Below are 576,716 nucleotides of genomic sequence, written 5' to 3'. Positions count from 1 at the left end.
GTGTTTCTTCCAAGGCCAAAAGCCTTGGCCATTGGGGATCTGGTGCGCCTAATTCTGGGCAGGAGATCTTCCCCCATTCGCTTGTACATGAGACTGTTAGGGAAAATGGTTGCCTCCTTCGAGACCGTTCCATTTGCCCAGTTCCACTCAAGGCCTCTGCAAAGATGCATCCTTGCGGCTTGGAACAGGAACCCCCAATCCTTGGATCTCCCTATGCGTTTATCCCCAGGGACACGCAAGAGTCTCGTCTGGTGGTTACAAACTGGGAATTTGCTGAAGAGCAAAACTTTTCTTCCTCTTCCATGGAAGGTTATTACGACAGATGCCAGCCTGACAGGCTGGGGAGCAGTGTTAGAGGAGACGTGCTCGCAGGGGAGATGGTCTGCGATCGAGAAGCTATTGCCCATAAATGTCTTGGAGATCCGGGCAGTTTACATGGCTCTCATAAAGTGGTCTTCCAGACTACGGAGTCTCCCTGTTCGGGTTCAGTCCGACAATGCCACAGCAGTGGCCTATATCAATCATCAGGGCGGTACCAGGAGTCTGGTTGCGCAAAAAGAGGTGAATCGCATACTTGTCTGGGCAGAAAAGCATGTTCCATGCCTTTCTGCAGTCTTCATTCCAGGAGTGGAAAATTGGCAGGCGGATTTTTTGAGCCGCCAGCGGTTGTGCCCAGGAGAATGGGCTCTGCACCCCGACGTGTTTTTGGACATATGTCGCAGGTGGGGTACTCCAGACGTAGACTTTTTTGCGTCCAGGTTCAACAGAAAACTGGACAAATTCGTGTCAAGAACAAGAGATACACTTGCTCAGGGGTCAGATGCTCTGACAGTTCCCTGGGATCAGTACAATCTGATTTGTGCCTTCCCCCCATGCCCGCTTCTATCGCGGTTCCTGGGAAGAGTCAAGAGGGAGACAAAATCGGTCCTTTTGGTAGCCCCGGCTTGGCCCAGGCGACCGTGGTATGCAGAGATCATGAAGTTGGCAGTAGGCAGGCCATGGATCCTCCCTCTCCGGCCAGATCTGCTCTCACAAGGTCCGATTTACCATCCTGCATTACACAGTCTGAATTTGACGGTTTGGCTGCTAAGACCCACATTCTGAGAGACCGTGGGCTTTCGGGGCCAGTCCTTTCTACTCTGGTTAATGCCAGAAAGCTGGCCTCCAGGCTTATTTACTACAAAATCTGGAAGACATATGTTTCCTGGTGTGAACTCAGGAAATGGCATCCTAGAAAGTATGTCATTAGCAGGATCTTGGCCTTCCTCCAGTCAGGCCTAGAAATGAATTTGGCCTTAAGCACTATCAAGGTGCAGATTTCGGCCTTGTCAGTGTTTTTTCAGAATCCACTTGCATCGCATTCCCTGATGCGGGCTTTCATCCAGGGGGCTATGCGGATAAGGCCGCCAGTCAAACCTCCGGTATGCCCATGGGATCTGAATTTGGTTCTCTCGGCTTTGCAGGGGCAACCTTTTTAACCTTTGCATCTGGCTTCATTGGTTCTTTTGACCAAAAAATTGGTTTTCTTGATAGCCATATCCACGGCTAGAAGAGTGTCAGAACTAGCAGCTCTCTCCAGCAAAGAGCCGTATCTAATTGTTCATAAGGATCGGGTGGTCATGCGCCCCAACAGGTCCTTTCTATCTAAGGTGGTTTCGGGATTCCATTTGAATCAAGATGTAATCCTACCATCCTTTTTTCCGGACCCACAGTCCGCAGAAGAAGAATCTTTGCACACTTTGGATGTGGTTAGGGCAATCAGTATCTATCTTCAAGCAACTGCTCAGATAAGGAAAACTGCTTATTTATTTTGCCGGAAGGCCCTAGGAAGGGCCAGGCGGCATAAAAATCCACTCTATCAAGGTGGATTAGACAGACTATTTCTCAGGCCTATAGTGTTAAAGGGAAAATCCCTCCTTTTCAAGTGAAGGCGCACTCTACTAGGGCTGTAAGTGCTTCTTGGGCAGTGCATCACCAGGCCTCCCTGGCTCAGATCTGTAAGGCTGCAACAGATTCTATCAGGTGGATGTCAGAGGGCAAGAGCATATCGTCTTTGGGCGCAGTGTACTGCAGGCTGCAGTTTAGGTCCTCCGGCCCATGGCGGTCTATAATTATGATCTGTGTCTCCCTCCCCTCAATCTGAGCATTGCTTTGGGACATCCCACTATATAATGAGCTCCTGTGTCCCGTGATGTATGATCAAGAAAATAGGATTTTTATATACAACTTACCTGTAAAATCCTTTTCTTGAGTACATCACAGGACACAGGGCTCCCGCCCCTCTTGGGTTTTACGTGGTTTCTTATTGCTTTGCTACAAAACTGAGGTGCCTCCCATATGGGAGGGGTTATATAGGGGAGGAACTCTCCTTAATTGGGGTTAACCAGTGTCCAATCACCAGAGGTGCCTATATAACCCACTATGTAATGAGCTCCTGTGTCCCGTGATGTACTCTCAGGAAAAGGATTTTACAGGTAAGCTGTTTATAAAAATCCTATTATCAAGAATTGTAATTACATGCCACTGCTAAACAGGGGCAGAAAAATTGGGCCTTTGGTGGTGGTGGTGCCACAACACTGTAAGCCCTCACAGTTACGGTACTCTTGGTGGGCGCAGGGGCAGGCCCTGCTGTGAAATATTATATCAAGAATCTTCATTACATGTCACTGTTAAACAGGGGCAGAAGGGGGTGTGGCTTGGACGTTCATGTGAGCAGACATGTCTCACATCAGCTCCTGCATCCTGAGCCAAACAATCCTGCTGTGAGCATAAAATACCGCCGACATAGACCAGAAACTCCGCTCCCGGTGTGGAGCAACACCCGGTCCCCGTCTCAACAAAAATGGAATGTCCAAAACAAAACCGGAGGCCCCCGTGCTGACGGCGTGGCTCCAGCAGCAGCGTGCGGGGAAGGAGACATAGGCATCGGCGGCCGCTAAGCTTGGACAGTTTGCACACGATCCTGCCAGTCCCAGAACCACACAACACAGCCAGCCGATAAATACCGCTAAAACTGCCAGATCGGGAACCCCTGGGATGCCACCTCAGGATACCCAGCATGTGCCAGAGAAAATGGCGCCTATGGCCTCGACGAGCACAGTGAGTACCACCGCCACTCTCCCTGCCCAGGACACTTCTAACCCCTCAGAAGTGGTAAGTGCTGAGCCCTCATTGCAGGACATACTCACAGCGGTCCACTCTCACTGAGTTGTCAGTTGAGGTTAGAAGTATGAAGGAGGGCTTACTGCACATCAGACAGGATATGCAGAAGATCAGGGAGAGGGCCACTGCCTTAGAGGGAAGGGTGAGCACTATTGAGGATGATCTATCCCCCCTGATACAGGAACTGCACGTCACTTCTGCTAAATCAGATGAAACATCTACCAGAGTCGAGGATATGGAAAATAGGCTGAGAAGGTCTAACATACGTATAGTTGGTATTCCTGAAAAGACCAAAGGGAAACATCCCACTGATTTTATTGAAACATGGCTAGCAGACACCTTTGGTAAAAATAACCTCACTCCATTTTTCTCAGTGGAAAGGGCTCATAGGGTGCCATCTAGACCAGTGCCACCTGGGGGCCACGATAGACCATTCCTACTGAAACTACTGCATTATAAAGACAGAGACAATATACTACGCCTGGCCAGGCAGAAAGCTGACATGGAAATACAGGGGTCTAAAATATCCATATACCCTGACTTCTCAGTGGCTGTACAAAAACAGAGGGCAAGATTCACGGAAGTGAAGAGAATGTGTGCTATCCTATTAATCTACTCCATGCTGTACCCGGCCAAGCTACGTGTAGTTGCAGATGGTTCAGTACACTTTTTTGAAAGTGCAAACATGGCTGCAAACTGGCTTGACCGACACAAGAGACAACTAAGGGGCGCCGCCCGAGAGCTTGCTCAAGCATAAAAACTACCACGGAACAAACATTCCTTGTAATCCCACTGCTCACCTTGTTCAGAAAGGAGCATAAGGAGAGACACATGTGACTTAACCGAATATACCTTACTGTCTACAGATACCACTTGTGCCTCAAAGTCTGAGTCACAGGGCCCCAGCCCTCATTATTAACCCCCACGTAGCCATGCGGGGCAAGCATGGAAGTTTGTCAACAAGACCACCCGTGCTCAAGACTATTGTGCCTAATTCTGCTGTTGGCAGCCTGTTGTTGTTTTTTATCCTTTTTTTGTTTTTGTTATTTTTCAGCCCTTGTTGGGAGGGCTGCATCTCTGCAGGCATTCACCCCATCTGACCTTACCCCACTTATCTGCACCCCGCATCGGAGCGAAAGTGACATTGAACACAAAGCTGCTCACACCATCTGAACGCTCAGGTAATATTTGGATTTGAGTGTGGCGGGTCACTTCTCAGGGATTGACTAACCGATGGAACGTGCACTTCACATGGTATCCCCACCACCCTAATGAGTAAACAAAGAGACACAATCCTCTCCTGGAATATTAGGGGACTGCATGACCCTACGAAGAGAACTGCACTGTTTACTTTCCTCTCACAATTGATGCCCAGTATTATATGCCTTCAGGAATCCCACCTTACCAGTGACACTACTCATTTATTACATATATCCAAGTACCCTGTGCAATACCACTCTCTACATACCAGATACTGTAGGGGAGTTAGCACCCTCTTCTCCAGGTCTACTGCATTTACTGAACGGGATGTACAAATAGACTCGCAAGGCAGATTTGTTTTTCTAATGGGAGTGTGGGAAACACAACCTTGTATTATTGCCAATGTATATGTGCCTCCTCCTTTTACTCTAGCGGTGTTACAATGTCTAGCTAGATTTTTAGCCAAACACCCACAGCTACATGTATATGTTTTAGGTGACTTTAACAGTGCATTAGATATCTCTCTAGATGTTTACAAAAAATACTGTCCTCAGGGCCCTAGGACGCAGACTCCCTTGGCCAGGTTTGTGACTGAGCTTGGGCTAACAGACTTATGGAAATGCAAGTTTCCTCTGCGGGCCCAATTTTCGTGTCATTCACTGACACACTCCAGTCTATCTCGAATAGACTTTGCGATGGGAAATTACTTAACACACTCCTACGATCCAAGGGTAGCCTATCTGGCTAGGGGGTTGTCCGACCATTCGCCAGTGCAGCTTAGCTTGAACCTTCAGAAGATATGTTTGCCCATACACTGGAAGCTAAACCCTTTCTGGCTCCAGTTATTTACCAATACGGATAATATGCAGACTCAAATTAAATATTTTCTGGAAACTAATAAACCTTCTGCTGCGCCGGGGGTGGTGTGGGATACCCTGAAATCCTTTATCAGGGGGATGTGTATAAAATAATTTAATGTAATTAAAACTATAAGCAGACAGTGAGCCAAAGATGCAGAGGGGCAGTAGAGAAGGCGGAGGAACTGTATCTGGGGACCAATACTCCGGAAAATGAGAGACAGTGGAGGGATGCACAAAAAGTATATCGCACGATACACCTACAACAAGCTGATAATAAAAGATTTTTTAAATCCCAAACTTATTTTGGGGAAGGGGAGAAAACAGGCCACATGTTAGCCATGATAGCCAGATCACAATAGCCACCTCAGGTGATACATAGCACAACAGTATGGCCAAACTTAGCTGTTACTGACACACCTTCCATCTTGGAGGAATTCTGCTCCTTTTACCAGGACTTATACTCCTCTAGGGTATCATATCCCATAGATGAACTGACACGATTTCTAGATTCTCTTACCTTACCCCAACTTCAGGAGGCAGATAAAAAGCTCCTCAATACTCCTCTTACTCCTGAGGAACTACAACTTGCACTAGCTACTTTCCCAATATCCCAATCTCCAAAGCTCCGGGCAATGACGGTCTCCCAATTGAACTGTATAAAGAATTTGGAGGAATACTCTTACCAGAGTTGCTTCATACATTTACGGAGGCATTTACCTCAGATTCCTTGCCAAGATCCATGTATAAAGCAGTGGTTGTAGTTAAACTAAAACCAGGAAAAGAACCAGACAAACCAGAGTCATACAGACCCATATCCCTACTGAATATCTGAAACTCCTTACCAAATCCATAGCCTTGCAGTTCTCGAAAGTGGTGTCAAAACTGGTTCACCCAGACCAATCTGGCTTCATACCAAACAGATCTACGGCAAATAATCTACACCACCTTTATCTTAATATGCAAATACCCACTGATAACTAGGGACAAAGAGCCATTCTCTCGCTAGATGCTGCTAAGGCATTTGATAGCATTGAGTGGGAATATTTGTGGAGAGTGCTGGAAAAACTTAATCTGGGAGACAACATCTTCTTTTGTATTAAACTACTGTATAAGGAACCCAAAGCTTGTATTAGAATAAACAACACCTTGTCACCCTCCTTTGCTCTATATAGAGGCACTAGACAGGGCTGTCCCCTGTCCCCATTACTCTTTGCCCTGGCCATAGAACCCCTGGCAGCTGCCATAAGGGGTAACTCTAGTTGGATTTAAAAGGGGTGAAACAGAGGACAAATTGGCATTATAAGCCGATGACACACTCCTTTTTCTAGGGGACACATCCACCTCATTGGTTAAACTAATGGAGTTGATCCACGCATTCTGAACATTTTCCGGTTTTACAATAAATTGGGACAAATCTACAATACTACCCCTGGACCCACTAAATGGACCCTTGCCCCGGACATCCAAGCAAATTAAAGTAGTGGAGAAGTTCAAATATTTAGGCATAGTCATACATCCTAACTTGAACCAATAGAACCACTCTTAAAAAAATTCCAGGAAAATAGACCAGCTGGATTAGGTTGCCGCTCTCGGTTGTCGGCCGATGCAACCTGATAAAGATGGTCTGGAACCCGCAGATATTATACGCCCTCCACAACGCCCCTCTCTGGATTCCCATCCATGTGTTCAAAAAGTGTAATACCATTTGTAGTCAGAGTTATCAAGCGGGAAATGCGATACTCCTAAGAACCAAGGCCTGAGGTGTGCCTTGGCCTAGCTGGTCAGTATGCCTGAGAAGAGGGCATACCCTGAATGTAAGAATAAGAACAAAATACTATGAGAATGTATGAAACTGGGGAACGGGTGGGTGGGAACCCAGAAATCCTAACGACACTGGCCCTGACAGAGGAGGAGGTTTAAATAGCCCTCTCAGGCTCCTCCTACAAATACAGGCTGGCCTGCGGCCAGCCTTACAACTTGCAGTCAGAGTCTTCAAGCGGGAAATGCGATACTCCTAAGAACCAAGGCCTGAGGTGTGCCTTGGCCTAGCTGGTCAGTATGCCTGAGAAGAGGGCAAAAAGACACAAAATTTAGGTGAAGAAGGGAAGGTAATGAACCATCACGGATAAAGGTGTGCTCCCGGACGGCAACAGTAAGTATCCAGCAAGTAACTGGAAAGTGTTCGCTGTGGCAAAAGAACACACCCACTCCTGACTTGGCGATGAGAAGGAACCCCCTATCGAACCTGTGACACTACCCTGAACCCAACTGAACATCCCCTGAAAGATTGAATTGAGCCGGATGCCCGTGACACCCAGACCCGAGAATTAACTGCTTGTGAAATGAGAGGATACGTGAGGGGAAAGGAACAAGGCCTGGCCCAAGGAAAACCCCTGCAAAAGATGGCGAAATACCCCAATGAACACCAGTGAAATAGCCCAGAGACATACCCCCCCAAGAGGGTGAGTGGCAAAAAGACCACTAGCAGGAGTGTGAAAAGCTGGAAACCTGATGGATGTGACGGAGTAAGCGGATAAGGCCCATGCACCATGGCAATAATACTGTCAACCTGGAGAAACCATACCGGACGCAGGACCCAGGTCCCACCGGATACAATCGGGTCATGCTACAGCCTGAACCCAACAGCTGGGACAGAATCCTGAACCAAGGAGGGCCAGACTCCCTCCTGGGGAAATAGTCTCCATGGCATGATACAGACATACCCAAGCCCCCCTACTTGGAACAAGCTGGGGATCGGAAAAGACGACTGGACTGATGTCCCTAAGTGGAACTCCAGGCAATAAGTTCAAACAAGATCAGAGCCAAGAGTGGAATCCAAAACCATTATGACATCTGCCCAACCTACCCCCCAAGGACCGTCACGGGGACGTGGCTTAACAAACACCCTGAGAGAGACTATACATCCCTGGGCAGTAACCAGGGCCTCAACACAACAGGACATCAACTGAAGGAAAATTTTCGACTGCTTCTGACCCAAGGGTGAGCCCAGTGGTGAAATGACATCAGCACCAATCAACTAGCCCCTAACAACGGCCAGGCTGATGGAAGTGATAGCAAGCATGGACGATATCGGTATGGATGCCAAGACGGCCCAACCTGAAACACAAACTAGAGAAATGACAGACAACCAGACATGAGAACAACAATACCCCCCTGCCTAACTAAGAATGAAACATGAGCAGAAAAGTCAAGACCACTGCGTGTAAAAGAACCTGACGGACGGACCCCCCCACCCACATGTAAGTGGTAAGTGAGCCTGAGTAACCTGCAGTGCAGAGGCAGGTGATTAACTGAAAACTCAGGGCTAGTGTACCCACAGGCCGTGGTGGGTAGTCGTATAGATGTGGTGAATGAACATGCAACGTATGATGTATGGTATACGGGCGAGAAGATTGTGGACAACAATCAATTAATAAACGAAACCTCAGCCCATATGGATCCATAGACGTGACAGATCCTGACGTGTGAGCCCTAACTACCTGACCCAGGTACAAAACATGACACAGACACGATGGGACATGACAATCAACAAGGACGAACGACTACCAGAGTATGCCATGACAGAAACACAACATGCCATGTTGAAAAACACCAAGACAGAAAACGCTGAAACTTAATGACAGAAATCCTGGGCCAGAAATCCTATAACAAAAAACTGAGACAGCGACACAACAGCAGAATCCTGGCCAGAAATGCACAGCCCGAAAACATACTGAGACTGAACGCTGAGACAGAAATGCAAAGACAGAAATCCTGCCTGATTCAGAACGCCATGACAGAAATCCTGGTTCAGAACGCCATGACAGAAATCCTGGTTCAGAACGCTATGACAGCAGTCCAGGGGTAGAACGCTATGACAGCAGTCCAGGGGCAGAACACTATGACAGCAGACCAGGGGCAGAACGCTATGACAGACATGCCGGGGCAGAACGCTATGACAGGCATCCAGGGGCAGAAAAGCTATGCCAGACATGCTGGACAGAACGCTATGACTGAAATGCTGGACAGACTGCCATGACATTAACGCTGGACAGACCGCTGTGACAGGAAAAACTGGACAGAACGCTGAGACGGAAATGCTGCACAGAAACGCTGTGACGGAAATGCTGCCCAGAGCGCTGTGACATAAATGCTGCACAGCACGCTGTGACGGAAATGCAGCACAGAACGCTGTGACGGAAATGCTGCACAGAACGCTGTGACGGAAATGCTGCACAGAAACATTGTGACGGAAATGCTGCACAGAAACGCTGTGACGGAAATGCTGCACAGAAACGCTGTGACAGAAATGGTGCACAGAACGCTGTGACGGAAATGCTGTACAGAACGCTGTGACAAAAAAGCTGGACTGAGCGCTGTGTCAGAAATTCTGGACTGAGCGCTGTGACAGAAATGCTGGACTGAGCGCTATGACAGAAATGTCACGTGGAGCTCAGGCGGGGGGGGGGGGGGGTTGGGAGAGAGACTCGCTACGTGGAGCTCAGGCGGGTGGGGAGACCCACCATGTGGAGCTCAGGCGGGTGGGGAGACCCGCCACGTGGAGCTCAGGCGAGTGGGGAGACCCGCCACGTGGAGCTCAGGCGGGTGGGGAGACCCACCACGTGGAGCTCAGGCGGGGGGAGACCCACCACGTGGAGCACAGGCAGGGGGGAGACCCACCACGTGGAGCACAGGTGAGGGGAGACCCACCACGTGGAGCACAGGCGAGGGGTGGGGAGACCCACCACGTGGAGCTCAGGAGGGGGGGGGTGGGAGACCCACCACGTGGAGCTCAGGAGGGGGGGTGGGGAGACCCACAACGTGGAGCTCAGGAGGGGGGGACCCACCACATGGAGCTCAGGGGGGACCCACCACGTGGAACAAGTATAGATTTAACTGCTAATGTGTGCCATACACTCACACTCTACGCGTCCAGGGCGACCATGGCATTCACACACTCTCTCCATACTCCCCTGGAAGGCCCCTCCCCCACCCTACATAGTGCATGCAAACCACACCATCCAACACAGCAACACATGCAAGCACATTAAAACCAAATGACACACATAATAAGTTTAGATGAACCCTCCACAGCAATCCTGTCCCTGCCTTTTCCCCCTTTCTTCTTTTGGGGGGGGGGGGGTGTTCGTCCGCCTCCTCGCACCTGCTTCCTGGGTCACCCCCAGCAGTCTGACTCCGCTGTAAGGTACGTGACAGTAACCCACATTTTGAAATCAGAGATAAAGTATGGCTATCTGCTGCCAATCTTAAACTGCCTTACCCATCATGTAAGCTAGGCCCAAAATTCAGTGGCTTTCTGTCAGAAACCGTGAATCAGGCTGAGACAGAAGTACAATTAAATCACAGTTGTTTATTAATAAAAATAAAAAGGTAAATAGAAAAGGCGTAGTCAAGCATAGCCAGAGTTCAGTAACCAGATCGGGTAGTCAGCCAGGCCAGAAGTCAGGGAACCAAGTAGAGCACAGCAAGCAGGATAAGGAGCCAGAAGGGATGTCAGCAAGCCAGTCTTTAAACAAACCACAGGAGATTTTTTCAGTGATGTGACCAAGGCGAAGGCAGAGGTGAAGTGAGCTGGAAGGCTTTAAGTAGGCAGGTCAGACGAGCATCATCAGGAACAGCTGGTAACTGTGGAGAGAGAAGAGAGCTGGCAATTAGCCAACAGCTGAGTGGCCAGCCCAGAGAAGGAAGGGCTAAGACAGCCCTGACAGTACCCCCCCCTCAATGACCCCTCTCCCTTGGAGGGCCACCGGGCTTGAGGGGAAACCGTCTATGGAAATCGCGGAGGAGGACATGGGCATGTACGTCAGAGGATGAAACCCAGGAGCGTTCCTCCGGACCGTACCCTTTCCAATGCACCAGGTACTGTATGCGCCCACGGAACCTACGGGAGTCAAGAATGGATTGTACCTCATACTCCTCAAGGTTCTCAACCTGAATAGGACGTGGCACAGAGGTGGTAAATCAGTTACAGACCAACGGTTTCAATAAGGAGACATGAAACACATTTGAGATGCGCATACTAGGAGGAAGGTCCAACGCGTAAGCCACTGGGTTAATCTTGCGACGGATACGGAAAGGCCCAGTAAACCGAGGTGCAAACTTCAGTGAGGGACCACAAAGCCGGAGGTTGCGAGATGACAGCCAGACCCTGTCCCCAACCTGGTAGGAAGGCACAGGCAGGCGTCTGCGGTCAGCATGGAGTCTGTACCTATCATTAGCATGACGTAAAGCCTCCTGGACTTGTACCCAAGTGGAACGAAGACCACGGAGATGCTCCTCTAACGCAGGAATACTCTGCGGAACAAACGAGTCAGGCAACATGGAAGGTTGGAAACCATAATTTGCCATAAATGGAGACAATTGGGAGGCAGAATTCAAGGCACTGTTGTGAGCAAACTCTGCCCAAGGTAATAGGTCAGACCAGTTGTTATGATGGTCAGAAATATAGCAACGTAGGAATTGCTCCAAGGACTGATTGGCTTGATCTACGGCCCCATTAGACTGCGGGTGATACGCAGAAGAGAACGCAAGCTGGATTCCCAACTGTGCACAAAAGGCTCGCCAGAACCGGGAGACAAACTGACTGTCCCTGTCCGAGACAATCACCTTGGGTAGCCCATGTGAGGCCGCGTACACACGGGCGGACTGTTCGCCCAACCTTGTCCGCTGAACAGTGTTTGGGCGGACAGTCCGCTCGTGTGTGGGCTTTCAGCGGACAGTTTCAGCGGACAGTTGGACGGACAAAGTCTTTCGGAAATTCCGAAAAACTGTCCGCTGAAACTGTGTTTGAGCGAACAGTCCGCCCGTGTGTGGGCTTGTCCGCTGTACTTTCGAAATGAGCGGACTGTTCCCGCTCGGAAAGTCCGCCCATTTCGAGCGCGTGTACAGGTAGGCGGGGCCCGCGAAGGAGACGTCGCGGGCTCCGCCGCCTGGAATGGGCTTAAAGGGGAACCCCAACGCCGAAAAAAATCGGCGTGGGGGTTCCCCCCAAGTCCACACCAGACCCTTGTCCGAGCACGCTACCCGGCCGGCCAGGAAAGGGGGGCGAGCGAGCGCGCCCCCCCTCCTGAGCCGTACCAGGCCGCGTGCCCTCAACATGGGGGGTGCCTTGGGTAAGGGGGGGCCGCGCGGCCCCCCCACCCCACAGCACCTTGTCCCCATGTTGATGAGGACAAGGGCCTCTTCCCGACAACCCTGGCCGTTGGTTGTCGGGGTCTGCGGGCGGGGGGCTTATCGGAATCCGGGAGCCCCCTTTAAGAAGGGGGCCCCCGGATACCGGCCCCCCACCCTATGTGAATGAGTATGGGGTACAATGTACCCCTACCCATTCACCTGTGAAATAAAGTACAATAAAAAACACAACACAGAGAAAAAATATTTTATTGCACAGCTCCGGGGGTCTTCCGTCTTCGGGGGTCTTCTCGCCGGACTCCTCCGCTATGTGTGTGTAGCTCTTTTGCTAGCGGAGGAGTCCGGCTTTCTTCCTCCCCGCCGCCGGCCTCTTCTCCCGACTTCGGGGGTCTTGTCCCCCTCTTCGGTTCTTCTGCCGGGCCACCGCGCCTGGTCCGGTGGCCCGGTCTTCTGTCGCCGTCTTCCGTTCTTCTGTCGCCGCCTTCGGTTCTTCTGCCGGGCCACCGCGCCTTCTTGTAGCTCTTTTACAGGCGGTGGCCCGGTCTTCTGTCGCCGCTGTCGTCGCCGCCGCCGCCGCCGCCGCCTTCCGTTCTTGTTCTTCTTCTTGTTCTTCTTCTTCTTCTCCTGGAGATGTTGACTCGACGATCTCTCCGGCCGGAATGCCAGGGACACGCTCCGCTGCCACTTATATAGTGACAATGGGGCGGTGTCACATGGTATATGTCACATGGGTTGGTCACATGGGTTGATGTCACATGGGGACTATGACATCGTAAGGGGGCGGGGTCACCATGTGACCAACCCATGTGACATATACCATGTGACACCGCCCCATTGTCACTATATAAGTGACCGCACAGCGCGGCTCTGGCATTCCGGCCGGAGAGATCGTCGAGTCAACATCTCCAGGAGAAGAAGAAGAAGAACAAGAAGAACAAGAACGGAAGGCGGCGGCGGCAGCGACGACAGCGGCGACAGAAGACCGGGCCACCGCCTGTAAAAGAGCTACAAGAAGGCGCGGTGGCCCGGCAGAAGAACCGAAGGCGGCGACAGAAGAACGGAAGACGGCGACAGAAGACCGGGCCACCGGACCAGGCGCGGTGGCAGAAGAACCGAAGAGGGGGACAAGACCCCCGAAGTCGGGAGAAGAGGCCGGCGGCGGGGAGGAAGAAAGCCGGACTCCTCCGCTAGCAAAAGAGCTACACACACATAGCGGAGGAGTCCGGCGAGAAGACCCCCGGAGCTGTGCAATAAAATATTTTTTCTCTGTGTTGTGTTTTTTATTGTACTTTATTTCACAGGTGAATGGGTAGGGGTACATTGTACCCCATACTCATTCACATAGGGTGGGGGGCCGGTATCCGGGGGCCCCCTTCTTAAAGGGGGCTCCCGGATTCCGATAAGCCCCCCGCCCGCAGACCCCGACAACCAACGGCCAGGGTTGTCGGGAAGAGGCCCTTGTCCTCATCAACATGGGGACAAGGTGCTTTGGGGTGGGGGGGGGCCGCGCGGCCCCCCCTTCCCCAAGGCACCCCCATGTTGAGGGCACGCGGCCTGGTACGGCTCAGAAGGGGGGGGCGCGCTCGCTCGCCCCCCCTTCCTGGCCGGCCGGGTAGCGTGCTCGGACAAGGGTCTGGTGTGGACTTGGGGGGAACCCCCACGCCGATTTTTTTCGGCGTTGGGGTTCCCCTTTAAGCCCATTCCAGGCGGCGGAGCCCGCGACGTCTCCTTCGCGGGCCCCGCCTACCTGTACACGCGCTCGAAATGGGCGGATTTGCCTCCGCCTTACGTGGGCGAGTCCGTTCATTTCAAAAGTTGAGCGAACTGTTTGCCCAACCTTGTTCGTCAAACAGTCCGCTCGTGTGTGGGCAAGTCCGCTCATGCAAATTTTGAGCGGACTGTTTGATGAAACTGTTTGCCGAACAAGGTTGGGCGAACAGTCCGCCCGTGTGTACGCGGCCTGAGAGAAAGATCTCCCGAGCAAAAATGGAAGCCAGTTCTTCAGAGGTGGGTAACTTCTTAAGTGGAATACAATGACACATCTTTGAGAACCGGTCAACCACCATAAGGATAACAGTGTTGCCTTGGGAGTTGGGCAACTCCACAATGAAATCCATAGACAGGTGAGTCCAGGACCTCTCTCCATTGGGTACGGGTTGTAGGAGGCCCACTGGAAGGTGTCATGGAGTCTTACTCTGAGCACACGGGACAGGCAGCTACAAAGGCAGTAACATCAGCCCGTAGACTAGGCCACCAGAATTGTTGGGAAATGGGCCAAATGAGTTGATTCTTCCCAGGATAGCCAGCTTCCTTGGGAGAATGGTAAGTCTGGAGCACAGCAGTCTGGAGACTCTCAGGGACAAAGCAGCGGTCACAAGGTTTATCAGGTGGAGCATAGACCTTAGCATCAAGAATTTTGTCACCCAAAGGAGAAGTAAGACTTGTGCAGGGGGCGTGTCCAAGATGGCTTTGGAGAGGACGCTCCTTAACAGAGCTCCCAGAGTCCGGCCGTTAATCCTCCTTATTCGGCGGCATCCGAGTGACCCTGGGTGGTGGAGCGCACTCTGTCAGCGGTGAGCACTCCCGGGCCATGCCCGGAGGTCGGTCACGAAGATCTTCGCAACCCACAGCCGTACGGGACAAGGCCCCAGCCGGAGGCCGGGCCGCATCCTCGAGCCATATGGTGTCTCAGACGGAAGCCGCGGACCCCCCTCCTGCAGACTATAGCCACGGGTCAGGCAGTGCTGATGGACAAAATGGACCACCTGCAGACTAACGTGGACTTTATTCGCCGCGACCTGGACTCCTTCCGTGGCAGAGTTGCAGAGGCGGAGCAACGGGTATCGACGACGGAGGATGCGGTGAGGGACCATGCCGGTGACCTCCATACCCCGAAAGCCAGAGTCAAGGCCCTGGAGACCCGCGCAGAGGACGATGAGAACCGGAATCGGCGCAATTATCTGCACATCGTTGGCCTTCCGGAGGGCTCTGAAGGTAATGACCCTGTTTCCTTTATAGAACGGCTGCTTAAGGAGCTTCTGGCGAGGGCCCATTTCTCTCCCTTCTTTACGGTCGAACCGGCCCACCGTATGCCGGCTACACGTGGCCCACCGGGCGCTCCACCTCACACCTTTATCTTTAAACTGTTGTACTACAAGGACAGGGATGTGGTGCTGCGGGAGGCTAGAGCACTTCAGGAGCTTAAAGTGGAGGGCCACCCTGAAAACGAAAAAATATTAAAAATTACAAAAAAATATAAAAAAAAAAAAATGAAAAAAATTTTTTTTTTTTACTTACCAGAAATGCCTGTTGCTAGGCACTTTCTCCTAATCTTCCTCTTCCTCCTCCGCAGAGATCTTGTGTCTTCTCCCTTCGTCGCGGCGTCTTCTGGGTAATGAGTCTCGCTGTGTTCTGGGAACTGTGTGTTCCAGAACACAGCGCGTCCCATTCAGAAAGCGCTGCGGGACTCGCGCATGCGCAGTAGCTGCGGGACTCGCGCATGCGCAGTAGGAAACGGGCAGTGAAGCCATCAGGCTCCACTGCCTGTTTCCCTTACAACGAATGGCGGCGCCGGGACCCGAGAGCCGAGGGACGGGTCGGCCTCGGGCGGCCGACATCGCGGGCGCCCTGGACAGGTGAGTGTGTTTATTAAGTCAGCAGCTGCAGTGTTTGCAGCTGCTGACTTTTTTTTTTTTTTTTTTTTAAACGGACCTCCTCTTTAAGTTTGAAAATGCGAGACTAATGATATTCCCTGACTACACCATGGAGACACAGCGCCAACGCAAGTCATTTGATGTGGTTCGAGCCAAGCTGCGATCCAAGGGGTTGAAATATAGTATGCTCTTCCGGCTGCGAGTGGAGGATGGGGAGACGGTGAGATTTTTTACCTCCCCGGCAGAGGCCTCCTCGTGGATTGAAACGGTGCGGAAGCACTGACCTACCAGTAACCTGAACTTTGTTGCCACTCAGCTGGCCACTTGGCCATATCCTGATACCCTGTTTGCTTGGGGACCTTGGTGGGGTGGGGGGCAAGCTGACTGCAACCTGTGGAGGGGCGGCCTGGATTGGCCTAACGCCTATTGTGGATTTCCCCCCCCCTTTGGATCATGCCACCTGCTATGCTGAACCTGTTGCCCTCACGGGGCCCCCGGTGCTGCTGTGCCCCCGGCCCTTTGGAACTGCGGAACTGGACATGGCCACTGCCTTGTGGGAATGTGGTCCCCCTCGGGCCTTCTTATCCCCCTTGCCAAGTTAGTCGCCCTTGATCTACCAGCATGCTGAACTTGATGGTCACCCTGCCAGCCGCTTAGACGTCTCCTGTTATCCTGTCTACTTGGGGGTCCTGGAGGGGTGAGAGACGAGATGATTGCAACCTGGTGAGGGGAGACCTGGCCTAGTTTGTCTCCAATTATGGTTTGCCTTCTCTCTGAAATCCACTGTTTGCCCTGCTGAGCCAGTTCTTTTTCTGAGGCCCCCATGTTGCAGTACCCCTGGCCTATTGGATCTGTGGACCCGGCCGTGGAGGCCATCTTGGGGGTGGGTGGCCCCCGTGCCCTTCCATTCCCCTTGCCAAGTTTGTAATCTAAGCCTAATGCCCCCGGCCTCGGCCGGGAGAAAAGTTTGTAAAGACTTGCCGGACTCCGTTACCCGTTCCATGTACTGTATCTCAGAGGACGGGACTCTGGTGCCCTCTTGCAGTGCACGTCCCCACAGGGGCCTGCTGTCCCTTTTTGGTTTGGGAGTGAAGCCCCCTCCGGGTTGGGTGGGGGGTGGCGGGGTGGGGGTTGGGTTTGGGGTTTTTGTTTTGTTCCAACATGTTGGTGTTTGTGTGAGTCAGCTTGGTATATGTCATAACTGTTTTATGTCTTCCATTGAAACTGTATTGCAGCGGATACGAAGTGGCGGTGTGGTGGGAGCTCGATTTAGACCTGTGGAGTGGTATGTAGAGCTTAATGTCTTCCTGTAAAATTGTATCCTGGAACACCAGGGGACTAAACTCTAAGATTAAGAGGTCACTGGTGTTCCAATTTTTGCAAAAGCATTCCCCCCACGTCTGTATTTTGCAGGAGACACACCTAACAGGGGGCAGAGTTCTGAGTTTGCGCAGAAATTGGGTGGGCCACTCCTATCACTCGACTTATTCAAATCTAGCGAGGGGAGTGAGTGTTCTTATCCGTAAGTCTCTACCTTTTCAACTTTTGGCCCTAGAGGTGGACCCGATGGGGAGATTTGTCATTATCCATGCAAATATTATGTCCCTGGAGGTGGTGTTAGTGGGGTTGTACATACCTCCACCGGCCTCGGTGTCTTTATTGTACCAGATTGTGACAAAACTTACGCAATATGACACGGATAATATCCTGCTGCTGGGGGACTTTAACATGGTCCCGGACCCCGTCACTGGACTGGAAGAATGTCGCAGTCCTCTAGCACTACTGCGTCGCTGAGGGCCTGGGCGGATATTGCGGCTTTCTGGAACATGCGGGATAGAGATGTCCCCATCCCGGATACATGGGATGCCTTTAAAGTTTGTATGCGCGGGCACTTTCAAGCTCACAATGGTTCACTTTAGTTCCAAGGGCCATGCGCGGTGTCCCCGTCAGAGGTGTACGAGTTCCGGAACGAACGGACGCACGCCAATACGAACACGTGGACGCACTCGCGCCAACCGAACGTATGCACGTGCTCACGCACGTACAGCCACGTCCACCAATCCGGGCACATCTCACCCTATATAAACAGGATCCTGACCTGATACCAGTGCTGGATCGTCTTCAGCTTGTCCCTGGAATACCTGATCGTTGTTGTACCTGTGACCTTGTTCCTGACTACCCGGCTTTCTCGACTATTCTTTTGGATCATCCCTGCTTACTGTTTCCTGGACTATTTCTGACCTCGGCTTGGATTTCCTACTTCGGCTTGCTTCCTGATTTTGGACCTCACTGTTAGCACGTTACCAGACCCCTGCTCGTCCTTGACTACGCACCTGCCTTTCGTTCCTGTACCTTGTTGCCAGCAAGTTGCCAACCTTGCCTGTTCCTGACGTGCAGTGTTTTCCTCACACCTGCTTGGCTTCTGCTGTATTCCACCGGTGACCGGCCTACGCCTCTTCTTTCGGGAGGACCCAGTATCTTCAGGCCTTCATCTTCAAATCCACAGGCACCTGCACTGTTTAGCTTCCTCCACACTCCCTGTTCCCACTTCCAGGGGTGTGGAGACCGGAACCGTGCTAGAGGCCACCCCCAGCAGTCTGACTCCGCTGTAAGGTACGTGACAGTAACCCACATTTTGAAATCAGAGATAAAGTATGGCTATCTGCTGCCAATCTTAAACTGCCTTACCCATCATGTAAGCTAGGCCCAAAATTCAGTGGCTTTCTGTCAGAAACCGTGAATCAGGCTGAGACAGAAGTACAATTAAATCACAGTTGTTTATTAATAAAAATAAAAAGGTAAATAGAAAAGGCGTAGTCAAGCATAGCCAGAGTTCAGTAACCAGATCGGGTAGTCAGCCAGGCCAGAAGTCAGGGAACCAAGTAGAGCACAGCAAGCAGGATAAGGAGCCAGAAGGGATGTCAGCAAGCCAGTCTTTAAACAAACCACAGGAGATTTTTTCAGTGATGTGACCAAGGCGAAGGCAGAGGTGAAGTGAGCTGGAAGGCTTTAAGTAGGCAGGTCAGACGAGCATCATCAGGAACAGCTGGTAACTGTGGAGAGAGAAGAGAGCTGGCAATTAGCCAACAGCTGAGTGGCCAGCCCAGAGAAGGAAGGGCTAAGACAGCCCTGACAGTACCCCCCCCTCAATGACCCCTCTCCCTTGGAGGGCCACCGGGCTTGAGGGGAAACCGTCTATGGAAATCGCGGAGGAGGACATGGGCATGTACGTCAGAGGATGAAACCCAGGAGCGTTCCTCCGGACCGTACCCTTTCCAATGCACCAGGTACTGTATGCGCCCACGGAACCTACGGGAGTCAAGAATGGATTGTACCTCATACTCCTCATGGTTCTCAACCTGAATAGGACGTGGCACAGAGGTGGTAAATCAGTTACAGACCAACGGTTTCAATAAGGAGACATGAAACACATTTGAGATGCGCATACTAGGAGGAAGGTCCAACGCGTAAGCCACTGGGTTAATCTTGCGACGGATACGGAAAGGCCCAGTAAACCGAGGTGCAAACTTCAGTGAGGGACCACAAAGCCGGAGGTTGCGAGATGACAGCCAGACCCTGTCCCCAACCTGGTAGGAAGGCACAGGCAGGCGTCTGCGGTCAGCATGGAGTCTGTACCTATCATTAGCATGACGTAAAGCCTCCTGGACTTGTACCCAAGTGGAACGAAGACCACGGAGATGCTCCTCTAACGCAGGAATACTCTGCGGAACAAACGAGTCAGGCAACATGGAAGGTTGGAAACCATAATTTGCCATAAATGGAGACAATTGGGAGGCAGAATTCAAGGCACTGTTGTGAGCAAACTCTGCCCAAGGTAATAGGTCAGACCAGTTGTTATGATGGTCAGAAATATAGCAACGTAGGAATTGCTCCAAGGACTGATTGGCTTGATCTACGGCCCCATTAGACTGCGGGTGATACGCAGAAGAGAACGCAAGCTGGATTCCCAACTGTGCACAAAAGGCTCGCCAGAACCGGGAGACAAACTGACTGTCCCTGTCCGAGACAATCACCTTGGGTAGCCCATGTGAGGCCGCGTACACACGGGCGGACTGTTCGCCCAACCTTGTCCGCTGAACAGTGTTTGGGCGGACAGTCCGCTCGTGTGTGGGCTTTCAGCGGACAGTTTCAGCGGACAGTTGGACGGACAAAGTCTTTCGGAAATTCCGAAAAACTGTCCGCTGAAACTGTGTTTGAGCGAACAGTCCGCCCGTGTGTGGGCTTGTCCGCTGTACTTTCGAAATGAGCGGACTGTTCCCGCTCGGAAAGTCCGCCCATTTCGAGCGCGTGTACAGGTAGGCGGGGCCCGCGAAGGAGACGTCGCGGGCTCCGCCGCCTGGAATGGGCTTAAAGGGGAACCCCAACGCCGAAAAAAATCGGCGTGGGGGTTCCCCCCAAGTCCACACCAGACCCTTGTCCGAGCACGCTACCCGGCCGGCCAGGAAAGGGGGGCGAGCGAGCGCGCCCCCCCTCCTGAGCCGTACCAGGCCGCGTGCCCTCAACATGGGGGGTGCCTTGGGTAAGGGGGGGCCGCGCGGCCCCCCCACCCCACAGCACCTTGTCCCCATGTTGATGAGGACAAGGGCCTCTTCCCGACAACCCTGGCCGTTGGTTGTCGGGGTCTGCGGGCGGGGGGCTTATCGGAATCCGGGAGCCCCCTTTAAGAAGGGGGCCCCCGGATACCGGCCCCCCACCCTATGTGAATGAGTATGGGGTACAATGTACCCCTACCCATTCACCTGTGAAATAAAGTACAATAAAAAACACAACACAGAGAAAAAATATTTTATTGCACAGCTCCGGGGGTCTTCCGTCTTCGGGGGTCTTCTCGCCGGACTCCTCCGCTATGTGTGTGTAGCTCTTTTGCTAGCGGAGGAGTCCGGCTTTCTTCCTCCCCGCCGCCGGCCTCTTCTCCCGACTTCGGGGGTCTTGTCCCCCTCTTCGGTTCTTCTGCCGGGCCACCGCGCCTGGTCCGGTGGCCCGGTCTTCTGTCGCCGTCTTCCGTTCTTCTGTCGCCGCCTTCGGTTCTTCTGCCGGGCCACCGCGCCTTCTTGTAGCTCTTTTACAGGCGGTGGCCCGGTCTTCTGTCGCCGCTGTCGTCGCCGCCGCCGCCGCCGCCGCCTTCCGTTCTTGTTCTTCTTCTTGTTCTTCTTCTTCTTCTCCTGGAGATGTTGACTCGACGATCTCTCCGGCCGGAATGCCAGGGACACGCTCCGCTGCCACTTATATAGTGACAATGGGGCGGTGTCACATGGTATATGTCACATGGGTTGGTCACATGGGTTGATGTCACATGGGGACTATGACATCGTAAGGGGGCGGGGTCACCATGTGACCAACCCATGTGACATATACCATGTGACACCGCCCCATTGTCACTATATAAGTGACCGCACAGCGCGGCTCTGGCATTCCGGCCGGAGAGATCGTCGAGTCAACATCTCCAGGAGAAGAAGAAGAAGAACAAGAAGAACAAGAACGGAAGGCGGCGGCGGCAGCGACGACAGCGGCGACAGAAGACCGGGCCACCGCCTGTAAAAGAGCTACAAGAAGGCGCGGTGGCCCGGCAGAAGAACCGAAGGCGGCGACAGAAGAACGGAAGACGGCGACAGAAGACCGGGCCACCGGACCAGGCGCGGTGGCAGAAGAACCGAAGAGGGGGACAAGACCCCCGAAGTCGGGAGAAGAGGCCGGCGGCGGGGAGGAAGAAAGCCGGACTCCTCCGCTAGCAAAAGAGCTACACACACATAGCGGAGGAGTCCGGCGAGAAGACCCCCGGAGCTGTGCAATAAAATATTTTTTCTCTGTGTTGTGTTTTTTATTGTACTTTATTTCACAGGTGAATGGGTAGGGGTACATTGTACCCCATACTCATTCACATAGGGTGGGGGGCCGGTATCCGGGGGCCCCCTTCTTAAAGGGGGCTCCCGGATTCCGATAAGCCCCCCGCCCGCAGACCCCGACAACCAACGGCCAGGGTTGTCGGGAAGAGGCCCTTGTCCTCATCAACATGGGGACAAGGTGCTTTGGGGTGGGGGGGGGCCGCGCGGCCCCCCCTTCCCCAAGGCACCCCCATGTTGAGGGCACGCGGCCTGGTACGGCTCAGAAGGGGGGGGCGCGCTCGCTCGCCCCCCCTTCCTGGCCGGCCGGGTAGCGTGCTCGGACAAGGGTCTGGTGTGGACTTGGGGGGAACCCCCACGCCGATTTTTTTCGGCGTTGGGGTTCCCCTTTAAGCCCATTCCAGGCGGCGGAGCCCGCGACGTCTCCTTCGCGGGCCCCGCCTACCTGTACACGCGCTCGAAATGGGCGGATTTGCCTCCGCCTTACGTGGGCGAGTCCGTTCATTTCAAAAGTTGAGCGAACTGTTTGCCCAACCTTGTTCGTCAAACAGTCCGCTCGTGTGTGGGCAAGTCCGCTCATGCAAATTTTGAGCGGACTGTTTGATGAAACTGTTTGCCGAACAAGGTTGGGCGAACAGTCCGCCCGTGTGTACGCGGCCTGAGAGAAAGATCTCCCGAGCAAAAATGGAAGCCAGTTCTTCAGAGGTGGGTAACTTCTTAAGTGGAATACAATGACACATCTTTGAGAACCGGTCAACCACCATAAGGATAACAGTGTTGCCTTGGGAGTTGGGCAACTCCACAATGAAATCCATAGACAGGTGAGTCCAGGACCTCTCTCCATTGGGTACGGGTTGTAGGAGGCCCACTGGAAGGTGTCATGGAGTCTTACTCTGAGCACACGGGACAGGCAGCTACAAAGGCAGTAACATCAGCCCGTAGACTAGGCCACCAGAATTGTTGGGAAATGGGCCAAATGAGTTGATTCTTCCCAGGATAGCCAGCTTCCTTGGGAGAATGGTAAGTCTGGAGCACAGCAGTCTGGAGACTCTCAGGGACAAAGCAGCGGTCACAAGGTTTATCAGGTGGAGCATAGACCTTAGCATCAAGAATTTTGTCACCCAAAGGAGAAGTAAGACTTGTGCAGGGGGCGTGTCCAAGATGGCTTTGGAGAGGACGCTCCTTAACAGAGCTCCCAGAGTCCGGCCGTTAATCCTCCTTATTCGGCGGCATCCGAGTGACCCTGGGTGGTGGAGCGCACTCTGTCAGCGGTGAGCACTCCCGGGCCATGCCCGGAGGTCGGTCACGAAGATCTTCGCAACCCACAGCCGTACGGGACAAGGCCCCAGCCGGAGGCCGGGCCGCATCCTCGAGCCATATGGTGTCTCAGACGGAAGCCGCGGACCCCCCTCCTGCAGACTATAGCCACGGGTCAGGCAGTGCTGATGGACAAAATGGACCACCTGCAGACTAACGTGGACTTTATTCGCCGCGACCTGGACTCCTTCCGTGGCAGAGTTGCAGAGGCGGAGCAACGGGTATCGACGACGGAGGATGCGGTGAGGGACCATGCCGGTGACCTCCATACCCCGAAAGCCAGAGTCAAGGCCCTGGAGACCCGCGCAGAGGACGATGAGAACCGGAATCGGCGCAATTATCTGCACATCGTTGGCCTTCCGGAGGGCTCTGAAGGTAATGACCCTGTTTCCTTTATAGAACGGCTGCTTAAGGAGCTTCTGGCGAGGGCCCATTTCTCTCCCTTCTTTACGGTCGAACCGGCCCACCGTATGCCGGCTACACGTGGCCCACCGGGCGCTCCACCTCACACCTTTATCTTTAAACTGTTGTACTACAAGGACAGGGATGTGGTGCTGCGGGAGGCTAGAGCACTTCAGGAGCTTAAAGTGGAGGGCCACCCTGAAAACGAAAAAATATTAAAAATTACAAAAAAATATAAAAAAAAAAAAATGAAAAAAATTTTTTTTTTTTACTTACCAGAAATGCCTGTTGCTAGGCACTTTCTCCTAATCTTCCTCTTCCTCCTCCGCAGAGATCTTGTGTCTTCTCCCTTCGTCGCGGCGTCTTCTGGGTAATGAGTCTCGCTGTGTTCTGGGAACTGTGTGTTCCAGAACACAGCGCGTCCCATTCAGAAAGCGCTGCGGGACTCGCGCATGCGCAGTAGCTGCGGGACTCGCGCATGCGCAGTAGGAAACGGGCAGTGAAGCCATCAGGCTCCACTGCCTGTTTCCCTTACAACGAATGGCGGCGCCGGGACCCGAGAGCCGAGGGACGGGTCGGCCTCGGGCGGCCGACATCGCGGGCGCCCTGGACAGGTGAGTGTGTTTATTAAGTCAGCAGCTGCAGTGTTTGCAGCTGCTGACTTTTTTTTTTTTTTTTTTTTAAACGGACCTCCTCTTTAAGTTTGAAAATGCGAGACTAATGATATTCCCTGACTACACCATGGAGACACAGCGCCAACGCAAGTCATTTGATGTGGTTCGAGCCAAGCTGCGATCCAAGGGGTTGAAATATAGTATGCTCTTCCGGCTGCGAGTGGAGGATGGGGAGACGGTGAGATTTTTTACCTCCCCGGCAGAGGCCTCCTCGTGGATTGAAACGGTGCGGAAGCACTGACCTACCAGTAACCTGAACTTTGTTGCCACTCAGCTGGCCACTTGGCCATATCCTGATACCCTGTTTGCTTGGGGACCTTGGTGGGGTGGGGGGCAAGCTGACTGCAACCTGTGGAGGGGCGGCCTGGATTGGCCTAACGCCTATTGTGGATTTCCCCCCCCCTTTGGATCATGCCACCTGCTATGCTGAACCTGTTGCCCTCACGGGGCCCCCGGTGCTGCTGTGCCCCCGGCCCTTTGGAACTGCGGAACTGGACATGGCCACTGCCTTGTGGGAATGTGGTCCCCCTCGGGCCTTCTTATCCCCCTTGCCAAGTTAGTCGCCCTTGATCTACCAGCATGCTGAACTTGATGGTCACCCTGCCAGCCGCTTAGACGTCTCCTGTTATCCTGTCTACTTGGGGGTCCTGGAGGGGTGAGAGACGAGATGATTGCAACCTGGTGAGGGGAGACCTGGCCTAGTTTGTCTCCAATTATGGTTTGCCTTCTCTCTGAAATCCACTGTTTGCCCTGCTGAGCCAGTTCTTTTTCTGAGGCCCCCATGTTGCAGTACCCCTGGCCTATTGGATCTGTGGACCCGGCCGTGGAGGCCATCTTGGGGGTGGGTGGCCCCCGTGCCCTTCCATTCCCCTTGCCAAGTTTGTAATCTAAGCCTAATGCCCCCGGCCTCGGCCGGGAGAAAAGTTTGTAAAGACTTGCCGGACTCCGTTACCCGTTCCATGTACTGTATCTCAGAGGACGGGACTCTGGTGCCCTCTTGCAGTGCACGTCCCCACAGGGGCCTGCTGTCCCTTTTTGGTTTGGGAGTGAAGCCCCCTCCGGGTTGGGTGGGGGGTGGCGGGGTGGGGGTTGGGTTTGGGGTTTTTGTTTTGTTCCAACATGTTGGTGTTTGTGTGAGTCAGCTTGGTATATGTCATAACTGTTTTATGTCTTCCATTGAAACTGTATTGCAGCGGATACGAAGTGGCGGTGTGGTGGGAGCTCGATTTAGACCTGTGGAGTGGTATGTAGAGCTTAATGTCTTCCTGTAAAATTGTATCCTGGAACACCAGGGGACTAAACTCTAAGATTAAGAGGTCACTGGTGTTCCAATTTTTGCAAAAGCATTCCCCCCACGTCTGTATTTTGCAGGAGACACACCTAACAGGGGGCAGAGTTCTGAGTTTGCGCAGAAATTGGGTGGGCCACTCCTATCACTCGACTTATTCAAATCTAGCGAGGGGAGTGAGTGTTCTTATCCGTAAGTCTCTACCTTTTCAACTTTTGGCCCTAGAGGTGGACCCGATGGGGAGATTTGTCATTATCCATGCAAATATTATGTCCCTGGAGGTGGTGTTAGTGGGGTTGTACATACCTCCACCGGCCTCGGTGTCTTTATTGTACCAGATTGTGACAAAACTTACGCAATATGACACGGATAATATCCTGCTGCTGGGGGACTTTAACATGGTCCCGGACCCCGTCACTGGACTGGAAGAATGTCGCAGTCCTCTAGCACTACTGCGTCGCTGAGGGCCTGGGCGGATATTGCGGCTTTCTGGAACATGCGGGATAGAGATGTCCCCATCCCAGATACATGGGATGCCTTTAAAGTTTGTATGCGCGGGCACTTTCAAGCTCACAATGGTGAGGTTCATAGGGAAGCTAAGAGGGGCCTTCTGGAAGCTGAGGATAGGGTTCGACTCATGGAGTCTAGATATGTTAGGGATCGTACGCCTCAGGCGTACTCCTGTTTCAAGGAAGCTCTGAGAGATGTTAACCTTCTGCGAGCCTCTGCTACAAAAATCTGTCTACTCCATCAGAGCCAGAGAATTTTGGAGCAGGGCAAGCGCAATGGTAGACTGTTGGCATGGTTGTCCAGAGAGCATTCCTCCCGGTCTCGATATTGCGCATTCAGTCACCTGATGGGGAAGTTCTAACCGATCCGTCTCAGATCAATGCAAGATTTGCCTCTTGCTATCGGGATCTTTATAGCTCTAGAGCCCGGTATACAGAGGAGGAACTTTACTTGGATCAAGTGAACCTGCCGTGTCTTACACAGCGAGGGAAGCTCTAGATAGTCCCCTGACACTGTCAGAAGTCCAAAGAGCTGTCAAATCATTGCAGGGGGGGAAGACACCAGGCCTGGACGGGTTCCCTGCAGAGTTTTTTAAACATTACGCGGAAGATATTCTGCCCATCTTTAGAGAGGTCCTGTTGAAAATGCGGGACAGTGGGGTACTTCCTGGGACAATGTCGGAGGCGGTTATTGTAGTCCTCCCTACGCCTGGCAAGAATCCTGAACTATGTTCCTCGTACCGGCCCATATCTCTCCTGAATGTAGATCTGAAAATCCTGGCAAAGGTTCTGGCGGGCCGCCTGAACAAGGTAATCACAGCTTTGGTTCACCCGGACCAGTCCGGGTTCATGCCGGGCAGAGGGACTGACATTAACATACGCAGATTGCTGACGCATATGGATAGAGCACGGGAGGACAGCCCGGGGGTGGTGGTGTCCTTGGACGTCAAAAAGGCCTTCGATTAGGTAGAATGGGATTACCTCTGGGCTGTCCTTCGCAAATTTGGTTTTGGACCTGTGTTTATTTAATGGCTGCAATTGATGTACGCCTCGCCGACCGTTCGTATATGCACCAACAACTCCCTCTCACAGGCCTTCCCTCTGGGAAGGGGTACCCGACAGGGATGCCCGCTGTCGCCTGGGCTTTTTGCCCTGGCAGTGGAGCCCCTGGCCACCAAAATTTGTGAGGCGTCCGCGGTTCGGGGAATTCGGGTGGGAGTAGTAGAGGAAAAGATATCCTTGTATGCGGATGACACTATTCTGTACCTGACGGAGGTCTCCTCCTCGCTCCCTGCGGCCCTGCAGTTAGTCGATGAATTTGGGACATACTTGGGTGTTAAAGTCAACTGGGAGAAGTCCTTAATTTACCCTCTGAGCCCGACCGGGCCTAGGCCCATTATGCAGAACCCGCGACCAGCGTCTGGGTGGATAGTTTTAAGTACTTGGGGATATGGATGGGTGGTCCAACGGATAGGTATATGGAGCTTAACCTGAACCCGCTGTTGACCCACTTTTCCAAGCGATGCATGGACTGGAAGGCACTGCCCCTGACTCCGGTGGGTAGAGTGAACCTTATTAAAATGGTTTATCTGCCGAAGTTTCTCTACCTATTTAGAAATAGCCCGATTGTGATCCTGGTGGCCTACTTCAACAAGATAAGGTCTATAGTCACCTTCTTTGTGTGGCTGGGCAAGGTGCCACGTTTGGCACTGTCCACCCTGCAGCTGGCGGTTGGGCAGGGCGGGCTCGCCCTTCCCGACTTCCAGCGCTACTACTGGGCGGCGGTGTTGGTTACAGCCCGGTGGGGGTTTTCGCAGCCGAGGGACAACCCAGCGGTGACCCTGGAGGCCGCGATTCTGGGGTCCTACGCAGCTCTAAGTAATTTACTTTATCAAGGTTTAGGAGCGCATCCTAACATTACTATCCTGATGCGCACAACTGTTACGGTGTGGTGCTGGGCAGGGACGATCCATCAGATCCCTGGTGTGGTCTCCCCCCATATGCCCCTGTGGGGTAATCCGAATCTGTCTCATTTTCGGAGTATCCCAGACCCGCAGGTGTGGGCCAGGAGGGGGATTGTGACTTTAAAACATGTAGTGGTGGGGGGTAGGCTGGATACGTTTCCGTAACTTAAGGCTAAATTTGATCTACCGAACTGTATGTTTTTTCGATTTCTACAGCTGAGGCATGCCTTTCAGCATCAATTCTCGGATGGGGTGGCCCTTGGGAAGGATCCGGTGGAGACGTTGTTGACTGCTAAGCTTCTATTGGCTCCTCTATCCACAATTTATTTTCACCTGACAGCCTCTAAGTCACCCAAACTGCCCCGGCCATACACTAAATGGAAGAGGGACATGCCGTCTCTGGGGGTGGAAGATTGGGAGTCCTGTGTCTCCTCCTATGTCTCGACTTTGATCTCGGCTAGGAACCGTTTTATACAGTTAAAATTTTTGCATCGGGCCTATTGTACGCCACAGAGACTGGCGGTTATTTACAGAGATAGATCCCCCACCTGTGCTAGATGCGGTAGTGAGGTGGCCACCTTTATGCACATGGTGTGGTCCTGCCCAGCGCCACAAGAGTATTGGGAACAGATTCTGACTGATATTAATCAGACTGTTGAAAGCTCTCTCCAGTTGAAGCCAGAACTTATGCTTTTGAATGTGGTGGATGAGCATGCTGTAGGGAAGTATGGGAGACTGTTTGCGCCCTTTGCTACATACTACGCTAGAAGGGAGGTGTTATTGAAATGGAGGTCTGAGCTCCCGCCCACCGTCACTGCCTGGAGAAATACCTTAAATGCTGTTTTACCGCTGTATAAAATTACATATATCAATAGAAATTGTCCGCAAAAATTTGACAAAATCTGGTCCTCTTGGATAGACTCGTGGGGCTCACTGTCGTTGGAGGTGTCTCCCCCTGACCCAGATGGGGATTGATGATCCAACGGCGGGGAGCATAGGAGCGTTTGGTGTTTGTTACTTGATCTTCGGATGACCCCCTTTCCCTGTCCCTCCTCTCCCCCCTTTTTTTATTCCCCCCCCCACTGTCGGGCCTTTGGCTCACTCCTGCATTCCCAGCCCCCCCCCCCCCCCGCACTTCCCTCTCCCTGGTAATGTCTCCTTATGCCTTTGGGACCCTGTACTATTTCATCCCCCCTTTCCCTATTGGTACCCTGTACCACTTCCCCCCCCCACTCCCCTTACCAAACGCCGTTAAATTTGGCGCAGGAGTTGACTAATTCTATGCACGTTTCTTGCACATGCCCATTATTTGGAGATTTGTATTCTGATTGATGTATGTACATGGATATTCTATTGACGGACTGTATGCTATGAGCTGACCTGTATGTTTTTTGTTTGAATAACCACCACACACAACTGCAACAAATCTCGGAGGACATCGTTAATAAATTCCTGGAAAACTGCCGGGCGTTACAAAGGCCAAAAGGCATTACCAGGTATTCATAATGGCCTGTTCTGGTATTAGACGCAGTTTTCCACTCGTCGCCCTCCTTAATGCTCATGAGATTGTATGCCCCTGTCAAGTCAAGCTTCGTGAAAACCATTGCTCCCTTGAGGCGGTCAAATAACTCTGTAATCAATGGAATTGGGTAGGCATTCTTAATCGTGACACGATTGAAACCCCTATAATCTATACAAGGTCTCAGTTCACCGCTCTTCTTTTTGACAAAGAAGAAACCAGCACCAGCAGGAGACGAGGATTTGCGCATGAAACCTCGAGAAAGTGCGTCAGCAACATACTCCTCCATGGCCTTATCCTCCAAGACCGACAAAGGGTAAACCCGGCCATGAGGAGGTATAGCGCCAGGTTGAAGGTCAATTGCGCAATCATAAGACCGGTGTGGAGGCAAACTAGACCTTTATCAAAGACATCGCTAAAATCACGATACTCCTCCGGCAGGGAGGGGAGTGAAGAGGTGCACAGGGCCTTGGATACCTTCAGGAAGCATGTTTCACTGCATTGTGGTGACCAGGAGAGAACCTCAGCACGGAGCCAATCAAAAGAGGGGTTGTGCCTCTGTAACCAAGGATAACCAATAACCAGCAGAAACCTGGGTGAGGAAATAACTTGGAATTGGATTATCTCATGGTGTAGAGCCCCTACGACCATGGAAAATGGAACTGTCTTATGAGTCACATCGGCAGGCTGTAAAGGTCTCCCGTCAAGAGCCTCAATAGCAAGTGGAGTGTCATGCAGCTGCAGCGGAATCGAGTGCTGCGAAACAAATGCAGCATCAATAAACAGGCCTGCAGCCCCAGAGTCGATTAGAGCCTGTATCTCGATGGACGACTCAGTCCAAGAAAGGGTGACCAAAACCAGGGGCTTATCCTTCTGGATAACTGGGGACGAAACAATGCCACCTAAGGTCTGTCCATGACAGGACCTCAAGGTTCTGGCGTTCCCTGGATGGGTAGGACAGGACTTCAAAAAGTGACCTGCCTGGCCACAATAAAGGCACAATCTCTCCCTCCTCCTAAAGGCTCTCTCATCCGCAGAGAGACGCGTGAAGCCCAGGTGCATGGGTTCATCTTCACTGACCAACTCGATACCAGGAGGCATGGGAGGTGAGGGAGGCATGGATGGGACTACAAAGCTCGGAGGAAAACGTACAGGAGGCTTCCGCAAGCGCTCCTTAAGAGAAAGTCTTTCTCTGGGTCTGGAGTAAATGAGGATGGCAAACGAGATTAACTCTCCAGCTCAGTGGGTATATCTCGGGCTGCTATCTCATCCTTGATGGAATCCGAGAGACCATGAGAAAAAGCAGCCACGAGGGCCTCATTGTTCCAAGCAACCTCTGCTGCCAGAGTACGGAATTCAATGGCATAGTCGGCAACAGTTCTCGTACTCTGTTTGATGGACATGAGGCACTTGGCAGCAAAAGTGGAGCGTGCGGGAACATCAAAAACCCTTTTAAAGGAGGCCACAAACTGAGGGTAACTCAAGACAACAGGTTTTTGCGTCTCCCATAGAGGGTTAGCCCAGGCCAGGGCTCTCTCAGAAAGCAAAGATATCATGAAACCTACTTTGCTTCTGTCCGTGGGAAATGCCTGGGGCAGCATCTCAAAGTATATCTCAACCCGATTGAGAAACCCTCTGCATTTAACTGGATCGCCCACAAATCGCTGGGGAAGCAGAGCAGAACCAGACATACCTCTTATAGAGGTGATACTCGAGGCGGGTGCCTGCACAGAGGCTGGCGCAGCAGCAGGGACGGCCTGCGACTCAGGTAGTACCGGAGAAGCCACCGTGGGGGATTCCAGGTGAGCCGTGCGATTCAGGAGCGTTTGTAATGCCATGGCAAACTGATCCAATGCGGTGATCTTGCTCATCCAATCTGGAAAAAATATTACCAACAAGTGGATTGACTGTATCTTCTAAATTCATGGCCTTCGCCTACTGTCAGAAACCATGAATCAGGCTGAGAAAGAAGTACAATTAAATCACAGTTGTTTATTAATAAAAATAAAAAGGTAAATAGAAAAAGCGTAGTCAAGCATAGCCAGAGTCCAGTAACCAGATCGGGTAGTCAGCCAGGCCAGAAGTCAAGGAACCAAGTAGAGCACAGCAAGCAGGATAAGGAGCCAGAAGGGATGTCAGCAAGCCAGTCTTTAAACAAACCACAGGAGATTTTTTCAGTGATGTGACCAAGGCAAAGGCAGAGGTGAAGTGAGCTGGAAGGCTTTAAGTAGGCAGGTCAGACGAGCATCATCAGGAACAGCTGGTAACTGTGGAGAGAGAAGAGAGCTGGCAATTAGCCAACAGCTGAGTGGCCAGCCCAGAGAAGGAAGGGCCAAGCCAGCCCTGACAGTACCCCCCCTCAATGACCCCTCTCCCTTGGAGGGCCACCGGGCTTGAGGGGAAACCGTCTATGGAAATCACGGAGGAGGACATGGGCATGTACGTCAGAGGATGAAACCCAGGAGCGTTCCTCCGGACCTTACCCTTTCCAATGCAGGGAAGGGCTAAGCCAGCCCTGACACTTTCAAGTTAATCCTGCCCAGTTCTTATAAAATCCACCCGGTGTTTCACGCATCCTTGATAAAACCAATGGTCCCTAACTCCTTCGCCGGGAAAGAGAAGTAGCACCACCTCCACCAGTCGAAATCGAAGGTGAAGAAAATTTTGAGATAGAGGCAATAATGGACTGCAGAAAAAGGGTACTGGGTACAGGACTTTCATCTGAGACACCCAGGAATGCCAGCCAGGTTGGGCATCCAGAGGCTGCCCCTTGGGGGGGGGGGGGGGGGGCACTGTCAGAGGACTAACAGAAATCCACCCTGCCAGCGTGTCGGGCGCTTCCCTATGCACCTGCGTGGTAGAGTTACGCAATGGCGCATACTGGTGATTCCTCCTGGCAGGCCTATAAAAGGCAGCTCTGTTTCCTGTGTCATTGCTGGTTTTTCTTTTCAGCTCTAGTGTTCCTGTGCCTTGCTTGTGTTTCCTGTGCCTACCTGTTGTGACCCGGATTGACCTGACTACTCTTGACTCTCTCCCACACCTGACCCTCTGCTTGCCTTAAAGATTTCTCCACCTGCTTGATACCTGTGTTTGACCCTTGGCTACCCCCTGGACCTGTTTCTGCCTGCTCCTTGTGTTTAATGCACGGCCTGCTGCTTGACTACTGTGTATGACCCCGGCTAGTTTACCAGACTTCGTTCCTGTTTGGACTTCCCTGTGTTGGACCCCCAGCCTCCTCATCTGATCCAGCTTCCGGCTCCACCTCCAGCTCCAGGTGTTTGAGCCCCAGCCAGGCCTGCTCCAACCAGTGTCAAGTCCACCCTGCATGGGTCTCTCTTCTGTCAACAGACCTGTGAGCAAGCTTCACCTACCTGCTGGCGACCCATGCCTCTCTGTGCCCAGTACCCACTGTTCCACCCTCAGTAGTACCGTGCACCCAGCTGCAAGGGGAGCCGCTCTCAGCAACTCGGCCCTGGTGAGTACCTGACAATTGTGTAAAAAAAAAAAAAAAGATTTTCATTTTATTTCCATGTTTTCTGAAGACTTGTGTAAAAAAATTAGCTGTTCAAAAGACTCATAATGCTTCATAGAATACACTTTGGGGTGTTTGTTTTCCAAAATGGGGTCATTTTGTGGATAATTCTATTGGCCTGGTGCTCCAGGGCCTTCAAAAATGCGATAGGTTGTTAAGAAATTAGAGGTGTAATTTATGCTCCTAGAACGCCTGACGGTGCTCCCTGCATGTTGGGCCTTTGTATGTAGCCAGGCTGTGTAAAAGTCACACACATGTGGTATTGCCATACTCAGGATAAGTAGCAGAATGTATTTTGGGGTTTCATTTTTGCTATGTTCATGCTTTGAGTTAGAAATATCTTATAAACTGACTACTTTGTGTAAAAAAAAAAAATACGGTTTAATTTTCTTTCCACGTTTTCCGAAGACTTGTGGAAAAAAAATGAACTGTTCAAAAGACTCATTATGTCTCATAGAATAGATGTTGGGGTGTTTGCTTTCCAAAATTGGGTCATTTTGTGGGTAATTCCACTGTTCTGGTGCTCCAGGGCCTTCACAAGTGTAACAGGTCATTAGGAAATTAGAGGTGTCATTTATGCTCCTAGAACCTCCGATGGTGCTCCCTGCATGTTGGACCTCTCTGTATGGCCAGGCTGTGTAAAAATCCCACATATGTGGTATCACCATACTCGGGAGGAGTAGCAGAATGTATTTTGGGGTGTAATTAGAAGTATGCATATGCTGTGTGTGAGAAATAACTTGTTATTATGACAATTTTGTGAAAAAAATAATTCTTAATTTTCCCAAGAATTGTGGGAAAAAATTACTTCAAAAAACTCACCATGCCTCTTACTAAATACCTTGGACTGTCTACTTTTCAAAAAGGGGTCATTTGGGGGGTATTTGTACTTTCCTGACATTTCAGAGCCTCAAGAATTGAGATAAGCATCAGTGCATCAGATGTGATCAGATGTGATCAGTTTTCAATGATTTGCACCATAGCTTGTAGACTCTATAACGTTCAAAGAGACTAAATAATATCCACGAATTTGGGTTATTTTTACCAAAGAGATGTAGCAGTATAAATTTTAGCCCAAATTTATTTATTTTTTAAATCTTTTTTTATCACATTTTTTGAAAAAAAAAAGTTTACAGACATGGGAAGGAAAACAGCTATATCAGAAATATATTACACCATAAAACCATCCTCTTTCTTTACTTTCCATAGATCTGACCTCCCCCTCTCTACCCTTCCCATCCCCTCCCGGCCCTCTCATCCACTCCCAAAAAGAGTGGATGGGAGGGAGGGGAGCCCTCCCTCCCCACCTCCTCCCCTAAAGTCTATAAGCCTCGCTATATTTCCTTGTTAACTTAAATATCTTCCATGCCTCCCTCTTCCATTCCTCTGGAATTCCCTACCTACGTCCTCGTCTTTTCCTCTAAGTTCTTCCATTTTGTAGATTTCATCTATTTTCTTTAACCATTCCCTTACTTTAGGGGCTTCTACTTCCTTCCATTTTATGGGGATCAGGCTCTTTGCCGAATTCATCAGGTGAATTGTAAGGGAGTTTCTATATTCTTTTATTCGAAAATCAATACAGTGGAAAAGACAGGTCCAGGAGTTTTCGGGTATTTGGGTTATATTTATCATCTTTATATACCCTAGTATTTCCCTCCAGTACTTTTTTATCTTTGGGCAGTTCCACCATATATGTGCCATGTTCCCCAATTGTCCACACCCCCACCAACATTCCCCAGATTGCCCTACTTGATATTTTGCCACTATATCCGGTGTCCTATACCACCTAACTAAACATTTATAGTTTGTTTCTATCATCCTAATATTTATTGAAAATCCATGCACCAGTTTTAATATTTTCTCTATATTCTACTTATCACCTCATGAACCTATTTCTTTCTTCCATTTTTTTTATATAAGTCGGTACCACCACCTCGCCATCCCATACTAAGATCTTATATAGCTACGAAAACCCTGACCGGGCTGTTTTTCCCTCGCATATCAGTTCAAAAGCTGTCAAATTTTCTCCATCTCTCAGTGGTCGTGGTAATGCTGAGACAGAATGCCTGAGCTGGAGGTACCGCCATTCATTTAAAGAGGAAGTAAAGGGAAAAAAATAAAAAAATAAAAAACACACCCTGCAAGGCAAAGGCATAATGAGCTAGTATGCATAGCATACTAGCTCAATATGAATAACTTACCTGAGAACGAAGCCCCTGAAGCGGTCCTCCGTCTTCCTCTTCATCGCTGCCATGGATCCTGGAGCGACTTCCGGGTCTCGCGGCTCCGGCTCTGTGATTCGCCGGAGCCGCATAGGTTTAGGAGATATTTCTTGGACCTACAGGTAAGCCTTAATCTAGGCTTACCTGTAGGTCAAAGTGGTTTGTAAGGGTTTACAACCACTTTAAATCAAACAAATCTTTTTTTTTTTCTTTAACCACTTAAGGACCGCCGTATTGCCAATGTACGTCAATACAATGGCACAGGCAGGCACAAGCACGTACATGTACGTGCCTGCCTTCCAGCGGGTGGGGGGTCCGATCGGACCCCCTCCCGCTGGATACGGCGGTCCGTTTCCCTCCAGGAGCGATTCGTGATGAGGGGATGGCCGTTGGTTTCTGGCCACCCCCTCTGGATCGCTCCTGACCAATGACGGACTTCCTCCCACTGTGTATTGTTTACACAGGAAGGAGGAAGTGATGTCATTCTCCTCGGGGCGGTCTTTTTGACCGGACTACGAGGAGAAAACACAAAGTAAGTGTGCACCAACACTACACTGACATGTAGGCACACACAGGCACACAAAACCCCTCTGATCGCTGCATTAGTGTCGCTACTGTCGCTAGGTAGCTAGTTATTTTTTTAGGTTCACCGCCAGGTTTTTATATCGCTAGGTACCCCGATATACTACCCAATAATGGTTTTAACCCCCTGATTGCCGCTAGTTAACCCCTTCACCCCCTTTTGCCAGTGTCACTAAGCGATCATTTTTCTGATCGCTGCATTAGTGTAGCTACTGTCGCTAGGTAGCTAGTTATTTTTTTAGGTTCACCGCCAGGTTTTTATAGCGCTAGGTACCCCGATATACTACCCAATAATGGTTTTAACCACCTGATTGCTGCTAGTTAACCCTTTCACCCCCTTTTGCCAGTGTCACTAAGCGATCATTTTTCTGATCGCTGCATTAGTGTCGCTAGTGTCGCTAGGTAGCTAGTTATTTTTTTAGGTTCACCGCCAGGTTTTTATAGCGCTAGGTACCCCGATATACTACCCAATTATGGTTTTAACCCCCTGATTGCCCCTAGTTAACCCTTTCACCCCCTTTTGCCAGTGTCACTAAGCGATCGTTTTTCTGATCGCTGCATTAGTGTCGCTAGTGTCGTTAGGTAGCTAGTTATTTTTTTAGGTTCACCGCCAGGTTTTTATAGCGTTAGGTACCCCCATATACTACCCAATAATGGTTTTAACCCCCTGATCGCCCCTAGTTAACCCTTTCACCAGCGATCACAGTATAAGTGTCACTGGTGACGCTGGTTAGCCAGTTAGTTATTTAGGTTCCCTGTCAGGTTTTTATATAGCGCCAGGGACCCCCATATACTACCTAATAAAAATTTGAACCCCCTGATTGCCCCTAGTTAACCCTTTCACCACTGATCACCGTATAAGTGTTACGGGTGACTCTGGTTAGTTTGTTTTTTATAGCATCAGGGCACCCACCATTTATTACCCAATAAAGGTTTAACCCCCTGATCACCCGGCGGGTGATATCAATTAGGTTTTAGGGTCAGGGTCTGCGTCGCCCCAGGCAGCGCTAGGTTAGTGCCAGTACCGCTAACACCCACACGCAAAGCATAAACCTCCCGTAGTGGTATAGAATCTGAACAGATCAATATCTGATCTGATCAGATCTATACTAGCGTCCCCAGCAGTTTAGGGTTCCAAAAAAACGCATTGTTAGCGGGATCAGCCCAGATACCTGCTAGCACCTGCGTTTTGCCCCTCTGCCCAGCCCACCCAAGTGCAGTATCGATCGATCACTGTCACTTACAAAACACTAAACAGGTTTGTAATATTCCCGCAACTTGTGGCAAAATATAAAATATTCCATGGACTCAACATGCCTGTCAGTAAATAGCTTGGGGTGTCTACTTTCCAAAATGGGGTCATTTTGGGGGGTTTTGTGCTATTTTGGCATTTTATGGCCTTCGAAAACTGATAGGTAGTGAGGAGTGAAATCAAAAATTTACACCCTTAGAAATCCTGAAGGTGGTGATTGGTTTTCGGGGTGCCGTGCGTGACTAGAATCCCAAAAAGTCCCACACATGTGGTATCCCCATACTTGGAAGAAGTAGCGGAATATATTTTGGGGTGCAATTCCACATATAACCATGGCATGTGTGAGCAATATATCATTTAGTGACAACTTTTTGTAAAAAACATTTTTTTTTTATTTTTTGTCATTATTCAATCCCTTGGGACAAAAAAAAAATATTCAATGGTCTCAACATGGCCCTCAGCAAATAGCTTGGGGTGTCTACTTTCCAAAATGGGGTCATTTGGGGGGGTTTTGTGCAATCTTGGCATTTTATGGCCTTCAAAACTGTGATAGGTAGTGAGGAGTAAAATAAAAAAATGTATGCCCTTAGAAATCCTGAAGGCGGTGCTTGGATTTCGGGGTCCCGTACGCGGCTAGGCTCCCAAAAAGTCCCACACATGTGGTATCCCTGTACTCAGGAGAAGCAGCAAAATGTATTTTGGGGCGTCCTTTCACATATGCCCATAGCATGTGTGAGCAATATATCATTTAGTGACAACTTTGTGCAAAAAAAAAAAAAGTTTGTAATATTCCCGCAACTGGTGGCAAAATATAAAATATTCCATGGACTCAACATGCCTCTCAGTAAATAGCTTGGGGTGTCTACTTTCCAAAATGGGGTCATTTTGGGGGGTTTTGTGCTATTTTGGCATTTTATGGCCTTCGAAACTGTGATAGGTAGTGAGGAGTAAAAGGAAAAATTTACACCCTTAGAAATCCTGAAGGTGGTGATTGGTTTTTGGGGTGCCGTGCGCGACTAGACTCCCAAAAAGTCCCACATATGTGGTATCCCCATACTCGGGAGAAGTAGCGGAATATATTTTGGGGTGCAATTCCACATATAATCATGGCATGTGTGAGCAATATATCATTTAGTGCCAACTTTTTGTAAAAAAAAATTATTATCATTATTCAATCCCTTAGGACAAAAAAAATAAATATTCAATGGGCTCAACATACCCATCAGCAATTTCCTTGGGGTGTCTACTTTTCCAAAATGGGGTCATTTGGGGGGGGTTTGTACTGCCCTGCCATTTTAGCACCTCAAGAAATGAGATAGGCAGCTGTGTAAATTCCAGAAAATGTACTCTAGTTTGTAGACGCTATAACTTTTGCGCAAACCAAAAAATATACGCTTATTCACATTTTTTTTACTAAAGACATGTGGCTGAATAAATTTTGCCCTCAATTTATGACTAAAATTTAGTTTATTCGATTTTTCTTATAATAAAAAGAAGAAAATATCTTTTTTTTTCAAAATTTTCGCTCTTTTTCCATTTATATCGCAAAAAATAAAAATCGCAGAGGCAATCAAATACCATCAAAAGAAAGATCTATTTGTGGGAAGAAAAGGACGCAAATTTCGTTTGGGTGCAATATTGCATGACCGCGCAATTACCAGTTAAAGCAGCGCAGTGCGAAATTGGAAAAAGACCTCTGGTCCTTAAGGTGTTTATTGGTCCGGGGCTGTAGTGGTTAATATTTCTAGTTACTCTCTAACTTTGTCCATTCCACTACCCGTGTTAATACTGCTGCTTCGTAGTATTTTTTAAAGTCTGGTACACTTAGTCCTCCCTGGTCTTTTTCCAATTCCAAGATTCTTAGATATATTCTAGGTTTCTTATTTAGACAAATACGTTTTGTAATTAAAGTTTTAATAATTCTAAAGTATGCCGGAGGGATATAAATCGTGAGCATCTGGAATTTATACAATATTTTAGGCAGTATAATCATTTGTAAGGCATTTATCCTTTCCATCCAGGACAAAGATTTTGTTGTAATTCTCCTAATTTCTTCTTTTAATTCATCCAAAAAAGGTATATAATTAGCCTGATAGATTTTATCAATTGATGATGTCAGTTTTATCCCTAAGTACTTAATTTCCATCTTCCATTAGAAGGGAAATTCCTTCTGAATAGTCTGCTCTTCTTTTGGGTAATATTAACATCTAACACTGATTTCCCTGGATTGATTCTGAAATTGGATAGTTCCCCATATTCCTTAAGTGTCTTTAACAGATTTGGCATGGAGATACGGGGTTTGGAGACGTAAAACAGTACATCATCCACAAATGCAGCTAGCTTGTGTGTAACCTCCCCGACCCCCCCCCCCCCCCATATTAGGGTTTCTCCTTACTGTCTCCAGCAATGGTTCCAATGCCAACACAAATAATAATGGTGACAGCGGGCACTTTTGCCTGGTTCCGCTGTACATCCTAAAGGGGGGGGGGGATAATATTCCATTCACTCTTCTAGCGGCAGTTGGGTTGCTATAGAGTACTTCTACTTAACTCAGAATCCTAGGGCCGAAGCCCACCCCTTCCAGAGTACCCATCATGAATCCCCAGTCTACTCAATTGAAGGCTTTTTCAGCATCAATCGATAAGAGTAGACTGGGGATTCCACTCTCCTGCATTTTTTGGAGCAGTAACAGTGTTCTTACACCATTATCTTTTCTTTCCCTCCCTACCGCAAATCCCACCTGATCTGGATGGACTAATCTGGGCATTAACTTTTTTATCCTGGAAGCTAACACTTTAGCAAACCGCTTGATATCCGTATTCAATAATGAGATCGGTCTATAATTAGAGCAGATTGACCTCTCTTTCCCTTCTTTCAATACAGTGGTAATTGTAGCTATCGAGGCCTCTTTGCTCAGCCCATATCTACTTCCCAGACCATTAAAGTATGCACAAAGTCTTGGGGCTAATGTTTCTCGAATTTTTTTTAAATATTCCATGGTAAACCCATCAGGCTCAGGACTTTTCCCTCCCACGGACCTGATCTATTTCTTGTACTGTTATTGGATTTTCAAACTCCTGAGCTAGTTCCTCTGATAATCTAGGGACATTTGCTTGTAATATATATTCCTTGATTTTTTATTTTCTATTGATCTCTTGCTATCCTGTCTGTCTATGCTTAACTGAATATAACTGCCTATAATACTCCCTAAAAACTCCTGCTATATCCTTAGTATTATGTACCGGCTCCCCTTTTTTATTTTATATTTTCTCAATATAATTTATAGACCTTTTTTCCTTAGTATCCTAGATAAACACTTACTATTTTTATTTCCCCATATGTATCGCTCTTTCACAATCCTGTTATATATTGTCCTCATTTCTTGCTCCATTAATTCCTTTAACTCCTCCCTTCTTATTGTTAATTTATGCTGTAGAACTGGATCCTGTTCCCCTTTCTTACTTTTCTCTTTTTTATAGGATTGTTCTAGTCTATAAATCTCCTCACTTAGTGCTCTTCTCTTGTTATTTCTTTCTTTGTTTCGTTTTACCCCTAGTGAGATATATATTCCTCTAATATAGGCCATGTGGGCCTCCCAAATAATATTCTCTGCAGTCTCACCAGTTTCATTAGTAAGAAAGAAAAACTCTAACTCACTTCTTATTATTCCTCTCCTTCTACATCTAATAATTCCTTATTGAGTTTCCAAGAAAATAGTGGTTTCTGCAAGCTGGGAATTCTGACCCTCATGATCATTGGAGCATGGTCTGACACTGATCTTATTTCTATGTTTGTGGATATGACACAGTCTAATACCCTGTGTTTCACAAACCAATAATCAATCCTCGTGTACGTCCCATGCACAGGGGAGAAGAATGTAAAGTCCCGTATCTTTGGATGCTCCATGATGCAATCTCCATGCATCAACCAGTTGGTACTGATAGAGCAGATGCTTTATTGCTCTCAGCTGTATGTTTCCTATCCCCTGTGCATGGGACGTACTGTCCAGTTCTGGATTCATGAAAAAGTTCAGGTCTCCGGCCATAATCACCATCCCACTCTTAAACTCCCATCATTTTTCAAGAATTTCCTTCAGAAAAATCGTTGGACCTCTATTGGGGCAGTATATGTTGGCTAAGGTATACTTTACTCCCCATAACTTTCCCTTTAGGAATAGGAACCTTCCTTCCGGGTCCCATAACCTATTGGGGCAGTATATGTTGGCTAAGGTATACTTTACTCCCCATAACTTTCCCTTTAGGAATAGGAACCTTCCTTCCGGGTCCCATAACCTATCCTCCAAGGAAAAGTGCACCTCCCTTCCCATACCTATAGCCACCCCCTTTGAATTACTAGACATTGAATCCACATAGTACCACACTGGATATCTCGAGGAATATAATCTAACCTTACTTTCATGTGATATATAGGTTTTCTGTAAAAAGACAATCCCTGCATTATACTGCTCGATCTCTTTCAGTACTTTATCCCATTTTGCAGGAGTGTTTAAGCCTCTGACATTATACATCAGGAAGTTAACTGTAGACATATTTTATATAAAATACCTTCTGTTTTCTTCTACATTTAATCAATCCCAGATTGGGGGGCCATATTCTCAAGGTTCTAGACTTTAGGTTCTTTTTTTCCCTCCCCCTTCCCCCCCCTTGGCCAAACCTCGGCCTCTGTACCGCAGACCAAGATACATCCCCATCCTAGCCACGTACCTCACCCCATGGGGTGAAACTCTGACCGCGACCCCCCCTGTGTCCCACCTCCCCCCTCCCTCCCAAAAAAGGGGGATGGGGGGCAGACAGGAGCAGGCGCCAAAGAGGAGGCCTGGTACCACCACCCCCCACCCCTAGCCCATTTTAACCATACTCAAATATATATCGGCCAGACATTAATCTGCAAATTCCCCTAACTCCCTGCCCCATCCATATCCCCCCAAGCGCCAGTTACAAGATCCCTTCCCCCCCCCCCCCAGTCCCAATCACTCTTCATTTTACTATCTGCCATCTCCCTTCTTCTCTGATCGTTCCTTCTCTGTCTTGTCTTCCGGGGAGGTTTGGGGCTGGAATCCCTATTTTTTTACAAAAGTCCTCCATCTCTTCCATGTATTTTAATCTCAGCATTCTTCCTTCTTTGTGGACTCCCAGCTATATTTGATATTGGATCCCCTTAATTGTTCCAATAAGGGTTTAAGTTGTCTTCTTCGTGCTAATGTCTCTGCTGATAAATCTGCAAACACCTGGAATGCCACTTATTCATATTGCTCCATATCCTTGCTTTATCTGTATACTGATGAAATTTAACAATGACGTCTCGGGGGACTTTCTCCTTCAAGTCAGGAGGTTTCCTTATCCTGTGCACTCTATTATCACTCTTTAACTCCTCCCCATCTGCTCAGCCCAATAAAGTATTGAATATTCTTCTAATTTTTTCTTCTAAATTTTCTCCATTCTGTTCTGGAAGGTTAGCCCAAATGTATGAACAAAAATTACTTATTTGCAAAATTTTATCATAGAAACTAAAAAGTTAAAAGTTTTTTTTTTTTAATTTTCGCTTTTTTTTCACTTATGTCGCCAAAAATAAAAAACACAGTGGTGATTAAATACCACCAAAATAAATCTCTATGTGTATGAAAAAAATTATAAAAATGTTGTTTGGGAACAGTGTTGCATGACTGAGTAATAGGCATTCAAAGTGTGAGTGCGCTGAAAGCTAAAAATTGGTCTGGGGAAGGAAGGGTGTATAAATGCCCTGTATTGAAGTGGTTAAGTTGGTCTGCATAGGGGACAGGAGCCACACTGGGGCAGAGATTCTGTCAGCTCTGCAGGGACAGGCTCAGAGATGGTTGAGGCCATGCCAGCTTCAGCCAGGAATGGTTGTCACCAACCTCCTCTCCACCCTCCAACAGGGACACTTGACCCATGTTCCCTGTTTGGCTCACATCCTGAATTTGGTGGTGCAGCAGTTCTTGAGCAGGTACCCGGGCTTATAGGCAGGCAGGCCAGGAAAGTCTGTGGTCATTTCCGCCAGTCATATAATGCCAGTGCTCCGCTGGCTGACCTTCAAAGAGAATGCAACCTGCCTAAGAACCGCCTGATTTGTGACATGCCCACCAGGTGGAACTCAACGTTGGTAATGCTGCAGTGGCTGCACACGCAGCAGAGGGCCATCAGTGAGTACCTGTGTGAGTATGGCACCAGGACAGGGTCAGGGGAGCTTGGCTTTTTTTTGCCACACTAGTGGCTACTGATCAAGGATGCATGCACTGTCCTGTCAACATTTGAGGAGGCCAGGAGGATGGGGAGCAGTGACAGTGCATGCATCAGTGATACTGTCCCTCTTGTCTTCCTGTTGGAGCACACACTTCGTGGAATAATGGACAGGGCACTTGAGGCAGAACAGCAGGAGGAAGAGGAGGACTTCCTTACCTCTCAAGGCCCCCTTTATCCAGATAGTATTCCTGCGGGCCTGCCAATCACACAGGAAGAAAAAGAGGAGGTGGAGGATTGTGTCAGCATGGAGGTGAAGGATAACACTCAGCATTAGCAGCAGTCTTCAAGGGATCATTTTCAGTCCACAGAAACCCATGGAGTTGTACTTGGCTGGGAGGAGGTGGTTGCGGATCATGTGATCCTTAGTGACCCAGAGGACTCAGGATCGAATATCTCTGCAAACTTACGCTGCATGGCCTCCCTGATCCTGGAAAGCCTGCGAAAGGACCCTAGGATTCGTGGTATCTAGGAGAGGGATCATTACTGGCTGGCAACCCTTCTTGATCCAGGTTACAAGGGTAAGGTTGCAGAACTTATCCTCTGCAGAGTGAGCAGAGCCTGGGAGGTTACAATTTTCTGGTGCTGGACAATGTGTTGCTGAGGCTTTGTTCAGTCACAGAAAGAGCGGTGGAGAAGGTAGCCGGCTGACCGATGCCTTCAGACAACTCTTCAGTCCTTAGCGCCAAGGTCTGATTGATTCCAGCAACCTTCGCCAGTATCAGAGTTACATTTTGTAGGAATATCTAGGGGCAAGATCAGACTTGGAGACCTTTCCAACAGAACATCCACTGGGTTACTGGTTCTTGAGGACCATTGGCCAGAGCTTGCTCAATATGCAATTGACCTACTGATCTGTCCTGCACCCAGCGTTCTTTCTGAATGCACATTCAGTGTTACTGGAGGCTTTGAGACCAATTACAGAGTGTGTCTATCCACAGACTCTGTTGATATGCTCACATTCATAAAAATGAATACAATGAGTCTTGGATCATCAGCTACCAAGCAACTGATGCTGATGTAACCGATTGATTTTTTTTATGCATGTGGGATCCCTTGAAGACTGCCTATGCTAAGAGACTATCCGATTATGCTGCGTGACTATCCTATTCCTCCTCAATCTTCATGATGATAGCTTCTAAGAATATTTTTGGTTCAGGGCACCACCACCACTGCCTAAGGCCCAATTTTTCTGCCCCTGTTTAACAGGGGCATGTAATTACAACTTATGCTCTAATTTTTCACAGCAGGGCTCGTTCCTGTGCTCAACAAGAGAATCTGTGAGGGGTTACAGTGTTGTGGCACCACCACTACTGCCTAAGGCCTAATTTTTCTGCCCCTGTTTAAAATTAAAATTTTTGATCTAATATTTAACACCAGGGCCCATTCCTGCACTCAACAAGAGTATCTGTGAGGCTTTACAGTATTGTGCCACCACCACCGCCTAAGGCCCAATTTTTCTGCCCCTGTTTAACAGTGTCATGTAATTACAATTCTTGATATAATATTTTTAATAGCAGGGCTTGTTCCTGCGCCCACCAAGAGTAACTTTGAGGGCTTTTTTTTAATCAGATTGTTTTCAATAAATAAAAAAAACTAACACAAAAAGAAAGAAAAACACAACATCAAAAACAAAAAAAAGAAGATGTGATGCAGCAGTTTTTCATATAGTTATACATATCATAGCTTATCAACGTAGGGACACATAGGTATCAACATTACATGACCTTGTAATCTATATTGACAAACCTTACAGTAATAAACAGATCAGAATGTTTAAGTATGGGTGTATTATCATGTAGTAATACTGCTATGGTTATAGTCATTCGTATTTTTCACTTGCATTATGTGTCATTCTCTGTAGCCTTTTCTTCTCTTCCCTTTTCTGCATTACCTAGCGGAGAAAGGTATCACTCTTCCCTAACTATCGGGGAGCCGTGTGTAGTAGTTACGTCTCCTAACCGTTGGGTAAAACAAACTATATACAGATCAACCTCTGCAGTTACTTTTTCCCCCTTCCTCTATTTTATTGTAATAGTAACCCCCTTTAAATATCCTCACGGAGCTGATGTGGTATGGTAGCTGTACTCCCCGCCACCCCGAACTAGTGATTTAATATTGTTTGGTTATTCCCTTTTATAAGTTGCCCTTTGCTAGAGTGATGTAGTAGTAGTGGTGGTTCTGCCACCTAAGATTCTATTATGACCCAAACGTAGTGGGGCCAATCCAGGCGTATCCAGCCAGGGATTCCATATAATATCAAATTTGTTCGGGCTACCTCGGTGCTTATAAGTGAGTTGTTCTCCGATAAGAGAATCATTCACAGACCCAATCCATTCTGTTAGAGTAGGTGCTGTTGTTGATTTCATTTTCTGGCTATAAGTTTCCTGGCTAGGAATAATACCCGTTAGGTAACAATGTATGTATGGGGTGTGTATTGCTCGTCATCTACCCAGCCCAGAAAACAACCTTTAGGGTCTGTCTTAAGTTTGAGGCTCCATATGCTGTTGATAGTGTTTACCACTTCTGCCCAGTATCTTTGTAGCTTCGGGCATCTCCACAGCATATGGACCAACGTACCATTATTAGTAAGGCAGCAGGGACAGAGTGGTGTGTCTCTCCTGTGCCATTTATGTAATTTCTCTGGTGTGCACTATGTACGATGGATAATTAACAGTTGGGTAAGATTTTGAGAGGAGGATAGCGACACTTTAGTAACATTGTCCAGAATAGTGTTCCATTCCTCATCTGTAATGTGCCCTATATCTTCTCCCCCCCCCCCCTGTGCACTTCAAAGCGATTGCCTTAGATGCTTGACCTAGGAGGGAGTTGTGCATAGAAGAGATATTTGTCCCTTACGGGATGAGGACATAATCGTCTGGGTAAATACTCCTGTTCCAGTCAGTTTCCAATTAGTGGTTGCAGCCTGTGCTGTTATCGCATGCCTAAGTTGTAAGTATTGATAAAATGCAGTGTTTGGTAGGTTGAAATCTATGCGTAGAGATTGGAAGTCCCGGAGTGTACCCCCACAATATAATTGTGGAATATATCTCACTCCGTTCCTTGACCAATTGGAGAATGCCTGTAATTTGTTCAGTTCTGGGTAGTTACAATTATCCCATATACGTGACCAGTTTGTGTACCCTATATAATGTAGGTGTTGCTTAGCTTTATTCCAAATTTTATCTATTAGTATTAGTGTAGGGTACTGGTTCTGGGTTCCCAGTTCACCTGCCTCTATGCATTCCACAAGTCCGTCACCAGCCAACTGTGTTTGAATAATGTTCCGAATTGGATCTGAGGACTCTGGGCAGAGCCAGCCTGTTAAATGTTGCAGCTGGGCCACCATAAAATAATAGAATGGGTTTGGTACTGCTAGATCACCCGAGTCCTTGGTTTCTTGCAAAGTTTAATTCTTGGAACTTGTTTCCTCCAAATCAAAGTGCGATATGTTGCAAGGCTGGCCGCAAGGCCAGCCTGTATTTGTAGGAGGAGCCTGAGAGGGCTATTTAAAGCTCCTCCTCTGTCAGGGCCAGTGTCGTTAGGATTTCTGGGTTGAGGCAGCTGGGGGCTTATGGGGGGAGGGCAGTCTATCTATCCTCCACCACTCTATCCTCTGCATCCATGTCGGCTTCCAGTGTGGGGGCGATTCTTCTGGTGTGGGAGGAGGGGAGGGGGTGATCGGCTGCCCCCAGCTCCTCTCTCTCCCATGTGTATTGCTCCATCCGCCCGCCGTTTCTGCCGGTTTGGGGGGAGAGGAGGGGGGTGATCGGCCACCCCCAGCTTCTCTCTCCCCCATGTGCATTGTGCTGTCCGCCTGTCATGGCTCCAGTTTCTCTCTCCGCCAGCCCTCTCCCCATGTTCATGGCTCCACGTGGTTTTCTCCCATTGTGGGGGGAGGGGGGTCGGCTGGCTCCGGCTCCTCTCCCTTCCAAATTGTGCTTTTACTCCGCCCGCCGATTTCCCTGGTGAGGAGAGGGGGAGGTAGTCGGCCGCCGCCAGCTCCCCTTCTTTCCTCGCAGGTTCGGGCGCCCGCCGTTTCTCCTGGGGAGGAGGAAGAGGTGATCGGCCACCGCCGGCTCATCTTCCCCCCTCACATGTGCAGAGTACCGGCCGATTCTCCTGGTGGGGGGAGGGGGAGGTGATCGGCCGCCGCCTGCTCCCCCTCTCCCCTCACACGTGTTCCAGCCTGGCCGTGCCTGCCGCCCACAGTCTCGCCTCAGCTCTCCTGCAGGGGGAAGGGGGCGAGCGGTCATCCTCCTCCTTACGATCTTCCCTCAGCTCCGGGTGGCCAGTGTGTAGCCGCCCGGCGCTCATGGGGGGGTTATTCCCGCCGGGGGGAGGGGGGGTGATCGGCCGTCCTTCGCCCACACTCTCCCCTCAGCTCTCCTGTGGGCAGCCCGCCCCTCCCCCCGGTATTCCCACCGGGGGGAGGGGGTGGGCGGTCGTCCTCCGCCTTGCGATCTCCCCTCAGCTCTGGGTGGCCAGTGTGCGAGTGCGTCCACGTGTTCGTATTGGCGTGCGTCCGTTCGTTCCGGAACTCGTACACCTCTGACGGGGACACCGCGCATGGCCCTTGGAACTAAAGTGAACCGCGGTACACGGAGACGGACGTTCACATGGTGAGTTCCCTGACAGTGCCCCCCCCCTTAAGGGAAGCATCCGGGTGCCTCTTCAAACCAAACTTTGAGAGTGATGAAAGGCCTGTATGAGCCTCTGGGCATGGAGGTTCGCTTCGGGTTCCCAGGAATTCTCTTCAGGACCAAAGCCTTTCCATTTGATTAAATATTGGTTTTGTCCTTGACGTTTCCTGTAATCCAAAATGGCTTTGATTTCAAACTCCTCCTCCCCATCTACCAACACAGCTTCTGGAGGGCCTATCTCACGACCTGGAAAATTATTGGGTACATCAGGCTTAAGTAAAGAAGCATGGAACACAGGATGGATCCTGAATGAGTCGGGAAGTTCAAGTTCATAGGCCACTGGATTGATTTTCTTTTTAATTGGGAAAGGTCCCAAATATCTGGGTCCCAATTTTTTAGAGGGACATACCAGTTTTAGGTTTGCGGTTGAAAGCCATGCACGATCACCGACCTTTAAATCCAATTCCCCCCTTTTCTTCTTATCGAAGAATCTTTTATTGTCTTCTTGTGCCTTGGCAATGGTTTCCTTAAGTACCTGATTGTTAGTAACAAAGAAATTTTGCCTATCCTGGACAGCTGGTACAGGAGAATCCAGTACAAATGTTGGCAGAAAAGAAGGATGAAAACCATAATTAGAAAAGAATGGTGACTGGTTTGTGGCAGAGTGAGTAGAATTATTGAATGCAAATTCTGCCAAGGGTAATAATGAGGCCCAATCCTCCTGGGAGAAGGAAGTGAAACAACGTAAATACTGCTCCAACGTTTGATTAGTACGTTCTGTCTGCCCATTAGTTTGGGGATGATAGGCTGAGAAAAAATTCAGTTTGATACCTAGTGCCTCACACAACGACTTCCAGAATTTTGACGTGAACTGAACTCCACGGTCAGAGACAATATCACTGGGAATTCCATGGAGCCTAACAACTTCTTTAATGAATATTCTGGCCGTTTCAGTCGCAGATGGAGTTCCTTTAATGGGAATGAAGTGTGACATTTTAGAAAAACGATCCACCACCACAAAAATGGAAGAAAACCCTTCAGATGGAGGGAGTTCAACAATAAAATCCATTGCGATTTTATCCCATGGTCTTTCGGGAATGGGTAGTGGTCTCAACAGTCCCCACGCTTTATTTTTGCTATTTTTATTTCTGAGGCAGGTTGGACAAGAGTTGACATAGTCCCTACAGTCCTTTGCAAGATTTGGCCACCAGAAGTATCTTTGAACAAGATTCATAGTCTTGTGACCCCCAAAGTGACCAGTCAGAGGATAGTCATGGCACACCTGTAGAACAGAAGTGCGGAGATCTCGAGGGATGCAAAGTTTGTCTTTCTGCCAGAAGACATCCTTCTCTTGGAGGTTTGTATCTGAAGAGACTGGTGTTCCTCGTGAGGACTGGTGAACCTGTGATAAGAAACTAGGTTGTGTTAGTAAGAAATTTCCAGCTTGCAGGATAGTGTCCGGAGGAGATGAAACTTCAGTTTCTGTGAACATGTGGGATAACGCATCAGGTTTACTGTTTTTGGATCCGGGTCTGTAAGTTATATGGAAATTAAAACAAGAAAAGAAAAGGGCCCATCTCGCCTGCCGGGGCCTGAGGCGCTTGGCCGTTCTGAGGTACTCCAAATTTTTATGATCTGTGAAGATCAATATTGGGTGTGTTGCCCCTTCCAGGAGGTCTCGCCATTCTTCTAAGGCTGATTTTATTGCCAGAAGTTCCCGATCCCCCACATCATAGTTCCTTTCCAATGCACCTAGTTTTTTGGAAAAGAAAGCTACAGGGTGCATTAAGGACTGAGGTCCTTGGCGTTGGGACAGAATGGCTCCTACAGCATTTTCTGATGCATCCACTTCCAGAGTATAAGGCAGAGCAGGGTCAGGATGTTTTAATATTGGGGCAGATGTGAACAGCCCTTTTAGTTTATCAAACGCAGCTTGAGCTGCAGCAGTCCATTGAAACCGACTTTGTTTTCTTGTGAGTTGTGTGATAGGTGCTATAATACTGGAGAAATTCTTGATACATTTTCTATAGATATTAGAAAACGCAATGAAACGTTGTACCCCTTTCTTGACGGTTGGAGGTGGCCAGTAGGGATGCCCGAACGGTTCGCCCGGCGGTCGTTTCGTGGCGAATTTCGGCTGTTCGCGGTCCGCCCGATCGGCAGACTATTGGCGCCGTAATCCCGGCGGACTTCCGTGTTTACTGTGTAAAAGAACTTTGACCTATGATGACACATCCATCATGAGGTACAGGAGTCAGGACAGCCAATTGAGACATTATAGCACATGGACACTTGGACATTCCCCCTAACTTATAAATACACCCGATCCGGCGGCCATTTTACATTCTTTCTTCTGTCACTATAGGGAGAGGTTGCTGTGTAAAGCAGGGAGAGATTGCAGTGACCCAAATCGCTAGCTATTTGGTACACAAAAGTTCTTTTCAGGACTAGTATAGGTGTTAGGTGTAGTTCAGGATATTGGTTTGCTGTGCTATTGAATGTTGCAGCAGCCTGAGTGTCTTTTGTCAGTTTAGAGAAAGGGACAGGACGGTGTGTGCTGCAGGGACAGCCAGTTTAGTCATTAGCTGTTACTATCAGGTCCACAAAAGTGCTATTCCAGTTATTGTTCCAGTAGCCTCTGTTTTGTCAGTTTATATAGGGACAGGCAGGAAGCTGTGTGTGGGGCAGTGAGGGTCAGTTTAATCAGTAGCTGTTACTATATTAGGTCCACAAAGGTTATTTTCAGGACTGGTATCAGTGGTATGGTAATAGGCTTGTACACGTATAATATTCTTTCTTCCAAATATAGAAAGAATATTATACTTGACTGCTGCCCTTCTGCTGCAGTCTGCTAATCAGTCACACACAACCTACTTGTTCCACAAAGGTCCTTATAAGGACTGGTAATAACCTGGTGTAGGGTACTATAGTACATAGGGTTGAGTGAGGTACAGTCTGATATTCTATAAGGACTGGTATAGGTCCACAATACATAGGGTTGAGGTGCACTACTGCTGACCGCTGCCCTATACTGCAGCAGTCCTTCATCGGTATAGGGACTGACGTACAGTCTGCTAATCAGTCACACACAACCTACTTGTTCCACAAAGGTCCTTATAAGGACTGGTAATAACTTGGTGTAGGGTGCTATAATACATAGGGTTGAGTGAGGTACAGTCTGCTATTCTATAAGGACTGGTATAGGTCCACAATACATAGGGTTGAGGTGCACTACTGCTGACCGCTGCCCTATACTGCAGCAGTCCTTTATCAGTATAGGGACTGACGTACAGTCTGCTAATCAGTCACACACAACCTACTTGTTCCACAAAGGTCCTTATAAGGACTGGTAATAACCTGGTGTAGGGTGCTATAGTACATAGGGTTGAGTGAGGTACAGTCTGCTATTCTATAAGGACTGGTATAGGTCCACAATACATAGGGTTGAGGTGCACTACTGCTGACCACTGCCCTATACTGCAGCAGTCCTTTATCAGTATAGGGACTGACGTACAGTCTGCTAATCAGTCACACACAACCTACTTGTTCCACAAAGGTCCTTATAAGGACTGGTAAGGTATAGGTTACTACAGTACATAGGGTTGAGTGAGGTACAGTCTGCTATTCTATAAGGACTGGTATAGGTCCACAATACATAGGGTTGAGGTGCACTACTGCTGACCGCTGCCCTATACTGCAGCGTCCTTCATCGGTATAGGGACTGACGTACAGTCTGCTAATCAGTCACACACAACCTACTTGTTCCACAAAGGTCCTTATAAGGACTGGTAATAACCTGGTGTAGGGTGCTATAGTACATAGGGTTGAGTGAGGTACAGTCTGCTATTCTATAAGGACTGGTATAGGTCCACAATACATAGGGTTGAGGTGCACTACTGCTGGCCGCTGCCCTATACTGCAGCAGTCCTTCATTGGTATAGGGACTGAGAGTTTTGTCACAGGGTCATTTAAAAAAAGACAGGCAGAGGAAGAGGCAGGCCCTTCCGCAGGGGTGGTAGGGGTAGGGCAGGAGCAACAGGCTTGAGCCAAAGTGGGAAGTTGCAGAAGGTGCGTTCAATTACTTTAAAGGACGCACCAGACTTGGTTGAGTGGCTCACTCAGTCTTACTCTTCTGCACCCTCCTCATCCTCTCGATCTGCACCCTCTTCTTCACTCTCTGCTATGTGAACCCCCAAAGACACTACCACCAACACCACCACCACCACATACCTTCCGCTTGATTCACAGGAATAAATTTCCGATCCATATCAAGACATTTCTGATGCGCAGCCACTCTTGGTATTGGATCAGGAAGAGGAGGTAGCAACAACCGCTACTCAGCAGTCTGACGACAGTACCCAGATCAGCCCATGGAGGAGGTTGGTCCCCGGTGTTGCTGCCTACTCCGAGATCTCTACTTATAGCGGTGGGGAGGGTGACGTCGATGATGACGTGTCTAGTGATGTCACGTGGGGTGCCCACAAGAGAGGAAGAGGAGGGGAGTTCAGAGGGAGATATGGACCAGCAGATAGGGAGGAGAAGCAGGAATAACTTACATTGCACAGGAGGGACAAAGCAGACTGCAAATGTATCAGGAGCAAGTCATCGACCATGTACGGTCACATCTGGCGCTCCCAGGACACCGGCACATGGCTCCGCAGTGTGGGCTTTTTTTAACGTGTCTGCTGCTGACAATAGCGTTGCCATCTGCAATATTTGCAGTCAACGCATTAGTCGCGGTAAGCCCAACACTCACCTAGGGACGACCGCCTTAAGAAGGCACATGAGCAGCCATCACCGAGCCCAGTGGGAGCAACGGAACATACAAAGCCACACTCCAGGCTACCACCGTCCAGCCTCGTCTTTTACTTCTCCTTCTCCTCTCTCCTCACAATTGTCCTCCACTCCACCTTCCATCACACCAAGCTCACCTTTTTCTGCAAAAAGGCAGGCTTCCGTGGGCCTAATGTTCGAGCGTAAAAAAATGATGACGCCGGATAACCCTCTTGCCCAACGGTTGACGGCTGGCTTGTCAGAACTGATAGCCCGCCAACTACTGCCATATAAACTGGTGGACTCGGAGGCCTTTCGCAAATTTGTGGCCATTGGAACACCACAATGGAAGGTCCCAGGAAGGAAGTATTTCTCAGAGAAGGGCATCCCAGACAGGGGCGGATCCAGAGTCTAATCTCGGGAGGGGCACTGCTATAAAATATGTTTTTTTGGGGGCAATTTATATGGGAAATGGCTGGTATTTGCGCTTCAATCATTACGGCACCATGGTTGTTATGGTGTCAGGATGATTGAAGCGCATTATTTCTATTAATACATTGTAATATAAAATTAAATGGTTCAACTCACCATAATGCAGAATCAGTGGGAGCCCTGAGGGTGTCACTTGCCATGTCGCCTGCCACCAAATGTGGATTGTCACTTGCCACGTCACCTGCCACACATTGCGGATTGTCACTTGCCACGTAGCCTGCCACACATTGCGGATTGTCACTTGCCACGTAGCCTGCCACACATTGCGGATTGCCACTTGCAACGTAGCCTGCCACACATTGCGGATTGTCACTTGCCACGTCACCTGCCACACATTGCGGATTGTCACTTGCCACGTCGCCTGCCACCAGATGCGGATTGCCACATAGCCTGCCACACATTGCGGATTGCCACTTGCCACGTCACCTGCCACACATTGCGGATTGTCACTTGCCACGTTGCCTGACACACATTGGGGATTGTCACTTGCCACGTCACCTGCCACATATTGCGGATTGTCACTTGCCACGTTGCCTGCCACACATTGCGGATTGCCACTTGCCACGTCACCTGCCACACATTGGGGATTGTCACTTGCCACGTCACCTGCCACACATTGCAGATTGTCACTTGCCACATTGCCTGCCACACATTGCGGATTGCCACTTGCCACGTAGCCTGCCACACATTGCGGATTGTCACTTGCCACGTCACCTGCCACACATTGCGGATTGTCACTTGCCACGTCACCTGCCACACATTGCGGATTGTCACTTGCCACGTCGCCTGCCACACATTGAGGATTGCCACTTGCCACGTAGTCTGCCACACATTGTGGATTGCCACTTGCCACGTAGTTTGCCAAACATTGCGGATTGTCACTTGCCACGTCACCTGCCACACATTGTGGATTGTCACTTGCCACGTCACCTGCCACACATTGCGGATTGCCACTTGCCACGTAGTCTGCCACACATTGTGGATTGCCACTTGCCACGTAGCCTGCCACACATTGCGGATTGTCACCTACTGTGTCCCTTTTCTGCTAAGGTGGTCTTTTGTTGGGTCCCAGAGTGAAGATAGGCAGCAGAGAGATGATGTAATCTCTCTGCTGCACACAGCTTCCTACACAGTGAGGGCGGAACTGGAGGGATGCAGGGCAGTGAGAGATGATGTCATCTCCCTGCTCCCCTGCCTGCTGGCTTCCTGATTGGCCAGCAGCCCTCCTAAGCCGCCCAGCTGCCCCCCCCTCACCGTCCACTCAGCGCGGGTACCCGCGGAACCGGCCGCGCGGGTACCCGCTGAACCGGCCGCGATTGGACCCGCGGAACCGGCCGCGCTGGTACCCGCGGAACCGGCCGCGATTGGACCCGCGGAACCAGCCTGCCGGTATTCTCGGGGGGGCAATTGACCCATTGCCCCCCCCTGGATCCGCCCCTGATCCCAGAGCTATATGGCCATGTTCAGCGGCAAGTGAATGTATCTCTGGCACACAGTGTCGGTGCCAAGATACATCTGACCACAGACACGTGGTCTAGCAAACACGGGCAGAGAAGGTATATCACTTTTACTGCCCACTGGGTGAACCTTCTGACGGCCGTCAAGCATGTAACCCGTGGCACCCGTGTAGATTTGGTTTTACCGCCACAGATTGCATGCAGGCCTGACTCTTCTTCTCCTCCTCCTCCTACTCCATCCTCCTCCCTCTCCTCCTCGGCTGACTCCTCCTTTTCCGCTGCTAGCGTCTCTTCCGCTGCGCCGCCAAAGCTCCCCAGAACCTATTCGACATGCCAGGTGAGACGTTGCCATGCCGAGCTGCGTCTGTTGTGCCTGGAAGCCAAGAGCCACACTGGCCTGGCACTCCTTTCAGCTTTGCGTTCACAGGCAGATCAGTGGCTAACACCGCTCAATTTGACAGTTGGTAAAGTGGTGTGTGACAACGGTGCCAATCTGCTTAGCGCATTGAAACAGGGCGAAATCACGCACCTGCCATGCATGGCACACATCTTAAACTTGGTCGTGCAGCGATTCGTTGTCAAATACCCTGGGGTCCAGGACATCTTGCGGCAGGTAAGGAAAATCTCGGCCCATTTCAGAAGATCTTACACGGCCATGGCTCGCCTTGCTGACATTCAGCGGCGACACAATCTGCCGGTCAGACGTCTTATTTGCGATTGCCCGACGCGATGGAACTCATTCTTCTATATGCTTGATAGGCTGCTCCAGCAGAAACGTGCAGTTAACGTCTACCTGTATGAACTCTGCGGCAGAACAGGTTCTGGGGAGCTGGGTTTTTTTTGCGCGTCGCATGCAGACTTCTGCGGCAATTTGAGATCACCAAACTGGTCAGTCGCAGCCATGGCGCCATCAGTGACATGGTTCCTTATGCCTTCTTTATGGAGCGTGCATTGCGTCGTGTCATTGATCAAGCTGTGGAGGAGCAGGAGCGGGAAGATAAGGAAGTCGCAATGCTGGATGAATTCCCAGGGGGGACTACTCTATCTGAGACAAGTCAACAACAGGAGTCTGAAGAGGAGTCAGAGGAGGATGGTGCTGGGGCGGATGAGGAGGAGCAAGAAGAGCATGCTTTAAACCTTTCTGGGACCCCTGTTGTTGTGCGTGGATGGGGAGAGGAGAATGAAGAGGACGACATGATCCTGGATGATGAGCAGGAGCCAGGCCACCACACCGCTTCCAGTTTAGTGCAAATGGGGGCCTTCATGCTCCAGTGTTTTAATAGGGACCCCCGTATAAAAAGCATAGAGGTCAAGGACCAGTACTGGGTGGCAACGTACTTAGACCCCCGGTACAAACACAAAATGGCGGAAATGTTACTGCTGTCACAGAGGGCTGGCAGAATGGAGCACTTCCAGGCCTTGCTTCAAGAAATGCTGCATTCTGCCTTTGCGTGCACTGGCAGAGGAGCAATTCCCACTCCCAGAGAAGGAGTTGCGGGTACCAATCCAACAGCGCCTGCAAGAAGAGGCCGGTTTGAAGATGTGTTGGTGACTTCGGATATGAGGTCATTCTTTCAGCCGACCCATCGACAGGTGTCATCCGGATCCAGCATCAGGGAACGCCTAAACCGTCAGGTGTCAGACTACATCGGGTTAACGGCCGATGTGGACGCTCTGAGGAGTGATGAACCCCTGGACTACTGGGTGGGCAGGCTTGACCTCTGGCCAGAGCTTGCCCAATTTGCAATCGAACTGTTGGCTTGCCCCTCATCCAGTGTCCTGTCCGAAAGGACGTTCAGCGCAGCAGGAGGGATCGTGACCGATAAGCGTACTCGCCTAGCTCACGACAGTGTTAACTACCTCACATTTCTAAAAATGAATGAGGCATGGATCTCGGAGGAATTCAACACATGTGACCAGTAGACCATGTATATGTCTATAAACAATTTTTTGAATCGAGCACAGATACCTTCTTTCTTCATTTGGCTCACTTCCTTGTCCAAAAAAAGCACACCGTACTATATGCCCGTACCCTCCTCTTTGAAGAGGTTGAGTGGTGTCATATTTCTACTGGGGCTGCTTATTATGAGGGGCTCCCACCATCCCTGTGCTGTGCTGACATCCTCCTGGGGCTGAACCTCTGCTGTGCATATTATGAGGGGCTACCACCATCCCTGTGCTGTGCTGACTTCCTCCTGGGGCTGTACCTCTGCTGTGCATATATTGAGGTGCTCCCACCATCCCTGTGCTATGCTCATTATGAGGGGCTCCCACCATCCCTGTGCTGTGCTGACTTCCTCCTGGGGCTGCTTATTATGAGGGGCTCCCACCATCCCTGTGCTATGCTGACATCCTCCTGGGGCTGCTTATTATGAGGGGCTCCCACCATCCATGTGCTATGCTGACATCCTCCTGGGGCTGCTTATTATGAGGGGCTCCCACCACCCCTGTGCTATGCTCATTATGAGGGGCTCCCACCATCCCTGTGCTATGCTCATTATGAGGGGCTCCCACCATCCCTGTGCTATGCTCATTATGAGGGGCTCCCATCATCCCTGTGCTATGCTGACTTCCTCCTGGGGCTGCTTACGGTGCAGGTGTCAGTGCTGTATATCACGGTGCTGATGTCAGTACTCTCTATCACTGTGCTGCTGTCAGTGCTGTATATCACGGTGCTGGTGTTAGTGCTTTATGTCACGCTGCTGATGTCAGTGCTCTCTATCACGGTGCTGTTGTCAGATGACTCTATCACGGTGCAGGTGTCATTGCTGTATGTCACGCTGCTGATGTCAGTGCTCTCTATCACGGTGCTGCTGTCGGTGCTGTATATCACGGTGCAGGTGTTAGTGCTTTATGTAACGCTGCTGTTGTCAGATGACTCTATCACGGTGCAGGTGTCATTGCTGTATGTCACGCTGCTGATGTCAGTGCTCTCTATCATGGTGCTGCTGTCGGTGCTGTATATCACGGTGCAGGTGTTAGTGCTTTATGTAACGCTGCTGATGTCAGTGCTCTCTATCACGGTGCAGGTGTCATTGCTGTATGTCACGCTGCTGATGTCAGTGCTCTCTATCACGGTGCTGCTGTCAGTGCTGTATTTCACGGTGCTGGTGTTAGTGGTTTATGTCACGCTGCTGATGTCAGTGCTCTCTATCACGGTGCTGCTGTCAGTGCTTTATGTCACGCTGCTGATGTCAGTGCTCTCTATCACGGTGCTGTTGTCAGATGACTCTATCACGGTACAGGTGTCACTGCTGTATGTCACGCTGCTGATGTCAGTGCTCTCTATCACGGTGCTGCTGTCGGTGCTGTATATCACGGTGCTGGTGTCAGTGCTTTATGTCACGCTGCTGATGTCAGTGCTCTCTATCACGGTGCTGTTGTCAGATGACTCTATCACGGTGCAGGTGTCATTGCTGTATGTCACGCTGCTGATGTCAGTGCTCTCTATCACGGTGCTGGTGTCAGATGACTCAATCACGGTGCAGGTGTCATTGCTGTATGTCACGCTGCTGGTGATCATCTCCTGCACCCTCTTCTTTGCCTACCCTGGTCCCTGACCTTCCCTCTCCTCCATTGCCTTCATGCGCTCCACAGTCCTGAATTGTCACAACAATTTCCCATATAAAAAAAGAATGCTTGTAGTTGTCGATCCCAGATTCACCTCATACATGTGTTATGTCATTGGCCATGTGGTGGGACTATGTTTGCACAGCTAGTAATTATTTTGTGGCTGCAAATTTGACCTGTAGGCTTGCAAAGTTCGCCTCCCATTGAAGTCAATGGGGCCCGCCGCGAACGTTCCGGTTTGCAAACTATCGGCCGCGTTCGCGTTCCGCGTTCGCGAAACGTCCTGTCGGAAGTTCGTCCATCACTAGTGGCCAGGATAAAATGGCTGAAACCTTCGGAGGATCCATTTCCACCCCCTCAATCTATATCACCAGGCCGAAAAAGTGAATGGTCTGACGCTCAAACTCACATTTCTCGGCTTTAGCATAGAGTCCGTTTTGCCTCAGTCTGAGAAGAACCTGTTTTACATTGTAACGATGTGCTTCTAGAGAGTCTGAAAATGTCAAAATATCGTCCAAATAAATGATCACGAACAAAACCAAAAAGTCCCTAAAAATATCATTAACAAAATGCTGGAATGTAGCTGGTGCATTGCAGAGTCCGAATGGCATGATCAGGTACTCAAAGTGGCCAAAGAGTGTCCGGAAAGCTATTTTCCACTCATCCCCTTCACGGATTCTGACCAAATTATAGGCCCCTCGCAAATCCAGTTTTGTAAATATTCTTGCCAACCAAAGTCTCTGGAATAATTCCGGGATCAATGGAAGGGGATAGCGATTTTTAATCGTTACCTTGTTCAAATCCCTGTAGTCCACACATGGGTGGAGGGAATGATCCTTTTTCTCGACAAAGAATATTCCGGCACTGGCTGGAGAAGAGGAATGTCGGATGAATCCCTTCTTGAGATTCTCTTCGATATATTCTTTGAGGACCAGAAATTCAGGTTCCAATAAGGGAAATATCCTTCCGAAAGGGATTTCAGCTCCTGGCAATAATTCAATTGGGCAATTGTAAACCCGATGCAGAGGAAGAGTGTCAGCCTTTTGTTTGTCAAAAACGTCTAGGAAACTGTGATATGTAGCTGGGACCAGTCTTTGGGCCTCAGGTGTAGGCTCTGAGCAGGCAGTGACTGGGACCAAGTGGTGGGAGATCTTGAGGCAGTTCTGAAGGCAGTAGGCGGACTGAAATACCACTAGTGAGATAAAAAGGGGAATAGACTTGGCGCTATACCTTTGTAAAAAAGTGAAACCTATAATATGTATAAATTTTCCAGTGTGCTGGTAAGTGGTGAAAGAAAACCTTTCTATTTATAACAACCAGTAATCTCTAGTGGTTTTTTATATAAAAGAGAAAAACATATGCACCTATGTAAATGCCGTAAAGTGCTAATCAAACAAACCATAAATAAATATACAATTGCTATGATTGGTAATGAAGTGCAAGTGACAATCATGCAAAAATCCCAAGTGAAGTTTGAGCTTTAAAAATCAAAAACATTCCTAAAAATTAATTTATGTCAGACTAATATCACATAACAATTAGTGAAAGTCCCACTTTTTCATAAACAGATAACATGTGACTGGTAACAAGTGAAAAAAAAAAAAAAAAAAAAAAAAATATATATATATATATATATAAGTGAAAAAATAAGAATAATGATAATATAGTAAACAGTGAAAAAATCTTCCGTGAGTGTCTTCAAAACTGTGTCTGCAACTGCTGCTCCCAGTGCACAGTGACTGCTAATGTGATTGCTCTCACCAGAGGTTTTACCCCATCCGGGGTGGATCAGCCTCCACAGTATAAGCCACTGTGTTGCTCCCTGGCTTTAATCTGCTGTTGTCCTGGGAGACCCTCGTTCCTCCGTTGGTGTAGCGTGCCACGTTATGTAACAAGGAAGAGGCATATCCATAGTGTAGTACGTATAAAAAGGAGTTTTATTCGTAAAGCAAATAAAATTACTCACAAACATTTGGTGATCAATTGCTTTGTTGTGGTAACAGAGTTTAAAAATCCCGCCGGCCGTATTGCCATCTGTGTAAGAGCTGTACACTATCTAGCCACGCCCTACGCGTTTCGTCATTCAGACGTCATCTGGAGCGGCCATCTACGTACACCTTTTTCCATTATATAGGGTGCAGTGCTCTAATCCGCATGTGTGGACAATCGCCGCCATTTTTGATGAGGGAATGCCCTCTGTTAGTATTTAGTAAAGTTATTTATGCATAGTTTTTTAATGCGCCTGCGCAGTCCCTCGTCGCCATTTTGGATGAGGGTATTTTCCAATTATATAACGAAAAGGAATTTGGCACTGCTCCTCTGTATATGTATTTATATCGGGGACTACCGAAGTCCGTAATTCTGTATTTTTACAAAACGGCGGCTTAGGCCGCGTACACACGGGTGGATTGTCTGCCCAACTTAGTCCGCTGAACCGTGTTTCAGCGGACAATCCGCTCGTGTGTGGGCTTCAGCGGACTTTTTCAGCGGACAGTCTGACGGACTTAGTCTTTCGGAATTTCCGTAATTTTGTCCGTCCAAACTTGATTTTGTCCGTCCAAACTTGGTTTCAGCGGACAGTCCGCTCGTGTGTAGGCAAGTTGGACGGACTAAGTATGGCGCATGCTCAGAAAGGATTTACACGGCCGAAGGTTGCATTGCAGTGTATTGGACGTCGTTTTTCTAGTCCCGTCGTACGTGCTGTACACGTCATCGCGCAAGCTTTCAGCGGACTGTCTGTTCATCGTGTGTGGTCAAGTCCGTTCATTCAAAAGTTGAACGGACTGTCTGTCGGATTGTCTGACGAACTTAGTTGGGCAGACAATCCGCCCGTGTGTACGTGGCCTTAGAAATCCCATACATTGCATGAAATCACAGCAAATCATGGCTATATTAAAAACTTCAATAAAAGAGTTTCTTTAAGTAAAAATTAAATACACATTACTAAACGAAAAATGGGGAAAAAAATGATAAAGGAAGGGATACATAATGAATCCATAATAAATGAGGTTGGTACTGGTGTTGAAAAGATTACCAAAAATTCAGGAATGTTGGACCTATGCTATAAATAAACAAAGCCTAAGCTATAAAGAGGTGGGATTTCAATTTATTTTTAATGTTCTTACTATATTTAAAATTAATTTAAAATCACTTTTAAAACTATTTATAAAGGTAAAATTAAAAGATTAGAAAATTTAAAAATAATAGTACGGGTAGGAATAAAATTTAACAATAGAAGTAAAATGACAGGGATATATATTGGGTGGTCTCAATTGCAGTGTTTGCTCAGTGAAGAGGTAGTTAAAATTATTGTTTTATTTTACATTTTCTGGTATATTGGTATTTGAATAACCCTTCAATGGGTATATTGGACCTATATATATTATTTGTAGGAGGGAATATATATTATTTTTCAAATACCCCTATTTTTATGAATATATTACATTCGACCCATTATTTTTCAAATACCCCTATTTTTATGAATATATTACATTCGACCCTTATGTGTTCTAAAAGGGAATTTGAGTGGTATTGTCTGACCCCCATGCCAACTATTGGAGAGGGAAATTATGCTCTGATGGTTCCCCAATGATAGGTGTTACTATATGGGTCTGACTTATTTATTAAATATTTGGTGAGAAATAATTTGTATATGTCCCCAGGGCCTCTCTTGAATTTTGTGTATTTGTCTTTGGGAATTATTAGATGGTGATGACTTAAAAGGTAGGGATTTAGTTATCCAACAGTAAGAGGTTTAATTTAAAAATTGGTTAAAAAACAGTTAAGATCCAGGTCTATATTCATTCCCGCAGGTTGTAAAGTATCCAAGTTAAAAATCCATCTTGTCTCATTTTGTGAGACTTTGATAGTCTTGTCCTCTCCTCTCCAATGTCCTTTAATCTTGTCAATCGCATAAAATGTCATTTGCTTCGGGTCCTGATTGTGGAAGTCTCTGAAATGTCGTGAGACACTATGTTTGTCATACCCATATTTAATGTTCGTGATATGCTCCCTGATTCTTTCGTGTAGTTCCCGTGTGGTTCTTCCCACGTACTGTTTATGACAGGGGCATTCAATGACATATGTGACATGGGTACTATTACAGGAAATCAATTCCTTAATTGTATATTCTTTCCCATTGGTGGTTGAGGTGAAGGTGGTTGTTTTTCTACTAGTTTTTTTGCTCTGGCGGCAAGGGAGGCATTTGCCACATTTGAAGAACCCTTTTAGATCCTTGGCAATCTTAATTTCTCGTGGGGGATCAATTGTGTTTCTGACCAATTTGTTCCTTAGGTTGGGGGCCCTCCTATAGATAAAAGAAGGATTGTTTGGCAGTAGCTTCTTTAGTGTATCATCTGTCTTTAAAATGGGCCAATGTTTCTTTATGATTCTTTCTATTTCTTTGTGCTGTCTGTTAAAACCCGTAAAAAAGGCAGTTTCTATGTTCTTTGTTTTCTTGGTGGTTTCAGTCCTTTCAAACAGTTTTTTCCTTTCCATTTTCATTACCTTTTCTTTGAGAAGTCGTAGGTGTGACTCTTTGTACCCTTTTGCTCTAAATCGTCCAATAATGACTTCTGCCTGGTTGTTAAAGTCCACCTTGTCACTACAATTCCTATATAGTCTCAAAAGTTGCCCTTTAGGTATATTTCCAATCCATGGTGGATGGTGGCAGCTTGAAGTGGGTATGTACCCGTTGCGGTCCGTGGCTTTGAAAAAAGTTCTTGTGCCCAAAGACCCTTCGGATTTAAAAATCTGTAAGTCCAGGTAATCTATGCTCTGGTTATCCCAACTTCCTGTGAATGTAATTCCATATATATTCTGGTTGATCTAATCGAAAAAGGACTGTAGTTCTTCGTGCGTGCCCCCCCAGATGATGATGATATCATCTATGTACCTTTTGTACATCTTGAGGTTCTTCCTAGGCCCTCCATAAATTTGTTCTTCTTCCCAGTGGTCCAAGAAAAGGTTTGCCACACTGGGTGCATATTTTGCCCCCATGGCTACCCCTTTTGTTTGAACATAGTATTTGCCTTTGTACCAAAAATAGTTATGGCTCATTGCCAATTCCAGTCCCTCTAGTATATAGTCAATTTGTTCTTGTTTTAATGTAGACTTTTTGTGGAGTGCCCACTCAACACCATTCAGTCCTTCTTTCTGTTTGATGTTTGTATATAGGGAATTTACATCAATTGTTACTAGTATGTCCTTCTCTCCTATATTAATGTCTTGGAGTTCTCTCATAAGTTGTCTGCTATCTTTCAAGTATGATTTACCTTCAGCCACCAACGGTTGTAAGTAACCGTCCACATAGGCCCCTAGTTTCGAGAATAAAGAGTCTATGCCACTCACTATAGGTCTTCCCAGGGGATGGGTTTGATTTTTATGGATTTTCGGAACATAGTATATTACGGGAGTCTTGGATACATTGGGTGTCAGATATCTCGCTTCCTTTTTGCTAAGTATACCTTTAGTTTGTCCCTTGTTGACATAACTTTTCAATTTTTTATTATATTCCTCTTTTGGATTTCTCTTTAATTGTTGGTATGTGTCCGGTATGTTAAGGAGATTTGCCATCTCTTCTTCATAGTCTGTTGTATTTAATATAACCAGTCCTCCTCCTTTGTCTGCCGGTCTAATAACAATATCTTTTTTCTTTTCTATTTGTTTAATGGTTTTCCATATTCCCTTTCGCTTCGAAGGTTTCTCTTCCGATGGACTGAAAAACCACCTCACCAATCACCCAGTTTATTTGGGGATTATGGGCTTGTAGCCAGGACATTCCCAGAATGATTGGAAATAATGGCGAAAAAATAACGCCCAGGCGGAGTAGTTCCTGATGATCAGGTAGTATGTTGGCGGATAATGGTTGAGTCTAATGGGTGATGGGGCCAGATCCAATGTTTGATCCATCCGCTAACCGTATGGAGAATTGACGTTGCTTGGGTATCAATGGTATATTGTGTTGAAGAACAAGAGCATGATCAATGAAGCAGCTACAGGCGCCAGAATCAACTATAGCTTGGACCTGCGTGTTCCTTCTGGAAGCTGTAAGGAAATGGGAACAGCGATGTGAATAGATTTTGACAAAGGCAATGCATTGGGTTCAAGAGGTGAAGGATTGAACTTACGGGTCTTGTTTGGGCACATATTTGCATAATGACCAGCTTCTCCACAATAGAGACAGAGATTGTTCTGGCGTTAGCGCTGATTTTCTTCCGTAGATAACGGTGAACAAAGCAAGCCTGTTTGCATTGGCTCTGGAGCTTCAGAAGTGGTAGCAGGTGTATGAGATGAAGGAATGGGAGGATGACTCGGGCAACATCCATGTGGGACGAATTTGGCTGATTCTCTCAGATCTTCATTTCCTGAGACAACGATCAATTTGAATTCATACTTGTATTAGGTCCTCCAAAGAACTGGGGACTCCGACACGGGCCAACTCATCTTTTAGAGCCTCGGACAGTCCAATGGGGAACTGGTAACGAAGGGCGGCGTCGTTCCACTGAGTATCAGAACTCCACCGCCTGAAGTTCGTTACATAGTCCTCTACGGGTCTGCGACCCTGCTGAAGGGCATGGAGACTGGCCTCTGCAGTTGTGGCACGCTGAGGGTCATCATACAACATAGCCATCTCATTCAAAAAAGAGTCCATGGTATCAAGCAGAGGGCTGGCCTGTTCCAATAAGCGGTGAGCCCAGGTTTGGGGTTCCCCCTGAAGTAAGGAAACGATGAATCCCACCTTTGGGCTTTCCAGGGAGAAGGTACGAGGCTGTAGCAAAAAATATAACTGGCAAGCATTCCTGAAGGCACGAAATTTGCTGCGATCTCCGGAAAACCTCTCTGGAGTAGGAACTCGAGGTTCTGGGGGTGGCACCACTACTGCAGGTGCAGATGCTGAAGTTGCCGGAACGGAGGATCGGGATACTGTGGCCCCTTGAGAAGCAGCGGTGCTTGGTGTCAATGACTCCACTCTCTGCTCAAGTTGGTGATATCCATCTTGCAGGCCCTGGACTGCTTGGGTAAGGGCGGAGATCTGTTGGCACAAGGCTTCCAAAGGTGAGGGCCCCCCTGTCGGACTCCATTGTGGCTGGATCGTACTGTCACGTACCTTACAGCGGAGTCAGAATGCTGGGGGTGGCCTCTAGCACGGTTCCAGTCTCCACACCCCTGGAAGTGGGAACAGGGAGTGTGGAGGCAGCGAAAGGGTGCAGGTGCCTGCGGATTTGAAGATGAACGCCTGAAGATACTGGGTCCTCCCGGAGGAAGAGGCGTAAGCCGGTCACCGGTGGAATACAACAGAAGCCAAGCAGGTGTGAGGAAAACACTGCACGTCAGGAACAGGCAAGGTTGGCAACTGGCTGGCAACGAGGTACAGGAACGAAAGGCAGGTGCGTAGTCAAGGACGAGCAGGGGTCTGGTAACGTGCTGGCAGTGAGGTACAAAATCAGGAAGCAAGCCGAAGTAGGAAATCCAAGCCGAGGTCAGAAATAGTCCAGGAAACAGTAAGCAGGGATGATCCAAAAGAATAGTTGAGCAAGCCGGGTAGTCAGGAACAAGGTCATAGGTACAACAACGATCAGGTATTCCAGGGTCAGGCTGAAGACGATCCAGCACTGGTATCAGGTCAGGATCCTGTTTATATAGGGTGAGATGTGCCTGGCTTGGTGGACGTGGCCGTGCGTGCGTGAGCACGTGCATACGTTCGGTTGGCGCGAGTGCGTCCACGTGTTCGTATTGGCGTGCGTCCGTTCGTTCCGGAACTCGTACACCTCTGACAGGGACACCGCGCATGGCCCTTGGAACGAAAGTGAACCGCTGCTACACGGGGACGGATGTTCACATGGTGAGTTCCCTGACAGTTACTCTTTCTCCCTCTGTTGTAATATTCCTCATAGTCTTTATGGGCTTTTTTCATGGCTTTTTGGATCTGCAAAAAGTTCACTTGGATAGAATTCACCCATTCTTGTACTGCAGGAGTTGAGACTTTGGGAATGGAATCTGGCAAGAAGGAGGGGTGAAAACTGTAATTGGCCCAAAAAGGCGTTTGGTGTGTATGGAATTGTTGTAGGCGAACTCTGCGCAGGGTAGAAGAGTAGACCAGTTGTCTTGGGAGCAGGAGCAGAAACAACAGAGGTACTGTTCCAAAGTTTGATTTGTTCTCTCCATTTGGCCGTTGCTTTGCGGGTGATATGCAGAAGAGAGGGAGGTCTTGATCTCTAAAGACTTAAAAAAGATCCTTCCAGAACTTTGAGGTGAACTGAATTCCCCTATCGGACACAATGTTGAGGGGAATACCATGCAGTCTTATCACTTCTCTTTTGAAGATATTTGCGGCAGCTAAAGCAGAGGGCATGCTCAGCATGGGTAAGAAGTGCACCATCTTCGAAAGTCAGTCGACTACCACTAGAATGGTAGTGAATTTTTCAGAGGGCAGCAGGTCAACAATGAAATCCATGGAGATTTCCTTCCAAGGGCGTTCAGGAAAACAGGCAAGGATCTTAGAAGTCCCCAGGCTTTGGTGTTTGACCCCTTATTACATTGGCAAGTTACACAGGATTGAACATAGCTCTTGCAGTCTTGTCTCCAACCCGGCCACCAGAAAGAACGATTAACTAGATCAGAAGATTTATGGATCCCAATGTGCCCTGTCATCTTGTGGTCATGGAAAGGATTTGGAGTTTTACCGAGGCAGGGACGAACACTTTGCTCTGGACCCACAGTAAGCCATCTCTCTTTTCCAGGGAGGATGCTTCAGGTTCGGTACATTGGTTGGTGGTCTGTTTAATGGCTGATTTAAGATCGGATTGGATGAAGTGGAGGAAGTTATGTGGAGATAGAATGGTTCCAGGTTCAGTTGATTCGTTGGCTTCTGGGAACATTCGGCAGAGTGCGTTTGCCTTCCCTTTGTTAGTACCAGGGCGGTAAGAAATATGAAAATTGAACCTGGAGAAAAAGAGGGCCCAACGTGCTTGTCGTGGTCTAAGTCACTTGGCTGCCCGGAGGTATTCCAGGTTTTTGTGATCTGTGAAAATCATGATGGGCTGAGACGCACCCTCCAGTAGGTATCTCCACTCTTCCAAGGCAAATTTTATGGCGAGAAGTTCTCGGTCCCCAACGTCAAGATTTTTCTCCGGAGGACTGAGTTTATGAGAGGCAAAGGCAACCTGATGGAGAAGGGCCTTTGGGCCACTTCTTTGGGACAGGATAGCCTCTGTTGTGGACTCAGAAGCATCTACTTCTAATATGCAGGGTAAAACTGGATTGGGATGTTGGAGTATGGGAGCCGACATAAAAAGTCTCTTTAATTCCTCAAAGGCTTTCTGGGCTTGCTGGGACCATTGAAATTTAACCTGCTGGCGGGTCAATTGGGTGATGGGGGAAATGATTGCAGAGAACCCCTTAATGAATCTGCGATAAAAATTGGCGACGCCAACGAATCGCTGAACCCCTTTTTATCTGAGGGGGCTTGCCACTCTTGGATGGCTTTAACCTTCTGTGGGTCCATTGCGATTCCTCCTGTAGAGATGATGAACCCGAGGAACTGGATGGTATCTTTCTCAAATTCGCATTTCTCCCCTTTTAGGTAAAGCCCGTGCTTTCTGAGAATTAAGAGTACCTTCTTCACTTGGGTACGATGAAGTTCTAATGAGGTGGAAAAGATCAAGATGTCATCGAGATAAACAATCACAAAATTATTAAGGTACTCACGCAAGATGTCGTTGACCAGGTGCTGGAACGTAGCCGGGGCATTGCAGAGCCCAAAGGGCATCACAAAATATTCAAAGTGTCCAAACCTGGACCTGAAGGCTGTTTTCCATTCATCCCCATCACGTATCCAGTCAAGGTTGTATGCCCCCTGGAGATCAAGTTTGGTAAATATTTGGGCAGCTCTGAGACATTGAAAGAGTTCAGGGATAAGAGGGAGTGGGTATCTGTTCTTTATGGTAATTTTATTGAGCTCCCTATAGTCCACACAAGGCCTCAGGGATCCATCTTTTTTCTCAACGAAAAAGATACCTGCACCAGCTGCAGAGGAGGAAGGATGGATGAATCCTTTTTCAAGATTCTCATTGATGTAAGAGCGGAGAGCTTCCAATTCGGCCTCTGACAGTGGAAAAATACGGCCGAAAGGGATTTTGGAACCTGTAGTAGATCAATTGGGCAATCATAAGGCCAATGGGGTGGCAAACTATTGGCCTTCTTCTTGTCAAAAATGTCCAGAAATTCATGATAAGCCGAAGGGACATGCTGAAGGTTATCTGGCACTGTTTGCATGGCTAGGCAGGAGGTAGTCTTGCTGGAGGCTGGCAGGAGACAATGCTGTAAGCAATATGTGGAGGAGAAGAGAATTTCCTTCTTGCTCCAATTGATCTGAGGATCATGGGCTTGTAACCATGGGAACCCAAGGATGACCGGGAACATAGGTGAGCTTATGATATCAAAGCGAAGAAATTCACTATGACCAGAGTCTGTGGAAGTCAGGATGGGTTCAGTTTCCTGAGCAGGGTAGGGACCCATCAGCCAGATGAATTTGTAAGTATTGTTTTTTGTTTTGAAGGGGGGTGTGCAGGCTTTTGGTTAGAGATGCATCCATGAAACAGCTGCAGGCCCCAGAGTCAATGATGGCTTGCAGCCAAACCTCCTCTTCCGCCACCTGTAATGAGAACGGAAGGACAAGGTGAGATTGGGTTGAACCAGCAACTTGAAAGTTCACAGCAAACCGTGGTTGGCACATACTAGGTCACAGGGCAGCTACGTAGAAAGTTGCCCGCTTCCCCACAGTACAAGCAAAGATTGGCTTGATGCCGGCGGAGTCTCTCTTCAGGGGTGAGCGGAGCCCAGACTAAACCAAGCTGCATCGGCTCACTGTCAGCGAAGGGAGAAGGGTCCATAGCAGGTGCTGGAACAGGAGGAACCTGTGGTAGCATCCAGGTTGGTCTTGATGACTGGAAACATTCGGAGCGACGCTCTGTCAAGTTTGGTGGCCAACTGTATCAGGTCTTCCAATGACGTGGGAGTATCCACCCGAGCTAACTCATCTTTCAAAGTCTCAGAAAGGCCCAGGCGATACTAGTATTTGAGAGCAGCCTTGTTTCAATTGGTGTCCCCAGACCATTTTCGAAAATTCCACAGTATAATCCTCCACAGGTCTCTTCCCCTGAGTCAGGGTATGCAGGATGGATTCGGCTGTAGCAGTACATTGAGGATCGTCATATAACTGAGCCATCGACTCAAAGAAGGTTTCCACTGAATCAAGAAGGGGACTCTTCTGTTCCAAGAGGTTGTGGGCCCAGGACCGTGGTTCATCAGATAGCAGGGAAATGACAAATCCCACTTTCACAGATTCAGAATGAAAAGTCCTGGGTTGGAGGGCCAAGTACAGTAGGCATGTGTTTTTGAAAGCCCTGAACTTCTTCCGGTTTCTGGAAAATCACTCTGGAGTAGGGACCCTGGGTTCCCGGGAAGGTCATTATCACTGCGGAAGCTGAGCTGCCTTATCCTTGTGGAGAGGATGTACCACTGGCTGAGGCTGGAGGCAGCCTTCAGTCTGTAAGTACCCATCTTGAAGTCGCTGAACAGCCTGTGTAAGGGCTGCAACCTGCTGGCACAGGACCTTGAGGGGAGAGCCAGTTCTGTCAGCCTCTGAAATGGCTGGTTTGTACTGTCAGGTACTAACCAGGGCCAAGTTGCTGAGAGTCGCTCCCCTTGCAGCTGGGTGCACGGTACTACTGAGGGTGGAACAGTGGGTACTGGGCACGAAGAGGCACGGGTCGCCACCAGGTAGGTGAAGCTTGCTCAAAGGTCTTCTGGCAGAAGAGAGACCCGTGCATTGTGGACTTGACACTGGTTGGAGCAGGCTCGGCTGGGGCTCAAACACCTGGAGCTGGGGCCGGAAGTAGGATCAGATGAGGAGGCCGGGGCTCAAACACAGGAAAGTCCAAACAGGAACGGAGTCTTGGAAACAAGCCGGGGTCACACACAGTAGTTAAGCAGCAGGCCGAGCATCAAACACAAGGAGCAGGCAGAAACAGGTCCAGGGGGTAGCCAAGGGTCAAACACAGGTATCAAGCAGGTAGAGAAGTCTTTAAGGCAAGCCAAGCGTCAGGAGATATTCAAGAGTAGTCAGGTCAATCCGGGTCACAACACGTAGACACAGGAAACACAGGCAAGGCACAGGGACACTGGAGCTGAAAATACAAACCAGCAATGACACAGGAAACAGAGCTGCCTTTTATAGGCCTGCCAGGGGGAATCACGTTGTATGCACAACCGTGCGCACGCTGTTGAGCCGCATCGCGCACCCGTGTGAGCTTTTGCGCAATTCTACCTCGCAGGCGCACAGGGAAGCGCCAACGCTGGCAGGGTGGATTTCTGTTAGTCCTCTGGCAACAATGTTGTCAATTTATAAGATATTTCTAACACATAGCATGTATATAGCAAAAAATACACCCCAAAACACATTCTGCTACTTCTCCTGAGTATGATGATACCACATTTGTGAGACTTTTACACAACCTGGCCATATACAGAGGCCCAACACTGAAGTAGTACCTTCATTCTAGGAGCATAAATTACACATCTCAATTCATTCCTACCTATCACACTTTTGAAGGTCCTGGAGTACCAAGACATTTTGGAAAGCAAACACTCCAACGTGTATTCTATGAGGCATGGGCTGCAAATAGGTACTCGGGTACTCTGATGGGCTTCAGACAGGTACTCGGTTACTCCGATGGGCTGGTGACAGGTACGCAGTTACTCCGATGGGCTGGTGACAGGTACTCGGGTACTCTGCTGGGCTGGTGACAGGTACTCGGGTACTCCGATGGGCTGGTGACAGGTACGCAGTTACTCCGATGGGCTGGTGACAGGTACTCGGGTACTCTGCTGGGCTGGTGACAGGTACTCGGGTACTCCTATGGGCTGGTGACAGGTACTCGGGTACTCCGATGGGCTGGTAACAGGTACTCCAATGGGTTGGTGACAGGTACTGGGGTACTCCAATGGGCTGGTGACAGGTACTCGGGTACTCCGATGGGCTGGAGACAGGTATTCGGGTGCTCAGATGAACTGTGACAAGTACTCAGATGTACTGTGAAAGGTACTCAGGTACTCAGATAAACTGTGACAGGTACTCAGATGGACTGTGACAGGTACTCCAGTACTCAGATGAACTGTGACAGGTACTCATGTACTCGGGTACTCAGATGGACTGTGACAGGTACTCAGGTACTCAGATGGGCTGTGACAGGTGATGACAGGTACTTTAATGGCTGGTGACAGGTACTTTGATGGGTGATGACAGGTACTTTGATGGCTGGTGACAGTTACTTTGATGGCTGGTGACAGGTCCTCTTTACCAGGGGCCCGCAGGAGCAGTGAGATACTGAGGACGTCATATGACGCCCACCCGGGATGGGAGATCCCATCTGTGGATGTCATTTGACTATGGCCCGGTATTGAAGTGGTTAAGCGTAGCCCCTTGAACGCCAACAGAGCACCACTGGTTCAGAGGACAAATCTGCAGAGGAAGAGGCCATAGAGGAAGAAGAAGAGGGGGTGGAGGAGAGAGCTGTGGCAGAATCACCACTAGCATTCTGGAGGCCTGGTGACGAAACAAGCGCCAACAATTCTGAACCCTGTCCTGCATCCTTACCAGCTGCCAGCAGAGTTACCCAGTGTGCCGTGAAAGAAAGGTTACATCACTGTCTGTGTCTGCTGGACCATGAGTCAGCGGTAATATGCACCTTCCTGCTGACCGCCCTGCCCAACAAGGCCAAGACATCACCTTCCACATGCTGGTAGAGACCCGGAATGGCCTTCCGTGAAAAGAAATGGCGTTTGGGAACCTGCCACTGAGGTACCACACATTTCACAAATTCACAAAAGGGGGCAGAATCTACCAGTTGAAAAGGCAGCAGTTGCAGTGCTAGCAATTTGGCCAAGCTAGCATTCAGACACTGAACATGTGGATGGCTGGGACCGAATTTCTTTTGACGGTTTAGCAACTAGGGTAGGAAACTTTGCCTGCTAAAATCCTATGTTGGTGTACCGCTAGCAGATTGGCCGCAAGTACTTGGGACACCTATTTCTATATCTTCATTCCTCTCAGTGCAGGTTTCTGAGAGGACTGGAGGTATAGTGGGATTGGAGATCCCAGCTGATGAGGAGCAAAGAATGTGATGTGAGTCTTTTAAGTGCTGTTGCCAACGGACTGCATGGGAGGTCGTTATATGTCTGGTCAAGCATGTGATGCCCAAGCGGCTGCTGTTTTGGCCACGCTTGATACACTTCAGACATATGTTGCAAACAGCAATGGTGCAATCGCTGCACACGTGTCAAAAAAGGCCCACACCAAAGAACTTTTCAAAATATGCATGGAGTCAGAAGCGCCCTGCACCTGCTTAGCTCTGCGGTGTGATGCAATAGGGTGGCTGCCATTAAGCTGTCCCCTGTAGGGCATCCTGCCTCGTTGGAGATTTGCCTCCTCCTCTTCCTCTCTTCTATCAGACACCCAAGTAGAGTCAGTGACCTCATCATCCCCTCCCTCCTCATCACTGGAGCAAACTTGGCAGTATGCTGCAGCTGGGGGAACATGACTGCCAGTTTCTTCAGCACCCCCTCTCTCTAGGCTCACGTTCCTCCCTTCTTCAACCTGGGTACCATCATTGGGGCCTTTAAATCGCTGCGCATCCTCCTGCAGCATGTACCCGAAACTGTGGTCAAATAGTTTGGTGGACTCCTCCGTGCATGATGGTCGTGCTAGAGAAGGAGTGACTGTTGATATGGAGCCGATGGAATAGGCCGCTTTGGCAGCTGCATTCGCGGGCAAACTACTCTGAGCCTGGGTGACAGAGGATGAGGAGGATGAGGACAGCTTTGTTATCCTTTCCTCCAAACTCTTCTGCATGTTGTGGTTCAATAAAATGGCCAGCTGCAGACAAAAAGTACAAGCGTGCCCCACGGCCACGTGCTGAGGATGTATGACCAGCACTGTTGACTGTAGACACAGAGCCTGCTTGCCCTCTTTTTGTGGCCTGTGAGTGTCTGCCTTTCCTAGGTTAGGCTAGGTTCGTGGTAGAGCAGCGCCATTTTCAATTTGTGGCCTTGCCGTTCGGGCTCGCTACGGCCCCCTTGAGTCTTCACAAAGATTCTGGACCCTCTCTTGACAAACCTAAGGGCTCAGGGTATAGCCGTCATGGCCTATCTAGACGATTTGCTTCTCATAGAGAAAACAGTAGTGCTCCTGAACCACAGTGTTACCAGAACGCTAGAACACCTGGAACACCTAGGTTGGATTATAAACCTAGAAAAGTCGTCCCTACAGCCTGCTACCAGGTTGGAATACCTGGGTATGGTTATCGACACCGCTCAGGGCAAGGCGTTTCTACCAAGGCCAAAAGCCTTGGCCATTGGGGATCTGGTGCGCCTAATTCTGGGCAGAAGATCTTCCCCCATTCGGTTGTGCATGAGACTGTTAGGGAAAATGGTCGCCTCCTTTGAGGCCGTTCCATTCGCCCAGTTCCACTCAAGGCCTCTGCAAAGATGCATCCTTGCGGCTTGGAACAGGAAGCCCCAGTCCTTGGATCTTCCTATGCGTCTATCCCCAGGGACACGCAAGAGTCTCGTCTGGTGGTTACAAACCGAGAATTTGCTGAAAGGCAAAACTTTTCTTCCTCTTCCATGGAAGATTATTACGACAGATGCCAGCCTGACAGGCTGGGGAGCAGTGTTGGAGGAGACGTGCTCGCAGGGGAAATGGTCTGTGATCGAGAAGCTATTGCCCATAAATGTCTTGGAGATCCGGGCAGTTTATATGGCTCTCATAAACTGGTCGTTCAGACTACGGGGTCTCCCTGTTCAGGTTCAGTCCAACAATGCCACAGCAGTGGCCTATATCAATCACCAGGGCGGTACCAGGAGTCTGGTTGCGCAAAAATAGGTGAATCGCATACTTGTCTGGGCAGAAAGGCATGTTCCATGCCTTTCTGCAGTCTTCATTCCAGGAGTGGAAAATTGGCATGCGGATTTTCTGAGCCGCCAGCAGTTGTGCCCAGGAGAATGGGCTCTGCACCCCGACGTGTTTTGGAACATATGTCGCAGATGGGGTACTCCAGACGTAGATCTGTTTGCGTCCAGGTTCAACAGAAAACTGGACAAATTTGTATCAAGGACAAGAGATACTGTACACTCGCTCAGGGGTCGGATGCTCTGACAGTTCCCTGGGATCAGTACAATTTGATTTATGCCTTCCCCCCGTGCCCGCTTCTGTCGCGGTTCCTGAAAAGAGTCAAGAGGGAGACAAAGTCGGTTCTTTTGGTAGCCCCGGCTTGGCCCAGGCGACCATGGTACGCAGAGATCATGAAGTTGGCAGTAGGCAGGCTGTGGATCCTCCCTCTCCGGCCAAATCTGCTCTCACAGGGTCCAATTTACCATCCTGCTTTACACAGTCTGAATTTGATGGTTTGGCTGCTGAGACCCACATTCTGAGAGACCGTGGGCTTTCGGGGCCAGTCCTTTCTACTCTGGTCAATGCCAGAAAGGCTTATTTACTACAAAATCTGGAGGGCATATGTTTCCTGGTGTGAACTCAGGGAATGGCATCCTAGAAAGTATGTCATTAGCAGGATCTTGGCCTTCCTCCAGTCAGGCCTAGAAATGAATTTGGCCGTAAGCACTATCACGGTGCAGATTTCGGCCTTGTCAGTGTTTTTTCAGAAGCCACTTGCATCGCATTCCCTGGTGCGGGCTTTCATCCAGGGGGCTATGCGGATAAGGCCGCCAGTCAAACCTCCGGTATGCCCATGGGATCTGAATTTGGTTCTCTCGGCTTTGCAGGGGCAACCTTTTGAACCTTTGCATCAGACTTCGTTAGTTCTTTTGACTAAAAAAATTGGTTTTCTTGGTAGCCATATCCACAGCTAGAAGAGTGTCAGAACTAGCAGCTCTCTCCAGCAAAGAGCCATATCTAATTATTCATAAGGACCGGGTGGTAATGCGCCCCAACAGGTCCTTTCTGCCTAAGGTGGTTTCAGGATTCCATTTGAATCAAGAAGAATCTTTGCACACTTTGGATGTGGTAAGGGCAATCAGTATCTATATTCAGGCAACTGCTCAGATAAGGAAAACTGATTGCTTATTTATTTTCCCGGAAGGCCCTAGGAAGGGCCAGGCGGCATCAAAATCCACTCTCTCGAGGTGGATTAGACAGATTATTTCTCAGGCCTATAGTGTTAAAGGGAAGATCCCTCCTTTTCAAGTGAAAGCGCACTCAACTAGGGCTGTAAGTGCTTCTTGGGCAGTGCATCACCAGGCCTCCCTGGCTCAGATCTGTAAGGCTGCAACTTGGTCATCAGTCCACATATTCACCAGATTCTATCAGGTGAATGTCAGAGGACAAGAGAATATCGTCTTTGGGCGCAGTGTACTGCAGGCTGCAGTTTAGGTCCTCCGGTCCATGGCGGTCTATAATTATGATCTGTGTCTCCCTCCCCTCAATCTGAGCATTGCTTTGGGACATCCCACTATGTAATGAAGCTCCTGTGTCCTGTGATGTATGATCAAGAAAATAGGATTTTTATATACAGCTTACCTGTAAAATCCTTTTCTTGAGAGTACATCACGGGACACAGGGCTCCCGCCCCTCTTGGGTTTTACGTGGTTTCCTATTGCTTTGCTACAAAATTGAGGTGCCTCCCATATGGGACGGGTTATATAGGGGAGGAATTCTCCTTAATTAGGGGTTAACCAGTGTCCAATCACCAGAGGTGCCTATATAACCCACTATCTAATGAAGCTCTTGTGTCCCGTGATGTACTCTCAAGAAAAGGATTTTACAGGTAAGCTGTATATAAAAATCCTATTTTTCAATTGCAGTAGCATCCGGCAGAAGGGTATCAGAGCTTCAAGATTTGGGAGCAGATGACAACCATATCATCTTTTACCCAGACAGGGTGGAACTTAGGACAGTTTGTGGTTTTGTCCCCAAGGCATCTTCCTCTGGAAATCTGAACCCTGGACCCTACCAGCCTTTTCCGGCCAAGATTTGGAGCCTCTTCATGAGCTTGATATCACAACTATTTTAAAGCGGAGGTCCACCCTAAAATGGACCTCCGCTCATCGGAATCCCCCCCCCCTCCGGCGCCACAATCGGCACCTTTCAGGGGGGAGGGGGGTGCAGTTACCTGGATAATCCAGGTAACTGCACCCACTTCCGGGCTAGCTCTCTGCGGAACGGGGCGTACGTTACGCCCCCGTTCCGCAAGCGCCCGCCCCCTTCAGCAAGTGCCCCGCTGCCTGCTGGGAAACACACAGCTCCCAGAGGCAGCGGGGACCGTCCGGATTGCGCTGCGCGGCTCGCGCATGCGCAGTAGGGAACCGGGAAATGAAGCCGAAAGGCTCCATTTCCTGATTCCCATACCCAAGATGGCGGCGGGACCCGGCAGCCGAGCGAGCGATCGGCTTCGGGTGCCGACATCGCGGGCGCGCTGGACAGGTAAGTGTCACTATTTAAAAGTCAGCAGCTGCAGTATTTGTAGCTGCTGGCTTTTAAAAAAAAAAAAAAAAACGCGGAGTCCCGGTGGACTCCCGCTTTAAGACACTACCTGAACACCACGACCACCTTCAGAAGCTAACCAATATTATTTGTTATGCCTTGGGGAAAGAACAAGGGCAAAGGGGAGACTGCGAGGACAATTGCGTTGTCGATAACAAAATTGATCCAAAAGGTGTACAGGGCAAAGGGTCTGGAACCACCAGGTCGGTCTCTGCTTCTTGGGCAGCAAGGGTGAAAGTATCAGTTGAAACAATCTGCAGAGCGGCATCATGGTCGTTTCAACACACGTTCATGATACATAACAGAGTAGACCCAGGGGCTCTCTCATCTGTTAAATTTGGCAGACAAGCCATCAAAACAGCATTATCTAATACTAAACAATAGTCTCTCTTCTAAATAAATTATTTTCTAAGCATGATCCCACCCGTCTAGCTAGTTATTTGCTATGGGTATGCTGCCATGGAGCTAGGAAAACAGAAAATTGTATCATACTTACCTTAATTTTCTTTTCCTGGTGCCTCTCCATGGCAGAATACAAACCCACCCACGGTATGCTATATTACGTAGGAATGCTGGGGGGGTCTCTAACTCTCTCTTTTAAAGATATTCACTGATCCTGAGGGAGAAGCCAAGGCTTAGCTTGTCATGGGTATGCTGCCATGGATAGGCAGCAGGAAAAGAAAATTACGGTAAGTATGATACAACTTTCTTTTCATTTTGTATAGAGGGAGGGTTAAAACCCCTGTCAGTTTTTTTTTACATCTATGACCCAATGGGGAGATTTCCCTTCACTTCCTGTCCCATAGCCAAAACAGGAAGTGAGAGGAAATACCTCTGAAGTGAGGAACTAGTGTCCTCATTGGGATATTTCCCCTCTATTACTGTTCTGGGGACAACCCAAAATTTTAGATTTTTTTTTTCACTTTCACTTCCTATGATAATGGTAAACATAACAAACAGAGGGTATGACTCTCCCTAATGGGGACACAGACTGCAATAAAAATCTGACATTTTCTAATCTCTCTCCACTCTATCCAAAGCTTATAAAGCCTTTATTTATACTTTAAAATCTCACAAAAATACAGAGTAAGGCAATGAAATTACCATGAAAGTGCACGGCAATCTGTTCCTTTTGCATGGTACAATTTACTGTATGAAGAAAAGACTTGTAATAATGCTTTTATAAACACCTAAATTACCATGATCACAGAATACCTCCCAACATTTTGAGATGTGAATGAGGGATACCTTAAGGAAGGAGAATTATAAAGAAAAAAGTGATTTTTTTACCACTTCTATTACATTATAATGGCTTATGAAAGGTACAAATGCAACAATTTAGAAACTGGATGAAAGGTTTAGCATTATAAAACATTTTTTAATAGATAAATAGTGCATTTTATATACAAGTATATGCATCAGATCAAAATGAGGGACAAATGAGGAGGAATGAGGGACAGAGGGACTTTGTTCCAAATCAGGGACAATCCCTTGAAATCAGGGACAGTTGAGAGCTATGCTTAAGACCCTTTCAGACCAGAACACAGTGTCAGAAACCCACGTTCTGTGTGCTTTTCCCGCTCCACATTCAAAACCCACTGCAATTGCACAAACACAGGTCACAAATGCAGTGCCTTTGGCCGTACCAGATCTCATGGTACCATGCAATGCAGTTACAGGGATTTCAAAAGTAGCTAATGCACTATTTATTGGCTGAAATCACACAGAACTGCATATGAATCGCAACAGGAATGCACAGCGCGTTCTTGTGTGATTCTCGGTGCGAACTGGCCCTTAAAAAAAAAAGTGCCGCATACCTCCCAACTTTACGAGATAACAAAAGGCAGCACATTTTAGCACAAAGCATGTAAGAAACATGCCCCAAATTATGCACGATGCATTAAAAACCGATGCACAAAACATGATTAGAAGCCCACAAGTGCTCCACAATTTTTTTTAAAAAGTGACTTTTAAAAATAACATATGTAATAATTAAGATATTGGATGAAAGGCTTCATTTAATATAACACTTTTGGTAGTAAAAGCCCAACAGCGAGCAAATAAAAAGTGGGGCTGTGCCTGCACTGCAAGGATTATTTGTTCATTTATGTCTCGGGAAACAATAAAAGGAGATCCTCCACCTCTCCCAACAGCTAGACCCATCCCCACAGCGTCTGCACCCCAATGCTCTACAGGTCTAGAGTCCTGATGTCATCAAGACCAGAACAGGGTCCATAATACTGCACTAAGTGCCGAGGGACAGTCCATCACCGGATCATGGAGGGAGCACCATCTGTCAGGGAATGTAAGATCAGCCTCCTCTCAAAGCCCACAATACACCTGGCCACCACTAGAGGGAGGCCTTAGCCCAATCTTGCTGGCGTCCCACACAGGGCCAGACACAAATCCTAAAAGCAATCTGGTACATTCTATAGCTGGCCATAGACATATTGAATCTTGGCTGGTTCAACAGTCAATATTTAAACCAGTGGCGGCTGGTGGTATATTTTTTTGGGGGGGGCGCAGGGTCACCAGCCCCAAACCTACCCCATCCAAGTCGTGGGCAGTGCTTCCTCCTGCAGTGACTTCCCCTGCATCTCCTCCCGACAGGTGACTACCAGGGATTTACTTTTAGTTTGTAAGGATTTGGCTGGTACAGACCCCCCTCTTCACTAAGTATGGTCCCCCCTCTGTACAGACTACCCTTCCTCAGTATAGACCCCCTTCCTCAATCCAGACCACCCTCCACTAAGTACAGACCCCCTCCCTCAGTATACACCCACCTCTTTCCTAAGTATAGACCACCCCCCTCCCTCAGTCTAGACCCCCACTCCACTAAATACAGCCCTCCTTACACATATGTAGCGCCCCCTACCTTTTTGGTAGGTGCTTAGTGGTGTTTTGATAGCATAGGGTATAGAGATATGTAAATTTGGCAAGGGCCATGTCTTTTTGCTGGGCCTGGTTGTGGATTCAGTGTTGGGAGTGTCAGGAAAAAGGGGGGGTGTGACCGCCTACACTTGGGCTCAGGGATGCCTCCTCTGCTGGACAGCGGGTGTGCTGGACAGAGAGGATGGGCTGAGACCTGAGTGGCAGGAAACCCCATGTGAGAGAACTGACAAACTGTTAATTTGAGTGGTCACAGAAGGAGGTCTATCATAAAAGGGGGGGGGGGTCACATGTCCTTGGGAGGTGCAGATTCAGATTCAGGTTCGGGTTCAGGCTGAGGACCGGGAGTTCAGAGTTCCTGGAGCCGGATAGCCAGATGTGACTCCAGGGAGGCCGAAGTCGGGCCCCTGGAGCAGGAGTCATCATGTAGCACTGGGGGAATATGAGGACATCCCAGGCGGGGATGTACAGGACTGTGCGGGAGGAGGAAGAAGACTGGAAAACAACCTTCTGTGAGTAGAACATGCAAAGGGAGTGCAAACCCAGTGGATCTATTCAGAAACTTTATGCTGTGTATCCAAGGACCACAGTATCAAGCACTTCTTGGGGCTAGTGAAGGAGGTTGGACACTGCAAGTCATGGAAATAGGTGCTGAGGCCTAGGACTTTGAGTTTCAACATTCACAGCATTATTCAGAGTGATGCTCATCTGCCCATAGTGAGAGTGTGCCAAGAGAGAAACCCGAGAAGGATGATTTAATATTTCCTTTAATTTCAAATTTGGGATTTAACAGGGTATCTCATATGCTTCATTAGACTGCCCTATAAATGTATTCCCAAATAAATCAACTTAAAAAGTTCAGAGTGTGAAGTGCTGTGTTATGAGATTGTATGGGAGGATCGGAACCGGAGCAGGCTGGCATAAGGTAAATGAACAAATTCAGCAGCCACCAAGGGGGTGGTGCGCTACACTTAGTATAGACACCCCCCCCCAGTCCAGACCCCCCCCCACTAAGTATGGGCCTCCTCTCTCAGTACAGATACCCTCCCTTAGTACAGACCCCACCTTCAGTACAGACAACCCCCCTTACACTACTTACACTAAGTACAGAGCCCCCTATTACATTATGTACAGACCCCCCCCCCCCATTACTCTAAGTACAGAGCCTCCCCATTACACTAATTACAGACCCCCCATTACACTAAGTACAGAAACCCCCCCCCCCAGTGCCCCTCCTCCATCTACAATACAGTACTGACCTTTGCTCAGCATACACAGCAGTGTACCTCCTCCAGTCTGTGTAGAAAGCCCAGGAGGGGGTGGTGGCTATGGCTTCAGTCGCCTCTGCTGTATGAGACAGCGGGGATAGGGGCAAGCAGCCCAGACATCCAGCAAGTGAGTGCGATACACTGACACTGGTGCAGTGTTAGCGGTGTCCCTGCTGAACGGTGTCACCTGGGTACAGCCTGCACCTCCCTAGTGACTCCACTGTCTTCAGAGCAGGCAGGATGTGAGAACTCTGCTGCAATATGCAATGACAAGCAGGGTTGTTGGCTCTCTCTGCTGTCATCTGTATGGGAGGGCTCCGGGCTACATAGTCCTGTATAAGAAAACTGCCAGGAGCTGGAGGGGGGAGTTGCGTTCCATCCACCGTGGGAACAAGAGGAGTCGATTAGAAAGCAAAAGTGATGCTGCGGTTACACTAAAAACACCCCCCTACAGACAGCGGCAATCATAAACCACCATGGAAGCATAATTCTATGGTGGGAGTGTTCAGAGTGCATTGCACTGTGCCCTGATGATATTCTAAAGGAAGCCAATAAGGCATCTCAGCCACAAGAACATAATTGCAATGACGCACTGCTTCCGATAGACACCTGTGTGTCCGGTGTCCCAAACACACTTAAAGGGGCAAATTTTTTTTTGATGGCTAGCTTTGGGGGGGGGGGGGGGGCGGCGCCCCTGCGCCCTCTATTGACAGGTTGCCACTGATTCAAACCATGTATGGGCAAGCTGATTGTACCCAAGTTGGTCAATGGATCAACTTGGGTACAACCAGCCTTTTGGATTTTTCATGCCATTATTTCAGCAGCTCTAGCCGCCAGCAAAAATCACTGTGTTTTCCTAGCTGGGAGGGCTCCCAATTGTCCCTGTGTCAGGAGAACACAATAGCGCCACAGGAGGGATTCCCCCATCAACCACTGGCTATGTTGATAGGTAAATTGAGTTATTTTCTGGTTGCAGGAAATAAAATTGCACTGTGCTATGGCTGGCTTAAGACAGGGGTATTAAATTAATATTTAGGGAGGTCTGGTCAGTACTTTTCAGCAGAGGTCTGAATCTCATATTTGTGCCATGAAGCAGATCCTAATATACAGTATATAGTCATTTATGTCTGTGAAAAAATAAGCAAAATACAATTTCCATAGTATTTCAGTAATATTTAGGCCCCTTTCACACTTGTACGACTTGTCCTGCGACTTGGGACTGCAAAGTCACATAACAAGTTTTACCTCATGATTTCCAATAAGTACTGTTCTTATCTGTGTGACTACAATGTAGTCCCTGCACTACTTTGGTCTGACTTTGATGCGACTTGAGGTCCATAGACCTCAAGATTACACAGGCATTGCTTCAAGTCGCGTCAAAATGGTGTCAAAGTCGCAGCAATAAAGGGGGGACTTTCAGGTCGCACAAGTGTGAAAGGGACCTTATTGTCAATATTCATTGTGCCTCCTTACATTAGGTGTCCCCATTAGAGTGCTTCCTTACACCAGGTGTCTCAATTAGAGTGCCCCCTTAACCACTTCAATACTGGGCACTTTTATCCTCTTCCTGCCCAGGTCAATTTTCAGCTTTCAGTGATGTCACATTTTGAATGGCAATTGCGCGGTCATGCAACACTGTACCCAAACTAGGTTTTTATCATTTTGTTCACACAAATAGAGCTTTCTTTTGGTGGTAGTTAATCACTACTGGGTTTTTATTCTTTGCTAAATAAACGTAAAAAAATAAAAATTTTGAAAAAAAATTGTTTTTCTTCATTTCTGTTATAATATTTTGCAAATAAATAATTTTTCTTTATAAATTTAGTCCAAAATGTATTCTGCTACATTTTTTTGGCGACAATAACTAAAATCAGTGTATATTATTTAGTCTGTAGGAGTTATAGAGTCCACAAACTATGGTATACAGTATATCTGAAAATGTATCATTTCTGATGTACTGATACTCATTTCTCGAGGCCCTAAAATGCCATAACAGTAAGGATACCCACCAAATGACCCCTTTTTGGAAAGTAGACAGTCTAAGGTATTTAGTTAGAGGCAAGGCAGGTTTTTTGAAGTTGTAATTTTTTGGAAAATAATACATGCTGATCACCAGTGCAGTATAGCGCCATCGTATAACTGGTGTGGCAGCGATCAGGAACACTGACTGGTGACAGTTATAATTTTTCATTATATATTATAAATTGTATTCATGTGAACCCTCTCCGGAAGTTTTTTTCAGCTGCACTGGATACCACTCGGAATCACTAGTTTTTAATCTGACTTTGATAGGTTGTCTCCAATAAAGCCGGCCATACACCGTGCAATTTTCTTATTCAATTTCCTTTGTGTTTGCCTTCAGCTGTGTGTTACAAAGGCCTGTCTGATTGCACACACATTGAAGGTGTTTAGATTTGGCCTCATATTGTGTGGTTTTTGGTAGATCTGGGGGAGATCCATAGAGGAGAATTGTATGGTGTATGGCCAGCATAAGACCAAAAAATCTTAGCGTTGGGGTTGTGTTGTTGATTAATAATTTTTTATTACATTATATTTTTTTCACAATTTTTTTTTCTAACACACTGTAACCAGAGCAATATAATGCTACCATTGTAACATTGTACTACCATGGGGAAGTGATCAGGATTTATTTTTTTTACACATTATGTTTGCTTATATCAGTGCATTACATTACCATAAGCAAGCATTTTACTTAACCACTTCAGCCCTGGAAGGATTTACCCTTTCCTAACCAGAGCACTTTTTGTGATTCGGCACTGCGTCGCTTTAACTGACAATTGCGCGGTCATACGACGTGGCTACCAAACAAAATTGACGTTCTTTTTTTCCCCACAGAGCTTTCTTTTGTTGGTATTTGATCACCCCTGCGTTTTTTGTGTTTTTTTACACTATAAACAAAAAAAGAGCGACAATTTTGAAAAAAAAAACACATTCTTTTTTACTTTTTACTATAATAAATATCCCCCAAAAATATATAAAAAACGTATTTTTACCTCAGTTTAGGGCGATACGTATTCTTCTACATATTTTTGGTAAAAAAAAATCGCAATAAGCGATTATTGATTGGTTTGCGAAAAAGTTATAGCGTTTACAAAATAGGGGATAGTTTTATGGCATTTTTATTAATATATATATTTTTTTACTAGTACTGGTGGCGAGCAGCAATTTTTATCGTGACTGCGACATTATGGCGGACACATCGAACATTTTTGACAAATTTTTGGGACCACTGTCATTTATACAGAAATCAGTGCTATATAAATGCATTGATTCCTGTGTAAATGATACTGGCAGTGAAGGGGTTAACCATTAGGTGGCAGTGTGGGGGTTAAGTGTGTCCTAGGGGCATGTTTCTAACTGTGAGGGGGCGTGGCTGTGTATGAAACGTCACTGATCTCTGCTCAGATCACAGGGAGCAGAGCTCAGTGACACTGTCACTAGGCAGGACGGTGGAGTTGCTTGTTTACATTAGCATCTCCCCATTCTTCCTCCCCGTGAGGCTATCATGGGTATCCCTATCGCCTCTTAAAGGGCAACGTAAAGGTACATGATTCTGCCTGTATGAGCCCTTCTGCCGATGTATATCGGTGTGAGGCGGTCAGCAAGCGGTTAATGAAACTGAATCATTCCATCTGTATTGTTGTGATTAGCTGTGATTGGTCAAAGCTAATCACATGGTACAGATGGGCTGTGATTGTCCCTGTCTGTACCATGTTATCAAATTGATCAATCACAGCTAGCAACACAATATACACAATGGATGGCATGAAAGGAAGTCATTCATTGGGTACAACTGTCATGTGACCTGCTGTGATTCGTCACAGCGGTCACATGGTACTGCCAGCAAGCCGGTACTCTGATTGGTCATCGGCTGTGTCCTGTGGCCATGGTGGGTGACAGATTGCCCTGCTGCGCAGCCCTGCTGCGGGAGGGACTCACTGAGGAGGGGTGGAACATGCTAGGGACTGTCTGGTTGGTGGTCTGGCTAGGAGTGCGACCACGCCCACAATTTAGTGATGGCTGCTCTTACGAGTTAAGGAGAAGCCTAGTTATTAGCACACACTTCTGGGATTTCTCAAGCTACCTAGTGGGCTAGAATCATTGCAATGTCCACCGGCCATCTGTGATCGCTCCCCGCAGATACATAATGGGGATCTGCCAAAGTAAACAAGGCAGATCTCCGTTCTGCCAGGGGATCATACAGAGACCCTGTCTTTCTGCTATGCAGACCCTGTCTTTCTGGTATTTGATCACATCTGCTATGTTTTTATTTGTACAAACAAATAAAAACCGCAGATGTGATCAAATCCCACCAAAAGAAAGCTCTATTTGTGGGAAAAAAGGACATCCATTTTATTTGGGTACAGCATCGCATGACTGCGCAATTGTCAGCTAAAGTAACGCAGTGCCGGTTCACAAAAAATGGCCTGGTCATTAAGCGGCTAAATCCATCCAAGGCTGACGTGCTTAATAATTTTTCCCATTGCCCACACACCTCAGAGACACACAACTTAAACTGGCTATACAAGGAAAGGTGTCCTCCGCTCATCTCTATGTCCTAGAAGGACTGGAGCGTCACTTCCAGTTCTGGCCACATGTTAAGAAGTCCATTTTTTATTAAACAAAATAAAAAAATTGAAAAAAATTATCTTCTGCTCTTGAGGGTAGAGGAGAGATTTTGGATCTTTTAGACCCTAGGTTTCTCCAGAAAGATGACCTGTCATGCTGTATTTTCTTTTTTTTTATTCCTTGCAATAGCAATAAAAGTAATTAAAAAAATGTTTTTAAAGGGACAGTGTAAAAAAAATATATATATATATATATAGAAAAAACAGAGTGTTCATCTGCAGTGGTAAATGCATTCATAGGTCATGCCCACATATGTAAACGGTGTTCGTACCACACATGTGAAGTATTGCTACGAATGTCTGAGTGAGAGTAATAATTCCAGCAGTAGACCTCCTCTGTAACTCTAAACTGCTAACCTGTAGAAAATTTTAAGTACCGTAGTTTGGCGCCATTTCACAAGCGCGCACAATTTTAAAGCATGACATGTTAGTTATCTATGTACTCGGCGTAACATCATCATTCATATAATACACAAAAATTGGGGTATATATTATTTTTTTTTATTAATATTTTAAAAAATGTGAGACCTGAAGGACACTATATTAACAAATGAGCATATTTTTAACTGACATCTTGTGAGTGCTTTGTATCTTTGTATTATTTGTGATTAAATCGTTTTTACTAATACTAAACATGCTTCCCGCTTTTTCCCCTTTTTGCTTATTCCACAGAGCTGGTTTTCTCTGAGGACCACCAATATTTATCAATGGACTTATGGACATTTAACTTTCAGTAGCAATATTTATGAATTATGCCTCTTACTAGCCTATGTACCCTATTATAGTGACTAGCACTAGTCACGAGCACAGTATCTGTGCACCAGCAGGTACTGTATTTCTTTATGTGTGACTTCAGGCTGGGTCCCTAGGCTCTCTGTGCCATGGGTTGGGTCCCAAAGAGTGGGAAACTGGCCACAGGTGGAGGTGCCAAGCACTTAACCCCCTCCGCTACCAGAGGAACTATCACCCCTGCCAGTCAACCATCCCCTGGCTGATTGGCTGCCTTGCATGGGACACAAACACTATAGTCCTTAACAACAACGCATTAACTTCCTTTGGATAGTACGCTGTGTACTAGACCCTTGTATTGCGTCTTCCTCTAACTTAGGCCCACTGTTGTTTTACAAACCCTGAGCTTGTGATACACTGTGAACCCACCCCTTTAAAGAGGAAGTAAAGGCAAAAAAATAAAAAAAATAAAAAACACACCCTGTAAGGCAAAGGCATAAGGAAGCTAGTATGCATAGCATACTAGCTCATTATGATTAACTTACCTGAGAACGAAGCCCCCAAAGCGGTCCTCTGTCTTCCTCTTTGCCGCTGCCATGGATCCCGGAGCGACTTCCGGGTCTCGCTGCTCCGACGCTGTGATTCGCCAGAGCCGTGATGCGCACGGAAGCCGACACTCGCGGCATATCGCCGTGATCTGCGGCCTGCTCAGTGCACCTAGGTGCGTATAGGTTTAGGAGATATTTCTTGGACCTACAGGTAAGCCTTAATCTAGGTTTACCTGTAGGTCAAAATGGTTTGTAAGGGTTTACAACCACTTTAAAGCGGTTCTGCACTCATCCTATCAACTTGCACTCTATCGCTTCTAGACCATGTAAAATCAGCTAATTGCTGGTTCATTTGTCTATCCAGTAAGTCTACCTGTTATCCTGACTTCATGTTTGTTTTTCTCCCTGCGGGGGTGGGCGGGCTATATGCGGGGATCTGCGTAATTTCCTGTATAATTTGCTGTGTCTCCTGGGATCTCACGTAATGAATCCCAGGAGTCATTGCAGAGGTCCGATTATGCCGCTTGTAGCTGTGAAGCCACTGAGCATGTGCGGGAACCGGCAATGAATGCTGGTTCCTCACAACGAAGGGAAGGAGGAAGTGTTTGCTTGTGGACTTCAAATGCCCACAAGCAAAATTACATCGGTCATAGGAAATTTTTAGAAGAGTTCATTAGTGAAAAAAACGGATGGAGAAAACGTGCAGCCAAAAAACAAGTGAGCATATTCTAATATAGATATCTTTTACATTTATTGACCGGAATTTTTTTTTTACTTTAGTCAGTGCAGAACTGCTTTAAGAGGCTTCAGACCAGGCAAAGCAAGTAAACAAATAAGATCCTTCACTGGGGTAGGTGCTGAATATGACACAGGCTTTAAAACAGTTCAACATAATTCCTGTACAGGGCTCTTCTAACAACCATGGAGTGTGCATACCTTATGCAGAGGGCAAGTCCATAAAGCAATCCCTTTTAAGGCAAGAGTCCATTTAGGCAATAGTCCACAGGAGGTAATGTAAGTCCCTTAGAGTCCATGATTGGCAGTAATCCACAAAGGCAGTAAGTCCATGATTAGCAGCTTCAAGTCCATAAGATCCTTAGACATAGGTACCCATTCCAGGAACCCTAATTAGGCTCCTATCCTCCCCCAAGTGGTGATCGCTCCAGGAGAGTAACAGGCTACATTTTGGCAGTATTTCCCCAGGAACTCCCTAGGGGCTTGCAGGCAGCCTTTTTATGTTAGTTAACCTGTAGGGGAGTAGTAACTGAGAATGGTGGTAAAAACATTAACCCTTATAGCCTGGTTACTAGCTCTCAGGTCAACTCAGGGACACATACAAACATTTTAACATTTGGCACTTGGCTGGTTTAACTAGCATGAAGAACCAAGAACAGCCAGGAAAAACAAGTGCTGGTTTTGGCAGATATAGTAACCTCTTGTAGGTACCTGCCTACATGGTGGCATTCAGGATGGCAAAGCAGATGGAGGAGATCAGGGAACATCAAAGCACTTCTGGTTTCAGAGCTGTCAAAATCCTGAAATGTTTCTGTCCCCAATCTGCTTGGATTAGTAACACAGAAACCAGGAGTCCAAAAAGAGTGCCTGTTACTACCACATAGGAGGATTGTCAGCCCTTTCTGATGCTAGTAAATAGTAAAATACTGTATGTAACAAAAAAAGGTATATTAATGAAACTTTGACAGTAGCTTTTATTCCGTGAAAGGAAGTGTGGCTTCCTTTCTACTTTTCATTATTGAGTCTGAGGTGGAGAACTAACCACTTAGTGAGTCAGAGCCCAGTGATGGGAAAGTGTTGGAAAATGCATCTGTAGTAGAGCGTCAGATCTTTGATCTTACATAAACACCTACGTATTATATATTACACATCAGTGCATAAACCAGAGGTGGGAGAATCATTTTAGGGCTAGAGTTAAACTAGTTTTAGTTTAACTCTGCATCGATGGTCTTTAATGGTTTTAAATGCATATTTACTGTTTTGCTCTTGCGCACAATTTTTTGTTAGGAAGTATTTCTTTTTTAAGTATACGCAAGTCTAATCCTTTTTGTTTTAGCTAAATTAAATTAGTTTTTTTCTTTTGCCCATTTCTCTGCTTACTATAAAAAAAATACATAAATACATCTTTTGTGATTTATTATTTTGGTATGGGGTGAAGAATTTTACACACAATATATATATACACACACACACACACACACACACACACACACACACACACACACACACACACACACACACACACACACACACACACACACACACACACACACACACACACACACACACACACACACACACACACACACCTCCCTAAATACAGACACACATAAGAAATCTCTGGCTGCACACATGCACATACCCAGTCACAGGCTAAGGAATTTCTGGTTTCCTTGAGCCAAAAAAAGAAAAAAGAATCATTTTTAAAACAGGAAAAGGGCGTCACTCTCCACATTAACTCTTCCTCTGCCTCCATCTCCTTTTTCAGGAGAGAAGGCTTCCTGTATTACACAAAATGTATGTGAGGAACACCAGTCTAGGCCAAACATATCTCAGTAGAAGCACTGCATGAGATAGGGGATCCGCTCTGTATGTGTGGTCAACTGTTTGTGACTGTGTTTTTTTTAGGGACTGGAACAGATGTGATTTCACATTAGAAAGGATCTTTCAGCCTAGTCTGGTATAACTGGTGATCAGGTGTTTACTGGAAACATTTCAGGCCCCCTCAGTAAAATTACCTGTCCTAACTGATGAGTAAAGAATACATACACTTGTGGCCCATTTAACCCCTTTGAGTATATGGGCAGTAAACAAGACCAATGTAATAATTGTCCATAGATTAATAATTAATTAACACTGAACATATTTTTTAGGCCCTGCTGTAGTGTGGTCATGTGATCTACCTCATACCGTACTGTCCAATAATCAGAAGGAGCTTAGTGGCAGAGTGTGTCAAGTGCTGCAGATGTCACAGCAGGCCTTTTCCAGGGGCTGATCAGTAGACTGGTAGCTTCACAGACAACACACTGCCAATCATATGGCACAGGACTACTCCTCCCCTTCTAAATGATATCCCATCTAATTGATCCAAAAGATAGTCGCAGCCCTAAAGCCCAACGCTCACCTCAAGATGTGATTGGTACCAGTAGATGTGAATGAGGTGCATATAACTGAAACATAATAAAAGGGTTTGTGCAATTGTACATATTGTGCAGCTCAGTAGTAAGAATACAGCTTCTCTACTAGGCTGGTCATAGTTTCCGAAGGTGATCCATGTACATTGATGCTGAAAACTATATAAAACTATAGGTTTACATGTATATGTCACAAAATTCTATTCAGCTCTGTGTTTCGTTCAGCTCTGTGTCTCACTTTTTAGTGTTGGGGATGCTGCGTAATATCCTCACTTCCTCATCCAGCTCATACACCCACTGAATGGGAATGAGAACATTGTACAAGTCTAACTCCGAAGCAGGAAATGAAAGCAGTACACTTTGCAGACATTTATTTTTTCCACAAACTAATGGACATTGTAAACTGGGGGAAAGCTTGGAAAAGCTGAAGCAACATCCCCAGGACATGTAATGTGCTGCAGGTTTGCCCTGACCCTGGCCAAGCTGACTTACGTAGCTAGGGGGGATTACAGCTTACTTTTGAAAAAAAAAAGAGGGGACATTCGCACTGCAGTTGCGACTGTACAGAGGCTCTATGAGCCCGCACATTGTTGCCATAGAATAGAAAGAATTCTGGGTGACTGGCAAGGCCAGAAGATAATTTGAGATAAAGGGGTAACAGGTTCAACAGGTGAAACAATTTCCTTGGTGCACACACAGGGTTTCTATGAACATATGTTTGCAGCTAGCGAAGGTCGCTTAGCTTAAGTTGCCCAAAAATGGTCACCTTGGCTTGAGTGGTACCAGAGGACGTTTTCTATTTCATTATCTTGCATTTCATAAACGAGTGCACCCTCAGGGTCCTGGTGTGTCTTACTGTATAATTATTGATGTATTTTCTGTTTTGTACTTCATGCACAGCAACCATGTGTTTATATCTTATATCCAATCCCTTTGTTTATTTGTTGTATAAACTTCTATAAAAATTGAAGCTAAAAGTTTAATAAAAAAAACACACACAATAAATTGTATTAGGAAGGTTTCACTGGGTGTTCAGGGGGTCTGCAACCATTTTAGACCACAATTTCAATCAATGATAAGCCATCCACTGATTTCCACTCATTTCTGCAAACCATTCCACCATTGAGTTGTTTTGTTTTTAATCAAAATACCAGAAAAAAAAAGGATTTATTTTTATGTACCAGTGTAATCCATTTCCTGACAGACTCCATGGCAACATCTTCAACATCGGAAGAAGAGAAGAGGGAAGAAGGACACAGAAAACCGGCCACCACTAACAAAAGAGCTGGAAAAAGATAACGGAGGATCCGGCAGAAGAACCGGAAAGCGGGAGAAGACGCCGGACAGTGGGAGAAGAGGCCGGAGAGTGCAGAGAAGAACCCGAGAGTGCGAAGGAGTCGGAAGAAGACCCCCAAAGTCCGAAGGAGACCCCCAGAGCTGCCTAAAAAATTACTTTGAAAACCTGTCTAGTGTGTTTTTTTTATTGACACTTTTTTCCTCAGGTGAATGGGTAGGGGTACAATGTACCCCATACTCATTCACATAGGGTGGGGGCCAGGATCTGGGGGCCCCCTTATTAAAGGGGGCTTCTGGATTCCGAAAAGCCCCCTGCCCGCAGACCTCGACAACCAACGGCCAGGGTTGTTGGAAAGAGGCCCTTGTCCTCATCAACATGGGGACAAGGTGCTTTGGGGTGGGGGGGCTGCAGGGTGCCCCCTTTCCCAAAGCACCCACCCCCCCATGTTGAGGGCACGCAGTCTGGTACGGGGGAGCTCACTCGTCCCCACCCACTTTCCTGACTGGCCAGGCTGTGTGCTCGGATAGGGGTCTGGTATGGATTTTGTGGGGGACCCCCACACCGTTTTTTTGGAGTAGGGGGTTCACCTTTAAATCGATACCAGACCTAAGGGCCTGGTATGCTCTTGGAGGGGAACCCATGCCGTTTTTTTATTTAAAATTTGGCGAGTAGTTCTCCCTCAAAATTCATACCAAACATGGTGCCTGGTATTGGCAGGGATCCAAGTCCCATCCCCGCACCAGTTTGAACCCAGCCTCAAAGTCAGCAATGCTTGTCGCTTATTGGGAAAGGAAAAAAATTTTTTTTCCTTTCCCAATGTGAGCCGCCTCGGCGATGGCTCTCGCAGGGTGTTAATCTCGCGATAAAAGCTGCGAGATTGAGACAATATCGCGGTCACCTACTGTACCTTGACCTCTATGGCAGCTTCTCCACATGTTGCGCATGAAATCATCTGTACAGTGGCCTCTTGGTCTTCTATCAACACATTTGTTTCTCACTACTGTGTTGAACCAGCTGCTTTGTTATCCATTAATTTTGGTTTACAAGTGTTGTCGGTTGACAATGTTAAATAAATTTTGGTTTCTTTGCTCAACATTTAGCCCGCCCTTTGTGTTTATGGCGAGTTATTTCCCACATGTTGCTGCCATGGAGTCTGTCAGGAAAACAGAAAATTTATATCAAATACTTACCGTAATTTTCCTTTCCTGATAGACTCCATGGCAGCAGGAGTTCCCTCCCAAATGTCTGGAGTAGGCTAGTTACGGAACAGCAAATATTTATGGGAGAAGGGTCCTATTGGGTAGTTATAGAGGCGGGGCTAACCCACACATTGCTGCCAGGAAAGGAAAATTATGGTAAGTATTTGATATAAATTTTCACAGAATCTTAAAGTGGAAGTAAACCCATGGATTTAAACAGTTAAAAAAAAAAAGCATGCCGGGAATGCTAACTGCACATTGGCTGTGCTCTCAGCCAAACTATCAAACCATCCAATGGCTGGTGTCATAATGAATCACATGTGCAGCACCATAGCAGATTAAACAGAGGCAAAGATGGCAGCTTCCTTGGCTGAAAACGATATGGGAGTTTACTCTTGGGTTATATGCAACTAACTTCAGGTGATTTGACATTGGTAAAAAAGAAGGCTGCAGGGATAGCCACCTATATAACCCCTCCCACTCCAGGCTAGTCTCATTTAGCAGCAACCAACAGGGAGATCACAAGAACAGAGGAGAATGACGTGTCCTATACTGTACTCCAAGAATAGTTACTGTAATTTTCCTTTCCTGATGGACTCCACTGCAGCATAAGTTTGGGTATTCCCACCCTCACTCCTACCCCATAGGACCCCACTCCCACCCTCACTCCTACCCCATAGGACCCCACTCCCATAAATGTTCAGGTTGAGCAAGAGGCCGCGTTCTGTAACTAGCCTACTCATTACACTCATTACACTGGGAGACAACTCTGCTGCCATGGAGTTCATCAGGAAAGGAAAATTATGGTAAGTATTTGATAGGAACTTTTCCATTTTCCTGACAGACTCTATGACAACATACATTTGGGAACTAACTTTTTTATTTTATTTTATTTTTTTTAACCACTTCCCAACCAGCGCACGACTATGTACGTCGACAGAATGGCACGGGCAGGCATATTGGCGTACAGGTACGTCCAATATTCAATGCCGCCCTGCCATCGGGAGCGCGCCGCCGGCGGAGCGCTCCCGCACTGGTCGGGACCCCCGTGAGTCCGGTCGCGGGACCCGCGGACTCGATCGCCGCGGGCATCCCGGCGATCGTCTCACGGAGCGGCCGAATGGAGGAAATGCCGTGTAAACAGCATTTTTCCATTCTGCCTAGCAACTAGTGACGCTGATCTCTGCTCTATGTGATTGGAGCAGAGATCAGTGTTCACTAAATGAAAGCCCAACCCCCCCACAGTTAGTAACACACCCCTAGGAACACTTAACCCCTACACTGCCACCCACTGGTTAACCCCTTCACTGCCAGTGTCATTTACACAGGAATCACTGCATTTATATAGCAGTGATTACTGTATAAATGACAATGGTCCCAAAAATGTGTCAAAAATGTCCCCCACAATGTCGCAGTCACAATAAAAATCGCTGATCGCTGCCATTACTAGTAAAAAAAAAAATAATAAAAAATTATTAATAAAAATGCTATAAAACTATCCCTATTTTGTAAACGCTATAACTTTTGCGCAAACCAATCAATAATCGCTTATTGCGATTTTTTTTAACAAAAATATGTAGAAGAATACGTATCGGCCTAAACTGAGGGAAAAAAATGTTTTTTTATATATTTTTGGGGGATATTTTTTTTTTTTTTTTTAAATATGTTTATTAAGAGTTTCATAACAAACAACACTTATAACGACAGTGCTCACAGTATACAAGAGCCGTTCAATGACACAGAAATATACAATGCAACATAATATTTCAGCATTTCACAGTAAAAAGGGTGCTCCGCTGGCGGCCCCAATGCCCGCGGCCAGTATAAACAATCCCCCATCTGGTTTTATAAAAGAAAAGGACAGCTCCTAAGGGCACGGAGGGGGGAGGGGAGTAGAAATAGAACCTACCAGAGCAATCGTACCATTTTCCCCCCGCAACCACAGTCACCATCCCCATCTAAGCTGTTTCGGGGTCAGCTACCCAAGCATGCCAGACCTTATCATACTTCTTCGGACATCCCCGATGGAGGTAAGTATCTTTGTAAAGGGGAAGACTTTTATTCACCAGGCGCTTCCATTGCACCACGGATGGGGGTTCTGCCTTTTTCCAGTGCATAGCAATATTCTTACGAGCATAAAAGAGCAGCAGGCCAGTCATCGTGTGTTTGGCGGTGGACTGCACCACGGGCTCGATGAGTCCCAGTATGCAGACCTCCATGGCCAAAGGCACCGTAGTCATGGTGATCTTTCCGATCAGATGCAACACTGACTCCCAGTACTGCTGGACGCTTGGGCACTGCAAGAAAATGTGTGAGAAGTCCCCAGGGGAGGCCCCACACCGCCAACAGCTCGGAGAGTGCGCAGGGTTCATCCTATGGAGTCTGTACGGGGTGTAGTAGGCCTGGTGTACAATTTTAAATTGCACAAGGCGGTCCCTAATAGAGACCAGGGAGTTAAAAGGAAGGTCCCAAACATCATCCCAGTCATCTGTGTCTAGTGAGGGGATGTCAGTCCGCCACCTGGTCCAAAGTTTGTCAAGAGCCGGCAGCGACACATTTATGAGATGGGAGTATAAAACTGAAGTAGGTTTCCTGTCGCAGTCGGCCCTGAGTGTGTGTTCCAGTTTCGATTGTGCCAAATTGCAGGAGGAATTTGGGAATTGCGCTGTGAACGCGTGGACCAGTTGAAGGTATCTGAATAGATAGTGGCCAGGCACATTCTACACGGAGATCAGGCTGGTAAAGGGGAGTATAGAGCCCTGCTCCACGACATGCGACATAAGCTTAATCCCGTGCCTAGTCCATGCGCATGGGTCAGGGATCTGGTATAGGTGAGACAGGCCAGGATTCAGCCACAGTGGGGCATTCGGGGACACATCAGTGCGTCCACGTCCCTCCAGGGCCAGCCCCGCCCGCCATGCTCGCAGGGTAGCGATCATGGAGGGAGTCAAAGAATAAGGAGCCCGAGGGCCTCGGTAGATTAGAAGCTGGAGGGCCTCCAACGAACCCAGAACCGAAGCCTCCAGAACAGTGGAGGAATTTGTTTGGTCCGGCTGCAGCCACCAGGCTACCGTAACCAGCTGTGCGGACAGATAGTATTTGTAACAGTCTGGGAAAGCCATGCCCCCCTGTGTCCGTGGTCTCATCAAAGTGGTCAAGCGGTATCTGGGTGACGAGGAGCCCCAAATAAAGGAGGAGAAAATCTGGTTCAGTTTTTTGAAAAACTACTTAGGCAACCACTGCGGGGAGTGACGAAACAGGTAAGTAAGTCTGGGGATGACCTTCATTTTAAGGAGATTTACACGCCCCCAGAGCGATAATGGCAGGTTACTCCATGATTTAAGCTTAGCCTGGATATCCAAAAAAAAACGGGTTAAGATTTAGTGTGAGGTAATCCGACGCCAAGTGAGATACCTGAACCCCCAAATACTTAAATGAGTCAACCCAGACAAGGGGGTTGTCTGAGAGCGAAGTGGCCCTTGCCCCCTGATCAATCGGAAACAGAAGAGATTTGGACCAGTTCACCCTGAGACCAGTGACCCCTGCATAAGTATCCAGCACATCCAACACTCCCTTCAGTGCAGGACCAGCATCATTTAGAAAGAGCAGCATGTCATCTGCTTACAGGGCCACCCTCTCCTCCAGCAGCCCAATACGCAATCCTGACACCCGGGGCGAGACACGCAGTGCCTCCGCCACAGGTTCGATCGCAAGGGCAAACAGAGCCGGAGAGAGAGGGCAGCCCTGCCTGGTCCCCCTAAAAAGCCTGAAGGGGGCGGAAAGGGCTCCCCCCAACTGAACCGACGAAGTCGGGCTCTTATAAATCACCTGAAGCCAATTAATAAATAGTAAAGGGAAGCCCATTTTCCGCAGGGTTCCCCATAAAAAAGGCCATTCCACCGCGTCAAAGGCCTTTTCAACATCCAAGGAGGCCACCACCCGGGTTTCCACATTCAAATGGTGGGCATGAATGTTAGTAAAGAGTCTCCTGAGGTTAATATCCGTAGATCTACGGGGCATGAAATCAGTCTGGTCAGAGTCTATCACAGAGGGGAGCATGGGATAAAGCCTACGGGCCAGGAGCTTGGTCAATATTTTAAAGTCAGAATTTAGTAAGGCTATGGGCCTATAGGAAGCACAGGAGGTGGGGTCCCTAGGGGCCTTGTGAATCAATGTTAAGTGGGCATGGTACATGGAAGCAGGCAATTCACCAGCAGTCAGACAGGTAGTATAGAGCTGAGCCAGTAGAGGCGCCAGAAGAGCCCCGTGGGTCTTGTAAAAGGCCATCGGAAGTCCATCAGGCCCCGGAGCCTTACCCGGGGGAAAAGAACTAATGACCCCCAGGACCTCCAGTGCCGTAAAAGGTTGGACCAGAGTCTCCCTCTCCGAGTCAGAGAGCCATCCCAGCGCCAACTGGTCCAACAAAGTCTGGAGTGACTCGGGTCGAAAGTCTGTAGGGAGGCCTGAGGAGTACAACTTTTCATAAAAGGCGCTGAAAGTCCGCAGTACATCCGAGGGGGAGGTCACGGTGTCCCCATCCGGAGTCTGCAAGGCAGACACCAGAGTGAGGGGTTGGTCATGCTGAGCCATCATCGCCAGCAAACGTCCATTTCTATCTCCTTGTTCAAATACCCGCTGCTTCCCCTTATACATGTCAAGTCGTGTAATTTCCGTCATGTGTAGCTGCAAGTCCCTCTGAGCTGCCATTAGTAAGTCAAAATTGGTAGGGTTTGGGTCCGCCGTGTATGTGGCATTACAATTATCAACAGCTTGTTGTAGTGAGAGAGTCATACTCGCCTGTTTTTTCTTAATGTCAGCAATACAGGAAATATATTGGCCCCTGGTATACGCTTTGAAAGCGTCCCAAACATTTGCAGGGGAAGAGGACCCCACATTCACCTCCCAAAATTCCTGATCCGGCAATTTGTCGGACAGGTCAGGATGCGAAACCCAGTGTGCACCCAGCCGCCAAAGTGCCGCGTTACGGGAGGCTGGGGAGCGGAGCACCACCGACAGCAGGCAATGATCAGACAATCCACTGGGGAGATAGGACGCCTCCAACACGTCCGCTAACAGTGCGGGGTTAAAGAAAGCCAAATCAATCCGGGATGCTGTCTTGTAAGAAGCTGAAAAACAGGAGTAAGCCCTCCTTCAGGGTGCTTCCACCTCCAGACCTCCACCAAACCAACCGCCTGAGCCCATCCAGAGAGCTCCACACACTGCCTCTTAGCAGGCGAAGGCCTGTCTAGGTCTGGAGACTAGGTGGCATTGAAGTCTCCCATCACCAGCACCCGCCCAGGACAGAAAGGTGAAATCTTGTCTAAAACATCATACAATAATGCGGGTGAAAAAGGGGGGGGAATATAGAGATTTATAATAATGTACCTTTGAGAACATAGGGTAAACACTAAAATCACAAACTTCCCCAGGGGGTCCGTGCGGACCTCTTCAATAACACATGGAAAATTCCTGTGAATAAGAATTGATACCCCCCTGGAGTAAGTGGAGTAAGTGGCATGTATACCCCGTTGTATCCAGGGTTTCTTAAGAGTTAGGACCTTGCTGCCCAAAAGGTGAGTTTCCTGGAGGAGAATAAGCTGGGGGGAGTGAGTTTTTAAATATTGGAAGAGCAGAGCTCTCTTAAATTTAGAGTTAAGGCCTCTAACATTCCAGGAGAGGACGGTGAATGAATCCGAGACCTGGCTAGCCATATGGCATATAAAGGAAGGGGGAGCAGGAGTATTGGGGGAGGCCTGTCCAGGGGCACCCTGTAAGCAGCAAGATCATAATTACATTGCAGATAACACTGTCAGCACTGAGACACAACATAAAACACAAACAAACATACAGTGCCTTGCGAAAGTATTCGGCCCCCTTGAACTTTTCAACCTTTTGCCACATTTCAGGCTTCAAGCATAAAGATATAAAATTTAAATTTTTTGTGAAGAATCACCAACAAGTGGGACACAATTGTGAAGTGGAATGAAATCTATTGGATATTTTAAACTTTTTTAGCAAATAAAAAACTGAAAAGTGGTGCATGCAAAATTATTCGGCCCCTTTACTTTCAGTGCAGCAAACTCACTCCAGAAGTTCAGAGAGGATCTCTGAATGATCCAATGTTGTCCTAAATGACTGATGGTGATAAATAGAATCCACCTGTGTGTAATCAAGTCTCTGTATAAATGTACCTGCTCTGTGATAGTCTCAGGGTTCTGTTGAAAGCGCAGAGAGCATCATGAAGACCAAGGAACACACCAGGCAGGTCCGTAATACTGTTGTGGAGAAGTTTAAAGCCGGATTTGGATACAAAAAGACTTCTCAAGCTTTAAACATCCCAAAGAGCACTGTGTAAGTGATCATTTTGAAATGGAAGGAGTATCAGACCACTGCAAATCTACCAAGACCTGGCCCTCCCTCTAAACTTTCAGCTCAGACAAGGAGAAGACTGATCAGAGATGCAGCCAAGAGGCCCATGATCACTCTGGATGAACTGCAGAGAACTACAGCTGAGGTGGGAGAGTCTGTCCATAGGACAACAATCAGTCGTACACTGCACAAATCTGGCCTTTATGGAAGAGTGGCAAGAAGAAAGCCATTTCTCAAAGATATCCATAAAAAATCTAGTCTAAAGTTTGCCACAAGCCACCTGGGAGACACACCAAACATGTGGAAGAAGGTGCTCTGGTCAGATGAAACCAAAATCGAACTTTTTGCCCACAATGCAAAACGATATGTTTGGGTAAAAGCAACACAGCTCATCACCCTCAACACACCATCCCCACTGTCAAACATGGTGGTGGTGGCAGCATCATGGTTTGGGCCTGATTTTCTTCAGCAGGGACAGGGAAGATGGTTAAAATTGAGGGAAAGATGGATGCAGCCAAATACAGGACCATTCTGGATGAAAACCTGTTGGAGTCTGCAAAAGACCTGAAACTGGGATGGAGATTTATCTTCCAACAAGACAATGATCCCAAACATACAGCAAAATCTACAAAGGAATGTTTTTCACAAATAAACGTATCCAGGTGTTAGAATGGCCAAGTCAATGTCCAGACCTGAATCCAATCGAGAATCTGTGGAAAGAGCTGAAAACTGGTGTTCACAATCGCTCTCCATCCAACCTCACTGAGCTCCAGCTGTTTTGCAAGGAAGAATGGGCAAGAATTTCAGTCTCTCGATGTGCAAAACTGATAGAGACATACCCCAAGCGACTTGCAGCTGTAATCGCAGCAAAAGGTGGCTCTACAAAGTATTAACGCAAGGGGGCCGAATAATTTTGCACGCCCCATTTTTCATTATTTTATTAGTTAAAAAAGTTTCAAAAATCCAATAGATTTCGCTCCACTTCACAATTGTGTCCCACTTGTTGGTGATTCTTCACAAAATATAAAAATGTTATATCTTTATGTTTGAAGCCTGAAATGTGGCAAAAGGTTGAAAAGTTCAAGGGGGCCGAATACCTTCGCAAGGCACTGTATGCATTTGCATATAGAACTGTGGAGACCCAAACAGGCTCCAAACTACCCAGGCACGGAGTGCCTTTCCTACTATATCCCATCGCTCCCCCTAAAAAGAAAAAACGAGGGGGGGTCCGGGAATAGTTTGTCCCCAAACAAAAAGAAAGTCCTACCAAACAGGTGTAAGTGCCCCCGACTGGGACCCTACACCGTCAGTGTTCGCCCCTCGCACCACTGGTCAAAGGCACATGGCCAGGAAGCAAGTCAAAGTTATGAGGCGTTGGCCACTGACCAGAAAGGGGGAAAAAACAAAAAACAAAAAGTATAAAAAAAGAGGGGGGGGGGACAGGGAAGGGGGATAAAAGAAAGACCAGGGAGGGGGGGGGGGTGGGGGGGCGGCTATTACGCCGCGGTGGCAGTACTTGCTTGTAGTAGTGTGTGTGTGTCTTCCGCAGTCTGCTGAGTAGGCCCGCTCCTGCAAAAGTGCCCAACAGATCAGTAATGGTAGCACAGCCAGGTGTACAGGAAAAGAAAAATAAAGACACAGGGGTGTAGGTGCCGGAGCAGGCACATGGTAGGTGGCAGCACTCCGATCCCCCGTGTTCAGGCAGGATGAAAGATGAGAGTCAACAGGTGCAACGGCCACCTGGCAAGGATCCAGCGGGGGGAATCAAGTAAGGAGCAGAGTGCCAGGCAGTGTAAAGGTGCAGGTGGCATCCATAGTTTGGTGCAGCTCATCTGCGGCCATCCAGCCAGGACGTGGCAGCTTCTGGGTCCATGAAAAAGTGTGCACGATCATCAGCAATCACCCGAAGTTTGCTTGGATACAGCAGGCTAAACTTGAGGCCCTCATTTCGCAGGCGCTTCCTGACCTCAGTAAAGGAGCGTCTACGGTGCTGCACTTCTGCGGAGTAGTCAGGAAAAAGCATTATCTTGGCCCCATTAAAAAGTAGATCTCGCTTTTCTCTAGCCGCCATCAAAACCCTGTCCCGGTCTCTGTAGTTTAACAACCTAAGCAGAAACGGCCGCGGTGGAGCCCCGGGGACAGGGGGAGTTGGAGGGAGCCGGTGCGCTCTCTCCACTATGAATATGGGAGGCAGATCAGGCAGGTCCAGGAGCGTTTTCAGGAAGGCCTCGGTGAATTCAGCAGGCCGCGCACCCTCTGCCTTCTCGGGGAGGCCTATGACACGGATATTGTTCCTCCTGAGCCTATTTTCAGTATCTATGGACTTCTCCTGCAAGGCTCTAACTTGCAACTGTAATGCACGGAGGTCCCGGGAGTCAGATCTGGTGGTGTCCTCTAGCTGCGATATGCGGCCTTCGGCCTCTGTAAACCGGGCCCTAAATTTGTCCATGTCATGCCTAATTAGGCTTACATCAGCCACTAGGTGATCAATCTTCACCATCACTGAATCCCTGCCCTCCTTGATCGCCGCCAGGAGCTCAGCGTGGTAATCTGCCTGAGATGGAGGAGGATCAGCGGCGGCCTGAGAGCCGACAGACATCGTGGTGGCGGGGGACCTCGTGGGGAAGATGGCCGCCGTGGACCGGGTCTCACCTGCTGCGGACGAACGGAGCCTTCCCTGGGGCTGCGGAGAGGGCCGCGGGGTACCGGAGGTTTTCTTCCACCCCAGGGTGTCAGGGGGAGAGGCTGTGTGATGGTAGAAATGGTGCTGGAAGTAAGCAGGATAAGCGGTGGAGCGGAGCTCAGCAGTCACACGTCTGCTCTCGTTCACATCCCGGCCACGCCCCGGGGGATATTTATTATAACAAAAAGTAAAAAATAATGCGTTTTTTTCAAAATTGTCGCTCTATTTTTGTTTATAGCGCAAAAAATAAAAACCGCAGAGGGGATCAAATACCACCAAAAGAAAGCTCTATTTGTGGGAAAAAAAGGACGTCAATTTTGTTTGGGAGCCACGTCGTATGACCGCGCAATTGTCAGTTAAAGCGACGCAGTGCCGAATCGCAAAAAGTGGTCTGGTCTTTGACCAGCAAAATGGTCCAGTCTGCAAGTGGTTAAGAACAGCACAGTGATGTAGTGGGTAGCACTCTCGCCTAGCAGTAAAAAGGGTTGCTGGTTCGAATCCCAACCACAACACTACCTGCCTGGAGTTTGCATGTTCTCCCTGTGCCTGCGTGGGTTTCCTCCAGGTACTCTGGTTTCCTCCTACAAAGACATGCTGGTTAATTGGGTTCTGTCCAAAATTGGCCCTAGTATATTAATGTGCTTTGGGGACCATGGATTGTGGGCACCTTGAGGGTAGGGACCAATGTGAGTGTGCGATGTATGCGTGGAGTGCTGCGTAAATTGACAGCGCTATATGGGTACCTTAAAGCGGGAGTCTATGCCTCTTCCTCTCCCGCCGCGCTGTCTGCTGGGACACACAAGGGTCCCAGAGACAGCGCGGACCATTCCCATTGCGCTGCGCGGCTCGCAAATGCGCAGTAGGGAACCGGGAAGTGAAGCCACACCGCTTCACTTGCTGATTCCCTCACCGAGAAGAGGTATTCTTTATGCTGCGTATACATGGTCGGATTTTCCGATGGGAAATTTGTTGGATGTGAGCTTGTTGCCTGAAAGTCTGGCCTTGTATATGCTCCATCGAACATTTGCTGTCGGACTTTCCGCCAACAAATGTTGGCTAGCAGGTTCTAAAATTTTCCGCCAAGAAAACTTTGTTGTTGGAAAGTCCGATCATGTGTACATAAGTCTGCGCACAAAATTTCTCAGAATAAAGTACGAGTCGGAAGCTCTCAGTCTTGTAAAACTAGCATTCGTAATGGAGATAGCACATTCGTCATGTGGCAAATTATGAAATCTCTCAATGCAGCGCATTCTCTTCTTCTTTATAATGTTATAATAATGAAGTTGATTTTCTGCTGATATTCACAGAGTTCTGACTAACATATTTTTTAAGATTTTTTTATTCTTTATAGTGCTTTATAGTTATCTCTTGAATAATTTTTGTTTCTGTTGTTTTTTTTTTTACTCGTGATCTCCAGAATAATCTTTTTTTTTTTTTCTAATGATCTCCGTAATTTTTTTTCTTTTTTCTCGTGATCTAAAGAATAATTTTTTTTTCAAGTGATCTCCATAATTTTTTTTTTCATTTTGTGTGTCAAGTTACCACAACACCATTAATATCTTGTATTTTTTAACTTTAAAGATACAACTATGTTGTTGTCCCTTGTTAATTTGTCATTGTATTTTTGAAATGTACCTGCCTACTCACAAACAAACTGTCATTTTTGAAGTAAAGCACAAGCCAAGTATTTGTGCAAACAAAAATTTGAAATTTAATAGGGAGCACAAGGTCATAACAAAATATAGAGAAAGGCAACGTTGGAGAAACAGTTGGAATTGGTGAAGCCTTTGTACCTCAGGGCAGACATCAATTATTTGACTGTCAAAATTGGTAACCTGAGGAGTCCATTTAATAGGGGGCACAATATGGTCCATGACTCCAAGAAATCTGGAGCAGCAGCAGATGACATATATGTCCCGAGGCTGTGGTCTTACAACAGCCTGCGTTTTTTGCCAGACCACACTAAACCCAGGCCATCACTCTCAACACTTCCTTCCACGCTTCCTTCCATGCTGCTGTGGTGTTGGTGGTGTTGCTGGAGGTGGTGGAGGAGTATGATGGAGGAGTATGGTCCAACTCACACTTTAGTGCCTTCAAAATTATTTCTTCACAGATTGTGCGGGCAGACATCAATTATTTGACTGTCAAAATTGGTAACCTGAGGAGTCCATTTAATAGGGAGCACAATATGGCCCAGGACTCCAAGAAATCTGGAGCAGCAGCAGATGACATATATGTCCCGAGGCTGTGGTCTTACAACAGCATGCGCTTTTTTGCCAGACCACACCAAACCCAGGCCATCACTCTCAACACTTCCTTCCATGCTTCCTTCCATGCTGCTGTGGTGGGTTGGGTGGCTGTGGTATTGGCGGTGTTGCTGGAGGTGTTGGAGGAGTATGGTCCAACTCACACTTTAGTGCCTTCAAATTATTTCTTCACAGATTGTGCGTTGGCCCCCCATCCTGTGTTCTAGATTGCTTGCAGTGACAAGTCCAAATGCCTCGTGGCCACCAGGGGTCGTGTTAAGTGCCGCATTAGCCTGTTTTAAGAAAGCAGCCATGGACTCCCCAAGATTCCTTACCTTGCTGGTCCTTTTGGGGTCCTTGGAGGGCGGAGGGGAGGAACCTGGGATTCCGTCAGGCTGCTTGTCAAGGCCTACACCTGGCTGAGACTTTCCTGTGTATTGAAATGGTACATTGTTTTAGGTTTTTGGTCATCAATTACACACAATTTTGAGCTCATGACTGTTGTAAATTGAATGTTAACAAATAGAAAAGACTATCATTCTGACCCCAGCATTTTTCATTCTTGTCCCAATCATCATAGCTATTACTGTCTATTGATTTTTAAACCTCTTTGAATCAGAAATTACAGATCAATAACATCTATTTAACATCATTAAATTTGTGACAAGAAATATGTTCAACAATGCTATACCTCAGTCAAGCTGGGCTCCTCCACATCTTCTTCCTGTATGGAAGGCCCGAGTTGGACTTCAGGAGCCTCAGCTGATGTGGAAGGAAGTGTTGAAGGAAGTGTTGAGAGTGATAGCCTGGGTTCCGTCTGGTCTGACAAAAAATGCAGTCTGTTGTAGTACCACAGCCTGGGGACATATACATCATCTGCTGCTGCTCCGGATCTCATGGGATCCTGTACCTTCTTGCTCTCCCTATTATATGTGCTCCTCAGGCTACCAATTTTGGCCTTCAAATATTTGATGTCTGCCATGGGATACACAGGCTTCACCAATTCCAACAATTTATCCAGCACTGCCTTCCTCTTTTTCTTGTTCGAATAGTCCCTGCATTGGACTTGCCAGAGACATGGCAGCTCCCTGTAATTGTCTATAAAGTTGGGCAAGAAGTCTGTGAATTTATCCACCATTTTATCTGCAAGACACAACACAAGACAAACCCTAATGTCAGGCTAAATTCTCCTAATCTTGTCGCAATATAGGCCTCAATCTCTAAGCAGTATAGGCCACTGATGCCCCAAGTTACAATTGTACCTTCATTTGAACGATCGGCGCTAACGATTCTCTGTCCTCCACTCACAGATCGTACATATGTCGCCCGTGTGTTATGCTTTATATACACTGTGCATGCACAAAACTCCGCCCCTGTCCTTCTTTCTAGTGTATTCCCCGCCTCTTCTCTTTTGGGGCAGTGGGAGATCACAGAGCAGGTATGTGCTGTTTTCAGCAATGTCGAGAAAAGCCCAGAGCAAGGCAGTTCCACATCCAGGAGGAGATATAAGGCCTCAAATATGTCCTTTGAAGAGATGGTGGACATCTTGAAGAGGACAGACTATGATGGGAATCATGGACCGTACAGAAACCCAAATATGAAAAAAGCCAAGATCATGACTAAAGTTGTCAGAAGTCTGCACGGACTTTTGGGGTACGACTATCCAAGGAGCATTTGAGGAAATGCTGGTCAGACCTGAAATTGAGGGAGCAGGATCAGTATAGAAGGATCAAGAAATTGCTATAAAAAAGTAAGTATTTGTCGTGTGTTCCTATTATTATTATTATTATTATTATTATTACTTTTGTGCTGGTACATGTGTTTTTCTTTACTGTTGTACAGTTTAACATGCCAAGTTTGAGGTTTGTGGGCACAGTATAATCGTTCATATTAAACATCGTTCGTTCGACCACTAATATGATGTTTTTGGCAGATGCAGGTTAACTACATTTGTTCATGCCTATTTTGATTAAAAGAAGTTTATTACATTGTTGTCTAGATGTGTTTGAAACTAGAATGAAATGACAACTTGATTCAGTGTAAGGAGAGGACACTCAGCAGCTGTTTACATATCTGGACACAGAAGCACTAGTGTGGGACACCATAACAACCTTTTTATGGTGTCTCACGCAGGTGCTCCAGTGGATACTAGGGGTCTCTTCATGTGTGAAACTTGCACAAAACAGGTAAGTATTCCAGCTTTTGAAAGGGAAAAAAATCATGTCTTCAGCTTGGAACTCTGCCAAAACAGACAATTGGAAAACAAGGCAGTTCCACATCCAGGAGGAGATATAAGGCCTCAAATATGTCCTTTGAAGAGATGGTGGACATCTTGAAGAGGACAGACTATGATGGGAATCATGGACCGTACAGAAACCCAAATATGAAAAAAGCCAAGATCATGACTAAAGTTGTCAGAAGTCTGCACGGACTTTTGGGGTACGACTATCCAAGGAGCATTTGAGGAAATGCTGGTCAGACCTGAAATTGAGGGAGCAGGATCAGTATAGAAGGATCAAGAAATTGCTATAAAAAAGTAAGTATTTGTCGTGTGTTCTTCTTCTTATTATTATTATTATTATTACTTTTGTGCTGGTACATGTGTTTTTCTTTACTGTTGTACAGTTTAACATGCCAAGTTTGAGGTTTGTGGGCACAGTATAATCGTTCATATTAAACATCGTTCGTTCGACCACTAATATGATGTTTTTGGCAGATGCAAGTTAACTACATTTGTTCATGCCTATTTTGATTAAAAGAAGTTTATTACATTGTTGTCTAGATGTGTTTGAAACTAGAATGAAATGACAACTTGATTCAGTGTAAGGAGAGGACACTCAGCAGCTGTTTACATATCTGGACGCAGAAGCACTAGTGTGGGACACCATAACAACCTTTTTATGGTGTCTCACGCAGGTGCTCCAGTGGATACTAGGGGTCTCTTCATGTGTGAAACTTGCACAAAACAGGTAAGTATTCCAGCTTTTGAAAGGGAAAAAAATCATGTCTTCAGCTTGGAACTCTGCCAAAACAGACAATTGGAAAACACTTCCAAACAATGTTTCATATTACTATTTCTAGCCTCAAATAGCTGTATGCTAAGTAAACCATTTTTGTATTCACATAGGGGAGAAAAAAATCATGACATCTGCAGGACACCAGGAACCCCATACCTCTTGAAGTAGGGGAACTCAGCACACAACCTGAGGTTGTGGATGCAGAATCTGAGGAAGTGGATTCAGAGGTTTAGGAAGTGGTCAAAATGGTGTCCACAACAGGTCAGTGTCTCAGACCACAGCTTCAGGCAATAGATGTATGCCTGCATATTTATAATACATGGTGTGTTTTTTTATTTTTAGGTGATGTGGATGTTTTGGAAGAAGAAACTCACTTCAACAGTGCAAGTGCACAAGTACTCATCAGTGAGATCATGGTGTGCAATTGGGATTTAGAAAAGGTCAAGCAAAATATCAATGATGTTCAAAAAAGACTGACCAAAATCTGGACATTTTAGGGACTACAAGTAATTTATTCATGGAGTTGAAAATTATGATTATTTTTATAATTAAGGCATTACATACATTAACAACGAAAACATTGTGTGTATATAGCAGACCCACAGCACAGCATAATAGTTAGCTGAAGAAGAGCTTGTCACCTTATGTATCAAATAAGTTACATTTGCACTATTGAAGAAAATGGCCAAAAAAAAGGCCATTGGTGAACCTAGGAGTCAGATAAGAAACACAAGCAGTAAATAAAATTAAATATGAGTTTAGTTTTTTTTGTAAATATATATTTTAAAGAGTTTCCAGATTCTCTGGTAAATCAGTTGCCCCCTTACCCACAAAGTATTCCACATAGCTTTGCCGTATCTCGTGGGCGCTTTGTGGGGGGGGAGGAGGGGCGGCAAGCCAGCACGGGCAGTTTCAAGCAACGTCATTGTTTCTACCGGTGAGTCGGCCTCAGTCGCCAGACAGATAGTTAGCGCCATTCTTCCGTAGGAAATTATGAAGAATGCAGCAGCTCATAATGATATGGTTAAGTTTGTATTTGCCCATATTGATGGCCATTTGTAAAAGCCAAATGCCAAAGGCATTCTTGACCACTCTTCTGGCTCTGACCAGTCAGTAATTAAAAGCCCTCTGCTCCGGGGTCAGGGTCCACATGGGGAACGGCCTCATCAGGCGGTCCGGATATAAGAACTCATAATTTGCCGTCACCACCGCCAACATCACAATACTACTGTACCCCTTGTAATTAAAGAAATATGACCCAGAGTTGGGGGGTGAGATGATCCAGATGTGCTTCCCATCTATCGCACCACCTCAGTTGGGAAAGTCCCACTGCTGGTCGAATTGGGAGGCCACAGTCTGCCATTCCTGCAGGTTGGAAGGAAACTGTGGAGTCAAACAAAAAAAAAAATGGTACTTTTGCACATAACATTGCAAGCAGAACATTTATTGAAATTAGTATTTAAAGACAAAAGTATAAAGGTCCACTGATCAGATTCCTCATCCCCTCTGATGGCCCATTGTAAAAATGTTATGGTGGGGGGAGATGGTTTGGACAGCTAACCCTCTCCACTTCATTAAGAGCTGAATGCATAAATAATGTGTGTTACTTTGGCCAGGCCCTCCTTACTTGGCAACCCACTGGACAGGTAAGAAGTGTCATACTCCAAAAATATGAATCCACACTGTCCAAATTGAAGCACATTTTTACATTATGCAATTACCTATCAAGATAATAGGAGAACAAAACTTTAAACAGTACGATTTAAAAGTATTCAGGCAGGCACTTGCACTACATGCTTTGGTGAATTCATCCATAAATGTGAACACAAAAGAGGTAGGTATAGTGTGTATGGATTTGGCAAAGTCAGCAGATAGAGTATTGGTATCGGTTGACTTAGCGGTTGGGGGAGGGAGGATTCCAAATGAGTTTTGGTCCCCAAAAAATGCCTCTTGCACTCTGCCTGAATTAAACGACAACAATAACATTTGGATACATTTTAGGGGGTGTTTAGGGTAAGCACTATAATGGAGCTGACAAAATACATTGTTAAGTGACTAAGCTAGGTGTGTATGGGCCCAGGATAGCATGCTGTGGAGGTTAGTGAAGGCAAATATGCATTAAGGACAAAAAATTAGCATTAAAAGCTTACAGCATGCATGAGGACAAAGAGGACATTCACAGCATATTACAATCATGGTAATTATGTAATGATGAAATAAATACAATACATTAGCAAACATTAAATAAATAGAATGTGATGTTAAAGGATAAAACTTATCTTAATATAGTCCTTCTGCAGGACCTGAATGATGGCAGAACAGGTCTCTGGAATAATGATTCCCAGAACCCGGGTGAGATCCCAGTGGTGAATTTGATATCCTGGAGACCTCTCTCCGTCACTGCAAGTCCCGCAAGGTGGCGACGAGCCTTTGTTTGGGAGTGATGGTTTACTGCGTGCAGGTGTCCCACTTTGTAATATAAGGGGACAGCAAAGCCAACAGACGGTGAAAGACGGGGTCCGTCATCTGGAGATAATTACTGAAATCATCAGGATTATTCTCCTGGAGCTCCGCAACAAAGGCATATGAGAGAATTGGTCACGATTAAGCAACCAATTCTTGGTCCAAGAACTCCTGCTCTCTCTGTTCATGGACTGGACTTGGGTCAAAGCAATAACTCCAACACCAAGAACAGCACAAACTCGACGATGAGTACATAACCGCAACATGGCTAGAAAACAAACGGCTGCTCAGAACAAACTGACAGAACGCACTGAAAATCAGAAAGGACCTGAGAAGAACAAGCTGAAAATCATAAATGAGAGGACAAGAACGCACTGAAAATCAGAAGCAAACTATAAATAGAACGCACTGAAAGACAGGAAAGAACTGACAACATGCACTGAAGAACAGATACGAACCTACAACAAGCACAAACTGAAAAGTAGAAAGGACTGGATACCATTGCATGAGGAGTTATGGTTGGAGTCTGAGTGGAAATTAAAAGGTTTGCCTATGAGAATCTTTATATGTGAGATATGAGGCCTGTTGATTGTGGATTATTTGGGCACTTGTTCTCAAATCCTGCCAACGTTGGGGGAAGGCGGGAAATGGTGGAACATATTCAGATTTGGCAACGTTTTTGAATTGAAAGTAAAATAAGATTTCTGTATTGGGAAGTCTGTTGAAGCCTGGGATATTGGGAAAGTGTGTTAAGCCTGCATGTAAACTAAGATAGTGTAACAAATCCTGCGGGGCTGGCAGCAAAAGTATATGATGGAAGATAAAACACTCCAAGGTTTCTCAAATATCGTAGATGTACTGTAGGCCAGTCCTTGTTCAATATAGAGAAATCAAGTCATGCTAAGTCATGCTATTAAAACCAGGAAAGAACAAAATATTATCACCGAATTCTGTTAAAAGGAGGTGTGATGGAGCCAAGTGTCATACATTTTTAGTATCATCTCATGTTATAATGAATAATTAATAATTTGGTTTTAGCTAGTGTATGGGTGTGTAGGATGGGTTCTCTGATCTTTGCCTCAACCTCAAAAGTACTTTAGCCCCTAACCAAACACAATTTCAGTGTCACCGTATTCACTGAAAGCTGCACCAAATAATAGCACTGTGACAGGAAACAAACACCAAACAAATTGGTAAGACCCCTTTCACACTGAACACCACCTCGTTTGAACCTGGTAACCGTGTATGGTTGTCCACTGTAAATCTAAAATTGACTTGTCCCTCCAGGAAGTTGGGTCCCAAATTCTTGGGCCCTCTTCCTGTAAAAAGGAAAATTAACGTGGTGGCTTATGAGCTAGAGCTCCTGGATTCACTCAAGATCCATACTGTTTTTCACGTTTCGATGGTGAAACCCATTGTCTCTAATCCTTTTTCTGACCGGAATGTGAATCCTCCCGATCCTGTAATAGTGGTTGGTGAGGAAGAATTTGAAATCAAAGCTATCTTGGATTGTAGGAAAAGTAATAATCAAGCCCAATTCTTGATTAAGTGGAAAGGCTATGGCCGGGAAGAGAACTCTTGGGAGCCTGAGGAGAACATCCACACAAAAAGTTTAATCCAAGCTTTCAAGAGATCCCACCCTGAAAGATGGGCCCAATTGGGCATCCGGAGGCTGCCCCTTGGGGGGGGCAATGTCAGGAAGATCCTGCCAGCGACAGACAGTCTGGGCCTTCCGCCTCGCATGCGCGCGTGTGCCTGTTGGCGCCATACGGGCTATTTGTCCAACAACTCTCCTGCTTGTTCCTTTGGTACCTCTGCTGACCGCCTGATCACCGACCCGGCTTTTCTGACTACCCTGCTCTCAGCATCCTGGTTCCTGGTGCCTGTCTGCTGTCCAGCTTCCAGTTGTTGGGCCAGCTCCTGCCTGCAGTCCAGCTTCAGCCTGAGTTCCTGCTCCAGAGTCCTGATTCCTGGTTCCTGCTGCCTAACTGCTGCCTAACTGCTGCTCTGTTCCAGCCTGCTGCACCTGCCTGCCGATCCAGCTCCTTCTTGGTCCCAGCCTGTCTCCTGATCCTGTCGAAGTTTCTGTTACACAGTGCTTCCTGGGTTCAAGATCCATCCATTGCTGTTGATCCTGCTAGGTACTCGTGCCACTCCTGACTCTTGTGCTTCCTGTATACTCTACCAGGGCCATCGAGTCGGAACCGCAAGAGAGGTCTCTCCCTGCGGGTCGGGCTCTTCCATTAGGTACGTGACACCAGTGCTCCAGTTGGTGCTGGAGGGGGGGGGGGGGGTTGGGGCAGAGAAGACAGTGGTGACTGACAGTCATCTCTCTTTGCTCAGTGGTGGGGATAACTGAGCGATCAGCACCGGTGTCTGCTCAGTTGTCAGCATTAGAGCATGCATATGACAGATGCAGCATCGGATCGATGCTGCATCCACCTAGGTAAGTATGTTTTTTTTTTTAAAAACACAATGCTATACTTCTCTTTTAATATTTGAACATCGTTTCTACAGTAAGATAAAATGCACATGCGACTGATTACCGACCCGGCTTGTCCGACCACCCTCCTGCTTGTTCCTTTGGTACCTCTGCTGACCGCCTGATCACCGACCCAGCTTGTCTGACTACCCTGCTCTCAGCATACTGGTTCCTGGTGCCTGTCTGCTGTCCAGCTTCCAGTTGTTGGTCCAGCTCCTGCCTGCAGTCCAGCTTCAGCCTGAGTTCCTGCTCCAGAGTCCTGGTTCCTGGTTCCTCCTGCCTAACTGCTGCTCTGTTCCAGCCTGCTGCACCTGTCTGCCGATCCAGCTCCTTCTTGGTCCCAGCCTGTCTCCTGATCCTGTCGAAGGTTCTGTTACACAGTGCTTCCTGGGTTCAAGATCCATCCGTTGCTGTTGATCCTGCTAGGTACTCGTGCCACTCCTGACTCTTGTGCTTCCTGTATACTCTACCAGGGCCATCGAGTCGGAGCCGCAAGAGAGGTCTCTCCCTGCGGGTCGGGCTCTTCCATTAGGTACGTGACACCAGTGCTCCAGTTGGTGCTGGAGGGGGGGGGGGGGTTGGGGCAGAGAAGACAGTGGTGACTGACAGTCATCTCTCTTTGCTCAGTGGTGAGGATAACTGAGCGATCAGCACCGGTGTCTGCTCAGTTGTCAGCATTAGAGCCTGCATAGGACAGATGCAGCATCGGATCGATGCTGCATCCACCTAGGTAAGTATGTTTTTTTTTTTAAAAACACAATGCTATACTTCTCTTTTAATATTTGAACATTGTTTCTACAGTAAGATAAAATGCACATGCGACTGATTACCGACCCGGCTTGTCCGACCACCCTCCTGCTTGTTCCTTTGGTACCTCTGCTGACCGCCTGATCACCGACCCAGCTTGTCTGACTACCCTGCTCTCAGCATACTGGTTCCTGGTGCCTGTCTGCTGTCCAGCTTCCAGTTGTTGGTCCAGCTCCTGCCTGCAGTCCAGCTTCAGCCTGAGTTCCTGCTCCAGAGTCCTGGTTCCTGGTTCCTGCTGCCTAACTGCTGCTCTGTTCCAGCCTGCTGCACCTGTCTGCTGATCCAGCTCCTTCTTGGTCCCAGCCTGTCTCCTGATCCTGTCGAAGGTTCCGTTACACAGTGCTTCCTGGGTTCCAGATCCATCTGCTGCTGTTGATCCTGCTAGGCACTCGTGCCACTGCTGACTCTTGTGCTTCCTGTATACTCTACCAGGGCCCTCGAGTCTGAGCCGCCAGAGAGGTCTCTCCCTGCAGGTCGGGCTCTTCCACTAGGTACGTGACACCAGTGCTCCAGTTGGTGCTGGAGGGGGGGGGGGGGTTGGGGCAGAGAAGACAGTGGTGACTGACAGTCATCTCTCTTTGCTCAGTGGTGGGGATAACTGAACGATCAGCACCGGTGTCTGATTGCTCAGTTGTCAGCATTAGAGCCTGCGTATGACAGATGCAGCATCGGTCCACCTAGGTAAGTATGTTTTTTTTTAAAAACACAATCCTATACTTCTCTACAGTAAGTTAAAATGCACATGTGTGATGGCAGTGCCATGTTCAAAAAGTCCAACTTCCACATTTCCACCTATTTTATTTTAATTTTGGGTAATATTTTTTTTCCATTAAGATACGTTTATTAGCTATGAGATACAAATAGTACAAGGCACTGACAACAACACATTGTAAAGTGTCAGAATGTATTGAACAAAAATGCATTGTGCTAAAATGAAATCATGCCATAAAGACATAAAAAGAAGTGCAAAAAAATGGGTTAGCCCACGTACACACATTCGGAGATTTTGGCAACCAAATCCGTCGGATTTTGGCCGTCGGATTTAGTCCGACGGATTGTGTCCGAAACTGTTGCATACACACGGTCGGGCCAAGTTCTCTGACTTTGCGGTTGCCAAGAACGCGGTGACGTAAGCCGTGTATGGCGGGACTAGAAAAAGGAAGTTCAGCACCACGTACGGCACCCTTTGGGCTCCTTCTGCTGATCTCGTGTTTTTGTAGAAGTTAGGTGAAAGACGATTCGTGCTTTTCAGATTAGTGATTCAGATCGCTACTGCTCTTCAGTTTGTGCTTGTTATTTAGGCATTCAGCTGTCAATCAAGTGGAGAGGGTTACCTGTCCTAAACATCCCCCCTCATTTTTTATCAACGGCCCATCAGATGGGGGGGATGGGGGGGTTAGGACTCTCATAAGGGGACCTTATACTTTAGGCTTTAAATACTCATTTTAAAAAATGTTATACTAATTTTGTCCAAAAATGTGGGTGTCTAATCTGCATGCAATGTTGATTTGTAAAATTACTAGTTTTTTTTCTTGTGTCACCACTACACAGTGTCCTTCAACGCCACAGGAATGGCAGACTGTGGCCTCCCACTTTGCCAGTTTTCGTCAAGTTGTGCCTTTTCCAGCAACAGTGCAAACCCAAGTTCAGAGCGAGATGAGGGGACAGTCTCTTTTACAGATAATCTTATTATGTTGTGGGTCTGCTACACACACACCTTCTTTTTGTTAACTAATGTGTAGTGCATTACTGATCTAAATCATGCTCATTTTCAGCACCATGGCAGGAAAATGGCATGATTGTCCAAATTTACACATCACTGTGGGTGCTTTTTACTAAAGGCACATCCACTATGCACTACAAGTGCTCTGCAAAAGTACACCTGAAACTGCACTTGGAGTGCAAAGTGGAGTTGCCTTTAGTAAATCACACTCCTTCTCAGCCCAAACTAAAATTTCACTACAAATACATTTTAAGCCCAATGAAAAAGAAAGCCACACATTGTTGAGAATTCAACTTTTTAATACAAGCACATTCATATGTGCGTTTAGTAAAGGTTTTTACAACAAACCAAGATATTTTGGGTATCCAAAACCCAGTTTAATCATATTTATTTTTTACTTGTTTTTTGTGTAAACAGGCATGTATCAAACCGTAAAATACAGAACACAGGAACTTACAAAGTTCAACTTGGAAAAGTGAAGACAATATCAGACATGAGTATGTACAAACTGGGCTGATATTGCCTTCATCACATGGGGTGTCACCCCTGAAAAATACAAATTTGGAAGATGCACACAGTGTGTCAACATGTGCTATCTCCCATCATGGGGGATCAATGTACATGCTTTGGGGCTGCAACCCCTTCATCTCAGACACTTTCCACAAAACATGTACATTGATCACCCATGATGTGAGATAGTGCATGTTTACACACTCTGTGCATCTTCCAAATTTGGAATTATGCAAAATACAGCTTTTTTTTAAAAACAAACAAAATAAAACCCTATCTAGTTTTTTCGTTTTCACGCTCTCCCCAAAACATCAATGATGTTCTTCATTTTATTTTTTAACATCATTGATGTTTTGTTGTACAATTTCCAAATCCCGATTGCACCCCATTATCTCCCCGATCAAGATCTGGGCACTTTCACTGGTAAAACGGGAATCTTCCTCCACATCACCTAGAAAAAAAACAAACAAACACACCATGTAATCCAAATATGGTGATATACATTGATGAGCTTACCGGGAAGCTGTGTTCTCCGACACTCACCTGTTGTGGTGACAATTTGGCCAACCTCCACGATCTCTCCTTCTTCCTCCTCCTCCTGCTCCTGCTCCTCTGTTTCTTCTTTTGGAAGTTGCCCTTCTTTGGGAGGGGTGTGGTCCCTGGTGTCCTCATGGTCCCTGATGTCCTCATACTTGCCGAGTCTTCTCTCCCCTATGAGAATGTAAACAAAGATTAATTAGCACACAGAGGGCATAAATAGGAATCTGAAACATTGCTTGGAAGTGTTGTACAATTGTTTTTTTGGGCCGAGTTACAAGGTGAAAACATTATTGGGGCCACTTTGTTAAGCTGGAATACTTCCCTGCAGAACGATGTTTCATACAAACGAACCAAACCATGACCTTGAAAGTGGCCATTTTAAAATGCACAACATGAAATCAAAGCACATGGAGCATGTATGCAAGCAAGAATAATGATATGAACACACGACAACTACTTACTTTTTTTAAGAACACGCTTGATCCTTAGGTACTGCTCGTGCTCCCTCAGTTTCAGGTCTGACCAGCGTTTTCTCAGTTGATCCTTGGATCGGCTTACCCCAAAATTCTTCAGAAGACTCTTCACAACTTTATTCATGATCTTGGCCTTTCTGATATTTGGGTTTGGGTAAGGTCCATACTTCCCATCATAGTCGGTCCTGTTCAATATGTCGACCATCTCCAACATCTCTCCAAAAGACATATTTGAGGCCTTAAATCTTGTCTTCCTGGATCAGGACGTTTCAGGCTCCGGGCTTTCCTCACCCTCCTCCTCGTTAGTGGAACTATTATTGCGCACCTGCGTTCTCTCCGCCATGTGCTCTCCCCACTGTGCGGGAAGCGAAGGGGCGGGGAATAGTCTGGAAAGAACGTCAGGGGCGGGCGGAGTTTCACGCATGCGCACTGTATATAAAATGCCACACATGTGTATCGTCTGTACGATCTGGGAGGAGAGTGTGAGTCACGGACGCGGCGAACGTCGAAACGAAGGTAACATTTTAAAATTTGTGCTTCACTAGACTAGACTGCTTGTATCTAGGCCGCTGTTGGGACAAGATTAGGAGGGATTTTAATTGCATTATTAGTATTTGAGGGCTTGTCTTGTGTTGTGTATTGCAGACAAAATGGACCCATTCAACTATCCCAACTTTATGGGGCTCTTCCTCGAGCTCTACATGGAGATGCCCTGCCTGTGGCAGTTCCACAACAAATTTTATTATGACAGATCAAAGAGGAACGCAGCACTGGAGAAACTGCTTGCTTTGGTGCAGATCAGGGTCAGACATGACATATCTGAATCGCAAAATTGTGGCCATGAAGCTTACATATTTCAGGGAGGGAAAGAAGCACCTGGAGTCCTTGAGAGCAGGAGATCCAGATGCTGTTTACTACCCCAGGATGGTGCACTTTGACAGGCTGCATTTTCTGGTAGACCAAGGAGTACTCAGGCCACCACTCAGGCCACCACTCTCCATGCTTCCTCCAAGGCATCCTTCACCCCCAGCTGAGGCTTCTGATGTACAACCTGGGACTTCCAGGCAGCACCATGTGGTGGGGCCCAGCTTGAGACAGGTATGGCATTGTTGAACATATTTCTTGCGTTACATTTAATGATGTTAACTAGATCAGATCAGATCTTATTGATCAGTAGGTTTAGATTTCTCCAAGTGGTTTACATCTCAATAGACAGTAGTGACCAAAAATGATTGGGACGGGAAAGAAAAATGCTGGTGTCAGAATGATAGTCTGTTCTATTTGGTAACAGTCAAATAGCAAAAGCCAGGAGCACAAAATGTTGTGATTGATGATCAAAAAACTAAAACTATGTCCCCTTTTCATACACAGGAAGACCTCAGTCGGGGGGAGGCTGTGGCAAGTGGCAGCCAGGAGGTCCAACAACGCCCTCCTTCTCCTCCTGCCCCAGCTACAGGAGCCCAGCCACAGCCTGGAAGGATGCCTGGTGGGAAGTCACAAAGGAAGACCAGAGAGTGATGGCCTGGGATGAGTCTGGTGTGCCAGAAGATGCAGCCTCTTCAAGATCACCATCCTGGGGACAGAAATGGCATCTGAATTTCCTGCTCTCTAGGACTTCAGGAGCAGAATTCTCCCCCTGAGATATCTACTCCTCAGGCCACCAATTTTTTTATATCTCATTTAGTCATGTCTGCCCTGGGGGCCAAAGGCTGCACCAAAGTTAAGAAGTTTCTCCAGTGCTGCGTTCCTAGTTTTATTTTCGAGCAAAAATAAATAAATTTTATTTTTGTTTGATGAAATACTTGTGTAATGTGTTTTCCTTCAAAAAGTAGAGTTTATTTGTGAGCAGGCAGGTACATTTCCAAAATACAAAGTGAAATAAATAACAAGGGGTACCAACACTAAACAACCTCCTGTAGATTAAAAAAGCAAAAGAAAATCTAAAAAATACAATAATGTTGTTGTAAGTTTACACACAAAAAAAAAAAAAAAAAAAAGGAGAAATGAGCAGTGTCTTTAAAGGAGATTTTTAGGGAATCCCCCCCCCCCCAAAAAAAGCATCCCAAAAATAAAAAAATAAAACAAACATTGTGTAGATGTGACTTAAACTAAAATTGTATTGCTGAAATGGTTAAAAAAGAGTAATGAAATCCGTTTGGGAGAAGTGTGTGTGACTATGAGCATCAAAAGAAGTTGGTTCTTGCAGCATTGTAAAGAACAAGAGAATGCGCTTGATGAATGATTTTTTAACATTGCAGCGTGACGAATGTGCTATATCGCTTACGAGCAGTAGTTTTACCTGAACGAGCGCTTCCGTGTTGGAATTTGAATGTGAGCATGCGTGGCACTTGGTCCGATGAAAATGCTCTACACATGATCGGATTAGGTCCGTCCGGCCCAGTCGGTCGGGAAATCTTTCCAACATGTTGGAAAACTGGGTCGGACGGAGATTCGGACGGAATCAGTCCGATGCATACCACACACAGTCGGATTATCTGACGACTCGGTCCGATAAGACTCATTCCGACAGATTCTCCGACCGTGTGTACAAGGGCTTAGAGTTGTTAATTGAAGCAATAACTCCTACAATTGTAGCTGTGTGGTGGAGCAGCATGTGTCCATGCATGTGGGACTGGTGTATGAACAAATGTTAGTCATGAATATCTAGCAGGAGGCCTTCAGCAATCAAATAGGAGTGTTTCATAGAAATATGTGGTATGTTCATCTGTTGGCAATACCTCACAATGCCCTGTGTGCACCTCAGAGTCTAAAATTAGATTCATATGACCCCTATAAGAAATATTTAGGGGGGTGAACCAGAAGCTTCAGCATGTCAGATGAAGCTCACCTTATTTCTTGGTTGAAGGACATCAAGGATCGCCTATCTCTTTCCTCCTTAGCTGTAAGCTGCCCATAGATAGATCGAAATTTGGCCAGTTTGGTAGTGACCAGACAAATTTGGAATACACGCGTGGCCGCTCTCCCTCGACAGAGGAGGGTCTAACGATCGCACAGGGGGTATAATTTTTGCTGTGGCTGCAAAGAATTGCATAACTAAAGGCAAAACATTTGTTACTGTTATCACTGAGAGTGAAAGAAAGCAAATGGGAAATCTGCCAATGGGCACACTAGCTCAGTGACAATCAGGGATCCCCTCACCTTTAAGGAATTTCTTCTCACTTGCTGTTTTGGCTATGGGACAGGGCGTGAAGGAAAATGTCCCCAATGGGACACAGATGGCATAAAAAAAAAAAAAACCTGAGAGGGGTTATAACCCTCCCTTACTCTAGTCAAAATGAAAAGAAAACATTTTTTCAGTTAGTTCTACTTTGAAACCATGGCTCCCAAAAATGTGTCAAAAATTTCCGCTGTGTCCGCCATAATGACGCAGTCATGATAAAAATCGCTGATCAGCGCCATTACTAGTGAAAAAAAATTATTAATAAAAATGCCATACAACTATCCCCTATTTTGTAAACGCTATAACTTTTGCGCAAACCAATTAATAAACCCTTATTGCGATTTTTTTTACCAAAAATATGTAGAAGAATACATATCGGCCTAAACTGAGGAAAAAAAATTGTTTTTTATATATTTTTGGGAGATATTTATTATAGCAAAATGTAAAAAAGAATGCTTTTTTTCAAAATTTTTCCTTTTTTTGTTTATAGCGCAAAAAATAAAAACCACAGGGGTGTTTAAATACCACCAAAAGAAAGCTCTATTTGTGAGAAAAAAGGGACATCGATTTTGTTTAGGAGCCACATCGCATGACCACACAATTGTCAGTTAAATTGACACAGTGCCGAATTGCAAAAAGTGCTCTGGTCAGGAAGGGGGTAAATTCTTCCGGGAAGTGGTTAAAAATGCTCACGGCTGTAATGTATTGCCAGATCCCAGCAATATACATTAAAAAAGTCATTTAAAAAAACAGCGTGGGTTCTCCCTCAGTCCACACCAGGCCCTTTGGGTCTGGTATGGATATTAAGGTGAACTCTACGCTATTTTTATTTTTTTAAATGATGTGGGGGTCCCCCCAAAATCCATACCAGACCCAACGGCAGGGGAAACCCATGCCGTTATTTTCTTAATTCTGTCATAAGGCTCCCCGTAACTATTTCAATACACTATATTATATATTCTACACTTCACTATATACCCTGCACTTGTGGTGGAGATTTTGAATATTCATATTCATATCAAGGAGCTTCAAGGGTACCATTGTGAGGATTTTCTAAATAGATTACCATGCCCCGTTTTGTGTGCATTTTTGCCATGTAATGCTATTAATAGGACCACGTTGATAGATTGGTATTTGGCTCCCTCTACTGGAAGGAAAAGGAAAGAGACTTGTTTTAACTTTCTCATAACAGCTAAGCAGGAAGTGATTCACTTATTTACTTTGTACAGGGACTCACCTACCCACAATGCCCATTCACCTACCCATGAACACAGAGTGGCTGAACTGCATGCTGGGTAAGTAATAAAAGGCCTGGTGTTGTCATTTTCTGTCTCTTCTGGACGCATGGCCTGCCTTCAAGGATTTGCACAGGATTGTTCCAGAGAGCGCAGCCTGCACTGTGCGGAGCAGAACAGCACTCATTGACTGTGCCTTATTACAGAGTGCTGGACAAGCTGTGTGACCAGATCTGAGGACTCAGAACACCTGGCGGAGCCAAGCAAAGATTCCAGTCACATTGTGGAGTGGAGCAGCATGACGGTACTGGCTGGTAGCAGGACGGAGACCACCGGAGCAGAGGCATCCAGCAGTCCAGGACTGGTGTGGCGATAGGGCTGACGCCCATAAGTTATTTAATGCACCTAATACACTTAGACTGATTGCGCAGTGTTGCTGAGACCTGCAGTTCTACAGCAGAGATCTCATCCCTATAGACTGAGTTTAATCAGGCCTCAAGCCTATAGTTCACTAATGAGTGACAGAGGGATATCTACACCGGAGACATTTATAAGTGTGCAGCAGAGAAGGAGTTGTTACCGCTATTCACTTCATATTACTTCAGTACTTGTTAAACCCTTGGATTACAGACACTGCAGTATAATAGCTAGCAGAAGAAAGAAGATCAAAGATTACACTCTACATTGGGAGACTTTGTGTTCTATTTACAGTATTAAAGGACTGCATCATACCTCAAGGGGGAGCGCCCTTGAGTATTTGTACCGCACTGTATTTTGTAACCTTGTGTTAGTGTGCTTAGTGTGGGCGCACTGGAAGTGGGAAGGTGTCCAGGGTCAAGGCATTGTCACTCTAGATGTTGGTCCCACTTGGAGACACGCTTGTAGGGGTCATTCAAGAAACCTTTTAAGTGGTAATAAATTGTGAATACTCATTGCATCTTCACAATAAGTTTGGATGTCGATACAGTTTATTGCAGCCAGTGTTTTATATCAACCACAGTAAAATTACATTCTGGTTAACCACTACTGGTGTGAGGCCTGTTCATTAGACATGTGCAGAGTGAAATATTTTGTTTCGGAATTTCGTTTTCGTCCGAAAAATAAATGTATTTAGTTACTCCCGAAATTCGTTTTTATTTATTTAGTTTTTCGCTCAAAAATTGCATTCATCCGAAAATCCACATGAATTACGGTCGAATCTGTCTTTGAATGCTTATGGTGTCTGTCGAATGTATAAAGAAGATTCGATGGAGCTGCTAAACTCTATATAGCCTATAGCTGCATCATTTGACTCCGGAAATGTACGATTGCAGCGTCGTACAGTTTCGATGCTCCATCGAATATTATTATAAATGTGTGTGTTTTTCGTTGCTTTGTCGAATCTCCATCATTCATGTTGAATGAATGGTTTAAGTCTCACAGTGTCAGGCGGAGCATTTGACTCCGGAAATGTACGATTGCAGCGTCGTACAGTTTCGATGCTCCGTCGAATATTATTATAAATGTGTGTGTTTTTCGTTGCTTTGTCGAATCTCCATCGTTCATGTTGAATGAATGGTCTATGTCTCACAGTGTCAGGTGTCAGATAGTGAGTGACTGATAATAACGAATATGGCGGCAACTCATTGTGAGAACGACATGGAGGCATTGGAGGACATTCCTGGGCCATCTACAAGTGTTTCTGTATACTCTGTATTCTATACTCTATACTATCTTCTATACCTTCTATTCTATACTGTATTCTGTATTCTATACTCGTTCAAACAGAAACTGGTGGACTGGTGATAGTGATTACTGATCAGACAGGTATATTGGCCAACCCTGCCTTTGGCCAATTATGGCTTTCGCTGAGGAACGTGCTGTGATTGACCTGCATGCTTTGGCCAATGTGTATGCTTTGGCCAATCATCATACAACAATGCACTGCAGTCTTGCAGTGCATTATGGGGCGCTCAAATTTGCTGAGAATGCCCCATAAAATTTGCTGTTTGGCGAACGGGCGAACACCTGATGTAAAGTCTTGCTTACGACTCGAAATTGAAGCGCATCCCTACTGAAGAGCAATTATCTCCTTTTTACTTTGGTACAGATATATTGATGATCTGTTTATAGTTTGGACGGACACTATGGGCTTGCTTCTGGAGTTTATTTGTTCACTAAATATCAAAAAAATTTAATCTGAGTTTCACCTTTAGCTTTGCCGATACGCAGATAACTTTTTTGGATCTGACTATCGTCAAACATATGGATGGAACCATTGGAACTGATCTCTATCGTAAACCTACTGCTAGATCAGAAACCTTGCTTCATGCTTCTAGTGCCCATCCACAACCCCTGTGTACATAGTACATAGTATGCTGTACGTGCAATTTTTGCACTTATGAAGGAATTGTACGCTGGAATCAGACTTTCTCTATGAGATCGCCTCGTAGCAAGGGGATCCTCTCCCTCTAATTTGAGGTAGTCTTTCAATTGAGCCTTAGCACACGCTAGAAATTCATTGCTTTATCACACCCCTAAACCCCAACAAGCTGATACTGTTAAATAACATAGATAACAAGATTTTCTACTCATCATCATCAGTTGAGGGAGATTGTGGGTAAACACTGGCACCTTCTCACTAATCATCACGTGCTCAATAGACATGTGAGATCTACCCCTGAACTTGTGTTTTGGAAGGCCTCCTCACTCAGAAATCGCCTCACTAGTAGCCATTATAAGACTCCGCAACCATCATTGGTTGGACCATAGGGCACATCCCAATGTGCTCAGTGTCCTCATTGCCCATGGATCCTTGAGGGTAGTAAAAATTTGCTACCCAACAGCGATACTTTAGTCCCCAGCACTCCCTCACACTGTGGTACTATGGGAGTGATCTATTTGATGACCTGCAAATGCGATGCATTTTACGGGGGCAAAACTACCCAAGAATTCTGCCAAAGGATAGGAGACCATTTATATTTCTTGGGCAACAGTAAGCTAACTACCGTAGGCCGCCACATTGGCTTGCACCACAAGTTCGATTTAATGGCAGTGAGGTTCTTTGTGCTTGAGGTTGTCCACCCTAGTGCCAGAAGGGGGTAATTGGGATAGAGCCATACTACAAAGAGAAACAGATTGAACGTCTCAATGGCACTACCCCCCCCCCCCCCCCCCGAATGAAACTAATTCATATAAATACTTTTTATGAGGTCCTTTCCCTCCCCCTTCCTCCTTCCCTTCTCCCCTTCCTTACCTCCCCCTCCTTTTTCCCCTCTCTTCTTTCCCCCTACGCTTTCCTTTTCCTCCCCTTCCTTTCCCATCTCTTTGATTGGTGCAATTAATGCCCCATTGGCCCCACGTCCCTTCATGCCATGACTGTTTTGTTTTTGTTTTTTTATCCAAAGAAAAGTTTATTGAGTTCCACATAAACAAACAGAACCAGGCTTCAACCTACACAGTCTGGCTGCTGATTTGTAATCTAGAATTATTATTTTTTTTCCCCTTTTTTTCGTCTTTTTAACCGCTTAAGGACCGCCTCCTGCACATTTACGTCGGCAGAATGGCACGGCTGAGCACATCAACGCACAGGTACATTGCTTTTTAAGTGCCCAGCTGTGGCCGGTCCTGAGCTCCGTGACCGTGGCTGTGGGACCCAATTGCAGCTGGTGTCCCGCGATCGGGTCACAGAGCTAAAGAACGAGGACAGGTCTGTGTAAACAAACCTCGCCCCGTGCTTCCTAGTGTGGCTGTCACCGATCGTCTGTTCCCTGTTATAGGGAAAGACAATCAGTGACGTCACATGCCAAGCCACGCCCCCAACAGTAAAAAAAAACACACACACATTACACATAACCCCTCCCCGCCCCCTAGTGGTTAACTCCTTCACTGCCAGTGTCATTTACACAGGAATCAGTGCATTTAAATAGCACTGATTGCTGTATAAATGACAATGGTCCCAAAAATGTGTCAAAAATGTCCGATGTGTCCGCCATAATGTAGCAGTCACAATAAAAATCGCTGATCGCCGCCATTACTAGTAAAAATGCTATAAAGCTATCCCCTATTTTGTAAACGCTATAACTTTTGCGCAAACCAATCAATAATAGCTAATTGCGTTTTTTTTTTTACCAAAAATATGTAGAAGAATACGTATCGGCCTAAACTGAGGAAAATAAATGTTTTTTTATATATTTTTTGGGGATATTTATTATAGCAAAAAGTAAAAAATATTGCATTTTTTTAAAAATTGTCGCTCTATTTTTGTTTACAGCGCAAAAAATAAAAACTGCAGAGGTGATCAAATACTACCAAAAGAAAGCTCTATTTGTGGGGAAAAAAAGGACACCAATTTTGTTTGGGAGCCACGTTGCACGACCCTGCAATTGTCAGTTAAAGCACATTTGTGTATGTGTATATTTAGACTCCTCCGATGACTCTCTGCCTGGCTTACTTAGCCGCTACGCTATTTGCCCGTATTGGCGGGTATGTGACCTCCCTGGCAGGTGTGGCTTTTCTCTGACAGGCCATGCCATGCTTGTACCTCCTGCCCATTTGACCTACATGGCACGTGCAACGCTCCAGTGTGGTTCAGTGTGGGTGGTCTGATCCAGGGACGTTGCGCGGCGTCATTCTGGCGAAGCATATGTGGCCGTGCAGGTGCCGCCTGACACCATCTGGGTTGGGGAGCTCATAAGTGGGCTTGTGCCCACTCGTGGGCTGTGTGGGAGGTTTAGTCCAGGGGGGAAGCCAGAGACCAACTTAACAAGGTATGTACCCAGCCCTTGCACGGCCCTGTGCTGGCCATTTAAATTGCCAAGAAGCCACTTTGCTGATATGCAACCTCTACTCTGCTTTGCAGATTATTTGGCTAAAATACCATCCAACTGGATGGATACAGCCATATAACAGCTGTATAGCAAGGTCATCGAGGCGATTCACCTTCAGTAGAGATGAGCTTTGAGTTCGAGTCGAACTCATGTTCGACTCGAACATTGCCTGTTTGACGAACAGCGAACAATTTGGGGTGTTCGTGGCAAATTCAAAAAGCAATCTAAAGTGCTAATTTTAAAGGCTTATATGCAAGTTATTGTCCTAAAAAGTGTTTGGGGTCCTGGGTCCTGCCCCAGGGGACATGTATCAATGCAAAAAAAAAGTTTTTTCCCGGGAGCAGTGATTTTAATAATGCTTAATGTGAAACAATAAATGTGTAATATTCCTTTAAATTTCGTACCTGGGGGGTGTCTATAGCATGCCTGCAAAGGGGCGCATGTTTCCCCATGCTTAGAACTGTCCCTGCACAAAGTGTCATTTCTGCAGGAAAAAAATAATTTAAAAGCACTCACGGCTATAATGAATTGTCGGCTCCCTGTAATACAGATAACAGTCATTGAAAAAAATGATGCATTGAGGGGTCACAGACCCCCAAAGCCTCCTCCCAATGTTGAGGGCATGTGGCCTGGTACAGTTCAGGAGGGGGGGCGCTCTCTTATCCCCCCTCTTTTCCTATGGCCTGCCAGGTTGCGTGCTCGGATAAAGGGTCTGGTATTGATTTTTGGGGGGAACTCCACGCCATTTCTTTTTTATTTGGTGTGGAGTTCCCCTTAAATTCCATATCAGACCTGAAGGATCTGGTATGGATTTTTGGGGGGAACCCCACGTAATTTTTCTTTTAAAATTTGACATGGGGTTCCGCTTAATATCCATACCAGACCTGAAGGGCCTGGTATTTGAATTTGGGGGAACCCCACTCTTTTTTTTTATCAATGACTTTCAATGACTGTTATCTGTATTACGGGGAACCGACAATTCATTATAGCCGCGAGTGCTTTTAAATGACTTTTTTTCCTGCAGAAATTACACTTTGTGCAGGGACAGTTCTAAGCATGGGGAAACATTCGCCCCATTTACAGGCATACTATAGACACCCCCCAGGTACGAAATTTAAAAGAATATTTCACTTTTATTGTTTCACATTAAGCATTATTAAAATCACTGCTCCCGGGAAAAAACTTTTTTTTTGCATTGATACATGTCCCCTGGGGCAGGACCCAGGACCCCAAACACTTTTTAGGACAATAACTTGCATATTGGCCTTTAAAATTAGCACTTTTGATTTTGAACGTTCGAGTCCCATAGACTTTAATAGGGTTCTAAAGTTCACACAAAGTTTAGGTCTGTTCGCAGGTTCTGATGCAAACCGAACCGAACCGGGGGGTGTTCGGCTCATCCTTAACCTTCAGCGTCACCCAAGTGAACTAGAATTGTTCCTGTTCCCCAGTTCTTCCTTTCTTCCCCTCCCTGGATATTATTTCACATCTCTTTTATGATAGGATAGGTAAATATCTTAACCACTTCCCGACCGTGAACGATGATGTACGTTGGCAGAATGGCACAGGTAGGCAAACTGGCATACAGGTACGTCCATTTGAAATTGCTGCCCTGCCATCACTTGCGCGCCACCGGCGGAGCGCGTGCGTGCCGGTCGGGTCCCTGTGAGTCCGATCGCGGGTCCTGTGGACTCGATAGCTGCGGGGATACCCGCGATTGTCCTACGGGGAGGCTGAACGGGGAGATGCCGATGTAAACAGCATCTCCCCATTCTGCCTAGCAACAAGTGACACTGATCTCTGCTCCCTGTGATTGGAGCAGAGATCAGTGTTCACTAACACACAGCCCAGCCCCCCACAGTTAGTAAAACGCCCCTAGGACACACTTAACCCCTATACTGCCACCCCCTGGTTAACCCCTTCACTGCCAGTGTCATTTACACAGGAATCAGTGCATTTGTATAGCACTTATTGCTGTATAAATGACAATGGTCCCAAATGTGTGTCAAAAATGTCTGATGTGTCCGCCATAATGTCGCAGTCACAATAAAAATCGCTGATCACCGCCATTACTAGTAAAAAAAAAATAATAAAAATGCCATAAAACGATCCCCTATTTTGTAAACGCTATAAATTTTGCGCAAACCAATCAATAATAGCTTATTTTCGATTTTTTTTTACCAAAAATATGTAGAAGAACACATATCGGCCTAAACTCAGGAAAAAAAATGTTTTTTTATATATTTTTGGGGGATATTTATTATAGCAAAAAGTAAAAAATAATGCGTTTTTTTCAAAATTGTCGCTCTGTTTTTGTTTATAGCGCAAAAAATAAAAAACGCACGGGTTATTAAATACCACCAAAAGAAAGTTCTATTTGTGGGAAAAAAAGGACGTCAATTTTGTTTGGGAGCCACACTGCAGAACAGCGCAATTGTCAGTTAAATCGACGCAGTGCCGAATTGCAAAAAGTGGTCTGGTCTTAAGCCAGCAAAATGGTCCGGTCTGAAAGTGATTAATACATACCTGGACTCCCCCCTCTTTTTCCATCCCTCTTTGCTCCCCCCCCCTGTTTTTTTTTATTCCCTTCCCCTTTCCTTCCTCCTCTTTTCCTCTCCTTCAAACCCCCCTCTTCTTCTTTCCTCCCCTTCCCATTGTCCCTTCCCTTTTTTCTCCCCTTGCCCCTTTCATTCTTTTGGTACCTTCCTCCCTCTCCCTTTTCTCTCCTCCCTTCCCTCCCTTTTCCCCCTTCCTCCTCCCTTTTCCCCCCTTCCTCCTCCCCTCCACACCTCCCCTCCCCCCCATTCTTCCCCTCCTTTCCCCTTTCTTATGCGTTTCCACTCCACCCCCCCTTCATCCTTTTTTCCCACATTTGTTCCCGTTCATCTTCCTCCCCCTTCTTTTACTATTCCTTATTTGTATATACACCTGTTTAGGTACACGCTCACACACATTTATATATATATATATATATATATATATATATATATATATATATATGTGGTATATATATATTTTTTATCCAGATGTATCACCTTCTGCCCTAATCCCCCATGTCTGCCGTGGGGGGGAGGGGGGGGGAATTGGGAACCTTTGGTGGCTGATGTATTTGCTTGGTCATAGAGTCATCGGTAATACAGTTATGTCCTTTATTTTGTTTTGCTGTTTTGTTATATCCATTGTATATGCTGTTTTACTGTATATATCATTCAGATGTAAATATTTCTTATGACCGTTGATCTATAACATTTATCTTTATAGATTTATCCTCCTGAAGAAACTGTTGAGGATTGTATAAATCTGTGAAACATACTCTTTAACCAGTTATCAGTCTGGAAGTCTACCAGTATTATATTGCTGTATTGACCTTCCTCTATTGCTTTGATAATTAATGTTGTGATTTATGTTTTTATATGTAATAAATTAATATTTTATGCTAATCAAACTCTGTTGTTGGTGCAGAGATGGTGCATCCATTTTTTTTGGAGGTCATAGTAGAAAGCTTAAGTAACTGTCCCTATTTTCCTCCTTTCTTTCCCTCTAGTTTTCTTTTGGTAGTATTTGATCACCTCTGCAGTTTTTATTTTTTGTGCTATAAACACAAAAAGACTGACATATTTTTTGTTTAAAAAAACAATATTTTTTACTTTCTACTATAAAACACATCCAATAAAATTTTTTTAAAAAACCTAATTTCTTCATCAGTTTAGGCCAATGTGTATTCTGCAACATGTTTTTGGTAAAAAAATCCCAATAAGCATATATTGATTGGCTTGCGCAAAAGTTAAAACGTCTACAAACTATGGGATAGATTTATGGACTTTTGATTTTTTTTGTTATTGTTTTTACTAGTAATGGTGGCGATTTTTAGCAGGACTGCGACATTGTGGTGGACAAACCTGACACTAAGTGACTCTTTTTGGGGACCAGTGACACCAATACAGTGATCAGTGCTAAACAAAATGCACTGACACTGTATAAATTACACTGGCAGGGATGGGGTAAACATCAGGGCCGATCAAAGGGTTAAGTGTGCTCCTAGGGAGTGCTTTTTAACTTTGGAGAGAATGCTGCGACTGAAGGAAAACAGAAATCCGTGTTTATGCTTAGCAGAAACACAAGATCTCCAAATCCTTCCCTCACAGAATGGCGATATGCCTTGTTTACATAGGCAGATCGCCATTCTGCCTCTACTGTGAATGATCACGGGTGGCCATTGCATCATGGCCGCCGGACCCGCTAATTGGCTCTCGCTGTGTCCAATCAGAGCTGGAGAAGGGCCCATTCACTTAAACAAATCGTGTTTGGTGGCGGTACTGCCTGCTGGACACAACAGGGGGTATAATTTTTGCTGCAATGTGTCACTTCCTCACCCCTAAAAACCCAAACCATCGCGCCACAACCGCATGCACTCAATCTCAGTTGAATGGGTTGCGTTTCTCGAAGTAGCGTTTGCAGAATGTGATGGGGGGCTGTAACTTTTGCTGCAGCGTGATATAAAGCGTGTAGTATGTGTACACCTCAGTCTGCCTTTGTAGCTTAACCACTTGACCACTGGGCACTTAAACCCCCTTCCTAACCAGAAACATTTTCAGCTTTCGGTGCTCTCACAATTTGAATGACAATTACTCAGTCATGCAACACTGTACCCATATGAAATTTTTGTCCTTTTTTTTCCACACAAATAGAGCTTTCTTTTGGTGGTATTTAATCACCACTGGGTTTTTTATTTATTACGCCATAAATCAAAAAAAGACTGAAAATTCGGGGGAAAAAAATAAATAATTATATGTTTCTGTTAAAATTGATTGCGAAGTATTGGCAAGTATTGCAGAGTATTGCGGACTATGGCAGAGTATTGCGGATTATGGCAGAGTATTGCAGAATATTGCAGAGCATTGCAGAGTATGGCAGAGTATGGCAGAGTATTTCAGAGTATGGGCACTGAGCAGCGCTGTGGGCACTACTGATCTAGCCCACAGCGCTGCTGCAAATTATCTCTTCCCCTCACACTGTACAGATCGGTAGATCTGGGAGGGGAGGGAGGAACCGACATCATGACATGACGCCGGCTTGTTTACAAGTGATCGCTCCGTCATTTGATGGAGCGATCACGTAGTAAACGGGTGCTACCAGCGCCCATTTACCATGATCCATGATGCGCCAGGTCTTCCGGACCCGGCGGACATTAATATTTTCGGGAGCGGGCCACAGGGGGCGCACGAGAGCAAGATTCTGGGAGGACGTCCATTTACGCCCTCCCAGAATAAGCTGACCGCGCTGTAGCCGTCTTTCAGCTATGGCACGGTCGGCAAGTGGTTAAGGTGGGGCAGTAAAGATGTGGTTCAACGACAGGTTTTTAGCAAGAGAACATTACATTACAATTGCACCTATAGCCTATTTCGCTTTGGCTACAATATTAGAGAAGAATATTAACTAATTCTGGCTATTGAAATGAATGGCGCTCAAGTGTGGAATGTACTTAGCAGTAACGTGCATTTAGGAGGTTTTTCTGCCCAGACGCTACTCTTTTTCTCCCGCATGGCACATAGGCTAATATAAGAGATGTTTTAATAAGTAGCAGAGTCGCGTTATTTACGCCCCGTGTGCCTGAAAGCTAATAATGGCTATATGGTTATCCTGTTGCTTCTTCTTCATAAGTGACTATTACCACTACATCCACGCATGCGCAGTGCCGGGACTTTTCGGGATATAAAACATTGAGAATATTGGCCAGCTGCTGAGGGATGAACCTCCATGTCAGTCAGCTTCTCCAGCCCGTACACGTTGGGTTCACCTTTATCCCTGTCCCCGAACAGCAGTGGTGTCGCCCATGTCTCCATCTCTCCTGTGTTCTCAGTGTGTCCCTCAGAGTGACAGCTCAGCTCCCTCCCCACAGCAGCTCTGCCCTGTATAACCCCCTCGCCTCCATCAGCAGGAGGGGGAGGGGAGATCCTCTGTCATCCTGTGAGGAGGGAGAGACGTACACACTGAAAGCCTGAGAGACACAGGAGGGAAGGGTCCGGCCATTGCCAGGGATTCCCGGCCCCACCACCAAATGAATGGCGTGGCTTTCTGCCTGGTGGGATCCCCGACTTCCCCGGCCGCCGCCGTAGCTCAGGTAGGAGAGCCGTTTGGTGGCACCGGGCGCCTTAGGGTTGGGAGGGTGGGGTGGCGGTGGGCGCAGTTCTTGTCTGGAAGTAGCTGGGTGGAGAGGGGCCTGTCCTACACATTACAGTCTATGGGAGGCACAGACATTACAAGGAGCTCAGTGTACATTCTATGGATGTGTCCTACACATTACAGTCTATGGGAGGCACAGACATTACAAGGAGCTCAGTGTACATTCTATGGATGTGTCCTACACATTACAGTCTATGGGAGGCACAGCCATTGGATTCCAGGCATTGGTCCTACATACCTCCATATACTCTGTACTTCACACAATCTCATTATAGTCTATGAGATGGAATTCAATGTGTATACTCCTGTGCTGTACGCGCTCCGCCGTATACTCCTGTGCTGTACGCGCTCCGCCGTATACTCCTGTGCTGTACGCGCTCCGCCGTATACTCCTGTGCTGTACGCGCTCCGCCTTTTTGGCATCAACACTTTTTATTTCTTCGTTCCTGTGGCTCTCTGGTATCCAAAGGTTTTGTAAAGATGAGTTCAGAACATAACATAACGCACATTTGTGAAAATGATCTCCTGTTGTGTTGGACAAGCAGTGCTGTCTGCCGAATGTAACGGGTTATCATTTTTGCGTATGTATAATTCCATCTTCTGGCTTTGTAGCTTAAGGGGAGAGGTTGGGGAGGCGATAAAATATGGTTCAACCATGCATATTTAGCACCCGCTCCAAGCGCAAGTGTAAACGAGGCCTAAGGGCCCATTTACATCAGGTGAAGTAGGATGGGGTTTTCTCATCCCCACTGCGCATATAAAACAAAATCTATGTTAGCTAATGGGCATAGTTCACACCAGGGATGCTTGGGAATGTGTCTGATTGTTGCTGTGCCAGTGTTACCACAGTCAGCCAGCAACAGTGTTGCTGATCGCTGTCATGCCAGTGTCACTGTCGCCACAGTCAGCCAGCAACAGTGTTCCCGATCGCTGTCATGCCAGCGTCATCACAGTCAGAAACCATTGTTACTGATCACTGTCATAACCATTGCAGTGTCACCACAGTCAGCCAGCAACAGTGTTACTGATCACCACCATACCAGTACCAGTGTCGCCACAGTCAGCCAGCAACAGTGTACCTGATTGCTGTCGTGCCTGTGTTACCATAGTCAGAAAACAGTGTTACTGATCGCTGTCGTGCCAGTGTCACCAGTCAGCCAGCAACAATGTTCACCTGATTGCTGTCATACCAGTGCCAGCATCACCACAGCCAGCAACAGTGTTCTTGATCACCATCGCACAAATGTCACCACAGGCAGCCAGCAACAGTATTCCTGATCACTGTCATGCCAGTGTCACCACAGTCAGCCAGCAACAGTGTTCCTGATCATCACCACACCAGTCCCAGTGTCTCCAGACCAGCGTATGGCCTCTTGCTAGCTAGGCATCAAAAAAGCCTATTTTAAGGTCGATTTGACTTTCCCTTTTTTTTTCCTGCCTCTAAACACTGTTCTGTGTTAGCCTAGGTGCATGCACACATAAGTAAATGGGGCCACACCACCATTGCCTGTAGCTGTTGAGTGGTAGTGCAGTATTTACAGGGTTAAAGCAGGGGGGCTGCACCACAACTGAAATAACACATCCCAGCTGCCTGTCATACAAGCTCTGAAAAGAGATCCACCACAGATTGCTCTTCAGTGTGACACATGTAAAAAAAGCTCAAAAGTGCAATATTGGAAGTATAAAAGCAAGATATGGCAGGAATGAAAAGATTGTCATTAGACAGTAGATATAATTGTTGATAATACAGAATTGAGATTATAGAAATGAAGGGGCTGGTCATACAGGATTAAGGGCTCTTTCACACGGATGTGTTCGTGTACGGAGCCTGCTCTGCTCGGCGGGTGATCACTCTGTCGATCCCTGCTGAGCAGGCAGATGACACTGTACAGGGACGGACCTGTCAGAGCGTGGCTCTCCCCTATGGGGGATCGGATGAGGATCGTCGCCCGATCCAATCCTCAGATGGATGGAAAAGTAGGTTTTTCCTCCGTCACACTTTTGCGGGTCGGATGTCAGCGGACATGTCACCGCAGACATCTGATGCTCCATCCGCCTAAAAAAAACTGACAGGCGGACCTGAACGGATAGTTTGTGTGAAAGAGGCCTTAAGCTGCTCTTCAGCTTCACTTAAACTCTTTCCTACGCTAACCAGTATGCCAGCTAGATGTGCTGTATAAACTGTATGTAGCCTCAGCTACATACAGTATCCAGCACTTTTGTTGTAGTTATAGGATGTGAACATTCCGTTTCACGTGGAGGGTGGATGAGGTCCAGATCTCTGCCTCGGCCAATGGGAGGAAGCTTTGTATTCATTTTAGAGCAGTGGTTTCCAAACTGTATCCCTGGGGCTGGATGCAGCCAATGTTAATTTAGTTGACTAAAACATTTCAGTCGACTAAAATATGACTAAAACTAAAACAATTGAGATGACTAAAATTAGACTAAAACTAAAAGCCATTTTCATCAAAAGACTATGACTAAAATGTAATTGCAATTACTGGAGATTTTAGTCGACTAAAACGTAGGACGTTTTAGTAGACTAAAATGTACTGGAGATTTAGTTGACTAAATACGAATAAAACCAAAACAATTGCAGAAGACTAAAATGGCACTTTAGTTTTAGTCCCAAGAATAAAATTAACACTGGATGCAGCCTTTAGGCCCCTTTCATGCTGGGGCGGTGCGGCTGTCGGTGGTAAAGCGCCGCTATTTTTAGCGAGGGTCTGCAGCGGCCTGCTAGCGCCCGAAAAAGGGTTAAAACCGACCGCAAAGCGCTGCTGCAGCGACGCTTTGCCTGCGGTATAGCCGCGCTGTCCCATTGATTTCAGTGGGTATATACCCACTATAGTGTATTCACCGCTCCAAAGATGCGGCTAGCAGGACTTTTTTACCGTCCTGCTAGCGCACCGCTCCAGTGTGAAAGCCCTCAGGGCTTTCACACTGGAGACACAGCAGCAGCTGTTTCAGGGTGCTTTGCAATTGCTATTTTTAGCAATGTAGTGCCTGCAAAGCACCTCAGTGTGAAAGGGGTCTAAGACCGGTATTTGTACCCACTTCTGGGCATAGACTCCTGTGGGAGTCTATGCCACTTGCTGTCTGCTGGGACACAAATGGTACCAGAGACGGCAGGGACCATTCTGATTGCACAGCACGACTCGTGCATGCACAGTAGGGAACTGGTAAGTGAAGCCGCAAGGCTTCATTTCCTGATTCCCTTTCCGAAGATGGCGGCAGCAGCATCCGAGGGACGGTTTGGCCTCAGGTGCCGACATCGCTGGTGCCCTGGACAGGTAAGTCAGAAGCTGCAGTATTTGTAGCTGCTGACTTAAAAAAAAAAAAAATTAAAAGTAAAATATAAAAAAATTATTTTATGGGACTTCCTCTTTAATTTTAGACCCCATTCACACCTGAGTGCTTTTGAGCTTCAAGCTACAAGACACTCAGCAGTGTAAATACCGTATTTTTCAATAGTGGCTGTTAGCAAATGAGTGCTCAGATGCTCCAAAAGTTACAAGAGCTTGAACTGGTTGAACTAGATGTTCTTGTGTCTTTTTTTTTTTTTTTTTCATTCCATCTAACTATATAACTTTAAGCTGCTTTTGGAGGCAGAATTGGTTGTTTTTGGCCCCATAGACTTGAATGGGAACACTTGCAAAGTGAAGATTGAATATATTTTGCATGTTTTTTTTGGGGCAATTTTAGTCCTGTAAGAACTGGTCTCCCACTAGTGCTCATTGGCTTAACCAGTTGAGGTCTGGGCCATAGCCGAATGACGGCTACAGCGCGGACCTCAATTTCCGGGAGGCCGTCATAGGACATCCTCTCCTGTGCACGCGCCCCGCGTGCATAGAGTCACAGAGGCTAGGCTGATCACTGATCCTAGTAAGGGGCTGATCCTGGCCCTATACCATGTGATCAGCTGACAGCGTGAGGAGAAAAAAAAGCCGATCACCGGCTTATGTTAAAGGGACATCCGTCCCGAAGAGGAAGGAGGTAAAGATGCCTCCTCTGTGCCATCCAGTACCCCCTGCCAGTGCCACCTATTGACAATAGTGACACCTGCCAGTGCCCACCAGTGCCACCTATCAATGCCCACCAGTGGTGCTAATCAGTGCTACCTAGCTGTGCTGCCTGTCAGTGTAAGCAATCGGTGCCCATCACTGCTACCCCATCAGCGTACATCAATGAAGGAGAAAAATTACCTGTTTACACAATTTTATAACAAAATATTAAAAAAATGTAGTCTTTTTCTATCTTTTTAACAAAAAATAAAAACCGCAGAGGGGATCAAATACCACAAAAAGAAAGCTCTATTTGTGGGGGAAAAAATTATAAAAATTTCATTTGGGTAAAGTGTTGTATGACCGCACAATTGTCATTCAAAGTGCGACTGTACTGAAAGCTTAAATAGGTTTGGACAGGAGGGGGGGTTTAAAGCGGGAGTCCGCCAGGAGTTTTTTTTTTTTTAAAGCCAGCAGCTACAAATACTGCAGCTGCAGACTTTTAAAATAATGACACTTACCCGCCCAGCGCGCCCGCGATGTCGGCACCCGAAGCCGATCTCTCGATCGTCTAACGGGTGCTGTCGCCGCCATCTTGGGTATGGGAATCAGGAAGTGGAGCCTTTCGGCTTAATTTCCCAGGTCCCTACTGTGCATGCGCGAGTCGCGCTGCGCAATAAGGATGGTCCCCGCTGTCTTTGGGATCCGTGTGTTTCCCAGCAGACAGCGGGGGACTTTCGGAAAGGGGCGTAGATTCTGTGGAAAGGGGCGTACCTTCTGCAGAATCTACGCCGGAAGTGGGTGCAGATGAGCCTCCGCTTTAAGTGGCCAGTAAGCAAGTGGTTAAACAAAAACAAGTCACACTTGAACATGTTGAAATACACTTGTAATATGCAAAAAACACCCCTGAGAATTATTGTTCTCAGGCATTGATGCAGCGTTTGGACTCACACTGAAGCTCCTGCATTTAGCTTTTCTAAACACAGGAGCAGAAATCTGGGAGTATAAACAACATATATGCCCCCCCCCCCCCCCCCCCCAGATTACCTTTTCCTGTTTTAAATGTTTCTGCTTAAAAGGAGGTTTAGTCAGGTTTACATACATTTAGCTGCATCTAGAGTGTCTAAGTGGATCCTTGACACACACAATTCTATTTTCACTAAACTCAGCTAAACTGACTGCACCTAAATGCAGGTGAATGCACAATGTTAATGACACAATAAAAAAAAAAAATTAAGCGCATTAACTGTATATGGGTATAGAAATGCCCTCCACGCATACATAAACCCAGTGCAAGTGTGAATGGGGCCTGTGTGTTTAAATATGTACCTTTTATACCTTTTATACTTCCTTAGTACATGCCTGAACATATAAAATTGAAACTTGTATACCCACATATCATTAACAATCCTATATTTAAACGCACACAGAAGACAGAAATGTCGAGTAAATGAAACCACAATAAACTTGTTATGAGTAGGCCAGGCATTTCACTGTATGTGAGAGAAACCCTGACATAGAAAGCATGTTTCGCTCATCGTGCTGTAACATGTATTTTGCATGCCTGCCTTCTCTCGACCTGTTACTGGTAGTATCTGTAGTGCAGTTTTGTGGTTTGTATGAAAGTTTTTAACATCATTTACTTTGGGTAGTATATAGTTGTCATAACAGTAAAGCTGACCATCCACCAGTAGAAGATTTTTCCTTTTTGAAACCTTCCTCTTTCTAATCGTCGGTGGGGTCAAACGGACTATAGTGACACAGGAAAATTCAAAGAAGGATGGCAATTTTTTTACCCAGTTTTACCCAGAACAGTGTATATGGTTTTTGTTTGGGAAATTAAATTGATTCAAAAGTCGAATGTTGCAAGTTAACAAAGTTATGAAGTAACATATTTATTGGCATATAACACGCACCCCAAATTTAGGAGGGAATTTTAAGGAAAAAAAAAACTTACATTTTAAATGCCCAGCCTTGTCCAGTGTCATTTGCGAACTTGTCCGGTGACATTGCAGCCTCGTCAGTGTCACTGCTGTTTAACCACTTCAGCCCCAGACCAATTGTTAGCCTAAGGACCAGAGGTCATGCAATGTTGTACCCAAACGAAATTTGCGTCCTTTTCTTCCCACAAATAGAGCTTTCTTTTGATGGTATTTGATTGCCTCTGCGATATTTATTTTTTACGATCTAAAAGGAAAAACAGAAATTAAAAAACAAAGATATTTTCTACTTTTTGTTATAAGAAAAATTGAATGAACTAAATTTTATTCATACATTTAGGCCAAAATGTATTCAGCTACATGTCTTTAGTAAAAAAAAATGTCAATAAGCGTATATTTATTGGTTTGCGCAAAAGTTTTATAGCGTCTACAAACTAGAGTACATTTTCTGGAATTTACACAGCTTTTAATTCATGACTGCCTATCTCATTTCTTGAGGTGCTAAAATGGCAGGGCAGTACAAACCCCCCCCCCCCCCAAATGACCCCATTTTGGAAAGTAGACACCCCAAGGAAATTGCTGAGGGGCATGTTGAGCCCATTGAATATTTTTTTTTTTTTTGTCCTAAGTGATTGAATAATGACACAAAAAAAAAAATAAGTTTACAAAAAGTTGTCACTAAATGATATATTGTTCACACATACCATAGTTATATGTGGAATTGCACCCCAAAATATATTCTGCTGCTTCTCCTGAGTACAGGGATACCACATATGTTGGACTTTTTGGGAGTCTAGCCGCGTACGGGACCCCGAAAACCAATCACTGCCTTCAGGATTTCTAAGGGTGCAAATTTTCGATTTCACTCCTCACTACCTATCACAGTTTCAAAGGCCATAAAATGCCAAAATAACACAAAACCCCCCCAAATGACCCCATTTTGGAAAGTAGACACCCCAAGCTGTTTACTGAGAGGCATGTTGAGTCCATTAAATATTTTATATTTTGCCACAAGTTGCAGGAATATTACAATTTTTTTTTTGCACAAAGTTGTCACTAAATGATATATTGCTCACACATGCTATGGGCATAAGTGAAATTACACCCCAAAATAAATGCTGCTGCTTCTCCCGAGTACGGGGATACCTAGCCACGTATGGACCCCGAAAACCAAGCACTGCCTTCAGGATTTAAATATAAAACGCTACCAAAAAAAACTGTTAGCGATCGCAGGGATCAGGCCTGACTCTGCGAACGCTGCAGTTATGTGTTTAGTGTTTTGTTCGTGATCGATCGATACTGCACTTGGGTGGGCTGGGCGGAGGGGCAAAACGCAGGTGCTAGCAGGTATCTGGGCTGATTCCGCTAACAATGCGTTTTTTTGGAACCCTAAACTGCTGGGGACGCTAGTATAGATCTGATCAGTCAGATATTGATCTGTTCAGATTCTATACCACTATGGGAGGTTTATGCTTTGCGTGTGGGTGTTAGCTGTACTGGCACTAACCTAGCGCTGCCTGGGGCGACGCAGACCTTGACCCTAAAACCTAATGATATCACCCGCCGGGTGATTAGGGGGTTAAACCTTTATTGGGTAATAAATGGTGGGTGCCCTGATGCTATAAAAAGCAAACTAACTAACCAGAGTCACCCGTAACACTTATACGGTGATCACTGGTGAAAGAGTTAACTAGGGGCACTCAAGGGGTTAAAATCTTTATTAGGTAGTATATGGGGGTCCCTAACGCTATATAAAAACCTGACGGGGAACCTAAATAACTGGCTAACCAGTGTTACCAGTGGCACTTATACGGTGATCGCTGGTGAAAGGGTTAACTAGGGGCAATCGGGGTTAAAACCATTATTGGGTAGTATATGGGGGTACCTAGCGCTATAAAAACCTTGCGGTGAACCTAAAAAAAAATATAACTAGCGACACTAATGCAGCGATTAGAAAAACGATCGCTTAGTGACACTGGCAAAAGGGGGTGAAAGGGTTAACTAGGGGCAATCAGGGGGTTAAACCTTTAAGGGGGGGGTAGGGGGCTACCCTGGACCTAATACTAACTGCCCTGATGCAACTGACACTAAATGCAGTGATCAGTAAATAAATGATCACTGCAATCAGTGACACTAGGAGGGGGAGGGGGGTGATCGGGGGGGGGGGGGGTTGTGTGCCTATGTGTACCTACATGTCAGTGTAGTGATTGAGTGATTGGTGTACTTACTTTCTCTGTTCTCCTCGCAGTCCGGTCAAAAAGACCGCCCCGAGGAGAATGACATCACTTCCTCCCTGCCTGTGTTTACACTACACGTGGGGGACGCTTCTCATTCGCCAGGAGCGATTGAGAGGGGATGGACAGAAACCAATGGCCATCCCCTCATCCCGGATCTCTCCTGAAGCGAAACGGACCGCCGCATCCAGCGGGAGGGGGTCCGATCGGACCCCCCCATCCGCTGGAAGGCAGGCACGTACATGTACGTACTTGTGCATGTCGGTGCCATTCTGCCGACGTATCATTGCCATGCGGCGGTCCTTGAGTGGTTAAATATGGCGCCGCTGAGATACACAGGACCGGCTCTGTGTATGTCAGCTCCTCTCGCCGTCCCGCCCTATGATGGACATAACACAGGTACAATGGCGGGACTGGGCGAGTATGAGAGGAGCTGAAATACAGAGCCGAGTGTGCTAGGCTCCGCTCACAGTCACGCCCAGTCCCTGTGTTCTGTCCATCATAGGGTGTGACTGTAAGCGTAGCCGAGTACACTTGGCTATGTGTATTTCGGCGGTGCTCGCTCCTCCGATCACAATCAGCGGGGAATCGGCGGATGCTTGTTATATGCCGATAAATACGGTACTTTTGAACAAGTTCCTGTAGGCATTTTCAAATGTACTGAGAAGTTGGTGTGTGTGTGGTGTTTTTATTTTATTTTTTTCTGTACTGATTCGGGTATTGCAGTGCGGTGTGTTTTTTTTTTTTTTTTTTTTTTTTTTCAGCAAAATGATTACTTGCCAAAATGTGTGGTAATTTGCCCTAATAATGCATGCAGTCTCTTGGACCCATTACAAAACAGCTTCTTGTAAATTCTTGTTTACTCCATTGTCTTACAATAGTTTTTATTTTATTTTTTTCCCCACCACACAGGATCCATTATAATGCAACATTACAATATGCAAGTTGCACAGATGCATGAAAATGCAGCTTAATTTGACTCTTAAAAAAAAAAAAAAAAAAAAAAGCGTGTTCTGAAAACAATATAGGCTTTGTATTCCTCATCATGCATACATCTTTGTGGGTATTGTTTCAATCTAGTCATTGCTCTGGAATGTCTTGTAAGAATTGTATATTTTTCTGCATAATCTGACCCTAAAGCAGAGCTAAACTTAACTTTATCTAAAAACAAACATTTGAAAACATGTTAGCAGGTAGTTTTATAGCAATAGAGAATTTGCATGTCTCTTCTGGCAAACATTTTCCCTTCCTGCTGGCAATTAATGTTTGTACACTAAGTACAGTTCACAATTCCTGGAGCACAGCAGACTAGGAGGTTGTAAACTCTTTTGGGGACATGATGCAGATTCCGTTCTGCTCGTTTGCACTGTTATGCCAGGGTCTGTTCTTGTGCTGCTGTTGGGCTTCTTTCACATTGGCGGCAGTACTTACCATCCTCTGAAAAAGCTATCTGCAGTGGATTGTTTTTCAAAGGGTGGAATGGCAGTGGTTGGCAGGCGTTCAGGAGGTGATCCTGCCATCCTCCTGAATGTTGTGGTACTTTTATTTTTTTTCTAATCCCAAGGGATTTTCATAGTAAAAAAATTGCATCCCAACCCTGAACCAAGCTTTTGGTATGTGGTTGCGGTGCAATCCCATTGAACTCAGTTGGCAAGTTTGACAGGTGGTGCTGTCTGTCAGGCTCTGCATCTTGAGTTTAACCACTTGCTTACTGGGCACTTAAACCCCCCTCAGTCCCAGACCAATTTTCAGCTTTCAGCGCTAATGCACTTTGAATGACAATTGCGCGGGCATACAACACTGTACCCAAATGAAATTTTTATCATTTTTTTCCCACAAATAGAGCTTTCTTTTGGTGGTATTTAGTTACAGCTCGGAGTTTTATTTTTTGCTAAACAAACAAAAAAAGATGCAAAAAAAAAAAAATCATGTTTAAGGCTAGGTTCACACTATAGCGATGCGGGAACGCCGCTAATCCGCAGCGTTTTCCCGCATCGCATGACTCCCGCCGGCAGTTCACACTGCCCTATGCGGACTGCTGGGAGTGTCAATGAAATCTTAATGACACCCCCAGATCCGTCCGCATATCGCAGTGCGATCTGCACACTCGCACAGGAATCGGATCGCATGGTGTGAACACCCATGCGATCCGATTCTGCTGCGGACCAAAAAAAGGGTCCCGTGCGAGTTTGCTGCGGGAGCGATGCGAATTCAGCCATACTATCTGTATGGCTGAACTCGCATCGCTACAGAGATCCGATGTGATTTGCACTGCAGTGCGGTGCGAATCACATCCGGATCTCCCCCCGCAGCAGTGTGAACCCAGCCTTAATAGTTTGTTATAAAATTTTGCAAACGGGTAATTTTTCTCCTTCATTGAAGTGCGCTGATTAGGCGGCACTGATGGGCTACACTGGTGGGCACTGATAGGCATAGTTAAGCCGGCACTAATAGGCACAGATAAGGCGGCACTGATGGGCAAAGATGGGCACGGATGGGTGGCACGGATGGGTGGCACGGATGGGCACTGATAGGTACCACTGATAGATGGGACTGATGGGCACTGATAGGTGGCACTGATAGGTGGCTCTGATGGGCGGCACTGCTGGGCACTGATGGGCGGCACTGCTGGGCACTGATGGGCGGCACTGGGGTGCAGCACCTTTGAGGCAGATTGTGGGCACTGCTGGGTGGCACTGTGGGCACTGCTGGGTGGCACTATGGGCACTGCTGGGTGGCACTGACGGGGGGCACTTTTAATAAGTGGGGCACTGCAGGGGGCAGGTGGGCACTGTCAGGGGGCAGGTGGTCGCTAGCAGGGCTGGCCGTGATCGGGACTGATGTCCCGATCACGGCCGCCGGTGATCGGCTTTTTTTTTTCTCCTCGCGCTGTCAGCGCGAGGAGGAATAATAGCTGATTACCGGCTCCGTTATATCACATGATCAGCTGTCATTGGCTGACAGCTGATCACGTGATAAGGGGTCGGGATCGACCCCTTGCACGGATCGGTGATCAGGCGAGTCTCATGGACTCGCCGATCACAGAGCGCGCCACGCGCGCCCCTCAGGGGGCGCGCAGGCCGCTCGTACACGGGACGATGTCAATAGACGTAGTCCCGGAAAAGGAGATCCGCGCTGTAGCCGTCAATTGACTATAGCACGGATCTCAAGTGGTTAAAGTGGATCTTGACCCTCTACATAAAGTTTCACCTCTCCAGCCCTCCTCTACACGAATAGCTAATGAGGCAAGGAAAAGTTCTGGACAGCCACGCTTAGTGCGGCTGTTCAAAACCTTTCCTTGCCTCATTAGCTATATGCTTGGCCTGCACCTGAAATTCCAATCTTGAGGAGAGTCTTTCATCCACCTGGAGTGGTGATTTTCTACACGAAATCATCTACACGAAATAGTATGGTAATGGTTTAATTATTATTTCTTTCCCTTTTTTGTGTAAATTGTGTGCCCCTCCCTATGGGCATCATTTTGGGTGCATAAACATAACCCTCTGCTCTGAATTGCAGGTCTACAGGCCCATGTGAATGAAAGCTTATTGTAAAAATCTCTATTAGAATGTAGAAATCATAAGGGAACCTTTACGTGCATCATACATAATCACAAAGATGCTTACCTGTTTAGCATGTGCCAAAACCTTTTATAGGCCCATATAGGTTTTGGTGCATGCCCAAAATGTAAGCCATTTTTTGAGGACTAGCAGCGTGGCTCACAATATGGGTAGATGCCATTACATGTGTTTGATATTGGTGATGTTTGCTGCAGGGTGGATTTGATTCAAATCACTAGTAAAGGCTTGATTTAAACCATAATTTTTAAAGAGCACCTGTCATTTCTGTCCTGCAGCTCCTTCTCTGAACCACTGTTGACTCACTGACATTCCCATTCACTTTAATGGGATGGCTGGTGATGAGGCAGTGACACAACAAGGTGAGGGACGTGGTGGCAGCAGGTGAGGGGGTGCCCGCTAACATGTGATGCCATGATGGCACTGAAATGACAGGTGCGCTTTAAATGTAAGCACTTATTCTTACTGGTAGTCAGCATCAAGATTTGCAAACAAAATGAAGGTTTCCTATTTGGAATAATAAGCTGTCAGGTTAGTAAAACAGCGATATCCAAACCAATTCAATCATACAGTTTGTATTGTACATAGATTTGCAAAACAATGGGATAAAGGAATATTCCTGAACTTTGTTTTATCTCATGGTTACTATGAAATTGATTCATTAAATGAGTTTACAAAAAATTTAAATATTGCAGAATATACAGCCTCATGCTGCATAACTAAGCTCCATTTCATGCTGGATAAACTAATGATAAACATATCTTAACCCTTTCATGACTAAGCCTATTTTTGGAATTTGGTGTTTACAAGTTAAAATCCATATTTTCTACTAGAAAATTACTTGGAACCCCCAAACATTATATATATATATTTTTTTAACAGAGACTCTAGAGAATAAAACGGCGATTGTTGCATTATTTTATGTCACACGGTATTTGCGCAGCGGTGTTTTAAATGCAACTTTTTGGGAAAAGGGACACTTTCATGAATTAAAAAAAAAAACAGTAAAATTAGCCCAATTTTTTTGCATAATGTGAAAGATAATGTTACACCGAGTAAATAGATACCAAACATGTCACACTTTATAATTGCCCGCACTTGTGGATTGACGACAAAGTACGGTACCTAAAAATCTCAATAGGCGACGCTTTAAACATTTTTTACGGTTACCAGGTTAGCGTTACAGAGGAGATCTAGTGCTAGAATTATTGCTCTCGCTCTGACGATCGCGGCGATACCTCACATGTGTGATTTGAACACAGTTTACATACGCGGGCGCGACTTCCGTATGCGTTTTCTTTGCTTCGCGAGCTCGCGGGGACGGCGGGCACTTTAAAAAAAAAATGTTTTTATTTTTTTATTTATTTTATTTATTTTAAAATGACTAAATTGTTTAAAAAAAAAAAAAAATTGATCACTTTAATTGCTGTCACAAGGAATGTAAACATCCCTTGTGACAGTAATAGGCGGTGACAGGTACTCTTTATGGAGGGATCGGGGGTCTAAAAGACCCCCCACCCCTCCTTTAGACTTCAGTGTATTCAGATCGCCGAAAACGGCGATTCTGAATACCGGATATTTTTTTAAAACCGGCGCCATTGGCAGCCGAGTAAACGGGAAGTGACGTCATGACGTCGCTTCCGTGTTTACTATGAGGAGACTGGAACGAAGCCGATTACGGCTTCGTTCCAGTTCCTCCCCAGCGGCCGGAGGCATCGGATGGCGAATCGGTGCTCCCGATCGAGCGGGAGCACCGGTAACAGCGGCGGGAGGCGGCGGGAGGGGGGGACGTCCCCTCCCGCTCCTCCGGCATAACAGCCGTGCGGCTTTTAGCCGCATCGGTTGTTATGCCTGGATAGCCAATCGCCCGCTGAACAAAACGGTACCGGGATGATGCCTGCAGGTGCGGGCATCATCCCGGTATACCCCCCGGAAGCCGAGTACGCACATCTGCGTACGCTCGGCGGGAAAGGGTTAAATAAACTATTTTTAGATAGATTTTTACTCTAAAAGCATTTTATTTAAATAAATTTGATAAAAATTTATCTTTTTTTTTTTTTTTTTTTTTTTTTTTTTCTCATTGATTTATATCCACCCTAGTTTTCTGCACACATTTTCAAGAAGAAATGTATGCATTTTAAATAAAAATGATGATTTATAGGTTTATTGTATGATGTATGACATTAACACCTCAGAAACCCCTACTTAAAGCGGCGTTCCGGTCCTAGCATTATTGGTATTATAAAATGCAGTATACAATTTATCACAATCGATTGTTCAAAAATATACATTTCTTACTGTAATAATGTATACCTCCATTTGTGGCCATTTCCATCATGAATGTCAGAAAATAACATGATTTCTTATCGTATATCACGGGACACAGAGCCATAGTAGTTACTCTGTGGGTTATAGGCCACCTTCAGGTGATGGACACTGGCACGCCCTGAGATAAAAAGTGCACTTCCTATATAACCCCTCCCACTACTGGGAGTATCTCAGTTTTTTGCCAGTGTCTAAGCTATTGTCTAAGCTATTGGTGCTGAGCTCCACTGGAGCAATCCTTGCTGGGGCTAGCCATGCAGCCGGATCCATTCAAAGTGTCTTTTAGGCCAAATTGAATAGTACCCAGGCCTCATGTCTGCAGAAACTAGGTCTTGCCTGTAAACTCTTCTCTTTTTAGAGAGCTGGATCCCGGGATCCAGTACCTTTTGGTAGTAAGGCCATAAAGTTTTACTGGCAGTGGGGGTATTACATGGCCAGGATTGTGGGTCTCCTCGAGGATCCCCAGCTGAAGGTTTAACAGGGCTCGCCGTGAAGATTGGATCTCTTGGTTTTACCACAGAAAACCCTGCGGCGGTAAAGGCAAGTGGATTTTTTTTTTTTTTTTTTTTAAAGAAATTTTTGAATTTTCTTATGAATGTCTCCTTTAGGTTACTAAATGTTGTCATGCTTATGTGTCACCACTGGGGGCTGTATAGAGCACATACCTTCTCACGCTTCCTCAGAGAGTTCACAATGTGTCCAGAGCAGCAGCTTCCATTTCCTCCAGACAGCAGCAGACCTCCGGTAAGTCTGGGGGGGGTTGGTTTCCTCCCCACCAGAGGCCCCCCGCATGTGCTATTTGCTACCCCTCTTCAAGAGGAAGAAGCACAAAAAAAGAAATGGCACACAACACTACTCGGCGGCTTCCAGGCTCTCCTCGCCATTTTCTCCCCCCTCCATAAGATCCCATAGAATCAGAGGCCCGTGCTCGTGTGGGAAAACACTTTTTTTTTTTTTTTTTTTTTTTTTTTTTTAAAGGGGGGACATATTCAACGGAGGGGGCGGGCTTAGTGTGGCGTTGGCGCCCTTCAACACCCAGCGCAGGAAAGAGTGTTTTTAAAAGCACTAGTGTAATTGCTGCAAGCTGCGGAGGGACACACGAGCGTAGAGGGGCAGGAAAGAGGTTGGTGACACAAGCATTCTTTTTGAACACATTTACTATTGCATCAAGCTGAGTGTTAATAGCAGTGGCTGGACTATTGCTCAAGCAATGGATGCGATTTCTTCTGGTAGTACCTCTGCTTTGTGCATCAGGCTATATTCAGAAGGGGGGGTTGAAACGCCCCCCAAAAAAGGAGCTAAAAGGGTCTCACTCAAGCTCTGGAAAGCCTCCTCTTCAAATGGCATCCTCCCCTGAGAGGGGGTGGCGGGTCAGAGTGAGCATCGGGGCCATGAAATGTTTGTAACTCTTTTCAACACTGCAGCCCCTGTTAATTTTACTCTTTTTTTTTTTTTTTTTCCCTCAGTCATGGTAGGTTTTTTAAAAGAAGTTTAGCGGCTTTAACTAGTTCCCGACTGCCGGCCGTCAAATGACGGCCAGGCGGTGCACCTATTGTAGCGGGAGGGCGTCATATGACGTCCTCCCATTTTAAACAGGGATAGCGCACGCATCCCTGTTTCTTCGGTGGCGGCATGTCACGGACACACCGCTCGCCACTGAAGGGGGTGAACAGCCATTGGGTATGGCTGTTGATTTTTTTATTTTTTTTTATTTATTTTTTTCCACAAAATGTACATTTATTTTATTTATAGCACAAAAAATAAAAAAACCACTAGTGATTAAATACCACTGAAAAAAAAATTTGTGTGGAAAAAAGGACGCAAGTTTCATATGGGTACAGTGTTGCATGACTGAGTAATTGTCATTCAAACTGTGAGAGCGCTGAAAGCTGAAAATTGGTCTGGTCAGGAAGTGGGTGTAAGTGCATTGTATTGAGGTGGTTAATCACATCCCAGTATGGTCAAGATGAGACAGGTTCTCTTCCTTTTTCCTAAGACCCTCAGACTGAGGAACTAGGGGCAGGAGAAGACCATTCCCTCAGGGGACCGTGGTGAGGCGAATGACTCCTCTTCTGAGGTGTCAATTGCGGGAGAGCCAGCTTTCACTATCTGTAAGATTGATGGTACAATTTCTTGCTGCATAATACGCTCCACATTTATGTACCCTTAACCACTTCAGCCCTGGACCATTTTGCTGGTCAAAGACCAGACCACTTTTTGCGATTCGGCACTGCTTTGCTTTAACTGATAATTGTGCGGTCATGCGACGTGGCTCCCAAACAAAATTTACGTCCTTTTTTTCTCACAAATAGTTTTCTTTTGGTGGTATTTGATCGCCCCTGCGGTTTTTATTTTTTGCGCTATAAACAAAAATAGAGCGACAATTTTGAAAAAACGCATTATTTTTACTTTTTGTTATAATAAATATCCTCCCTCAGTTTAGGCCGATACATATTCTTCTACATATTTTTGGTAACAAAAATCGCAATAAGCGATTGATTGGTTTGCGCAAAAGTTATAGCATTTACAAAATAGGGGATAGTTTTATGGCATTTTTATTAATTTATTTTTTTACTAGTAATGGTGGCGATCAGCCATATTTATTTATTTTATTTTTTTATATATTGTGGCGGACACATCGGACATTTTTGACAGATTTTTGGGACCATTGTCATTTATACAGCAATCACTGCTATATAAATGCAGTGATTGCTGCGTAAATGACACTGGCAGTTAAGGGGTTAACCAGTGGGTGGCAGTGTAGGGGTTAAGTGTTCCTAGGGGTGTGTTACTAACTGTTGGGGGCTGGGCTTTCATTTAGTGAACACTGATCTCTGCTCCAATCACATGGAGCAGAGATCAGCGTCACTAGTTGCTAGGCAGAACGGTGAGATGCTGTTTACAACGGCATCTCTCCGTTCAGCCACCCCGTGAGACGATTGCGGGTATGCCCGCAGTGATCGAGTCCGCGGGACCCGCGACCGGACTCATGGGGGGTCCCAATCAGCACGCGAGCGCGCCCGCGCTAGCAAGGCGGCATTAGAGATTGGACATACCTGTACGCAAATATGCCTGCCCGTGCCATTCTGCCGACGTACATCGCCGTGCGCTGGTCGGACTGTGTTTTGTGTTCGTTAAAGCCTCCTCAAGCTGTGCATGCTTTTTCCTGTCCATTCTTTGTTGGGAACTTTTTTTTTTTTTTTTTTTTTTTATCTGGAGGATCTCCCAGATGAGCATTATTTCCTATTTATAAAAGTTTTCACACTTTATCCTATGGTAGAGAAAATCCACTAAGCGGGGTATACCAGCAATTAACGCTACTATATCTTTTGTGATTAAGTTTGACTTGTCCAACAGACATTGCTTAAATACATAGGGATCCAATAGATAAAAGGTTGGAATTCCTATAAAAAAAAAAAAAAAACACTTGTGTCTCAGCCTGCGCTGACAGTAATTGGTTAATCGTTGAGAAACCAGTTTTCACAGGTGTTTAAGGTTATTCTGCTCAGCAGGTCCAGGAAGCAGCTTTATGTTTGCAATAGTTGCTATGACAGATTGTGCTTTCGCTAAGCGCCATGCAAGAAGCTCCTGGCTAGTCTTCCCTTTTGCGGTAAGGGGATCTGGGGATTTTTTTGGATATATCCAAAGAATTTCTAGCAAAAGAAAGATACCCCTTTTGCCTTTTAAGTTAAGGACTAATTGTATTTTTTTATTTCAAAGTTCCTTTTTTCTGTGCCAGGGGCATCAGCCTCCAGGCAGGCACGACCGCCTCTGCCATCAGGTTCAAAGGGTAATCCTCAGGGTTAACCCCAGGAACAAAAGAGGTATTGAGGGAGGAAGCCTAAAAGATACTGTAGCCTCCTTATGAGGTGCCCCAACTTGCTCAATAGGGAGAATTACAGTTCTCAGGGATCTGGAATGTCAAGACGAATGGGAGACTTCATCAATCGCTCCAACGTACAAACTGGTTTTCTTGGATCAAATGCTCCTAAGGACCCAGAGAAAAAAATGTTTCTCTCTAAGATTGGACCATCTTTTTGCAAAAAGTGTTCATGGTGGCCCCATGTAAGAGCAGAGAGTAGGATTTGGTTAAATCCAAATGGACATTCTAGATCTCAAAGATCTAAAATTAAATTGCTGAATATAATCTCTCCCCTTTTTGCATGAAGATGCATATATCCATATGCCTGTTTCTTCGCTCACTAGTAATCTTTTCTTTCAAAATGGAAAATCTTATTTTTCAATCTAGCTGCTACACCTCAAGTACAAGGTTCTGGCTCCTTTTATAGCCAGATTGAGGGCCCAAGGTATAACGATTATGGTTTACCTAGTCAATCTGTTCTTGTTAGACCAGTCGGTAGCCTGCTTAAACCAAAAGTATGGTCACCACATTCGACTACCTGGAATATCTAAGCCGGATTCTCAACCTAGGAGGAATCTTCTTTAAAACGTCAAGAAAATACTTGGGTCTGATCATAGGTACATCCAGAAAAGGGTATGCTACCCCAGGCTAAGATCAGCACCATAAGGGACTGATCTAGGTAGTCGAAGCTAGATGTTTTCTCCTATCCAACTTTGCGTGAGGTTGTTGGGGAAAAAAGTCCATTCTTTATGCTCAGTCTCATTCCAGACTGCTGCAAAGCAGGATCCTATCTGCTGAAATAGAGAATTCAAGCTCTATATTCCCAATGTGTCTGACTCCAAAGCCTACGACCACATCACCTTGATAGCGCTTGATTTAGTCCAATCTTGGAGGCTAAGCAGGGTTAGTACCCGGATGAAAGACCACCTGGAAATACCAGGTGCTATAGTCTGAGTGCGCCAGGGCCTCAGTTTATGGTTAATATCCAAAAATCTGCGAAGGGGAAAATCCTTCTTTCAGTTACCTGGGAAATAATATAAACATATGCCAACCTTTTTTTTGTTTAGGTTGGGGGACAGTCCTGAAAGAGGCAGCTGTCCAGGAGAAGTGGCCTAGATCAGAAATGGCCTTGCCCATTAACGTTTTAAAAATGTAGGCAGAACACTTGGTTCTGAGGGCCTGAATGTTCAGCCTGCTAGGAGTCAATATGTTTATGCCACAGCAATGGCCTATATTAATCACTAAGGGGGTACAAGAAGTTTTGCGGCCCAGAGAAAGGTGAATCTTATCTTATTTTGTCTTGGGAAGAAAACAGTGTACTTTGCAGCTTTCATTCTAGGAATAGAAAATTTGGCAGGAGGACTACTTGAGTCGTCAGCAGCTTTTCCTGGGAGAATGGTTCCTTCACCTCGATATCTTCCCATCAATATGTCAAGGATGGGGGGGATCCCAGACAGATCTGTTTTGCGTCCAGGATCAACAAATAAGATTGACAACTTTGTCAGGCTAGGTTCACATTGCAGCGATGCGGGAACGCCGCAAATCCGCGGCGGGCTCCCGCATCGCATGCCTCCCGGCGGCAGTTCACACATCCCTATGCGAACTGCTGGGAGTGTCAGTGAAACATTAATGACACCCCCAGATCAGTTCGCATATCGCAGTGCGATCTGCAAACTCGGACAGGAATCGGATCGCATGGTGTGAACATCCATGCGATCCGATTCTGCTGCGGACCAAAAAAAAGGGTCCTGTGCGAGTTTGGGGCGGGTGCGATGCGAATTCAGCCATACTATCTGTATGGCTGAACTCGCATCGCACAGAGATCGGATGTGATTTGCACTGCAGTGCGGTGCGAATCACATCCGGTTCTCGTAGCCGCAGCAGTGTGAACCCAGCCTCAAGAACAAAGGATCTGCTAGCATGCCTTTTTATATTCCCGAGGAATCGGTTCTCACTGATTTGTGCATTTTCCTCCTCTTCTGCCTGCATCCACAACTTCTTCACAGGATCAAGCAGGAAGGGAAGTCGCTGATTCTTGTGACCCCCATCGGGGTCCAGGAAATCTTTAGTATGCAGAGATCGTAGAGATGGCAGTAGGGAACCCATGGACCCTACCTTCACAGCCAGACCTTCTCTCGCAAGGTCCTAAGTTCCATTCTACTTTAAAAACGATAAATTTAACGGTTTGGCTATTGAGGCCCACACTCTGAAGAAGTGTGGGCTGTCAGGTTCGGTAGTTTTCTACCTTGGTTTATGCAGAGTCAACCTCCATGATTATATATTGGAAACATATGTCTCCTGGTGTGAAACCAGGAGCTGCACCGCAGGAAATATGTCTAAGTAGAGTCCTTGATGATATTATTATTATTATTATTATTATTATTATTATTATATATATATATTTTTTTTTCTGCAGATGGGGTGAGAAATAAAGCTGGCCTTGAGTGCTTTCTAAGGACAGGTCTCGACTTTATCGGTATTATTTCAACGACCACTTGCTTCGCATTCTTTTGGACCATAACTTTATTCAGGGGGTAACTCGGCTTAATCTGTGGTTAAGTAACCCCTGAACCCTTGGGACTTGAATTTAGTTTTGTCGGCATTACAAAACAGCCATTTTTGGGCCGATATGACATATTCCCTTGGTCCTTTTTTAAGTAAAAAAGGTAACCATATCTGCTGCAAGAAGGGTATTGGCTGCTCTTTCTTGTAAAGAGCCATATTTTTGTTGTTCACAAGGATGAGGTAGTATTGCGTCCTCGTACTACCTTTTGGTAAAAAATTAGGATCTGGGTTTTATCTAAACCAGGATATTGTCTTACCATCCTTTTTCCAGAACATTTGTTCTTTGAAAGAAAAATCACTTAATTTTTTGATGTGGTGAGAGCAGTCAATGTCTACTTGATGGCGATTGATCAGATTTGAAAAAACTAATGTTTTTATTCGTGTTGCCTGAAAGTCCTAAAGGAGGACAGCCAGCATCGAAATCTACTTTTCTAAATAGATTCGACAGGTAATCGTTCAGGCTCATGGTTAAAGAGGTGGATTCCACCCCAAATCAAAACGCACTCCTAGGGCTGTTAGTGCTTCCTGGGCAGTGCATCACCAGGCCTCCATGGCTCAAATCTGTAAGGCCGCAACTTGGTCTTCAGTCTATATACATTTACCATTCAATCAAATGGATGTAAAAGGTTATGAGAATATCGCCTTTGGGCTCAGTGTACTGCAGGCTGCAGTATAAATCCTCTAATCTCTTATTGACCCTACTTTTTGTTGTGGGTCCCTCCCTTCTTTGGTTTACATGTATATTGCTGGGCTACAAAACTGAGGTAATTCCAGTAGTGGGAGGGGTTATATAGGGAGTGCACTTTTATCTTAGGGCGTGCCAGTGTTCACCACCTGAAGGTGGCCTATAACCCACATAGTAACTACTATGGCTCGTTCTCCCATTATGTACTTCAAAGAAAATGATTTTACAGGTAAGCAGTTTTAAAAATCCTATTTTTTTGAGCACAGTACTGCCCACAGATGTGCCATCATTTCCCGGGAGGAAGGCGATCCATGGACCAGGAAGTGTCAGATTACGAGGACTACATAGCAACAGGGATATATATATATATATATATGAGTGGCTCAGCTTTAATATCATTTTGTTATAATTATATAATCTTATATAACTGCAGCAGCCTTTTATGCTGTGAATATTTATATATGACTAAGTGACTACCTTCATTGTTGCCACACAATCTCTCATTGTTGTAATATAAAATCTCCAATCCCTCATCTTCATTTTAGTATGAAAATACCTTGCTAAAAATGAAACTCTTGCTGCTAGGGGTGTGTGAAATTTAAAAGTCCTGACTTTAGGGTGAAAAAAAAAAAGGTAAGCCAATCACATATGTAGTGAATGAAATCCTTGGGGGTAATTTTGCTGTACACAAACCTACAAAAAAAATGCATAACGCAGAGAGTGTTGTCAGGGTTTTAAGAAAATCAGATTTGAACATTTTAGGGACAACCAATCATGTTAGGCCAGCATGAAACAAGCCTGACTCCAAAGTCACGCGACTTTCAGTGCAACTTTGGAATCCAACTTTTTGCACTCTGTGGCATTGGTTCGACTTTGATAGAACTTCAAAGTAGTGCAGGAACCTTTTCTTAAAGCGGGAGTCCACGTTTTTTTTTTTTTTTTTTTTTAAAGCCAGCAGCTACAAATACTGCAGCTGCTGACTTTTTTAAAATAGTGACACTTACCTGTCCAGCGCGCCCGCGATGTCGGCACCCGAAGCCGATCTCTCGTCTTGGGTATGGGAATCAGGAAGTGGAGCCTTTCGGCTTCATTTCCCGGTTCCCTACTGCGCATGCGCGAGTCGCGCTGCACAATAAGGATGGACCCACTGCCTCTGGGATCTGTGTGTTTCCCAGCAGGCAGCGGGGGACTTTCGGAAAGGGGCGTAATCTACGCCCCTTTCCGCAGAGAGCTATCCCGGAAGTGGGTGCAGATACCTGTGCTGTACAGGTACCTGCACCCCCCTCCCCCTGAAAGGTGCCAATTGTGGCGCCGGAGGGGGGGAGGATTCAAATGAGTGGAAGGTCCACTTTAGGGTGGACCTCCGCTTTAAGTCAGATGGACTTGTGTTGTATAGTATCAGTTAGTACAGCTCTCAGAAGGAAACATGAAATTCATATGTCATCTAACTTGGGGTCTCACAATTCAGGTCCTATTTTGCATCATTTTAAACTGAATCTTACTGTGAGGTGGAATAAAAGGAACACGCAGTTCACTGATGAAGGCCAGATAGCTGAAACAGCTTTTTGCAGTTTGGGATAAATGGTTCGCTGCTATTAGGCTGTACAGTAGCTGTTTGAAACATTTTTTTTCAATACCTTTTTTGATTACTCAAATGGCACTGCACTTGGTGCAGGCTTCTGCCAATGGCTTTGTAGACTGGACAGCCAGTTACATAGTTACATAGTTAGTCAGGTTGAAAAAAGACACATGTCCATCAAGTTCAACCACAAAAACAAAAAATAAAAAAATTAATAATAATATCATACAATCCCATATACCCAATTCTATACCCACAGTTGATCCAGAGGAAGGCAAAAAACCCCAGCAGAGCATGCTCCAATTTGCTAAAGCAGGGGAAAGAATTCCTTCCTGATCCCCCGAGAGGCAATCGGATTTTCCCCGGATCAACTTTACCTATAAATGTTAGTACCCAGTTATATTATGTACACTTAGGAAATAATCCAGGCCTTTCTTAAAGCAATCTACTGAGCTGGTCAGAACCACCTCTGCAGGGAGTCTATTCCACATTTTCACAGCTCTTTCTGTGAAGAAACCTTTCCGTATTTGGAGATGAAATCTTTTTCCTCTAGACGTAAAGAGTGCCCCCTTGTCCTCTTTGTTGACTGTAAAGTGAATAACTCGACAGCAAGTTCACTATATGGACCCCTTATATATTTGTACATGTTGATCATATCCCCCCTTGATCTCCTCTTATTAAGAGAGAATAAATTCAGTTCCTCTAATCTTTCCTCATAGCTGAGTTCCTCCATGCCTCTTATCAGTTTGTTTGCCCTTCTCTGCACTTTCTCCAGTTCCCCAATTATCCTTTTTGAGAACTGGTGCCCAAAACTGAACGGCATATTCCAGATGAGATCTTACTAATGATTTGATCTCTCTCTCTCCCTCTCTCCCTCTCCCTCTCCCTCTCCCCCATACCTCTCCCTCTCCCTCTCCCCCATACCTCTCCCTCTCCCTCTCCCCCATACCTCTCTTAATACAGGAAAGGACTTTGCTCGCTTTGGAAACCGCAGCTTGGCATTGCATGCTATTATTGAGCTTATGATCTACCAAAACCCCCAGATCCTTCTCCACTATGGATTCTTCCAGTTGTTCTCCCCCTAGCATGTATCATGCATATTCTTAGCCCCCAAGTGCATAACTTTACATTTCTCAGCATTAAACCTCATCTGCCACATAGTCACCCAATTAGACAGAGCATCGAGGTCGGCTTGTAAATTGGAGACATCCTGTAAGGAGGTTATTCCACTGCAAAGGTTGTTGAGTAGTTGTACAATGCTCTTTAATTTTCAAGCCTGCTGTTAAACTGATAACCCGAGGTACTATGGTATCCTCCCTCTTGCGCAGCAGTAGCCTGTTTTGATCACATCGTGGTGTTGCAGCCCCATGATTTGAATATGATTTTAAAGCCCATCTAAACCCAAAAATGAAAGTAAAATATATTGCAGGTTACCAGTCCTTGGCTGCACTGCTAAACTTGTTTTTTCTTTTTCCCTTTATTTTTACCTGGTAACACACTTCCTGTCCATTTTTTATTTTTTTTTGCTTCTACCTCCTTTTCCCATTATATCTATGTGGGCGGCAATGGCTATTGCACAGTCTGGACTTCAAACTTTTGTTCATCTTCATTACATGGTGAATTGAAAGGACAAGTACTTTACACTACGTTAAAAGCCCTTTCACACTGACAGCGCAGGGGTGCAGTAAAGCATTAGTTTAGTGTTAGCAGCGCTTTACGTAGTTTTAGAGGTGCTTTTTGGCTGCTAGCAGGCACTTTTAGCCCCCCGCTAGCAGCCAAATAAAGGGTTAAAAGCGCCCGCAAACTGCTGAGGCGCTTTGCCTGCACTTTGCAGTCACTTCGGCGGCGCTGCCCATTGATTTCAATGGGCGGCGGGAGCTTTAGGAGCAGTGTATACGTCACTTCTAAATCGCCTCAAAGATGCTGATTGCAGGACTTCTTTATTATTTTTATTTTTTAACGTCCTTCCAGTGCGGTGCCCCAGTGTGAAAGCACTCGGACTTTCACACTGGGATTTTATGAGGCATTTTTCAGGTGCTATCTTATAGAGAGCGTTCTTTGTGCTTTCTTTTAAACTCACAGAAGGTGAGAAGGATACTGAATTTCGGGCAAGATTGATAGGTATTTTCTGTATTTGCTAAAAATGTTCTTGAGCCTGAAAAGTGAAATTTGGCCACCACATTTAAGGACTGGTAGGCTGCAATATATTACATTTTTTGTTTTTTGGGTAAGAATATTCTGTATGTCTAGCTCTTTAAAGGGATTGTAAAGTTAATTTTATTTTTTTTTTTAAATAACAAACATGTTATACTTATCTCCACTGTGCAGTTTGTTTTGCACAGAGTGGCCCCGAATCTGCTTTTCTGGGGTCCCTCGGCGGCTGTCTCTGCTTCCTCCTGCAGGTACTTCTCACGTTCATGCGAGCTCCCTCACATGGTGAGTAAAACGGGGGAGCTCGGGGCGCCGGCTCTGCCAGACGTTTTTTCACCTTAATGCATAGAATGCATTAAGGTGAAAAAACATTTACCTTTACAACCCCTTTAAATTTCCCAATACCATATTATTATTATTATTATTATTATTATTATTATTATTTTTTAAGTTTGCCTGCATCCTTGACCACATGTAATAAAGGTAGCCTTTGTTTGACACCGAGTGGGGTTTTTAGGTGCAGATAAGAGTTCACACAGCAATTTTTCGAGTTTCAAACTGCCAGTGACTAAGCTTTATTGTTCATCAAGTTTCTAATGCAACAAAAGCCACAAAAAAACAATCAGAAAACAAATAAAACCTAGCCTGTCACTAATTACCCAAACAAACTCTTTCAACCCAAGAAATAGATCTTATGTCCAGAAGATCTCCCAAAACACTTGTCAGAGCTGCACCGCACTATCTTTTCACAGAGCAACATGTTTGCTTCCGCAAGATTTGTAAGAGTTTTGACTGACATGCCTGATAGCAAGTGCTTCATATTTTTAGAAGGCCTCATTCACACTTGCCTATGGGGCTGACTTAGATTTAGTGAGGAAGACCTCAGGGTTTCCTGCGAACACCTGGGGGTGGGAAGCCCTATTCAAAGCAACTGGAGGCTGACCGAGCTTGCAGCCATTTGCAGCTGTAATCAAACATGCAGCATTTTACCTGTGGATGATTGGCCCTAAACAGAAAGTCTACAAAGCGTGCAGAAATACCAGCTGAGATCGTCTTCTCCAGAAGAGGTGTCTCTATTGGTAGATTTTTATTTTTTTTTCTTTGTTTGTGTTATTGTCCTATTACAGTGACCGCTGTAAAATTTGGGATTGCTTAACACATTTTCCCTAGTATAAGTGGTCATAGGGACAAACCGAGAAGCTGACTCTCCCTAGAGATACTGGTTTAGCAGCAAAACCTGATAAGGATTTTAGCAATATTGATCTAGCCATATATTTAACCTCTTTGCGTCCAGCGTACCATCCCATCCTGGATGGGTAGCGGTTCTACCAGGATCAGTTTTTTACAGCTGGTGATCAGCTTTCAGATAAAAGTGATCCTAGTGGCTCTACACCGACCCATCACTTTTACAGGGCTTGTATGCAGCTGGAAGCGATGAGATTTTGTCACTTACAGTTTTGTTGCTGTGCTTTCCTGGCTGGTATAGTAACTATAGTATAGTAAGCAGCCGATCAAGCAGATATCTGTGTGATCAGCTGCCTTGGAGGGAAGAGGAGGGATTAGGGATCTTATAGGCCCCCAATTCTCTCCTTATAGAGTAGCCGTCACTGCCCAAGCTATAACAAGTGGTGGTGTGGCAAGAAATTATTTAAAGTGTAAATAAAAGTTTAATAAATGTAAAGCACCCCGCCCCTCCGTGCTCACAACCAGATGTAAATGCGAACATAGGTCCAATACATATATGTAAACGGTGATTGCACCCCATGTGTAAGGTATTGCAGGGAATGACAGAGTAAGAGCAATAATCCTAACGCCATTTTTAAATCTAAACTGGTAACCTGTGCTTTTAAAGCGCTTATTATTATTATTATTATTATTTTTATTATTATACAGGATTTATATAGCGTCAACAGTTTGCGCAAGGCTTTACAACGTTGGGGCAAACAGTACAGTTATAATACAATTCAATACAGGAGGAATCGGAGGACCCTGCTCATTAGAGCTTACAATCTAAAAGTCTATGGATAATTTTAGATACCATAGTTTGTCGCAATTTAAGAGGTGTGTGCAATTTTAAATCTAAAACAAAGAAATAGAAAGCAGCGTTGCCTGATGAATTCTGGTGATGAAATTAGTTGAGGTGGCACTTTCAGTTGCTTACAAAACATCTGCTGACATGGATCCTTCACGTGGAACACACGCTGGCTCTGATTTCCATGGGAGCAACGGCGGTTCCCATAGTTTGGCTGCTCATACTGGGTGATGGATGAGACAGTTTTTAAGTGTATACTGCATATGCTTTTTATTTATTTATTTATTTTTTTTAACCACTTGCCGACCGCCTCACACAGATATACTGCAGCAGAATGACATGGGCAGGCAGAGTAACATATGGGTACGTTACCCGGCTCCTGTGGGCGGGGCATCGTGCCCCCCCCCCCAGTGCCCGAGGCGGTTGCCATCCCTCCAGGAGCAATCTGTGCTGAGGGGGAGGCCGCTGATTCCTGGCTACCCCCTCACAATCACTCCTGGCGAATGACAAGCTTCCTCTGCTTCTGAAATGTAAACAGAAGCAGAGGAAGTGATGTCATCGCTCCTCATGAAGCCTTTTTGTTCCGGCTTCTGAGAAGACATCAAGTAAGTTTGCACCAACACTACACGTACAGTAGAACATGCAGGCACACTAATCACCCCCCCTGCACCCCGTCACAGTGACACCAATAGCATTTTTTCCTGATCACTGCATTGGTGTCATTTGTGACTGTGTTAGAAGTAGTAGGGCAGTTAGCGGTAGGCCCCTTTTTAAGTCTAGGGTACCCCCTAATAAAGGTTTAACCTTTGATCACCCCACCTCCCATTGCCAGTGTCCTCCGCTTCTGCTGCCAAGTGCCTCATGTCCATCAGAGTATGAGAACTGTTGCCGATTACGCCATTGAATTCCTTATTCTGGCAGCAGAGGTTGCATGGAACAATGAGGTCCTCTTAGCCTTTTTTTTTCATGGTCTTGGATAACATCAAGGATGAGATCTACCCACTGAGCTGGAGAGGTTGATCACGTTTGCTATCCTCATTGACTCCAGACTCTCTTAAAGCGGGGTTCCACCCTAAAGTGGAACTTCTGCTCATCAGAACCCTCCCCCCCCCCTCCGGTGTCACAGTTGACACCTTTCAGGGGGGTGGAGGGTGCAGATACCTGTCTAAGACAAGGTATTTGCACCCACTTCTGGGTATAGACTCCCACGGGAGTCTATGCTGTTTCCTGTCATGGTGTGCTGTCTACTGGGACACACACGGGTCCCAGAGACAGAGTGGACCATTCCCATTGCGCTGCACGACTCGCGCATGCGCAGTAGGGAACCGCAAAGTGAAGCCACAACGCTTCACTTCCTGATTGCCTCACTGAGAATGGCAGCAGCAGCCGAGAACCGAGCGATTGATCGGCCTCGGCTGCCGACATCGCTGGACCCTGGGACAGGTGAGTGTTCATTTATTATAAGTCAGCAGCTGTAGTATTTATAGCTGCTGGCTTTTAATATATATTTTTTTTGTAGGTGGAATCCCTCTTTATGGAGCGCTTGTGGAAACCTCCTGTACATTTGTCTCCAAACTTTGCAGTCCTACCCTTGCTTCCCTCACCTCCCAAGCCTCCTGGTACCGAGTCAGTCTGTGAAGATGAACCCATGCAGTTGAGCTTCACGCATCTCTCTGCGGATGAGAGAACCCTTAAGAAAAGGGAGAGAGTGTGCCTTTTATTGTGGCCAGGCAGGCCACTTTTTTGAAGTATTGTCCTACCCGTCCAGGGGACGCCCAAACCTTGAGGTCCTTGGTTATCCTTGGTTACAGAGGCACAACCCCTCTCTTTTGATTGGCTCTGTGCTGAGGTTCTCTTATGGTTGCCACAATGCAGTAAGACACGCTTCCAGAAGGTAGCCAAGGGCCTGTGCACTTCTTCACTCTCCTCTAGCCAGAGGAGTACTGTGATTTTAGCGATGTCTTTGACACCGGTTAAGCCGGTAGTTTGCCTCCACACCGGTCATATGATTGCACAATTGACCTTCAACCTGGTGCCATACCCCCTCGCGGCCAGGTTTACCCTTTGTTGGTCTTAGAGGATAAGGCCATGGAGGAGTATGTTGCAGATGCACTTTCTTGAGGTTTCATCAGCAAATCCTCATCTCCTGCTGGTGCTGCTTTCTTCTTTGTGAAGAAGAGTGGTGAACTGAGACCTTTTATATTGATTACAGGGGTCTCAATCATTTCACGATTAAGAATGCCTATCCAATTCCATTGATTACGGAGTAATTTTGTCCGCCTAAAGGGAGCAACGGTTTTCAAAAAGCTTGATTTGAGAGGGGCATACAATCTCGTGAGGATTAAGGAGAGTGACAAGTGGAAAACTGCATTTAATACCAGAACAGTGGGCGGCACAGTGGTGTAGTGGTTAGCACTCTCACCTAGCAGTAAGAAGGATCGCTGGTTCAAATCCCAACCATGACACTACCTGCCTGGAGTTTGCATGTTCTCCCTGTGCCTGCGTGGGTTTCCTCTGGGTACTCCAGTTTCCTCCCACACTCCAAAGATATGCAGGTAGGTTAATTGGCTTCTGTCCAAAAAATTTACCCTAGTATATGAATGGGGACCTTGGATTGTGGGCTCCTTGAGGGTAGGGACCCTTGTGAGTGAGCAATGTACAGGGATAGGGACAATTGTAGACACTCACTCAGGTTGAACTGGATGGACTGGTGTTTTATTCAACCTTGCTAACTATGTAACTATGTAACAGGCCATTATGAATACTTCGTAATGCCTTTTGGCCTTTGTAATGCCCTGTTTTCCAGGAATTTATTAACCATGTCCTCTGAGATTTGTTGCAATTATGTGTGGGGGTTTATCTCAACGATAGCCTCATATTTTCCCTGGAGAGCCACCACACATATGACTGTCGTGTGCTTCAGAATGTAAGAGAGGACAATTTCTATTGTAAATTTGTAGAAGTGGGAATTCCATCATGAACCGGTTAAATTCAAATGTAATTTCCACTGCTGTTTTTTTGATGGACCCAGAGAAACTTTAAGCAGTCCTACAGTGGGTTTACGTTTTCTGCAGTGTTTTCTTGGCTTTGTCAACTATTATCGGATTTGTAACTTCTCGTCTCTGGTCAAACCCTTGACTGATCTGACCAGAAAGGACGGTAACCCACAGTGTTGGTCTGCGGACTCCATTAAGGCCTTTGAGAGTCTCAAGGCTGCCTTTTTGTTTCTGCTCCTGTGTTGGCACATCCTGATCCTACGTTTACCTTTTTATCCTTGAGGTTGATGCTTCTGAGACTGGTGTTGGCGCCCTTCTGTCTCTGTCCCACCTCTGAGAGCGCTATGCATTCTTGTGGCTACTTTTTCCAAGTGCAAGTGGAGTGCAATTACGAGATTGGTGACAGAGAGCTGTTGGCAATCATTTTAGTCCTGAAAGAATGGTGACATCTCCTCGAAGGTACCACTGTGTCTTTTCTCATTGCTGACCATAAGAATCTCATATTTTTGTCTGATGCTAAACGCCTCTCTCCCAGAAAAGCGCAATGGGCTCTTCTGTTGTCAAGTTTCAATTACATTGTCTCATTCTTACCCGGTACTAAGAATGTAAGGGCTGACGCCTTGTCACGATAATTTTCCTCCAGTTCCTGTGATTCCTCCTGATCGTATTCTGGCTATGGTTCGCACAAGTCTCACTTCTCATTTGGGTAACACAATTCTTGCCACTCAGGTCCATGGTCCTCCTAAGAAACCTTGCTGCTTTGTCCCAGAGTGTCTCCGTACTGCCGTGCTCCAGACTTACAATTCTCCCAAGGCTGCTTGCCACCCTGGGAAGAACCAACTCTTTTGGGCCATTTCCCAACAATTCTGGGGGCCTAGTCTACGTGCTTCATAGCTGCCTGTTCTGTGTGTGCTCAGAGTAAGCCTCCACGACACCTTCCAGTGGGCCTCCTACAACCCATACCCAATGGAGAGAGGCCCTGGACCCACCCGTCTATGGATTTAACTGTGGAGTTGCCCAACGCCCAGGAAAACAGTTATCCTTATGGTGGTTGACTGGTTCTCTAAAATGTCTCATTGTATTCCACTTAAGAAGTTGCCCTCTTCTAAGGAACTGGCTTCCATTTTTGCTTGGGAGATGTTTTGCTTACATGGGCTACTCAAGGTGATTGTCTCAGAGAGGGGTAGTCAGTTTGTGTCCCGGTTCTGGCGAGCCTTTTGTGCACAGTTGGGAATTCAGCTTGCTTTCTCCTCTGCGTATCAACCTTAGTCTAATGGGGCCATAGAACGAGCCAATCAGTCCTTTTCTAGCAATTCTTTTGTTGCTATATTTATGACCTTCATAACTGGTCAGACCTCTTACATGGGCGAAATTTGCTCACAATAGTGCCTTGAATTCTGCTTCCCAATTGTCCGCTTTTTTATGGCAAACTATGGTTTCCAACCTTCCATGTTGCCAGACTCATTTGTTCCGCAGAGTATTCCTGCGTTAGAAGATCATCTCTGCAGTCTTTGTTCCACTTGGGCACAAGTCCAGGGGGCTTTGCGACATACAGACTCCATGCTGACCAGACGCCTACCTGTGCCTTCTTACCAGGTTGGGAACATGGTCTGGCTGTCATCTTGCAACCTCCGACTTCGTGTTCCCTCTCTGAAGTTCGCACCTTGGTTTTATTGGGCCTTTCCGTGTTCTTCGCAGGATTAACCCAGCGGCTTATTCATTAGACCTTCCTTCTAATATGCATATTTCGATTGTATTTCATGTCTCTTTATTAAAACCTTTGGTCTGCAACAGCTTTACCACCTCCTGTGACTTATCCTCACCCTATACAGGTTGAGAACCACGAGGAGTATGAAGTACAGTCCATTGTTGACTTCTGTAGGTTCCGTGGGCACATGCATTACCTGGTTCATTGGAAAGGGTACGGTGCGGCGGAACGCTCTTGGGTCTTATCCTTAGACATACATGCCCCTGTCCTCCTCCGCGATTTCATAGACATTTTTCCCCTCAAGCCTAGTGCTCCTCTTAAGGGGGAGGGGCCATTGAGGAGGGGTACTGTCAGGGCTGGACTCAAAGCTGGCCGTTCAGCTTTCGGCTGGTTGCCAGCTCCTAGCTCTCCACAGTGACTTGCCTGTTGATATCCTGCTCGCCAGTCTTGCCTACTTAAGCCATCCGGTTCAGATGCTTTCTGCCTTTTTCACATCTCTAGAAACGCTCTCCTGTGTTCTTGTTAAAGACTTGCTTGGCTGACATTCCTTCTGGCTCCAGATTCTGCTTGTTGTTCTACTACGCTCATCTCTGGCTCCCTGACGTTTTGGCTTGTCTGACTATCCGTTCTGGTTCCTGAACTCTGGCTATGTTTTGACTACATTTGCTCTGTTTTACCGTCCGGATGCCTGCAAATTGTATTAGGAATGACTGAAAAGCAATAAAGACTGATTCCACAGAAAGGGGCGTAATCTATGCCCTTTACGCAGACAGCTATCCCGGAAGTGGGTGCAGTTACCTGGATTATCCAGGTAACTGCACCCCCCTCCCCCCTGAAAGGTGCCAATTGTGGCGCCGGAGGGGGGGGGGATTCCGATGAGCGGAGGTCCATTTTAGGGTGGACCTCCGCTTTAACGTTTTTAGTGTGCTGTGAAGGTCAATGAGGCTTTATAAGTGAAAAGAAGCATCATTTTGTTTGGCTTGTGAGAATATTGTTTGTAAATCTTCTTCCTGTGGACTCCCTGCTTGTTGATGCTCACCCCTGGTAGGTGTTGAATAACGTAGGGAGGAAGAGTGTGGGATAGGGGTTTGGTCTAGACACAAGGAGTGCTTGGGTGGGTTGTTTCGAAATTCTTACCTATCTGAGATGAGAGCTGAGCTGCAGGCATTTCATGAATTTGAGATCAGTTGCATGGAGAATTCAGCATTGTTCATGAGTTTGCCTTGATGGGAAAAGTATACCAGTCTGTGCCCTTCTTGATCAGGGTATGAAATTGATCGTTTTAGCCACTTTTTTCTCCTTTTGCAGTATGGGTGCATTTATTTATTTTCTACAAAAGATGTAATCTGCCTTTATTAGTCCACTGTGTGTATCCTTCACATGCAATACAGCAGGTGTGCTCAGAAAGTGCTGGAGGGGCCATATCTGAACACAAGGCATGAGTATTTAATGATTTGCTGTACACAGCAATTTTTTACTTTTTTATTTATTTTATTTTTTTCACTTAGCTGATTTTTCTAGCAAAAACAAATAATTTTCTGCTAGAAAATTACCCAGAACAGCCAAAGATTGTATATTTTCAGAAAGCAGAGACTCTGGAGAATAAAATGGTGGCTATTGCTTTTTTTATGTCACACAATAATTGTGTAGCCATTTATCAAACGCCAATAACAAAAAACAACCTTTTTTATAAGTTATCAGCTTAAACGCTCCAGCCCCGGAAGATTTGGCTGATCAATGACCAGGCAATTTTTTTGCGATTCGGCACTGCGTCACTTTAATTGACAATTGCGTGGTCGTGCAACGCTGTACCCAAATTTAATGTCCTTTTTTTCCCACAAATAGTTTTCTTTTTGTGGTATTTGATCGCCTCTGCGGTTTTTATTTTGTGCGCTATAAACAAAAGTAGAGCAACAATTTTGGGGAAAAAAACACTATCTTTTACTTTTGCTAAAATATCCCACATTTTTTTATTTTTTTTTAATCAAACAATTTTTTTCCTCAGTTAAGGCCAATATGTATTATTCTACATATTTTTGGTATAAAAAAAAAATCGCAGTAAGCGCACATTGATTGATTGATTGGTTTGCGCAAAAGTTATAGCATCTACAAAATAGGGGATAGATTTATGGCATATGTATGTATGTATGTATGTATGTATGTATGTATGTATGTATGTATGTGTGTGTGTGTGTGTGTGTGTGTGTGTGTGTGTGTGTGTGTGTGTATATGTATATATATATATATATATATATATATATATATATATATATATATATATATATATATATATATATATATATATATATATATATATAAATTTTATTTTTTTGCTATTTGTAAGGGATAAACAAGCCCCCTGTAATATCTTTGGGCAGGTGATGGGGCAAGGGTAATAGCTGCAGCCATTATCTTGTGATATGTAAGCTCTAACGAGCAGAGCCCTCTAGTCCCTCCTGTATTGATTTGTATTGTAAGTGTACTGTCTGCCCTCATGTTGTAAAGCACTGCACAAACTGTTGGCGCTATATAAATCCTGTATGATATGTGTACAAGTCTACCTCTGTGCTACCCAAGTGTAATGAAAAATGAAACATGATCAAAGTGAGTGGCCTACTGGCTAAATAAATGTGCAAACAATGATATATAATAATTTTGTTAGATGAACCCCTGCATCTACCCAATTGTGTTCCCACAATATACAAACAGTATAACAATGTTAAAATTAGTGTTGCGCAGGCTCTGTATCACAAAATTAAGTGCTATATAAATCTGCCAGTAAAATAAAATCATATATACAATTTTTATAAACGTATACAGTGCTTCAAATGGTGTAGTCCATTGCAGAAAAATATAAAATAATGAAATAATAGTTCGTTCTCCAAAGGTGATGTGCCATATATAATCAATATTTTCCCAATAAAGTGCTGTTTTAGTGCATGTTTACAACTGAATCAGTGTGCTTTCACCTTCTTGTGTAAGCCCTTGTACACACGGTCGGATAATCTGTCGGAATGAGTCTTATCGGACCGTGTCGTCAGATAATCCGACTGTGTGTGGTATGCATCGGACTGATTCTGTCCGAATCTCCGTCCGACCCAATTTTCCAACATGTTGGAAATATTTCCCGACCAACTGGGCCGGACGGACCTAATCCGATCATGTGTAGAGCATTTTCATCGGACCAAGTGCCACGCATGCTCAGATCAAAGCTATTGGCTACTAGCCTGAATGTAGTCCCATCGTAACAAAATTACGTCATCACGTTCTGAAAGTTCGGATTTTTCGCCAACTTGGCCCGCCCGTGTGTATGCGACAGTTTCGGACACAATCCGTTGGACTAAATCCGACGGCTTTGGTTGGCAAAATCTCCGACCGTGTGTACGTGGGCTCACAACGCTTTGTACTGTGTTAATACTGTAACTTACACATATGAGAATTTTATATAGTTAATTTTCCTAAGCCATTGTTATTGACTTCTGTATAGTTATTATACTGTCCTCTTGTAGTTATTTTGGTTATTGCACCATCATTTCCTGTCTTTGCTCTGTGTTCCCGCCCATCTTGTAATGTACTTCCTTTTCCTCTTTCGTTGTGCTTGTGGGATAAGATGGCCACTTGTCTGAAGGACACACACAATCTGCTTGCATCTGTGTACACATTACCATGTTTTGACCTGCAAATACAGTCTTTCAACCATCTGCCACATCTGGTTGTCTGCTATATCTGCTGCTTGCAATAAAGATCTACGCTGTAGGAAAAGATGTTTGAGTTTTTAGCTATCTGATAAAGGCTACCTGCGGTGATAATATCTGCTTATACAGGCCAGGCATAGAGGTTTTTGCAAGGGATAAGTCACTAAGTCACTATTGCAACAGTTGGGGTCAGAATAATAAGATTGTCGGCATCAACACAGTCTCTTTCCACAGTCTCTGGGCTAGTGGCCTCCATACTTTGGCCTGTTGTCCTGCTGCGGCCCTTTGCTTGCCTATATCCGGCCCTTGGGAGTACTATTACTCTCATGCCGCATACACACGATTGGACTATCCGGCAGACTTTGCAGCTGAGGTCCGCTGAACTTTCCGAAAGAGCGGACCTGCCCACACACGACCGGACTTTTCTGGCGGGCTAGGTCCGGCGGACAACCTGCCGGACTTTTGAAATGAATGGACTTGCCCCCACACGGAGAAAAGTCCATTCATTTTGAACGTGGCTCCAGGTAGCCGGGGCTAGCGAAGGAAGTCAATGTCGCCGCCACCATCAGTGAGATTGACACCTCGCTAGCCCCGTCACCTGGCATGGATTTAAAGGGGAACCCCTACGCCGAAAAAATGGCGTGGGGGGCCCCCCCAAAGTCCATAGCAGACCCTTATCCGAGCATGCAGCCCGGCCGGTCAGGAAAGGGGGTGGGGACGAGCAAGCGCCCCCCCCCCACCCCAAAGCACCTTGTCCCCATGTTGATGAAGATACGGGCCTCTTCCCGACAACCCTGGCCATTGGTTGTCGGGGTCTGTGGGTGGGGGTTTATCGTAATCCGGGATCCCCTTTAATAAGGGGGCCCCAGATACCGGCCCCCCACCCTATGTGAATGAGTATGGGGTACATGGTACCCCTACCCATTCACCTGGCAAAAAATAAGTGTAAATAAAAAAAACAACACAAGTTTTTAAAATAATTTATTAGACAGCTCTGGTGGTCTTCTCTTCTTCCGTCTTAGGGGGGGGTCTTCTTTCCGGACTCCTCTGCTATCTTCTGCTAGCTCTTTTACTAGCGGAGGAGCCCGGCTTTCTTATTCGTCGTTGCCGCTGCCATCCGGGGGTCTTCTTCTGACTTCGGGGTCTTGTCCCGCTCTTCTGGGGTCTTGTCCTGTTCTTTGGTTCTTCTGCCAGGCCTCCACTATCTTCTTATAGCTCTTTTACTAGTGTTGGCCCGGTCGTCTGCCGCCGCCGCCTTTTTCTCTTCTCTTCTTCTCCCCACACACGGGCGGATTGACCAGCGTCCGCTATATAGTCGGATCGTGTGTCCGCGGCATTAGAGGATATAGAAAGGAAAGTCAAGGATGCTTCAAACTGATGTCTGTATTTGTGAACATTGGTAAGCTGTATTTGCTGCACACTCACCTGGCAACCTTATCGGAGGTGAGTGTGCATTGCATGTGGCTGAAGGCTGATGATTGGTTGGATGCTTTTTGTTCTTTGCACTGTGTTGAACTTTATTCACGGGTATAATTTTTTCGTTGACAATTTTTAGCAGTGTTACGTTACATGGCTTCTTTCCTGAGTTCTAGTTCATAAGATGTCGCTGTGATATAGTGGGACTGGCTGGAAGAAGTAGACGTGGTTCCCAGTGTTTATGATTTTTTTATGCGTTTATGTTGCACTTAATTGAGCAGCATGGATCTCTGGTGAGTTAGTAGTCCCACCTTCAGGAACACAGAAAATATCATCTTTTTGAGCACTCACTTTGTGAACTTTATCACTTTTTATTTTATCTATTTTCACCATGATAATATTTGGTTTGTACTATAAGCGCTGCATGTATGTTTTTTTTTTTTTTCGATTACTCCCAGTGACACCCAACAATGAGGCACTACTTCTGGCACTGACACCAATTGAGGTGGCACTATTCCTTCCCCAGGGTACCAAGGATGAGGCTCTGTCTCCCACTGACACCAACAATGGGGGAACTGTTCCTCCACTGACACCAATAATGGGGCATTGTTTACTTCATCGATGCCAGGGCAATTCTACTTGCACTGACAGCCCCCCTCCCCCCCAAAGTCTGAAAAAGGGTAAACTGGCCCTTTTGTTTAGAAAGTTTGGAGACCCCTGCTCTAGGTCCAAACTTGTAAAGCTACATACAGCATTTATCATCAGTATGATGTGTAGACTGCTTAGGCTTCTGCCTCTGGGGTAGCCTGGTTACTACAGAAGGGCTTGTACCCCCAAAGAATTGGCCACATAGCACTGTGTAGGGCACAGACCTTCTTCAATAATGGCTAATGTAAACCAATCAGGTTATTATCATTTGTTGAGATTTAAACAATAATTTTGATTGGTTCCCGTGAGAAACTACTTATGTTTTGTGCTTGCTTGTTTGTTTGTTTTTTTTCTCTTCTAGTGAATCAGCCCCTTAGATATCCATCTAGTTTTACATTTCTTTAGAGTAGCGTAATTGTTATACTCAATAGAATACAGTTGTGTAGAGGTGGAATCACAACAGGCTTTGTGAAATACAGCATGCAGCAATTGCATTTTGCAGTAGAGCTGCCACGACGCGTCGACGTAATCGACTACGTCGACTAAGAAAATACGTCGACGTGCGTGCAGGTCGTCGATGCGTCACAGTGGGGGCAGTGCTTAGCATTTACCGCTCCCCTCCGTGCCGCCGTCCCCCTCTCTTCTCCCCCTCCGTGCCGCCGTCCCCCTCTCTTCTCCCCCTCCGTGCCGCCGTCCCTAGGGGTGCAACGGATCGTCACCGATCCGTGCGCACATGCCGCGATCCACGGAGCGCTCCGCGGTCTCGGCCTTAGGAGAGGCCGCGGCTTCGGCCTAGCTCCGAAGCGGCGGCCATCTTTCTACACCCAGGTGTTTACAATGTGATCGCTCCGATGGAGCGATCACTTGTAAACAAACCGGCGTCATGACATGACGCCGGTTTCTCTCTCCCCTCTCTGTACTGATCTGTGCAGTGGAGGGGAGAGGTCGGATGGATGCAGCCATCCCTTCATACCCTGCCAATGCAATACTCTACTCTGCCCTGCCATGCCATACTCTACTCTGCTCTGCCATGCCATACTCTGCTCTGCTCTGCTCTGCCCTGCCATGCCATACTCTGCTCTGCTCTGCTCTGCTCTGCCCTGCCATGCCATACTCTACTCTGCTCTGCTCTGCCCTGCCATGCCATGCCATACTCTGCTCTGCTCTACTCTGCCCTGCCCTGCCATGCCATACTCTACTCTGCCATACTCTACTCTGCCCTGCCATGCCATACTCTACTCTGCCATACTCTACTCTGCCCTGCCATGCCATACTCTACTCTGCCCTGCCATGCCATACTCTGCCCTGCCATGCCATACTCTGCCCTGCCATGCCATACTCTGCCCTGCCATACTCTGCCCTGCCATACTCTGCCCTGCCATACTCTGCCCTGCCATACTCTGCCCTGCCATACTCTGCCCTGCCATACCCTGCCCTGCCCTGCCATACCCTGCCCTGCCATACCCTGCCCTGCCCTGCCATGCCATACCCTGCCCTGCCATGCCATACCCTGCCCTGCCATGCCATACCCTGCCCTGCCATGCCATACTCTGCCCTGCCCTGCTATACTCTGCCCTGCAATACTATACTATACTCTGCCCTGCCCTACTATGCGCTATGCTATACTCTGCCCTGCCCTGCAATACTCTGCCCTGCCCTGCAATGCCCGCCAATACTCTGCCCTGCCCTGCAATGCATAGCTAATCAAAAAAAAACACTAGATTCATTAAAAAATTAAAATAAAAAAATAATCGGATAGTCGTTGACTAATCGAAGAAATAATCGATAGATTAGTCGACAGACAAATTAATCGTTAGTTGCAGTTCTATTTTGCAGTTGGCTTATTTATTTACAGATATGCATGAAGTATGTATGTATGTATGTATGTATCGCAATGATCGCATTTCACTGTGGATTTATCTGTTCAGGAGATAAAGAATTTTGCCATAAATTATTTCCTGGCTTTTTCTTGTTCAGAGGACAGAATTGTAAATATTTAGGCTGTGGAGCAGGCATGCTGGCTTACAGGAAATAGACTTTCTCTCCAGCTGTTATCATTATGTCTAGTACCGCATTGTCATAGAGGTCGGCTGTTGACTGCTAGCACTGGTTGTAGGTCCATAGTTGAAGCCTTTCTATGGCTGGTGAGGAGTTCCGGCTTGTAGGATTTGGAATGGCAGCTGACGAGGACAGGTCTTTTATGGCTGCTGAATATTAAATACAGCTGAGGGACAGAATGGTACTGTGCAGACTAAACTGTGAATGGTTAATGAGATCTTCCATTACTCTAAATGTTTAAAGGAGAGCTTCACCCTAATGCCGCGTACACACGATCGGAATTCCCGTCAGGAGAAAGCTCTGATGGTTTTCCCGATTGGAATTCGGCTCAAGCTGTCTTGCCTACAGACGGTCACATCAAATTCCGATCGTTTATAACGCGGTGACGTACAACACGTACGACGTGACTAGAATAGGGAAGTTCAATAGCCAGTAGCCAATAGCTTCTATCTCGTAGTTGAACCTGAGCATGCGTGATTTTTGGCGTGTTGGAATTGCATACACACGATCTGAATTTTTGGCTGGTGGAAATTCGGACCGATAAATTCCGATGGAGCATACACACGGTCGCATTTTCTGATGAAAAGCTCTCATCTGTCTTTTTCTGGCCGGAATTCCGATCGTGTGTACGCAGCATAAAAGGAAAGTTCCACTTTAACACCTTCGTTCCCCCTCCTTTCTCATTTTTGGAGATTTTTTTTTCATTTTCACAGGTACCCAATCCCACAAAGACTGCCTAGGCGATTGGAGCGGAAGTCTCCCCTCACCTGCAACTGTATGGGACCTGTCACAGATCCCAGGAGGCCTTTTATACAGTGCAGCATGTCTCGCACATGCATACTGGGAAGCTGACTGTGAAGCCGCAAGGAAGTCGCAGCCAGCTTCCTTTACTAAACATGCTGGCATCAGGAACCTGAAAAGGAGTGGCCCAACTGAGGACAGTGCTAGATTCCTGGAAAGGTGTGTTTTTTATTTTAAAAGTCAGCCACTCCTGACCCGTGGTGGGAGGAAAGAAAATCAAATTGTCTATAGGCTGCTTACCAGGGTGGATATAAATCGGTGATTTTTTTTATTTTTTTTTATTTTTTTAACCACTTCAGTCCCGGAAGGATTTACCCCCTTCCTGACCAGAGCACTTCTTGCGATTCGGCACTGCGTCGTTTTAACCGACCATTGCATTGTCGTGCGTCATGGCTCCCAACCAAACAAAATTGAGGTCCCCCCCTCCAAATAGAGCTTTGTTTTGGTGGTATTTGATCACCTCTGCGCTTATAAAAAAAAAAAAAAGCAATAATTTTGAAAAAACTAATTTTTTACCTTTTTGCTAGAATAAATATCGCCCAAAAATATATAAAAAAAAAAAATCTATTTTTTTCCCTCCGTTTTTAGGCCGATACGTATTCTTCTACATATTTTTGGTAAAAAAAAAACAAAAACGCGTTTTTAATAATTGTTTTTACTAGTAATAGCAGCAATCTGCGATTTATTTTTTTTTTTATCGTGACTGCGACATTATTGCGAACACATTGGACAATTTTGATACCCTTAATATAGCGATCAATGCCATAAAATTGCATTGATTACTGTAAAAATGTCACTGGCAGTGAAGGTTAACCACTCGGGGGCGGGGAGGGGTTAAGTGTGTCCTGGGGGAGTGATTATAACTGTCTGGGGGATGGGCTAGCAGTGACGTGACACTGATCGCTGCTCCCGATGAGTACCAGTGTCCTGTCACTAGGCTGTTTAGTCACTAGATGCTGTTTACAGCGGCATCTCCCCATTCTTCAGCTCCGTGACACGATCGCGGGTATCCCAGCAGCGATACAGTCTGCGGGCATGTTCACGGAGCTTGCGGCAGGCACGGCAGGAAATTAAAAGTAACGTACGGGTACGTTACTTTGCCCAGCCGTGCCATTCTGCCAACGTATATATGCTGACAGCGGTCGGCAAGTGGTTAAATCAAAAATCTGATTTTTTTTTTTTTTTTTTTTTTTTTTTTTTTACCGCTTAAGGACTGCCTCACGCTGATATACGTTGGCAGAATGGCATGGCTGGGCACAATCTCGTACCTGTAGGTTGCCTTTAAGTGCCCAGCCGTGGGTCACGCACACGCTTCCGGCGCACTTGCGACCCAGTCCTGAGCTCTGTGGCTGTGGGACCCGCAGACCTGATCGGGTCACAGAGCTGAAGAACGAGGAGAGGCAAGTGTAAACAAACCTCTCCTCGTGCTTCCTAATGAGGCTGTCACTGATCGTCTGTTCCCTGTTATAGTGATCAGTGAAGTCAGTCGCCAAGCCAGGCCCCCCTACAGTTAAAACACACACACTTAACCCCTACACTGCTCCCCAGTGGTTAACCCCTTCACTGCCATTGGCATTTACACAGTAATCGGTGCATTTTAATCGCACTGATTGCTGTATTAATGAAAATGTTCCCAAAAATGTGTCAAAATTGTCTGACGTGTCAGCCATAATGTCGCAGTCACAATAAAAGTCACTGCCATTACTAGTAAAAAAAAAAAAAAAAAAAAAAAATGCCATAAAACTATCCCCTATTTTGTAGACGCTATAACTTTTGCGCAAACCAATCAATAAATGCGTATTGCGTTTTTTTTATTTTTACCAAAAATGTAGAAGAATACGCATCGGCCTAAACTGAGGGAAAAAAAATGTTTTTTAACCACTTCCCACCCAGCCAATGCATATATACGGCCGGGTGGGAGCCGTCTACTCCTGATAGGACGTTCCTGAACGTCATTCAGAAGTAGCGGGATCGCGCGCGCGCGTGCCCGCGCAGCGGCGCGATCCCGATGTGCTCGTGTCACCCGGACACGGCACATCTGAGATCGGCAGGAGGGCTCTGTGATTGGCCCTCCTGATCACATGACGGCCGTGTCCAATCACGGCCGTCATGTGATGTAAACAAACAGCCGGTTGCTAGGCAATCGGCTCTCCTCTCCTCACACGCATGTCATCGCTGAGGAGAGGAGAGCAGAACGCTGCAGCCGGCTGATGATCAGTGAGTATGGGCTGCTTTTTACAGCTTTTTACTCACTGATCATCAGTCTAGTGTCAACACACAACACACCACACAGTACAAACGCAGTCCCCAAAACATACATGTCCCCAAATAATAAAAACACATGTCCCTAATAATAAAAACATGTCCCCCACATATGTCCCACTAAAATCACATGTCCCAATGATTATCTGCACACATATGTACGTGATCACCTGCACACATATGTACATGATCATTTGCGTACATATGTCCGTGATCACACAAACCAATTATTATACAGTTAACGGAATTTTTTTTACCAAAAACATGTAGCAGAATACATTTTGGCTTAAATTTATGACAAAATTTGATTGCACGTGTCACTTTATATATTATTATAACCAGGGTCCCTTATCCCCTGTTGGATACTACATTGTTTTATCTAGAACAGCGCCACCCCCCCTCTCTATTTTATAGTGATCGATTGATACTGCACTTGGGTGGGCTGGGCAGAGGGGCTAAACGCAGGCGCTAGCAGGTGTCTGGGCTGATCCCGATAACACTGCATTTTTAGGAACCCTAAACTATTGGGGACGCTAGTGTCGATTTGATCAGATCGAAGATATTGATCCGTTCAGACACTATACCATTAAGGGAGGTGTATGGGGTGTGTGTGTGTTTCCCAGAACACAACGGGGGGGGGGGGGGGGGGGCGCACGCATCTGCAGCTAGCTATTCTTGTAAGTGGGTGCAGATACCTGCACCCCCCTCCCCCCTGAAAGGTGCCAATTGTGGCACCGGAGGGTTCCGATGAGCGGACGTTCCACTTGAGGGTGGAACTCCGCTTTGAGTTGTAAAAAAAAGTAAGTAGGAAGTGAGACATCTTGAGGACGTACTGTATGACAAAGTGATGGCAGCGTTTTCTATGGAAGAGATCAGAGGCTGAGGTAAAGCCTGTCTTAGAATATCGAAAAAACGTTTTCTTTTCTGCAACAGAGGTACATTTAATGGTATATTGGTATGTATGGAAGCTGGAATTATATATATATATATATATATATATATATATATATATATATATAAAAAAACATAACCTTTAATCATGCACAATGTATTCTTGCTGTAGTGCCATTAAAAATAAATGGCAGTACATCCTATCGTTCATGCACCCCACTATTGTATTTTAGTTGGCATGCATAATAATGGGAATGTGGCCTGTAGACATAACATGAAGGTCAACAATTCTTGAACTTTTATTCTGGGTAACGTAAACAATAGACTGAAAAAAATGAACTGTGAAATATCAACTCTCTTCTGAGTTTGGTCAGTCAGGGGATGTCGTCATAGATATTGGGGCGTGTGTGTAGAAACGGGCTGGACTATTCCTGGTTGCCATGGCAACTGAAAAACTTCTGAAGACCAGGCACTTTAGAATCAGACATTGCTGTGGCAGCCTGCACAACCACTGGAGCTGTGGGTTTGTGGCCAGGCCTAGGAATAGTCTGATATGTGGGGATGGGGAGCTGCTGCTGCTGCTGCTGAGAGCAGAGGAGGAACGTGGAGGAGGTCTCTCTGTGCCAGAAATGTGTGCGTTGCTCAGCCAGGACGCTGACTGCTGAGTGAGTCGGCTGGTGTCCTGTGTGAGTTTAGAGCCAGACATCCATATCACATAAACCAGGTTTGAATGTAGTGTCTCATCCGTGATTTTATCTGGCAAGATCCTCTGTTCTGTTTTATACCCAGAGTAGGATCCAACGTTGCTATATCCATACATCCAGTGTTATGCCCAATGTCCATTGTTCTATGTATCCTAAACTAAAATGTTCTATCACTTTTTGTATGAATTCAGTTCTATAGAGTGATATTTAAAAAACTCTGTGTTAATTGGGGGCAAAATCTAATGATGTTAAGCCATTTTCTCTTCAGCTCAAATGATATGCATTTTTATAAATCAGTGTGAATCTGGAAAATACCACATTATGGCGAGTATCCATTGTGTACAATGTTGGTGTCTTGAAAAGGTATTCATCCCACTTGAAACTTTCCACATTTTGTCATATTACAACCAAAAACGTAAATGTATTTTATGTGATAGACATCATAAAGTGGCGCATAATTTTGAAGTGGAAGGAAAATAATTTGGTTTTCAAAATATATATATTTTTTTTTTTACAAATATTTGAAAAGTGTGGGGGGTGCATCTATATTCAGCCACCTTTCGCTGCAATTACAGCTGCAAGTCTTTTTGGGTATGTCTCTACCAGCTTTGCACATCTAGAGTGATGTTTTTGCCCATTCTTCTTTGCAAAATAGTTCAAGGTCTGTCAGATTGGATGGAGAGCGTCTATGAACAGCAATTTTCAAGTTTTGCCACAGATTCTCAATTGGATTTAGGTCTGGACTTTGACTGGACCATTCTAACACCTGCATAAGCTTAGATTTAAACCATTCCATTGCAGCTTTTGCTGTATGTTTAGGGTCACTGTCCTGCTGGAAGGTGAACCTCCGCCCCAGTCTCAAATCTTTTGCAGACTAACAAGTTTTCCCCTAAGATTTCCCTGTATTTGGCTTCATCCATATTTCCATCAGCTTCCCTGTCCTTGCTGAAGAAAAGTATCCCTACAACATGATGCTGCCACCACCATGTTTCACGTGGGGATGGTGTGTTCAGCGTGATGTGCAGTGTAGTTTTCTGCCACATATATATATATATATATATATATATATATATATATATATATATATATATAGTGATTTTTTATTTATTTTTTTGCTTTTAGGCCAAAAAGGTCAATTTCGGTCTCATCTGACCAGTGCACCTTCTTCCACATATTTGCTGTGTCTCCTACATGGCTTCTTGCAACCAGCAAACTGGACTTCTTATGACTTTCTTTCAACAATGGCTTTCTTCTTGCCACTCTTTCATAAAGGCCAGATTTGTGAAGCGCGCGACTAATAGTTGTCCTGTGGACATATACTCCACCTGAGCTGTGGATCTCTGCAGCGCTTCCAGAGTTACCATGGGCCTCTTAATTGCTTCTCTAATAAATGCTCTTCTTGCCCGGCTTGTCCATTTTAGGTGGACGGCCCATGACTTGGTATTTTTGCAGTTGTGCCATTTTTCCATTTTTGGATGTTCAAAGCTTGAAAAAAAAAAAAAATAATATTTTACAACCTAACCCTGCTTTAAATTTCTCCACAACTTTTTCCTAACTTGTCTGGTGTGTTCCTTGGCCTTCATGATGCTGTTTGTTCGCTAAGATTCTCTAACAAACCTCTGAGGGCATCACAGAGCAGCTGTATTTATACTGAGATTAAATTACACATATGTGGACTCTCTTTACTAATTACTTCTGAAAGCAATTGGTTCTACTAGATTTTGGCTAGGGGCTGAATACCAATGCACGCCACACTTTTCAGATATTTATTTGTAAAAAATGTGGAAAACCATTTATCATTTTCCTTCCACTTCACAATTATGTGCCACGTTGTGTTGGTGTGTGACATAAAATACATTTACATTTTTGGTTGTAACCTGACAAAATGTGGTAAATTTCAAGGGATAGGAATACTTTTTCAAGGCACTGTATATGCATGCATTCAGTGCTACAATGTTCTGTTCAGTGTTTTATCCAATGTCTTTTGCTGCATCCACTAATAATAATCAGTACTACAGTTTTTCACTTGATATTGCATTCATTGTTCCCAAACATATGTTATTTTAAGCATAGCAGGAAGCAGAGTTGGTAGACGGGCTGTGGCCACAATCTAGTTGGAAATTCTTTATTTTCCTATTTTTTTTTTTTTTTTTTCTGTCTTTCTCTTTTATTTGGGTTCTTTATCTCCCAGTGACCCATGACAAAATCTGTGTTACTGCTCTAGGTGTTCTGCTTTTAAAAAAAAGATTTTTGTTGGAAACTTTGATCTGAGGTCTATGTTATGTATACCTAGGGCTTATGCACACATGCGCATTACTCCTTACAGTGTAAACCCATTGATGTATTTTGGTGCCTGGGAGCCTGGTGTTGCATGCAGCTGCCCATAGAATGATTGATTGATTGATTGATTGTAGGTAGCTTACATAGGTAAGGAGACAAATGGAGACAATCTGTCCATTTTCTACAAAAGCTTTCCTGCGTTTCATTAAAGTAACCCTGTCACTACAGGGCCTCTGTTACTCAAGGAATCTGCAAAAGAAAAGAGAATATACAGTACTTGCCTCTCCAGTGGGATCTGTTTGTTAAAACGGCATCATTTCACTCCTTCTACATTAGATACTCATCTACAACCTCAGTTCCAAAAATCTTGGGACACTGTTTAAAAATCTACATAATAGAATGCAAAAATTTGCAGATCTCATAAACCCAGATTTTATTCATCATTGAAAACATAGCAAATATTTAAACTGAGAAAATGTACCATTTTAAGAAAAAAATAAGGTAATTTTATGGTTGATAGCAACGCGTCTCAGAAAACTTGGGACAGGGCAACAAAAAGCTGGCAAAGTGCAACCCCCAACTCCAAAAAGGTTGGAACGGTGACATGTTTCACATGATGTAGCGTCCCCCTCTGTAAATGTCTGGGAATGGAGGAGACCAGTTGCTGGAGTTTTGGGAGAGAAATGTTGTTCCATTCTTGCCTGAGCATATGCTGCTATAGAACCTGGATATATCTTTCAGCATTGATGGTGCAAACTGCCCATTCCATACCACCTAATGCACCCCTATACCATCAGAGTTGCAGGCTTTTGAACTGAGTGCTTATAACCAGCCCGAAGATCCCTCTCCTCTTTAGTCAGGAGGACGTGATGCTCATGATTGCCAAAAAGTCAAATTTTGAGGAGTCTGATCCCAGAACAGTTTTTTACCTGGCATCAGACCGTTTTAAATGAGCTTTGGCAGCTGCATTCCTGAATCAAGTTCAGATATGGCTTCATCTTTGGATGATGGGCCCCCTTCCCCTTCCAACGCTTCCATTTTGGGCTCTCATCTTGTGCCGGCTGGTTGAAGACACCAACAAAGATGGAATCGACTCTGATCGAGTCTTGAATGTGGTAAACTGGAAACGACTTCATGACATCACTTCCGGTTTACTTTAAAGGCGCCAGATTTAAAAAGATGTCAGTATTCAAATCAACCAAGCTTGGCATTTTGAATGCTTTTATGTGCAAAGGAGGGATTTGGACCCCAGATCCCTCCAAAAAAATACCAGACATGTAACTATTGCTTGCTGTCACAAGGGATGTTCCATGTGACAGCAATAAAAGTGATCAAAAATAAATAAATTGTAAAGACAGTTTAAAAAAAACAAAAAAACAAACATTTTTTTAACCACTTCAATACCAGGCACTTAGAAACCTTCCTGCCCAAGCCAATTTTCAGCTTTCAGCAGTGTAGCAATTTTGAATGACAATAGCGTGGTCATGCTACACTGTACCCAAACACATTTATCATTTTGTTCCCACAAATAGCTTCCTTTTGGTGGTATTTGATCACCTCTGCGGTTTTTATTTTTTGTGCAACAAATAAAAAAGGCCGAAAATTTTGAAAATAAACTTTTTTTTCTGTTAAAATTTCTTGTAATTTAACGGCGTTTTCTTCTTCAATGACAGCACTGATATGGCTGCACTGATGGGCACCAATGAGGTGGCACTGATGGGTGGCACTACTGGACACTGGGTGGCATTGCTGGGCATCACTGATTTTATTTGGTACATGATGGTGCCAATCAGTGCCATTTGTGGGCACTGGCACAGATTGGGCTGTCATTTGCACATGTGGATGGCTATGGGGTACATACCTGGCCATCCACATGTTGCCCTCCTTCCTGGTGGTCTAGTGCCTATGGAGATTTTTAAGTACTGCGGTTTGTTGCCATTTCAACAAGTGTGCGCAATTTTAAAGCATGACATGTTTGGTATCTACAGTGGATATAAAAAGCCTACACACTCCTGTTAAAAAGGCAGGTTTCTGTGATATAAAAAAGACCATTTCATTTAATTTCAGAACTTTTTCCACCTTTTTAATGTGACCTATAAACTGTATAATTCAGTTGAACAACAAACTGAAATCTTTTAGGTGGAGGGAAGTAAAAATAAAAAAATTGAAATATGGTTACATAAGTGTGCACACCCTTAAACTAATACTTTGATGCACCTTTTTGATTTTATTGCAGCTCTCATTCTTTTTGGGAATGCGTCTATCAGCATAGCACATCTTGACTTGGCACTGTTTGCACACTGCACAAACATTCCCGATCTGTTAGGTTGCAAGGGCATCTCTTGTGCACAAAAACAAAGAAGAAAAAGGTTGGGACTTTATGCGAGGCCACGACTATACCTCCATCCCTGGTACACATTGAAAGAAAGTGGGGGGGGGGGGGGGACTTTATATGAAGCACACAGCTAAGATGAACAACCCAATGACTATATGATAATTGCTCATTACATATGAGCATACATAAAAAAAAAAAACAGTATAAAAATATATCTAGTGGGTCTCAATAAATATCATCTAGATAATTCATAGGTTTGTACACAATTATTTCAACATGATACACATTGTAATTAACCTAAAGTGTATATATACCCAGAGTGAACAAACCTAACATGTAAACATGATAATAGTCTTGGGAATTATTTATTATAGTAAAATGATAACATTCAAATATTCCACGTGGATACTGTAGGGTAGCATTGTAGGAAAGCTCTACACATTTTGTGGGCGTAGTGCCACTCATCAGGATCAAATGCAGAATGGACCGTATCTATAATAGAATAAGATTATAAGATTGCCAAAATAGTATGACGGTAGATAAATGGGGTTGGGGGGGGGGAGAGAAAAAGGGGGAACAGCAATGGATCCCAAACAATCATAGTATGTGGGTAAAAAAAATGTAACGATAACAATGGCTGGAGGCAATATGAGTTGTCATCCCTGGTAAAACGGCTGCACCAACACCATTGAATGAACATTAGAATAAACTCCCTAGTAATCAGCTGTGATAGATAATTGGTGCTGTACATGATTCCAAAGAGTATCTGTGAAAGTTAATATTTGTATCAATAACGTGATTAAACAACTGATAAACTAAAGAGAAGAACAAGAAAGGAATGGTAAGGTTCGGTTCACACAGGGGCGGCACGACTTGCAGCACGACTCAGACGCGACCTGCAAACTACTTCAGCGGCGACTTGCAAAACGACTTCTATATAGAAGTCAATGCAAGTCGGCTGAGGTCGCCCCAAAAGTAGTACAGGAACCTTTTTTCAAAGTCGGAGCGACTTGAGTCGCTCCTATTAGAATGGTTCCATAGTACAGAACGGATCGCGACTTGTCAGGCGGCTAAGTCGCCTGGACAAGACGCCCCTGTGTGAACCGAGCCTAACCCAGAAAGGGTGTGTAGCAATAATAAGAAAGCTAGGTAAATAAGAGAGAAATGGTGTATCTCACTGATAATATGTGATGAGAATCTCCTGTGCACAGCCCTCTTCAGATCACCCCACAGATTTTCAATCTGATTCAGGTCTGGCCTCTGGCTCTTTAATTATCTTCTGATGAAGCCATTCCTTTGTAGATTTGGATGTATGCTTTGGGTCGTTTTCATGCTGAAAGATGAAGTTCCTCTTCATGTTCAGCTTTCTAGCAGAAGCCTGAAGGTTTTGTGCCAGTATTGACTGGTATTTGGAACAGTTCATAATTCCCTCTACCTGGACTAAGGCCCCTGTTCCAGCTGAAGAAAAACCGCCCCAAAGCATGATGCTGCCACCACCGTGCTTCACTGTGGTTATGGTGTTCTTTTGTTGAGGTACAGTGTTGTTTTTGTGCCAAACATATCTTTTGGAATTATGGCCATAACACATTTTCCCACATGCTTTTGTGGGAGACTTCAGATGTGTTTTTACCAAATTTAGCCGGGCTTTGGATGTTTTTCTTGGTAGGAAAAGGCTTCCGTCTTGCCACTCTACTTCATAGCCTAGATATATGAAGAATATGGGAGATTGTTGTCACGTGCCACACAGCCAGTACTTGCCAGATATTCCTGCAGCTCCTTTAACCACTTGCCGACCACGCCGATATAAGTTGGCAAAGTGGCACAGGTGCACAAAATGTACCCGTACGTCACTGCGTAATCCACTGCTAGTGGGTGCATGCCCGCAGAACTCTTTCCGCTGGTGTCTCGTGATCGTGGCATGGAGAGGCTAAACGGAGAGATGTAAACAAGGCATTTCCCTCTGCAACATGACCGGGATCTACTGTTCCCAGTGTTTGGGAGCAGTGATCTGTCCTATTCTAGTGAGCCCACCCCCCTACAGTTAGAACATGCTAAGGGAACACAGTTAACCCTTGATTGCCCCCCCCCCCCAGGGTTTAACCCCCTTCCCTGCCAGTGACATTTACACAGTAATCCGTGCATTTTTATAGCACCGATCGCTGTGTAAATGCCAATGGTCCCAAAATGGTGTCCGATCTGTCCGCCGCAATGTTGCAGTCACAATAAAGATTGTCGCCATTATTAATAAAATAAAAAGTTAAGAAAAAATGCCATGAATCTATCCCTCTATTTTGTAGATGAGATAACTTTTGCGCTAACTAATCAATATACACTTCTCTTTTATTGCGATTTTACCAAAAATAATATGTAGAATATATATTGGCCTAAACTGTGGAAGACATTTTTGTTTTTTTTATATATTTTTTGGGGATATTTATTATAGCAAAAAGTAAAAAAGTAATTTTTTCAAAATTGACGCTTTTTTTTGCTCATAGCACAAAAAATAAAAACCGCAGAAGTGATCAAATACCAAAAATAGAAAGCTCTATTTGCACAACCGCGCAATTGTAAGTTAAAATGATGCAGTTTGTAAATCCTTCCAGGGCTGAAGTGGTTAATATTACTTTAGACCTCTTGGCAGCCTCCTTGACCAGTTTTCTTCTTGTCTTTTCATCAGATTTGGAGGGACATCCAGTTCTTGGTAATGCCACTGTTGTGCCATATTTTCTCCACTTGATGACTGTCTTCCCTGTGTTCCATGGCATATCTAATGCATTGGAAATTTTCTGTACCCCTCTCCTGCATTAGAACATTAGAGCTGCAAGATTGTGGCTAAAATGAGAATCACAATTTTTTTGGCTTGAAATAAAGATCATGATTCTCGCAACGTAACAACTTTACATTATACAACAAAAATTGGGCTAACTTTACTGTTTAGTTTCTTCCATTGAAGTGCATTCTTTCCCCAAAAATTGCATTTGAAAGACCGCTGCGCAAATACAGTGTGACATAAAATATTGCAACAGCCTCCATTTTATTCTCTAGGGTCTCTGCTAAAAAAAAAAAAAAAAAAAAAAAAAAATATATATTATGTGTATATATGTATATGTATATATATATATATATTATGTGTATATATGTATATGTATATGTATATGTATATATATATATATAATGTGTATATATATATGTATATGTATATATGTATGGAGTAATTTTCTAGCAAAAAATACTGATTTTACTTTGTAAGCAGAAAAAGGCTTATGCCGCGTACACACGACCGGACTTTCAGGCGGAATAAATTCATTGGATATTCCGATCATGTGGGCTTCATCTGCTTTTTTTTTTTTTTTTTTTTTTTTATTTATTCTGACGGACCTAGAAATAGAACAAGTTTTAAATCTTTCCGAAGGAATCAATTCCTATTGGGAAAACCATTTATATGCTATGCCGATGGACCAAAAATGACGCACGAGCAGCTACTGGCTTTTCTAGTCCCGTCGTACGTCATCGCGTTCTAAACGAACGGACTTTGGTGTGATCATGTGTAGGCAAGCCTGGTTCAGCGGAACTCAATTGGAACTCCGTCGGAAAGACCGCCCGAGTTCTGACGGAATGTCCGGTCGTATGTACGCGGCATTAGGCAAGGACATACATGGGTCAAATTTCTAAAGGATTTTCGAAAGAAAATCCTATCTATGAATTTTGCACTGTTATTGAGCTGCAGCAACAGCCAATTTCCGTGCGGCCATTGAATTTGAGTAATCGGACGTGTTGGAAATCTTTTGAAAAACAATGTTCTAATCAATGATGTGAGAATCAGCTTAAAATTGTAATCTAATCGAAAAAGAAATGCACATGTGCAAGAAAAGAAAATTCCCAGTAAGAAAAGAAGATTCCCAACCACAAAAATGTATTTTCTGTAGCAACAGGAGATGAAATTGAAGGCTTGGTTGATCAAACTTTCAAAATCAATGGCGGCATCATTGAATCACAAAACGCACAAAGTTTCTGATTTTTTCAAAAGAAAGTCTTTCAAAATACGACCATGTATAGCCAGCCTTAGTGTACAAGTGGTTAAACTGACCTCATTTACAGACCAAAGTTCATTCCTTTGATCTAAAAAAAAAAAAATATATACATTGTTTATAGTTCTCTCTCTCAGCGCTGAGCAATGTTGATAAACATTTGCGCCCCACCCCCCCCTTTTTTTTTTTTCTTTTTTTTTTCTCACCGCACTGAGCAGAGAATGGCATTTTTTTTAATTTTCTTTTTTTAATGATTAATCGTGCAGCATTTGTAAGAGGCTGCAATTGATGTTGGTGTGGAATTCGCAAGGCTGCTTATTGTAATTCAAGAATGAAAACGAATGGCAAGATTTGCAATGATGGTGGAACCGTCCTACAGATACAGTTGTTGTGCTCATAAGTTTACATACCCTGGCAGAATTTGATTTCTTGGACATTTTTCTGAGAATATGAACTTTAACGCAAACTTTTCTTTCACTCATGGTTCGTGTTTGGCTGAAGCCATTTATTATCAATCAACTGTGTTTACTCTTTTCATCATAAATCATAATGGCAACAGAAACTACTAAATGATCCTGATCAAAAGTTTACATCTATCTATATGGCATATCACAGCAACAGGCACTTCAGGGTGTATCAGCAGGGATTCAGAGTTTGCATCTTCCCTCCCCCATGTACATTAAGGCAAGCAAGGGATAAGCATACATTCCATAGTGCAACCTACAGATTTTGCGTAATATCATGCATCTACTCACATAAGTAGAAGGATAAATCGCATGGTTTAACCGGTTCCTGACTGGCTCGTGTACATATACTGCAGTACAATGGCACCGCTCTGCGAAACCCTATATATTATGGTTCCTTTAAGAGCCGCTGGAGGGACGCCCGCCGCACAACGGGGGACCCGATGCGCTTGGCCGGCGGTCGCGTGCGCCAGCGCGGGCATTTGTGTAAACACACAAATCCCTGTGCTGTCAGAGGAGAGGAGACATGTCGTTTGTTCCTAGTAAGTAGGAATAGTGAAATGTCTCCTCTCCTACTCAGTCCTATCCCCATACAGTTAGGACCTACATTTTACCCTTGATTGCCTCCTAGTATTAACCCTTTCTCTACCAGTGTCATTTACACAGTAATGGTCCCAAAAATGTGTCAGAAGTGTCTGAACTGTCTGCCGCAATACCGCTAAAAATGCCATAAATCTTTCCCATGGTTTGTAGACGCTATAACTTCTGCGCAAAACAATCTATGTGCTCATTGCGTTTTTTGTTTAAAAAAAAAAAAAAAAAAAAAAAAATGTAGAAGAATATATATTGGCCTAAACTGATGAAGAATTAAAAAAAAATAAAAAATTTTTGGGGCTATGTATTATAGCAAAAAAAAGTAATAACAATACATTTTTTTCAAAATGTACGCTTTTTTTTTTTTTTTTTTTTTGTTTTTTTTAGTATAGCGCAAAAAAAATAAAAAATGCAGAGGTGATAAAATGGCACCAAAAGAAATCTCTGTTTGTGGGGGGATAAAAGGCACACATTTTATTTGGGTACAGCATTGCATGACAGAGCAATTACCAGTTAAACCGGCGCAGCGCCAAATTGTAAAAAGTCAGGAAGGGAGTAAAACCTTCCGGGGCTGAAGTGGTCAATGTACATGATGGAGCGGAGGTGAAAATGAATACCTGATTTATGTTTTTTCTTTTCTTGTGTCACTTTGGAATGGTGGTGTTGCCCTCCAAATTTAGGGCTGGTTCACACCACAGAGATGCAGTCTAAATGCATGTGGCAGCACAGTGGCTAGGTGGTTAGTACTGCCTGGAGTTTGCATGTTCGCCCTGCGCCTGCATGGATTTTCTCCCACACTCCAAAGACTGCTGGTAGTTGATTTGGCTCCTGTCTAAATTGTTCCTAGTATGTGTATGAATGTGAGTTATGGACTTTAGATTGTAAGCTCCTTAAAGGCAGGATCTGATGTGAATGTACAATATATATTTAAGTTGACCGTGCCATATAAGTACCTGAAGGTTTTTAAAATGTGGGTTTTTGCAATCTGGTACATTTTAGAAGGGTTTCACATAATCCATGACAGGTTGAAGGGCCCATGCTCTTTTGTGACATTTGAGCTATCTTGTTTGCATTATGCTGCCATTGGGTAATCACTGCTGATAGCAGAGTCACTTGTGCTTAAAAAAAAAAAAAAAAAAAAGTGCCCAGGGACTTGGACATTTTACTGACATATGCTTATAGAACTTGCTTTCTTTCTGTAGCAAAAACATAAATGGCAGCAACACCACGTGAGATACACACCAAAAACAATCAAAAAAGGTTGCACTCCTAAAAATTAATAAATTAAGTGAATAAATGAAATAGATGTTGGGTGCTGTGAACAAAAAACAATCACATATATTCCAATGCCAGAGCAAAATGGCTCATAAATAAATTCCTATGAATAAAAAATGTCCTGTGAAAAAAAATTCATAAGTCCACAATCCGTGGGTGTTCAGGTGACAGCTTATGATGATTTTGATACTATGGTGACTGGTGCTGAATGAATCCCACCACCGAGTGAAATACACGCTTACCAGCTGTAAGAGTTCACACGCATGTGGCTATTGCCCAGCCGGGGCCTTTTCGTGAGAAGGTTTTCACCGGACGATCCGGATGGCTGCATGTTTGCTCAAAAAAAGGAAAGATGGAGCAAATATTGGTAAAAGCCATAGGGTATTTTATTAAAAAATGCACACGCCAAAGCGTATAAACAAAGAAATACTTGCGGCCGGCCGGCTACTGTACACGCGCCCGTGCTTACAAACAACGGACATAGCGCGCGGTGACGTCAGCACGTCGCTCCTCCCTTTCTTTCTGTATATGCTATTAGATCTGTGGTCAGTTGGAGAGAGATTTTGTGCCTGCAATCAGATGTAGACACTTTAGGGATAATGAATGGACAGATTGAATGACAGTGGTGGGCGTGCTCACTATCCAACGTCTTTTATATAAAGGGCTGCAGTAGTGGGGTTTGCTTTGCCTGAGAAGAGGCCAGATTACTTGCTTGCATATGGTTCCCTTCTTTTTTTGGGGGGGAATGATATTGTGTATAATGACCAACACCCCACAAAGGCTGTTTTGATGTTTGTTTTCTGGGCATGGCTTAAATTTTTGTGTGTATTTTTCCTGGCTGATTATGATTTTATGAGCATCTGCTGATCCTTTTTCTAGTTACTAAATGTTCATTGTTCTACCCTTACCATTCCTAACATTGCTTAACCACTAGCCAACCAGCCACCGCAGTTATACTGTGGCAGGTTGGCTCGGCTGGGCAAATCGCCATAGCAGTACGTCACTCCTTCGAGACGACGCAGCTGGCGAGTGCCGCTGCATGTCCAGCAGGCGTAAACACACAAATTGCGGTTCTCTTGTGTGTTCATACTAAAAGGCCCATACACACGATCAGACTTTTTGACAACAAACATGCAAATTAGCTGTTTTGGAGCAACATCCGACTGTGTTCATCGGACTTTTGTTGGCTGTGCGAACGGACAAACTTTCTGGCAACAAAAGTCCAATGGAGCAAAGTCTGATCGTGTGTACAGAAAACCATAGGACTTTTGTACAAAGTACAAATGCGCATGCTCAGAACCAATGCAAAAGATCAGACAACAATACAGAAGTTGACCAAAGGTGGCGGTAAAGAGCAGAAAAACCACATGATTTGGTGAAAGTTGACTGAAAAGTCCTGCCGTATGTATGCAATACAAGTTCTCGGCCGACGCCCTTTGTACAAAAATCCACAGGAAAGTTTGTACAAAGTCCGATCGTGTGTATGAGGCTTAAGAATGAACACCAATCTCTCTCCTCCCCTAGTCAGTCCCATCCCCTCTACAGTTAGAACACACCCAGGGAACACAGTTAACCCCTTGATTGCCCCCTAGTGTTAACCCCTTCCCTGCCAGTGCCATTTATACAGTAATCAGTGGCTATTTTTAGCTCTGATTGCTGTATAAATGTCAATGGATCCAAAATCGTGTCCGATCTGTCCGCCACAATGTCGCAGTCCTAATAAAAATCGCAGATCACCGACACTATTAGTAAAAAAACAAAAAAAAAATTCCGATCTTTATTTTTATCAAAAATATGTAGAAGCATACATATGGGCCTAAACTGAGGGAATAATAATATATATATATTTAATTTGGGATATTTTATTATAGCAAAAAAACGACAAAATATTGTTTTTTGCTAAATTTTCTTTTTGGTTTATAGCCCAAAAAATTAAAAACTTCAGAGGTGATCAAATACCACCAAAAGAAAGCCCTATTTGTGGGGGAAAGGGACATACATTTTGTTTGGGTACAATGTTGCGCGACCGTGCAATTGCCAGTTAAAGCGACGCAGTGCCGTATCGCAAAAAATGGCCTGGTCAGGAAGGTGACAAATCCTTCCGGGGCTGAAATGGTTAATCATGTAGACAGACATGCAGCTTCCTCCTTACTATAATCAGAAATGTATATGTGTGGGGACTGGTGGGGGGTTGGTGCTATGCTGCAGCTGCTTGGTACTCTTTATTTTTTTTGATCCCCGATTTTTTTGTTTTTGAGAACCTTGCACCTAACAAGTTGGGGATGGGTGGGGTGGTGAGAGTTGTTGAACCTTCTAATTCTAAGCCATTTGTAATATAGAACCAATGAATGAATGAATGTTCCAGTTGTGTTACTGCTGTCCAAATAAATGTAGAATATTGAAATGTATGTATTTGTTGGATCTTGGCTCAATACCATTTGTGGAATATATTGTTAATACCCATAAAAATAGATAAAACTATAATAGTCTATAAAATAAACATTTACTGTACTCTGCACAAATGCAAGGCATTAAATACCCCCCCCCAAGAAAAAGAATCTTTAACAACTCCAAAGCTGAATTTAATGAAACAAAAAAACACCCAAAAAGGAATGAGTGTATAACCTCTATGGTAATTTAAATTGGGTTGCTGGCATTATATTGAAAGATTTTTAATATTTTAAATTATTATTTATTCAACAAAAGAGAAAAAAGCCACTAAAAACAAGTAGCATTACACATAAAAAAATTGGATGTATACTAGATGTATATAACATATATACATAGAACAATGAATGACCAGGTCTATTGCAAGAGATGATCTTTACAAAAAAAAATAACCCAACGTTTCAAGGTATATAAACAGTTGACCTCTTCTTCAGGGGTAATGCATGGTCAAATCAAGTAGATCTGTAGTAATAAAAATTAAAACAAAACAAAAAAACACATTACAAGTTCTCATGTCAGTCACGTACATAAATACCCATAAGCAAAATACAATTTTAATAGCTAATCATGTGTACATTTCAATATAATACACTGACACAATCATATTTCACATAGCAACAAATGCATATAAATATATACATATTACTATAGATGGTGAACTTCATATAACATCCAACAAGAAGGTTGATCTACCCCAGCTCCACCGAGGTCAGAGGGCCCAAGGGATGAGGAGAAATCCAAATATGTAACCAGGACAGGGAGGTTATTGGGGAGAAAACGTACACCCCCCAACCCCATGGATCTCGTGTTCCTGTCAATCAATCCGGAATCCCAGCCTCCATATGGCGTCACAGAGGGCACCACCACACGGGCCCGCCACACTCCAATTGGGTGTCCAAACTGGCTAGGTGGAAACACACATACAAACATGTATCATATAAGTACCTCCCCAGGCATCCCCGTCAACATTGGGGTAATATCAAGAAAATCTGTGATTACATACAAACTGAGCTGAAAAGACCTACCCTCACTGCTGATGCAAGATATATTAGATCACAGGTGTGAATTAGAGCTGCCACGACGCGTCGACGTAATCGACTACGTCGACGTGCGTGCAGGGGGGGCAGTGCTTAGCATTTACCGCTCCCCTCCGTGCCGCCGTCCCCCTCTCTTCTCCCCCTCCGTGCCGCCGTCCCCCTCTCTTCTCCCCCTCCGTGCCGCCGTCCCTAGGGGTGCAACGGATCGTCACCGATCCGTGCGCACATGCCGCGATCCGCGGTCTCGGCCTTAGGAGAGGCCGCGGCTTCGGCCTAGCTCCGAAGCGGCGGCCATCTTTCTACACCCAGGTGTTTACAATGTGATCGCTCCGATGGAGCGATCACTTGTAAACAAACCGGCGTCATGACATGACGCCGGTTTCTCTCTCCCCTCTCTGTACTGATCTGTGCAGTGGAGGGGAGAGGTCGGATGGATGCAGCCATCCCTCCATACCCTGCCAATGCAATACTCTACTCTGCCCTGCCATGCCATACTCTACTCTGCTCTGCCATGCCATACTCTACTCTGCACTGCTCTGCCCTGCCATGCCATGCTCTGCTCTGCTCTGCTCTGCCCTGCCCTGCCATGCCATACTCTACTCTGCCCTGCCCTGCCATGCCATACTCTACTCTGCTCTGCTCTGCCCTGCCCTGCCATGCCATACTCTACTCTGCCATACTCTACTCTACCCTGCCCTGCCATGCCATACTCTGCCCTGCCCTGCCCTGCCATACTCTGCCATGCCCTGCCCTGCCATACTCTGCCCTGCCATGCCATACTCTGCCCTGCCATGCCATACTCTGCCCTGCCATACCCTGCCATACCCTGCCATACCCTGCCCTGCCATGCCATACCCTGCCCTGCCCTGCCATACCCTGCCCTGCCATACCCTGCCCTGCCATACCCTGCCCTGCCCTGCCATACCCTGCCCTGCCCTGCCATGCCCTGCCCTGCCATGCCATACCCTGCCCTGCCATGCCATACCCTGCCCTGCCATGTCATACTCTGCTCTGCCCTGCAATACTATACTATACTCTGCCCTGCCCTACTATGCGCTATGCTATACTCTGCCCTGCCCTGCAATACTCTGCCCTGCCCTGCAATACTCTGCCCTGCCCTGCAATGCCCGCCAATACTCTGCCCTGCCCTGCAATGCATAGCTAATCAAAAAAAAACACTAGATTCATTAAAAAATTAAAATAAAAAAATAATCGGATAGTCGTTGACTAATCGAAGAAATAATCGATAGATTAGTCGACAGACAAATTAATCGTTAGTTGCAGCTCTAGTGTGAATCCTCTCATAGGGACCAGGCTTGAGAAATCCCTCTACAGCAGGGATACGCAATTAGTGGACCTCCAGCTGTTGCAAAACTACAAGTCCCATCATGCCTCTGCTTCTGGGTGTCACGCTTGTGGCTCTGAGTCTTGCTATGCCTCATGGGACTTGTAGTTTTGAAACAGCTGGAGGTCCGCTAATTGCATATCCCTGCTCTACAGGGGCAGGGGCTCAATTATCACCACACTGAAAAAGTGTCCTGTACCCAAAATCTGGGGGCATAAAATATAGACAGGCAAATTAATGACTCCATCCTAGTGTCACACATGCCTCTAACAGCCACAGCATATTGTATATATGTCCATGTAGCTTACCAGATAATCTCTGCCTGTCCCAAAACCTGTAATCAGCTGCAGGCAGGAGAGAGCACTTGTGATCAGCCTGTTTAAATACAGGTGTCACATGGTGCTCTTGATTAGGCCAATTCAGCCCAGCTGTATCTCCTAGATTGGAGAGCCGCTGGAGCTAGGCGTATCCCCGCTAAGTTAGGTGCCCCCCGGGTGGGCGGCACGCGACGCCCCCCGCAATTGTGCACGCCACCCCAATGGCAATCTCCACCGAGACGCCATGGAGACGCGCCCATGCCATGGCGCCCCGCACACAGCAGAACTCCACGGCGCATGCGCAAGGCCGGCCCACATCACCCACCCATGACGCAGATCCGGCATGGTCGCTCGCATAACGCGAGCAGACCGCCGGGACAAAGGAAGGTCGGGCCCGTCCATAGGGCGGACACCGGCCTCCCCTGTGCCAAGTGATGCCATCGGTGAAAGGGAAGGACCCGGAAATGAAAGAAATGAAACACAGACCACAAGAATTTTTCTCTGAAAACCTGTCTGGTATCCCCCACCTCCAAGGGGGAGGAAAAGCCCTGACCACACGGTCACCGGGCAGGATCAACCATAAATTGTCGGGAAAAAATAAATAAACCTGAATTTAATGAACCATTGCATTCAGATGATGGATAGTTAAGAGTGTTCAACATGTCAACCTGGGCCTTCATTTTTGAAATTGCCAGTTGCAATCCCAAGAACACCAATCAGTTTTTAAATAAAGTAAATTTTCTAATATATATGCATTTTGCAATGCACTGCCACAACCTGATGGCCCTATATAAATACTGTATATTAATAAAGTACAGTATCTTACAAAAGCGAGTACAAGCCTCACATTTTTGTAAATATTTTTATATCTTTTCATGTGACAACACTGAAGAAATGACACTTTGCTACAATGTAAAGTAGTAAGTGTACAACTTGTATTGCTGGCAACGAAAGTGACTGCACTGCTAAGTGAAAATGTCGAAAATTGGGCCCATTTCCCTCCCTGCTGTCATGTGACTTGTTAGAGTTACAAGGTCTCAGGTGTGTTAAATTTGGTGTTCGCGCTGATATGGTGATTTCTACTTGCCTCACTTTTTCGTTTAAAGCGGAGTTCCACCCTACAGTGGAACTTCCGCTCATCGGAACTCTCCCCCCCCCCCCCCCCCTCCGGTGTCACAGTTGGCACCTTTAAGGGGGGAGGGGGGGTGCAGATATCTGTCCAAGACAGGTATTTGCACCCACGTCCGGGCAATCACTCCCACAGGAGTCTATGCTTCTTCCTGTCCCCCGCCGCGCTGTCTGCTGGGACACACACGGGTCCCAGAGACAGCGCGGACCATTCCCATTGCGCTGCGCTACGCTTCACTTCCTGATGCCCTCACCGAGAGTGGCGGCTTTACTCTTTATGGAGGGTCTTTTAGACCCCCGATCCCTCCTTTACACTTCATTGTATTGAGATCGCCGAAAACGGCGATTCTGAATACTGTATGTTTTTTTTAAAACCCGCGCCATTGGCAGCCGAGTAAACGGGAAGTGATGTCATGACGTCGCTTCCGTGTTTACTATTAGGAGACTGGAATGAAGCCGCTTACGGCTTCATTCCAGTCCCTGCCCAGCAGCCGGAGGCATCCGATCATGCATCGGTGCTCCCAATTGAGCGGGAGCACCGGTAAGAGCGGCGGGAGGGGGGACGTCCCCTCCCGCTCCTCCAGCATAACAGCCGAGCGGCTTTTAGCCGCATCGGTTGTTATGGCTAGATAGCCGATCGCCCGCTGTGAGAAACAGTACCGGGATGATGCCTGCAGGTGCGGGCATCATCCCGGTATAACCCCCAGAAGCCGAGTACGCACATTTGCGTACGCTCGGCGGGAAGGGGTTAATGATGGCATTTTGAATGCACAAAGATACCTGAGGCCCATTGTTGTGCCATTCATCCACGACCATCACCTCATGTTGCAGCATGATAATGCACGGTTCCATGTTGCAAGGATCTGTACACAATTTCTGGAAGCTGAAAACATTCCAGTTCTTGCATGGCCAGCATAATCACCAGACATGTCACCCATTGAGCATGTTTGGGATGCTCTGGATCGGCGTATACGACAGCGTGTTCCAGTTCCTGACAATATCCAGCAAGTTTGCACAGCCATTGAAGAGGAATGGACCAACATTCCACAGGCCACACTCAACAACCTGATCAACTCTATGCGAAGGAGATTTGCTGCATTGCATGAGGCAAATGGTGGTCACGCCAGATACTGACTGTTTTTTCGAACCCCAAAATCCCCCCCCCCCGACACCCCCAATACAGTGAGGTCATGTTCACACCTATGCAAATTAGATGCAGGTTTCCCTGCATCCAATTTGCATAGCAGGAGAATGTGACTGGCTCCCTATGGAGCCAATTTACATATCTCCGTTGTGGCTGCAGAGCGCACTGCACAGAAATGCTGTGCGTCTTTGGCTCCGTTTCAGGGCCGAATTCTGGCATAGATTCGACCCTGATTTGTCCCTGAAACGGGGAGCAGGGACGCACGGCACTCCTGTGCGATCCACAGCCCTTTCCAGTGTGAACCCAGCCTAAAACTGCACATTTTAGAGTGGCCTTTTATTGTAGCCAGCCTATGGCACACCTGTGCAATATTCATGCTGTCTAATCATCATCTTAATATGCCACACCAGGTGGATGGATTATGTTGGCAAAGGAGAAATGCTCACACAGATTTAGACAGATTTGTGAAAGATTTTTCAAGAAAAATGGGCCTTTTGTGTACATAGAAAGTCATAGACCTTTAAGTTTAACTCATGATAAATAGGGGCAAACTCAAAAGTGTTGCGTTTTTATAATTTTGCTGACAATTATCCACTGCAGTCCTAATCAACTTTTCATTTCAAAAACTAAGTGAGATTGGAGATGACCAGTCATATTGTCACTGGTAATAGGGGATTGCAGACTTTAGCTAGTTCTAAAATCAGTGGAGCAAAGGAACTCATTCATACCAGAGCTCCACACATGTTAGATCAGAACATACAACATACACACCAGTTAAACCAAACATAGCTAAATGGACTGACAAACAGAAGCATGAACTAAATGGTGAGGAAAGCCTAAAAAAATTCACATGTGAAAACCAAAAAACCAGGAAAAAGAGAAACTATTTTGTATAAAGTTGTCTATGGAGGCTGTGATCTCATTTCATTTTGAAAGCTATGAAACCCAATTATCGAATCTGAGGGGTAAAACGCCAATAAAATTTAGTTACGAACATTCTTTTTTTTTTTTTTCCCTCCTAGAAAAAATAAACCTATGGTTGGGTATAAAACATTAGTGTATGAAACACACAAATATACAATGCATTAAGAAAATCTCTTGTTTTGGAACTGTGCACTTTTTTTTTTTTTTTTTTTTTTTTAAATACCAGAAATTGTTGAGCTCAACTTAATTATTACCATGTGGATTTTGTTTCTGGTATACCATTAATTAAAAAAAAAAAATGCATTTACCATGGTGAAAAAAAATGAGCAGCTTGTAATAAAACGTTTAGGGGTATCACTTATTTACCAATTCTAATACCTCACCACCAACTCTTCAGAACTTTCTCTGGAAAACAAACACATTATAATAAATACACATATCAATTCACTATTACAGAGGTTTCACTTTTAAGTTAACTTGGCTGAGTTAATTTACATGATAATACAGTTCTCTTTACTCTCTCACAGACCTGGCTGGAAAGAAGTGGGGTCAGTTGGGTGGGCTGTCAGAAGCTGAGACAACAAACATCAGACCGTTAAAGCGGACGTAACAACTTGTATTTCACACATTAAACGTGCTCTCACAATTGGCTAGCTTAAAGACTCTAGACACCACGAATACCATGTTTTCTAGAATAACCTGTACTTGTTTTGAAATCCATAAAATCTGTTTTGTGAGGTTGAAATTCTTTCAAAGACCTGTCCCATTTCATTCTCTTATTCTTAGCCTGGGTGGACAGTCTTTACCTTTAGGATTTTGAAATGGGCCCATGATCTAGGATGTTCGCACTTATTATACCAAGGCCACGTTGCAAAGTGTGCAGAGTACGCTTTAAAATCAGGTCTTGTGGTTCTATATATTTAACAATTTTTTCAATGGGACTTGATAGACAGAACCAAGCTATGTGGCTAAATAGTCCACATAAATTACATTTTATCTGATCTAAAGTTGTACAGCATCTCTTAACAAAGGCCTTTTGTTTTAGACAAGTGAGAATGTGGGATGGCTTTTTCTGGATTAGTATTTTTTCCTAGTGGCTTACAAAATATAGGGGCAATTTTTAAAGAGCTCTTGTCTTCCAGGGATTTATTCATATTGGTGCATACATTAGGTTTGGAGGCTGTCCCACTGAATTCAGACATACCCAAATTAGTTGCTCTGTTATCCGCTCTATCTGAAAACCGAGCAAACGGCTCCTAGCAGCTGACAGATAATCGTTTCAATCCACTTCCACTTTTCCCAACTGATGAACTTCTTCCTGTAATCTCTTGTTTTCTAGTAAAAAGTTGCTGGTGGATAGCATCAGATTTTGACCTAGAAGCTTCTAAAGTACTAATATCACTTTTCGTTATTACTAGAGCTTCTTTAAAGGATGTGTTTTGCAATTTCACATGCTCATACTGTTTAGCCATCTACCTGGCCGCAAAGATCAGCGGAGTCTTTCCTGCATGCTTACTACAGCTTTTTCTAGTGAAATTTAATTTCACATCCTCTTCCGTCAGAGGGACAGAAAGTGTCCCTTCTGCCTGGAGACTTTGCTCCTTTAATGCCAACATGGCATCCTTTCTTTGCCTTGCTGCATTACCTTCCTCTTCCTGTGCCTCCCAATCCCCCTGTAATTCACATTTTACTGGGCTTCTTGATTTTGTGGCTCTCTCTTTTTGTCCGCCACTGAACGGTGACAGTTCATGTCAGCACCTGAGCACTTTGCTGATAAGGACTGGGCAACTGCATGAGACCCAATGCTTTCTCCTTAAAGTGATTGTAAGGGTATTTTTTTTTTTTTTTTTTTTAAACACAAACATATATACAGTACTTCCACTGTGCAGATTGTTTTGGGATCTGCACTTCTGGGGTCCACCAACAGCTCTCGTGTCTCCTTCCCACATCAGGTAATCCCCTGCGATAGAGGCTCTCCCGGGTGATTACCTTGCGGGCGCGCTCCCCAGTCCAGAATATGGCGTTCCCGTATAGGATGCATTAAGGTGAAAAAAACATGAACTTTTAAATCCCATAGTAAAAACATTCACTTCCTCTGCCCTATTCACCGACTCGCATTCATTTACTCCAAGTATCTTTTTCATATGGGCGCGTCATCTTTTTGTGATGAGCATTATACAGATCTTCCCATACTTTAAGCTTAAATGTACAGTACCTCTCTTAGAAAACTTCTTTCCAGTCCAACATTCCCAATCACGAATATATTTTGTCACCCAGGGCCCATATTTATCATCTTTCCTTGGGGTCAGTTGGTAGGGTTTACCATACTTAGAACACCTTCCTTGAGTTGATACTGTTACCTATTCCTTACAGATACCTGAACTGATTTCCCAACCTTTTATAAATTGCCCCTTTCAGAGGTAGCTACTCTCTGGCCAATGATTGGGTTAAAAGGTAACGCCCCTGTCACTGCTTTTCACTACTTGTCAGAACGATATTTTAGCTGTTTGTAACTATAGTCCTTCAGGTTCATCTTGAGATTTCCAAGCTTGTTAATAGTTCAATCTCCCCCTGGACTTTTCTGAAGTATTCTAAAAGATGAATTAAAGTAGGACAATTACTTCTATTATCTCAAAGGTTAGAACAAACTTGGTTAATCAAGAAAATATCTGAATGCTTGGAGTATAGAAGGCAGTTAATTGAGCCACACCTATTTGCAATATGGTTCACATCAGCCACAATATAGCCAGTGTTCACAGGTCTACAAAGCTTACAATTCCCAGTTAGTAATTACAAAGAGATTCATACACAAGATCGTTGTGTTATTTAGTCTACATTTCCACTAGTACGACTTGTCATGCGACTTTGGACACAAAGTTGCATGACAAGTCACAGCCCGTTGATTTCAATAGCACCCATTCCAATCTATACCACCTAAAGTTGCAGCGACTTTGAAAAAGTACCTGCACTACTCCTGATGCGACTCCGACCCAGAGTGTAAATTTGGATCCACGTCGTACTCAAAGCCACAGCACAGTCACACTTCACAGTCACACTCTAATGCCCTGTACACACAATCGGATTTTCCCACAACAAATGTTGGATTTTAGCTTGTTTGCTGAAAGTCCGACCGTGTGTATGCTCCATCGAACATTTGTTGTCAGACTTTCCGCCAACAAATGTTGGCTAGCAGGTTAGCACTGGCTATTGAACTTCCTTTTTCTCAGCTTGTTGTACGTCTTGTATGGCACCACGTTCCCATGTTCATAATTGTTGGCCAACATTTGTGCGACCATGTGTATGCAAGACAAGTTGGAGCCAACATCCTTCAAACTAAAATCCATGGTTTTGTTGTCGGAAAGTCCGATCGTGTGACTTTGGAGTTGAAGGTGTGTTTCAATCACAAAGATTGGCCTAATCTCAAACTGGAACTGCATTTTGATAGAAAGGCACGGATGCTTTTCCACTGCCTCCAAGATTCCAAACAGCCCTTATAATTCACATTTACAACCTGCTTACCGTCATAGGCGCAACCGAGCAGGATGTTTTCTCATTCACTCTCAGTACAATTTTTTTATTTTATATATACACTATTCAAAATCGAATAAAAGGGGTTGAGAGCCTGGTCCCTAGCCAGGTACTCACCAAGGAGCTAAGGGGCAGTTGGGCTATCTCGGTACAATGCAATGAAATTAAGTTCACATATAAGCAATCATGTAAAAAATATTTTTTTGGATGATGGTACAACTTCTAACTAACCTTACCTATTTATTAATATTGTTCCCAGAGGCTATTCATAATTTTCACTATTCAAAATCAGTCTTATCAAAGTATTAGTATAGAGAAAAGGTAAAAAAGGAAAGTTCTGAGAAGATTGGGAGTCTGGGTACTCAGATGGGAGACAGATGTGAAAACAAAGACATAAAAAAGAAATGCTTAGCGTTTCTGGAGTTAGAACTGTATAGATCAGCTCTGTCTTCCATATAAGAAATAACATTCACCCAAACATTGAAACTCCTCACACGGGGCACCATCTGTTATGGTGATTTCTACCTACCTTACTTGCTTAACAATATACAGTGCCTTGCGAAAATATTCGGCCCCCTTGAACTTTTCAACCTTTTGCCACATTTCAGGCTTCAAACATAAAGATATAAAATTTTAATTTTTTGTGAAGAATCACCAACAAGTGGGACACAATTGTGAAGTGGAACGAAATCTATTGGATAGTTTAAACTTTTTTAGCAAATAAAAAACTGAAAAGTGGTGCGTGCAAAATTATTCGGCCCCTTTACTTTCAGTGCAGCAAACTCACTCCAGAAGTTCAGCGAGGATCTCTGAATGATCCAATGTTGTCCTAAATGACTGATGGTGATAAATAGAATCCACCTGTGTGTAATCAAGTCTCTGTATAAATGCACCTGCTCTGTGATAGTCTCAGGGTTCTGTTGAAAGCGCAGAGAGCATCATGAAGACCAAGGAACATACCAGGCAGGTCCGTAATACTGTTGTGGAGAAGTTTAAAGCCGGATTTGGATACAAAAAGATTTCCCAAGCTTTAAACATCCCAAGGAGCACTGTGCAAGTGATCATTTTGAAATGGAAGGAGTATCAGACCACTGCAAATCTACCAAGACCTGGCCGTCCCTCTAAACTTTCAGCTCAGACAAGGAGAAGACTGATCAGAGATGCAGCCAAGAGGCCCATGATCACTCTGGATGAACTGCAGAGAACTACAGCTGAGGTGGGAGAGTCTGTCCATAGGACAACAATCCGTCGTACACTGCACAAATCTGAAAGTCTTTATGGAAGAGTGGCAAGAAGAAAGCCATTTCTCAAAGATATCCATAAAAAGTCTCGTCTAAAGTTTGCCACAGGCCACCTGGGAGACACACCAAACATGTGGAAGAAGGTGCTCTGGTCAGATGAAACCAAAATCGAACTTTTTGCCCACAATACAAAACGATATGTTTGGCGTAAAAGCAACACAATTCATCACCCTCAACACACCATCCCCACTGTCAACCATGGTGGTGGCACCATCATGGTTTGGGCCTGCTTTTCTTCAGCAGGGACAGGGAAGATGGTTAAAATTGAGGGGAAGATGGATGCAGCCAAATACAGGACCATTCTGGATGAAAACCTGTTGGAGTCTGCAAAAGACCTGAAACTGGGACGGAGATTTATCTTCCAACAAGACAATGATCCCAAACCTACAGCAAAATCTACAAAGGAATGGTTCACAAATAAACGTATCCAGGTGTTAGAATGGCCAAGTCAAAGTCCAGACCTGAATCCAATCGAGAATCTGTGGAAAGAGCTGAAAACTGCTGTTCACAAATGCTCTCCATCCAACCTCACTGAGCTCGAGCTGTTTTGCAAGGAAGAATGGGCAAGAATTTCAGTCTCTCGATGCGCAAAACTGATAGAGACATACCCCAAGCGACTTGCAGCTGTAATCGCAGCAAAAGGTGGCTCTAGAAAGTATTGACGCAAGGGGGGCCGAATAATTTTGCACGCCCCACTTTTCATTTTTTTATTAGTTAAAAAAGTTTCAAAAATCCAATAGATTTCGTTCCACTTCACAATTGTGTCCCACTTGTTGGTGATTCTTCACAAAAAATTAAAATTTTATATCTTTATGTTTGAAGCCTGAAATGTGGCGAAAGGTTGAAAAGTTCAAGGGGGCCGAATACTTTCGCAAGGCACTGTATATCATCATAAGTGATTACAACCTTTTTGTCTATAGAGTCTATAAGATACTCTATATACATCTATCTATATATACTCAATAAGGAAAGAGTGCTAAAATACAAAGGTCTAATTTATTTAAAGGGGTTGTAAAGGTAAAAAAAAATTTTTTAAATAACAAACATGTTATACTTACCTCCACTGTGCAGCTCGTTTTGCACAGAGTGGCCCCGAACCTGTTCTTCTGGGGTCCCTCATGGCTGTTTCAGCTCCTCCTCGCAAGAAATAACCACCTTCATGCGAGCTCTCTGGCATGGTGGTTCGTTTTTGCGTGCGAGCTCCTGTGCTATAGCTGCTCACTGTATCACTCAGCTCTGCCCCCCCGGCGTGCCGCGTCATTGGATGTGATTGACAGCAGCGCAAGCCAATGGCTGCGCTGCTTTCAATCCATCCACTCTAGCCAATCAACTGCCAGGCTGAGCGTCGAAGAGGACATCGGGGGTGAGCGCAGCAGGTAAACGGGCTCAGGTAAGTAAAACGGGGGGCGATATTGTCGGTTGTTTTCACCTTAATGCATAGGATGCATTAAGGTGAAAATACGCAAACCTTTACAACCCCTTTAAACTTACTATTGTACAGAAAAGAAATATGAAGTAGCTGGTAACCCTTTGAAAGCATGATGTTACCAATAAGATACCAATTTAAGTAATACAAAAAATGAATATTGTTACTATGGACATATGAATGCTATCAATGTATTAAGGCATATTACAGGACAGAAGAAGTTGCATAAAACCAGATAAACAAAAAATATTGCTGATACATTACGCAGACCACCTGGTCGTTTGGATTCAAGAGGGAGGAATCAATTGGAGTTTTGATTTTTATGTTCCTTCTCTACCCATCCCCACCATTCACCCCCGGAATACCTTTATTGGTTCAGAAGTGGCATTGAATCCTGATTGGCTGAAATTCAATCCTACTGGTGTACCATGCTTCTCACCCAAGATATCCGGTGACCCCATGTTTCCAGCATGTTTACATTCATTAAATCTGCCACCATCCTTGACCCTAGTATAACCAGTTCCCAAATTAGTATGTCAAGGATCTATAAACACATGGAGACACAATATCTGACCAGGAGCCCTAAAGACAAAAGGGTAAACAAACTTCGTTACCATGTATATCAACTGGCCATTGAAGGTTGTTGTCCCTTTGAGACACAGAAGACAGTTTTGTAAGCACATACAGGCCATTTTCTCATGATACAACCATAAGAAATAGAAATATGGATTTCAACAGTCTAGTAATTTTCACCAAAATATGTGCAACCTATGGGCTTCAATATTTTAGACATTAATGGCTGTGTGCTGTTTATTTTGAGGGGACAGCAAATTTACACTGTTATACAAGCTGTACACTCACTACTTTACATTGTAGCAAAGTGTTATTTAAGTGTTGTCAAATGAAAAGTTGTAATAAAATATTTACGAAAATCTGAGTGGTATACTCACTTTTGTGAGATACTTTGTGTGTGTGTGTGTATGTGTGTGTGTATATATATATATATATATATATATATATATATACAGACATGCTATCCTGCCACGACACATTGCAGGGGTGCACATGCAGGCATAATCTTGTACAATCATGTCATGGTGCTTAAGGGGGTCACTGCATGTCTACTGGAGTGCGCAGCATGCCCCGCACAACTGCCTCGTGCCGTTTCTAATGGGGAACCGGGCCAACAAAATCCCATTGACCTTGACCTGAGCGCAAGGTGTGGAATATAGGGCCGTGATCGTAGTCAACATCCGTGGGCCTTGTTGTATTGATCGAAGCACCTCTGTCAGGTCGGACCAGTCTATGCGGTCAAAGGCCTTTTCTGCGTCTGTTGACAAAACAATATACGGTTGCGGGACCGGACGGGAGCGAGCTCAGTGGATAAGGTGGACTGCCCTATGGGAATTTTTCCTGGTCTCCCTCCCGGCTATAAAACCCGTCTGGTCGGGGTGGACAATATCAGGGATAAGGTGTTTCAGTCTGTTTGCCAAAATTTTTGCCAGGATCTTTATGTCCAAATTAAGGAGGGAGATAGGGTGGTAGCTCTGAGGGACAGTGGGGTCCTTGCCTTCCTTTGGTATCACCGTGATGTGAGCCAGAAGGGCCTCTGGAGGGATGGCACCACCTCCAGCTATTGCATTAAAATAAGTACACAAGGGAGTTATCAGCTGGGGCAAGAAAGCTTTATAGTAAGCCTTAGTGAACCTGTCAGGGCTGGGACTCTTCCCATTAGGCAAGGAATCCACCATGGCCTCGAGCTCCGCTGTGGTAATTGGGAGCTCCAGGGCTGCTGATTGTTTGTTTTGTAAGTGTCGGTAGGTCAGCTGCCGCTAAGTATTCTCGGGTCGCTTTGTGTCTATCTACTCGGGCCGTGGGGGGGAGGGTAGAGTCTAAATTATATAGTGTTGTGTAGTACTCTCGGAACCCTGCTGCTATTTTAGAAGATTGTACGACCGGGACCCCCACGGAGGTGTTCAATTTGTGGATATAGGTCTGAGCGTGACGTTTACGGAGGGCACGGGCCAGCATCCGTCTGCATTTATTCCTGTGCTCGTAATATTTATGGGCCATAAAGCGAAATTGGTTGCGGGTTTGGCGGTCCAGTAGACACAGAAATAGTTCCCATAGCTCTGTCAAAGCTGTCAGTGCCTCTGGACTTCCACTAGCTTTATGTTGGAGTTCAGCTTTCTGAAGGGCAGTTTGTACCCGTGTGAAGTCAGCCCGGCGTTCCCTTTTCAACCTGGATCCCTGAGAGATCAAGGCCCCTCTGACTATGGCTTTATGGGCTTCCCAGATCACTCCCTCACTCAACTCATCTGTTGGGTTTTCCCTGAAGTAGTTAGTGTGTCTGCGACCTCCTTCACCGCGACCCCGTCATCTAGCAAATTATCGTTAAGGGCAGGGCAAAGGCTACTGTCATTGGGGCGTAGTCCGAAATCGATACGTCAATGGACGCAGACTGAAGGAGCTCCAGAATATTGCGGTCAACGTAAATATGGTCGATGCATGTGTATACATCATGTACCTTGGAATAATAACTGTAATCCCGATCTGAAGGGTGTAGCGTCCGCCAACCATCTGACAGAAGGTGGGATTGCATAGTCTTGTAGAAGTGTTTAAGGAACGTGTAGGAATCTGAGTGTCTCGCATGGGATGTGTCCAGCTGGGGGTCGGGGCTTACGTTTAAGTCGCCTCCTACAATCAGGAAGCCTTCCCTAAAATCTGCTAGACAGTCCAAAGTACTATCAATAAAAGTGAGTTGTTCGGCGTTGGGGGCATAAATTGTCACGAATGTGTATAGTTGTCCAGCTATAGTACCCTTCAAAAAAACATACCTGCCCTGGGGGTCTACCCTGTGGTCAGAAGGTTGGAAGGGACATGACTTGTGTATGCCTATGGCTGTACCTCTTGACTTAGGTAATGGGGAGGTGCTCAGGAACCACTGGTTAAAGAGATGGGTAGGTAGTCTAGGGGACGACTTTGATGTAAAATGAGTCTCCTGGAGGAAGATCACCTGCGTCTTCAACCGCTTCAGTTCCCCCCAGAGCTTACTACGCTTATGAGGGGAGCAGAGACCCCTAACATTGTATGTGCTTACCTGCAGTGTAGCCATAGAAAGAGATCAGGCTGGGTCATGTTCGAAGACTGGTGGTGCGCCCGGTGCAGACGACAAAATGGTAGAGTTGACCTAGAGAGGGAGGAGTCAGAAAAGAGAAAAAGAAAAGGGGGGAGGAAAAACATATACGTGAGACATATGTAAGGCACATCTGTTAGAACAAGGTGGCCGTGGCCATCCAGAGTTAGAAAAAAAACTAAGAGTTATGCCAAGGCCCCCACGCCACAAAGGGGGGGGGGGGAGGGACAGAGGCCACAACCCAAGATCCCAATAAGGATCTGAACCCGTAAAAAGAAACAAATGGAAAACGGGCATCCTACTGGGGGTACGTGGGGTCACATAATGAAGAGGGAAGGGGGTCTCCGTCTCCATCCACCGCATCTAACATGGTGCGATAAAGGACGGGGAAAAAATAAGAGGCGTAAACGGCCAAGATGCATCTGATTCCCCATGGTAAAAACAAAGGAGGGGGGGGAGAGGAGAAAAGCAAAAACATGAACCAAAACTAGTGTCTGTGCAGAGCTCTAATTATGTCAGTCCATAATTCTGCAGATCACTTGAGCGTGTCCTTGGTATGAAGGGTCGGCTCCCTCAGGTTCCCAGGGTGATAGAGTCCGTGGAGGGGTCCATGGATTGCCTCCTGCGGTGCCTTCTGCGGTTTTGACTTCTAGAGGGTAACCACAGTTGCGGTGCCGGCAATCTAGGAGCTGCAAAGTCCGAGGGGCTTCTCCAGTCTGGAAAGTCTACCTGTTCCAAGGAGGCTATGAAGTACGGAAAGTCATCTTTAGTGCGGAGAGTTACGGTCTTACCGTCCCTGGTGACCTGAATGGCGAAGGGAAACCCCCACCGGTATGACAAGCCTGCATCCTGGATAGCTGTCAGGAGGGGGGAGCAATGCCCTACGTTGCATGAGAGTGCGTCTAGAAATGTCCTGGTAGAAAGCCAGGTGTGCGCCATCAAAGTCAAAATAGGGTTTTCCTCTCATTTTCTGCATAATGCGATCCTTAAGTGTGTATTTATGCAGCTTGCAAATGATGTCTCTCGGGTTATTCACATCTTGAGAGGGGGGTTTCAAGGCCCTATGTGCTCGGTCAATTTCTACCGTAGCGGTGGCAGGCAGGCCCAGTATTTCCTTAGACACCTTCCAGGGTGGGAATAATGTCCTTAGCTCCAGTGGCCTCGGAGGCCTCGGATCCTGATATTGGCTCTGCTACTGCGGTTCTCTGTGTCGTCTAACTGGCAAAGTAGGGCCTCAATCTGACGGCCTTGCGTGTCACATTTGTCCTGCAGCATGGATATAACAGGGAAGGTCTCTTCAAACCTCTGTTCCAGGGACTCCATCCTGCCCCCCAGATGTACTGAGTCTGTCTTAAGCTGCGCAATGTCCTCTTTAAATGCTCTTTTCACCCTGTCAGCTAAGCGCTCCAGGTCAGCCTTGGTGGGGAGGGACAGAATATGGCGCCTGATGTCGGCCTCAGCCAGGGGGTCCGGTTCATCTGGGGCCTCTGCCATCAACGCGGGGGACCCCGAGGAGGTCGGGGGAGCCGAGTCACTTACCGTTCAAGGGGAAGGTATGGGTGATGCGTCCCGCCGGTTCAGCTTCGCGTCTGCGGCCGGCGCGGCTTTGCCAGCTTTCAGGGCCTTAGTGGTCGGCACCATTTTGGAGGCCTCCCGGCCTTTCTCCTCCTGCCCCGGGAAGAAGTTATCTAGCTGGGCTTGCCTCGAGCGGTCTGCCTGCGGGTGCTGGGAAGATGTCCGGCTCCTGTGGGACATTTTTGCTCAAGAATGGGGAAGAGTTCACCCTCCTTTCGCTGATAATGTGCGGCGGTGAGACGGAGCTGAGGAGACGCACGTCTTCACTCCTCCATGGTCAGGCCACGCCCCTCACAGGTGTCATTTAATGAAACCTATGCATGACAGTTCATGTATTGCTGGTACAGAGATTTTCATTGCATCACCAATCAAAATGTTAACAAAAACTGGACTCCCCACCCAGAGTAGTGCAGTGTAATTTGCTTAGGGCTAAGGGGCTGGCTCACGCCACAAAAACATACTCCACATCCATTCCGGATGCATTTCTGCATGTGTGTTTTTATTGCGTTTTTTATGCATTTCTAGATGCAGTCCAGATCCTTTTTTTTTTTTTTTTTTCTCTATAATATATATGTATGTATGCATTCCGGTGCGTTTTTTTATTTTTTTTATTTTTTATTTTTTTTACCACATTCCAGTACAGTCCATTGCAGGAAAAATGCAGCATGTTCTACTTTTTTTTTCTGGAACTGGACAGCACCGGAACTGACCACACTGGTGTGAACTATGCCATTTCCATGCATTTTTGATGCAGAATAAAAATGCTCTGGACTGCATTTTTTCATTATTATAAAGAATTTCTAAAGGACCTACAGTTTGCGTAGCACTTTACAATGTTAGGGCAGACAGTACCATTACAATACAATTCAATACAGGAGAAATCAGAGGGCCCTGCTCGTTAGAGCTTACAATCTAGGAGGGAGGGTCAAGTGATACAAAAGGTAATGACTGTGGGGGGTGAGCTAATGAAAAAAAAACAGTACAGTTAGGTGGAGGCAGGGTAGGCTTCTCTAAAGAGAAGTTTTCAGGGATTGCCTAAAAGTGGATAGAGTTGGAGATAGTGGGACAGAATGGGGTAGGGAATTCCAAAGGATGGGAGAGGCTCAGGAGAAGTCCCGGAGGCAATTACGGGAGGAGGTGACTGCGGTGTGGTGTGAACGGGCCCTTAGGGCTGGATCAAAACACACTCCAGATCCTTTCCAGTTGCGTTTCTGAAACACGTTTTTGATGCATTCCAAAGTCCTTTTTTTTTTTTTTTTTTTTTTGTTCTCCACTGTACCTGGGTCTGGTGCATTTTTGATGCGTTCCAGTGCATTCTGGTGTTTTTTTGATGCATTCTACCTTGTTCCAGTACAGTCCATTGCAATAAAAAATGTAGCAGGTTCTCCTTCTCCTTCTACTTTTTTTCTGGAACACCCTGAAACTGATCACACTGGTGTGGAATATTCCATTGGAAACCATATAACCTGCTGTGTTTTTGATGCGTGGTGTAAACTGACCCTTAAGGCACAGTACAGCAGCTGCAGGCAGCTGGAAATGGGGAAAAAAATGAAATGCATACACAAGAGACAGGCTGGGGAAATTTTTGTTAAGGTTTTTTTTTTTTTTAAAGGGGTTGTAAACCCTCATGTTTTTCCACCTTAATGCATATTATGTAGATGATGATCAGGGCCACTCTGTGCAAAACAAACTGCACAGTGGAGGTAAGTATTACATGTTTGTTTTAAAAAACAAAACAAAAAAAGAGCCTTTACAATCACTTTAACCACTTTCAGACCAGACTATTTTGCTGGCTTAAAGAGGAAGTAAACCCTGATGGGTTTACTTCCTCTTTCATTCCCTGCAAAGGCAAAGCATAATGGACTACTATGCATCGCATAGTAGCCCATTATGTGTCACTTACCTGACACAGGAGCCAGCGAAGTCGCCGCTGTCCCCTGTAGTCCGCCGCATCCATCTTGTTGGTGGGGTCTCGCAGCTCCGCCGCTGTCATACGACGAAGCCGCATTGACGTCAATCCCGCGCATGCGCACGGGAGTCGACACGCGCGGCAGCTCCATTCTTGGAAATGCCGCGCTCAGTGCGCCTGCGCCCCGTTTTCGGGCAAATATCTTCTAAACCATATAGGTTTAGGAGATATTGCTTGGACCTACAGGTAAGCCTTAATCTAGGCTTACCTGTAGGTCAAAGTGGTTTGTAAGGGTTTACAACCACTTTAAGACCAGACCACTTTTTGTGATTCGGCACTGCGCCGCTTTAACTGACAATTGCACGGTCATGCGACATGGCTCCCAAACAAAATTGACGTCCTTTTTTTCCCACAAATAGAGCTTTCTTTTGGTGGTATTTGATCACCCCTGCGTTTTTTTTTTTTTGCGCTAGAAACAAAAAAAGCAACAATTTAAAAAAAACACATTATTTTTAACTTTTTGCTATAATAAGTATCACGCAAAAATATATTAATATTTTATTGTGACTGCGACATTATGGCGGACACATCAGACATTTTTGACATTTTTGGGACCATTGTCATTTATACAGCAATCACTGCTATACAAATGCACGGATTCCTGTGTAAATGACACTGGCAGTGAAGGGGTTAACCAGGGGGTGGCAGTGTAGGGGTTAAGTGTGTCCTAGGGGCGTGTTACTAACTGTGGGGGGCTGGGCTTTGTGCTAGTGAACACTGATCTCTGCTCCAATCACAGGAAGCAGAGATCAGTTTCACTTGTTGCTAGGCAGAACGGGGAGAAGCTGTTTACAATGGCGTCTCCCCGTTCTCATTCCCCGTGAGGCGATCATGGGTATCCCTGCGGCAATCGAGTCTATGGGACCCGCGACCAGACTCACGGGGGTTCTGACCGGCACGTACGCCTGCAGCCGGCGGCACGCACGCGATGGCAGGGTCACAAATTCAACTGGACGTGCCTGTACACCAGTTTGCCTGCCCGTGCCATTCTGCCAACGTAAATCGTCGTGTGCTGGTCGGGAATTGGTTAATATAACATTGAGAGACATCTTATAGCCCACCTACACCAGCCACAGCTTTTTGCACCACATGCATGTTTGTAAAACATGCAGGACTCTAACCGCTAAGCCACTGACTGTGCTGTCCATAGTATTAACTAGAATATATAGTGGTACCATAATTCAAGAATTAGGATATATAGTTATAAGTAGATATTCTAATAAAATTTGAATTGGACATGAAAAATTGTCATATACTAGAGATATAACTATAATTTGTATAGATATATTTAACATTAGAAAAAAGTATGCATTATTCTGTAACATTCATTAAAAAATGCATTCATTTGCAGAACATGTACAATATGTAAAAAAAACAAAAACAAAAAACAAACAAACTACAAAACAGGAAAGAAAATTAATATCTTTACTATCAACCATATCACCACCAGCTTGAATCAAAGACTTTTCTGTTTTTTTTTTTTTTTTTCCTCCAATGTTGCCAAGACTAATCTTGATAGTATTTTAGCAGCTATGTTGGACAAATAGTTTTTTAGACTATTTTGGGCAAATGCTGTTAAATAACAGGTATGCCCTTTATTTCATTTTCTATTATGCTTTCCATGGTGCTGAAACTGTGTTTTATACAGCTTCAACACTAGGAATATTATTAAAGCGAAACTTCACCCAAAAGGGGAAGTTCTGCTTGTTTTATCCTCCTCCTTTTACAATTGGCACCTTTTTGGGATGTAGAGGGAAGCATCACATGTCCCAGAAGACTGTGGGCTCGTTCACAAAGTGCAGTGCGCAAAGCTTCACTGCTAGCTTCCCTTAGTTAAGATGGCGCCTGGACCCAGAACCGGTTTTAAAAAAATAGGCTCTGGTGAGGATCGTGCTGGACTCCTGGACGGCTAAGTGTCCTTATATTAAAAATCAGCAACTACAGTATTTGCAGCTGCTAATTTTTTTTATTTTTTGGGGGAGATTGGATTGCTGTTTTAATTTTTAAAATGAAAACTATGAGCACCGCCAAATAGAACAGTGCCTACTCCCCCCTCCCATGAACTAACCAACCCAGCAGGGCAGGCATGTAGGGCAGTAGCCATAGCAAGTGAACTCTGAATGTGGAGCCCCCTCAAAGCTCCCTAGCCCAATACTGACCGGCACTGGCCTTTTTGGCACTCCCAATACACAGGAGAGAGTGCTGACGAGGGCAGAGCTTATGTTCCACCTACCTTCACACACAAGGTGTCTGGATCCTCCCAAGTGTACTGGTTTTAGTGGCCCTTTCGATATGATCATGATAATTTTGTTTCGCAATCAAGTGCCTGATCCAACATGCTGGATTTTGTTGGCACAATCATATGCACTATTTTCATTTTTCGACTATGACCTGCCTAAGTGAAAAGTAAGATGGTTAGTACAGTAAAGCACTTCTTCCCATTGAAAAACAAATGTTGGGTAAATCTTATTTGATGACCTTTTCACCGGGCAAAATCTTTTTGGTTGCTAAGGAATCTAGTTTTGCAAGTGAGTGAAAACCACTGTGATCTATTGAGGGAATGTGAAAAATTTAATCTTGATGTCCAAATCTGAGATTCAACCAAATTGTGGTCACGCAATGCTTCAGAGGTAGAAACGAATAAAGTGCTGGCTCTTTAAAACTCTACATGTGACACAGGTCAAAACTAGGTTACACTGGACACTACTAAAGGCCAAGTCCACCTTTAAGACCATGTCATGCCCACATTTACAGTAACGTTTACCATGGGGCCAAGCAGATTACCAAGAGCTGTCATAGGGGCAGGTGCCCTAATTGGAGGGGTTACTCTCTCTTCTCTCAATAGAGATTGAATCATCACAGCTGGGACACAGACAATAAACACCTGATGTAGTCCAGGGATCCTCAAACTACGGCCCTCCAGCTGTTGCAAAACTACATATCCCATGAAGTATTGTAAAACTCTGACATTCACAGACATGACTAGGCATGATGGGAATTGTAGTTCCTGAACAACTGGAGGGCCATAGTTTGAAGACCCATGGTCTAACCCTTCTCTAATAAATGCATCTTCATACACTTTAATCAAGTAGTGAGACATTTGAAAATTCTGTTTACAATTCTTGCTGTTAGAATCATGGATAACGTAAACAATGTAGCACTACATGTGATGAACCTAATTTTAATACTGTAAGGCTCACATGTGAGCAGGATGTGTACAGTAAGCATGTCCCCAGACATAGGGAGGAGGCTTGATGGGCCATGGACAAAACGGCAGAGAGGAAGGTGCTAAACATGTTACTAATATCCTGTGCTGACTCCACAGGAACCTCAAGCCTGCTCTGCCCCTTCCTGCTCACACAGCCTTGACACAGGAATTTCATTAGTTAGGGTTGACCGTCACTCTGCTGATCCTTCTGGCTAGCAATGCTGGAGTGTCCACCAGGCAGGGGACAGCGAAAGTGGTCACTGTTCATTTTGCTTTACTCTAGCCCTGAAGGGTTATATGCATAAATTATGTTTAAGTGTGGTCTAGTGGTAGCTGGAGAATGGATTCATATGTATGGTCCTAGAAGCAGATATTTTTATATTGTAGAATATGATAGGACACACAATAAACTTCTTTATTAAAAACAACCTGCATGCAATGATGTCAAATCTGTGTGACCCCAGATTAGTTAAAGCTGCAAATGGTTAATTTACCCAATGCTGCTGTTTGTTTTTTGGGTTTTGGTAGAGTGGAAGGTAAACCACCTAATGGATCTTGGCCATTATGAGGTGCTCTTGCATTTTCTGTAAGATCTGTATTATATTTAATGTCTTATGGATTGTAACCACTGGTGACAAACAAGACCATTGGTTACACCTGTTTAAAAAAAAAAAAAGCATGCAAGCACTTCAAATGTGAGGTACAGTTGCAAGCAATTGATTTTTGCCAAAAGTGGAAACAAGCCCTTACATGAACAAAAATGCATCGGGGCTCTAGATGGGAAAAAGCAGGGATGGCCTGTAGTGTTGCTAGAATTCACTGGATCCTTTGGCACACAGGACAAGGTGTAGAGTAAGCCCCAAGTACTTTACAGGTCCAGGATCATGGTCTATCAGCAGGAGAGTGCTATTCCTGAAGACCCCTCTGGGGATATGCCCATTATGGATGGCAAAGCCAGGAGGAGATCTTACCCCTTTTAATCCTGCCTGCAGAGTTTTATCTGCTTTTACGGGGTGGATGCCCTTTTTCAAAAATGTATGCCCAGGGTGCCACGGAAATTCCTAAACCTTTTGGGGCACGTGGGTGCCTGCAGCCATCCCGCTGATGGTTGAGGCTTGGAGCTGTGAGCATCAGGTTAAGTTTGAATCTGACACCATTATATGCATTGGACTGATTTCTACTGGTGCTAGTGCACCTGTGTGACCTTCTGCTTACTGTCCCCTAATCCGCCTGTATAAATCCCCTATTTGAAATAATATTTTAAAGACAGGTTTTTAATACAGGTTCTATGCAATGAGACACCAGGTGCAAAGATGCGGCTTGCAGGACTTTTTGTACCGTCCTGCAAGCGCACCGCTCGGGCTTTCACACTGGAGACACAGGACAGGCTCTTTACAGGTGCTATGCAGGCACTATTTTTAGCACTGTAGCACCTGTAAAGTGCCTCAGTGTGAAAGTGCTCTAAAAGAAGTATGGGAAGCAAAAAAAAGAAACTAACATTCATACTTGCCTAGATGGCTGCAGCATTGATCTGAATAGTGGGCTCTACACAGCGAACTGAGTGATTAACCACTTGCCGACCGCCGCACGACGATATACGCCGACAGAATGGCACGGGTAGGCATATGGGCGTATATATACGTCCCTGCCTTCCCGCGGGTGGGGGGCCCGATCGGGCCCCCCCCCCGGTGCCTGCGGCGGTCGGTATTCGTTCAGGAGCGATCCGGGATAAGGGGGCGGCCATTCATTCATGGCCACCCCCTCGCGATCGCTCCCGACGAATAGAAATGCTCCGTGACATCACTTCCTCTCCTGTAATGTAAACACAGGAGAGGAAGTGATGTAATCTCTCCTCCGTGTCGGTATTTTTCGTTCCGGCACCGAGGAGAGAGGATCGGTGAGTTGCACCAACACGACACTACACAGTAGAACATGCCAGGCACACTCACACCCCCCCCTTCACCCCCCGATCACCCCCCCAATTACCCCTGCCCCCCCAGTCACAGTGACACCAATTGCTTTTTTTTTTTTGCATTGGTGTCATTTGTGACTGTAATAACTGTTAGGGCAGTTAGGGTTAGCCCCCTTTAGTTCTAATGTACCCCCCTAACCCCCCCAATAAAGGTTTAACCTCGTGATCACCCCCCGTCGCCAGTGTCACTAAGGCTGGGTTCACATTGCAGCGGTTTATGAGAACGAATGTGATTCGCACCGCACTGCAGTGCAAATCACATCCGATCTCTGTGCGATTCGAGTTCAGCCATACAGATAGTATGGCTGAATTCGCGCCGCACCCGCCGCAAATTCGCACGGGACCCTTTTTTTGGTCCGCAGCAGAATCGGATCGCATGGGTGTTCACACCATGCGATCCGAGTTTGCAGATCGCACTGCGATATGCGAACTGATCTGGGGGTGTCATTAACATTTCACTGACACTCCCAGCAGTTCGCATAGGGCAGTGTGAACTGCCGCCGGGAGGCATGCGATGCGGGAACCCGCCGCGGATTCGTGGCGTTCCTGCATCGCTCCAGTGTGAACCCAGCCTAATAAGCGATCGTTTTTCTGATCGCAGTATTAGTGTCACAGGTGACGCTAGATAGGCAGGTAGGTATTTAGGTTCGCCGCAGCTTTTTATAGCGCCAGGGACCCCCATATACTACCGCATAAAGCCCCCTGATTGCCCCCTAGTTAACCCTTTCACCAGTGATCACCATATAACTGTTACAGGTGACGCTGGTTGGTTAGTTATTTTTTTATAGTTTCAGGGCACCCGCCATTTATTACCTAGTGTACCCCTAAATTTAGGGGTGTCTACTTTCCAAAATGGGGTCATTTGGGGGGGGGGGGGGGTTTGTGCCATCTTGGCATTTTATGGCCTTCAAAACTGTAATGCCCTTAGAAAGCCTGAAGGCGGTGCTTGGTTTTCGGGGCCCCGTACGCGGCTAGGCTCCCAAAAAGTCCCACATATGTGGTATCCCCGTACTCAGGAGAAGCAGCAGAATTTATTTTGGGGTGTCATTTCACATATGCCCATGGCATGCGTGAGCAATATATCATTTAGTGACAACTTTGTGAAAAAAAAAAAAAGTTTGTAATTTTCCCGCAACTTGTGGCAAAATATAAAATATTCCATGGACTCAACATGCCTCTCAGCAAATAGCTTGGGGTGTCTACTTTCTAAAATGGGGTCATTTGTGGGGGTTTTGTGCCATCTTGGCATTTTATGGCCTTCAAAACTGTAATAGGTAGTGAGAAGTGAAATCAAAAATTTACGCCCTTAGAAAGCCTGAAGGCGGTGCTTGGTTTTCGGGGCCCCGTACGCGGCTAGGCTCCCAAAAAGCCCCACATATGTGGTATCCCCGTACTCAGGAGAAGCAGCAGAATTTATTTTGGGGTGTCATTTCACATATGCCCATAGCATGTGTGAGCAATATATCATTTAGTGACAACTTTGTGTAAAAAAAAAAAAAATATAATTTTTTTTTGTCATTATTCAATCGCTTGAGGCAAAAAAATAAAATATTCAATGGACTCAACATGCCACTTATCAATTTCCTTAGGGGGTCTACTTTCCAAAATGGGGTCATTTGGGGGGGTTTTGTACTGCCCTGCCATTTTAGCACCTCAAGAAATGAGATAGGCAGTCGTAAACTAAAAGCTGCGTAAATTCCAGAAAACGTACCTTAGTTTGTAGATGTGACAACTTTTGCGCAAACCAATAAATATACAGTTATTGACTTTTTTTTACCAAAGACATGTGGCTGAATACATTTTGGCCTAAATGTATGACTAAAATTGAGTTTATTGGATTTTTCTAATAACAAAAAGTAGAAAATATCATTTTTTTTCCAAATTTGCGGTCTTTTTACGTTTATATCGCAAAAAATAAAAATCGCAGAGGCAATCAAATAGCATCAAAAGAAAGCTCTATTTGTGGGAAGAAAAGGACGCAAATTTTGTTTGGGTACAACATTGCATGACCGCGCAATTACCAGTTAAAGCAGCGCAGTGCCAAATTGTAAAAAGACCTCTGGTCATTGACCAGCAAAATGGTCCGGTCTGAAAGTGGTTAAAGACCGCTGATTGCTCAATTCTCCATCTTCAGTGAGCAGAGTCAGGCAGTGGAGGGGGCGGGAGCGGCTGGCTCAGGCTCTCATTTCTGGGCTTTTCGTTTTGAGGCTTCATGACCAGTGCACCAGTGCAAAGCCCTACGTTGCATTTGATGACCTGAGAGGAACTGAGACCACCTCTGCATAGGGGAGGAAAAGCTGTGGGGACTGGTCAAGCAGTAAAACTGCCTTTTCCTGTACCCTAGACTTCAATGAGCATTTAAAGTATAGCTAAATGCAAAACTTTTTTTTTTGTTTAGTTTTGGACAAAGTGGAGATGGATTAAAACATCTTTATTGCTGTCTGTTGCCTTGTTATTGAGATTTACCCTCTCTGCTGTTTTGTCTTGTTTACCATTTTTCTTGAAAGTGAAAGTAAAAGTCAAAAGAAAATTCAAAATTTTGGGAGGGGGTTGAGGCAGGGCAAGGGATTGCCCTAATTTGCAGTGATTTCCTCCCACTTACTATGGGACAGGAAGTGAAGGTAAATCTCCTCAATGAGACACAGATGGCATATGAAAATTAGTTTTGCTTAGTTCTACTTTAAGTGAGGATCTCCCATATATACAATGATTAATCAAGCCACACCAGAAATGTAGTGGGAGATTAGGGAAGCACAAATGGCTGAGTAGCTGGTATAGAAAGGAGGGGTTTGGGTTCCTGGAGAACTGAGCCAACTTCTCGGTCGGTTACCAGCTCTTTAGCAGGGATGGACTGCACCGAAATGGGGAAGGTGCAGATCAGCTGGGAGAGAAGATGGCCGTCAAGTTATAGGGGCTTTTACACTAGGCGACGGGGGGGGGGGGGCTCCAGAGGTAGAGATAGTCGGCACAGAACAAATTCCAGAGGGTAGTATTGGGGGCATTAGTGGTAGATGGACTAAAGCACCTAAACCCAAGGTAAATACAGTAACTAATCCTATTTGCAACCTCAGAACAACCAATAAGGAGATAGTATGCGTCCTGACTAAACTACATGGCATGTTCACCAATGCTAGGAGTCTGGCAGACAAGATGGGAGAAAAAGTGCCTCTGCCAGGTCACGCAGCCATAGAACACGTATGAGCAGAAAATTCTGGCCACAGGATGGAGAAGTAGTTAATATAGTTAATACATGACCCAGTATTGGAGCTTATGTTTTCCCTTTTTTTTTTTTTTTTTTGTTCAATGAAGTAAGTCTGAGATTATAAGGAAAAAGTAATTAGAAGAAGTTACTTTTTGTAAAAACTGCATATCATAATGATCAGAGGGTCCAGGTCCATTGTTATTTTGAGTGTGTTTATGGTCTCTCTGTCTACATTTTGAGGGTGTCTGTATTCTTACTGTATTTATGCTTCATCTATGTATATGCTCACAGCGTGGTTCGGGATCAAGCCCAAATGCATACCCCGCTTCCTATGGGGGCACTTGCCAAAGAGGAGGAGATGTGAGCACCCTCAGGGATCCCAAAAGAGGAGGATCAGGCTGCTCTGTGCAAAACTATTGCACAGAGCAGGTAGGTATGGCATGTTAATTTTCTTTAAATAAAAAATAAAGCTTTAGGATCACTTTAAAAAGATAGAGGTGGGTGAGGAAGGTGCAACACTGAGGAGAGCAGAGAGAGGACTTTGGCAAGAGCCATGAGGGTGTAAAGTTGTATAAGTGAAGAAAGCCCCAAACAGTGCTGCACGGAAGCAAGGGGACACTTGTAAAGGGGTAATGGTCTCTGAGAAGAAGTGTCTGGGAGATGGAGCATGCTCACAGTGGGTATAAAGATGAAACCCTCAGTCCATTCACACAGGGGCTTCATGACTTCCAGCGCTACTTTTGGAGGCAACTTGGACACGACTTGAGTACGAATAACAGCGCGACTTGGAGCGACTTCTACACAACTTGGGGCGACTTACAACACGACTTTAAGTCGCCCCAGGTCAGGCGACTTTGGCTGTGGCCAGTCAGAGAATAATCAGCTCTCGAGGGGGAACTCCACGCCAAAACGGCATGGGTTCCCCCTCCAGGAGCATACCAGGCCCTTAGGTCGGGTATGGATTTTAAGGGGAACCCCCCTACGCCGAATAAACAGCGTGGGGATCCCCCCGAAATCCATGCCAGACCCTTATCCAAGCACGCAGCCCGGCCGGTCAGGAAAGGGGGTGGGGACGAGCAAGCCCCCCCCCCCTCCTGAACCGTACCAGGCCGCATGCCCTCAACATGGGGGGTGGGTACTTTGGGGGAGGAGGCACCGCCCCTTATGATGTCAAGTCCCGGGCCATGCTGGGACTGTGATGTCATAAGGAGCGGAGTCACCATGTGACATCACCCGGTGACCATGCCCCATACCTATATAAGTTGCTGCGCACGTCGCACAAGCCATTACAGCTGAAGAGAGCGTCGTGTCAACATCGGAAGAAGAAAAGAGGGAAGTACGGAGAAGACCGGGCTCCTCTGCTAGCAAAAGAGCTGGAAGAAGATAGGAGGAGCTAGCAGAAGAGCGGAGACGATGCCGGAGAGGGGAGAAGAGGCCGAACAGAGCAGAGAAGTCGGAAGAAGACCCCCGGAGCTGATTAATAAATTACTTTCAAAACCTGTGTTGTATTTTTTTTTTTTATTGACACTTTTTTTTCCCCCCAGGTAAATGGGTAGGGGTACGATGTACCCCATACTCATTCACATAGGGTGGAGGGCCGGGATCTGGGGGCCCCCTTATTAAAGGGTCTCCTGGATTCTGATAGGCCCCCCGCCCGCAGACCCCAAAAACCAATGGCCAGGGTTGTCGGGAAGAGGCCCTTGTCCTCATCAACATGGGGGACAAGGTGCTTTGGGGTGGGGGGGGCGCAGGGCACCCCTCTCCCCCAAAGCACCCACCCCCCCATGTTGAGGGCATGCGGGCTGGTACAGTCAGGAGGGGGTTGGTGCTCGCTCGTCCCCACCCCCTTTCCTGACCGACCGGGCTGCGTGCTCGGAATAAGGGTCTGGTATGGATTTTGGGGGGACCCCCACGGTGTTTTTTCGGCGTAGGGGTGTTCCCCTTAAAATCCATACCAGACTTAAGGGCCTGGTATGCTCCTGGAGGGGGAACCCATGCCGGTTTTTAATTTAAAATTTGGTGTGGCGTTCCCCCTCGAGAGCCGATTATTCTGTGAGAGGCGATATTGTCGCCTCAATATTGATGGAGATCCGACTTGGAGGCGACTTCCAATAAAATCAATGATACAAGTCGCCTAGAAGTCGGATTGAAGTAGTACAGGAACCTTTTTTGAAGTCGGAGCAACTGCTATAGTGTACATTAAGACGACTCCATTAACTAACATTGATTTTCTCAACAGCGCGACTTGGGGCGACCTGAAGTCTGATCCCGAGTTGCCCCTGTGTGAACGGGCTCTCAAGGACCTTCTACTATTAATGACAGTAAATAGAAAATATTCTTCTCTTTTGATACTATATATAGAATGTGGTTAAACTGAGGTATTTTGTGCCTGCTAGTGCTTGCACTGTTGCTTTTCAATCTAACCTACTTATTATTACCCATTGTCTATGAAAGTAAGTCTAAAGAATGGGCTATTTTCAAGAACGCAGTAAAATGTAATCTTAAGGTGTATTTTTTTTTTTAACTCAAATTTGAGAAAACCCCACTATACGTTTGTTATATATTCCCATTCACACAGCATACCTAAAAAATGTTTCTTACCTTCAACACAGACAGGATTTTTTATGCTAGACACTGCTCCCTTCATGAACAAAGAACTAGTGTGAATTAAAGTATTGGGATATGCAGAAAATGACACCTAAAAAGCAAAGCAGATTTTTTTTTTCTTTTCTTTTGTTATGCTATGTAAACGGAGACATATAACACATATAAAGTTGATGTTACCCAGTTAGTGTGCAAAATTGGAAATGTATATTAAGGTGCTCCTACATGGACTTATAAAAGCAAAGAATGCAGCTGAGTGATGCATATTTTTCAACAATTAGACAACTTAAAGTGAACTTTTACTGCACTTATTTGCTCCCCTCCTCCCCCCATGCTGGCTGTTATGTTAAATATTTAAATCTTAAATATTTACATTCCTCTCTGTTGTGTGGGTTTGATATTTTTGATGTCAGCACTCTGATCTTTGTGGTGCATTCATGCACATGCCATTTGTCACAGAGAAACTAGACTCGCCAATACAATTTAAATATAATAAGCCACATTTCTTCTGTATCCTAGCCTAGAGTATTTCTTTTGTAAAACATCACTTCAATCCCACTAAGCCCCTCCCTCTTTCCCTCATACTCTTATGACTACTGCAAAAAGGGCCTCTGACAGGCCACGCAGCCATAGAACATGTATGAGCATACATTTCTGGCCAAAAGACTGAGAAGTAGATCATATAGTTCATATGTGACCCAGCATTGGCGCTGATGTGTTCCGTTTTTTATTTATTTTTTGTTCATTGTAAGTCTGACAAGTTACTACTTGTAAAAACTGCATATCATAATGATCAGAAGGTCCAGAAAAAATAGCATAATGGTCCCACAGGCACTGGATCCAACATGCACCTTAATATTTCAGTGAGCAAATTAAGGTGTGTGCACGTGTTTTAATAGTTGAGGAACGTGGAAAAATAACGCTGGATCCATAGGGTTATCTCACTGGTATTGTTATCTTAAAGTAGGGCCATAGCTCTTTTGGTCCTGCTTCTCTTGTGGGTCACAGGAGTGAACCTAGGCCCCATGCGCATGAGTCAAATGGCAGGAGACCATGGCCGATGTTTGGTCCATGTGTATGTTGGTCTGTCCAACAGAAGTGGCCGTGCATGCTGGAAAACTTGCAGCGGACTGACTCCCAATCAGCGCTCTCCACCAATGGCGCGGCTTTTACGTTTACCATAATATCATTTATAAGGTTTTTAACCACCTCAAAGCTGAGTACATGTGTCTTCCATGCCCTTGCTATAGTTTAGTTGCAGTAAAGAGATGCAGTGCCAGCTGCTGCTCAGGAAAATATTTAGGGCAGGAGGAGGATGAAAAATTGGTTTCCTGTTAGCATCTACTTTTTAGTTTTTTAAGGTATTTAAAAACCTTTTTCTTGGGGAGAATTCATACCCTAAACATTCAGGGACAACCAGTTCAGTGTCATGGCATCAAAGAAGCATGCAAAAAAACTACGCTGTCCACACACCCTGCAGACTTAAGAAAAGAGAAGAAGCAAACCGCAGGACACAAAAAGGCAGAGGAATACTCATAGCACAGTGAACAAGTAAAGTGTAAATGCATCACTGTGTGGGACAAAGGGCCCACAAGGAGGTCGGAAGTTGATCAAGACCACCGTCTTAGCCATTTGCCAGCACATAGGGGGAGAAGTGGTCCTTTGGAAATATAGAAAATAAAATGAGGAGATCAACTAAAATATTAGCACAAAACCGCACTATAGGAAGCGCAAAAACTCGTATGGTTAAAGATATACAGGGAGTCCCTGAGTTACGATCATCCGACTTGCAAAAGACTCCTACTTACAAACGGCAGGTGTCGCCAGCAGACACATCGGAAAATGACGTTGGAAAACAGCGTAAAACATTGGAAAATGGTGGCGGAAAACATCGTGCTCATGCGCGTCCGGATTACGAACAAATCTGACTTTAGAACAGTCAGTCCCTAATTTGTTCCTAGCTCCAGGACTGCCTGTATGAATGTATGTAAAAATAGGTCCCCCAGTCATCCAGGGCCGCCATCCTGAAACGGGGCCTCCAAGGGTGAATGAGCGACCGAAAATATCATCGTCTCAACCCTGTTAAACCATTAAGTAGAAATATAGAACTTTCATAATAATATAGGCAGTTTAACCAATGAAATGGGTGGGGGCTGGAGGCCACAGTCATCTGTCGACTATATAAAAGTAACCGCAAGCCATCTGGGATGATCGTCCAACATATAGTAAATAAACAACCCATCTAGAAACCAGATGCCCACCCACTGTGTAACATTCAGGAATCTCCTGAAGCAGTAATGGCAGGAGGTGGCCAGATGACCGGACCCAAACTGCCACACTTAAACCACCCCAGAACAATCAACAGTAATACCGATAACTAGGAACCCATTATGTTGCAACATCGATCAAAGGAGGACACCATCTCACAAATGGGGTGGCCCATGACAGGGTAGCAACCCACATTCCAATATCAGGGTTCGAAGCAAGGGATTAGGTGAGCAGGGAACAAACACCCCTAGAGTCCACTGCAGCCCTTTGGGTAGTACTGGAACACTGGATGCAGCATAGGATATTGTTACAGAGGGCAATAAAAAATGCACCAAGACAGCCCCAGGAAATCATCGGGCTGGCAGCAATATGTGGAAGTCAAGGAAGTGAGACAGCCACCATCAGCCCAAATCTGTAGGGAATTGATGGAAACTGTCAGTAGGGGATGCTGGATCTGTTGCGGAGAGCTATGTTTAATCATCACGCTCCGGAGGGTTTGGCACCATCTTGCTTTTGCCCTTCCCTTACCTGCAGCTGGGGAGGCCTTGGAATTCTGACGGTTTCTCTGGCGCTGTTTGGACAAGTGGTACATAACCGCTAGAAGCCTGAGGAGTTCCAGAGCCACGGGAGGTGGGTGAGAGGTGCCGGAGTGCGGGTTGTGCTTAGTTAGGTGAGCTGAATCACTTTGACGGTGCAGAGCAAGTGAATCAAGCGGCCATCTTCCTTGCTCATGCAGATGTGCCCCCGTATGTCCTGAATATCAATGTGTTTGTATTTCAAAGTTTGGGAAACTGCAGACCATTATAATGGATTCTTGTTTTTTTTTTTTTATGTTAATTTAGAGCCATACATTTCTTGACAAAAACAGCCATCCTCTAGATGTGTAGAAAGGCAGAGATGGTCTACCAAGATTTCCTTGGCAGTCAAGGAGTTCTTGTTGCTTCTGTCTATCCATTGACCTAAAGTTGATATTTTGAGATGTGTTATACATTATAGGGAAGACCATAATTCAAGCTCAATGTCTAGCTCTGCCTAAACGGCATGCTTCCAGTCATCTTCAGTAGTGGGAACACATTACACATTAGTGGTGTTTGATCATGTGCTTACTCTTTCCCAATACTTCCCACTGATATAACTGCTGTTCCTGACACTAGGTTTGAATCATGCACTTCTAAAAAAAAAATGTTAACTTGATAAAGTATACCCCTATGCTTTATTAGTAAAAATGTTTGTCTACTTGTTTATGCACAATTTTTCTAGACATCTTCACAAAATGATGCACCTCTACACAGCCTGGAATCACTGTAGTAGTCACTGCTACTATAGTGATTTTCTGTTGTTTTCTAGGTACCCTAGAAAGGTGCCGTTCACATAACACCTTGCATGTATCTCAATACACACAAAGCGTTCTTTTGTTGGATGATGTAAAGACTGTGCATTTCTACCATGTGCAAATGGAGAAACACCTTGCCAAACTGGATAAAATTTGACCAGTGTCAAATTTGACTCATCTGAAAAATTTAATGAGCTGTGTAGAAAATTGTCAGCTGAACAGCAGCAGCATCCAATCAGGTGCAGCCTCTGTTCATGTATTTTGACACCCAGTGGGGACAGCTGTCACAACTCAATAGAGAGCGGGATATTTGCCCATCCTCGTTGTGTAGCCTGAATGGAGGAATCTATTCGATTCCAAATGTGTCTTAAATATATTTGTATGGGCAGTTGAAAAGGGAAGTGTGGGATTAGAATACTCAGCTAGGCGGATCTTGTCCCCCGCCGCCTCTAAGATCGGCATCCAAGGACCTCTGATTGCTCAGTTCTTCACTGAGCAGAGAATCGGTGACTGTCAGTCACCAGCTCTCTGCTCTTCCACTCCAACGCTCACTGGAGTGCTGGGCTGAGCAAAGAGAAGGGGACAGCTTGGATACCTTCTTGTATATTAATGTTCTAGAACAGCTGTTAAAGTGTTACTTAACCCACAACAGTAAAATCAGTCTGTACAGCATCTCACAAAAGTGACTACACCCCTTACATTTTTGTATTCTATCTGCTTCTACTCCTGGCTGAGTTTACCACAGAAAACTCATCCGGAAATTCCCCCGCAGCCGTTCCATTCACAGAGTGCAGTGTGCTTCGCACATGTGCAGTAGAGAACAATTGAAAAATCGGCTTGGGTGAGGACATCGCTGGATTTCTGGACAGGTAGGTGTCTTAATACTAAAAGTAAGCAGCTCCCAGCATTTGTACCTGCTGATTTTTAATTTTTTTTCTGAAGGAGCCTGAAGCTCCTCTTTAACCACTTGCCGCCTGTCGGCCGTCATATGACGGCCAAACGGCACAGCTCTCGTTCCAACGTCCGTCCATTTAAACAGGGTATGCGCATGATCGTGCGTGCGCAGCCCTGTACCTTCACTGGCGGCATGTCACAGAGACACCGCTCGCCACCGAGGGGGGGTGAACAGCCATTAGGCATGGCTGTTTACCACGTGATTGGCCGTGATAAAGTCACGGCCGATCACAGATGGTACCACCCCACTTTGCACGGCGTGAGCGCATGCACGTCGGTGGCAGTGTTTTCGGGAACACTGCTTGTCACGATGCTGTTAAACAGCCATTGGCTGGCGGCTGTTTACCACATGATTGGCTATGCCATTCTGCCAACGTATATATGCTGACAGTGGTTGGTAAGTGGTTAATAAACAGACCCTTTTTATTCAAAATACTTTAACTACTTCCCAACCGTAGGACATCCATGGACGTCCTTGGGTTGAAGTGGCAGGCATCATCCCAGTATTAAAATTTGCAGTCGGCAATCCTACACAGTCCTACACTACATCTCTCTTTATACCACAACAGACTTAGTCATGCGGCTTAACAGCCGAGAGTGGATAGTAATTCAGTGTTTCTCTCCATAGTTTTGAGGCTTGGTCGTCTCTAACTCTTCTGTTTTTTGTTATTGTTTCTACAGATTGTTATGCCTTTTTTCAAGTAGCACTAGAACACCCTAAAGCAGTGTTCCGCCCCCCAAAAAAATTAAAAGCCAGCAGCTACACATACTGTAGTTTGTGGCTTTAAACAATAGGACACTTACCTGTCCTGGAGTCCAGCGACGTTGGCATCGCATTGGGTGCTGCCGCCACCATTGCGGGTAAGGGAACCCGGCAGTGTAGCCTTACGGCTTCACATCGGGAACCCTACTACGCATTCGAGAGTCCCCAGTGATAGGGAGAGGAGGAATGCCCGCGGGATGTCCCAGGCCATGGCCCGGACTCCCAGAAGTGGGAACAGGATATCTGTATACCTGTCAAAGACAGGTATCCTGTCCCCCTCCCCCGAAAGGTGCCAATTGTGGCACCAGAGGGGGAGAGGAGACAAATGAGCGGAAGTTCAACTTTTGGGTGGCACTCCTCTTTAATATAATGGTTCAGCTTACCTATGGTATTACTTTACTCACTAACTACTTCTCACTCCACTTTGAACCTTAAGTTATGCCACATGTATCGGGTTTTACAGCTTGTCGGACGGTTTTTGTATACCTGTGCTATCTACTAATAAAAACCTTTGTAAAAAAAAAATTTGCAGTCTCCGATTCCCTAATTTCTGTAAAGCAGAAGTGATTAGAGTGGCTGAACAGCCAATCGATCACTTCTGAGGGCGGCGAAAGGGGGTCCCCCTAATCGTTGTTGCTTTTCTCCCCCATCTGTGGAGCCAGGGACAGGCGGCGATGGCTGCACATCACACAGAGAAAGAGAGAGGAGCTGACGTTGTTCTTCCCTCTGTAACCTCGGGAACCGGAAGCGAGGAGGATTTTGTCAGTTGTTTATCTTGCTGATAACAGCCGGGAAAGCGTCCAATTGGCTGTGAGGCCAGAGGAGAGATTTGGGGTTTAATAAACCCCAGATCTTTCCATAAAGAGGTCCTGTCATGGCTCATGCTGTCACAAGAGATGTTTATCCCTTGTGATAGCAAAAAAGTTAATACAAAATAAATTAAAGCGGAGTTCTACCAAAAAGTGAAATTTAATTGCCCCCCCCCCCCTTTCGGTGTCACATTTGACACCCTTCAAAGGGGAGGGGGGAATGGGGTCCTGGTTTTTGACAGATCCACTTCCGGGAAATGGGGCCATGGCACTGTCCTCGGAAGTTCAGCCCCCCTCCTCCTTCCTCCGCCGCTGGGCCAATCGGAAAGCGCAACTCGCTTCCCACATGTGCAGTAGCTTCCCCTGCCTGGAATGGCGGCGGCTGCACCCGACAGTCGATCCGAAGGTTGGCTGGGGTGCCGACGTTGCAGGCCTCCTGGACAGGTAAGTATTCATATAGTAAAAGTCAGCAGCTACAGTATAGCTGCTGACTTTTAATTTGGTTTCCCCCAGGCGGCCCTCCTCTTTAAGAGACGGATGAAAAAAATAATGCCCCCTGTACTTATGCACAAATGCGAACGCATGTGTAAGTCCTGCGTGCATATGCATACGCACCTCACTTGTGACCAATCGTCGCAAACAGAGCGCGAGCAATAATTCTAGTGTCAGATCTCTTATGTAACTCTAAACTGGTAACCTGTAAAAGGAGTTTAAAACATTGCTTGTGGAGATTTTTAAGTTCCCTAGTTTGGTGCCATTACACGGGCGTATGTAAATTTAAAGCATGGCATGTTAGATATCTATTTACTCAGCATAACATCGTTTACATCTTTTACATTTTACCAAAAAATTGGGTATTATATTCTGTTTGTATGTAATAAAATTCATTCAAGTATCTTTTAAAAAAAAATTGTGTTTGAAAAACTGCTGTGCAAATACCGTGTGACATAAAAAAAAATTGCAACACCCATTATTTTATTCTATAGGACATTAATATATGTAATGTTTGGGAGTTCTAAGGCTTCATGTATATCGGCCATTTTTACAACCTCTCCTGAATGATTTAACTTGACAGTAACCCACATTTAAAACATTCATTTTGCCGCGTTTGCGTTTTAGAAGCGTTTCTAAAGAAAAATAAAAAATTTTAAATGACCAAAAATAAAAAAATGCCTATAAACGAAATGTGGGTTACTGCGTTTAGACACGTTTGACGCCTGAAACGTCGGAAACTTTGGCGTCTTAACTAATTTTTGTCTGAATCAGTGTCAGAATTGGCACAGGAAGGAAAGTTGTTAAAGCGGGAGTCCACCGGGACTCCGCGTTTTTTTTTTTTTTTTTTTTTTTTTTTTAAAAGCCAGCAGCTACAAATACTGCAGCTGCTGACTTTTAAAATAGTGACACTTACCTGTCCAGCGCGCCCGCGATGTCGGCACCCGAAGCCGATCTCTAGGTCGCCTGTCGGGTCCTGCCGCCGCCATCTTGGGTATGGGAATCAGGAAATGGAGCCTTTCGGCTTCATTTCCCGGTTCCCTACTGCGCATGCGCGAATCGCGCTGCGCAATAAGGACGCTCCCCGCTGCCTCTGGGATCTGTGTGTTTCCCAGCAGGCAGCGGGGCACTTGCGGGAAGGGGCGGGCACTTGCGGAAAGGGGCGTACGTTACGCCCCTTTCCGCAGAGAGCTATCCCGGAAGTGGGTGCAGTTACCTGGATTATCCAGGTAACTGCACCCCCCTCCCCCCTGAAAGGTGCCGATTGTGGCACCGGAGGGGGGGAGGGTTCCGATGAGCGGAGGTCCACTTTAGGGTGGACCTCCGCTTTAATAAGACTCTGTAAACTGTGCTCAAAAGGAGGTAGACAAAGGACTACGATTTCTACCTGTGGGCACCTCACAGGTGTTTTTTTCCCATCATTACTGATTTTACAGTGCCTTGTTTTGCATGCCTTGGTCTCTGAGGAAGTTTTTGCTTCATGCTTTAGATATACAGCTGATAAGTCCTGGGCACATGAGTGTCTAGGCACCAACACATACCAGGATGTGCACTTCTTTATTTCAGAAGGAATTCAAGTCAAAACACATTTTCACTGTACTGGGAAGGCACAATTGACATTTTTTGATGTTCCACATAATATAGCATATCTTCATTTTTTTTTTTTTTGTGTTCAGATCCAATTTAAAATCAGTAAAATATTGTCTACTGTAAATCCAGCTAATAATTGTGCTAATTATATTTTAACAAAAAGACTAGTGATTTTATGGGGTAATATTGCTGTACCTTTTAGTCTAGAGAGCTATGGATTTGTGGATTGATATACAAGACATCTCCATTTCACAATGAGTTAACAGTCCAGACCAACCTCCTTTTCTCCCCTTTGTGGTCTTTGTTTTCAGCCTGTATGAATAATTAATTTCCTAGCACCCATTTCAGTCAGGGTTTTTGTGTTGTGTTTGCAATGTGAAAGTCCTGCAGACCCAGTCTGTAGTTTAGTTGGTATATGGTCTGTTTTACCGATTAATGGAAACTGTGTGTAACTCGCTTTAAAACGCTGAAGTAGTCTACGCCAGCTGTATTAATTCCCTGTACCATCTATTTGCCTTAACCACATGTCCTTGTAGAGTAGACAAAGCCATTGTGCTATGATTGTGCTATGATGTAATAATCACCGGATTATTTTAGTATTTTACTTCTATACCTGGCACAGAGGTACTTTTTACTTCATACCTTAGTGAAGTTTTTTTTTTTTGTTTGCCGAAACCTGTTAAAAACTGCTTTAAATCTTTGTCTGTGGTGTTCATCAATTTAAAGCAGAACTAGACGGACCTCCCCTCAAGTGACTTCTGCAAGGCAGTTACAGTGCTAGTCATTCTGGCGTCCCAATGTACTTTGGCATCATAGCTAAACGCAAGTGTGTTTCAGCGTGGTACATGCACACATTAGAGCAATCTGTGCGTTGTCATGTGCTGCATAGAAAAACAAAGAAGGAAGGTTAAAGTGGTTCTAGAGCCCCAAGGTTTTTCACCTTTATGCATCTATGTATTAAGGTGAAAATCCATCTGTGTTGCAAAATGACCCCAGCCCCCCCCCCCCATACTTACCTGAGCTTGGTCCGATCAAGCTATGTGTATGAGTGAGAACAGCGACTGCTGTCAGTCCTATGCTGTGATGAGTGGGAAGGCAAGGCTGAGCCGCCCGCTCTGTGTCAATAGACGCAGACAGGGCAGCTCAGGAGAGAGCCCGCATGGGTGCCCCTGTGGAAATCGACTTTGAAGAGGAGGAGCCTGGAACACCCACGGGGAACCCCAGAAGAAGAGGATTGGGGCTGCCCTTTGCAAAACTATTGCACAGAGCAGGTAAGAATACCACGTTTGTAATAATAATAATAATAAAAAATAAAAATCAAGGTTTAATGTTGCTTTGACAGTGTCTATGAAAAGGCCTCTCCTGACTAATACTTGCCTTTCCAGTAATCCCTTGTTGCTTCTTACTTTACAAACTAGCAGAGATGGGTCCTCTTTAGGAAAAAGTCATGAGATTTAAACCAATCAGTGGTGGCCCGTCCATTAGGGGTGCCCCCCATCCATGCATCCGGCCCCCTGATTTACATATAGGGCATCGGACACGTGGATTCAAATGGCAGGGATGTGTTTTTTTTTTTTTTTTTTTTTTTTTAAGTATGTGATAAGAGCCAGAGGCTCCAATAGGCTTCAAAAAAGGGTGGGCTCAGGGCGCAAGGCACTGTGCCCTGATACCACCCAGTTGTGTGACAATACTGAAGGATTTGGGAGGAGGGGCCACTAAAGATCCCTCTACTACATATTTGTCTAGTATCACGTCCTAATTATATAATACACAACAAAAGAACCATAACCACTAATTAAAGGACTTATTTTAATAAAATATCAAGACTTTTATTGTACAAATCATATTTACCTAGTTGGGGAGGTTGAAAAAGACACAAGTCCATCAAGTCCAACCTATTTGTGTGATTATATGTCAGTATTACATTGTATATCCCTGTATGTTGTTCAGGTGCTTATCTAATAGTTATTTTTTTCAACTATCAATGCCCCCCCAGCTGAAACCATGGCCTGTGGAATGGAGTTGCACATCCTTGCTGCTCTTACAGTAAAGAACCCTCTACGCAGTTTAAGGTTAAACCTCTTCTAATTTTAGTGAGTGGCCACGTGTCTTATTAAACTCCCTTCTGCAAAAAAGTTTTATCCTTATTGTGGGGTCACCGGTATGGTATTTGTTAATTTAAATCATATCCCCTCTCAAGCATCTCTTCTCCAGAGAGAATAAGTTCAGTGCTTGTAACCTTTCCTCATAGCTAATATCCTCCAGTCCCTTTATTAGTTTCGTTGCCCTTTTTTCTACTCGCTCCATTTCCAGTACATCCTTCCTGAGGCCTGGTGCCCATAACTCGACAGCATACTCTAGGTGAGGCCATCATCTCAATGACCTAGAACAGGGATCTGCAATTAGTGGATCTCCAGCTGTTGCAAAACTACAAGTCCTATCATGCCTCTGCCTCTGGGTGTCATGCTTGTGGCTGTCAGTCTTGCTATGCCTCATGGGTCTTGTAGTTCTGCAACAGCTGGAGGTCCGCTAATTGCATATCCCTGACCTAGAACAACATGTAAATACAGAACACAAATTGTAGGAAAAATTTCTCTGAGAATGTTGTAGAGGGAACAGAGGCAGTGACACGAAGCGCTCTTCCTTCCACTGCTCAACCACCCCATTTACTCAGTGAACAACCTTTACCATACCAGCATTCAAGAGACGTGAGATTATTGTTCATTTACTTACTGTGACTATAGTTGGTTATGGCAGACTGAGTAAACCCATGTGGACTACTCAATAGACTGAGGGAGTTGGTGACAGCTGATTGTAAAATGAACATTGTTTATTTTACATTGTTCAGATCTCACAGTATAGCCCTATTTTCCTGAAGAAGCTGGCTTTTTATAACCGTGAAATGCATCTGTGTTGAAGTGATGTTACCGCAAGCCAATCACCACCTAGCTGCAGTAGAGTGATAAATAAATAATAATAAATAAATGTACAACATTATCACAGGGAAATTTTTTCTACAATTGTGTTATGTATTTACATGTTTTTCTATGCCATTGAAATGATTTTAACGTTTGTACAATGAAATTCTTGATGTTTTATTTCAATAGTACTATCAAAGTCCTTTAGTGGTTAGGGTTCTTTTTTGTGCATTGTGTGAATGACCACCCTGATCCTCCTCCCGGCCATTCAGGAAGCAGTTCTTGAGACCTGTCACCTGATTGGCTGAAAGGCCTGGCGATCCTATTGGACGCCCAGGGGGAGGAACCACACGGCAGAAGCCGATGTGATGCTGAAAAAGGGAAGAGGACACAGGAGCTGCTACCCACTGCCCGTAGGAGGTCGCCATATGAGCCCGCATACCTTCCCGAAATAATTCCCGGGGGGGAGGTTGTATGCTACCCCCCCCCCCCCCCAAAGAAAGAAAACCATCAGCTGCCGCTGAAATCAACTGAGCTGGAAAAAGAGGTCATGGAAAGAGAGTCTCCAAAGTCCTTCTCAGCTGCCACTTTGCACTTCCTTTAAATCTGAAATGCTTAGTACTAAGTACATTTGAGCTAAAATAAAATTGGAGTTTGGGGAATTTGAGAGATGTTCACTGATTTCTTTGCCCAGCATTCTATAAGAAAGAAAGCCAGCTGTGAAATGGCATTGGGGGCAATGGATAATTAATCGCAGGTGGCGAGTATTGAGCAGAGGGCATAGAGTAGGCAGTGGTGGCAGAGGGTGGTGTTGACTATGATTAATTGGCCTGTCAGCAGCTAGTCACGGCCATTCCTATAAAGGTTGTTTTTTTGGGGGTTTTTTTTGCCATCTGTGTCCTATTGGAGTTTTTTCCTTTACTTCCTGTCTCGTAGCCACAACAGGAATAAAAGGAAATCTGTTCAAAGTGAGGGAAAACCCTGGTAGTCACCAGAACCAGTGTTCTCTTTGGAGGATTTCTCCTCTATTTCTGTTCTGGCGACCACTTAATATTTGGGATTTTCTTTCACTTTTGTTGAGAATGGTCACCAGGACAAATCAAGAGGGTGAATCTCTTTAATGGGAATACAGAGCATCCAGGAAGTATTCACGGCGCTTCACTTTTTTCACATTTTGTCATGTGACAGCCCTATTCCAAAATAAATTAAATTCATTATTATATCCTCCAAATTCTACAAACAATACCCCATAATGAAAACGTGAAACAAGTTTGTTTGAAATCTTTGCAAATTTATTAAAAAATAAAAAACTTAAAGATGAAGTAAACCCTGATGGGTTTACTTCCTCTGATTCCCTGCAAAGGTAAAGCATAATGGACTACTATGCATCGCATAGTAGTCCATTATGTGTCCCTTACCTGACACAGGTGCCAGCGAAATCACCACTGTCCCATGTAGTCCGGAGCATCCATCTTCTTGGTGGGTCTCGCTGCTCTGGCGCTGTCATTCGTCGGAGCCGCGATGACGTCACTCCCGCGAATGGGAGCTGCCACTCGCGGCATATCACCGTTAACTGTGGCACGCGGCTGTCTGCGGTGCATGCGCCATAGGCGGCGGTGCCTGTCTTTCGGCAAATATCTCCTAAACTGTATAGGTTTAGGAGATATTTCTTGGACCTACAGGTAAACCTTAATCTAGGCTTAGCTGTAGGTCAAAGTGGTTTGTAAGGGTTTACAACCACTTTAAATTTGCATGTACATTAGTATTCAGAGGCCTTTTCCATAACACTTAAAATTGAGCTTGGGTGCATTCTGTTTCCAGTGATCATCCTTGAGACTTTTCTACAACTTGATTGGAGTCCACCTGTGGTTAATTCATTTGATTGGACATGATTTGGAAAGGCACACACCTGTCTATATAAGTTTACACCGTTAACCGTGTATGTAAGAGCACAAACCAGGCACATATCTGGGGAAGGGTACAGAAACATTTCTGCATCATTAAAGGCTCCAATGAGCACAGTGGCCTCCATCTTTTGTAAATGGAAGAAGTTTGGAACCACCATGGTCACTCTGACAGAGCTCCAGCATTTCTCTGTGGAGAGAGGAGAACCTTCCAGAAGAACAACCATCTCTGCAGCACTCCACCAATCAGGCCTTTATGGTAGAGCACCGAGACTGAAGCCGCTCCTCAATAAGGCCCCTTTCCCACTGGGGTGGTGCGGGCGTCGGCGGTAACGTAGTTTTACCGTAGTTTTAGCGGCGGTCTGCAGTGGCGCTTTGCCGGAGGTATAGCCGCGCTGTCCCATTGATTTCAATGGGTGGAGCGGTTTAGGAGTGGTGAATACACCGCTCCTTTCACCGTTCCAAAGATGCGGCTAGCAGGACTTTTTTCACCGTCCTGCTAGCGCACCGCTCCAGTGTGAAAGAGGCAATTTTTTTCAGGCGCTATTTTTAGCGCTGTAGTGCCTGAAAACCACCCCAGTGTGAAAGGGGCCTAAAAGGCACATGACAGCCTGCCTGGAGTTTGCCAAAAGGCACCTGAAGGACTCTCAGACCATGAGAAACAATGGCTTTCCAACAGGACAATGACCCTAAGCACACAGCCAAGATAACAAAGGAGTGGCTATGGGACATCTCTGTGAATGTCTTTGAGTAGCCCAGACTTGAACCTGGTTAAATATCTCTATAGAGATCTGAAAATGGCTGTACACGGACACCTTTGCAATGATTTCAAACAAACTTATTTCACGTTGTCATTATTGGGTATTGTTTGTAGAATTTTGAGGAAATTTAATCAATTTTGGAATAAGGTTGAATAAAATGTGGAAAAAATGAAGCGCTGTGAATACTTTCCGGATGCACTGTACTTAAAGCTGAATTCTGGGTATATTTTTTCTTTTTTGTTGCATTAGCACATAGCTTAATAACTCCCCCTTGCCCCCCAGGTAAGTGGTTCACACTAATCTGTGGGATATACTCCCATGCACACTTAGAGGAAATAAGAATGCACAATAATTTGAAAGCTGGACTGGTAAAACATGATCTGTTCTGTTCTTTAATGTGTGACTCCTGTCTGATGTAGGCTGTAGGTTATTCTCACGCTTTGCTTCTTTTCCTAATGCCATGTAATTGTAGCGTTCTGTTTTGTCACTTATCTTCATTCAATATTGCCTCCATCTTCCTGTTTCCTGCGTGCCTACAGTGTCTGCCCTCTGTTTGACTTGTCTTTTCTGCACACTTCTGCCCAGATTTTGCTATTCTCTGGCTCTCTCCCTAGCACTGGCCCTGAGATGTGTGTTAGTGAGAACATGTTTAGGAAGGAAGGAAGTGTGAGGAAGACGGAAAGCTGTATAGAACAAAGAGATAGAGAGGGACATGGCTGAGTGTCAGAGAGCTGCTCAGAAAGGAAGTGACAATGATTTTGCAAACCATTTTATTCTTAGTGATTGTTCCAAATTTTTGATCGCTGTGTGTACAGAACACAGCCCATGACCCAATGACATCAATCTTGGAGGACCATCTAACACCATGGCCCTGCCTTATAGATCCCTTGCAGTTGTCCACTCAGGCTCACGGTATAGCTGACCTATCATAAGGTGCTCTTTTCGCTTTCCTACCTGATTATTCACAGCTGACATACTTTTGCCCTGCTGGGCATCACCTGTCAATCAGACAGAGTTTGGCACAGTGAGACGGATAGCCTGTCATTCATAGAAAAACATACTGAGCAGAGCCTCTATATAGTTAGTGGTGTGAGCGGAGTCTGGACAGTGATGTTCAGTTTAAGTTTTCTGTTTCTCTGGCGAACCCCCACTTGTGCTGATGTCAGCTTTGGGACTGGTAGTGGAGGGTGTGGAGAGGGACAAGCGAAGGGGTGTGGAGAGGGAGAGGCAAATATAGGGTGGGGTAAGAGCCCGTGGCATATGCCTCGCAGGCGGCCAAGAGTTTTCCCCTGTGTCTATTGATGTCTGGCTGTGACTCTCCCTTTGTGTTCTCTGTGACTGCCTTCTTCTCTGTTCAGTTGTTCTTATTTCTCCTAATGTATCTTTTCCCTTTCCTTGCTGCCTGCGTGTGCACACGTCTACATTGTTTTCTTTTGTGTTGTGATCAGCATTAGTGTAGAGTTGTCTGTCTTTATCATGTGCACAGTTCATCTGTCATAAAGCAGCTGAGCTTTGAGTCTTGTGTATCCCTTAGATCCCCCCTCCTGTCAGTTATTGTCGACACTTGTCTTGCATGCATCCCTGGCATCAACGATCAAAGGAAGACAACTTTAGGATGGTGGGCAGTACTTCGGAAGCATGCAAGTGGATTTTAAATTTTAGCAGACATGCCTGTCATGCAGAGAAGTACATCTGGCTCTCAGGGGCCAAACTGGTGCTGGGAGAAAGTGGTAGGAGTGGATTGCAGCTCACCAGAACCCTGTTGTATTTGGCTTGCGAGCTCAAGGTACAGTGATCTGGGGTCAGCTACATTTCTAACCCAGTCGAAGAGTTCCCTTTGGGGTGTAAAGAACAGGGTAAGATACATAACCCATTTCCACTATAATAGCAGAATGTGTACTGTATGTGTATGCCTGTCTTTACAGAAACCTCATCTGAACTGAATCAAACAATGCATAACTAAAATAGATATATCCACTGGGACCAGATTTCTCAATGTGGCACAGATCTAAATGTATAAAATATTAAGACCCAGGTGTAGATAAACTCCAAACAATGAAATACTAATAACTCTAGCAGTGCCTTGTTGGAGATTCCCCCCCCCCCCCCCCCCCCGGTAAATAAACTTTGTTTATATTGTGTAGCCCACAGGCAAAACACAGACAAAAGGACAACGTTTAAAAACACTTCAAATAAAGACTGTATGACATACTGAATTATAACTTCACATTATTCTTTACATTTAGGTTCAGACAATTTGCATTTTTTGTGCTTATAGGTTGGTGCCGCCCCCTTTTTGTTTATCTGTACGTCCACTGCTCCCTATGCAAGCAACCGATGCGCAGGGGCATGCTATAATTTAAAAGGGGGTATTCTGCTTTGATGTCACACTGAAATGTTCCAAAAGTAGTCCACATTTTTTTTGCAGGTTTTGGGAGTGGCGGATAGATCAGTGTGTAAAGCCCCATACACACTGTCAGATTTTCTGCTGAGTTTTTCCTTCAGATTTACCAAAACCATGTAGTGCAAGGGCCTGTCTGATTTGCATACAAGTTTAAACTCCTAAGGTTTTACCACATATATTATATGGTTTTGATAAATCTGAAGGAAAAACTGATAGTGTGTATGGATGGGGCTTAAGACTAGATTATTGCACATGTAACATATTGTTTAGTATATCCTCATTGCAGGGCAACTTAAGTGCAATGTTCAGGGTAGTAATGCCTGCTTAGTCTTCAATATTAAACCAGTCCAACTTGTGTGAAAAATAGTACATCATAGTTGTGCAGGAGGATCTATATCTCTGGGGATAAATACCCTGGAATACTCCAAACCTCAGCTCACTTGTCATAAAACCAAAGTAGTAGCCAAACATGTATCGGAATAGTTGTGCCTTTAGGAAGATTCACTTTAATACACTAAGCTACCACATTAGAAGCCACTTGCCATATAATGTATTTAAAAAAAAAACCTTGTTATATTGTCTCTTTAAGGTATTAAAATCTGTTTTATGATGTTGCTGTTTTATTTTATCTTGCTGGTGAGCTATATTACCTGGTTGATCCTGCCTATGCTAAGCATGGCTGTAGTTTCATGCTAGCGTGGTCAGGTTGCCTCTTGTGACATCCCTCTCTCGTCCCTCTGTCTGTACAGGCACACTGTGCAGGACCACAGCATGCCTGTGTGGATCCGTGGTCTGTACAAAGTCAGTGTGAACCCCAAAGAGAATATTTGTTGTAGATTATATGATACCTGTTCAATTGATTGGTAACAAAAATTGCTAATAAGCAAATCGCATGGCAGCAACTCTCAATGCATTTATGCAACTAGATGTGGTGAAGACGACTTGCTAACACAGAGAATTGTCAGAAAAAGAGAAAATATCCAGTGAGCAGACATTGTGTGAACAAAAATGCCCTGCTGTCAGAAAGGCAACAGTAACTCAAATACCACTCGTTACAACCAGGGTATGCAGAATACCATCTCTAAATGCACAAAACATCAAACCTTGAAGTAGATGGGCTACAGCAACAGATGACCGCACTGGGTGCCACTCCTGTCAGATATAAAGAAAACTGAGGCTACAATTCGCACACGCTCACCAAAATTGGACAATAGAAGATTGGAAAAATGTTCCCTGATCTGATGAATCTCAATTTCAGTTGCAACATTCAGATGATAGGGTCAGAATTTAGAGTAAACTACATGAAAGCATGGATCCATCCTGCAATGGTGTGGGGGATATTTTCTTGGCACACTTTGGGCCCCTTAGTACAAATTGAGCATCATTTAAATGCCACGGCCTATCTGAGTATTGTTGCTGACCATGTTCATCCCTTTACGACAACAGTGTTCCCATCTTCTGGTGGCTAATTCCAGCAGGATAATGCACCATATCACAAAGCTTAAATCATCTCAAATGGGTTTCTTGAACATGACAATGAGTTCACTCTATTCCAATGGCCCCCGCAGTCGCCAGAGCTCAACCCAATAGAACACCTTTTGGGATGTCTACATGGTGGGCGTGACTATATGATTTGTACTGGCGTCAGTGCATGGCTAGGCAGTCGCATACCAGCAAAACAGACTAGGGGAGATTAAAGGCACTGCTGTGCTTTCACAGCATCCTGTACCTCCATATAAGAAGACACGGGACACAAACTGACCACGGAAGCACACATTGGCTCTGATACCCCTAACTAAAATCTAGCGTAATCAATTGCATTCAGAAGTCACCTAATTAGTAAATAGACTCCACCTGTGTGTAATTTAATCTCGGTAAATACGGCTGTTTTGTGAAGCCCTCAAAAGTTTGTAAGAGAACCTTAGTGAACAAACAGCATCATATAGGCCAAGGAACACACCAGACAGGTCAGGGATAAAGTTGTGGAGAAGTTTAAAGCAGGGTTATGTTATAAAAAAAAAAAAAAAATATCCCAAACATCTCATGGAGCACTGTTCAATCCATCAAATGTAAAGAGTATGGCACACCTGCAAACCTACCAAAACACGGCTGTCTACCTAAACTGACAGGTGGGCAAGGAGAGAATTCATCAGAGAAGCAGCTAAGAGGCCCATGGTAACTCTGGAGGAGCTGCAGAGATCCACAGCTCAGGTGGGAGAATCTGTCCACAGGCCAACTATTAGTCATGCACTCCACAAATCTGGCCTTTATGGAAGAGTGGCAATGTTGCAAGAAAGTCAGAAGAAGTCCTGTTTGCAGTTTGTGAGAAGCCATGTAGGGGACACGGCAAACGTGGAAGAAGGTTCTCTGGTCAGATGAGACCAAAATATAACTTTTTGGCCTAAAAGCAAAACACTGTGTGGCATAAAATCTAACACTGCACATCACCCTGAATACACCATCCCCACCGTGACACATGGTGGGGAGACAGAATCATGTTGCGGGGAGGCTTTTCTTCAGCAGGTGACAGGGAAGCTGTTAGTCTGCAAAAGACTTGAGACTGGGGCCTAGGTTCACTTTCCAGCAGGACAATGACCCTAAATATACAGCCAGAGCTACATGTGAATGGTTTAGATCAAAACATATTCATGTGTAAGAATGACCCTGTCAAAGTCCAGACCTAAATCCAATTGAGAATCTGTGGCAAGACTTGACAATTGTTGTTCACAGATGGTCTAAACAGAGCGAGTGAGTAAATTAATAAAAGTGACAAACAAGTGGCCAGAGTGCGTCATAGCCCCGGAAGTGATGTGGGAGGTGTTCTAACGCCGTTTTATCTCATTGCGCTTTTTAATTTTTTGATGTAAGCATCCACTTGTCTTTTAATAAACCATCGCTTGTTCAATACATTTTACACTATGGGAGGCATTTTATCTATTCCATTTCTATATGTGAACCGGAGCCCTTAGCCCTTGTGCACACGGTCGGAGAATCTGTCGGAATGAGTTTTATCGGACCATGTCGTCAGATAATCTGACTGTGTGTGGTATGCATCGGATTGATTCCGTCCGAATCTCCGTCCGACCCAATTTTCCAACATGTTGGAAATATTTCCCGACCAACTGGGCCGGACGGAGCTAATCCGATCATGTGTAGAGCATTTTCATCGGACCAAGTGCCACGCATGCTCAGATCAAATTCCTACATCAAAGCTATTGGCTACTAGCCTGAATGTAGTCCCATCGTAACGAAATTACGTCATCACGTTCTGAAAGCTCGGATTTTTCGCCAACTTGGCCCAACCGTGTGTATGCAACAGTTTCAGACACAATCCGTCGGACTAAATCCGACGGGCAAAATCCGACGGATTTGGTTGGCAAAATCTCCGACCGTGTGTACGTGGGCTTAGTGATACATTAAGAGCATAGAGCCTGGAGGTTGGATATCATCAGTACCTATATGTGTCCTTGAGGTTGATTATTCACTGCATAGAGGTGAGAGTTCTGTGAGCACTGAGAAGTTGTGTGAAGGCATGGGAATATATCTTTGTTAGTTGAAGTTCAACTTAAAGGGGAGAGCCAGCCGGGAAACAAAAAATAAATAAATAAAAAGTCAGCAGCTATAAACGCTTTAGCTGCTGACTTTTAATAAGCACACTTACCTGTCCTGGGTGCCTGCGATGTCGGCCGCCCGAGGCCGATCATCCCTCGGGTCCCTGCGCTGCCATTCCAATTAATGGAAACAGGCAGTGGAGCCTTGCGGCTTCACTGCCCGTTTCCTACTGCGCATGCGCGAGTCGCAGAGCGCATTGTGAATGGGGCTCACTGTGTTCTGGGACACACACAGTTCCTAGAACACCGCACCCCATTCACTAGAAAACGACACAAGGAGGAGTAGACTGAAGATCACAGCGGAATAGGAAGAGGCAGATTAGGACGATCTGCCTAGCAACAGGCATTTCTGATAAGTTACATTTTTATTTTTTCCTCCAAATTTTTTTAGAATTATTTTTAGGCAATTTTTTTTTTTTTTTGAGTGCCCCTCCACTTTAAGAGGACTTTGATTTATTCATTCACTGACCCTTGGACATTAATTTTGGATTTACTTGTTTATTTGTATTATCGCACTCAATACTACACATTGTGATATTCGAGGAACTGCGCAGATCACTATCCCTTTTCAATTGAATACAAATACACGCCATACTTTTCACATATTTATTTAAAAAACATTTTAAAAATCGTTTATAATTTTCCTTCCACTTCACAATTATTATGTGCCACTTTGTGTTGGTCTATCACATAAAATCCCAATAAAATACATTTGTTTTTGGTTGTAACATAACAAAATGTGAAACATGTTAAGGGATAGGAATACTTTTTAAAGGCACCGTATCAGCCACTCCGGCCAATCATCAAAAAATTGATTACTGTTGGAACATATTGCAGTGTAGCACCAGAATAGAATAGCCACATGCATATATAGTGTGTGTATATACAATAAGCGGTTGTTTGTATTTAAGAAATGGATGGACAGTGGATGCACAATTTCAAAAAAAATGGGCAGCAGCTTCCTATGAGCACAAATAATGCAACATGTCTAAACACAAATGTAAAGAGTAATGTAAAGCTATAGTTCAGTATGTCATATAGACGTATTGAAGTTGTTTTAAATGTTTGGCATTTTGTCTCTGCGATTAAAATGTATACTTACGGGATATACATTATAAAGTACGTTTATTTACACAAAGGGGGACATCTCCAATAAGAGACACTTTAGTTATTAATATTTGTATAAATATATCCTACCAATGACATTTTTTAGAATGCAAAGCAGCAAGGCAATACTTGTATATTGTCCAACAGCAATGGTATATGGCCATGAGCTGCATACAGGTCACAGGGATCAGCAGTGAGTATGGCTTTTGCAGTGGATCATTTCCTGTGCTTAGGTTTGTGCTTATTTTCCTAGTTTTATGACTGTCAGCGATGTCTTTTTCCTGCACTGTTTCCTTCCGCTTGGATGAAAACTGCATAGTTTAGGAATTGCTGATCTCGGCACACTGACATTGTTCAGTAAGTTTGAATGTGTGCCACTCCATGAGCAAGTGTTCTGTATTTTGTCTTGAAACAAAGATTTTTAATGGAGTAACTGGCACTTATGTAAACTTTGTTTTGCACATACAGTAGTTCAAAACTTGCCTTGATGTTACATTATGTATTCTACTTATCTACAGAGCTACCAAACATTTAGGAATCTTGTACTGGAGTATTATTATTATACAGGATTAATATAGCGCCGACAGTTATGCAGCGCTTTACAACATTAGGGCAGACGGTACAATTACAATACAATTCAATACGGGGGGAAATCGGAGAGCCCTGCTTGTTAGAGCTTACAATCTAGGATGGAGGCAGCCATTAGTGATCCCCTCTTCAGAGAATGCTAATTGCAATGTTTTTTTTTTTTACTTTGCAGTTTAGACCTAAAACATATGTGTAGAATAGAAGTTCTGAGTTTTAGTGTGACTTTAATATTTATCAGAGTGACTCAGTATTGAAGTTAGCGACAGACAGGCAAGCATTTTCAGCCATGGTCACCTCTTTATTTCTCTCTGTCCAGGTTTGGTGTAAACTCAGTCATATCACAAGGGAGCTTACGCACACCGGTTTAAGTGAAAGTAATTTAGCTTAAAATTTATAAATAACCTGTGAATCGGTGAATCTTCTTCACTGCTGATCCTTGCTTATAGTCATTTCATTGGTTTACCTTCTTAATCAGCTCCTGTATAGTAAGGAGTAATAGTAGTTTTAATTTTAATGCTATCAGGCAGGTGACTGCTGGGAGAAAATAAAAACTTTGAAATCTGCTGATAACAGACCTTTAAAGTGGTTGTAAAAGCAGACTTTTTTTTTATTCTATGCATTAAGATAAACAACTTTCTGTGTGCAGCAGCTCCCCTCAGTCCCTCTAATACTAACCTGAGCCCCATTTCGATCTAGCGATGTAGCACGGGAGACTCAGCTGTCAAACTCTCCCTCTTTTGCTGAGACAGCAGTGAAGCGCCATAGGCTCCCGCTGCTCTCAATGAAAGTCAGTGAGCCAATGAGGAGAGATAGGGGGCGGGGCCAGACTGCTTCTCCATGTCTGAATGGACACACATAGCAGTGGCCTGGCTCAGGTGCCCCCATAGCAAGCTGCTTGTTGTGGGAGCGCTCAAAAGGAGGGAGGGGTCAGGAGTTTCCGAAGAGGGGGCTGAGAAGAGGAGAATCAAGGCTGCGCTGTGCAAAACTGTTACACAGAGCAGTTAAGTATAATATGTCTGTTATTTTTAAAGGAGACAAAATAGACTTTAGTATCACTTTAAAATGGTGTTAAATACTTACTAAATAAATGTAGCGGTACCCTGCTGATTGACTCTAAACCCCATTGGCTACCCTGACTCTGCAGGTCCTCTCTTACACCTCAGGTTCCATTTTCTAGGAGGTTTGTAATGTTATCAATAAGAGCCACACACACACGGTATAACTGAACAAAGACTAAAGTGATAATTCACTGTTCAATATATTTACTGCAGCTTTGGAACCCATCACGTCACCAACTGTAGTAATAGATGGAGTCTCACAAAATTGTCAATTAACCACTTGGGAAATTTACTAAGAAGATAGTTAGCACAACAAACGCGGACAATTCAGATATAAAGGATGACAATAGATAACAGTCAATATATGCATAAACTGAGGATTCAATGAATACCATAGGGGGTATATGCAAACAGGTGTGCAGTAGGACAAGTGCTCAATATTATTGACACTGGTACTGAACACCTTTCCCCCGAAACCTCAATGCACACACCAGAACCACAGCAAAAACTATGAACATGCAATGTTACAATACAATAGATATACACCGATAAATATGGTACATATAACATGCACTTTTTTCCCCTTTAAAATCGGGGGAAAATCGGGGTGCGTGTTATACGCCGATCCTCCGCGATTTCTGCGCGATTTTTGGGCTCTGGGCGGCTTTCAACCACCTTCGGTCCGTCTTGTGTCTTTCGGCCACCTTCGGCCCTTCAAGGCGGCTGAAAGCCGAGTGCGGCCAAAAGCAGCCGAGTACAGCCGAAGGCAGGCAAAAGCCGCTGAGTACGGCCGAAGGCGGCTATAAACAGCTGAGAACTACCGGGTGCCGCCGAGATACACAGGACATCTCGGCGGCGCCATTTTTAAAAATAAAAGCTGACATTATCACTGAGGGGACAACGATGCACAAGGCTGCAATGATGGACAGGCTGCATGACGAGGCTGTAATGATGGACAGGCTGCATGACCGAAAGGCTGCAATGACGGACAGGCTGCATGACGGAAAGGCTGCAATGACGGACAAGCTGCATGACGGAAAGGCTGCAGTGATGGACAGGCTGCATGACAAGGCTGCAAATGACACTGACAAGGCTTCAGATGGACACTGATAAGGCTGCATTGATGGGCATTTAAATGTAATTTTTTTTTTTCCTTAAATTTCCCTCCTAAAAGTTTTTTTCCTTAAAATTCCCTCCTAAACTTGGGGTGCATGTTATACGCCGGAACGTGTTATACGCCGATAAATACGGTATATATCCTATACTCAAAGGCTCCCCCTAGGTTGTAATGCAATGTCCCAAATGCAAAGTGAACTGTGGTATTTTGTATGAGATGATAGAAGTCCTTGTCCTCTTGATCTTCAGCTAGCTCAGGGTATTAGACTGCAGTATTTGTAAATCCAACAGAGAAACAAGTAGAAAGCAGGCTATAGGAAAAAGTGATGTGCTGAAAATAGTGTACTTGCAAAACAGAAGGCACTTGTATGTTTGTTTTCTCCTAAGGCTTCATGCACACGAGACGCAGATGCAAACTCTGCTGGACACGTTTTTAAAAGCTGAAATCGGCGTTTAGAAACGCGCGTTTTGCCGCGATTTTTACCGCGATTTAGCGGCGTTTTACCGCGTTTGCGTCTAGAAGCGTTTAGTTAAGCTAACATCATAGACCCTTCCCAGCTCAAAAAACAGTATTAACTATTTCAGCAATTTTGTGAGACCAGAGTGAGTAGCAGCAGCTGTGAGAGCTGCAGTGTACTTGTATTTAGCGTGTCACTTGCCACGGCACCTGCCACAAGTTGTGGATTGTCCACTTGCCACGTGACTTGCCACATCACCTGCCACGCCACTTGCCACGTCATCTGCCACAAGTTGTGGACTGTCCAACTGCCACGTCACCTGCCACAAGTTGTGGATTGTCCACTTGCCACGTGACTTGCCACATCACCTGCCACGTTACTTGCCACGTCACCTGCCACAAGTTTTGGATTGTCCACTTGCCACATCACCTGCCACGTCACCTGCCACAAGTTGTGGATTGTCCACTTGCCACGTCACTTGCCACATCACCTGCCACATCACTTGCCACGAGATGTAGATTGTCCACTTTCCACGTCACCTGCCATGCCACCTGCCACAAGTTGTGGATTGTCCACTTGCCACGTCACCAGCCACATCACCTGCCACAAGTTGTGGATTGTCCACTTGCCACGTCACCAGTCACATCACCTGCCACAAGTTGTGGATTGTCCACTTGCCACGTGACTTGCCACATCACCTGCCACGTCACTTGCCACGTCACCTGCCACAAGTTGTGGATTATCCACTTGCCACATCACCTACCACGTCACTTGCCACAAGTTGTCGATTGTCCACTTGCCACGTCACCTGCCACGTCACCTGCCATGTCACCTGCCACGTCACCTGCCACAAGTTGTGGATTGTCCACTTGCCACGTCACTTGCCACATCACTTGCCACGAGATGTGGATTGTCCACTTTCCACGTCACCTGCCATGCCACCTGCCACAAGTTGTGGATTGTCCACTTGCCACGTCACCTGCCACATCACTTGCCACGTCACCTGCCACAAGTTTTGGATTGTCCACTTGCCACGTCACTTGCCACATCAGCTGCCACGTCACTTGCCACAAGATGTGGATTGTCCACTTGTCACATCACCTGCCACGTCACTTGCCACATTACCTGCCACGTCACCTGCCACAAGTTGTTGATTGTCCACCTGCCACGTCACTTGCCACAAGATGTGGATTGTCCACTTGCCACATCACTTTCCACGTCACCTGCCACGTCACCTGCCACAAGTTGTGGATTGTCCACTTGCCACGTCACTTGCCATGTCCCCTGCCACAAGTGGATTGTCCACTTGCCACATCACTTGCCACATCACCTGCCACAAGTTGTGGATTGTCCACTTGCCACGTCACCTGACACAAGTTGTGGATTGTCCACTTGCCACATCACTTGCCATGTCCCCTGCCACAAGTGGATTGTCCACTTGCCACGTCACTTGCCACGTCCCCTGCCACAAGTGGATTGTCCACTTGCCACATCACCTGCCACAAGTTATGGATTTTCCACTTGCCACGTCACCTGCCAGGTCACTTGCCGCGTCACCTGCCAGGTCACTTGCCACGTCACCTGCCACAAGTTGTGGATTGTCCACTTTCCACGTCACTTGCCACTTCACCTGCCACGTCACTTGCCACAAGTTGTGGATTGTCCACTTGCCACATCACTTGCCACCTGCTATGTCACTTGCCACAAGTTGTGGATTGTCCACTTGCCACGTCACTTGCCACCTGCCATGTCACTTGCCACAAGTTGTGGATTGTCCACTTGCAATTGCAATTGTTTAAAATATTTTTCTAATGGTTTTTCATCATTTGCAATCATTTTTGAGATTTTTAATGTAAAAAAAAGGTCACCTTTAAAAACGCTTATAAACGAAAAGTGCAAAACGCGGCAAAACGCCGCTTCTGCGTTTTACCGCGTTTTGCCGCGTTTTGCGTCTGAAACGTGGAAACTTTTGCGTCTGAACCCATTTTTTTGCTTCTGGAAAAACGAGGTTAAACGCAACTGCATAAAAACGGCAAAAAACGAGACTGTGTGCATGGACACATAGGATAACATTGAGTTCAGGAGCAGTTGAAAAAAGTGTCCAACTGCCTCTGAACACGCGTTTAACTGCGTCTCGTGTGCATGAGGCCTTAGCAGTGGAAGTGATGCAGCATTAACTTTATAACAACCCTGAAACTCCACTGTATGCAGGCTATGGATGAATGAGAACACTCCTGTGGGACTGCAAGTCCCACCAGCAGTCTGCAACTAAATAACACGGCAACAATACACTGTATTGATCTGGGCAAATGCCCGCTCACCACAATGGCCCGGATGCTTGTGAGGCTCTTTTCCTGAAGTCTCAGTCCGGTCCAACTTTGTGCCATCACACCGCACCGCTCCTGATGGCTGGTGACTGTAATGCAGGAAACCTCTAGAGATCTTGGGTTCTCCGGTCCATGTGCACACTGGTCCAGTTGACTGCTCTGGAACTCCTCAGAGGCTAAACAATTCTGCTCCGCGCCTTACCAACCGCAGCCTTTCGGTCACACACACAGACCTCACTGCAGGCAGATTTTGAATGGTGTCCCAAGAGGCCGGAAAAATTGCTGTGCTGCCCCTTTTTATGTCACTACCCAGCAGGCTGTTCTGTGACCTGGCATTGTGGGTAGGTAATTCAGACTGAGTTTTAGTACATGAATCACTTCCTCTTTCACTGCATCTCCCACAATGCCTTGGAACAGGGCTTTAATGAGACCAAACAAAAGTCTTAATAGCATTAAATAGAAAGGACACTAGAGAAAGCCAAACTCTCACTTATAAACTTCTGCAATGCATAAATTAGCAAAGCATGGCTACATAAGTTTACAATTTCCCTACAGGTTAGCTTATAATAAGTCTTAAAGCGGGAGTCCGCCGGGACTCCGCATTTTTTTTTTTTTTTTTAAGTCAGCAGCTACAAATACTGCAGCTGCTGACTTTTAAAATAGTGACACTTACCTGTCCAGCGCGCCCGCGATGTCTGCACCCGAAGCCGATCTCTAGATCGACACTCAAGTGCTGCCGCCGCCATCTTGGGTATGGGAATCAGGAAATGGAGCCTTTCGGCTTCATTTCCCGGTTCCCTACTGCGCATGCGCGAGCCGCGCTGCGCAATGAGGACGGTCCCCGCTGCCTCTGGGATCTGTGTGTTTCCCAGCAGGCAGCGGGGCACTTGCGGAAGGGGGCGGGCACTTGCGGAAAGGGGCGTAATGTACGCCCCTTTCCGCAGAGAGCTAGCCCAGAAGTGGGTGCAATTACCTGGATTATCCAGGTAACTGCACCCCCCTCCCCCCTGAAAGGTGCCAATTGTGGCGCCGGAGGGGGGGAGGAATCCGATGAGCGGAAGGTCCATTTTAGGGTGGACCTCCGCTTTAACGTTAGGTACGGTTTTTAGTAGATATTCACATCAGCTCCAGCTGAAGACCTCACTGGCACATGCACAGTATGCTCTGCATTTGCAGCACATAGTGTGCCCTGATTGCAGAGAGCCCTGCAACACAATGGCAATTCCCAGGGGTATGCGTGGAGAATGTGTAGATGGACGCATCGGGAGTGGCGACAGCTCAGTGTTGGAGAGCTCAGCTTGAAAGAAAAGTTTGTCAAAATGTGCTAGTTTGAAGTGCATACTAGCACATCATAGAATATAACTGCAGGGGAGCCACTTAAATAACTTGACCAAAAACATTATTTTTTTTAGTTTATTTCCTATTAGTTAAAATATTGTAGCATAATGTAAAATACACCCGGCACAATGTTTCAAAGATGCACAAGACTGTTTCATAAAGGCACGTGTAACTGAGTACTCAAAGAATAGATGCGCTGGTAACCTAATCTATTTATGACTGTCACAATGCCAGTTGTTGGTTACTACTGCACCCTATTGAGAAATGCTGAATCTGGGTTGGTGTGCAGTTGCAATACATCGATTTGACTATTGCCATAAGTATTCTATTTAGACTCTTTATCAACCCTTTTATAACCATTTAAACTTGGATGCCCAGGCCAAATTTAGCCATTTTGGTATACATTGGTTAATCTTACAATAACTCAGTCATGACTATCAACCCAATTACCGAGCCTGACAAAATATTTTTTACCTGTATTTAAGGACATATAAGGGTTTTAATACATACCCAGTTCATATTTTTTTATTGTAAGCTGACAAATGGACAAAATGTGAAAAAAATGCAATTTGGATTAATTTACATGAGTGGCAGTCCCTACCCCCCAAAAAGCAATCTGTGATAGAGCAGCAGCTGCCAGGTAGTGTTTTTTTTTTTTTTTTTCCCAGCCGAAGGGGAATCTTTAGTGAAATGCAGCAACCTTCTGTCAGTGGCTTGCAGTGCTGATTATTGTATTTTGAGAGCAGGAAGTCCCCGCTGTCAGAATACAGTATCCTGGCAGGGTGGGGGATTCCTGCATCCACCTGGCGTGTGTTTTTTTTTATATTTTATACTATACAAGTAAAATGTTAGGCATTCTCTGCAATAGGAATTATGTTTTTGGTGAGATTCTCTCTAAGGGTTAATTACTTTGTAAGAGTCCTTTCACTCAGGTAGCCCACTTTGCTCAGCGGGGATTGCTGCACTCCCTGTCCTGAGACAGACCTGTTAGAGCCCCGCTCTCCTCTGTGGGGAGATTGGATGAAAATGGACCGCCTATACATTTTTATCCAATCCACTGGACAGATGGAAATTAGCGCCACTATCCATCTGGATTTGGCGGACAGGATTGGATAGCAGCGGGTGTCAGGGGACATGTCACCGCTGACATCTGCTGACCCATAGGGGTGAATGGATCATCTGATCAGGTCTGCCTGAAAAACTGACAGTGAGTGGGTCAGACAGGGAGTCTGGGACTACAGGCTCTGGCAATTGCATTGCCAATAGTTGCGGCTTCCCTCGGTCTGTACCTAGGTACTGCAGAGAGGATTGTATGCAACTAGTCTAGTAGCTAAAGGAATAGTGGCCACCGGTTTTACTAAAGTTAAATGGGTAACAGGGAACTGAAACCTGATCATTATACAGCAAATTTGAAATTACTCTGTTTACCTCTGTAACAAAACAAGGACATGTTGCACAAAAGTGAGAAATTTAACTTTTAATAAGTTAAACTCTGGGGAAAAAAATATTTGTTATCTTTAAAAGAGAACAAACCGTGCCTACAGTTTTGGCTATGGGTTTGTTTTCAACCTTTTACTGCATTAGCAATGCAAATGTTAATCATGACCATGATTTGATTGGTAACTACACATAGTGGTAACCAATCAAGTCTCTAGGGCCCCAGATCAGAGCGATCTCCAGGGTGTTCTGCAGAGGCAAACAATTAACATCTATAAACATTCTCCCTGCATTGAGCACTTACCGAGAGAACATTTATACAGATGAAGCGGTAAAAGGAACAGACGGGATCCTAGGAGAAAGTACAGTCTTTTCCAGAATGATGCAGTATAGTGGCATATCTAGAGTAGGCAGTCCACCTGGGTATTTTCAGCAAATGTTTGAAGTAGAAAGGTATATACTGAATGCAAAATATGTGGAATACCAGTAGAAAAAAAACAAAACGATTGTTTCCACAATTTACAATGAGTACTTTTGTTTGCTTGGTTGCGCAGGAATTGCAAGCATAGGTATGGGAAGTTCTTGACTTAAAGGATCACTAAAGATAACTTTATTTTTTTTAAATAACAAACATGTTATACTTACCTCCACTGTGCAGCTTGTTTTGCACAGAGTGGCCCTGAACCTGGTCTTCTGGGGTCCCTCTGCGGCTGTCTCTGCTCCCCCCTGCAAGGACTCAACACCTTCATTTGAGCTCCCTCGCATGGTGTGGAGTGCTTGCGGGCGCTCTCCCGTGATACAGCCGGCGGCCATAGCCGCTCACTGTATCACTCGGCCCTGCCCCCCGCGCGGGGTGTCATTGGATGTGATTGACAGCAGCGGTATTGTCGAATGTTTTTTCACCTTAAAGTGGGGTACCCCTAAAAAAAAATAAAAAAAAAATAAATAAAAGTCAGCAGCTACAAATACTGAAGCTGCTGACTATTAATAAACGGACACTTACCTGTCCCAGGGTCCAGCGATGCGGGGGAACGAAGCCCCCCTCATTCCCTGCTCCGCTCGCGCCACCGTCATGCGTACTGTGGGCACCCGGCAGTGGCTTCACAGCCGGGCACCCACTGCGCATGAGCGAGCGGTGCAGAGAGCTGTAATACACCGTACAGTCACCTGGGACACATGACAGGTCCCAGGTGAATGTGCGGCGCGAGGGGAAATGATGTCACCAGCCCAGGCAAGGAAGAAGGCAGACTACGAGGGACTCCCTAGCAACAGGTATTTAGAGGTGAGTAAAAAATTTTTTTTTTTTTTGCCAATTATTTTTTATTTTTATTTATTTTTTTACGAATTTTAAGCAGCTTTTTATTTTTTGGTAGCAGCACCACTTTAATGCATTAAAGTGAAAAAACACGTACCTTTACAACCCCTTTAAGTCTTTCTACCACTTCTGCATGTAAAAGTGGTTTAGGAAGGAATGCTTTCAGAAATGTTTTAGAATTGTGTACCCCTTGGAGATCAGCCCTTCCTTGCAGAAATTTCATTGGAGGCATTTTCAAATGTGGTGAGGGTAGGTAGAGGAAGGTACGACAAGGGGCTTAGAAAAATGTTGCGATGCGTAGAAAGCCTTTGAGAAAATGGAAAAAAGTATTTCTCTTGAGTATCAGAGAACAAACGTATGACCCTATGCTTTGTACATTAAAAACAACAGGTTCACTTTAATGCTGACACCTGGACCACTAGTGTGGTAAGTTAAGGGGCCTTGCCTTTTTGGAACCTGGGGTGCTATTATTGGGCTAATTAAATCTCTGTTAAAAATAAGGAAAATCAGATGTTGAAATTCTGGCCTCCAGGATAAGCAGTAAGTTAAACAATATTGTAACCAGGAGTCCTCTAGCCTGTGCATTAGATGCTCTGGTGATTCCTTGGACCCAATTCCAATCAGTTTATGCATTCCCTCTGATGAAGATCCTACCTCTACTGCTGTGCTAGGTTCCTGGTGATGCTCATCACACCAAAGTGGCCCAGAAAAAAATCCAAATCCAGTGACGATGTCGCCGGGGGCGGAGCCGAGTCCTGCATTCGGCGTCTATGGACGCCGAATGTTGGATTCGGGAGCACCCCCACAAGGTAACTCCCACAGGGAGTTTTTCTCAGAGGGTTATCTGATGTGGAGAGGAGCATAGAGAGCTTTTGAGGGACCCCAGAAGAGCAGGTTAAGGGCCACTCATTGCAAAATGAGCTGCACAGTGGAAGTATGATACGTTTGTTATTTATATAAAAGGAAAAAAAAATAACCTTTTAGTGTCACTTTAATGCATTCCCTGCATTAAAGATAACATTTTGCCACTTGCTCTTGCAATTCAACCAGCTTATCCATTATTCACTTGCTGCAAGACTTCTGTGTACTCTTGCTGGTCAGTAAGCAAAGTAAAACTTTACTTCTTTTAATAAGAGCATTCCAAACTGGTGTAGTAATATTCTGCTATAGCTGGATAGTGCATTTAGATCTTTACCAGATTTTTCTCAAATCAGTGGAAATACAAGGTTATATTATACATGGATACAAAGGAGGAAAATAAGCATCATAAAGTGAAAATCAGGGACTCTTTTACATGCAGAACCAGTATGAGGTATCACTGTACTAATCCATAGAAAACATAAAAGGATCATATTACTCAAAACAAACAAACCAAAGAAAATAACTTCAAAAGTATTAACATACCAAAAACACATCACTACACCCAAACTGATAACCACCCTCCCTTCCAAAACATTGTAAACTATACTTAGCTCCCAAAGTAGGCCATCCACAAAACCAGAAACAAAAAGATACTCCACCCAAAATCTACAGCTGCCAGACTCAAACTGGGATCTGTTAGTGTCCCAATCTGCTGCCAATGCCCCAATCAGACAGTCACACTGATCCAGTAAACTCTACCTTCAGTGTGAAACACCGTCAGCAATACTTGTGGGAAGGGTGATCATCAGCCCTGGGTGGGAGATCTTAACAGGTTTTTACATAACAGCTTTTAGAAAGCAAGGATTAGGGAGAGCACATCGTTATCAACTTTAAGACATAATTTACACTGGACATTTGGCGGGATCTCTGTCACCCAAAAGAAGTTCTAGAACCTCTTTTGAGCGACAGGCATCTCCCGATTCTTTTTGTGTGATTTTACCACGATTTGTTGAGCGACAATCATGGCAAAATCACACAGCAAATGGGGTGCCGTTGGAAGTGACGGGGATCACAAGTGCATCCCGCGATTTGGTATTGCGGGCAGAATCGCAATGATTCCACTCTCGATCAGGGTGCCTAGATGTGAACGGATATAATTAAAAATTCTGATCAGTCCAAAAAGAAAAAAAAAATTACGTAGTATTAATACAGCTATGGATTGCATCTAGTCACTGCTTGTTGCTGTTTTAATCTTGTTCATAACATTTATTGCTTGTTTATGGTAAAGGGGTTTGCTTTCTTATAGTAGTAGTTTTGTAGTAGTAGACAGACTCATTCTAAAAAAATGGCAGCTACAATTTGTTTCTTAGGACAACACCCAGTCTTCTGTGTTGCAGTGTTTATAACCATAACCCACTTTAGTTTACATATCTGTGTTTCATAAAACACATATGGAATGCTGCTTAGCTACAGCTGTAGTTGGTATTCCATAGATCACTATATGGAGAATACTGGCAATGCCCAGCAGAACGTTCATTAGGATCCTATCAGAACTGGTTCATTCTACTATGTGTAGCTGTTGTAGAGCGCTGACAAGTACATTGCCAGCACAAGTCACAAAGGGTTCAGCAAAAACCTCTTTTCAGTGTCAGCAGACTAATTTTCTCTGAATGGTGAATGGAGCGCAATACAAGCTTGTTAGTGGCACAGGGTAAGCTACATTAGCAACAGTCCAAACTTTGAAGGATCATTCTAATTTGCCATTGTGAGAAAAAACTGCCAGCTTATGCACAAAAACAGGACTTTAATAAGTCAAAAAGATTAAATGGCAGTCAGTCAGAAAATTTACAGCTTTATACAGTATATTTCTGAAAACTGATTGCTGGATGACTACAAGGCATTACTTTGTTCACATCTTAAAATATAGCCAAAGGCAAAGTGGAGAGGGTTTGGAATCCCTGTTGGGTTTTTATTGGTGTCGTTGCCCATGTTCACCCTCTACATTTGTTATGTTTACCATTATCATGGAAAAAAATAATTCTCCATATTTTGGGTTTGCCCGCAGAACAGTAATAGAGGCAACATTGTTCCAATGGGAACACTAGTTCTGGTGGCAAGTTTTCACTTCCTGTTTTGGTTATGGGAAAGGTGAAGTGAAGTGATATCTCCTCAATGGGGAGCCACTGCAGTATTAAAAAAAGGGGAAAAAATGGTTTGCCTTTAGCACTACCATAAGTATGCTTTTTGTGAACGAGGAGAACACCTTGAACTTAAATGATCATTAGCCATATTTCTCAAGGCATCTTTCAGGACAGCACCTGGAGAGTGTGACTCCACCCAACTTCCCAGGAAACACTTTGAATAATTCCTTTTAAGGAAGCCCCCTTCCACCATTGCCTCCATTATAGTGTCTCCTCTGCCATGGTACAAGCGCTGTAAGAAACTGTGGGTGGACTGTTCTCTCTCCAGGCAGAAGTCCTGTGTGTGGGTGCATGGCTCACCTTAAAATGTTTATTTTCTTCTCCATACTGGACCTTGCGGTCTTCTGGGCCATCCCAGCATCCCCCCAGACTCATTCTGCTCCTTTTTTGGACAAACACCCGGCACTCCAATCAGGGGGTCAACCAGACCATCCAGTCCTCTACCATCCACTTCCAGGGAGGACAGTGATTCAGAGGAGGAAGCCACAAGCAAGGCTAGTTCACCCAAAGCCTCAGGGGATGAGGATAAGGAGGTGTCGGAAAGAAGAGCGTCTAGATATAAGTTATCTTTGGATGAATTGATTAAGAACATTCATACCACTCTTGGCATCCAAGAAGATAAAATTGATCTTTCCCTGCATAAGATGTTTGGAGGCTTGGGAGAAACTAAACAGTTTTTTCCAGTACACAAAATTCTCTCAGAGGTTGTCAGGCAAGAATGGAAAGCACTAGAAAGGGCTCAGTTTTTCTCAAAATCTCTTAAGCATAGATTAGATGCAGAATTTTCCAAGGTTTCTCGCAATACTGACTTGGCATTTGAGGACATGGGCATCCTGAAGGATGCTATGGATAAACATGCCGATTCCCTTCTAAAAAAAAAAACAAAAAAAAAAACATGGGACTCGTCCATGCCAAATCTTAAACCAGCCATGGCTTCAACCGTGGTTGCCAGAAACTTGGACCACTGGCTAGAGCAGTTGAATCAGAACATCGAGGGAGGTAACTCCCGAAAGGATCTGTTGGCTACAATCCCAGTACTGTCGAAGGCAGTGGGATATTTAGCGGATGCTTCAGCGTAATCAGTCAGAATGTCCGCTAGGTCTTCAACCTCGGTAAATTCATCGCGAAGGGCGCTCTGGTTAAAAACTTGGTCTGGAGACTCAGCTGCTAAAGTTAAGCTCTGTGGTCTTCCCTTTAATGGGGATCTACTTTTTGGCCCTCACTTATAGGCCAATCTAGATAAGACTGCAGACAAGAAAAAGGCTTTTCTGGCAAAGAAGACCCCTTTAAATCAAAAAGATTTTTTGTCCTCTTCAGAAAATTCAGGATCCCAAGGAAAGAGGATATAAGAAGCCTTGGGGTACACAGAGGGGAACAGGTAGGATGGCTGTTCTGTTCAAATGTCCTGAACAGCCAGCTAAAAGCCAGTGACATTGGTCCTGCTGTGGGAGGGAGACTTCTAGCCTTCTTCCCTCAGTGGCAAACAATAACCTCCAGTCCATTTGTCCTGAATGTCATCTCCCAGGGGTATGGGCTGGAGTTTTCAGAGAGACCTCCAAAACGCTTCCCCAGAGCACAGGACAAGGCCCAAGCCCTGATATCCCTTTTAGAAAAGGCATCAGGGAGTAATTATTCCAGTACCTCAGGAGGAGAAAGGTCTAGAGTTTTATTCTCACATTTTTCTAATAAAAAAAAAACCCTCAGGAAAATTTTGCTTAATATTGAACCTAAAACTCCTGAATGGGTCCATTTGTTACAAAAGGTTCCACATGGATACAATCTACTCTGTAAGGAAACTACTTATGGGGGGGTGTTTTATGGCTTCCATCGACCTCAGGGATGCTTACCTGCACATTCCAATAGCGGTAGCATCTCAGAAATTCTTGCATCTGGCAATCAGCTCAGAGGGCAGGATAGCCCATCTGCAGTTCAGAGCCCTGCCTTTTTGATCTATCCTCGGCTCCGAGGATCTTCACCAAGGTCATGGCGGGGGCCTTGGCGCCTATGAGGATCAAGGGAATCATGATAGTTCCATACCTGGATAAGCTCCTTCTTTTCGCCAGCTCAAAAGATCAGCTGCTGGCTAATCTGAACAAAACAAAATACCACTTGACCTAGGTTGGATCCTGAACGAGGAGAAGTCAAACTTAGTCCCTTCCCAAGTAATAACATTTTTGGGGTACAGCATAGACTTTGTCCAACAAAGGATCTTGCTAGAAGAGAAAAAGTAAAAGATCATGGGGACAATAGAACAGATCCAGACAAGCTAGTAACAGTGCGATCAGGAATGTTGACTCTGGGTCTTCTAACATCCTCCATTCCTCACTCAAGGGTTCTGCTGCACGTGATTTTCCAAAATTGGAGGCACAAAGAACCCTTGGAAAAGAGGTTTGTGATTCCAGCGCAAGTAAGGAGAAAGATGTGGTGGTGGAGGAACCAGTTAAACCTAAGCGAGGGCCTACTTTGGTTCTTTCCTACCTCCTAAAAGGTTAACGAACGATGCAAGCTCCTGGGGGTGGGGGTCTCATCTGGAAGATCGTTTTGCCCAGGGAATCTGGACAAGTTCAAATGCAAAAAGATCATACAATGCTTCAAAATCATGGACTACCCCTAGGGGTTAATGACATCAAATTAAAACAATACATTTGATTAATTTACATTTATTCTCCCTATCCTCAATGACATGCTTCATTTAAAGTCCCACTTTCCTCCTCAAATTTTTCATATAATAACCCGGAATGGAAGCATGTATTCTTCAAAAAAATGTTCAGGTCTTGTGCGACAATGCCACGGCATTCACCTATGTAGCAAAGCAGGGAGGTACCAGGAGCAGGGTTCTTTTGTCCTTGGCTCGTGAGATCTTAATCTGGGCAGAGAAGAATTTTGGGGTCCCTATCAGCCATACACCTGAAAGGAAGCTTAAATCTGATGGCTGACTTTCTGAGCAGGACAACTGTTTCGGAATCAGAGGGGAGTCTAAACTTTCTAGATGGTGATGAGCAGGTAGGGCAGTCCTCGGATCGTCCTGTTTGCGACACACTCAAACGCAAAAATCCCAACTTGCTTTTCCCTGAGCAGATAGGATCAGGCAAGAGGTTTGGATGCTCTGGCTCAGCTATGGGACTTCCATTTGTGCTATGCTTTTCCTCCTTCCTATTAATACCGTTAGTCCTCAAGAAATTTCAGGAAGAGTCCACAAATCTAATACTGGTAGCTCCCTTTTGGCCCAAGGTGTTTGTATTCTCAACACTCCTGAACCTAGCGACGGAACCCCATTGGATGTTACCCCTATGGGACGATCTTCTGAGCCAGGGACCCATTTGGCATTCAGACGCAAGCCAGCTCAAGTTAACAGCCTGGTTTCTGAGGAGCAGATCCTGAAGAAAAAGGGTCTGCCGGACAAATAATTTTCTATGCTCTTAAACCGCAGGAAAAAAGTCAGGAGATATTTATTTCAAGATTTGGAAATGCTACAACTCCTGGTGCGGGACAAAAGTATTTGCCGCAGGAGATAATTTCCATCCTGGAATTTCTTCATGATGGAATGAAGAAGGGGTTAGTGGTTAGCACCTTGAAGACAAAGGTGGCCACGTTATAAATTTTCTTGGATGTACAGTTATCAAGGGATTCATTAGTTATTAGGTCCTTTAAAACAATGGCTAGGTCAAGACCGGCACCTATAAAAAAAAAAGTCCAAGTTGGGACTTGTCAGTGGTCCTGCAGGGGCTAACGGGAAAACCTTTTGAACCCAATGAGGAGGTGACAGTAAAAAGTTGGACTCTGAAAACGGCCTTATTAGTAGCAGTAACTTCTGCCAGGAGAGTTAAGCTGCAAGCTTTTACCATAATAGAACCTTTCCTAACAGTCTTTTCAGATCAGATAATCCTGAAGGTGGGCCCAGGCTTTCTTCCTAAATTCTCCTCTGCCTTTCATCGTTCTCAGGAGGTGATTCTACCAACATTCTGCACATCCCTAGCCAATTCTAAAGGGGAAAAGTTCCATATTCTGGATGTGAAGAGATGCCTAATGCATTAACTGGAATTGACCAAACAATTTAGGAAGTCAAATTCCCTTTTTGTGCTATTCTCAGGCGCACATAAGGGACAGCATGCTTCCAAGAGCTCACTAGGAATAGGGCTCAGAACAGCCATTGCGGAAGCCTACAAAGTCTCAGGGCAGGTACCGCCAGAGGGTATCCAAGCCCACTCAACGAGGGCAGTTGCAACATCTTGGGCTGAGAGGGCTGGCGCCTCTCCCGACCAAATCTGTAAAACCGCAACATGGACAAGTTTCACTACATTTATCTGGCATTATAGATTAGATCTAATGTCTGCCTCAGAGCAGGCCTTTGGCCAAAAGGTCCTACAGGGGGTGGTCCCACCCTAGAGTAAGTTTCTCTCTTATCCTCTTCAGGTGCTGTACTGAAAGACTCTTTGAGAAAACCTTAGTTAGACTTACCAGTGACGGTATTTCAGGACAGCAGCTATTACCCTCCCTAGTGGTTTTCAATATGAATTGCACTGTTATATGTGTATATTTTATTTTAAAATTCTGTTTTCCAGCATGGCTGGAGGTTCTCATTTACGACTGAGGACATGGTGGAAGGGGGCTGCCTTAAAGGGAATTATTTGCAGTGTTCTCTGGGAAGTTGGGTGGAGCTACACTTTCCAGGTGCTGTCCTGAAAGACTTCTAGAAATACCGTCACCAGTAAGGGTCCTTTCACACGGGGCGGATCAGTGCTGATCCACCCCGTGGATATCCGCTTGCTCAGCGGGGATCGCTGGAGCGATCTCCGCTGAGCAGGAAGATGACAGGTCAGTCTCTGCGCAGGGACAGACCTGTCACAGCGCTGCTCTCCCCTATCCGTCATCACCCGATCTGATCCGATGACGGATGGAAAAATAGCTTTTTCCTCAATCACACTTTTTTGGAACGGGGTGGGTCGGATGTCAGCGGACATTTCACCGCTGACATCCGACGCTCCATAGACCTCTATGGAGCATCCGTTCAGGTCCACCTGAAAAACGGACAGGCGGACCTGAACGGATCATCCGTGTGAAAGGGGCCTAAGTCTAACTAAGGTTTTTTATTGGTCGGTTTGCTACTTTTCTGGTTTGCAGTATGCCAACTCACACTGGATGTTTTCTATTTACCAGCTATAATGCTGCAAATTCTATTATTCATAGAGGATATGTCTATTGAAAATAGAGGATTGATATTCTGGTATAATTATGCATTTTTTTTGTACCACCTTTTGTACCAAATAAAAATAGTTTGTAAACAAAAAGAAAATAGAGGATTGAGTAGATCAGCAGGCACTCATATAAACTGTTTTATTGATAAAAAAGAAAAGATTTTGAATTTTCTGTAGCTGATCTTGTAATTCAGACCCTTCTGCAGGATATAGGCAGGTCCTGCACCTCTCTGCATACTACACTGTAGTTATGTTCTCTCCATTCTGACCTGACCTTGATCCTCAGCCTAACAATGGACAATGAAAGGGCAAAAGCATACTGATGAGGTCATCCATGTACTCTACAAAGCCACAAATAATTATAAGATTAATAATCTTAAAATGTTTTCTGAAAACCTAGTGAAAGCTATCTGTTTTCCTCTGCTTTTTTCTTCTTCAAATCTAAGGTTTTTAAATCTCCCTTATATTGCTGTACATATTTCACCACTGACCATGTTATTATAGAAGTGGATATAACAGACAAGATAGTGCTTACCCAGCCTCATGCAATGTGATACATAGCACAAGAGAAGAGTGGGCAAGTTTTTTTCTTTTATTACTATTATATGTAAATGTGGTAGCTGTGTGGATGTGATCAGGGCTTTCATTGTGACTGAGAGTTGGGAGGAGGCTCTGGTATCTCAGGGGACAGGGCAGTGAGATGGGGTTATAGATGCAAATAGGTTGATGTCATAGTGATTTAGTAGAATGGTAAACAGAAGTCTGAATGTAATGATATATTTTGCTGGAGGCGTGGTGATGCCTGAAGCCAGCCTGCCCTCCCCCCCACTCCATATCTGTTAGGCTGTCTGTGCCAGTCAGGCATTGTTTGCAGCTGGGGCCCTCTCTCCTATTACTCCCTCCCATGTAGAAACCAGCTGTATGTGGAATTGACTCATTTCCAGGATGTCACTGTCTGTCACTGCCCTAGCCACTCAAACATGCTGTCATCCTAATGCTATCTCTAAAAATGGGTTCCCAGTGTGAAATAAAATTATATCTGCTTGCACTGTGCAGCTTAGCTGATTTGCCCAAATAATCATTGCTAGACATACTTTATGTGTACATTAATTTGACATGAAGCTGCTTTTACTATGTATATTAAAAAAATAAATACAGAATATCAACATCCTCTGTTACAGCTGTCATATCAACTCGACCTAAAGTCAATTAGATTTGCATGTTCTTCTCTGTCTTTCTGCATAATGTACAGTGATTTATCTCATTTACCTGAGACCCTACCCAGACCTCTTCTCTGCATAGTTGGCAGGTATTTTGCAATAAGCCTCATTACAGGCCTGCACAGTGTGAAGTAGGAGTTTGTTTGGTCACCTGGAGTGTTGTGCAGGCAGCAGCCTGTTATTCCTGATTGGGGATGCCGCCACTGTATAAACCCCAATGAACAACATCATTTGACAGGTGTGCAGGGGTGGGTGTGCAGCCTCTTACGCAGACAGCGTGTGCCTTATTCACACTTAACAAGCCTCAACGCCTGAGCAAATGAGACAAATACAGTTTTAATATGTTCATATGTATAATGGTGTACATTTATGAACGTCAGATAAGTTACAATAGCAGCAATCACAGCTTGATTCTAATGTACAGTGGTTTATGAAGCTGCGTTTGGGAGCAGAGGTGATGTTCTTCATTTTTGATCACATCTCAATGAGAAGCTCACCATGACATCAATGCAAAAGGCCAATTTAATACTAACCTTTCATTCCTAAGCCTATTTCTGACATTTGTTGCTTACAAGTTAAAATACTTATTTTTTGCTAGAAAATTACTTAGAACCCCCAAACATTTATATATATTTTCTTTTTCATACATCTTGGGACACAGAGTTAGGCTAATATTCATTACCTGCTGGTTTATACTTCATCTCCAGGTGAATAAACACCGGTAGACCAAAGGTCTTTGGACAGGAAGTGATCCTCTATATAACCCCTCCCATACAGGAAGTACTTCAGTTTTTTACCATTGTCTGCAAGGTGGATGGCAAGGTTGTTTGATCCTGCAAGGTTTTTCCTGTAATGTGGCCTCCGGACGCTGGACCCTGCGAAGTGGAATCTTGAACACTACACTGCTAAGGCATTCCTGCAGGGTGCCATACAGGTCCAAGGGACTGGACCCTAAACATGAAAAGGGTATCCAGTCCTGGAAGGTCCTAAAGTGACAGGAACCCATCATGAAGGGTGAAGATTGAGCTCTTAGTTTTTAAGTTGCCTGCACCTGGACGGGTAAGTGAAACCCCTTTTAGTTATTGTGGGGTGTCCCAGTGATTGTAACAATCAGTCCAGCTAGCTAGAGGCTGGACACCTGTGTGCGGTGACCATACAGGAGAATTTTGGATAAGCTGTGGATGTTTGCAGAGTGTACTTTTTTTTTTTGCGTGTCTGGCTGTTTTTTACCTATATGATGGCTCACGCCGGTGCGCCATTTCACCTTGGATCGCTATGGTGCACATGCGTTTGCAAGAGCAACGCTGGGCTCAGCAGTTTGTTTGGTGACCATGGTGCACGCGGCTTTGCTGCACATGCACCGTAGCTTTTATCTGGGCGCACGCCATAAGCGAATACAGTCATGCCCATTCGTTGGGACCACGCATGTGCGTGCGCACGCACAGAAAGTTCCGGCACACAGCCAGCTTATTTAAGCTGTGTATGCAAAGGGTTAACCTTAAGGGTTAAGGATGGGGAAGAGCTTAAAGCTCAGGATTCTGTGAATGGCCTGGTGGATGAGTCTGCTCATCCGCCAGGACAAGAAGATATCTAGTTGGTGTCTGCCTCTCAGTTACAGAGACTTTTGATCCTGACTTTACCAAAATGGTTCATTCTGCCTTTTAACTTGCCTCTTGCAGAGGTTACTGAGCCTCCCTGGTCCTATTTTGGGATCCCTTATGCCTCTTCAGGCCACACAGGCTATCCCCTTAACCCTCTGTTGCAACAGGCAGTGTATGCTTATTGGGAACATCAGGATTTTTGTTCCTCCTAGGAGGTTTTCCCTTTTATATCCCATGGATGTGGAAGTGGAGCATGCCAGCCATAGATGCAGCAGTCTCTTCTTTAAACAAGAACTTGACTTGTCCGGTAGATGACGCACAGGGCTTGAAAGACCCTGTTGACAAGAAATTGGAGTCTTTATTAAAGGCTTCCTTTTCTTTGGCCTGTTAAGCTATTCAGCCAGCTGTTGCAGCAATTGGTAAAAGATCAGATCAGACAGTCTGACAGGCCTAACCAGTAGGGTGATCTGACTGAAAATAAGGCAGATATTCCTTGAGCGCTGTGTTTTGCTGTCGACGCCTTAAATGATTCAATACAGCAGGTTTCTCATTTGGCTCTCTTGTCTGTACATATGCACAGACTTTTGTGGCTTAAGAACTGGTCAGCCGAGCTTCCTAGTTAGAAGTTATTGACAGGTCAAATATATCCAAAAGATTTCCGGAGTGAAGAGTTCTCTATTTCCTGTTAATAAAAGCACCAGGCGTCCCTCGATTAAAACATCAGGAGCTGCTTCCTCAAATGTCTCAGCGCCACGCCAGTTCCGCTGCCAACAGGGTGCTAGGGCCGGGGCAAGCCGCAAGGCCAGGGCCAGAAAAAGCCCTTGGTCCAAAATTCTTCTAAACCCAGCACCAAGCCCTCCTTTTGAGGGGATTCTCCCACTCCATTAGGTAGGGGAAAGGCTGCTGCACTGTGCAGACATTTTGGAGAACAATAGTTCAGGACGAGTGGGTCACCTCAACTAGATCCCGCGGTTACAAGCTGGAGTTGCGGGGGGGTTCCCCTTCAGAGGTTTTTAAGATACAGCGTTCCCTCGGATCCTTATTGCTTCAGGCACTACATCATTTAGTGCAGCAAGGAGTGATTGTAGAGGTTCCTGTACCTGGAAGGGGCGCAGGGTTTTACTCAAACCTATTTACGGTTCAAAAACCAAACAAGGACACAAGGCCCATTTTGGACCTAAGAACCCTGAACCAGCATCTACTGATCCAGTCCTTGTGAATGGAGTATGTCCGCTCAGTAGTAGCCTCACTCCAGATGGGAGACTTTCTAGCCTCCATTGATATAAAGGACGCATATTTACACGTACCTATCTTTCAGCCTCATCAGAGGTTCCTGCGATTTGCAGTAGAGGAATGCCATTTTCAGTTTTAGCTTCGGGCTTGCTACAGCTCACTGGCTGTTCACAAAGGTCCTAGCACCAATACTGAGTCTTTTAAGGGCCCAAGGGATCCTGGTGCTCGGGTATCTGGATGACCTCCTGCTCAGAGATCACTCACTACAGGCTCTAGAACAGAGCATAACATGCACAGTGCGGTATTTAAAAAGCTTAGGCTGGACCATAAATACCGAAAAGTCAACCTTGAGACCAGCTCAAAGTCTAAATTATTTAGGTGTGATCCTAGATACGGTCCAAGCAAGAGTATTCTTGCCACATACAAGGATCTGTGCCCTGAGGAATCGTGTGCATCAGCTAAGGGCACCAGACAACCCTCCATTCGGCTCTGTATGAGTCTTCTAGGGAGGATGGTATCCTCCTTCAAGGTGGTGCCCTATGCCCAGCTCCATTCCAGGCCTCTACAACAAGACATCTTGTTGGCTTGGAACAGGAGAGGACAAGCCCTGGATTATCCAATGTTCTCGTCTCCTTGGGCATACTTGAGCCTAAACGGGTGGCTGTAGGATCAGAACCTGAGAAAGGGAAGATCCTTCCTACCGGTAACTTGGAGAGTACTGACTACAGGTGCCAGTCTCTCAGGCTTGGGATCGACCCTAGAAGGGCTAACAACTCAGGGGAAATGTTCATGAACAAAACAGATCCTGCCCATCAACGTCCTGGAATTACGGGCAGTACGTCTAGCCCTACGGTCCTGGACGGCGGAGCTTCAGGACTGCGCTATTAGGGTTCAGTCTGACAATGCTACTGTAGTGGCCTATATAAACCACCAAAATTTAATGGCATGGCTATTGAAGCCAGGGTATTAAAGGACAGTGGCATCTTGGGACCAGTGGTGTCTACCCAAGTGAATGCTAGAAAAGCTGTCACTAGGAAGATCTATTATAAGGTCTTGAAGACTTCTATTGCTTGATGTGAAGCCAGAAAATTGGCATCGGAAATCCTATCAATCTTAATAGGATCCCTATCGGTATTTTTCCAAAGGCCCTTAGCCTCCCATTCACTGATCCAAACCTTTATGCTGGGGGCAACTTGCTTGCTTCCCCCCATTAGGTCACCTACATGTCCTTGGTACTTGAACTTGGTGCTGTCTGTCTTACAGAAACAACCATTTGAGCCTATCAAGGAAATACCATTAGACTTGCTGTCACCCAAGCTAGCCTTCCTGATGACCATCACCTTGGCTAGAAGGGTGTCAGAGTTCCCTTTCCTGCAGGGAACCATACTTGATCCTTCACCATCACAGGTTTGTATTACGACCTGTTTCATCCTTTTTGCCAAAAGTGGTGTCGGCCTTTCATTTAAATAGCGAAATTGTTTTGCCGCCTTTTTTCTCTCGGTCTCGTTTGGTGGAAGAGTGACGACTGCATTCTTTGGACGTTGTCTGGGCAGTCAAGGTTTATTTGTCTAGATCTGCGGAGATCCGAGGATCAAACTCCTTTTTTTGTTTTTACCAAAAGGACCCAAGAATGGACAGGCAGCTTCCAATTGGATCCGTCAATTGGTCATTCAGGCCTATGGTCTGAAACGTAAAGCTCCTCCCTTTAGGGTGAGAGCTCATTCTACCAGGGTCATAGGAACCTCCTGGGCTTTTCGCCATCAGGTATCTGTGACTCAGATTTGTAAGGCTGCTACCTGGTCTTCAGTGCATATGTTCACAAAATTTTATCAAGTGGATGTTCGAGCAGCTGGGGATTCGGATTCGGAGGATGTGCTGTGCTGAGCTCTGAAATATTCCTTACTGGGGCAAGCCATGCAACCGGGTCCATTCAAAGTGTCTTTTCCAGGCTGAATTGAATGGTACGTGGGCCTAGAATCTTATGGTTAAAAGGTTGGTCAGCCGAAGCACCATGCAAGAAGCTCCTGGCTGGTTTTCCCTTTCTTGGTGAAAAGCTGTTTGGGGAGGATTTGGACAAATATATCCAAAACATATTAAGTTAGAAAAGTACCCTTTTGCCAGTTAAGAAAAAGAGTAAAAGTCCCCCATTTAAAAAGGCTCTTTCTCCATTGCCGGGGGCATCAGCCTCCAGGCAGACGCGACGGCCTCCGCTGTCAGGTTCAAGAGGTAAACTAACTTCAGGGTTAACCCCAGGGACAAAAGAAGTCTTGGGGGGGGGGGGGGGCCTGCAAGACAGAACACTAAAGCCTCTTTATGAAGGGACGGCCCTGCTCGTTCGAGTAAGGGGAAGACTTCTGCAGTTCTCAAAGGTCTGGCAGGAAGAATTTCGGGACAGATGGGTGGTCTCCACAATAGCTCTAGGTTACAAACTAGAGTTATGAGAGTTCCTGTCTCCTCGCTTTCTCAGGTCAAATGTCCCAAAAGATCCAGAGAAAAAGTCTCTAGCGTTAGACCGACTTTTTTGTTTGTTAAAAAAAAAAAAAAAAAAAGGTTTATTCAACTTTCAAACAGAACAGAAAAAAAGGAACAAGAATACAGTGGTACATTTTCATCAACAGTGCGTTTAATAACATATTACAGGGTAAGTCTTACAGTAAATAGGTGTCAGGCCGGTGTACATGCAGAAAAAAGGAGGGAAGACTATTTTCAGGGGCATATCGTCTCAGCCAGGTGTCAGAAGAGGAGGAGGAATTGTGGGGGGTAGCGGAAAGGCTGAGAGGTGGGAGAGATAGGGGGGGGGCAGAGGGAGCGTGGAGGTCGGGAGGGGTCCAGAGGGGAAAGTCCCGCTTCCATCTAAGCTGGGTTTTATCAACGGTTGACGTTATGTACATAATCAGTATGCATTCTTTATCAAGTTATCCATCACCTATCCTCAGTGCTTCCTTGTTCCGAGTCCTATCCTAGGGGCAACCATTGTTCACGGACCCAAGTGGCCCATAGTTTGTCAAACTTTTTAGGGCAATTGCGTCCCGTATATGTCAGTTTATACAGCGGCAATGCCTGATCTATCAGAGGCCACCACTGTCTGACCGTGGGGGGAAGGGGCTTATTCCATTGTATCAGGACTGCCTTTCTGGTATAAAAAGCAGTATAAAATACAAATAATTTTTTTGACTTGGATGCCTCTAGTGTATCGCAGATACCCAGCAGTAAGGGTATTGGGTCTCGGGGACCCTTAGTTTACCTATGGAGTTTATCACCTCCACCACTCCCGTCCAGAATGGCCTTAGCTGTGGACAGGACCACACTATATGAAAGAAGGTTCCAACCTCTGCACTGCATCTATGACAGGACGGTTGTCTATCAGGATACATCTTGGCCAGTCTGTCCAGGGAGTAGTAGACCCGATGAATAAACTTCAGTTGTGTAAGGCGGTCCCAGGCTGAAATGATTAATGGGATATACTGCGAATGCCTTCTCCCAGTGGTAGTCAGCCAGCATTGGAATATCCGATTGCCACACTAAGAACAGTCGAGAGACCACGAGGTATCAAATCCCGCCAGAGTGTAGTACAGGGCAGACAGTCCCCCCCCCCCCCCCCCGTCTCTGAGGTGCTCAGCAAGGCCTCTACAGCACTCCCCGCTAGCTTAAGGGGTCCCGGGAACTGGGCCTGGAATGCATGTCTTAATTGTAGGTACCTAAAATAACATGTGATTAGGGAGGTTTCGGACCCTCTTGAGATCATCAAAGTTAAGTAATCTGCTGTCAGAGACTATATATCCCAGGGTCTTGCAAACCTTGCCCGTAACGCTGGATCTGGTATGGTTATAAAATGAGGCAGATCAGGTGTCTACTTCTTGCACTTTGGACCGGACTGTATGCCACAATTTCAGTGTAGTTTTCATGGGGGTATGGATTTTACTATTGAACCGGCGTCTTCGTGGATCAGGTTCCTGAGTTCAGCATAGGAGCCCAGCAGGGTGGCCGCTGGGTTAACCGGCTCTTCTGAGAGCCACCAGTGTACTGTGACCAAGACCGCGGCCCAATAGTATTTAATAAGACAGGGCAGGGCCAGTCCCCCTAGAGAAGTTGGGAGTTGTAACTGCTTTTTCGCTATCCTGGGAGTACCCCCGAGCCAGAGAAACAAGGTGATTATGCTATCCAGTTTCTTAAAGAGGGATGTTGGAATAGGGATCGGGGTCTGTCTAAAGAGGTATAAAAATTTAGGGAGAATTAACATTTAAATGAGATTGGCCCTGCCTACTAGGGTGAGGGGCAGAGTTTTCCAAACCGAACATTTCTCAACCAGGGATGAAATCACCGGGGTCAAGTTTAGTTTGATATACTGTGACAGCTCCCTATGGACAATGACGCCTAGATATTTGAACTGGGAAACAATTTGTAGTGGGGTATTATTTCGCAGAGTTGCATCCGCAGGGGTCAGAGAAAATAACACTGATTTGGCCCAATTGATGCATTTTCCAGAGTATCGACCAAACGTGTGTTTAATGTTTAGGGAAACCCTCAAAGAGTCCTTATCGTTACGCAAATATAGCAGGGTGTCATCAGCGTAGAGGGAAATCCTCACCTGCACCGGACCAATGGGGATCCCATCCAGCGCCTCAGAGGATCGCAGTAGAATTGCCATTGGCTCAATAGCCAACGCGAAGAGGGTCGGTGACGGGGGCACCCCTGCCTCGTGTCTCTGTGGAGCAGGAACTGCAGAGAGATGGTGGATCCCGTACGCACTGTAGCCCTCAGAGCTGTATAGGGCCAGAACCCATGAAATAAAATTAGGTCCAAAGCCGAACCAGCTTAGAACCTCCCATAGATAAACCCAACCCAACCGAATCGAATGCTTGTTCAGCATCAAGGGAGGCTACCAGATCCGATGGAGTGAGGTCTTCAGAGGCAGCCAGAACCATATACAGTCTCCTAAGGTTGATATCCGTTCCTCGTCCAGGCATGAATCCTGTCTGATCTTCATGGATCAGGGTTAGCATGACTTCATTTATGCTACTGGCCAGTATTTTGGTAAGTATCTTAACGTCGACGTTAACAGGGATATAGGTCTATATGATGTGCATAGTTCCGGATCTTTTCCCGGCTTGGGTATCACGACAATGATCGCCTCCGCCACAGAGGGAGGGAGAGCACCCCCCTCCAAGGCTTTGGCCATGACGTGCAGTCTGGGCAGTATTTTGTTCACTGTATTGTTTATAAAACCCTGTCCTACCCGCCCAGTTCCTCTATTGAATAAGCTGCCCTGGTAGAGTATAGGGATTTGTGGTAGGAAGCAAAACGGTCAGTGATGGCCTGTGGGTCAGCTACAACCGCCAACCCCCCCCCAGAAATCTGTAATGTGGGCTAGGCTTGTGGTTGGTTGTTCTTTTGATAGCCAAGCTAGGAGACGTCCCATCTTCTCCCCTTGCTCGAAAATGCGTTGTGTTTATGCTAGTTGGTGTTTTTTGGCCTTGGCGACTCTTAGGAGGACTACTTCACGATAGGCAGCCTGCTTTTCTAAACAGGTAATCAGGTTTTTAGAGAGAACATATTGAAACACCAGGGCACTTGCCCTGTTCTCAGCCTTTGATCTGTAAATGAATAAACAGAAGGACCGATAAGAAGATGCCATTGGGTTAATTTACTAAAACTGGAAAGTGCATAATCTGGTGAAGCTCTGCATCGAATCCAGTCGGCATCCAGGTTTTATTGTCAAAGCTTAATTGAACACGCTTCAGTTAGAAGCTGATTGGCTACCATGCACAGCTGCACCAGAATTTCAGTGCTCCAATTTTAGACCACTTTTACACTGAAGCGCTGTACAGCGTTTTGGTGCTAAAAATAGTGCCTGTAAAGTGCCTCTCCTGTCACTCCAGTGTGCAAACCCGAGTGCTTTCACACTGGAACAGTACGCTTGCAGGTATACACAGCTTCTAAAACGCTGTGTATACATTGACATGAATGGGCAGTGCTGCCGAAGCACCTGCAAAGCGGTGCTACACAGGCGCCATTAACTCCTCCTTCGGCCGCTAGCTGGGGTTAAAAGCGCCACACTAGCAGCCAAAAAGCGTAGCTCAAACTATGTTAAAGTGCCACTAAAACTAGCAACGCTTTCCTGCAGATGCCCTCACCGCCCCATGTGAAAGTAGCCTTCGTAAATCTCACCCAATGTTTCTTTTTATCGGTCTCTTTCAGCGCTAAGCAATGTTGTTGATAAACATAAGCTGGCTGCTTTTATTTTTTGACAGCTCTGTACTTTTTACATGGATCATGGAAAAGCTGGATTAAGATCATGTGAGGGGTCGAATTTAGATTGCGATCTTTTAATGATTAATCGTGCAGCTTTATTTTGAGGCCATGCCTTTTCTTTATAGTGGGTTAATGAGGTACTGGGAGCATATAAATAGGCCGGAGTGGGAATTGAATTGGCCACCCATTTATCTGCTTCATAGCAACAGAGTTGCAAAGCCAGTCAAGCTTTAGAACAAGGCAAAAATAAAACAGCTGCCAGAGGATGACAGCGCAGTTGTCAAAAACCTAATGGATATTTAAAAAAAAAAAAAAAAAAAGTTTACTTTTTTTATTTCCTTTTTATTTTTATTCTGCTCGATCAGCAAAAATTGTTTATCCTGGTCATGTACTGCATATTTAGACAGATCACTAAAATCAGCAATCCACTTGAACATTTACAATAGCAGCACATTTTCATGCATTGAGGTGCATGATGAGCTGCAATGCATCTCATCATCTGAAATTGTTTTCTGTGTTACCTTTCAGTGTTTCACAATGCACAATAACAGAAGTAGGATTAAAATCGGGACCCATCATTGATGTCAATCTCCCACTGTTGGTGTCAGTGGATGCAATAATGGCTCCCAGCATTGGTGTCAAAAGCCAAAAAATGAACCCCCATCATTGGTGTCAATGGCTGCAGTAATAACTCCAATCATTGGTGTCAGAGACCTCAGTAATAACTCTTAGGACTGGTGTCAGTGGCTGCAATAACAATCCCCAGCAGAGTTGTCAGTGGCCACATTAAGCGGATCTTCACTGCATCTGATCACCACAAACCAAACACACTATTTCATCCATGTTTTTAATATTCAAAACAAACTCTCCCATCCATTTATGTCTATATGCTTTATTTTGTTGAGAAATCACCTTGAAAACCACCCCCTAGCATTTCTGGTCGCGGCCCTCTTGAGTAAGGGCAGATGATTCATGTAGCATTTACTTCCTGGAATCCATCTGCCCTTACTGCACTACATTGGTGACCCCCACTGATGATCAGCTGCATGTTGGGCATCACTAATCTAAATAAAAAAAGGGAAATCGAGTAGATTATTTTAAAACAAGTTTTGCCTAAGCAGCTTAATGAAGGACATTGAGGGAAATACAGTCAGGTGAACTAATGTTTTGCCTCTCTTTCTTCCCAGAATGCCATATCCCAGGATGGGGGGCACCTCAGTAATTCACCCTCGAAAGAACCCTTTACATGGGTGGGACCCAGGACGCTGGCCATCAGGAAGACCCGACAAGGATTTGGATTTACACTTCGCCATTTCATTGTGTACCCACCAGAGTCGGCAGTGCATGCATCAGAGCAGGTACAGACTTATTCCTCTTTTTATTTCTCTCTATATATTCTATAGTGTGTGTGTGTGTGTGTGTGTGTGTGCATGTGTGTATTACCAAAAGTATTGTGACACCTGCCTTTACATGCACATGAACTTTTAATAGCATCCCAGTCTTAGTCCGTTCAATATTGAGTTGGCCCACCCTTAGCAGCTATAACCGCTTCAACTCTTCTGGGAAGGCTGTCCACAAGGTTTAGGAATGTTTGACCATTCTTCCAGAAGCTCATTTGTGAGGTTATACACTGATGTGGTTGATCGTGTTCTATTGAGTTGAGGTCAGGATTCTGTGCAGGCCAGTCAAGATCCTCCACCCTAAACTCACTCATCCATGTCTTTATGGACCATGCTTAAAGTGGAGTTTGACCCAAAAATGGAACTTCAGCATATTCGTCTCCTCCTCCCATCCAGTGCCACATTTGGCACCTTTCAGGGGGGAGGGGGCACTTCCCCACTTATGAAAAGGGTGCCACGGTGAAGCTCATCCCTCCTCCGCCGCCGGACCAATTAGAAAGCGCAGTCCGCTTAACGCATGCGCAGTAAGGAACCGGCTGGGAAGCCAAAAGGCTTCACTGCCGGGTTTTCCTCACGGGCAATGGTGGTGGCTGCACCTGACAACCGTTTCGAAGAGGACCTCTAAAGGCATGTGTCCCAATACTTTTGGTAATATAGTGTATATCTATGTGTGTGTGTTTATTGTATTTTACTTTTGGTAATATAGTGTATAGCTATGTGTGTGTGTGTGTGTGTGTGTGTGTGTGTGTGTGTGTGTGTGTGTGTGTGTGTGTGTGTGTGTTTTTTTTAATATATATATATATATATATATATATATATATATATATATATATATATATATATATATATATATATATATATATATAATTAATGAAAATGTTTTTATTCATTATATGTAAAATATCTTTGACATTATTCATTTTCTGTATAGCTGATTGCCAAACTTAGAAAGTCTAATCAAAGCTAGACAATCAGCTTCTTCCTGTTCTACAGGGACGACCTTATTTATCTTTATCTGAATTCTGCATGCTGCCTCTCACTTCCTGAAAACGTTGTCCTGCTCTCCTACACAGGCATGCCTACTGTTCATTCTAACTGCCCCTAACTTACCCCACCCCCATCCCTCCAGAACACTGGGAAGGAACCTATGATTGGCTCTTTCCATCCTGTATACACCCACTGGCTACACAGGAACAGTGACCTTTCCTGGAAGTGATGTCACTAGCTTACAGTAACCACACCCACTGGCTGATTTTAGGCTCAGAGGGAAGAAGAATTGAAGTTGTGATGGCGCTGTATACTACAAAATAAAGTTTGAAAAACTGGGATTTTTTCATTTTGAGATACAAGACTGAACTTGGCTCACATTAATGATTGCATGGGAGAATTTAAGTGTTAGGGTGGACTTCCACTTTAAGGTTTCTGTTTTTGCCTGTAGCAACCTCTTAGGGTGTCCATTAATGGACCGAAATTTCTGAATTTGAATCCGTTTGTGGCTGTTTCCATTACCCTATTCAACAGTAGTCGATCTAAAGACTGACTGCATTCGAATAGGCTTGTTGGAAAATGTTTGCTCAATCGGCGTTGCATCCCATTGCCTGCAGTGATGATCAGTATGTCGTTGTCAGAATACAACAGCCCAGTGGGTAGGATTCCCTCAGGTATTGTTTGATCAACTGGCTGACAAAAATGATCCATCTATGGCCAGCTCCGCTTTCATTTTTTTACCCGAAATAGGCAAAAAACATGGTCCTTTTTGCAGTGTGGTATACTCATCACTTTGTAGTTCTATTGGTTGCAGCTTGACAGCATGCTGTGATGGTGGATGTAGTGTTAGCACAGCTATCTTCCATCTCATGAAATGCTGTGCTATGGAATTGAATTTTACTCCGTGGGCCAGCTCTATGGGGCTAGAAGAAAACACAGGAGTTGATTTACTAAAACTGGAGAGTGCAAAAGCTCTGCATAGGAACCAATCTGCTTCCTTTTCTTTCTTTTCTTTTTTTGTCAAAGCTTGATTGAACAAGCTGAAGTTAGAAGCTTATTGGCTTCTGGCAGAGCAATGGATTTTTATGTTGGCACAATCCTGTTAAAAATGAAATTCAACACATTTTCATATGTTTTTTTTTTTTTTTACAAGAGTTGCTAAATCTTTCTCTGTGACATCAGCTATAAACCTGCATATCATATCATATGACGATTCTTGTAATAATTGTGATCCCTGTTTCTTTTTTAGGATGAAAATGTCAGCAAAGGTAAGCTGTCAATCTGACATGCATGAAAAGCTTGGGTTTGAATGAGCATTGATTGATGTGCGTTTTTCACAGTTCTACTGTATTCTCTTGTCAACATTATGAACTACCCTATGTTAGCCATTTAGAAATTAATGTTAACTTTTGCTAGCAGCTTTTTTGGTATTAACAGCCTTTTTAGGTTAAAGTAAACTTGTTGATGTTGCACATAGTGTCCGTTTTTGTTATTTCTGGGCAAATGTTTGTAGAAAAACACTTCACAACTCTTAGAACTATCTTTACTGTTAGGCCTCTTTCACACTGACGTGCCGTTCAGGCCCGCCTGTCAGTTTTTCAGGCGGACCTGAACGGGTGCTCCATAGAGCTCTATGGAGCGTCGGATGTCAGCGGTGACATGTCCGCTGACATCCGACCCGCTCCGATCCGAAAAAGTGTGACGGAGGAAAAAGCTATTTTTCCATCCGTCTGCGGATCGGATCGGGTGACGACGGGCACTGCGGTCCGTCGTCATCCGATCTCCCATAGGGGAGAGCGGCGCTGTGACAGGTCCGTCCCTGCGCAGTGTGCAGAGACGGAGCTGTCATTTCCCTGCTCAGCGGGGATCGGCGGAGTGATCCCCGCTGAGCAAACGGATATCCACGGGGCGGATCAGAACTGATCCGCCCCGTGTAAAAGGACTTTCACACGGGGCGGATCAGTTCTGATCCGCCCCGTGGATATCCGTTTGCTCAGCGGGGATCACTCCGCCGATCCCCGCTGAGCAGGGAAATGACAGCTCCGTCTCTGCACACTGCGCAGGGACGGACCTGTCACAGCGCCGCTCTCCCCTATGGGAGATCGGATGACGACGGACCGCAGTGCCCGTCGTCACCCGATCCGATCCGCAGACGGATGGAAAAATAGCTTTTTCCTCCGTCACACTTTTTCGGATTGGAGCGGGTCGGATGTCAGCGGACATGTCACCGCTGACATCCGACGCTCCATAGAGCTCTATGGAGCACCCATTCAGGTCCGCCTGAAAAACTGACAGGCGGGCCTGAACGGCACGTCAGTGTGAAAGAGGCCTTAAAGTGTCAAGTGATGGACAATTATAGAAATGTTCGGCGAGTACAATGCTATTGCTCAGCTCCTGAAAATGCTAGTGGCCCGCCTGTCATACTGGTTCCTTTGCTTTCAATACACTCTTTAGTCACTAAGCCTATACACACTATACTATATTCTATGTATGCCACATCTTTAAAAGAACAACGAAAGCCAAAACTCTTTGTTAGTGTAGGATACACTTTTGGGGATAAAGAGAAGAGTCAGAACCTATTTTGGCCTCTTGCACATGATACTCTGGTTTGAGCATCTACTTTTTTAGACTTTTTTTTTGTATGTATTTGTGCATACTTGCACACATTTTTGCTTATATGCATTCACGCAATTTTACGTGCACTTGCACATTTTCGTGCAAATGCACACAAACTTATTCTTGCAGCCTCATTCTGTACAATATGTAATTGGGCATTTGTGCACATTAGGCATAGATGACTGACCAAAAGCAGATTTTTATATTTAAAAAAATAAATAATCTGTACTGAACTTTTTCAAGCTGCAGTGTGCAAGAGGCCTTTCAGGTTTTACTGCTGTCTGACCTACTGGAGAGATTTTTCTTTACTTGTTGTTACATGACACTAGGCTAAAAATATCTAATAGTGGTTAACAATCAAATGCTGGCCATGGTTAACCCTTTCACTGCCATAACCGTGACAGTGGGGCTGAAAGGAAGAACATGCCCTCTGCTACAATAGGGTCACTGTGGTGTAGAAGTGATCTAGGTGGCTGTAGATACACCTGATACATGTCAGAGAGTGTGCTGACTGGGCCTCTCATATCTCCCAGTGCTCAGGCTCAGCTAACTCCTCCCAGTGGGGCTAGGACTGCGGTGGAGGCAATCATGATGGAAAAATGGTTTAGGAAATCAAAGAAACATCAGTCCCCTGATCTCCTCCACAGTGACTGAACCCACAGGTTGCTCAGCTCTGAGCCCATTTCCATTCAGAGCTGTCAAAATCCCAGCATAACTGATGGGTGCATCAGTTATGATGTGGTCTCCCTGTTCCCCATCTGCTTGGGCTAGACACCACAGGAGACATCAGGGTTTTAATAGTCTCCATGAAGAGTCACAACTATCACACAGACCACTCTCTCCATACACACAAACACATACTATACTGTGCAAAAGTCTTAGGCAGGTGTGAAAAATGCTGTAAATTAAGAATGCTTTCAGAAATAAACGCACTAAAGGTTTATTTCTTATCAATTAACAAATTGGAAAGTAAAGGAACAGAAGAGAAATCCAAATCAAATTAATATTTGGTATGACCAGCCTTTGCCTTTAAAACAGCATCAATTCTTCTAGGTACACTTGGAACACAGTTTTTGAAGGAACACGACATGTAGGTTGTTCATAACATCTTTGAGAACTAACCACAGATCCTGTGTGTATGTAGGCTGCCTCAAATCCTTATGTCTCTTCATGTAATTGTAGACAAACTAGATGATGATGAGATCAGGGCTCTGTGGTGACCAAAACATCACTTCCAGGTCTCCTTGTTCTTTATGCTGTAGTTCTTACTGATGTTAGTTGCATGTTTGAGATCATTGTCCTGCTGCAGAATACACTTGGGGCCATCATGGATAAGTATTGGTCTGTATTTCTCAGCATTGAGGACACCATTGATCCTGACCAAATATCCAACACCATTTGCAGAAGCCCCAAAGTGCAAGGATCTCTCTACTATGCTTTACTGTTGCCTGTAGACACTCATTATTATAAGCTTTCCAGCCCTTCAGTGAATAAACTGCCTCCTGCTACAGCCAAATATTTCACATTTTGACTCATCAGTCCTTGGCAGCTGCTGCCATTTTCTGCACCCCAGTTTCCATATTTTTGTGCATAGTTGAGCCGCTTAGCCTCGTTTCTTTATCGTACATGACAGGACACAGAGCAGCCATAACAACTAACTGGGTTATATGCCACCTATAGGTGAATGGACCAAACTAAGAAGACAGGAAGTCCTCCCTTATATACAGTGGTGTGAAAAAGTGTTTGCCCCCTTCCTCATTTCCTGTTCCTTTGCATGTTTGTCACACTTAAGTGTTTCGGAACATCAAACCAATTTAAACAATAGTCAAGGACAACACAAGTAAACACAAAATGCAATTTGTAAATGAAGGTGTTTATTATTAAAGGTGAAAAAAAATCCAAACCATCATGGCCCTGTGTGAAAAAGTGATTGCCCCCTAAACCTAATAACTGGTTGGGCCACCCTTAGCAGCAACAACTGCAACCAAACGTTTGCTATAACGTGCAATGAGGCTTTTACAGCGTCCTGGAGGAATTTTGGCCCACTCATCTTTGCAGAATTGTCCTAATTCAGTTACATTAGAGGGTTTTCGAGCATGAACGGCCTTTTTAAGGTCATACCACAACATCTCAATAGGATTCAGGTCAGGACTTTGGCTAGGCCACTCCAAAGTCTTCATTTTGTTTTTCTTCAGCCATTCGGTGGTGGACTTGCTGGTGTGTTTAGGATCATTGTCCTGCTGCAGAACCCAAGTTCGTTTCAGCTTGAGTACACGAACAGTTGGTCGGACATTCTCCTTCAGGATCTCTTGGTAGACAGCAGAATTCATAGTTCCTTTTATCACGGCAAGTCTTCCAGGTCCTGAAGCAGCAAAACAGCCCCAGACCATCACACTACCACCACCATATTTTACTGTTGGTATAATGTTCTTTTTATGAAATGCAGTGTTCCTTCTACGCCAGATATACTTGGATACACACCTTCCAAAGAGTTCCACTTTTGTCTCATCGGTCCACAGAATGTTGTCCCAAAAGTCTTGGGGATCATCAAGATGTGTTTTGGAGAAATTGAGACGAGCTTTGATGTTTTTTGCTCAGCAGTGGTTTTCGCCTTGGAACTCTGCCATGCAGGCCATTTTTGCCCAGTCTTTTCCTGATGGTGGAGGCATGAACGCTGACCTTAACTGAGGCAAGTGAGGCCTGCAGTTCCTTGGACGTTGTTGTGGGGTCTTTTGTGACCTCTTGGATGAGTCGTCGCTGCGCTCTTGGGGTAATTTTGGGTGGCCGGCCACTCCTGGGAAGGTTCACCACTGTTCCATGTCTTCGCCATTTGTGGATAATGGCTCTCACTGTGGTTCGCTGGATTCCCAAAGCTTTGGAAATGGCTTTATAACCCTTTCCAGACTGATAGATCTCAATTACTTTCTTTCTCAATTGTTCCTGAATTTCTTTGGGTCTCGGCATGATGTGTAGCTTTTAAGGATCTTCTGGTGGACCTTACTGTGTCAAGCAGCTCCTATTTAAGTGATGCCTTGATTGTGAACAGGTGTGGCAATAATCAGGCCTGGGTGTGGCTAGAGAAATTGAACTCAGGTGTGGACAACCACAGTTATAGTATGTTTTAACAAGGGGGGCAATCACTTTTTCACACAGGGCCATGATGGTTTGGATTTTTTTTCACCTTTAATAATAAACACCTTCATTTACAAATTGCATTTTGTGTTTACTTGTGTTGTCCTTGACTATTGTTTAAATTGGTTTGATGTTCCGAAACACTTAAGTGTAACAAACATGCAAAGGAACAGGAAATGAGGAAGGGGGCAAACACTTTTTCACACCACTGTAACCCCTGCTACACAGGAAGTACCTCAGCTTTTTTGCTAGTGTCTGTAAGGTGGTAGTCACTGATGTGATACATGTGCTCTTGGAGCATACGTGGAGTTCTGGAACGGTTCTAATGAGAATCAAGGACTTCGATAAGATCCATCCCAAAAAAGCTGTCAGCCAGAATAGATGGTACCCAAGCCTCATGGGAAGGAGAGAAGATTCCTCAAGGTTTGCCTGTAATGAAGCCTTACTGGACCCTGCATAATGGAACCCTGTGAAGTGTTTCTTCTGACCAAGGTGCTTTCCTGCAGGGTGCTCTATAGGTCCAAGGGAGTGTACCCCACATTAAGGGGGACCCAGTCCCTGAAGGTCTTTTATGACAAAGCCTGCTGTGATGGGTGAAAATTGGACTCCTTTTATGCTCAGAGTCCTGCAGCAGTACCCGCACACTTGCCTATGGGGTTGTTTAGTGGTAGACCATCATTGTCTATGCCTGCATCCTTGTGGAACTGCGTATTAGTTTTTCTCTAACACAGTCACTTTATTATGTACCTGTTGGACTAGCAAAATTACTCCAGAAGGGTGAGACATCACCCTCAGGTTCAGTGGTCTGGCAATGTTCACATCTCCTGTTGGACCAATGGTATCAGGGTGATCTGAGCCACTGTGGCGCCTGATCTCACGTCAAGCCTGGTTAGTACTTGGATTGGAGACTGCCCAGGTTTCCCTCCTAAGTGAGGGAGGCATCTGAGGTTATTGTGTTTGAGAGTATCTCAAACTTAAAGTTTTTAGGTCAGCCTTTGAGGTGGTTTGCTCCATCTTTAGCCGGCAGAATCCTGGTAGGTTAAATACACCTCTTGGGACTGTCTGGGTCTGCCACAGACTCATCAATAATTTTCCTTGCATTGGCTCTTGGAGTAGAAGGTATGGGCTCATTATTGTAAAACAATTAACTAGTAGCGGTTCCAAAACCAAATGGGGACATATGGTCTATCTTGAGATCTCAATCTGCTGGGCATCCTTCTGTTTCAGATAGGCTCGGTCTGTTCAGTGATGACTTCTCCTGCAAGAGGTAGATTTCAGGGTCCATAATCATCAGTAAATGCATATCTTCATGTCTATACCTCCACAGTTGCATATGTGAAACAGGGAAAAAAACAAAACAATAGCAATAAATAAATAAGTAAATAGTTATAAATCCAATATAAGTGACTAGTGCCCAACAATAAATATATCAAAAATTAAATGTAAAAATATATCAAAAATAGTCCAAAACGTAGAAGTGACTTGTGCACAGTTGGCTAATTCTTAATCCCTGGAAACGAAAACCTGGTGCATTTTTTCGGGCAGGTGATGGTTTTACACTCACCAGATCCCCTGCCCCTGCAGGGGTAAAAGCGCCTTCACAGTGTGAGCCCCTGTGTCGCTTTATGATGCTTTCTTCGGTATTCTCAGCATGAATGCATTGTTCAGATGTTAAATGAAAGAAGGTATCCATAGTGTAGTATATTATAACACATCCAGTTTATTGAGTTAAATAACTACTCTCAGTGTTGATGTCTACAAATCGCAAATAACATGCATCACAGATCTCTGCAGCCCTGGGTGAGAGAGAGAGTGTGTGTGTGTGTGTGTGTGTGTGTGTGTGTGTACATCCTATGGGCATTCCCTATGCGTTTCGTCATCAGACATCATCCGAATCCGGGCTCATACTACACTGCACTCAAAAAAAATAGTTTTGTTCCCATAAATAGAGCTTTCTTTTGGTTGTATTTGATCACCTCTGCGGTTTTTATTTTTTGCTAAACAAAGACCAAACATTTTGAAAAAAAAAGTTTTTGTTTCTGTTATAAAATTTTGTAAATACGTTTTCTCCTGCACTGTTGAGGCTGCACAGATGGTAAGGTTGAAAAAAAGTCCATCAAGTCCAACCTGTGTGTGTGCACACCTTTTATATCAATATTACATTGTATATCCATGTATGTTGTGGTCGTTTAGGTTGACTAATCTTCTTTTTTTTTTTTTATTATTATGCTCCCTGCTGTAACCACTGCTTGTGTAAGAGAATTCCACATTCTCACACGATAGGATTGTATGATATATATGTGTGTGTGTATGTGTATATATATATATATCTCTCACACTTTTATAAATATTTTATTATATATTTTTATGTGACAACACTGAAGAAATTACACTTTGCTACAATGTAAAATAGTGAGCGTACAGCTTGTATAACAGTGTAAATTTGCCATCTCCTCAAAATAACTCAAGCACAACACACAGCCATTAATGTCTAAACTGCTGGCAACAAAAGTGAGTACACCCCTAGATGGAAAATGTCCAAATTGGGCCCAAAGTGTTAATATTTTGTGTGGCCACCATTATTTTCCAGCACTGCCTTAACCCTCTTGGGCATGGAGTTCACCAGAGCTTCATGGGTTGCCACTGGAGTCCTCTTCCACTCCTCCATGACATTACCATGGAGCTGGTGGATGTTAGAGACCTTGTGCTCCTCCACCTTCCGCTAGAGGATGCCCCACAGATGCTTAATGCCAGTCCATCACCTTTTACCCTCAGCTTCTTTATCTGTTGACAAAGGAGCGTGACTTGCTAACATCGTCAAGTGCGCACGCTCTCGAAATGCATCCAGCTTTGATGACATCATCCGCCCGCAGCCAGCAGCCGTTTGCATTCCACGCCTCGTTCTGAGGTCGCTCTCTGGAGCCGGGGTTCTCCATCAGTCAGAATATCCTATTGCTGTCATCAAGGAACCCTACATGGCTCACGACTCGGAAACACGTCATTGCAATACCAATACCATGCTTGTTTTACCTCTGCTAAATGTGAGTTGAACTATATATATTATTAAAGCACTTTGTCAAAACTACTGCACCCAGAGGCACCTTTCTACTTGTTTTCTGTTGCAGCCGTGAAATTTGGTTTATACCCTCCCATGATGGCAGCCCTGCTTGCATTTTTTGGATGCTTTTTTACTTTTGTCATCATTCCATAATGGACTCTTTTAAGCCTGTAAACATTATATGGACTGTTTAGATTCTATTTTAGTTTTTTTTTTATATATATTCTTCGCTAGCAGATTTGTATCTGAATGTGTATGACCTCTGAGTTGTTTCCACCTACACTTGATATATTCTTTAGCAAGGCAGTGATCATCTTGGAGGTGTGTATTGGGGTTGTTATGTTGAAATACTGCCCTGTGGCCCAGTCTCCAAAGTCAGGGGATCATGCTCTGCTTCAGTATGTCACAGTACATGTTGGCATTCATGGTTCCCTCAATAAACTATAACTCCCCAGTGTCAGCAGCAGTAACGCAGCCCCAGACCATGACACTCTCACCACTATGATTGATCTCGGGGGAACCTGTCCTGTTAAACCGATGTATGGTCTTGGTCACCATGCTGCAAGCTCAGTTTCAGGGTCTTGGCAATCTTCTTATAGCCTAGGCCATCTTTATGTAGAGCAACAATTATTTTTTTTCAGATCCTCTGAGTTCTTTGCCATGTGGTGCCATGTTGAACTTCCAGTGACCAGTATGAGAGATTGAGAGAGAACACCACATTTAACACACCTGCTCCCCATTCACACCTGAAACATTGCAACACTAATGAGTCACATGACATCGGGGAAGGAAAATGGCTAATTGGACCCAATTTGGACATTTTCACTTAGGGGTGTACTAGAGCTGCACAATTAATCATTAAAAGATTGCAATCTCAATTCACCCCCTCTGACGATCTGCATTGCAGTACTTCCGGATTCTTTCATGTAACAAGTATAGAGTTCTCTGCTCACTCTGGCAGTCTTCCAAGTTTTTAACAACATTGTGAATATGCAGGAAGTTTAACCACTTAGTCTCAACCTTTTTTGACACTTGTTTCTTACAGTTAATATCAGATTCTTTTGCCAAAAAATTATTTGGAACCCCCAAAAATTATCCCTTTCATGAATAAGCCCATTTCTGAAATTTGGTGTTTACAAGATAAAATCCCTATTTTTTGCTAGAAAATTACTTGGAACACCCAAACATGATATATATTTTTTAGCAGAGATTCTAAAGAATAAAATTGCGATTGTTGCAATATTTTATGTCACACTGTGTTTGTGCAGCGGTATTTTAAGCCCAATTTTTTGGGAAAAGGGACACTTTCTTTAATTTTTATAAAAAAAAAACAAAAAAAAACGGTATAGTTATCCCAATTTTTTTGTATAATGTGAAAAATATCACGGCGAGTAAATGGATACCAAATATGTCACGCTTTATAATTGCACACACTTGTGGAATGGCGACACAAGGAATGGAGTACACACATCTGCGTACGTTCCGCTGGAATGGGTTAAATATATATTTTTTCCAGCAGAGGTCCTAGGGAATAAAATGGCGATTGTTGCAATATTTTATCACACTGTATGTTGTCTTTCAAACTCAATTTTTTGGGAAAAATACACATATGAATAAAAAAAAAAAAACGAAATGGTAAAGTTAGCCCAATTATTTTGTTTAATCTGAAAGATGATGTTATACCGTGAGAATCGTGATCTATCTTCTAAGCAAAAAAATTACATTTTTAATTTTAGCCAGAATCGTGCAGCTCTAGGATGTACTCACTTTTGTTGCCAGTGGTTTAGACATTTAATGGCTGTGGTGAGTTATTTTGAGGGGACAGCAAAGTTACACTGTTATACAAGCTGTACACTCACTACTTCACATTGTAGCAAAGTGTAATTTCTTCAGTGTTGTCACATGAAAAGATATAATAAAATATTTACAAAAATGTGAGGGGTGTACTCACTCTTGTGAGGTAATGTACACGTTTTTGTTTTCTTTTTCCCCTTTTATAGGTTGAGCTAGATGGACGTGTCTTTTTTCAACCTAACTATGTAACTGTATATTATTGGTGTGTAACCATGCGATGTGGTAGTGCTTTCATTTCACTGCACATTACCCCAATAAGGCCTGTTTACAGAAATAATTCAGTCATTCAAGTTTTCAATTTTGACCCATACTGCTGTAGAAATACAAAATGAATTTGATACTGTAAGCAATAATCTCTTTTTCCTTTTTAAATTCCTCTTGCACAATATCCCCTATGTGATCGAATTATATTTATGCTGCCACTTTTTTGTAAGTTTCAGATTATCTTCCTCTACAACGCATGGAACCAATGGACACCATCTTTGTCAAGAATGTAAAGGATGGTGGTCCAGCTCAGCAAGCTGGGCTCTGCACAGGTGAGGTGGAAAGCCAACTAGCTGTACAGAGACTTATATCTAAAATACAGAATTAGCACCGGGTTTAGAATAATTCATATTTGGTGTCCAGCTGGTCCTGCATTGCACATGCTGATGCTGATTAGGAAGTAGCAACGCGACGAGAGGAGAAGAGGAGCGGCTTCATAGAGCAAGTTTATCCCAAAACCATCTGAGAAGTCCTGGGGAGTAAAGAAAAAGATTAAATGAGCATTAAACCTTTGAAGTAAAGGTTCAGACAAATCCTAACTATACTTAAACTTGCTCACACCTCCATTCTAAGCCTATTCTTCTTCTCTTTCCTGTGAAAGGACTTGGAACTATACTTGCCTTTTACTGAGGGTGCTCCAGCCGGTCACATGATCTCTTCAGTGGCCGGCTTCAATACAGGGGAGAGATTGCAGATAATGGTTGCAAAGCCTATGCAGTAATGTTACCCATAGGCTTATATGGGGCATCTGTTGTCCGCTGTCCCTCCTCTACACTGAAGCCAGTGCTGGGAGGCATTCATGGGACTGAATGGGAGCATGCTCAGAATAGACAAATATAGACTTCTTTGCTTTCACAGGGTAGTTAGAATAGGGGTGGGGAGCAATTTTAAGATTAGTTAGGATTTGACTGAACTTCCACTTTAAAGTACAGGAAAGTTGCCCAAACATTTTTAACCAGAGTTTAGCCTTAACAAAACAATGTACAGTGAGACATCATACTAAACATAACGAAAAATTGATTTTGGGTTAACATTAACTTTTTGGCTAACATTACTTTAATTGTACACAGTAACAACATTTTGATGGATTGATTTAGAAAATAATTCTTAGTCTACCTCCTGTATGACAATATGTCTTCTTTTTCAGGTGACCGCCTTGTTAAAGTTAATGGAGAAAGTATAATCGGGAAGACATATTCACAAGTCATTGCCCTAATACAAAACAGGTGTGAAATTGGACTCAGAAGGGTGTGGGAAAAGGAGGGGGCAGCTGGATGACATGAACTTACCTTTACTAGTTAAGACTTGAAGGCTAGGTTCAACTAAATGCAATTTTTTTTTTGCAGGTTAAAAAATGTGCATTTATTTTTTTGTTCTGCAGCCGGTTAGGAATTTCACCTGCAATCAGCATGTTGTGGGTGCAATGCCAAGATTCTGCAGACGCTTAGTAATGCTGTCAGCCTGTATCTCCTATGGGCAGACAGTTACTGATTGTCAGGAAGAATCAATGAACTACCAGTGGAATCACCAGCTCCCTCGCAGTTAATTGAGATCTACAAGGCTTTGCCTGCGGAGCCCGAAGATGCATGTAGTTCATTCATTCAAAGAACTGAATGACACAGCTATGTGGGGGAAGGCCTGCACGGCAGTGCTGTTTTTAAATTATGACTGTGGGTGCAGGAAAAACATCCCCCACTTGCTGTCACAGGGAAGGGGTTTGGGAGAGAAGAGGCAAGATCTGGAACATGTTACAAAGGTGAACTTATCCTTTCATCATATCAACAGTAGATCTCTAGTCTGTATAGAAATTGCCATTAAAATGGAATTTGGTTATTTTTTTTTCTTCTCTTTTTTTTTTTTTGTGAGTAAAATGGGGAATGGTTAGATGCTCTGTCGTTTTTTGGCGAGATACCAAGTGTTAGAAACCTGCATATTTAGATTATAATAGATTATATTGTGAAAACTAACAGAGGTGACCAGACTACAACCCCGGTGAAAGTGAAAAACTCCCGTGGTGACGTATACAGTATTTCTCCCCAATATTAAACTTTTACACCGCAGTCTACCTTTACTAAAATAGAAGACTAGTGTGTGGATATCAAATTTCTACAATTTGGACCTCTATAGAACAACCATTTATGTCTTCATCAACTGATCCCCTCTCATGTAGTCATGCTGTTGCTCCCCTAAATCTTAAAAAAACACCATACCTTTATTTCCATGTGGTCAATAAAAACTCTATAAGAGTAGCCTCTCATCTCAACCCCCATCTATTCCACATTCTCTCACATTTCCTCCCTATAATCAGGTCCAGGGTTCCACCAACCCAAAAAAAAAAGACCAGCTAAGCACACTCTATCCACAATCTACAAATTGATAGATTGGGGAAAATATATTAACATATGTCTTAATTAAGATGCTATGTTCAAACTTTCTCTCAAATCCTCCATAAGTAATAAGTACCAGGAATCAAAATTACAAGAATGACACGGTGGTACAGGACCCCCGACATTCTGAACCAAAGCCAACACTATGGTTCATCATCAGGGCACATTCGACACATATTTTGGTCCTCCCCCAAACTGGCAAAGGGTACACGCTATCATTCAGAAATTCACTGAATACTTAGTCCCTAAAGATCCAGCATTTTTGTACTTCACCATGATGCCCTCCTGCTGAAAACATTGAAAAGATCGGTCCTTATTCATCTGGTAAATGCTGCACCCTCATGAGCATAAAATCATGGAGGACTATATCAGCTCCATGAAAGGTTATGAAGCCAAGTTCTGTAAAACATGATATGATTAAATAGACTACACAACAACTTAAAAAACTAGCCACTGGAGCACAAACTTCCTCTTCCTCCCTCGGATGCATATGCCCTACCTCTATATTTAAAGCAATCTTAAAACCCAAAAACAAAAAATGTATATACGTCAGCCCACCAATTCTAGATGTGGTGGCTGCAATATTTTCTTTTTTTTCACCTATCGATCCAAACAAGAAGTCTGGATAAACACCGTAATAAAATAACACCTTTTTAGTACAATAGGGAAGTGTTGGAACCTCTGACATTATTTGGGCCTTATAATCTTTTGGGAGATTTATTTTAACCTGAACCAGTGTCTGGAATGAACATTGACAAAAATAGCACCTGAAAGATCCATAGCTGAACAAAGGTATGGTCTATGCGTTCACTTTAAAGCTGAAAATTAGGTTATAGTCCCGATTCCCTAGGAATTAATTTTTCTTTTAGCTAACATAACCTAAAACTGAATTGGCTAAATGGTTCTTACCTTTGTCACAATATCACCCTCTAACATCTACTTGTTTGTTTGCTGTCTCTCTTAGTGAGGATGTGCTGGAACTGTCTATTATGCCTCGAGATGAAGATATATTACAGTTGGTAAGAGCTTGGCTGTCCCAAGTTTGATAATGAACACTAAAACTGCTTCAAAGCAAGCAAAGGGCAGTAACCCTCAGCAATTAATTAGAAGTCATCTTTCTTCTTTTTTTTTTTTTATGACTGCTGTGATGAAAGATGAAAGACCTTTTAGTTGCTGTAAGTTACTGCACTTTATATGTTTTTGCTACTTGCATGATAGTGCACAAGCAAACCTGAAAATCTCGGTATATTTCTTTAATTGTACATCATGTGACACAGAGCCGTAGTAATTACTATGTGGGTTATAGTCAACCTTCAAGTGCTGGACACTGGCACACCCTAAACAGGATGTTGCCTCCCTATATAACCACTCCCACTACTGGGAGTATCTCGGGTTTTTTCGCCAGTGTCCACGGTGTTGTTCATGAGCGAAGATGTGCTGTGCTGAGCTCCTCTGGAGCAATCCTTGCTGTGGCTAGCTATGCAGCCAGACCCACTCAAAGTGTCTTTTAGGCTGAATTGAATGGTACCCGTGCCTCGCATCCGAAGAAACAAGGTTTTGCCTGCAAAGCTTCTCTTTTTAGAGAGCTGGACCCCGGGATCCAGTACTTTTGGTATTAAGGCCATAAAGTTCTACTGGCGGGGTGCTTTTTACAGGTCCAGGATTGTGGGTTCCCAGAGGGTCCCCAGTTCCTGAAGGCTTGTTAATGAAACCCACTGTGAAGGGTGAAGCTTGGGTCTGTTGATTTTATCACAGAAAACCCTGAGGCGGGAAAGGTAAGTTGAGTTTTTTCTAAGGAATTTTTCAATTTTCTTATGAAATGTCTCCTTTAAAGTAAATGCTGTCATGGCTAAGTGTCACCACTGGGAGCTCTATGGAGCACCTACCTTCTCATGCTTTGCTCAGAGATCATGCTGTGTCACAGAACCAGCAGAATTTTCCTCCGGCTAGCAGGCAGACCTCCAGAAAGTTTTTGGGGGATTTTGCTTCCTCCAGACACCCCCAAATGAAATGAACTCTTCCCCTCTTCAAGTATAAGTCTAAAGTATAAAGGAGAACTAAAAATGATTGGCAATGCCGTTTTCTTTCACTGCCCCTACGCGGCGGCGGTGGCGGTGGCGACTTCGAGGTCTTCTGCACGCCATCCCTCCCTCACTCAGCCGATCCCGTCGGATCGGAGGCCCCGTGCTTGTGCGGCAAAACTGTTTTTGAAAAAGAAAGGAGGGGGGCGCGATGCAACGGTGGGGGGTGGGGGGTGGGGCTTAGCGCGACATTGGCGTTTGCGTCATCCAACACGGGAGTGTGTTTTTTTTCAAAAAAGAAAAACTCCCTTTATGCTGGCTGCAAAATTTTCAGAGAGACATAAGGGCAGAAGAGCATGAAAGAGGTTTTGGTGATGCAGGCATTTTTCCTATTTTACACATTTACTATTTGAATCAGGCTGAGCATTAATAGCAGCGGCAGTAGCTGTACTATTGCTCAAGCAGTGGATGCGATTTCTTCTGGTAGTACCTCTGCTTTGTGCATCAGGCTATGGTCAGAAGGGGGGGTTGAAACACCCCCAAAAAAGAGCTAAAAGGGTTTCTGGAAAGCCTACTCCTCTCTACAAATGGCATCCTCCCCTGAGAGGGGGTGGCTGGACAGTGTGAGCATCAGGGACATGAAATGTTTTCAACTATTTTTAACACTGCAGCCCCTGTTTATTTTATGATATTAAAAAAAAAAAAAAAATAGCAACTTTAATTGCATCCCAGTGTGGGTCAAAATGCGACAGGGTCTCTTCCATTACCCAGGACCCTCAAACTGAGGAACTAGGGGCGGGAGAAGACTAATTGACTCAGGGGACTGTGGTGAGGCTGATGACTCCTCTTCTGAGGTGTCAAATGCGGGAGAATCAGCTGTTCCAATCTTAAGATTGATGGTGCAATTCCTTGCTGAATGAACGCTCCACATTTATGTACCCTTAACTGAGTGTTTGGGTTCATTAAAGCCTCCTCAAGCTGTGCTTGCCTTTTCCTGTCCATTCATTGCTGGAAAAGCTTTTTTTGTATCTGAGAGGATCACCCAGGTAAGCATTTTTTTCCCTCCTAAAAAATGTTCACACTTTTTATTGTATGGTGGAGGAAATTCACTAAGTAGGGTATACCAGCAATTAACGCTGCTATATCCTCTGTGGGTAAGTTGGACTTGTCCGGCAGACAATGCTCAAATGCTTAAGGCTCTAACGGATGAAGGTGGAATTCCTATAAAAAAAAAACCCTACTTTTTTTTCTCTGGCAGATTGAGCGTCTCAGCCTGTGCTGACAGTAATTGCTTAATCATTGAGAGACCCGTTTAAACAGGTGGCTAGCCTTCCTTTTTGCGGTGAAACAGCTATTTGGATGTATTATCCAAAACATCCCCAAAGAGATTCTAGTGAAAAGCACCCCTTTTTGCCAATTAAGAGAGTAAATGTATTTTGGTTTTAAAGCTCCTTCTCCTGTGCCAGGCATCAGCCTCCAGGCAGTCACAGCGTCTTCCACCGTCTGGCTCAGTCGAATAGGGGGAATTCTTCTGCAGTTTTCAGGGATCCTTGCAGTGTCGAGAAAAAGAAAAAAGTGATCATGGGCGTCCCCATGTAAGAACAGAGGTTGGAGTTTGATTCAAACCACTTTTTTTTTTTTTTTTTTTTTTTTTTTTTTTCACGGTGCGAAATGGACATTCTGGATCTCAAAAATCTAAATTCAATTCCTGAATATAACCACTTTTTTTTTTTTTTTTTTTTTTTTGGATGGAATCAATCCAAATTCGTTATCTCCATCCTACAAGGAGGAGAACTTCTGGCATCAATCCACATCAAAGATGCATACCTCCATATGCCTATTTCCTCGCTCACCAGTAATATCTACTTTTCAAGATGTAAAATCTTAATTTTCAATGTGTAGCTCTGCTTTCCGGTCCAGCTACTGCACCTTGAGTGTTTACAAAGGTTCTGGCCACCCTCGTCTAGCCAGATTAAGGGCCCAAGGTATAACGATTATGGTTTACCTATTTGATCTGTTTTTGTTAGACCAATCGGTAGCCCGCTTAGACCAAAGTATGGTCACCACATTCAACTACCTGGAATATCTAGGTCGGATTCTGAACCTAGGAGAAATGTTCTTTAAAACCATGAAGAAGGCTAAAATACTTGGGTCCGATCATAGGTACACCCAGAAAAGGGTATTCTTACCCCAGGTAAAGATCAGCATCATAAAGGAACTGATTTAGGTGGTCAAAGCAAGATGAAGTTCTTCTATTCAACTTTGCATGAGGTGGTTGGGAAAGATGGTGGCTTTATTCAAGGCCATTCCTTATGCTCAGTTTCATTCAAGACTGCTGCAAAACAGTATCCTATTGGCTTGGAACAAAGGGTTCAAGCTCTACATTCCCAATGTGTCTGACTCCAACGCCTACGATCACGTCACCCTGATAGAGCCCGATCTCGTCTAATCTTGGAGGTTAAGCAAGGTCCGGCCTGGTTAGTACCCAGATGGGAGACCACCTGGAAATACCAAGTGGTCTCCCACCTAACAACCTAGCAACCTAACAACCTTTTTTGTTTAGGTTGCCGAACAGTCCTGGAAGAGGCAACTGTCCAAGAGAAGTGGCCCAGATCAGAAATTGCCTTGCACATCAACATTTTAGAAATTCAGGCAGAGCTCTTGGTCCTGAGGGCCTAAACGTTCAGTTTACAGTATTGTCCTGCCAGGATTCAATCCGACAATAACACAGAAATGGCCTATATTAATCACCAAGGGGGCACAAAAAGTTGTGCGGCCCAGAGAAAGGGGAATCATATCCTATCTTGGGCAAAAAACAATGTACTTTGCCTATCGTCCGTCTTCATTCTAGGAATAGAAAATTGGCAGGCGGACTACTTGAGTCGTCAGCAGTTGTTCCCGGGAGAATGGTTCCTTCATCCCAATATCTTCCTGTCAATCTGCCAAAAATGGGGGATCCCAGACAGATCTGTTTGCGTCCAGGTTCAACAAAGAAATTGACAACTTTGTGTCAAGAACAAAGGATCCGTTAGCATGCGGAACAGATGCCTTGCTATTCCCATGGAATCGGGTTTCACTGATATATGTATTTCCTCCTATTCTGCCTGCGTCCACGACTTCTACCCAGGATAAAGCAGGAAGGGAAGCCATTGATTCTTGTGGCCCCCAGCTGGGTCCAGGAAATCTTGGTATGCAGAGATCGTAAAGATGGCAGTAGGGGACCCATGGACCCTACCATCATGGCCAGATCTTCTCTCGCAAGGTCCGGTGTTCCATCTTACTTTACATACACTAAATTTAACGGTCTGGCTATTGAGACCCACACTCTGAAGAAGCGTGGGCTGTCAGGTTCAGTAGTTTCTACCTTGGTTAATGCAAGGGAGCCGGCCTCCATAATTATATATTATGGAGTCTGGGAAACCTATATCTCCTGGTGTGAAACTAGGAGCTGCACCCCAGGAAATAGGTCAAGGGTAGAATCCTTGACTTTCTGCAGATGGGGTGAGAAATAAGGCTTAATCTCCGGTTAGGTAACCCCTGAACCCTTGGAACTTGAATTTAGTTTTGTCGGCATTACAAAACAGCCTTTTTTTGGGCCGATACGACATATTCCCTTGGTCCTTTTTTTGACAAGGAAATCATTTTTTATGATGCCCTTCTTGCAGCAGATATGGTTATCAGAATTGGCTGCTCTTTCTTGTAAAGAGCCATATTTTTATTGTTCACAAGGATAAGGTACTATTGCGTCCTCATCCTAACTTTTTACCAACGGTAATCAGGTTTTTATCTAAACCAGGATATTGTTCTACCTTCATTTTTCAGGAACACTGTTCTATGGAAGAAAAATCACTACATTCTCTTGATGTGGCGAGAGCAAAGTCTACTTAAAGGCTACTGCTCAGATTCGGAAAACGGATGTTTTGTCCGTGTTGCCTGAAGGTCCTAAAAGAGGACAGGCAGCATTGAAATCTACTATTTCTAAATGGATTTGACAAGTAATCGTTCAAGTATATGGTTTAAAGAGGTAGTTCTACCCTCCCAAATCAAAGCGCACTCCTCTAGGGCTGTTAGTGCTCCGTGGGCAGTGCATCACCAGGCCTCCACAGCTCAATTCTGCAAGGCCGCAACTTGGTCTTCAATCCATACATTTACCAGATTCTATCTGGTGGATGTAAAAAGACATGAGGATGTCGCCTTTGGGCACAGTGTACTGCAGGCAGCAGTATAAATCCTCTGATCTCATGGTGCCCTACTTTGGTTGTGTCTCCCTCCCCTCAGTTGGCATTGCTCTGGGACATCCCACATAGTAATTACTATGGCTCTGTGTCCTGTGATGTACGATTAAAGAAAATAGGATTTTTTATAACCACTTACCTGTAAAATCCTTTTTCTTTTGCAGTACATCATGGGACACAGAGGTCCCACCCCTCTTTCTAGTATACACGTGTATTGCTCCCAGTAGTGAGAGTGGGTTATATAGGGAGACAACTTCCTGTTTAGTGTGTGCCAGTGGCCAGCACCTGAAGGTGGACTATAACCCACATAGTAATTACTATGGCTTTGTGTCCCGTGATGTACTTCAAAAGAAAAGGATTTTACAGGCAAGCTGTTATAAAAAATCCTATTTTTCCTGCAAAATTTCAGAAAGACAGACCGACAGCTATTATTGTTTCTTGGATTTAATTTGATATGTCTTATGACAGACAAAATTGGTATTTGCTGTGTACCTGCTAGTACCGACAGGATATCAATCACTTGTAACAAAATGTATTGATCTCATTGTGCACTGGGGGACACAGCAGATCCCTGGCATGCTTTGCCTCTAGGAGGACACTAAACGAATCAAAAGGCACACCTCCTCCAACTGACTATATCCCTAATATATGTGGAGTAAGTTAATTTTATCCTAGCATCTTTAGGAAGTAAAACATCTCTTGAGCTCTGTTTGATCACAACATTGATGTGGCACTTGGCAGTCCCAGAACTGCAGCGGTCACCCTGTCCTCCGGGTGCAAGTCTCACTCCATGGAACAATAACAAAATTAGGGGGTGCACACCACATAGATCAACCACATCTGCTTTTAAGCTGACAGAGACTTCAGCTACATTCCCTGCATCTTGACCATGTCCCTCTGATGTGTTTCACCTTGATTGGGTTTAGTCATCAAGGTCACCCTGTCCTCAGTGCCATACAGATCACCCAGATTTGGAGATACACTGAAGCTTTAACCTACCTGCAAATAGAAAGCTTTAGAGCGGAGAGTCCCTTTTTATTGGTGCTAACTAACCTTCTGGGACTGGAGCAGCTATCTTTTTCTCTTCTCATAAGTGCTTTTTTATGTTTTCTATTTTCTATGCCTAGGAACCTCTGCCTGTATCTTGATAGAAGATATGCTCTCCTAGAAAATATTTGTGTACAATGCTTATAGTACATTCACAGTGCTCTGAACACTTACAGTCCACTCTTTGCAACTTTAAGCTACCAAGAGTAGAACATTCTTATAACATGCAAGTGAAAGAGTTACATCACTGGCAGCCCAACAAAAACTGTCCAAAGACGGAAAATAGATGTAAAAGAAGTGCATGTATAATAGTGAGAGGGCTTTAGAAATGGAGTCCTGTGCTCAGCTCTCTTTTTTTTAGCAGCTAGTTCTGCACTCAGATCAGTTTTCACCTGTACCTTGGTGTCCCAGGCTGCAGCACAGTGGGTAAAAGTTCTGCACCTGGCGGTTTTGTCTAAAGGCTTGCCCCAGCACCTGGTTGATATGGCAAATCAGTTGGACCAGGCTGCCAAGTACATATGTGATGCTTGGACAGACAACAAATACTTGTTCACATCAGCTCTGTGGCTTTGAGAACAATGCTCTCTAGCTCAATTGTTTGTAGATCAAATTTACAAGAAGTCTCTGTTCAAGATCAGCTCAAAGTTAGGTCCATTGGGAGCCAAACATCATATAAGGTATATATTTTTTTTTCTGCCACTACTATATATGACTGCTTCCTATCCGTCATTGTTTTCTAAGGATGCCAGTGATGTCTCCCAGCACTCATTACTGGTGTGGAATCCCCGGTCATGTACACCGAGGGTTGGGGTTAGCATGACATCACTGATCAAATATGCCACATGATCATATGTGGGCAATGACATTGACCAAATGGGGTCACGGCCATATTTGGCAATGACTTCACCCAGAAGATGCTGCCTCTTTGTTTACATTTAGCGATGGGGCCCTAGGAGATATAATTTGAACTGAACCAGTAAAGTGACAGGATTGGGTGTGTCTTTCAGACAGTGGGGTGTTGTTTTTTTTGTTTTTTGTTTTTTATTGAGCCTCATTCATTGATTTATGAGGCTCTGCATCACTGGAAGATGTGATTTAATGATACAGGTGTCTCTATTGCACTGGTATCCCATTTGAGGTGTTCTCAATTCAAACAAAAATCCTGGACATCACTAACTGCACTTGTAAGTAAATGTAGTTCTTCTGTGTCTGTTTAAAATCCAAGTCGGTTGCTTTACATTTTAGAACTCAAAGCACACACATATTGTGCATGGCTAGTTAAAGTTACATTATGGTGGATATGATTTAATTTGCCTATCCAATATTCATAGGGATTTGGAATGATCCCCAGTCTTCTGTTTGTGTAAGCACAAAGGGATTGATAGTCCTGATGATACTCAGGTGTGCCTTTTGAGTGGCAGCAATTTATTACATTTTTTTTCATATCTTCTTGTCAAAGTAAAAAGGATTGATTTTGTCCCTAGTTTTTATTTCACACACACATGTACATAGAGAACAGGTAAATGCAAGTCCACCTGAAATCCTTAAATTTTCCCCTCTGTTTTCATACAGGCATACTCCCAGGATGCATATCTGAAAGGCAATGAGCCATACCGTGGAGGTGCACATAGCATCCCTGCACCTCCTCCTGCCTTCTATCCATGGCGAGGTCACCCTCTAGAGTCTGCCTCTGGGTACCCAACAAGCTGTAGGTTTCATCAGTCTAACTGTGAGGATTTTCCATCTGTCAGGAGTCCCATGCACAATGAAGTTCCAAGCCCTGCTCATCGCAGTGACTACTCTAGGCCTGTTGCTAATCCTCTCCCTCCACCCCGACCTTACATGGCTTCTCCAGCTGCATCTGACCGATTCAGAGGGCCAGGACCCCCGTACAATTCTGCCCATGGTTGGACATCCTGCCATCGTCCAGAGCAACCAAACAAAGTTCCTTTTGAAGTGTGGGAGAAGCCAAGTGGCCCCCGCATGGTAAGTCAATGGGAACGACACCAAGCACTATGTAACTGGATGTCCCAGCAAACTCCTCACAAGAGGGGCTCTGCCCTGCCCCCCAGAAGACGTAGTGCCTCACAAGACCGACTGGGAGAAGTCACTCGGCAAGGTCATCAAAATCACTGGCCTCAGAGTGTTTCACAAGATACCCTTCACTATCCTCTTGATAATGATTCCTGGAGCCACCGGGCACAGTCAGACAATTATTTGTCCCATACTGGTAGGTCTATGGAGAAACTGGAGTTAAGTGCTTTAATATCACCCCCTTATGAACGGCCTATTTGGTCTTCAGAGAGACCTCCTCAGACAACTCAGAAAGTGTCCCATCCTCCCACATCACAGCCTGTGGTACTTGCTTCCAGGGAAGTAGCAAAATGTGTGACACAACCCTCTAGTTCCGGTGACTCTGGGTATATTGGGTACCGGAGTTACAGTCCCTCTTTTCAACGTCGGACTGAACACCTCCATGCTTTTTCCTTCAGAGAGACAGGATTTAGTGGTCTCCCTACCTTTAAGTCAGCACATTGTCCATGTTCTCCCTCCCCACCTGAAAGGAAAGAACCATCTACAAGTGTCAGTTCAACAGATGACAGCAGTGCCACAGAGGAAAAGAGAGAGGAGGTGGTCCTCAGACAGAAGCCACCTTCAGGACGAAAGCCTCCAGCATCTGTGCGGCAAGTCAATGTACTCTTTCCAGAGGAAGGGAAAGATGTGGAGTTTGCCCCTTCTGCACGAAGAGAAGAGATGTCAAGTGAGCGACCCTCACAAAGGTTACCCCCATTACCATTTTCTGAGGAGCCCCTAGCATCCATTCCTTTTATTGGTAAGCTTTCCTGGGATATACTGTATATTACTTAAAGTGTTTGTAAAGGCAGAAGATTTTTTATCTTAATGCATTCTATGCATTAAGATAAAAAACCTTCAGTGTGCAGCAGCCCCTCTCTAATACTTACCTGAGCCCATCTCGATCCAGCGATGTTACATGAGAGACTCGGCTGACCAGGGCTCTCCCTCCCGATTGGCTGAGACAGCAGCAGGGCACCATTGGCTCCTGCTTCTGTCAATCAGTCAGTCAAAGTCAGCCAATTAGCAGATGGAGGGGGCATGGCCGGGCTGCAGCTGAATGGACACACACCGCAGTGGCTCGGCTCGGGTGCCCCATAGCAAGCTGCTTACTGTAGGGGCACTCAGCAAGGGGAGGGACCAGAAGCGACGAAGAGGGACCCGAGAAGAGGAGGATCTGAGTTGCTGTGTGCACAACCACTAGACAGAGCGGGTAAGTAGAACATGTTTATTTAAAAAAAATAATAATAATTTGACTTTAGTATCACTTTAAGCAGAACATACAGCAAAAAAGACAACAGGTTTACCAAACTCCTGCTCTTCCCAGCTGCACATACTGATCTTGCCTTAATCCCTTTCAACTTCTTTGGGATACTAGATGCGTAGAAAAATACCTGTAATATATGGGTTTGGAGCATGTGACTTACTAACCTTCATCACACGTTAAATTGCTGTAATTGGCCGCTCAGGTACCCAGAATGAAAGCGGTATTAAACCCAAAAGCAAACATTTATTATACTGCAGCTTACCGGTTCTTAGATGTGACTTATGTATTCGGTTCCTTTTTTAGGCTTCATTTCTTATGTTTTTATCTGGTGATCCAGCCAGCAAGTCTGTTTTTCAAAGCACAAATTCCCCAGCAGAATTTATTCATTTACATGAATAAGACAAACCATCGAACACTGGCAGGGATAATTAAAATGAGCATATTTTATTTATTAATGCAAAACCTTTATTCCAAAAGTAAAAAGATTGTTTGCTATAACTGTTTTGATAGTGTGAGCTGGATTTTGGCTTCAGTTTGTTAGTGGTACTAAATATGCTAATATATTTAACGCTACCCTCCTCCCAGACTGACAATGCTGCTGTCGGCTCTGCCTCCTATGGTCATTCCTCCAGAGTTGTGTGCCACTAATACAGGAGGTGTGTTCTTGGCTAGATCACCCGATGAAAATAGAGGAAACAAGACTTTGAAAAGAAACTGATTCAAACCACCACATCTAATGCTTGGTAAGCTGCAATATAACACATTTTTCGTTTGGGGTTTAATACCTCTTGAAGGTGGCAGGAGCCCCCTTCACTATATTGCCAGTAGCTTAATGGAAAAGTTGGGAGGTGAAACCTTTTGCTTTGCCATGCAAAGACAAATTGCTCACTTTTATTTCCTGACAAATCACTGGTCTCTGAAACAAAGGAACATGCTTTTATCTTTGGTACTCTAAATTTACACTCAGTCTTTTTGAAAACACAATTATGTCAGGAGAGGAAGGTGTTCTCACAGGTTCTTGTTATAGCAGTAGAGTATGCCATATATGTATATAGATCGCACTTGTCAGATTTTATGATCCAACATTATACAGTGCCTTGCGAAAGTATTCGGGACCCTTGAACTTTTCAACCTTTTGCCACATTTCAGGCTTCAAATATAAAGATATAACATTTTTATTTTTTGTAAAGAATCACCAACAAGTGGGACACAATTGTGAAGTGGAACGAAATCTATTGGATTTTTGAAACTTTTTTAACTAATAAAAAAACGAAAAGTGGGGCGTGCAAAATTATTTGGCCCCCTTGCGTTAATACTTTGTAGAGCCACCTTTTGCTGCGATTACAGCTGCAAGTCTCTTGGGGTATGTCTCTATCAGTTTTGCACATCGAGAGACAAATTCTTGCCCATTCTTCCTTGCAAAACAGCTCGAGCTCAGTGAGGTTGGATGGAGAGCGTTTGTAAACAGCAGTTTTCAGCTCTTTCCACAGATTCTCGATTGGATTCAGGTCTGGACTTTGACTTGGCCATTCTAACACCTGGATACATTTATTTGTGAACCATTCCTTTGTAGATTTTGCTGTATGTTTGGGATCATTGTCTTGTTGGAAGATAAATCTCCATCAACAGGTTTTCATCCAGAATGGTCCTGTATTTGGCTGCATCCATCTTCCCCTCAATTTTAACCATCTTCCCTGTCCCTGCTGAAGAAAAGCAGGCCCAAACCATGATGCTGCCACCACCATGTTTGACAGTGGGGATGGTGTGTTGAGGGTGATGAGCTGTGTTGCTTTTACGCCAAACATATCGTTTTGCATTGTGGGCAAAAAGTTCGATTTTGATTTCATCTGACCAGAGCACCTTCTTCCACATGTTTGATGTGTCTCCCAGGTGGCTTGTGGCAAACTTTAGACGAGACTTTTTATGGATATCTTTGAGAAATGTCTTTCTTCTTGCCACTCTTCCATAAAGGTCAGATTTGTGCAGTGTACGACTGATTGTTGTCATATGGACAGACTCCCACCTCAGCTGTAGTTCTCTGCAGTTCATCCAGAGTGATAATGGGCCTCTTGGATGCATCTCTGATCAGTCTTCTCCTTGTCTGAGCTGAAAGTTTAGAGGGACGGCCAGCACCATCAGTCATTTAGGACAACATTGGATCATTCAGAGATCCTCGCTGAACTTCTGGAGTAAGTTTGCTGCACTGAAAGTAAAGGGGCCGAATAATTTTGCATGCACCACTTTTCAGTTTTTTATTTGCTAAAAAAGGTTCAAATATTCAATAGATTTCGTTCCACTTCACAATTGTGTCCCACTTGTTGGTGATTCTTCACAAGAAAACTAAAATTTTATATCTTTATGTTTGAAGCCTGAAATGTGGCAAAAGGTTGAAAAGTTCAAGGGGGCCGAATACTTTCGCAAGGCACTGTGTGTGTGTGTGTGTATATATATATATATATATATATGTATATGTATATGTATATATATAGATATAGATATAGATATATAGATATATATTTATTACTTTTTTTTTTTTTTTAACAAGCAACCTTAATTGATAGCTTCTGAATCCAAAAGGTCATTGCTGTGTTTGCTCTGCTAGAAGATAAAGAAACCTAACAAAGGGGTCACCTAAACATATCTGAATTTCCAGAATTGCAGGGTCCATAAGGAAGCACCAATTTAAATGTATCTGATGAGCACTTTTTAAATGGAATTTCCCTTCACATTTTACATTTGCTTGAACTGTGGGATGAAAATATTGTTTTTAGGTGCAAATATTTATAAATTCTTCTCAATTCCTTAGTGTTTTGACTGCTGATTACCCATCTTACTTAAACCCCGCTTTCTTCACAGATGAGCCAACAAGTCCAAGTATTGATCTGCGAGCTAAACATGTCCCAGCCTCCTGTGTTGTATCCAGTGCCATCAGCTCTGCCCCAATAAAATCTACCAGCCCTTCTTCGCCAACATTCAGCTTTCCTGTCAGTCGTCACTATTCACAGGACTGCAGTAAGTACCCTTTTAAACTATCATGACATGCAAAATAGACTCAGTAAGCTTATTTTAGGCCTTCCCTTGTTTTCTGGGTTATCAAAGTGAGATTTAGTACTTCAGGTGCATTCACACATCTGTGAATTGGCATAAAATCAACATAATATTTATATAATGATACATTAACAAAACATAACGATGGTTACATCCTTTAGCTCAACATGTTTCGTGACAACCACACTTCTTGAGAAGATGCCCATGGTAAAATTTGCAAACCAAAAAAAACGCTTTCTAGAGTATTTTAAAAAATTCTCTCAAAACTAGGTAAAGGTGGAGATGATTTATACATACACAGTAGATGTTAATAATTACAACAATACTTCCAAATCAGCTATATACTGATCTAAGATAATGCCTCCAAATGGAAACCACTGCCAGGTGTCTGGCTCGGGAGTTGTGGGGCAAAGACATGGCACCTCAGTGGGAAAACCGAGGAGCAGTACCTGAAATTATATGCATGGGATTAGAAAGCCTATTGCCCATCAGGAACAGAAGAAGCCTATTAAACATTAGACATGTGCAATTCGTTTCATTACAAATTTTTTTAACGAATTAAAACAAATTCTGAAATATCCGACTCAATGAAAAACCCGTTTAACAAATTTTTCTGAATTTACAAATTTCTTTATTTCGAATTTATGAAATTTGGAAATCTGGAAATTAGAAATGAGAAAATTCGGAAATTAGAAATTTTGGAAATTCGAAAATTTGTAAATTCGCAAATACAAAAATCAGAAATGTGAAAATATGAAATAATAAGTAATAATAATAACTTAACTTAAATTATAGGTATTGGAATTTCCTTTCAAATTTGTCTGTTAGCATCAGGGCTGACTCTGCCCTTCCTTCTCTGAGCTGGAAACTCAGCTGTCGGCTGATTGCCAGCTCTCATCTCTCTCCACAGTTACCTAGCTGTTCCTGATTCTGCTCATCTGATCTGCCTACTTAAAGCTGCCCGGCTCACTTCATCTCTGCCTTCTCTTTGGTCGCATCACAAGAAACCATCTCCTGCGTACCTGTTTAAAGACGGTCTTTGCTGAGATCCCTTCTGGCGCCTTTGCCTGCTTGCTGTTCCACTTGGATCCCTGACTTCTGGCCTGGCTGATTTACCCGATCTGGTTACTGAACTCTGGCTATGCTTTAACTATGCTTACTCTATTTACCTTCTTTTTTTATTATTATTAAACAAGTGTGATTTAATTGTACTTCTGTCTTGGTCTGATTCATGGTTTGTGACAGGCCATGAATTCAGAAGATACAGTCAATCTACTTGTTCTGCGTATCACCCGCAGTCTAATGGGGCCACAGAGCAAGCCAATCAGTCCTTGGAGCAATTCCTATGTTGCTATATTTCTGACCATCATAACTGGTCAAGACCTATTACCATGGGCAGAGTTTGCTCACAACAGTACCTTGAATTCTGCCTCCCAATTGTCTCAGTTTATGGCAAATTATGGTTTCCAACCTTCCATGTTGCCTGACTTGTTTCTTCTGCAGAGTATTCCTGCGTTAGAGGAGCATCTCTATGGTCTTTGTTCCACTTGGGTACAAGTCCAGGAGGCTTTGCGTCATGCTAATGATAGGTACAGACTCCATGCCGACCGCAGACGCCTGCCTGTGCCTTCCTACCAGGTTGGGGACAGGGTCTGGCTGTCATCTCGCAACCTTCGACTTTGTGTTCCCTCACTGAAGTTCGCACCTCGGTTTATTGAGCCTTTCCGTATCCTTTGCAGGATTAACACAGTGGCTTACGTGTTGGACCTTCCTGCTAGTATGCGCATCTCTAATGTGTTTCATGTCTCATTATTGAAACCGTTGGTCTGCAACCGATTTACCTCCTCGGTGCCATGTAATCGCCCTATACAGGTTGAGAACAATGAGGAATATGAGGTACAATCCATTGTTGACTCCCGTAGGTTCAGTGGGTGCATACAGTACCTGGTGCATTGGAAGGGGTGCGGTCCGGAGGGACGCTCCTGGGTCTCATTCTCGGACGTACATGCCCCTACCCTCTGTGATTTCCATAGACTTTTTACCCTCAAGCCTGGTTGTCCTCCTCCGAGGAGTGGTCGTTGAGGAGGGGGTACTGTCAGGGCTGGCTCAGCCCTACCTTCTCTGAGCTGGCCAATCAGCTGTCGGCTAATTGCCAGCTCTCATCTCTCGCCACAGTTACCCAGCTGTTCCTGATCCTGCTCATCTGACCTGCCTACTTAACCACTTTCAGACCGGGCCATTTGGCTGGCCAAAGACCAGACCACTTTTTGCGATTTGGCACTGCGCCGCTTTAACTAACAATTGTGTGGACGTGGCTCCAAAACAAAATCGACGTCCTTTTTTTCCCACAAATAGAGCTTTCTTTTGGTGGTATTTGACCACCCCGGCTTTTTTTTTTGCGCTATAAACAAAAAAGGAGCAACAATTTTGAAAAAACTCATTATTTTTTACTTTTTGCTATAATAAATATCCCCCAAAAATGTATAAAAAAAATCCTTTTCCTGAGTTTAGGCCGATACGATATTCTTCTACATATTTCTGGTAAAAACAATTGATTGGTTTGTACAAAAGTTATAGCGTTTACAAAATAGGGGATAGTTTTATGGCATCTTTAGTAATTATTATTTTTTTTTTTTACTACTTTATTACTAGTAATGGCGTGGAGCAGTGATTTATTTATTTATTTTGTGACTGCGACATTATGGCGGATACATCGGACATTTTTGACACATTTTTGGGACCATTGTCATTTATACAGCAATCGGTGCTATACAAATGCACTGATTCCTGTGTAAATGACACTGGCAATGAATGGGTTAACCACTAGGTGGCAGTGTAGGGGTTAAGTGTGTACTGTGTTTCTAACTGTGGGGGGCGTGACTGTGTTTTACACTTCACTGATCTCTGCTCCAATCACAGCGAGCAGAGATCAGTGACACTGCTGCTAGGCAGAACGGGGAGATGCTTGTTTACTTTAGCATCTCCCCGTGAGACGATCACGGGTATCCCCGCGGTGATAGAGTCCCTGGGACCCGCGATCGAACTCACAGAGGTCCCGATCGTGCGATGGCACTGCAGAAAATTTAATGGGACGTACCTGTACGCGCATTTGCCTGTTCATGCCATTCTGCCGATGTTTATCAGCACTGGTCGGGAAGTGGTTAAAGCTGTCCAGCTCACTTCATCTCTGTCTTCGCCTTGGTCACATCACAAGAAAATGTCCTGCATACCTGTTTAAAGACTGGCTTTCCCTTCTGGCTCCTTTGCTTGCTTGCTGTTCTACTTGGAGCCCTGACTTCTGGCCTGACAGGATTACCCGATCTGGTTACTGAACTCTTGCTATACTTTGACTACGCTTACTCTATTTAACCTTCTTATTTTTTATTACTTAACAAGTGTGATTTAATTGTACTTCTGTCTCGGTCTGATTCATGGTTTCTGACAGTGAACGTAACGCATTTGAATTTATCCCAAGTTAAGAATTTTCCGAAATAACGAATGTAATATTCTATATACGAATCTAATATCTAAACTAATGGAACGTAATGAATGAATAATAAAGCCTTTTAATTATTATTCATTTGTTCAATTCCATTTGTTTAGATGCGACATTCATTGTTTTTCAAAACTTCGGATAAATCTGTATTTTGTTACGTTCACTAACAGCCAAATTTGAACGGAAATTCCAAAGCCGATAAATTAATAGTTAATATTAGTTTTTAAATTTATGAATTTTTGAATTTCCGATTTACTCATTTCTGATTTTACGCATTTTGGATGTTCACATTTCCGGAATTCGAATTTTAGAATTTATGCATTTCGGATTTTATATTTTTCGAATTTACGGATTTTAGAATTTCTGTATTGCGAATTTACGGGTTTTTTAATTTTCGAATTTCGATCATAACGAATGGCCGGAAAAAAACACAAAACTAATGAAATGGAAACGAACTAAATTTTCGGCAGTGTACATGTCTATTAAACATAGACAAAGTGACCTGTGTGCAGAGAGTGCAAACCACCAGTAAAAAAAAAACATGAAAGTGCTAGAATGTTGTACTCCTAATGAAAATAAATATCACATCATCTCCTTCCTTTACCCAGTTTTGAAGGAATTTTTGAACATATTCTATGAAGCAGTTTTTTTGGTTTACAGATTTTACAATGGGCATCTGCTCCTGAAGAATTGAGATTGCCACAAATGATGTACCCATCATTATGTTTTGGTAAAAACTTGGAAGCGTGGAACCTATAGATGAACCATTATATTGATTATATGCTGATGTGTTTACAAATCAGCCTGCTGTTTTAAAATGATCTTATAAAATTGGGCAATATATGTTGTTTAATGGGATAAAGATTTATTTTCAAAGGTTGACTATTCCAAGGACTTCATCTCCATATTAGGCTATAAACAAAACATTACTTCCTGCTCACAGCAGTTTATGAAAAGTTGCGAGGGAGTAAAAAAGTCAACATTAGCATCACTCTGGAGGACTCTTTTAAAAATACTCCAAATAAAGGTTGCACCAAGTAAAATTAAAATACACCACCAAAAAGCTTGCATTGATTCATTCTTCATCTCAGATCTGAAGGGAATGTATCATTGCAAAAAGAGGAAATGCCTTACTTAGAGCCCTTTCACACTGGGACAGCCGGGAGTTAGCGGCACTTTACTGTTGTAATTTTGGCAGCTAGCTGGGTGCTTTTAACCCCCGCTAGCCAAATAAAGGGATCAAAGCGCCACTGCCGAATTGCTTTGCAGGCTCTTAGACAGCGGTGCCCATTGATTCCAATGGCAGAAGCAGTGGATACACCGCTCCCGCCCCGCCCAAAAGATGCTGCTTGCAGGACTTTTTCCAACGTCCTGCAAGCGCACCGCCCCAGTGTAAAAGCACTCGGGGTTTCACACTGGAGCTTCAGGGGGTGAGTTTTTCAGGTGCTTTACAGGTGCTATTTTTAGCCCAAAAGTGCCTGAAAAACGCCCCAGTGGGAAAGGGCTCTTGCTGTATAATTTTCAACCATGGTCCAAAAACCTTTAGGGATGGGCCAGGGAAAGAATACTCCGTTTAGTAGCTATTCATCAGAGTATGTGGTGAACTGTTTAACATGTCCCTGTAACCCTATTTGGGTTGTTCCAAACGATCACTTAGAGTCCATTCACACAGGGGCAACTCCTGATCCGACTTCAGGTCGCCCCTAGTCGCCTCAGGTCGCCTCAGGTCGGACATTTAAAAAGCAATGTAAGTGAATGAGAGCCGTCTTAATGCACAGTACTGAAGTCGCTCCGACTTCAGAAAAGGTTCCTGTACTACTTCTATCCGACTTGTAGGCGACCGGTACCCATTGATTTCAATGGAGATCGCCTCCAAGTCGGATCTCCGTCTATACGGAGGCGACTCTGACAGAATTATCAGCTCTCAAGAGGGAACTCCACGCCAAATTTCTGCAAAAAATTTGGCGTGGGTTCCCCCTCCGAGAGCATACCAGGCCCTTAGGTCTGGTATGGATTCCAAGGGGAACCCCCTACGCCGAAAAAACGGCGTGGGGGTCCCCCCCAGATCCACACCAGACCCTTATCCGAGCACGCTACCCGGCCGGCCAGGAAGGGGGGTGGGGACGAGCGGGCGGCCCCCCCCCTCCTGAGCCGTACCAGGCCGCATGCCCTCAACATGGGGGGGTGCCTTGGGGGAGGGGGGGCGTGCGCCCCCCCACCCCAAAGCACCTTGTCCCCATGTTGATGAGGACAAGGGCCTCTTCCCGACAACCCTGGCCGTTGGTTGTCGGGGTCTGCCGGACTCCTCCGCTAGCAAAAGAGCTACAAGAAGATAGCGGAGGAGTCCGGCGAGAAGACCCCCGAAGACGGAAGACCCCCGGAGCTGTGCAATAAAATATTTTAACCCTGTGTTGTGTTTTTTTTTGTACTTTATTTCACAGGTGAATGGGTAGGGGTACATTGTACCCCATACTCATTCACATAGGGTGGGGGGCCGGTATCCGGGGGCCCCCTTATTAAAGGGGGCTCGCGGATTCCGATAAGCCCCCCGCCCGCAGACCCCGACAACCAACGGCCAGGGTTGTCGGGAAGAGGCCCTTGTCCTCATCAACATGGGGACAAGGTGCTTTGGGGTTGGGGGGCGCACGCCCCCCCTCCCCCAAGGCACCCCCCCATGTTGAGGGCACGCGGCCTGGTACGGCTCAGGAGGGGGGGGGGGGCGCCCGCTCGTCCCCACCCCCTTTCCCGGCCGGGTAGCGTGCTCAGATAAGGGTCTGGTGTGGATCTGGGTGGGACCCCCACGCCGTTTTTTCGGCGTAGGGGGTTCCCCTTGGAATCCATACCAGACCTAAGGGCCTGGTATGCTCTCGGAGGGGGAACCCACGCCAAATTTTTTTGCAGAAATTTGGCGTGGATTTCCCCCTTGAGCTCATTCTCTGCTTGGCCACGGCAAAAGTCGCCTGGCCTGGGGCGACTTGTAAGTCGTCCCAAGTCAGGTTGAAGTCATCACAAGTCGTGTTGAAGTCGTCCCAAGTCGCGCTGTGATCTTAACTCAAGTCGTGTACAAGTTGCCTCACTCAAGTCGCCTACAAGTCGTGTTGCCCCTGTGTGAATGGAGCCTTAAAGTGTTACTAAACCTACAACAGTAAAATCAGTCTGTATATGATGTAAATAATGCTAGTTACAATCTTATTTTATTAAAGTTTTCATCTATAAAAGACAGAATTCACATTTATAGTAAACATGGAAACACAAGTGTAAAAAACATTTACCAATGTTTAAGGTACAGTATATACCCATTGTAAGTCAATGGTATACATTCACAAACTAATGTATAAGAAGTACTTTCAGAAGTATTTAGAAGAATCAGAAATTATAGTTATATATTTTAGAGATAGATATAGTCCTATATTCTACTTTTCCTTTGGGGATCACATCTACATGCATGTTCGTATTACAGTGCCCTGAAAAAGTATTCATACCCCTTGAGATTTTTCCACATTTTTTCATATTACAACCAAAAACTTAAATGTATTTTATTGGGATTTTATATTATAGACCAGCACAAAGTGGCAAAATAATTGTGGAGTGGAAGGAAAACGATAAACGGTTTTCAACACATCTGAAAAGTGTGGTGTGCATTTGTAATCTAGTAAAACCAATTGCCTTCAGAGGTCACCTAATTAGTAAATAGTCCACCTGTGTGTAATTTTATCTCAGTATATATACAGCTGTTCTGTGAAGTCCTCAGAGGTTTTTTAGAGAACCTTAGTGAACAAACAGCATCATAAAAGCCAATGAACACACCAGACAGGTATGTGATAAAGTTGTGGAGCAGTTTAGAGCTGGGTTAGGTTATTTTTTTTATTATTATTTAAATTTTATTGATTTTTAAAAATAGACAAAAATTGTTGATATACAAACATAATAAAGACTGTCTTATACAGTCAATATATTTTCAAATTAAATAAATACATTCAGTTTTCATCTATTTCTCACCCACTTGCCCTCATTTCCCTTATCCACCCCCCACCCTTCCACCCCCTGTGCTGTTGGCCCGCATTTTTCAACTTACTCTAATAATGCCTGGATGTAGTTTTCTGTCTTTTTGAATGCTCTCCACTTTTCCCAAGTTGCCCAGTATCTATTCATTTGGTTGTTTTCCATTTTAATTAAATATTCCATGTTGTTGATAAATTCAATTCTCTGTATCCAATCTCTAATTGGGGGCTTTTTAACTTGTAATCAGTTTTTGGGTATCAGCGCTTTTGCTGCTTTGAGTAAAAAGGGTATCAATCTTATTTTTTTATTTTCCTTTTGGTTTATTTTTTGTTTTGTGTTTTGGTTATGCCATTCTTCCTCTACCCCGTGAAACAGACATTCCCTGGGACTATATGGAATTTTTTCCCCGGTTATTTTTTCTATATAATCTATTATCTTATACCAGTAGTCTTTTATCTCTGGACATTCCCACCATATGTGATATGTTGTTCCAGGAAGTTTGCATTCTCTCCAGCACTGTTTGGATCTAGTGGGGTCAATTCTATGTATTCTGTCAAGTGTCATATGCCATCTCATCATACATTTATAATTAACTTCCACGGACGTTGTGTCCGATACATGTCCATGCACTACCTCCATCATCTGTACTTCATCTACTTTTATACTCATGTCCTGTTCCCATTGTATTATAGCTGTAATGCTTTCTTGTAGGGCTGAAACAACTAATCGATTAATCGACAACTAATCGATTATGAAATTAATCGATTACTATTTTCATAATCGATTAATCGGCCAGTAACAAAATGGGGTTAAAGTTAATGAGTCTGGTGATATTTACTAGATTGAACCTTTAATAGTATATCTCTCCTCTAATAGTATATACACTATATCTCCTCTAATAGTATGTACAGTATATCTCTCCTCTAAAAGTATATCCAGTATATCCCCTCTAATAATAATTTATTCAGTATATCCCATCTAATAGTTTATACAGTATATCCCCTCTAATAGTATATACATTATATCTCCCCTCTAATAGTATATACATTATATCTCCCCTCTAATAGTATATACCGTATATAGCCTCTAATAGTATATGCAGTATATCTCTCCTCTAATAGTATATAGCCTCTAATAGTATATACAGTATATATCTTCTAATAGTACCGGTATATACAGTATATCACTCATCTAATAGTATATACAGTATATATCCCCTCTAATATATACAGTATATCTCTTCTGTCTTTTATTCTCAGAGTTGATTAGATATTTTGCTCCCTAACCATATAGTTGGTTATTTATATTTACCACTGCATAGAGATATTTAAGAATAAATTGCCTTTTTTTTTTTTTAAACTTTACATATTAACTAAATTATACACCACACTTTTTTTAAGGTTATTAACCGATTAATCGAAACAATAATTGGCCAACTAATCGATTATGAAAATAATCGTTAGTTGCAGCCCTACTTTCTTGTTTCTCCTCTTCTGAAAGGATTTCATATATTCTTGATATACAGTGCTTTACAGTTATCTTGGAATTAGAGTTTTTCTATTGGTGTTAAAGTATTCTCATCCCTTATGGGTTTTGGGATAGAATTAACAAAATGCTGAATCTGTAGGTATTCCCAATGTTTTAGATTTTGCCATCTATGCTTCTTTATTATTTCCTGTTTTGACATTAACACCCCTCTACTAGTGATATCCTTTTTTTTTTTTTTAACCAAAATCAAATTTGAGCATAGAAATAAAAATGTCATCATACATATGTATAAACCCTAGTGCAACAAGCACCAATATACACAGTACATAATAAAATAAGCATCTTATGTCTGACATACAAAAGTGAAACATCTTGACTGTCGCACATACAAGCATTTTAAACTGATGTGTTCAGGGACAGATGCCCCAAGAGGCCAAGGTAACGAAAGTGGGTAGGGGGGAGGTCGGGCCCCGCAATGGCGTGGTATATGCCCTGCAACCGGAGCAGCTATCTGCACTCCCCATCCATCTATCCCACACCTTACCAAATTTGTCTGGGCACCCTCGGTTGGCATACATTACTTTTTTAAACGGTAAAACGCTGTTCACTGCCCTTCTCCACTGCTGGATGGTAGGGGGAGTAGGCCTAAGCCACAAGCAGGCTATCTGCATCCGAGCAGTGAAGAGGACCTCTTGCAAAAATGTCCTAAAGTGTTTGTCCTCCTCAGAAAGAGGAACAAGACCCAGGATACACTGCCGTGGGCATAGGGCAACGGGGGAGCCCATATGGTCATGCAGAAACTTGACTATTTGCTCCCAGAAACCCTGGACAAGCGGGCAAACCCAGATGAGGTGGTAGAAAGAACTGTTGGCGTCACCACAGCGGGGGCAAGCAGGGTCAAAGTCTGGCTTGAATCTGGACAGGCGGCCAGGGGTAAGATATGTGCGGTGGAGCATGTAGAGATGCGTGAGCCTATCTGACAGCCTAGGAGACACCACCCTAGATACGTTCAGGGCATCACTGCACTGGTCATCCTCCAAGGCCCCAACATCATCCTCCCAGCGTGCTTTTAACCTGTAAGCTCTAGTCATGGCCTGGGGGGTAATGAGAATCTGGTAAAAACAGGAAATCAATTTCCTCGAGTCGTCTCCAAACACCAAATCCGCCAAGGCTGTGGATTCCAGTGGTGGAGAGGAGCGCCCAAACTGGGTCTGAGCCGCATGACGGACCTGCAGGTAGCGAAACAACATATGGTTCGGAAGGTCATACTCCTCCTTAAGCTGCTGAAAAGTTTTAATGCCCTGAGCCCCGTACAACTGGGACAAATATACTATCCCTCTGCATATCCACAGCTTATAATCCGGCACCTTAGTGATATCCTTTAATTGTGTATTTTCCAAATGTTTTCCTAATTGTGTGCCCCTCCCTGGGATAAAAAAATCTGTGCCCTCAAGTGAAATTAGTGGGGAATTATATACCCATTTATTTCTACGATATAGTGCATCCCATACTTTAAATGTGGTTAACGTGATTGCGTGAGCCTTATTTTTACCTATTCTAAATTTTGGAGGTATCCAAATATTTTTTTTTAATTGTGTGTCTATCAGTGATTCTTCCATTTTTACCCATCTCTTCATTGGGCCAACTTTAGCCCATTCCACCAATCTCGCCACAGTAATTGCGCAATAATATCTATACGTGTCTGGTAGAGCCATACCTCCGCTTTTTTTTTTTTGCTAGTTAATATGTTATATTTTATCCTGGGCTTTTTATTTTCCCATATAAATTCTAAAAATAATGTTTTCATTACTTGAAAAAAACTATTTGGGATTTTAATCGGAAGCATTTGAAATTTGTAGGTGATTTTTGGTAATACTACCATTTTCAGCATATTGATTCTACCCGTCCAAGAAATAGATCCCTTGTTTATTTTCCTTAATACTGTTTTAATTTCATTTACTAATGGGATATAGTTAGCCTGATATAATTCCTGAACTGTTTTAGTTATCTTTATGCCTAGATATGTTATTTCTTTTTTTTTTTCCCATGTAAAGGGGAATTCCTGCTGTAATATCTTTTCTTCTTTGTTATCTAAACCTATATTCAATATCACTGTTTTTATAGGATTTATTTTAAAATTTGAGAGAGCACTGTATTCCCTTATTTCTTTTATTAAACTGGGCAAGGAGAGGCGTGGCTTTGTTATATATAGGAGTATGTCGTCCGCATATGCCGCAACTTTATGATTTTCTTCTCCCATCTCAACCCCCCCTATGTTCACATTCTCGCGGATCTTTGCCAGTAATGGCTCCAGAGCGATAACGTACAGGAGGGGGGAGAGTGGACATCCTTGTCTTGTCCCATTTAGCATTTCAAAAGCGGACGACATACTCCCATTTATTCCTATTCTCGCTGAGGGTTGAGTGTATAGATTATTTATCCATTTCAATATCTTTGGACCAAAACCTATTTTCCGTAGAGTTTGTTATAAAGGACCAATCTACTCTATCGAATGCCTTCTCGGCATTGATAGATACCAGTACCATTGGGGGCTTATTCACCTTATCTTTACCTATGAGTAACAAGGTTCTAAGGCTATTATCTCGTCCCTCCCTCCCTGGGACAAATCCTACCTGATCCCCGTGGATTAATTCCAGCATCAATTTTTTTTACTCTTGTTGCGACTACCTTCGCATATAGTTTTGTATCTACATTCAATAATGCTATGGGACGGTAGTTGGAACAAATGGAATTATCTTTACCTGGTTTTGGTATAACTACTATATTCGCCAATAGCGACTCTTTCCTCATCGTTTCTTCCTCGCCCAGGTTATTACAGTATTTACATAATTCTGGAACCAATTGGTGCTGAAATTTCTTATAATATCTGATTGTAAAGCCGTCTGGGCCTGGACTTTTCCCATTCGGTGATTCCCTTATTGCTTTATCAATTTCCTCTGGGGTAATAGGCTCGTCCAAGTTCATAACCATTTCTTCCGTTATTCTAGGTAGATCTATTTCTCTTAGATAATCTGAGATTTTAGTTTTCCTGTTAGCCTTCTGTTCTTCTGTCTCAGTACTTCTAATGGAATATAAGGCTCTGTAATAAGATTTAAAGGCCTATGCTATCTCGGATGTTTTAAACTTCAGCTCCCCATGTTCATCTTTTATCTTTTCTATATAATTTGAGGCTTTTTTTTTCCCCGCGCTAATCTAGCCAGATGTTTCCCCGTCTTATTCCCCCACTGGTATCTTTCTTTAGCTACATTTTTAAAGACTTTTCTTCTCTCCTGTTCTATAATTTCCTTTATTTGTACCCGTTTTTGAATAATTTCCTTATATGTATTTTTTCCAAGTTGTCTCTTATAAAACATGTTCTAGTTCTTGAAGTTCTTCTTTTAAATTATTCAGTCTCTTTTCACTTTTTTTTTTACCAGCTCCTATGGATATTAATTTGCCTCGGATTAGGGCCTTGTGTGCTTCCCAAAGGGTTGCTTTGGAAATTTCTGCTGTATCATTTATTTTGAAATATTGTTCTATTTTTGTTTTTATAATGTTCTCGGTTTCCTCATTCTCAATCAGAGCCTCATTCAGCCTTTCCTATACCCTATTTCGCACTGTCGGATTTTAATTATCACCGGAGCATGATCTGATAGAGTAATGCTTCCTATCTGTGTTTTTATTAAATTTTCTAATATTTCATGTTCTAATAATATATAGTCCAGTCTCGCATACATGTCATGTAACGTGGAATAATATGTGTAGTCTTTTACACCCAAATTACATATTCTCCATACGTCTACTAGCTGTTGTGTGTGTAATTTGTTTTTTAATCTTCTATGTTGTTTAATTTCTTGGGGGAGAGCATTTGATGTACTATCTACGTCAGTATTCATAGTAAAATTTAGATCTCCCGCTAATATCACTTGGCCTTCTTTGTAGTTGTCTAAGATGTTCAGGATCCCATTCAGGTATTTTTTTGGGGCCCTATTGGGATTATAGATATTAACTAATGTATATTTCTTTTTTAGGATGCTCCCTTTTACAAATAAAAACCTCCCCTCTGGGTCTACCTTCATCCCCTCTAAAGACGATCTGACATTACTTGCTATTCCGATAGTTACCCCCTTAGAACCCCTTATCGGGGAGTCTGCATAATACCATGTTGGAAACTTTCTTGTATTCAGCCAAACATTGGTATGCAGGGATATTTGTGTCTCCTGTAAGAAAACAATGTCCGCCGAATATCCCTTCAGTTCCCTCATAATATTATACCTTTTTTTTGGGGAGATCATTCCTCTCACGTTATATGTTACTATATTAAGTTCTCCCATCCGACAAATCCAAAAACGCTTTACTTTAATAAATTCGGACCAACAGCCATTCCCACCCATAATACCCTCCCCCTCCCCTGCCCCCTCATAATACCCTCCCCCTCCCCTGCCCCCTCATAGTCTGAGATATTTAATGCGGAACCACCTTGTTCCGTTTATCCCCATGTCTTAGGGTGGTGCTCTGTTCGGCCACTTCGCTAACCATCTCATCTAATGTTTGCGAGATGGTTGCCCAACAAGCCAAGTGGACCCCCTCCTCGTCCCACCCCACCCTCTGGCCCTCTCCCCCTCCTCTCCCCTCCTGGAGAAAAAAAAAAGGGGGGGAGGGAGGGACAGGAACAGAAGGGAGGACTGGCCTAAGGGGTCCGACCAGAGTAGTCTATACTAACCTCCGGCCCTCTCCCCTTCTCCCTGTCCCCCCACTCCCTAAGGGGGAGGGAAGGGGGACCCGCCCCCCCAAAATGCCCCTCCCCCCGCCCCCTGTTTAAATCCTCGGTGTCGGAATATCTAGTTTTTTACAAAACTAAATTATATTCTCAATATGTCTCAGTCTAACTGTCCGACCATTTTTTTTCTGGCTATTAGGGACGCTGGGAAACCCCAGTTATATTGAACACCATTCTCCGTCAGCACTTCTAATAATGGTTTTAGTTCTCTTCTTCTCCTTAAGGTATCTGGGGACAAGTCCTGGAACATCTGTATAGTCTTTCCTTCATATTCTATTGGTGTCTGTAACCTGATGTTTCTCCAGATTTGATACTTATCTTCTTCGTTTTGAAAACGCACTATTATGTCCCGTGGCATGTCCTGTGGCAATTCCTTTGGTTTCCTTAATCTATAAACTTTTTCAATACTTATTGAGTTTGTTGTTGTTTCTTTATTCAACAATGGGTTGCATATTTTATTTATTACTGCTGTTAGATCTTCTCGCTGGAAGGAACCCGGGACTCCACGTATTCTTATGTTCTTTCTTCTGTCTCTATTTTCCTGTGCCCCTACTTTATATGCTTGTTCTCGGTGTGCTTTCTTTAATGATGACATTTCTACTTCTAAGTTCTTTATTGTATTTGCGTCTTTTTCTGTTTTTTTTTCCAATGTTTTCTACTCGTTCCAAAATATGGGCGAGATTCTTATGTAATTTTTCCATTTCCATTTTCATCGAATTTTCCAGTGCCGCACACATCGAACTTATTTCTTTTTTTGTAGGCATAGATAAGGGGTTTTCATATTGAGTTGGATACGTCTGTGTACCTTCTGTGTACCCTCTGCCTCTATTGATTGTTCGATCTCCCCCTCTAACTGTCCTTCTTGGTCCCTTAAGGAGTTATTTTGTGGTTGGAGCTTTTTCCTGTCCCTGTCCTTTCTTTCCTTTTCCCTTTTTTCTTTATCTGCTTGGGAGCTTCTTGTTTGTTGTTGTTTTTCTATTTGTTGTTTCTCAGCGCCCCCGGTTAGTGTGAGATTTAGGGGTGGCTCCTGATTTTGATGTCTTCCCCTTCATTAAGCGGCAGGCTTTTTACTTAAACCGCTCTGCGTTTACACTAATATAGTGTGTAAGGGTAGTCCCAAATTGTTTGTCTCAGTGTAGTTATGTCTTCCCGTTGGCGATTGCTCTCTAGATCTTGATTTTATTCACCAGCTATAGGGGTCCTTCCCTTTTATTTTACTTTCTCCTTTTCCCCTTTTTTGTTTTTGCTTTTTTATTCTGTGCTCTGAAAATCAATATCCAAGGGCGGGGGCAACTGGGCACCAGATATTCAACTTCAATATTAAGCGTCTCTATTCCCCTCTGGAGTTCCTAGATCCACGTTATTTGCAGTAACTTCAAATTGATATTCAGTCACAATGTCTCAAAAAGAGCCAACGGAACAAAAAAAAAAAATAAAATAAGTCCGATATACAACAGAGACAAACCTTAGTATTTTAAAAGGTTATTTTTATTTATGGAGAGCGGGTAGTCGCCATCCGCCAACTCCCTATTTTGCACTTTCTTTTTACGTTTTCCTCATTCCGTTACATTGTTATATTATTGCTACCTTTATTGCTGCACTTCCCCTCAGCGTGTTCCTGCCATCAATATCGTTTTTTAGTGCAACCCTGTGCAAATTTAAAACACACAGTTTCTCTTCCAGATTATAGTTTGATATTAAGGAATATTATTTTACTTTTCCATTCAGTCTCAGCGATATATCTGGGGGGCTAGTCTCTAGTATTTTTCAGCGTCATCTTTGTGCTATCGATAGGTTGAAAATGCCCCTATCAGTTATTTTCAACAATATAAGGATATTTATCCAGCCTTTTCAAACAGGAGAGAAATTTTTCATGAAAAAAAGTCCACATACCCATTCCACAGGGTTTCCGTCAGGGTCACACTCCAAGCTTCCTCCGCAGATTTCTTACTGCTCAACTGTACGTATTGCTCCTGAGGCTTTAGTATACTATGTTGTCAGATCCTGCAATCTCCTCTCTGACCAGCAGAGGGCGCATGGAGACTTCGGTTTCTTCCGTAGCTCCGAGGATCTCCAACCTGCCTCGGGATACCTCCGATCACCCAGAGAAGAGGCGTCCCCGTCCGAGCGTCCGCCACGTCCCTCCCGGGCGCCAGCCGCTCAGCAGTCCCAGAGGCCACCCGAGAGCCTCCCGGAGTAGCACACAGACCCGAGGTGTGGATGATGGTATGCAAGAAGGGAGCACAGCAGGAGGGGAGAGGATGGGGGGTAAAGGCTACCTCATAGGCACCAAAGCCAGCTTCGAGTGGGGTCAGGCGGCTAGATCACTGCCATAAGAGGAGAGCTGATCCACACCTGCACCTGCTAGGGCTGGAGACGCTGCCGCTCAAGACTCCTCCCCCGCATGACCCAAGTGCATGAGCTGGGTTAGGTTATAAAACAAATATCCCAAGCTGTGAACATCTCACGGAGCAATTTTCAATCCATCATCTGAAAATGGAAAGCGTATGGCACAACTGCACACCTACCAGGACATGGCCGTCTATCTAAACTGACAGGCGAGTGCAAGGAGAGCATTAATCAGAGAAGCAGCCAAGAGGCACAATCCGACAGAGTTTGTGCAATTTTGCAAAGAAGAATGGGCAAAAATTTCATTCTCTAGATGTGCAAAGCTGGTAGAGACATACCCAAAAAGACCTGAAGCTGTAATTGCAGTGAAGGTTCTACAAAGTATTGACTCACGTGGGGCTGAATACAAATGCATGCCACACTTTTCAAATATTTATTTGTAAAAAATTATGAAAACCATTTATCATTTTCCTTCCACTTCACAACTATGTGCCACTTTGTGTTGATCTTTCCCATAAAATCCCAAAATACATTGACAGTTTTGGTTGTAGCATGACAGAAAGTGGAAAATTTCAAGGGATATAAATACTTTTTCAAGGCACTGTACACTCGCAAAGCACAGTGGAAAAAGATAATTGGAGGGGGCGAGAGAGGAGAAAGGAAAGGGGAGAAAAAAAAACAAACAGGGTTGGGGAATGAAGGTTAACAGAGGCACTCCATCATGGCTGATTGAAGACGGTGACAGAGTTCCCTTTAACCCAAGTGAGGAACTCAAATGAGTCTCTAAACCTGGACCAGGCATTCCAGGTATGAAAAAAAGTTCTTTACCTGTTTCCCGTGCCAACAGACATTTCATGTTCCTAATGGAGTCTAGTTCAGTTGCCCATTTCCCAAGAGAGGATGCCGTAGTTGATTTCCAGTGTCGGGGAATGATCGCTCTGGCTGGAGCGAGAAAGTGTCTAAGCACATCCTTTTTCTCTGACTGAAGAGGTCCAGGAATCATAGACAGGAGGGCCACCCTGGATAATGATTGGATAAAGGTGTCCATAATTTCACAATATAAATCAAAAATGTTTTTTCAAAACATCCGCACAGGGGCGCAATCCCACCAAATGTGGAGCATGTTTCCCTTCTAGGCGTGGCATCACCAACATATATTGGATATGTCATGGTTAAAATGATATAGAATAAAGTGACACCTGTACCATCATAAATCAATAAAAACCCTTTTTTTTTTTTTTTTTTTTGTGGCTAGTGGCAATTTGAGGGTAAGAATAAAGCATTTTTGCCAGTCTGAAGGGGAAAATGTCTGTTGACGGTCTTTCTTCCTAATTCCGTGTATACAGGGGAAGGTCTGGGTGAGCCAACGTCAAAAGAATAGAATATGGTAAGGAGACTGTATGTGTTAGTGGTTCCTTCTGTAGAAGCCAAGATTCAAAGACAGTTGGTTTAGCAAGAATGTCTGAGCGTTGAAATAGATTGTATATAAGACGAAGCCTGTTGTCGCTGTAACCAATACACAGTTACATAGGGACATCTCTGGGGCGAAGAAGTTACCATTAATGGCGGCCAAACACGGTTGAATGAAAAGCTAGTAAGAAAGCAGGTGTTTCAAAGAAAGGGATCCTAGGGCCTAGGTATTTGTATATACTGAAGGTGGGTATCATGGCCTGTTTGTCGAGTAAGATCAACCGGAATTAGGGGAACCTTGCGAAAAAAATTGGTGAAATCCACAAACGGGCACAGAGATCTATAGAGTTCATGTGGCTCTGCAGTTGTACCCATAACTTGGATGATTAGTGATGTATCCATTTTTGGGAGGGTGCATGTGATCGGAAAGGGGCCAATCAGCATGGTCTAGCCAAAGGGTTAGGGGTCCTGCAGCCACATAACATAGAGTGGAATGAAAACTCCTCCTAAAAGCTTAACCCAGACAGTGATAGAAGTCACAAGACTGCTATATAGCGTTATTTACACGGTAATCAGTGCATTTTTATAGCACTGATCGCTGTATAAATGACAATGGTCTCAAAATAGTGTCAAAAGTGTTCGATGCGTCCGCCATAATGTCCCAGTCAGGATAAAAATCACAGACTGCCACCGTTACTAATAAAATACATTAATAATAAAAATGCCATAAATCTATCCTCTATTTTGTTGACGCTATAACTTTTGCGCAAACCAATCAATATACGCTTATTGCGATTGTGTTTTTTTTTTTTTTTTTTTTTACCAAAAATATGTAGAGGAATACACATTGGCCTAAACTGAGAAAGAAATGTGTTATATATATATATATATATATATATATATATATATATATATATATATATATATATATATATATATATATATATATATATAATTTATTTTTTTTTTATTTTTTTGGGGATATGTATTATAGTAAATAATATTGCTTTTTTTTCAAAATTGTCCCTCCTTTTTATTTATTTTTTTTTGTTTATAGTGCAAAAAATAAAAACTGCAGAGGTGATCAAATACCACCAAAAGAAAGCTCTATTTGCGGGGAAAAAAAGGACATCAATTTTGTTTGAGTTGTGCTCCCTGGACCATAGTGTACCAAGAAACTTTGCCCTTAAAAAGGGCTTTATCTAATGATAGTAATTAGAAAGGTACCTAACTACACAATTGTCTAGCCAGAGAGGTTCCAAATGCTCTTTAAACCGGAAACCACATGGATTTTTATGCTTCATATTATGTCGTCTTTAAACTTGAAGACGCAACTGGTTATTAGTACCATCATATAAATTTAGATGCATATATATAAAATATTTATTGTATTAACTGTTGTGATTTTGAAAACTTTTACATAATTTATTAATTTCGACACCCAATTTATTAAGGTGGGAAGACGTGGAAAATTGCATATCAGGATTTCAGAAATCTGTACCTAATCTTTTAAGGCCCCTTTCACACATGCCATATGTCCGTATTTCATCCATCCGTTTGCAGATGAAAAATGGGCATACATGCATCCCTATGGGATAGCGGGTGTCTGCGGATGAACATCCGCAGACACCCGATATCTTCCATCTCCGCTATGGTCCGATTCTGCAGACGGAGGAAAATCCTATTTTTCTATCCATCTGCAGAGCGGATCAGATGAACACGGACAGACGGAGGAGAGCGGAGATGTGACAGGGCGGTCCCTGCACGGTGTGTCGGGACCGCCCTGTCATCCGCCGGCTCAGCGGGGATAAATGGAGCAATCCCCGCTGAGCAAATGGATCATCACGGGGCGGATCATTACGGATTTGTCCCGTGTGAAAGGGTCCTAAAGCTTTACTTTTGCGTCTTATTTTTTTATCTGTTACATAAAAAGATTGCAGTTTTACTACATGTCAGCAACTCCTCTTACAAAAGCTTGTTTGGTCATACTTCTCATGTAATCTCAGAATCAGCCAACCACAAGCTAAAACGCGCTGTCGATTGACGTCACAATCTTGCTTCAGTCTCTGAGAGGATCCCAACAGTAAAGTTTGAATCCACCCAGATGCCTTACCGGCAGCTGGGTCAGCCTCTCAGTGAGCTGCTGATAGCCTGAGCCAGCCGATCCCGCCCTCTCTCTTGCTGGCCGCTCCAGTCAGTGCTGGAGGGACAGAGCGCAGAGCATTGACCGACAGTCACTGCTTACTGCTGACCATAGAACTGAGTGATCAGCAGTCAAATGATCACTCGGTTCTCAGGTTTAGAGATGGCAGGGGACAGCTTCAGCATCAGACTGATGCTGCAGCCATATAGGTGAGTATGTGTGTTTTTTTGTTTTATTTTTAACTTCCCAAACATCTCCATCCAGTGGTAGAATGATATAAACCAAAACAGCAGCACCTAAAATTAAATAATCAGTTAAACAAATACAATTATTAAGTCCATAAACAATATAAAATGTCCAAGAACAGTTGGTTAAAGTTGTATTGATATTGGAGACACAATCCAAAACAACATGTGTAAAAGTGCTGACGAAAACCACCTTGAATCAACATTGCACCACCACCACACATAAATATATATGCTCTTACCAGAGGCAAGCTAAAAGGAAGCCTGCGGCTAATACCCAGCCAGGACCTTTTCAGTAGGGAGTTGATTCACACCACCAATGGAGGAGAGGCCTGGACACCACTTCAATATGGCTCAAAGGATCAGAAAACGGCAGGGATTAAAAGGAATGATGCCCAAAAGAAAAAAAGTCCATAGTGTAGACTGAACCACAATTTGTTTAATATAAAAGGATTATGACACTTACATTTAGGAATATAAAAACAAGCATGATAGAAAATGGCTGGCCAAACAAGCTAATGCCTGTCACAAAGATCATCGCGCTCTCTCTGTGACAGGCGTTCACTTGTTTGGCCGGGCGTTTTCTATCATGCTTGTTTTTATATTCCTAAATGTAAGTGCAATAATCCTTTTATATTCAACTAATTGTGGTTCAGTCTACACTATGGAGGTTCCCTTTTTTTTCTTTTGGGCATCATTCCTTTTAATCCCTGCTGTTTTCTGGTCCTTTGAGCCATACCGAAGTCCAGGCCTCTCCTCCATTGGTGGTGTGACTCCACTCCCTACTGAAAAAGTCCTGGCTGGGTATTAACCGCAGGCTTCCTTTTAGCTTGCCTCTGGTAAGCACATATATATTTGTGTGGTGGGGGTGCACTTGTTGATTCAAGGTGGTTTTCGTCAGCGCTTTTACACGTCTTTTGGATTGTGTCTCCAATATCAATACAGCTTTAACCAACTGTTGTTCTTGGACATTTTATATTGTTTGTGGACTTTATAATTGTATTATTTTAACTCATTATTAAATTTTTGGTAGCGCTGCTGTTTTGGTTTATAGTATTAGATCTATGTGTATTTCATAGCAGCAGCTTAGACCCCTTTCACACCACACCGCCCATTGCATCGGCGGTAAAACGGCGCTATTTTTAGCGCTCCTTCACCGCTCCAAAGAAGCTGCTGGCAGGACTTTTTTCTGACGTCCTGCCATCGCACCGCTGTAGTGTGAAAGCCCTCTGGCTTTCACACTACATACAATGGTGCAGCTTCTTTAGGGCGGATTGCAGGTGCGATTTCTAACGCTATAGCGCCTGCAAAACGCCCTGGTGTGAAAGGGGTCTTATTCATTCACTTATGCACTTTAGCTGGGTATTTTCTTTATTGCTTATAGTGGTAGAATGGTGTTAGTGCAGTATTTTTATGAATTAGTTCTATTTAATAGTACTACTGTAATTTTACAAATGCGGTAACTTGACAGTATTACTGGAATCTTTCCCTTTTAAACATATATAAAACACAAAAATAATGTAAGTGTGTATATGTATGTGTGTGTGCGTGTGTGTGTATATATATTACACACTCACCGGCCACTTCATTAGGTACACCTGTTCAATTGCTTGATAGCACAGATTGCTAATCAGCCAATCACATGGCAGCAACTCAATGCATTTAGGCACCTAGACATGGTAAAGATGACTTGCTAAAGTTCAAACCGAGCATCAGAACATAATTGGGGCCAGACGGCCTGGTCTGAGTATTTGAAGAACTGCCGATCAACTTAGATTCTCAAGCACAACCATCTCTAGGGTTTACAGAAAATGGCCTGAAAAGAGAAAATATCCAGTGAGCAGCAGTTGTGTGGAAACAAATGCCTTGATGTCAGAGATTAGAGGAGAATGGGCAGACTGGTTTGAGGTGATAGAAAGGCAACGGTACCTCAAATAACCACTCATTTCAACCAAGGTATACAGAGTACCATCTCTGAATGCACAACATATCGAACCTTGAAGCAGATGGGCTACAGCAGCAGAAGACCACACTTGGTTCCACTCCTGTCAGTTAAGAAAAGGAAACTGAGGCTACAATTCTCACTGGCTCACCAAAATCGGACAATAGAGGATTGGAAAAACATTGCCTGGTCTGATGAGGTCCCAATTTCTGCATCAACATTCAGTTGGTAGGGTCCGAATTTTGTATAAACAACATAAAAGCATGGATCCATCTTGCCTTGTATCCACGGTTCAGGGTGGTGTAATGGTGTGGGGCAGGGGTCGTCAATCCCCATCCTGTGGCCCACTACCTGGCCGTAGCATCTCTGCACCTGGGCCATGGCAGGCGGCATGACATTGTAAGGCGGGCGGATGGGTGAGAGAGAGAGAGAGAGAGAGAGAGCGAGCCCGGTGGATCAGGGAGGCTGGAGAGCAGAGTGGTGATGCTAGGTGGGCGGAGAGAGATAGTTTCATAGTTAGGTTGTTAGGTTGAATAAAGACACCAGTCCATCCAGCTTAACCTGAGTGAGTGTCTACAATTGTCCCTATCCCTGTACTTACATCGGTCCCTACCCTCAAGGAGCCCACAATCCAAGGTCCCTATTCATATACTAGGGCCAATTTTGGGCAGAAGCCAATTAGCCTACCTGCATGTCTTTGGATTGTGTGAGGAAACCGGAGTACCTGGAGGAAACCCATGCAGGCACAGGGAGAACATGCAAACTCCAGGCAGGTGGTGTCATGGTTGGGATTCGAACCAGCGACCCTTCCTACTGCTAGGCGAGAGTGCTAACCACTACACCACGGTGCTGCCCACAATGTCATCTCTTTGCTTCCTGCCGCACCTCTGACATTCTGCACGCTGTGAGGGTGATGCTAGGTGGGCCGCCTGCCTAGTATGACCGCTCTCCTTCCATAACTCAAGAACGACCACTGAACCAGCGCCACCAATGCAGTGACAATCCACATCTGGTGGCACTGGCAGGTGGCATGGCATTCCTCATCTTGTGGCACTGGCAAGCAGAGTGGCAAGTGGCATTCCTCATCTGGTGGCAGGCAGCGTGGCAAGTGACATTCCTCATCTGGTGGCTGTGACTCACCAGGTTTTCATTTCTTGCTCGTCAGCTATCCCTGCTGGCTATTTAAACTGCCTGGATAAGATCTCCTGTGCCTTTGCCTGATCGGCATATGCGGATACTCTCTGCTGTGTTTTCCTGTTATTCTATTGCCTGGCTGACTTTCCTTCTGGTTCCTGATCCGGTTTACTGCCTCTACTATGCTGATCTCTGTATTCCTGTTTCACTGGCTTGTTCTGACTACCTGTTCTGGTTACCTATGAGTACAGAAATAAAGTTGGATCACGTGTAAATTGCCTGGAACAATACAATTCTATGTCTATCTAGCAACACTTCCAAGGTCAGTGTTGGCTTTATGCCTATCCTATCTTCTATTTTCTCATGAGAATGCAGCTGAAGTAACGAATACTTTAAAAGAGGACTTTATGTATAGAGTTGGTACCAGTGGCCCCAAAGCATAACTCTGAGAAATCCCACTTAACTTGTAAAGGTTGGTGCTGGAATGTGGTACGCAGTAAAGTTGAGCCAGTTCATCACCTGAACTGCCACAACTTCTTGAAGTGTAATGGTGCCTGTAGTTGCTAGGGAGTATGTAATGCAAAAATTCTGCTTTTCCTCACCTTCAGGTGAAGGGCGTGACCTCATTTATATGTTCAGACTGATCTGTTGAGCTCTAGCAGTGGGGCTAGCATACTTAGTTTGTGAGTGGAGAGATCTAGTACCATATGGATGAGGACCCGTCAAACTTGAATGAACCCCTCTGTCTGGCCCCCTGTATTATATCTTCCTTTATTGTTTTAAAATGTACTCTACAGGACACCTCTCTGAAACCTGTGTACATGTCTGGGAGCCTGCACCTCTTTTGTTATTTAGGAGAAGCATTTGCTCAAAGTTGATGAGGGTTGTACAAATGTGGTGCTTGCACAGCTGGGTTGGTAATTCCACCCTTATGCCTTGTACATCGGTCGGACATTCCGACCACAAAATCCGTTGGATTTTTCCCAACGGATTTTGTCCGAAACTTGTGTTGCATACACACCGTCGGACAAAGTTGTCAGAAAATCCAATAGTTCGGAACGAGGTGATGTTCGTTGCGTACGACGGGACTACGTAGAGGCTAGTAGCCAATGGATTTGGTCTCCTAATTTAATCTGAGTGTGCGTGGCACTTTGTCCGTCAGAATTCTCTACAAACGATCGGAAAAAGTCAGATCGGATTTTGTTGTCGGAAAATTTTAGATCCAGCTCTCAAACTTTTTCCGTCGGGATTTCCGACGGAAAAAGTCCGATAGAGCCCACACGCAATCGGATTTTCCGACAACATAATTCAATTGGACCTTTTCCGTCGGGAAGTCTGAGTACAGGGCATTAGTGTCCGTTCCACCTGAAGGCAACAATATATGCACAAAAATTCTTATAACCGTTTCTCAATCGAAACTGCTATGTGAATTTATGTGAGTATATGTTTTTATTGATGTTTATTCATTGTAGGAAAAGAGTGAATGGGGAAAATGATGTATTGTGGCCGCTTCTTTTACTATGATTTTCAGCCCTTTCTAGTGACCATAATGCAGTATTTTCCTCATTCACTTTTATTTTTAATTTTTTTTATGAATAACCTTTGATCTGTGAGAATCAAGCTCGAAAATATTTGCTTTTGGTTCTTTCACACAGAATAAATTTACATGCAGTTTCAATAAACAGCTATACATTTTTTTTTTTTTTTAATAAATACAACCCTTTGTTTTAAATCCTCCTGTAGACCGTAATGTACCCACGTGTATAGATCTAAGGATCTGTGTCCCTCAGCGATTATTGAAGAAAGTTATTTTACAATGGATGTATGTAAGATTTTGATTTAAAGGGGTTTTCTACTTTGGACATCATCATTACTCTAAACACAGAATTATTGGGAATATCCTTATGTGTTTCTTCCTTTTTCCTATTGTTTAGATAACAGCTGTGTGACTTGATTTTGTCTAGCCTAATCAAATGTTCATTCTACTTAGTATAGATACACCTCACTAAATGGCTCTTATTTCAGGTACTTTTCATGTGCACTGTAGTGGCAAAAATGTAAAACAAAATATGTATTGTGTTTTTATTAGTTTTACATTTCCACATTTTGTACTGTCATTGATTTCTTTCTCAGGTAGCATTAAGTCCAGTCGACGTTCTTCATACCATCAAGCAATTACCACTGAGCGTTCAAAATCTTGTGACGATGGCCTCAACACTTTCCGAGATGAAGGGCGGCTTCAAAGGTGAGGGTGGTAAGCTGCTGCTGATGATTTATAGAGCAGGATGTAAAATCTAATTCCAGTATTTTTAATTTTTTGGGATAGAGTTGAGATAGATTAGAATACCTGACAGGTTTTTATTGCTGTCTGTGCCCTCCCTTAAAGAGATGTATCCTCTCTATTTTGCCTGTTTACCATTATCATTGGAAGTAAAAGGAAATTTGAGTTGTCCCCTGAACAGTAATAGAGGGAAAATCTTCTAATTGGGGCACTGGTTCTGATGACCTGAGGATCCCTAAAAGATTTGATCAATTTGCAGGGATTTCATCCATGGGACAGGAAATTAAGGGAAATCTCCCCAATGGGCGACAGATGGCAAAAATAAAGCTTATAGAGGTTATAAACCTCCCTTATCCCAAAAGAAAAAAAAAAAAGTTTTGCCTATAATATTTCTTTCAGCACTAAAAGGCTGGACAGGAGGATGAACATTGTTGTCCAGGTTTTTAAAGTACCGTATTTATCAGCGTATAACACACATATCGTAGGTATGTGTTATACGCCGATCCCCCGCTGATTGGGATTCATAAATATGAATTTCATTAAAAAAGTTTAACACCACTAATTTATGAAAGATGTGGAATAATTTAAAGGTTTTTTGAAAAGCTTTTTTATCATTAATCCCCACACCTAATGAATCCTTCAAACAAGCCTTAATATATCCACAACGGTACATGCTATTGAAACAGCGACTTCAACGTTAGAGACACACGGCCTTTGTGAATGTAACGGTATAACATTTATGTTGATAAACCTAAAAATGTGGGCATTTCAGCAATTTAAAAAAAGTTGGCTGTGCGTTTCGCTGGGAAATGTGAAGAATTTTATACAGGACAGTCAATGGAAGAAAGTGTAGAACTCTTGTCATTTGGAAGCTCAACCAGCCAAAAGTAAAAGGTGTATCATAAAACTGAGCACATTGCCTGAAACTAGACAGAAATACCTAAGTTTTGTGTATTACAAGTAGATCTTGTGGGTGTGAGAGCAGTTTATAGAGAAGGAACTAAGATAATTTTTGTAAGGCTCTGTGCTCTAGCTATGATCTCATCCACTCTAAGCAGCCCAATACACACTCTAAGTGATCTTTCCTGAAATGATCACTAAACTTAAGCAGCTTTTTCACAAAAAACTGTAAAAGATATCAAACTGAAAATATATAGCCATATAGCTGAATATTTTGTGAACATTTTAAAGTGTTTTGCGTCTGTAGGTGAAAGCATGAAGGAGCGGAAGAAGATTTTAAGGATTTGAAGCATGCTCTCATTCACTTCAATGTGTAAAAAGAGAAGTGTTAAGTTATATATAAATATTTTAAAAAGTATAAATAGTAGAAAAAAAGTTGAAGAAGTCCCACCATTGGCTGAAAGAGCTGAACATTTTAAACGTTGAATGTTTTTAATGGCTGAAAGTATGCCGAAGTTACGCAGGGCTAAAGAACTTACGGAATAATAAAACTAGAAAATCCATTTCCTGGATAAAATGTGTGGGAATGCCCTGAACACTGTAAAAAAACATCTCCTCACTATCTGCTAGCTGCCTGTCCCCTGAACACAGTGTAAAAAACGTGGTCTTTGTAGACAGCTCAGGCTCCACAAACGCCAACAAAAACAAACTGCCAACTTGTTTTTTTGTCACATACAGTACACTTCTCCCTATCTGCTAGCTGCCTGTCCCCTGAACACACTGTAAAAAACATCTCCTCACTATTTGTAAAAGATATGTGGCGCTACCTCTCCTGACTGTAAACTATGTGAAATCAATATATCCAAAATAGAAAATGACAAATAATTAATGTAACCATCTTAAATCAAAACATATATAGTGTGATGCAAAATATCAATAAAGTGCAATAGTGATAAATGTGCAAATGTTTTGATGAATAATTGTGCAAATCCATTAGAATAGTGCAAGCAACTTCTAAAGTACAGAGAATTATTTCAAAGTGCAATCCATGCTGAAAAAGAATAAATTTAATAATGTAACCATCAATGAAATATTAAGTCCCACAATATTGCAATAAAGGAATCTTCTTATAAAAAGTTCATTCCAATTCAATAAAGTGCAGAACTTAGTGCAATCCACCTTCACACAGTGCAAATCCACCAATCTTATGTGTTCAGTGCAATCCGGGGTGCGCCCCTTGTTTCCCCCAGCTTTCCTCTCACCTCTATTAATGGCTACTATAGGCCAAATGGCGCTGTATGAGTGCTGGTGGTTACTCCATCGGCTTGCCACAATATCAGTACGTCATAATTAATGCCATATCATCGGTTTTCACAGCCATACAGAATTTCATCATGTGATGAGGGAAAGAAGAATATAGGGCTCCAATGTGTAGTATTAATAAAATAAAACTGTTAATGTTCCACACAAACACTTGCATCAAAGTAGAATACAAACCGCTGTACACAATGGATGCTTTCGGTCTCGGCTGCGACCGGAAGTGACGTCGACACCTGGCTCCTCGCTGATGCGTAGCATCACCGTTCACGTGACTTTTTCAAAGGGTCAAGGAGTCAGGTGTCCATAAGACAGCTTAAATAGTCTATATCGCTACCATAGCAACGGCTAATACTTCCACGATAATTATACTATATTCAAATATATTAGATTAGGGTATCCCCGGGCTATCACCAAGGGCCTAAGCTATTAATAAGGAGAGGTTGCAGCAAACCACCGGCAGGGGTATAAACCCTAACCCCCAGATAGTGTATTTAAAAATCAAATAAATGGTGTTGCGCTACCTGAAAAGGTTAAGCTAAACTATACTAAACTAAAAATAAAGTGCCTTATGCTTATATAAATAATACCAGTGTTACTAAATAGCACACTCCCGAGAGCGATGTCTCCTTCTATTAGGTGATATCTCCTCCTTTTAGGTAAATGTAATAAAAAACTCCCAATATTATACAATTAGGTATTATACACGGTAAATATAAAACTGATCCAAATATGTGAAGTGTCTCCAGCAGATTAACCCGTGAATAATCAATAAAATACAGTGTCCAATATGTTACAAATAGTCAAACAATAAAGTGTCATGTGCTTTAAATATTCAAGTGAATATCTCCAAGATAATCAACTCATAGGATTCTTCTTATATTAAAACGTGCAACACACAATGCATGCTTAAACAAAAGAACTAAATAATAAAATCTTTATGTGAAATTAAATGGAATAAAGTGACCAGTGGCTATTTTTCAGTGCTCCTCTTAGTAAGAAGAATAAAATGATAAAGTCTTTATGTGAGCTGAAATGGGTAAAGTGACCAGTGGCTTATTCAGTGCTTCTCAAAAACAGGTGCCAGCAACCGTGTCTTTAATTCTTATATCTCCAGTGTTCACGGCACACCAGGTGGAGTGGCCCCTTACCTTACTGCTGTAAGGTAAACAGCAAAGCAACCAAACGGCAAGGTCCAGGGGTTGTGACCTAATTCCTGGCAGGTGAGTACTGGCCCCCTCGGCTGGATATTTGCACCTCAAATAGTTTCCACATGGATCTTAAGCCTCAATAATATCCACAAGGGTCTCATAGAAAAGAGAGAGGTATGCTCCGATGGTGAAGTACGTACATAAATTTATTTAAAAATATATTGAAAAGGTACTCGCAAACATGTAGTAAAACGCAGCTTTAAAAATGAACGAGCGTTCCGCTCGTTCTGTGAACGTCACTTCCGGTATCCTAGTTCCTCCTATTCCGACGTGTATCGTCACCAGTCACGTGACTTCCTCAGGGAATTCCCTGAGGAAGTCACGTGACTGGTGACGATACGCGTCGGAATAGAAGGAACTAGGATACCGGAAGTGACGTTCACACCACGAGCGGAACGCTCGTTCATTTTTAAAGCTGTGTTTTACTACATGTTTGTGAGTACCTTTTCAATATATTTTTAAATAAATTTATGTACGTACTTCACCATCGGAGCATACCTCTCTCTTTTCTATGAGACCCTTGTGGATATTATTGAGGCTTAAGATCCATGTGGAAACTATTTGAGGTGCAAATATCCAGCCGAGGGGGCCAGTACTCACCTGCCAGGAATTAGGTCACAACCCCTGGACCTTGCCGTTTGGTTGCTTTGCTGTTTACCTTACAGCAGTAAGGTAAGGGGCCACTCCACCTGGTGTGCCGTGAACACTGGAGATATAAGAATTAAAGACACGGTTGCTGGCACCTGTTTTTGAGAAGCACTGAATAAGCCACTGGTCACTTTACCCATTTCAGCTCACATAAAGACTTTATCATTTTATTCTTCTTACTAAGAGGAGCACTGAAAAATAGCCACTGGTCACTTTATTCCATTTAATTTCACATAAAGATTTTATTATTTAGTTCTTTTGTTTAAGCATGCATTGTGTGTTGCACGTTTTAATATAAGAAGAATCCTATGAGTTGATTATCTTGGAGATATTCACTTGAATATTTAAAGCACATGACACTTTATTGTTTGACTATTTGTAACATATTGGACACTGTATTTTATTGATTATTCACGGGTTAATCTGCTGGAGACACTTCACATATTTGGATCAGTTTTATATTTACCGTGTATAATACCTAATTGTATAATATTGGGAGTTTTTTATTACATTTACCTAAAAGGAGGAGATATCACCTAATAGGAGACATCGCTCTCGGGAGTGTGCTATTTAGTAACACTGGTATTATTTATATAAGCATAAGGCACTTTATTTTTAGTTTAGTATAGTTTAGCTTAACCTTTTCAGGTAGCGCAACACCATTTATTTGATTTTTAAATATATTCAAATATATACATCATCCTTTTAAATGCTCCATAATGCTTCTCTTTAGAGGAATACACATATAAAAAAATATTCTACGGATGATGAAAATTATTTATAAATACAAATAACATTTTAATGGTTTAAAATTAAGACTGTCTTGTAAAACACTGATCTCCCCTATAAGGGGACATCTAGTGGACATATTTATTATTGCATCTTCTATGTTATTAATCACCTATGCTGGCACCAAGTTCTTAACCTCTCACTGTGGACATCTAGTGGAGATATACTAATATAGCAGCTCAAATTTATTAAAAATTTAAAAATTATGTCATTCTTCTATATAAAAGGTATGACCATTATTTTTTCTTCAAAGGTCTAAATACTCGATAAAAAAATGTTTTGATGGAAGACCTAGCAATAAATGAAATATTGACTAAAGCTTAAAATAAAATACCAACACTAAAAAATATATTATATATATTAAATTCCATAATAAAAATCCTGGGGAGCCATTATCTTAATAATTAGATATAAAACAATTGAGGTCGAATTCTACATTGTGCCCACAAGGCGTTAAAGTGCGTAATTCATAAATCCAGCAAGATTCAGCTTGACTGATTTTAATTATCTTATTATGTCCCCTCCAATGGGGCTTATACTTCTCAATACCACAAATTTGTAGTGAAGACGGATCCTTTTTGTGATATTTTGCATAGTGTCTCGACAAACTATGTTTGTCAAAGCCTTTTTTAATATTTTGAACATGCTCCCTTAGCTTCTTCCACAATTCCCTCTTCGTTCTACCAACATATTGTATGTGGCAAGGGCACTCTAAAAGGTATATCACCCCTTCACTGCGGCATGTTATAAAGTCTTCTATCATATGGTTCTTTGAAGTTACTGTTGATATAAAGCTGGATTTCTTTTTCTTACTTTCCTTTGTGTGTCGACATACATAGCAATTTTTACAGGGATAAAATCCCTTTCCTTCAAAGAAGAAGGATTTTTTGCTGGAGGATTTAATAAATGTTTTCCTGTGAGAAGAATTTTATACAGGACAGTCAATGGAAGAAAGTGTAAAACTCTAGTCATTTGGAAGCTCAACCAGCCAAAAGTAAAACGCATATCACAAAACTGAGTGAAACTAGACAAAAATACCTACATTTTGATGTATAAATTGTGTATGACAATTAGATCTTGTGGGTGTTAGAGCAATTTATAGAGAAGGAACTAAGATAATTTTTTTTAAGGCTTTTACCTGTTAGTAACACGTGAGTAAACAAGGTTCATTGTATGGACCATTTGTGTATATTTAGTGGGAATGCTTTAGCAGTCCCACTTTTGTTCATTTTTAATTTATTAATCACCATCATCTTTTTATTCCGTACGTTTTTTGGCTCTGCGTAACTTCTGCATACTTTCTGCTATTAAAGCCATTCAACTTTTAAAATGTTCAGCTCTTTCAGCTGATGATGGGACTTCAACTTTTTTTTCTACTATTTATACTTTTTAAAATATTAAGCTTTTTAACACTTTCAACAAGTCAATGAGAGCATGCCTAAAATCCTTAAAATCTTCTTCCGCTACCAAATGTTTCAGCTCCTTAATACTTTCACCTACAGACGTCAAACTTTAAAATGTTCACAAAATATTCAGCTATCTGGCTATATATTTTCAGTTTGATATCTTTTACAGTTTTTGTGAAAAAGCTGTTTAAGTTTAGTGATCATTTCAGAAAATTTCATAATTTAGGGCAGCCAGGCTTTTGTTGTCTGTTTTGTTTTCATGGTTACCAAAGCTTCTTATACACAGTGATGGGCAGTGGGGGGAGGCGGCTGGAGCATCTCAGATTACAGAGCCCGGGGGAGAGCACAGACACACCATGTACTGATTTATAATAGAGGAATATGATGAGGCAGCCAAATAATTTAGGTCACCCATTATCGGCCAAAACATTATGACCACCCCATGAAAAAAAATATAAAATTTTTTTTTTTTAAAGATCATTTTTGAAACAAAGAAAATCATTTACAGATTTTGTTAAAAAGCTGTATAAGTTTAGTGATCATTTCAGGCTTTTTTTTGTCTGTTTTGTTTCCATGGTTACCAAAGCTTCTAGTGATAGTGGTTGGGGGGGGGGGGGGGAGGTGGCTAGAGCATCTCAGATTACAGAGCCCGGGGGGGGGGAGCACAGACACACCATGTACGGATTTATAATAGAGAAATATGATGGGGCAGTTTTGATGCTATTCAGCATTCCCACACATTTTCTCCAGGAAATGCATTTTCTAGTCATTCATTTTTTACATATGATCATATCCCCCTTAAATGTCTCTGCATTCGTTAATCATAGCTGAGGTTTCCTTACGCCTCTCTTTATTTTAGTTGCCATTCCCTGCACTCTCTCCGGTTTCCTGACCTCTTTTTGTTAACCGGTACCCAAAACTAAACTCCATATTCAAGATGAGATCATACTAATGCTTTTTACAGGAGCAGAATATTCCATTTTGAATACGAGAAAGTATTTTCTTTAGAAACTGCAGCTTGGCTTTGCATGCTATTCTTGCGTATGCTATCTGCCAGAACACCTAGATCAGGGGTGTCCAGCCCACGGACCTCATGTGGCCCAAAAGTGTTAAGCATGTGGCCCAGGGGATGTCTAGAGGGATGCTGTACAAGTATAGAAGCCATGGCACCCAACACAGACAAGCCAGGCCCATTCATGTCTGGAGGGATGCCATACTTGCAATAGCAGCCACGGCGTCAGGCATAGGCACACCTGGAGGGATGCTGGGGCTATCCTGTTTGCAATATCATCGCCAGCAGCATAGGCATCATTAGAGGGTGGCTATTGAGGCTGGTAGCCCCAAGTCCAGGGTTGGCCCTACTGTGAGAGAGTCGCAGGCTGCCAGACACAGCACTTCCCACACAGCCGCAGCACTCACTGAGTCTGCACTCCATGTTTCAGTGACAGTCAGAGCCCAGAGATCATTGTGAGATTGAGTCTCCTCCCTTGCTCCGCCATATAAGAGGGTCGGGAGGAACTTTCTCATACTAATCTCTCCTGAGCTGGTAAGTGCAGACCATAGGGGAGAAAAATCTGTATACCCAGCCTGTCTTCTGTGTATACCCAGCCTCTCTGTATACACAATCCACATCTGGTGGCAGGTGACGTGAAAAGCTCTCTGGTGACCCCGATGTAATGAGGGGGGCTTTGCGTACGCCTATGTAATAAAAAAAAAAAAAAAAAAAAAAAAATATATATATATATATATATATATATATATATATATATATATATATATATATATATATATATATATATATATATTAATATATAATAATATTTACACACACACACACACACACACACACATGTATATGATAGAAATGTGTATGCCCGCCCAAGCGTATGACTCTCTCTTTACTTCGCTGCTATGGGCTCTAGCCCCAGATATTTCATAGACCTAGCAATGCCCCTGGCCAGCAGTGAATGCAGGCACTATCGGCTAGCTCCAAGCAAGTAAATGCCTCATGGGTGGATCTAGGGGGTGCTGTGGTATAAATGAGGGAGCATGCAAATAGACTGATAGATTTTTATAGAATCTTTATATAAGAGTTCATATGGACGTGGCGCTCATAATCAATCAATCAATTGCCATGTTTATGGACCTCCTAAAACAGAGATCAAATTGGCCCTAATGGGATCCAGTCTCAGGTTAAGTCCTCCCTGGGTTGCTGCTGAACGATGTCAGTTTACAATGGAAAACACTATACTCTTTCAAGATCACTGCTACAGACAACCCTATATCACCAACCGTTAAATATCTCATAAAGAACTCCAGATAGTAAAAAGTACCAATAAATTATTAAAATGATTAAAACAATAAAAATCTACAAATTGTTTAAGGTTATTATCAAAGATCTGACAACAAATTAGTCATGTGCCTTTAGGATCTTCATTCTCCACATTTTAACCTATAGAATGTCATCAGGGGCTTGAAGGCACTGACTTCCTTGCTAAATTGCAGTACTTTTTTCAGCACAGTAATGTATTGGTGTGAACAAACAGTATAGGGAACAAGGTATTTTTCCTTGTCTGTTTTAGTGCTGAAAATAGCTGCCAGCATAGCCTCAACAAGCACTGACATAATCTGAAAGCTTTCTCCGTTATAGTAACTGAGTTTACAGATCTTGATATAAGCCCAGTCATGACTGGTTCTCTTTTTCTTTTGGAATGAAAAGTAGGGGTTTAGAACCTTGCAGTAGGCTCCACATAAGTAATGGAAACAATATATCTGCCATTATAAAAAAGGCAGGTAGAAGAATTATGGCTGACATTCCCTCTTTGGAGGGCATTGTTTACCATGAGACTATATGTGTTGCTAGAAAGAAGTGTGAAAATCCACAGATAGGGTAGCTGACTTGTAGTTTGCAGTAGCAGTACCCTAGAGATGTGGATGTTGTTTGGTGGAAGATAAAAGCTCCTAATATGTCTACTTCAAAACTAATCCGATTATTGTTTCTTCGTTCTACCACAGGAAGGTTGTGGGCCGTGTGCCGAGCCTCAGGATGCTACGCAGCTTCTTCACAGATGGGGTGAGAACGTGCATTATGCGTGTATAATTATAGATTACTGCTGTGCAATTCTGGACTACTAACAACTTTGACAAGAACTTTTTTTTCATACATTAGGGTTAATTTTCTCATCTTATAATTGTGGCCAACATCTTCATCTATATAGATAATGTAGGAGGAATTACTCTGTACCCAAACAAAATTTGTATAATTTTATTCATACAAATAGAGCTTTCTTTTGGTGGTATTTAATCACCACTTGGTTTTTTATTTTTTGCAACATAAGTGAAAAAAGAGCGAAAATTTTGAAAAAAAATACACTTTTTTTTAGTTTCTGTGATAAAATTTTGCAAATAAGTAATTTTTGTTCATAAATTTGGGCCAGAATTTATACTGCTACATCTCTTTGGTAAAAAATAACCCAAATTAGTGAATATTATTTAGTCTCTTTGAAAGTTAGAGTCTAAAAGCTATGGTGCAAATCATTGAAAATTGATCACATCTGATTACACCTGATGCACTGATGGCCTATCTCATTTCTTGAGGCTCTGAAATGTCAGGAAAGTACAAATACCCCCAAAATGACCCCTTTTTGAAAAGTAGACAGTTCAAGGTATTTAGTGAGAGGCATGGTGAGTTTTTTGAAGTTGTAATTTTTTCCCACAATTCTTGGGGAAAAAGAAGAATGTTTTTTTTTTTTTTTGTTTTGTTTTGTTTTTTACAAAATTGTCATAAGTTATTTCTCACACACAGCATATGTATACTTCCAATTACACCCCAAAATACATTCTGCAACTCTTCCCGAGTATGGCAATACCACATGTGTGGGACTTTTACGCAGCCTGGCCACACAGAGAGGTCTAACATGCAGGGAGCACCATCAGGGGTTCTAGGAGCATAAATGACACCTCTAATTTCCTAACAACCTATTACATTTGTGAAGGCCCTGGAGCACCAGGACAATGGAATTACCCAAAAAATGACCCCATTTTGGAAAACAAACACCCCAAAGTATATTCTATGAAGCATTATGAGTCTTTTGAACAGTTAATTTTTTTTACTCAAGTCTTCAGAAAACGTGGAAAGAAAATGAAAATCTTTTTTTTTTTTTTTTTTTTTTTTTTTTTACACAAAGTTGTCCATTTAGAAGATATTTCTAACACATAGCATGTATATAGCAAAAATTACACCCCAAAACACATTATGCTATTCCTCCTTAGTATGGCGATACCACATGTATGAGACTTTTACACAGCCTGGCTATATACAGAGGTCCAACATTGAAGTAGTACCTTCAGGCGTTCTAGGAGCATAAATGACACATCTCATTTTGTTCCTACCTATCACACTTTTGTCCTTGGCGCACCAGGACAATGGAATTACTCCCAAAATGTCCCCATTTTGGAAAGCAAACACCCCAACATGTATTCTATGAGGCATGGGCTGCAAATAGGTACTCGGGTACTCCGATGGGCTGGAGACAGGTACTTGGTTACTCCGATGGGCTGGAGACAGGTACTTGGTTACTCCGATGGGCTGGAGACAGGTACTTGGTTACTCCCATGGGCTGGAGACAGGTACTTGGTTACTCCGATGGGCTGGAGACAGGTACTTGGTTACTCCGATGAGCTGGAAACAGGTACTCGGGTACTCCGATGGGCTGGAGACAGGTACTCGGGTGCTCCGATGGGCTGGTGACAGGTACTCGGGTGCTCCGATGGGCTGGTGACAGGTACTCAGATGAACTGTGACAGTTACTTGGGTACTCAGATGGGCTGTGACAGGTACTCGGCTACTCAGTTGGGCTGGAGACAGGTACTCGGGTACTCAGTTGGGCTGGAGACAGGTACTCGGGTACTCAGTTGGGCTGGAGACAGGTACTCGGGTACTCAGATGAACTGTGACAGGTACTTGGGTACTCAGATGAACTGTGACAGGTACTCAGATGAACTGTGACAGATACGCAGGTACTCAGATGGGCTGTGACGGGTACTCAGGTGCTCCGATGGGCTGTTGACAGGTATTCGGGTACTCTGATGGACTGTGACAGGTACTCGGGTACTCAGATGAACTGTGACAGGTACTCGGGTACTCAGATGAACTGTGACAGGTACTCAGATGAACTGTGAGGCCGCGTACACACGGGCGGACTGTTCGCCCAACTTTGTCCGCTGAACAGTGTTTGGGCGGACAGTCCGCTCGTGTGTGGGCTTTCAGCGGACAGTTTCAGCGGACAGTTGGACGGACAAGGTTTTTCGGAAATTCCGAAAAACTGTCCGCTGAAACCTTGTTTGAGCGAACAGTCCGCCCGTGTGTAGGCTTGTTCGTCAAACAAAGTTGCGCGCATGCTCAGAAAGGATTTTCACGCCGAAAGCTATAATGCAGTGTATAGGACGTCGTATTTTTCGTCCCATCGTACGTGCCGTTCACGTCATCGCGCACGGTTTCAGCAAACTGTTCGTCCGTCGTGTGTGGCCATGTCCGTCCATGCTAAGTTTGAGCGGACTGTTTGCCGAAACTGTTGGACGGACAAAGTTGGGCGAACAGTCCGCGCGTGTGTACGCGGCCTGACAGGTACTCGGGTACTTAGATGAACTGTGACAGGTACTCAGGTACTCAGATGGGCTGTGACAGGTACTCGAGTACTCAGATGGGCTGTGACATGTACTCAGCTATTCAGGTACCCAGATGGGCTGTGACAGGTACTCGGGTACTTAGATGGGCTGTGATAGGTACTCGGGTACTCAGATGGGCTGTGATAGGTACTCGGGTACTCAGATGGGCTGTGACAGGTACCCGGGTACTCAGATGGGCTGTGACAGGTACTCGGGTACTCAGATGGGCTGACAGGTACTCTAGTACTCGGTTACTCGTATGGACTGTGACAGGTACTCGGATACTCGTATGGACTGTGACAGGTACTCGGATACTCGTATGGACTGTGACAGGTACTCGGATACTCGTATGGACTGTGACAGGTACTCAGGTACTCAGTTGGGCTGGAGAGAGGTACTCGGGTACTCAGATGAACTGTGACAGGTACTTGGGTACTCAGATGGGCTGTGACAGGTACTCTGGTACTTAGATGAACTGTGACAGGTACTCAGATGAACTGTGACAGATACGCAGGTACTCAGATGGGCTGTGACGGGTACTCAGGTGCTCCGATGGGCTGTTGACAGGTACTTGGGTACTCAGATGAACTGTGACAGGTACTTGGGTACTCAGATGAACTGTGACAGGTACTCGGGTACTCAGATGAACTGTGACAGGTACTTGGGTACTTTGAGTACCTATCACAGCCCATCTGAATACCCGAGTACCTGTCACAGCCCATCTGAGTACCCGAGTACCTGTCACAGCCCATCTGAATACCCGAGTACCTGTCACAGCCCATCTGAGTACCCGAGTACCTATCACAGCCCATCTGAGTACCCGAGTACCTATCACAGCCCATCTGAGTACCCGAGTACCTATCACAGCCCATCTGAGTACCCGAGTACCTGTCACAGCCCATCTGAGTACCTGTCACAGTTCATCTGGTACTCAGATGGGCTGTGACAGGTACTCGAGTACTCAGATGGGCTGTGACAGGTACTCGGGTACTCAGATGGGCTGTGACAGGTACTCGGGTATTCAGATGGGCTGTGATAGGTACTCGGGTACTCAGATGGGCTGTGATAGGTACTCGGGTACTCAGATGGGCTGTGACAGGTACTCGGGTACTCAGATGGGCTGTGACAGGTACTCGGGTATTCAGATGGGCTGTGATAGGTACTCGGGTATTCAGATGGGCTGTGATAGGTACTCGGGTACTCAGATGGGCTGTGATAGGTACTCGGGTACTCAGTTGGGCTTGGACAAGGTACTCTGGTACTTGGATGAACTGTGACAGGTACTCAGATGAACTGTGACAGATACGCAGGTACTCAGATGGGCTGTGACGGGTACTCAGGTGCTCCGATGGGCTGTTGGCAGGTACTCGGGTACTCGGATGAACTGTGACAGGTACTCGGGTACTCAGATGAACTGTGACAGGTACTCGAGTACTCAGATGGGCTGTGACATGTACTCAGGTATTCGGGTACCCAGATGGGCTGTAACAGGTACTCGGGTATTCAGATGGGCTGTGATAGGTACTCGGGTACTCAAATGGGCTGTGATAGGTACTCGGGTACTCAAATGGGCTGTGACAGGTACTCGGGTACTCAGATGGGCTGTGACAGGTACTCGGGTACTCAGATGGGCTGTGACAGGTACTCGGGTACTCAGATGGGCTGTGACAGGTACTCGGGTACTCAGATGGGCTGTGACAGGTACTCGGGTACTCAGATGGGCTGTGACAGGTACTCAGATGGGCTGTGACAGGTACTCAGATGGGCTGTGACAGGTACTCGGGTACTCGGTTACTCGTATGGACTGTGACAGGTACTCTGGTACGTATGGACTCTGACAGGTACTCGGTTACTCGTATGGACTGTGACAGGTACTCGAGTACTCAGATGGGCTGTGACAGGTACTCAGGTATTCGGGTACTCAGATGGGCTATGACAGGTACTCGGGTACTCAGATGGGCTGTGACAGGTACTCAGGTATTCGGGTACTCAGATGGGCTATGACAGGTACTCGGGTACTCAGATGGGCTGTGACAGGTACTCGGGTACTCAGATGGGCTGACAGGTACTCTGGTACTCGGTTACTCGTATGGACTGTGACAGGTACTCAGATACTCGTATGGACTGTGACAGGTACTCAGATACTCGTATGGACTGTGACAGGTACTCAGGTACTCGTATGGACTGTGACAGGTACTCGGATACTCACATGGACTGTGACAGGTACTCTGGTACTCGGATACTCACATGGACTGTGACAGGTACTCTGGTACTCGTATACTCAGATGGACTGTGACAGGTACTCAGGTATTTGGATACTCAGATGAACTGTGACAGGTATTTAGATTCACTGTTGCTTCACTGTTGCCTGCAGACACACATTACTGTACCACTCTCCAGCCCTTCATGAACAAACTGCCTCCTGCTACAGCCAAAGATTTTGACTCGTCAGTCAAATACCCGAGTACCTGTCCCAGCCCATGTGAGTACCCGAGTACCTGTCCCAGCCCATGTGAGTACCCGAGTACCTGTCACAGTTCATCTGATACTCAGGTACTCAGATGGGCTGGGACAGGTACTCGGGTACTCAGATGGGCTGGGACAGGTACTCGGGTATTTGACTGATGAGTCAAAATCTTTGGCTGTGGCAGGAGGCAGTTTGTTCACGAAGGGCTGGAGAGTGTTACAGTAATGTGTGTCTGCAGGCAACAGTGAAGCAATAGCAGAGGTTCCTTGCAAGGGCTGCATTTCTGCGAATAGTTTTTATGTGACAACACTGAAGAAATTGCACTTTGCTACAAAGGCAAAAAGTACACTGGGCGCAAAGTGTCAATATTTTGTGTGGCTGCCATTATCTTCAATCACTGCCTTAACCCTCTTGGGCATGGAGTTCACCAGAGCTTCACAAGTGGCCACTGGAGTCCTCTTCCACTCCTCCATTATGACATCACTGAGCTGTTGGATGTTGGAGACCTTGCGCTCCTCCACCTTCCATTTGGGGATGGCCAACAGATGATCAATAAGGTTTGGGTCTGGAGAGATGCTTGGTCAGTCCATCACCTTTACCCTCAGCTTCTTTAGCAAGGCAGTGGTCCTCTTGGAGAGGTGTTTGGGGTTGTTATGTTGGAATACTGCCCTGCAGCTCAGTCTCCAAAGGGAGGGGATCATGCACTGCTTCAGTATGTCACAGTACATGTTGGCATTCATGGTTCCTCAATGAACTGTAGCTCCCCAGTGCTGGCAGCCCCAGACTATGACACTCCCACCACCATGCTTGACTGTAGGCAAAGCACACTTCTCTTTGTAATCCTCACCTGGTTGCCACCATACACACTTGACACCATCTGAACCAAATACGTTTATCTTGGTTTCATCAGACCACAGGACATGATTCCAGTAATCCATGTCCTTATGCGCTGTGTTTATTTTGCTTTTACAAAAAAAATGCAAATTTTTTTTTTTTTGTCCTGTATTGTGATTTTCCAAAAGTTGTTAATAACATGTATTTACTGCTTCAGCAAAAGTCTGTCAATTCTGCTAATCTTTTATTGCATAAGGCAACTGCCACATGCTCTGCTTTTAGAAAGGGGTTATGCAGTCGACCCCCCACGAAGTCACGGTTCAGAGTTTGCGGCCTCAGTCGCTCGCCTTAGAATCAAACTAATTGTTTGCGGAATCCCCCACAATTTTGCAGAAACCGCAGATATCCTCTGCAATTTTTTGTGCCTTTTTTAGTGGCAATATATAATTTTTCATGCAATTGAATGCTAAATTATTAAGAACAATATAATTCACACGTTTTTACTAATGATTGGCTGCTGCCTTGTAACGCATCTCCGGCACATGCAGCCCAGCATTGCCGCTTCATAACAATGTACCATGTATAGCTATCTCAAGTGTTTCACTGAGTATACTTGTTTATCTTTACATTGTCCCCAGTGCCACCTATCAGTGCCACCTGTCAGTGTCTCACGTGCCACCTGTTATCAGTGTCACGTGTCATCAGTGCCACGTTTTAGTGCCATCTGTCATCAGTGCCACATAATAGTGCCATCTGTCATCAGTGCCACGTATTAGTGCCATCTGTCATCAGTGCCACGTCATTGTCACTTGTCATTGTCCTGGTGCTACAGGGCCTTCAAAAGTGTAATAGGTAGTCAACAAGTTAGATGTGTAATTTATGCTCCTAGAACACGTGATGGTGCTCCCTGCATGTTTGGTACCTCTCTGTGGCTAGGCTGTGAAAAAAGTCTCACACATGTGGTATTGTAATACTCAGGAGTAGCAGATTGTATTTTGGGGCGTTATTTGTGGTATACACATGCCATGTGAGAGAAATAACCTATTACAATAACAATTTTGTGGAAAATAAATAAATCTTCATTTTGCAAAGAATTGTGGGAAAAAATAACATCAAAAACCTCACCATGCCTCTTACTAAATACCTTGGAATGTCTACTTTGCAAAAAGGTGTCATTTGGGGGGCATTTGTACTTTCCTGGCTTGTTTGGGTCGCAAGAAAAGAGATAGGCCACCAGTACATCAGGTGTGATCAATTTTTTATGATTTGTACCATAGCTTGTAGACTCTCTAACTTTCACAAAGACTAAATAATATCCACGGATTTGGGTTATTTTTACCAAACATATTTAGCAGTATAAATTGTGGCCAAAATTCATGAAAAAAAATAATAATTTGCAAAATTTTATCACAGAAACAAAGAAAAATGTTTTTTTTTTTTTCAAAATGTTCGGTCTTTTTTTCATTTATAGTGCAAAAAATAAAAAACCCAGAGGTGATCAAATACCACCAAAAGAAAGTTTTTTTTGTATGAAAAAAGGACAAAAAATTAATTTGCTACAGTGTTACATGGCTGAGTAATTGTCATTCAAAGTGTGAGAGCACTGAAAGCTGAAAATTGGTCTGGGCGGGGGGGGGGGGGGGGGGGGGATTTAAGTGCCCAGTAGGCAAGTGGTTAAACTATAAAATAGGCATTTTTTTGACCACATCCAAAATTTGCGTTTTTTTTCACAATTTGCTGGTGCTCCAGGAACATAACCCCTGTGAATTTCGGGGGTCGACTGTGCTACAAAATGTGTTGTCTTTTCACACTGCTGACCTACAATCTTATCCAAGGCCATAGGACTTTCTGATAATGCTGCTGTCATCTTCAAGTGGAATACAGACTTGTGGATGCTGGCTGTCATCTCACCATCTAGATATATTGTTTTACACAGCTGGATCTCTCTACTACTGTTGCATTCCTGAGTGCCTTGTGACAAGTACCTAATTTCATACTTCTTTAAGTGATTTTATGTACCCTTTGTCATTAAACTTATATTCGCAAGCCCTGTGCCATTCTCTCTTCTATCTGTGCTGGGCAAAGGTGCACTTTAAATACAGTATTAAAAAAGGAGGAACTATAGAATGAAAAAAACACAAGTGTACCCCTAAAAAGTTCAAGCGCTGTATGGAGAACCAACATATGTCAGTCTGTGTGATAAATGTTGGCCCCTTGCAGCTAGAGGGGAACCAAAACATAGTGGATGGTGGTGTGCAAAATAAACAAAAGGATGCATCTTAATCCAGCGCTGTGGGCTGATGGCTACAAACCACTTGAGGCATACCTCTGAGAAGTCAGCCATGTTTTAACCCTTTTTATTCTTGGAATAGTTTGATTTTATAATAAATCTTTTTACACAAACCGTGGCATATACATTTTTTTTTACTTCTCTGAGGTATGCCTCAAGTGGTTTGTAGCCATCACCCCCTAGCGCTGGATTAAGAGGAATCCTTTACTTGCTGGAACTATAGAATGCAATACTTGTCTGGCTTTGGCCATTAGATACTAAGAGGTCTTATTGAGTACTATCCGTGATACTTTTTTATTTGCACTAATACAATTTTTCAGGACAAGCTTTCAGGGTATGTCCCCTTCTTCGAGGTCCAAGCAGTATTCTTGGACCTTGAAAAAGGGGACATACCCTGAAAACTTGTCCTGAAAAAATGTATGTTGGTGCAAATGAAAAAAGCATCATGGACAGTACTCAATTGTTTCAGTTGCATGTGTACTAATAGGGCTACAATCACCTCAAGCATAGTTTTATTAACATAGTGAGGTTTCAAAATATTTATCAAGTTTAACTTTATATCCTTCAAGATACGGTAGTTTAGTTTATACTGCTAAAAGTATTTACGTGTTTCCTTAACTTCTTTCGCTTTTTTTTTCCCTGCAGTCTCTTGATAGCTTGGTTGCTTCTGAAGATGGACGATCAAAATGTCACTCCGCCTCTGAGCTGTCTGATACCGAGTTCAGTGATGTGTACAGGGAGGGCTGGCTGCTCTATAAGCAGCTCCTCACCAGTAAAGGCAAGGTATGACAAAATGGCTGTGTGGACAAATCATTTAGCAGCTAAAATGTGTGGAACACGGAGATGCTTGATATAGATGTAACAGTCAAATGTTTAAGAACACCCCCATTTTATCCCAGTGTTAATTGATGTACACTCTGTTCAATGTGTGGATGTACTGCTACCTACTGGATGTTTTTCACACTATTCAAATCAAAAAAGGGTCCTGGCCTTGTAAAAGCTATACACCTGCACCTGCATGATTAAAAATTATTTACTTAATATAAAAAGAAAATACACATACAATTAAACACAATACTCATCATGTACATTATATGCATCAGTGCACCGTTAATAACGTTAGAAATTTAGAATATGAATAGCGAACGGGGTAACTTTTTATTTTATTTTATTTTTTTTATTTTTTTTAGCAAAGTCTAAGTATACTAGATCCATAGTCGCCCATTTGTCCAAGAGCTTCTTCAGCATACGATACACGGTGACTCTTAGTCTTCCTCACCTAGTTTTTAGAGTTCTCATCTTCCTTTCTCCCTTTTCCACTCTGCCTGTTTGAACACTTTTACTCCTGGAGATGCAGCAGGATGTTTTTAATGTAGTGGTGCATTGCCCTCGCCCTGTTAGTACATGTTAGTGCACACTGCCTGATAACCTCTCTTAAAGGTCAAGCTCTGCCGTTTTACACCTGGTTGCCATCTCTTAACTTGCCTGGTCCCAATTATGAAGCCTGTGATCAAAAATCTGTTCATCAAAAGCTTAAAGGCAATTACCAAACGTGTTGGCTGTTGGCTTTCTCCACCAAGGAAATTGGTCTCAGGGTGTATACTTTCACAACCCCATTTTCCTTGGCCACCAGGATTTTCTGTGCTTTGCAGTGCAGGACTCACACTTTGTTTGTGGCTCTTCCCTTCATGAGGGGGGATTGGAGAACAAAACTTTTTTTTTTCGTTTCTATTGTAAAATTTTGCAAGTAAGTAATTTTTCTTTATAAATGTGGGCCAACATTTATACTGCTACATATCTTTGGGAAACCCAAATTAGTGGATATTATTTAGTTTGTCTACAAGGGATGGTGCCAATCATAGAAAATTGATCACACCTGATGTACTGATGGCTTAAACCATTTTGCGAGATACTAACAAGCCAGAACAGTACAAATACCCCCAAGTGATGCCTTTTTGGAAAGTAGGCAATCCAAAGTATTTAGTAAGAGGAATGGTGAGTTTTTTTGAAATTGTAATTTTTCCCCACAACTCTTGAGAAAATTAAGAATTTTTTTTTTTTTTTTTTTTTTTACACAAAATGTATCATATTTCTCTCATACTTGCAATTACACCCCAAAATACATTCTGCTAATCCTCCTGAGTATAGCGATACAACGTGTGAGACTTTTTTTTTTAAATTTGGAAATCCAATTTTATTAAGTGAAAATATGCACAGATAGAGTAATCACTGGGTATGTACAACTTTGAAGGCACATCAATACATTTAGTACATGTCTTGTATTCTAATGGTCACAGCTATGAACATATAATTACCAACGTTTATTGATATCTTATCAGAGTATCCAATGTCCCCCCTTTCCCTCCTGGGTTTATATTTATTCCTATGTCCCAGGTTTTCCTTGTGATGTTTCATAATTCCAGTGTGGTACCTGTCATTCTCTATGTGCATGTTTCTCCAACACCCAGCCACCTTTCCCTCACTTTTAGATATTTTTGTGTGCATCCTTTGTTTATAAACCAAATTTTTTGTAAGGGAGTTTGTTGTTTACGTCCCTCTTCCAATCTGTCACTGTAGGGGAATGGGTTTGCATCCAGGTGCAAGCCACAACCTTCCTAGCTAGAAAAAGAGTTTCCTTTGTGAAGGTAGCTTGATGCTTGTTGATATCCGCATCTGGGAGAAGACCCAGTACACACAACTTTGGGTCTAGTACTACTGGGGAGCCCATTTCATCATGTAGAAATGTAATTACCTGTGTCCAATAAGTTTGCAGAATGGGGCATTCCCATATCAGTTGGTAGAATGTACCTGGGTCACAATTGCACAGGGGGCACATTGAAGTACGCATAGGTTGAAACTTGGCCAGTCTCTGGGGTGTCCGATATGCTTGGTGGACTATGTAAAACTGTGACAATCGAATCATCAGTTTAGGTGATGTTGTTTTGACATTTTCTAGAATTTCATCCCAGTCTGAGTCACTAATGTCTCCTATGTCTTTCTCCCAAACTTCTTTGGCTTTCTGAATCACTGTTATTATTTTGGGGAGTCTAATTGTAGAATACAGGTTACATATCAGTTTTTGGGGTTTTGTGCCCATAATTATTTCCAGGACCTGCGGGTGGTCGAGAATGATAGCAAGGTTCCTAAACTGGGTTCGTAGTGCATGGAGTAACTGTAAGTACCTAGATAGGGGGAATGGGCGCCCAAATTACACCAGAGCTCATATTTTAAATTCCTGTGCATACTGTACACTGTACGATTAGTGTTTTGATTAATAAAACCAATTCATTTGCATCATCATTGTTGCTAAAAAAATAAATAAAACACACACTGGGAATCCTTTCTTCCTTTTTTCCATATTCGTTATGGGGTGTGCAGCTAGCTGTTTGTCCTTTGGGCACCCATTCCCCCTATCTAGTAACTGTAAGTACCTAAACATCAAGTGGTGTGGGTGTGGGATTGAGTATTTGTCTTTTTTTTTTTTTTTTTTTTTTTACGAAAAATAACGTTTATTGAGCATGTAAAATACATAGGACAATAGAAACACAGGTAGGGTGCAACATGCACCAAATACAAGGATAAAACAGCTGTTAACAGTAGTACGGACTGAGAAAATAATCCTTTGTTTACAGGCATAATAGTACATTTATAATAGTGGTATGGTGTGTTCAGGGAGGGGAGGGGGAGAGGACCTCAGAAAATGAGGGTCGTAAGCAGACACACGGCATATGCTGCAGGAGGCCGTTCAAAGGGGGGAGCACGGGACCGCCAGCCGGGGACAGGGATCCCCCCATCGCCTGCGAGGGTCAACTGGTCTTATCGTACAGGTTCCTGGTAGTTTTGGGGACGGAGCAGCTTCAGGCTACAATTGTTTCGTACAGATATCAGAGTCCCCCACCCACTTATCCCATATCTTGGCAAATTTGCCCGGGCATCCTCTATGTTTATACAGCAATTTTTTATAGGGAAGAGTAGCGTTGACAGCTGCCTTCCATTTCCAGACAGTGGGGGGGTGATGAGCTCATCCAGGTGTGGGCTATCAGCATCCTGGCGAGAAATAGTCTCTTGCAGGAAAGTGGTCGGGATCCTTGTCTCCTCGGGTATGAGAAGAATTCCTAGTAAACATTGACGAGGGCAGAGTGTCAGCGGGGAGCCCATTTGGTCATGGAGGAATTCAGCAATCTGTTTCCAGTAATCCTGCAGTATGGGACACGACCATATGAGATGGTAGAATGTGGCCTGGGGGTCACCGCATTTAGGGCATGCCGAATCTTGGCCAGGCCTAAATTTGGACAGCCGTATGGGGGTTAGGTATAATCTGTGTAGCATATAGAGATGTGTGAGTCTGTCTGAAAGTTTAGGGGAAACCAGCTTGAGAGGATCCAGTGCAATGTCCCAGTCCCCGAGAACCCCCACGTCCGCCTCCCATCTGGTCTTAAGTCGATATGCACGTATGGTGGCCCCCGGCGTAAGTAAGTTGTTGTAGAAGAAAGAAATCATTTTCTTAGGATCGTCCCCTAGGACCACGGTCACGAGTGGGAGCGTCTCAAGTCTGGGGGTAAGGGATCCGAATTGGGAGTTGAGGGCATGGTGGAGCTGAAGGTATCGGAGGATCATTCGGCTGGGGAGGTCAAAGTCATCTTTGAGGGCTTGGAAGGGTCTGATATTTCCGTTGGTGATGACCTGGGACAGAAAAATAATGCCCTTGGCCAACCACAGAGAGCGGTCAGGGATGGTAAGTAGTTCAGGGAGCAAGGGGTTATCCCAGAGGGGGGTGTGGGAATGAAACCTGGGGGCTCCAGTAATGGAAATAGCCTGTTGCCAGACCAAGCAATGGTGGGACAACATGCCACTCCCCAGGGTGGGAAGACTGAGGGCCGCGCATAAGGAGACTGAACGGATGTGTGACCTGGGCCGAGTGCGGGGAACACGCCAAGGCGGTGTAGCGATCTCTGTCAGACTGATTAAAGTAGTAAAAATGGGACAGTTGGGAGGCTAGATAATAATAGTAAAGGTCTGGTAAGGCAGTGCCGCCCAGATGGGAAGGGCATTTCAGAGCGCTCCAGGAGAGCTTGTGTCGGGATGAACCCCAAACAAACGTGTTAATGAGGGCCTCCAGGGATTTAAAGGTTCTAAGTGGGATGCGCAAGGGAGCGTACCAGAACATATAGAGCAGCTTGGGGAGGAGGATCATTTTGACCAAATTTACACGGCCCATCACCCCAAGGGGGAGACGGGACCAAGCCTGAGTTTTGTGTTTAAGGAGGGCGAATAAGGGTTCTATGTTTAAGGTGGTGTAATCTGTCAAAGATCGTGAGCATTGTACTCCCAGATACTTAATCAGACTTGCTCTGACCAGGGGTAATGCCGCCTGATCAGCAGAGGGGGCCGAGGGCCAGACCGCAGACCTCTAATGTGCGGGTGATCACGGATAGCAATGGCCAGCGGTACAACCGCCAGGGCATATAAGAGGGGAGACAATGGGCAGCCTTGGCGAGTTCCCCGGGACAGGGGAAAGGAGTCTGAGATCCTACCGTTGACCTGGATCCGGGCAGTGGGAGCTCTATATAGAAGCTGAAGCCATTTGATGAAATTAGGGCCGAAGCCAAAGTTGGTCAAACACTCCCATAAGTAACTCCATTCAACGGAGTCAAACACCTTTGCGGCGTCGAGGCTCACCACTACCCGTGATCCAGTGTTATCGTGATTGGCCTGCAGATTCATAAAGAGCCTGCGGAGATTAAAGGCGGTGTTCTTGTTAGGCATGAACCCCGTCTGATCAGGGTGTATCAGGCTGAGAATAACTTTGAGTCGCAAGGCCAAAATTTTAGCTAGGACTTTTATGTCCAGTTGCAGGAGAGAGATTGGGCGGTATGACTCCAGATAGCAAGGGTCTTTACCAGGCTTGGGGATAAGGACAATAAGGGCTTCACTCATGGAGGCGGGGAGGGTCATTGTGTCGAACATGTGAGTGTGGAGTGTGTGCAGTTCTGGGACTAGTGTGTCTTGAAAATGAGTGTAGAATTCTAGGGGCAACCCATCCGAGCCTGGCGCCTTGGTGGGAGGGAGGCAAGCGCCTCGGCAATGCAATCGGGGGAGATGGGGGGCCTCCAGGAGGGATCTCTGGTCCCGGCTCATAGAGGGGAACCTAATGGTTTGGAGAAATTGGGTGAGTTCAGTGTGCGAGTGTCGTGAAGTGGAGGTGTATAGGGTGGAGTAGACTAAACTCCTGCAGTACCAGATCGGGGTCAGAGATCATGTCACCGGTTCCGTTGCGGAGTTGAACCACGACCGGGGGGGCTGTGGTCCAGCCGGGCCATGTAGGCTAGTAGTTTACCCGCTCGCTCACCGTGCTCGAAAATACGCTGTCTACTAAAAAAAAAAGACCCTGTTTCGCTTTTTCATAGTGTAAATGATTGGGCGAAGTGTAGACTGGAGGCGAAGCTGGGTGGCGTGTTCCGGTGAAGGATCTGCCACAAATTGTTGTTCAAGGGACTTCAGGCGCTCCTCAGCCTGTAACAGTGCCTGCTTGGAGGTGGCCTTATATCTGTTGATGTGGGTGGACAGAAGCAGTCTGGCGTGAAGCTTAAATGCCTCCCAAGCTGACCCAACGGATGCAGACCCCGAGTTCGTGCGAAAGAAGTAAGCCACTTCCCTCTGCAATTCCTCCAAACCCGAGATGACCGTGAGCCAAAAAGGGTTCAGTCTCCATATGCGGGGAGGTACAGTCGACGGCAGTCGCAGCGTTAGCCAGTATGGGGAGTGATCTGACAGCACCCTGGCGTCGAATCCCACGTCCAACAATTCGGGTAGTAGGGGAGGGGAGAGCAGGGCCATGTCTATACGGGACATGGCGTGGCGTGAGGGGGTAAAGCAGGAGAAGGCCTGTTTGGTCGGATGTTTGTCTCCAGGAGTCGGTCATGGCCAGTTCTGCTGCAAATTTGCCGAATCTGGTGATGTGGGCAGGGGGGGATGGTTGGTCAGTTGTGCCGAGTCTGTCAAGGCCGGGGTCAAGGGTCATGTTGAAGTCCCCTATCCAGATTACGGGTACTGTGGGGAATTTGGTCATAAAGGTAAGACCCTCTTGCAGGGCCTGAAATTGAAAGGGTGGTGGTATGTAGAATGCCATGATAAGCAACGTCAGGCCACTCACGGTGGCATGCAGGAACAGAAATCTACCATGTGGGTCTGATCGCAGGTCGTGCAACTAGAACTGCACAGTTTTGGCAACTAGAATGGCTACCCCTCGTGAATGGGAGGTGTAAGGGGCACTGTACATCCAGCCGACCCAGGGTTTTCTGAGCGACCGTTGGGATTGACCTGTGAGATGAGTCTCGACGAGGATCGAGATGTCCACTCTCAGGCGTTTAAGGTGGGTAAGGACAGCCAATCGTTTGGGTTTGGCTCCAAGGCCCCTGACGTTCCAGGTAGCAAGTTAAAGCGCAGCCATGAGTCATACAGATAAGTGCAAACCTACTACCGGTCCCCAGAATGGGGAACTCGGGCAGGCATGGTACAGAGGCATCCATAGGACCCCCCCAGGTAATCCCCCACAAAAACAAGAACACACCATAAATAGAGCTACAGCCGTAAATAAAACAGTATATGACATATGTAAACTTAATAACATTAATAACAGTGCCTACACTTGACCAGCGGGGTAGAACATCAGAATGGTCACTAGCCGCAGCCGCGGTAGTGACAGCTGGCCAGGGAAACAGAACATTAGTGGGCGCAATTATAACAAACTGCAGAGCAAACAGTGCAACGGGTTGTAGGGTATACATTTTCCAGAGCAAGAGTCAGCTGGTCGTCTGAGAGACCATAAGGGAACATATCGTGGGGGGTTCACAGGGTAAGAGGGGCAGAACAGGGTGGGCGAGGGACCACACAGGAGGGGGTGACGGGTATATATAGAAGCAAGGGGTCCACTCAGACATAGGGGGATCTCCGCAGGTGCTAACGGGAAAGGACAGGGAAGAAGGGGGAGGAGGGCAGAAGTGGGGGGGAGCAAGGGCAGAGGCAACGTGTCCCGATACAGATCCCCCAGTGTGACCCACGTCACTCCCATGCGGGTGTCCAATACAGACAGAGCGGAGGAGGATGCGCCCACCATCCACCGCCCGATCATCAATGCAGGGGAGAAAACAGTTAAGGGGTTAATGGTATCCGTAGATCCGGGGCGCAAAAGGAGTATGAGGGTGAGCAAACTCATGAGTCAGCAGCAGAGCGTTTTCCAGGACAGGGGGTGTCCACAATGACAGGGGCGGCAGTTCAAGGGATCAGTGGGAAGGGGGGAACACATTGGGGGGGCAGGCAGGAGCAGGGATCACTCACAGTTGCTGAAGTAAGTAGATAAGCGCTCTACGGGGGCAGCGATGGTCATCAGTAAGCAGGGCCCCTCGCCTCTCCCTGCTCCAGCCACGATGAGGCAGTGGCAGGGTCCTCAAAGAAGTGCGTCTTGCCCTCGCGGGTCACCCGAAGCCGAGCAGGAAATAGCATCGCATATGGTAGATGGCGGACGCGCAGCTGGCGCTTGACCTCGGTGAATTGCGCTCGACTCCGCTGGACCTCCGCTGAAAAATCCGGGAACACCGCCACCGTAACGTTGTCGACCGGTATATTTCCCCGTTCGCAGTGAGACGAAGCACTGTATCCCGGTCCCTGTAATTGAGTAGCTTGGCAATAAATGTCCATGGGGGTGCGCCAGCCGGCGGGGGACGAGCTGCCAGGCGGTGGGCCCTTTCAATCACAAACGGGGAGAAGGATTCCCTGCCGAAGGTTTTAATAAGGAGGTTTTCCAGGTAGGCGGGGGGGGGGGTCAGAACCCTCCGAACGCTCCGGGAGACCCACGAATCGGAGGTTGCACCTGCGGAGCCTATTTTCCATGTCGTCCTGTTTATGGAGGACGACACTGAGTTGGTGTTGTAGGTGCTCCACTGAAGTCTGTAAAGGAGGAATGTCCGCCTCCACGTGGTCCACCCGCCGCTCAGCCTCAGACACTCTGTCCCTCAGTTTCTGCAAGTCATGCCGCATATGTGAGATGTCGATTTTCACCTCCTCTATCTTGGTAGTAAGGGCGGTGTGGCAGGAGGAGACGGCTTCCAGAATCTTCGCGGTGTCGTTGGAGGGGAGCTCCTCCGCGGAGCGAGCAGAGCCAGCGCCATCTTCCTCCGCCGCGTCTTGGCCCTCGTGGCGGTACTTGGCCAGCTTGGTGACTGCCTCGGAGGTTCTTTTAGGTGCCAACATGGGGGGCAGAGTGAGCACAGGGTTCGCGGGCGGTGATGCGGTAGGTATTGGTGGAAAATCCCCAAAGGATGAGATGTAAGGATAGGGTCTCGGACAGAGCTCTCACTCAACACGTCCTACACCATGAAGCTCCAGGCCACGCCCCTTGAGTATTTGTCTTTAAGGGATTGGAAGGTCTTAAGTCCTGTAGTTGTCATAACTTGGTGGAGGTAAATTATCCCGTATGAGGCCCATATACCCAGGTCCGGTATATGCTGTAGTACTGGCATATGATTGTTAAGCCACAGGGGGTTGTGGGAGTGAATGTGTCCCACTTTAAGTTTTTTCAGAGCCATTTCCCAAACTCTTCACCACTTCCCAAGCATACCATCATTATATTGGGAGGGTCTTCTATGTACTTGTCCCCCCTAAAAAATAGCTTGTGTTGGGGTTTCCTGGGCTATAGCCCACTAATGCTCTATAGCACTGCATTTCTTTTGTATTAAAGTAGTATATGTGAGATAATTGTGAGGCTATGTAGTACTCCTGTAGATCAGGGAGAGAGGTTCCCCCCATAGATGTGGGATTTTTGAGAATATGTCACGCCAGCTTGTGTCTTCCATGTCCCCAAACAAATGTATTCAATATGGCTTCCATTTTTTTAAAGACTCTTAGTGGAATATATAGGGGTGGATGCCATACCATGTAAACAATCTTGGGTAGTAGGATCATCTTGACAATATTTATTCAACCTATAACCCCCAGAGGTAATTTGACCCAGGCTTGTGTTTTAGTTTTACTCAGGGTAAATAGGGGTTCTATATTAAGTGTGTAATAGTCCACTAGGCTCCTTGTGCCTGTACCCCCAGGTATTTTATTGAGTCAACTCTAGCCAGTGGTAGTTCTGGATTTCTGTGTGATGGGGGGAATTGATCTATTGTTAGAATCTGGGATTTATCCCAATTTATGTGCAGGCTGGAGAAACTTCCAATTTTCTCAATTATCCTAAGTTCTGCCTGTAGCGATGGTCCCTGATCTGCCAAATACAGTATTGTGTCCTCTGTATATAGGCCTATTTTGTTCATAGTTGTGCCCATATGAAGGCCATCTATGTTTGGTGCTGCCCTGATGGCAATGGCCAGGGGTTCAGCTGCCAGAGCATACAGAAGCGGAGAGAGAGGACACCCCTGTCTAGTGCCTTTTTCTATGGGAAACTGGTCAGATAGCCACCCGTTTACAAACACTGGTGCTTTTGGTGATCAAGTATTTGCACCCATTTGATGAAATTCGGCCCAAAACCAAATCCCTGCAGACATTGCCATAGGTATGGCCATTCCACTGAGTCAAATGCCTTGGCTGTGTCCAGGGCCACTACCATCCTGGTACCGAAATTATCATGTTGGGCTTGGATATTCATAAATAATCTTGTGATATTCATGGCGGTATTCTTCCCAGTCATGAATCCAGCTTGATATGGGTGTATTAATGATAGGATAATGGAGTCTGGAGGATAGTATTTTAGCCAATATTTTGATGTCCACTTGGAGCAGGGATATGGGTCTATGCGACTCGGGGTATTGTGGATCTTTGCCTGGCTTAGGTAGAAGTATTATTTGTGCTTCTTGCATGGAAGAAGGCAGCACTCCTCTATCAAATATGTTTTGATACAGGTGTTTTGACTTGGGGATAAATAGTTCTGAAAAGGTTTTGTAAAATTCTAGGGGCAGGCCATCTAGCCCTGGGGCCTTAGACCTGGATAACTGAGATAATGCCTCAGTGACATCATCTTGTGTTATAGGCGCCTCTAGCATTTTTACTTGTTCAGGGTTGAGTCTAGGGAATTCTATTGTATGTAGATAGTTTTGGATGTCTTGTTGGGAATGTGTTATTTGTGTCTTATACAGTTCGCTATAAAATTCCTTAAACCTTGCTGCTACCAGAGGGGGGTCAGTGATGATCTCACCCTGTGGGTTCCTCAGGGAGACCACTACCGGGGGTTTGTCATTCAAATTTGCCAGGTATGCGAGCATTTTCCCTGCTCTTTCCCCATGTTCAGATACTTGTTTGCCAAAGAACACTTGCTGCCTGGCCTTTTCTATATGCAGTTGGGACACCACTCAGGCTTGTAATTTATGTGTGAGACTTACACAGGATGCCTATGAGGCAATACCAGACTTTTAACTGGGTCATTTTGTTTCCCGCCAAGTTTTTGGAAAACGTGGAAAGAAAATGAAAACGTATTATTTTTTTTTTTTTTTTTACACAAAGTTGTTCATTTATAAGATATTTCTCACACGTAGCATATAATAACAAAAACGAGACCCCAAAATACACTTTGCTACTCCTGCGTATAGCGATACCACAGGTGTGAGACTTTTTTTACACAGCCTGGCCACATACAGGGCAAGTGTTTTATTGATATTTGCACGGTTGCACCACTGTTAGTGAGTTTCAGCATATGTTAGTCTTGTTTACCATTATCACTAAAGGCCCGTACACACGATCTGACTTTTTGACAACAAACATGCAAATCAGCTGTTTTGAGGAAACATTCGACAGTGTGTACACTGTATCGGACAAACTTTTTCGGTTTTCATCTGACTTTTGTTGGCTGTGCGAACGGACAAACTTTTTGACAACATAAGTCCGATGGAGCAAAGTCCGATCGTGTGTACACAAAACCATTGGACTTTTGTACAAAGTACAAATACGCATGCTCGGAACCAATGCAAAAGATCAGACAACAATACAGAAGTTGACCAAAGGTGGCGCTGGAGTAATTGAACGTCCTCTTTTGAAGTGTCGTCAGTACGTTGAAACGTCACTACGTTCGTGTTTGTTGCCTAAAAAGTCAGATCGTGTGTATGCAATACAAACATACGGCCAACGACCTATGTACAAAAGTCCACTGGAAAGTTTTTACAAAGTCCGATCATGTGTATGGGGCTTTAGAATGAAATCAAAAGGAAATCACAGATTTTGGATTGTCATCATAACAGAAATCTTCCAATTGGGACACTGGTTCTGGTGACGACAAGGGATTGCCTCACTTTGAATGGATGTCCAATCACTTCCTCTTTTGGCTATTGGACAAGAAATGAAGCCAAATCTCCCCAATGGAACACAGATGACAGAAAAAACAAAGGGGTTAAAACCCTTCCTATTTCTATTCACAAATGTAAACATTGCACAAGGACCTATTTACTGTTACTATATTTGAAGAATTTTTTGGGGGGTTAGTCTTATTAGCAGCCTGCCTATCATTTTTAATTTTTAATGTCTTGAGTTCCCCTTTACAGCTTTTATTTTATTTGCAAGTTTCAATTGCCCTTTTATTGTTGTTTATGGCTTTTTTACCATTGTGACATTTTATCAAATTTTTTATAATTCTCTCTATTTTTTCATTTTCAAAAGAGGAGATAAAACAATTAGCCACGTAGCAACTACATTATAACAGTCCTTTTATATTCTAGAAAGAAACAAACACAAGAGCGAAATGAAGAGGGCAGAGGGTGAGGTGCACATCGTTCATGTAGCATGTGCAAAAAAACAATCAAGCCTTCCCAAGGGCTTATATCATAGAAAAAAAAAATCAAGAAGGATTAAAACGAGGGATTTCTGCACAAAAAAGTGTTTTAATGAAAAGATTGAAACATCCAAAGTATACAGGCAGTCATAGCAGTGGTTTCGGGCTAGTATATATATATATATATATATATATATATATATATATATATATATATATATATATAATGTGTGTGTGTGTGTGTGTGTGTGTGTGTGTGTGTGTGTGTGTGTGTGTGTGTGTTTAGAGGTTCTAAGTAATTTTCTAGCAAAAAAAATAAGTAGATTTCTAGGAGCGAAGTGTCAGAATTTGTTCAGATGCCTACTAGGTAAAGGGGTTGATAAGTCGGAAGGTTTTTTATCTTAGTGCATTATATGTGTATAATAAGGGGGTGTATGTAAGGGATTACAACCACTTTTAAAAGTGAAAGTTCTGCTCCTCTTCCCTTTCTTCTCTACCATTAGAGGCTGCAATTGGTGGGCAGAGAGGCTGCAATTGGTACAGAGGCTGCAATGGGCACAGAGGCTGCAGTTGGGCAGAGAGGCTGCAATTGGTACAGAGGCTGCAGTTGGTGGGCAGAGAGGCTGCAATGGGCACAGATATTGCAATTGGTGGGCAGAGAGGCTGCAGTGGGTACAGAGGCTGCAATTGGTGGGCAGAGAGGCTGCAATGGGCACAGAGGCTGCAATTGGTTGGCAGAGAGGCTGCAATTGGTGAGCAGAGAGGCTGCAATTGGTGGGCAGAGAGGCTGCAATGGGCACATAGGCTGCAATGGGCACATAGGCTGCAATGGGCACATAGGCTGCAATGGGCACATAGGCTGCAATGGGCAGAGAGGCTGCAATTAGTGGGCAGAGAGGCTGCAATGGGCACAGAGGCTGCATTTGGTGGGCAGAGAGGCTGCAGTTGGTGGGCACAAAGGCTGCAATTGGTGGGCAGAGAGGCTGCAATGGGTACAGAGGCTGCAATTGGTGGGCAGAGAGGCTGCAGTGGGTACAGAGGCTGCAATTGGTGGGAAGAGAGGCTGCAATGGGCACAGAGGCTGCAATTGGTGGGCAGAGAGGCTGCAATGGGTACAGAGGCTACAATTGGTGAGCAGAGCGGCTTCAATGGGTACAGAGGCTGCAGTTGGTGGGCACATAGGCTGCAATTGGTGGGCAGAGAGGCTGCAATGGGCACATAGGCTGCAATTGGTGGGCAGAGAGGCTGCAATGGGCACCGAGGCTGCAGTGGTGGGCAACGAGAGGCTGCATTTATATGCAATGGTCAGGCTGCGTTTCATGGGCACTGGTAAATATTTTAGGACACTATTTGGTTCAGAATATTTTTTTTTCTTGTTTTTCTCCTCTAAAACCCAGGTGCGTCTTATGGAGCGAAAAATACGGTAATCATAAATCAATCTCACAAAAGGAAAAAAAGTGACATACTGTATATAAATGCAGTCTGTCAGTCTGTCATTCATTGGTTCCTTTTCGTAACGCGAGACTTATGTGAGATCTCGGGAGAACTCGATCTCTCTAATTATGTTATAATAATAGAGACTGTTCTATTCCAACTTTGATGCTTATAAATAAAGTTTGTTCATTGTTTAGCGATGGAGAAATACGTAATCAAGTCTGGTACTCTGAAAGAGAAACTGTTAAATGAAAAGCAAGGAAGCAAGCGAAAGTACAAAGATTACAACAATCGCTTCAATCTGATTTGCTCTCGAAAGCAGGCACATCCCTCATATTAAATTTAAAATTAAATATATACTGTATTTATTGGTGTATAACACGCACCCTGAGAATTGGGTGCAAATAGTGTGTGCGCGCGTTATACACCGATACTGCAATTTGGGCTGCCTAGGAGGTAACAGGGAGGGGGGCGGGACGAGAGCAGTCACATTACATACAGCGAGAATCTCCTGTTTACTCAGCAGCCTCTATAATAGGAAGTACCATCTCCTGGGCTGGCATTACACCACTGTTCTGTCCATCATAGAAGCCGGTCCAGGAGGCAGGACTTTGTATTACAAGGCTGCAGAGTAAACAGGAGATTCTTGCTGTATGTAATCTGATGCCGCTTGTCCCTCCCCCTCCCTGTCCCCTCTGAGGCAGCAGTAATCTGAGGTGAGGCTGATGGGCACTGATCAGGCTGCATTCATGGCAATGGTGAGGCTGCATATGGGCATTGATCAGGCTGCATTGATGATGCTGCAGATGGGCATTGGTCAAGCTGCATTGATGGGCAATTGTGAGGGTGCAGATGGCATTGATCAGGCTGCAGATGGGCAATGGTGAAGCTGCAGATGGGCAATGGTGAGGCTGCATTGAATGGGCACTGACCATTATTTTACTTCAGAGTTCTTTCCCTCCTAAAATGAAGGTGTGTGTTATATGCCTGTGCATGTTATATTCTGATAAATACGGTATGTAAAAATTTAAATGAGTTCTTCACCACAAACTTTTTAAAATCTTCCCAGGATTTCCCATCTCACCGGGCGGGGGGGGGGGGAGCTTGGGACTGAAGCCGGTGGTTTCACTGGGTTACCATAGAGATTAATGAGGACTAGAACATCCCTGATCATCTCTATAGTCTAAAAAAACAGCAGCAATGGGTATTTAGTAAGTAATAAAATTCCTGCGAGTCTCAATCAACCCAAAGCCTAATAGATATCACTAACCAGCTGCAATCGTTACACTTGTCTCATAAGCTTGCGCACTTAGACAAAAAAAAGTAAATTATAAGCTGCGCTTTAGAATATTACACAATAAATGCGTGCTGAAAATTAAAACAAACACATGTAGTGTTAATGTGACGTAAATGACATATGTGACATAAATGTGATATAACAAAAATAAAACAATAAATATGTCAATTAAAATGTGCTTTGTAACACAGATTCAAGTGTCCGGTGGTATATAGGGAACAACACTAGTCCCACTTTAACTGGTTGCTGACCGCCGGCCGTCAAATGACGGCCAGGCGGCACACCTATTGTGGCGGGAGGCCGTCATATGACGGCCTCCCGTTTAAACAGGGAATGCGCGCGATCGTGCACGCGCATCCCTGTTTCTTCGGTGGCGGCGTGTCACGGAGACACCGCTCGCCACCGAAGGGGGTGAACAGTTATTGGTTATGGCTGTTTACCACGTGATCGGCCGTGATGAAGTCACGGCCGATCACAGATGGTCACGCCCCGGCTGTGCACGGCGCAAGCGTGCCAGCACGACGGTGGCGGCATGTTCCCCGGGAACACTGCTCATCACCGACGCTGGTAAACAGCCATTGGCCGGCTGTTTACCCACGTGATCGGCTGTGATCCTTTCACAGCCGATCACTAAAATGTAAACAAACCGCGGTAACGAGATGTTACCGGGTTGTTCTCCTCACACACCGATCGCGTGTGAGGAGGAGATTGCGGTAACATCTCGTTACCGCCTAGTGTACACCAATCACACTGATTGCCCCCCCCCCCCCCCCCCCCCAATAAAGAGGACCTGTCACCACCCCTCATAGTACCTGTCAATCAGTCCATCAGAGTACCTGTCATGGCACATCAGAGTACCCGAGTACCTGTCATGGCACATCAGAGTACCCGAGTACCTGTCATGGCACATCAGAGTACCCGAGTACCTGTCATGGCACATCAGAGTACCCGAGTACCTGTCATGGCACATCAGAGTACCCGAGTACCTGTCATGGCACATCAGAGTACCCGAGTACCTGTCATGGCACATCAGAGTACCCGAGTACCTGTCACAGCCCATCTGAGTAAACAAATAAGAACAATCCCCCAATGGAGTACTCACATGTACCAAGTGTACCAAGTGAGTCAGTGCACAACTCTGTGTATGGCATGAAATATTACAGCGGCTGGTTTTGGAATGGTCTATGCTTCCGTAACTGCAAAGTCACGCGCTCCAGGGTGAGCATTCAGTACCTAGGGGGTCACTGGAATAAGAGCACAAATGCATGATCTGCAACACCTGTCAGTCATTTCTAGACACATGGATTTATAAGCATGTCAGCAGTGCTATTACTGGATACCAGGCATATGCACTTTTTTTCAACAGGACTGTCACAGCATTGTTTATAAAAAAAGACTTGTTTTTTGCACAATAGCACTTTTTGCCATTTAAAGTGGGACTAGTGTTGTTACCTATATACCACCGGACACATATCTGTGTTAGAAAGCACTTGGATGCACATGAGCACTTTATTATTAATGTTTTAATTGACCTATTTATTGTTTTATTTTTGTCCTATCACATTTATGTCACCTATGTAACTTACGTCACATTAACACTACATGTGTTTGTTTTAGTTTTCAGCATGCATTTATTTTGTAATATTCTAAAGCGCAACGTATAATTTACTATTAATGGGTATTTAGTCACTTCTGGTTTCACCAGGATACAAACAAGCCATTACTGGCTTTGGAAATCTTTGGCTCAAACTCTGCCCTGCAGGAACCACCAATTGAACCCATTAGGGAACTCTGAATGATCCTTTCTGCAAATGGCCTTCTTAGTGGCTGTCACGTCTGTCAGACACGTCTCCGAGCTAATGGCTCTGTCTTGTAAGGAACCATTCTTGATCCTTCACAAACATAAAGTAGTTTTGCACCCAAGACCGACCTTTTTTGCTTCGGGTGGAATCTAACCTCCATCTTAATAAAGACCTTTTTTTCCCTCTTTGTACCCTGCTCCTTATAACCCCAAAACGATTGCTTTTCATTGTGTGGGCACTGCCAGAGCTTTATCTATTTATTTTTATTTTTTTAATTCTTTATTTCTTTGCAGGATTACAAAAAATAAGTCAATAGTTGCATTACGTAAGACTACTTTTAAAGTCAAATTTCAAATCAAAGCATATTCTTTAAAGCGGAGGTCCACCCTAAAGTGGACCTTCCGCTCATCAGAACCCTCCCCCCCCTCCGGCGCCACAATTGGCACCTTTCAGGGGGGAGGGGGGTGCAGGTACCTGTACAGTACAGGTATCTGCACCCACTTCCGGGATAGCTCTCTGCGGAAAGGGGCGTAGATTACGCCCCTTTCCGAAAGTCCCCCACTGCCTGCTGGGAAACACACAGATCCCAGAGGCAGCGGGTCCATCCTTATTGTGCAGCGCGACTCGCGCATGCGCAGTATGGAACCGGGAAATGAAGCCGAAAGGCTCCACTTCCCGATTCCCATACCCAAGATGGCGGCGACAGCAGCACCCGAGAGACGATCGAGAGATCGGCTTCGGGTGCCGACATCGCGGGCGCGCTGGACAGGTAAGTGTCACTATTTTAAAAGTCAGCAGCTGCAGTATTTGTAGCTGCTGGCTTTTAAAAAAAATAAAAAAATAAAACGCAGAGTCCCGGCGGACTGCCGCTTTCAGTCTTAGAATGTAATCCTGTTGTTTTTATACATACATAACAATATCAATTCCCCTTAGCAGCCTCCTGCTCTAAAGCCCAGAACCCCACAAGGGGCTTATAGAACAGGCAACCGAACAAAAAAAAAAAAGAGGGCGGGAGGGAGCCCCCCTCACAGTGTGCCCTCCATCCATCGGAAGTCAGGGTCATGTAACATTTAACAAACTAACCTACTGCTCTAATTCCTCTCCACTCAGCCTTTTCCCCTCATCCGATTGCAAGAATAGCTCCCAAGGAGCCCATAATTGGGAAATGCTTTTCCTTTTCTCCAAAGACACAGATATCAATTTTTCCATAAGCCCAATTCTTCTTACTTTGTTTAGCCACATAGAAATCTGAGGTGCACCTGTCTCCTTTCAACACATGGTGATGCAGCTTTTAGCTGAATTCACCAGATGACATATCACGAGTTCTTATATCTCTCCATTGGGATTTGTGAACGTTGTAATAGGAAAAATGCCAGGTCCTCCAGTTTCTGGTGTTCCGTAAATAATTTAGTGATTCTCTGAACTTCTTGCCAAAACTGTCTAATTACTGGACATGTCCAGAAAATATGAGCTATAGTACCTCTCTCTTGACATCCCCTCTAGCACCTATCCTATGCCTCTGGGGAAAATTTGTTCATTAGTGACGGAGTGTAATAGGGCTGCAACTAACGATTATTTTCATAATCGATTAATCGGCCGATTATTTTTTCGAATTAATCGGATAAAATCACAAAAAAAACGTAATGTTCAATTTTTTCGTTTATTTAAAAGTAATAATGAAAAAACTGGGACACCAATGATGGGGCACTATTCCTCCCAGGGACACCAATGACGGGGCACTATTCCTTCCACTGACACCAATGACGGGGTGCTATTCCTACCATGGACACCATGGATGGGGCGCTATCCCTACCATGGACACCAATGACAGGGCGCTATTCCTACCATGGACGGGGCGCTAAATTCCTACCATGGACACCAATTACGGGGCGCTATTCCTCCCACTGACACCAATGACGGGGCGCTATTCCCCCCACTGACACCAATGACGGGGTGCTATTCCTCCCACTGACATCAATGACGGGGCGCTATTCCTCCCACTGACACCAATGACGGGGCGCTATTCCTCCCACTGACACCAATGACGGGGCGCTATTCCTCCCACTGACACCAATGACGGGGCGCTATTCCTCCCACTGACACCAATGACGGGGGGCTATTCCTCCCACTGACACCAATGACGGGGCGCTATTCCTCCCACTGACACCAATGATGGGGCACTATTCCCCCCCACTGACACCAATGACGGGGCACTATTCCCCCCCACTGACACCATTGACGGGGCACTATTCCCCCCCACTGACACCAATGACGGGGCACTATTCCCCCCCACTGACACCAGTGACGGGGCACTATTCCCCCCCCCCACTGACACCAATGACGGGGCACTATTCCCCCCCCCCCCACTGACACCAATGACGGGGCACTATTCCGCCCCCCACTGACACCAATGACGGGGCACTATTCCGCCCCCCACTGACACCAATGACGGGGCACTATTCCCCCCCCTACTGACACCAATGATGGGGCACTATCCCCTCCCACTGACACCAATGATGGGGCACTATTCCCCCCACTGACACCAATGATGGGGTGTTATTCTTCCCACATTGGTGTTTCTGGGGGGGGGGATAATATAGCCACATTGGTGTTTCAGCCGGGGGGGGGGGAATAATAGAGCCACATTGGTGTTTCAGCCGGGGGGGGGGGGGGATAGTGCCCCATCATTGGTGTCCCCAGGAGGCGCTACTCCTCCCAGGGACACCAATGGGGCACTATTATTCCCCCCCTGCAGAAGCACCAATGTGGCTCTATTTCCCTCCCAGGAAAGCAAATGATGATGGGGCACTGAAGTGTGTGTGTGTGTGTGTGTGTGTGCGCGCGCGTGCGCTGGGTACAACTTTTAGCCGATAGCTGCTACCTTTTTTCACACTCTGTGAGCAGCTCAGCTCAGTGTCCTCCTCACAGTTTCTCGCCCTCTCTGTTCCCTCGAGGCAGCAGCGGGCGGGGCTGAGATCTGTGTGAATGTCACGTGACATCAGCGAGGAGGAGAGGCGCACCGCGGACGTGCAGCGGCGAGTGCGTGCCTGGTCACAGAGAGTGCCGCCGAGGACGGATGACATAGGAGGAGAGGATTTATTTCGTTTTTTTCAACTAACAGACAGGCGGAAGGTGCGGACCAACTAATCGATAATGAAAATCGTTGACAACGATTTTCATTATCGATAATATCGATTAATCGTTGCAGCCCTAGAGTGTAATACCAATGCGTTAATATTTTATAATTCACCTCCTGTATCTTAGTACATCTAGATGATTTAAAGGTTAAGTGTATTATTTTCTGACGTTGGTCTGTTGTAAAAATTTGCTCCAAGTCTCTCTCCCACTTACCCAGACTTATGCTAAAGTCCTCCGAAGGCGCTGTCAACATAACATATATCTTAGAGATAATATGGGAAAGGGGCTCCTCCTCACAGTACCTCTCAAATTTTGTGAGTGGTCGACCATACCCTTCAGTCTGTCTCAATGTTTCAAGAAAATGTCTAATCTGTCACGCCTGCCAGAAAGGTATTTCATATTGTCCTCCCAATTGCGTTAGCAGTTCTGTTGTTGGCCATTTGTTAAACCTCAAGAAATGCGAGGCTTGAAAGCATCTTTTCTCTTTTAGTTTGCAAAATACCCCTGGCTCCAGGCCAGGTGGGAAATCTGGGTTACCCAAGATAGAAAACAAGGGTGAATTTGGTGATGAAAATCTAGGGTTCCAAATAACCCTAGATCCCATACAAAGTGTGGGACCTATCAAAGGATGTACCATATTTTCCGCACCATAAGACACACTTTTTCTCCCCAGAAATAGGGGGGAAAATGCCTGTGCGTCTTATGGAGCGAATGCATGCTAGGCACCGCCCCCCCCCCCCCACAGATGGCAACGCCGCCATCGCCAGAAAAGAGTCAGGAGAGCAGAGGACAGACATCTGAAGCCTCTGTGAGCAGGGCCAGACTGTCCTACCTGCGACTGTAGCGCTCTCCTTCCTCTGTCCTCCGGCGCTTGTATGTCACGGAGCTGGGTCTGTGTGCAAGGTCCCACCCCCTTAGACCGGCTCGTGTGATAATACATTGAATCAGTGTTCCACCTATCACAAGAGCCGGTCTAGGGGGGCGGGACCTTGCACACAGACCCAACTCCGTGACATACGAGCACCGAAGGACAGAAAGAGGTGAGCGCCGTGTTATCCAGAGGCGGACATTAGTGGGCACAGAGGCTGCAATGGGCACATAGGCTGCCATGGGCAGAGAGGCTGCAATTGGTGGGCAGAGAGGCTGCGATTGCTGGGCAGAGAGGCTGCAATTGGTGGGCACGGAGGCTGCAATTGGTGGGCAGAGAGGCTACAGTGGGCACAGAGGCTGCAACTGGTGGGCACAGAGGCTGCAACTGGTGGGCACAGAGGCTGCAACTGGTGGGCAGAGAGGCTGCAATTGGTGTGCAGAGAGGCTGCAATGGGCACATAGAGGCTGTAATTGATGGGTACAAAGGCTGCAATTGGTGGGCACATAGGCTGCAATTGGTGGGCAGAGAGGCTGCAATTGATGGGTACAAAGGCTGCAATTGGTGGGCAGAGAGGCTGCAATGGGTGCAGAGGCTGCAATTGGTGGGCAAAGATGCTGAAATGGTGGGCAAAGAGCCTACAGTGGTGGGCACCGAGAGGCTGCATTTATGTGCAATGGTCAGGCTGCATTTCATGGGCACTGGTAAATATTTTAGTACACCATTTGTTTCAGAATATTTTTTTCTTTCTTGTTTTCCTCCTCTAAAACTCAGGTGCGTCCTATGGTCAGGTGCGTCTTGTGGAGCGAAAAGTATGGTAGATTTAACGTAGTAGGCATAGCCGCATCATACGAAGCGACACCATATTGCTCTGTTTAATGGGATTGGACTTGTTGTTCAGCGATGGTCCACAATTTACTGTCTCCATGTCGGCACCGGTCAATGATTCTACCTAACTGGGTGGCCTGATAATATTTATAAGTCTGGCGCTGCTATTCCACCTGCCTCTTTAAGTAGTGTTAACAGACTTCTGTTAATCCTTGGCAGCTTACTTGCTCAGATAAATTTTATGAAAAACGTTCGAATTTGATTAAAGAAGGCAAGTGGAATCAAAATAGGTAATGCCTGGAAAAGATATAAGAATTTTGCCACTATGTTCATTTTCAATATATTACATCTCCCGAACCAAGAATGTGAAGATTTACTCCATCTATCTAGTAATGTTTGAACTTCCCTAAGTAGAGGAGGAAAAAATGAAGGCATACGTATCTGTTAGTTTAGGTGGGATCTGTATTCCTAAGTAATTTAATGCAGTAGATGTCCACCTAAACTTAAATTTATTCATTAAGCTCTTTTGTATGGGGCCCTCCAGGGACACCCCCATCGCCTCCGATTTGCTATAATTTATTTTAAAATTTGACAGAACTCCATATCGCTCCACCTCCTTTATAAGATTCGGTAACGATATTTGTGGGCTAGAAAGTGAAAAAAAGTAAGTCATCCGCATAAGCGGAGACTTTGTACTCCTGTTCTCCCAAAGGGATACCTTTGATAACGGGGGTTCTGTCTAGCTTCCCATGTGGGGATAAACCCCACTTGATCCAAGTGTACCAGCTGCGTCAGAAAAGGTTGTAAAAGAGATGTGAGTATCTTTGTGAATATGTTCAAGTCCACATTCAGTAACGATATCGGACGATAACTGCTACACACCGACTGGTCCTTCCCTTCTTTTGGGATTAACACAATAGGTGCTCTGCTTCTGATGGAGGGGCCAATAATTGTCCTAATGTATTAAATGTTTTAACCATATATGGGCCTTTTAGTGGGAATAAACTTTTAAAGTATTGTAGAGAGAACCCATCTAGGCCAGGTGCCTTCCCAGTCTTCATTGCTATAGACACTTCCTCTTTTGTTATTGGTGACTGCAATTTTCTTCGAGCTGGGGATGGCAATCTCGCTAAATGTGAGGATAATAAATATTCTTCCAGAGATGAGGAAGATTGGGAAGGCACCGAGAGATTATATAATGAAATATAGTACTCTCTAAATTCTCTTACAATATCTTTCGGTATTGAAAGTCTTTGACCTCCTTTTGTTTTGATGTATGGTATATATGATCGTGACTGTTGTTTTTTTAGTTTTCTTGCCAACACTTTACCGCACTTCTCTCCAGATTCATATATTACCCTCCTCCCTTGTTGTAATATTGCCATTGCCTTATACAGAAGGAGATCAGAGAAATGTCTTCTCAGGTGTGCTAGTTCTATTCCTATTTCCTTTAGCAGTGTCTTCTTGTGTTGTATCTCTATTTCCCTTATCCTTTCCAATAACCCCCTTGTCTGCTCCTCTCTGACCCTCTTTATTCGGCAACCATGTTTTATTAGAATTCCTCTTAGTACTGCCTTATGAGCTTCCTAAACTATCCCCAAGTCAGTCTCACCATTATCATTATTTTGGAAATAGGAATTGATTTCCTTAATTAGATCCTCTCGGATTTCAGGGTACTGCAATAGGCTTTCGTTTAGACGCCTATTCTCTATTCTCCATTCCGTCTTTTGGGTCGCACTCTTCAGGGAAATCCTAATTATAACTGGTGCATGAACAGACCAAGTTATATTTCCGATTAGTATATCCTGTACAAACGGTAGTATCTGTTGTGGTAGTAAAAAGGGTTTGAGAAGTATGTAAAATCGCTCTCTTCTGCATGAAAGGCCTGCCAAGCGTCAATTAGTTGAAATGCATCTATCTTCCGAAGGATATTTTTCCTGATTCCCCTAGGAACTGAGGATGGTATCTAATTTAGGATCTAGGGGGACATTAAAGTCCCCCCTAAAATCAATATTCCTTCCCTAAATTCCATTAATTTAGCTAGGACTTTGTTCAAAAAGCTATCTTAATGTACATTTGGGGCATAAATAGTTGCTAGAGTTACCTTAACATATCCTATAAGCCCTTTGAGGAATATATATCTTCCCCCTGAATCATGGCATTTATCCAACAGAGACCACACAATACGATTAGAAATTAAAATGGCTACCCCTTTAGTTTTAGCCTCCTGATTCGATGCATAATAAACATTTGGAAAATGTCTATTTTGAAGATAGGGGAATGCACCCACCTTCATATGTGTTTCTTGCACCATTCCCATGTCAATTTTAAGACGTTTGAGATCATTTAGTAGCATTTTTTGTTTTTCAGGGATATTAAGTCCTCTGACATTTAATGATGTGACGCATAATCCCTCCATCTTCTCCTGGACCGTGGGTGACCACTGATTTAAAAAAAAAAAAAAAAAAAACCCAAGGGGAATATCTAATTAAATTTCCCAAGACCTACCTAAGAGTACTTAGTCTCCCATAGGTGTTGGATATGGGGGGTGACTAGCTAATGCCGGGTTGGCAGAGCACTTCACCCTTACCCTCCAGATAGTCCCTATATACTTTTATACTTTTGGCCACTAAAGCAGCATCTATATTTTATTCTCGTTTATTCCGTCCCACTCCTGCCCCCCCCCCCCATTCAGTTTTATATAACTCATTATATAAACAGCTTTTCCACTCCTCTACCCCATGTTTCCATTTCCCTGACGACTTTCCCAACACGCCCCAGTATAAATCGATAACGGTGTCCTCCCTTAGGGGCAATCTCGGGAAGAGATTTTACTACACATCCATAGCACCTAGCAATGTCGCAGCCCCATCCATCCTTTTTAATAACATGGCAATCCAACCTGGTCTCCCAAAAAAAGGAAAAAAAAAAACCCAGACTCCACTTCAGAGAGACTTCCAATCCCCTTTCTCTCCCCGTCATGCACCCTTCCCTCCCTCCCCTCACCACAACTCTCCCCCCTTATTTAGGGTCAAATAAGGCATCAATCTCCTGCACACATATGTTATATTTATCCCATTTAATCATAATAATTCCCACCCCCCAATGATGAAATCCCTAGTCTTCCTTCTACTCTAAAAACCGTAGAAGATGTGAAATTTTAAACCGTGTTTCTAGTGTCTTGATTTCTTGTGTATTTATTAGTGCCCCATATCACTGCAACTCCCTATCCCCCTACCCCTAAATATATCCCGTTTTATATTCCTATATGTTTATATCCTTTGACATATTTCCCCCCTTCCCCAGCCCCTCCCCCCTATCTCCCCCCCCACCCCTAATTCTTACCAACCCTCCCTCTGAGTGTATAACCTCTGTACCCCCTGTGAGAAATCGGTGAACATTGTCGTGACTCCCTAGTGTCCCCCCGAAACTACCCCCCCCTTCTGATATCATTGAATCTGTATGTGTGTGTATTTGTTTATATATTTTCGAAACTCCCACCAACTCCACCAGTTTATTATCTCCCCCTTTCCATCCCCCAACCCCTACACATCTCTTCCAATTCCTGCCCTCAAATCCACCTCAAACCCTCCTCCCAAACCATTGCCCTCATAATGCCCAGGAAGAAAATATCTAATTGCCACAGCTTCTATAAGAAATAGAGATTCTCTTTGTCTTGTCATCAGTGACTCGCAAAAGACATCCTGCTTTAAATCTACTTTTGCCAGGCAGATAAAACTAGTCATCTCAATAGCTTATACTCTAAAGGATAAGACACCTGCAGCACTATTCTATGTTCACTTCACCAGATTGGTGGGTGTTTCCTGGGAATTCTGACATCAAGCCTCTGTTGCCCAGCTTTGAAAGGCCAGCACATGGTCTTGAGTTCATACCTTCTCCAAGTTCAGGTTGACATCCAAAATGTTTGCAAATGTAAATTATAGCTGGTTCTTGCTTTCTGAATTAGGCCAGTTGACTCTTGTTGTTGATCCTGTTGGCACAGTTGTTTTCACAGTTCTTGTGCCCAGGGTCTGCGAATACCCAGCCAGTGTCCTACTGTACGATTAGGATAGGAAGAATTTTGACTTGCCTGTAAATTCCACTTCTTGGAGTACAGCACAGGTAACCTTGTCTGTTCCAGTATTGGCATTGCTTGCTAAAAAACTGAGGCCTGACAGAGTGGGTTAGAATTATAGCGGTACACCCGGCGGGAAGGCGGTGTCCACCAAAGCATTTGTCAGTGTCCAATCACATGTGGGTACCAGGCTATATAACACAACATCTATAAATATTCAGCCTGTGTTCTGTACCCCAAGATATGGAATTTACAAATAAGTTAAAATTCCTTTTTATGCCTGGTGCAAGGACTGGAAGCTGAGTCCCAATGAATACTCTACCTAAAGATTTAGTTTGATAAAAATTTTTTGTCCAGAAACCTTTTGACAGGCCTTCAAGTCTTTTCTTCAGGGAGTTTCAAACATAAATTCCCTATTTCAACCTCCTGTGTCATCTTGGGAGTCCAACTTGGTGCTCTCTGTACTTCTGAGACCTCCATTTGAGATATTCTGTTGGAAGACCTCGCTATCGGCTATGCCTTCCTGGTGGTCATCATATACATCAGGCTTTTTGTGAATTGGTAGCTCTTACAGAGCCATTTCTTGTTTTGCCCAAAGACAAGGTGGTGGTCAAAAACCTTCCTTTCTACCTAAAGTGGCCTCTTCTTTCCGGTACAATGAGGACATGGTTCTTCCTTTCCTTTATCATGCCGCAAGACATTACAGGGGAATTGCCCTACGTCACCTTAACAATAGGACAGTGGGTCAGCTATTTTAATACAGTGTCTATTCTCCAGGTGATTAAAGCCAGAAAGATGGATAAGGAAAATAGTGGGCTATTGAAATGGAGGGCGTAAGAGTCATAGAGGTAAGAATGGTTATAATACTGCCCCTACGTCAGTGGTGTGGTAAAACTGGAAAGCAAAATGCCCCTATGATGGTTCTGTCACTGGTAGTAAAAATGCCCCTGATCTGGTCGTGTCACTGAAAGGAAAAACATGTCCCTGTGTCAGTGGTGAAGGAAAAAAAGGAATGGGGAAAAAAAAGTCCTTGCATTGATGATGCCACTTTAAGGTAAAAAAAAAGACCTTGCAACAGTGCTGTCACTGAAAGGAAAACATGCTCTTAAATCGGTGGTGCCACTGGAAGAAAATACTACCTCTGTGTCCATGTTGTCATAGAAAGTAGAAGATTTCCCTGCATAGGAGTCTGCAGGAGGAAAACTGCCCCTATGTCAGTCATAGGGGGATTGGGATACTTCTTTGTGGCTCAAAGGAAGGAGGGTGGAGACTAAAGGGCTGTGAAGATAATGGGGGGGGGGGGGGGGCGGCTCTGGGAATCTTATCCCCATCCTCAGTGTACTTACATTATGGACCTCCTTCTCAGTGTGACTCCTATATGCCCTCACTCCCCAGTAAATGCTTGTGCTAAGAGGGTATGTTTTCTCAATGGGCACCACGGCAGCCTGCTTTTTTCTGTCCACAGTAAACTGCTGCTGGAGAGGAGGAATAATCAGAAGCCTCCTTTTCTTGCCATTTCCATGGCTCAATACAAAAAAAAAAAATATATATATATATATATATATATATATATATATATATACAAAACAAATACTATCCTGTGATATATCCCAATGCTGGAGACTATTAAGGAGTTGCCAGTGCATCTGTAAGGCCCCTTCCACACATGCGGATGGTATGTCCGTATTTCATCCATCCGTTTGCGGATGAAATACGGACATACATTCATCCCTATGGGATAGCGGGTGTCTGCGGATGAGCATCCGCAGACACCCGATTTCCTCCGCCTCCGCAACAGTCCGATTCTGCAGACGGAGGAAAATCCTATTTTTCTATCTGTCTGCAGAGCGGATCGGACGAACACGGACACACGGTCCGTGCTCGTCCGATCCCCATAGAGGAGAGCGGAGATCTGACAGGGCGGTCCCTGCACAGTGTGCGGAGACCGCCCTGTCCGCAGCCGGCTCAGCTGGGACAACGGAGCGATCCCCGCTGAGCGAGCGGATCTTCACGGGGCGGATCATTACTGATCCGCCCCGTGTGAAAGAGGCCTAAGGAATATCATATGAATATAGGAGCCCGCTATATCGGGATAGATACTGGCAGTGGAAGAGTCCCAAGACAAGTGTTCACCAGCTGAATGAACTTTTGCTGAGCGAGTTTGATCTCTATAATCTGAGATCTGCCTTATCAGGTAAGCAGCCTCTCCTATTTAGCAAACAGAAGTTTCAAGCCCCATCCTGAGTGTTCAACGTTGCGGTTTATTTGTTGGAGCACCATATGGATTTGAATGCACACGCTATTTGATTTGTGTTTGTTTCTTCAGATATATTGTTGTGTTTGGTTGAGCAATTTTATTTTATCCACACATTTATGAGTTGAATATTCAGGCTAGTTGAGTTTCAGCACCTAGCATACGGTCATATTTGATTTTGTCATTTACAATCATCTTTATACTTTTTCATCGCTATTTTTTATATATTAATTTTCTTTCTTTTTTTTTATTCGGGGCAGCACTGATTTTTCACCTTACACGATAAACATACTGACTCTGACTTTTGACCCCACCTTGACACTAACCTAGATGAAGCCCTGATTTAGCTATTTTATTTTTATTATTAATATATATAATATATATATATTTTTTTTTGTTTACACATAGACCCTTTCTGTGTATTTTTCTAGTACCTATCCCGATCAACTTGTATGTTTTAGGAACCTTCAATCCATGAAAAGCTTTATCCGAATCTGTAGACAGCAGTATGAGGGGCACAGATGCAGAATTACAGTAAAGGAGAAGGTTAAGGGCCCTACAGGGGCCCTTCATTTATTTTAAGTATTCAAAGCAAAATCTCTTATCTATCCATGTTTCAATGCTTTATTTTGCTGAGAAATCACTTAGAAAAACACTCCCCTAGCATTTACTTCCTGGAATCCATCAGTCCTTAGTTTAGGTATGCAGGCAGGAGGGTGTGCTTAGCTGAGAAAACCCCTCTCCCTTTCCTGAAGACTCCTGGTATGTATGACAACATTTAAAATAATAATTTAAAACGAGAAGATCTGATATGCTTTCCTATCTAGTTACTAATGTTAGAAGCGTAAGGATTCAAAATAGTCAATGTTGATTGAGAGTTCCACTTTAGGTAGGGGATGGCCTTGTTAGGATGAAGTTAAAAGCTTTAAAAAATCAAGGGACAAGAGGCAGTTGGAATGTCTTTTAAGAGAATCATGTGAATCCATCCAGTCTGGGTGCCTTGCCTGTCAGTTTAAACCTTTAGAGCAGAGATTCTCAACCAGGGTTCCATGGAACCCTGGGGTTCCTCCAGAGGTTGCTAGGGGTTCCTTCAGCATTGGGCCATTTCTGCCTCTCGCATAGGTTCCCACTGATACTATTGATCTTTTTATCTATCTGTAAGAAGGTAATTCTTCCCAATGACCACAAGTGTAAGGACCATTCTTCCAACTGACCATCACACTATTGTATCATGAGTTGTAGATTTCTAATTTTCCCCGAGACTGGTGAACTATTTCAAGGGTTCCTCTGTGTTGAAAAGGTTGACAAACACTGCTTTAGAGCAAGAAATAATTCCTTCTCAGTTATCAGCTTATTAAAAAGGAGCACCAGTCGTTTTTGTATTTACAAAAAGCATAGCTGCTGACTTTTAAGCACTAAAGCATATACAGTGCCTTGCGAAAGTATTCGGCCCCCTTGAACTTTTCAACCTTTTGCCACATTTCAGGCTTCAAACATAAAGATATAACATTTAAATTTTTTTGTGAAGAATCACCAACAAGTGGGACACAATTGTGAAGTGGAACGAAATCTATTGGATAATTTTAAACTTTTTTAGCAAATAAAAAACTGAAAAGTGGTGCGTGCAAAATTATTCGGCCCCTTTACTTTCAGTGCAGCAAACTCACTCCAGAAGTTCAGCGAGGATCTCTGAATGATCCAGTGTTGTCCTAAATGACTGATGGTGATAAATAGAATCCACCTGTGTGTAATCAAGTCTCTGTATAAATGCACCTGCTCTGTGATAGTCTCAGGGTTCTGTTGAAAGCGCAGAGAGCATCATGAAGACCAAGGAACACACCAGCCAAGTCCGTAATACTGTTGTGGAGAAGTTTAAATCCGGATTTGGATACAAAAAGATTTCCCAAGCTTTAAACATCCCAAGGAGCACTGTGCAAGCGATCATTTTGAAATGGAAGGAGTATCAGACCACTGCAAATCTACCAAGACCTGGCCGTCCCTCTAAACTTTCAGTTCAGACAAGGAGAAGACTGATCAAAGATGCAGCCAAGAGGCCCATGATCACTCTGGATGAACTGCAGAGAACTACAGCTGAGGTGGGAGAGTCTGTCCATAGGACAACAATCAGTCGTACACTGCACAAATCTGGCCTTTATGGAAGAGTGGCAAGAAGAAAGCCATTTCTCAAAGATATCCATAAAAAGTCTTGTCTAAAGTTTGCCACAAGCCACCTGGGAGACACACCAAACATGTGGAAGAAGGTGCTCTGGTCAGATGAAACCAAAATCGAACTTTTTGCCCACAATGCAAAACGATATGTTTGGAGTAAAAGCAACACAGCTCATCGCCCTCAACACACCATCCCCACTGTCAAACATGGTGGTGGCAGCATCATGGTTTGGGCCTGCTTTTCTTCAGCAGGGACATCGAAGATGGTTAAAATTTAGGGGAAGATGGATGCAGCCAAATACAGGACCATTCTGGATGAAAACCTGTTGGAGTCTGCAAAAGACCTAAAACTGGGACGGAGATTTATCTTCCAACAAGACAATGATCCCAAACATACAGCAAAATCTACAAAGGAATGGTTCACAAATAAACATATCCAGGTGTTAGAATGGCCAAGTCAAAGTCCAGACCTGAATCCAATCGAGAATCTGTGGAAAGAGCTGAAAACTGCTGTTCACAAACGCTCTCCATCCAACCTCACTGAGCTCGAGCTGTTTTGCAAGAAAGAATGGGCAAGAATTTCAGTCTCTCGATGTGCAAAACTGATAGAGACATACCCCAAGCGACTTGCAGCTGTAATCGCAGCAAAAGGTGGCTCTACAAAGTATTAACGCAAGGGGGCCGAATAATTTTGCACGTCCCACTTTTCATTTTTTTTATTAGTTAAAAAAGTTTCAAAAATCCAATAGATTTCGTTCCACTTCACAATTGTGTCCCACTTGTTGGTGATTCTTCACAAAAAATAAAAATTTTATATCCTTGTTTGAAGCCTGAAATGTGGCAAAAGGTTGAAAAGTTCAAGGGGGCCGAATACTTTCGCAAGGCACTGTATACTGCGACAAGGTGGCTCGGCTGCACAAACCAACGTACCTGTATGTTGGTCTGTGCATGTGGTACTGCGGGCACGCACCATTGGCGCCCGCCTGGGGGTAGAGTCCGCCGGCCATGCACAATCGCGTTGGAGAGGAAGAGCGGGGAGGAGAGAGAGAGAGATCAGCTGTTCCTAGTGATCAGGAACAGTGACCTCTCTCTACTCCCAGTCAATCCGTCCTCCTGACAGATAGAAACACCTCCATAGGGAACACCTAACCCCTTGATCGCCCCTAGTGTTAACCCCCTCCCTGCCAGTGCCATTTATACATTGATCAGTACCAAAAAGTGTCACTTAGGGTCAGATTTGTGTCGCAGTCCCACAAAAAAATGTCCCTCAACCCTTCCTATTTTGTAGACACTAACTAATATAACTTTTGTGCAAACCAGTCAATGTACACTTATTACATAATTTTGGTTAAAAAAAAAATTGTAACGGAGTACATATTGGCCAAAAGTGATGAATAAATTATATATATAATATGTATTATAGCAGAAAGCAAAAAATATATATATTTATTTTTAAAGCTGTCTTTTTTTTTTTTTTTTTTTTTTTACTTCGTGCAATACAGTCAGCGTGCACATGGTGCCCACGGCACCGGAGCCAATGCACACGGTTGCAATGTCCGCCGGCCATCCACGATCGCTCCACAGAGATCCAGAACAGGGATCTGTCAATGTAAAAATACAAATCCCTGTTCTGTCAGGGGAGTACAGTGATCGTCTGTTCCTAGTGATTAGGAACAGCAATCTCTCTGTACTCCCTGTCAGTCCCCTCCCCCCACCGTTATAAACAGCTTCCAGGGAACACATTTAACCCTTTAATTGCCCCCTAGTGTTAACCCCTTCCCTGCCAGTTTAATTTATGCAGTAATCAGTGCATTTTCTCTTTCATTCATTGACGGACACAGCACCTTTAATCTTGACTTTAGGGTTATATCACCACCTTTAGGAGAGGACTAGGCAGAACACCTAAATACACCAAAGCTGGGGGCAGTCCTACTGGCTATAACCCCTCACTCTACTACCAGCAGCTCAGCTTTTTTCAGCCTAGTCTAGGAGAAGGACCTGGCTCCTTGTGGGGACCAATGGTCCTCGGAATTTATTCTTTTTCTGCTGTTTTTTGTTTCCGGTGTTTGATTGTAGAATCAACAGCCGGGCTGGCTGACACACTGGATAACATAGATCCTGGTAGTTTCCCCCGCCTGGCAATCAAGCGTGTGCAGACCTTAGTTACGTGCTGAGTCAGCCACGACAATGCCCCGTCTGGTCCAGGGCCGGCCATTGAGCTATATGCTCTGGGGCACACATATGACTGGGCTACTGCTGTCCGTGTCACAGTGTGCCTTGGCCGACAGCCATCCTGTACTGCTCAAGGTGATGGATCTGTCCGTGGAATGCGTCCAGCAATCCCGGCAGGAGGGGCAAGTACAGTTCCACCTGTTTCGGTAGGATGGAGCAGCTGGGCATTCCCTGGAAGGTCGACTTGGAGGTCTCTCCCTTTCTTCTCTCCCTGTCCCTTTCACTCCTCCCCATGCTAAGGGGCGCTGCTTGACTGGCCATAGGTGGTGCGGAGCACGTACCTGGCCTGGGGTCTATGGGTCCTGGCAGGGGGCTGCGGTTGGTGGTCCGCTCACCTTTTCCCTATCTTAGTGTCGGTTTTGGGGTGTCTGTGTGCTGCATGTGGGGACTGGCCGCTGCAGCCATTTTCCAGTGGCCACGGCCATTTTCTTGTAGCCGCAGCCATGTGCTTAACCGCTGTCATTTTCTTGGAGTCCGGCCATTTTCCCAGTGGTTTTAGACGCTTTTGCTGAGGAGGCCGGCGGCCATTTTTTAGTAGCCTCAGACCTGTTATATCCTAGCGCTGGGTGCTGGTTAAACCTGGAACAGAACAAAACTGACACAGGACACCTCGTGGCAGGCAGAAGGGGAGAGCGGACGGCGGCAGCACAGCGCAGTACCTGGGTCAGGGTGGTGAGTCCTCGGGGGGGGGCCCTCAGTCTGTGGCAGCTAGGAGGGTCAGTAATTTTTTTTTGCTTGCCTTAGATCCCTAAGGGTGACAGGCGAGAGTGGGCCAGCATGGCGCTTCTTCCCCAGACATCCCTGTTATAGCAACCGGTTTCCCCTCACCTGCTGTGCCTATGGATGCTCTGTCAGCGGTCCTGGAATCTTTTGCCAGGGTAGATGTGCCGTGCGGACACAAGGGGGGTAAAAAACACCCCCTCACCCCCCGGTCCTCTGGGGAGAGCTCTGATTCAGACTCTGGGTCCGCTGTGGCAGGCGGCCCCTGTTCTGACATTTCAGAGGATTCAGACCACGTTTGGACAGTGAGGATGACTCCGGGTCAGCGCAGGAAAAAGCGCTAGTAGGAGCACTTATCACAGAGATGCGGAATACCCTAAAGATAAAGGATACGGCGGGTGCATCTGCAGAAGTGTCGGCCCCTTTTGGGAAGCCGGGCCCCCACTGCTAAGGTGTTTACATATTTCAATTATCTTGATAGGTTTATTTACAAGGAGTGGGGAAACCCACAGCGGTCCTTTTCAGTCCCGAGACGGACGGCGGTGCATTACCCTTTTAAGGAGAGTGTCAGGAACCATGAAACAGACTGAGACAGAAGTACAATCACATCACACTTGTTTATTAAAGTGGGGTACCCCCTAAAAAAAAAAAAATTAAAAGTCAGCAGCAAATACTGCAGCTGCTGGCTTTTAATAATCGGACACTTACCTGCCCCAGGGTCCAGCGATGCGGGGGAACGAAGCCCCCCCCCTCGCTCCCCGCTCCGCTCGTGGCGCCGTCATGCATACTGTGGGCACCCGGCTGTGGCTTCACAGCCGGGCACCCACTGCGCATGCGCGAGCGGCGCAGGGCGCCGTGATACGCCGTACAGTCACCTGGGACACATGACAGGTCCCAGGTGAATGTGCGGCGCGAGGGGAAGTGATGTCACCAGCCCGGGCAATGAAGAAGGCAGACTACGAGGGACCCCCTAGCAACCGGTATTTAGAGGTGAGTAAAAAAAATTTTTTTTGCCAATTATTTTTTTTTTATTTTTTTTACGAATTTTAAGTAGTTTTATTTTTTTGGTGGCAACACCACTTTAATAATAAAAATAAAAAGGTAAATAGAAAAAAAGCGTAGTCAAGCATAGCCAGAGTCCAGTAGCCAGATCAGGTAGTCGGCCAGTCCAAAGTTCATAAACCAGATCGGGTAATCAGCCAGTCTAGAAGTCAGGGATCCAAGGAGAGCAACTGTAAGCAGGATAAGAAGCCAGGAGGGATGTCAGCAAGCCAGTCTTGAAACAAACAGCAGGAGATGGTTCCTTGTGATGTGACCAACGTGAAGGCAGTGGAGAAATGAGCTGGAAGGCTTTGAATAGGCAGGTCAGACGAGCATGGTCACCCATTGTCACCCAAAGGAGAAGTAAGACTGGTGCGAACCGTAGCTAAGATACGATCAGGAGGAATCATAGGAACCGGAACCGACTCCGTCTTGGAAGTGGAGGAAAATTGTCGTGACAAGGCATCAGCCCTTACATTCTTAGTACCGGGTAAGAATGAGACAATGTAATTAAAGCTCGACAAGAAAAGAGCCCATCGTGCCCTTCTGGAAGAGAGTCGCTTAGCCTCAGACAAGTATGTAAGATTTTTGTGGTCAGTAAGAATAAGAATGGGCACAGTGATACCTTCAAGGATATGTCTCCTTTCTTTTAGGGCTAAAATGATCACCAACAGCTCACTGTCACCAATCTCATAATTGCACTTAGCAGGTCACAATTTCTTGGAAAAGTAGCCACACGGATGCATAGCGCTCTCAGAATTAGGATGTTGAGACAGAAGGGCGCCAACTCCAGTCTCAGAAGCATCAACTTCTAGGATAAAAGGTAACGTAGGATCAGGATGTGCCAACACAGGAACAGAAACAAAGGCAGCCTTGAGAGTCTCAAAGGCCTTAATGGACTCCGGAGACCAACTCTGTGGGTTACTGTCCTTTCTGGTCATATCAGTCAGAGGCTTGACCAGAGACGAGAAGTTATGAATAAACTTCCGATAGTAGTTGGCAAAGCCCAGGAAACGCTGCAGAGGACGTAAACCCACGGGTCGAGGCCACTGTAGGACTGACGAAAGTTTCTCTAGGTCCATCGAAAAACCATCAGTGGAAATGACATAGCCCAGGAATGTAACCTGTTCACGATGGAACTCGCACTTCTTCAGTTTACAATAGAGATTGTTCTCTCTTAGTTTCTGAAGTACACGGCAGACGTCTGTGTGGTGGCTCTCCAGGGACTTGGAAAATATGAGGATATCATTGAGATAAACCACCACACACAACTGCAACAAATCTCGGAGGACATTAATAAATTCCGGGAAAACTGCCGGGGCGTTACAAAAGGCATTATCAGGTATTCATAATGGCCTGTTCTGGTATTAAACGCAGTCTTCCACTCGTCGCCCTCCTTAATGCGCATGAGATTGTATGCACCTCTCAGGTCAAGCTTCGTGAAAACCATTGCTTCCTTGAGGCGGTCAAATAACTCAGTAATCAATGGAATCGGGTAGGCATTCTTAACCCCTTCCCGCCGAGCGTATGCAGATGTGCGTACTCGGCTCCGGGGGGTATACCGGGATGATGCCCGCACCTGCAGGCATCATCCCGGTACCGTTTTTTTCAGCAGGCGATTGGCTATCCAGCCATAACAACAGCTAAAAGCCGCTCGGCTGTTATGCCGGAGGAGCAGGAGGGGACGTTCCCCCCCCCCCCCCCCCCCGCCGCCTCCCGCCGCTGTTACCGGTGCTCCCGCTCGATCGGGAGCACCGATTCACGTTCTGCTGCCTCCGGCTGCTGGGGAGGAACTGGAACGAAGCCGTAATCGGCTTCGTTCCAGTCTCCTCATAGTAAACACGGAAGCGACGTCATGACGTCACTTCCCGTTTACTCGGCTGCCAATGGCGCCGGTTTAAAAAAAATATCCGGTATTCAGAATCGCCGTTTTCGGCGATCTGAATACATTGAAGTGTAAAGGAGGGGTGGAGGGTCTTTTAGACCCCCGATCCCTCCATAAAGAGTACCTGTCACTGCCTATTACTGTCACATGGGATGTTTACATTCCTTGTGACAGCAATAAAAGTGATCACATTTTTTATTTTTTTTAAAAAACAATTTAGTCATTTAAAAAAAAAAAAATTTTTAAAGCGCCCGCCGTCCCCGCGAGCTCGCGAAGCAAAGAAAACGCATACGGAAGTCGCGCCCGCGTATGTAAACGGTGTTCAAATCACACATGTGAGGTATCGCCGCGATCGTCAGAGCGAGAGCAATAATTCTAGCACTAGACCTCCTGTAGCGCTAACCTGGTAACCGTAAAAAATGTTTAAAGCGTCGCCTATTGAGATTTTTAGGTACCGTACTTTGTCGTCAATCCACAAGTGCGTGCAATTATAAAGTGTGACATGTTTGGTATCTATTTACTCGGCGTAACATTATCTTTCAAATTATGCAAAAAAAATGGGATAATTATACTGTTTTTTTTTTTTTTTTAATTCATGAAAGTGTCCCTTTTCCCAAAAAGTTGCATTTTAAAACACCGCTGCGCAAATACCGTGTGACATAAAATATTGCAACAATCGCCGTTTTATTCTCTAGAGTCTCTGCTAAAATATATATATATATATAATGTTTGGGGGTTCCAAGTAATTTTCTAGCAAAAAATATGGATTTTAACTTGTAAACACCAAATGCCAAAAATAGGCTTAGTCATGAAAGGGTTAATCGTGACACGATTGAGACCCCTATAATCTATACAAGGTCTCAGTTCACCGCTCTTCTTTTTCACAAAGAAGAAACCAGCACCAGCGGGAGATGAAGATTTGCGGATGAAACCTCGAGAGAGTGCGTCAACAACATACTCCTCCATGGCCTTATCCTCCAAGACCGACAAAGGGTAAACCCGGTGCAGAGGAGGTATGGCACCAGGTTCAAGATCAATTGCGCAATCATAAGGCCGGTGTGGAGGCAAACTACCGGCTTGATCTTTATCAAAGACATCGCCAAAATCACGGTACTCCTCCGGCAGGGAGGGGAGTGAAGCGGTGCACAGGACATTGGATACCTTCAGGAAGCATGTCTCACTGCATTGTGGTGACCAGGAGAGAACCTCAGCACGGAGCCAATCAAAAGAGGGGTTGGGCCTCTGTAACCAAGGATAACCAACAACCAGCGTAAATCTGTGTGAGGCAATAACTTTTGAATTGGATTATCTCATGGTGAAGAGCCCCCACGGCCACAGACAACGGAACCGTCTCATGAGTCACATGGGCAGGCTGTAAAGGTCTCCCGTCAAGAGCCTCAATGGCAAGTGGAGTGTCACGCAGCTGCAGTGGAATCGGGTGCTCCAAAACAAATGCAGCCCCAGAGTTGATTAGAGCCTGTATCTCGATGGACGACTCAGCCCAAGAAAGGGTGACCAAAACCGGGGGCTTATCCTTCTGGATAACTGGGGACGAAACAACGCCACCTAAGGTCTGTCTATGACAGGACCTCAAGGTTTGGGCGTTCCCTGGATGGGTAGGACAGGACTTCAAAAAGTGACCTGCCTGGCCACAATAAAGGCACAATCTCTCCCTCCTCCTAAAGGCTCTCTCATCCGCAGAGAAACGCGTGAAGCCCAGGTGCATGGGTTCATCTTCACTGACCAACTCGGTACCAGGAGGCATGGGAGGTGAGGGAAGCATGGGTGGGACAACCAAGCTCTGAGGCAAACGTACAGGAGGCTTCCGCAAGCGCTCCTTAAGAGAAAGTCTTCCTCTGAGTCTGGAGTCAATGAGCATGGCAAACGAGATCAAGCTCTCCAGCTCAGTGGGTATATCTCGGGCTGCTATCTCATCCTTGATGGAATCTGAGAGACCATGAGAAAAAGCAGCCACGAGGGCCTCATTGTTCCAAGCAACATCTGCTGCCAGAGTACGGAATTCAATGGTGTAGTCGGCAACAGTTCTAGTACTCTGATGGACATGAGGCACTTGGCAGCAGAAACGGAGCGTGCAGGAACGTCAAAAACCCTTTTAAAGGAGGCCACAAACTGAGGGTAACTCAAGACAACAGGTTTTGTGTCTCCCATAGAGGGTTAGCCCAGGCCAAGGCTCTCTCAGAAAGCAAAGATATCACAAAACCTACTTTGCTTCTGTCCATGGGAAATGCCTGAGGCAGCATTTCGAAGTATATCTCAACCTGATTGAGAAACCCTCTGCATTGAACTGGATTGCCCCCAAATCACCGGGGAAGCGGAGCAGAACCAGACATACCTCTTATAGAGGTAATACTCGAGGCGGGTGCCTGCACAGAGACTGGCGCAGCAGCAGGGACGGCCTGCGACTCAGGTTGTACCGGAGCAGCCACCGTGGGGGATTCCAGGTGAGCCGTGCTATTCAGGAGCATTTGTAAAGCCAAGGCAAACTGATCCATGCGGTGATCTTGCTCATCCTATCTGGAAAATATATTACCAACAAGTGGATTGACTGTATCTTCTGAATTCATGGCCTTAAAGTACTGTCAGGAACCATGAAACAGACTGAGACAGAAGTACAATCAAATCACACTTGTTTGTTAATAATAAAAATAAAAAGGTAAATGGGGAAAAAAAGCGTAGTCAAGCATAGCCAGAGTCCAGTAGCCAGATCGGGTAATCGGCCAGTCCAGAAGTCAGGGATCCAAGGAGAGCAACTGCAAACAGGATAAGAAGCTAGGAGGGATGTCAGCAAGCCAGTCTTGAAACAAACAGCATGAGATAGTTCCTTGTGATGTGACCAACGTGAAGGCAATGGAGAAATGAGCTGGAAGGCTTTAAATAGGCATGCCAGACGAGCATCATCGAGAACAGCTGGTAACTCTGGAGAGAGAAGAGAGCTGGCAATTAGCTGACAGCTGAGCGGCCAGCCCAGAGGAGGAAGGGCTAAGCCTGCCCTGACAGTTTCCTGAAAAAACGGACATCTCCTCCGGTTGTTGACCCCCCCTGGTATCCAGGTTAAATAAGGTAATTACTATTTCGGTGGAAGGGTCCCCCTCTTTCAAGGACCCTGCCGACAAAAGGGTCGAGGCGGTTGCCCGATCCATGTTTACGGTGGTGGGGTCAGCATTGCGGCCAGTATTGGCCACGGCCCTGGTGTCACAAACACTTACTGAATGGGCTAAGTTGTTGCACCGCGAGTTGGAGAAGGAACAGATCTCCCTGGTCTGCGTGGAACTGGCAGACCAGTTGGTGTACGGCCTTAAGTATGTCTGTGATGTGACCCTGGATATGGCCCCTTTGCTTTCTAGAGCCTCTGTATCCGCAGCAGTGCTGCGTCGCCTAATTTGGCTTAAATGCTGGTCTGTGGACCAGGCATCTAAGGAAGCGCTGGCAGATTTGCCTTTCCAAGGTAAGAGGATATTTGGAGCCTCGCTGCATGACATTATTAAGAATGTTACTGGGGGAAAGAATACTTTGCTCCCACAGTGCAGAAAGGGTAAGGAGCCGTGCCATAGGCAGAGGCCCTCCTTTTCCGCTCAGAAATGTATTTTTCATCTGACCTGGTCGGTATGTAAGTGTTCCCAATCTGACAAGGTGCCCGCTGAGGGACAAAAGCGTCCCTGGTTTCGCAAGCCAAACAAGCCTGCAAGCAAATCTGTTGCCGCATGAAGGTTTGCCCCCGCCTGACTCTCGGGTGGGGGGTCGCCTTTGGGAGTTTGCAGTACGGTGGACCTTCCTCCTTTCCGATCAGTGGGTCTGCGAACTGGTTTTGTCAGGCTACAAGATCTTTCTCGAGCCTCCCGGCTTGTCGGGAGGCCCTGTTCGGGTCAGTAAAGGACCTGCTGCTGTGCGGGGTGATAGTACCTGTACCGACGCCGGAAAGGTTTCAGGGATTCTACTCCAATCTGTTTGTAGTCCCGGTCCTGGATCTCAAGGCCCTCAACTGCTTCGTGAAGGTGCTTAGGTTCAGGATGGAATCATTTCGTTCCGTGGTCACTGCACTCCATCAGGGGGATTTCTTGATGTCTTTGGACATCAAGGACGCATACTTGCATGTCCCCATATGCGTCAGGCATCAGAGGTTTCTACGATTTGCAGTCGGGGATGAGCACTACCAATTTGTAGCTCTCCCCTTTTGGCCTAGTGACTGCGCCAAGGGATTTCACCAAGGTGCTAGCCCCAATTCTGGCGTTGCTAAGACAACGAGGTATCGCAATCGTGGGTTACCTGGACGATCTCCTCCTGAGAGCAGCTTCTGCCTCAGAATTAAGGGGGGGATTTGGAGATCGCCATACAGACTCTCCGGGAGTTTGGTTGGGTGTTGAACCTCCAGAAGTCGGTGTTGGTGCTGACTCAGCGCCTGACTCATCGCCTGGAGTACTTGGGGTTGATTATAGACTCCTCTGAGGCAAGAGTCCCCAATACAGTAAAACTGTGCATTTTAGAGTGGGTTTTTTTTGTAGCCAGCCTAAGGCACACCTGTGCAATAATCATGCTGACTAATCAGCATCCTTTGAGAAATAGGCCTTTTGTGTACGTAAAAAAAAGTCGTAGATATTTGAATTCAGCTCATGATAATTGGGGGCAAATACAAAAGTGTTGTGTTTATATTTTTGCTTTTTGTATTTACAATAAAACCACTAACCTTACCAGCAGTATCCCTTTATTTTAAATTATCATCTTTCCTTTCCACTGCTTAAAATGACAAATCTCTAATAATCTTATGTATGTCAGGTTTTGGACAGTGTGGAAGGGACACAAGATAAGACATTTAGCAGTAGTAAATTCATGGTCTGAAGTTTTGTTATTTTGTCTCTTCTATGTCAGACGGGCACTTTGGTCCCCACCTAGCATACAGTATATATGGACTAACAGTCCTACCTCCTGTAGGCAGAGGTACATACAATTTCTCAGAATAAATGAAACGGTGGTGAAACTTTTTGCATTAACTGAGATGGAAAACAGGCAGGGCTTTGCATTATGTTTCTTATGTATTAACATTTTATTTGGGCTGGATCCAAGATGGCTACTGAAGGTTGCCACATACAGTGAGGGGAAAAAGTATTTGATCCCCTGCTGATTTTGTACGTTTGCCCACTGACAAAGAAATGGTCAGTCTATAATTTTAATGGTAGGTTTATTTTCACAGTGAGAGACAGAATAGCAACAAAAATATCCATTGAGTGAAATGAGTATTATCAATCGGCAAGATTTCTGGCTTCCAGGTGTCTTCTATACAGGTAACAAGCTAGGATTAGGAGCACTCTTTTAACCACTTAACAACCGCCCTATAGCCGAATGACGGCTACAGGGCGGTTTCTTAACTCTGGGAGGCCGTCATATGACGTCCTCCCAGAATTCCGCTCTCTCGCGAGCATCCACAGGACCCGGCGCATCACGGATCACGGTAAACGGCCGCTCATAGCGGGCGTTTACCACGTGATCGCTCCGTCAAATGACGGAGTGATCACTTGTAAACAAACCGGCGTCATGTTATGACACCAGTTCCTCCCTCCCCCTCTCTGTACCGATCGGAACAGCGGAGGGGGAAGAGATCGGTGTCAGCAGCGATGTGGGCTGCATCTGCAGTGCCCACATCGCTGCTCACCGAAAATTAACCCCTCAATTCCCTGCCAATACTCTGCAATACTCTGCATTACTCTGCAATACTCTGCATTACCCTGCAACACTCTGCAACACCCGCCAATACCCTGCAACACTCTGCAATGCTCTGCAACACCCGCCAATACCCTGCAACACTCTGCAATGCTCTGCAACACCCTCCAATATCCTGCAATGCTCTGCAACGCAATACTCTGCAACGCCATACTCTGAGATACCCAGCCATACTCTGAGATACCCAGCCATAGTCGGTGATACCCTGCAATACCCAGCCATAGACACCCCCCTTCCGCCGCCCTCCGGTGCTTCTACCGACTCGCCAATACGATCAAATCCAGAATCTTTTTTTTTTTTTTCAGGCTTCCCAGCTTAGAGGTGAGATGCGGGGTCTTATTGACCCCATATCTCACTGTAAAGAGGACCTGTCATGCCATATTCCTATTACAAGGGATGTTTACATTCCTTGTAATAGGAATAAAAGTGATCAAAAAATTTATTTTTGGGGAAAAAAATGTCAAACTAAAATAAAGTAAAATGAACAATAACATTTTTTTTATTTTTTTTAAAGCGCCCCTGTCCCCATGTGCTCGCATGCAGAAGCGAACGCATACGCAAGTCCAGCCCACATATGAAAACGGTGTTCAAACCACACATGTGAGGTATCACTGCGAACGTTAGAGCGAGAGCAATCATTCTATCCCTAGAGGTCCTCTGTAACTCAAAACATATAACCAGTAAAAAAAAAATTAAAACGTCGCCTATGGGGATTTTTAAGTAGCGACGTTTGTCGCCATTCCACGAGCCTGTGCAATTTTGAAGAGTGACATGTTGGGTATCTATTTACTCAGCGTAACTTCATCTTTCACATTATGCAAAAATTGGGCTAACTTTACTGTGTTTTTTTTTTTTTTTTTTTAAGCACAAAGCAGTTTTTTTTCCAAAAAAAAGCATTCAAAAAATTGCTGCGCAAATACCGTGCGAGATAAAAAGTTGCAACGACCACCATTGTTTTCTCCAGGGTGTTTGCTAAAAAAACATATATAATGTTTTGGGATTCTATGTAATTTTCTAGCAAATAAATGATGATTTTTACATGTAGGAGAGAAATGTCAGAATTGTCCTGGGTGCTCCAGAACGCCTGATGGCGATCCCTGCATGTTGGGCCTCTGTATGTGGCCACACTGTGTAAAAGTCTCACACATGTGGTATCGCCGTACTCGGGAGTAATAGCAGAATGTGTTTTGGGGTGTAATTTGTGGTATGCATATGCTGTGTGAGAAATAAACTGATAATATGACAATTTTGTGAAAAAAAAAAAAAGTTAAAAAAAAATCTTGATTTTACAAAGAATTGTGGGAAAAAATGACAACTTCAAAAAACTCATCATGCCTCTTACTAAATACCTTGGAATGTCTTCTTTCCAAAAAGGGGTCATTTGGGGGGTATTTGTACTTTTCTGGCATGTTAGGGTCTCAAGAATTGAAATAGGCCGTCAGTACTTCAGGTGTGATAAATTTTCAGATATTGGCACCATAGCTTGTGGACTCTATAACTTTCACAAAGACCAAATAATATCCACCAATTTGTACTTATTTTTACCAAAGATATGTAGTAGTATAAATTTTGGCCAAAATTTATGAAGAAAAAATTACTAATCTGCTAAATTGTATAACAGAAACAAAGAAAAATTCAGTTTTATATAGAATTTTCTGTATTTTTTCTTTTATAGCACAAAAAATAAAAAACCCAGCGGTGATTAAATACCACCAAAAGAAAGCTCCATTTGTGTGAAAAAAAGGACAAAAATTTCATATAGGTCCAGTGTTGCATGACTGAGTAATCGTCATTCAAAATGTGAGAGCACCGAAAGCTGAAAATTGGTCTGGTTATTAAGGGTGTTTAAGTGCCCAGTGGTCAAGTGGTTAAAAGGAGTGCTCCTGATCTCAGCTTGTTACATGTATAAAAGACACCTGTCCACAGAAGCAATCAATCAGATTACAATCTCTCAACCATGGCCAAGGCCAAGTGGGTAGACGCAGCATTTTCCTACCCGAGACATTTGTTCTCTGAGCCCAAGGCATTGTTAGGCTTTTTACTCATTTGAGTTTTCCAATGTTAATCGGTTGTCTGTATGTTTTTGTTTTTTGTAGAAAGTTGGCAGTGGGCTTCGCCAGTGGAAAAGAATGTACTCCATCCTGCGCCCGCACTATCTCTTCTTGCACAAGGAGCGTCCAGAATCACGGGGCCTGGGGATAGGCGAGGAGGAGCAGCCAATCAGCATCCTTGGAAGCCTGGTGGACATCTCTTACAGCGAGACCAAGAGGAAACATGTCTTCCGGCTGACCACGCCTGATTTCTGTGAATATCTCTTTCAGGCTGAGGATCGAGATGACATGTTAAGCTGGGTCAAAGCTATCAGGGAGAACAGCCGAATTGATGGAGAGGTATTTTCTTTTTTTTTTTGCATCTAAAGTTGGTAGCTGGGAAACAGTAATTCTAAAAGTACACCTCTAATTTTGGGAAGAGGAAGTAGAAGCTGTATGATATAATGAAGTTTGACATTCAATAACTACTGTATGTGCTGGTGGTATGCTACCAATGATATAATTGTATGTGATGAATATCAGCTTAGTTTAACTACAAGTGACACCAAAACATAAACCAAAACACCCAAAACATAACTATAGTTGGAGTGGATTCATGCTAGTGAATCTGTGGCTTAATACGCTTCTGAAAGGCATTTAATTATTGAATGATAAAAAAATAAAATAAAAACAAGGCTAGTGCCTATCTTCCCTAATCTTTACCACCCTTCGGCATATCATTTGATACAAAAAAGACACAAATTAAAGTGCAAGGCAAATCAAAACCCAACTGTTCTTAAATCTACTTCAACCCTGATTCTAAGCCTTTTCTTTATACCCTGTTAAAGGAACGATGTCTATGCTTGGCTCATCTGTAGTTTCTTCAGTTCAGTCACATTATCAGGTCCCACCACTGGCTTCAGTGTAGAAGAGAGACAGCTGACAGTGGATGCCCCATAGTAAGCCCGTGGTTGACATCACCACCCAGGCTCTGCAGTCATTGTCGGCGATCTCGCCTCTAGACAGAAGCCTCCGGCTGGAGAGATCATGCGACCACGCAAATAGCTTTCCTTTTACAGGGTAGATAGAATATGCTTAGAATAGAGATGGGAGTAGATTTAAAGGGGGTTGTAAAGGTTCATGTTTTTTCCCCTATGCATTAAGGTGAAAAAACATCTTATGATCACTGGCCCCCCAGCCAATCCCCCCCCCCCCCCCCCGTTTTTACTTACCTGAGCCCTGGAAAGTCCCGCATCGTAAACGTGCTCTTCCTTTGCTCACTCTTCTTGGCTCTTCTCGGCTCTTCATTGGATAGATTGATAACAGCCCAGCCATTGGCTCGCGCTGCTGTCAATCAACTCCAATGACGCAAGGGCCAGGGGGAGGTGCCGAGTCCTGTAGTCGATGGCTATGGATGCTGAATACCGGACTCGGGAGTGTGCCCGCAAGGTAACCCCCTTGGGAGAACGCTTCCCAGAGGGGGTTATCAGAAGTGGGGAGGAGCCGAGACAGCCGCCGAGGGACCCCTGAAGACTAGGATCGGGGCCACTCTATGCAAAACAAGCTGCACAGTGGAGGTAAGTATATGACATGTTTGTTATTTTAAAAAAAAATATTCAAACCTTTAGTGTCACTTTAAGCTTAGTTGGGTTTTGACTTTCCTTCCACTTTAATATATTAAAGTATGTGTAAATATAAAGGAAACTTGCTGTAAGGATGTATTCTGTGTGGTGTGTGGTAGTAAAAAGAATAAGGGATCTTTGTGTGTATGGGTGAAGATGCACATTTCTATAGGCAAAGATAGTGGCAGAGTGGATGCTAAGCTCTGATATTTTTGAGGAAGAAAAATAATTGAGTTTTTACTTTATTCCCCAAGGACCCCAGCTTTGCTAGCCATGCTTTAATCAAAGAAAAACTCAATGAATATCGCAAACTGAGGTAAGGCACATCTCTATACAGCAGAAACACACTTGCCTTTATTTGCCACTATCTGATCTCGTCTGGCTATCTTATAGTGAATCTGGCGTCAAACTGGACACATCACCCAAAGGAACTCGAAGCTTAGGAATTCGATCAGATCTCTTGTGGGCAACAGGACTGGCAGCACCACGTTCACCAAAACAAGATGGTGCTGTTAAAGGTTGGTCTGAGTGTGCATTTTACCATCTTTTATCGCCAGTCCTTATACCTGTATAAATCCTAAATCCAAATTTTTTTTTTTTTAGCTTTGGACAGAGTAGAGAAAAGTTATAATTTCTGTAAAAAAAAAGTATTTCTGTCTATAAACCTTTTTGGGAAAATGTACTCCTTGCTTCCTTTTCTTTTGATGCTCTTATGAGAACTATATGGTGTGTGGGACATGGGTAACAGAATGTACAGCAATACAACCTTTTCACATGAATTCTGAATGTTGGGTTTTACTGCCATCTACAGAAGGATTTGGAAAGTGGCAAACACAAAGCTCCTGGCTAGCCTGATATAACCCTTCTTACCCCCAGGATGTTGTATTTTCTATACTTTGCTGAGAAACTTCTAACCTTTGTTAGTTTTGTTTGTCTTCAATCATGATGACTTTTGTTTAATCAAGATTCAGCTAGAAGCTGCTTGAGCTGGTCTCTAAACAGCTATCCAGATCGCCATACCTTTAAAGCACAACTCTAGGGTAGAATTAACCCCCTTCTACCCCACTTGCCCACCCTCTTCTTGCTGATCAGTGGGAAAAATACCTTACTACATTCCTCTTACTTTAAGCTGCATGTAATCAACCAGTGCCATTTGAAATCCCCTCTTCCTATTGGTTTATCGCGAGTAAATCCTTTGGGTCTAAGCACTGATGTCCCCTGATAGGTGGAATGCTTGTTGCTGCACATTCTTTTGTGTCATTGAGTATTGAAGTACCTTCCTCCCCCTGCTCATCACTGCATGGGACACATGGATTTATTCTCAGTTCATCTCTGCTGCTCACCAACAGTTACCTGGTCATCTTTGACCATCTGAACCTCTCCTGTTACCAGCAGCTGGTTTGTGAGGATTCAGGGCCTAGCCTCGTACCCTGAGCTACATTGCACCCATCTTGGAGTGCAAACTGTCATTTACCAGACACATGGAGAACAGTGTACTGCCCTGGTTGCCTCCAACTTACAATCCACTAACAGCTCCAGTGCTATCTGCTGTGCATCCCCTGAAGAACCTGACGCTGACAACCTGGAGTTTTGCCCTCTTTTTGAGTCTGCCATTATTGGGGTCTTCTTCTGGTCTGCCTCCTTGGCTGTATCCCGGGAGGATTTCATTTGGAGTCTTGCAAGACTGTATTGGGCAAATTGCAACTTTGATTAATGACTATAACTGCAGCGGTCATAAGCATGCTTCCACACCTTCTCTTGATGTGCCTGCAACATTAGCATCCTCTAAGCTTTTACTGAGACACTTTCTGAGTCCCTTATGTCCTTAACAGATGATGCTTCACCTGAGGAGTCGTAAGCTTCTATCATTACTCCCAGTCTTAGCCCTTATACACACGGTCAGAGATTCCGACGGAATGTGTCTGATCGGACCGGTTTGTGGAATATTCCGATTGTGTGTGTGGTCTACATCGGACTGTTTCCGTCGGAGTATCCGACGGACCAAGTTTTCCAACTTGTTGGTAAAATTTTCAGACAAAATGCTCCGATCAGACATACTCCGATCATGTGTAGAGAATTCCGATCGGACAAAGTGCCACGCATGCTCAGATCAAATTCCTACACCAAAGCTATTGGCTACTAGCGTGAACGTAGTCCCGTCATAACAAAATAACGTCATCACGTCGGATTTTCCGACAACTTTGTCCGACCGTGTGTATGCAACAGTTTCGGACAAAATCCGACAGACAAAATCCGACGGATTTGGTTGTTGCAATCTCCGACCGTGTGTACAAGGGCTTAGAGAGGCAGTTTTGGCTCTTGGTGATGACTATTGCACCACTTTAAGACTTTGGGATTAGCCTACAGCTTCAACTAGGCTGTTTCCAGCTGAGGCTCTCTTATGCCCCGTACACACGAGCGGACTTTTCAACATCCAAAGTCCGTCAGACCGAGTCCGTCAGACTATCCGATCGTGTGTGGGCTGCAACGGACTTTAGCTTCGCAAAAGTCTGACGGACTTTAGAAATGAAGCATGCTTCAAATTTTCCCGACGGAACTCCGCCGGACCCGGTCCCCTTCGAAAACTCCGCTCGTGTGTATGCTACTCCGACGGACTAAAACCGACGCTAGGGCAGCTATTGGCTACTGGCTATGAACTTCCTTATTCGAGTCGGGTCGTACGTCATCACGTTCGAATCCGTCGGAGTTTAGTGTGATCGTGTGTGGCCAAGTCCGTTCGGCCGAAAAGTCTGTCAGAACTCCGTCGGAACTCCGGTGGAACTCCTTTGGAAGTCTGTCGGACATAAGTCCTCTCGTGTGTACGGGGCAATAAAGTCTCTAAGACTGCTAAAACCTGTCCATACATGTGTTATTTCTAATTGTCCATTATGAAGAATTGAAGACCTGACATCCTAAATAACTATCAGTTCTGTACCCATTTGAGGAGGACCAGCAGTATCCCTACTTAACAAAAGCCTAACAATCCCAGTGGAGAATGCTCCTAAGTATAAGGACCCCATCAACAGGTGAACCAAGCCCCTTTCTAAAACCTTGTTTTCTCTGATGGGCCCTGCTGTGCAACCTGTCCTGGCTATGACAACACTCTACTAAATGTTTACTGGGCTGAGGCGGAATTCACTAACCTACCAAGATTATATCCTACTTATAGAGCCTTTAAAGCCCACATCTGTAGCCTTAAAGGTCACGTCCATCTTTTGCAAAAGAAAAATTGAATGCATATTTGCAGAAAAAAATTTTAATTTTTTTTGGAAATAGCCCTGTAAAACATTGCAACCGTGACCACTGCACAGTCACACAAAAGTGACAGCTGCTGCAAAGTGGGAAAAACCCCAACACACTGTGCCCAAGGGGAGATCAGTTTAGGGGTGAAGAGGTGGGGGGGGGGCTGCTTGCAACCATGGTATATGTTGCACCCTAAATATGGGTGTAGCATGGTTTAATAGGTGGAGTTAATCTTTAAACTACTGCGTGGATGGTTTTTAGGGGGTTCTTCCATCTAATTTTTTGTGTTGGTGAGCATGGGGACTCCTTTGACTAAAGTGCTGGACTGCAGAAATGGCAATCATACAGCACCTGCTGCACAAACCCTTCAAGGGATGGCATTTCATCTGAGCTGCCCTGGACACCCTTATCAAGAATGTCACTGTGGAGGGGTCTAAGAGTATTCAACTGCCCCAGCAAAAAAAGTGCACAACCCAGGAAATCTCATCCCTCCTCAGAGGCCAAGAAGTGTTTTTCATTACTCCCAGGTCTCCAGGTCTTGACACCCAGTCCATCCGCAAGCTCTGAGCCCCCAAGCCCTCAGATATCTTTTTAAGCATGAAGGGGCACCTCCAATTCCCAAAGTGGGCAGACTTGTGTTAGCCTTTGCAGACATATGAACTGCTAACATTGACAGTGCCTTGGAGAGGGAAGTAGTTTCTAGGGGGTACAAGCCAAAATTTCATGCTTAGCTCACATTGTTTAACCTGTAAAAAAAAACAAAAACCTGTGTATGGGACTTTAAAGGCACCAACTCAAAATATAACCATAGAATAAAAAAATGGATTTATATCTCATATATCACAGGACACAGAGTCTCAGTAATCACTGATGGGTTATATAGGGTATCACTAGGTGACTGGAGACTGGCACACTCTAGACAGGAACTTCAACCCCCTATATAACCCCATCGCTTACTGGGAGTACCTCCGTTTTGTGCCAGTGACTTGGTCAGGTGTTGGTCACGAGTAAAGAAGTGCTGTGCTGAGCTCTGCTGGAATATCCTTACTGGGGCAAGCCATGCAAACCGAACCGTTCAAGGTTTCTTTTCCAGGCCAAATTGGATGGTACCCGGGCCTCGTGTCCAAAGAAACAAGGTTTTACCTTTTAACGCTTCGCTTTTTAGAGAGCTGGACCCCGGTATCCCGTATTTGTTTTTTCCAGCCATATTCCTGGTGGGGTGCTTTACAGGCCCAGAGCTGCGGATCCCCCTATAAAAAGGGACCCCCAGTCCCTGAAGGTTTTTCTCTAAACTGAGCCCACTGTGAGAGGTGAAGATTAGGCCTGTATACATTTTTTCCTCAACCATAAATGGGTTCGAGGAAAGACTAGTGGCCTTAATCGCATCTTCACTCTGTGGAAGAAAATGCACTAGGTCCCCGTCTACCACCAGGGACCCTCAAACAGAGGAACTCTGATGAAAAGGGAGAGGAATCCCCCTTAGAGGATCGGGATGAGACTGATGACTCCTCTTCTGAGGAATCAAGTAGAGTAGGGCCCTCTTCAGCTTCTCAGGATGAGAAGTTGCTGGTTGCAAATTCTTGCTGGATTGGTCCGCTCCACATTTGTTACCCGTAACTGAGCCAGTTGAGGAACCCTCGTCTTGTTTGGGTTCACTAAAGCTCAAACTGCACATACCTTTTCTGTTCATGGTTTACTGGAAAAGCTTATTAATTCGGAGTGGGATCACCTAGATAAACTAAAAAGTTTTCAACACTTTATCCTATGGAGTAAAAATTTACAAAGATGTGGGGTATACCGGCAATTGATGCCACCATATCCTCCGTGAATAAAAGTCTGACTTGTCCTGTTGACAACGCTCAGATGCTTAGGGATCCAATTGATAAGAAATTGGAATTCCTGTTAAAAAAAAGTTTTCTCCCTGGCAGGTTCAGTAGCTCAGCCTGCAGTGGAAGCAATCAGAGTTTGTCAATACTTGAGAGACCATGTTAAATATGTGCTCAAAGTTTTACCTGAACAGCAGGGCCGGGGGTTGGACAACCTACCAGCGGCTTTGTGTTTTGCGGTTGAAGCAATCCGAGATTCTATCCTCCAGTCCTCTCACCTTACGCTTGGGTTGGTGCATATGCGTAGAATCTTATGGTTGAAAAATTGGTCAGCCGAATCACCATGTAAGAAGCTCCTGCCTGGGTTTCACTTTCGTGGTGCTAGGCTGTTAGGGGAGGATTTGGACAATTATATCCAAAAGATCTCTAGTGGGAAAAGCACCCTTTTGCCAGTTAAGAAAAAGGCTCTTTCCCCAGTGCCAGGAGCATCAGACTCCAGGCAGTCGCGATGGCCTCCTCCGACAGGCTCAAGAATTAAATCTCGTTGTCAACCCCAGGGACAAAAGAAGTCCTGAGGGAGGAAGTCTACAAGACAGAATGCTAAAGCCTCTTTATGAAGGGGCACCCCCACTCAAAGGAAGGAAGGAAGGAAGGAAGACTACTACAGCTCTTAAGGGTCTGGCAAGAGGATTTTCAGGACAGATGGGTGGTCACCACAATAACTCTAGGTTACAAACTAGAGTTCCGAGAATTCCCCTCTTCTCGTTTCCTCAGATCAAATGTTCCCAAAGACCCAGAGAAAAAGAAGTCTCTCTTTCTAGCATTGGAGCGACTTTTGTCGCAAAAGGTTATTCCCACGCAAGAGCAGGGATTTGGGTTTTATTAAACCTTTTCACGGTACCAGAACCAAATGGAGATGTCAGACTCATTCTAGGTCTCAAAGATCTAAACCGGTTCCTAAAAGTACGGTCTTTTCGCATGGAATCAATCCGATCGGTAGTCTCCATCCTACAAGGAGGAGAACTTCTAGCGTCGATAGATATCAAGTATGCGTGCCTGCATGTACCCATTTTCCCTGCTCATCAAGAATATCTGAGTTTTGAAGTAGAAAAACGCCACTTTAAATTTTATGGTTCTGCCTTTCAGGCTAGCTACTGCACCTTGGGTGTTTACAAAGATCGTGGCTCCTCCTCTGGCTAGATTAAGAATCCAGGGTATAACGCTTATAGTGTACCTAGATGACCTGCTTGGTCACCACAGTCAACTACCCGGAATACCTAGGTTGGTTCCTCCAACTTAGAGAAGTCTTCTTTGGAACCAGTAAGAAGATTGCAGTATTTGGGTCTGGTCATAGACACAGCCCAGAAAAGAGTATTTTTTAGCCCAGGCAAAAATCAGTGCCATAAAAGAACTGGGTCAAGTAGTCAGGGCCTTTGTATGAGGCTGCTGGGGAAGATGGTGGCTTAATTCTAAGCAGTTCCCTATGCTCAGTTTCATTCGAGACTGCTGCAAAACAGTATCACGTTTGCCTGGAACAAAAGAGTCCAGGCGTTAGATCTTCTGATGGGTCTGTCTCCTACAGTGCGTCAGAGCCTCAGTTGGTGGTTGATACCTGAGAATCTGAGAAAAAGGAAATCTTTTTTACCAGTTACCTGGAAAGTGGTAACAACGGATGCCAGTCTTTCGGGTTGGGGAGCAGTTCTGGAACAGTCTAATGTCCAAAGGAGATCTGTGTGGCGTATTTAGTCCTAAAGGCCTGGACGCTCAGGTTACAGTGTTACCCTGTCAGGATCCAGTCCGACATTGCCACAGCCGTGGCTTATATCAATCACCAAGGAGGCACCAGGAGTCTTGCAGCTCAGGGAGAAGTAAACCAGATCTTAATCTGGGCAGAAAAGCATGTGCCGTGCATATCGGCAATCTTCATTCCGGGGATAGAGAATTCTCAAGCGGATAACTTAAGTCGCCGGTAGTTATTCCCAGCGGAATAGTCTCTTCACCCCGACATCTTCTTGGCCATATGCCAAAGAGGAGTTCCAGATCCCAGGTTCAACAACAAGACCGACAACTTTGTGTCAAGAACAAGGAATCCTCTTGCATACGGGACAGATGCATTGGTGACTCTGTGGCATCAGTTTTCTCTGATTTATGCATTCCCTCCTATTCTGCTACTGCCACGACATCTTCACAGGATCAGGCAGGAAAAGAAGTCAGTAAATCTGGTGGCCCCAGCATGGCCAAGAAGAGCTTGGTATGCAGAAATAGTAAAAATGGCGGTAGGTTCCCCGTGGATCCTACCATCACGTCCAGACCTGCTATCCCAGGGACCAGTGTTCCAGCCTGCCTTACAAAAGCTAAATTTGACGGTTTGGCTATTGAAACCCATGTTCTGCAGAGTTGTGGGCTTTCCGGCCCTGTGATTTCTAGCTAGCCAGCTTCCAGAGTCATTTATCATAGAGTCTGGAAATCCTGTGAATCCAGGAGTTGGCATCCCAGAAAATGTCATAGGTAGAATCCTTGACTTTCTACAAATGGGGTTAGAGATGAAGCTTGCCTTGAGTACCATCAAGGGCCAGGTCTCAGCCTTGTCAGTATTGTTTCAGTGTCCGCTTACTTTGCATTCTTTGGTCTGAAGCTTTATTCAGGGGGTAATGCGCCTTAATCCTCTGGTTAAGGCACCCCTAAACCCCTGGGATGGGACTTTGGTTCTGTCAGTTTTACAGAAATAGCCTTTTGAACTGATACGTCAAATTCCCATGATCCTGTTAACAAGGAAGCTAATTTTTCTGGTAGCCATTTCTTCTGCTAGAAGAGTATCAGAATTAGCAGCTCTTTCCTGTAAAGAGCCATATTTAATCATGCACAAGGATAGAGTGGTATTGCGTCCTCATCCTAGCTTTCTACTGAAAGTGGTTTCAGGTTTTCATCTAAACCAAGATATTGTTCTGCCGTCCTTTTTTCCAGATCCCTGTTCTATGGAAGAAAGGTCAGTACATTCTTGGGCTGTAGTGAGAACAGTCAAAACTTATCTGGAAGCGACTGCTCAGATTCGCAAGATGGATGTTTTGTTTGTCTTGACAGAAGGTCCTAATAGAGGACAGGCAGTGTTGAAGTCTGCCATTGCTAAATGGATTTGACAAGTTATTTTCAAATCAAGGCGCACTCCACAAGGGCTATTAGTGCTTCGCGGGTAGTGCATCACCAGGCCTCCGTGGCTCAAATCTGCAAGGCCGCAACCTGGTCTTCAGTCCATACATTCACCAGATTTTATCAGGTGGATGTGAGAAGGCACTGATTAAACCCTGCTTTGTTGTTGGTCCCCCTCCCCTCAGATAGCATTGCTCTGGGACATCCCATCAGTGATTACTGAGACTCTGTGTCACGTGATGTACGTGAAAGAAAATAGGATTTATACAACAGCTTACCTGTAAAATCCTTTTCTTTTGAGGTACATCACAGGACACAGAGGTCCCTCCCCTCTTTTAATACACTTTTATATTGCTTTGCTACAAAACTGAGGTACTCCCAGTAAGGGGAGGGGTTATATAGGGGGATTGAACTTCCTCTCTAGGGTGTGCCAGTGTCCAATCACCTAGTGATACCCTATATAACCCATCAGTGATTACTGAGACTCTGTGTCCCATGACGTACCTCAAAAGAAAAGGATTTTACAGGTAAGCTGTTATAAAAATCCTATTTTTATTGTAACATTAAAATCAGATAAACATAGGCTGAACATACACTATATTACCAAAAGTATTGGAACAGCTGCCTTTACACATATCAACATTAATGCCATCCCAGTCTTAGTCCGTAGGGTTAAATATTGAGTTGGCCCACCCTTTGCAGCTATAACCGCTTCAACTAATCCAGGAAGGCTGTCCACAAGGTTTAGGAGTGTGTCTATGTGAATGTTTGACCATTCTTCCATATGCTAATTTTGTGAGGTCAGGCACTAATGTGAACGAGAAGGCCTGGTTTGCAGTCTGCACTCAAATTCACCCCAAAGGTGTTCTATCGGGTTGAGGTCAGGACTCTGTGCAGGCCAGTCAAATTTCTCCACCCCAAACTCGCTCATAAATGTCTCTATGGACCTTGCTTTGTGTACGGGTCCAAATCATTTGGTGGATAGGGGATTATGGTGTGGGGTTCTTTTTCAGGGGTTAGGCTCGGCCCCTTTGTTCCAGTGAGGGTAACTCTTAAAGCGTCAGCATACCAGGACATTTTGGACAGTTTCCTGCTACCAACTTTGTGGGAACAGTTTGGGGATGGCCCCTTCCTGTTCCAACATGGCTGAGCACCAGTGCACAAAGCAAGATCTATAAAGACATGGATGAGCTAGTTTGGGATGGAGGAACTTGACTGCCATGTACAGAGTCCTGACCTCAACCAAATAGCACACCTTTAGGATGAATTAGAACGGAGACTGTGAGCCAGGCCTTCTCGACCAACATCAGTGCCTGGCCTCAAAAATGTGCTTCTGGAAGAATGTTCAAATATTCCCATTGACACACTCCTAAACCTTGTGGACTGCCTTCCCAGAAGAGTTAAAGCTGCAAAGGGTGGGCCAACTCAATAGTGAACCCTATGGACTAAGACTGGGCTGCCATTTAGTTTATATGCGTGTAAAGGCAGGCGTCCCAATAATTCTGGTAATATAGTGTATACTAGTACCATTATACTCTCATAGCATAACCTGCGTATGCCTGTACCCCCTCCCTTTTCAGTCTGACCCCCACTGGATTGCACAGGCTGGGTTGCTTTTAAACTTGTTAAGCTGACAAATGTATGTCCCTTATTGACTGTTTTTGCTTCTATAGAAGATAAAATCTAAACGTGTCTGGCATCCTTAGTAAATATGGACACTTCCTTTATGGTCAGGTCCAAATGTTAACTATATATATATATATATATATATATATATATATATATATATATATATATATATATATATATATATATATATATATATATATATATATATATATATATATATATATATATATATTATATACACACAGTGGTGTGAAAAAGTGTTTGCCCCCTTCCTCATTTCCTGTTCCTTTGCATGTTTGTCACACTTAAGTGTTTCGGAACATCAAACCAATTTAAACAATAGTCAAGGACAACACAATTAAACACAAAATGCAATTTGTAAATGAAGGTGTTTATTATTAAAGGTGAAAAAAAATCCAAACCATCATGGCCCTGTGTGAAAAAGTGATTGCCCCCTAAACCTAATAACTGGTTGGGCCACCCTTAGCAGCAACAACTGCAACCAAGCGTTTGCGATAACGTGCAATGAGGCTTTTACATCGTCCTGGAGGAATTTTGGCCCACTCATCTTTGCAGAATTGTCCTAATTCAGTTACATTAGAGGGTTTTCGAGCATGAACGGCCTTTTTAAGGTCATACCACAACATCTCAATAGGATTCAGGTCAGGACTTTGGCTAGGCCACTCCAAAGTCTTCATTTTGTTTTTCTTCAGCCATTCGGTGGTGGACTTGCTGGTGTGTTTAGGATCATTGTCCTGCTGCAGAACCCAAGTTCGTTTCAGCTTGAGTACACGAACAGATGGTCGGACATTCTCCTTCAGGATCTCTTGGTAGACAGCAGAATTCATAGTTCCTTTTATCACGGCAAGTCTTCCAGGTCCTGAAGCAGCAAAACAGCCCCAGACCATCACACTACCACCACCATATTTTACTGTTGGTATAATGTTCTTTTTATGAAATGCAGTGTTCCTTCTACGCCAGATATACTTGGACACACACCTTCCAAAGAGTTCCACTTTTGTCTCATCGGTCCACAGAATGTTGTCCCAAAAGTCTTGGGGATCATCAAGATGTGTTGTGGAGAAATTGAGACGAGCTTTGATGTTCTTTTTGCTCAGCAGTGGTTTTCTCCTTGGAACTCTGCCATGCAGGCCATTTTTGCCCAGTCTTTTCCTGATGGTGGAGGCATGAACGCTGACCTTAACTGAGGCAAGTGAGGCCTGCAGTTCCTTGGACGTTGTTGTGGGGTCTTTTGTGACCTCTTGGATGAGTCGTCGCTGTGCTCTTGGGGTAATTTTGGGCGGCCGGCCACTCCTGGGAAGGTTCACCACTGTTCCATGTCTTCGCCATTTGTGGATAATGGCTCTCACTGTGGTTCGCTGGATTCCCAAAGCTTTGGAAATGGCTTTATAACCCTTTCCAGACTGATAGATCTCAATTACTTTCTTTCTCAATTGTTCCTGAATTTCTTTGGGTCTCGGCATGATGTGTAGCTTTTAAGGATCTTCTGGTGGACCTTACTGTGTCAAGCAGCTCCTATTTAAGTGATGCCTTGATTGTGAACAGGTGTGGCAATAATCAGGCCTGGGTGTGGCTATAGAAATTGAACTCAGGTGTGGACAACCACAGTTATAGTATGTTTTAACAAGGGGGGCAATCACTTTTTCACACAGGGCCATGATGGTTTGGATTTTTTTTCACCTTTAATAATAAACACCTTCATTTACAAATTGCATTTTGTGTTTACTTGTGTTGTCCTTGACTATTGTTTAAATTGGTTTGATGTTCCGAAACACTTAAGTGTGACAAACATGCAAAGGAACAGGAAATGAGGAAGGGGGCAAACACTTTTTCACACCACTGTATATATATAAGTATTTATTTTTTACCAGCATGTTTGTCTATCAGAGTATAATGGTACTGTTATATGTTCAGCCTTTGTTTTTACCTGATTTTATCATTGTTACAAAAAAAATGGTTGTATGTTGCGTTGGTGCCTTTATTATTATTTTTATTATTATACAGGATTTTTTTTTATAGTGCTGGCAGTTTACACAGCACTTTACAACATAAGGGCAGATAGGACAACACAGTTTAATACAGTAGAAATCAGAGAGCCTTGCTCATTAGAGCTTACAATCCAAGAGGGAGGATCAAGAGATACAAAAGGTAATAACTGTGGGGGGTGGGTTGATGGAGAAAATAAAATGTACAATTGTTAGGTGGGGGCCGGATAAGCCTCTCTGAAGAGATTTGTTTTCAGGGATGAAAGTGGATAGAGAAGGAGATAGTCAGACAGATTGGGGTAGGGAGTTCCAGAGGATGGGAGAAGATATGGTCCTGGAGGTGAGCATGGAATGAGGCAGTGCTCGACAAAACCCGGGCGCCAGGTCGCATTTGCGACTAGAATCAGCGACCTGGCGCCTGGGGCAGCATAGCTGGGGGTATCCTGTCTCTCTGGACCCCCCCCCCCCCCCCCCGGCGCGCCACAGGCGGCCGGTAATTGAGCCCCCGGCTTTGAGGCCTTCTGTGATCCTATGGTTCCTTCTGCAATCTGGCGCCCTCTTGTGGTGGCCGTTGGAATTACAACCAACAATGCTAATGGGATTGCCTGCCCTGCCTGCCAGTCTTTCTCCTTCCCTTTACTTAGAACCCCTAAACAAAAAAAAAAAAATATATATAATTTTTTTTTTTATTATTATTTATTCTAACACCTTAGAGAGTAAAATGGTGGTCGTTGCAATACTGTCTGTCACACCGTATTTGCACAGCGGACTTACAAGCGCACTTTTTTGGGGGGAAAATAATTTACTTAATAAAAAAAAAAATAAGACAACAGTAAAGTTAGCCCAATTTTTTTTTTATATTGTGAAAGATAATGTTACGCCGAGTAAATCGATACCCAACATGTCACGCTTCAAAATTGCGCCCGCTCATGGAATGGCGACAAACTTTTACCCTTTAAAATCTCCATAGGCGACGTTTAAAAAATTCTACAGGTTGCACGTTTTGAGTTACAGAGGAGGTCTGGGGCTAGAATTATTGCTCTTACTCTACCGATCGCAGCGATACCTCACATGTGTGGTTTGAACACAGCTTTCATATATGCGTTTGCTTCTGCACGCAAGCTTGGCGAGACAGGGCGCATTTAAAAAATTATTTTTTTCTTATTTTAACTTTTATTTTTATTTTTTTCACTGTTCTTTTAAAAAAAAATGTGTGTCACTTTTATTCCTATTACAAGGAATGTAAAAATCCCATGTAATAGAAAAAAGCATGACAGGTCCTCTTATATATGAGATCTGGGGTCAGAGAGACCTCACATCTCATATTTACACTAAAATGCAATTTAAAAAAAATTTGTAATTTGAAAAAAATAAAACAAATAAAATGTCCCTCTAAGAGCTATGGGCAATGACTTGGAGACAGGTGGGGGCTGGGGGCTATCTTCCCCTCACTCGTCTCCATGTCAGGCCAGGGACAGGTCCAGATCGCCATCACGGACCTGGCTCCTAACTTTTTTTAGCTGGCTCCTAGATTCCAAGCCAATTTGTCAACCCCTGGCATGAGGTTACAAGGGAGCTAGAGAGCTTGAGGTCTTGGGCACGGCCTTGTTGGTATTTTGAGAGTAGATTAGTGATGTAGCTGGGGGCCGAGTTTTTGGTTGGCTTTGTAAGTTATTGTTGGTATCTTAGATTTCAGTTTTTCGGTGAGCGGAAGCCAGTGGAGAGATTGGCACAGAGGTATAGCAGACACTGAGCGGTTTGTAAGGTGTAAGAGCCTGGCAGCAGCATTCTTGATGGACTGAAATGGGGATAGCCTATGTAAGAGTAAGCCAATAAGGAAGGGAGTTGCAGTAATAGAGGCGGGAGATGACAGGGAGTGAATTAGGAGATTTGTGGCATCATTGGTTAGGAAAGGGCATATCTTTGAGGTGATACAGAGGTTGAGGCGGCAAGCTTTGGACAGTGAATGAATGTGGGGCTAAAAGGATAGGATAGTTCAGAGTCCAGGATTACACCTAGAACCTTGGCGCATGGGGACGGGTTGATAGTTGAACTGAGATTTTTACATAGTAATCAGAAGAGGCACGTGGGGGAGGAAATCTTATGGGCTCAGTTTTGGATAGATTTAGTTTGAGGAAGTGGTGTGATATCCAGGCTGATTTGTCTGTTAGTAAATTAGTTATGCGTGAGGAGACCAATGGAGTGAGCTGAAGGGTAAAGAGATAGATTTTGGTATTAATAGTGAAACTGGTTTAAGGGACTTTAAATGAAGGTATGGCCCGGTAAGGTCACACATTTCCATGCCTATTATGATCAAGAATGGGGGGAGAGCAAGGGGGCGGGACTTTAAATGAGGCATGTGGTAGCAAAAGAGTAATTTGGTGAACATAATGGAATTTATTGGTTGCCATAAAATACAAGTTGGATACATTGAATATAGACATATTGAGGTGATGCATAGGTAATACAGTATATTTCAGTCAAAACATGAATGTCACATAAAACAGCAAGCAACAGCTTTCCAAAGTGCACCAAAACCATGATAAGAGTAAAATTGTAAAATTTGGATAATGCCTGCAAAAGCCTCTTGGATTTTGAGTAAGATATAGAATTAGCTGGCAAAGCTAAATGGGTATTGATTTATAACAAGGCGTATGGCAGCTCTACGCATTTCGTGGCTGGGGGCCACTCGTCAGGAGCCAACACTTGATGTTCCTAAAAATAGAAATATTGGCATTAACTTAGTAGAATAAATGTAAATTTGGGCAGGGGTGATACTGAAAACCCCCGTACCAAATACAATTAAACTTACTCGAGTTCAAAAGATGGTGGTGTGGTTCCAGGCAACACTAGCCATCCGAGCTGCAATCCCCACCATGGCAATCTAAGTGTAAAGTGAAATATAGGGTGAACCAAGATATTCACATAGGAGAGGTGAAAGGTGTGGAGGGGAGTGGAGAAGGGGTAACTAGTGAAAGGGGGGGAAGTGATGGTGAAAACTAACACTAGAAAAGAAGGGGTGAGGTGGAGGAATGGAATAGAGACAAGGTAGCACCAGTGAAGAAAAGTGAAGGGTGAAACAGATGCGGATAAAGAAGTGACTGAATACCTGAGATGGAGACCAAATGATTCAAGAGGAAAGAAAGCCTGAGTTGTGTGTAGACCGGTGTAAATAGGAGCCTTGCGTGCCGAACACCGCCCGGAAGGCGCCCAAAGACGTGCCACCACAAGACCACCGACCGGCGTCACGCCGCGTAGCATGACAAGGGGAGGGGCAAGACGGTCCGGACATAGAATGTCCGGCCGGCCTGCACCAATAATACCTCAGTCCACTCGCGAGTGTAGCTACCACATGCCTAGGCGTAGCAGCGCTCAGAAGGGCGCTGCACGTCAGGCACGGGATGCGTGACGCTGATGCGCTGTGGTGGCGCCCACACCTCCCCAGGTGCAGGAAGGCAGGGAGTGGGAGGAGGCCCACCAGGCGCATCACAGCTCCCGGATGAGGAAAGCCACCTCCAGACTGCCAACTAGCCCGGCCACAACTCACATCACCACCATAATCGACCCGAGGCATATCAAAAGTATATTGTACAAAAATAGAGGGGTATTGGAAGTGAATTGATAAAATAATTACTACTTATAAAACCGTAAATCAGTAGATCCAAAGAAGCTGTCCTAAAGTCAAAAATATTTCAGAATGAGTAACATGAACTAAAAAATAGAGCTTTACCACGTGCTTCCATCCCTAATTCTAGTATTAATAGCGAAACTGGTTTAAGGGACTTTAAATGAAGGTATGGCCTGGTAAGGGAGTAAAATTGTAAATGACACCGAAGGTGCTGTGGAATAGATAGTATGAGAACCAGCGAAAAGTATGTCGTGAAGGGGTGGAGTTTTTTTTTTTTTTTTTTTTTTTTTCCAAGGGTGGTCCACTGTGTCAGAGGCAGAAAAGGAGTAGTAGTACAGAATAGTGTCCATTGGTTTTAGCCATTGGTAGAGCGTTTGTGTTTTTAAGGAGATCAATTTCCCTGTAGTGTTGAGGGCGAAACCTGGACTGAAGTTTGTTTTCAGTCAGATGGTCGCTCATTCGGTTGTACACCAGATATTCAAGGAGTTTGGAGGAAAAGATGGATCACAGGTTAAGATTGGTGGGGTCAAAAGAGGGCTCTTTAATGATGGGACTGGCTAGTGCATGTTTTGGAAATTTGGGAAAGGTGTCAGAAGAGAGGGAGAGATTAAAGATTCACGTTCAAGAGTGTAAAATGGAGCCAGAGGGTAACCGTAGCATTTGTAAGGAAGCAGGCTCCATGGGGTAGGTGGTTAGGTGAGCATTAGAAAAAAGCAACCTCGTCAATACTAGCATGTACCTGTGGTCATTGGGTGTTAAATAGGGAAGGTATCTGTGCATTGGAGATATCACAAATTGTAGCAAGAGAAGCAGTGTCAGGTTCCAGTCAGTGCCAGATTTTGGTAGTTGCAAGAAGGTTAAGGGAATTTGTCATAAAGAGGTTGTGGAGGGATTTGAGTTTTTTGCAGACAGAGCAAGCATTCCAGAGGGTGCAGGAGAAGAGGAGGCTTGTCTTGTTAAGAAGAGTGGAAACAAATTCTGTGGATTGCAGCTGCTGTCAGAGGGCATGGGGTGATGGGAGCGTTGGACACAGTTAAATGATGGAAGCCCAGGGTTTAGGGATATGTCACCAGAGGTTCAAAGAAGCAGAATGATGAGGAAGGTAATGTGGGAGTGTGATTTATATAAAGGGACATGCCCCAGCGTCCTGGAGGTTTTATCGGCATGTGGGTGTAGAATTAGCAGGAGTTGGTGAGTGCAGTGATAGGGAGAGGACCTTAGGGAGGGTGATATAGTATATAAGCCGTGGGGTGGAGAAGAGAGGTGAAGGAAAGAGAGTTTAAGGAGAGAGGACACCACTGCCAGAAGTAGTGGTAGAAAGCGCATGTTACAGAGTGGAAGGAGAGCTGAATAGAGAGACAGTCATCTGCAGCCTATTTGGTGCTTTTCAGTGCAGTTTGCCATGTTCGTTTGAGAGGCCACACTTGACAGTCGGACCGTTGTTTCATGATGTTCAAGTCCCAGACAGACCCTAACACGATCTTTATTCAGAAAGCTTCCCTGAAGAAGGGGATGTCCTTGGTCCCCTGAAATGCGTGGGCTTTGTTCTATCACCTGTACCCTTATTAACCACTTCCCGACCGGTGCACGACGATGTACGCCGGCAGAATGGCACGGGTAGACAAATTGTCGTACAGGTACGTCCATTTGAAATTGCCGCCATGCCATCGTGTGCGCATCGGTGCGCATGCCGGTCGGGACCCTGTGAGTCCGATCACAGGTCCCACGGACTCGATCGCCGCGGGGATACCCGTGAACGTTCCACGGGGAGTTCTGCCTAGCAACAAGTGACACTTATCTCTGCTCCCTGTGATTGGAGCAGAGATCAGTGTTCACTAACACACAGCCAGGCCCCCCACAGTTAGTAACACACCCCTAGGACACACTTAACACCTACACTGCCACCCCTGGTTAACCCCTTCACTGCCAGTGTCATTTGCACTGGAATCCGTGCATTTGTATAGCACTGATTGCTGTATAAATGACAATGGTCCCAAAAATGTGTCAAAAATGTCCAATGTGTCTGCCATAATGTCGCAGTCACAATAAAAATCGCTGATCGCCTCCATTACTAGTAAAAAAAAAATATTAATAAAAATGCCATAAAACTATCCCCTATTTTGTAAACGCTATAAATTTTGCGCAAACCAATCAATAATCGCTTATTTCGATTTTTTTATTATTATTTACAAAAATATGTAGAAGAATACCTATCTGCCTAAACTGAGGAAAAAACATGTTTTTTATATATTTTTGGGGGATATTTATTATAGCAAAAAGTAAAAAATTCGTTTTTTTTTTTGAAAATTATCGCTCTTTTTTTTTGTTTATAGCGCAAAAAATAAAAACCGCAGGGGTGATCAAATGCCACCAAAAGAAAGCTCTATTTGTGGGAAAAAAAGAACGTCAATTTTGTTTGGGAGCTACGTCGCACGACCACGCAATTGCCAGTTAAATCGACGTAGTGCCTAATCGCAAAAAGTGGTCTGGTCTTAAGCCAGCAAAGTGGTTTATTTCTCAACTATTGCATTTTGGGCGTTCCTTTACATTTACCTCCTTTTGAACTGATTTTTGGTATGCTTTTTTAACCACCTTCTGGGACTGAAGGAGTATGCTCTCATTACCTAAAGTAATGCTGTTTGCTTGTCACTTCTGCTGCCTTTTTCCCTGCCTAGAAACCTTTGTTCCCATATGTAGATTGTAATCTTTGTTCATCAGTTTGACTTCTGGAAGGCACATCTGGTGCACCTGTACCAGAAACTGGGCACAGACCATGGAAAATTGGTTTCTGCATATTTAAATGTCCTTACATTTTATTTCTCTTCCTCTGGAGACACAGCAGTAGATGCAACTGCACCACTGGACAATCTGGCAGCTCATGTACAGCTCTAACTTGATTAACACCTTCTTTAGCTGCAAGGGGCTAAGGTCAGGAGCTTGTGGTCATCTGTAATGTAAGGGTCTCTTAAAGGACACTATATGCTGTTTACAGCCCATGTTGATGAGGACAAGGGCCTTTTCCCAACAACCCTGGTCGTTGGTTGTCGAGGTCTGCGGGGGGCTTATTAGAATCCGAGAGCCCGCTTTAATAAGGGGCCTCCAGATTCCAGCCCCCTCACCCTATGTGAATGAGTATGGGGTACGATGTACCCCTACCCATTCACCTGGATAAAAAAACACAACACAGGTATTTAAAATACTTTATTAGACGGCTCCGGGGGTCTTCTCGCCGAACTCCTCCGCTATTTTCTGCTCTTTTACTAGCTCTTTTACTAGCAGAGGAGCCCGGCTTTCTCCTTTTGTCGCTGCTGCCATCCGGGGGTCTTCCGACTTTGGGGGTCTTGTCCCGCTCTTCGGTTCTTCTTGCCGGGCCTCCGCTTTCTTCTTCCAGCTCTTTTACTAGCGTTGGCCCGGTCTTGTCGCTTTCGCCGCTGCCTTCTGCTTCTTCTTGCTTCTAGAACCCCCCATGTTTAGGGCACGCGGCCTGGTACGGCTCAGGAAGGGGGGGCCTTGTTCGTCCCCACCCCCTTTCCTGACTGGCCCGGCTGCATGCTCGGATAAGGGTATGCTATTGACTTTGGAGGGGACCCCCACGCCATCCTTTCGGCGTAGGCGTTCACCTTTAAATCCATACCAGTTGAGTGGGCTCGCGAGGTGTCAATCTCGCCAATGGAGGCGGCGACATTGACTTCCTGTGCTAATCCCGTCTATCTAGAGCCACGTTCAAAATTAACGGACTTTACTCCATGTGTTGGCAAGTCGATTCATTTCAAAAGTCCGACGGACTAGCACACAGACTTCTTTCTAAGTCCGCCGGACTTTTGGGAACAAAAAGTCCGCCGGAGCCCACACATGGGCGGATTGTCCACCCACAGCTGGGCACTTAAAAGGCAACGTACAGGTACGTGCTTGTGCCCAGCCGTGACATTCTTCCACCATACATCGGCGTGAGGCGGTCCTTAAGTGGTTAATATACATAACATCAGGTTACCATTTCCTTCAGTTTTCATAATTCAGCCCTGTTTTTAGGTTTGTGTTGCTTTTGAAACTTTTCTATTCACCATGCAGAAGAGAGTGCCTTTTCTATTAAATTAGGTTTCATGAAGCTTTGTCTGGTTTCTTCTAGCCGAGGAAGGAGCTTCATCTAAGGTTCCTTGGGGTATACATATTATAAAAAAGAACAAGAAGAGCCCCCCACGGGCTTTCGGGGTAAGGCTGGAGGATTGTCAGCCTGCAGCTGAAAATAAGGTAAGATGTCTTAATGTTGCTATACACTATTTTTTTTATTTTTTATATATACTAGCAAAGTTTGCCTGTTCCACAACAGGCAGGGTTGACCATATCATAAGCAATACTACAAAAGCGTTTTGGCGACAAGTGTGTAAAAGCAAGCAATGTGTGCAGGAGAGATGGGTAATGACAGTGGACAGTATGGGCAGGAAAGGACTCCAGGTGGGTATGGCAGTAGGCATCATGTGCAGGAGATGCATGTAAAGCGTTTGACAAAAGGTAGTATGCAGAAAAGGATTTTGGTGAGTATGGAAGTTGACATTATGTCCAGGAGAGAAGCGTGTAGGAGTATGACACCAAGCATGTAGAAAAGGCATGCTAAGGATGTGATAGTGGGATAGTATGGGCAGGAGAGGAGTGTGGAGGATAGAACCATGGGCAATATGAAAAGGGGAGGAGTGTGCTAAACAGAAAAAGGGTAACAGAAAAAGGGTAACAGAAAAAGGGTAACGGTATATAACAGTATACAGCATGTGCAAAGAGTGTGTGGGGTATGACAGCACACAGCATTAGCAAAATAACAATATGCAGGGTATGACAGCACACATAATGTTAGAGGGATTTACAGAGGGTATTATTGACAGTATTTTGCAGGAGATAAGTGTGAGGGGTATGACTGCAGGCACAATGTGTAGCATATCATGCTCTGTTCACAGCAAAAGTTGTATTTTAAAAGTATATAGGAAAAAGGGAAAGATCTGGTATTTTATCTAATGAGTATTTCCAGTTAAAAAGCTGCTTTTAAGTTAAAGTGGTCATAATTAATATGGCAGCATGGGATGATGCCATCTCTGGGAGTTTTTCAGACGGGCTTCTGGAGATAAATAAAAGGCCTACACCTATAGGAAGGGCATTATCCAACTTTAGTCAAAGCTGCAGAGTTTTTATCTATGGGCACCCTTTACCTGCATATGCAGATTTATGGTAAAGGGGAACTTAACCTTTAAATGCAGGTAAAACAATTATCTCTTCCCTATTTAAGGAACAGAAAGCCGTTACTTTTTGGCAGAATTTCATCAGTGTAGCACTTTTAGGCATTTCTTTGGAAAATGCAGGTTATCAAATGTCCCTGTTGAATTGGATATACTGTATATTCAGGGCTGGACTGGGACAAAAATTTGGCCCTGGACTTCCTCATGACCGGCCTACTTTAATTTTGAGTGTCCCTAACAGTGTCCTCCTTACATCAGTGTGTCCCCACCAGCAGCCCCCTTCACATAAGAGTGTCATCCCTCTCCTCCCCCTCCCACATGTACTCAGTTTAACTCATTCGGCCCACCAGGAAACTCCCTGTAGTCCCGATGGCCAGTTCATGCCTCTGTATATTAAATAGATTGTTTAGGTAGGCCCTCACACTATGTAGTTATTCTAAAGGTTATTGTTCATCCTGTAAAGTTTATGGCCAGCTGTGTAGTGTTATTGCAGTCATTGCCACGCTCTATTGACAGTTTAGGTCCTGTGCAAAGTGTTTTACTGATTGATTTAATTTTTAAGCTGGTCAAGTGTTGTAGTCATCTGCTTTCAGTTATATATTGTGGAGACGTCTCTTATGAAGACCATATTGTGTTTGCAGGGTGTTCCTCTTATTGTGGAGTTGTGTTGCACGTTGGTGGAAGAGAATGGTCTGGAGTACCTAGGCATATATCGTGTCCCTGGAAATAATGCAGTAGTGAGCAGCCTGCAAGAACAGCTCAACAAGGGATTATGTGAGACCATCATGCAGGACCAGGTGAGCGGACCATCAATAAATCCAGCCTTATAGGGAGCACACATACTCTTCAAGCTTTTAAGTGGAAAGTATCATATGTTTTTAGGGGTTATGTATTTTCTCCAGAACCACACAGATCAGTGTAATAGTTCTAGCCATGCCTTTTTGGTATAAAAGAAAATCAAAAGATGGTTCTAGAGGCGATTCAGTTCGCATTGTGCGCTATACAAGTATTTCATTCATTCATAGCTGACATACAGTTGTGTGAAAAAGTATTTGCCCCCTTCGTGATTTTTTATTTTTGTTTGCATATTTTTCACACTTAAATGATTCAGATCATCAAACAAATTTTTATATTACACAAAGATAACCCAAGTAAATCCAAGATGCAGTTTTGAAATTATTTTGTTTATTAAGGGAAAAAAGCTGTTCAAATCCTGCCTGGTCTTATGAGAAAAAGTAATTGCCCCCTCCCTTGCTGAATCATGAATGAACTGTGATTAACCACAATTATTTGGAAAGCTGAGTTAAATTTCACTTGCCTCACCCAGGCCTGATTACTGCCAGACCTGTTGAATCAAGAAATCACATAAAAAGAAGCTGTCTGACAAAGTGAGAAACAGATCACAAAAAGCCACACATCATGCCATGATCTAAAAACATTCAAGAACAGATTAGAACCAAAGTAATGTACATGTATTGTCTAGGAAGGGTTTCAAAGCCATTTCTGAGGCTTTGGAACTCTGGTGAACCACGGGGAGAGCCATTATCCACAAATGGAGATAACTTGGAACAGTGGGGAACCTTCCCAGGAGTGGTCGGCCCACAAAAATTACTCCAAGAGCATGACTCATTCAGGAGGTCATAAAAGAACCCAGAACAACATCTAAAGAACTGCAGACCTCCCTTGCCTCAGGGAAGATCAGTGTTCATGATTCAACAATAAGAAAAACACTGGTCAAAAATGGCATCCATGGGAGAGTTCCAAGGCCAAAGCCACTGCTGACCAAAAAGAATACAAAGGCTCATCTCACATTTACCAAAAATCATCTTTATTATCCCCAAGACTTTTAGGCAAATATTCTGTGGACTGATGAGACAAAGATTTACATTTTTGGAAGGCGTGCGTCCCATTACATCTGCCATAAATCAAATACAGCATTTCATAACAAGAACATCATACCAACAGTCAGACGTGGTGGTAGCGTGATGGTCCGGAGCTGCTTTGCACCATAATTGATGGAACCATGAATTCTGAGCTCTAACAGAAAATCGTAAAACAGAATGTCCAGCCTTCAGCTAGTGGCCTCAATGACCCGAAACACAACAGCAAGTCCATCTCCAAATGGTTCAAACAAAGCAAAATTTAGGTTTTGGAGTGGCCTAGTCAAAGCCCGCACTTAGATACAATTTAGATGCTGTATTATGACCTTGCACATGCCGTTCATGCTGGAAAATCCTCCAATGTGAATTAAAACAATTCTGCAAAGAAGAGTGGGCTGAAAATGCTCCACAACAATGTGAAAGACTCTCATTGCCAGTTGTCGCAAACGCTTGATTCCAGTTATTTGGTTTAGGGGGGCAATTACTTTTTCACAAAAAAGTCAGGCAGGTTTGGACAGCTTTATTGCCTTTAATAAATTAAACCATCATTTGAAAAATAAATTTTGTATTTACTTGGATTATCTTGCTGAAATAATAAAATTGACAAACAATAGGGTGATATGGAGTTATCTGTGCCTTGCGACAATTCTGTCTCTGAGCTCTTTAGGCAGTTCATTTGACCTAATGATTCTCATTTGCTCTGACATGCACTGTGAGCTGTAAGGTCTTATATAGACAGATGTGTGGCTTTCCTAATCAAACACAGCTGAACTCAAATGAAGGTGTAGAACCATCTCAAGGATGATCAGAAGAAATGGACAGCACCTGAGTTAAATATATGAGTGTCACAGCAAAGGGTCTGAATACTTAGAATCATGTGATATATCAGTTATTCTTTTTTAATAAATCTGCAAAAATGTCAACAATTCTGTGTTTTTCTGTCAATATGGGGGTGCTATGTGTGTATATTAATGAGGGGGAAAAAATGAACTTAAATGATTTTAGCAAATGGCTGCAATATAACAGAGTGAAAAATCTCTGAATACTTTCCGTCCCCACTGTGTATGTGTGTGTGTGTGTGTGTGTGTGTGTGTGTGTGTGTGTATATATATATATATATACACATATAATGTTTTAGCAGACACCCTATGGACTAAAATGGCGGCCGTGGCAATTTTTTATGTTACATAGTATTTGTGCAGCAAATTAAAAAAAAAACTGTGGAAAAAAAGTTAGCCCAATTTGTTTTGTATAAGGTGGTTTTACGAGTAAATAGATGCCTAACATGTCACGCTTTAAAATTGCACACACTTGTGAAATGGCGCCAAACTTCAGTACTTAAGAATCTCCATAGGCAACTTTTTTTAGAGGTTACCTGTTTAGAGTTACAGAGGAGGTCTAGTGCTAGAATTATTGCTCTCGCTCTAACATTCACGGTGTATGTAACCTGTGTGTATCTGGCTCTTATAGGAGCCAGTTCTTCACCAGCCAATGACCTCACTGCATGTCCCTGGTACAGAAGCTTCTGCACTGTTGTCAGTATGAGCTAGGATTTGCAGGATGCTGATCAGTAAATAAAAGCACAATGATCAAAGTGCCAACACCTTAGTTGATACTTATATTGCATATACTGTAGCTGAAATAAAAAAAATAAAAAGTCCATGAAATCCAAAATCTCCCAGTGAGTTCCACCACCACTGCCACACACAGCCTCTTGCCGATTGCAGAGACCCAAAGTTATAGGTGGACTTAATGCGATCTGTTGCGGCAAGATGTCTCTTAAACTCGGGAACCACAGGGCACACCAGCAGGGACAGCTGGTAGCAATGTATATACAGTATGATATTTTATACAATGATCATCAAATCCAAGTAATCAAATACCAGTAATATAAATTATCTATACGTTCACATGATGGTTGGAAGAACAGTCCAACAGACTATGTTAAATATATAAGAAAAATAGTAATATAATAAAATACACTATATAAGTAGTTCTATAAACCTTCACACAAATTATAGTAATGTCTTAAACATAAAAATGAATTATTGTAGTATAACGTTTTAACATAAATATGTATAAAACAATACATACATTCTATAAATATGATAAAAAGGGAATAGCTATCATTAAAAATTATGATATCTATTCATTTTTATTATCCTTATACACTAAAATATTATCCTGTGTACCCGGATTACAAACTCCTCCTGTCAGGATTGCAGTATGCAGCACTTTCACCCCTTCCTGCCCATGCCAATTTTCATGCTACACTGTACCCAAACAAAATTTTTAAAAATTTTTGTCAGTTTTCTTTTGGTGGTATTTAATCACCACTGGCCTTTTTATTTCTTGCTAAACAATTGAAAAAAGACTGAAAATTTTTAAGAAAAAAAAAAAGCTTTTCTTCAATTCTGTTAAAAAAACTTGTAAATAAGCAAGTTTTCTCCTTCACTGATGGTCTCTGATGAGGCTGCACTAACGGGCAGGCACTGATGGGGCGGCACTAACGGGCAGGCACTGATGGGGCGGCACTGGTGGGCACTTGTGGGCATCACTGATGGGACTGCACTGATAATCACTGCACTGATTATTAGTGTAGATCCCCCCCTGTCAGGAGAGTTGCTTATCGGCTCTCCTCTTCTCACACCCTGTCAGTGTGAATAGAGGATAGCCGATAATCGGCACTTCCTAGTAATTGATTGGACACTGCTGATCACATGGTAAAGAGCCTCTTTACCGTGATCGGAGATGTGGTGTGTCTGAGCGATACACCACACTACCGATCTGTGTGCTGCATGTCCCCCATGGGAGCACACGAGTGGCTTGTTCTGCTGGACGTCATATGACAATGGAACCATTCGCCTGGCCCTCATTCTGCTATAGGCCGGGCGGAAAGGTGTTAAAGTCCTGTCGATAGTCACACACTTCATAGATCATTTCCATGTGTAAATATCCCACAGGCTCTCTGTGATTACAGAAGTTTCAGCTGTGAGGAGAGAAAGTAAGGTCTGTGACAGGCAATGTATACTGTAAAAAAATAAAATAAAAATAAAGTGAAAAAAATAAATTATTAATGTTTTTCAATCATGCCATCTTTGCACTCTGAGCAAATTGCTGGAAAATGCTTGATATCTTGAAATAGAATATAACATACAGCGATGGCACATGTATCAAAACTGACACATATACGAGGTCCCTGTACACATGATGTATGGGATAAAATAATTTCATATTATTGTTTGTAATAATATTATACAATAAATGTTGCTTGTTAAACAACTGCAGTTTTGACAATTCCTTTGTTATAAAAAAAGAAAATGTAAAAAATATTTCTTGAATGAAGACCTTACATGTGCTAAAAATTGTTGTGAAAATCATTTTGGTATGCAAAAAGGTTAACAAGTTTTTTTGTTGCCTAAAATACTGCATACTAAATTTGATCTGGTCAATTTTTTTTATTTTGAAAGGGTTAAAGGTGGAGATTTTAGTAATTGCATTTAAATATATGTAGCTAAGCCCCATAAAGTATGACCTAAACTGTATTTCCAGGCATTACCTAACTTTACTCCCAAACCCCCGCTAGAGAGCATGTCCTAGCATTTTTGTTCTCTTTTTACCTTATTCCTGTAGTGAGAACAGCTTTTACCACTGCCTGCGGGATTGTCACTGGGCTTGTCAGGCAGTTTATAGTGTACAGGGCAGGCCATATCTGCCAAGAGCCCTTTCCCTATACCGCGTGTGTGGGCAAGTGCTTGGGAGTCGATGAAGCAGCTTTGGTTTGCTAAGAAACAAGACAATGTTTGCATGTGGAGTAGGAAAGAGAGAAGGATAGGGGGTTATGTGGAGTTATTTAATCCAGCAGGCAGGGCAGGCAATGCTGGTTGGGATGCCTGTGCTTTCCTGGTTGGCACTGTGGTGTCAGCTACAGGAAGATAGACGCACGCTCGATTCTGGAAAATCCGATTGCCTCTCTGTAATTTTTTCCCCTGCTTTAGCAAATTGGATCATGCTCTGCTGGGGTTTTTTGCCTTCCTCTGGATCAACTGTGGGTATAGAATTGGGTATATGGGCTGGTATGATATTTATTATATATATATATATTTTTTTTTGTGGTTGAACTGGATGGACTTGTGTCTTTTTTCAACCTGACTAACTATGTAACTATGTATAACATATGGGAAACTGTGCATGTATTATGTACATCATTTTTTTTTTTTTTTTTACTTTACAGAGACATAAACTTTAATTTGTACTTCTATATCACTTTAATTATTGGGGACTTAAAGAACTTAGGAAGTGAGGAAACCATCTTAGATGCACTCATTTGTCTAAAGGGAGCAGGATGGGTAATGAAATGTGAAGTTCTTATTTGACTATAGTTGTGCTTTAATATAACATAATAAATACACTACAATGATGAAATGAAACGGCTGATCATCTTATTTGTTTTATTACCAGTCATAAAATATTAGTAAGCACTGTATTCACACCCATGTGAATAAGTACCTTATTCACATGGGTGTACATATGCTTACAGCTGTGTGAGGGCCATGTTTGCACACATGGGGATGCCCAGGTGTTTCATGCAGGTTCCTGAAAACACACAACTGTCAAATTGGGAGCAGTGGCTGTGTCCATGCAGCTGCTACATTCCTATTGACAGGACTGGGACTGCCTGCACAGGGATACATATAAAACCTGTGCATCCCCCTGTTTAGGCAAACATGGCTATCACATTGGTGTATGTTTAAGTATGCTTGTGGAAACAAGTGTATATATAATGAAATCTCATTACATTTTTAAGACAAAAATTAACTACCTATGTGATCTATATTTTGGTTTCAGCGATGGCAAGATTTGAACGTGGTCAGTAGTCTGCTTAAATCTTTTTTTCGAAAACTGCCTGAGCCCCTCTTCACTGATGGTGAGTCTGATTATGTAGCACACTGTGTAGAGGTGTACTAGAGTAGTTGAGGTCAGATTGCAGAGTGTAGATAATAATAAAAAATGTTTCCCTACTGTTTAGTTCCCACTTTACAAGCCTAATTTGCATAAAGTTAAACTCCATACAGTCTATTTATCTGATAACAGATTTGTAATTATGTTCAGCAGGTCTTGTGATCTAGGCACCGCTGCAAGGTTGGTAAATCTTCTCTTGGCATTAACTGGTCATTAAAGCCCAGATGCCCAGAGTACATTATCAGCTTCTGCCTGCTTCAATTAATGCAGGGAGCATCAGTTAAATACCAATATGACTAGTTTGCTGCTAAAATAATTTTTACATTGTTTCTATTTTATTTTGGTACAATAATTACCGTGTTCATCTTTTTTATTATAAACTAAAAAAAGGACAAAAACTAAAAACTAAAATGTTTTTGTTTGCTTCCCACAACAGTTTTTAAATAGTACTTTGCGTCTATTTACTGCATCCGTTTACTACAGAATAATTGATCTGCTTTATCCTAACTCAGTATACTGTTTCTCATAGCATGGTTTGATTTACAGGATTTTATTTACTTATTTCTTTAAAAGAGGGACATGTTCAACTGGTAGTGGTAGCTGTAAACTATGCATGAGAAAGTGATACAGAGGAATAGTCTAAGCAGGTTTGTCCTGCACTTTTATGCATCCTGTGGTTTCTTGGCATCTCAGCTTTGTTGTTTCTGTCTTGCAGAAACAACCCTCTGAACTTATCAGAGATTCCATTAGAAAATCACTCCTGCAAAGTAGCCTTTTTGGTTCTAAAATGTTGGTAAAGCAGGTCTTTGAGCTGGTAGCCCTATTCTATAAGGAGCCATTCCTCATACTTTGCACAGACAAGGTTGTTTTACACCCAAGGCCATAATTTCTCCCTAAGGTGGTATCAGTGTTCCACCTCAATGAGTAATATAGTTCCACTATCCTTATGCCCTGCTCTGAAGTATCCTAAGAAAATCTCTCATCATTGCCTGGATGTAGTTGGAGCCATTAGTCTACCTCAAAGCTACAGCTTCAGTCAAACAGATGGATTATTAGACCTTATTCTAGCTTCCAGCAGAAGGATGAGCAAATGGTCTTAAGCCGGCCGTAGACGGTTGCTTTTGAGCCATGTATGGGCTGGCTGATTTATCCAAGTTGATCGAACAATTAACTTGAGTACAACCAGCCTGTTGGATTTTCCATCCAATTATTGTGATTATTCATGCGGCTATGACCACTAGCAACAATTACTGTGCGTTTTCCTAGCCAGAACAGCTCCATGCAAGGTATTCCCTCATAGACACTGATTCCCCCACTGTTGATGGGGGAATTGAGCATGGTTGCAGGAAAGAAAATCGCACTGTCTATGACCGGCTTTAGTCTTCCAAGTAAAAACAGCAAGGGGGAGGTTGGTTGCATGGGAGGGTAAGGTGTCTGCTAGCACTGGCTCCCAACTCAATCCTGAGGTGGTCACTACCTCGAAACTCATGACAAGTAATACCATAAGCCCAGAGGGAGTGGATCAGGTAAGTGAGGTTTCCAAAAGATCCGACAGTTCCCAAACTTGATTATGAGTGTCTAGAGAATTTTTCAAGAAGGCTGTTAGATATTTCATCCTCTTCACTGTACATCCCGGATCCTGGTATGCAACTCGACCAAAGAGGGAGGCTCCCGTATTTTCCATTTAGTACGACTCTGCATCTTGATCTGCCAATACAGGATGGTCAATGGGCATGACCAATAGATATGTTGTAGTGTGCCCAGTTCCTACTTGCATTTGGGGTTTGATACCAGTGAAGGAGGATTTTGTATTGGTTTTCTTTGTACAAGGTGCAAGTTGGACTGGGGAGAAGGATTTTATAGATTAGGGAGATTATTACCTTGATGACAGACCCTCCAGACAAATCCTTTTTAACCTGTCAATTTGGAGAATTGAAGGGAAGTTGTCAGGGATTGCGCATGGAGTGGAGTATTTGTAGGTAGCTAAAGAAGGCCTGCCTAGGGTGATCATAGACTTCCTGCAAGTCCAGGAAAGAGCGCAATTTTCTGGATCTAGTGTCCACCAATTGACCAAAGTGAAGAGGAAAGGGGTTGCTAGTGAGGCTTTTGAGGTAAGAGGATAAAACTTTTAGCATGTTTCCATAAGGTTCATAGAAGTGAGAGGAATCAAGTGACATCACTGTCTCACAGCATTGAGTTCAGATGGCTAGGGGCCAACCATAGCTTCTCCACCTCTGTCCAGCAGTTATAAAAAGTGTTTAATTACATTGTGAAAGGTAAGGCAGCCCTGGTCTTGTGTAAAGGACAGATTTAGCAATCAGGTGTTTTTTGTAGTTCCAGGAGAATTTAAAGACTAAGTTTACTTTGCAGGTAAAAAAATGTACAGTTATTTTTTATATTTTTCTAAGGAGCCTGCCAAGCATTGCACCTGCGATCAACAGATCGGAGGTGCAATCTTAGGCTCCTGCAGACTCGTCAGAGCTGTCTGTACTCGTACAGGCAAGCAGTTACCTGAGAGCAGGAAGATCAGTGGACCAAGAGAGCGCTCAGCAGTGCCCTCGCAGCTCATTTAAAACTACAAGCCACAGACGCAATGGCCAACAGTACTTGTAGACATTCATTCACAAGAGACTGTGAATGAATGATGCAGCAATGTGGGTGGAGCCCTGCGTAGCCATATGGTTTTAAAATTGTGACAGAGGGTGTGGGAAAAGGATCCCTGTGACAGAGAGCAGGGGGGGGGTGATCGGGGGGATGGGGGTAGAGGAGTATGTTACTTGTTCCACTACCAAAAAGAGGGAAACCTGTAACAAGTTCCAAAGGTGAATTTATCCTTTAAGCAAATTGGTTTGGAAATTTTTATAGGGTGAGAGGATGGGATAGGAATGGGCAGGGGGATTTGGGCAGGCTAGCCATTTTAAAGTTTACCATTCAGACTAGAAGGGAACGTTTATGGGTTTTCCACCTAGAGAGATGCGCATTCATGTTGTACAGAGGAGGGAAATTTGCCTAAATGAGCATGGCCTAGGTGAGTGTAAGATTCACGCCTATGTATTTTAATGTGGAGGACCTCCAGGAATAAGGGAACAATTGGAATAGTTGTTGAAGTGTTTGATGTGGCATGTTGAGGGAGAGCAAACGCAAAAATAATTTCTCCTGCGCTCTGGTGTCTAGTTCCTCAATGCATGATGTGGCCAGCTTCATAAAGTAATGCCTGACATCTTGCAGCCCTCCTCTAAATAATGGGTATTCATACACTAAAGGAAAAAAAGAAAAGGAGGGCGCACCGGCTTAGTGCATTACCACTGATAAAGCTTTATTCAAATATAAAACGGCAAGATGTTTACTCACAAACGAGTATTGATAGAAGGCAAAATCAATAAAAGCAAAATCCACTATTCTGAACATCGGCAAGCCAGGACCTGACATTGTGTGGATCGAACACTATCTTAAAATGAATGACACGTTTCAGGGGAGAACCCCTTTCTTCAGAGCCTAAATGGGCAATCAATGCACCATTTCTTCTCCTTCCTGGTCAAGGTCCTTTCCACCAAGAGTGTCAGTGCTTCCTATATGATCAAGCAAGGATCATGCTGTTTCTCGATCCACTTTTTCAAGGTGGATTTATCAGCTTTCTTAGGCCTATGGTATCAAGGGCAAGGTTCTTCCTTTGAGTTTTGGGCTTGGTAGCATTGTTTCTGTGTTGCCCTGCCCTTATGTTCAGTGCTTTGGGACATCCCAAATAATTATGAATATTACGTTTTCTGTGACCTGTGATGTACTTAAGAAATGTAGTATTTTCGGTTTACCTGTAAAATCCTTTACTTGGAGTACATTGCAGGACATGGAGATCCCTCCTCTCTAGTCTGTTTCTTAATGCTATCAAATTTAGTGTTCACTCCTCGTCAGTTAGCACCACCTGTATTACCCTCGCAGTACACTCAGTGTGGACCACTTAAAGTAGGTCAGAATGCATGCTATCAAACCTACTTAGTGTAACATTCTTATTTATTTAAACCACAGTAAAATTGTGCCGGTTCACACTACCGCGACTTGGGACGCGACTTGTCAGACCGCAAGTCGCCCCAAGTCGCTTGACAATAGTAATTCCATTAAAATGAATGAGAGCCGTCTTAATGACCGCTACTCAAGTCGGAGCGACTTCAAAAAAGGTTCCTGTACTACTTCAAGGCGACTTATAGGCGACTTGTACCCATACATTTCAATACAAGTCGCCTACAAGTCGGATCGCTGTCTGTAACCAAGCGACTTAACAGGAAGAAGAACACAATGGCATCCCTCCCCCTTCCCATACACTGATCACTTCCTGTGTGAAGTGTGGGTAGGTGAAGTGAAGAAGAAAAGAAGTGATTGTGATTGTGATTGTGAGAAGATTGAAGAACATGTCATCCCGAGGCCGCAGAGAAGTGCAGCACAGGGAGCCAGTAGATAATGAATCCCTCATCAGACATGTGAGGCAGCGACCCTGCATATATAACAAGCAAGATCCCGACTACAAGGATCAATCCAAGAGGGATAGTGCTTGGTTAGAAATATGTAGACTGACTTTCGAAGATTGGGAAACAATGCTGCCGACCGATCGTAGTGACAAATGTAAGTTTAACCTTTTTATTAAATTCATGGTGTTATTACTTGCCACGTCACCTGCCACGTCACCTGCCACGTCACTTGCCACGTCACCTGCCACGTCACTTGCCACGTCACCTGCCACGTCACCTGCCACGTCACTTGCCACGTCACTTGCCACGTCACCTGCCACGTCACCTGCCACGTCACTTGCCACGTCACCTGCCACGTCACTTGCCACGTCACCTGCCACGTCACTTGCCACGTCACTTGCCACGTCACTTGCCACGTCACTTGCCACGTCACCTGCCACGTCACTTGCCACGTCACCTGCCACGTCACTTGCCACGTCACTTGCCACGTCACCTGCCACGTCACTTGCCACGTCACCTGCCACGTCACCTGCCACGTCACCTGCCACGTCACCTGCCACGTCACTTGCCACGTCACCTGCCACGTCACTTGCCACGTCACCTGCCACGTCACTTGCCACGTCACCTGCCACGTCACTTGCCACGTCACTTGCCACGTCACTTGCCACGTCACTTGCCACGTCACCTGCCACGTCACTTGCCACGTCACCTGCCACGTCACTTGCCACGTCACCTGCCACGTCACCTGCCACGTCACCTGCCACGTCACCTGCCACGTCACTTGCCACGTCACCTGCCACGTCACTTGCCACGTCACCTGCCACGTCACTTGCCACGTCACTTGCCACGTCACTTGCCACGTCACTTGCCACGTCACCTGCCACGTCACTTGCCACGTCACCTGCCACGTCACCTGCCACGTCACTTGCCACGTCACCTGCCACGTCACTTGCCACGTCACCTGCCACGTCACTTGCCACGTCACCTGCCACGTCACCTGCCACGTTACCTGTCACGTCACCTGCCACGTCACTTTTGTGTATTCTTTCACTGATGCTAACTGCTAGTGTTAATAAATGTTAATAATGAATGATCGTGAATGAATGATTCTTTTATTATTACATTATAGAAAAAAAAATAACCAACATATCATTTTTATTACATGAAATAAAGATTACATAGCAGGAAAACATTATAACCGTAATAACACATTAGCAAATTCTAGATGCAAAGCAGTGAGCAATGTAGTTAGGAAATGGCATCCAATTGCCATTCTAAGTCACCGGCCGGTGAAATAAAGTATGATGCAAACTTTTCACGAACAGTGGCACCATCGCAGGATCCCCTTGCAGCAGTCATATGTGCACTTTCCAAGTCATGCATAAGGGAATCCTCAAAACGGTACCCGTCACGTACCCGTACAAAATTGTGCAGCACGCAAGCTGCTTTGACAGCAGTAATTGCATTTTCAATGTTTAATGCGATAGGCGTATGTAACAAACGCCATTTATTGGCAAGAATTCCAAACGTGCACTCAACCATCCTTCTTGCCCTTGTCAGCCGGTAATTAAAGACTTTCTTGCGGGTTGTCAGATTTCTATTGGAGTAAGGCCTCATTAGGTGTTGCGACAATGCAAAAGCCTCATCTGCGACAAACACATAGGGTATTGGGGGTTCAGTTGTGCCAGGAAGAGGACAGTTCTCAGGAATATCTAGCTGATTAGATCGTAGCCTTTCACCAAATGAGGAATTTGCAAAAATACGCGAATCGCAGCTACTTCCGTAGGATCCTATATCGATATAGGTGAAGCAGTAGTTTGCATCGACAACAGCAAGAAGTACAAAAGAACAATATTTTTTGTAATTGTAGAACATACTTCCACTACCAACAGGCTTAACGACACGCACATGCTTCCCATCTATAGCTCCAAGGCAATTTGGGAAATTGCACCGACGCCAAAATATTTCTGCTATATCACGCCAATTATCTTGTGTAGGCCGTTTCATAACCATGCTGTTAAGCACATCCCATATGACTTGGCAGGTGTCACGGATAATGTAGCTGATCGTTGATCTGCCCAACATGAACTCATAATGTAGACTAACTAGGGAATGACCGGTTGCCAGGTATCTGAAAGACAAAAGACATAAACCATTTTATGTTCCTATTTATGTTTTGCAGTATCAATCTTACAAATCCGTTGGAAGGGTTTGCGTGACTGTTTTTCGCGCTACGTACGCAAATTGAATGAGGCCAGGAGTGGATCTGGAGGAAAGCGTATTGTCCCCTATGTTCACGCAGATGAACTAGAGTTTCTGCGGCCTTTCCTGGAGCTGAGAGAGTAAGATAAAATCTTACATAGTTGTAAAGTGATACTATACAATTCAAATAAGAAGGGGGTAACTGTTCTTTTATATGTTTATTGCAGAACACAATCAAGTTGGCCAGTTGATGGTGAACGGCAGGATGCAGCACAGGAGGAGGCAGCTTCTCAAGAAGTGGAAGGCTCGTTGCCCATTTCCCTGGATGATCCTTTGCTGCTGGAACAACAGCAAAGTGAAGAAGCGGACCGCAACCAGGGAGAGGCTTCCACTAGTCAGCAGCCGGCTCAGCCTCTCCGACTCCGGCAACAACGAAGTCGACCAGCAAGGGGCAGTAACTCACAAAACCTAGAACGATTTTCGGAGCTGGTTGATCGGATGAACCAGAAATTGGACGAGCTGCATTCGGAAGACCATAGTTTTGGAATCATGGTCGCCGAAATGCTAAAAAGAGTACCGCCGGAGAGGAAGAATGATGTAAAAAAATCAGTGATGGATCTCATAGAAGCGAGCATTACAAATGATCCTATTCAATCCGCTTCCATGTTTGGACCACCACCACCATCCGGACCCTACTACACGTACTCAACCCCTCCACCACCCAGAACCCATCCCTACTATCCCCCTCACTTCCGTCCCTACTCCAATGAGTATGGACATGCCCTTAATCCTGCCCATCCACCTATACCCTATCCCTCTCCATCCCCACTGACATCAGCAACTTCAGCTAATGTTACACCAATGCCTTCCACCAGCTCCTCACCATATGAGCCAGTGTACCAAAACCTGTGAGATTTTAAAATTAAACATATGTTCTGTTTTGTTGTTATTTGGTTATATATTGTTCTAATTATTAAAGTTTTTTTCAAAAAAAAAGGATGTTGGTGTGATAAATTTTGCAATATTTCTTCAACAATATTTTTATTTGGAAGAATTACGTACCTAGGTGGATGCAACATCGCAGCAATGATGCAACTGTCCACTGCTGTTTCTTCACACAGAACTGAGTCAACATACATCGTCTATGTCTCTGTTCTGTCCTCTCCCCAAGATGGGAGGTGCTGTCTCTCAGCTGCTCTGATCCCCCACGCTCAATGTGGAGGGGTGGATAGCAGCTTGCTGAGAGGCTGCCACTGTCATCAGTCCAGCCAGCTGCTGGCGAATGAAGGATGATGCGCTGTCTCAACTAATCTTCGTGATATCTGCAGAAAGTGGACTTCTGTTCACTCTGCACTGAAAAGGGGCACAGGATTGCAAAATAATTGCACTCATATGACCCGTAGGAGAAGCCAAGACAAATGAGCTCAGGCTAGATTGTTGCACATATAATAACAATGTGATAATGGTAATGTGCATCAAAAAAATAGATAGTTTACCTGAGCGTAATAATCAATCTTTCAGTAGGTGAGATGCTCCTCCTATATGAGGTGTTCTGTCGCTCCAGATGGTTGCAAACTAGACGAAGCAATTCATCAAAACTGTAAAATGGATAAAAAATTTAATTTGATATATTCTACATGAGAAATATCTGACATTTGTAGCTACACTATTACCGATGTAATAACATATGCAAATCTGATGCCTCTAGGACCCCTTTCACACTGGGCTGGTGCGGCCGTCGGCGGTAAAAGGCTGCTATTTTTAGCTGCGTTTTACCGTCGTTTTAGCGGTGGTCTGGGGGCACTTGCGGGGTGGTTTTAACACCCACTAGCGCCCGAAAAAGGGTAGTGCCGATGCAGAGGCGCTTTGCCAGCGGTTGTGCGGCCCTGTCCCATTGATTTTGATGGGTAGGAGTGGTTAGGAGTGGTGAATACACCGCTCCTTCACTGCTCCAAAGATGCGGCTAGCAGGACTTTTTTCACCTTCCAGCCAGCCAGCGCACCGCTTTAATGTGATACATGCAAGCTTGCCGATCACCCCAGTTGATGTTTAGCATAGGTAGATGACAAACAATTCTGCTGAATATCAATCTTCGCCATTTTATTCTCTACGTTAAATGCTACAAAATATATCTTTCAAAAAATAAAAAATAAATGGGACAAAATAGTCTATTAGCATATGTACTTGCCTTGCAATTGACATCCGGGTATAGTTGTAAAACTTGTCCTCAAAAACACGCAAATTTTCATAGATGGCCCAAAATTGGCCTCTACTGTCTCTACTTGCAATAATTGGATGGATCCAGTAGCGGCGTCGTCTTCTCATCCTCATCCTTCGCTTCCTCTCTTCCTCCTCTTCCATTAACACTGCCACACCAGCAGTTACTACAGCTCTCATCAAATAAGGCAATGACAACATTGTGGTGACAGGACAAGACACACGACAGGAAGCAGGAAGAAGCGACAGGAAACAACAATGATGTCACAAGAGCTGAGTAGCGCTGATTGGCCATAGGCAAAGTCGCCTGTGCTTGAGGCGACTTGTAAATCGCGCTAAGTCGCGTCGAAGTCGCGCTAAGTCGCGTCGAAAGTCGCGTCGAAGTCGCGTCGAAGTCGCGTCGATAAGTCGCGCGCAAGTCGTGTCGCGGTAGTGTGAACCGAGCCTTAGTGTTATCCTAAAAACTCTGAGATGCACATAGCAAGCTTGATAACATTATAGTCTCTGTCCAACACGTTCATCACTGTCAGGACTTTGTCAGGAACATGGGGAAGATTTTTGATAGAGTGCATTTTCTATTGTGTGTTTACAGAGGAGTAACACAGGTGGTGGTAACACAAGTGTGGTGGATACTAGATCTGTTTTACAGTGTATTTGAGCTATAATGTAAGATATTAGTTCTGCTGCACTTTTTTCTGAAGTGTTATGTAGGATACATTTTATCTATGCGATCTGGAGATGACTGTATGCGTGATATTATTTATTATTTTAATGATTGTAAGATTGATTTGCACTTTTTCACAATGAAAGTCTATCAGCCATCTCATTGTATACCATGCAACTCGGATAACATATCAGCCACCGAGGATAGATAGTAAAGTAACCCTGTCCGGGGGTTAGCAAGAGAAAAATTGAACTACGCTGCATTGGCTCGCTTGCTAAAACGTAACTTTGTAACTGAGCTCCTGCTTACAATCTTATTTGACTCCTCAGGCTGGTAGCACAATGCACCCCCCACTGTCTGCTGTGGTTCCTCCTACTGATCCTTGGTTGCTGCAGGACAGAATACTGTAGGGATTGTTTGGAGAAACCAGCAGCAAGTGGGGACACAATCTTTCACACCCCTGGAAGTGTGGAATAGATTTGGTGCCAGGAGCTGTGCTACAGACTGACCTTTTGGTAAACAGACTGATGGACAAGTAAGTATAAAGGTTTATTTCTTTTTTAGGGTAGTGCTTTTGTAATTTTAGAAGATCCCCTTACATGGTCACTTTAAGTAGTAAGAGTTAGTTAGGCTATTTCAAATACAAATCATATTGCATTCATATTGCCTGGATGATATTTTGGCTCGGTGAATGTGCATTGATATTCTGTTGTTATTTTTATAGACAAATATAATGAATTTATAGAAGCTAATCGCCTGGAGAATTCCAGTGAGAGGATGAAAAGGCTTCGCAAACTGGTAAAAAGAAGGAAATGATTCTTCTGTTATTGCTGTTCACATTTTTGTTTTATGTAGACCATAAATAGGAATTCTTTCATGATTGAAATGTCTAGTGTTTGGTAATCCTCTGTGACCACAAAGCACCCTGCAGAAATCTGCAGCTTTTTGCCTTGAAGTTAATACAATCCACATTTTTGTTGTGTGGACTCCAAAATAAAATATTTTTCTTATTAACATCCTTTGAGGGACACAACAATTCATATTGGTTAAACTGTGAATTATACTGCCGACTAAAGGAGGATGTAAAAACAGGCCACAAAAACTGAAGACCGGCCATTGAAATTTGGCCAGATTGTAAGTCCTGGAAGTCTCTCTAGTCCGTCAACCAGTGCAAGTATTCTCAGTTAATTTAAATTGGTTACCTCACTGCAACTGCCCTGCAGTAACTATGTCCCAGATGTGGCATACCTGGATACACATTATTACCAGCATGGGGCTCTGCTTCATGTTTCGTGTTTGCTTAGTTTGAGGATATATTGCTTCAGATCCAGAACCGTTGTGACTTTCATAACCTGTGTCATAGTCTGATTGCAGGGGCTTCAAGTGCCCTTCTGTTTAATAGGTTAAAGTGGTTGTAAACCCTTACAGATAACCAGTAAAGTGATAGATGAAACCTATCCTTCTACATAAGTTGTACCTGTTTATCTGCAGCCATCCCTTCTCTAAGCTGATTGGAGGGAAGAGACACACCCCTTCACACAGCTTGCAGGAACAGAGATGAGGCTGTTAAACTCCTGGAGGTCCCTCCCCTGTCACTATTTTCTCTTGTTGTTAGGAAAACTTGTCAGAAGTGACTTGTGCTGATAGCAGACGAACAAAGCAGTAGACAGAAATGACACTTAGTGCTCCTAATTTAGACAAGTACACACTAGAGGGATGGGTTTTGTTCATATTTCATGTCTGCGGTTTACAACCACTTTAGGTCAGACATGGCCCTCCATTCTTAGTAATGAGGAATCTTGGAGTAGTAATCAATTGCTTGCTAATCTGTCTAAGCAGAAGGAAACCGTCTCCCCTCTTATAAAGGCAGACTGGGGCTGAGGCTTAAAGTCCAGATACTGGACATTTGTCCTCAGCATCTGCTGGACAATTTTTAACATTATAGCATGGCCACACTTTACCTCAATCAGTATAATCAAGTAGAGTGCACTTCAATGTTGATGTTAGTTGTGCCACACTGAATTAAACAGCCCATTTAAAAAGAATAGGCTGAAAGGCACCTTAACGCATGACAATCTGGGGAAGGTGGCTTTCTTTTATAGCACAAAACACATGGCACATGTGATGCAGTTCATTGCAGTATGTGTGAATTTTGAAGTTTTGTTGGCGGTGCCATTCACAATAAATGGCACCTCAGCACATATACTATGCTTTACCGCATGTGGAGTGATGTGAAAACTGAACTCTAGGTGAACATCTAAAAACAAAGATAAAATGCATACGAAGGAGCTGTTTTACTGGACATATGTGTCTTTCTGTCCATCTAGTCCTGAGATTTACAGTGTTCTGCCACGCAAAGCCCTATCTAGCAGGGGCAACTATCTGATTTTCTTTGTTTTAGTTCAATATTTCCAATATTTACACTCTTTAGCTGGCTGAGATAATTTCTTTGTCACTCTTCTCTAACCTATTTACATTCTCCTTGCAGTACAGCACTTGATTCCTTGTGCTGCTTCTTCCTCCCCCTTTCTAAACTCTGCTGTATAGGCACTGCAGAACGCTGATACCAGATCATATTAAAGTGCTTACACTGCCTCCATTAAGCAAAAATGTGTTTGACATTAGTTTTAGTAATATTAGTATTAATAAATACAGAACTGCACTATATTGTATGTTTTTATGTTCTTATTTTTTATATGTATTATATATTCTATTATATTTTGTTATCTTTACATTAAGATCCAAGTACTCAACATGCACCTGATCAAAAGTCCTGATCAGGCTGCTGTTGTGTACTTAAATCTAACAACCTGTTAAAACTTGATCTAGGCATCTTGTCATTTGGCTCACTCCTGAAAAAACACTTTTTTCTTGTTATGACTTGGACCGATTTTGTTATGCTTTCTGCCTGCCCTGAACACAGACTTGTTTCTTGAGTCATGCATATCTGCTCCTAGACCTGATCCTATCTGAACTGTTGGCTTAGGCAGCCATAGGCAGTCCTGAGGGTCACAATGTTGGTGTGTGTCTGCAGATAAACATCTGTACCTCCAGCACTTCTGGAAAAGACCATACTGTGCAGTGCCTGCCCATTGGTGAAAGCTTTCTGCTGTCCATTAGTGTTGCGGAGGAAAACAGAATACTGAGCATAGAGTGATTTGAGCTGATATTACTTTTGCTTTCATTTCTTGTGTCCTCTATTGTTCGAATTTCTTTCTTGCACTAGGAATTCTGATTTCTGCTCTTTTGTTCTCAGATTCAGGAGCTCCCAGTTTACTATTATGAGACGCTGCGATTCCTAGTCCGACATCTAAAAACAGTAGCTGACCATGCAGAAAAAAACAAGGTGGGAGATTTTTCTGACACACTAAGCGCAAAATTACTTATTATGATGCACAACAGTGGCACATACCATTCTATACACCAGCATTTAGTCAGCATCTCTTTATTGCAGCAAGAAACTGTCATGATTAAATTTTCACCTTCACTGAATCTTTGCTTACTTTAATTTAGATGGAGCCTCGAAATCTGGCTTTGGTCTTTGGCCCTACGCTGGTCCGGACATCTGAAGATAACATGACAGACATGGTAACACACATGCCAGATCGATATAAGATCGTAGAGACGCTGATCCAACATGTAAGCAAACATCATATAGGAAATGAGCAGAGAGTAGGCAGTTATTAGGTAAACTGTAAGATATGTACATCTAGATTTTCTCACTCTGCAAAATATTAGTCTGCATCTATGTTTGATATTACTGCGCTCTGATCTTCATCATCCCTTTGTTGCTGATATGTGATTAGATTTTCTACATAACGGGTTTTCACTGCACTTCTTAAAGCAGTAGTAAGGCCCGCTTTGTTATTTTTGCCTACAGGTAAGCCTATAATATGACTTCCCTATACCTAAAATGAATATCTCCTAAACCTGCACCGTTTAGGAGATATTCACCCTACATGCAGCCACTGACGTCACTGAAGGTTCAGAGCTTTTTGCCGGAACTAAAGGCTCCCGCATGTATCGCAGCTCCGGCCACTCACAGTGCCGGAGCCCACAAATCCAGAAGAAAGAGTGGGAGAAGATGTGACTGGGCGCCGCTGGAAAAGTTTAGTTCTAAGGCACATGTGTCAAACACAAGGCCTGCGGGCCAAATATAGCCTACCAGACCATTTCATGTGGCCATTGCATCTCTCCTGCAGCTGTGGCAACTCCCTTGTGTCTGTCCCCACATTTTCTGAGCAGTTGGCAGCAGAGAGGAGGACATAACTCCTCCTACACATCCTGCACCTCTGTGCAGCTGTCTTGTCTCTGCTTCCCCTGTTCTCAGCATTCACCAGCCTCAGTCAACTTACTCCAGCCCTCCTCTGGTCCTCATTCAGACCCTACACTTTTTGCTTCCCAGCTCTCCTCCTATTTTCTTACTGGCAGCCGCACAAGGCAAGGGGGATGCACTGTAATGTAAGAAATGGTGTGGAGGACTCTTGAAATCTGATGTAAGAGGGGAGTGGGTTGCTCTGGACATCTAGTTTTACAGATGCAACCGGCCCTTTGAGGGCAACCAGAATGCAGATGCTGCATCAATGAAATTGATACTAGTAAAGGAAATGCTGTGAAATCTGGATGTTAGCATGAGTGCCTTGTTGCAATGGCACAAAATAAAATGTTTGGGTGCAAAAGAATATTTTTACCATAAAGCGTGTAATCAAAATATCATAAACCTTAGAATCCAAATATATATTAGAATATATAAAATGCATTTGTGTTAATAAATGAACAAATAAAGTGTTATCATGCAAACTTCAAAAATTGCATACATTGTAGGATCAAAAACTTCATATTTCAAATATAGTGATCCAAATACATGCGAAAATAATTACATTGATCCGGTGACAAAAATTGCTACGTGTAAACGGATATCAAAATTTCATATGAATAATAACATCATGAGATAATAAGGTCCATTCCAAAATTATTAGTTCTTTTATTAAATAATTTTAATTATATATTTTTTGTATTTAAATATAAACTTATACAGTATCTCACAAAAGTGAATAAACCCCTGACATTTTTGTAAATATTTTATATCTTTTCATGTGACAACACTGAAGAAATGACACTTTGGCCTCTTTCACACGGGGCGGATCAGTAAAGATCCACCCCGTGATGATCCGCTCGCTCAGCGGGGATCGCTCCGTTGTCCCCGCTGAGCCGGCTGCGGACAGGGCGGTCTCCGCACACTGTGCGGGGACCGCCCTGTCAGCTCTCCGCTCTCCGTGTGTCCGTGTTCATCCGTTCCGCTCTGCAGACGGATAGAAAAATAGGATTTTCCTCCGTCTGCAGAATCGGACATTTGCGGAGGCGGACAATAGCGGGTATCTGCGGATGCTCATCCGCAGACACCCGCTATCCCATAGGGATGAATGTATGGCCCGTATTTCATCCGCAAACGGATGGATGAAATACGGACATACCATCCGCATGTGTGAAAGGGGCCTTCGCCACAATGTAAAGTAGTCAGTGTGCAGCTTGTATAACAGTGTAAATTTGCTGCCCCCTCAAAATAACTCGACACACAACCTTTAATGTCTAAACCACTGGCAACAAAAGTGAGTACACCGCTAAGTGAAAATGTCCAAATTGGGCCCAAAGTGTCAATATTTTGTGTGACCTCCATTATTTTCCAGCACTGCCTTAACCCTCTTGGGCATGGAGTTCACCAGAGTTTCACAAGTTTCTACTGGAGACCTATTCCACTTCTCCATGATGACATCATGGAGCTGGTGGATGTTAGAGACCTTGCGCTCCTCCACCTTCCATTTGAGGATGCCTCACAGATGCTCAATAGTGTTTAGGTCTATAGACATGCCTGGCCAGTCCATCACCTTTACCCTCAGCTTCTTTAGCAAGGCAGTGGTCCTCTTGGAAGTGTTTGGGGTTGTTATCATGTAGGAATACTCCCCTGCGGCCCAGTCTCCGAAGGGAGGGGCTCATGCTCTGCTTCAGTATGTCACAATACATGTTGGCATTCATGGTTACCTCAATGAACTGTAGCTCCCTAGTCGGGGAGCACTCATGCAGCCCCAGACCATGACACTCCCACCACCATACTTGACTGTAGGCAAGACACACTTGTCTTTGTACTCCTCCCCTGGTTGCTGCCACACACGCTTGACACCATCTGACCCAAATATGTTTATCTTGGTCTTATCAGACTACAGGACATGTTCCAGTAATCTATGTCCTTGGTCTGCTTGTCTTCAGCGAACTGTTTGCAGGCTTTCTTGTGCATCATCTTTAGAAGGTGCTTCCTTCTGGGACAACAGCCATGCAGACCAATTTGATGCAGTGTGCGGTGTATGGTCTTTGCACTGACAGGCTGACCCCCCACCCCTTCAACCTCTGCAGCAATGCTGGCAGCACTCACCTCTATTTCCCAAAGACAACCTCTGGATATGACGCTGAGAACATGCACTTAACTTCTTTGGTTGACCATGGCAAAGCCTTTTCTTTTCTGGAACCTTTCCTTTTAAAAACGCTGTATGGCTTTGGGTACCATGCTACAGCTCAGTTTCAGGGCTTGCCAATCTTATAGCCTAGGCCATCTTTATGTAGAGCAACAATTCTTTTTTTTTTCAGATCCTCTGAGAGTTCTTTGCCATGAAGTGCCATGTTGAACTTCCAGTAACTTCCAGTAACCAGTATGAGAGAGTGAGAGCGATAACACCAAATTTAACATGCCTGCTCCCCATTCACATGGCTAATTGGGCCCAATTTGGACATTTTTACTTAGGGGTGTACTCACTTTTGTTGCCAGCAGTTTAGACATTAATGGCTCACTACTTTACATTGTAGCAAAGTGTAATTTCTTCAGGGTTGTCACATGAAAAGATATAATAAAATATTTACAAAAATTTCAGGGGTGTACTCATTTTTGTGAGATACTGTATATAATTTTTTAGTCACTGATCACAGTCGTACATCATGCATATTGTGGTGAGCTCACTGATTGCAGCCATTATATCATATACATTGGCAGTTATGTCAATTTTCGTTTGTGCAGCAGTAAAATTTGTTTATGTACCGTATTTTTCGGCGTATAACGCGCACTTTTCCCCCCTTAAAATCGTGAGAAAGTCGTAGGTGCGTGTTATACACCGATCCCCACTGTCTGCGAGTCTATACCAAGCGCCGCCGAAAAAGACAGAGCGCAGCCGAAAAAGACAGAGCCGATTGCTCGGCTCAGCTCGTAGTCCCGCCTCCCTGCTGTTTCTGGAGCAAGCGCTGTCGAAAAAGACCGAGCCCACTGTACTGTGTGCTCGGCTTGCAGTCCTGCCCATACTGGGCGGGACTGCGAGCGGAGCCCAGCCGAATACACAGTACAGACGGCTCGGTCTTTTTCGGCAGCGCTCGGTAGAGAAACAGCAGGGAGGCGGGACTACGAGTGGAGCCGAGCAAGTCGGCTCGGTCTTTTTCGGCGGCGCTCAGTCTGTCTTGGCGGCGGGAAATTTAAACATGGGCAAGGCTGCAAACGGCACTGGCCAAGCTGCAAATGACACTGATCATTCTGCAATGGTGGACAAGGCTGCAGATGCACACTGATAAGGCTGCATTGACGGGCATTTAAATGTAAGTTTTTTTTCCCTTAAACTTCCCTCCTAAAACTTTTTTTCTTAAAATGCCCTCCTAAACTTGGGGTGCGTGTTATACGCCGGTGCGTGTTATACCCTGATAAATACGGTATATGAAATGTACTCTGTTAGAAATAGTGTGTCTGCTTCTATGCATCGTTCTGAGATTAATTTGATTATTATGGTCCAATCAACTGCGTTGTCTTCTGCAAGTTATGTGCAGTTGCACTCTGTGGAGCCACAGCAAGATGGGGTAGCTATTAGGAGTCTGTAATGTATAATGGGTGATTAAGGGTGTTTACTCTCTTGATCATTGTCTTCAATGTGTTTCATAGAGTCTATTGATGATGGAGTGTTCATGGTCTACAAGGAAATGGCCGCCGTTCATTTGTTTATTAACTGACAGGCATACAGTCCAATCACAATGCCCCTGAGGAAGATACGATTTATTCCTGTATCGACACATGTTGGGGAGGGGGCAGGACGATGCAGGAGACAGCTGATCTATCTCAGAATGCAGAGACACACTATTTTTCAGTTTTTAGCATTTTTTCTTTCTTTCTATAGAGCAGTGTACTGAAGCACCCACCAAATGTGAGTACCCTGATAGTGGGGTTATGGTTTATTCATGAAAGTATATTTAAAAAAGAAAAAACGGTATTGCACTTTTTTTTGTTTTATGCGAGCGTGGAAGCAGCAATACTGAGCAGCCCAGGACTCCATCGCTGACACTGAACCCAGGGGTGGTTCAAAAGTTTGTTCTGACTAAACTTAATTGTGAGGTCACATGCTCTAAGGTGAGCGTACACACATAAGGTGGAGCACCTGAGTGAACACGAGAACGTGAGTTGTATCACCAGCACAAGCTGTGAATAATTTTGGAATGGACTTTATTATCTAATGATGTTTTTATTCATATGAAATTTTGATATCTGTTTGTACGTAGCACTTTTTGTCACCGATCACTTTAATTATTTTCGCATGTATTTGGATCACTATATTTGATATATGAAGTTTTTGATCCTATATTGTATGAAATGTTTGGAGTTTGCACGATAACACTTTATTTGTTCATTTATTAACACTAAAGCCCCATACACACTATCAGATTTTCTGCTGATTTTGTCCTTCAGATTTACCAAAACCATATAATATGAGGTCAAACCTTAGGAGTTTCAATGTGTATGCAATCAGGCAGGCCTTACTACTACATGGTTTTGGTAAATCTGAAGACAAAAATCAGCAGAAAATCTGATAGTGTGTATGGGGCTTAAGGAACTTTATTCTAGTATATATTTGTATTATAAGGTTTATGATGTTTGGATTACACGCTTTATGGTAAAAAAAATATTCTTTTGCACTCAAACATTTTATTTATTTTTTGTCATTGCAACAAGGCACTCATGCTAACATCCAGATAGCGCAACATTTCCTTTATAAGTATTGCTTTTGCACGGTCGTATAGGATCAGTGCTAGCAGCTGTCCTGAGAGGCGGTGTTAAATATTTACATATGGTAGCTTTATCAGTTTGACACCCCTGTTTTAAGGTAAGTATTTCATAATGTGCTAGTATACAATGCATACTAGCACATTATGCCATTGTCTTACAGGTGGATTTTTTTTCTGCAGCGGCTTACTACAGCTTTAATCATGTACACTTATGAGATCATGTGCTAGAAGGCTTCCGACAGGCCAAACCATTTTTTAAATAAGTCCTGGAACACAAGCCATATGGAAATTAAAATATATGTTCAAGGCAGAATCTATGGTCAACCAGTCACTGAGCAATATGAATAGCCATTTTCATGTTGCTGTCAAATATTGTTTTGGGAGAATCATCCAAATCTTATGAACAAGAAAAATGTATTGAGCACAAATGTCAACATAGTTGGCCAAATGGAAGGATTAAAAAGCTGTGCAGGTACACTACAGAGTGCACTACAAAACACTACAGAGTGTTTTACCCTGACACCCAGGGATTGGGTGCATAAATGGAGGGATAGAACTAGGCTAAACTCAATTCCTGTTGTGTGCCAGAGGTGTATCAAAAATTATTTTCAATGATCCTGATACTAATGAATCACCAGATGTGCATGATAATAAGGCAATGTCAGGTGTAAATGGTCTTGGATTGGACACGGGTATACCATGACAGCGGCAGCGACTAAAGATCTATCAAGTCCACTGCTGCTGGATGACCCAGAGAAATGTGAAATATAATAAAGAGATCCAGCGCAAAGACTTAGGCCGCGTACACACGGGCGGACTGTCTGATGGACTTGGTCCGCTGAAACGTGTTTCAGCGGACAGTCCCGCTCGTGTGTGGGCTTCAGCTGACTTTTTCAGCGGACAGTCTGGCGGACTAAGTCTTTCGGAATTTCCGTAATATTGTCCGTCCAACTTTGGTTTCAGCGGACAGTCCGCTCGTGTGTAGACAAGTTGGACGGACTAAGTATGGCGCATGCTCAGAAAGGATTTACACGGCCGAAGGTTGCATTGCAGTGTATTGGACGTCGTATTTCTAGTCCCGTCGTACGTGCTGTACACGTCATCGCGCAAGCTTTCAGCAGACTGTCTGTTCATCGTGTGTGGTCAAGTCCGTTCATTCAAAAGTAGGACGGACTGTCTGTCGGATTGTCTGACGGACTTAGTTGGCCAGACAGTCCGCCCGTGTGTACGCGGCCTTATAGTGTAGTAAATAAAAACACGTTCGTTGTAAAAGATAATTACGAAGCACTCTGAGAGGATATATAAGAAAGAGGGCATGTAATCCTCTCACAGAAAGGTCACTGAACTCAGTCCGCATGTGTCTCCAGTCGGAAGACCGCACAGCTATGGCTGAGGCACTGAACCATGCAGAGATGGATTCTGCCCACTGTCAGGGAGGGACTCACCCACCAGGATGATGTCGTAGAACGGCGTGTGCTGAGCGGAGAAAAATTACATCATCCAGGTGGGTGGGTCCCTCACCAACAGCTGCCAGAATCCTCCTCTGCATAATTCAACATCTCCAGTTATAGTAGCGCGGTCTTCCCCCGCAGCCTGGCTAGGCACCCTTGGGATCAACTGGACACACATGCAGACTGAGTAGTTCAGTGACCTTTCTGTGAGAGGATTACATGCCCTCCTCCTTATGCATGTTCTCTGAGTGCATTTTGATAATTTTTTACAATAAATGAATTTGTTTTTAATCACTACACTATGAGTCTTTGCATTGCATCTCTTTGTGTTCTTTTTCTCATGTCTCCAGAGCTCCCCCCTTTGGTCATCCAACTGCAGTGGACTTGATAGGTCCACTCTCTGTGAGGGACCCACCAACCTGTGTAACATGTTCCTCCCCTCAGCACACTCCAATCTATGATGTCATCATAGAGGGACACTCTTCGTTCCTTGGAACACTATCAGGGGCACTCTGCAGATCAAGTTCCAATCCCTGCATTTCTGAACTGTTTACAGCCCTGCTTCTACTGCTGGCCACAGCTGGAGCTGCTATGGACATAGGGAAGGCTACCTGTGGATGATCTAGGGGCTGCAGAATACAACATCCCATGTGAGTGTACTCTGCACTGCTTTTAAATCCTTCATTAGGCAAACAAGGTTGTCATATAATTAAAATATACACCAAAAGTAATGCTTCAAGCATATATCCAGCCAAAATATTTTTTTTTTAGTTTTGACCATAGAAATACAGAAAAGAATGCTAGAACAAAACTGGAGCAAAGAGTCCACGATAATGTACATTTTTGGAAACAAAAAAGTCAAAATTAAAAAAACAGCCAATTTGTTTTGGACGCAACAACACCCCTCCTTTATCAGGGTTTAGCAGGTGGTTTTCCCTGTAGAAGTTCTCTTGGATGCATTGCCAGGCATCAGAGTATTGTAGGTCAGTGTGTAGTGACTGTCATTAGAAAAGTGCATGGTGTGCAGTGGGAAAAGTGTCATTGCAGTGTTGGTTATTTAAGTGTGTGGTGGTCAGATAGGAACTGTGAGGTAGTACAGTAATGATCAAGGAAGGAAGTATGTGGCAGTTCATTGGTGGTTGGTAAAGAAGTGCCCAACAGTACAGAGACAGTGAATGAAGTAGTGTTTGGGTGTGCTCTCTGAAAGAGCAAGGTGCAATGGTGCTCAAGAGAAGTATGCAGCATTCAGTGGGGTTCACTGGAGAAGTGCGTGACAGTTAGACCCCCTTTTTACACTGAGGTAGTTTTCAGGTGTTTTAACGCACCTGAAAACTGCCTCCCATTCATTGCAGTGGGTGCTTTCACATCCGGGCTGTGCCCTTGCGGGACATTAGAAAATGTCCTGCAAGCAGCATTTTTGGGCTGGTTTGGGAGCATTTTATACAGCGCTATCAAAACGTCCCCGCCCATTTTAATGAAAATTGCTTCAGAAGCACCGCAGCACGGGAGTTTATAACTCCTTTTTTGGAGTTAAAAGCGACCCGCTAGTGGCCGAAAAGCAATACATAAGTGCCGCTTAAACAGCAGTAAAGTGCCGCTAAAACGAGCGGGGCTTTACATGGGCGGCCCCAGTGTTAAAGGACTCTTGGAGAAAGTGGGTGCAGTAGTCATCAACGTAGAGTGCATGTCAGTGTAGTGGCAATCAGTGGAGATGTTTACGTTGGTGGAGTAGTGGTCAGTGGGGAATTGCTCTGCAGTGGAGTGTTGATCAGCATGGCATTGGTAATTTGCTCTGTGTGCCATTACATTGGCAGTCAGTTCAGTCAAAAATGGGGAAGTGCACATTGGTACAGTGGCAGTCAGTGGAGAAATGTGTGTCAGTGTAGTGGTAGACAGTGAAGAAGTACATTGGTAGTCAACGGGGAAGCGCAGGTGAAGTAGCGGTCACAGAAAGTGTGGCGTGGTGGTCAGGGAGAACTATACAGTGCTGAAGTGGCAGCCAGTGCAGAAATGTACAGCAGGCTATTATTAAAGAAATGCACAACAGTGCAGTGTCAGTCAGAGGAGTGTGTGGGTGCTGTGGCAGTCAATCATTTGTATATGACCCTTAAAAATGAAGTGTGTAGGGGTAATGACGGTGAGGGGAGAAGTGCAGAGCTTTCAGTGCTGATCAGTAAAGTGTGTTGGGTTGCAATGGGAAAAGTACATGTCAGTGCGGTTCAGGGTTAGTCAATTGATAATTGTATTTGCTTGTTGAGTATAGTACACATGTATTATGCCACAATAAATAGCATTCATGCTTTATGGTTATGTTTGAAGGCACTGGTGATGCAGATCAGTGTTTTCTACTCTAAGTACGTATTGTTCCCTGTACTCTCTGTAACTCACTGCTATTAACTTTTCCTCTCTGTGTTGCAGTCTGAGTGGTTCTTCAGTGATGAGCATGAGAAAACTGAAAAGGTAAGCATGCTGATAGTAAATACAGTATACTGCGGGGCAGATGCACTCATTATGTGATTATAAATTTGGTGATTATATAGTAACCTTCTCAAACTCCTAATCAGTGTGAATCTCAGTGCTCAATATCCTCCAGCGGCAAAATCTAGTGATGAACAAAGTTCTTCGCTATGTAAAAAAACAGCATGCTTCAAAGAATGTGTGAATTCTGCATGCTAAACAGTCCATCCAGTGCTGCTCTACCTGCACATCAGACTGCTTACCAAAACAATAGACCCCATATTTATAGAGGCAACCATTTATTAAAATGGAAATCAATACTCACAAGAATTAAAAATCATACAGTATGACACAGAAACCGACGGGCATAATAACATCACCACTATGCTCCGCCCTATGCCTTTTCCTAGACTCCCATGTCCCAGGTGTCCGTTTTGATGAAACGTTAAAAAAATAAGTGACTTGGTGAGTCCTATTCTGGCCACCGCATTTACAAACACACATCTTCTTCATGGAAAGAAACCAATAATAAGAAGGAGGAGATCCAGCGCACTGAAGGCTGTCAGCCCTATTCAAAAAACCCTTGGGTAGATGGGTTAAAACAACAAACAATAGTCACATTGGAGAAAGTCTAGTATGCAGACTTAGTGGCAGCCACTGTAAAGGAGCTAGAAGTAACTCTGCAGGGAAGACATGAAGAAAGGCAGCGGCATCTAAGAGTGGCAGCATGTGACTTAAATGACACTGTGTTAACAACTTACAAGATCATAGTAGGTTTGCCCGTCAGATAGGTAAGTCACCACTGTGGGCGGCCGGACAGCCGATGCTCCTCATCAGGGAGACCAGATGGAGTCCTCGGCATTGTGGATAGGTACTTCCTGGAGCTGGTCTGAGATACCTAGGTGGACCGGGATCCAGCCAACGTCATGTGTGCTCCTTCTTTAGGCCGTCGAAAGAGCAGATTGCCTGAAGGAGCACGCATGCCCCAAACATGGGCCACTCCCGCCGCTAGTGACATCGGCTCAATTACTTTCCGCCCAATAATCTTGTACCAGCTCCAAGAAGTGCCTACCCGCTACAGAAGGCCCAATCTGGTCTCCCTGATGAGGAACACCGGCCCCAAAATAGTGTCCAATATGTCCGCCACAATATCGCAGTCACAATAAAAATCACAGATTGCCGCCATTACTAGTAAAAAAAAGATAAATAAAAATGCCATAATTCTATCCCCTATTTTGTAGACACTATAACTTTTTCAATATACGCTTATTGCGCCTTTTTTTTTTTTTTTACCAAAAATATGTAGTAGAATACATATCGGACAAAGCTGATGAAAAAAAGTGTTTTTTTTTTTTTAAAAAATTGGATATTTATTATAACAAAAAGTAATAAATATCGTTTTTTTTTTTTTTTTTCAAAATTGTTGCTATTTTTTTGTTTATAGCGCAAAAAATAAAAACCGCAAAGGTGATCAAATACAACCAAAAGAAAGCTCTATTTGTGGGGGAAAAAAAATATCAAAATTAATTTGGGTACAACGTTGCATGAACGCACAATTCTCATTCAAATTGTGACGGCGCTGAAAATTGGCCTGGGCAGGAAGGGGGTTAAAATGTCCTGTATGGAAGTGGTTAATTAAAACAAAAAAAAGACTTTAATATCACTTTAAGCTTAGCCAGGAATTTGCTAGAATTGTAAAAGAGCTGGGCCACCTTTGGGCCAAGCACTAGGGCAAGCAGTGGCCATATTTCCTTAACAGTGGGAGTTGTTTAAAGGGCCATGGGTAAATAACATTTTGGCCTACTTGCTATATGCCCGTCACTCTTAACCCAGTCCTTGTACCCATAAAATGGTATTGCACAAAGTGACCCCTTATGTCTTCTTCTGGAGTCCCCTGCCGGCGCTGTCTGTTTCTTCTCCGTGCAGGTGCCCACTCAGTAAGCTGTGTTGATATGGGGGCACTCGTGCACACGCCGTGCTGTGTGCATCCATTGAGCCTGGGGCCATAATGCAGAGAATGCATTATTTCTTTTTTTAAACGGTTTTAGCTGCTTTTTCAAGAAGTATAAGGGCAGCTGAATTCAGCAGGTTTGTTTGTAACTAATATCTCATTATCACAATGAAGTGTTGTATGGTGATCCCATAATTGTTCCCCTCAGCTGCGGTTAGTGACAAAAACTATGGCCAGTGGAATTGGGGGCACCACACTTGACACTCTTTATTGCAGCCAGTAAAGGGTTAATTGACCTACATGTATACATCATCAGAGTCTGCCCCTGTTACACACTCTGCTCAAAAGGGTTACTGTATTAAAATGGGAGCCAGTGAGATCAGCTGCAGATGCTGAAGATTGATCAAACATCTGCAGTCTTTGGAGGAAAAAGCCCTGGCTGAGTATTCGCCACAAGTGTTTAGAGCGGTTGTATAGTCTTTTTTTTTTTTTTTTTTTTTTTTTTTTTACTTTTACCTAGAGGTAAGCCTATAATAAGGCTTACCTTTACCTGTAGGTAAAAACAAATATCTCCTAAACCTGTATGGTTTAGGAGATATACACCTCGCAAGGAGCTGCTGACTGCAGCGGCGCATGCGCAAAGGGGATCCTCGGCTGGAAGCTCGGCAGACGCCAGACCCTGCCGGAAAGAAATCTCCCGCACGCATGCGCAGGAATGACGATATTGCTGCTCTGGCCACTCACGGAGCCGCGATACCCGGAAGACACGCTGAGGGAACATGTCAGCTCCCTCTGCGTGTATCGGGTGTGTCTGGGCCTCGTTCTAAGGTAAGTATTTCAGGTTTGCAGGTCTGAAAAAAAAAAAAAATATGTCAGCGGGTTTACTCCCGCTTTAAACTTGTGCAGCTGGTAAGCGTGCACATTGCACGGTGGTGGATTCACTGTGTTCACATTATAAAGTCACAAGATTTTCACTTTTTGCACAGTTTTCTTTTTTATATTTTCACATTGTGTGCCTTTCAGACTCCTGTGGATGAATCAGATTCCCAGTCTGTACCAAATATTGAACATCTTCTGCCAAATATCGGAAGGACAGTAATTCTAGGAGATACCTCAGGTAAATTCTAAAACTATCTGACATATGGTAGAACCCATATAAGACAAGACGACTTTATATTATTTTCTGTACATCGATATAGCACCTACTTTAAACATTTTAATGTTGAACATGGCCAAGAAAAACAGCAATGTGCAGAAAAGCAGATCTCGGTATTGGAAGACCAGAGAAATTGCAGTGGGTTTTTTTTTTTTTTTTTTTTTTTTAAATAACAGACACGTCATACTTGCCTCCACTGTGCAGCTCGTTTTGTACAGAGTGGCCCCAAACATCCTCTTCTGGGGTCCCCCAGCGGCTCCTCCCCGCATCAAATAACCCCCTAGGAGAAGCGCTCTCCTGAGGGGGTTACCTTGAGGCCGCGCTCCCAAGTCCAGCATTTGCTTGCATAGACACGAATGCCAGACTTGGCCCCACCCCCGCGTCATTGGATTTGATTGACAGCAGTGGGAGCCAATGGCTGCACTGCTATCAATCTATCCAATCAAGAGCCGGGGACCCGTGGAGAGAGGGACAGCGCCTTCCCACCAAACAGATGAAGGGGCTCAGGTAAGTAAAACGGGGGGCTGGGGGGCCAGTGACGGCAAGGTGTTTTTTTACCTTAATGCATAGGATGCACTAAGGTGAAAAAACACGAGGGTTTACAACCCCTTTAAAATGCTTAATAGTTTGGGTAATAACAGTAATATAGAATTCATCTCAATTCCCCCACCCTGAGTTTTATTTATTAGAGAAGTGTTTCTCAATCTTTTTTGAGTCAAGGCACCCTCCAAAATTATGGACGCCCCATTCTAAAATGTAAAAACAATTCTGATTGTTTTACATAACGCAGTAGCATAAATACAGGAGGTTGGCAGCTAAAAGGTTGTAATGGTGTACATTGAAATGGCAGGTTTCATCCACCCACTGCCTTGTATACAATTTTGAGGCAATTTTTAGGCATCCCTGAAGAAACCTCAAGGCACCTCAGGTGCCTGGGCACCCTGGTTGAAAAAGGTTGTATTAGAATGTCTAAACTAAAAATGATCTCAGAACCAGCCTACAGGATTATTATTTTTTATTTTCTGGCTGTGCTTTACTAAAGTAAACTTAAATCAAACTGAGAAGAATTATCGCAAGCCATGCACTTTATTGATGGTGTAGGCATAATTGCATCATTCTGGTGGCTATAGCAGTTATTTATAAAATAGAAAGACTTCACTCTGGTCGGTCTTTTCATAGAAAAATTACAAAGGCTTGACCTTCCCTGGCATGTGGTAACTTGAAATAATCCTAAGCCTTTCTTCCTTTCCTCCTTCATCCATCCTCTGGTCCTCTTCCCCTCTCTTCTCTCAGTGGATCTTCTGCAGCCGTGAACGGTATGGTTTGGTTTCTAATGCTTCCTAATCACACAGGTGGTTGTAATAGAGATGGCAGTCACATTCAATAGTATTTATCAATGAAAAAGACAAGTTGTAGAAGACCAGTTTGCCTCTCAATCTATTTTAAATTTTGCTTTAAAAAGATGGAAAGCTATAAACTGTTTGACCAGGGTAGATTTTATACAGTAGGGATTTAGCTTCTATCATCTCTCTTATGACCACCCATTTCCTAGAGGTTTAACACATCTCATGGCTGTTACTGTGTGGCATTGTGTCACGCTGGTGTCTTGTGTTACTTGCTGCTCTCACCCACTTAACAGAGCAGCTCCAACAAGTTTATTGCAGGCTCCTCCATATCCAGAAGCTATATATTGTATTCACAGTTCTGTCTAAATACCCTTTTAAACCACAGGCATTTATCATCTCTATCTATATGTTCTTCACATTCTTATTATGAGGCTTTTAATCTTGGGCTTCTGACGGTGTTTCCATGGCTTTCCGAGTGTTGGCATTTATCATGTAAATTCTTTAACCATACAGCCAATTTCTTTCAACATAAAGTTCACGAAGCAGAGCTGAATCAAATGGTGGTAAATAAACAAGAAATTACATGCAAAGACACAATCTCATCAACATAAATAAGAAACATAAAATATACAATGACAGTTAATAAAAAAAAAAAAAATACAAAATACTTAATATATTTGGGAAGCAAATAAAGTGAAACAAAGTCCAAAAAGAATTTTTGTCCAAAAATGTATATCTTAGTAATTAGTGATTGGGCCTATAACATTTGTAATTCCTGGTACACATGTAATGCTGATGAATGAATTTGGATGGCAAATACATCATGAGCCTGGTTGATCGTCTTTTATGAAGTCTGCTTGAGCGTTTATCACCATTTATCATTTGATGGTCTACACCGTCTGTTTGAGAGGCCAATTCATGTGGTGTCACTTACTGCATCAAGTGTGAATGTGAGGACATCTTCATTAATTGGTTCTACCAATCATGATATAATCTTTTTGGGATAAATTCTTTTTGCACTTTGTTTCACTTTATTTGGTTAACATTCATGTATTTGTTTTATTGTCATTGTATATTTTATTTTACTTCTTTATTTATCATTACACATGCGTTTATATTTATGTTCAGGAGTTTGTCTTTGCATTTAATTGTTTATCATCATATGATTCAGCACTGTGTCACTATCTCAATTGCTTAGTAGCTGCTTTATCTTAATAGGTGGAGTTATCCCAGTGCAGATTTTTTTTATATATAATATATTTAACATACTAAGGGGGCATTTATAAAATTGTGCAGGCCGAGGGCTGAACAATTTCTGCTTGATGCCATTGTTTTTTTAAAGTGCATTTTAAAGGGGACTTTTCTATGTTTTATTATTTGTAACCAGGGCCAGATTTCCATCACCAGAACGTGTATGCAAACAGTCCTCAGTGCTCACAGCAACAACCCCTGTGCTATAATCATTCCTTTTACGCAGAATATCTTCTTGCTATATTGGTCCTAACCTAATTTAGATCATTGTGACGTTTATGACTATATATCTCAAATAAAAAAAACATGTGTGGCCAATAACGACCAGCGCACGACGATGTACGTCGACAGAATGGCACGGGCAGGCATATTGGCGTACATGTACGTCCAATATTCGTTGCCGCCATGCCATCGGGAGCGCGCCGCCGGCGGCGTGCTCCCGCGCTGGTCGGGACCCCCGTGAGTCCGGTCGCGGGACCCGCGGACTCGATCGCCGCGGGCATCCCCGCGATCGTCTCACGGAGCGGCCGAATGGAGGAAATGCTGTATAAACAACATTTTCCCATTCTGCCTAGCAACTAGTGACGCTGATCTCTGCTCCATGTGATTGGAGCAGAGATCAGTGTACACTAAATGACAGCCCAACCCCCCCACAGTTAGTAACACACCCCTAGGAACACTTAACCCCTACACTGCCACCCACTGGTTAACCCTTTCACTGCCAGTGTCATTTACACAGGAATCACTGCATTTATATAGCAGTGATTACTGTATAAATGACAATGGTCCCAAAAATGTGTCAAAAATGTCCGATGGGTCCCCCACAATGTCGCAGTCACAATAAAAATCGCAGATCGCCGCCATTACTAGTAAAAAAAAAAATAATAAAAAATTATTAATAAAAATGCTATAAAACTATCCCTATTTTGTAAACGCTATAACTTTTGCGCAAACCAATCAATAATCGCTTATTGCGATTTTTTTTACCAAAAATATGTAGAAGAATACGTATCGGCCTAAACTGAGGGAAAAAAATGTTTTTTTATATATTTTTGGGGGATATTTATTATTACAAAAAGTAAAAAATAATGCGTTTTTTTTCAAAATTATCGCTCTATTTTTGTTTATAGCGCAAAAAATAAAAACCGCAGGGGTGATCAAATACCACCAAAAGAAAGCTCTATTTGTGGGGAAAAAAGGACGTTAATTTTGTTTGGGAGCCACGTCGCACGACCGCGCAATTGTCAGTTAAAGCGACGCAGTGCCGAATCGCAAAAAGTGGTCTGGTCTTTGACCAGCAAATTGGTCCGGTCTGAAAGTGGTTAAAATGTGGTCTCTCTCTTTAGTCCATTGACGGATACAGGAAAACTTGAACATCTGGTTTATACTGTCAGCTGCAGGAGAATTGGACACTGCCATGAACATGTTCTGTGTACTGTGGGAGACCAGATATAGTGAATGCAGGGTCCTTTGTTTAGTAACAATTTAAAAGTTACTGAAGACTTTTCTTCCCAGTCCTGCATCAGTCATGTTGGTACATATACGTTAAGCACTTTTGCTAAAGTGCTGGGTGGCAAAACCAACCTGCAAGAAGCAGTTACTCTGCATTTCCTACAGGGACTAAAGCCCCATACACACTGAGATTTTCTGCTGATTTTTGTCTTCAGATTTACCAAAACCATTTAGTGCAAGGGCCTGCCCGATTGCAAACAAATTGACACTCCTAAGGTTTGACCTCATGTTATATGGTTTTGGTAAATCTGAAGGAGAAAATCTGATAGTGTGTATGGGGCTTTAGAGTACCCATTTTCTCCAAATTAGGGAGAGCCAGAATCTGGTAAATATCTCTTCCTCCCAAAAGCGCTTTGCAGTGCGCCCTTGACTTTAACATTGAGGCCTCCTAAGGCTGAAGGCTGTCCCTTCACTTATAAAGTTTGGCACTCAAAGTTGCCCAAGTCCATCATGAAGCCCTCCTTTGCATGAAGGTATGTCCCCATTTTTCAGAGGGCAAGGAGTTCTGTTGGATCTTACTGACACTTGGAAATCTTGCATCGCTAATGCTTGGGTGCAAGAGGTAGTGTCTGTTTTGCTTTGTCTTTTAAAGTGTTACTAAACCCAGGACCCTGCATTCATTCTATCTGGTCTCCCACAGTACACAGAATATGGAAGTTCAATTAGTTTAGTACATTTAAACTGATAAATGCCTTTTCTCCTCAGCAGTATATAGCAGTCATGTGACTTTAATCAGTGTTCGGCTGAGCACTGGTTAAAGCTTGTAGGAGGTGTTTTCAATCTTCTTGGTCTATCCTATAAGGCTGCATGACTCCTGACCCTCTGTCTGGACAGTGCTGATTGACCCTGTGGCGATCACATGCACCCTCCCAAAAAAATAACTCTCTAGCAATCCACACAAAACTGACCATGTGCAGAGTGCCCCAAGGGCTATGTACTATCAGGAGATTGATCAGGGACTGTGGAAGAAGGGGAGGATCAGCGAAGACCCGATCAAACAGGCTTTTGTACACAATGCGCAGGATTAAATGCTTAGGTTCCACAGTGGGTATAACAAGCATGCTTTACTGCATAAACAGACTTATTTTACTGGGTTTAGTAACACTTTAAAGGTCACTTTGTGGTAAAGCAAAGAAAACCTCTATAGCGTATTATTATTGAACCTTCAAACTACATACCATTTCAGGAAACAATACAAAACAGAGTTTTACAAAATGTGCCCTTTCTAGCAAAAAAGCTAGAATAGGGAACAACCGGGAATTCACGAAGGGCTCATTTAAACATGCTTCAGCTTCAACAAGGCTTCGGACAGGCTTTGTTAAAGCTCTGAATGCTAGTCAAAGCTCCTGTCACTAAATAAAATGGTTAGCTTATAGTCCTGTTTACACCTGATTTTGCTTTGCTTTGGCTCTGCTTCAAAAATTATAACCCATGTAACGTCAGTGGTGCTTCAAAGCATCTTCAAAGCCTCCATAGAAGTCTATGGCAAAGCTCGCTTGAAGCCCCATCGAAACTCCACCAAAGCCTCATTGAAGCACCAAGCAAAAGCAGGTGTAAACAAGACTGTAAGCTAACCATTTTATTTAGTGACAGGAGCTTTGACTGGTGTTCAGAGAGCTTTTACAAAGAATGTCCGAAGCCTTGTTTTGAAGCAAGTGTAAACTAGCCCTAAAAGTTACTTAAACTTGGGTTGGAGATTTAGTGTCATCCTCAGGTAGAGTTCATTTTTTTCAGTCTTCATCCTATACCCACAGTTAATCCAGAGGAAGACATAAAAAACATGATTCAATTTGCTCTAGTAGAGTACATTTCATAGTTTCACAGTCCTTACTGTGAAGAAGCATTTTAATCTTTTGGAGGTTAAAGTGATATTAAATGCTTGTTTTTTTTGTTTTGTTTTTTGTTTTTTTGTCATACTCCCCTGCTCTGTGCAATGGTTTTCCAATGGTTTTGCACAGAGCAGCCTGGATCCTCCTCTTCTTGGTTAACCCGTCAGCACTCCTGGCCCTTCCCCCCCCCGCCGAGTGCCTCCAGAGCAAGCAGCTTACTGTGGGGATATCCAAGCAGACTCGCTTCTGAGCTGCTGCTCTGCATGTCTATTCACAGAACCGTGACTCGATCCCGCCCCATCTCTCTCCTCATTGGCGGCCCACTGGCTGTGATTGCCAATGGCTCCCCAGTGCTGTCTTAGCCAATGAGGAATGTTAGTCCACAGAGAGCCGAGGCTCTTGTGCGCATTGCTGGATCGCAATGGGGCTCAGGTAAGCATTAGGAGGGATTCCTGCACAGAGAATGTTTTTTACCTTCATGCCTAGAATTCCTGAAGGTAAAAAACCTTGAGCCTTTAGAACCACTTTAAATATCTTTTCCTCCAGATGTAGAGTGCCCCCCATTTACATGGTGATCATATCCCCCTTATCTTCTCAAGAGAGAATCAATTGAGTTCAGCTTATCTTTCCCAATAGCTGAGCTCCCCATGTCTCTTATCAGTTCGGTTGCTCTTCTCTGCCCATTTTAAGTCTGATCTACCAAAACAACCAGAACCTTCTCGACGATTCCCTCACGCTTAAGAAAGTTTGTTCTAATGTATTGTATATGTTTATTATATCGTTGTTTTTATATTTTCTGCTTATCTGCTAACATTCTATACGTGGTCGAGGTTACATGGTAGTCTAAAGCCCCTATCATGTCAACATAGCTACTGACTAGTGATTCGTAGTGGATCTTTTTGTCAGCAGTGGCTGGCCCACGGTTAGCAGGCAACCGAAAGTCATATGCTGCCTCATGTGCACCAGTTTGAAGAGGGATTTCACACTGAAACTTCTCTTCACTGTGCCTATTGGACATAGTTGTTGAGCAGCCTCATTCGCATCTATGTGGTGCAATCTCACAAAGGATTATCTAACAATATGCAACATGCACCACCTTATTGTTACGCCATGAAGAACATATTCTTTGAAGGACATACATCCCATCCATCTGTGTTTATGGCCATTGTGCTTGGTACTGTTTTACAACAAAATTGAAGCATGCTAGTCAGGGAAGGGGTCATACACAGGTTTTTGCTTGCCAGAGTCCAACCCTAAAGGTGTCATTATAACAGATATTCTAGGGTTACAGCGTCCTTCAATGGATAGTAAGTGCAAAAAACCTATTAATGTGCTTAATGGTAAATCTGGTCCTGTTTATAACCCACAGCTGCATAATTTTTGTATATTGTTAAAAATAAGAGCAAATCTTGTTTTATATAAAAGTGCAATATTTAAAAACTTTCCCCATTTGGGTCTGAAAATGCACAACTAGAAGCAATGAGTAAGCCTAGGTCACACTGTCAGAAGCTTAGGTGTGCTTTTACATATACTTTTTCCATTACCATTGATGTACCCATTCCCTTTATGTGTCTTAATAAGTGTCACATAGCTTCTACTGAACCATCTGGCCTGTGTCTCTGTCCTAGATACTCAGAGGGTAAAACTGTAAATTATGTAAATAACAAGACTGGTCATGTACTGGGGGATATTTTTAAGACATTAAATGTAAGCTGAAACTTAAACAGATGTTTCAGTTTAGCTTTGGGTGGATTCTGCAGATTTAGATCCACTGGAACCATTGACTTCTTATATTAGAAACTCCAGCAGTCCACTTTTTTCACATATAAAAAACAAACCCAAGAGGGTGTCTCCATTTAAGTGTAGTGATTTATTAAGTGAACAAAAATGGTGTTGCGCTCCACACAAAATTAATTAAATCTAATAACAAGTTATTGTTATTAGATTTAATAAATTTTGTGTGGAGCGCAACACCATTTTTGTTCACTTACTATCACTTGAGGGGAGGGTTTGCACCTCTGTCGGTGTTTTTGCTGCAACCATACCAGTTTTCTTGAATTTACCATTGTAGCGCGAGGATAACCCACTATTACCTGTAGTGATTTATTAAAAAGAATAAAAGACAATAATAATTCACGCACTCGTTAAAAGTGGATCAAGGCTAGCTATGGACCTATATAGACCTCCATCTTGATAGGCTTACAGCTGTCAGACTTCAGGCTGGAATTTAAGCAACAGCAGCTTCCAGAATTGCTCCAGACAGCACCTCTCTTGTCTGGGTGATGATGACAGAAAGTGGAGGGGTGTGGCTACATGTTTCAGGGCAGACAGGAGCGCCCCTTTATCAAACCATAGGAAGGAGATTGGCCAAAGGACAGGTCTTTAGATACTGTGAAGAGTGGGAGGGGGCAGGAGCAGAAGGCCAGTACTAATTAATGCTTGTTTTACCAAACTAGTGCTAGACAGTGCATGTGAAGGAAAAAACAAAGGGATACATATAGTGTTAACCCTAGAGCGGCCAATACTGTCCATACTAAAAACAACAGAGAAATAAAATATGAATAAATAATAAAAAGTAAAAGACATATTCTTAGGAAGCCAATAGTATTGGCATCTTTCTCCCGCCCCCTCCCACTCTTCACAATATTTAAGGACTTTGGCCAGTCTTCTTTCTATGGTTTGATAAAGGGGCGCTCCTGTCTGCCTTGAAACATATAGCCACATCCCCTCCACTTCCTGTCATCACCCAGCAGAGAGAGATGCTCTTTGGTGCCGCAGCCATCTTACCACTTCTGGAAGTTGCTGTTGCTTATGTTCCAGCCTGAAACCTGACAGCTGTACTTCCATCAAGAACTCTGCTTTAGCCAGCCACATGCTAGCAGAGCTCTGCAGCCTCACGGTGATCCTATGGATGTCTATATGGGTTATGACAAGCCTTAGACCACTTTTAGTGAGTACATTTTTATTTGTCTTTTTATTTTTTTTACATCTTTAAACCTAGACACGCTTGTGTTTGTTTTTTATATGTGCATTAGGATCTCAAGACCTAATCTGAGAGGAGCTGCATCCACTTCACCTAGTGTTCCCTACCACTCTCCTGGCCCTCTTATGTGCCCCATTAAATGACGGATTCTAGTCAGCACAATAGCTTATTCATTTTCTTTAGTCTACTTTTTGCACCTGAATTTTTAGTTCCCCTCCACTGTGTCCATTAGAAGTCTCATTTGACTGCCTTCTCCATATATCAAGTCGGTTCAGTTATTTTACAGTATGGGGGACAAAAATGCACCCCTGTCCCTTCATTATGTCATTGCTGAGAGGAAGTGGTGAGAGTTTTCTTCTGAGACATAAGAAGTTAGTGAGCGATTACACCAGTTTCATCCTCCCAAAATTACAATTTTGCTTTTATGTTAAGTTACTTTGTATTACATTTTATGGAATAATGTTGCTTTTTGTGCCTATGTATAAATATCCCCAAATTGCATACTGTGTATGATTAGGAAGAGAAATGACTATGGACTGGCCTAGTTCCAATTTTCTGTTCATTCGGATTAATGCAACTTCTGGTTGGTTTCTGTTGGTTAAATCGTTTTGTACGTAGTTCTGAGGCTGATGTATGAAAAGTATGTTAGAATAAAGACTCATTGCCCATAATTACTGCACTGATCTTGTGCTTGTGACTGTCACTTCTGTAGTTTTAAGTCAGGACATGAAACTAAGATTCTAATTGGTTGCTTATAGGCAATATGTTTTCCTGATGGCACACTTTTTTTCCTACGTCATAGTATATGCTAATGTCTCAAAAAGTTGTCTATTTCCTCTATTTACTCTGCATTTCTTTTTTACCTCTATATACCTCAATGTCTCTCTTATCCATCCTACATGTATACCTTCAGTCACATCTCCATCAAACGGCCAAGCAACTCATTCCCATTTTCTTGTTTGCTGGAGGAGCCTGCATTTGTCTCTCTTGTGTAGTCTATGTGCTTGTATCCATGTATGAACCAAGGTGTTGTATGTTACATAGGTTTTTATGTAGTCTAAAGGGGAGCTATTAAATACGGGCATTAAATATATACATTTTGTTGTATTTGGAATTATGTGGGCTTGTAAACCCTGATTCGGAAGTAGTAAGGTTACTATATATAGTTTCTTGCCAAGAGCTATAATATTGAGGGATTTGAATACAAAGTAATTTTTGTTCCTAAAAACAAACCTTTTCTGAAAGCTCTGCAAAAAATGCTAAAAGAAATCTTATATATTTTTGCACATTTGGATTTACATAATAGGTAGTAGTATCATTAATAAGTAGCAGAGGTATCAAATGTATTGTAAACTAAGTGAACTGAGTGTGTTGCACACAGGAGCTCTCAAGGACTGAATTTCAATAGCAGTGTCATTTTTCCCTATGGGGAAAAAAGTACACTGGCGCATAGCCTCCACTTGCAAATATTGATTGTTCTAAACCAGGGGTCTCCAAAATTTTTAAACAAAGGGCCAGTTTACTGTCATTCAGACATTATGGGGGCCTGACTGTGGCCAGTGGGAGTAGAAAATACCCTAGCATTAGTGGGAATAGACTATATCTCAGGTTTGGTGGTCAGGGGGATTAAACAAAAATACATAATGCCTGTGTGAGGAATTGTGCCCCATCACTGGTGCCAGTGGGAGGAATTGTGCCCCATTGTTAGTGGGAGGAATAGTGCCCCATCATTGGTGTCAGTGGAAAGAATAGTGTCTCATCATTGGTGTCAGTGGGAGGAATAGTGTCCCATTGTTGGTGTCAGTGAGAGAAATAGTGTCTCATCGTTGGTGTCAGTGGAAGGAATAGTGTCTCATCATTGGTGTCAGTGGGAGGAATAGTGTCCCAATTGTTTATATCAGTGGGAGGAACAGTGGCCCATCATTGGTGTCAGTGGGAGGAATAGTGCCCCATCATTGGTGTCAGTGGGAGGAATAGTGCCCCATCATTGGTGTCAGTGGGAGGAATAGAGACTCATTGTTGGTGTCAGTGGGAGGAATAGTGAAGCATTGTTGGTGTCAATGGGAAGAATAGTGCCTCATTATTGGTGTCAGTGAGAGGAATAATTTCTAACTGTTTATATCAGTGGGACCAGTCGTTATATCAGTGGGAGGAATAGTGCCCTATGGGTGTCAGTGGAAGGACTAGTGCCCTATCGTTTGTGTCAGTGGGAGGAATAGTGCCCCATTATAGGGGACAGTGGAAGGATTGGTGCCTCATCAATGGTCTCTGTCAGAAGAATAGTGCCCCATCATTGGTGTCAGAGGGAGGAATAGTGCCCAATCATTGTGAGGAATAGCGTCTTATCTTTGGTGTCGGTGGAAGGAATAGTGCCCTCGCGTTGGGGTCAGTGGAAGGTTTGGTGCCTCATCAATGGTGTCAGTGGGAGAAATAGTAATTAATCATTATGTCAGGGGGAGGAATAGTGCCCTATCGTTGGGGTCAGTGGAAGGATTGGTGCCTCATTAATGGTGTCAGTGGGAGAAATAGTTCCTTATATCAGTGTGAAGAACAGTACCCCAAGGGCCAGATAAAGGCAAGCAAAGGGCTACATTTTGGAGATTGCTGTTCTAAACTGATAGTAAACTGTTATTGGTTCCTATGGTTTCACTGCACTTTGCAAATTACCATAGCTCTTTCTATTGTCTTTTAAAAAAAGGCAGAATGGGTGCCATCAGGATTTCCCTTTGCAGTATAGGAGACTTTATCAGCACAATACCTATACTTATGGTACTGCAGCTGATAATGAAAACAATAAATTCCTTAGACCTTCTATGATGATAAAAATGAGGATTTTAGGTACACTTGAATGTCTACATGTAGATATTATTTAAAAACAATAATCAAGCACAGATTATACAGTCTAGTACCCATGATTTAAGGAGGCACCATATGTCTGTGGTGTATTATGTGTTGAACATCTGTATTAGATATTGGTTTCTCATTTGTGCTGTGAAGAATATGAGGGTATTTGACAGATGTAGTAGCATGGATATGCCACAGAAAGCTGATCTAAAGCTGCCCATCGATGGGTAAAAATTTTAACGTAAATTCTTAGGAAAGAATGTTCTAAGAAAGTTTGTTTTTTTCTGATCAATAGTAGGTCAAATCAACGTTCGTTTTCAACTACAGTGACAAGAAAATTCAAAGCCGCAGGAAAGAAAACTTTTCTCAAATTTCTAACAGTGTATTTGATTGTTGTGCAGTAAAATCCATTTATTCAAAAATCAAATGTTAAATGTAAACAATCTTTTTTTGTACCAATTTTCCTAAGACTTTTACTAAGAATTTTTGTTTGAAATTCTATCCATCTATGGCCAGCTTAAAGCTTGTTGTTACATGTGACCTTGACACACACTCATTGTCTTTTCTGATTTTGTTTAGATTCAACCAACAGTGATTCTGCCAAAGCAAAGGTAAGTATATAGAGAATATACATTAGATGTTTAACTTGGGCTTAGAACTGGTGCAAGTGATGCAAAATATGACTCTTATAATGACTGAACATGTTCTGCGTGTTTTGCTTTTTCAGCAAAAAAAACCTCACCGGAATTCATCTTTAGGCTCCATGCACACTGGATGTTAGAATAACGTTTTTGCAATAGTATTTTTTAGCGTATTTTTTAGAGCTTTTTTTTTACATTTTTATTTTCAGCGGGTCAAAAATGTTAAACGCTGGTGAGCCATGTTTTTGAGCGTTTATCAACTTTTATCAGTGTTTATGTGCATTTAAAGTTTTTAAGCATTTTCTGTGGTCAGTAAAACAGCTCCTGAACACGATTTTAGGGCGTTCAGACAACAGCCCATAAACTTCACTGCTAATAAGCTTACAAAAAACGTCCATGTGTGCATGGAAACATAGGATAACCTAGAGGAGAGTTTATGGACTGTTAAAAAAAATGCCCAAACTCCCAAAAACATCAGTTTATGAGCTTCAGTGTACATGGAGCCTAAAAGGGGATGTTTTTTAAAAAATAATAAACATGTTATACTTGCCTCCTCTGTGGAAGGGTTTTGCACAGAGCAGCCCCAATCCTCCTTTTCTGGGATCCCTCAGCGGCGCTCCTCCTCTTCTCAAGTGCTCCCTCGGAGAGCCGCTTTCCAAGGGGGCACTCATGCAGGCGTGTTCCAGAGTCCTGCTTCTGTGTCCATTGACAGACAGCAGGACTTGGCCCGACTCCCACCTCACCGGATTTGATTGGCAGGAGCCGTTATCGGTCTATCCAGTGAGAACCTGAGACAGCGCCTGGATCTGGAAAGATCGGGTTCAGATGAGTAAAAGAGTGGCTCTGGGGGGGGTGCAGAAGGTTTTTTACCTGAATGCATAGAATTTAATTGCGTTAGGCATAAAACACCTTCAGTGCATTTCATTGCTGGGAAAGTGTATTAAGACAATACAGTAAGTGGAACATAGCAGTTGTTTTTGAACAAATATATATATATATATATATATATATATATATATATATATATATATATATATATATATTTATGTATATATAAATTTGAGCACAGTGGATGTATTTAAAAAAAAATAAAAAATTGTTAATATATATGAAAAAGAAACTAACTTGATGCGTCTCATGAGAAATATGGAGTTATGAGTTAAAATTGATTTTAAATGACAAATAGCGTGTGTGTGTGTGTGTGTGTGTGTGTGTGTGTATATATGTATGTATATATATATATATATATATTGTACTGTGCAAAAGTCTTAGAGAGGTATGAAAGAAATCTGTAAACTAAGAATGCTTTCATAAATTTTATTTTTATCAGTTACCAAAATGAAAAGTTAATGAACAGAAGAGAATTCTATATCAAATCAATATTTGGTGTGATCACTCTTTGCCTTCAAAACAGCATCAGTTCTTCTAAGTACACTTGCACACAGTTTTTAAAGGAATTAGGCAGGTAGGTTGTTCCAAACATCTTGGAGAACTAACCACAGATCTTTTGTGGATGTAGGCTGCCTCAAATCCTTCTGTCTCTTCATGTAATCCTAGATGGACTCGATGTTGAGATCAGGGCTCTGTCAGATTTATCTCCCTCAAAACTATTTATAAACATCCTCAAGACTTTCAAGAGTCTGCCCTCCACCCTTCTCTTCATCTAAAATAGTTAGACCTAATTCTGGAAAAGCTGGTCATACATGGATCACATGGATCCCACCAAGCTAGGGAGTTGCTTATTTCCTTGTGAAAAAAAAAAACACCAACCCCCCACCCTCCTGCACTAAAAAGAAAAACAAGAGATTCCCCCATCCACACATTTGAAGTGAAATAACCACTTGACCACTGGGCACTTAAACACCCTTAATAACCAGACCAATTTTCAGCTTTTGGTGCTCTCACATTTTGAATGACAATTACTCAGTCATGCAACACTGGACCCATATGAAATTTTTGTCCTTTTTTTCACACAAATAGAGCTTTCTTTTGGTGGAATTTAATCACCTCTCGGATTTTTTTTTTTTGGGCTATAAAAGATAAAAGGCCGAAAATTCTCTAAAAAAAAAAATGAATTTTTCTTCGTTTCTGTTATAGAATTTAGCAGATTAGTAATTGTTCTTCATACATTTTGGCCAAAATTTATACCACTACATATCTTTGGTAAAAATAAGTACAAATTGGTGGATATTATTTGGTCTTTGTGAAAGTTATAGAGTCCACAAGCTATGGTGCCAATATCTGAAAATTGATCACACCTGAAGTACTGACGGCCTATTTCAATTCTTGAGACCCTAACATGCCATAAAATTACAAATACCCCCCAAATGACACCTTTTTGGAAAGAAGACATTCCAAGGTATTTAGTAAGAGGCATGATGAGTTTTTTGAAGTTGTCATTTTTTCCCACAATTCTTTGCAAAATCAAGATTTTTTTCCCTTTTTTTTTCTTTCCCCACAAAATTGTCATATTATCAGTTTATTTCTCACACACAGCATATGCATACCACAAATTACAACCCAAAACACATTCTGCTATTACTCCCGAGTACGGCGATACCACATATGTGAGATTTTTACACAGCGTGGCCACATACAGAGGCCCAAAATGCAGGGAGCACCATCAGGCGTTCTGGAGCACCCAGGACAATTCTGACATTTCTCTCCTACATGTAAAAATCATCATTTATTTGCTAGAAAATTACATAGAATCCCAAAACATTATATATTTTTTTTTTAGCAAAGACCCTAGAGAATACAATGGTGGTCGTTGCAAATTTTTATCTCACACGGTATTTGCGCAGCAATTTTTCGAACGCCTTTTTTGGGGGGAAAAACTGTTTTGTGCTTAAAATTTTTTGCATAAAGTGAAAGATGAAGTTATGCTGAGTAAATATGTCACTCTTCAAAATTGCACATGCCCGTGGAATGGCGCCAAACGTCGCTACTTAAAAATCCCCGTAGGCGACGCTTTAATTTTTTTTTACTGGTTACATGTTTTGAGTTACAGAGGAGGTCTAGGGCTAGAATTATTGCTCTCGCTCTAACGTTCACGGCGATACCTCACATGTGTGGTTTGAACACCGTTTTCATATGTGGGCGGGGCTTACATATGTGTTCGCTTCTGCATGCGAGCACATGGGGACAGGGGCGCTTTACATTTTTTTATTTTATTTTTTTATTGTTCATTTTACTTTATTTTAGTTTGACATTTTTTCCCCCAAAAATAAATTTCTGATCACTTTTATTCCTATTACAAGGAATGTAAACATCCCTTGTAATAGGAATATGGGATGACGGGTCCTCTTTACAGTGATATATGGGGTCAATAAGACCCCACATCTCACCTCTAGGCTGGGAAGCCTGAAATAAAAGTTAAAAAATAAATAAAAAGATTCTGGCTTTGATCGTATTGGCGAGTTGGTAGAAGCACCGGAGGGCGGCGAGGGGCGTCTATGGCTGGGTATTGCAGGGTATCACAGAGTATGGCTGGGTATCTCCGTGTATGGCTGGGTATCTCCGTGTATGGCTGGGTATCTCCGTGTATGGCTGGGTATCTCCGTGTATGGGCGGGGTATTGCAGAGTGTTGGCGGGGTATTGCGGGGTGTTGGCGGGGTATTGCGGGGTGTTGGCGGGGTGTTGGCGGGGTATTGCGGGGTGTTGGCGGGGTATTGGCGGGGTATTGCAGGGTATTGGCGAGGTATTGCGGGGTATTGCAGTGTATTGCCAGGGTATGGAGAGGTTTAATTCGGTGAGCAGCGATGTGGGCACTGCAGATGCAGCCCACAACGCTGCTGACACCGATCTCTTTCCCCTCCGCTGTACTGATCGGTACAGAGAGGGGAGGGAGGAACCAGCGTCATAACATGACGCCGGTTTGTTTACAAGTGATCGCTCCGTCATTTGACGGAGCAATCACATGGTAAACGGCCGCGATGAGCGGTCATTTACCGTGGTCCGTGATGCTCCGGGTCCTGTGGACCCGGCGGTCTCGGATGCTCTCATGTGCGCGCCCCAGGGGGAGCGTGAGAGCAGAATTCTGGGAGGCTGTTTATTAACGACCTCTCGTAGTTAAACAACCGCCCTGAAGCCGTTAATCGGCTATGGGTGATTGTTAAGTGGTTAAGGAAGCCTCCCCATTGCGTTATTGTATTCTGACAGTGGGACTTCTTCACTGTCAGAATACACTGATCAGCGCTGCACCCGATTGCCTGTGATGATCAAAAACACATTTTCTAGCAATCCTATGCCGACTCCTCTCGAGCTGGAACGTCCATAAATGGATCAAAATTTGACTAGTCCCTGCTGAATTGGTCAAATTTCAATCTATGGCCAGCTTAAGATCACATGTTCAGACCTTAAGATTAAAACTACATCCTTAACCTTCAGTGGGATTCTCCATAGTCATTTGCACTCAAAGCCTCTTCAACACAACATTCTATTCACAAGAAACAAACGCCTTCTTTCTTTCAATCTTCCTATACTTCTTTCCAGTCTTTTTCACTAAGAAGTAAGGAACTCCCTAGCTTTTTGGGTTACCAATCCAGTCTTGGAAATCATAAAGTAATTCATTTCTTCTGTACTCATTGAGGGTGGTAACAGATTGCAGCCTTACAATTTGGAGAGGCTTGTTCCACTCTGTCATGGTTCAAAGAACCTGGTCCCCAAGGGAAGCAAGTCGCCCCATTGACATCCTAGAACTCAGAACAAAACAATCTCTGCATTACTGGACCCCCCTTCTCCAGGGTACCCGATTAAGGTGTAATTAGTCAAAGCTACAACAATAGCCTATATCAGTCATCAGGGTGTACCAGGAGTAAGACAGCCTTATGCCGCGTACACACGTAGCAGACTATCCGACGGACTTAGTATGGCGGACTTCCCGCCAGACTGTCCGTCCGACTTTCCGAACGGGCTACTTGCCCACACACTGCACTTTTTCAGCGGACTAATACGGCATACTAAGTCCGCCGTACTATCCGCCCTACTTTTGAAATGAACGGACTCGCCCACACACGCAGAGAAAAGTCCGCTCATTTCGAGTGCGTCTCCCGGTAGGCGGGCCCGCGAAGGAGACGTCGCTGGCCCCGCCACCTGGTATGGACTTAAAGGGGAACCCCAACGCCGAAAAAAACAGCGTGGGGGTTCCCCCCAGGTCCACATCAGACCCTTGTCCGAGCACGCTACCTGGCCGGCCAGGAAAGGGGGGGACGAGCAAACGCCCCCCTCCCTGAGCCGTACCAGGCCTATTATGATGTCACAGTCCCAGCATCCTCTGGGACTGTGACACCATAATGGGCGGGGACATCATCCGGCGATGTCCCTATATAAGTCGCCGCGCATCGCGTCGGAGCCATTGTGAGCGAAGGATGCGACGAGTCAACATCTAAAGAGAAGAACAGAAGGCGGCGTAGGCGACAGAAGACCGGGTCACCGCCTGTAAAAGAGCTATAAGAAGGCGCGGTGGCCCGGCAGAAGAACCGAAGAGGGGGACAAGACCCCAGAAGAGGGGGACAAGAACCCCGAAGTCGGAAGAAGAGGCCGACGGCGAGGAAAAAAGCCGGGCTCCTCCGCTAGCAAAAGAGCTAGCAGAAGATAGCGGAGGAGTCCGGCGAGAAGACCCCCGAAGACGGAGCTGTGCAATAAACTATTTTTAACCTGTGTTGTGTTCTTTTTTGTACTTTTTTTCACAGGTGAATGTGTAGGGGTACATTGTACCCCATACTCATTCACATAGGGTGGGGGACCGGGATCCGGGGGCCCCCTTATTAAAGGGCGCTCCCGGATTGCGATAAGCCCCCCGCCCGCAGACCTCGACAACCAACGGCCAGGGTTGTCGGGAAGAGGCCCTTGTCCTCATCAACATGGGGACAAGGTGCTTTGGGGTGGGGGGGCCGCGTGCCCCATGTTGAGGGCACGCGGCCTGGTACGGCTCAGGAGGGGGGGGCGCTCGCTCGTCCCCCCCCTTTCCTGGCCGGCCGGGTAGCGTGCTCGGACAAGGGTCTGATGTGGACCCGATTTTTTTTCGGCGTTACATAGTTACATAGTTAGTAAGGTTGAATAAAGACATCAGTCCATCCAGTTCAACCTGAGTGAGTGTCTACAATTGTCCCTATCCCTTTACATTGCACACTCACATTGGTCCCTACCCTCAAGGAGCCACAATCCAAGATCCCCAGTTGTATACTAGGGCCAATTTTAGACAGAAGCCAATTAACCTAACTGCATGTCTTTGGAGTGTGGGAGGAAACCGGAGTACCTGGAGGAAACCCACGCAGGCACAGGGAGAACATGCAAACTCCAGGCAGGTAGTGTCATGGTTGGGATTTGAACCAGTGACCTTTTTTACTGCTAGGCGAGAGTGCTAACCACTACACCACTGTGCCGCCCTGACACCACTGTGCCGCGTTGGGGTTCCCCTTTAAGTCCATACCAGGTGGCGGGGTCAGCGACGTCTCCTTCGCTGGCCCTGCCTACCTGGAGACCCGCTCGAAATGAGCGGACTTTTCTCTGGGTGGGAAAAGTCTGTTCATTTCAAGTACGGCGGACTGGCATACGCACGGCCGGATTGTCCGCCGAAATGCGAGTCCGGCGGGAAGATTGGAGTGCAAAACTACTTTCTAAGTCCGCCGTACTTTCAGGTCAAAAAAGTATGCCGGAGGCTACACACGGGGGGATTGTCCGGCGGACTTGAGTTTGCCGGACTTTTCCACCCGATTGTTTGATCGTGTGTACGCGGCATTAAAGGAAGTAAGTCTGATTCTCTTCTGGGTGGAGAATCCCTATCCAGCAATCTTTGCTGTTCACATTATGGTTGTGGACAATGTTAGGTGGATTTCCTCAGCTTTCACTACCTGGACCAGGGGAAATGGTCCCTTCATCATAACGTCTTCAGTCTCCAGTGACAGAATTGGGGAGCAATACACATACATTACAGCACACACTAATTTTGGGAGCATAATTTTTTATATGGAATTATTGCCATATTAATACCATTATTTATCAAACTGTTATGTTTAAAGTTCCAATTTAAAGCGGAGCTCCACCCAAAAGAGGAAGCTCTGCCTATTTGCCTCTTCCCCCTTTTGAGGGGAGGGGGGTCAAAACCAGGTACCTGCTCCCTCTTCCGGCTGACTTTGCCACAGCAAACTCATCCAGAAGTTCGGCCCCCCCTCCTTCCCCCGCCACTGGGCCATTCACAAAGCACAGTGCGTTTCATGCATGCACAGTAGGCAACCGGCTGTGAAGCCAAGGCACCTCACACCATATCCCCTCTCCACCAAATGATTTGGAACAGTGCACAAAGCAAGGCCCATAAAGACCTGGATGAGCGAGTTTAGGTTGGAAGAGCTTCACTGGTCTGCACAGAGTCCTGATCTCAACCCAATAGAACACATTTGGAATGAATTGGAGTGGAGACTGCGAGCCCGGCCTTCTTGTCCACATCAGTGCCTAACCTCACAAATGTGATCCTGAAAGAATGGTCAAACATTCCCATAGACACTTTCCTAAACCTTGTGGACAGCCTTCCCAGAAGAATTGAAGCCTTTATAGCTGCAAAGGATGGACCAACTCAATATATATATATATTTTTTTTTATCAAAAATAATTTTATTAATGAAATAACACTCATAACAAAAATCAATACAGACAAGATTATTATGCCAAGACATACGCACATACACACATGTACAAAATAAGCATTTATAGATACAACATGTACCATAAAAGGGCTGAGAATGTTTTTTGAGTAGGCAAAGACAATCCGACTTTGCTATACCTGATTTAATACAACCCTTCAATAAAGGTTTTAAAGGTATCCACCCTTCCTTTGGTATCTTGCAGTAGACTGCACAGTTACATTCATATAGCACTGAAAGAACTTACTGGATAAGTAGTCTTTCCATCACCAGTTTGAGTGGGCTCCATCCCTGGGCCAACTCAGTGTTGCATTTTTTTTCAATGTGTTTTTGTTTTGCAGAAACACACTACAATCCATTTAACTATAGATGTAGTACACATCTGTGTATTTTATGGAAAGGGCCAGGGGCTTTTTTTTTCTGTTTTTTGGTCCCATAGGCCTCAATGGACCAAAAGCGTGTATTGAAAAACCCAAAATGCACCTGCAATATGCAACCTGTATAAGTGTGATTCCTAACACAGGGTTCATATTAAAGTTCATGTGCGTGTAAAGGCAGGTGTCTCAATACTTTTAGTAATATAGGGTATATTCCCATTGGCAAGAAGTTTAAAAGGCTAAAAATAACACCTATGTGGCTCACAGGCAAAGTCAAAAAAGTAATAAGAAAGGAGCTTTTAAAAAATATAAAAGTTATGGAACACTATCGTCGTTTTGTTACAAGGACTATAACAGAATATGTAAAAGGGAAATCAAGGCCTCAAAAATGTAAAATGAACTACAGATTGCAAATAATAAGAAGTTCAAGTCTGAGCATGTAGGCCCTTTACAAAAAAATATAGAGTGGGTGACTGGAGACAAAGAGAAGGCAAATTTATTGAAAACCTTTTTCAACTCTGTGTATACGAAGGAGCATGGAGGAGCTCATGCCCATAATGGGGATCGTTTTGACACAGCCCCAAATGATACGCAATGGCTCAAAATTGATATCGTCCAGAAACATTTAGAACTGAATAAAAGGTGATTAAAGCACCTGGACCAGATGGCATAACACCCGCGGATCCTAAAAGAATTGAGCTCTGTCATTTCAAAGCCATTGTTTCTAGTTTTTAGGCACTCTCTAATGACTGGAATAGTACCACTGGCTTGGTATAAGGCCAATATTTAAAAAGGGATAAAAGTCTTTTTACCAGGTAACTATTAGACCTATGTGAATAGTGTCTCCGGCGCAAATAAAAGATCATATATATGTGAATATAGGATCTGCTGCAAATATAGGTTCCCCACTAAATAGTATGGGACAATAAGAAATTTAGGTATATGAGATAACTGCGCCAACCCTAAAAATATCTGTATCAATGTACTGTGTGCTACCAACTGTGTCATAAATTGAAACAACTATATCATGCAGTGCATGTGAATACACAAAAATATGTCCATATATATAAAAAAAAATATCAAAAATGTTATATAAGAAAGAAAAAAGTCCCAGTGCTGCTCCTTTTCATAGATAATGTGTCCCTTGTGCTCAAACCTTCGTGCTTGTATACACCACCAATTCGTGATTCGTCATCACCTTCCAAGGTTTACACTCACCAGAAAGCAATAATAAATATATCTCAATATTATGCCTGGATTTGTTTTCCTTCCATAGGATATACCACAGGTTTCTCAGCAGTTATCACAGTATTTCATCCATGCTTCAATAATCTCAGAATCTCATGGAAAACAAATAGCCATCATTGTGCAACATTCTTAACTTTATTGTGTGTTTAAAACATACATGAATGCACTCACATGTTTTTGTGCCTATAAGACAGGCACAAGTCTATCCAGCGTGAAGCCTATGCTTGCCGTTCCATCTCTAGGAACCAGCGTGCTGTGCAAGCCTCGGTTTGGTTTGGGTCAGTGGCAGGAAGTGACGTTGATGCTGTTCACTGGCCTCTACGTGTTTCACATCATTCGTGCATCATCAGGAAGCTGGTGGCGCCATTTTACTTTTGGTATTTATGCCCTTTTTTCAAATTTAATTTGACCAATTGGGTTGTTTGTGAAACAGGAAGTTTGCAAAACGCCATTTTGGTTACTGGTGTTTATTGCCCATATTATGCTTGCTAACTTCCTGTTTACCCCTTGCCTAATTTGATCCTAAAAATAGTGATAAAAGTGATGCTTCCTTTCGGTCACTGTTTTAAACCATAACTTGTGGATGACAGATTCAGAAGGAATAGCTGGATAGACTTTTATATTATCGATTTTTAAAACTTTATTACAAACTCTATTTAAGATCCATATTAAACTTCTATCTTTTAAAACCCATTCACAATATGCTACCTTTTATATATAATCCATAAAATGAATGCAAGATACCAAGAAGAAAATGTATATGAAAATTTAATTAAAAATGAAAATAAAATAAAAAATCTTCAATAAAACAATTAATGTCTAATTGCAAATTCAATCCGTACGGTCTCATCATGTTAATTTTAAATATCCAGTGGGTTTCGTTACATGAGACCTCCTTTCGCAGGTTTGAGTTTCTCCAATTTTGTTCAACTTTATCAATCACTTAGAATTTATGGTACCGTGGGTCCCAATTATGTTTAATCCTGAAATTTGTGAGACACTATGGTATATCCTTTTTTTATGTTTTGGATATGTTCACTTATTCTAATAGATCATTTTCTCTTTGTTCTTCCTACATATTGCAACCCACAACTGCATTCCAGCGAGTATGTTAAATGTGTGCTGCAAAACGTGATAAGTCTATTTTGTATTTTTGCTTGGTTTTATTTGATTGGAATTCTGATGTTTTTCTTGTTCCTTTTTTGTGGTCCTGCAAGGTTTGCATTTACCACACTTGGTAACTTTCTTTGATCAAAAAGGATTTTACGTTTTCTTAGGTGGATCAGGCGCATTTTTGACAAGACTGTTTCTAATTCTCCTTGCTCTTCTGTAAATGAACTTTGGTTTAGGTGGTAGAATCTTACTGAGATGGGATCATTACAAATAATTGGGCAATTCTTCTTTACAATTTTCTCCAGGGTTTTATATTCCATATTGAATCCTGTAATAAAGGCTATCTCATTTTGCGCTCTTACTCTTATTTTTACTGATTTCTCTTTGAGCATGCTTTCCCTATCGGCACTCCCTAATATGTCCCTAGTGTGCTCCAGTTCTTTCCTTGCGTAGCCCTTTGCTTCAAATCTATCAATTAGTATATCAATTTATTCATAATAGTCCTCAATGAGGGCACAGTTACACCTAATCCTTATGAATTGGCCTTTAGGTATGGCTCTTTTCCACTCTGGGTGATGGCAGCTACTGTAAGGAATGTATCCATTTCTGTCTGTGTCCTTAAGGTGTGTGTGGAGCACAAATGAGATATTCTTCATTACAGGATTCAATACGGAATATAAAACCCTGGAGAAAATTGTAAAGAAAAATTGGCCAGTTATTTGTAATGATCCCCATCTCAGTAAGGTTCTACCACCTAAACCAAGGTTAATTTACAGAAGAGACAGTCTGGTAAAAAATATGCCTGATCCACCTAAGAAAATGGTAACTTTCTTTGATCAAAAAGGATTTTGCAAGTGTGGTAAATGCAAACCTTGCAGGACCACAACAAAATGAACTAGAAAAACATCAGAATTCCAATCAAATACAAGCAAGCAAAAATACAAAATAGACTTATCACGTGTTGTAGCACACATGTAACATATGTACTGGATATCAGTTGTGGGCTGCAATAAGTGGGAAGAACAAGAAAATTATCTATTAGGATAGGTGAACATATTCAAAACTTAAAGAAAGGATTTAGACACCATAGAGTCTCACAACATTTCAGAATTAAACATAATAGGGACTCGCAGTACCTTAAATTCTATGCCATTGATAAAGTTGAACAAAATTGAAGAAACTCAAACCTGCGAAGGGAGGTCTCGCGTAATGAAACCCACTGGATATTTAACATATGTAGAATATTGTGAATGGGTTTTAAAAGATAGTTTTTTTTTTTAATATGGTTTGTAAATAGTTTGTAATAAAGTTTTAAATATTGATAATGTAAAAGTCTATCCAGCTATTCCCTCTGAATTAGTCACTCACAAGTTAGGGATTAAAACAGTGATCGAAAGGAACTATCACTTCTGTTTTTAGGCTCAAATTAGGCAAGGGGTAAACATGAAGTTAAAGCGGTTGTATACTGTTTTTTTAATTTTTTTTTATTACTTTTACCTACAGGTAAGCCTATAATAAGGCTTACCTGTAGGTAAAAAAAAATCTCCTAAACCATGCGCCGCTGACTGCAGCGGCGCATGCACACAGGGGATTTTCGGCTGAAAGCACGGGAGTGACAATATCGTGGCTCCGGTCACTCACCGTGACGGAGCCACGATACCCGGAAGACACGCAGAGGGAACACGTCAGATATCGGGGCCACGTTCTAAGCTAAGTATTTCATAATGAGCTAGTGTGCGGTGCATACTAGCTCATTATGCCTTTTCCCTTGCAGGTCAGAAAAAAAATTCAGCGGGTTTACTCCCGCTTTAACAAGCATAATATGGGCAAAAAACACCAGTTACCAAAATGGCAGTTAAGGAACTTCAGGTTTAAAAAACAACTGGATTGGCCAAATGAAATGGAAAAAGGGCATAAATGCCTAAAGTAAAATGGAGCGCACCCAGCTTCCTGACGACGCATGAATGATGGCTGGTGGACAGCTTCAACGTCACTTCCTGCCACTGACCCACACCAAACCGAGGCTTGCAACCTAAAGGAATGGTGAGCATAGGCTTCACTCGGAAAGCTGGATAGACTTGTGCCTGTCTTATAGGCACAATAACATGTGAGTGAATTTATTTATGTTTTTGGTAGTGTATATAAGCACAAAGTTTTGAGCACAAGGGACACATTACCTATGAAAAGGAGCGGCACCGGGACTTTTTTCTTTCTTGTATATCGTTATTTTTTTTTTAATATTTAAAAAAAATATTTTAAGCAACAGACAGCATGGATTCATGAAATACAGATGTCCGATAAATCCGATTTCTTTTTATGAGGCGGTAGGTAAAACCTTAGACAACGGAGTGGCTGTGGACATGGTATACTTGGATTTTGCCAAAGCGTTTGACACAGTTCCCCACACACAGCTAATGTGTAAGGTAAAGTCTACAGGATTGGAAAATTACATTTGTAATTAGAAAACTGTCTAAAAGCCCATATTTAGAGAGTAGTGGTTAATGATTCATACTCTTTTTGGCTCTGCGTCTTTCCTTGTAGCTCTCTGGCTGTGCTTGTCTTTCCTAGACTTCCTCTCAGGCTTGAGCCTTCCTCTGTTCTGTCCCAACCTGACCTTGATGCATAGCAGCATCTCCCATGGCTCCCCTCAGACACACTGACCTCCCTCAGGAGCGAGGGGCCCTGAGCTCTAACTCTGGCTCTATTATGTAGCCAGCACACGCATGAGCAATGAGTGAGCTTGCATGTTCCACAATCTGGCATAAACCACCCTTTTACAAAGTAGCAAGGGGTTCCCCTGCTACAAGAGCAAAAGAGCTGTAAAAAATGTGGAATAGACTCCCACAAGAGCTGGTTCTGTCTAGTAGATTGCTTTAAAAAAGGCCTGGATTACTTCTTAAATGTACATAAGATAACTGGATACTAACATTTATAGGTAAAGTTGATCCAGGGAATAGCCGAATTCTTCTTTGAGGATCAGGAATGATTTTTTCCCCCTGTCGGAGCAAATTGGACCATGCTTTACTGGGGGGGGGGGGGTTGCCCTCCTCTGGATCAACTGTGGGTATAGGATTGTATCATGTGTTGTTTTTTTTTTCCCCTTTTTATTGATTGAACTAGGTGGACTTGTCTTTTTATCAACCAGACTAACTATGTAACTACCCTCACTGGCCACTTTGTTAGGTACACTTGTTCAATTGCTTGGTAACAGAAATTGCTAATCAGCCAATCACATGGCAGCAACTTCAGTGCAGTTAGATATCTAGAAGACGACTTGCTGCAGTTCAAACCAAACATCAGAATGGGGAAGAAACTGCATTTAAGTGACATGGTTGTTGGTGCCAGATGGTCTTGTCTGAGCATTTCAAAAAACAAACTGCTAATCTACTGGGATTATCACACCCAACCCTCTCTAGGGTTTACAGAGAATGGTCAGAAAAAGAGAACAAATCCTTTGAGTGGCAGTTGTGTGGATGAACATGCCTTGTTGATGTCAGAGGAGACTGGGCAGACTGATTCAATATTATAGAAAGGCAACAGTAACTTAAATAACCACTCTTTACAACCGAGTTATACAGAATGCCATCTCTGAATGCACAACACATCAAACCTAGAGTAGATGAGCTACAGAAGCAGACAACCACACTGGGAGCCACTGCTGTCAGCTAAAAACAAAAAATTGAGGCTACAATTCATACAGGCTCACTAAAACTGGACAATAGAAGATTGGAAAAACGTTGCCTGGTCAGATGAGTCTCAGTTTCAGCTGCGACATTCAGATGTTAGGGTCTGTCAGAATTTGGGGTAAATACCACAAAAGCATAGATCCACCCTGCCTTGTATCAACGGTTCAGGCTGGTGGTGAATGGTGTGGGGGATATTTTCTTGGCACACTTTGGGCACCTTCGTACCAACTGAGCATCGTTTAAACGCCATGGCCTACTTGAATATTGTTGCTGACCATGTCCATCCCTTTAGGACTACAGTGTACTCATCTTCTGATGGCTACTTCCAGCAGGATAATGCACCATGTCACAAAGCTCAAATCATCTCAAACTGGTTCTTGAACATGATAATGAGTTTACTGTACTCCAATGGCCCTCCACATTTACCAAATCTCAATCCAATAGAACATCTTTGGGATGTGGTGGAACAGGAGATTTTCATTATGGATGTGCAGCTGACAAATCTGCAGCAACGGCATGATGGTCTCATGTCAATATGGACCAAAATCTCTGAGGAATGTTTCAAACACCTTGTTGAATCTATGCCACAAAGAATTAAAGGGGATGTAAACCCGATTCATGAAATGTGTTTTGTTATCTTTCTTCAACTTACTATATCCGTAGCTGTCTCCTGCCTCGTTGTTCTGTTATCAGCCAATACCTCCTGACTAGTTCTCTGTCACACATGATAAAAGCAGCCAGAGTTTTGTGTTGGTGAGCAAGCTATAAATAGATTAGCAGAGCCCTTAACTATTCAACAAACGGCTGAAAGTACCTATCAAGGAGAGGGGTTGTGTGCCTTTACTCCATTCAGCTGTCTTGGCTGTATGCCCAGGCTTTAATGCAGTGCTAACCAGGAAGAGAAAATCTCCTAACACAATGTGCACTTTCTAAACAGTATATAAAGATGAAAACAGCAGATATACATGATAAACTTATGTAGGGAGATTTGTTTCATCCCTGTGTACCATCTGAGGCTGTTCACTTCACTGGGGATATGTGAGGATTTACATTCACTTTAAGACATTTTCACGTTTTCAAGGCACATTCACGTTTTGAAGGCAAAAGGGGGTCCAACCTGGTACTAGCAAGGTGTACCTAATCAAGTGGCCAGTGAGTGTATATGTAATAGCGGTTCCCTCATTCTGGAGAAAAGTGCATCGCTAACACCTTTCCAGCACCCTGATTCAAGCTCCCTTAGACCCCCTTTCACACCAGGGCGTTTTGCAGGCGCTATAGCGTTAGAAATAGCGCCTGCAAAATGCCCTAAAGAAGCTGCACCATTGTGTGTAGTGTGAAAGCCTGAGGGCTTTCACTCTACAGCGGTGCGCTGGCAGGACATCAGAAAAAAGTCCTGCCAGCAGCTTCTTTGGAGCGGTGAAGGAGCGGTGTGTTTACCGCTCCTCCACCGCGGCTCCCCATTGAAATCAATGGGGCAGTGCTGTAATACCGCCGGCAAAACGCCGCTATTGTGGCGTATTGCTGGCGGTTTTAATCCTTTCGTGGCCGCTAGCGGGGGGTAAAAGCGCCCCGCTAGCGGCCAAAATGCGCCGCAAATCCGGCGGTAAAACGCCGCTAAAAATAGCGGCATTTTACCGCCCACGCTAGCGGCGGTGTGGTGTGAAAGTGGTCTTACAGGCACAAACCACACAACCTGCCTGACTAAGGCAGAAATTACTGGTATTATGTCTGCTCTTTTTAAGATGATTTTGCCACTTCTGGGATTTGAGGTGATTAGCAGACATAAACTACATTCTGCCCCTTACTTTGTTCATTGGGTAAAACCAGTATTCCCAGGCACAATGGCTGAGGCAGACACTAAAAGGGATGAAGACTAAAGGAGACAATGCAAGATTTTTCACCATTTTATGGACCTTTCCCACCTACCCTCTTTCCATATGCTGTCTACTATGGACTCACTAATTTAGACAGTACCTTTTACTCTTTGGAAAGATAAATCAAGCACTGCTCAGCCCCCACATAGTCTAAATTGCACAAAAAGGGGACTTTTTGTTGAAAGCACTTTCCTATTCTAGATCAGGCAAGTTGGCCTTATACTATGATTGGTCAAAATCTGAAAAATTCCCCCCCTACCGACAACGTTGATAGGTAAGTTATCGTTTGAGCCTATGAATCCTTCACTTTACAGGCACACTTTACCAGATCTGTTAGTGCTTTATAGGCTTTTAAACTCAGATATGTGTTTCCCAGAATTGCAAGGTTGCCACCAGGGCTTCTGCCCAGACAATTGTTAAGTTATCCCAGGTGGATGTTCAAGCCAGTTTAGAGCGTAAGGTCCTTCAAGCTATTCTCGGAGCCTGCTGAGCCTTACTTGACCCATTATGTGCTGTGTTGCGCACCCCCCAGTTGGGTTGCGTTTGGAGTTAACCACTTCCCGACCGGCGCACACGGTGATGTACGTCGGCAGAATGGCACAGGCAGGCATATAGGCATACAGGTACGTCCAATTTTAAATGCCACCCTGCGTGAGACGATCGCGGGTATGCCTGCGGCGCTCGCGTGCCAGTCGGGACCCCGTGAGTCCGGTCGCGGGTCACCGACTATGGCTGGGTATCTCCGAGTATGGCTGGGTATCTCAAGAGTATGGCGTTGCAGAGCATTGCAGGGTATTGACGGGTGTTGTAGAGCATTGCAGAGTGTTGCAGGGTATTGGCGGGTGTTGCAGGGTATTGGCGGGTGTTGCAGAGCATTGCAGAGTGTTGCAGGGTATTGCCAGGTGTTGCAGAGTGTTGCAGGGCATTGGCGGGTGTTGCAGAGCTTTGCAGAGTGTTGCAGGGTATTGGCAGGTGTTGCAGGGTATTGGCGGGTGTTGCAGGGCATTGCAGAGTGTTGCAGGGCATTGCAGAGTGTTGCAGAGCGTTGCAGAGTGTTGCAGGGTATTGGCGGGTGTTGCAGAGCGTTGCAGGGTGTTGCACGGTGTCGCAGAGCGTTGCAGAGTGTCGCAGGGTATTGCAGAGTGTCGCAGGGTATTGCAGAGTTAATTTTCGGTGAGCAGCAATGTGGGCACTGCAGATGCAGCCCACAGCGCTGCTAACACTGATCTCTTCCCCCTCCGCTGTACAGATCGGATGTTCTGACGCCGGTTTGTTTACAAGTGATCACTCCGTCATTTGACGGAGCGATCACGTGGTAAACGTCCGCGATGAGCGGCCGTTTACCGTGATGCGTCGGGTCCTGTGGACCCGGCGGTCATGGATGCTCTCAAGTGCTTGCCCCAGGGGGCGCGCGAGAGGGGAATTCTGGGAGGACATCATATGACGTCCTCCCAGAGTTAAACAACCGCCCTGTAGCCGTCATTCGGCTATGGGCCGGTTGTTAAGTGGTTAAGGTAGTGATTTATAACCCATGGTAAAGACTAATGTTCCTGTATCTTATACAGTACTCCAAATAATGATTTTTACTGGCAGGTCAATAATCCTTTTTTTTCTTCTCTCTGACCACTAACTAACCTTCTCCCTCTTTCTCTATAACCCCGATCCTCCAACCAGACAACAGTTACCTTCACCACTACTTTTTTGGTGACAAAATATCACCCATATCCTGCCTAGACCTTGGCACTACTGTCTACAACAAATATGTTCCTGCCACCGTGCTGCCAAACAGACCCTTATTAATTTTTATCAACACCCGCATTTCATCCATTCCTACAATTCCTATACAACTCTTTTAAAACGCTAACTCTCTATTTTGGCTTCATTTATCTCCACCCACTAATTCACTCACTGCAAAGGAAACAGCCATTCATTTAAAAACAAGATTGTTGCAATTCTTGATGAGATCTGCACTGTACAAATCTCTCACCCACCTAACATACCACGTCTACCAACATTTCCTCTTTTGATTGTATTGCCACAGAGGAGGCTGCTATAAGTCTGCCCGACGACATTTCCTCACAATAACTTTTTTTTTTCTGTGGAGAAATCCTATTTACCCAGGTGGATGCAGCATGGTTCCAATGCAGCATCTCTCTCCTCTCTCCAGCCAGCTCTAAGGCTGAGAACTGATCAAACGCTGCTAATTGCTCAGTTCTCAGTCCTACCCCCCCCCCCCCCATGCTCACTGGAGCACTGGTGTGTAGAGGGGGCAGGAGTGGCTGGCTCAGGCTCTCAGCTGATCGCTGGGAGGCTGAGCCGCATGCCGGTCCAGGCATCTCTGGTGGATCCCCACCACATGGTCACGATCTTTCCCCAGCCTGGTCCGTCTCTGTGATGTCAGCCCGCTATCTGTTTAAAATGGGTCACAGGAGTGTAGAATGAAGTGTACTCCTGTGATCCACAGGACAAGTACAGCCAAACAAGCTTTGACTGTACTTCTCCTTTAACTCCTTCAGTCTCACCATCTCTACTAACATCTTCCCCACCCCTCTAAAACATGTAATGTTCACCCCTATACTAACAAAAAAAAAAAACTTTCTAACAACCTAATTCCCATTTCCTTGTTCCCATTTACCTCCCAGTTTTTAGAATACCTAGTTGACCTATACCTTGTTTACAACCTCCCGATTCACAACCTGTTACCAACTTTCCCAGTCTGGCTTTCACCCACAACACTTCATAGAAACTGCCCTGTTAAAAATTACTCATGACATACTAGCTGCCAAAACAAGTTACATAGTAGGTGAGGTTGAAAAAAACACAAGTCCATCCTATGTGTATGATTACATGTCAGTATTACATTGTATATCCCTGTATGTTGTGGTCATTCAGGTGTTTATCTAATCATTTTTTTTTAAACTATCCACATCCTTCCGCGCTTACAGTAAAGAACCCTCTACGTAGTTTGAGGTTAAAGAATTATATTTTCTGTTCTTAAAAGTTATTTTATTTTTTTTTGTGCACAAAGAGAATGTGTGCTCAGCAACACTGAAATAAAATATACTGTTCCCAAATTAGCCATTCAAGGAATGTGAAAACTTTGCTAGTATTTATAAAAGTATTATGTAAAATCTGGATTTACTATTAACCTGTAGCTACTCATTCACTTCTTCTTTCTCTGTTAATAGGCCATAACAAAAATAAGCTGAATTGTGTGGGTGTGACAGACTGATTTTTTTATCTTATTTTTTTGCTAATCATGAGCCCCATTGTCATTTTTGTATTGTAGCAGACTTCTGTACAATGCCTTATCAGTTAAGCTTTTATCATGAAGGAATGGTAATACAATTCTATATCTCTCGTTTTGCTTTAGGCTTCTCGAAAGGAGCTGTATGCTCGTGATTTACTATCCTTACCCTTCATTTCTGTGGTCAACCGCAAGCGCAGGAAGTGGAGAGATGAGAAGCGCTTTGGGAGCAGCACAGAGGAAGATGACTCTGAGCAGGAGGCAACACGGGTGGGGCAAACAGAGCAAGGGGCTGAAATGAAAGAAAAGCAATGTGAGCCCAGGGAATTTGGAGATCCAGAATGCCCTAAGCCCCAAGAGCAAAAATCGACCAACGAAAGGAATTCTACAGCTGAGAACAAGGAGCCTGGGAGTAGATGGACAGCTCCTGTAGGAGAGAGGATTCCTGCTGATGCTAGATCCATTGTTTCTGGGTACTCCACACTCTCTACTCTTTGCTCAGAACCAGCCTCTAGTGTTCGTGGTGGTGATGAGGCTGATGATGAGCGCAGTGAATTCAGTCATATGGAAACTGATACAGAGGTGGGTGGAGAAAGAGAAACAGAACGACCTCACTCTCAGGACTCATTCACCTCCCAAAGGCTTATTCCTGGGGACACACTAGCTCGCAAAAAATTGGGTAAGGGTAAATATGAAACCTCAGAGGAACCAGGATCTTCTTTTTCCCGTACACCACAGCGCACAAGAACAGCAGTGGATGACTTGTGTGTAACCGCAATGAGGAAACCTGGATCTCCAGAAACACGCCGCAGAAAAAGTGCTTGGCGACGTCATACTGTGGTGCTCCCAGGGCAGCTGACTGATCTTAACTTCAATGACTGGAAAGAGCCAGCTCATGGGACAACAGGAGCATCTGAACCTGGAGCTGGGCTGAGTGGGGGAGCCTGGGCAGAGGGGAAAGATTCTGGACTTAGTAGCTTGGAATCACAGAAAGCCAAAACAGCAACTAGCCAGGAATCGGTAACCAACAAGGGAGCCAAATCCCAGTATCCCCCTCTGCCCGGTCTCCGACATTATTTGTAATTTTCTTTGGAAACATCTTCTGTTTCTACAACCAGGGTGGAGCTGTAGCAGAGTGTGTTCCTGTCTTCAGAACTTGAGCACCAACCTGCACTCATCTGCCATTAGACCCAAAGAATGTGGCTTCAAATCCCACATGGAGCAGGAATCCTGTTACGGTTCTGAAATAGTTTATGAAAATCCTGTGCCATCTTCCCCTCACAACTCTGTCCCTGCATCTTTACAGCAGGTTTTACAGTGGTGATACAGGCCAGATTCCGGAACGGAGAAGAAATTCAATAACTTGCCATGCCACGCTGCTGTTTCTCCAGCATCTACCAAACTTGTGCTGAGAGATGTTGAATAACAATGCAGTCTTTAAAGTTCTACTAAGAAACTTTTCTGCAGATGACATGGAATTTAATTACAACACACATTTTCATCTGTGAACTCTGGTGCCTTACTGCTTTATTTTTAAATATATAATCCTTTTACCTAGTCGGATGACTAAGACCTTGTAAGGGGTATGGCAGCATGTGCACAATACTTGTACTCTACACATGTAAAGCAACACATTTTCTTGTATAACGGCTTTTTATTTTTCTTTGTCAAATGCTGCAGTTGCTTAGGCTAATCCTTAAAGTGAATTTGTGATCATGCTATAGACAATTAAGTGTTTATATATATTACCAAGCAGTAACTAAACTTTAAAACAAACTCTCTAACTGCAGGTGCAGTTTAGCTATTCATTTTTAAACTTCAAAGCAGAAGCACTGAAGTCATTTAACCATGTTCTCTCAGCAGCTCAGATCACCTTACTTCCCCCATCCTAGACCATCTGCTTTGTTTTGACATTAGAAGAATATACATCATGCCAAGTGATGGCTGGGAGAGGAGAGATGAGCTGGCTTAGAAAATGACTATAGTTCCTCCGCTTTGAACGTTGAGAATGAATTGCTTGTTTTAAAGCACTGTTTGTTAAAATATGTTTATTTGAATGTCCATAGCTGGACACCACCAGCTACACTTTATAAAGTGAATAGAGAAACACATATTGTCATGACCATCTGTAGTTGCAATATAACTTATAATGTATTTTACTTAAGCAGGCAATGTAATGACACTGTGTTAAGGCAGTGCAACGTGCAAGGATGTGTTAAGTGTTCAACAACCACCGAAATAACTTAACCTTTACTAAGTGTAAAGCAGTAAGAACCTTGGTGAATGAGGATGCTATAACTTTGACACCTCCCAATCTGTAAACATAGACAACATTTTTTTAGCTTTGGACATAATAAGGAAGGGTTAAAACCTCTGTCAGCTTACTGTTTGCTCTCTCTCTGTCCCAATGAAATGCTTTCCCTTCGCTTCCTGAAAGGAAATATCTACAATGTGAGAGAAAGTTGTCACTGCAACAGGTGTCCCCAGTGGAAAATATTCTCTCACCCTTTGGTATGGTGAAAACTGTCAAATTTAAAATTTCCTATCATTTACTGTTTTGGAGATAATCATCTCCAAAAGAAATAGAGAAAATTGATAGAGGTGCTCTAATCCTTTACTTTTCAAGCCCAAAAAAAAACACAATTTGACAATACATACACTTTAAAGTGATACTAAACTTTCGTTTGTAATTTTTACAAAAAAAAACAAAACAAACATGTTCAACTTACCTGCTCTGTACAGTGGTTTTGCACAGAGCAGCCCAGATCCTCCTCTTCTTGGGTCCCTCTTCGGTGCTCCTGCCTCCTCCCTTCTTATGAGTGCTGCCAGAGCAAGCAGCTTGCAGTGGGGGCACCCGTGCTGAAACGCAGCTTCCTATGTTCATTCAGACATGGATCCGCAACCTGGCCCCCCTCTCGCTCTTCATTGGCTCACTGACTTTGACAGCAGCGGGAGCCAATGGCGCTTCACTGCTGTCTCAGCCAATCAGGAGGGAGAGACCCAGACAGCCGAGTCTCTCATGCAACATCGCTGGATCAAGATGGGGCTCAGGTAAGTATTGGGGGGGTGAGGGGGGGGCTGCTGCACACAGAAGGCCTTTTATCTTAATGCATTAGGATAAAAAACCTTCTGCCTTTACAACCTATTTAAAAACTCTTTTGCTCAGTTCTTGACTTCATCTATCTTCTTCCTATTGGTGACACCCTGTCATTTGGAGTACAATAAAAATACAGACTAGCAGACAGGGAGCTCTACTTATCAGATCTGGAGATGGGGGTTGAATCTTGGATATGCCGTATGACAAAAGCAAATCATTCCTCTAATTTATAATAAATTGTCAGAATTTCTTAAAATGCTCACCTGTCTTTCTGTGGTTAACCGGTATTTGAATTTTATAATTCGTCAGTGGGTAAATGGTGATTTATGTAAAATGCGTGCTTATAACCAGTGTTACAAGATTGATATATATATATATATTTTTTTTTTAACAATAACTACTTTAAACTAGGTGAATGCAAGCAGTTCCTATAAATTTCTTATGGAGAACACCACTACTTTATTGCATTTGCCATACATTCTGTATCATTCCTCTTTTTAACATTTTTCAGTAACTTAGTTTATCTGGTAGGTGAATTCTGGGCAGAAGATGTTCCTGGATTAGCATATTATAAATTAACTCTAATGCCGTGTACACACGACCATACTTTCCGGCAGAAAAGGTCAGACTGAATAATTTCATCGGATATTCCGATCGTGTGTGGGCTTCCGCTGACTTTTTTTCAAAAGGTCTGACGGACCTAGAAATAGAACATGTTTTAAATCTTTCCAACAGAATCCATTCCTATTGGGAAAACTGTTCATCTGTATGCTAGTCCGACGGACCAAGTACGACGCAAGGGCAGCTATTGGCTACTGGCTATTGAACTTCCTTTTCTAGTCCCGTCGTACGTCATCGCATTCTAAACAAACAGACTTTGGTGTGATTGTGTGTAGACAAGTCCATTTTAGCGGAACTCAGTCAGAAAGACCGTCGGAGTTCATTCTCACGGAAAGTCCGGTTGTCTGTACGCGGCATTTGGTGCAGTTTCTTATTAAACCAGGTGAACTGAGCTGTTTCCAAGTGCCATCTTCTGCCAGAAAGGTGGCAAGCAATGTGTACCAATCATTTCTTGACTGGTTTGCAATGCATCCTGTAGACTTATAACACATTGCATATGACTTGGCCCCTCACGACTGAGGGTTTACAGTGCCATTGGGACTATAATCAATATGGTCATGTAGCTTTAGCTGTTTTTTTTTTTTCACTTTTTGTTGCTTTTTCAGATGCATTACTTTGGTGCCTGGATAGCAGTCTTTCTCTCTGACTCCAGACAATGAGAGATAAGGAGAGACAGATTTTTATGACAAAGCAACACTGTTTTGTAATTTAATCACTGTCAAATGACAGCAATTACCAGTTGGTAGTTTTGGGTGGTGTTCTCTGGGCATTTCAGGTAAATCCTAGTGTTTACTGATGACTAGTTTACATATTTCATACTACAGAGCAGTATTGTTTTGTTTTGTTGATTCATTTTTTATTTTATTTTTTACCTTCAACTGGAAACACTTGTTATCACTTAATGGTGTCACCCAAGTAGTGTTGTATCATAAATTAGCACTTTTGTTTGCCATGTTGCTGCCATGTCTCTAAGGGTCATATTGGTGGCTGCTGGAATACATTTTTTTGTGCTTAGAACAGTATTTGTCATATTTCCTTAGAAGGTGTCCTTTTGGTTCAATAAGCCCACAAGATGACTGCCCAATCAATTAACATTAACATCTGTGATTAAAGACTGATGCCTGTCATGCCTGTCAGCCAACATGCCCTCAGAAGAAACACAAACCAGGCAGTTTAGAAAATCCTTCTTGCTATTGTCCCTTGAAAAGGCAACTTTAGCAAGTCTGCTTGCACTGCTTCCTTACTCCCCAGCTCTGTATTCACATAGATGTACTAAGTCAGCAGAACTGCCCTCTTCGTGTTCAGCCTTACAGTATAGATTTTTTTTTGTTTTCCATGTTAATTGGCTCACTCTAGAAAGGAGTCTTTCTTCCATAATGCACATTATACCACAATGCCATATTTAGTTTTACATGGCAAACCTTCCCTGTTTTCACATATGCATCACCTAGCTGGGTTCCCTTTGCAATTTACACATTACCATCACCCTTCTTTGCTTAAAGTGCACGCTAAACTCCAAGACTAAAAATTTGCTGTGTTATAAGGAACATTTGGAAATGTGGCCAAGCAGTACCCTGAAAAAATATATTTTGTCATGCAGAAAATTCTTCCTTAAAAGTAGCTGTGCACATCCTGGTATCTGATGGTGTCTAGGCATGCCAGTGTATTCACCACTGTAAATCTGCGGTGACAAATCTATATGCAGTCTGCCTCGAACTGCAAGTCTTATGGGATTTGGAGTACGGTTTGATGTCACTACAGTACTGCTCGCTGGTCCTTTTGCTGGAAGCATTGATGTGAGGAAGCAAAACCCTGCCTCTACCAAGATGGCCAGTTCCAGACAGAACAAGCCATGGTTAATAAGTAATGGGGAAAGATCAGCAACAGGAAGTCCACAGACAGTACTTGTGAGCAGTTATTTGCCCTTTTTGCTGCCTTTTTTTGTCCCCACACATTTGAGGTGGATGGGGGAGTTCTTCCCATGGAGCTATTGTATTCTGACAGTGAGGAGGCTTCCCCGTTGTCAGAATACACTCTTCTGCGCCAATGGCACTGATTGAGCAAACATTTTCCAAAAGGCTGGTTGTACAGAAGTCGATTAAGAGATCGACTTCTGTACAACCGCCTGCCTAGGCATGGATCTGAATTCAGCTAGTTCAGCAGGAAATTTCAATTAATATATGGCTGGCTGGCTGGCTATGTGCCTGTGGGAAATACCCAATCTAGCAGAAGCAGTAATTGCAAAACTTTGAGCTACGTGATGAAAATGTTGGATCTTGTAAACGTCTTGGAAGGTCGCATACGACCTGGTCTTGGCCTGTGTCACAGGCACAGGCCGAGACCAGACTATTACCACACTGTGGAAAGCGTATATTACTTTGTTTTATTCCAATACATGTGCCATGTGCTGTTCCAATACCTTGGTCTTTGGCTGCCATTGTAGATCTACCCTCCCATCACATTTACATTTTCAGGTATCATTTCATACATACACCAAATTTGTGAAGCCACACAAAATTTTTAATCGATCATATGACATTTATAAGGGGCAAGTGCAGGAATGGTCCTTGCTGTTTATTTTAGGCAGTAACAACTGTGTGTGTGTGTGTGTGTGTGTGTATATATATATATATATATATATATATATATGTGTGTATATATATATATATATATATATATATATATATATATATATATATATATGTATGTGTGTGTGTGTGTATATATATATATATATATTCTATAATCAATCCTAATGTAATTACTGTAATTCATTTTTTGTAGATCAATTGTATGACCTTTGATCTACATATGACATCCGTTTTACTTAAAAAAAAAAAATAAAAAAATGTAAATGTGTTCCCATTTTTAACCCCCTTTAATCCTGTAGTTAAGCAAAATCAACCACAATTAACTTCTTGCTCCCCCTAGATAATATTTTTCTGTTTTTTTTTTTTTTATTATTTATTTCTATTTTTACCATTAATATTTAAAATTTTCATTCATTTTTTCAGTGTTACATAAAAAAATAAGCAAAATTGAAAACAAAGCACTCTTATTTCTTTTGTAGATAACGTTGCCATATTTTTATTACAAGAAATGTAATTTTTGTTATTGTAAACTGTACAAATTATATACTTAAATGTGCACTTTTCATCTACAGGAACACCTCTTATTTTAAAACTAATACTGGTCAAAACACATTTTTCTCTTTTTTATGTTTGTTTTTTTTTTGTTTATAGTTTGCATAGAAAATAAAATAATTTTTGCAAGACAAAAGAAATCCTCATTTGTTCCCCAAAAACAATGTATGTATTACTTTGTTATCTTAAATTGATATTAAAGGCTCCATTAAAAAAAAAGAAAAAACACATGTCATACTTTGCGCAGTTGCTTTTGCATGGAGCAGCCCTGATCCTCCTTTTCTCAGATACACTGGTGCTACTTGCCCTTCCCTCTACTGAATGCACTCCTGTATGCTCGCTCCTGAACCCTGTTCTATTATATATGACACAGAGCAGGGCTCCCGCTGCTATGTCTCAGCCAATGAGGAGAGAGAGAGATCTAGGAGAGCCGAGGCTCCCGTGCACAGTGCTGGATCAAGATCGGGGCTCAGCTAAGTACCTTGGCTTTGAGGGAGCATCACACTGAAGATTTGAAGTTTTTTTTACCTTTATGCATAGAATGCAAAAAATAAAAAATCAGCCTTTACAACCACTTTAAGTTATACCAGAGTTTTTTCTAAATAGACAGGCCTAAAGCAGAAATGTAAAAATTGCGCTAGTCTATAAAGGGTATACAGGTACGAAAGCTGAGGTAATGAAATAACTGTTTAAGACCATCTGTACATTAACTGCTTTAACCACACTTAACAAAACAAAAAAATGTCATGGTAAAACAATAGAACGTAAAAAATCAGGATGAACTAAGGGTTAATAAAAGACTAAATAGGGGAACATTTTAGGTTGTTTTAGATTATATGCATTTTCAGGCCATCCAACCCTTTGATCTACATGAATTACCGTAAGTAGTAACAATTGTTTCTCTTTCGTTCATTGACGGACACAGCATATTCATCTTGACCTTAGGGTTATATCGCCCCTTTAGGAGGGTCCTGGTGGGGGGCTGCGCTGGGTGTTTGGGTCCGCTTGTCGTATTTTGGTGTGTATGCCATGTGGGGAGGCAACCGTGCGCTCTGGGGCCATTTTCCTGAGGCCGTGGCCATTTTTCTGTAGCCACAGCTAGTTTTTTCCTTTCAGTCATTTTTCAGAAGTCCAGAGGCTATTTTCGCAGACATTTTCTTGTTGAGGTGCCCATTTTCTATTAGCCTCAGCTTGTTTTGCCTTTAGCGCTGGGTGCTTGTTTGCTTCTAGAACAGCGCACTTTTTACACAGAACACCTCATGGCTGACACAGGGGAGAGCGGGACAGCAGCAGCACAGCGCAGTACCTGGGTCAGGGTGCTGAGCCCTGCGGGGGGCCCCTCAGTCTGTGGCAGCTAGGAGGGTGGACATTTTGTGTGACTTGCCTTAGGTCCCTAAGTGGTGACAGGCGAGTGTGGGTCAGCATGGCGTCAGAAGCTAGCACTTCTTCGCCAGACATCCCTGTTATGGCAACCGGTTCCCCTGCACCTGCGGTGCCTATGGACGCTCTGTCGGCGGTCCTGGAGGCCTTTGTTGCCAGAGTGGAAACGGCATGCTGGCGCAAGGGGGGTAAGAAACACCCCCACGTCTTCTGGAGAAAGCTCTGATTCAGACTTGGGCCCCGCTGTGGCAGACTGCCCCTGTTCTGACATGACACCAGGACCGTTCGGACAGTGAGAATGACTCCGTGTCTGGGTCAGCGCAGGAAAAAGCGCTTGTAGGAGCACTTATCACAGTGGTGCAGGATACCCTAAAGATAGAGGATATGCCGGGGGCATCTACAGAGATGTCGGTCCCTTTCGGGTCCCACAAGCTGGCCCACACGGCTAAGGTGTTTCCTTACCCAACTTATTTTGATAAGTTTCTTTACAAGGGGTGGGGAAAACCGTAGCGTGGCTTTTCGGTCCCGAAACACATGGCTGTGCGTTACCCCTTTGAGGAGAGTTTCCTGAAGAAATGGACATCTCCGATTGTTGACCCCCCGGTATTCAGGTTAAATAAGGTAACCACGATTCCGGTGGAAGGGACCCCTGCTTTCAAGGACCCTGCCATCAGGAAGGCCGAGGCGGTTGTCCGGTCCATGTTTACGGTGGTGGGGTCAGCATTGCGGCCAGTGTTAGCCACAGTCCTGGTGTCACAGATGCTCACTGAATGGGCTAAATTGTTGCACCATGAGTTGGAGAAGAAACAGGCTTCCCCGGTCTGCGTGCGCTGGTGCAGGGCCTTAAGTATGTCTGTGATGCGGCCTTAGATTCGGCCCGTTGGTCTCTTAGAGCCTCAGTATCAGCCGTAGTGATTTGGCTGAAATGCTGGTCTGCGGACCTGGCATCTAAGAAAGCACTGACGGACTTACCCTTCCAGGGAGAGAGGCTATTTGGAGTCTCGCTGGATGACATTATTAAGAATGTTACTGGGGGTAAGAGTACATTGCTCCCACAGTCCAGGAAAGGTAAGGAGCCAAGCTGTAGACAAGGGTCCTTCTTCTCCGCTCAAGCAAATTTTTTCATCCGCCCGGCTCGGCAGGTAAACGTTCCCAGTCCGAAAAGGTGCCTGATGAGGGACAAAAATGTCCCTGGTTTCACAAGCCTGCAAGCAAATCTGTTACCACATGAAGGTTTACCCCCGCCTGACTGTCGGGTGGGGGGGTCGCCTTCGGGAGTTTGCAGCTTGGTGGACCGCCCTACTTTTCTCTCTCAAGTCTCAAGTTCTCTCTCTCTCTCTCTTCTCTCTCAAGTTTCTCTCTTGTCCGCCAAACAGATTTTTTTCCCCTCCAACCTTCATCATCTTCTGGCGTGTTGGGAAGCCCTGTTCGGGGCAGTACAGGAGCTGCTGCTGAGTGGGGTGATAGTGTCTGTACCGACGCCGAAAAAGTTTCATAGATTCTACTCCAATTTGTAGTCCCAAAGAAGAAGGGGGTCCATCCGGTCCTGGATCTCAAGGCCCTCAACAGCTTTGTGAAAGTACAAAGGTTCAGGATGGAATCAGTTCGCTCAGTAGTCACTGCACTCCATCTGGGGGATTTTCTGGCGTCCCTGGACATCAAGGACACATGCATGTATGTCCCCCATATGCATCAAGCATCAGAGTTTTCTGCGATTTGCAGTCGGGAAAGAGCACTACAAATTTGTAACTCTCCTTTTTGGCCTGGCATCGGCACAGAGGGTCTTCACCAAGGTGCTAGCCCCAATTTTGGCTTTGCTAAGGCAGCAAGGGATCGCAATCGTGGGTTACCTGAACGACCTCCTTCTGAGGGCAGCTTCTGCCTCGAGTCTTGCAAAAGGAGACACTTTGATGTTCTAACATAATGTATGGAGGGATAAAGCTTAGAGCAAGCTGTTAAAGGGCACACAATAATCTTTTTTTTTTTTCAGGCACATTTTTGTTAATTTCTGTAACAAATGGTTCTTCATTTACCATGAAAGTTAAACGAGGGTCATAAGCTAGGTAAAGGAAATGTTGGACTCTTCCACTGCTCCTCTCCTGTAGCCATGCTGCCCCATACTTGTCACCATTATGGCATGATGTAACTGCTCTTCTATACTCCCTAGACTACATGCACCCTCTAGAGCTTTACATTTACCTGACCTCCTAGTTATCATTTCATTGCAATATATTTCAGGCTGTTACTATATGATATTCACTAAACAGAACTGCCTCCTTTCCTTATATATGTCCCAACGATTTGCCTTTTCTGTGCTGACACCACTTATGCCTTTCTATGCTCATTCACATGCTTAAAGCGGACCTTTCTCCCCTTTGGCAAAAAGATTACATACACATTCAGCTCTGCATGATTATCACCTAACCATCCTTTCTTAAAAAAGAAAGATTTTTGCTTTTACATACCTTTTTGATTTCCCACTTCCTGTTTCTTCTAAAGCCTCGTACATACGGTACGATTGTTGACCAACCGAGCATCTGATTTTTGTCAAAGAGGAGTGTGTCGGAATCTTGTCTTGCATACTAATGGTACACAATTGTTGTCCCACAAACATGAACATAGTGACGTACTATGAGGAATTTCAGCTCTTGAGTGCCACCCTTTGGGCCCCTTCTGCTAATTTGTTTGGTGAGCATTGATTCCGAGCATGTGTGTTTGTACTTATGACTTTTGTGTGACGGATTGGAATACTGACCATACAAAAATCTGACTTCAAACCGCTGTCCGCCAAAAATTTACTAGCCTGCCATCCAACATTTGTTGGCCGGAAGTTGGACAACAATTGTCAAAAGGGTCGTACTAACGGTAAGATTTTTAGGACAAGTCTGTCAACAGACAATCCCCTGCCAACAATAATACAGTGTGTACAATGCTTAAGAGTGGTGATGTAGACCTGGTTCTTACTGCGTATGGGGTAAATGAAGCACATGATGTCATGCGCCATGCAACATCGAACTCATCTGAAGGCTCTTTTTTTTTTTCCTTCAGCAGATGAATATAATGTACGCTGCATACTAGAGATGGGGCACTTGACGTCCTTTATCTCACTCATGTGCAGTACTATAATTCTATGCAATGAGGTGCAAGGTCATCAGTGGGATGGCACAGGGATTTGAAAATGGCTGCTCAGGGCACAGACAGATCAGAGGCAGTAAAAAAAACATAGAAAGGTCCACTTGTTTAGCTGTAATGTTTTACAGTGCCTTGAAAAAGTATTTGCAACCCTTGAAATTTTCCACATTTTGTCATGTTACAACCAAAAACTTGTATATTTTTGGGGATTTTATGTAAGAGACTAACACAACGTGGCATATAATTGTAAAGTGGAAGGAAAATGATAAATGATTTTCCAATTTTTTTTTACCAATAAATATCTGAAAAGTGTGGCGTGCATTTGTATTCGGCTCCCTTTACTCTGATACCCTTTGCTAAGGCTACTTTCACACTGGGCGGTGAGAGTGTGTCGGCGGTAAAGTTTTAGCTCTAGCCTTAGCCTTTAGCTTTGCCGCTGCCAAAGTGCTTTGCAGGCGCTTTGGCTGCGCTGGCCATTGATTTCAATGGCAGAGGCATTTTGGGAGTGCTGTATTCACCACTCTTAAACTGCCTCAAAGATGCTGCTTGCAGGACTTTTTCTAACATCCTGCAAGCGCAACACTCCAGCGTGGAAGCACTCTGGCTTGACAGGAGAGGCACTTTTGGCACTTTTTCAGCGCTAAAACGCCTGTAAAGTGCCTCAGTGTGAAAGTGGCCTAAAACCTAGTGGAGCTAATTGCCTTCAGAAGTCACCCAATTAGTAAATGCAGTCCACCTGTGTATTTTAATCTCAGTATAAATACAGCCACCTGTGAAGCCCTCATAGGTTTGTTGGAGAACCTTAGTGAGCAAACAGCATCATGAAGGCCAAGGAACACACCAGACAGGTCAGGGATAAAGCTGTGGAGAAGTGTAAAGCTTTGAACATATCATGGCGCACTGTTCAATCCATGATCCGAAAATGTAAAGAGTATTGTACAACTGCAAACCTACCAAGACAAGGCCATCCACTTAAACTGACATGCCTGTGGGGGGAGCTGCAGAGAGCCACGGCTCAGGTGGGAGAATCTGTCCACAGGACAACTTAGTCATGCACTCCACAAATCTGGCCTTTATGGAAGAGTGGCAAGGAGAAAGCCATTGTTAAAAGAAAGCTGTAAGAAGGCCTGTTTGCAGTTTGTAAGAAGCCATGTGGGGGGGACAGAAAATGTGTAAGAAGGTGCTCTGGTCAGTTGAGACCAAAATTGAACTTTTTGGCCGAAAAGCAAAACGCTATGTGTGGTAGAAAACACTACCCATCACCCTGAACACACCACTTTTTTCAGTAGGGACAGAGAAGCTGGTCAGAGTTGATGGGAAGATGGATAAAGCCAAATAAAATACAGGACAATCTTAGTAGAAAACCTTAGAGTTTACAAAAGACTTGAGACTGGGGCAGAGGTTTACCTTGGAGAACAACAACCCTAAAAATACAGCCAGAGCTACAATGAAATGGTTTAGGTCAAAACATATTCATGTGCTAGACTGGCCCAGTCAAAGTCCAGACTTGAATCCAATGGAGAATCTGTGGCAAGACTTGAAAATTACTGTTCACGGACGCTCTCCATCCAATCTGACAGAGCTTGAGCCATTTTGCAAAGAAGAATGGGCAAAAACTCTATAGATGTGCAAAGCTGGCAGAGACATCCCCAAAAAAGACTTGCAGCTGTAACTACAGTGAATGGTGGTTCTACAAAGTATTGATTCAGGGGGATGAATATAAATGCACGTCACACGTTTCACATATTAAGCCCAGGTTCACACTGAGCTGCGGGAATGAAGTCGTGCGAGTTCAGCTGAACTCCTGCATGTCAGTCCTGATTTCGGCCACGATTTCAGAGACATCTGTGCAGGTTTCTTTACAGGTGTCGATGTAAATCGCAGCCCAAATCACAATCACAAAAAGTAGTACAGAAACTACCTTTTGAAATCGGTGCGGCGCTGTAAATGCAGTGTCACACTGATTAGGACGGTGCCATTGCCACTGCTTTGAAAACGCATGTCAAGTCGTACCAATGTGAACCAGGGCTTATTCGTAAAAGAAAATTGAAAACCATTTCTCATTTTCCTTCCACTTCACAATTATGTACTACTTTGTGTTGGTCTGTCACATAAAATCCCAATAAAACATTTATGTTTTTGGTTGTAAAATGTGGAAAATTTCAAGGGGTGTGAATACTTTTTTAAGGCACTGTATAGAGTTGTGGTTTTTAAAGAGGTAGGGGGATGGTCCGCTTTAAGTAGAGCCTCTGATACTGCTGCCTCGTATTTTCTTACAAAATGCTTTATCTCCATCTTGTATCTTATAGACAGAAAACGTAACCTGTGGTTTTTCAGCTTGCTGTAGAACTACAAGTTTCAGAATATCCAGACTGCCTGCATTTAGTGTTTAAAATGGTGTAACAAATTGCTGTTAATACATAGCAGGTTAACTCTGCTATTGGATATTTCAACTTGCTTAGTGAACGAAGTGCAAATGAAAGTACACGTTGCAAAGAATACACATCATATGAAAAGCAAAAATGTTTTTTTTTTGTTTTGTTTTTTAACCAGCTGTATATTACAGCTGGTTAAAAAACAAAACAAAAAAAAAACATTTTTGCTTTTCACCTGATTAGATGATTCACTTATGCGGAGGGAATCTTCACTTAGAAAATTAGGTGAATCTTGATAGACTTTAGTTATTCAATAATGTTTTGCTTCCTTTTCTTGCACACAATTGTGTACACTTTGAACATGAATTATCTTGGCTAAGTAAATGCAGTGAAGCAAAGTGAAAATATGCTTTGCAAAGTGAACATGCTCTGTTTAGTATTAGCCACATTCAGTAGTACCTGTACTGAACAAGTCCTGTAAATGTGACTAACTGCTACTGGCTATACCACTACCAGACTAAAAGAGAACCTTTTTATAGACAACAATGTACCCTCTCCCTAGTTCTTCTGTGCTTTTTCCATTTGATTTTGGCTGACTTCAACCCTGTGGTGTGTGTGTGTGTGTGTGTGTGTGTATATATATTTATTCCACTAGATAATACAGCACCTTATGAATTTTATCACAAAGCCTGCATAAAGTGATAGTAAATGGATGGTAAATATGGATGTGGATGGTAAATATGTACCATCCACATCCAATTATCTACACAGTATCAACAAGATCAGTCTTGCATCACTTTCAGAGGGGAGGGCAGGGGCAGAACAATTGGGCAACTGAGCTGCAGTTTTACTGCCCCACACGCAACAGCATTTTAAAAGTCGGGGCTGAGTTTAATGATAAAGTATATATAAGGATGAGCTACCCTATATGGGTTCTTTCTATTAACTCATGTTTGACTATAAGCAAAAAAAAAAAATCAATCATCCATGAATGATTAATATACAGTGGTGTGAAAAAGTGTTTGCCCTCATTTCCTGTTCCTTTGCATGTTTGTCACACTTAAGTGTTTCGGAACATCAAACCAATTTAAACAATAGTCAAGGACAACACAAGTAAACACAAAATGCAATTTGTAAATGAAGGTGTTTATTATTAAAGGTGAAAAAAAATCCAAACCATCATGGCCCTGTGTGAAAAAGTGATTGCCCCCTAAACCCTAATAACTGGTTGGGCCACCCTTAGCAGCAACAACTGCAACCAAGCGTTTGCGATAACGTGCAATGAGGCTTTTACAGCGTCCTGGAGGAATTTTGGCCCACTCATCTTTGCAGAATTGTCCTAATTCAGTTACATTAGAGGGTTTTCGAGCATGAACGGCCTTTTTAAGGTCATACCACAACATCTCAATAGGATTCAGGTCAGGACTTTGGCTAGGCCACTCCAAAGTCTTCATTTTGTTTTTCTTCAGCCATTCGGTGGTGGACTTGCTGGTGTGTTTAGGATCATTGTCCTGCTGCAGAACCCAAGTTCGTTTCAGCTTGAGTACACGAACAGATGGTCGGACATTCTCCTTCAGGATCTCTTGGTAGACAGCAGAATTCATAGTTCCTTTTATCACGGCAAGTCTTCCAGGTCCTGAAGCAGCAAAACAGCCCCAGACCATCACACTACCACCACCATATTTTACTGTTAGTATAATGTTCTTTTTATGAAATGCAGTGTTCCTTCTACGCCAGATATACTTGGACACACACCTTCCAAAGAGTTCAACTTTTGTCTCATCGGTCCACAGAATGTTGTCCCAAAAGTCTTGGGGATCATCAAGATGTGTTTTGGAGAAATTGAGACGAGCTTTGATGTTCTTTTTGCTCAGCAGTGGTTTTCTCCTTGGAACTCTGCGATGCAGGCCATTTTTGTCCAGTCTTTTCCTGATGGTGGAGGCATGAACGCTGACCTTAACTGAGGCAAGTGAGGCCTGCAGTTCCTTGGACGTTGTTGTGGGGTCTTTTGTGACCTCTTGGATGAGTCGTCGCTGCGCTCTTGGGGTAATTTTGGGCGGCCAGCCACTCCTGGGAAGGTTCACCACTGTTCCATGTCTTCGCCATTTGTGGATAATGGCTCTCACTGTGGTTCGCTGGATTCCCAAAGCTTTGGAAATGGCTTTATAACCCTTTCCAGACGGATAGATCTCAATTACTTTCTTTCTCAATTGTTCCTGAATTTCTTTGGGTCTCGGCATGATGTGTAGCTTTTAAGGATCTTCTGGTGGACCTTACTGTGTCAAGCAGCTCCTATTTAAGTGATGCCTTGATTGTGAACAGGTGTGGCAATAATCAGGCCTGGGTGTGGCTAGAGAAATTGAACTCAGGTGTGGACAACCACAGTTATAGTATGTTTTAACAAGGGGGGCAATCACTTTTTCACACAGGGCCATGATGGTTTGGATTTTTTTTCACCTTTAATAATAAACACCTTCATTTACAAATTGCATTTTGTGTTTACTTGTGTTGTCCTTGACTATTGTTTAAATTGGTTTGATGTTCCGACACACTTAAGTGTGACAAACATGCAAAGGAACAGGAAATGAGGAAGGGGCAAACACTTTTTCACACCACTGTAAATAAATCAAATACAATGCATCATAAGTGCTCTAAACTCAAATGCGGGAAAACCGCGCTCCCCTCCTGTGTGCCAATTCACTCACCAGCTGCTATGGACTCCCAATGACAGAAGTAATTGCGCTTTTGCAAATATCCCAGGTCCGCTGAGCTTGTAGTCCTTCATCAATCCAGATGCTATGGACTCCCAATGACAGGAGTCATGTGTGCTTGTGCAGATATCCTGGATCTGCTGAGCTTTGTAGTCCTTCTTCGTCACGCCTTAATTATTGGGCAATGGGATGTTTGTGCATGGTGTAAATAAATGACAGAGAAAATCCACATAGCGTAATTCCATTTTATTATAAAATAAAATAGTTCAAAACACATCCTCTCACATGGTATAGGAAATAAATAGGCATACAACCAGAACCAGAAGTCCACAATAACCTGGGTCTCACTGGCTGGAAATTACGTCACCACCCGTGGTCAACTGACACGTTTTGCCCCTCCCACAGGGCCTTATGAAAGGATATCATCAGGTGATGTATTTTGTACATTTATAATGGAATACTCCTCCCTCTACATCGGATCAAGTTCAGAGTTTGAAAAGTGGCACTGTTTGTCAAACTTCAAATTCAATGGGGCCATGCTGCAACTGCGTGTAATGCAATATAACACCTCCTCACCACCTGTCAAATGCCCTCTAGAAGCAATTTGATGTGACTCGCTCTTCAATGGGCGACGCTCTCCGCTGCTAGTGTGGAAAGAAGCTTTAAACCCACACATACGTAGGAGACAAATTAGCTCTGCTTTTGGCATAGTTCATATCATGAAAATGGTAAAAAATAAAAACATGCAATTATGTTGAAGTTAACCAGCAAGAGACCGCAAAGAACAGAAAAAAGGATACCATTTGTTTTACAATATCATGATATAGTCTGTAGAGCGTTGTACATCATTAAACCCCTTTAGTTTATTTTAAAGATAAGGTTACCTTTCATAACATGTTACACCCATATATAGGGTGTAACATGTTACTAACTGAACAGGCCCCAACAGCACCCCCCCCCCAAGACCCTGTTGTGACAGCAGGCTGGGGATCTTCTCCTTGCACCCGCTGTCATTATTTAAAAAAAACTCATCCATGCGGAGCTCTGCCCACCTGGCTACGTCATTCATTCAGTGAAAGGGAACTACAACTACTGTTGGCCATTTTGGCTGATGGCTTGTAGTTCTCAAGAAACTGTCAGGGCACTTGTTGAGTGCTCTAGGTAGTTCTTTGAGTCTTCCTGTCGTTGTGTAACTGCCTTCCTGTATGAGCAGACAGCTACACTGATAGTCTGCAGTAGTCTGAGATTACACCTGTAATCTGTTGATCATGGGTGCAATAGACAGGCTCCCAATATAAAAGAAAGAATAAACACATTTTTTACCTGCAAAAAAAATGCATTTATTTATTTTAAAGTGAACTCATCTTTTAAAACAACATCCATACTTTCAGAAACTCCCTATACAGTCATTAACCACTTGCTGACCAGCTGCCCTGTTTACCATTATCGAAAGTAAAAGAAGGTCCCAAAATTCGGTCTGTCCCCAGAACAGTAATAGTGGGGATATCTTGCAATAAGGACACTAGTTCTAGTGACAACCAGGTATTACCTTGCTTTAGAGGAATATTCTCTCACTTCCTGTTTTGGCTATGGGACAGGAAGTGAAGTGATAGCTCCCTGATGGAACACATATGGCAAATATAAAACTTACAGGAGTTATAACCCTTCCTTACTTTATTCAAATTGTTTGCCTTTAGTTCTACTTTAAATATCAGTTTTGACTTGCATCTATTTCTGTAATTGATTGCTTAGTAATTGCATGCCATTTTTATTGATTTTTTTCCCCCAGAAAATAGCCAGCGGCAATGCTGTTTTTTGTTTCCACACAAATCTGTGTACGACTGAACTGTGTTGATACTTTGTAGATAATCAGATGCAAGTGGTACATATTTTCAGTTTATTCGCTATGTACATGGATCATGTGTTACAATCTATTAGGCTAAGGCAGGTCATACATGATTATTTTTTTTCATTCAACCAGAGGGTTGAAAGAAAATAATAGATTTCCTGCCGCTGTGCTATTCCCCACCGGCAGAATACAGTGATTGGTGCTGCCAGCTATAGCCGGCTGCACTGATCATTTGGGAAAAACCCAACAGACTGGTTGTACACAATTCAGTCAATTGATCAACATGTTTACAAGCAGCTAGCCAATGCATGGATTGAAATTCAAGTGGTGCCTGCTGAACCAGCCGAGATTTGATCCATGTGTGCCTGGCTTTAGTTTACACTTGCAATTTGGAGGGGAGTGGGTTGGCAGTAAAAGAGGTGGTTGATATGCCTTTTTACCACCCCATCCCCTTAAATTGTTATTAAACCTACAACACTAAAATCAGTCTATATATGCAGTAAAGCATGCTTGTTTTACTCACTGTGGAACCTAAGGGGTTAATCCTCTTGCATTGTGTTAAAAGGCTGTATATCCTGTCTGGTTTGCTCCTCCCCTTCTTTTACTGTCCTCAAACCATCTCCTGATAGAACAGAGACTTGAAGGCACTCTGCACATGCTCAGTTTGGAGTGTATTGCTAGAGAGTTTATTTTTTTGGTGGAAAGTGCATGTGATCAACACAGGACCAGCACTGTCCAGAGGGTCAGGGGTCCTTCAGCCTCATAGGACAGTCAGAGTAAAATGAAAACTTCTCCTACAAGCTTTAATCAGGCACTCATAGAAGTCACAGGCATGCTATATACCGCTGATGAAAAAGGGTATTTAGCAGTTTATATTTACTAAAATAATTACATTTCCATGTTCTGTGTACTGTGAGAGACCAAATCTAGTGAATGCAGGTTCCTGGGTTTAGTAACACTCACTTTAAGCTGCAAAACCCAGCCATATGGGTTTGTATACTTGCCTTGGCCTCCATTATTTGCTTTGTGGCAAAAAGTATACACCCATCACGTTCGGTGGGCAGTATTATAAATGGGGCTGAGCTGCAACCACTCTGCATGTGGTTATGATTTAGGCTTTTAGGGGTTAAATAGGTGGTGAGAAGGTGACGTATTGTCTCCTCAGCAGCTGTCAAACGCCCTCTGAAAAGTGATTCACCATGGATAACTGTTCAGAGGACAACTCTAATGTAAATCAGCCCTTAGTGCTTGCTTTGTACCTGAGATGATATAATGGGGGAGATTTACTAAAACTGGAGAACACAGAATCTGGTGTGCCTGCATAGTAACCAATCAGCTTCTAGGTTTTATTGTTAAAGCCTTATTGAACAAGCTGACATTAGAAGCTGATAGGTTACTATGCACAGCTGCACCTTTTTAGTAAATCTCCCCCAATGTAACTCAAAAGTATTTTAAGCAAACCTTATGATAAAATTCATGAGGTGCTGCAGACTTCTACCTTGTGGACTGTCTCACAGTGCAGAGTTTAAGCTGCCAAAATTTGTGGATGTGTTTAAATATGTGTGTATATTCATTTTTTTTTCCCCATACTTACACACACATTCTAATGCCGCGTATACACGATAGGAATTCTCGCCAGAAAAAGCGATGATGGTTTTCCCATCGGAATTCCGCTCAAACTGTCTTGCCTACACACGGTCACACCAAATTCCGACCGCCAAGAACGCAGTGACGTACAACACATACGAGGGGACTAGAAAAAGTAAAATGAGAAATTTCAATACTTAGTAGCCAATAGCTTCCACCTCGTAGTTGAGTCTGAGCATGTGTGAGTTTTTGAGTGTCGGAATTTCTGATAGAAAGTTTTTCCAACGGGAAAATTGAGAGCATGCTATCAAATTTTTGCTGTTGGGAATTCAGCCAGCTAATTTCAGATGGAGCATACACACGGTCGCATTTTCCGATGAAAAGCTCTCATCGGTCTTTTGCTGGCCGAAATTCCGATCATGTGTATGAAGCATAACAGTTGTGTTTCTGAATTTCTGCCCTTACACCCATGGGATCACACGGTGACCTTTCATTCAGCCTACTACAGTGCTGCAGGGTATTATTTTGTGGTATAAAGTAGGTTAATTATCCAACATCTTTTCACGTCACTCTTTTCTAGTAATACTTAATAGTAATCCTTAGCAAATAGTTTTTTGTACGCAAAATGCAGCCATTCCAGACTAGTTGTGTGCCTAATGTATAAGCTTGCTATGCAGATAATGTAGACCATTACTTCCCCTTATTCTGTAAATATGGCCTCTAAATGTGTAACATAATATCAAATGTATGCGTGTTTAAGGTTTGCTTACCTGTCCTCCTTTATCTAGAAAATGGGGGATATTGCTGAATAAAGCTGCATGTTTTCTTCAGATGTATACATATTTTGCTGGACCATAAAACCAATGCACCCCAGTACAAGCACTTTGCAGTATGAAAGTCATCTCCTGTCTTCACTGACTGCATTAGAAGATGTCTTAGCAAAGCGATGGCAGTTTTTTGGCACTCCTGCTGACACAGGTTAGAGTTGCATTCCTAAAGCCATTGCTAATGTGCAGAATTTGCTCTGTACACCTTTGGGAAAATTTTTGGTTGGCAAATGATCAGCTTGCTGAAATCCTGCGTTTTTTTTGCTGTCAGTGCACATAACTAGTTTTGCTACATTTATAATGCACTGTCCAGCTGAACAAGAAAAAAAAAAAAAAAAAGCTTGTGCCTTAATTGGCTATCATATGCACAACGTAGATGAAAGTTCAGGCTTGGCACCATTTTCTTTTGTTTTGTAAGGGTTTGTTCACTTGGGCAGCGGTAAAAGCAGGCAGTTGACCAACGCTTTTACTACCCAGAAGGGAAAGAAGGGCATGCAGCTGCTCAGGGCCATGCACAGGCCACAATGCTTTGCAGGTACAGCAAAAATTCAACTGCATGATGTATTCAGTGGGCAGTACTGCTGCTAATTGCAACCAGTTTAAGTGTATAGAGGTTGGCGATTCAGTCTTCTTACCTCCTGTTAAACATCCTCTGAAAAGCAATCCATTGCAGATCACTTTGCAGAGGGGCAGCAAGAGCTGTTCCGCATGAGAATAAGCCCTAATACTGTCTATATAACAGACAATGGAACCACCGTTAAATATGTTCTGCCTCAAATAGCAAATCACTGATGTTAACTGAGCAATAGTCCACATTAAACTCATTACACTGAAGATTTTAACCTAAAATCGTTTTTAGCAGTCACTCATTTCAACTCGAATCTTCATGATACCTTACGGTCAGTTGTGGAATCTTACTGTAAGTTTATCTTGTGCTTTATATGTATATATTGTACCTATAAGGATTGGAAAATCATATTGTAGGACATTAATTTTAAATAATGCCAATTTGGGGCCACAATTGCTGCCTCCTATAAACTTTTGCAGCGTCTTTGCTGCCTGTACAGCATACTCCCTGTGATATTTAGTGGGAATGCTTCAGCAGTCGCACTATTGTTGTTTGTTTTTAGTGGGACTGCTTTAGCAGTCCCACTATTGTTGTTCATTTTTTTATTTATTAATCTTTTTAATTTTATTATTCCGTATGTTTTTTGGCTCTGCGTAACTTCTGCATACTTTCAGCTATTAAAACCATTCAACTTTTAAAATGTTCAGCTCTTTCAGCTGATGATGGGACTTCTTCAACTTTTTTCAACTATTTATACTTTTTAAAATATTAAGGTTTTAACACTTTTTTTTTAACATTGAAGTCAATGAGAGCATGCTTAAAATCCTTAAAATCTTCTTCCGTTACCAAAAGTTTCAGCTCCTTCATACTTTCACCTACAGATGCCAAACATACTTTAAAATGTTCATAAAATATTCAGCTATCTGGCTATATCTTTTCAGTTTGATATCTTTTATCGTTTTTGAGAAAAAGCTGTGTAAGTTTAGTGATCATTTCAGAAAATGTCATTAAATTAAGGCATCCAGGCTTTTGTTTGTTTTTGTTTCCATGGTTACCAACGCTTCTTATACACAGTGATGGGCAGTGGGGAGAGCACAGACACACCATGTACTGATTTTATAATAGAGGAATATGATGGGACAGTTTTGATGGGGCAATTCTGAGTGGGCATTTTTAATGCTATTCAGCATTTCCACGCATTTTCTCCAGGAAATGCATTTTCTAGTTATTAATCATCTTTTTATTATTATTCCGTAAGTTTTTTGGCTCTGCATACTTTCATCTATTAAAGCCATTCAATTTTTAGAATGTTCAGCTCTTTCAGCTAATGATGGGACTTCTTCAACTTTTTTTCTACTATTTATACTTTTTAAAATATTAAGCTTTTAACACTTTTTTTAACATTGAAGTCAATGAGAGCATGCTTAAAATCCTTAAAATCTTCTTCCGTTACCAAAAGTTTCAGCTCCTTCATACTTTCACCTACTTTCACCTACAGACGCCAAACAAACTTTAAAATGTTCACAAAATATTCAGCTATTTGGCTATATCTTTTCAGTTTGATATCTTTTACAGTTTTTGTGAAAAAGCTGTTTAAGTTTAGTGATCATTTCAGAAAATGTCATTAACCACTTGCTTACTGGGCACTTAAACACCCTTCCTGCCCAGACCAATTTTCAGCTTTCGGTGCTCTCACACTTTGAATGACAATTACTCAGTCATGCAACACTGTACCCAAATGAATTTTTTGTCCTTTTTTTCCCACAAATAGAGCTTTCTTTTGGTGGTATTTGATCACCTCTGGGGTTTTTATTTTTTGCGCTATAAATGAAAAAAGACCGACATTTTTAAAAAAAAAACACATATTTCTTTGTTTCTGTGACAAATTATTTTAAATTTATAGTATAATTACGATTTTTCATTTTTTTTTCTCCACAAAATTGTCATTGTAATAGGTTATTTCTCTCACATGGCATGTGTATACCACAAATGACACCCCCCAAAAATTCTGCTACTCCTCCTGAGTATTACAATACCACATGTGTGGGACTTTTTCACAGCCTGGCCACATAGAGAGGCCCAACATGCAGGTAGCGCCATCATGTGTTCTAGGAACATAAATTACACATCTAACTTGTTGACTATTTATTACACTTTTGAAGCACCAGGACAATGACACGTGACACTGATGACAGATGGCACTGATATGTAGCAATGATGACACTTATACGTGGCACTGATGACACGTGGCACTGATGACAGATGGCACTAATATGTGGCACTGATGACAGATGGCACTAATATGTGGCACTGATGACACATGGCACTTATACGTGGCACTGATACGTGGCACTGATGACAGATGGCACTAATACGTGGCACTAATACGCGCCACCGATGACAGATGGCACTAATACATGGCAACGATGACGCGTGACACTGATGACAGATGGCACTGATACGTGGCATTGATGACACGTGACACTGACAACAGATGGCACGTGACACTGATGACAGATGGCACTAATACGTGGCACTGATGACACGTTGCACTGGGGACAAATGGCACTGACAACAGGTGGCACTGGGGGCAGGTGGCACTGGGGGCAGGTGGCACTGGGGCGGATGGCACTGGGGCAGGATGGCACTGCTGGGGGAGGATGGATGGCACTGCTGGGGGAGGATGGATGGCACTGCTGGGGGAGGATGGCACTTTGTTTTTTTTATCAAAAAGCAAAGCAGAACGGCTGCCGCTGCAGCCATTCATCTTTCCCCTCTCACACTCTGTCTGTGTGAGGAGGGAGAGCGGCGCTGAGAGATGATCTCATATGTTTACATATGAGATCATCTACCATTGGACACGCCGATCGCGCTGTAAACGGCTGCTGTGATTGGCCGTTTACAGCGATCTGTGTTTGTCTGTCCCCGGGGGACACGGCGAACACAGAACTTCCGCGATGCGTGCCCGCGGTGGCGCGCATTGCGGAAGTAAACATTATGACGTCCAGGGATGGCCTCCCGGACGAACGCGCCTGCTCTACGGCCGTCATTCGGCTATAGGGCGGGCGTGAGGTGGTTAAATTAAGGCATCCAGGCTTTTGTTCGTTTTGTTTCCATGGTTACCAAAGCTTTTTATACACAGTGATGGGCAGTGGGGGAGGTGGCTGAAGCATTTCAGATTACAGAGCCCGGGGGAGAGCACAGACACACCATGTACTGATTTATAATAAAGGACTATGATGGGGCAGTTTTGATGGTGGCAATATGATGGGAAAGTTTTGATGCTATTCAGCATTCCCACGCATTTTCTCCAGGAAATGCATTTCCTAGTACTGCATCACATTTGTTTGTAAGCCTGTATATATACAGCAACCTCCCTGTGATATTACTGCATCACATTTGTTTGTAAGCCTAAAAAGAGATAAAACAATCCATCTTCATACAAGTATGTCTTTTCTTTTTTTTTTTTTGCATGCATACCATGGTGTACAAAAATAGGAAATTATAAAGGCAAAAATTCTAAACAAAATAATGAAACTACGTTAACACATTGGCACAGATATCATATCCAATACCCTTGAGATTTCATTTGTTTTCAAATCATCAATCCCACTTTTAGAAGATAATCCATAATTATAAAGCACTACTAAAATTATATTTCTTTATCAAGGATGGCACATGGATGAAGTTATTCATAGACGTATGGGTTATGCTGCTGCCCCAAATGACCGTGCCTCAGTTCTAGGAGGCTGGACACTTACCTGCTCACTGCTGAGGAAGAAACCCATTTTATCATATTTTCTCTTCCATCAACATTCTTCATGTTGATGGATGTTTCTTCACTTCAGTCAAGACTTCTTTACGCTGATGTGGTTGGTTTCAACAAAGCAGCTATGCAGCATGCAGGTTTATTAGCCTCAGAGCTTTACAGGCTCAGAGCTGTGATTTAGCTTCTGGTGTATTCTAGTCCCTAAATACTTCCACAAGAGTAGTGCCGACAGGCAAGGGGGTGGGGGTAGAGATTACTTCTAGCCTCTGCTTGTGGCGCTTCCTGTACATTGTTCCTGTTCAGGCAAAGGCAGAGCGCTCTCTAGTTTCAGAGCAATGGTATAATCTTAAGTATACGCCAGTCTCTGTTAAGTTGCCCATAAATGGATTGTTCTTTTTGATCAGCCAGCAGGCTAATTAAAACTGATTCCCCCATCCACGCAAACAAGGTGGATTGCGGAATCCGCCCCACTGTGCTATTGTATTCTGACAGCTAGGACTGCATGCATTGATTCAGTACATGTTTTCCAACATTCCTGTTTGAAAGGAGTCGATCACTAGATTGATGCCTCTGGAACAGGAACAGCCCTTCACTTTTTCCACATTTTGTTATGTTACAGCCTTATTCCAAAATGTATTAAATTCATTATTTTCCTCTAAATTCTACAAACAATACCCCATAATGACAACATGAAAGAATTTTGTTTGAAATCTTTGCATATTTATTAAAAAATCACATGTACCCAAGTATTCAAAGCATTTGCCATGACACTCAAAATTGAGTTCAGGTGCATCCTGTTTCCACTAATCATCCTTGAGATGTTTCTACAACTTGATTGGAGTCCACCTGTGGTAAATTCAGCTGATTGAACATGATTTGGAAAGGCACACACCTGTCTATATAAGGTCTCGCAGTTAACAGCACACGTCAGAGCACAAACCAAACCATGAAGATGAAGGAATTGTCTGGAGACCTCCGAGACAGGAGGAGATTGAGGAACTGGTCTGGGGAAGGGTACAGAAAAAGTTCTGCAGCATTAAATGTCTCAATGTAAGTGGTGTTGCGCTCCTAAAAGGTTATTTCGAATTGAGGTTCCTAGCAGATGCTGGTTTAGGGAAATGTCGACTTAACATGGGTATTAATTGGGGTTCATAACGTAATTGTCATTTATCCACATACCAATGGGTCCAGATAGATTACTGTCTGTTTTCAATGAAGTATTAAAACCAGATCAAATCAATAATAAAAAACAGTAAAATTGATCTAAGATCCAAAAATATCTAAAGATATAGCTCGACAATAATTCTGTGCAAATAAACAAAATCTACAGATATTGATCAGTGCCACTAATTAATGTGCAAAAAAAGCAAACAAGTGCAAATGAGCAAATATATGGCAGGAATGTGCACAATATGCAAAGTGAATAAATAAATACCAAAGTGGAGTGTGGAGCTCTTATATGGTCCATTGTACAAAATAGTGCAAGTGTGACAGTGTTTTCCAGGGACACTGAGTGATATTGTAATACTCTTCGGTGAGTCTTCAGGGGGGCCCTTTCGTTCTTTTTCCGCTGAATCGATCTCATATATTCAGTGTAACAGGGTATAAAGAGGGGATAGAGAGCCTACCATGGTGTAGTATTTTTCAATCAAATGAAGTTTATTTGCTCATTTGCACTTGTTTGCTTTTTTGCACATTAATTAGTGTCACTGATCAATATCTGTATATTTTGTTTATTTGCACAGAATTATTGTCGAGCTATATCTTTTTTATATTTTTGGATCCTATATCAATTTTACTGTTTTTTTTATTATTGATTTGATCTGGTTTTAATACTTCATTGAAAACAGACAGTAATCTATCTGGACCCATTGGTATGTGGATACATGACAATTACGTTATGAACCCCAATTAATACCCATCTTTATTAAGTCGACCTTTCCCTAAACCAGCATCTGCTAGGAACCTCAATTCGAAATAACCTTCTAGCAGCGCAACACCACGTACCTTTACTTTCTTCCGCACATCTGGGTATCAGTTTGGCCCTGACGGTGGATGCAGCACCTATAATATATATAGATATATATATAGATATATATATATATATTCCCTTTTAGCGCAGGAGTACCTACTCTACATTAAATGTCTCAATGATCACAGTGACTTCCATCATCTGTAAATAGGAGTTTGGAACCACCAGGACTCTTCCTAGAGTGGGCCACCCGGGGGGAATGGCCTTAGGGAGGTGCCCAAGAACCCGATGGTCACTCTTACAGAGCTCCAGTGTTTCTGTTATATTCTTAATGTCTAAAATGTAATTTGGCTTTATTATACTTTATTTAGAATATGAATTCTCCATAATTGTGTGAAAGAGAACTTTTAATCAGTTAATTTCCATACGATGACATGCTGAAACTGAAAAAGTAAACATTTAAAACCTGTCAGAATTTTGATGAATATTGTAAATCTTATATATGCTTTTAAAGGCATTTTTAAAGGCATGTAACTGATATTTTGTTTAAAGTTTAAGGCTCTCCTTCCCCACTTCCTATCATTAAGAAAAAGTCTGTATGTCTGAATGATACCATAGCTATGAGTAAGCGCTGGTTTTAGCGCGAAACGCGTCAGAATTCTTGTTCTAATTTCTTTTTCCCTTTGCAGTGATGTTTCGTGTAATATGGAGTTTTTTCATTTGAAGAAATAAAGGCATTTTTACTCAATCCGGAGTGCGGCTATCCAGAGTTTTGTTTGTTTTCTGTATACTTGGCTTGTGCAATTAGCCCGCACCTGGAACCCCCACCTATCTGGAGAGCCAGTAACCTGTCGGTGGATCGACCTGGAGGGGTGAATTTTTGTTTTCTATATAGTACTCTACATGTATGTCTAGAACATTAGCACTCCCCTTGAGGATGACCCTGGTCTGGTGGCTCTTTCAATAAGCAGGATTGTCATGTAGGAACAGCAGGGATTTTCACTCAGCTCTAGCAGTCAGGCTTAAAGGGTTATTGAACCCTTGCTTTTCTTTTTTCTTTGTTATTTAAAAAAAAAAACTGTCATACTTACCTCCTCTGTACAGTTGGTTTTGCACAGAGTGGCCCCAATCCTGGAGGAAAGGGTTTTGTTTTGCTGCTGTTCCTATTGGGTGCACCAAGTGGATTCCCCAGTCTCCTGTCTGACCCTTTGCTTGCCTTTAGTGGCATTGTCATCCCTGGCTGCCCATATCTCACCTTACCTCAGTCCAGTCTGCTTTGTCATTATGAAAGGCCTTGCCTCTATCTGACCTAGTTGGTTTCCATAACAACACACAGCTTCCATGCTCCTTCTTGTTGTGCCATAGTCCCCTTCTATTTCCAGAGAAAGCTCACTGGTCTCCCCTCAGGGAACTGTTTTCTCTAGTCAAAATCCTTGGAGCCTTCTATTTATATACGTTTAAACCCTGGGTTTCTACTTCAGCCTGCTGCCTCCACTGGAGCTACAGGTCCTCTATTCTCCACTTTCCCTTTGTTTGTACATTATTAATGAAGCAGTATTCTCAAAGACATTTTTGATTGCTGCTTCCACAACAGCACATGCCACTATTGGAATTCCTCCCATATATGTGCCTAAGGATTCTATTCCTACTTCTGACACTGATTCAAATTCTTCACAGCCTGCTCTTGTGGAATCTGTTTTCAATGCTGAAACTTCTCTCCAATTTGGCAAACACTGTATTCCTGTTTGCTGTTGCAGATACAAACTGTTGCAAATGCAAACTGTTCTATATCTTCTACTGCCACAAATGTTTTTCCAGTACCTCAATTCCTCAGAAACAATTCGTAAGACTAGAACGCTCTTATACTGGCATGGCCTTCTCCTGAGTATGTGAGGCAGTTTTCCCCTCAATATAGAATTTCTGCACAACTGGTCCCAACCCTTGTAATGTAGAAGCTGCCGGGTGTCATTGGATCAAGGGCATCACATCCCACAGAAACTAATAAGTTGAAAGGATACAAACATGAGGATTTTGAAGGTGCTAAAGTCAATACTTCACAAAACCATTGTGTTTACAAAAATTTCAAAAGTAAGACCATCCAGGTAAAATTCTTAAAACCATCACAGCAGAAGTATGTGGCTTGGGCACTCATGCAGTAATTTCAATTCACGTTTCACAAAAATATGGCTTCTTCAGGAGTCTTATGAATAATGCATGAAATATCGCTATGAATAAAATATACAATTCATTAGTAGGAAAGAAAATCATAACAGTGTAAACATTTGATTGTTCACGTTTTTACTCTTATGTTTTTCTTTCTACTCATGAATTGTATATTTTATTCATAGTGATATTTAATGCAATATTTTGTTAAAACATGTAGAACTGAAGTTACTGCATCATTACCGAAGCCGTGCTTTGATGGTTTTAAGAATTATACCTTGATGGTATTGCTTTTAACTTTTTGTAAACTCAATTAAATTATTTCATATTACAGTTTTTTTATTCTGAAAGACCACTTGTATGTGGTCACCATTTCCTATCTTGTTTTTATAGCCCTGTTTGGTCCATTGCAATTGTGTTCCTGCATTGTCTTTGGTGTCACGACGTCCATTTCTCTCCACTTGGAGTCGCATCAGTCCATTATCCAGAACGAGGCTTGAATGTCTCTTGTTGGTGTTCTGGAGCGCATCAGATGTGGTGACGTAATTACGTCCTCATGATATGATGCTATTGGCGCCTACGTGTCCTATGGGGAGTCTTATGACGAACGGGCTTATGTGATTCCAAGCGGGTCTCGCTAGAGGGTACGATGCCGTCGCATTCACATTATGTGATGGTGGCAGTACGTCCCTTCTGGGGGCGCGGCTCAGAAGTTTCACATAGTTGCTTCCCTCTACCCATCGCCTTTCTAAGCAAAGAGTGCAACTCACGCCGGCAGCCATGCTTTCTGGTTTGTTGCCGTGGGCGGAGTCTTGTCTCCCATTTCCAATTACCAGGCCATTCAGATATTTTATAAATATTGGCAATGTGGAGGAGCTGTGATATTCCCCAGTTGAAGTGCATTGGGACGAAATGCATTGGGATTGCTATCTACTGCTCCCCACATTGCTCTTACCTTTTGTGATCACAATTCTGTACACATCCTTGATTCAATGTATGTACTTTTCACAATAAATTCCCTTTTTTGACTTGCACCATTATGGAGCCTTTTTATTTTTCATTATCCTTACATTGGTCCGGGTGAGAACAGCTGCCTATCCCTACCTACTTTTGGATCAACCCCCAACCGGGTTCCAGTTCCATCCAGCCTCGTGCAGCATTGGAATCCCAGGCTTTGGCTGATACAAGCTCAATTGACTCACTACCACTGGTATGTGAGTCTACTCTGTCCGGTGAGAGTATACATCTATACTTTCTTGGTGGAAGATATACTATTTTTGGCATCTCAATGACCAGTCACACTCTACCATCTTGCTATTTCAAGTATAATTTCAAAGAGTGGATTCCAAGTCCATCACATTTGTGGACATTTGCTCAAAAGAGCTGACTTTTTAGTGGTGATTTCACATTGCATGGGTTCAGTCACTGGACTTAATCATTATTAATTTCTTTACATATATTATTATTTTTTCTGCCTACATCAGCAAATTTATTTTTAAACATTTTTAATGCACTTTATAGCCTGTTGTATTTTTAATGGTTTTCCCATGCTACACTGGGTTTTCATATATTTCTTTGCCTTTGTTTAGTGTGAGCAGCTTTTCATATGATTGGTTTAGCGCAGTAATTTCCCAAATATTCAATTTTTATTATATAAAATGATTTTCTGAAGTATTGCCTTTGGCACCTTCAAAATCCCCATTGCTGTATCCTTTCAAATTATTGGTCCCAACCCTTGGTATTCCTTCACCAAATACACTAATGCTCAGTTAGAATCCTTGTTTAACCACTTAACAACTGGCCCATAGCCATAGCCGAATGACGGCTACAGGGCGGTTGTATAACTCTGGGAGACAGTCATATGACGTCCTCCCAGAATTCCACTCTTGGCCCCCTTGGGGCGCGCACTGAAGAGCATCCGTGACCACCAGGTCCACAGGACCCGGTGCATCACTGTAAACGGCCGCTCATCGCGGCCGTTTACCACGTGATCGCTCCGTCAAATGACGGAGTGATCACTTGTAAATAAACCGGCGTCATCTTATGACGCCGGTTCCTCCCTCCCCCTCTCTGTACCGATCGGTACAGCGGAGGGGGAAGAGATCGGTGTCAGCAGCGCTGTGGGCTGCATCTGCAGTGCCCACATCGCTGCTCACTGAAATTTCCTGCCAATACTCTGCAATGCCAGCCGATACTCTGCAATACCCGCCAATACTCTGCAGTACAATTCCAGCCAATACTCTGCAATGCATAAATTGCCATATGCGGAGATACCCAGCCATACTTGGTGATACCCTGAAATACCCAGCCATAGACATCCCCCCCTCCCGCCGCCCTCCGGTGCTTCTACCGACTCGCCAATACGATCAACGCCAGAATCTTTTTTTTTTTGTTTTTGCTTTTTTATTTCAGGCTTCCCAGCTTAGAGGTGAGATGTGGGGTCTTATTGACCCCCATATCTCACTGTAAAGAGGACCTGTCATGCCATATTCCTATTACAAGGGATGTTTACATTCCTTGTAATAGGAATAAAAGTGATCAAAAAATTTATTTTTGGGGAAAAAAAAATGTCAAACTAAAATAAATAAAGTAAAATGAACAATAAGAATTTTTTTTTTTAAAGCGCCCCTGTCCCCATGTGCTCGCATGCAGAAGCGAGCACATATGTAAGTCCCGCCCACATATGAAAACGATGTTCAAACCACACATGTGAAGTATCGCTGCGAACGTTAGAGCGAGAGCAATAATTCTAGCCCTAGAACTCCTCTGTAACTCAAAACATGTAACCAGTAAAAAAAAATTTAAGCGGCGCCTATGGGGATTTTTAAGTAGCGACTTTTGGTGCCATTCCACGAGCGTGTGCAATTTTGAAGAGTGACATGTTAGGTATCTATTTACTTGGCGTAAACTTCATCTTTCACATTATGCAAAAATTGGGCTAACTTTACTGTGTTTTTTTAACCACTTCAGCCTCGGACCAATAAATACCTTAAGGACCAGAGGTCTTTTTGCAAGTTCGCACTGCGCTGCTTTAACTGGTAATTGCGCGGTCATGCAATATTGCACCCAAACGAAATTTGCGTCCTTTTCTTCCCACAAATAGAGCTTTCTTTTGATGGTATTTGATTGCCTCTGCGATTTTTTTTTTTTTGCGATATAAATGGAAAAAGAGCGAAAATTTTGAAAAAAAAAGATATTTTCTTCTTTTTGTTATAAGAAAAATCGAATAAACTAAATTTTAGTCATACATTGAGGGCAAAATTTATTCAGCCACATGTCTTTAGTAAAAAAAATGTCAATAAGCGAATATTTTTTGGTTTGCGCAAAAGTTATAGCGTCTACAAACTAGAGTACATTTTCTGGAATTTACACAGCTTTTAATTTATGACTGCCGATCTCATTTCTTGAGGTGCTAAAATGGCAGGGCAGTACAAATCCCCCCCAAATGACCCCATTTTGGAAAGTAGACACCCCAAGGAAATTGCTGATGGGTATGTTGAGCCCATTGAATATTTATTTTTTTTGTCCTAAGGGATTGAATAATGACAAAAAAAAAAAAAAAAAAATTTTTTTTACAAAAAGTTGTCACTAAATGATATATTGCTCACACATGCCATGGTTATATGTGGAATTGCACCCCAAAATACATTCTGCTGCTTCTCCCGAGTACGGGGATACCACATGTGTGGGACTTTTTGGGAGTCTAGTCGCGCACGGCACCCCGAAAACCAATCACCACCTTCAGGATTTCTAAGGGTGCAAATTTTTGATTTAACTCCTCACTACCTATCACAGTTTCGAAGGCCATAAAATGCCAAAATAGCACAAAACCCCCCCAAATGACCCCATTTTGGAAAGTAGACACCCCAAGCTATTTACTGAGAGGCATGTTGAGTCCATGGAATATTTTATATTTTGCCAAAAGTTGCGGGAATATTACAAACTTTTTTTTTTTTTGCACAAAGTTGTCACTAAATGATATATTGCTCACACATGCTATGGGCAGAAGTCAAATTACACCCCAAAATAAATTCTGCTGCTTCTCCCGAGTACGGGGATACCACATGTGGGGGACTTTTTGGGAGCCTAGCCACGTACGGGACCCCGAAAACCAAGCACTGCCTTCCGGATTTGAATATAAAATGCTATAAAAAACAAACTAACCAGAGTCACCCGTAACACTTATACGGTGATCAGTGGTGAAAGGGTTAACTAGGGGCAATCAGGTGGTTCAAATTTTTATTAGGTAGTATATGGGGGTCCCTGGCGCTATATAAAAACCTGACGGGGAACCTAAATAACTAACTGGCTAACCAGCGTCACCAGTGACACTTATACTGTGATCGCTGGTGAAAGGGGGTGAAAGGGTTAACTAGCAGCAATCAGGGGGTTAAAACCATTATTGGGTAGTATATCGGGGTACCTAGCGCTATAAAAACCTGGCGGTGAACCTAAAAAAATAACTAGCTACCTAGCGACTGTAGCGACACTAATGCAGCGATCAGAAAAACGATCGCTTAGTGACACTGGCAAAAGGGGGTGAAAGGGTTAACTAGCGGCAATCAGGGGGTTAAAAACATTATTGGGTAGTATATTGGGGTACCTAGCGATATAAAAACCTGGCGGTGAACCTAAAAAAATAACTAGCTACCTAGCGACACTAGCGACACATGCAGCGATCAGAAAAATGATCGCTTAGTGACACTGGCAAAAGGGGGTGAAAGGGTTAACTCTAGGGGCAATCAGGGGGTTAAATCTTTATTGGGGGGTGATAGGGGGCTACCCTGGACCTAACACTAACTGTCCTGACAGTTTTTACTGTCACAACTGACACTGAATGCATTGATCAGTAAAGAAATGATCAATGCAATCAGTGACACTGTGACTGGGGGGGGGAGGGGGGGCGGGGGGGGATCGGGGGGCGATCGGGGGGGGGGATCGGGGGGGTTTGTGTGCCTGTGTGTACCTACATGTCAGTGTAGTGTTGGTGCACACTTACTTTTACTGTTCTCCTCGTAGTCCGGTCAAAAAGACCGCCCCGAGGAGAATGACATCACTTCCTCCTTCCTGTGTAAACAATACACAGGGGAGGAAGCTTCTCATTGGCCAGGAGCGATCCAGAGGGGGTGGCCGAAAACCAACGGCCATCCCCTCATCACGGAGCGCTCCTGGACTGAATCGGACCGCCGTAACCAGCGGGAGGGGGTCCGATCGGACCCCCCACCCGCTGGAAGGCAATCACGTAGATGTACGTGATTATGCCTGCCTGTGCCATTGTGCTGACGTACAATGGCAATACGGCGGTCCTCAAGTGGTTAAGCACAAAATTGTTTTTTTTTTCCAAAAAAAAGCATTCGAAAAATTGCTGCGCAAATACCGTATGAGATAAAAAGTTGCAACAACCACCATTGTATTCTCTGGGGTGTTTGCTGAAAAAACATATATAATGTTATGGGATTCTATGTAATTTTCTAGCAAATAAATGATGATTTTTACATGTAGGAGAGAAATGTCAGAATTGTCCTGGGTGCTCCAGAACGCCTGATGGCGCTCCCTGCATGTTCGGCCTCTGTATGTGGCCACGCTGTGTAAAAGTCTCACACATGTGGTATCGCCGTACTCGGGAGTAATAGCAGAATGTGTTTTGGGGTGTAATTTGTGGTATGCATATGCTATGTGTGAGAAATAAACTGATAATATGACAATTTTGTGAAAAAAAAAAGTAAAAAAAAAATCTTGATTTTGCAAAGAATTGTGGGAAAAAATTACAACTTCAAAAAACTCATCATGCCTCTTACTAAATATCTTGGAATGTCTTCTTTCCAAAAAGGGGTCATTTGGGGGGTATTTGTATTTTTCTGGCATGTTAGGGTGTCAAGAATTGAAATAGGCCGTCAGTACTTCAGGTGTGATCAATTTTCAGATATTGGCACCATAGCTTGTGGACTCTATAACTTTCACAAAGACCAAATAATATCCACCAATTTGTACTTATTTTTACCAAAGATATGTAATAGTATAAATTTTGGCCAAAATTTATGAAGAAAAATTACTAATCTGCTAAATTTTATAACAAAAATTCATATTTTTTACAGAATTTTCGGTCTTTTTTCTTTTATAGCACAAAAAATAAAAAAACGAGCGGTGATTAAATACCACCAAAAGAAAGCTCTATTTGTGTGAAAAAAAAGGACAAAAATGTCATATGGGTCCAGTGTTGCATGACTGAGTAATTGTCATTCAAAATGTGAGAGCACCGAAAGCTGAAAATTGGTCTGGTTATTAAGGGTGTTTAAGTGCCCAGTGGTCAAGTGGTTAAGTATCAGTTTGAGCTAGCTGGAATGACTCTGTCCTCTACTGGCAGCAAGCATTGGGATGGATTTACTAAAGTGCGTGGTGCACACAGAATCTGGTGCAGTTGTGCATAGTAACCAATCCGCTTCCAGGTCTTATTGTCAAAGCTTAACTGAGCAAGCTGAATGGTTACTATGCACAACTGCACCAGATTTTGTGTGTACCGGTTTTAGTGAATCTCCACCATAGTTTGGAAGATGTCGCCTTGGCTTTCAATCATGGCATGACAAATTTACCTACACTGCCTGGTATGTGGGAAAAAATCTTTCTCCCATAGGCACCAAATATGTTCAAGCTGTAAACCTTCCTTTTGTTTAAAACTATATCCCCACTTCCTCATTTCCCACATTGGAAAAGCTCATGATCCAAACTACACAACGTCATCCATAAAAACAGGGTGGAAGCAGTGTGATGGCATGGCTATGCATGGCTTCCAGTGGCACTATGTCATTGGTGTTTATTGATGATGTGACAAAAGACAGAAGCAGCCAGATATAGAGAGATTGGGGGTTATTTACGAAAGCCAAATCCACTTTGCACTATTTTCACTACAAGTGTACTTGGAAGGGCAGTCACTGTAGATTTGAGGGGGACATGCAAGTAAAATAAAAACAGCATTTTAGCTTACACAATTGGATGATAAAATCAGCAGCGCTTCCCCTCATTTCAGATCTACCCCTCGTATTTCCTTCTACTGCACTTGCAGTGCAAAGTGGATTTGCCTTTCGTAAAAAAACAAAACAAAAAAAACCCATAGTTTTCTGACTATGCTATGCAAATCACAAGCTCCAAGTCACTTCTTATAATTGCCCCTCCTTACAGTGAGACTTGCAGTCCGTCACCTCTACAGCATCTTCCAATGTGTCATCCAGTTTTTCTAGAGGTTGACTTGGGGCCTATATGAGGATTCTTCTATCTATATTTTAGTTACACTTTCTGTGAAGTATTTGTGTGCATTGGAAGATCACTTCCCATTTCTTCCTTCTTAAGTCCTGAAATTCTAGGATGGGTTTTTCGGGGCTTTATTCTTTACCACCCTGTTGATCCAAGGCGTTCCTGTCTGAGGTTTCCTCTAGGTGGTTTAGTTGTCCTCCACTTGCTTTTGAGGAGACAGTCCATTCCTTGTTGAGCGCCTAACCAGCCATGACTTCCCTATGGCATCTCCTATTGCTCCTCAATTGTTTCTGTGACCTTTCAGAAAAAAACATTTATTGAGTTAATCCCACACACATCTATTGGGTCTTTTATTGGCTGTTGTTCAAAGTTGGATTGCTTTTGAACGTTCCATACATCTATAATTAATTGAAACTTGTGTCCCTCAATAGACAATAAAGAAAGAAGATTGAAAAAAAAAAGACACAAATCCATCTAGTTCAACCAATAGAAAAATATTCTTACTATAAACGAATTTTTTTTGAAGTCCTTTGAGGGACATGGGTCCCACCCTTCCATTTTTGGCTCTATATACCGCTTTCTCACAAAGCTAGGACATGGCGGTTATGGGCAGCCCACCACTTTTTTGGGGGTTGCCAGCATCAACCCCCTGTTACTTTATCCCTGTGCCCTTCTATGGACTTCAAGAAAAAGATTTTATGGTAAAAAATAAAAAAATCTCATATTACCAATGCCAACTATAAATTAATAACTACTGTGTATTTCAGAGGAATTGTGACTTAAGTGCTGAAAGCAAATTCCCTATAAATTATACCAAATATGGTATAAAAAAGTTCTCCATTATCCAAAATTTTCTGCATCTGAAATATCAAGATCGTGTATGATACATCAAAAAAAAAAAAAAAAAAAAGCATTATCTTGATATTTATCATATGTGCTCACATATACTCAAGATATTCTTACAGATCAAGTCTGACATCTAAGCAGATTTGATACAGCCCATAGACCAGGGGTCTCAAACTGGCGGCCCTCCAGCTGTTTTGAAACAAGTCCCACGAGGCATTGCAAAGCTGACAGTTATAAGCATGACTCCCACAAGCAGAGGCATGATGGGATTTGTAGTTTTGCAACAGCTGGAGGGCCACCAGTTTGAAACCCCTGCCATAGACAAGCCCCAGTGGTCCTCTTGAAACTGTGCACTTAGGACTGCTTTTTGGCTCCAACGGTCATTTTGGAGACACATTTTTTTACATACAAGATTCTACAGCATATATCCATGCAGTGTAATGCAGATGAATTTGTATACCATAGTAAGATAATTGGAAAGACTGTGAAGATATTCATGGGAAGTGTAAGCAGTTACAAACCTCAACAATTCAAATAGAGCATTTCACCAACTATGCATAAGCAATTACCTTCAGTTAAAGAGCTATAGGCAGCTGAAGTTAAATTTAAATCTGTCCAGCAATAGTTGATATTTACTATGTTTAATTTGCCCAGGTTTGCAATGGAATTACATTATATACAGTATGTGAAACATTTCTGAAGTTTTAGACGTGGTTTCAGCCTGATGTCCAACAGTTTAAACACCTGTGCACTGCTGTTCTCTGAAAATAAAGCAAGATGAAATATATGTGTTTTTGTAAATGGAAAAGAAGGCTTCATTCCAGAAAAAAATCAAAAACTCAGACTTTTATGTTTCACCGAATATTTATGGCATCCATATATTTATACATTGAGCTATAGTCTACAAGTGTAGCATTGAATGTACAAAATTACATCATTACCCAGAATCACTTGCAAAGGGAAACGATTTGAGAGGTATTAAACAGTTCACAACTATTAACCATGCTCAAACCATTTGTACAAAAAATGTTCTCCTCTTGTCAATTTATTTTCACCACTTTTTGACAACGTCGAGACAATATTGCTAAACATCATGCAACAACCAGGTGCCCACATGTTTCCTCAACATCCTGCACACCTCATGTCAGTCCAAATTATCTTTTAATCAAGGGCTTAATCACGCTGCAGTAACATTTATGAATACCAGTGCATAGGAATGTTGTACTGTGTGCCCAATCAAACAATCTAATCCTGTTAATTTTTGGGAGGTTTACAAATATAATGCATTCCCAGCTCATAAATATCCTTCCCTACCTGTGGTCTTCCTGCAGATTCATCTAAAACATGCACTTCCAGGATGCAGGCAGAAAGATCATTTTTTTCTGAAAGGATAACTTTACCAGTGCTGTGGTTACTGAATTCATTTTCTTTTTTCAGGCTAACCATTATTTCAGCAAGTACAGAAAATACCTGTTGATATTACCAGAAATGCAGTGTTCTTGTCACTTCTTTGATCTGACATGAGAGCAATAATATTTTTTTGTAAACTATAAACCTCCCCATGTAAAAGAGATGTAAGGCAGGCATTTTTGAAGTTCATCCTAGGTGGCAACAATGGCTTCCTCCACAGGGACAGTAAAGTGGTAAGCATAGACAACCCAGGATACAAAGTGTGTTATTTTTCAGGATTACCCAGTGAAAATAAAGGGAAAAAGGCCTGGAAAAAGAAAACAAATGCAGCAAACTCAACTAAGGACTCATTTAGCTCCAATATATTTCTGGTTTTGGGGTTTAGATATTCTTTAATAATTCATGTGTAGTCACTGTTTGAGTGCCCCAAATTACACCCTAAGTTTTATTTAAGCCCCAAATATGATCAGTTTGGAGTGGAAATCTGAGTGGCTGAGAGCAGTGTTGGACAATATCAATATTTATTTTGAAAGTTGGTGTTGGTTTTACTTTTCAAGTATGCTATTACTTATATATACTCATCAGTGTTTATATAATATCGACGTTTGTTTGGCTACATGTACATCAAAAGTGATTTATTAGCTTATGGGCGTGGAGCAACACTGACCTTATAAGATATTGTAAATGGGTTAGTGTGGATTGGCCACAATGTACATCCCTTGTATAGCTATCTGTTCCCTGCTTGGACCTGCAATCAAAAAGGAAGTACTGATTTCCCTTCTGGCTCTGCAATGCTATGTTAGCAAATACCGAGTGCTGCAATGATGGCAAATGAAAAACAGTTTGCTCATTTGTTAAATATGGCTGAATGATCAGAATAAATTGTGTTGATGGCACTGTAATTTATTTAGGTAAGTACAGATCATTTTCATAGAGCAGTGATTATATTGTTCAGCCCATAAAGTACTTTAGTTTACAAGATATATACTGTATATGAAACAGTGTGAAACAAGCCAATATCATGAACACCAATCACTGCAACCTGGTAGTAAACTTTGTGTGATGCACATAGTTTAGCCTACAGGATCATGTACCCACCATGAAAAGTCCTGGTGGTTGTGATTTTCTCCAAAGTCAAAAGGTCCTCCCCAGCATGTATCAGGTGTGGTTATACTGCCTTTTATGCATTTTTATGGTAGAGGAGCCACATAAACATAAGGACATACAAACCCATAAAGATGTTGTATGCTGTTCCTGTGTTTGCAAAGGTTATCCAACCCATCCCACTTATCTGTACTAAATACGTGAAGTGGCAAAAACAAAAGTTCCTGGACCACAAGATTTTTACGTAGGCATTTGATTTTGGTACTGTATATTATGAGAACTTATAATATCTAAAATGTAACCAATGGTTTAAATCCCTTGAACAGCCTCACCTTAAAATAACAGGAAACATTAGTTTCAATGTTTTCAGAATAGAGTTAGTAAAATATAAACAAGATTTTTTAAATAGTGTTATGCCATGTAAATGAGAACACGTGACAAAAAGTTAAATAGTATGTGTTCTCTCAATTTGACTGGGGTGGGAAAGCACATTAAGGCTAATAAATAAGGCCTAAGCTGAACTGGTATTTGTGGCAATACAGCCAATTATTGTGACAGGATTGGCTTTCTAGTATAACAACTGCACTACCTATACAAACCCAACAGGTGCTGCCAGTTTACATGTAGTTTAATTTACTTTACATGCATATTTTAACAGTACATGTTGTTGGAAAATGTACACTAAATACAAAAGAGGCACACACACTTTAAATAAAAAAAACCCTATCCAAAAAGGCATTAAAATAAAAGCATTAAACAAGATGTAATTTTTGGTAATTTGGAGACTGGGCCCAATAATCTCATTCTATGCCCATTTTCCCATTTGGTCTGTGCAAAGAAAGAATAATGTTGGCCTGATTGACCATAAATAGCTGTGTTTTACCCAACTGGCTGATAAGCTGCATGTGTATGGCAGTGCCTTGCTTTAAACACTTTCGGTTGGGATAGGATATTTGGTCCTACAGCAAGTGCATTAGCAGTGTATGTAGATTTGACAGAGATAATAAAAAAAAAAAAAAAAAAAAGAAAGAAAGAAAGAAAGAAAAGAGAAAAGTTTATATTTGTTCACATGTTGACATGGCTAAATGTTTTATAAACAGAACTACCCAGACTTATAATGGAAACCTAACCATTGTGCATATGACCAGCTTAACCAGAAATAACAGTCTCCCAGGAAGTTAGCAGTAACAAAAGAAAACAATATGCTCAATTTACTTTACTACATGCCACAGGCTGCCGTCAGCTGACTTTACTCAGCCGGTCCGGTTGGAAACATCCCAACCATGTGGTTAGGATCCACCCAGATGCCTAGACTGCCACCTGGCTCAGCAGAGGCTGAGCCAGCCCCTTCCACCCCCTTAACAGCCCAGCGTTCCAGCGAGCGCTGGAGCATAGAGCTACTGACTGATGGTCATTGCTCTCTGTTCAGAGTGGATGGGGGAGAACTGAGCGATCAGTGTGTTTGATTGCTTAGTTCTCAGTGTGGAGGCGGCAGGGGGCAGCTAGGTGATAATAATTGTTCGTTTTTTGTTTTGTTTTTTAATCCCAAACTTCTCTTTTAATGCAAATACCATCTTATATTTATTGCAGTATTTTACCACCTATTACAGTAAAAATGTATTTAAGAACACCACTAGTAGAATCCTGCCAATAACTGATTTGATGAGCAGGGAAGTAATTATTTTTTATTTAACAGTAATCTGCAGAAACAATATTTCTGCTTGGTGCATTTTAAAATGTAAACTTGTGCTCTCAGAACAGCTAATTTTTTTTTTTATTGTTACACAGGAGTTTCGGAAGCAAACATTAAATAGAAAAAATATATATTTGACATTTTTTAATAAAAAAATGTGTCAATCTCCTTGTCATTCCTAACTAGCCATAATTAACAACTTATTCTCCCTTCTCTCTGTAGCTTCTCACCCCCCCCCCCCCCCCCCCACACACACACACTCACACTATTTGCAACAATTATTTTATTACTTTATTTTTACTGTTTGTGGGGGAAAAAAAGTAAATTTTTTTGTTTTTATTTGTAAAGAACTTTACCTTGAATTGTACCAGACACCTAATTTAAAGAGGATCTTCAGGCTATGTGAAAAAAAAATTAAAGTCTTAAGCTACTAATACTGTAGCTGCTGACTTTTAATAAAAAGGACAAGTACCTGTCCAAGGATCCAGCGCCATCCTCACCTGGGCTGGTTCTTCACTAGTCTTTGGGTCCCTGCCGCCAACATGTTTACTAAGGGAAGCCAGTTGTGAATCCCTGCGGCTTCACACTGCACAAATATAAGCCATGCTGCACTTTGTAAATGTCTCGCAGCCTTCTGGGTACCCCCCCAAAAAAAATATATATATATATATATATGTAGGGGGGAGAGGAGGCAGAAAAGTGGAACTTCCCTTTTGGGTGAAGTTCCGCTTCCATTTTATAATATATAGGTCAAGTTGCAGATAAAAATCAACACTTTATCTATAAAATTAGAACGTTTATCTATAGTAACATTTGTTTTGGAATAATCACTAGTCAAACTGGAAAAGAAAACTTTTTTTATATTATAACTGCGTTTTGTCTTTAAAATATATAGAAATAGACAATAAAAATCGCCCAAAAGGCTCAATCACATAGTGTCCACAGCAAGAGGGTTTGCAAAACAAAGTGTAGGAATATTAACATTTTTGCATTGCACCCTTCATTAGGCATGTTTAAAGCATAGTATCAGTGAGTCAAACATTGCTAAAATGGATAAATAGTAATCACATTCAAAAAATAAAATGTCAGTTACAGGTATGGATGCATATTAAAAGCAATACAATTAGATACAACCTGAAAAATATTACCAATCAAATAAGTACAATATAATAAGTATCACGTTTAGCTCAAAGTCATGATCAGAACAACATTGTATTTTCTCTGTATTGAGTTCTGGTACTAAATCGATCACATATTTTAATTGGAACCCTGCATGTGATTTGTGAAATGCCTAGCCAAAAGTTGCTCTATTCGACTACTTCCAATAGCATACGTAATTTTTGTCTATCAGTTCCCGATTCCCCAATATAGCAAAAAGGCCACAGGGTAATTTATTCATGCATATGTACCAAGACAGCTGTAATATTCCCTAATTTATATGGAGCGTCCTTTACACAGAAGTTGTTTCTCCCTTGCTCTTATTAGAGTAATGAATACCTAGTCCTAAATGCGCAAAATGTACCCGGATACTAACACTTATCATTAACAACAACAGAGGCAGTTGATCCAGGGAATATCCTATTGCCTCTTGAGGGATCAGCGAGGATTTTTTTCCCCACTGGAGCAAATTGGATCATGCTTTATTGAGGTTTTTGCCTTCTATGGATCAACTCAGCACCAATATTTAAAAAGGGCCCAAAATACATCCCTTGGAATTACAGACCAGTTAGCCTATATATTAAATGATAATACAGTTAACTTAATAGGACATGTAATTAATAAATATCATAAAGTCCCAAAGATAAGATAAAAGTTCATAAAGGTGAGTGAAGTGCTCCACGAACCCTCAGGCTTATAGGAAATCCTAACAGAAAATGCACACCACACCATGCAGGCAGAGAAAACCTTGTGCTCAGTGTGACCCCTTTGGCTATGCAAATACCCCTAAAGGGTTAATCACAGGTGCTCCAAATATCTCCCAATGTGCTGCTCAGATATTTGTCAAAGACCGCAAACACACATGACACAAATGACACATGGTCATGCGAAAAAAACGAGCAAGGAGAGTTCCATAATGTAAACCTGTTTAATTTTTAAAAATCGCACAATACACACACAATAAAATCTGCTTACATTGTAAACATGTCACTCTTGCATAAGAAAAACACTAGTATCCAGCCGCGATCGGTTAAATCTCACCGCTGTCTCGCTAATGCTTGTAGGCTAACAGGCAAAGGAGGGGAGTCCCGGGATACCTTCGATGACACTTGGACACAGGACAGCTGCCCTGGATACTTAGTGTTTTTTATGCAAGAGTGACATGTTTACAATGTAAGCAGATTTTATTGTGTGTGGAGTGCGATTTTTAAAAATTAAACAGGTTTACACTATGGAACTCTCCTTGCTCGTTTTTTTGCCCAACCATGTGGATAAGCAAATTAAATTACAAGTGAGATCCTGGTGAGAATGAATTTCCTGGCTGGGTATTACTTTGATGGGTGTGTGTTTGCAGTCTTTGACAACTATCTGAGCAGCACATTGTGAGATATTTGGAGCACCTGTGATTAACCCTTTAGGGGGTAAGTGCATAAAAGATTTGATGTATGATTTATAACAGCAGCTCTTGTGCGGTTAATTGTTGGTTTCATATTGAGTGCTAGGATCAGTATTATAATTTCATTATGCTACTGATAATTTTTTAGACCAGTTAGCCTAACATCAATAGTATGTAAACTCTTGGAGGGGATGATAAGGGACTATATACAAGATTTTAGTAATGAGAACGGTATCATTAGCAGTAATCAGCATGGATTCATGAAGAATCGTTCTTGCCAAACCAACTAACCTTCTATGAGGAGGTGAGTTGCGAGCTAGATAAAGGAAGGCCCATAGATGTGGTGTATCTGGATTTTGCAAAAGCATATGACACAGTTCCCCATAAACATTTACTGTACAAAATAAGGTCCGTTGGCATGGACCATAGGGTGAGTGGATTGAACCTCACCTACTATGTAACTATATGTATAGGATTCTGTATTCTTAGGTTTTCTATTTTTATTTATTTATTTTCTATTGGTTGAACTAGATGTAATTGTGTATTTGTTTTTTTCAACCTGGCAGTTTATACAATCCTGTTATACACAATGCAGCCTCATGTAAAATTCAGAAAAGAAAATTCTGAAATTAAATTAACCATATTGTATTTTTTAAGTTTATACCAGTGTTTAATATACGCAAAGATATTGTTGAAATGAGTTTTATAGGAAAGTTATGATATAGATGCAAATGGCATATTAGCATTTTTAATTAGTCTGACCCTGTGTCCTAACATTTTTTTTTTTAACAATATATTTTTCCACTTCTTGTTCATCCGTCAGTTTGTTCATCTTCCATTTCCAAATTTCTCAGTCACATTATATAACACTTCTAATAGAAATCTGTAGGTGTATACACTTGAAAACTGCTGGCGGGTTTATGGGTTTTCATCACCCATCTACTCTAATATGAGCGAAGGAGAAACACTTACTGAACTGCAAAAAAGATACCCTATATGTATTATTTTATTATACCTACGTACATACAAATGTCCCCGCTGTCCTTGCTTTACTGGGGAAACATATCAGCAAGAAAAAGAAAGGATTGCTAGACTTAAGTACCTAAGCTCTAAGTGGAGGAAATATTGAGCATCTGTTAAAAGGGAAATGTTCTGAATTCACAAACCAAATACTTTATATATGTATGGATTACCAGCCAGTTCAAGTGGCTGCCGAACACACAAAAAGGTATTACAGGCATGGCAAATTTCACCGCACCAAACCGGATGATGCTGTATGGTATTACTATGTATCCATACTTAAGATTAATCTATAACTGAAACAATGTATCTTACTGTTTTTTCATTTTATCACTATTTGTATGACTCTCTAATTTCAATTTGCTATTCGGCCTGACAAAGGGCACAATGCCTAAATTTGTTGCAATCTGGTACATGGTCTTCTGGACTTTAAGGCTAGGTTCACACTGCAGCATGGGAGCGGCTCACAGCAGGGGTCCGTGCATCCCCGTTCATCATTTCAGGTCTGATTTTAGCCAGACCAGAAGACACACAGGACTCCTGTGCAATTCGCACTGGAGCCGCTCCAGAGATTGTGATCGGCTCTCTATGGAGCCAGTTCACACATCTCCTGATGTGAATTGGATTGGGGAAATTCGCAATAGTGTGAACCCGGCCTGAATCTTCACTTGGTGTTGCAAAATCGCCTGCTGTGGAGATATATATATATAATTATTACACACACTTCAGTACAACTGGCTAAATATATATTTCAAGAAGAACAATTCTACTATTATGTGATGTTAATGCTTTTTAAATTAACACTTTACGATGTTTCTGAAAAAGCTGTTTTCCGCACACATTTAAAAAAAAATATTTTAGGTCTGAAGACTAGTTAAAAACCAAAAACATTATATATTTTGTGAAAGCCGACACCCTGCAGAATAAAATGCTGGCGGTTTCTGATTTTTTTTTTATGCACACAATATTTTCCCAACTATTTATTGTGTGTAAAATGTCCATTAAAGTTAAGGGCACACAAATACAATATATTACTTTTTTTTCCCCTGTTAAATACAAAATATGAGGTTGCACGGAGTATATAGATGTTGATCTTTAATCCTGCACAAGCCCACAAAATGAGAAACTTTGGAACCCTATATTTTCCATAGGTACCATGGAAATGGTAGCAGCTGCAGTTGAAAAGTCACAGCTGTGGAGGCTTTTAGAGTTAACCATTACTAATGGGCCTAGAATTATTGCTGTCATAGGGTATGGCAATATGTATTGTGCATTACAAGCGACGTCTTCATATGTAGGTTCCCCCAATGCGTGCATTTATTTTCATGTAAGGGAGGGATGGTCTAAACATTTTTTGGGGGGTTGTTTTAAGTGAGCAGGTGTAACTTCTTTTTTTTTTACTTGCACTAAAACTTTATGCATATCGCATAGGGCAGTGTTTCTCAACTCCAGTCATCAAGGCGCCCCAACAGGTCATGTTTTCAGGATTTCCCTCAGATGAAACGGCTGTGGTAATTGCTAAGGCAGTGAAACTGATCAAATCACCTGTGAAAAATAATGGAAAACCTGACCTGTTGGTGCACCTTGAGGATTGGAGTTGAGAAACACTGGCATAGGGGACAAAAAGTCCCCTATGTGATATATTTTTTAAAAACAGGTTCTCTTTAATGAGACCCCTGATGTCTTACCTGCCTTCCACTGAAGCTAATACTTCTTCCCTGGCTGCAAGAACCACAGAAAGTGACATCAGAAACCATAACTGACATTTTACAAGTTGCTTCCGGGTTTGTTCCAACTAGGGGAGATCAGCAAATGGATGTTTGCTGGCCTCCCACCCAGTCATCCAGTGGCACTTGCCATGTGGGTCCCGGGCCTGTAGGTGGTACAGCAGAGGCCAATAAGCGTGGTGATGGGGCTCATGTCAGAGGAAAATGGCATACTAGAGAGTTCAGGGTCACAGAAAACAATCAGGCAGTTGTACAGCTTGTGGAGTGTACATACACAGTGTGTGTATAAAACCCCACTACCACCACTGTAAAACGTATGGCAGTGGCAGTAAAGGGGTTGAATGAGAGAATTACTTTAAGGTAAAAACTTGTGGCTCTTTAGTCACAGAACTATTTCAAATGGGTTGTACAGAAAATGAAGGCTGCAATACCCACTGATGGCTCCAGCAAATATAGTGATAAGCAGGTAAAACTTTATAAATAACGTTTTTCAAACAAATTAAAGTTTATTCATTACCACAACTGTATTTGGTTTCAGACAGGCTGCACTTAATTTTGTCACAGGGGAAACTTTACCTTGTACTGCACCAAAATTAACTGTTGCTTAGTATTTGTGCAATATACATTTCTCAACTTAACATAAATACTGTAAACCGTTATAAATAATGTTTATAAAAATGTTTTACTTTGTAGATAAAATTATATAGATGACCTATCTATATCTGTTGTAAATATAACAGGAATACAGTACGGTTTACAATCTTGGCCCTGGCTCAAAAGACACATGTCCAACCACTGGTATTTCTTTAAGTAAATATTGCAAGAGATAAAACAGGAAGCCTTATTGCAAATTTTAGTTTGTTCATTTTTTCCTAAAATACCCCCACTGCTCAAGCAACAAATTCTTGACACCAGCCTAGCATTCTATTCTAGAAGAAGGTTAACTCTTAAGTTTTAAAATACACGCAATTACACTTAGAATTTACAGGTCCACATTTTTTTTTTACAAACTTGAGGTTTCTTGACAGGTGTCACTGTTGATGCAAGTTGTCTAGAGCAGCGTTTCTCAAACTTTTTTTCATTTGAAAGTATGCAAAATCTGGAGGCACCCCACCCTAAAATGGGATTGGATCGACCCTGCACATCAGAAGCCCCTTTTTACATCACCCCCCCCGTTTTATATCAGCCATCACCCCCCTTTCACATCAGAGTCTCAACCTCTGCCGCCTTTCACATTAAGGCTTCGCTTCACCTTTTAACATCAGAGCCTGTCTTCAGCCAACCTTTTTCAAATAAGAGCCCTAAATCCCCATCCGCCACACTCCTTTCACATCCAAATCCTCAGCCCCCCTCCCCTTTTTATTTCTAAATTCTCAATCCTCTCCCCTTTCGCATCAGAATCCTCAGTTGCCCCATCCCACTTTTACATCAGAATCTTCAGTTGCCCCATCCCACTTTTACATCAGAATCCTGATCACTTTTCCTCTTTTACAACGGAACACAAACTCCTCCCCACTCCCACCTTCCCAGTCTCATGAAAACCATCCTCCCTGGATTAGTATCATGCATTTCATGATGCCTGCCTACACTATACAAATGCATGAGGCTGTGCAAAATTATGGGACACAGGATGGTACCCCTGACAAACTCAGACAGCACCCAGGTTGAGAAACAATGGTCTAGTGATCCACTATCCACTTTGGTTGGGATTTCAAGGGCACTATAAATTTTGTAACTGAATTAATCTCCACCCATAAAGTCCTAGAAAAACAAAAACTCAGACTCCACCTAATGACATGGCCATAAAGACATAGCTACATGAAACCTTAAAGTGGAAGTAAACCCTTCTATCGTTTTCAGTCAAGGAAGCTGCCATCTTAGCCTCTAATGATTCTTTAACTGCCATAATGCTGCACATGTGATCAGTTATGAAACCAGCCACTGGATGGTTTGAAAGTTTGGTTGAGAGCACAACCAATGTGAAAGTTAACATTTCCGGCATGCCGGGAATGTAAGTGTTTTTTGAAACTGGGTTTACTCCCGCTTTAAATAGGGATAATTTAATAGGCCCAGGTAGTTACCCCAGTATCCAGTACCAATTAAATGAACCATTCTCTAAAAAAAGAAAATGCATTGACTTATGAACATAAGTGAAATGTCTCTTTTCCTTAACACAAATCCCCTATTTTAGAAGAAAGTTTATAGATTGGTCATTCGGCACATATCTCATTTTAAACATCTACCGACTTTTAAGTAACACTCACAATTGACCTGATGAGTGCAAAATACCAATATGCTCAATGTACAGCAACAACAGATCAAACCATATCCAACAACAAAATGGGTAATAAATATATTCCTACAGTAGCATTTAAAATTAACATAGTATTAAAATGAACAGGGACCTAAAGTGGCTGTAAACCTCTGACATGAAATATGAGCAAAGGATATCCTCTATAGTGTGTACTTGTCTCAATCAGCATTTAGGCCTCTTGCACACTGGACGTTAAAAATAACGTTATAAAAATGGCAGTAGCTTTGCAATGAGGTTTTCAATGTTTTTGCAATAGTGTTTTTTAGAGTTTATTACCGTTTTTTTCAATGGATCAAAAACATCAAACGCTGGTGAGCTACCTCTTGCTTGCCACCTGTGTGTGTATGGACACATAGGATAACATGATGGGGAATTTATTGACTGTAGAAAAAAAATGTCTGAAGCCAAAAACAGCTGCTGTAAAAACGTCCAGTGTGCATGATGCCTAAGCGTCATTTCTCTCTGCTGCCTTGTTCTTCTGTCAGGTTTTCCCGACACCAAGAGATAAAAAGATGACAGGGGAAGGAGCGCCAGCTCCAGCATAGAGACTGTGATTGACAGCCTCAGCTCTGTTCCTGTGTGAAGGGGCTGTGTGTGTCTTCCCTCCAATCAGTTCTCAGTGCGCTCCTCACTGAGATCTGAAGAGTGTAAATTTAACTCCCCACCCCTGCTTTCTGAAAGTTCAGAAATGCTGTATAAATTCTGGACTGTGAATGGCTGAAGAGAAGAGAAGTCAGGTATAAACAGGTACAATTATTGTAGAAGGATTTGTTTCATCTTGGACTATGACCTAAGCCTAGTCACTTCACTGGGTATATAGGGGTTTACAACCACTTTAAAATATATAAAGCATCTTCTTTTATATATAATTTATATTTATTTTGAGTGTGTAATAAAGTGATACCTCAGTGCTGCTCTTTTAATACAGGAAAGATGTGGCAAGTTTTTGTTTTGTTTTTTTGTTCGTTTTTTTCACTCATCACTCCTATAGGGTGCCAAAGACTAGATTCCCTCCTTTCTCACAGTATGAATGGAACTATATATATATACCCTGTTCTAAGTCATTGGACTGCCCCTGTAACTTACATAATTTCTTAGTATTTATTATATGCTTTTAACCCCAATGTGGAAATACCTTGTTCACATAAGCCTTCTCACATCATAAAACAAAAAATGTAAAGTTGGACATAAAGAGATATATTCAGTATTTCTTTTGTATATATACATATATATTTATATATTGTTAATAAATTAGTAAAAAAATGTAAAACACTTTCACGGAATGGAAAGAGTTTGCAACTTTGTCATTGTGGTGGGAGATATAATAGAATATTTTACGATCATTTTAAAACTCAATCTGCCTGTACAAAACATGTCCAATCACAAAAGAAAAAAAAGACGGTTGTTTGGCGTGTGAAGAGACAGAAGTCAAGAAAATAACGTAATGTGCTCGCCAGGTCTCTCCCCTCTTGATAGAACACAGTTTTGTAGACACACAAGTCACCAACACACACACACATTTCACAGACAATAGTGTTTTCAGTTTCTGTGCTTATATTATACTATGTTACATGGGAATGTCCTACATATACAGTCCTAAAAACCCTCATGGAATTTTTCGGCACAATCCCACAGGGCAGCTCTTGACTCTTATAAATTCCAGCAGCCTAACAACTTCTTACTGGAACACCAAAACTTTAAATTGTGCCTTTAAGTCCACAGCTTTTGAAAGCTGGCCAAAAGGATAGATATTGCTAGACAAAGATAACAGTGTTGGTGTCACCGATCTTGGCATTTCACACTCTGCGTGAGTGTTCATTTGATACCATATTTATGGTGACACAGTAGCCACCACTTTTTCGACTGTGCTTTGTAAAATGTATTCAGGCACAGTACAGGACCTATACCACCTATTCAGATTACATATTTGGGCAACCATGAAGTTGAGGGTGCAGTATAAAACACCCATAAATACAATCTGCTCTCCTAAGGGTAGGGAGGGGTCTTTGCTTATTGCTGGCAATGCAACACACAAAAATATCATTCTGACATCTCTAGATGTCTACAGAAACAACACATAAATAAAGCTCAGAAATGGAAAAAAAACATTTAACAGAGCAACATACAATACTCGGGACCCCGAGATAGAGTCCTGTAAAGTCCTAAGATCTGGATGTTCCTATATACATCATTTGGAAAGATGCAGGTGTGGTAACAGTCAAGCCTGGGGAGGTGGGAGGCACCATGGAATACGCCGACTGTTGTCCGTCCCATCTCTCATGCTTCTTTCTCTGTTTTCGGCCCTTTGCCATGTCATTTGTCTTCAAGCTGACAAAATGCAGAGGGTAAAGATGTGAGGGGACATTCAACCAAGAAGTTGGCTAGTTCAGTGTCCATACTTCAAAAGAGCATAAAGAATTCAGATGAGAAGAAGAACAAAGTTGCAAAGTAGATCATTTAGAAGGAAATAGAGGAGTTTCTTGTACCAAACGAAGTTAGTACGGGAATAGAGGTTCGTGAAGGAACAGTTTTATCCGATGCCATGTTAGTCTCATTTGCACTACCAGCCTCTTTAGTTGATCTAGCTGCCTGGAAAGAGGAGTGAGAAGCAGACTGATGAAATTAAAATAATGAATTTACTCTTCATACATATATATATATATATATATATATATATATATATATATATATATATATATACATATATATATATACATACATATATATATATATATATATATATATATATATATATATATATATATATGTGACATTGCTGTTTCTGTTTGATAATGCAAGGAGACGTTTGGTAAAGAAATGGCAGCAAAAACAATGGATAAGATGCCAATGGTGGGGAAAAAGTAAAATAATACATAAAGACATAAAACAGATCTCTGATAAAAGGGACAAAAAAAAAGCAATCAGAAAGCTGAGGAAGTATAATCGGTAGTGTGAAATTATATGGGGAGAATATCAATTGGGTGCGGAGGTGGATTTCTGAAAGAACAGCAGAACAAAAGGGAATGTGATAAGGGACGTGTAAGAAGAAGCAAAAATAAGAACAGAATTAAAATTGGGGGAGACAGATGGGATGGAAAATTAGAATGGAAGAAAAGAGAGAGAAGGGAAATTAGAGATGATTCATGTTAATATGACACAAATGTAATGATGGGGTCATTACATTTGAATCCTGTAAGTACACAATATGATAAGATAAAAAAAAAAAAAGATTTTTGATGCCCCAGTTGAAGCAAGTTTTTTGCGAAACATGTCGGGTACATTGCCTGCAGACGGCACAGTGGTGTAGTGGTTAGCACTCTCACCTAGCAGTAAGAAGGGTTTCTGGTTCAAATCCCAACCACGACACTACCTGCCTGGAGTTTGCATGTTCTCCCTTTGCCTGCGTGGGTTTCCTCCGGGTACTGCGGTTTCCTCCCACACTCCAAAGACATGCAGGTAGGTTAATTGGCTTCTGTCCAAAATTTGCCCTAGTATAAGAATGGGGACCTTGGGTTGTGGGCTCCTTGAGGGTAGGGACCGATGTGAGTGTACAATGTACAGGGTTAGGGACAATTGCAGACACTCACTCAGGTTGAACTGGATGGACTGGTGTCTTTATTCAACCTTACAAACTATGTAACTATGTAACTTTCTACGCTATTTTTTATTGATATCTGTATTTTTGTACCCTTCTTCATTGAGGGTTTGTACATACATGTATCTTGTTTTTTTTAAATTTGTTTTAATAAAACATTTCCTATCGGATTAATCTGCTCTATGAATAGGCTTTTTGTTTTTTCCCCTCTTTTTCTGTTTGCATTTTTTACGCACCTATTTGGGGTGTGATTTTCCTTTTTACCACCTTGGAGCCTAAAAACGTCCCGGATTGGATACCCCGAGATTGGATGGTGTATTGGCATAGCTGAGGTTTACATCACCTGGATGGAGGAATTGCTGTCTATCGCAATTTGATGTCTGAATGACTTACCACCAAGGTGTGTGGGTCCACACCTTCGGGTAAGCGTATCATTACCTTTCCTGTTTATAACGTGGTATCTGTATGAATGGTGACATCCAGCTGCTGTCTTCACCTCTGGGGTATTTTGACGTGTGGCATTGCAACAGATCCTGACTACTCTCTAGCGTGAAGTGATCATCTAGGATTATAGAGACTAATGTCTTTTCTTATGTAGGGTCTTGGTATAGTCCCAGGCCACTTGGTACATCCATTATTTGAACTTTTTTTGTTTTTTCATGTCACGAGTCACAAAGACTTTTTCACACTTGTGTAGTTATACTAAGTGCACTTGTCTTTATTTGGTGTAGCTTGGCTACGCTATCTATTACATTTATATTTTTTGGGTGTTATAACAACACTTCTCTCCACGAGGTGTTTTCTATTTTAAGCGCTACATTTTTGGGTTTTTATAAAAAATTATATATATATATATATATATATATATATATAAAAAAATGTATTAGACCAAAACACATGAAAACAGATGAAAGAGTGATTAGATCCCTTTGCACTATACATTGGGAAAACTGTTAAGGTTCTTGGGTATTGATAAAGGAGAGATTATAAAAAAAAGTTGAGGTTACTAAAATGCCACTATGGTGAAGGAGTCAAAATGGGATTTGGAAAAGAGAGAGTGTGGCTTGGGACGAAAAGGGCTAGGGATTCATTTATCTGACTCGGCTTATGTATCTGCTTGTGACAAACAGGCAGCAAAGATTGAAGTGACCAGGTGCAGACAGTAGACAGTACTAAATAGATAGTAGAGAAGATTAGGTGATTGAATGGAGAAAAAAACTGTTACTGTAGTGGGGAAAAACACCATACGCGATTAGAGCCCTTTTCTTGAATTTGAAACCGCATATACAGATGAGAACATAATGAATAGTTGGAGAGGATGGCTGGCAGAAAACAGATAGATGGATGAACAGACAAATATAGAAAGAGAGGTGCGGAGAAAGCACAGGTACACTTTTTTTTACCAAAAAAGAAATGAGAAAACAGAAGTAAAACAAATGTAGGGAAGGCACAGGAAAGCATAAGAAGCAGAAAGACATAAAATACTGGCGATAAGAGGGGCTGTATGTGGGAGTAAGAATAGCTGAGGTATTAGAAAAAAGTATGAACATTTTAAAATACCTGAAATACCTCATTAAAGACCAACAAATAACAGAATGGGGGTAGGTGGGTGAAGATGAGTAACAAACTGGCAATTTTTTATAGACCTAACACTAAAAGCAACTGTTTTGCAAAGTGAGATATTATACAAAGCAATCATTTAGTAGCATGTTAAGATTTATGATAACATATATTTCAGTTGAGCAAGGAATACATAAAAATACTTGAGAGATAATATTATATGTTCCTGAAAACTCCTAGCAACAATCAACAGATTACACAATAACAAAAAGGAGTACCTGCCTATGAAAATTAAAAATGAACTGGCAAAAAAAAGTTTTGCACGAAAAATGTCAAATGTCAATTGGGAACCAGAACTGCTAGACAGTTAGCCTAGGTGATATATTCGTTTTTACATTCTGACATATCACTATAAAAAAAAAATTCACAAAAATAATCACTGTAAAATTACTTTCTGATTTTATCAAGGCAGATGTTCATCAATTTAGAGCAAGTGGTTTATAGTTATAAAATATAATATAGTAGAACATTTAAACTCTAGGGACATAAAAAGCAATTATAGGACAGCTCCCCTACTGGTGGCCTAACCACTACAACTGCCACAGAGACCCGGTGAGTAGAAAGCAGTAAAAATAAATATTAAATGTCATTGACATTACAACAAAAGGGTGGGAGCTGTGTCTCTCAGAAACTCCGAGAAAATAAATTTATGGTGGCTACAAAAATCACTGAGAGCAGTTTTTCTCAGATGGAGTGTGCCAGTACTTAATACCAGCACCCCCAGTCCTGGCTCTAAATGTACTCGTGCTTGTGGATATGGCCGGGTCTGCAGTGCTGCCTCTCCATGTTGAGTTTCCCCTCTTCAGTCGTATGTGCAAGCCAACATCCCCTTCCTCCTAGTTGTGGTTTGCTAGTATGCCACTTTCACATAAAACTGGCTTTCTGGGATAGTACTAGGAGTTGGGTTAAGGGGCGGAGACCAGAGTAGTCCTGGGAGGTGAGTAGAGTGTGAAGACCAAGGTGACCCTGGGAGTTGTACATGCACCTATTTTTTATGAAGAAAAAAAACTCAGAGACCCAGCCTTTGATCAAAAATCAACTCGGAACAAGTAGAACAAACAATACAATACCCAATTAAGAGGCCCGCAAAACACACCAACAAGGCAAGCCCTTTTCCTTCGAGTAATTCACACTGCTGCCTGCAAAACTTTGTGACCAAAACATGCATCTGCGGATGCAGCCATCAACTTTCAAAATGCATCAAAATCCAAGAAGCACCCACTGCTTTAGTAAAATGAGCTGGGAGCAGAAAGCAGAGCCCTTCGTACTTCGCAAAGATAGCAAAGCAAAGATACTCCCCTTTCCAATGGTCCCTCCAGGACAAGCATCTTCCCCTGTGTTTTGGTTTTCTGGGGCCTCTTCATTGGCCAGCGCGGGATGATGTTACTACTCCGCATGCACAAGTGCTAGTCATAATGGCACACAGGATTAGGCCAGCCACTGTAAGCTTAACTGTGCATGCGCAGCTCAGTTTAAATTCTGGGGATAGCTGTGATTAGGCAGGTAGGTGTAGTTTATTGCAGAAGAAACATTGTATGTCTCTTCCACAATAGTGATTAGAGCAAGCATAGCCCTTTAATATGGTCTGGTGTGATTATAGGGGTAGAAAGTTAAACATCCCTGTAAGGACCATTATCCAGACCCAAACTTTGATGGCCGAGATAATCTCGCCTGCTAATTATAAACACTTGGAATGTATACCACATAAAGGGCTGACAATTCCTCTTCTGCCCAAGGCAAGATATCCTCCAGTGCCACTCCCAGACATTTTGTTCCTCTCTGGGGGTAACATACACCATGCCACTGCCGTTGCATTGTCTGACTGTACCTGTCCATCCAGAGAAACAGATAATCTGATACATCACAACATCAATATCTTGAGGGCAAGTTGAGCCTCTTTTTTTTGTTCAGTGACCAAACTATAGATGCTCAAGTGTAAGCAATTATCCTTATTTCCTTATCTAGAGAGTTGTGCCATATTCAAAGGATCTCCTATTGCAAATCCTTAAAATGGAAGACCCAGAACCCTTATACAAGAGTGGAGAGATGACCAGTGACTGCTCTGAAGTCAGTAGACATGGTCATGAAATGTCTAACGCTTTCCCAGTGGCAGAAAGACTCTAAGTATTCTGGAGTCCAGTATCAAGCCCAAAAACTCCAAAGATAGACAAAGAATTGTCTGATGTTCAGCAAGCAAATTAAATTTTCCACTTGAGTTCAAAACATCACCTGGAGATTTTTTTGCAGTAGGCAATTCAAATATCGACCGACACCAAAGGATCTTAAACTTACTGACTGATATTCAGAGCTTTCAGGTTAAAGATGGCTCAGAAATTAAATAAAATCCTCAGACTTTAATGTCAAAGGTTGTACCACTGGCTTAGACAGGAGCCTCCCAATTGTGAGTCGTACATCCAACAGCTACTGGGGAATCAAACAAAGGCTGGCTGCAAAAAACTGAATGGCTGTAAACCCAGATGTCAAATGTGACTATGTAGATGGCAAAATATAAACATCAGTTTAAGTTCTTTGTGCAGAGGCTCATCAAAGATCCAGCAATAGCATATAATGATCTCAACTGATTTCATCTTCCAGGCATTTGGATCCTTAAAAGGGGGTGTTTCTTCCACTGGAATAACTGTTGTCTTGTTCAACTGGAAACCAAATAATCAATGATTGATGGACTAGGCCCTTTTTGGTAAGGTTTGTTAAGGCTTCACTGTAGCATGCTCTCCCAAGGCAGCAACACTATGGGCCCAGGCAGAAAATCCAGGATCACTTCATAAGCAGTTCATAAAAATCGAGGAAAACCATAATTGTAGCTGAGGGGGGAGGAGGAGGTGTGGGTCATCCAACCACTGCGCACTGGCCTAGCACACTAAAAGTCTGCAGCCAGCAGCCCTTGCAGAATGGCTCTGGACCCAGATGTCTAATGCCCTGCAGCCTGGAGTAGGACTGTGAAAGAGGCTGATCCTAATCCAGCCATCAAGAAGACACATCAGCTATGTAAAGAAATGTATTAGGTATTCATCTTGTTTAATTAGGAAATCATATCAGTCACGACAGCAAAACCCAGAAGCTGAGTGAAATACATATTTACCCTTTGGATGCCAGACAAAATCTGAATCTCTCTAGCAAATGTGGGGCTAGGTCACCAGATGGAGCCATCACCTTGTTTTATAAGTGCACCTAGCACTAGACACTATTTTAGTTATTTACTAAAACCGGAGAGTGTAAAATCTAGTGCAGCTGTGCATGGTAGCCAATTATCTTCTAACTTCAGTGTATTCAATTAAGCTTTGACAAAAAAACTGAAAGCTGACTGGTTTCTAGGCAGAGCTGCACTTGATTTTAAACTCCCCAGTTTTAGTGAATCATGGCTTAGAAGACTATCTTCAAACAAAGGCTGCGTCTCCCAATGATTGACAGAGAAGGAGCTTTTTAGTAATAAAGCTGCAGCCATCCTAATGTGATATTTCTCTGCTGTTTCTTGCTAACAAGAGATGTGCTTGTAATCAGTAGTGTATTTAGGGTTTGTGCTGCCCTAGGCCTGACTAAACTCATAACTCCCTAATTTAAATATGACCCACTCCTTCCTGTCAAGGCCACACCCTTTGCTGTTTAAGACCTGCCCTGAAATTTTCGAGTGGGGACACCAGTTCTGAGTAGGGATGAGCTCAGGCATGTTCACATGGTCCACCTGCTGAGCCCGCCAGGAAGTCAGTGCAGCGCTGCCCTAATCACAGGCAGTAAGACATTGCCCCGATGTGCGGCAGAGGTTGGGAAAAGTCTCATTGCCTGTGATTAGCGCAGTGCGCCGACTTCCTGGCAGGCTCAGCACGTGGACCATGCAAACACGCCTGAGCTCATCCCTAGTTCTGAGGGCCTGGGGGGGGGGGGGGGGGGGGAACGACAATGGATTCCCTTCATTTGCATAGATTTACACTCACACAAAAAAAAAAAAAAAAAAAGAGTGTTGCCTATAGTTCTGCTTTAAGCACAAATTTCGGATAATTTTATGGAGAGGACTAAGAAGATATAACCATGCCAATGGTGCAGCAGAAAACATATAGCACAGTGAGGGGGTTTGTGGTCAAGGATGATAGGACAAAATTAGAAGTGGCGCCCCCATCCCCCAGTTGCGGAATGCCGGTCGCCCGGGAAGCAGTGCGGCTTTATGGGTGACGTTAGACTAATTTGCCTCTCAGCCCAGTCTGCCCCATAAGAGTGGTGCTACACTAACAGTGTAGAGCAAACTGGTGGGGACTCTTTCCATGCTGCCCCCTGAAAAGTGTTGGCCTAGGCCGTGTCGGGTGGGGATGAAGTAGGGGCTTCGTAAACGTGTTTTGGGGAGGATTTGTGCTGGGGGGATTGGGTAGAATTATGCTAGGATTTGTGGTGGGAGGGAGGATCTGTGTTAGGGTGGGAAATTTGAGAGAAAAGAGCATGTGTGCTGGGAGGGGTGATTTTGTTTGTGTGTGGGAGATTTGAGTGGGAGAAATTGTGGGATTTGAGCTAGGAGGTGTGACTGAATGGCAAAGATTTGTGCTGAGAGGGGGGAATTAGACTGGCAGGAGGGGGAATTATTGCAGGTTTCAGAGACAATTTGGGCTTGCAGAGAAATAAATGCTTAGGGGGTGAGTGTGCTGATTAGAGCCGTTTTTTTTTGGGGGGGGGGGTGATTTATGCTGAGAAACGAAATGAGGGCACTCAACAGATCTCCTCCTCCACCCCCTCACAGTGCATAGCTGCGATCGGTTTCTTTACAGACACAGCATTGATCTGCACAATGTGTAGTTCTGACCTGTGAAATTCCCTGTGCAGATTGATTCTGTGTCTGTAAGGGAATACAATCTCAGCTATGTGCTGTGTAGGGTGAAAGAGCTCTGAGTACCCAAGGCTGTGTGCAGCATGAGATGGAAGGAGATCTGCTGAGTGCTATGCCAGCAATGACCCTGTCGTCTTCTCTGCTGACCACTCTCTTCTACTGCCCTGCTGACCTGATAACCCCTTTTCTTCACACTGCTGACTCTTGTCATATGCTCTGTTGAGGAAATGGTATAAAAATGACTGCTCTATATGAATAAAATGTAGCAGCCAGCACTACAGTGTAACATACATTTTGTGAATAAAGAACATGAAAAAGTGCAGCACTAAAATTAAATATTGAATGTTAACATATCAACATATTATGATGTACAATGTGAATTGTGATTTTCATATACAACCAGATGACCAAAGCATCATCATCTGATGATTGACATAAACAAAAGTGCACTGTGCAAAAAAATCATATTAGTGAAACCATCACAATTTGTATAGTCCCATTAGTGATTCAAAAACACCAATTTGTTTGCATGTGTTCATTTGAAGATAACTAGGGGTGTAGAACTAAGAGTCACCACAATGTGTGCATCCACTACCCAGGAGAGAAGATTAAATGCGCTTACCAGACGGCAGCATAAACCAAGTCTGTAGTGTCAAAACTCAAGATGGTGGTCACAGGAATGGTATCCACAGGTAAAAGTGGTGTAATTCCTTCTTAGCAACTAAGCCGCTAATAGCAACATCAACCAAAGTTCAGTCTTTGTGGACGAAACATGTCAGGTTTGATTAATTTTTTCCATGCCATTGCAGCGCTTTGAATTTTTTATGCTTTTGTAATCACAAAGGTGATATTTTATTGATATGCAATAACCCGCAATTTATGTAAAGCTTTCTACTTTTAATAAATTTGTAACCAAAGGTTTTACACTATGTGGATGCTTTATTTTTTTATGGATGCCGTAACCTATAAGTTATGAAGCTGTTCAGTTGTGGAGGAGACTTTATAATTTTTGGATTACCATCTTGGCGATTACCATCCTGATCCTTACCACCATACGCTTGGTTAATTTTGCCCTAAGTGGCTTAGTTGCTAAGGAGGCATTACACTGCTTTTAACTGACCTGACCTACAGGCTTGGTTTACGCTGCCGTCTGGTAAGCATATTTAATCTTCTCTCCTGGGTGATGGATGCACACATTGTGGTGACTCCTTTAGTTCTACACCCCTGGATATCTTCCCATGAACACATGTGAAGAAAATGGTGTTTTGAATTACTAACGGGACTATACAAATTATGAAGTTATATGATTTTTTTGCACAGTGTACTTTTTTATTTTATTTATGTCAATCATCAGATGATGCTTTGGTCATCTGTTTGTGTATAAAAATCGCAATTCACATTGTACATCAAAATATGTTGATATGTCAATATTTAATTTTAGCGCTGCACTTTTTCAAGTTATATATGCTCTGTTGTCCCTTGTCCTCTGACCCCCTGTACACTGCCCTACTGACTCTTTTACACTGCACTGCACACTGTCCTCTGCTCTAATTACCCACTATACACTGTCCTACAAACTAATGGCCTCTGTAGACTGCCCTACAAACTGTTGACTCTGTCCTCTGCCCTGCTGATCCCCTGTAAACTGCCCTACTGACCTCACACCCTCTGCCCCCAACATTTTTTTATTGCACCACCACATCAGACAGGCTAAATCTGGCCATGATTGTTCTGAGCACTATTGGAACGATGACATATCTGGACCTAGCAGTGATTAGGCTCTTCAATTTACATTTTGTTACGTTGCAAAATGAATAGGGCTTTTTAAAAAAAAAAATGGTATTTAACCACTTTCAGACCGGACCATTTTGCTGGCTTAAGACCAGACCACTTTTTGCAATTCGGCACAGCGTTGCTTTAACTGACAATTGCGCGGTCAATTCAAACAAAAGTTATTTTTTTCCCACAAATAGAGCTTTCTTTTGGTGGTATTTGATCACCCCTGTGGTTTTTATTTTTTGCCCTACAAACAAAAATAGAGGGACAATTTTGAAAAAAAATCATTATTTTTGACTTTTTGCTATAATAAATATCCACCAAAAATATATAAAAACAATTTTTTCCTCAGTTTAGGCCGATACATATTCTTCTACATATTTTTGTTAAAAAAAAAAAAAAAAAAGCAATAAGCGATTATTGATTGGTTTGCGCAAAATTTATAGCATTTACAAAATAGGGGATGGGTTTATGGCATTTTTATTAATTTCTTTTTACTAGTAATGGCAGCGATTTTTATTGTGACTGCGACATTATGGCGGCCACATCGGACATTTTTGGGACCATTGTCATTTATACAGCAATCAGTGCTATACAAATGCACCGATTCCTGTGTAAATGACACTGGCAGTGAAGGAGTTAACCAGGAGGTGGCAGTGTAGGGGTTAAGTGTGTCCTAGGGGCGTGTTAATAACTGTGGGGGGCTGGGTTGTGTGTTAGTGAACACTGATCTCTGCTCCAATCACATGAAGCAGAGATCAGTGTCGCTTGTTGCTAGGCAGAACAGGGGGATGCTGTTTACATTGGCATCTCCCCGTTCAGCCTCCCCGTGAGACGATCACGGGTATCCCCGTGGCGATAGAGTCCGCGAGACCGGACTCACGGGGGTCCCGACCGGCGCGCACACGATAGCAGGGTGGCAAATACAAATGGACGTACCTGTATGCCAGTTTGCCTGCCCGTGCCATTCTGCCAACGTACATCGTCGTGCGCCGGTTGGGAAGCAGTTAATCTTCTAGGGGGTAAAAGGGCATGATGTTAATCTCAAAAAACATCAGTATATTCCTGGTTTTTGGGGCTTTATCTTGTTACCTAGACACAAGCTATAAACATACAAACACTTGTACAATGGCAAAAGTGGATACATTCATATAGTGCAACTTGCTAATGGCATGAAGCATAGACTGTAGTTTTCTGGGGGTTGTTAATATATGAGTAAGCATGAGTTACCAAAACAAATGGATGGCACCCCTGGCATTGCACTTATCTCAGAACAGTCGTTATGACAAGGTTTTAAACACACAGACTGATGCAGGTTTTTAAATGAAACATGAGAGGGGAGTCAGTGTGTGCTAACCTTGTGCTCACATCTTCTCTACAGATAAACTACCTGCTGGTGTCCCTGGATCCTCATGTACTCCATCCTTTGTTTGGAATGCTTGCTGCTCTTGTCTCCACTGCTCTGCTGAACAGTCTTCAGTCGTGAGCCAACCATCTTCATGGGGGGGATTGACATGCCCCCACTCTGCAAGTAGAAAGGTAAGTGTCAGTAGAAGTGTGATTATCTGATACACGACTGCACCTTAAATTACAAATTCCTTTCTTGGCTTTAGCTGGCCATACAGTCACTGAGAGATCTGTTTGTATTTGTTTAGATCACAAAAAAATAGGATCTGCTGCAATTTTTATACTAGCTTTGGACCATGCTCCATATTGGCAGTGAATAACCAGGTGAATGAATATTCCCCACATAAAGGTAAAAAGCGTTTTAGCACTTGCTGTATAAGAACTTTCCTGAGTCTTCTATGTATCCACAACTATTTATCAATAATTTATATATTCAGGATTATTAATAAATCTGAGCAGTGTAACACTAGATTTTTATAATAGGCAATTAGATCTAACTGCATAATCTGATGGACCAATGAAGTTCCAAAAAGATAAAATAGCATGTATTTCAATTTGCCAGCTTACCACACAAACCTAAGTGCATACCAACCTGTCATGGAATAAACACGGAGGCAGCTTTCTCCTTTTGAACATGCTAGCTGCCCGGTTGTCCCGCTGGTCCTCTAACTTCAATACTCTGAGCTAGTGACCTGGAACAGGTTTGCAGATCTAACTTTGATCTGTCTCCAGTCTAGACCATGCATACTTGTTTTAGGTTATGGCTCAGAAAGCAGTGAAGTCCCCTGGTCTACTTGCATTTCCAGAAAGCTCTTTAAAATCAACCTGTACTGGCACTAAGAAGTAAAAGCAGAGTGAAAAAGTAAATGCAGGCACTAAGAGGTGCTTGTACCTTTTGTCTTTTTGAATAACCCAGAATAACTAACAGGTTCACTCATATGAATAAACAGAACACAATCTCCCCATTACTGGCAGCTTAGTGGTCTAATGGTTCTCACATTCACCTGAATATCTGACATACCATGATGAGCCAAACAAAAAGGGTCCTTATGCCATTTGATTTTTTTTTTTCCTTTAAACTTTTAGACCCTCCTCTTTTGGTTAGAAAGACAATCACATACAGCAGAGAACGTATTGCTGCTTTCTGATCCATAGCATTTGCTTTATCTCATCAATGTATATAAAATCAGCATCCATCCAGCCAGAGACAGCACCTCAATCATGCCCTTTCTTTACTAACATTACATGTCTTCCTGTTCCTCTATAATCAGCCAGTGCAAATTAGAATATCTAGCAGAAATAAAACAGAAGCCTGCGGTATGAACGTATAGGATATAATAGCCATCGCATCTTCACATCCTCTGCCAATTAGATATAATTCTGCAATGGAAAATGACAGCGGCAGAATAAATGCCTGAATCTGATTGGGAGATGTGTCCATTCCATTCTTGTTAAAGTAATTTGAGATATATATATATATATATATATATATATATATATATAAAATAGAACATGTGACAGTTCAATTTGCCTTTGTTGGTTACTAACCAGTAATGGCTAGTTAAAAATCCAACATATCTTTATATGGATTGTTAGTTCTCTATATCAAGCATTCCAAACTTTACTAGTCGGGAAAAATAAAGATGATAGGTGAGAAAAAAAACTGATGGAAAGACAATATTATATATGTATATAACAATAGAGTACAAAAAAATAAAACAAGGTACATAGCAAGCAAAGTTTATTTGGCAGAAAAGAAAAGTGATACGCTGTCATGTCCCTCTTGATTTTCACTTTGCTGAAAAGTAAAGTTTTAATTTTTTTTCATGCTTAAGGTAAGGTAAGGTAAGGTAAGCATCAGAGTTTATATCATAATGTAACGTGGTTGTAAACCTCAGCCATGAAATCTGAACAAAGCACATATTTCTATAGTGTTTACTTGCCTCTTTCTGAAGTGTCATTTCTCTTTGCTGTCTAGTTCCTCTGTTATCTTTTGTCAATTCTGACAGCTTTTCCCAACACAAGAGACAAAAGAGTGATGGGAGATGGTGGTCCAGCACACAGCTAGTGATTACAGACACTGCTCTTCATCATTTCTGTGTAGTGTGTGAATGGGGGAGTATATCCATTCCCTCCAATCAGGACTTAACGTGACTTTGTATTTAATAATGCATCTTTATTTTTTTTTTATTTTTTTTTAAGTATTGGCAGTGTGAGTACCTGAATTTGTCTTTGTATTAGCCCCCTGTACAATAGAGCTCATACTAGGTTGTTGTAATAATAAATAATATGGTACCAATAAATATGTTGTATATAATATTAAGGACTAATAATTGAATGTATTTATCAGTATTGTCTAAACAGGAGGGCGCAGACAGATATAGATCGGAAACTCCTCCAAGCCAAGCGTATCTCCAGGCAGCAACTTGGTTCTTTTCCAGAGACAATATAGCATTTAATGGATCACAAACCAGATGACAAAATCCAACAGACTACTTGCAAATACAACAATGATCAGAAGCCTTCAGAGTCCCCAGTTCTCCTGTTTTATCCTGCCAAGCATATGGCTACTCTATACATCTAGTATATATGTCCACTCTATATTATGCACCTAGATGGCTTCAATGCATGCAACAGTATAAACATATCCTAGATCATTCCTTAAAAAAAAAAAAAAAAAAAAAAAAATCTGTTTTTGATATACAATTTCTTTCCTCAATTGCCAAGATGTAAAGGCTGCTAACTGGTTCATCAAACACTTTTGATCTTGTTAAACAAGATGAACACTCTACCCTGAAGTTACTGAAAATAACAATTAAGGACAACTCTAGAGTCTACAACCCTTGTTTTCTAGGATGGTAAACATGGCCAATTCTGAGTATATTCCTTTTCATTTGTAAATGGACTGTTATCTGTCAATGTATGCCTGGACATTCAGAGAAACACACACACATATACTGTGTATATATATATACACACACATACACACACAGTGGTAAAAAAAAATATTTAATCCCCTGCAGATTTTGGGAGTTTGCCCACTTACAAAGAAACAGGGCTATCATTTTTATCATCAGTTTCTTTTAAATGATAGAGACAGAATATCAACCAAAAATCCAGAAAAACACAATACAAATGTTATAAATTGAGTTGCAGTTCAGTGAGTAAAAAGTATTTGATCCGCAAGCAAAACAAGACTTTGTGCTTGCCAACAAGGTTTTTTCCACTGAGGTAAGACGTTTCTTGTAGTTAGCGACCAGGTTTGCACACATTTCTGGAGGGATTTTGGTCCACTCTTCTTTACAGATATTCTCTAAATACTTAAGGTTTCTTGGCTGTCGCTTGGCAACTCAAACTTTCAGCTCCCGCCATACATTTTCTATTGGATTAAGGTCTGGAGACTGATTGGCAACTCAATTACCTTAATGTGCTTCTTATTGAGCCACTCCTTTGCTGCCTCGGCGGTATGTTTTGGGTCATTGTCATGCTGAAAGACATGCTTCAGTGTCTGGATGAGGAAAGAAAGTTCTCATTCAAGATTTTACAATACATGGCCCCGTCCATTGGCCCCTCAATGCTGCAAAGTCAGTCTGTACCTTTAGCAGAGAAACAGCCCCAAAGCATAATGTTTCCACCTCCATGCTTGACTGTAGGGATGGTGTTCTTAGGGTCATAGTCAGCATTTTTCTTCCACCAAATATGGCGAGTCCCCCTCCTCAAGAAGGCACATCGACAGTCATGCCAATGAACATATAAATGATTCAGAGAAGAAGAAAGTGCTGTGGTCAGATGAGACCAAAATTGAGCTCTTTGGCATTAACTCGACTCACCATTATTGAAGGAAGAAAAATGTTATGACCCTAAGAACACCATCCCTACAGTCAAGCACGGAGGTGGAAACAGGATGCTTTAGGGCTTATATATTGTGAAAATCCTGCAAGCTACTAAATGAAAATAATAACCAAAAGGTAGGCTGACTATGCTGCTGGTACTGTCCACACATAAATGTGCCAAGTACTGTATATTCCAAATTTAAATAGCAACCCGTTACAGTAACCAAAGTAATGGAATGATTATAATAACAAAATTATAAAAAACTGTGGATCACAGTGCTCTATTGAATATACATAAATCAAATATACATAAATTAATACAATATCAGTGGATAATTTAAATCCGTGCAGATTATAAATAGTCCATGCAAAAAAAGGTATAAATAAAGTGAAACAGTGATGAAAAAACAAAGATGCAGCTTCTCATTAAGAGTGCTTCTTATCCCCAACTAGTGCTCAGGCAAAGATCCGGCTCACAGCCCCACACTGGATGCCACTGTCGTCACCGTCCCTCCCCTACATGTCATCACAGGGTCACATGTCTTCCTCAGAGTATTTATCCTGTATCTTCCTACTTGTATTGATCTCACTTCATTTTACAGATCACACTCCCGCAGGGGAGATTATTCCTGAGGAAGAACCTTCTTTCCTCAGCCAGAACACTGAAGATGGGTTGTGGATGAGTCTTCCAGACCCCTATAAAAAATGTATGGAGGGAGCTGACACTTCCAGTTAACAAGAGACAGCCAAGAAACCTTAAGGATTTAGAGTAGATCTGTAAAGAAGAGTGGACCAAAATCCCTCGAGATATGTGCAAACCTGGTCACTAACTATAAGAAACATCTTTGTGCTTGCCAACAAGGGTTTCTCCACCAAGTACTAAGTCATGTTCTGCTTGGGGATCAAATACTTATTTTACTCAATGAACTGCACCTTCATTTATAGAATTTGTTTTATGTGTTTTTTATAAACATTATATACCCTTAATTTCTTTGCAAGTGGCCAAACTTACAAAATCTGCAGGGGATCAAATAATTATTTTCCTCACTGTATAATATATATATACAAAATACATATTCTACGTGAGGGAGGTAGAGGCAGTACAAGAAGCCACTCAGATGTGCTACATTGCAGTAGTAAGCTCATGAGTATGCTGCTTTTCCTTTCACTGTCCAGTGACAGGCTGGGGATAAGAAGAAGACCTGTAGGTGGTAAAAAATTGCAGAAGAGAAAAATCTGGTTTCCTGCCATGCCAGACAGGGCTCTATAGCAGAACTGTGAAAATCTCAGAACTGAACAGATTTTTGCTTTATACGTATTTTATCTGTGTTTTAAGCAGTTTATTTTTCATCTGATATTTTATCCTCTAGCTTACAAATTTTCTGGGAACCAAAGAAATTTTTAAAACTGCATTTAAGACAAAGTATACGTTCTCATAACAGCGTGACTGATTTTACTCAATGCAAGGTCTAGATCAGTGGTCTCTAGTTTGCTGCCCTGGAGCCAGATACGGCCCTTTGCCTTTATCTGTCTCTTGGGGCACTTTTCTTCCCACTGACACAAATGGGGCATAATTCCTGTTACTGCCATCAACAAAAGGGGAATATTTCTCCGATTGAAACCAGTGATGGGGCATTATTCCTTCACTGACACCAACAAAGGGGTGCTATTTCACACACCGATACTGACAATGGGGCATTATTTCTCCCCCTAATGCCAAAGATGCACCGTTTACTTTCACTGACAGCAGGGCAATTTCTACCCCCAATTACCACACTCTGCCCCCTCCTCCCCAAAGCCTGAAGGACAGTAAACTGGCCCTTTGTTTAGAAATTTGGAGACCCATGGTCTAGATAAACTACATCCACTGAACTTCCATCCATTTTCTCACTTACATTCTCAAATAATGGATTGGTCTGCCAAGAACAGTATTTCATAAATGCACGCTGGATGTCACTTATGCTATTTTTATCACAGGCAGATTTTGGTATAGAGTGCCTTACATACTATTGATGTTCAGATGACTGGTAGGTTTTTCTCTTTCTTTTTTTTTTTTTTTTTGCACCGGTCCTGGAGGTACTGCAATACCAGGTCGATGCGTGGAGTGGACAGAGCAAGCTCTTCTTCCATCTCCCTGTTCTAAAAATCCATTTAATATATGGTCCCCAGATAGGGGACGTATCAGATATTAAACTGATAAGAACAGATACTACACTTGATCTTAGCCAAAAGGCCGGTTTTTCTCTTTCTTAGAAATATAATGCATCAGGCACATCCTACTGTAATTCTTGTGGCAAAAGGTAAAAAAAATTAAATTGATAATTCTACTCGCAAATTTGGGGTGACGCGCAGATGTTCAGCAAACAGAAAAGCTTTACACTACTCATGTAAAAGAAAAAAAGGGGTGTAGATAAATGTAAAAAATACCTTTAATGTATTGAAAAAAATGGTTCCATTCACATTTGGGGAAGTAAATTGCATCTGTACACAGTCTCTATTTAAAGTCTCTGAGTCTGCTGTGGCAAGTTGTCAAGCTGCTAATTTCCAGGTGCAAGCTTCACTCTAACAGAAGGAAACTGTATGCCGACAATGGACCTGAAGCTATTGATCAGTGGTGGCTTTCATACTGGTGGAGCTTACCTCGGTCCTCAACTTCGCTGTTTGATTGCTAGGCACTGAAAAATCTGCTTCAGAATCACTTAGTTGACAAAGGACTCTAACTCAGACGTTGATATGAACTAGCCATAAAATGAATCTGTGTGAAATACTGCCCCAGAAAAATTTGGCCATTTAGTGATGGAATACTTTTCTCTTTGGGGATACTGTGAATGCCTAACTTTCTTCTTCTGCTGTTGTATTTTGTTCTTTTGAGTACACTTAGGTTTTGCACCCCTATATAAGTGTGGGAACCACTTATCAGCTTGAAAATATATATAGCATATTAAAAGGGGTAATCCACTTCAGGCAGATTTTTCAGGTGTTGCAGAAAACGCAAAACAAAAGAGGTTCTCTTGCAGGGGTAATTTTAATAAACAAAAAAGCTATTTAGCTCCCTTGATTGTGGTGAGACCACAGACTGTCAGATATGCTCCATTACAGCCTGCATGCAGCTTTTGACACACATTGCCCTGTTCAACCCCAGGAAAGACTAATTAGGAGGTGGAAAAATGGAGCTTAATCCCCTGCATCCATGTTAAGGTAGCATTGTCTGCTATTAGCTGGAAGCGGTGTCTCAGCACATAGTACCACAGGTTCTCCAAGTCCCATTTAATGTCCAGGCAAGCTCACTCTACAATATGATTTCTCCCAGCTTCCCGCTCAAATAGGTAACTGGGTGTTCCTCTGGCGGATTTCCCTGCACCAGTTTGATGGTATTTAAAATGCAAAGTCTTAGATGGCTGTATTGGCCAATGTGCTCATCGGTGATTGATATTCATCCCCTATTGAATTCCGGATGCTGCCAATTTTTTCCATCTGGCTGGTTTAGTGATTGGAGGTGTACATTATACAACAATATTACGGTAGATGAGAATAATAGATGGATTTGACCGTAATAACTTTACAGTGGACACAGTGTACAAAGTGTAGTATGTCCATATATATTCTTTTTGGCTGCACTTTTAACATTAACAAACAAGTGAATCCTGAAGAAGCCGCAATACAGGCAAAACACGTTGATCCTACAGAGACATTGGATGCTGGAATTTGTAGTTTTGTAGTGAATATTTTTTATGGATGGAACAAGTTTTAATATAATAGGTGTTTTTTTGGCAATTGTTTTAGTTGTTGTTTAGGGCACAATAAATATCTTCACCTCCCCATGACTCACATGAGGGAGTATTTTTTTTTTCTTGAACATTACTGAAGCAATTCTGTCGTATATGGCCAAGATATGCTACACAAAACTATTTTAGGGAGTGGTTTTGGTCCCCCATTTTCCTTTGCAATATCCTGAAACCCTCGGTGATGCTACCCATACAACAGTGAAACTCTGTGGAAGACTGTGGGACCTTTCTAATTGCACACAGAAAAGGCATAAGCAATCCCAGTCTACCCTATCTTTACCATCTTTATTAGCATACTTTTGACAGTTTTGCTAACCCATTTTACTAATCAAGTTTGCACAGTATGCAACTGCCTAATGTTCAAATAATTGCACTTACATAAACTTTGAAATAAAGGAAGCCCCTTGATCTGTTTGGATTTCTCTTAGGAGATCCCTGTGCAAGTAAAACACGTGGATGTGTTGATGGTTCTGGAGAAGGTGTTACTTAAAGCAACAGCCTCGGGATAACAGGTAGTGTAGTCCATAAACACTAAAGCCGCGTACACACGTAGCCATCTGTCCGACGTACTTAGTCTGGCGGACGTCCGCCAAACTGTCCGTCTGAATTTTTGAACGGGCTACTTGCCCACACACAGCACTTTTTCAGCGGACTAATACGGCGTACTAAGTCCGCCGTACTTTCGAAATGAACGGACTCGCCCACACACGCGGAGGAAAGTCCGCTCATTTCGAGCGCGTCTCCAGGTAGGCGGAGCCCGCGAAGGAGACGTGGCTGGCTCCGCCGCCTGGTATGGACTTAAAGGGGAACCCCCAACGCCGAAAAAAATCGGCGTGGGGGTCCCCCCAAGTCCACAACAGACCCTTGTCCGAGCACGCTACCCTGCCGTCCAGGAAAGGGGGGCGAGCGAGCGCCCCCCCTCCTGAGCGGTACCAGGCCGCGTGGCCCCCCCACCCCAAAGCACCTTGTCCCCATGTTGATGAGGACAAGGGCCTCTTCCCGACAACCCTGGCCGTTGGTTGTCGGGGTCTGCGGGCGGGGGACTTATCGGAATCCGGGAGCCCCCTTTAATAAGGGGGCCCCCGATACCGGCCCCCCACCCTATGTGAATGAGTATGGGGTACAATGTACCCCTACCCATTCACCTGTAAAATAAAAGTACAAAAAAAAAACACAACACACGAGATAAAATACTTTATTGCACAGCTCCGGGGGTCTTCAGTCTTCGGGGGTCTTCTCGCCGGACTCCTCCGCTATCTTCTTGTAGCTCTTTTGCTAGCGGAGGAGTCCGGCTTTCTTCCTCGCCGCCGGCCTCTTCTCCCGACTTCGGGGGTCTTGTCCCCCTCTTCGGTTCTTCTGCCGGGCCACCGCGCCTTCTTATAGCTCTTTTACAGGCGGTGGCCCGGTCTTCTGTCGCCACTGCCGCCTTCCGTTCTTCTTCTTCTTCTTCTCCTTCTTCTCCTGGAGATGTTGACTCGACGCTCTCTCCGGCCACAATGCCAGGGACGCGCTGCGCGGCCACTTATATAGGGACAAGGGGCGGTGTCACATGGCTTTATGTCACATGGGTTGGTCACATGGGTTGATGTCACATGGGGACTGTGACATCGTAAGGGGGCGGGGTCACCATGTGACACCAACCCATGTGACATAAAGCCATGTGACACCGCCCCTTGTCCCTATATAAGTGGCCGCGCAGCGCATCCCTGGCATTGTGGCCGGAGAGAGCGTCGAGTCAACATCTCCAGGAGAAGGAGAAGAAGAAGAAGAAGAAGAAGAAGAAGAACGGAAGGCGGCAGCGGCGACAGAAGACCAGGCCACCGCCTGTAAAAGAGCTATAAGAAGGCGCGGTGGCCCGGCAGAAGAACCGAAGAGGGGGACAAGACCCCCGAAGTCGGGAGAAGAGGCCGGCGGCGAGGAAGAAAGCCGGACTCCTCCGCTAGCAAAAGAGCTACAAGAAGATAGCGGAGGAGTCCGGCGAGAAGACCCCCGAAGACGGAAGACCCCCGGAGCTGTGCAATAAAGTATTTTATCTCCTGTGTTTTTTTTGTACTTTTATTTTACAGGTGAATGGGTAGGGGTACATTGTACCCCATACTCATTCACATAGGGTGGGGGGCTGGTATCCGGGGGCCCCCTTATTAAAGGGGGCTCCCGGATTCCGATAAGCCCCCCCCGCCCGCAGACCCCGACAACCAACGGCCAGGGTTGTCGGGAAGAGGCCCTTGTCCTCATCAACATGGGGACAAGGTGCTTTGGGGTGGGGGGCGCCGCGCGGCCCCCCTTCCCCATGGCACCCCCCATGTTGAGGGCACGCGGCCTGGTACGGCTCAGGAGGGGGGGGGGGGGGGGGCGCTCGCTTGCCCCCCTTTCCTGGCTGGCCGGGTAGCGTGCTCGGACAAGGGTCTGTTGTGGACTTGGGGGGGACCCCCACGCCGATTTTTTTCGGCGTTGGGGGTTCCCCTTTAAGTCCATACCAGGCGGCGGGGCCAGCGATGTCTCCTTCGCGGGCCCCGCTTACCTGGAGACCCGCTCGAAATGAGCGGACTTTTCTCCGTGCGGGAAAAGTCCGCTCATTTCAAAAGTACAGCGGACTGGCATACACACGGCCGGATTGTCCGCCGAAATGCGAGTACGGCGGGCAGATTGATGTGCAACACGAAATTCTAAGTCCGCCGTACTGTCGGGTCAAAAAAGTATGCCGGAGGCTACATACGGGGGGATTGTTTGGCGGACTTGAGTTTGCCGCACTTTTCCACCGGATTGTTTGATCGTGTGTACGCGGCATAAGATGTACTGGAGTCATGTGGCGGATTTAACCATTGACACTATCCGATTCATTCCGATTCATTCAAAAGGTACCTCGATTACAGGTAATGGAACCAACAGGCTATGGTAATAGGGTGTGTGGATTGACTTGATACTCACAGTTGTGTTTCACATCTGCATGCTTCCCAGGCCAAAAGAAATGCTGTCAAAATACATTATTTATTACAGGTACTTATATACTGCCATCAATTTACGCAGCGCTTTACATATACATACATATATATATATATATATATATATATATATTGTGCATTCACATCAGTCCCTGCCCTCAAGCAGCTTACAGTCTAAGGTCCCTAACTCACATTCATACATACAGTACTAGGGCCAATTTAAACAGGAACCAATTAACCTACCAGCATGTCTTTTGGAGTCTGGCAAGAAATCAAAATACCCAGAGGAAGACCACGCAGGTACAGGGAGAACATGCAAACTCTGTGCAGGTAGTGCTGTGGTTGGGATTTGAACCAACGATCCTAGTGCATTTCATGTTTGTATACTAATATAGCCCTTTTGCGTAAGGGGGGTTTTCTGGGCATTTCTTGGGTGCGGACCAATGCCACTCTATCCACAATGACAGGGCTGTCCTTTGTTGCCAGGGCTGTTTGCCCTAGTGACTGAACCCATGGCCCTACTTCTTCAGACATCGCGGGTGGCCTGATGGCCTCTTATATTTGCACAATGCCTCAGTCTCTCACTGCGGCCATGGCGATTATTGATCTCTATGGAGGTTTCTCTGCAGTATGTATTAACTAGGATAAATTGATTTTGTTTCCCTTGACTTACTCAACCCCCCCCCGTCTCCCAGTTCAACTCCTTTGCAAAGTGTGTTTCAAATTAAGTATGTATGCATTATCATACAAAATTACCTCTCCTGCTATTTGGCAGACAATGTCTACACTGTTCTACAGCAGTTAATACTTAAATGTCAGATTTGAAACACTTCCCCTAACTCTGGTAGGACGTGAAAACCTCTTTAAAATTACATTTCTACTGAAATTTCTTTATGTCTTCAGAAATACCCCGTTTCCTATTCCTGTCTCGTTCTTTACCAAATTAGATAAGATTATTACATTCTTTATTTGGGCTGGATTGGTTCCTCGTGCAGCAAAATCCAAGTTGCAGTTACCCCTCTCTTCAGGAGGATTGCTTTGCTTCCAGAAATATTATTGCGGCAGTGTTGGTCAATGTACACTGGTGGTTTGCACAAACTCAATCGAATCCATCAGTTAACCTGGATACTGCTATCCTGGGGTCCTATTCAGCCCTGACTAGACTGGTATATCAAGGGACGAGGGCTGCATTGCAGATGATGACTCTGATGCGTTTACGACAGTTTGGGTTTGGGAGCAGGCGGCGGCAACTCTTGGTGTAGTTAATACTATTTCACCTCATACCCCATTGTTTGGCAACTCCAAGTTGCCATACCTCAGATCTATTTCTGACCCATGGCATTTAAAAGTTACAACAGATCATGCCAGCCGGCTTTGCTCCTTCCCTTTCCTACTCTTAAGGAAACCTTCCAGCTTTCTTCATGGATACTTTTCAGATACCCGTAGCTGAAATATGTGGTCCAGGCACAGTTCCAAGTGACAGTTACTGTAACACCTCAGAGGGTGGGGTTCCTTACTACTCAAAATGCGGATTAAAATCATCTCTTTAATTTTACCTCTGCATCACTGATGGTGATAAAGGTAGGGACTCTCATCTATTCCACTCCTGGTGGGCTGACATTCCCACCCTCACGGAGGAGGAATGGGATGAGGGGGTTCAGCACTTTGTACCCACAGTTATCTTGTCAAGAGATAGATTCATACAGCATAAATTTCTTCATAGGGCTTACTACACCCCTCAGCGTCTCTCATGGATCTATCCTACACAGGGGCGTAACTATAGGGGGTGCAGCAGTCGCGACCGCAACTGGGCCCTGTGCTGCAAGGGGCCCATGCAGCCCCCTCTACATATGGCCGGCAGCAGCATAGGCCGCTAGGGGTACCAGTGCCCCATGCACACGGGTGGCTGGAGGTGGAGGGTGACTAGCAGAGCTCCATGCTCGACTATCGCACTGGCTGCTCTTTAGTTGTGCATTCCCTGCATGACCTGTGTCCTCGGCTGGCTCCTCAGAGTACCCCTCTCCTGCTCCATGCATTGCCGCTCAGTCCGATGTCTGTTCTCCCCAGCCAGAGTCCCGCCCCCTCCCCGAGTCCGGCCCACACTGCACTGCATACTTTTCCGGGGTAAACAAACTTTAAGCACACAGATGCAGTGCAGCCCTATGAGAGCCGGCTCCCCGGAAGACACTGCAGGCCTGTCTGCCAGCCCCCCTCCTCCCCGTCATACACAGATGATGAAAGGTCTTTCTGGGAGATATGCTGATCACCCATCCAGCACACTGGATGGAGCCTAGGCTAACATGGATGAGTGCGTGGCCTGCAGCTTGGTCATGGTGAGTGCTACACACCATTACTTACCCCCCCATCTCCCCCTGGGGACAGGGACCCCCATCTCCCCTGGGGACAGGGACCCCTTCTCACCTGGGGGCAGTAACTTCATCTGCACCAGAGAAAAGGACCTCATCTCTTCTGGGGACGGGGACCCCATCCTGCCTAGGGACAGTCCCCCAATGGGGCACCTAAAAAAAAAAATTATAATAAAAAAAAAAACTACTGATGCCAGTGGTGGAACTACAGGGCTCACAAAGGCCATACATGTGATCACGCCCTGGAGTTCCACCGCCGGACTCGGAGGGAAGGGCCCTGGCTGGGGTTCAGGGGGGCCCTTCATGGTATCTTGCATCGGGGCCCTGAAGGTTCTAGTTATGCCACTGATCCTACATGCTCTGAAACGTGCCCCACATGCCGAAAAGCGTTGGGGATGTATTTTAATTGAATCTAGGAATGTCTTCTTATTCAAGACTTCTGGGGGGTGGTGTTACTGAAGATTAATATGCTTAGTGATCTTTCTATAGGGCTGGATCCAAAAAAAACTTATTGGGAATTAGTGAGTCAGTGGCTCATTCTACCTATGAAAAGCTTTTTGTGTTCTATATAAGTTTTTATGCTAAAAAAGGGCCATTCTTAAGAATTGGAAGCTATCTGCTCCCCCTACAATTGCCCAGTGACGTTTACTAATTGACTCAGTATTGCCCCTTTATAAGCTTAACTACATGGGTCATAAGTGTCCCCAAAAGTTTGTGAAAATCTGGGAAGCATTGATGATGGCCAGATCCCTGAATCTCTAACTTACTGCTATGGTAACCAAATAAGTGGACATTTGGTGATTTCCAAGATGCTTCTCTTACCCTCATGTTTATTTTCTGGTCTCCAGAACTACAGAACTCCCTCTGGTTACCCACCCAGCCTTGGGCCACCTTACACTTGATACCCAGTCCCCGAGCAACTATTCTTCTCAGCTTACTCCTCTTCTCTCCCCCCTTTCTCCTTTTCTCCCTCGAGGGTCTCTAGGCACACTTCTAGTTCATCAGCAAAGATTGCTAGAGGCAGAGATACATTTTCATCGGCATCATCATTAAGGCTGGGCTCACACTAGAACACACAGCGGCTCACAGCAGGAGTCCAGTGTGTCTCCATTCACCGTTTCAGGTCCAATTTCAGCTCAAATTCTGGGCTGAATTCAGACCTGAAACAGACCAAAAGACACACAGGGCACAGAGACACACAATCTCCTGCTATGCAAATTGGATGCAGGACAACCGACATCCAATTTGCAGTGTGAACCCAGCCTTACATAATGTCCAAAATGTTAGCTGTCCACTTCACAGTCACCATATTTTCAGGCTCAGGGCCCTTTTCTTTCCCACTGCACAGTTGCCACAACAATGTTAAGTATTTTACCCATATTGCAATGTACAATGAGACTGTGTGGTGCTTGGCCATCTGTTCAGGGTTCACAAGGCAGGTATGCGCCAGGATAACCAGACTTCTGGAGTCTAGGGGGGATTCACACTTTTCCCAAAGTTCAACATTTCCAGATCATAAAAAAAAGGACAGCCGTCTAAGTCTCCTCCATAGGATCTTTGGTTAGGGGGTACTCAACGACAATGTGACCCCACTCACTACACCACCAACACTGGAAAAGCCAACAGGTTCCACCCGGTCTTTCCAGATAGGACCTCCCATCAGGAGGCAGCTCTTGGACCACTGCTAGCCTCTGTGACTCCCTTTGGGCTTTACCAGCTGTGACATTGGTTTTGAAATGGTTGCTAGGGGAGGTAGCCTCTTGTTTGTTAGGGATCTGAGGTCCTCAGTTAATTAGCCTAATTTAGATCAGCTTACTCTACCCACTACTGTAGCTCTTGAAGTAGAGCTCCCAGGAATCAGTAGATTTTGACTCTCTCCACAATTTGTGGCCATTTCAGGCTGCAGCCAACATCTGACCAGGTTGATCTGATTTCATAAGTTTGGGAGTGGGGATCTCCATTCACCTTTTAGCACTAGCTGTGCACTCTCACTTAAGTTGTGACGCCTGGATCCCGCTAAATCCCTGCTTTTAATTTAATATAGTCGTGTGTTATTAGATGCCGTGTTAAAGTACGCCTTTTGGAAGATTCCCTCTAACAATGGTGCAGTAAGTGTTGTCCAGTGTTTCTTAGGCCAGGTCTGCCCTTCTGCGGTTCTCTCAGAAGTAAAGAAGGTCTCTGCATCATCTTGTGTTGTCATTCTTTGTGGGAGGTGGCTTACTTTGCCTGAATAGGTGTCACCAGGGAAAACAGTGGAAACACCTGTTTGGTCTGGCAGCTGCTGCATCACTTTTTTGAAGGACTATAGATCTTTCTCTACTACCTGAGTCAAAGCAAGTTACCTGAGCTTTGGTGCTCACCAGCTTGGCCACCAACAGTCAATTTGTTTCTTGCTGAACTGCATTAGGCTGTTGCTGATTTGCACTTGTCTGCTGTTGCTAGGAAGCCAACGATCTATTGATTTTTTGTTGTGGTGTCAGGATTTTTTGCTGCTAGGCCAGGTTCTGCTGATGAGTCTTGTAGCTTGGAGTCATGACTTTATCAAGTCTTCCATGCTGCATTTTCAAAATGTACACAGCAGTGCACTGTGCCTTTAAGGGGTACAGACTGAAGTATTTGCACCTTCAAGCAACAGTCTGTTGTAAGCAAGATCATGGTGGCTAATGTGCCTCTCTCCCAGGACACAGACAGCAGTTTTACAGATTCAGCAGAATGTTAAACTGTCTCTGTAAATCACTGCCAACACCTGCTTTTTCCATTTCTTAGCTCAATGGCACTTTAAAACAAGGTGCACACAGTTCACGACTAGCAAACTTGCTTTTCAGCTTTGATCAGAAGAGCGAATGCCTGCATCCTCCACCAATTATGAACAATCAGATTCAAGCAGAGAGGTAATCCAGATGCCAAAGTATGTTTAAAAGGGCTCCCTATTTACGTTTGTCAGTGTTGAAGACATATTCAATCACAGCCTGCATGCAGCTTTTCTCTAGCACACATGGTCCTGTTTATTTCTGGGAAAGACAAATTGTGCTCCAAGTGGAAGAAAAAGTGTGGCCAGTGTATAACACCATGTATACTGTGGAAAATACCTATCACTACCACCTATGATCTCCCGATTCTGTACTTCCCTTCGTGTTCCTCCCCAGTGCGTAACTTTATGTGCCCCACCTACCTATTGCAGTCTGAGCAGCTGTTGTGGCATGGTTATCTGTGCTCTGTGTTTTTATTTGGTAAAGGCTAAAAGCCCTAATTGATATTTTATCTGTTTGGTCTTTCTCTACAGTACTGCCAGTCTTTATTTCCAGTGTTGATCGTTTATATTATAGAGCTCCTTTAATTAGCTTTTTTTTCTTTATCTTTTTATATTTTTGCAGTTCAGCTTGCAAAAAAGCAGTGCGAATTAAACAAACTCAAGTTAAAACTGAACACCGGGCAAACAGTCAAATATAACAAAGCTACTTTACTTGCAAAAGTGTTTGTATATCTGTCCACCCAGTTTACAGATTTACACAGCTCAGTTCAGCAAGAGTTAGAGGTCACCTTTTCACCCTCACTCTGTCACTGGACAGTGAGATAAAAAGCATCAGACTAATATATTCATCTCTGTCACTCTGCTCTCTCCCCTTTCTTACGCCCTCTCTACAGGGTCTGCAAAAGGCTGATACCAAGTCAACTTCAGGCACTTACACTACTAAAATGCATTTAATGATTTATTACAGAATACAAAACTATCAACCTTGAGGCTACATATTCAACATTTAACAACTCATTTAAGATGGTGATCATCATATCAGGATGTTAGATTATTTAATCGACCATTTCAGTCAATGTGTAGTTGTAGGAGCAGAGACAAACACACTGCCTGGTTTAACATAACTAAACCTACACAATTTACTAAGCTGGCTTTAAGGATGAATCAATACAGGGTTCCAAAATGTTGTATATATGTTATATCTATCTGCAGTTCAACTTTAAGGATACATGTTCAGCTTTTAACAAACCCTTTAAGATGATGTGTTTTTTTTTCTTTTCCACTTTTAGCGCATCTTAAGTTTTTTAATAAGAACATTTTAGAAGAGGTTTACTGGTATGCTAAATGATTACCTTAGGCCATAACATCAGGATGTTGGATAGGTTTTCTGAATAACAATTGACCATTTCAGTCACTGTGTAGTTAGTAGCAGAGCCTAATACACAACTTGGGTTAACATAGCTACACCTACAGATTTTTTTAGGCAGAAATAAACCTTATGTACCTACAAAATCTTACATTCAATTTGAGCGAGAGATTGTAGATTTAAAATACATTTTATACAATATACACAATCAGACCAGGTAGTTATCATGCAGAGCACATAGGATGGTAAAGAAAACAATTATGAAACCTTAGAGATCTGAGGTTTTGGTAGCAGAGGTGGTTTAGTTCTGGCTGATCCATTGATATCCAGGTCTTTACTACTTTTGCTTGGGAAAGCTTTTACAGCAGATACATTCTCATTAACATGGGGCAAATCATGTTTCTCTGGTTTCATATCAAACCCACTGTCAGCGTACTCCTGAATTTCATGTTGGGCATTTTTCTCAGGGTCAGAAGACTGGAATGGGAATTCATTTATGGTAAGCTCAAGTTCTCTAATACTCTCCTCCAGATTATCCAAGCATTTGTAGGTGTTCTTACAAATGTCCATGCTCTTCCAAGTCCTTTTACTGTTGTCCTCACTTTTGTCCACACTATTGTGTAATACATCCAAAGAACTGTTCTTTGATTCATAATGAGAATTAATCATCTTCTGAACATCAATGACCCTAAGATTGGAAGGGACTTGTATGGCATGTGACAAGGCTATGCTGTGTTTAGAAACTAGACTCTTTGAACTTGTGGACTTTGTTTCTTTTTCTTTTTGCAGTTGCCTTGGTTTTGGCATTGGTTTTACTGACATTAATAGCTCTTGTACCTTCTGATGTTTGTTAATATTGGAGTGACCACAATTGCTTTCAGGTATCCACTTGTGTGTATTACTTTCCACAAACTTTTCATTTTTCTCATGAACCATTCCTTGTACATCTTGAACTTTATCTAGTCCTTTGGATCCCACCATCCTGCTCTGTGTAATGTCCAGTAACTGCTTACATTCATTTTTAGTTTGATCACTGGTGTTTTTTGTTAACGTTTCATTATACATACCTCCCAATGATTTTGTGTTCATTAAAAACATATGCGCACTTTCTTCTAAATTTGTTTTGTCTTCGGATCTCAGTGAAACAATGCTATCATTTGTGATTATGAAGCCTACAATGCCCGAGTCTGTCTGATGCAGGTTTGAATCCTGGGAGTCCACACTGTACACAACAGAGCTGTCCATGGAATTTAGATCACCTGTCCAGGACAAAGGTAGTCTACACTGATCTCCAGCATTAATCCTTCCATGGTTAGTTACTCTCGAGTATGACCATTCTGACACTTCCTCTAGTAAAACTTCACTTGCATCATAACTGCCTGGTATGGAAACATGATTGCCACATGTAGGATTATCAACTCCTACAGATGACGTCTGATTGGAGTTCCACTCTGTTAGTATAATTTGTGGTAAGGAGAATTTTCTGCTGACTAAAGGATCAGATGATTCCTAGAGAGAAGACAGGAGAATTTTACGTACGATAAAACTGATGCCACCAGTTAAAATTTTTTAGAGCAACGACAATACTAAAATGTTTAATTTAAAATAAATGAGCTAATTAATTTGAAATATAAGTAATAAGAGGAGTGAAAGTAGTTTGACAGATATTTGTCTATAGTTCATGGTAATCCTCAGTTATCATGATTGTTATTTAAGACAACTAACATGCATTAGTATGGTAAGGACTTTTTAGAAGGTAACTGTTTCAATACAAGTCAGTTCATGTTCGTTATATTTCAGTGGATCAAATAGAACATTTTGAGCAGGTAATAAAGAAGAAAAGGTGGGAATGCCACAGAGTATGAAGACTAACATGTCAAAGCTTGGGCAATATTTGTGAGGTTAAGGTATACTGTACAAAATAGGTGCACATTCCTACATGAGTCATAAATCTTAGGACATCCTACAGTTTTAAAGAGTTCAGCTACATGTAGTTTGTTATGATGGGCAGCCAATAAGACTATTTAAAAAAAAGTTTGCGGTATTCCAAAGGACAACCAGGCACAAACTTATCAAGCCTAGCTATGCTTTGGGACAAGTGCTCTTAGTTGTTTGAAACTTTATCTCCTTAACTTTATCACATTAATTATGAACAAGTCTGTTGAAGTTTATGTGCTTGCTCTGGTACTGGTCATGTACATACCCAATGTATGTAATAGTATCTAAAATGTTAAATGACTATCACTTCTCTTGGATCTTAACAATATGCATTGTGAATGCCTGTAATTCCAACTTACCTGGATCTGAAGAGACATAGATGAATTTAAATTAGCAGAGAAAGCCATAGATGTGTCAGGTTTCTTGGAAAGTTGTACAGCCTAGCATGACCTTTGAACATTTGTGTCCGATAATCTCTTTCTTGTTAACATGGAAATAAATCAGTGACATATCCGGCGAAGAAGGAAGGAGAACGAGAGAGGTGCAGCCTCACATTGTGAAGGAGAAGGTTAAACAAGTGAAAATGACTTCCATACCCAAGAGATGAACTGCCAGTGCTTAAAACTCTTGTTGCTGATTCTTGTGTTGTTAGTAAGAAGACAGTCTTTTGAGGTACAGACAAATGCAACAGCCAAGAGAAACAAATAATACGTGTACAGTCCAAGACAGAAAGAGAAAATCAATAGAATGCATAGTATGAATGGAACCAGTTGAGATTTCTACTTTATTTCTGGACCCATAGACAGCAGATTTCTGACTATTTAAACAGAAGAATGTAGAGTGAAGTGGAAGACTGACATTTTAATTTTAGATATACATTTCCCAAAGAGTTATTGGTAAAACTTAACATGATGAATGCGTATAGCATATGCTCTCTGTAGACACATCAGTTAGCTCCCTAATTAGTCTTGTGATGAAAAAAAAATCCAGGAGAATGCTGTAAGATTGCTCCAAAAATTGCAGTAGAGGAAACAGCTTATCCTTTAAATCAATCCTTTTAGGCCAGTTTTGATTTTACTGTACTTTCTAATTTATATAATACAGATAACATAAGTACTGTAAATTATACATGCTTCAAAACAAGTAAAGCTAAACTATAGTTTTCATGTAACTTATTACAAAATTAATCAATACAAGGGTATTTTATTTATTGTATAAATTGGAACTGCATCAATGGTAACACTCACCGGGGGGAGATTTACTAAAACTGGTCCCCAATAGTAAGCAATCAGGTTCTAACTTTAGCTTATTCAATAAAGCTTTGCCAATAAAACCTGGAAGCCTATTGGTTACTATGCACAGCTGCACCAGATTCTGTGTGCGTTAGTTTTATTAAATCCTCCCCAGCGTGTCTTTTTTTTTTTTTATTGTTTAGGAAAAGGGAAGATGAGCTAAGATCCCGGTTGATTATGCAACCGGATGCTCTAAGATGGACTGGTTGCTAAGAAGGTCCTCAGCCATAAACACTTATTTTGCTATATAATAGCTGCAGCACAAGGCCTTACTACAACCTCTCTAGTGACCAAAATATCTCAAAATGCAATGACTTTTTCAACAAACATCAGCTCCAAGATCAACAACTTATAATGCAGCACTTCTGATTGGGCACTCCACAAGATAAGTAAAGTCATGTTATTATTAAATGAATCAAATGTTAATATTGTTTTTGTTCATAGAGGCAGATTCATTTGCTTGTTACATACTTCTAAATAGTAAAAAAAAAAAAAAAAAAGAAAAAAAGGAAATGCTTTACTGTGCCTCTCATCTCACTGCAAGTCTTTGGGTAAGCTCAGGCCTTAAGGTTACCATCACACTGAGGCGTTTAACATGGGGTTTTGGCTGTAAAGTGCCTGAAAACTGCCTCACCTGCAGCCCAGTGAGAGAGCCTGATTGCCTTCACACTGGAGCAGTGCGCTTGCAGGACGAGAAAAGAAGTGCTGCAAGCAGCATCTTTGGGGCGGTGTGGGAGCACTGTATTTAGTGCTCCTAAACCACTCCTGGCAGGCGCTTCGGCAGCGGTGCTTTTGACTTTTTGGTTAAAAGTGCCCGCTAGTGGCCGAAAAGCACCACTAAAACTACAATAAAGTGTCGCTAAGACTAGCAGAGCGTTATCGCTGACACCCTCACCACCCCAGTGTGAAAGTTACCTAAAGGATTTACTGAATACAACACAGTCACTTGTAACTTTACTCCCAGTTCTGTGTGTCATGATAATTTTTTAGGAATATATACTTATGTTAATTGCATTTATTTATGGATATTAGTTTAATTGCATTTATGGCTATTAGTTGATACGCACAGATAACATTGTTTTAAATATAATTGTTTTACTACAATTTTCTCTGATAGCATAACTTAAAAAGCAATATATTTAAATGATATCTTCAGCATTACCCTAAAATTTGCAGTCATTTTAGGTGTTCACTGGATTCCAAAATTAGCTGGACTGATTTTGCGGCTAGGGTTTCAGCAGCCTTGTTTAGGCCAATTGTCTTTTCCATGCACCCCTGGCAGACAGCACAGCCAGGTCTTTGATCTCTTTGCAGATGTAACTGTGCTAAGCAATACAGTTCTGTACAGGAGACAAGCCAAGCTGCTGATTAGAAATCGAAAACGCAGCAGCACATTGATGAAGTCTTCCCTGTACTCTCTCCTCCTGACTGTCTCACAGCAATTCCCTCTAAATGTTGATTTGCATGAGGTAACAAGAGGTTGAAATCAAGACATATTCAGGTACTTAGGCTAGCTCTATAAAAACATTTAAATGAATCAATTCAAAATTTTTCATCTGCCTGCTGATTGGATTTAACAAGACTAAAGAATATGCCCATTAAATAGGCTGGTTTTAAAGTCCTTACAAATTAAATTGAACGTTGTGTATTGTGACTTCAGCTACAACAGCCTTGAAAGGATATCTTTGTACCATATCAAAAGGGGTTCAGGAAAAATATGAACCAATTCCAGACAATAGTTTATCCTTCTAACATTAAGTTCATGCTATCACTTCAGTGTTAGCAGTGAGAAGTTTTTAGTATGGGGGGTAGACATGCAGTTATGTGATCCCTCATGGCTGTTCTGAAGATGTGAACAGGCGTGACAGGCATTAGGACTATTGCTGTGCTCTAAGGCATTAGTAGGCTTATTTGGTACTCTTGTGAAGTGAAGGAGAGAGGAAGTGAGGCATTAGTTCATTAACAAAGTTTTAATAGGAGGAGTTAAGGTGAAGAGGTAGATGGTGAGAAGTGCACAGCACACTGGGTCAGGCTGCCCAGGACACAAGCTGTTACCTTCCATCCTCCATGTTCTATGGTGGCCTCATTGGACCACAGCTGTGCTGGATGAGACACCACATTGGATGCTGTGGTTTGTTCACTATAAAACTGAGGGATAAAGAGGGAGCCAGAACTTCTCTGAAATACCTAGGAAATTGAAATACAGCAGGATGGAAAAAAGAAAGCATACATGTCAACGGCAACTGCTTGTATAATACACTGATACTACATATTACTTATACATAATATTTTATCAGCTCAGCTAAATTAGATATAAAAAAAATGGATATTAACTTGCACCTTACAATAGCATCCAAATGCAATCCTGTGGTGTAGAGGGACCATAAATCTTAATGAGTCTTCTGCTATGTACAGTTTCATGTAAGCTGCAGTATTGTAGATAGTAGACAGCAAAAGTTTCACTCATCAACTTCTTTCCTCCTGGCAGTTAATATATACATGCCTACTCACATCTTGTGAACTTTCAGATCTATAAACACAGCTCTTTGCTGCTGTTCTAGTGGAACAACACGCTATTGTCAATTGAATAATTGAAGTATCCGTAAACCGTAATTAAAACCCATTCATTTTTTTCCCCATTAAACTCTGTTTTCAGATGTTTTTCATCTTTTGTTGCATCTCAGCTCTGTTGGTCTCCTGGAGCAGCTTCTTGTGTACATATATGCACTTCAAGTCATGGTTACAATGCATTTCTCAGGACTAGTGATGACTGTGAACCGTGCCTGCATAACGTTAAAAACTACCACTTGCAATCTTCAAAAGCAAGAGCATAATTGTCAGACAGGGAGCAAGTGCTGCCACCCTCTAAGCCCTTGTACACACGGTCGGACATTCTGACAACCAAATCCGTTGGATTTTGTCCGAAACTGTTGCATACACACGGCCGGACAAAGTTGTTGGAAAATCCGATTGTACATAACATGATGACGTTATTTCGTTACTACGGGACTACATTCAGGCTAGTAGCCAATAGCTTTGGCCTAGGAATTTAATCTGAGCATGTATGGCACTTTGTCCGTCGGAGTAGGCTACACATGATCGGAGTATGTCAGATCGGAGCATGTTGTCGGAAAATTTTATAGACAAGTTGGAAAACTTGGTCCGTCGGATATTCCGACGGAAACAGTCCGATGGAGACCACACACAGTCGGATTATCCAACAATAGGGTCCGATCGGACACATTCCGTCAGAATCTCCGACCGTGTGTACAAGGGCTAACAGTAAGTGTCTTAGGACATTCATGGGAGGTTCACCAGGTATTATTTTAATAAACATAAAATCTCACTACTAATAATATTGCTCTCAAATTAGTATAAAAAAATTTGTAGCCTCTGTTTAGAACATATTTTAGCACCACAAAGTAAAAAATACGCAGACCTGTAGGCTGCATCCACCAGTGTTAGAATAAATATGCATCTCAATATCTCAAAGAAAATAAGATGTTTAGCAGCTGCATATACAACCACAACACCAAAAAGTTGGGATGCTGTGCAAAATCTACATAAAAACAGAATGCAATGAAATCTCCTAAAAAACATATTTTATTCACAGTAGAAAATAGGAAACATATCAAATGTTTAAACTGTAAAAATGTACAATTTTACAATTGTACAAATTGACAATTTTAACCGCTTCCCGACCGGCGCACGATGATGTACATTGGCAGAATGGCACGGACAGGCAAATGGGCGTACAGGTACGTCCCTTTAAATTTGCCACCGTGCGTGTGTTCCGGTTGTGAACCCCGTGAGTCCGACCACGGGTCCTGCGGACTCTATGGCCGCGGGGATACCCGTGATCGTCTCACGGGGAGGAAGAACGGGGAGATGCCGATGTAAACAGCATCTCCCCATTCTGCCTAGTAACAAGTTACTCTGATCTCTGCTCCCTGTGATTGGAGCAGAGATCAGTGATCTGTAAAACACAGCCACGCCCCCCCACAGTTAGAAACACGTCCCTAGGACATACTTAACCCCTACACTGCCACCTCCTTGTTAACCCCTTCACTGTCAGTGTCATTTACACAGGAATCAGTGCATTTGTATAGCACCGATTGCTGTATAAATGACCATGGTCCCAAAAATGTGTCAAAAATGTCCGATGTGTCCGCCATAATGTCGCAGTCACAATAAAAATAGCTGATCGCTGTCATTACTAGTAAAAAAAAAAATATATATTAATAAAAATGCCATAAAACTATCCCCTATTTTGTAAACACCATAACTTTTGCGCTAATCAATAATCGCTTATTGCGATTTTTTTTACCAAAAATATGCAGAAGAATACGTATCAGCCTAAACTGAGGAAAAAAAAAGTTTTTTATATATTTTTTGGGGATATTATAGCAAAAAGTAAAAAACAATTCAATTTTTTCAAAATTGTCGCTCTTTTTTTGTTTATAGCACAAAAAATAAAAACGGCAGAGGTGATCAAATACCACCAAAAGAAAGCTCTATTTGTGGGGAAAAAAGGACGTCAATTTTGTTTGGGAGCCATGTTGCACAACTGCGCAATTACTTAAAGCGACGCAGTGCCGAATCGCAAAAAGTGCTCTGGTCTTAAGCCAGCAAAATGGTCCGGTTTGAAAGTGGTTAAGAAAAAAATAATGTCATTTTGAAATTGATGGCAGCAACACTTCTCAGAAAGTTAAGAGGGGGCCATGTTTACCATGGTATAGAATCCCTGCTTCTTTTAACAACACTGTAAATGTCTGAGAACTGAGGTTTTGGGAGAGAAATGTTGTTACATTCTTGCCCTAATATAGGATTCTAACTACACAACAGTCCTGGGTCTTCTTTCAATTGGTGAAAGGTCTGGACTACAGGCAGGCCAGTTAAGCACCCACACAACTACAAAGCCATGCTGTTGTCATAGATGCAGTATGCGGTTTAGCATTGTCCTGCTGAAATATGCAAGTCCTTTCCTGAAAAAGATGTCCCCTGAATGGGAGAGCATACTGTATGCTGCTCTGAAACCTGGATAGCTCTTTCAGCATTGATGGTGCCTTTCCAGATGTGCAAGCTTGCCACTGTGTGCACACTAATGTACCCCCATATCATCAGAGATGCAGGTTTTTGAACTGAGCACTGATTACTAGATGGAAAGTCCCTCTCCTCTCAAATTTTGATCTGTCTGAATACAGAACAGTTTCCTACTTTGCAACAGATCATTTTAAATGATCTTTGACCCAGAGAAGAGAGGAATTTATGGATCATGTTCAGATATGGCTTCTTCTTTGAATGATGACACTTTAACTTGCATTTTTGAATGGCACCACAAGCTCAAAAAAAAAAAAACAAAGACGGTTATTTTTGGAAGTATCCCAGAGCCCATACAGTGATGTCCATCACAGAATCATGCCTGTTTTTTTATGCGGTGCCTTTTGAGGGCCTGAAGATCATGGGCATCCAATATTGAGTTTTGGCCTGGTCACTTGCGCTCAGAGATTTCTACAGGATCTCTATATCTTTGGATGATATTATGTACTGGAGATCAGTGGTTCCTAAACCCTGTCCTCAAGTACCTCTAACAGGCTGTTTGCAGCTCTTCTTTGTTAGTACTTTGCCAGCTTTATAGTGACCGTTTTTTGGGATGTGTTGCTGCCATCAATTTCAAAATTATATATATTTTTTTGAAATATGGTACATTTTTTTCAGTTGACACATTTGATGCATTTTATTTCTTATATTGTGAATAAAATGTGAATTTATAAGATTTGCAAATCATTGCATTCTATTTTTATGTAGATTTTACACAACATCCCAATTTTTTGGGGGAATTGGGGTTGTAACTAGGGTTGCCACCTCATCCCTTTAAAACCAAACACATATTAATTGCACAGTTTCTGTGGCTGATTAAAGTGATAATTAAACTCACTTGGTGCCTTATCTGCATGAAATTAGCCACAGAACCTGTGTAATTCATATGTGTTTGGGTTTAAAGGGATGACGTGGCAACTCTAGTTGTAACATATATCAGAATTCAAAGATACAGTATGTAGCAGTGCTTATTATCCAGGACCAACTCCTTTGTGAAATTACTTAGGGATATTTAGATCATCGTTGGCACTATTATTATTAGTAGTATTTCTATTACTATTTATACTACTGTATTTCTTAGATCAATGGTACGGTTGCACAGCATACATAAAATCTTTGAAAGCATTCCTTCAGCCTGTCTCCCCAAAATTCAAAACAGGAAGACTACAAAAGAGCACACAGAATTATGGCTGATACTGGATTTATTTATTTAAAGTTCAGTCATGTCAATGTCAAGCCAAGCTCATCTGTGGGGGATCATTTTAGATTTTGTCGTAACTATACGTACATACAGTGCATCCGGAAAGTATTCATAGCACTTCATTTTTTTCCACATTTTGTTATGTTACAGCCTTATTCAAAAATGGATTCAATTCATTATTTTCCTCAACATTCTACAAACAACACCCCATAATAGCTATGTGAAAGAAGTTTGTTTGAAATATTTGTAAGTTTATTAAAAATGAAAATGAAAAAATTACATGTATATAAGTATTCACAGCTATTGCCACAAGACTCAAAATTTAGCTCAGGTGCATCCTGTTTCCACTTATCCTTAAGATATTTCTACAACTTGATTGGAGTCCATCTGTGATAAACTCAGTTGATTGGACATGATTTGGAAAGGCACACACCATAAGGTCCCACAGTTAACAGTACATGTCTGAGCACAAACAAAGCCATGACGTCCAAGGAATTGTCTGTAGACCTCTGAGACAGTATTGTATTGAGGCACAGATCTGGGGAAGGGCCTTGCTCAGGGAGGTTACCAAGAGCCTGATGGTCATTCTGACAGAGCTCCAGCGTTTCTCTGGAGAGAGGAGAACCTTTCGGAAGAACAACCATCTCTGCAGCACTTCACAAATCTGGCCTGTATGGTAGAGTGGCCAGACGGAAGCCACTCCTCAGTAAAAGGCACATAAAAGCCCACCTGGTGTTTGCCATAAGGCACCCAAAATTCTCTGGTCTGAAAAACAAAGACTGAAGTCCTTTTGGCCTGAATGGCTAGCGTCATGTCTGAAGGAAACCAGGAAGTGTTCATCATCTGGTCAATACCATCACTACAGTGAAGCATGGTGGTGGCAGCATCATGCTGTGGGATGTTTTTCAGCAACAGGAACTGTGAGACTAGTTAGGATCAAAGGAAAGATGAATGCAGCAATGTACAGAGACTTTTTTGTCACTCATTCACTTTATTTTTTATGTGATTCTTTGATTCTTATCACTTATATGCGATTTTTGGTTGCCATTTAATCACAATTTACTTTAATGTTTATTGTATTGTATTTATGCACATGCGTTTATAATTTTCACTTAGTTTAGTTTTGGACATTGTAGCACACTGATATTTAGCAGTGTTTTGTTTGTAGCGCCACAAGGTGATTTTTGTAGTGTTTTGGGCAATTTTCCTTCCCTTTTTTTCACCTTCTGAGAGATATAATGTACAGAGACAGTCTTGATGAAAACCTGCTCCAGAGCGGTCTATACCTCAGACTGGGGCAAAGGTTAATCTTCCAACAGGACAATGACCCTAAGCACACAGCCAAGATTACAAAGGATTGGCTACATGTCCTTAAGTAGCCCAGCCAGAGCCCAGACTTGAACCCAATTGAACCACTCTGGAAACAGCTGTGCACCGACGCTCCCCATTCAACCTGATGGAGCTTGAGAGGTGCTGCAAAGAAGAATGAGAGAAACTACCCAAAAATAGGTGTGCCAAGCTTGTAGGCTCATACTTAAAAAGGCTTAAGGCTGTAATTGGTGCCAAAGGTGCTTCAAAAAAGTATTGAGCAAAGGCTGTGAATACTTAGTACATGTTATTTTTTTTTTTAGTACATTTGCAAAGATTTCAAACAAACTTCTTTCACGTTGTCATTATGCAGTATTTTTTGCAGAATTCTGGAGGAAAATAATTTAATCCATTTTGGAATAAGGCTGTAACATAACAAAATGTGGAAAAAGTGAAGTGCTGTGAATACTTTCCGGATACACTGTACACAAAAGGATGTCAGTTCCCCCCTGCTTGTTAAATGTCCTAGTGAAGGACCTTCTTACTAAGGCCACAGAGCTCTGGTCTGCATTTAAAATAATCACTCCTCCCCATTTTAGTACTCTATATATGCCCGATTTGCCATGAACTACTGTACTTTAGGTCTCCTATTATCATGCATACATTTTCTATGATCACTGTATTGCTAATTCAACCCAAACCCTAATTCAATTCAATTCAAGAGGGGATATCAAAGAAGCCATGTACTACTGCATTTATCTTGTCACTAGCCCACCCCCTATAAATTCAAAAGCAAAATACAACATCACTAATCAACCATAATCCACAAATAGTCACTGTGGGCAGCGTGCTGATGTCTGACATCTGACATACCCATGCATGTGATGTCATGCTGCATATGGTGGCAACGCCAGAGGAGGCAAGAGAGCGGTCCCTGGGCAGGGACCCCCCTCCACTTCCTAAGAAGCATGTAAAGGAATATCTGCCCCAGCATGTCTCCCCAACTGATATTGTGAAGACTAAGGATAAATACAATGATTTTGTCAGAGGATCTGTATATATCTAGAGTGATATCAAGGCAGGATAGTACAAAATATTAGATTTAGCATTTAGCATAGATACGCTTATGTACATGAGGATTTTTACAAGGCATATGTTTGTATTTTTATAAAATGACAGGAAAAGGGAGAGGGCAGTTTCTTGCCCCCCCTTTTCCTCATGGGAGAGCGGCTGGATCAGCAGTTTCAAGTTCCCCCGCAGAGCCTGTGGCCAGCGGGGAAACAGCTGTTAGTCACATGTTTTGAGAAGGGGTACAGGTGACCTCTCTTCATGACATGTGAAAAGCCTGGGAAGAACTGGTTTAAACCAGTTTTCTTGGGGTTATAAAAAGGGGGTTCCGCTGAGGGGGCTCATTCGCCTCAGAAGAAAAGCTGTGGTGTTCTCTCTGGGTTCTGCCCTGAACAAACAGTCTCTTCTGAGGCAGGAAGATGAGAGAGGAGGGAAGCCTGGATTCGCCAATGCCTAGACCTACCCGCCCGTCGTGTCAAGAGGCTCCGGTGGGAGCTACACCGCCTGTCAGCCATCCTGGTCCGGAGGAAAGAAGAGAGTGATCAGCGGTGGAAGCCCGGGAGCCGTCGCTGCGTCAGGAAGAAGCGGATCCCGAAGATGTGGAGGAGGAGCCAGCGCGTCAGCAAGGAAGCGCCGCCCCTGGTTCGGTCGGATGGGGCGGCGAAAAAGAAGCGCAACCCCCGCCGGAGCTATTCGCCTACCCTCCGCGCCCTGCTATTCAGAAAAGCTGGTCCTTCTCAGGACCGTACCAGAGGGCAGGTGGGCGGGGGAAGGCTTGGAGCGGGCAGGCAGAGTGGCCAGCTGAGCGGAAGAGCATCCACGTCTGAAGCGGTGGTTGGGGCCAGAAGTGGTACGGAAGGTGGAGCAACCTCTCTGAGAGAGTGGGCTCCCCCTCCACAGCGTCAGGTATCACCTAGGCAACCGACCATGCTGCCTTTCACTGAAGCAGGGCTTGATAGTGGGCCTGCTTTACATCAAGGGAGTGCAGGTATGTATGAACCTTCTGTTAATGAATTATTAAATGGTACTATTATCTAAAGTGTCTAAAGAATTAGCTATTCAGAAATCGTTTTGTCAGCCAGCTATAAGTAATGTTTTAGCCTCTGACGTTTCAGCTATGGAAGTTTGGTCGCCACCTAGTGGCGTCTCTGCTAATGGCACTCCAGCTTTGCCAATTCATTTAGAACAGAATATCAATGTGTATTATAGTAATGCTAAATCACAAAACTTGCTGGAAATTTGTTTAAAGGAGTCCATGCCCTGTGATATTTTTCCATTGGGATTTCATTTGTGTCAGGTTGTTAAGGAAAAATTTGGCGGGGGGAATTTTTTTTTTTAGATATTCTTTCATTTTTCCTTCCGCTAAAGATTTTATTATTAAAAAAATAAATAAATAAATAAGAGGATGACGACAGACGTAGACCTGTATCAAATAATTTTTATTTATTTTTTTTAATAACTGGTTACAGGCGTTTTTGTATTTTTGGGGGTGTTTTATGTGAAATATCACCTAAAAAAAAAAAAAAGTACGGGTTTATTTCAACACTTAGACATTAAGTGGCATGGTTTAATTTTGATGAGGCATTTCGTCTGAAGTAAAAAAAAAAAAAAAAAAAAAACAGCAACAAATTTGTAATCTGGAGATTTTTCAAACAGCACACACACCAGTGATATTAGCAAACATGCTCCCATGGCTTCAGGTGTTTCCAGACAAGTTGAAGGCCCATCTTCTCATTGTAGGTTTTAGGGATGGTTTTTTATTGCCTATATTTGAAGGTCAGGGTTGTACCATAGTTAATAATTCAAATCAGTATCTGAATTTCTTCAAGTAGTTTTAGATGAGGTTAATTTTGAAATTTCAGAAGGAAGGGTGGCAACTTTTCTTTCCCTCCATTTTCAAATTCCCCTTTTCTTTCCCTCAGTTTTCAAATTTCAGGATTTCTACTTTAGGTGTAGTTCCAAAAAAAAAAAAAAAAAAAAAAAAAAAAAAGGAAAATAATTATTTTAGATTAATTCATCACTTATCTTTTCCCAAAGGCAATTCCCTTAATGACCAAATTGATGAGAGTATGTCATCCGTTTCATATGCTTCTTTTGGAGGTGTTCTAGTAAAGTAAAGAATGTTGGGGAAGGGAGCTATTTTAGCAAAGGTGGATGTCAAGTCAGCTTTTAGCTTACTTCCCATTAATCCTTTATCTTTTAATTCCCTTGGGTTTTTTCTTTACTGATGATTTTTATTTTGATAAATGTTTACCTATGGGTTGTTCCTTGTCTTGCTTTTATTTTGAGTCTTTCTCTTCATTTTAGAGTGGGTCGTTTTTTGCCATTTCCGGTTCACAATTTTTAATTCATTAACTAGATGATTTTGTTTTTAGGCCCTCCCGATTCTTTCCTTTGTATTAATTTATTACAGAAAATTTTTGAGGTTTGCGACCATTTTGGTATCCCATTGGCTCAGTAGAGGACTATTTGGCCTTCAACTTGTCTGAAATTTCTAGATATCATTATTCATACTGGTTAATGGAGTTTAGGTTATCAGAAGAAAAAATTGAGAAAATAGCCTCTTTATTGTTCAAGTTAATAAAAAAAAAAAAAAACAGTGATGTGAAGGAGTATTTGCTGGTTTGGTTGCAATTTCTTTCACATTTAACAATGGTAGGGCCTTATGGCAGGGGGATTTCATTCTAGATTCGGATTTCCTTCTCTTCACTGATGAAGCAGGGTCACATGGCTTTTTGCCGCAATTTGGCAGAAGCATTGGTGCGCTGAACGTTGGCATGTTTTTTGATTAGTAAAGTGTTACATTAAAAACATAGTCTTATTGGAATTATTTCCTATCATTGTTGCATTTGAGCTTTGTTCTTTCTTCCAAAATAAAATAATTTTGATACGTACAGATAATAAAGGAGTAATGTACGCTATTAATTGTCTAACATCCAAGTCTCCGCCAGTCATTGTCCTTATAAGATACCTGATTTTTAAATGCTTACGTTTGAACATATTGGATAAAGGCTTTACATGTACCAGGTAAGGACAATGATTTGGCAGATGAGTTGTCTCGTTCACAGGTGGAGCGTTTTTTTTTTCAAGCTACTTCTGGAGGCGGATCGTGTGGGACACTCCTGTCCAATCAATTTATGGGACCTGGTTTAAGGCCTATTTCTATTTATATTATCAATTCTGCCTGGTTTTTGTATATAAAAAATAATAATAATAATAATTTTGAATATGATAGGTGAACCGTTGGGTTCCTTGTCTGAGTTGTTGTTGCTGCCTGAACTGTGGTGGTTGGGCTAGCTTTAAGTTTATTTGTTGTTGCTGCCTGAGCCGTGGTGGCTGGGCTAGCTTTAAGTTTGTTACTGTTTATTAAAGTTTCTTGGTTCTGCTTTGCTTCACGACAGCTACAATTTTTATTTTTATTTTCCTTATTTTGAACATTATCAATTCTTTGGCACCTTCTACTTGGGCAGGTTATCAATCTGCTTGGTTTATGTATCAAGAATTTTTAAACATATTAGGTGAACCGTTGGGTTCCATGTCTGAATTGCTGTTATTGAAGTTTGTTGGTTCTTTGTTTGAGCAGAATTATTTCTTGGTCGTACATACATAAAACCCTGTCGGGAATTTATTTTTTCTTGAAATTAAATAACATGCCATCTTGCATGCAGTATTTTTCTATAAAACAAGCTTTAAAAGTTTACAAAAGGATTAATTTTAGGCCTGATTCAAGGAAGCCCATCACTCCTCTAGTACTGGGTGAGCTTTGCTCCGTGATGGATAAAAAAAAAAAAAAAAAAAAAAAAAATTCTCATTTTGAATCGGTTCTTTTTTGGGCGGTTTTTTCAGTTATGTTTTTTGCGGCGCTTAGGGTATCTGAGCTGGTTCAAATACACATGTCTGAAGTTGTTATTTTTGAAAGTTCATAAAAAAAAAAAAAAAAATTTATTAGCAGATCCAAAACGGATCAGGTAGGTAAAGGTAATTGGTTAACATTAGATATGTGTATGAGTACTAGCATTTGCCCGGTGGCTCTAATAAGTCAATATTCATCAATTAGGCCTTTGGGGGTTTTCTAAGTTTTTCATTCATGAATCAGGGTTACCCCTTACTAAATACCAGTTCTTAAGTGTTTTCAGGAGATGTTTGAAGGCCTTAAATTTAGATCAGGAACATTTATCGATGCATTCTTTTCGGATTGGAGCAGCAACAGAGGCCACTAGATTGGGTTTTGATGTTAGATCTATTAAACAGTTTGATAGATGGAAGTCGGATAGGTATTTGCTTTATATTCATCCTAACGCAATACTATGATTTATTTCAGGTAACACTCGCATTGTATGGATGATTGGACACTCCATCTATTGGGCGAATTTGAGAGCTCAGCAACGAGTTTATACTAGCAATTTAGGATTGGATGCTTCTAAATTTAAGATTTTTTGGTTAGGATTGGATGCTTCTAAATTTAAGATTTTTTGGTGTGGAAAGAGGGGAATGTTATGGTCAGACCTAATTTCTTTTATTTCACAGCTTCTTCTTCATTTTCCCTCTCTGGATATCTTAATTATTCATATAAGTGGTAATGATATTGGTTACCATAAAACTTTGGACCTTAATTTTCGGATTAGGGATGATCTACAGAAGATACAGTTATCATTTAGGATACAGTTGTCATTTCCCAATTCAGTAGTGTTTTTTTTTTCAGAAATTGTGCAGAGGATAAGTTGGCTTTCTCATCCTTCTGTACGTCCTTTTGAAAAAATCAGGAAGAGAGTGAATAGGGCAGTATCCAAGTTGCTATCAAGATTGGGAATGCTATCCTTTAGGCACACTGAGCTGGAAGGGGGTATCCCTGGCCTTTTCAGGCAGGATGGCATCCATCTGTCTCATATTGGCTTGGATATTTTCAATGTAAATTTAAGTTACTGTGTTGAGATGGCCGCGGGTTGGGGTTCTGTGGGCAGTTGGCCTTAGGTCCTCCTGCCCTTTTGGGGATTTTGTGTTGCTGCCTGAGCCGTAGTGACTGGGCTAGCTTTAAGTTTATTGGATGAGTTTTGATGAGTTATGTACAACATTTTGAAACCAATAATAAACAACCGCGGCCATTATTATCCAAACACTTGTCTTCTTGTCTTATTTCAAAAGTTATGGAAAAAAAATTCCGGCCTGCTGTCCCATGACAGGAAAAGGGAGAGGGCAGTTTCTTGCCCCCCCTTTTCCTCATGGGAGAGCGGCTGGATCAGCAGTTTCAAGTTCCCCCGCAGAGCCTGTGGCCAGCGGGGAAACAGCTGTTAGTCACATGTTTTGAGAAGGGGTACAGGTGACCTCTCTTCATGACATGTGAAAAGCCTGGGAAGAACTGGTTTAAACCAGTTTTCTTGGGGTTATAAAAAGGGGGTTCCGCTGAGGGGGCTCATTCGCCTCAGAAGAAAAGCTGTGGTGTTCTCTCCCCTCCCTCCCTCCCTATAAAATAAATTTGTATTTAATTGTATTTTAATTCTGTATGGTTATGTTAATTTATTCTGTCGCGGTTGTTGTTATGTGGTAAGTCCCCTTTGCAAAAATAAAATAAAAAATAAAATAAAAATAATAATAATAAAATAAAAAATAATTAATAATAATAATACTGAATTATAACAGCAAAGGGGGACAAGTTATTAAGACTTTTAATTATAGTGTTCAAATATGTGCTACCTGAGCCGTAGTGACTAGGTTAGCTTTAAGTTTATTGGATGAGTTTGGTTGAGATATGTACTACATGCCCCTTTTGGGGATTTTGTGTTGCTGCCTGAGCCGTAGTGACTGGGCTAGCTTTAAGTTTATTGGATGAGTTTTGATGAGTTATGTACAACATTTTGAAACCAATAATAAACAACCGCGGCCATTATTATCCAAACACTTGTCTTCTTGTCTTATTTCAAAAGTTATGGAAAAAAAATTCCGGCCTGCTGTCCCATGAAAATGCAAACAATTAGTAAATATCTTTAGGAAGCATTTTGGTCTATATAGTCTTGTAAAAGTTTCACAATTTTTTTGGGAGGGGATTCTCTATCTTTTTTGCTCATTGGCACATAAAAATATTTTATTACATCGTATGAACAAGTGTTACAATGATCTGTTATATGCTCACTTCTTACATTCAGGAGGTTCAACTACTGAAACATGTATGTATCATCAACTGCAAAATGAATAATTCCATAAATATTGCGATTAAATAAAGTCCTCTGCTTAATACATGAAAATATTTTAAATAACTTTGTAACGGTTATAATTTTGGAACAATCTTAACTTTGTATATTCTGTACAAAAACCCCACAATAGCATCCCCTTTCTTGCAGCTTTTTTAATTCTGGAAACAGAAGGGTCCACAACAGGAGGAAGAGTTTTTTTTTTGTATATACTCCTCCATAAAGGGATTATGACCCATTTGGAAAAGAAAAAGCTTTCAGCCAGATGCAAAAAAGAAATTAGGGAAAACATTGGTAAAGCGCTTTGGCTTGTATGTGCCAAAAGGAGCTGGAGTATCTGCTGAAATGCACAGTTTGAGAGTTTCAGGCACTAACAATCAAAGCTGATGCCTTATTTTTAAGAATAAGCTTTTCTTGGGTTTCTGACACAATACAACCAAGGGATTAGAAGAGAAGCATACTCCCCAGTCTAAGATTATAGCATTACCTTTGAAACAAATGTATTGCAATGTGTAGAACATACAAACACTAAAGTGCTTCAAGTAAGTGTCAATAGGACCGTATAAGATATGAAACTAAAATTCCACATATAGTTGGGGGTCACACCCCCTACTGCTCCAAGCTGCAGGATGTGGAGTAAAGAGAATAGGGACAGGAAAAGGAAGGGAAAAAATGGGGGAGGAGGTTGAGAGGGGTGGCTGGGAGAACCCAACAGAATCTGAGTAAGACCTACAGCTGATCAGAATTAGGTCAAAAGAAAGGTGAAGATGAGAGGAATTGGATAATTCAATCCAGGTGTTCCATGTGGGGAAAGACCGGTATTGGCTATGATCTTGTAATATCACATCTGTTCTCATAATATTGTTGCGCTCATTAACCCATACCCTGATCTGTGGGATTGTTGGCGGCCTCCATATCTGGGTAGTAGTGCCGTGGCTACAGAAGAAAAATATGTGTTTAAGGTCAGGAAGGAGGTCTTCTCGTAATCATCAGCAGGAATTTAGTGGCCCAATTTCTTTTCCCAAGGCTGGTTCAGAATGCATGAGATAATAACATATTATAGGGTCAAGAAATCACATGTTTTTTATGCATAAATCATGAAATAGTGTCAAATTCCTAGAGATCTGACCCAAGGCATTGAGATTAGAGGTGTCAAAGTTGTAGACAAGTGACTTTTTCTCTCAATGGAGACTTGCTGAACAAAGCTTCATCAGAGGTTTAAGGTCATCTGTATTTTCACCTTGCAAAATTGGAGAGGGATTCAAGGAGTGCAATTTAACCTAAGGCTGGACATACCCAGGGGAAATTCAGGATTCCAAGGAGAGGAGAGTAGAGGGCCCACGTGTGACAAAACATGGGTATATATCATATAATACTACATGTCCAGAAGAGTGGTTATCAGGATAGAGAGCAATTGTGAAGATGGTTTGCATGAGAAAACCATTCCGCGATAAGAGTCAGTACAGCTAGCATGTAATCAATTGCTGCAAACACTAAGCAGAAAGGCCACTAAACAGCTGAAGCCACAATCATCAAGAGGGGCCCAGCCACCGAATAGGAAATAACGAGGAAAGGAGAGTGCCAATACATTACCGGCTCCAGATGAGGATAGCAGAGATTACCTTCTCCTAAGACAGGCTGCCACCTGCCTGAAGGCACTCTGTGAACCAGATGGTCAGTCAGGCATATGTGACCACACTTCCCCCAGCAGCTCTCCGAGGTCTCTCTGTCCTCACTGACCCACACAGCTTGCTATTGGGGGCACTCGATGGGGGGAGGGTCAGGTCTGCCAATGGGGGAGCCAAAAAGAGGAGGATCGGTGCTGCTATGTGTAAGACCATTGCACAGAGCAGGTAATTATAACATGTTTTTTATTTTTGTAAAAAAAAAAAAAATTGCCTTTAAAAACATTTTAATACAGTTTGAACTCTGCAATACCTTACACCCTTACCATATTCATCTATTCAAATAACTGTGTCAGAACAGTCTAGAATGCTAATATTAGATGTGAAGACTTATATGAAAGTGTGCCTCATCTTCTCAACATATTGAAAAAAAAATTTAAATACATATAGCCGTGTTTTCTAAATAAGTTTAATTATCAGATTCCTCATTTTAAAATCACTGTAATTTTATCATCAGTTCATGACAAACACTATGTATAGATGAAAATTTAAGCAGAATAAAACCTACTAGGACTTATTTTTCCAGAAACGGCTGCTATCATCAGCTTTTTTTTTTTTTTTTTTTTTTTTTTAAGATAAAGCATTATTTTTTTGTAACTTGTACTAATATTGGAAAAGATACAGATTATAAATTAGATCTAGTTACATAGTTAATCAGGTTGGAAAAATTACATGTCTATTGATTTCAACCAAAAATTTATTGTAAAATTTACAACACGCATCTGCAGAAGCCTAAACCTGCAGTTTATCCAGAGAAAAGAAAAAAATGGTTCAATTTCATCCAATTATGGAAAAAAAATCCTTATTGATCCCCCTAAGGCAAAAAGATTTTCCCTGAATCAACAATCTGTAGAATTATTACCAATAAATATTTATAGCCAGTTATATATAAACAATCTAGCACCTGTTAGTACCTGAAAGTCTGTATCACATTTTCACAGCTCTTATTGTAAAGAAGCCTTTCCATATGCTGAGGTTACACTTCTAATCCTCTAGACACAGACAGTGCCCCCTTATTTACAATACGTGAACAATGTTGCTCCAACCTTTCTGTATAGACCATTTATGTATTTATACCTCCCCCCCCCTTCTTTATTCTTTCCTCGTAGCTATGGTTCTTCATATCCCTTAATAATGTTGTTGCCCTTCTCTGCACTGTTTCCAGTTTCACAACATCCTAATTTCCAATGTTTTCCTTGATTACACTTTGACTGACATCCATAGCAGAGAGCAGGGAGTGTGCCAGGTATGGTTGGGTGCACGATTCCCCTTACTGCCCAGGCTTCCCCCTGTGTTTTGCCCCCCCCCCCACCCCCCATTGGCTTCCCACCTCTCTGCCTCCTTGGCTACTTCAGAGGATGTTTCAGAATGGACAAGGTGAAGGTGCTAGAAAATATGTAATTTACCAACCCCTTCATTTTCTAAATGGACACAGTGAGCGATTGTGTTCAGTAAACTGTTTACTATGCTTCAGTTTGTGAATGAACAGGAAGCTGTTCAGCACAGAGCACTTACCAATCATTCACTGCCCTGTGCAATCATGGCTGCAAAGAAAGGCATGTGTGTTGGAGCTTAGGGGTGCATACCCTAATGCAATAGGCTGCACACACCTATGTTGACATCCTTTAAAAAAAAAAAAAGCAATATAAAATAGCTTAGAAAATAGCAAATGGATCCATGGCGTCTCTGATAAATAGTACACATCCCATGTTATGAAGATCATCCTGTGCAGGAAGTGCCCTTATACTCCTAGTGATAACAGCACTCACCTCCAGTTCTGCAATTATCCGATCTTCATCATCATCATCTTTTATGCCAGAAGCAATTATGGGTGGTGTAGAGGCAGGGCGAACGACTTCAGACACAGTCCTTCGAAGCTTCACCTGAGGTTTTTGGCTCTCCAGTTCCTCAGAGTCGGACTTCTATTATGGAGGAGAGAAATCAGCTGACCCTTTCCATAACATTACTGTTTAGCTGATAAAAAAACGGAACTGAATGCCAAATTTGTACATGCAATCCACTCATAATTTCTACTTTTATATTCACAATATTGCTAAACTTCCTGTTAGTTGAGGGAACATCCTACAATATCTTAAAAGCAGCCGAGTTTGTGCCTAGGCCTTAAAGTGGAAGTAAACGTATTCATTTAAGTTTTAAAAAATTGACATTTCCAGCACGTGCCGGGAATGAAACTGTCACATTGGTTATGCTCTCAATCAATCTGTCAAACCATCCAATGGCTGGTCTCATAACTGATCATATGTGCAACATCATGGCAGTTGAAGATTAAAAAGAGGCCAAGAAGGCAGCTTCCTTTTTCCTGAAAACACTAGGGTTTAATACTGCCTTACCTGGCTCCCAAGCATCAACATATCCTCTCCTTTCTACCAACCGCTCTAAATTTGCCAGAATCCAGGCAGTAGTTAGCAAAAATCCATAGGAGCAGTGTTTATGGAAAGCTAAAAGACAACAGTTATAAGCAAGTGCAATAATACAGCAATTGTTTCATGTGGCCTGGTGCATGTGTTAGTCTACCGTCAACGATCTTCCATACGCTGCTTTTCTCTTCAGTTATGCACATTTTAGATGTGAAGATTAGTTAACCACTTCCCTACTGCTCTAATGTCATATGACGCCCGCAGGAACCCTTTGTTCCTCCGGGCGGGCGTCATATGATGTCCTGGGATTCCTTGCATTGTGGAGAGCTCGCACGCTCGCTGCATCGCTCGGGACCCGATGCGTGTGCCCGGTGGCTGCAATGTCCGTCGAGAACACATGATTGCCTGTTAACCAAGCAGGACCGTGGATCTGTGTGTGTAAATACAAAGATCCACGTCCTGTCAGGTGAGGAGACCAATCCGTGTGAGTTAGAATCACTCCTAGGACACACAGTTAACCCTTTGATCACCCCCTAGTGGTTAACCCCTTCCCTGCCAGTGACATTTATACAGTAATCAATGCATTTTATAGCATGGCTCGCTGTTTAACCACTTAATAACCGCCCTATAGCCGAATGACGGCTTCAGGGCGGTTTCTTAACTCTGGGAGGCCGTCATATGACGTCCTCCCAGAATTCCGCTCTCGCGCGCCCCCTGGGGCGCGCACTCGAGAGCATCCGTGACCGCCGGGTCCTGCATCACGGATCACGGTAAACGGCCGCTCATAGTCAAATGACGGAGTGATCACTTGTAAACAAACCGGCGTCATGTTATGACGCCGGTTCCTCCCTCCCCCTCTCTGTACCGATCGGAACAGCGGAGGGGGAAGAGATCGGTGTTAGCAGCGATGTGGGCTGCATCTGCAGTGCCCACATCGCTGCTCACCGAAAATTAACCCTGCAATAACCCTGCAATACCCTGCAATACCCTGCAATACTCTGCAATACCCTGCAATACCCTGCAATACCCTGCAACCCTCTGCAACCCTCTGCAACCCTCTGCAACCCTCTGCAACCCTCTGCAACCCTCTGCAACACCCGCCAATACCGTGCAACACTCTGCAATGCTCTGCAACACCCGCCAATATCCTGCAATGCTCTGCAACGCAATACTCTGCAACGCCATACTCTGAGATACCCAGCCATACTCTGAGATACCCAGCCATAGTCGGTGATACCCTGCAATACCCAGCCATAGACACCCCCCCCCCCTCCCGCCGCCCTCCGGTGCTTCTACCGACTCGCCAATATGATCAAATCCAGAATCTTTTTTTTTTTTTTTCAGGCTTCCCAGCTTAGAGGTGAGATGTGGGTCTTATTGACCCCATATCTCACTGTAAAGAGGACCTGTCATGCAATATTCCTATTACAAGGGATGTTTACATTCCTTGTAATAGGAATAAAAGTGATCAAAAAATTTATTTTTGGGGAAAAAAATGTCAAACTAAAATAAATAAAGTAAAATGAACAATACATTTTTTTTTTTTTTTAAAGCGCCCCTGTCCCCATGTGCTCGCATGCAGAAGCTAACGCATACGTAAGTCCTGCCCACATATGAAAACGGTGTTCAAACCACACATGTGAGGTATCGCTGCGAACGTTAGAGCGAGAGCAATAATTCTAGCCCTAGACCTCCTCTGTAACTCAAAACATATAACCAGTAAAAAAAAAAAATTAAATCGTCGCCTATGGGGATTTTTAAGTAGCGATGTTTGGCGCCATTCCACGAGCCTGTGCAATTTTGAAGAGTGACATGTTGGGTATCGATTTACTCGGTGTAACTTCATCTTTCACAATATGCAAAAATTGGGCTAACTTTACTGTGTTTTTTTTTTTTTTTTAAGCACAAAACTGTTTTTTTTCCAAAAAAAAGCATTCGAAAAATTGCTGCGCAAATACCGTGCGAGATAAAAAGTTGCAACAACCACCATTGTATTCTCCAGGGTGTTTGCTAAAAAAAACATATATAATGTTTTGGGATTCGATGTAATTTTCTAGCAAATAAATGATGATTTTTACATGTAGGAGAGAAATGTCAGAATTGTCCTGGGTGCTCCCGAACGCCTGATGGCGCTCCCTGCATGTTGGGCCTCTGTATGTGGCCACACTGTGTAAAAGTCTCACACATGTGGTATCGCCGTACTCGGGAGTAATAGCAGAATGTGTTTTGGGGTGTAATTTGTGGTATGCATATGCTGTGTGAGAAATAAACTGATAATATGACAATTTTGTGAAAAAAAAAAAAAAAAGTAAAAGAAATCTTGATTTTGCAAAGAATTGTGGGAAAAAATGACAACTTCAAAAAACTCATCATGCTTCTTACTAAATACCTTGGAATGTCTTCTTTCCAAAAAGGGGTCATTTGGGGGGGTATTTGTACTTTTCTGGCATGTTAGGGTCTCAAGAATTGAAATAGGCCATCAGTACTTCAGGTGTGATCAATTTTCAGATATTGGCACCATAGCTTGTGGACTCTATAACTTTCACAAAGACCAAATAATATCCACCAATTTGTACTTATTTTTACCAAAGATATGTAGTGGTATAAATTTTGGCCAAAATTTATGAAGAAAAAATTACTAATCTGCTAAATTTTATAACAGAAATGAAGAAAAATTCATTTTTTTACAGAATTTTCTGTATTTTTTCTTTTATAGCACAAAAAAATAAAAAAACCCAGCGGTGATTAAATACCACCAAAAGAAAGCTCAATTTGTGTGAAAAAAAGGACAAAAATTTCATATAGGTCCAGTGTTGCATGACTGAGTAATTGTCATTCAAAATGTGAGAGCACCAAAAGCTGAAAATTGGTCTGGTTATTAAGGGTGTTTAAGTGCCCAGTGGTCAAGTGGTTAAAGGTCACTGGTCCCAAAATGTGTCAAAAGTGTCCGATATGTCCGCCGCAATATCGCAGTCACAATAAAAATTACAGATCGCCTCCATTGCAAGTAAAAAAAATAATAAAAATGCCATAATTCTATCCACTATTTTGTAGACACTATAACTTTTGCGCAATCCAATCAATATACACGTATTGCGATTTTTTTTACTAAAAACATGTAGAAGAATACATATCAGCCTAAACTGAAGAAAAAGTATTTTTTTTTAAATAAATTGGGATATTTATTATAGCAAAAAGTAATAAATATTGTGTTTTTTTTCAACATTGTTGCTTTTTTTTTTGTTTACAGCGCAAAAAATAAAAACCGCAGAGGTGATCAAATACCAACAAAAGAAAGCTCTATTTGTGGGGAAAAAAATGCTCAAAATTAATTTGGGTACAACGTTGCATGGCCGCACAATTCTTATTCAAAGTGTGACAGTGCTGAAAGCTGAAAATTGGCCTGGGCAGGAAAGGGGTCAAAATGCCCTGTATGGAAATGGTTAAACTTCCAAACATTCTAAATTTTCTAAAAACATACACCCTGGAGAATTAAATAGAGGTAGTTGCAATTTATGTCACATGATATTAGACAATAAGACATTACATATTTTTTGGTAAAATATAAGAGAGGGGTTACCTTGAGTAAATAGATACCAAACATGTCAAGCCTTAAAAACGTTTGCGCACATGAACAGCGACAAACTACAGTACCCAAAATTGGATGTTTAAAATAACACACTTTAAAAGCCATTACAGGTCATGGAGTTTAGAGATAACCTTGAGAGCACAAGAAAGTTGGCAACAGACTCTCATCTGCTTTAACAGGCAGAAGTCAATTTACAGGACCACGGCAAGGAAGGCTGACCTTCGTTGCTGCAGCAATGAATCCTCAAATATCACAGCAGAAGCATAGATGTCATTTAAGTGACCCTGACACTTTTTAACATTTAACTTTTCATACAAACAAAAATATTGTCATGATTAGTACTCATACCCTGACCACAAGTTGAGTCTTGTGTGAATATAGAAGCGTATCTCAGTTGGAAAAAAACACAGTGCTACATAGAGCTAGGAGGGTGCTGCTCACCCCAAACGAATCAAAGCAGAACCAGTTCCCCCACAAACGGGGTTTTTAGGCAGCAAGAGACAGTAATAGATGCCGGTAGAAGTAATATAAAAAAAGTATTTTAATATTATTTGGTAAAAAACATGAGCTCCACCTGGGCATTTAAAAAAGACAAACTCATATAACAGAGTACATGTAATATCACATAGGAGTATACAAACAGACACAACTATAAGTTACACTGTATAACCTAATAACAGTGAAAATATATATCTAACGCGTTTCAACCCCTTGGGGGGTCTTCTTCAGAGAGATGGTGGTCTGTTAGAAAACAAAACAAAATTACACTGAATAAATAAATCGAGTGTTGTTCATATTGGGAGTACCTCGTATTGATTAATATAGTTTACCCGGTGATGTACTTCCAGGAGTGGATTATAGTACTTCTGATGGAGTTCCCCCAAAGGGTAGTGT

General features: G+C 43.7%; 2 protein-coding genes and 1 non-coding gene across 15 annotated transcripts in view; 1 reads left to right on the top strand and 2 right to left on the bottom strand.

Moving 5' to 3' along the window:
- Positions 1 to 130,913: 130,913 nt before the first annotated feature.
- On the top strand, positions 130,914 to 474,053 carry ARHGAP23 (Rho GTPase activating protein 23). 3 transcript variants are annotated; one of them, XM_077459396.1, is made up of 24 exons: positions 130,914 to 131,304; positions 269,042 to 269,212; positions 271,491 to 271,509; positions 281,336 to 281,437; positions 282,313 to 282,391; positions 284,517 to 284,571; positions 292,428 to 293,688; positions 297,052 to 297,207; positions 322,366 to 322,477; positions 331,800 to 331,857; positions 340,688 to 340,825; positions 384,369 to 384,662; positions 386,179 to 386,240; positions 386,318 to 386,442; positions 405,530 to 405,651; positions 407,267 to 407,422; positions 413,354 to 413,432; positions 423,735 to 423,808; positions 426,267 to 426,356; positions 426,524 to 426,649; positions 435,961 to 436,002; positions 438,974 to 439,067; positions 451,451 to 451,482; positions 470,825 to 474,053. In XM_077459396.1, exons 1-24 carry the CDS (start codon positions 131,242 to 131,244, stop codon positions 471,779 to 471,781), a joined length of 4,467 nt encoding a protein of 1,488 aa, XP_077315522.1. In that variant the 5' UTR covers positions 130,914 to 131,241; the 3' UTR covers positions 471,782 to 474,053. The 3 variants fall into 3 exon arrangements, with proteins under 3 accessions (XP_077315522.1, XP_077315521.1, XP_077315520.1); XM_077459395.1 differs by lacking the exon at positions 130,914 to 131,304 and adding an exon at positions 233,825 to 234,388 and having other exon boundaries at positions 281,342 to 281,437; XM_077459394.1 differs by lacking the exon at positions 130,914 to 131,304 and adding an exon at positions 233,826 to 234,388.
- A 34,778-nt stretch (positions 474,054 to 508,831) lies between these two features.
- SRCIN1 (SRC kinase signaling inhibitor 1) overlaps positions 508,832 to 576,716 on the bottom strand; it is a 942,827-nt gene continuing 874,942 nt past the window's right edge. For 3 of the 11 annotated variants that reach the window (XM_077459382.1, XM_077459385.1, XM_077459384.1), the window contains 3 exons: positions 571,625 to 571,777; positions 555,364 to 555,495; positions 549,662 to 551,587 (listed from right to left, as the gene is read on the bottom strand). In XM_077459382.1, the coding sequence (XP_077315508.1) occupies positions 550,337 to 551,587; positions 555,364 to 555,495; positions 571,625 to 571,777 (1,536 nt within the window). In that variant the 3' untranslated portion in view covers positions 549,662 to 550,336. Of the gene's footprint in view, positions 522,398 to 533,017; positions 533,153 to 549,661; positions 551,588 to 555,363; positions 555,496 to 571,624; positions 571,778 to 576,716 lie in introns of those variants that run through there. The other 8 variants (XM_077459386.1, XM_077459383.1, XM_077459388.1 and 5 more) reach the window with 5 other exon arrangements.
- On the bottom strand, positions 538,922 to 539,108 carry LOC143937530 (U2 spliceosomal RNA). Its single transcript, XR_013263667.1, has one exon. It is a non-coding gene; the product is annotated as a U2 spliceosomal RNA (small nuclear RNA).

This window comes from Lithobates pipiens, unplaced genomic scaffold (assembly GCF_037356315.1).
Source record: "Lithobates pipiens isolate NorthernLeopardFrog02 unplaced genomic scaffold, aLitPip1_a1.2 Scaffold_28, whole genome shotgun sequence".
Taxonomy (NCBI): Eukaryota; Metazoa; Chordata; class Amphibia; order Anura; family Ranidae; genus Lithobates; species Lithobates pipiens.
This window is presented reverse-complemented; position numbering and strand designations above follow the sequence as displayed.

Excerpts from the sequence above, each read along its gene's own strand:
- ARHGAP23 (XM_077459394.1), top strand. The coding sequence starts at position 234,200 with ATGCCTGTCATGCAGAGAAGTACATCTGGCTCTCAGGGGCCAAACTGG. Across the intron at positions 322,478-331,799 it reads GATGAAGGGCGGCTTCAAAG|GAAGGTTGTGGGCCGTGTGC; the intron begins GTGAGGGTGGTA and ends GTTCTACCACAG. Across the intron at positions 451,483-470,824 it reads GTGATTCTGCCAAAGCAAAG|GCTTCTCGAAAGGAGCTGTA; the intron begins GTAAGTATATAG and ends GTTTTGCTTTAG.